Source organism: Lethenteron reissneri, chromosome 41 (assembly GCF_015708825.2).
Source record: "Lethenteron reissneri isolate LAM-NWPU_2019-01 chromosome 41, ASM1570882v1, whole genome shotgun sequence".
Taxonomy (NCBI): Eukaryota; Metazoa; Chordata; class Hyperoartia; order Petromyzontiformes; family Petromyzontidae; genus Lethenteron; species Lethenteron reissneri.
Window position 1 is genome coordinate 4,091,166 of NC_083819.1, and position 558,155 is coordinate 4,649,320.

Consider the following 558,155-nt stretch of genomic DNA (forward strand, 5'->3'; position numbering starts at 1 on the left):
TGTGTTTAGTTTTATTTGTATATATTTTAAGTGATGTGTTTACCTTCCCTATACTTTGCACTCCGATTGTGGTTTTGCATTGATTGTTGTTGTAACGTTTCGACCCGCCCCTACTCGACATCTGTGCAAAGTGGCTTCATAGCTCATCGGATTCCTCCAGTATAAAACCATACTTTGATTCTGATGACTCTCTCTCTCACACGCACACACACACACGTATACACCTAGGCCATGAAGTTTACACGGCCCATCATTAGCAGAGCATACAGATCTCCCCCAGTGGCTTCCGGTCACAATGAGCTCTCGCTCGACTCCGCGCGACGAAAACTATTCTCGTAAGCCCCGTGACAGACGTACAACGGAGGCGGCTGCCTCGCAGACTGACAAATTAAATTTCTCGTAGCGCAGACAAAAGGTGAACGTTGCCCTGCCTGATTCTCTGTCTTGCGCCAGGTGTGCGGGATTAGAGATCCTACGATTGCGGGTGGGTGGGTCGCAGAGGTCACGGGACGGTGATTGCCTTCCAATGTCACCGCGCCTCGCCGTCGCTTCCTTCCTTCTGCCCGTTCCCACCTGTGTGTGTGTGTTGTGGGGAGCGGTAGTGTAGCGGTTAGCGCTACGCTGCGCTATGAACCCGGCGACACGGGTTTGATGCCCTGCTCACGGCCAACACCAGTGACGATTATCTGAACTGGTCCTGGGCCTCCCCTATGTCGACTCAGCCTCAAATGAGTACCTGGTGTGGTGTGTAAACATCGCCACTAGGGAGACAAAGGCGGTCGGGCGTGGTGCTGGCCACCCACTCCCTCGTGTACCGTTCCGGCCTTCATAGGTGCTCGCTAACAGCACTTGCCCCTACAGTCTGTTAAGGCTATATGGGGGATATTTGTTTGTTTTTTGTATGTTGAACTTTCATCGCACGGTTCGTGGCCAACCGCGCTCATCGGAGGTTGAACATTCGGAGCAACACTTGACGTGTCTGCTCTTCTGCGCTCATTATAATCATAACAAACTTCCAAACAGCCATTCGCGAACACAAGTTGCATTATACAGCCAGCCCACTGCTGTCACTCCACTGCTGGATGAAGGCCTCCCCAAAGCCGTGTTCAGCGCGCGTTGGTGAAGGGGGAGCGGCCCACGATCAGTTGAGACATCAATCCGCCACTGATTCCAGCCACGGGTGGGTATCGAACTCAGTTCGCTCACCCTCTCCCACTCATCCCGCTCATTCCACTGACTAACCCCCTCCCCCGCCCCACCGTCACGAACACAAATGAGGTTGGACCAGCATCCCCGCAGCTCCCCTCTCATCCTCTCCCCGTCGATATCTCTCCCCAAGATGCCCGCGGGGCTATGTTGCGCGCAGCAGACGGGCAGTTAAGCAAAAATCAATTGATTGTACTGTACTTCTATGCTCTCCGCACACCACGCTAACCGGCGTGGTGTGCAGTATGGGTAAATAACCCCCCCCCCCTCCTCCCCCATGGCCCACATGGCATGGGGAAGGAGGCCTTCATCCAGCAGTGTAGCGACAAGATCTGCACATTGCGCCATCAGCCAGTGCGTCGCAGTTGAATTGTTTGGGGGTCATGAGCTGTCCGTCGTGTTTTTAAAAAAATCGATGTCGAGGTAGGGACCGGCGTTTCACATCCATGCTCGATCCTCTGCTGGAATGAAGGCCTCCGCTGATCTCTTGCGGTCCCACGATGGACGCAACGACCCATATGGTAACTGCGTGCCAGCCGGATCTCATGACTCCATCTCCAAGGTGAACGTACACTCGGGTGCGTTACTAAAAATAAAAACAAATTAAATGTTTTTCTATTTTACCAGGTAAGTCCCACTGAGCCCCATAGCTCTTTTCAGAAGCCACCTGGGCACATAATGATTGCCCAACGAAGTGGGTTGTTGTGTTTGACATTGACAGCAGCCGCATACTCTAAGCGCTCGTTTCTATATGTGGAGGCATAAACGAAAGGACACGGAGACATCCACTCGGCCACGGGGAGAGAGAGAGACACACACAAACTCCAAAATAGACATCAGCAGGCGTCGTCAGGGTCGGATCGAACCCACGACCTCCTGCATACCAGACGAGTCAGTTAACCTCGCGCCACCGCGGCACCATCGTAATTCCTAAAGCCTACGTTGTTAAAACCGATCGAATTTATTCTGACCGTAATGTGTCGGACCAAGCCCGTTTACATTTTCTTAACCGTGAATGTGATGTCTCTCCACTGCGGCGTTGTGTTTCGATTACAATCCACATGTTCCTCTCAGTGCACAAAGTCCAAGTACGCGCCTCCTCAATGCTTCTTATCGATTATTTTTGTGTCATTTTTGTTTGCTGTTTGCCCGCCTTTCTGATCCATGTTACATCAGAGAGTACTCGTTCATTATTAATATTGTTAGTTTCCGAGGACAAACTGCGTGTTGGAAACCATTACGTATGCACGCTGTTTTTTGTTACTGCTACGGCTATCGGAGATAAAGTAACCCAGGGGACATGGAACTCTTTTCAATGGCCCCGTGAAATCGAGAAGGATCGGGATTAGAATGACCAAAAAAAAATCCCCCAGCCATACTCGGCCGTGCCGGCTTATTATTTACTACACAACCAGCCTCCCCCTCGTCTCGATTGCATCGTCTCGCGTTACCCCGGCAGATTTGTCATGCCCCAACCCTGCCCCGCACTCAAACGTAGATTTGACAAATTCTTCCAAGCGCCCACGTCTTGGATTAAATCCGATCTGTAATCCGACCTCCCCCCCCCCACCACGCCCCCCCCACCATCCCTCCCCCAATTTCTATTGTGCGGGGCCTACGCGGCACGGTTGTACCCGACACAAAACGCACGTTACGCACAGAGCCACCCGGATTCTTCCACGATTCTCTTCGTGAAACCGGAGTCGTTCGCGGCGCGCGTCCGACACACACACATAACAACAACAACAATAACAACAAACAGTTTCTAACCGCAAAACTAATAAAGCCCCCGACCGCCGTGCGAAGGCGGACCTCGCACCGAGTTCGACTCCTGGCTCTGGCTCGCGTGGCGCGTCCGTCAGTAAAGAGTGGACTTGTCCACGGCCTCTCTCTCTCTTTCTCTGTACCTCGTCGTCATCACCATCATCACGATCCATGGGGCAGAAAGCCTCGGAGTTGTCCCGCTGCACATTTCGTCATTTGTTGTTTCCACAATCTTCTCTGTCTTGTGCCCAATACGCTCAAGTAGTGGGCCACATCTTTCTGGCACTAATCTCTCATGTCATGTCGTCGTCGTCTTCGTCGTCGTCTTTCCGGTTCCTTCCATTCTTCCAAACAACACAACTTTAATTGTCCTGTTGTTGCCCATCCTACACGTGTGTCCGAATAGTGCCAGTTGCCTGCTCATCAATCACTGCCTGCATCATCAGCTTGTCTTCTTCTGTGCGCAACATTTGTCTTCTACGTTGGTCGCTCGTTGGATCCAGCTTCGGTGCAGCAGAATCCTTCCGCAGAAACATATTTCGAGTGCCAATATCTTATCTCTGTCAGTCTTTATTAATGTCCAAAGCTCGCTGGCATACTAAAGCTGTGCCGAACACGCATGTTCTTAAGATGTTCAGTTTGTTCTTGGAGCTGACTTGCTTGCTTCTCCAGATGTTTTGCCTTTGCGATCCCCGCTATCATGCCTCTCTCTCTCTCTCTCTAGGTCGACTCAATTGTAAAAAATAAATAGCTGGCGTGTAAACTTCAGCACTGAGGAAGACAAAGGCTGCCGTGCGTCGTCATGGCCACGCCACCGCGTCGTGCCACCTCTCCCCCCCCGATCCCGAGTCCTTCACCAAATCCGCACTGACCAGAGTGGTGAAGTATGGTCAAACAATCACCACAACGGACACAGGGTGAGGATCCCTTCGTCCGAAGGGCTTGTCAAATTGCGTCGTCCTCAACAAGACCGCATTAGTTCGATTCCCGGCAATGGATAATATCGGTGACGAGTTCAAGCAAAACCGGTATTGGTTTCCCCATCCTCCAATCGACCCGCATTGCCCAGGGTGGTGAAGTATGGTCAAACAACCCCAATGACCGGCACCTATCCAGCTGTGGCCTTGAGTCATTCACCTCTCGCTAACCCCGAGACAGCGGCGGGTTCAGGTCGCAGTGCGGCCTGTGCCCCGGATTCGAACCCGGCTCTGTCAGAGGTCTCGACTCGGCGTGGTGCGTTCGGGTGTAGACCCGGAGGCCCGTTGGGGAAACGACGCTCATTTGGCAAAGGTGAGCACGCCCGCACCGTGCGTGCTCGTGCCCGATACGCTTCGTGCGACGCGATGTAAACCCGTGCAAGGTTTTAAGCGCGGCGGATTGGGACTTCTACGTGGAGAGAATTCCTTCAGAAATAGCCGACCCCTGTGCGCGCGCTCTGAAATAGGGAGATATGAGACATGTAGGAGCCCATCCCAGCGCGCTCACACGCGCGGGCCTGGGCAGTAGTTAGTGGCCGATAAGGAGAGTACATTATTGAAATTCTATTCGTTTCGAGGAAGGTCCCTCTGGCCAATTTTGAGGAGGGGGAATATTTGGCAGACTAAGTGTGGGAAGAGGCACGCGTTGCATTTCGAATGCGTGGAGGGTTGTCGCGGTCGTGCTGATCTATGGCTCCCCTCTCTCTCTCTCTCTCTGTTGCGCATTCGGGATGGATACCGCGTCTTGTTCGGCACGATGTTCGACGTTTCGCTCCACGCGCTGGGACGACTTAAGTCGTCGAAATGCGTATCCCTGCGGTTTTCAAAATAGGGTCAACGCCTTTCAAAGCCACGCAGGCGAAGCGCAGACTGCGGCGTGGATACCGTGCAGATTTAAATACATTTTTATGTACGTGGGGCAACATCAGCGCAACTTTGGGACAAAAAGAAAACACGCATACACAACGTGAATCAAATGCCCTACTAACACCGCGTTTATCAAAGACGTGGACGTGTGGCCTCTGTGTATTGTGACCCTTGTGGCCTCAGTTGTGTTTTTGTGGATGTGGGGTTCTTAATTGGATGGGCGACCATGCAAAACCGCCGCACGGTGGCGAGATGTTAACTACCTCGCCTGACATGCAGAAAGTCGTGAGTTCTACCCAGTGCCGGAATAAGATTGTGTAGGCCCCTGGGCTACAGGTACTGTGAGGCCCCCCCAGTAATATTTCCAAAAGGAAAACAAAGTTAAAGAAAATAAAATGTATTTTGACAAGGCTAACAACAAATAAAATGCAGCATTCACAAATGAAATATATTTTCACTTCATCTCTGGAGGCCCCTCCAGCTGGCGGAGGGCCTGGGCTTGCAGCCCCTAAAGCCCCCCGTGCCTTAGTCCGGCCCTGGTTCTTCCCCGACCGTGACGCCTGCTGTATATTTGGAGTTTGCATGCCTCTCTTTCCGTGGTCGCGCGGATTTTTATCCGGGTCCTCCGGTGTTGTTTCCACCCGATATTGTTGAGCTATCATTTGTGGCCAGGTCGCTTCTGAAAAAGAGCTATAAATCCCAGGGAGCCTTACCTGGTGAAATAAAATATATTTAATGGTTTCATTTCCATGCGTGCTATACCGCCCCCTACCGTTGTATTTGCAATTTTATTTCTAAACCTCGGCTGGATTAACATGCCGGTATTACTAAACGCAGACAATGGAAATCACCGCAGCGGGGTTGCAAAAGCACTGGACCGATATTGATTGCACCGGGACATTTAACTGATAAATCTACGACCACCACCACCATAAGCTATAAACATTGCACTATCCACCCGGCTCCTTGCTCCCACACAAACTTGAAATGCGTTTCCCCGTGAACGCCACCACCACCACGAGGGTTGCACAGCGAAAACGAAGTGAACTTGTGAACTTGAAGGCTGTCGGAAAAAAAACTTTAGTGCAAGTGGAAGGTCCCGTACTCGTGGCTGTTCGGCTCGTTAGTTCAGGTTATGGGTTGCCCTACTTACTGTACTAAACTAATTTATTTTTTTATTTTGCCAGGTAGGGCCCACTGAGCTAAACAGCAATTTTTTTTCAGAAGCGAACTGGCTATCACAAATGAAAGCTCAACGAAGTGGCTTATAATGTGGACATTGAAAGTAGTAAAATACTCTGAACCCGTGATGTTGATTTTAAATATGGAGGGGAAAAAACATTTTCGCGACCTTCTGTGTACCAGGCGAGGTAGTTAACATCTCTCCACGGTGGCGCCCTATCAGTGGCTGGTTTGCGAATCGATGTGGGTTAGAGTTGGCGGCTCGTGGACAGCTAGCTAGATAGAGCTCGAGTGTGGGGTAGGGTTTAGTACGAGTCGCTATCTGGACAGCATTAAAGGTAGCGCGGGTAATAGTAGATACTTGTAGATTTGAAGCTTTCGTAACTGCAAGGATTCATATTCTTAGGTTTTTTCGGTAAAGTCACGTAGGTAAAACATTAAAATTAATAAAAGTAAACGTCGTGATTTTTATCTTATTTTACTTTTATTAATTTTAATGTTTTACCTACGTGACTTTACCGAAAAAACCTAAGAATATAGTAGATACTTGGTTAGCCTTAGAGCTAGTACTACTGGCGAGCTTTTATTTCGATTTAAAGCTTTCGTGACTGCAGGGATTCATCTTCTTGGTTCTTTCGGTAAAGTCACGTAGAAGGGAAATAATAAAATAATGAAAATAAAACAATAAAATAATTCTCACGACGTTTCGGCCGCAACGCAAGCAGCCGCCCTCAGGTGAAGAACAGGTCTGTCGGAAAGACAGCGTCTGAATGAAACACCACCAGGCTTGGAGCGTATATTCCACAAGTAATGACTAATCCCATATCTGCATTTCCCATAAATATGCTAAATTCCTCTTGATATGCAAATTATTTTGTCAAGGCGCTCTTCCCCCTCCAACCCAGCTTAAATATACACTTCAGACGCTGTCTTTCCGACAGACCTGTTCTTCACCTGAGGACGGCTGCTTGCGTTGTGACCGAAACGTCGTGAGAATTATTTTATTATGTTTAATTTTTCTTATTTTATTATTTCCCTTCTACGTGACTTTACCGAAAGAACCAAGAAGATACTGACTAGCTGGTTAGGGTGAGAGGCAGCGCTAGTACTAGTAGCTTGTTAGTTAAGCTTAGGAAGAGCTAGTAGAAGGGCTAGCTGGTTAGGGTTAGCAGTCAGGGTCAGTGATAGTAAGTTCTTGGTTATTGAGATAGTAAGAAGTGGAAAGCTGGTTAGGATAAGGAGTGAGGGCTGGCACAGTGCTAGCATTGTGTTGGTGAGGGGTAAAGCTAGTACCAGCGTCAGCAAGCAAGATAACAAGAAGATAATTTGTTTCGAATTCGGTAAAATAAAAACTCACGACTGTATTTCGATAGCCGCAATGCACGCGAATACGAGACGACCTCTGAGCGAGTATGAACGTCTGGTTTGGCCACTCGACTCGAGCAGTGCCGGATTAAGCTAGTGCGGGGCCTGTAGCATATGTTACAAAGGGGCCCTAAATACAAAAAAAACACAAATATGAAAACACACATTTTTTACTTGCAAAGTAAAGTAATTGTATGTTTTCATTTGCTTAACACCCAGTCGTTCGTAAAAGTTGAAGACGGTATAGTACTATAGTAATAGAGCAAGTGCAGAATCACTGAACCGGAATTGATGAGCTTGAAAGCATTTAGCGCGGGGCGCTTGAAAGTGCGGGTCCCGCAGCTACAGTTACTTTTGCTACGAAGGAGAATCCGGCACTGGACTGGAGTCGTCGCCTTCTCGGTGTTTCTGCTCCGCGCATCGACGGAGGAGGCCCTTCCCCGCGAACCGAGCGGAGGCCACGAGGCGGATCTTTTGCGGCCTCTTCACTCGGTTAAATGGCTTCATCATTATCGTCGTCATCCTCGCAGCGGCGTTATCATTCACGAAGCGGCTTTTGGCTGCTCGCCATCGAACAAAGACGGTCAGAGCATCGCGCGCGTTCAGATGCGCTTCAGTGGCCGTCTGGAACGCTCTTCCGATATTAGGAAGCCACTGGAGCTTTGGCACCTTTCAATAGACCGGATTGAAAAAATAATTTCTTTAGAACGGCTTTTTCGTGCGTTTAGTTTGTTGTCCGTCCCCCGCACCTCCGATAAGCGCGGTTGTCTGCGTACGGTGCGAAAGAAGTTCAACATAGATACATACGTACGTCATAGCGGGGGGCGGCAGGGGGGCATCGTGCAGCAAATGTTGTCCTCGATCATTCGCCTTGCCTCGCACCAACAGGGGATTTGCATAAATAAATAAAAACATCTTAATACAGTGGAGGGGTGATGTGGGGGGGGCAGAGAGAAGGAGAGTGGGGGAAGGGGGATGATGGGACGGCAGGGGGGCGGTGGTGGTGCAAATAAAATTATTGTGGGGTTGGAATAGAAGCGAGGCGAGGTTGTGTCGGGATGATACGAGAGGATTGGTGTGTGGGGGGGGGGGTGTGGGGGATAGGGGTGGGGGTTGGGGGGGGGTATTGTCTGCGTTATGATGTGAGTACGAACACAAATTGCATTGGAATATGCGTAGGAATTTTAATAAAAGCTTTGAGGAGCGGTAGCGCTGTGATTAGGGAATTGCGCTGTAGCTAAACTCCCTCGTTGTGCGTGGTGGGTGTTCTCCGGGTACTCCGGTTTATGTCCGCACGGGAAGAACTGTGAGCCTTGAAACTCAGTGATACTTTCTTGGATAAAGGGCATTATAATTGTTATTTCAAAAATTACCCTTGTCATTTTCCCACGTGTGGAGTCGTGGTGCATTGGTTAGCGCACTGCGCTATGGATTCGGCGAAAATGTTAGCATCATGCGCAAACGCCCACGTACACACAAGAACAGCCGCCATTCGCCACCAAGTGGCAGCGATGTCACCATAGCGCATGTGCCAGGCTAGGTGCACTTTCAGGCCATGTAATCGAACTCGGATGGCCGGGTTCGTAGCGCAGCGCGCTAACCGCTGCACTACCGCTCCTCCCCACACGTACACCCACACGCATTCCCTGATACAGACATACGCACACGCGCAATATAAATTTAATGCAGTTTGACCCATCCTTGCACTCATGGCCCGAGAACTCGGTAATCCTTGCGCATTAATTTTCGTGGAAACATTTCCGTGATTGGTTTAATGACCTCCCAAAGTTCACATGGTGTCTGCGCCAGGGTATTGTCACGTACAAAACAAAGAGAAAGATCCCCCGCATCGCCTGTAACAGACTGTTTGGGCAAGTGCTGTTAGCGAGCACCTATGAAGGCCGGCACGGCACACGAGGGGGTGGGTGGCCAACACCACGCCCGGCCGCCTTTGTCTTCCTAGTGGCAATGTTTACACACCGCACCAAGTACTCATTTGAGGCTAAGTCAACCTAGGGGAGGCCTATGACCAGTTCAGATAATCGTCACTGGTAGCTGGAATCGAACCCGGGTTGCCAAGTTCGTAGCGCAGCGCGCTAACCGCTACAATACCACTCCCCCATTGTCACATACAGACACGCACACGCGCGCGCGTACCGTGCATACAAACCAGCGCGCACTCACACATCTGCGGGTCTTGCACACACACACACAGACTTTAGATGAATTCGTTCTGTGCGTCTCTATTATTTGAGCTCATCTGTCTGTGCGTACATATTTCCGTAACACGACGCACACAGTCCATAGACCGGAGCATATATTGGTAGCACCGGAGGGGAGAAAAACTTTGGTCGTGTCGATCTATTTAAATTACATGGCAAAATAAGTGTTTTAATTTATTTGATAGCACGTGCCCCCATTTTAAAAAATGGTGATCACGCAATTCAGTGGCTATTGTCCGCGTCGAGATATCAGGATCCATTCGAATTGTTTCGCTCCCGGCCATCTCGTGAAGTCTGGGTAATTTGGTCCTTAGCCAGTTAAGTGTGGACTCGCGTGCATTCGACTGACGATGATGTAGAAAGGGGGCTAGAGTTGAAAATTTATTTTCCCGTAAACAGTGCCCTCATGTAAATTCTCGTTTTAAAAAAGGCTAATTATTTGGTGATATTACTGCGTTGGCAGTGGTGCACAAGCACTACCAACAACGACAAAGAAAAACATTCATCAATCACACTGTGGCCTTAAACCAGCGGTCGGGAACCTATGGCTCGCGAGCCATATATGGCTCTTCCGGTGACGGCATATGGCTCCCAGACAATTTTGAGTTGAATTTTTTTTTTTATAAAAAAAAATCAGTTTGGAACTGATTTAAAAAAACTTGAAATATTGCTTAATAATACTGTGTCATTTTAAAGTAAACAGAAATTAGTTTTGAAGATAAATTTCACGGGTCACGGGTCCCGTGACAAGAAGTCGCATTAAAAGTAAGACATATTTAATTTATTATACGTTAAAAATACTATATGGCTCTCAATGAAATATATTTAGAAATATTTGGCTTTTATGGCTCTCCCAGTAAAAAAGGTTCCCGACCCCTTCCTTAAACGATACATATGTAATAGACGACGTTTCGGGCAATGGCTCTTCATAGCACCTCCGATTAGCACGATTGGCTATGTACAGTTCAACATACATCCATAGCATATGGGACAATGATGAGCCACGAAGAAGGGCCGTTTCTCGAAACGTTGCCTAGTGTGTAAATATTTTTCAATTTAAAGCAATGTTATTGATGTATAATGCTCACGATGTGTTGTTGATATAGCGTCATCCTACACTCCAGGGCATCTCAGGGCCCTTTACATCCCATCTCAATGCATTTGAAAGGGCACCCCCAGTGGCAGCTGTCCCTATGCGGCACAATGTGACGAAGCACGTGGCCTGCAAACCGGGCATTAGGGTGCCTGTAGTGGGGCGATGCTTGCTATGTGTGATCCAGATTCAGTTGTTTGCGGGTCATTTTCGCGTTGGGATTTTTATTATTTTGTTACCAGATAGAAGACGGTTTTAAAACATTCAACTCGCTGCTCTCTAACGGTCGTATCTAAGCAGGGTGGTCCAGTCTGGTTTGTAGTTGGATGGGAGTCCACCTCGGATGTAGGTTGTAGCTCAGAGGTGGCCTGGAGATTAATTCTTGAATCCATCTGCACGGAGCTGTGAATCTAATAACCCAGCACACGCGTAGCGGGTTTCCCCCGGGTTCTCCGGCCCATATGAAGTGAAGCTCCCATTAATCGATAATGGTCCGACATCCCTCCGTAGCAGGACCTTCACGAAAAAATGCCCTTGAGATTTCAGGGGTGGGCTTTTTTTGTGAATCAATGAGGGAGCAATGCTTGCCGACTAATTTAGGGCAATTACGAATCAACGCGTGCTCCAGTGCCGCGGCGATTAGCACACTGCGTTGTGAACCCAGAGAGCGACCTGGGTTCAATTCCGGGCCACGGCTAACATCAGTGGCGAGTCATATCTGAACCGGTCATAGGCTCTCGACACCTCTTGCCTCCATCATCAAGCCGCATTACCCGACGTGGTGAAATATGGTTAACCAATCCCCACGGCTGACACAGAGTTCGGGATCCTGTTCATCCAGCGGTAGATTGACAAAAGGGGGCTGTGTGAAAATAAATAGGTCTTAATCCACTGGGCTGTTTTCACTGAACCGTGCGTGGTATTTGTCAAAAGTGTGGGGGGGGGGGAATCTCTAATCTGGTGCATGAGAGATGATGATGATAATGTTCATTTCCCGTCCAAGTCCAGACGTTCATAACCATCAACGCATCCCGAAATCTACAGCCATAGCCACGGTAACCAACCCCCTCACTCCTCATCCCCCCGCCCCCATCTCCCACCCAAACACAACACGATTTAATCTCAATGTATGTAAATCCGTGGAGAGAGGAGAAACAAAAAAAATCCTAAAATAAATATATATTTTTAGTTTGAAACAAAATCAACCCCCCCCCCAACCCATGCCCCCCCCCCTCCCTAACCCACCATTACTCTCCAACCAAAATCTCCGGCCGCGTTCACATCGTGGCGCGCGGCAGGGAAATTGTTTCATTATTCTCGCGGAGACATTAAGCGCGTCTTTACGTTTCCAATTTTAATATTGCCAAGGATTACGCAATTCCCCCGCAGAGCGCTCATTTTAATGTTGACCGCTGATTTTTTTTCTCTCTCTCGTCGTCGTCGTCGTCGTCGTCGCCGCTGCTGCTGTTTAATAATTATGATTAAACGTGAATAAATATTCACGAATAAATATTCACGTTTAATAATAACAACAGCAGCAGCAGAAACAGCAGCGCCAGCAGCAGCCACCGCGCCGCTCACTCCTGGCATTACTCGCACGACGCGAATGAGCGCCGCGCGATTATATTCCCGCGGTGAATATTAAACTGATCTCCTCCTGCTGCTGCTGCTGCTCAGTGTAATATCACCTTTTGCCTGCCGCTCCGTCTTTCCGAGTGTCTGCGTATGTCACGGGGGGCGGGCGGGGGGGTCAGCAACCAAAATAACAAGAAGGGTAATTTTTTTTCCCCTTTCGAATTCGGTACAAAATTCAATATTTAAATTTAATTTTGCATGAGAATAAATATTCACTTACATGTATACGTACATTACGTGACGAAGGAGTCCGAAAAGAACCACATCCGGCTCCAAAGTTTCAGGCTGCCGACCCCTGGTCTCTGTGAACCAATTCATGGATTGGCCTTAGTCTGACTGTCCGAATGGCTGTCAATGTTAACCAATTGATGTATTGGCTTCGTGCTGATTGTATGTCTATCCGCGTCTCTGTCTTTCTAAATCAATTGATCGGCCTATGCCTGCCTTTCTGTCTATTCGTGTGTCTGTCTATACGCGTGTCTCCTCGTCTGTCTGTGTCAGTAAATTGATTCATTGACTCTCCGACTGTCGTGACGCATAGCTGGTTCGTCATCATGGGAATGGGAAACATATTTTCCTTACTGAGGGCCGAATAGGTTTTTTTGTTTGTTCAAATGCAATTCCTTAGTTGGCAGGCCACACATTGGCACACAGCCCTGCCACCAAAGGTGAAACGCAGTGTGTTGGGTTTTGTGTGTATGTGTGTGCATTTAAACGTTAAGCGATACGCCAAAGATTTAACAGCCGATCAGAGGTCACCCAGCTGGCCGTTACCACCCAGGCCGTGTCCAGAAGGCCAGTGTTGTTCATTTCCCCCGCACCTTCAATTAGCACGGTTTGCTACGTACGGTGCGAAAGAAGTTCAACATACATACGTACAGACAAGCTACGAGACCCGTTTGTTTAAAAAAAAATTGCCAGCATCAAGATCATGAAAAACTGTAGACTCTGCACTATCCGCCAGGAATGCAGGTGCTGTCAAAGTGTTTACGCATCAAATAGGCACCCATCACAAGGCACCATCAAGTCTGCATTCGCCACACACCGCACTTGTTGTACAACACGCTTTTGCTATAGTGCATTGACTTCGTGCCGTTCGCCTTTTGTCGTTGTCCTCTGGCCTAACGCTGGTGACGAGACGAGGCCGTGAAGGGCACCGTCTCTCTGGTGCAGGCCAATCTCTTTCAGAGGCGATGCGTGCATTGCCAGGCATGTTTGTCAGCATGATGTGTGATTGATGTGGACTCGACGCCTTTTAATAGGTCTCGATGTGGCGCTTCGACATCTTAACACCTCCTGTATTTTTGCAGGGAAGGCGAAAGGCTAAAGCCAATGGCTTTAAAAAAGAAAAATATTTCATCAGACGGCCTCATACCGCCTCCTGTTGGTCACGATGGCTGGGGCCGTCTGATAAGAGATCGTACGTGGCGGGTTTACATCGACATGTGCCGAATCCACTGCCGAATGACGGCCTCCCTGGAGGGAAAAAAACTATTGACCATACTTCACCACGCTGGTCAGTGCGAGTTGATGAAGACGGAGAGGGAGCATGGACGGGTTGCAGCATCGTGTCCCTGCTGTGTCGGGCAACTGTGAATGTTGATGCACTGCCCTCTGGTGCCCACCAGAAGAACAGCGGTTGTGGTAATTCAGTCACCGAAGTAACATATTGATCAGAAACAGACAGGCACCCATATAGGTTTTACAACATACGCGCGACCCCTCCCTCGCGAGTTAAACACCGTGCGTTCTTATCAATTCCAACACTTTCTGTAACTCGTGAGAAGCTCGTGATGGGGAAAAGTGCATGCAGGCTGGAAATAAAGTCAGGGTAATGGTACACTACCACAACAAAGGTGATTTATCTTCTTGGTTCTTTCGGTAAAGTCACGTAGAAGGGAAGTAATAAAATAATAAAAATAAAACATAATAAAATAAAATTATTCTCACGACGTTTCGGCTACAACGCAAGCAGCCGTCTTCAGGTGAAGAATGAGACACTGCCAAGCTAGGAGCTTATATATAAGCTGGGTTGGAGGTGGAAAAAGAGCGCCTTAACAAAAAGAATGTGCATATCAAGAGGAATTTAGCATATTCATGGGAAATGCGTAGGAGGTGGGCGGGGGGGTTTCAAAGTCATATTATGCCCATGCATTATGCAGGATCAGCAGCACCAAGGGAGGGTGCAGGGAGTAGTATTAACGAAGGAAATGAATGTTAATAGTATGTAGCTGCAGTTACTAAACAACCACGTAGAAAACTAAAGTATAAACTACATAAAAAACTAAAGTATAAACTGCATAGCACCATCAGTGTACTTACTATACTCTACAATAAGCTGAGTTACTCACAGCAAGTAATACATTACAATTCTACGTCGTAAAAATTATATAATATGCTTCCATCTAAACTTTATTCTCTTACATCACACGAGCATACACCGTACTATATACTGCCATAGACAAACCCAACATTAAATTACATACTGTATTGCTATAAACCACCTTATACATTTTAATATAACACTATGTATTATTCTACCCACCCTAATGTGTATCACACTGCTATATGTTTACTATACAATTACGATACTATATATTACTTTGTACATTGTATTAAGCATATAAATGTTATACTATTTGTTATTATACACTGTACCATTGACCGTCGTGTCAATGGGTGAGTCGTGGGGGGGAAACTTGCAGCGGAGCAAAGAATCCATTCCCTGCGGAGAATACAATGCCAGTGAGTGGAACGCGGTCTGAAAGTCACCGTAAACGTGAACACAATCAGTTAAGATCCGAAATGGTTTATTACGTCCTTCCAATGATTGCTAAGCCAGAATCCATCTTCTCAGTTGAAATTGTCTCTGTGTTTGTATATGTGGATCGCCTCATGAACGAATGAACGAATCTCTCATGATAGCCAGATCATCTGGCTATCATGAGAGATTCTTATAGCCTGAACAGACTTTTGGGGCAAGTGCTGTCACCAAGCACCTGTGAAGGCCGGCACGGGACACAAGGAGGTGGGTGGCCAGCACCACACCCGGCCGCCTTTGTCTCCCTAGCGCCGATGTTTACACACCGCACCAGGTACACATTTGAGGCCGAGTCGACCTAGGGGAGGCCCAGGACCAGTTCATAGATGATCGTCACTTGGTCTTGGCCGTGAGCGGGTTTAAAACTCGCAGTGCAGCGCGCTTACCGCTACACCACCGCTCCCCATCAACACTGTACACACACATAACAACACACAGCGCCTAATCAGCTGTTTTGAACCACGGCACGTGTGGCGATGTTGGGTCGTTATAGGGAAGTGGCTTCGGCCACGAAGTTCGCAAAACGTGTAACGCGCGTCCACCAAACACTCGACTAATCTCGTGATTGCTCTCCGCACGAATGATTGTGGCATCAGGACACCATTTGATGAACTAACAAAGCACGTCAAGTTATGCAGCAATTAGGGTTATACATACATGTAAATTTTGATTCATGTTGTTTTTTTCTGACTTTATATGAACGAAAAGACACAAATTCGCCCGTTATCTCATTTAAAATATGTACATTTCAAAATATCACTGTCCTGGTCACAAAAGCAAAGTTTGTGGGGAATGATAGCCATTTTCTGTACTTGTGAGGCATAAGCAATTAGGAAATAACACTTCCTACCCAGGAACAAAAAAATAATTGTTACACAGTGTAATAGATGTATGTACGTTGAACTTCTTTCACACAGTACGTAGCCAACCGCGCTAATCTGAGATGCGGGGGGAAGAACAAGAAACTAAACACAAAATGTAGTTCTAAATAAATTCCTTTTTTTTCTATCCCATCCACCTTCAATAATCAGTGCATATTATCTGTAGTGACCTGTGGAGCAGACACATGGACATTGAAAACGGCAATGGGATACAAGTTGAAGGGTGCAAAGAAGCCTGGAGTGGAGTATCATCACATTTCCAGTTAATTTTGTTCAACCAGGTGGCGATAACTCAAGAAACCAGGATGAGTCTCGTTTGCATGTTTTCTCAAGAAAGCCTCACGGAGTCTCAAGACCTTTTTTCAGGAGGGTCCCTACTGAGTGTTTTTCGCAGGATGGGAGGCGATGCTTAGTGGAATCCCAGTTGCATAACTTGCGGGAATTTTTTTTATTGCATTTGTTATGTTTGGCCAATACCAATTACTGCGTGTTTTAATTGCTTCGTATAATTGAGAGGAAAGCGGAGATCCAGAGGAAAGCCCGTGCCTGACAGGGGAAGAGCATACAAACCAAGGGTGGCACAGTCGGGTTTTTTTACAATGGGGTTTAATTGTCTTTTAATATTAAACCCGATCACTGGAGATTGGGAGAAATCCAGTTAAATACTGGTAGGAACGAAGTGGACCAGCCTACAATAGATTATTTCGTCCGTCCGTCCGTCCGATGTCCGATTAAGTGTAGCAACATCGCCCCCTACTGAAAACACTTGGCATGACCCTACAAAAACCTTTAGACTCTGTGAGGCTTTCCTGGCTAAACACGTGTAACATTCCCTTACAATTCCCTGAGATAGCTTTTAATTAAAACTTTTAAATTAAATAAAAAAACTCACAGCGCCCTAAAGCCTACAGCTAGGCCTAAAGCCTAGAACTAGGCCTCAAAGTCTCCCTTCGTATCGTACCCCCGCGTGTGTGAAAGGGAGTTAATGTTTAACAATGTTACATTCCCTGATGTTTTAAAATAGAAACATTTACATTTAAAGCTTTTACATTAATAATTAAAACATTTAAATTATACATTAATAATGAAAATATTTAAATTAGAAATTAAGTCACAGCGCCCTAAAGCCTACAGCTAGGCCTAAAGCCTAGAACTAGGCCTCAAAATCTCCCTTCGGATCGTCCGATTAGGTGTAGCAACATCGCCCCCTACTGCAAACACTTGGCAGGACCCTACAAAAAACCTTTAGACTCAGTGGGGCTTTCCTGGCTAAACAGTGTCATAATACATTATGTCTATATTCTTTGGTTATTCGTTCCTACCAGCCCACCCCGCAGGGTCCTGTTTGGTTCTAATTTCAGAACCGCACTTCTCAACGATGGGCTTCATCCATTCCAAGCTAAGGAACTCACTGGCGGCGCCCACGATTGTGGAGAAGCTCGTGTTCATCAAGACCAACCTGCCCGCCGCATTCTACGACTACCCCGTGCCCGACGGCCCCCCGAGTACGATAGCAGCACCGACGAGGAAGCAGCTTAAGCCTTGGATCAGAGTTTCGTATTCATTGAACCAGGTTTTAATTCCCCGAAATCGGGTTTAATTGCATTAAAGAAAAAACCCGATGCCTGCCGCTGGAAAAATCGGGTTTTTTCCACCCATGATACAAACACGTGCTTGCCACTATGAGTCACGAGAGTGAACCACTGCAAGCGCCACTCTGCTCACTGGTGACGCCTATTGACGAATGGCTGAATTGCAACGCGTATCAGAATCACTACACGATGTAACACGACTTTTGTCCCTAGGTAGGAAGTGTCTTTATTGCTTATGCCTAAAAAGTACATAAAATGGCTATTATTCCGCAGAAGCTATTATTCCACAGAAACGTTGCGTTTGTGACCAGGACTTTATGTGAAGGAATGACGCAAATGCACACGTTTTCTCATTGAAAATAGGTACATTTCAAAATATCACTGTCCTGGTCACAAAAGCAAAGTTTGTGGGGAGTAGCCATTTTCTGTACTTTTGAGGCATAAGCAATTAGGATATAACACTTACTTCACAGGAACAAAAATTATGTCACATAGTGTTTAAAAATGACAGATTTTTTTTACAGTGTTACCATCAGCACGGTTGACCTGCATAGGTCGTACGGTGCGTCGTTAGGGGCCGTCCATGAATGACGTCACGCACCTTGGAGGGGGGGGAGGGGGGGGGCAGACATTTGTGACGATGTGTGACGAGGGGGGGGGGGGTGAGAAATGTGAAGTCACATCAAAATGCGCAACTTTAAATAAATATAGACAACACGTTCTACTTAATTAAATAGACTTTTTAATACGTTTCTCCTACATCAGAGTGCAGCGCCACATTAAATACGCACTACAATGACAATAGTTTAAAGCGATTTGAAGCATGTTTTATTTTTAGGGAGGGGGCAGAACTTTGTGACGTCATATTTGAGGGGGGGGGGTCTGACTTTTTGTGACGCCGTGTGACGATGGGGGGGGGGGGATAAAAAATATTTCAAAATCGCGTGACGTCATTTATGGACGGCCCCTTATCACCTCGAGTCACCGGTGTGTTCCACTCAGAAATGATCCCAGCGCAATGAAAAATGCACAAAATGTACCGTAGACGTTCGAACTTGGACAAAATGTGTCCCTTGACACCGGCACACAGCGGACTCCTCACACGAATGGCATCGGGAGGTCTTAAACGTCCCATGTTTGAACGAGAGGACGCAAAGTGTGCATTACTGTTTGGTTCTTTCGGTAAAGTCACGTAGATGAAAAATTAAAATAATAAAATGAAAATAACTAAATTCATTTTATTTTATTATTTTTATATTTCATCTACGTGACTTTACCGAAAGAACCAGAGTATGGATCCTTGCAGTCACGAAAACTTCAAATCTAGAATGTATTACTGTTGTTACACTTGCAGTGTGTGACTTTACGGAGAGACGAGGAGCATAGGATGAGGGAGCATAGAAGTACAGTACTGGAGAGCACAATGGATGTCGTAATACTTTCAGTGTCACGTCAGTAGGCAGGCTTGCTTGAACCAACACTGAACGGGTCAATGGAATGCATTTAGAATTGTGGTTTTTCGCTGATTTGAGACGAAATATAATTCAGTTCAGTTTATTTATTAATTGACGAACGTCCAAAGATTACGCCTGTAAATATTTTCAAAGAATAATTTACGCCCGCACCAATGCTAATGGGATGACCGCTTGGACATTTTAAACGACTTATTTTGCTTTACATGTATTATTCCACGCCGTCGTGAATTCTACGCGACGGCCATAACAGAGTACACGTACTTACTCTGTTTTTTTTCGGTAAAGTCACGTAGGTAAAAAAATAAAATGAATGAAAACTAAATTAAATCACGACGTTTCGGGCGCAACACAAGCTTCCTTCTTCAGGTGGGAACAACGTAGCGAAAGCACAACCCCACCTGAAGAAGGACGCTTGTGTTGCGCCCGAAACGTCGTGATTTAATTTATTTGTTTTCATTTATTTAATTTTTTACCTACGTGACTTTACCGAAAAAACAAAGAGTATGAATCCTTGCATTCACGAAAACTTCAAATCTAGAAGTACACGTACTTATTCAGTGTTTTATATTATCTGTGTTTACTATTATCTGTGTTTAATATTATCTGCGTTTAATATTATCTCTGTGTTTTATATTATCTCTGTGTTTATATTATCTCTGTGTTACATATTATATCTGTGTTATATATTATCTGTGTTTTACATTATCTCCGTGTTTTATATTATCTCTGTGTTACATTATCTCTGTGTTTAATATTATACTGCATTGCGGAAACGTGAAGAGGTCGTGGCAGCTACAGGAGGTCTTCATCCAGCAGTGGATTTACCACGGCTGACGATGACGACACCGATGCGGTGTATGACGCATGCGGATCAGCTCCATCCATCAATTCTAGATTTGAAGCTTTCGTGACTGCAAGGATTCATATTCTTAGGTTTTTTTCGGTAAAGTCACGTAGGTAAAACATCAAAATTAATAAAAATAAAATGCAATTAAGATCACGACGTTTCGGAGGCAACACAAGTCTCCGTCATCAGGTGGGACCGTCACAGCCGAATTAGCTGTATCAAGTGAGGCAATGATTCAAGATGTAATCCCTTATAAGCAAGTTGAAGGGGGGGAGGAGAGGGGGGGGAGCTTATCAGAATGTGGTAGTCATCAGTTGATCGAGCAGCGGATCGAGCATGACGATGATGACACCGATGACGCACCTCGCCGTGGGGGGGGGTGAGGGGGGGATGGGGAGGGTGAGGGGGGGTGAGGGGGGGTGGGGGTGAGGGGGGGGGGTATTGGTCTGTGACGTCACGTCCGCTTGCGACATTTTTTTTTCTCCTCCCCCGAGCCGATTTCATTTCCTGCGGGGCGCGGCGCAGCCCTCTTCACACTCCCCTCCCTCGCTCGCTCTCTCTCACTCACTCGCCTTTGTATCTCCCTCGTGAGCCACCACCACCACCACCATCGCATCATCGCCAACCACCATCGACGTCGCATTCCCGCCTTTGTCGTGCGTGCGATCCCTTTCGACCATTAACATCGACAACAACAATTCTCCATTTCGGTCCGTTTCCATTTTCTTCGCCGCCGCCGCCTCATTTCCATTTCGTTCCAACCTCCCTCACCATGAGCGACGAGTCAAAGTCTCTGCTCGACCACGACGACGGCGGCGTCGTCGACGTTTCGACCTCTCGTCCAGGAGCAATGGCAGACGGAGCAGCAGCAGCAGCAACGACGACACCAACGCCGCCGTCAGCCAAGCATGGCGGACACGGAGCCCCGCTCCCCGACTCCACCCGAGTCATCCCCGCCTGCTCCTCTTCCTCCTGCTCCGCCGCTCACGCAGGTAACGAGGAGCCTCGAGAGAGAAGGGCAAGTTGCCCCTTCTTCCTTCACCCTCTTGCTGCACCGCTCCCTGTTTTTCAACGCGCGGTGGAACGATGCGATCCCAACGTGGCCCACCAACCCCGCTGTTGCTGTGCGCGTTAGGCCGATGCCTTGTCATCCCTTAAAGCCAAGGTTCATTATTCGTAACCCATTGCCAACCCCTAAATATCCCCCCTCTTTGGAATCCACAATCCCAACGAAACCCCACTTGTATGTTTCTTAGCCGCCCTCCTGACATCTCTTTAAAAATTCCATCGGGGGGGTTCAATGTAACCAATTAACCGTGTCCCCTCATCCCCTTAATTCCTCGTAAGCCACGATCCGTCTGCTGCTGGCTTGCCAACCGCGTAAGTCATCCCGTTGGGATGCAATGCAGCAGTGGAGCCATGCGGTGTCCCCCCACGCGGTCCGCTCTACCCTACCGCCCAGGGGGCCCACCTCTCTCTTTACTCTCTTGGGACCTCGTATCCCCAATGAGATTCCTTATTTTTCGCGTCTTATCCCCTTAAGTCGGGTAGCCCCCCCTTTATGTATCCTCTTGTGTGCCCCCCTTATCCACCCTGGCCTCCATGATGGGTGGTGACCACGTGTGGTGGACCCAGAACTGCTATTGTAGTTGTCTAATCTTTAAGTGATAATTTTATTTATTAATTATCAGTATTAATCTGTCTTTTTCTTCCACGCGGGGATCAACTGAAATCCGGATTTTTACAAACTCGACCCAAAAAACACTGAATTAATTGACGCAAATTATGAATGTTCGACTATTACACTGTAATCTTAAAAAAAAAATCAGTCCTACATTTTAAAAGGGGAGATTCGTGCATGCATTCATGTTAATGGGAGGCGGTTTAAATATTTAGTAAAATAAACTAAATAATCCTATTATTAGTTAAAATAAATATAATTACCATATGTCCTGACTGTATAGGCCCACCCTGTATTTCCCCAAGGTCTCCATTTGATAAAATATGATTTTGGTTTGAATGCACTTAACTAATCGTACATGCAGCGCATCAATGTGTAAATTTTCTTTGTGTTAGTGTGTAGTAGTAGGCCTACGTTTCTCCATGTAAGGTTATGTATCCCATCGTTTGCTTCTCAATCCATGCCTATAGTTCTCTAAGTCTGGGGGGCGGGTTCTGTGTGTGTGGTCATTCTATGGCAGTGGTTCTTTTTCACCTGGGGGTGCACGCATACCCTAGAGGTGCGAGATGCCCTTTCTGGGGGTGCAAGACATGGCCTGATTTTGTTTAAAAGGTAAATCATCGAACACAAATTAAGCACGGGCGCGTAAGTACAACTACCTTGTTTCATCAAACCCTTTGCATTTATTAACAGATTTTTTTTTTTTACAATTGAGAACCAAAGCAGGTGCAAGGCTGCATTAAAGGCTAAGAACCACTGTGCTATACGGTGCAGCGAATAAAACTATGTTAAGGTCTGTGCGTGTCTAGGCTTATGGGTCTCCGTGTAAGTCTATGGGTTCTTTATGCAAGTACATCTGGGTCACATTGTAAGTCTGTGCGTCTAGGCAGTTGTGTGTTACAGTAAGTCTGGATCTCTCTGTGAGGTGAAGATTTAAGCACGTGTAAGCTGGTTTGCTGTACCTCTTTAATACCAGATCTCTCTTACAAAAGACCAGAGGTGGGACAAAGTCATTGTCATGCAAGTCCAAGTCGAGTCTGAAGTCATCAAATTCATGACTCGAGTCTGACTCGAGTCCAAGTCACATGACTCGAGTCCACACCTCAGAGGTGGGACAAAGTCATTGTCATGCAAGTCCAAGTCGAGTCTGAAGTCATCAAATTCATGACTCGAGTCTGACTCGAGTCCAAGTCACATGACTCGAGTCCACACCTCAGAGGTGGGACAAAGTCATTGTCATGCAAGTCCAAGTCGAGTCTGAAGTCATCAAATTCATGACTCGAGTCTGACTCGAGTCCAAGTCACATGACTCGAGTCCACACCTCAGAGGTGGGACAAAGTCATTGTCATGCAAGTCCAAGTCGAGTCTGAAGTCATCAAATTCAGGACTCGAGTCTGACTCGAGTCCAAGTCACATGACTCGAGTCCACACCTCTGCAAAAGACCACTGTGCAGGTTGTAGATGGTGCTTGCGGGGGTGTTCACGTTATAGGCAGTGCGGTGAACTCCATTGTTGTACTCTACTTGTATGTTCCCGGCCCCTCCCCTCCGTACCTTTGACCTTCACACGGACCACACGGACCAGCGTGAAGAAGTATGCTCCAGCATTCCCCGTCACCCTCGGCACAGTGCCTGCACGCCAACATCCGGCAGTGGATTTTGGTGTATGGTGCAACGTATAATAATGTAATTATTATCCGTAATTATTATATATTATACGTTGTATTGCCATGCGTTCGTTTGAACCCTGCAGCCGCAAGAGTTTTCTAGATTCCCCACGTGTAAAAAAATGGAATTTGCGATAATTCGGTGAATCACCAGCGGAGTGAATCATTACCCCTCTTCCACGCGCGAGCGAGTACATTCTTCCAGACTTTGTACAACGAGTGAGCAGTTGCACCATAATTCCGCAGCCAGGCGTATCACCCCAGGCCCGTCGACAAGACCACGCCGCCCCAGTACGCGCGTCCTTCCACGTGTCCCACTCATATCCCGGATCAATCTTCAGGTTGTACCCGCCGTCCTCGAAGAGCCTTAATGGACTCGCTTCTGCCGACATCTCTCTAATCTCACTGTACTCACCACCACGCACTCTCCTATCTCTCCCCTTTCATCTCACTCGACTCTCCTCCACACCCTTGCCCAACCAACCCAAGGCTTTCTGTCAAAGCCCCCCCCCCCCCACCAGTCAACTTTTGCTCATTGGGAGGCTGCTCTGTCACCTCTGCTGCTCCCATGATCTAAAACACCCCGATGCACCCCCCCCCCCCCAGCAGTTGGTGCTGGTGGCTTCTTGTGCCTCTATTCAAGTCCAGTTTCCCCCCTTTGTCTTTCTTTCCTCTGCCCATGCTTTCTGGCTGTTCCCTATTTGCTCTGTAAAAATACAATCCACTTTCTGTCCAGCATCTTGAGACTGTTGCGTTTAGATGTGCGATTCGCTATTCGTCTGCCCCAACAGGATCACCTTGTGTCCAACCACCCCCTCCATCCTGTCCGATCTTGAGCTTTCTTCTTCCCGTCACTGCACCCACCACCGCCACCACGCCCTTCCTTCAAGTCGTCAAGTAGCACCATTCATCTGCCTTTGTGTTCTCTTTCCCAGCAACCTTCCTCCAGAACTTCCTTCGCCAAGCTTTCACCTCTGAGAAATATCCCCCCACCTTTCCCCACCAATCTGCATTTTGCCCCCTTTTCTGGGTTATTATAATGCGACTTCGCCTCCTTAACCTGCACCACAGCCGCCTAATTTGTCTAGTTTCCTCCATTCCATGCTGGAACTCGCATCTCAAGACCCGCCAGTCGTCTTCGCGTATTTTTCTCCTGTCCGAGTCGCAAAACATTTTTTTTGGGCAGCGTGTAGGACACGACACCGCGTACCAGAATTCATAATTCTGCGTTGGCAGGGACAGTGGGGTGCCAAAGCACACACAACCGAGAACTGAACACATTCTTCACTAACAGCGCCCTGAAAAGGAAAGGAATAAATAGACGTGGTTTCTGGCAATAGGCCCGATTCACAGCAGGGAGATACTAAGGGGTTATTTTGACATCACGTGAACACAAATCGCATTGCCCTTCTTTCTATTTGACCGATTTTAGTGGGATGAGTTTGCGTTTTATCCGCACGATTCGATGGCACTTCCTTGAGCCTGTTCAACAAACGATGTTCCCCTTCCCGCCCCCCCCCCCCAGTGCCGCATGGTGCAGTATCGTGGCCTTGCCAACATTGCAGGCTCTCTAGCGCGAAACTGCCGAGCCGGCATTTAAACGCCTTACCGTGGGCCGCAGCGGCTGGCAGCTCTCCGCATCGGGGCGGGTATTAACTCTGCACGCAAGCGCGTGCGAGCGTAGATGCCACAGTGCAACGTCTTTAACGTTACACGTGCGGTCCTGGGCCTCCGGAACTGCACTGTGGAGGAAATCTTAGCAAGTCACAGATTTTAAAAAATAAATTTTAGTAAAAAAAAATGAACATTGCATAAGTACACCGGCACTGGGATGAGAATGGTGGCTGGAGTGGGGGTCCTGGCCACGCCAAGGCTTAACGTTCACTTTGCCAGCCTTCAAAGGCCGCCTCAAAAGTCTTGTGTCTACACAATCCGTGTAGATAGATTGCACGGGAGGGAGAGAAAGAGGGTTTTTTTAAGCATTGTACACCGACTGTTGGGGCAAATGCTGTTAGTGAACGCCTATCAAGGCCCCCGGCACTTTTGGGTGGTCTTCGTAAGGTGCAGTGGTTCTCGCTCTACACTGCGAAAGCGACGATCCCAAGTTCCGTTCCCTACCACGCCCAATGGCAGTGGAGAGTGATCTCCCCGCAGCAGTGTTTTGGGCCCTCCTCGAAGACTGACGCAGCCTGGTGGTGGGCGAGTATAATATCGGCTCTTGGGAGACGATGGCGGCCGGGCGTGGTGCTGGCCTCACGACACTCTTCGTGAACTGCGCCAGCCTTAACACGTGCTCGCTTAACAGCATTTTCCCTTCAACGGTCCATGAATAGTCCTCTGGGGAACTTTTGTCTTTGTTATTTCATGTTTGTGTTATGTTTCATGAACGAGTCCAGGCAGCCAAAACATCAACGCTATTACCGTTAAGTGTCCAATTATGTTTTCTGTCTCCCGTACTTATGCAACACTCGCACACATACACACGTATAATTATACATTTAATTACATTTTTTTCCCCTCGACTATATTGCCATCGTACTATCCTTGTCGCAGGTCACGTGGTGCCACCTCGTGGTCTGCGTCAGGCTGAAGTGCACTGATTGTTCCGCTGGCACTCGTGTTCACACGTCGTCCTGCTCCGCTGCCACACAAAGCGCTGCTTTTAACGGCCGTCGGCGACGAGACGGCTCGCATCGTACAGGGCGATCCATTTATAGATACCCCCCTACAAATAGTATTGAGAAATTCCGATGGAAAAATCGACCTTTTATTTTTACTGCCCTCTACATCTCCCCCCCCCCCCCCCCACAAATCTCAATTCACTTATTAAATACGTTTCCTCTCTGTGCGATACAGATCCATAGCTTGACCAGAATTTCCATCGGCATTTGAGAAAACGGCAAGTAAGTGGGCCGGGTCTTTCAAGATGCCCAGTGGGTTATCTATAAATGTATCACTCTGTGTATTGCCCTCCCCCACCCCCCTCCCATGTCTGAAACGGTGTCAACGGCACCGCGCCGTGCAGAGCGACGCTTGGTGTAGCTGAGCAACGCCACCGTTGTCGTCGGATACATGCCAGTGAGTGGCACGACCTTTGCCCGATGATTTGATGCGTGTACATGCTTGCGATAACTGAACCAAACTGGCAGCCGTTATGCAGCAGTAGTCAAAAAGGACTTCTGCCCCAATCCTGTAAAGTCTTGATTTTTTTTCCTTCGTAAATTGTTTCGTTTTTTATCACCTTCGCCCAAGTTTTATTCTCGCTGTGCTATCGCCGGCACATCACGTGACACAACCAGACGTGCGTTCCGAACTCCGGAACGGTTTTGCCCCGCCATGTTCGAGAAGGCCCGCAGAGGGAGCCCTCGTAGAACTACTTCCAAGATCCTTCAAAAGTGATGTTTTTTTTATCCACTTTAGCGGAGTGCTGCTGCTGCTGCAACGTTCCCACGCACCCTGGCCCAGACGGGGCTGATGGTTGTGCGGCGGTCAAATCAATAATTCATTAGCAGCGCTGGGATTTAGCCAAGTTAAGCTCTCAACCAAACGTAACGACAATGTGTGCGCGTGTTTTGTGCAGTTGGTCCACTGGGCTGAGGCGCCACCGACTCTACGCTTCAGAGTCCGGATTAATCGACGGCGGCCGAAACCCGGCTGCTAACCCACAGACCGCTGGCGGTGCTGATTTGGCGTCAATGACCCCTGAACCCCCACACACATGGCCACTTCTCTACAGTCGCCACATTCGTTTTGTTTTTTTCACAGGCGGACGATCAGATTGTGGAGGAGACCTCGGCAGCGTGTGCACACTTGTTCAAGAGGAACTTTGCTCCCGCGCCGGCTAGGCTAAGCACATTTAACGCTCCCGCGCCTTCGGTTTGTTCAGCAATGAATGCCGCTGGGCGTTTCCTCTTTTTTTTGGTTGTTTCTCCACGATGTGCATTTCAGGCACTCAAAGATCCCCTGGGCAACGACCTCGTAGGAGATGGAGCGATGATATCGACTCGCGTCCATTACCTTGGTGGATAATCGCATGGCCGCACTGTGGGAGGTGCTGGAGAGGCTTGGGAAAACCTACATCCCGGAGTGGATTGACCAAGGCTGGTGACGATTATGATGATGAAAAATGCGAAGGCATTATGGGTATAAATCATAAACTGGTATATCTCACTTGGGCATGGCATGTTGGCAAAATTGTAAAGTTTAATTCAGATATAAATGAGTTGTCCACCTGCTTGATGAGTGAGAATTTTAAGACCTCTTGTCACTGTGCTGCTGGATGAGGGCCTCCCCCATGCCGTTTTGCCCCATGGGGGATGGTTGACCATACCCTTCACCATGCTGGTCACCACGGGTGGCCGTAAGGGGGGGGGGGGTGGCGTCAGAATGTTTATTGTGTTTATGCCCGTAGTTTATTGTGCCAATACCTGTACCATGACTGGCACTGATAAAGGAGGAATGCTTGTAATCTACCACGGGGTCTGAAGTGCTCGGACAAACTGACTTTCCGTCCACGCTAGTCTGGTGATGGTGCATACACTTTGATGTATGCGCTCAAACCATCCCGACTCGTTCCATAAATGAGCCCTCTTTTCAAAATGACACTGCACGTTTATTATTATTTTAATGGTCTTGTCGTTCTTGACTGACGTTGCCAATTTTGTGACGCTGTGCCCCTCGTCACAGGGCTGTTCTAATATATTTTTTTACCTCCTTAGAGCGTCGTTTGGATGAGACGGGAGCTCTCGTGCTCCCTCCATGCCGCCGCGATTTTATAAAGCGATGTAAAAATGACGCAAGATTTTTATCTCGCGTGGCTGCTTGCTTTGCTTTTCCCCCCCCCCACCACCTCCCGGCAGCCGGCATGCACGTGGCAATGTGGGAAGAGAGCTTTGTACAGTGCACTGTAATCAGCCGACCGCACCCCGTGCCCAACCACCTGAGGTGCCGTTCGTTGTGTGACGATTGATGTGACGTTTTTGGCAAGGCCGGGCCGGCTGGCTGGCAAGCGCCGATACCTGGAGGCAAATTTGTTGGACGCAAACGGGCCGACTATTTTGGTCTGCTGACGGGGTTCGTTTCCCCATTGATTGGCGGCCTAATTGTCCTTGCATGGGTGCAAGGTTAGAATAATAGTTGACACGCTTCGCTGGGTTTTATAGTTTTTGCTTTTTTAAACAAGGAAGCCTGTGTGTGTGCGTGCCTGCATAAGGCCTTCATAGGTGCTCGCTCTAACAGCACTTGCCCCAACAATCTGTTAAAGGCTACATGGGGGATCTTTTTGTCTTGTCTTTGTATGATGTTGCTGCAATATGTTGTGTACAGCACATTCTCGTGGCTCTCACTCGCCGGTGCCATTACAATTGCAGTGCAGTTCGGATCGGCGCGGCGTCCAAAGGCAACCGCACCTCGGCATGCTGCGCAAAAAGACATTTGGGATGCACATCGTGGGAAAAAATGAGACGTATTTGTGCAATATGTAAGTATTGTTTTTGAGAAGAGACAGGCATAGGTAGAGCAGAGAGTTTTTGGACCTAGGCTTGGAGAGGACGGGAGGGTCAAAAGCACAGGTGGTTGGTGGGAGAGCTCCAAACTTGCAGAGCAGCAGAGGAGAAGGAGCGACCTCTTGCCGAGCAAAGATTGACCCGTGCCTTAGACACCAGTCAATCTTGTTGGATGAGGGGGTGCGCGGAGGGGGGAGCAGAGTGCGATGAGTGAGGTTAGGCAGGGGCGCGTCTATTGAAGACCTTGAAAGACGGTGGGTGGTGAGTGCCAACATCAACATTTTGTCTGGCGTTCCAATTGGGAGCCAACGACTGGATGGTAGTCTCGGATTTGATGTGGTCTCGTTTACGCCGGGTCATGGGGGGGGGGGTTGGAGTGAGGAGTCTGATTGACAGCGCGCGTTTTTGGATGGTCCTCTGAATGCTCCGGTTTTGACGTCGCCGTTCAAAGCCCGTCCGCGTGCGTGTGTCCGAGCGAGCAGCAGGCCTTTCCCCGCCGTTTCGATCCGCAACGCCCCCCTCTGTGATGGATTGATCCGTTCGATCGTCTGTCGTCGTCGGCGTTGCTGTGGGCGCAGTGCGATGTGTATATTTTTTTTACAGCATTGTATGTTTGTTTTCTCCAATCTGCAGGTTATGCCTGCCTAGCGCAGTGGCTCAAACCGCAAGGTAACGTCGTCGACGATCTTCTTTAGAAAAAAAAACACCCCCAAGAGATCTGAGCACGGGTTAATTACCCCCCCCCCCCCCCCCACATTGAATCTGTTCACTGTCGGTGGGAAGGGTGGCTCGGTGATGATCACACTAATCCAATCCTCACCTCATCCTTGATATTAACGACTCGCTGTAATCCTGATTAGCTCGCGTCTCTCACCAATGTGCACTGTTCGGTCGAGCACAATCTCCGCTTCTCCCGCGGTTTCTTTTTCTTTCGAACGTGTTCGTAGATCCCTGACTGCTCTCTCTTTGTCGCCCTGCCAATTCAAGTTGTTTCTGATGCTTTCCTTTCCCAATTGTTGTTTCGTGTACTCATGCTTATAATCGAACCGCAAAGCGTCGTGTAGATAATCGTAATAATGTATGTACGTTGAGCTTCTCTCGCGCCGCACGTAGCCAACCGTGCTAATCGGAGGTGCTGGGAAGGACAACAAACTAAATACAAATAATTATAATTACAACCATGCCCAGTGCACATTTGTGTTCGCTTTGATTAGTCCATTCCACCGTCGTAGCGTATTAGGCCCTAACGATCAAGGCTTGTAGATGTCAGTCATGATTGTTAGCATGTTCAAGTGATCGAACGTGATTTTGGAATCCCCCAAATCGATTCCCAGAGACTCAAAAATTCCACGTGAATTTCTTGAGTGACAGCTGACGTGCAATCGCTTTTGTGATGATGACGGTGATGACAATCGTGATGATTCAAAGTGATCTGCTGCTCAAGTGATAGCGTTGAGGCGTTTGCTTGTATCCTATGTACAGCCCTGAGCCAGGTTTGGAAATTTGACTTGTACGTGGGGGAGCGGTGGCAAGTCTCTCCAAAGAACAACCACTGCCGTTGACTTACCCACAAAGTGGTACTCATTTTATGAACCCTCGGAGGAATGATGGGCTGAGTCCCCGAAAGCAGGATTAGAAACTCGCAACCTTCCGGTTGCTGATTTTTTTATACGACGATTCAAAGTGATCTGGTTGTGAGTTTCTCGCCCTGCTGCTGCTGAGCCACTATTTTTAGCGGCTGAAATTTTGACCCCGACCGAGAGAGGGAGAAAAAAAACTTTTAAAAAATACGTGGTGTTCGCACAAGGAGAGAGGCTTTAGTGACCTTAAGTGGCGACTCGGCTGTGCGGGAACGCCTCGAGCGCATGACCGATTTACGACTCTAGAGGAATGCGATCAGACCTCCCAACGCCGAAATACCGCTCGCCCGAATCGCGGTGGGGGGGAAAAAATGATCTAATCCGCCCGTTTGCTGTTCGGGCCACTTCACCGTCGGTAACCACACCCGCACGCACTGGCCGTTTGGAAAGACCTTTACTGGGTCTCTGGAGTTCACTCACACGGCCCATCTACCCCCCCCTCCCATCCAACCCGATCGATGGGTCGATTTGCGACTCCGCGTTTGTGTTGCGTGTTTGCCATTGGCGGTAAAATTGGCGTTTCGAAGTTTAAAGTCGAGCCGAGCGTGAACCCGCTTGCGCTTTGAAGTCGGCAGCGGCGGTTGCGCGCGGCGCGCACACACGTCAAGTGGGCTTTCTCACCTCGCTGGCTCACGGCCACGGAACGATATCCCGGTGAACGAAACGACATCTTCGTTTCACCACGCCCGCCGCTGCTCGCAACGATGGAACGCGGCTTGCCCGTTGGGACCAATTCATGCTTTCATGGCACACTCCAGATGCACGGGTTCTCGCGGGAAGGGCTACGTCAGCTATTTATTAATTCAGTGTGGCGAGATGTTATTTCCGTCGCCTGGTACGCAGGAGGGGTCGTGGGTTCGATCCCGACCCTGACGCACGCCTGTAGAGTTTGCGTGTGCTCCCCGTGGTCGTGTGGAATTTTCTCCCAGGTCCTCCGGTTTTTCCCCCTCCACATTTAGAATCGAGTATTTGGCTGCTAAACATTTCCACGCGTTAAGCCAACTTCGTGGAGCTATACTTTGTGGCCTGGACGCTTCTGATAGAGAGCTATATAGCTCGTTGGACCTTACCTGCTAAAATAAAAATAGTTTAATTTGAAACTTCCCCTCCACGTTTAGAATCAACACGCTGTTAAGATTATTTGGCTGGTATAAATTTCTGCATGATAAGCCAATTCTCGTTGAGTTTCGATACGAAGCTCAGTGGGCCTGAGCTGGCACCATCACCACACTAGCGGCCTAGTGGAGACGCAGACGCCCTTTAAGTGGCCGTGCCACCTCGCCAACAGCCAAGCGTGGTGCCTTTCAGAATAATATTGCCATGGACGCTGTCGTGCGTGCTCCCTATCCGTTCAGCTTTAGCTTTTTGTCTTCAGTTGCCCCTCCCCGCACCCACCTCCGATGAGCACGGTTGGCTACGTACGGTGCGAAAGAAGTTCAACACACGACATAGAAACAGCTTTTCCCTCCCCCCCCCCCCCCCCCCGAGGCTGGCCTTCAGCCATCGGACTTGGTCGTGGACATAAGAGCCGTTGTGTAATGCCTTCCGCGAGAAGAAATGTGTTCCTAATGAGTTGCACTCGCTTGACAACAAGGTTTTCTTAGAGCCACGCTGTTGGCAAGCGCCCTCCTATCCGCAGCCCCTTCATCTGCTACACCTATTGACTGGCCCCTAGTCGATCGTTGGGAATGACTATTATCCGAATTCCGCCATTTCACAGCTTTCTGTGGATACGAGGAGTCGCCCGAATAGTGGCGGGAATATTCATCATCCTGCGAGGCCACGCTCATTCACCGATAACGAGTCGTCCGGAAGTGGTCTCCCAGAAGTGCAAAACATTCGTCATGATACGAAGGGTCGCGCAGATGTGTCGACCAAAATCCTATCGTGAGCTTCGACCCGCGTGCAACTGAGAAGTAAGGCTCTGTTTTGCGGATGGTAGGATCTGCCGACAGCAACCCCCTTCACACGTCAATGCAGATATGGGGGTGTCACTTAAATGTTCACGAGATGGCCACAGCCCCCACTCCACAACTCCCCACCCCCGGGCCGTGTGGTAGCTTCGTCCGGCTTGGCATCCAGATCCCCCGTGGGGTGCGGCGACATCCCCCCCTCTCCTCCCCCCCCACTGGCAAATTGGAACAATTAAAGCGAATGTGGCGGCGGTGGTGGCGCGGTGAGAGAGTAAACAAACACGTTTATCTATTTTTGTTATTTTTGAGCCAACGACCGCACCCTTTGGACTAATTTGCGGCGGTGACGCCATCCGTTGCCCGGGTCATGCCGTCGTCCAGAGAAGAGAGGCCCGTGCGATCGTTTGCGACCTGGTCCCCCCAACCGACCTACATCACGCGCACGTGGGCACACGAGGGCACGTCGATGAGCTGTGGGCGGACGTGCCGAGTGCTGTAGCCGGCCGTTGTCGCACCGCCTCCCGGCCGATAGAAGGGCCGGACGTGTCGTCGTCGGCGACGTCCCAGCGCAAATGGATGGCCACGATTGCCAGGAAGGGTGGAGAGTCGTTCCTTAGACGAGCCGAGGATTCGTTGGAGCTGCGGTGGAGCGATGTTAGCTTTTAGCCTGGTATACGGGAAGTCGTGGGTTCGATCCTGTATATTTGGAGTTTGCCTGCCTCTCTCCCCTTGGTCGCGTGGATCTTTCTCTGGGTCCTCCGGTTTTTCCCTCCACATTTATAAACATGCGTTTAGAGTATTTGGCTGTCGTAAAATTTCTAAAAGATAAGCCACTTCGTTGAGATATCATTTGTGGCCAGGTTGCTTCTGAAAAATAAGCTACATAGCTCAGTGGGCCTCAACCTAGTAAAATAAAAATAGATTTTAGTTTATAGTTTTAGCTTTCACGAGGGCAGTGCTGCCCAGAATTTCCCGGAGGGGCCCAGAGGTGAAGGCCTGGGGCATAATGCCACCACGTGTTGTATGTCCCAGCTCGAGGGCATCGTCGGCGCAAAGGTACGGACGGCGCCTCCGATTAAGCACGGTTGGCTGCGCGCAATGCGAGAAGTTCAACGTGCATCCACGCGCGCAGCGCCTGCGGCGTGCATGGGATGCGGCTCCAAAGCCCGCCGGCGTGCCTGGGGAAGGAGGGACGCGTGGCTCGCGACCATCGCTCGCTCGCACCGGAGCAGCGCGGGGGTGTCCGCCAAACGGACGGAGCCAGTCGAGGGAGAACGAGGGCGGAGAGAGATAACGGGTTCGCTCAGAGTGGCGGTGGCCACGGCCACGCGAGGAAACCTCATCAAGCACAAACCCTTCCCGCCGGGGGTCTTCGTGCGAGCGCGCGTCTCTGGCGCGAGGCTGCGCCATCACGGCACGAATCTTCAACGAGATTGGGCCGGCGCGTGGTGACGGATCTTCGCAGCGAGCGAGCCCGTCGATGCGACGGGACGGTGGCGATTTGCGAGCCGCGGCCCATTTAGTTGTTGCGGCTTGGGATTTTTTGTTTGTTTTTCCCTTCCGCCGCGTCGAGAAAGCCGAGACATTAATAATGCACGCTGAACAAGGTGTAGGGCGCACTCTCGCCGGCGATCGTTTGGCCGCCCGCCAGCTCACCCCGCCGGCTCGCGCCGGAAGTCAACGCGTTATTAACGGCCGCACTTTCACATCGGCGGTGCGTTGGGGGTTCGGAAAAGGCGAATTTAGCATGTGTTAGCATGCGTCATTTTGCACACGACCTGCCACAGAGAAATGTAAATTCACATGGTTTTTGAAAATATATATTCTGAGCCGTAATTTTTGCCCACAATTTAGTCCGACACCAAAATGTTATGTTTCCGCGGTCTGTACGTGACCGGACTGAGACAGCAAACTGACGGCACTTGACAACCCGGTATAATCGCAACGCGAGCCTTACGCCTCTGTGAGTCTATGGCTCCGTCGGTCATTGGTGAGCATGCCGAGACCATTGTCTGGCTACACTTGAACCACGGTTAATCGCCTACAACCGTAACCCGGATTCAAACCAAGAGTATCGGCGGTGCGAGCTCGGCGCTCTGACCTCTGACCCCCCGCCCCCCATACCCCCGTTCATGAGCCTTCGATCCACGTGGCGACGTCACGATCCCCCGGAACGCGACGCAGCCCCACGTTACGTTGCGTGCGAGCCCCCCCCCCCCTCTCCCAGTGTAGGATCAGCGCAACAGTTTCCCAACGTTAGCGACGCGTAAACTTGCTCGCTGCGTGCATTTGACTATTGTTACTTGGCCAGTCGCGTAACCGCCAAGTCATAACAACCGCGGTGGCGGCGGCAACGGTGGGAGCGGCCTTCATCTCGGTCGTTCAACCCGTGGCACCTTGGTAGAATAAAAATAAACTCGTTTAAAAAAGTTTATTTAACGATTTTATTAACAACTTCGTTTAACTCACGGTCGAGAAGTACGTCAATGGCGACGCCTGCTTCTTGGGCGAGCCGATTCCACAGTTTAGGGACCGCGGCGTTTTTGACCTACACAAAAATATACATAAATAATAAGGCGTCCATACAAAATGTAAATTGCTTTAAAGTAGCGAATTAATTTATTAATTGATGCCGATTTTGATACAGGCATGCATTGTCACCGGATCTGAGTACGTGTGCAAAATGTGGAATTGATTGGACAACGAGAAGTGGGCGGCATTTTGATGACAAGATTTGACCGACAAACAGAGGAATCAAGTAAAACCGTTGAAAAAATAGCTTGTAGTTTAGTTAAAAAACTCTCTGATTCCAGTTTCTCTTGACCCCCCCCCCAAACTCCCTCTCCACCACGCCGCCCGCAGTCCTGGACCTGCTCTACTGGCGTGACATCAAGAAGTCGGCAGCCGTGTTTGGCGGGAGCCTCCTGCTGCTGCTGTCGCTCACGCAGTTCAGCGTGGTGAGCGTGCTCGCGTACCTCACCCTGGCCGTGCTCTCCGTCACCATCAGCTACCGCGTCTACAAGTCCGTGCTGCAGGCCGTGCAGAAGACCGAGGATGGACATCCCTTCCGGTGAGATTGGGAGGGCGGTGGGTTGATTGGGACGGGGGGGGTGGCCTACGCCCGGTTACTATGACAACGTTGACGGCTGCCATGCGCCGTTGTATGCGTGCATGTTGAACTTCTTTCGCGCCGTACGTTGCAAACCGTGCTAAAATCTGGAGGTGTCGGTAACTGACGGCGATGTCCCGATGGTGCCGGGCTTGGGCGCATTTTGAGGAGGCCGTGGGAAGCGTCGGGAAGGCTCCGCCGGTCGAAGGTCGCGAGACAGACCCAGGTGTTACGGGCTAACTGCCCGAGACGACTGGCACGCACCTGCGCAAAGACAAAGATCCCCTATTTATATCCAGTATGGTGCACCTATAAGGTGGTTTGGCCATCGTCACACCCAGCTACTTTGTGTCCCCCAGTGGTAAAATTTGCAGACCTTAGGTGCTCCTTTTAAGGGGGAGGCCTAGAACTTGCACCGCGAGCTTTCGCGATTGATAAACACACCATGCAGGGAGCGACGATTCGTTTTGAACTCGTGATTTTGGGTGGTGCCTCTGTGTTCCACGTTACGGAGCGAGTGCTGAGTCGCGCTATGATAGGAATCTTGCACGCGCGAGTGTGTGTGCGTTGCGTTGAATGCCACGCACCGTTACAGTTAGCATCGCCGCTCGGGAGACAAAGGCGGCCGGGCGTGGTGCTGGCCAACCACACACCCTCGTGTGCCTTGCCGACCTTCGTAGGTGCTGCTCGCTTAACAGCACTTGCCCCCAAAAGTCTGAAGGCTATAACGGGGGAACTTTGTCTTTGTTCCACACGTCGTCACAGTACACCGATTGCACGTCGACAGTAAGAAGATTCTACGACCCTTTTGTCAATCTGCTGCTGGATGAGGGCCTCCCCCATGCTGTGCAGGTTGTGGAGGTTATTCAGCCATACTTCCCCACCAACCGCGACCGGTCCGTCGATTCTCTCTTGTGACTCTGCGCGCATCGCGGTGCCTTGGCGGCGTGGGGTAGCGGACGTTGACCGCGATTGCTGCTGCGCCTTGCCACCTGCAGGGAGTACCTGGAGGCGGACCTGGCCATGTCTCCCGAGACGGCCCAGAAGTACGTGGACACGGCGCTGGCGCACGTCAACTGCCAGCTGCGCCGCCTGCGCCGCCTCTTCCTGGTGCACGACCTCGTCGACTCCATCAAGGTGCCCGGCGCGAACGTCACATCGAGCCGTCCGGCATCACCCGGCACCACCAAGCGCCACACCGGATGACGGCAATAGCGTGGAAGCATGAGAGCGCACCGCTAAACCGGTTTACCCGTTCGTCTTCGGTTCTGCCTTTCGTCGTCATCGTTAGCAGTACCAAATCGCGCTACTCAAGCTATCTGTATCATCGTTGGTAGCAGTCATATAGCACCGTGAACAATGTCAAGGTTCACGGTGATCATCGTCGTGGTAGCCAGGTCGCTGTGGTACCAACCGCGATCCTGGGTTCAGAGTGCGTTGTCAAGCGTAGAAAGGTGATGGTCTCAGCCCGACTCTCAGTGGCTGTTACCAAAAGACCACCATGTTCATCTTGGTTCTATATACGAGTTGGATTCAACAAGAATGACAACGTCGGCTGGATAAACATTACCTTGGTGGACTAAATGTCATTACAAGGGATCCCCAGAGGTAGCTCTGCTATATCTACTTCAGTGGGCTGTTCTCTCACACGAATGACCACACTGTTGTGCGAGAGTTCCAAATAAAACGTCGGCGTCAGCCATGGTCAGTGCACTGCTGAATGAAGGCTTCCCAAAGCCGATGCGATTTTGAACGATCCCCCCTCTCCCGCCCCAGGCCACCGTGTCGATAGCAACAATTGGGAACAAAATGTAGACATCGATCTTGGCTCTAAGAGCCTCTCCGGACAGAGCTGAGAGCATCGGACGTGCAAACGTGGTGGTCACGTGGCATGCAGGGCATGATGGGAGCCGCGCCTTTCTGATTATTTACGAGCAAGCATTTGCGTAACATTACTTGTCGGAAAATACAGCTGTCTGCGTGACGTTTTTAGCAGCGGGCGCTGCGCATGGCAAAGACAAAGTTCCCCCCCCCCCCCCCCGTGTAGCCTGAACAGACTGTTGGGGAAAGTGCTGTTAGCGAGTCGCACCTGTGAAGGCCGGCACGGCACACGAGGGGGTGGGTGGCCAGCACCCGTGCCAGGCCGCCTTTGTCTCCCGAGTGGCGATGTTTACACACCGCACCGGGTACTCGTTTGAGGCCGAGTCGACCGAGGGGAGGCCCAGGACCGGTCCAGATAATCGGATAACCGTCACCGATGTTGGCCATGAGCGGGGGAATTCGAACTCGGGTCGCCGGTTTCGTAGCGCCAACACTACGCTACTGCTCCCCACACTGCGCCGGGTGAGCACGTGGGAACGCGCACGCACTGTGCGGCTGTATGCCCGTTGCCCGGCCACCGTAAATCACTTGGGGGGCCCCCCGTGATTCCGCGGGGCGGGAGGGGTGCCAGCACGCGCGTCTGGGCGGCTGCCACTTTGGTGTCGTGCCCGCATGTGGCGAGCCTTGCAATTGAGCCGCCCCAATTTTTTTTATCCTGGCGTGGAAGTCGCCGTCCCCCCCCCCCCCCCCTCGTTTAAACTAAAACGAAACTATTTTTAATTTACCAGGTAAGGCCCACTGAGCTGTGTAGCTTCGTTGAGCAAGTGAAAGCTCAACGAAGTGGCCGATCATCATGTGGAAATGCATAGCAGTCAAATCCTTTATAAACGCACGTTAGTTTTAAATGTCGAGGGTAAAAAAAAAGAGGACCCGGAGAAAAATCCACGTGACCACGGGGTGGGAGAGCGACACGCAAACTCCAAATATACAGCAGGCGTCATGAATGGGATCGAACCTACGACCTGCATACCAGGCAATCTGATATGCAGGTCGTGGGTTCATAATAACAATAATTTTGCTGTGAACGTTTGAGCCGAGGTTGAGTTTGCTGCCATTCGCGTTTGGCAGGGTGAGGAGGAGGGAGGGGGGTGGTGGAGGTGGAGGTGGTGCGAGGTGGAGGTGGGGGGGGGTACGTGCTTTGATGGACGGGTGTTCTCCGTTTTCTCCAGTTCGCCGTTGTGCTGTGGCTGCTCACCTACGTGGGTGCCCTCTTCAACGGCCTGACCATCGTCATCCTCGGTAAGGCGGAAGTCCGATCCCGCGTGGAGTGGGGGAAAACTAAAAAAAATTACTTACAGCCTCTTGTTAAATCTGTTGCTCGGATGATAGTACGTGAATGTTACCTTACCGTGCTCTCCTTATAATCTGGAGAATATCGTATTTGCATTTATGTCCTGTACAAGGCAGTGTTGATGTGAGTAGTGTGCCGCGATTTTCGTAACGTCCTTTTTCGCCTTTTCTGCGTTCCCAGCTTTGATCGGCGCGTTCACAGTCCCCATGGTCTATGAGAAGTACCAGGTACGTGTGAATTGATATTCTTGAACCCGAGACGGTTTTATATGACTGTGGCACGGATGTGCTTCTGCCCTCGTCTGCCCACGATTGCATCACCGATAAAAAAAAAAAATTTTATGAAGGCTGGCCAGCCGGCTGGGGTGGCTTTTTGAGGTCAGAGCGCCGAGCTGCGGGACTGCGCACTGAGTTATCCTGAGTTCGACTCCAGACAGCTGCTTGTGATTAAGCCGGCACCTGCCCGAGTCATAGATGATTGCACGGGAAAAAAAGCCGTTATTTAAAATTAGTTTTTCCACTTAATTTGGTAGATTCCCCCCCCCCCCCCTGCTCCAAGCCCTAATCCAGCAGTGGATTGTCAAAGGGGCAAGGACATGGAATTGGAGGTCGGGGTGCCACGGTGGCGAGACGTTAACTACCTCGTCTGGTATACAGGAAGTCGTGGGTTCGATCCCGACCCTGATGCCTGTATATTTGGAGTTTGCGTGTGTCTCTCACCCCGTGGTTGCGTAGATTTTTCTCCTATTCCTCTGGTTGTTTTCCCTCCAGATTATTTTGCTGCTATACATTTTCACGTGATAAGCCGCTTTGTTGACCTATCATTTGTGGCTGAAAATGATTCGTACAGCTCAGTGGGATCTTACCTGGTAAAATAAAAATAGTTTAGTTTAATTTACGTGTTTTTTATTTCTGCCGTTGCCTGCGTCTTTTATTGGGTTTACGTGGCCACTGTGCGCTAATCCGTTTGTGTCGTCAACCCCACACCCGCCCTCTCGTCCCTCCCCCCCAGGTTCAGATCGACCAACATGTGGGGCTGGTGCGGAAGCACGTCGGCGCGGTCGTTGAAAAGTGAGTCGCTCGCTCGCCATATCGCGACGGGCACGGGCCCTGCTCACCCCGCACGTAGATCCCCGCCCGTGGGTGTTGCCGCGGCGGCGAGATGGTAACTACCTCGCCTGGTATACAGGGGGTCGTGGGTTCGATCCCGACCCTTTGATGCCTGTCGTATATTTGGAGTTTGCGGTGTCTTTCTCCCAGTGGTAGCGTGGATTTTTCTGAGTCCTCCCCCTGTTTTTCCCCTCTATTTAGAACCGACATGCGTTTAGAGTATTTGGCTGATATAAATCTTAATTTGTCGCCTGGTTGCTTCTGAAAGAGCTGTAGAGCTCAGTGGGCCTTACCTGGTAAAATAAAAAAAAAATTTAAACAGTGGTCAGCACATACTGGCTCAGGTGCTGGCAGTCATCTCAGTCGGTCAACCCATGGCACCTGGGTCTATCCCGTGACCTCCTGCCAGCGAGCCTTCGACACGTCGCGTGGCCTCAAAGTGCGCAAAGCCTGGCACAAGCGCCGTGATGACGTTTCCGCCACTTCATGGCAAATGTCGATTCGAAAAAAAACAATAAAATAACTATCGGTACCAAGGCTCCCTCAAGGGCATGCCGGAGGGCATGTGGCACAGTTTTGTGCCAGCTATCCTAGAGTGCGGTCGTGTCGCTACAGTTCTCTGCGGTGAGTACAATGTCTTTAAAAACAGCGGCGCTACGCCTCTCTAAATAAGCCGCTCGTGCGTTCCGAGATTCAGCGGTGAACGGGACCCCCACCCTGTAACCTGCAGACGTCTCTCAGCGGGAAAGGGTTAATACCTTAATATTCCTGCATCCTAAGAGGTGCAGGCCGCTGCATGCAAAACGCCCGTACCCGTTGCCGACATGCTGCAGTTTATTTGCAGTCTGCTCTTAGGCGAGCGTAATGTTACACGCCGGCGCAGATGATTGATGGTGGATTCAGGACATCGTGAATAGACCTCCCGTGTCTTTAAATACGGTGCCCGACGTGCACTGTAGCGTTCTCACGATGACAATTCAACACGACGTTAATGCTCGTAGCTGGATGAAGGCCACCCCATGTCTTGTCCACCCCGTGGGGATTTTCACTGGCCATACTTCGCCGCGCGGGTTGTGGCGAAGGGCGAGCGGGGAGTAGCAACCGGTTCTAGGTGCCGCACTCGCCAGCGGTGTCGTTGCCCCCGTGGCCAGGAATCCAAACTCTCGTTTCCGGCTCCGTAGTGCAGCTTCCAAACTGCTGTTGCCCACCGCTTGCTACAAATTTGCACGTGATAAGCCGCTTCGTTGAGCTGTCTTGTGTGGCCAGGTCGCTTCTGAAAAAGAAGTTCATAACTCAGTGGGCCCTAACCTGGTAAAATACAAATATAGTTTTTTTGTTATTTCCTTACCGTTTCCTATACTTTGCACTCCTATCGTGTTTTTGTATTGTTTGCTGCTGTAACGTTCTTACCCGCCTCTAATGGACATCTTTAAAAGAAATAAAAAAAATTATAGCTTGTCGGATTCCTCCAGTATAAAGCAATATCCTGATGCGAATCTGACATGTTTGCGAATGCGTCGGTCATCGGCAGAATGTTGCTCCCCGCTTTTGTGTCCTTGATGCGATGATGAGATGTAAGTGAAATTCACGATTGCGTCTCTCCCCCTCTCTCTTTATCATCTTTTGCAGAGTTCAAGCTATGATCCCAGGAGCCAAGCGAAAGGCCGAGTAAAGCTGAAACTAAGAAAAGCGCACATCCGCAGCAGATCGTAGTTGTCTTCTACCGCGCAGCAGTGAGCTTTTAAAACAACAAAAGTCAATAAAATAAATCGGCAATGAGTACAATTAATGAAATAAGCAGAGTGGCGTGACACGAAAGAAGCGCAGCGTGGCTCTTTGTGTGCGCGCAAATTTAGACCCCCCCACTCTCCCCCCCCCCCCCGTCCTCCCCGTGGATTTTGTGAGCAACTTAAAAAGCCGGCGAAGTCGGTCTGTGTGTAAAGATTCCTTTGGTGGCGTCTGTGTCCTTGCCGTGGCAGGGCACGGGCAAGTCTCCGTGTGTGGCACATTTAAAACGCTCTTCTCACCAGATTACACTTTTTTTTCTCCCCCCCCCCCCCCCCCCCCCCCCCCGTTTGTGTTTTTGTTTTGCCTTATGAGAATTGTAGCTATCGAGCTTGTGTGCGTGCGCGCGCACGTGTGGGTAACGTTGCATGCCTCTCTAGCGTAGGTATAGGGTAGGTAGGTCGGTTGCAGCACGTACACAGAAGACGATCGCGCTTAACTTTAGCAATCGGCCAGAGCAGAGGGTCCATTCCCGGACAGTCATTTCAGGCGCCGTGGCAAAGACCGCCCGCACAACCGCTTTGCCCACAATCTGAGCGAGTCGTTGCGGCGGCGGCGACGACGTTGAACGGCGCGTTGTCCGGGCTATCCGCGACCAACCGAGAAGAGACCCGTAGCATGCAGATTGCGCGTCGTGACGGAATGCGTCAAATTGGCTCCACATTGCCGTAGGAGATCATTTGAATGCTTTGAGTGTCTGCTGCAGGCAACCGGTTGCACGGATGTCCCACGTGTTAGTGGTCCGGTTGCACGCAACCAAGCATGCGCAACCGATTGCTTGGCGGGGGTGGGGGGGGTGTGGGACGCGGCCCAAGAGCTTTGCTATCAAAGCGGCAGTGTGTGATTAGTAAAAATCCGGCGGCTCGTGTTTTTCTGTTATTCGCCCGTCGTGATCGTATCCCCCCTCCCCACCGCTGTGGTTAGTGCCATGAGTCGTGACCACTAGGCTTAGAACGGTAGATTTATTAAGGCTTTAAACACCGTGTGAAACTCCGCTAGCTTCTGATTTGATGTTAGCTCTCTCTCGCGAGTGCTCGTCCAGCACAGAGGTGTTTCGGGGTGTGCGTCGACAAATTAGCTGACGAGATCTGGCTCCTGTACCCGCGTTCCGTGTCGCCAATAAATGTTCGTGTCTACCACCGCATTGGGGGTCCCCCCCGCCGCGTTTGCGTTTTGTCGCGTGCGATTCGATGTGCGGTCGACGCTTTACGGTCTGGGTTTTTATTCGCGTTTTCCCCCCGGATGTATTGCTTAACGGTGCCGACCGATGGTGGGGGGGAGGGTGGGCGAGTAAAAACTGTCCGGGATTCGCGTGCGTGGCACGCGTCCGAAATAATTAAAGGCGTCCTTCATTTCAGGCCTCGGTCCGTCGACGCAGTCGTCGCCCACTTAACCGACCTCAAAAAAAGTGGCCAACGGCGGAAAGAAACCGTTATCCTCTTGGCCCATGTTCAAGCGGTCGCTTAGATTTTTACCCCCCTCCCCACCAGGGTGTCCCCACACCATCAATGAGTTCTATGCATGCGCATGCACGCTCCGCAACTTGCGCAACAGCTGTACTTTGCGCAGCTGTTACCAGAGAAACACGTGGCAAGGCAGCGATGTCCTCGTGAAAAAAAAAATGTAGGGTCGGCGAGTGGTGGTGTTCAAGCCTTCCTCACCAGGTGAGAGAAACCTTCGACTTCACGGCTCTCTTGCAAGAGAGACCTGGCTTCCAACACCCAAAGACATCGATAGAAGAAATAGCCAACAGACGAAACTCATATCCTATTTGCAGTGGCTTTAACCGCTTAGAACTCGCACTGCGCTGTGAACCTGGTGACCCGAGTTTGATCCCTGCCCATAGCGAACAGTGGCAGCAGTGCTGGGCTCCCACCAGACAGACATGTTTTTGTTCATGTCACCAATGTTGGCTTTCATGTTAACTAGCATGAATGCGAGTGGGGGTGCGCTATGCTACGCTACGAAGCCAGAAATCCGAGTTTGATTCCCGCACAAGGCCACCAACGCGCCAGTGACGATTATCTGAACTGGTCCTAGGCCTCCCCTAGGTCGACTCGGCCTCAAATGAGTACGTGGTGCGGTGTGTAAACATTGCCATTAGGGAGACCAAGGCAGCTGGGCGTGGTGTTGATAACCCACCCCCTCGTGTGACATGCCGGCCTTCATAGGCGCTACTCGCTAACAGCACTTTACACAACATTCCGTTCCGTTAAGGCTATACGGGTGATTTTGTCTTAAGTTGGCCAATTAATCTCGATTTGAAGCTTTCGTGACTGCAGGAATCCATACGCTGGTTCTTTCGGTGAAGTCGCGTAGTTATAAAATTTAATAAATCCCGACGTTTCGGGCGCAACACAAGCGTCCGTCATCAGGTGGGACAGCGTGGTTTGCTGCCGAGGCAGACTGTTTAAAAGGCCAATTAACTCTGAAATAATTTAACGAGCTGTTTGTCCTGGATTCTGTAATGGACTGCCTGTTTACAGGAAGAGCACCGATCTGTTAATTTGTTTTCGTGATTGTGAATCCGTTTGGGCCTTACCCTGTGTTTAATTAGTGTCGTCCAAATGCCTCCCGAACGCTGCTGTGCGTTGGACACCCACCCCCTGGTGTGCCGGTGCCGGCCTTCATGGGTGCTACTCACTAATAGCACTTGCCCCTACAAGTCTGTTCAACCATAATAGAGGGTTTTTTTGGGTTGGATCACGTAAATATATAAATGTGTCGTTAAAACCCACCACCACCCGACACAGCCAACGAGTAAGGGTTGTCACGTTAACAGAACATGCCAATTCGTCACTAGTACAGCACACCGGTGTGTTGGAGAGCCAAGCCACAACATTTACAATCCGAGTACGACGTTTCGCCAGTAATTACAACTAGCTTTATCAGGCGGCAGCCAGATTTGTGGAGAAGTCTTACGGTTTCGTTCCTTATATCGAGGCGGAGATGTGGTGAGCCATATATCGGAGGTAAAATAACCGGCGGCATGAAATAAATCAATTAAAACATTGTCCAATCAATATTAAATAAATAAAAATTCCAGTCACAAGTTGGTTCGGACAAATTAAAATTAAGTTACAGAGATGTGGTGGCAGTCGCTCCTTTGATTCATGCACGGCAGCAGCAGGAATGAATCGGTTCACAGAGTAATTCAATGATGCAGGGAGAACATCGGGGCCGTCCATAAATGACGTCACGCACCTGGGGGGGGGGGAGGGGTCAGACATGTTTGACAGGGGGGGGTGATAAATGTGACGTCACATCAAAATGCGCAACTTTAAATAAATATAGACAACACGTTCTACATAATTAAATAGACTTTTTAATCAATGTATTCTCCTACAACATCAGAGTGCAGGGCCACATTAAATACTCACTACAATGAAAATAGTTTAAAGAGATTTGAAGCATGTTTTTTTGGGGGGGGCGGCAGAGCTTTGTGACGTCATATTTGAGGGGGGTCTGACTTTTTGTGACGCTGTGTAACCAGGGAGGGGAGGGGGGGGGTCAAAAATCGTCCAAAATCGCGTGACGTCTTTGTGACGTCATATTTGAGGGGGGGGGCGGGTCTGACTTTTTGTGACGTAGGGGGGGGGGCGTAAAAAATCGTCCAAAATCGCGTGACGTCTTTGTGACGTCACATTTGGGGGGGGGTCTGACTTTTTGTGACGTCGTGTGACAAAGGGGGGGGGGGGGCGTAAAAAATCGTCCAAAATCACGTGACGTCATTTATGGACGAGTTGTATCGAGAGACTAATGAGAAGGGACTGCGTGCCTTCTAGAACACTTTAGCAGTCGTGACGTTGACGGACGAGGCTTCGCTCCACGTTGTTTAGATCATTTGCGCTGAGTCGGGTGTGTCCTCAAAGTGGATTGGATGAGAAATTAATTCTGATAATCCACGCAACTGACAACATTAATCATCGTGGAGATGGCGATTACAGATTTACATAAATTACGCGAATATGAGCGTATTGGGAATTAATTTGAGTAGCGTTGCAAAGGGTAATCTGTTTTCAGATCTTTTTCAAATAATAAAAAAATGGTACTGTAATGATAGCAAATTTATTTTTTGCACAGAAGCCTCGCTGAATCTCAAGCCTTTCCGAAGGATCTGTCTGGTACGTGGGGGGCATTTGGCCAATTCCATTAATTAGTTTTTGGCTGCGATTCTAGTCGCCACCATCGTCAGCCGTTCGATGAAAACGGCAATAAAACAGGAGTTGTGTTAAGATGCGACAACACGAAACAGAAACCCTTTGCAAGGAATCATGTCTGCATTAACCACAGGTACTTGTGGTGAGCATCATTACCCACTACTACCATCACCTCTCGCAGCAACCTCCGCCGTCAACAGTCTGAGTGTGTAAAGCGAGGTGCAAAGATTACTTGGCAGCCCTTTAATACTGGTAGGAACCCACTGGTTCCACCAGCCCGCAGGGGATTATTGTGTCCGTCCGTCCGTCGTGCAGGGAGGGGCTGGGTGGGGAGAGAGGGGTGGGGAGGGTGGAGCCGGGTGGGGAGGTGGGAGGGGTGGGGCTGGGTGGGGAGGGGCTGGTCACCTCGTGGTGCCGTTATAAAACTCAACGTTTAACCTACTCACGCCGGCTTGTACCCGCCCTCACAGTCGGGCATATTTGCGTAAATCTGTCGTGAACCCACCTCTACCCGACACAGCCAATTAGAAAGGGTTGTCACCAGTGCCGGATTAAGCTAGTGCGGGTCCTGTAGCATATGTTATAAAGGGGCCCTAAATAAATAATACAATATTTCTAAATATATATTTGCATAGTGAAGTAATTGTATTTTTCATTTGCTATACAGCCAGATAATGCGACATATCGCTAACCTTAAACACCCAGTCGTTCATAAAAGTTGAAGGCGGTATAGTAGTATGGTAATATAGTAAGTGCAGAATCATTGAACTGGAATTGATAGCTTGAAAGCATTTAGCGCGGGGCCTTGGAAGTGCGGGGCCCGTAGAAAAATGTAGCGATTTTTGATACGAGGATAATCCGACTGGTTGTCACGTGGAACAAAAGTTACCAATTAGTTACGACTTCAGCACCACCGGTGTGTTGGAGAGCAAACTCACACCAATCACAATTTGAGTCCGACGTTTCGCTGGTGTTTCCAACGAGCACCATCAGGCGATTTCCACAATTGTGTGTATTCACTCTGGCCCGAGCGCTGAGTCTACCAAGGCAGTACCTCCGATGAGGGCGGTTAGCTACGTTGCGGTTGCGAAAGAAGTTAAACATACATACAGTGGCGTGTGCATTCACAGATGATTGCTGCACGTGCAGTTCTGTGACTGTAGGTGGCAGACCGGTACCGTGTGCTGCTGGTGAATCGCATGTACGTGGTGTTTCACATGATCATCGGGACTTTGATCACAGCGTCCAATACTCGACGCATAAATCCGTCAATTAGTTTCGATTATTCAAGCTCGCCATACGCGTGTGAGACAATGGGCTATTTAAGATGTACGCAAATCATGTACAAGTGATGAGCATCTTTTTTTTATTATTATGTTTGTTTAGCCAGGAAAGTCTTGCTGAGTCTCATGGACTTTCTTTCAGGAATGTCCTGCGGGTAGATTTAGTTTCACCTCCTCCAAATGTGGGCCCCGATGCCGCTGGCACGCAATGGTCTACGCTTCCGATTGGCGTCACGCGATCTCGACTCTGCTGATGAGACGCCGAGTATCGCAACACGTCCACGATCAGTTTGCTTTGTCTTGAATCGATGCTGCTGAAATTCCGGAATCCCGGAAAGCCGTGCGTCTGTTGAGTTGCGTAATACTGGCAGTCCCCGGACTCACGAACGATTTCCGTTCCCGGAACCAGTTCGTAAGTAAAAACTGCTCGTAAGTCGGAGCACTAATTAACTTTGAATATTTTAACGGTTTTTGTCGCTGTTGTTAAGTGACAGACAGCTATGTCGTCTGCTCGTGTATGTTGTACATTTGCGATTGCACGGTTTGCACTGTAATCCCTCCGAACATGGACGAGTAACGCGCGTTCTCGGTAACAATTAAATCATACGACAGATGCCCTTTATACAACCAGGGCAACCGAATTTAGGGGCCGTCCATAAATGACGTCACGCGATTTTGGACGATTTTTGACCCCCCCCCCCCCCCCGTCGTCACATGACGTCACAAAAAGTCAGACCCCCCTCAAATATGACGTCACAAAAAATACAACATGCTTCAAATCGCTTTAAACTATTGTCATTGTAGCGCGTATTTAATGTGGCGCTGCACTCTGATGTTGTAGGAGAAAACATTTATTAAAAAGTATATTTAATTAAGCAGAACGTGTTGTCTATATTTAAAGTTGCGCATTTTGATGTGACGTCACAATCCTCACCCCCCCCCCCCCCCTCGTCACACATCGTCACAAATGTCTGACCCCCCCCCCCCAGGTGCGTGACGTCATTTATGGACGGCCCCTTACGACATATACGTTCGACATTAATCTTTACCGCTGCTAATCACAGTACGACAGCCGCTCCTATTCGCAGTGGGAGGTGGTGGTGGTGGAGGGGACCAAACTCCATGAGTGGTGTGGCGTAAATCGGGATGTTTGTTGTGGAAGGGGACGGTCGGAGTGGGTGGTAACTGCGATGTCGAATCACATGGGAGCGGTATGGGGGGGGGGGCTTTCATTTCAACCGGAGCTCTGCGGGGCTGTGGCTCCGGAATATACATCTCCCCTAACGCCCACCCCCCTTCCCAACTCGTTGCTGCCTGAGGAGGTGGGAGGGGGGCGGTCTTGCGGCCCCTAAATTATGGCATGATGAATGAATCCGTGCACAGGTATAATGACATTTTTGAATCTCATTTATGTTCTCCCTGCGTCATGGAATTAAGCCTCCACCACCACCACCCCCCCATCCCATCGCGTGCAGCTCTGTGCCTACGAACTGATTGATGATTTGTAATGAATTAGAGTCGCAATGAGACGGTGCAGACCTTTCTGAGTGAACTGGGGGTCGCCTCAACCATAGCTCTACATATTTGTGTTTTTTTTTTGCTGCACGGCGTTTGGAGATTGGTTTGCATATCATCAGCAGCAGCCATGATCGAGCCCACTGCTAGATGATTCTCCTCCGAGCCGTTGCTATCCCTGCCCATGCAACTAAGATAAAGATCCCCCGTATAGCCTTAACAGACCGGAGGGACAAGTGCTGTTAGCGAGCACCTATCAAGGCCGTCACGGCACACCACGCTCAGCCACCTTTGTATCCCCAGTGACGACGTTTCCACACCGCACAAAGGCACCCATTTAACGCTGAGTTGACCTAGGGGGGAGGCCCTGTCTGGCAAGTGTCCCTCTCGTGCGCAGGTCGGTGCTTGCTGGAAGCGACGTTGGGTGAGCTGACAGACGTTACGCATGGGGCAAGGGGAGCCTCTCTCTCACGCACGGCTCCCATTACCATGAGCGAGACGGACGCGGCAGAGCGAGTCGAGATCGGCTGGCCGTGATCGTATTTACCGAGCGCGCGTGTGTTTAGCCCAGCGGCAGGACGGGGGGGGGGGGAGCAAACGAAAGAGCCAAACTTGATTTGAATCTTTCGTGACTGCGGGAAGAGCCACGTCTGGATTTTTTTCGAATTCGGTAAAACATAATGTAAGCCCCACCCCAACCCCCCCCCCTCGATATTTCACGAGCCGCAATGCAACGTGACTACGTTGATAAATAACATCACATCGATAAATAACGTCACGAAGCGCGGTACCTCAAAGACAAAGGACCCCCGTATAGCCTTAACAGAACATCGATCGGGGCAAGCGCTGTTAGCGAGCACCTATGAAGGCCGGAAAAGGCACACAAAGGGTGGCCAGCACCACACCCGACCGCCTTCGTCTCCCCAGTGACAATGTTTACACACCGCACCAAGGTCACTCATTTGAGGCTGAGTCGACCGTGGCACACACACAATGTAGCTCGCAGGGCAAGGTGTGCCACCGGGCTTGCCCGTGGGGGCGGTAGAGGATTCGGCGCCACGTGCCAGACTCCAGAGGTATTTCCTCCAGCATTGCAGAATCCGCACGGAGATAGCCGGTGGTCCAATTGAAGGGCGCTTTGAAGCGCCGCTCATCCAGAGCCCCCCCCCCCCACTCCGCACTGCATTTCTGTGCCTCTGATTGGACAAAATGTTCCCATTGGTTGGGAGGCTAAACTTGCACGTGGCATTACTTCAGGCTGGCTCCAAGCCAGTTGGGGCTGGTGGGGGGACCTCAGCTGCGGTGACCGGCAGAGGACATGAGATGATGTGAGGGCATGCTGCAGGAGGGCTCAACAGCTGAGAATTTTCCTCACTTGATGCAGTAATTTTAGCTGTGACGGTCCCACCTGATGACGGAGACTTGTGTTGCCTCCGAAACGTCGTGATTTATTATTTTATTTTATTTCCATTATTACTTTTATTAACTTTTAATTTTATTTTTTACCTACGTGACTTTACCGAAACAAAGCCTAAGAGTATGAATCCTTGCAGTCACGAAAGCTTCAAATCTCGAAGCTGAGAAGAGGTATTCGTTTCGTGTGCTAGTTGTGGTTGTTGCGCAACCACGGCATAAGCGAGCCAGAATCGTCAAACTCGTGGTTGACTGTTCTTGTAACGAGGAGTGTCTCGGGAGAGCACTGCGATTGAGAGTGTGGGCACTCAGTGCATAGCTGTAAACCCATCACGGTTTTACCCCGTATTCTTGTGCAGGGAAATTAGTTTTCGGGTCCATACGGCGTACAGCTATTTCAATAGGGCAACATTGTGCTATTTATTACCTTTACACTATAATACCCCATTAACACTACATCGGCTACCTTTGTTCTGAAAAACTTATATAAACTCTTGCTGGTAACAGCTTCTCTTCACAAGGCAGCAGACATCGTGCTGCTCGCAGCAGACATCGCGGCTGTCGCGATCGTCACCTGAAGACGATGGCTTGTGTTGCTATCGAAACGTCGTGATTTATTTTGTTTTATTTCTACCTACGTGACTTACCGACAGAACCAAAGAGTATGGATTCCTGCAAGTCACGAAAGCTTCAAATCAAGATTCAACATTGTGTTGTGTCTATTTGTTTGTGTTTCTCCCTCCGTGATGGGACTTTCTAGGATGGACGTTGAGATTGATAAGGGGCACGTGGGTGACCAATGAGGTCTGAATTGGGTCTGTAATAAGGTAGGGGCGCTGACGAGGGGTTGACGGCTGCGTGAGTGTGCGGGGAGGGACTCTGCAAGAGTCGGTACAGGGCAGAGAAGGTCGGCAAAACCATGTGGCTCGGGAGCCGCATTTAGTAAGGACCACCACCGTCTCCTATCATCGCCACCACAGTGCCATAGTGGCACTTGAAATATTGAGGGGTTGGTTGTTTTTGTTGTTGTTGTTGTTGTACCGAATTCCACGAAAAAAGGTTCTGATTTTGGTTGCAGACCCCTGGCATAGGGCGATCAGAAGCGGTCGACTCGGCCGACAGACCAACACCGATTCAGAAGCAATCTCTCCACACCGGGGTTACAGTTTCGTCGAACTCTTGATCGACTGCAAGGGCGTCTCTGGAGAGAAGTGCTGGCCACCCAACTCCCTCGTGTGCCGTGGGGGCCTTCTTCATAGGTGCTCGCTCACGGCACTTGCCCCAACAGTCTGTTAAGGCTATACGGGGGGGATATTTGCCTTTGGTGTCGCCACAAATGTGACGCGTCACGATACTTACTCTCTGTGACGTCACTGCTATAACACGTGGCATGTGGAGTGACGTGACTGCGTAACACGTGTAGTGGGAAATTAAGATTGTATGGAAGTAAAACCGCTGCCACCGCTTCCTTCCTTATGCCAAGATCACATCAGAGACTGGGTCGGCAATCTGCAAGTAGTTTGGGAAATGCTAAATTCGCTAAATAGGGTCGCTTTAAAAAAAAATCACTAACTCACCCACTTGGTAAAGCCGTCGGTCATTCATTCACAATTCTACTCCGGGATCACGCCATTCGCTCATTCACTCATCCGTTCATATATACTCAACCCAAGCCCAGCCGCTTATCCACTCAAACCTTCACCAACTCATTCATACATTCACTCATTCACATGCTCGTATGTCCATTCAATTTCATACACGCCAACGTCTTCACCTACTCACAATTCCACACGTGTTTGCACTATAACCCACCCCTCCGTGTATCCACTTTAATCATCCCCTTAACCCGATTACTCATCCAACCAGCCAAGCACACAATCACACGTTCTTCCAATCTCCCGTTCTTTCACCCGTACTCGAGATTGAAGACTCATTTCTTTACAACTGCGTTTTGTGTCGAGTTTGTTCCTCCACCCGCACCTCCGAAGAGCATGGTTGGCTACGTACGGTGTGAAAGAGGTCCAACATACATACATCTAACTACTGCTCGAGTACCACGTAGAGCAGTGGACGACAATGGACTGACTTATTTACATGTATTCAAATATGGGCACCTTGAGAGAAATCAAACTAGGAGTGTACGGATGACAGAAATCAATTTCACATAAGGAGGATCCATGAGGTGTCCGTGTGTGTGCCCTGCGTGTGGGGAGCGGTGGTGTAGCGGTTAGCGCGCTGTGTTACGAACCTGGCGACCCGGGTTCGATTCCCGCTCACGGCCAACACCCAGTGACGATTATCTGAATTGGTCTCGGGCCTCCCCTAGGTCGACTCAACCTCAAATGACTACCTGATGCGGTGTGTAAACATCGCCACTAGGGAGGCAAAGACAGCCGGGCGTGGTGTTGGCCGTGCCGGCCTTGATAGGTGCTAGGTAACAGCACTTGCCCCAACAGTCAGTTAAAGCTATACGGGGGTTCTTTGCCTTTGTTTGAGCTGAGTGTCTGTTCGCCGCGTTATGTCTCGCGAGATGTGTTAGCAAGGTTGCGTGCCGTGTCAGCACAAGTCGAAAACGACGAGACATGACTACATTTGGCAAATCCTATTTTATATTTGAACGCCCCTCATTCGTGAGAGAACATGCTTGTTTCATATGCCCTTGTTTTACAAATATCAATTATTTCATGCCGGTCAATCTTCAACGAGCTTTAAATATCTTCTTGGTTCTTTCGGTAAAGTCACGTAGAAGGGAAATAATACAATAATAAAAATAAAACATCATAAAATAATTATCACGACGTTTCGGCCACAACGCAAGCAGCCGTCCTCAGGTGAAGAACAGGTCTGTCGGAAAGACAGCGTCTGAATGGGCACCACCATGCTTGGCAGCGTATATTTAAGCTTTAAATACTTTAAATAATCTGATGCCTGTATAGAGTAGGCATCTTCCACGCCGCATCAATCACATGGGTCGGGGGTTGTTTGACCGTCGTTTGTTACGCACACAGTCACTACCCCAGGCTACTGGCAACTATTGGTGGAGGACCCTTCCTTCACGGAACTTACCTCCACATTTCAACTTAAATCTTGATTTAAAGCTTTCGTGACTGCAGGAATTCATACTGCTGGGTCATTCGGTCAAGTCACGTAAATAAAAAATAATAGATCACGACGTTTCGATCGCAACACAAGCAATCGTCTCCACCTGAAGACCTTTGTGCAAGAATCCCAGTGCATCCCAGTGCATCCCACTGGGATTTTTGCACACAGCGTTGAAATGCGGTGTTTTTTTCTGGAAGCCTTTGCTGTTTTTTCCAGGATTTGTGTCTGTTGCGTGTTAGTCACTTTAAGATGTTCCTTGTTCATGTTTTTGTTTTGTTGCGGTTGCACCCGAGTCAAGAGCCGCATGGCTCACAGGGTTATACCTATAACATGAAAGTGAAACTGAAGACGATTCACCTGAAGACGAGTGCGTGTGTTGCGATCAAAACGTCGTGATGTATTATTTTTTATTGACGTGACCTAACCGAAAGACCCCAGAGTATTTCGAATCAACTTTACACGCTTTGAGCATTTGGCTGCTGTAGACATTGGCCACGTGATACGCTACTTTGTTGAGCTATCATTTGTCGCCAGGTCCCTTCTAAATAAAATAGCTCAATGGTCCTTACCTGGTGACATAAAAAAATATATAGTTCAGTTGAGTTTGTATGTTGAACTTCCTTCGCACTGTACGTAGCCAACCGCGTTTCATCGGAGGCGACGAACAAACTTGCGAGACTTGGTAGACCTGAGGAGGCCGAAAGCAAAATTATTTTGGCGACGCTCATGCCGCGTTGGCACAAATAACCCAACGCATCATTGACCACGTGCGGCCTTAAGGAAAATAAACGAGATAACATGTTGGGGCACTGGCCCGTATTCACGCGGATACTCGTGCGTGACTAAGGACCATTGCCCGAAACGTTGCCCTTTATGTAAAAAAATCATTTTAAGGCCACGGTGTTAGGGACACCCACAGGAGTTGGCGAGAGGTGAGAGCCACCCTCACTTCAAGCTGCATGACCCAGCGTGGTGAAGCATGCTCGGTATGACGCACCGAAAAGTGCCGCTGCGATTCTGGTTGCTTTTGGCTCCACCGGCGTTTTTCATTGCAAGGCCCCGCGGTCGCACTGGCGGCCCCTGTAGGCCTTTAGCGCGGCACCTGCCCTGCGGCCCCCCGAGAGGACACAACGAGTTGACAACCCCCACCCCTTTGCAGGAGGTGGCGGCCCTCACTCTGACGATGTCTTATCGGCGAAAGTGCCCCCCGCCCGCCACCACCCCCCCCCTACTCCTCTGAAAATGAATGAAGAACACCGGCCCAAGTCGTTCCTCGCATCCTGCAGGCTGTGACAGAGAACACGCGGCGTGTTTTGAAAGCGAGGGGAACGCTGCCGTATCGAGCTGCGTCGGCAAGACGGATTGGGATGGAGTCTCGCTCGCCACGTCCATCGCTTTTGCTAAAGGTCGCCCTCTCCAGGGTTATTCATCTTGGTGGTGGGGGGGGGGGGTGCCACCGTGCAGAAAGTAAAATCGGTGATAATGAAGGAAACGAATTAAAGCCCCCGCTCAGGCCATCTCTGGACCAAGGCCTCCTCCCCCACGGCGTGTTGGCGAGATGTTAACTACCTCGCCTGGTATGCAGGAGGTCGACGCCTGCTGTATATGTGGAGTTTGCGTGTCTCTCTCCGTGGTCGCGTGGATTTTTGTCCGGTCCTCTTGTTTTTCCCTCCACGTTTAGAAACACGCGCTTAGAGTATACGGCTGCTATACATTTCCACGTGATAAGCCACTTCATTGAGCTATCATTTAATTGATTCACCAGAGCACCATCATTGCAGCAGTGGCTCTGCGACCCTGTTTGGGGTTTTTGCCCCTCCCCCCGTCCTTGCCCCCCCCACCCCAACCACCACCCCCCACCCTAGATCACATGTCCACGCCTCCAGTCGTTGCCCGAAACATCGCCCCTTATATATGTCCTTTTGAAGGCCATCTGGTGTGAATGACGAAAGGGAGTTATCTGTCGTCTGTGCTTATGCGCCACTTCCAACGCAGCAGCAGCATCGACAAATATTTGGTGTACTCATGTTCACGAGGGCGTGTTTGTCGTCGCAAAGTGTGCATATTGGAAATTATCTCGTGCACGTTATCCACGCCGCATCCTAAGCCGCGACCCTGAAAGGCGTTCCTGTGGAGAGAACGGGCTGCATTGCAGTCTTATTCACTCGCTGGCCATTTCGTTGGTTTAAAAAAAAAACCAAGACAGACCTAAACGCACGCTGGGGGTGGGAATGTGAGATTGGCCCGTAATTTTAGTGAACTCTTAGCTGGCTTAGCAATAAACAGATGGAGGAAAGGAGAGAGAGAGAAAGGGCATGCCACCGAACGCATTGCTTCCTACTACATTATGCAACTCTAACCTTTCTCGAATAGATTAACTGTGTTAATATGAATGATTGTGCGGGAACCCATGGATTATGCATGATCAAGGCAGCAAGCAGGCGCGGCACCGGGAAATTTGACTGATTGACTGTAACGATGTCTTTGCTCATTTGCATGTCCCTAATTAAGTTGTGAATTACTCAGGAATCCCGTTACGCGCTCCGGTACAACTCGCCACGACTACAGTACTACACAGGTACGCACTTCACGCGGTTAATGAGCGAATTGGTAATAGGGTATAGTACTATACTTATAACCAGAGGTGGATCTGTAACTTTACAAGGGAGCAGTTTCGTTGAATATAAATCTTTTTAACGGGGCACAATTCCAGAATGTTGTTATGGCAGTACGAACATATATATATTTTTTTTATGGCGGTTCAATTTATAGGCTTATTTCATGGCCAGTTTAAGCACAGTGGTAGGAAGCCTTATATAAGGTAATGTCGGCTGGAACGTTCCAAAGTTTCAAGCCTTGTATATAGGGCCCTACATTCGCGACAATAGACGCATTCAATGCATTGTGTCTGGTATCAATAGAATACAGCACTGCACCAGTCTTCGGTATTTGCTTCTCCATTGGTTTCAGCGTCACACTCTTCCGGAAAGTTCCAGAAAGATTGGGTCGGCGAAAATGTCATCATCAGGGGATGCACATGCATTTAAAGACCTCCAGATATAAGCTTACGTTGATCATGAAAAACATGTTTTTTTGTTTTGCCCATGCCCGCTAATTTGGAGGCATAAAATCAACCGCTGTCCAGAGTTTTTAAGAACGTTACCAGCACTCCTTAAAAATACTCATTTACAAAACTTACACGTACAGCCGTTTTAACAAGCCACTGCTGGATGGCTTCCCACCCCCCACCCCCACACCACGCGGGTCGTGGGGGTGGGGGGTTATTTGACCAAAGTACTTAAAACCACGGGTTGTCAGTGTGGGTTGGTTGGTGATGGCGGGCAGCATAGACGTAGGAGCATCGAAGTAGAGTACAACGTTAGATTTTCGTGCACTGCGCTCTGCTGTCCAAATATGCAGCATAGCATTTTTAGGTTTTTTTTTAAGAAAAAAAATATATTACGGAGGAAATGGATTGAACATTTTGGTTGTAGGATTTGTCTCGTAAACACTCGACTGCACCCCGTCCCCCTACGAATTTCAGCTGTAGCCTTTGAAGGAAATCATCATCATAAATTACATCTCGACGCTTTATTAATTCCTGATTATATTAATCGATTATGTTTGCCTCGTTTTCATTCTTTCCTTCAACAACCATTGACACACACGTAACATAATTGCGCAGTAAAATTCACAGATAATCGAATTTGTGAACATTCGATTAAAATTATTTTCAAACTGAAGCGCGACCACGAACGTTGACACTCGATCGGATCATTGTTGATCCGGCGCAATCGACCGAGCGCGAATCGTCACGCCGTGCACCAAACTCAGAAATATGAGCCGTCGCTTGCTCTCACGGCCGTCGTCCGTCCGGAGTCCCCCTTCTCCCCTCAGGGTGCCCCAACCCCCCGCCCCTCGATTCCTATTCCCAACCCCATCCGCTACACGCGCACACCACGACCACATCATCAAGCGCGCCGGTCACGTGACGCGCTGCGAGCGCCCGCTGTCCGTGGTGCTGAATCTGTAAAGGCGGCCCGAGGCGGCCCCATTCGCACGCCGCTCCGACCGCGGGCCGCACAACTACGGGTCGAGGCGTAACCCTCCCCCCCCCACCAAACGTACACTGCCAACCGTCCCTCTCGTTGTGTCTCAGTGCATCTCTCTCTCGCTTTAGCAGCTGTAGCTGGAGCCATAATGGCGAGGTTTCGCTAAGGACGGGATAGGTGTTGGCAGCGGCGCGCGGGCGAGGGTGGAGAGAAACAGCAGTTGCGGCGGTATCATTATCCCTGAGCAGCGGCAGCAAGCAGCAGCAAGCGAGGAGCGACGGACGGACAGACTTGACGTCCCGGGGGGGGGGGGTGGGGGGGGGGCTGAGGGGTCGCCAAAGCGAGAAGACGACGACGAGGACGAGTAGGAGGAGGCGAGGGAGTCTTCGCTCTGCCGGGCGATGTCTGACAGAACCCCGCCGCTCGGTCAGCTCCGCCTGGAGTGGGTTTACGGGTACCGCGGCCACCAATGCCGCAACAACCTCTACTACACGGCGGCACGGGAGCTCGTGTACTTTGTGGCCGGTGTCGGGGTGGTGTACAACACTCGTGACCACCGGCAGAAATTCTTTCTCGGCCACACGGACGATATCATCAGGTAGGTGGGTGGTGGTGGTGGTATGAAGTGGACGGACGGCGAGTAGCGGCCTGCGTGTGTGTGTGTGAGAGGGATAGAGAGGCGTGTGTTTGTATTATTGTGTGAGGTGCTCGCTAACGACACTTGCCCCAACAGCCTGTGTCAGGCTATACGGAGGATCTTTGTATTATTGCACGGGTAGTGTTTGCAGTTCACGTCAATTGACAGTGGCAGATGTAATTGCCGCCGTACGACACGGCCAATCGTCAGCAAGTGAATTGGAGTGCTGTTGTTCTCGAGAGTATTACATCTGGTTACAATTGTGCACGCATAGCCGAGTCGTTGATTCACTCGGTACATCGCTAAAACTGAATAACGGAAGTAAAGTTATACATGCCTGTAATAAGCGTCGTGATCAATACTAGTATCCCATCGTCATCGAACCCCAATAAGCCGCCTTCAGTGGAGGGTGCCGCTAACAAATTCGGTTACCGTATACTGTCCAGCAAACCACTGGACAATACACACAGCGTGGTGCAATGTGGTTTTATACAGCATTTAAATACGCCTGTGTCTCAAGACGTAAACACACATGATGGTGTATTGTGAATACTGTATACTATGCCATAGCGTGTGATGTAATCGCCTTGTGTAGACTGCTGTACGCTATTAACTTCATCAGCAGCGACAGCAGCAGCTTCTGTTCGCCATAGACGCGAGAATCTGGAGTAACCGGTTGTACGGGGCTGTTCGTGTGTGTCATGAGATTGCTCAGTGCAGAATATAACCCATTTAACGTGCACGTTAGTTTCACATGGGCAGTGGTCGTCGACCTGTAGACTTTTTCAACGACTGTATAAGTTGACAGCTTGCGTCAAATATTGAGTGCAAACTGCACGCACATCGATTCCCTAGCGATCTCTGTGATTACGACGGTAGCGACCATACGTACTGTATACACAACGCAAATGCAAACATCACCCACCCACCCCACCCACTCACCCACCCACTCACCCACTCACCCACCCACTCACTCATTCACCCACTCACCCACCCACCCACTCACTCACTCGCCCACCCACCCACTCACCCATCCACCCATCCACCCATCCACCCAGCCACTCACCCACTCACTCACTCACCCACTCACTCACCCACTCACTCACCAACTCACTCACTCACCCACCCACTCACTCACTCACCATCCACCCAGCCAGTCACTCATCCACCCAGCCACTCACCCACTCATTCACTCACTCATCCACTCACTAACCCACTCACTCACCCATCCACCAAGCCACTCACCCACTCACTCACTCACTCACCCACTCACTCACCATCCACCCAGCCACTCACGCATCCACTCACTCACCCACTCACTCACCCATCCACCCAGCCACTCACCTATCCACCCAGCCACTCACCCAGCCACTCACCCACTCACCCACTCACTCACCCACTCACTCACCCATCCACCCAGCTACTCACCCATCCACCCAGCCACTCACCCATCCACCCAGCCACTCACCCATCCACCCAGCCACTCACCCATCCACCCAGCCACTCACCCATCCACCCAGCCACTCACCAACTCACCCATCCACTCACCCATCCACCCAGCCACTCACCCACTCACTCACCCATCCACCCACTCACTCACTCGCTCACCCACTCACTCACCCACTCACTCACCCATCCACCCAGCCACTCACCCAGCCACTCACCCAGACACTCACCCATCCACCCAGCCACTCACCCAGCCACTCACCCAGCCACTCACCCATCCACCCAGCCACTCACCCAGCCACTCACCCAGCCACTCACCCATCCACCCAGCTACTCACCCAGCCACTCACCCACCCACCTCGTAGATACCTTGAACAGACGGTTGGGGCAAATGCCGTTAGCGAGCGACTAATGAAGGCCGGCAGGGCACACGAGGGGGATGTCTTACACGCGCACAATTAAGCATATGGTTTGCAGCGGCACTCGTGGATAACTTAAGATCGTGGCGCGCACGACACGGAACTCTGTTCGGGGTGAATTCTCTGCCATCGCTGCTTGTGTTTGTACAGCACAGCACACGCGAGTTTGTTAACACGGGAACGCTCGCTTTGATGCGCGCATCGCTGTAATTACCGCATTCACGGTGTTGGTCTTTTTTTTTTGGAGCGACGCAATCATCCGTGCAACCCTCGCATTCTGCACGGAGGTTTGCCGTTGAGCGTTACTATGATGGATTTATAGCGTGGCGCAAGCGCGACCGTTTCTGAATACGCTCCACAGCGAGACGGACGCTCGCCTCCTCGAGATAACATGAAGTGGAATTATTTGGATGTACTGGATATATTTATAATAAAAAAATTCCCGAGCGCTGGCAATGAGTGATACAAACGCTACCGGGCTAGGCGGCGAAGGAGACGCCGGCAAAAGTAAACGTGCAGGTGAAGAGGACACTTCACAGGATGAGAGCGAGGAGGAGGGAGCGGCGGTGGCGACGCACGCGGCCTGTAATCCGGCACTGCGGAGGCAGCGAGGGTTGGCGGATCACCGCTCAGATGTTGCCACGCGCCCTCCCCGCGGGCGGCGTCGAGGTTCGCCACGAGACGTCGGCTCCAGCAAAGTGCCGACTCCTCTCTTCACCCGTCCGTCTGTATATACGAGAGTCTGGCCACCGCCTACCCCCCCCCTCCCCCCCCCCCAACTCCTCGCCATACGTGGCGTTCATCTCCGGGTGCTCGGGTTTCCTTCCCGCGTGTTGTACACTCATGCATTGGCTGAAAGCACCTTAATATATAAGGGACCGGCAGAGCTCGGGCAATCGTTGGTAGTGCCCGGCTCACCAGCTGAATGCTGCCCTCCCGGCGTGTCTGTTGCTCATCTTCCTAGTCGTTGTTTTCCCTCTCTCCCTCTCTCTCATCGAGAGTGAGCGAATACTGCGTAGCGCGTTACAAGTTGAAATCTAATATTATTACTACGTGTTTAAGAGACGAGCAGTGAGAGGCAGATCGTGAGAGTATTGAAGTTGGTGAAGTTGATCCTGCACGGGCGGGGGTGGAGGGGGTGTGGGGGGGAGCGGGGGGGCGTGCATCTGGCAGGGCAGGTGTGGGCGAAGAGAAGATGCGGGTCGGGCAGGCTCCCAACTCGACAGGTGCGGCGATGATGATACGAGATCTCTCCGTGGGAATATAAAGGCTCGGTGATGATGTGGGGGGTTGGGTTGCCGTCGGGGTGAGGGGGTGGGGGGTGGATGATGTGGGGAGGAGTCCGTCTGTGCCGTGATCTGGGCTTAGGGGCTCTCTTCGCTAAAATGGAGCAGCTCCCATAATCTGTTTCGCTCGCAGAAATCTTGATTTTTGGATCAAAGCCAAGAGCACAGTAGGGAGCTACAAACGAGTAGACCGTGTGTCCGTGTGATCTGCGGAGCGGTTGTGTCGTGGTTAGCGTCGATGCGACATTTTTGCCAGTATCAAGATGATGAAAATATAATAATAGTCTTTAACCCCTTCTGGCAATAAAACAGTTGTTAGGATGTTCAAAAAAATATCAAATAGATACCTTTGGCAAGGCATCGAATTTACAGAAGACTGTCTATGGTGCAGGCTAATCAGTTACAAAGACAAATGTTTATATTATCCGATCATTTTTGTTTGCATGTTCACCACAAGTCTGCGTGGTAAATGCAGGTTTGATGCCTTGCAATAGGTGTGTGTCTATTTGGTGTTTCAACATCTTAACACCTCCAGTTTTATATCCAGAAATGATAAAGCTTATTCTTATATATTTTTCAAAGTGCTTAGCTCACTGCGCTGTAAGAACCTGGAGGAAACCGAGGTATATTCCTGCCGTTCACCCCATAACAGTGGCGAACATTTGACCCGGTTCTGGACCTCTCCTAGGCGATCTCCACCTTAGCTGTGCACCTGGTGCAGTTTGTAAACACCGGCACTGGGGAAACACAGGTGGAAGGGGCGTGGTCCTGACCACCGAATGCACTCGGGTGCCGTGGCGGCCTTCACAGGCGCTACTCGCTATCGGCAGTCACTCCAACAGCCGTTGCGGGCTACATGGAGCCTTCTTTGTTATGTGTGTCAGTGGTTCATTCATTACACTACGACCCATACCACCTGCATTTGATTTCAGGCCACGGTCACCAACCGTGGTGAGTGATATTAGCATAGGTTTGACCCTCTCTGGCAACGAAACAGGTGTTAAGATCTTCTTGGTTCTTTCGGTAAAGTCACGTAGAAGGGAAATAATAAAATAATTAAAATAAAACATAATAAAATAATTCTCACTATTTTATAAAATAATTCTCACTATTTTATTATGTTTTATTATTATTATTTTATTATTTCCCTTCTACGTGACTTTACCGAAAGAACCAAGAAGATTAATCCCTGCAGTCACGAAAGCTTTAAATCGAAATTTAAGGTGTTAAGATGTTTAATCACCAAACAGAAACCTTTCGCAAGGAATCGTCAAAGGGTTTCTGTTTGGTGTTTGAACATTTTAACACAACTGTTTTATTTCCAGAAAGGGTAGCACCTAATCTTGTATTTTGATACCGGCAAGGGAGGTCCCACGATGTGGTGCGTGATATCTGATCATAAGCATCGCCACAGTTGAGAAAGGAAAAGGCGTCTGCCTAGGCGTGGAGTTCACCACATCACAAACATCTACCTTAACAGGTGCTCGCTGACAGCATTCGCCCCAGCAGGTAATATCTGTCCTTGCAATGCCAATGACTGCGCCCGAGATGTCTGTGACCAGGGTTGAACACCCGGTCGTGGATAATATCGGTGCCAAGTGGTAACTGAACCTGGCTAGGGGACTCCTCTAGGTCGACTCAGCCTTCAATTAGTATCTAATTTGGGGTGTATAACAGTAACACATTCCTGCGGAGGGAGCTGGTAGGAACGTTGGGTTGCTCGGTCAATGGCCAGGGTCAACGGCGGCGTGGTGCATTCCGCAAATATGCCCGACTGTGAGGACTGGCACAAGCCGGCGTGAGTAGGTTAAACGTTGAGTTTTACAGGTAGGAAAAACAGGTTCCACACTGCCCACCAGGGATTATTTGTATGTCTGTCGTGCACCAATGCGCTGTCCAACCAAGTTCCTACCTGCCCACTCCGATGGAACGTGTTATAAAGGCACCACGGGGTGACCAGCCCCTCCCCACCCAGCCCCACCCCTCCCACCCCCCACTCAGCCCCACCCTCCCAACCCAGCCCCTCCCCAACCTCCCCTCCCCACCCAGCCCCACCATCCCACCCAGCCCCTCCCCACGCTCCCCACCCAGCCCCTCCCTCCCCACCCAGCCCCTCCCCACCCTCCCCTCCCCTCCCCACCTACCCATCCCCTCCCTCCCCACCCAGCCCCTCCCTGCACGATGGACACAATAATCCCCTGTGGGCTGGTGTAACATGGAGGTTCCTACCAGTATAACAATAGCACTGGGAAGAGAAAATCTTGCTCAGCATGGCTTCGGCCACATCACCCCATCGTGCATGTTACCTGTTCTATCAGATGCTTGCAGTTGCTGGTGGCACTTTCCACAAATGTTATGAAGATACACCGGTGATTTATTTTTTATCCTTGCGTGTGTGATGGCAGCGTGGTTCGTACAATATACTACCCAGGGCTCGATTCCCGGATACAGAGACACACCAATGGGCTGCCTTGAGATTTAACATGCCTCGAGTCTCTTCGAGGTTGACTCGGCCTAAAATGAGTACCGAGTGTCTTGTGATCAACATAAGCGCTGAGTTAGACAGACGGAGCCGGGCATGCCTGATTCTGGTACCGCCACTAATTAGATATTTGTCTATCATCATGGTCTATCCACTGCTTGATGAAGCCCCTCCCTGCGCCTTCGCCATCCGTCACAGTCCTGTGATGCCACCACAATCCATCTCACTAATGCGCATGCCTCCAAAATCCAATTCCAATTTGTTAACCTCAGCGTTCACTTGTGTATAAATATTTATTTATTTTGTTAAATTCCAAAAGCGTTCTCGTTTATTTATTTATTTATTGAAAGACTCGTAATATTTCTACTGCGTGACAGACCGGATAATGTAAGCTATTCTTTATGTAAAGGTGTGCGGTTCATCGCAGCGTGGATTTTCATCACGGACCTCATACACAAATGAGGCGGGGGCCAGTGGCGCAGTCAGTTCTCCGCGCGCCGCGCCATCGAACCCGGCGATCCAAGTTCGATTCCCCGGCACGGCTAACGTCAGTGGCGGATGACGCCCGACCGATCGAAAGCACCGCTTCACCCACCCGCTCATCAGCGAAAGTGCGTCTTGTTTAAATACTGGCAAATATCATTATGATAATCATTATAATATAAAAAAATTGTTTTATTGTTTGACAATGAACGCCGCCGTGTGGTAACTTCTAACAAATCTCAAAGGTTCGCACGGACACATCTGCGCGTGTGGCTTTACCACGTGCGCGCGTGCGCGTGTGTTCACCGATTCGCCAGCCACTCCCAACAAAGCCGGTGTTTATGATCTATTACGCGTGTGTTATCATACCGGCGAGCACGCAGAAATTATAGGGCTCTGTCGCCAGATGATAACAACAGCACGCGCGTAATCGGTGGCTCTTACACTCTCAATTAAACCCTGCCCATCAAATAACAATTACACGTTGGTACAACCCTTTCTTCTTCTCCTCCTTCTTCCTTCTTCTTTCTTCTTCATTATTTCACGTACACGTTGGCATTGACGCCGGTGGAAATGCAATGCCAGGAGAGGTGTTCTTCTTTCAGCGTTCGGCGAACCGCGAGCCATATGTTACCCTTTGTGTGCACGCCACAACGGCATTATGAAATCCAAACACACACACACAGAGACGCTCTGTTGGTCACCCCTGTGCACAGACAGAGAGGCTCCAAGGACACGGAATGTGGTGAATGACTTCAAGCGGTGGGACATCGGGGCGATCGACTCCCTCGGCTGTAAACTCATTCCCCAGACATTCGTCTGAAAGTCACTTCGCGCATCGCGCGAAAGGAGCTCCAGACTGGATATCGCAATGTGACATAATCGTCGTCGTCGTCGTCATCATCATCGTCGCCGTCATCATCGTCGTCATCATTATCGTCATCATCGTCGTCATCTTCATCGTCGTCATCATCGTCGTCATCATCATTATCGTCATCATCATCATCGTCGTCATCATCGTCGTCGTCATCATCATTATCGTCATCATCGTCGTCATCATCATCATCGTCATTATCGTCGTCATCATCATTATCGTCATCATCATCGTCGTCATCATCGTCGTCATCATCATTGTAATCATCATCATCATCATCATCGTCATCATCACCAGAGATACACACGCGTCGGGCCAACGTTGACCCGTGGTTTGAAACAATTGGTCTCGACGTTGCACGTTTACCGGCTCGCCGTGGAATTTCCGTGTGTGTTGAACGGAGCACTGTTTAGAAATGGGTTAGGCTATATATAAAGTGTTATGAGTGGTGCGTCTCGTTTATTAGGGTGGCGGTTATCGTGAGCCTTATATAAGGTCCCGTCGACCGGAACCTCCATTCTCTCTCTCTCTCCGTGCTCGGTTCGGCGATATTGGGGCTTTGTAACGTCTCCCGCGACGAAGCTAAATTGATCCTGCTCCTGCGGCCCCACACGCGCACACAGATGAAGAACGATGAGCCAGATGAGTTTCCCTTTTCGTTCTCGCGCCGAAAGGAAGAAGAGTATCAATCGATTTCGTCAGCGCATCGTTACACCCCCAGGCATCATCTCTGCCACGATCACCATCGTCATTGTACAGTCGTCACCTGCATCAACATCATGAATCAGGCTGCACTACTTGGTGGGAAGCTTTTGCAGCGCTCCTCCGACAGTGGCTGGTTTCCACGATCAATCGGTGGCAAATATCACGACCGGTTCTGGGCCTCCTCCTAGGTCGACTCAGCCTGAAATACATACCTGGTGCTCAGTGTAAACAATCAGAACTGGGGGTGGGGGGGGAGACAGAGGCGTCCGGGCGTAGCGTTGGCCACACCACCAGCCTTCACAGGTGCTCGCTTCAACTCCTTTGGCCCCACAGCGGATTGTTATAGGCTATAAATAATTCGACTGTAGGAACGTGGAATTTTCCACCACGAGCTCAGCACCCCATCGCTGGATGTCCAAGTGACACCGCTGCTGCCGTTGTCTCTATATCAGGCAGCGCCCACGTGCAGCGTCGAAACCCCTAAGCGACGCGCACTGACAGAGGCTGCATCTCTGTGCCATCCCTGTGATTCTGTCTGACCGCGACGTTTCGTGTACCGAGGAGGAGTAGCGAGGTATCCCCGGCTCAGACACGCCGGCGATGAGGCAGCAACCCCTGGTGGTGTCCTGAGCGGCAAATGTTCACCTTGGCCGTGCTCAAGACGCGTGTTGAACGCGCTTGGCGTTTGTTTCAGAACAAAACAAAAACAAGACCCCAAATAACACTTTGTGCAACGTACTCTAAAAAATTAAGCGGGATGTTGTAATGAAGATGTATTTTCTTACATGCGCGCGTGTGTGAATGCGCAAATGCTGCGAGTGTCATGCGAGCGAGCAATTAGTGCCGAGTGATGAGCATTTAATTACACGTCCGTGTACGCACGGAGAATTAAAGGGAATTTAATTACTCCTCACTTGGGGCTAAGTACTCATCGGAGCCACTCGCATCAGACGACATTCTCGTACCTTCCTCACGTGTGCCTGCAGTGGGCACAATCAATTATTAATGCCCTTGTCCCAAACAAAAGTTGTACGCAGTGTAAAGACCAGCTGCTGCTGCTGCTGCGACAGATGACACCGTGGCTGCAATAGTCAATCGTCATTCATTTATTGATTTAGCCAGTCGCCACACATTGAAGGAGGCTTCCTGCTCACTCGATTCCCCCCTCCCTGCAACGTTGCTAGGCTTGCTCAGAGTAGGGATTATCGGCGTAAGGCACTACCACTACCACAAGTGGTAGTGGTAGTGCCGGAAGCCTCCTTCGAGTGTCTGGCGACTGCCTAATCAATAAATGAATTACTTTTGACCATTGCAGCTACGGTGGCATCTGTCGCAGCAGCAGCGGTATCACAGGGGGTTGGTCAAGAGATGGCTGCGTGAACCACCACCCCACCCCACGTCTGCGTTAGATGCCGCGAGCGTGGTCGGCTGGAAGGTTCGGATTCCTACCGCGCACGGCGAAATACCACTGCGCGAACTCTTCACTGGAAGAAAGAAGGAAAAAAAACTTCCTTCTTAAAATGCAAACTTGAGACTCGGTGAGGTTTTGGTGGATAAATGTTGTATCCTAACCCTTCTTCCATAATTGAGATTAATAATATTTGATGATTTTTATATATTATCTTTTTACTTGTTTTTTTTAATGAGTGAAACACACCAAAGCGCACCAAACTGCAAAACACCAGGTGTTGTTAAGTAATGAACGAGAGGAGGGCTAGGATGACAGAATTGCAACCTTGCTTCAAGGCAAAGGCAGTGAAAGGAAGCAGAGGCGCCCTTGTCTAAGTCATAACCACAGAAAGCCAGGAATCATCACTGATTGTGTGTTAGGGATTCCGAGCTAATTAGAACACGTGCACACAGAAAGGGAGGTAGAAGCACGCCTTGTTCTCCTGCAGCTGAGGAAACATAGATAAACCCAAGAAGGCCTTGGACCTGAAATTAAGAATAACATTCCCAGAGCAGAAGGTTGGAGGGCCACAGGGAGCTGATTTAAAAGAGTGTTGTATATCTCTCAAGGCGAGCAAGACCCAGCTGTATAACAAGGCTGCGGGGGTCACCAGAAGTTCGCATTCGCCTAGTTAAGACAAAAAGCTCAATTATTCTGTATTGCTATTAAAGTAACGTTAAAGTCGGAATTTAACAACAGGGTAGGCTAAAGTTATTGATATTCACACCCACTCCAATTAAACCAGGCCACAAGTTACGCCTACTGAACCATCACCATCATTAAGTCAAATGAAATGTTATTTCCATACTTTAATGCTTTCTATACAACTCGACCCGAAGCATATGCATGAAAAGACAAAAGTAAAACTTATGAAAAGCCAGGATAACGGGATGAATCACCACCAGGTCGAATATAAATACATAATAAAAAAAACGATGTGAAACCCAGGGTCGGAGAGAAAGGGAGATCCCGGCCGTCTTTGTATCCCCGCAGCGCGGGATAGGAGTGTGTATACACTCGGGGAAACACCTACACTTGAGTCAAGCACCACGATGGGAAACGACAGACCTTAGGTTACATACAGAATCATAACTGTGAAATAGTAAGGGACAAATGTTAACTTAAAACTTTTTAACCATTTCTTTGTGCGCCGGGTCGGAGAGAGTGTTGCCCCTCCCTCCAGGTTGTGCAACACGAACAAAGACGCCTATGAGACATTTGTAACGTCTGTGTTTTGGGTTCATGAAGAAGGCCAGACAAGAGATAATATTGCACCCAGACAGAGAGACGACCTCGAGGCAATTTGTAACATCTGATTGTTTGCTCGTGGGTTTATGGAGGGAGTGTGACAACGAATATACCGTCAGTGATGCACACAAGGACACACGGACATACGGACAGACACATGGACACACCTGCCTACGGACAGATCCTGACACAGCAAAAATCGGAAGAAGCCCCGCCTTGTGGGCGGGATCCAGGGGGATTTTTCGGCATAAAGTAAAGGATCCTGAGCATTGGAAGTCAGTGCGACGGGAGGGTCCACTCAGCAGTGCGACGGGAGGGTCCACTCAGAAGCTCGACCGGGAGGGTCGACTCAGGAACGAGTGTGACGAGAGGGTCCACTCAGGAGCGCGACCGGGAGAGTCGGCTCAGGAGGAGTGCGACCAGTGGGTCCACTCAGGAGTGCGACCAGAGAGTCGACTCAGGAGCGAGGGCGACCAGCGGGTCGACCCAGGAGCGAGCTCGACCGGGAGGGTCGACTCAGGAGCGAGCTGCGACCAGCGGGTCGGCTCGACTCATCTTCAGCTCGTCAACCTCTGCCGAACCGGGGGTCTCTGCTGCCACCGGAGTGGTGAGCATCGCGATTCGGCGACAACCCAGAGCTGCACGCTGCGAGCGAGTTGTGGGCGCCACCTACCGACCGGGTTCCGAACTGCGACAGCGTATCAACAGCCATCCGAACCACCACGGTGACAGGGGATCGACTGATACGTATGACGCGCACCGCCCCCTCACCACACGACCACCAGGCGTCTGTTTGACCTAAAGAATCGACTCCGAACACTGAATATTCAAGACAACTCTTACCACTCAAAAACACTCGAACCCATAAGCCATCCGTGGCTGGAAAGCATCACAACGAGACCGAGGGATGGCCCTCCGTCGTTTATAAGAGTATTCTTAATTTTTATCTTTAATATTTAGTGGGCTGTACTCTTAATCGCATAAATTCCCAACAGATCCATCAATACGAACTGATTCTTGGCACCTCCTTCCGCCGAGCCACGCTCACGTGGGGAGTGGTGGCCCACCGGACCCTTATCAGGTGATCTGGTCCCCAATTAGTAAACTTGGTATAAGATAACGAGCTTCGGAAAAGGAGCACCGTCGCAGGCCCTTACTCCGAGCCGTTCTGAGATAACCTGCCGATGTATCTGTTGAGATTGGTGCCTTTAAGAATAATAACTGTTTTTGATTGTGTTTTTTTTTTATCGCCGTATAATCTTTCAAGTATCTTTCAGTCATAATCGCCGCACGTACTCGCATCCTCTACAGAATATTCAACTGTTCCGTGACCCAAGGTGCTAACAACGTGATAAGGGTTGCGTATGATCAATAAGGAGTGCGGTACTGCGTGAACAATATTGAGTATAATCATTCATTAACGTTAAGGTTTTCTTAGCATAGTATTTGCATGTTTTAACGACTCTCTCTCTCACTAACAACCATCGCGTTATGCGGGATCCATGTGCCGTTGTCAAAGTGAAATCAGACAATCGTTGATGATACTGTATTGATGCCGTATTGACGTTCAGGGATTGAGAGTTCGCATACTATATCATAGTTAAGGTTGAATTAGTAATAAATTGATCAATACAGAAGTGGTTGTGTGATTCTTTCCTGAAATCTATGCATAAGATCTGCTTCTGCGTTGAGATTTGAACTTGGTGACCTTAATAAACACACTAATACATACTCAGTAAATGTTAAAGCGATAACGGGGTGAACCGGGGACCTAAAAATATAACCACGAATAAACTCTGGGAATGTTAAAGCGAGAATGAGACGAACCTAGACAACGATGCCGAGTTAATCTAAGTTAATCTTGCATACTTACACCACACCTGCATAACTGCATACGATTAATTGCCTTCTTCCAATCGATAACCCACCCTCGTCACCGAGGCGGGGTCTGGTTATCATAACGACTTGTATTATCATAATTACACCCACTCGCATAATTAATCCGATTACCTCTCGAATTGGCATAATTAAAATGTGCGTAATTATATAAATTAACATATTTCCGGATAATTACACATTTGGCCAAATTTCATTTAATTATTATTATTTTCACTGAATATTCATAACCCACATATACAACATAATAATTTCACCCACGCACGCATACAACATAACAAATTTTCATTACCCAACATATACAACATAATGGGGGCTCGTCTTCCGGGATCTCTCGCAGACAGTTTATGCATGAATTCAGGAACGAATCACTGATGTGTTAATCAAAGTGTTGTGAACTAACGTTGCCTTGTGATTGTAAACGGGGGTATACAAACAAAACGCGCTCTGAAGGGAAATACCAGAGTAGCAGAGTATAACAAAGACAGCTGGGCTGAGATTATTTGCTCGAGTTGAACTGACGCATCCTGTGATACAATTGTTTATATGCACTCTGAAAAGAAATATTAAGGTAACTCTTGCCATACTTAAGATGCTAGGATTAAGAATAATATTTGAATGGGTTACGGGATACGGGGAGGTCGTATTTAAACGTACCGACCAATCTGTTACAAAGCAGTACAGTCAGAGAGACATATGGGAAGGGAGCTGTATCGATAACACGAACACACCTCGGGGGAAACTAATTGACTGGATAAAAAGTAACGAAGGCAAACACGATGCAAAAACTGCAGAGAAGGCAGGACAGGACTCATACCTTCTCACACAGGCGTACAGACAGGGATTGTGGAATGAGGGAAAATTTGGAAAGGAAACGGGAGAGAAATCGTCTCTAATAAACGACGAGAAATGTCCTCACACCCTCGAGAGGGAGGAGAAATCAAAGCTCGCGACACCAGCGAAACTCACAGACGTTGAGCCACAGAATAAATATGGAAGTAACATCAAATCACTCTCTTGGGTACGTGGACAGAGTCCAGGGATTGATTGCACAAAAGTTAAAGTAAAATCGCCAGGACATGGTACACTAAGGGCAGAGGCAAAAACTGAAGGGAAATGGCAACACGAGCGACACGGCCCTGGGCGCGCACACAAAAAATGCACACCACTTAAACACAGGGGACACAGCACAGACCAAAGTGACAGATTGCCTGATGATAACTTGTTTGATGATGACGCTGTCAGCAATCAACTTTCGGAATACCTGTTCACCAGTAAAACCCTTAAGTTGATGGACAAGGCTCTAGTCAGAATTCCCGATTTTGACCCCCACAATAAGACTATGGATATCCACACACATATCGCGACAGTGGAAGAGGAGGCAATGATTAGAGGGCTGAGGAGACGGGATGAAAAAGCGAGTTTGTTGAAACGGACCTTACATAAAGAATCTATTCCATGGGTAAAGTCACTACCACACAAGGTTAGAAATGATTTTAAACAATTGAGCCTGGCAGTGATTCGGAAGTTTGGAGAATATTCGACACTCACTGAGGGGTTTTATGCTGTAAAATCGATGACCCAGGGCATGGACCAAGATCCACGTGACTACCTCGTCCAATTTAAAAGAGCGTATTACGCAGGCGATGTGAATCAATACCACGAAGGGGATAAAATGTTCAAAATTATGTTTTTTGAATCCTTGAGCCCAGAGATTACAGAAAGGGTGAGAATGGTTTTGAATCCAGAAACCGCATCCTTACGCCGCATAGAGAGCAAGGCGTACATGGCATGGTTATACAGAGCTAAGAATCATAATTCGGATCCAGAACACAGGGAGAGGGATGAGGAACCCAGCCTCTCAGAGAGGAATAAAAATCACCGAGCAGTCCCACCATGCAGAGAGCAGCAGAAACGCACGCACACATGGCAAAATAACCCAGAGAGAGGTTGGCACGAGAATGAGAGCGGCACAAAGCCGAACATTCAGGAGAATCGCAGGAGGGGGAGGTTCAGAATAGAACCATACCAACACCCCATGCCCCGACATGCGCAAGGTCAAGATTACCCACAGGGATGGCGAAGTAACAATCCAGGAAAAATTTGGCACCCAAATGGGAAAAACACTGGGCCAAGGGTGCAGGAGAATCGTAGGAGGGAGAGGTTCAGAGCAGAACCATATCAACACCCCATCCCACGACACACGCAAGGTTCAAATTACGCACAGAGATGGGAAGATAACCACCTAGCGGGAAGGTGTTACACATACCGCGGAGGTATGGATGCGAACATTCACGAGAATCGCAGGATGGGAGGTCAAACACAATCGATCCAATTCCGACCAATTCCTCCACCGGCTATACCAGGAGGGAATAGAGGAATAACACAGAATACGGTCCAAATACGTGATGAACCATCCACAGTGATTGAGAGCGGGCAGCCCATACGCGCCACACCCGCCGAGGTGTTAAACCCGGCGCTCAATGTGAAATACAGGCAGGCTGCAAGTGACAGGGCAGGCAAAAACGTGGACAGTGCTCCCGTAAATGACGCGCGGATCGAATACAAGGACAGGGTTGCATTGAAGCGTGATCGGACAGTACAAAAACAGACAGCAGGGACACGCCCTGAGGAGCGCAGGCATGAGCCTTTGAATGGAAAATATCCAAGGGAAACCAAAAATTATGTGGATCGGAGTGCTAAAATGGAGACGAATGTCCATGACGTACCGGGAATGGTGTTGAAATCCAACACACTAGTAAAAACAAAGAGGGCAACATTACGAGGGACAGAATTAAATCGACACACTGACTCGGCAAATGTGCATGTAATCGCAGAGAGAGCGAATGCCTCGAACCAAGTGTCAAAGTGGGTCGTGTGCGCGAATTCTGGTTATGTGCAGCACAATTTTTCACCACACACTCCCACGACACAGAGAGTCAGAGAGAAAACTACAAAAACGAACCCGAAAACCGTGATCGAATTATCGAAGTGATAAGTGGTGAACGAGGCAACATGAGGAAGGTAACGCATAAATGCGTTCGAAACCGCTACCTAGCGTTTCCCAGGATTTAACAAAAACAAAAATGAATATTCGTCGGAGTCATGATGTATCAGAACCGATGTAACGCAATATCGATGTTTAACGCTTGTTTAATTTTCTTTGCTCAATTCAAATTTAACCATGTTAAGTTGTGACACGTACGCACGCGTTGTAAGGAATAGCAGCAAAACTTGAGGACAATCGATGGTTCATGATGGAAGAAGGGTATACATATTTTTTTTAAAAATAACCCGTGGCCATTTGACCACTGGTCATTTTTAAAAGGGCGGTATGTTGTATCCTAACCCTTCTTCCATAATTGAGATTAATAATATTTGATGATTTTTATATATTATCTTTTTACTTGTTTTTTTTAATGAGTGAAACACACCAAAGCGCACCAAACTGCAAAACACCAGGTGTTGTTAAGTAATGAACGAGAGGAGGGCTAGGATGACAGAATTGCAACCTTGCTTCAAGGCAAAGGCAGTGAAAGGAAGCAGAGGCGCCCTTGTCTAAGTCATAACCACAGAAAGCCAGGAATCATCACTGATTGTGTGTTAGGGATTCCGAGCTAATTAGAACACGTGCACACAGAAAGGGAGGTAGAAGCACGCCTTGTTCTCCTGCAGCTGAGGAAACATAGATAAACCCAAGAAGGCCTTGGACCTGAAATTAAGAATAACATTCCCAGAGCAGAACGTTGGAGGGCCACAGGGAGCTGATTTAAAAGAGTGTTGTATATCTCTCAAGGCGAGCAAGACCCAGCTGTATAACAAGGCTGCGGGGGTCACCAGAAGTTCGCATTCGCCTAGTTAAGACAAAAAGCTCAATTATTCTGTATTGCTATTAAAGTAACGTTAAAGTCGGAATTTAACAACAGGGTAGGCTAAAGTTATTGATATTCACACCCACTCCAATTAAACCAGGCCACAAGTTACGCCTACTGAACCATCACCATCATTAAGTCAAATGAAATGTTATTTCCATACTTTAATGCTTTCTATACAACTCGACCCGAAGCATATGCATGAAAAGACAAAAGTAAAACTTATGAAAAGCCAGGATAACGGGATGAATCACCACCAGGTCGAATATAAATACATAATAAAAAAAACGATGTGAAACCCAGGGTCGGAGAGAAAGGGAGATCCCGGCCGTCTTTGTATCCCCGCAGCGCGGGATAGGAGTGTGTATACACTCGGGGAAACACCTACACTTGAGTCAAGCACCACGATGGGAAACGACAGACCTTAGGTTACATACAGAATCATAACTGTGAAATAGTAAGGGACAAATGTTAACTTAAAACTTTTTAACCATTTCTTTGTGCGCCGGGTCGGAGAGAGTGTTGCCCCTCCCTCCAGGTTGTGCAACACGAACAAAGACGCCTATGAGACATTTGTAACGTCTGTGTTTTGGGTTCATGAAGAAGGCCAGACAAGAGATAATATTGCACCCAGACAGAGAGACGACCTCGAGGCAATTTGTAACATCTGATTGTTTGCTCGTGGGTTTATGGAGGGAGTGTGACAACGAATATACCGTCAGTGATGCACACAAGGACACACGGACATACGGACAGACACATGGACACACCTGCCTACGGACAGATCCTGACACAGCAAAAATCGGAAGAAGCCCCGCCTTGTGGGCGGGATCCAGGGGGATTTTTCGGCATAAAGTAAAGGATCCTGAGCATTGGAAGTCAGTGCGACGGGAGGGTCCACTCAGCAGTGCGACGGGAGGGTCCACTCAGAAGCTCGACCGGGAGGGTCGACTCAGGAACGAGTGTGACGAGAGGGTCCACTCAGGAGCGCGACCGGGAGAGTCGGCTCAGGAGGAGTGCGACCAGTGGGTCCACTCAGGAGTGCGACCAGAGAGTCGACTCAGGAGCGAGGGCGACCAGCGGGTCGACCCAGGAGCGAGCTCGACCGGGAGGGTCGACTCAGGAGCGAGCTGCGACCAGCGGGTCGGCTCGACTCATCTTCAGCTCGTCAACCTCTGCCGAACCGGGGGTCTCTGCTGCCACCGGAGTGGTGAGCATCGCGATTCGGCGACAACCCAGAGCTGCACGCTGCGAGCGAGTTGTGGGCGCCACCTACCGACCGGGTTCCGAACTGCGACAGCGTATCAACAGCCATCCGAACCACCACGGTGACAGGGGATCGACTGATACGTATGACGCGCACCGCCCCCTCACCACACGACCACCAGGCGTCTGTTTGACCTAAAGAATCGACTCCGAACACTGAATATTCAAGACAACTCTTACCACTCAAAAACACTCGAACCCATAAGCCATCCGTGGCTGGAAAGCATCACAACGAGACCGAGGGATGGCCCTCCGTCGTTTATAAGAGTATTCTTAATTTTTATCTTTAATATTTAGTGGGCTGTACTCTTAATCGCATAAATTCCCAACAGATCCATCAATACGAACTGATTCTTGGCACCTCCTTCCGCCGAGCCACGCTCACGTGGGGAGTGGTGGCCCACCGGACCCTTATCAGGTGATCTGGTCCCCAATTAGTAAACTTGGTATAAGATAACGAGCTTCGGAAAAGGAGCACCGTCGCAGGCCCTTACTCCGAGCCGTTCTGAGATAACCTGCCGATGTATCTGTTGAGATTGGTGCCTTTAAGAATAATAACTGTTTTTGATTGTGTTTTTTTTTTATCGCCGTATAATCTTTCAAGTATCTTTCAGTCATAATCGCCGCACGTACTCGCATCCTCTACAGAATATTCAACTGTTCCGTGACCCAAGGTGCTAACAACGTGATAAGGGTTGCGTATGATCAATAAGGAGTGCGGTACTGCGTGAACAATATTGAGTATAATCATTCATTAACGTTAAGGTTTTCTTAGCATAGTATTTGCATGTTTTAACGACTCTCTCTCTCACTAACAACCATCGCGTTATGCGGGATCCATGTGCCGTTGTCAAAGTGAAATCAGACAATCGTTGATGATACTGTATTGATGCCGTATTGACGTTCAGGGATTGAGAGTTCGCATACTATATCATAGTTAAGGTTGAATTAGTAATAAATTGATCAATACAGAAGTGGTTGTGTGATTCTTTCCTGAAATCTATGCATAAGATCTGCTTCTGCGTTGAGATTTGAACTTGGTGACCTTAATAAACACACTAATACATACTCAGTAAATGTTAAAGCGATAACGGGGTGAACCGGGGACCTAAAAATATAACCACGAATAAACTCTGGGAATGTTAAAGCGAGAATGAGACGAACCTAGACAACGATGCCGAGTTAATCTAAGTTAATCTTGCATACTTACACCACACCTGCATAACTGCATACGATTAATTGCCTTCTTCCAATCGATAACCCACCCTCGTCACCGAGGCGGGGTCTGGTTATCATAACGACTTGTATTATCATAATTACACCCACTCGCATAATTAATCCGATTACCTCTCGAATTGGCATAATTAAAATGTGCGTAATTATATAAATTAACATATTTCCGGATAATTACACATTTGGCCAAATTTCATTTAATTATTATTATTTTCACTGAATATTCATAACCCACATATACAACATAATAATTTCACCCACGCACGCATACAACATAACAAATTTTCATTACCCAACATATACAACATAAACAAAGGGCATTGTCGTCGCCATCATTGTCATCTTCATCATCATCAACTGGATTCATTGAGGTGGTGCACAGATGTTGACAATGCACGCAGTGTCATTGGACTATAGCCAGTTGCTATGCATCTGCTCTCATTAACAGGGTGGTATAATCAGTATTTAGACTCGTCTGCACGTGTATTCCGTAGGGGCACTTTGCGGAAGCAACCTCGGTAGGCACAACAAGAACTCGACATCGAGTAAAATGCGTGCGTGTTTTTTTTTAAATCGTTAATTAATTCCGTTCCAACGTTCGCGTAATTGGAGGTGATGTGTTTGTGCAGCCTTTGCTCGCACAGCGTAAAGCGCGACCATGGCTGCCCACGATCAAAACGTCTCGCAACGGACGGGTCCTTAACCTCAATGTAGCAGATTAATTACTTTTATTTATTCAGAATTAGGCTTCTTTTGTTGTTGCTTTGGCATCGATTCGTTCGTTCGTTCCGACGCGTGCAAGGGAACACGCGGTCAGCGCCAGCCGTGAGCATCGTCGTGTAAACCGTTCGCCAAAAGAAAATTGCGATTTCCTACGAAAATGTGGCGAATCGTTTAAAGCGAAAGTGACTCGGCTGGACGGGATGGGGTGCCGCTGAACGACTCAATGTCGCTGCAACAGCCGCACATCTGGCAACTTGCCACGGCTGCTCGCTTCCCTCGCCACGGGCCGTGCGTGCGTGCCACGGGGGCGATGGCACGGATCGCCTGGCTCGTGCGTGCGTGCCACGAGGGCGATGGCACGGATCGATTGGCTCGTGTGTGCGTGCCACGGGGGTGATGGCACGGATCGCCTGGCTCCCGCCGGCGAGCTGGGAGGCCGAGACGCCCAGAGAATGCGGAGGCCGAAACCCGCACTCGTGCGTGGTTGCTGGTGGTGCTGGTAGTGTTGGCGGTTGTGCTGCTGCTGATGCTGGTGGTGATGCTGGTGGTGGTGCTGGTGGTGCTGGTGGTGCTGGTGGTGCTGGTGGTGGTGGTGCTGGTAGTGTTGGTGGTTGTGCTGCTGCTGGTGGAGCTGCTGCTGGTAGCGTTGGTGGTGATGCTGCTGCTGCTGGTAGCGGTGGTGCTGGTGGTGCTGGTGGTGCTGGTGGTGGTGGTGCTGGTAGTGGTGGTGGTGTCCGTGCCGGTTCCCAGACCGGAGGGGGGGCAACTGCGCTGGCTCGGTGCCGCAGCTGGGCTGGGACAGAGAGGGACCCGCGCGCTCCCCTCGGCAGTCTGGAACTCCCCCTACCCCCCACCCCCCCGTGTCGTTGACCCCGACCCCCCCCCCCCGTGCAGCACGAGAGGTCCAATATCAAATATGTGATTGTAGTAATAGTAATAATAGGAATCGGTAATGTGCGAACTATTATCAACCGGGGATTTCTGTCGAAACCCACGGGTCGATCTGCCCTCGGTGGGAGGTCGCTCATTCTCCTGTGCCCCCCCCCCCCCCCATTATCTGGAGCTCTCTTCTCCCAGACATCCGTTCTGTCGACTCCCTTGCTCCCTGTTGCTCAAGTCCAGGCTCAAGACCTCCCGTCTCTGTACAGCGTCTCCGAGATGGTGGGGGGAAGGGGGGGGGGTCGTATTAATACGCAACATGAATCCAGATCGTCTCGTGCAACGCTTATTGTGTTGTGCATTATAAAGCGAAAGTTATTTTATTTTTAAATTAAATTGGCATCGTGTGCCAGAGTAGACCATGACGACGTCCCAGTGGCGTTGTTTAAACTGGCCCGGCCTAGCACGGCGGCAGCCTGAAAGGCATTGCCCCTCGACCGCTATAATCGCTTTTGTTGGATCGTTGTCTCCCCACTTATCTTTGTTGTCTGGAGGAATTATTATCATTTGGTTACGTTGCCACAAGAAAAACAAGTGTCCGGCAGGAAATGCATAAATAGATAAACAAATAACGATCTGAGCAAATACGTGCTGACAAAAGCCAGCCAGTCAATAGGTATGTGCTTCTCCACTACGATGTAATTCTTTGACATTCGCTTCTGTGGGACGTTCTATAGCACGTGGTGGGGGGGGGGGGTTGTACGGCTCTCTCTAAAGCTCCCGGTGGATTCTCCGTCCCAAGACGCGACAACGCCAACAGCAGAGAGCATAAAAACTGTCGGAAAAATTGCGAGAATTTATTTTTTATATAAAAAAAATCGTGAAAATCGTATTCACCATGCACCTCCAGTGAATGTGCCCGCGGAGAACCAATCCGGAATAAAAAAAATATCGCGAAAGAAGTAAAACAAAATCATCATCATCATCAATGCTCTGCTAACGAATCGACGTCGTCGTTTGTGCGAGCGGCGGCGGCGGCGAGACGCCGGGAAGGAGCCCCCAGCCCCCTCGGCGGTCGCATCCGGGGTGGCGGTGGTGGGTGGGTGGTGGTGGGTGGTGGCGGCTGGGGGTCAACGCGCTCACCCCTGCGGCGGTGACCTTTGGTTGAGCTCTGTCCGAAGGGAGCCAAATCGTTTTGGGGCGGGGAGGGAGGCGGGGAGGGTGACGAGAGTCACCCGTTTAGCGCTCGTGATGGGTACAAGCCAGCGGGTTTTATTAACTCGCCGTGAGCGGGAATCGAACTCGGGTACGCTGGGTTCGAAGGGAAGGGCGCTTACCGCTACACAACCGAACCACGCACAGACCGTGCATGTACACACACACCGTGCATGTACACACACACACACTCGTGCATGTACACACACACACACCGTGCATCATGTACACACATACCGTGCATGTACACCACACACACCGTGCGTGCATACACCCGTGCGTGTACACACACACACACCGTGCACGATGTACACACACAAACCTTGCATGTACACACACAAACCTTGCATGTACACACACACACCGTGCATGTACACACACAAACCGTGCATGTACACACACACCGTGCACGATGTACACACACACAAACCGTGCACGATGTACACACACAAACCTTGCATGTACAAACACACACCTTGCATGTACACACACACACTATGCATGTACACACACACCGTGCACGATGTACACACACCGTGCATGTACACACACACACACACTTTGCATGTACACACAAACCGTGCATCATGTACACACATACCGTGCATGTACACACACACCGTGCATATACACACACACCGTGCATCATGTACACACACACCTTGCATGTACACACACACCATGCATCATGTACACACATACCGTGCATGTACACACACACCGTGCATCATGTACACACACACCTTGCATCATGTACACACATACCGTGCATGTACACACACACCGTGCATCATATACACACACACCATGCATCATGTACACACATACCGTGCATGTACACACACACCGTGCATCATGTACACACACACCATGCATCATGTACACACATACCGTGCATGTACACACACACCATGCATCATGTACACACACACCTTGCATGTACACACACACCGTGCATGTACACACACACCGTGCATCATGTACACACACACCATGCATCATGTACACACACACCGTGCAAGTACACACATACCGTGCATGTACACACACACCATGCATCATGTACACACACACCTTGCATGTACACACACACCGTGCATATACACACACACCGTGCATCATGTACACACACACCTTGCATGTACACACACACCGTGCATATACACACACACCGTGCATCATGTACACACACACCTTGCATGTACACACACACCGTGCATATACACACACACCGTGCATCATGTACACACACACCTTGCATATACACACACACCATGCATCATGTACACACATACCGTGCATGTACACACACACCGTGCATCATGTACACACACACCATGCATCATGTACACACATACCGTGCATGTACACACACACCATGCATCATGTACACACACACCTTGCATGTACACACACACCGTGCATGTACACACACACCGTGCATCATGTACACACACACCATGCATCATGTACACACACACCGTGCAAGTACACACATACCGTGCATGTACACACACACCATGCATCATGTACACACACACCTTGCATGTACACACACACCGTGCATATACACACACACCGTGCATCATGTACACACACACCTTGCATGTACACACACACCGTGCATATACACACACACCGTGCATCATGTACACACACACCTTGCATGTACACACACACCGTGCATATACACACACACCGTGCATCATGTACACACACACCTTGCATGTACACACACACCGTGCATATACACACACACCGTGCATCATGTACACACACACCGTGCAAGTACACACAAACCGTGCATGTACACACAAACCGTTCATGTACACACACACACCTTGCATGTACACACACACACTCCGTGCAGGACATGGCATCTGGGATGAAGCCTTTCCGAGTCGCGGTCTCCAATCAACATGCGGGTCCCCCCCCCGCCCCCTTATCGCTAACGCCAGACGCACGGCAATAGACTCGACAGGCGAAATGAAAAATATAAATAGCGTATTTATAACGATATATATACAGTTCTGTATTTTAAATCTGGTGTCAGGGCTGCTTTCTAACTTGAGACGTTTTGATTTATTTTCTATCCGTCCCAGGTGAGATTGGAAAAAGGGAAAAAATAAAATGCTAAGTTTGTTATGTCACCCCCCCCCTCCCTCCCGCCGTCTTCTCATCAGTTCAGCCTGTTTCTTACTCCTCTTAGGTTTTTTCGGTAAAGTCACGCAGGTAAAAAAAGTACATTTAAATTAATTTTTTTTATCTTTACTTGATACAGCAATCGTGCTGTGACGGTTCCACCTGAAGACGGAAGCTTGTGTTGCCTCCGAAATGTCGTGATTTTTTATTTTACTTTTATTAATTTAAATTTTATTTTTTACCTACGCGACTTTACCGACATAAAACCTAAGAGTATGAATCCTTGCAGTCACGAAAGCTTCAAATCTACTCTTTCTTACTCCCACTGCAATCAGACGATTAACTGGACAATAAGACGCTGCGGATAGAACGGCGCACCCCAAATTGGTGTCCCGTGTCGATCAAGCCGCGCGCTCATCTGGACACGCGCGCGCCTCACCAGGTTACTCGCTAACTTCGCTTTAAAACATCGGGGGGGGGGGGGGTGGGGGACACGTGGCGTCTCTATGCACCTCGGGTCGTCCTGTACGCGCGTCTGTGCTGGAGGCATTGATCGGGGAGCCTGCGAGATTCAGCGCTTCAATTCGCAGCGTGCCACGTGCTTTTAAATGTCCGCCATCAAAACAAAATCACGAAGAGCCATGAGCTCACTCCACATCGTCATCATCCATTGTCTCTCCACTGCGGGATGAAGACCCCCTGCCCCCACATCATTATTAACATGAGACATGGTCCATCCACTGCTGGATGAGGGTCTACCGCCATCATCATCATCCATTCTCTATCCGCTGCCGGATGAAGAACTCCCCACATCATCTTTGACCAGGGTTTGTCCACTGCTGGATGAGGGCCGCCGAACTCTGTGCCGGATCGTGGGGGTTATTTGGCCATACTTGGCCACGCTGGTCAATGCGGATTGGCGAATGCGACCAGCATGGACGTGAGAGCATAGAAGACGTACCGTACAGGCTGTCGGACGTGGAGCAACATTGTGTACTGTGTGTGTGTGTACTGTGTGTGTACTGTGTGTGTACTGTGTGTGTGCTGTGCGTACTGTCTGTGTGCGGTGTACTGTGAGTGTGCTGTGCGTACTGTGTGTGTACTGTGTGTATTGTGTGTGTACTGCAGGTGTACTGCGTGTGTGCTGCGTGTGTCTGTACTGTGTGTGTACTGTGTGTGTGTACTGTGTATGTACTGTGTACGCTACGTTTGGTTTCGCTCTGTGCGCCCCGTTTCTTGGAGCGCATCTACGGCTACCACACAGAGCTACGGGAAACCCGTGTGAGTGTGTATATATATTATACGTATGATATATATATTTTGGAATGCATCTACTACTACCACCGCGATGGCAGTTGTTGGCACGTGGTTGGCCTCTGCTGATGCAGTTGCCCGCCACCCAGTCGCCCGCTATCCACGCCCCAGCTTTGTCTCAATAACAGCTGTCAAGAACCACAACCCATCCCCCCCCAGACCATCAACGCCACCACCTTTTGGTCGTGGCGGCCGTCAAAAGTAACGACTTTTTATTTAAACCGCGGTATTTTACGACGTCAGATACATCGCCCGTAAACGCAAAACATCCGGAGACATTTCCCAGCCACGTCGTAAAAGCCCCACCACCCCCATCACACTCCCTGCTGCTGCAACACGCGGTCGTATAGCCATGAGCTACACTCCTCGGGGTTCAGCGGAGGTGCTGCGGATTATATAATATTGCTTGTACAGTCATCATCGTTATCATCGTCGTCGTGATCATTGTCATCGTCATCATTGTGATGAGTCTCTTAGTTGTCTTCGTAATCGAGACGATCATTGTCACGGTCTTCATCATAATCATCGTCACGAAAAGCAACCTTCATTTTCATCGCAGTTGCCATTATCGTCGTTTTCATCATTGTCACTTTCATCATCACCGTCATCATGGTCATCAAACAATGATGATTCCCATTCGAGAGTAAATGATCGCTCCTCTCATGTGTACCGTCCCGATGGTGATTTTGTGTCATTTGTTTTCTCCGTGCAGTTTCATTCGCTCGTATTCGCCGAACCCGCAGCAGTCAGTCGCTTGGAGTACAGCAGTGGCATTTCATTTCCGTAACCTCGGGAACGATCCCAGTCCACCGTACGGAGCCAACCGCGCTAATCGGAGGTGCCGGGGAAGGACAACAGACGAAACACAAAACAGTTCTCACGAAATGAGTTTTCAATTTAGATTTAAAAGTGCATAGCTACCAGTGGCTTCCTAATATCGGAAGGAAATCGTTCCAGACGGCCGCAGAAGCGCATCTGAACGCGTGCGATGCAGTGAACCGCCTTTGTACCATGGCCAGACAAAAGCCGTTGCCGCTGCTGCTGCGAGGATGAGCGCAGTTTGCGTGATCGATGGTTTATGCTCCTTGACGAGATCAGCGAGGTTTTGGGGGGTTCATTCGTGGCAAGCGCTTTGTGCGTGTAATGAGCGAGACCTTATCGCGGATTCGTTCGGCAACCGGGTGCCCGCGTGGACCCCTTTGCGCGCAGCTACGCGCGTGAGTTGTGTGTCGTGGCAGCTGTGGATGAGAGCGGGGGTGGAGGGAGGGAGGCGAGGGGAGGGCGGGGAGGGAGGGAGGGGAGAGAGGAGAGAGAGGGAGGGGAGGGAGGGGAGGGGAGGGAGGGGAGGTAGGGGCGGGGTGGGAGGAGATGGAAGGAGGGGAGGGAGGAGATGGGGGGGGAGGGAGGAGATGGAGGGAGGGGAGGGAGGAGATGGAGGGGAGAGAGGGAGGGGAGAGAGGGAGGGGAGGGAGGAAGGGAAGGAGGGGAAGAAGGGGAGGGAGGGGAGGGAGGGGAGAGGAGGGAGGGGAGGGAGGAGATGGAGGGAGGGAGGGATGGAGGGGAGGGATGGAGGGGAGGGAGGGGGGAGAGGAGGGGAGGTAGGGGAGGGAGCACTCGCCCCGTCCCCCCGCTACTTATCTCCGGTGCGTGCCGCGTGCCGTGCGCGGCTCAAGATGTTGGCTCGCGGTCAAACAGCTGGCGGATGGCAACGTCCAAACAGCCGCGCACTCCGTGCCGCGCATGTTGATAATCACGGAGGGCGTGCCGCTCTCAAAGCTAAATAGATTCCTTGGGGTGCGCTACGAACCCAGAAAACCCCCACCCCCTACCCCGCTCCCGGCTGCAATTGGCAAAATCATCTGAACCGGCCGTCAAATCGGCACCCGGCGCGGTGTGTAAACGTCGGCGGTGGGGAGACAAAGGCGGCCCGGGCGCGGTGCAGGCCTTTCGGAGGGTGCTCGCTCACGGCACTTGCCCCCCAACAGCCAGTGTCGGCTACACGGGGCGCCTTTGTCTGAGCGTGATGCGCGCGGGCAAGCAGGAGTTGGTGCTGGGTGAAGATGAACGGGTGCGCTCTCCCGCGCCCTCTCCGTGATTGCTGCCCGGCTGCCCGGTCACGTGTTCGGATCGCGGAGTATCTGTGCCACCCCCATCCCCCCTCTCCCCGTCGCTCCCGCTTTGTACCACCACTGCTGCTGTTGTGTTTTTATAAAGGAAAACTATTTTGTGTGTGTGTATATAAATAAATAAAAATGCGTCGTCATCCTCCGAGCGTAACGTTGGCGGTTGAATTTTTTCCGAATTATAAAAAAAACGCCTCTTCTTGTGATTATAGTTGCCGACCCCTGGGCTATGCGGTCGGACGTGGAGCAACATTGTGTACTGTGTGTGTGCTGTGTGCTGAGTGTGTACTGTGTGTGTAGTGTGTGCTGAGTGTGTGTGTACTGTGTACTTAATGTGTGCTGCGTGTATACTGTGTCCTGCGTGTGTAATGCGTGTGTACTGAGTGTGTACTGTGTGCGCACTGTGTGTGTAGTGTGTATGTGTACTCTGTGTACTGTGTATACTCTGTGTACTGTGTACTACGGTGTGTGTACTGTGTGTGTAGTGTGTGTGTATACTGTGTGTACTCTGTGTACTGTGTACTACGGTGTGTGTACTGTGTGTGTACTGTGTACTGCGTGTGTACTGTGTGTGTAGTGTGTGTGTACTGTGTGTGTGTGTAGTCTGTGTACTGTGTGTGTGTACTCTGTGTAATTTGTACTCTGTGTAGTGTACTGTGTGTGTAGTGTGTGTGTACTGTGTGTGTGTACTCTGTGTACTGTGTGTGTATTCTGTGTGTACTCTGTGTGTGTACTGTGTGTGCATACTGTGTGTACTCTGTGTAATGTGTACTGTGTGTATACTGTGTGTGTGTGTACTGTGTGTATACTGTGTGTGTGTACTGTGTGTACTGTGTGTGTACTGTGTGTGCATACTGTGTGTACTCTGTGTAATGTGTACTGTGTGTGTACTGTGTGTACTGTGTGTACTGTGGCGTGACGCTCGTGCGCGCCCGTGGGCTCGGCACCGTCTCCTCGTGGCAGCGTGGGACGAGAGCCGCGCGCGCAACCCGGCACAGGTTTTGTTGTTGTTTTGTTGTTGTTGTTTTGGGGTTGTGCGAGGTTATAATTTATTTTTCTTCGCGGCTGAGCATCTCCACGACGTGTGTATATAACACGTTGAACTTCTTTCGCACCGTACGTAGCCAACCGCGCCAAACGGGGGTGCGAGAGAACAAACTAAAGGCAAAAAGCGGAGTGAAGTCTCGCGCGCACCAACACGATTGACTCGTCGTTCTTTACAAAGCCCCTTCAACGGCTCGGCGGAGCGACGCCGGGGGAGCGCAACGCGCCCCACCGAGGAACGTCCTCGCCGGAGATGGAGCCAGCCACTTGAAGTCGGCTCGCGTGCGTGCGTGCGGGCGGTATAGGCGGATTTCCATCGCCGAATCGTGGGGGAGGTGCCGGCAGATTTGGGGAGCCATGCGTCCGGCGGCGGATTAATGAGGAGCTGATGATGAGAATGGTGACGGTGAGATCGTGGCTTGGGATGAGGAGCGGGTGGCGTTAGTGCAGAGTTGCTAAAAACCTGGCAACTTTACTGCTTCGATTCAATAGGTGCGGCTAACATCGGTGGTCGAGAGCGATATCTGAATGTGTCCTTGCCCAGACCCCTGCCCTCCCCCCTTCCCCACCCCGGCAGTCACAGAAGGGACGGACGACCACGCTTTAATTAAAACCCATTTTCGCCGAGTCTCATGCCATCGTCCAGAGGTCTGCTTTCAAACACGGCACTGCCAGGTCAAAGGTGCTCCCCTCTAGAAGCCGATCAGTGAGGCTAAGACGCCTTCAGTGACAGATGGATTGGTTGGCCCTCATGTGACCACGTGGATCGCGGTTGTGTGGTGCCGCGTCTGGTTCACGGGCCGTGGGTTCCCTGTTCCCTGTCCTGGTGCTAAATTAATGAATTCCGTAGATTTCCAGTGGTGCAGATTGTCGGCAAATCTGCTTGCCGACTTTATCTGCGATAAGCTTGGGGAAATCCCTCGATCCTTTGTGGGACTTATGCCTTTTGTCTCTGGTTTATATATAGTCCTGTAACAACTCACCCCGAGCCACCCCCTTCCACCCCGCACCGCGACTCAAGCAAAGTGTGACGGAGGATACAGCGGTCCGTGATTTGATTCAAGAATCGATTCTTTAAAAGGTAGACGTTTGGAGGGGCACTGTATGTAGGGCTGTGTGTTTGTATGTTGATCTTCTTTAGCAAACCATGCTAATCGGAGGTCAAAGACACCAGGACACATGAGAGGCAGAAAGAGAAGATGTCCTCATACTATACCAGAATAGTGGGGGGGGGGGGGGGATTTTTTAGTTGAACGTTTCAGGTACCTTTCATAGAAGATCTTAAGCGCCCATTAAATGAGAATTCTCTTTGCGAAGTTTCATATTAAAAACACATGTTTACAGAATTCCCTCGTTATTCACTATCTAGCTTTGCGCGATTTTGGCTATCCGCGTATTGCATCTGGAACACGACACCACTGCACCGAGAGAGAGAGAGGGGGGGAGAGACAGCAAGCGATTAGATAAAGTGATGCGAGGGAAAGCGATGAGATAAAGATATGAGAGAGACAGAGAGGAATAACTTCTCGAAGCTTTAGAAGCATCTGCTGACGGCGCGCTGTACGATATTCGTAGACGAATATTATATTATCCAATGTTGCTTTTCACGAGCATTTCCGGAACCGATACCCCGCGAATAACGAGGGAGCACTGCATTCATTTCCCGGACAGTGGCACTTTTTTTTACCTCCATGTAATAATACATCTCAGATTCATATGGCATCTCAATGTGACCGAATCTCGACATCGGACGGAGACGGTGGGGCTATTTAATTCTCGTTTTTTTTTACGGAGGCGATTCAACCAGGTGAGGATTGACGAGACCAGGGTAAGTCTTGGTTTCATACTCTTAGGTTTTCGGTAAAGTCACGTAGGTAAAAATACAAATAAATAATATAAATAATGTAAATAATAATAGAAATAAAATAATAAATCACGACGTTTCGGAGGCAACACAAGTCTCCGTCATCGGGTGGGACCGTCACAGCTAAATTTACCGTATCAAAAGCTTCAAATCTAGAATTAAGTCTTGGTTTATTTCGCGACGCCAAACTAAAAGACTCGTTCCTTGATCGGGACCCGAACCCGGTCTGCGATAGTGCTATTATTACTACTACTACTACGCAACTGACAAAAGTTGGAACCTTTATTTACTGCACTGGAGATCTGTGAAAAAAATCTCTATCGCTCATCGGATTCCCCCAGTCTAAATACGAATTCAGATTCTGTCCCGTGCTGCCTTGTACATGTCCCCGGGATAGCTGCCACCTCCGCACCAAGAGGACGATCCTTGGGAAACAACCAGGACAGATGGAAATCCTGAATGTGTATCGCCTTCATTATCATCATCATCGTCGTCCACCGTGTTCAGTCCACTGCTGGATGAAGGCCTCCCCAAGTCACCCCGCACCGCCTCTCGTGATCTTACTATCGTTAGCGATCCACCCCAGAACGCACAAACTGATTACCGACCGGTAACGTTCAGAGTTAAACGGATTACTCGGTGATGCCGCAGCTGCTGCTGCTGCTGCGTCTGCATCTGTGGGTAACCACAAGGAACAACCAAATAAAAACACACACACGCACACACACACACACGCACACACACACGCACACACACACGCACACACACACACACAAACACTCCGTAACGACACCGTGGCCCCCGCGTGATATTCACGAACGCGTCGACGCCTTTGGGATGGGGGAGGTGGTGGGGGGAGTTAGAATGGACGTGGGACGACCTCACCACGCTACGGGTCGTATCGTGAGCGGGATGTTCCCCTGGGTGGGGAGGGGGGGGCGACTCGAATCGGCGTCAAACTGCCCCCCACCACCCAACCCTGCAAATCTCTAGAAACGAAAAGGCGCCGCGTCCCCTCGGCGTTGTGTCAGCAGTCGCTGCTCGCTCGCTCTCTCGCCCCACCGCGCGCTCACCCAGCCTCCACAAAATGTATTTACGTCCCCGTTGATGATAATCGCCTTACGGCCCCCCTTCACCCCCCCCCCATTCCCCGACTTCTTCTCCCCCCCCCCAACTTCTTGTCGTTCATGACCATAATTCCTGCAAATGGCGCTAAATATTCACAGCAAATATTACATATTCAAATATTGAAATATTAGATATTGAATATTTAATATTCAAAGCAAGACGTCCCCTCGTTGTACGTTGCGTTCCACATTTGGAACGTGAGTGATGCTTTGTACATATGTATACATTCATATAGTTCAATGAGTGACTCTTCACGATGCTCGGGTGTCAGTTGTCGATCGATCTTTATGTTTGCTTGCGTGTCAATATCGCCCTCGATTAAGTAGTTGGCGCACCGGCGCACGTTACAACGCAACGGTACCGGGGGTGAGGGGGTGGGGGCACATCAACAGGGATGGAAACAATAGAAACCCCGCCACGAACTCAGCGGCCGATGCCGACTGAGCAAAGTCAACTGCGACCGCGTACGATAAAAATTAACCCGTAAAAACAAAGTTTTTCAATATAAATTCTTTATATGAGTGGCATCGGGGCGGCTAGAGTCATCTCGTCCTCTGGCTTGAGATGGCTGCCACCTATGGGTCAGATGATTGTGTGCCAGCATTAACCAATTGGTAAATACATATTTAATTATTTTTCCATAAACAGTTTAGAATTTTGGAATTTATTTTTTCACGAAAATGCATTGTCACGCACAACGAGTCTGTGTGCAAAATGTCAGCTCGATTGGATCACGGGAAGTGGGTTAAAAAACGACCGAAAGATTTGCACGGTCCTAAGCAAGCAAGCAAGCGAACTTAATATAAAGGATTTAAAAAAGCAAAAACCCGGTTGCGGGCGATGCTGGTCAAGGGCATCGCCACATCGACGCCCCGCACAACACTTCTCGCGACGCGAGCTCTTGCGGTGACGGCCAAACCCGGCAACCTGCACGTCGAGCGATTTATTTTTCACCGCTCCGTCTCCGTGGCGGTGGTGCTCTTTAAGGACGTGCTCCGTTAACCCCGGCCGGCTTGCCACTCCGCGACTGTTGTTAATCTTGGCCGTGATCGTCGCGATAATTGACAGCACCGTTGTCAATGCACGGCTGGATGAAGGCCCTCTCCCACGTTGTGTCAGTCATAGAGGGGGCCAGAGGGGGGGTAGTTTGACCATACTTCACCACGCCGGGCAGTATGGGTTGGAAGGGCGTAGAAGTGAAAGCATGGAAGTACAGTACAGCGGCAGATGTTGTGGTATTGCCCTCTGTTGTTCGGCACAGCCCCTTCCATTGCACCTGCGCCTGCTGCGATTGAGGGCAAGTGGGGATCTTTGACGGTGAGATCGGCACGCGGTGCTGCCTTAATGCGCGGTTCGTCAGTGGGGGGCAGGGGACCAAGGGAGGTTCAGACGTCACTCCCTGCTCACCTTAGCCGTCGCTGGGGGTCAACAGATTTAAACTAAACCGCTAAAGTGTTTTTTTTATTTATTTTAAATGTTTGACCAGGTATGGCCCACTGAGCTATTTTTTAGAGCTCTTTTTCAGAAGCGATCTGGCTGTAACAAATGATAGCTCGACGAATGTGGCTTATCAACGTGTGGAAATGTGTAACGGTGGCCAAATATTCTAAACGCGTGACGTTGACTCTGAATGTGGAGGGGAAAACCGGAGGACCCGAAGAAAAATCCACACAACCACGGGTGGAGAGAGAGACACCGCAAACTCCAAATATACAGCAGGCATCAGGGTCGGGATCGAACCCATGACCTCCTGCATACCGGGCGAGGTAGTTAACATCTTCACCACCGTGATCCATTGTGTGTTAACCGCTGCACCACCGCTCCACTCCATTGAATTACTAATGCAACCCAAATTACAACTGCATTTAAATGAATGAATTCATTAGAAATATTTGATTAGAAAAATACGAATAATCTCTCTTCGAGACAAGCCTCCGCCGCACCCCCCTCCCGCCAGCTCTGTAGATGTCACGAGGGTAGAGCAGCAAAATCCATCGTTGTACTGCACTTCTATGCCCCCATGTCTTTAACTCGCCTGCCAGCGTGGAGACGTGTCGTGCTTGACCCTGTGTGTGGGAGGTCCTTCATCCAGCGGTGGATTGAGAATGGCCTGCGATGTAATCGTGATAAAGTCTGGCTGCCTCGCTCGATACCGTTTCTGAGCGCTGAGACCCTGGGTTGAAATCCAGGTTTCAGCCGCCAATGGTTATCCCGCATTCTCGAGTGAAGTCAGATGACGGTCTAAGCCCTGGTCACCAATGACTGCACAAACCAGTGAAAGGTTAGTGGCCTCCAATTTGGTAAAAGGGGGCGGGGGGTTCTAATGAAACGATTTCACAAGTTGTGCCGCTAATTCACTTTCGCAGTACAGCAAGCGTAGTGACGTATGATCAAACAGCCCACCATCCCTTACGAATCACGCAGTTTACAGGGGTGGCGGGGAGGGGAGGGGTGACACTCATCCAGCAGTGGATCGACAAGACAAGAGCTGCGCTTGTGCAGATTACAGATCGACGCGGGGTGGGGGGGGGGGCTGCGTTGCGGCTTGGTGCTGGCGAGCGCGGCGAGTTTAAGCCCGTGAATGAGAGAGCGAAGAAGACGCCAACGTCGGCCAGGGTGACGCGCGTTGATGGCAACGGCGTCGTCGATCCCGCGCGGTTCGCGGAAACAAAACAAAAATTAACCCGTAAAAACAAAGTTTTTCACTATAAATCCTTTATATGCGTGGCGGCTAGAGTCCTCTCGTCCTCTGGCTTGAGATGGCTGCCACCTATGGGTCAGATGATTGTCTGCCACCATTAAGCAATTGGTAATTAAATATAAAAAGTCCCTAAAAAGTGTAAAATTTTGGAAAAAAAATGTCACGAAAATATATTGTCACGCACAACGAGTCTGTGTGCAAAATGTCAGCTCGATTGGATCACGGGAAGTGGGTTAAAAAACGACCGAAAGATTTGCACGGTCGTAAGCAAGCAAGCAAGGAAGTGAACTTAATATAAAGGAGTTAAAAAACCTCATCGCGGCGGACCTGGCCGTCGTTTTAGAGCTATGCTGTCATTTTAATTTTTCGTCAACGATGTTTCAGTCTTGTGTCGGGCGGCGCCGGGGACGACGCGCACAACGCGAGATCCGTTACCGCAAGGTCGGAGTGGAGCCCACGTTGGGTTCAGGGGTCAGAGACACTGAGCTGCCAATGCTTAGAAACCTGGGTTCAAATCCAAGTATCGGCCATCAATGTTTAAACTGGCTTCTCGAGTGTAGCGAGTTGGCGGTCTCAGTCTGGTCACCGATTACTGCGCAAGAATACGCATCAAATTGTAATTTAATTGGTCACTAAATATTGATAACTTTGAGCTCGGGTTAGTTAAAAGTATCGGTTTTGATAACCGTGCCACGATCGTTCCTCTGCTGCAGGGCGGGTGGGAAAGTACAGCGACTGCGAGTGTGTGTGACAAGAGGTCACCTGGGTGGATCTCCTGAAGTAGTGCTTTGAAATCTACTTCTGTGGGCCATTCTTTACCACACGGAGCGATGCATTGCTCACCGTGTGAGCTCCGAATGGACACTGTCGCATGATGTCAAGAGGTCAATTATGATGAAATTGGTAAAAACATATATAAAAGAAAAGCTAAATATGACTTAAGAGATTTGTTTATTTTTGATGAGTTGAATCTGCAGTGTTTAAAGACTTACACTTAATATAGACAGAGAAATAAATACATATTTACTGCAGATAATGTAAAACAATTACAGTTTAAACGTGCTTTACAATTTGACCCTGAAAAGGTGTCATTGGCCAAAACGTTAACGGATCTTTGCAATTTTACATTACAAGGCAGCATAAATGACGAGCAATTTAAAATATTGTGCTTAATTAACGTTGACATTTTGTATTCACAACTCACACAAAAAACTACTTTTATTTCCGCCCCATGTCCTATTCGGTTTTATTTTGCTACAACATTTAGTACCCATTTGCAGCCCGTATGAATTGTCATATAATTCCTGAGTTGGATGACGAAGAGCAGGAAAGGATTACCGCGGAAATGTAATGGCCATTGGTTCCTGTTTAACAGAAATGATTAATTTTTCCACTTGCGGCTGAACAAGTGGTGTGGCTGACTGAAGGCCGCCGTGGATGTGTGGACATCACCGTGGCTACGCTGACAGTGGTCTAGCTGACATGGCTGGTACGACCATGCGAAAACTGTTTTGATCGATTTACGACGAATGTGGCTGGCTGAAGATTTCTCTGTCTGGATACTTATCTGTGAAAAAGAGCTTCATAACCCATTGGATTCCACCAGTCTATAAATAATCTGAGTCTAAGACTACTGTGAACTGGCTGAACATTGGCCGTGACTGGATTAAGACGACTGTGGCTGGCTAGAGAGTGCTCTTGGCTGTCTGGAGGGCAGCATCGGGCAGCATCGGGCAGCGCAAGCCTCTCGTCCCCCCCCCCACACCTCCACGTGGCCGTTGCGTCGGAATGTGCCGCACGGATAACCATGAGGGCGCTGACGCCGATCGCGACGTGCGATGGTGTAGACGACATCGCGGTGACGGCGTCACCGCCGCCGCGTCCGCGTTCAGTTTTCACGAATTCAATAATTCATGGGTTCCACTCCGCCTGGCTGAAATGCGAGACCCCCCCCCCCCCACCGCGCCGCCGGCAGAGTGGACGAGTTATTCTGGGGGCCCCCGAGTCGGGCGACCGCGGCTGAGCGTTGCTTACACGACGACTCTGGCGGAGCTCAGCAATATCATCATCATCATCGTCGTCGTCGCTGTAATCGTCGTTATTTGTCAACGAGCGGTGGGTGGAGAGGGAGGGAGAGGGAGGGAGAGCCCCCCCCCCCCCTCATTCCTCCCCTCTTCTATAATAGCCGCCAGCCATGTGTTGTTGTGTTTTTACTGGAAGGTAAAGGTGCATCCCCTGCAATTGCTTGCTCACGTCACTGCGCGTCGAAAGGGCTACCTGCCGCTGAGTAGCGAGGAGGCTTCCTCCCGTGCCGCAGGCGTTCCGACACCTCTTCCGTGTTGGCGGATGAAAAAAAATGTGTTTCAGAGGAGGTTTGGGAGTCGCTCGCACTTTGACTGCACCACCACGCGACCTGACTTCCTTCGAGAGGGCCTTGGGAGAGAAAACACATTGTTGTACTCTACTTCTATGCCCCCCCCCACGTCCATGCTACCCACTGCCACAAACTCCCCCCCCCCCGTATAGCCTTAACAGACTGTTGGGGCAAGTGTTGTTAGCGAGCACCTACGAAGGCCGGCACGACACATGAGAGAGTTGGTGGCCAGCACCACACCGGGCCGCCTTTCTCTCCCCAGTGGCGATGTTTACTACACACCGCACCAGGGACTCATTTGAGGCTGAATCAACCTAGGGGACGCCCAGGATCGGTTCAGATAGTCGTCGCTGGTGTTGGCCGTGAGCGGGAATCGAACTTGGGCCGCCGGGTTCGTAGCGCAGCGTAGCGCTAACCGCTACACCACCGCTCCCCACCAACCCACACTGATCGGCATGGTGAAGTATGGTCAAATAACTCCTCCCACCTACGACCCGCACATGTGTGGGGGAGACCCTCACTCATCCAGCAGTGGATTGACAAATTGGCCGTTCACGTGGCCGGCCGCGCGTCATCTTGGCACAGTGACCACAGCGCACATTTTGCTTTGATTATGAAACTGCAGTTCGAGGTTTGATCCCTCACTGGTGACCTGGGGTAGATGTCACCTGACGAGAAGGAAGAGCCGTCTTGAGAGGTATATACTGGATATGGTGTGCCAGATGCAGATATATTTATTACTGGGTCACTTGTAACCGAGATCTACGTGTGCGTATGTTGAACTTCTTTCGCACCGTACGTAGCCAACCGTGCTAGGTGTTTACGGACCGTCGTCACAGCGCGTCGTTTTAACATCTTCGTATAAGGTGCTTCAGATCGATGGCCTGGGGCATGCATTGTCTCGAAACGTTGTACTGCACTTTTTCTTACGAGCGATCGTGCTCCGGGTTGTGACGCTCCGGCTGGTGCCATGCGCTCCACTCCCCTCCACCCGCAAGGCCGGACGTGCGATCGATGTGCATGTGAGCGAGGTTGTGTTGTTGGGCGTGAAACACGCGGCAGTGTCGCCTTGCAAGCAAAACAAAGCTCGCGGCGTTTGCGGTTCGTGGGGCTTCTGAACAGTTTTGGATCGCGTCGTGCACCTGACCGCGTCTCCTCTTGTGGCTCCCAGTGAAATTCCAAGCACGCATATCTCAATTCCTCTTTATGCATTTTTCAGTAATTGTAAATTTATATATTACTGTATTTCTGGACTACATGTCATAGTGGATAGTGCGTAATGATTGAAATGTTTCTTAAGGTTTTTTTTTTCATTTTTACTTTTCGTTATCAAGTTTAGCTTCCCCACCCCCCCAAAAAAAAAGGTACTCCCCGCCCTGCTCTTGTAAACCTCACGATTCCATCAGTCAAATAATCTCTAACCTGGTTATTTGTAAGAAAGCAAATTATGACAATGATGATGATGATGTAATGGTGATGAAAAGCTGTCAACTTTTAGGGTCTCCCATCACGGACACGGGTGCCAGCCGGCGTGACGCTGCCTTGGCTGATGGGTCTGTAAGCTGCGGTCTGTCCGCGTTAAAAACAAATTCGATTGATTCCTAAGCAGCCTCGGAGGAGCGGCACACATCGGAACACATCACGCGCGTCAAAGCCGCGTCTCGCTCGGAGCCGCGGGGCCCCGCTCTCAATGTTCAGTGGGAGTTTGCTTGAGCCTCGGCTAGATATATAAATGTGTATTTTATTTTTATACGACGGGGAATATATAGAAAAAATATGTAACCGGAGGGGCGTAGAACATAGCACGCGCACGCATTTAGACGAGCGGATATTTTTTTGTCCGAGACTCGCTCTCCCTCCCTCTCTCCCTCTCTCTCTCTGTCGTCTCTCATTGGGGTTAAGACTTGCATTTGGACGACACAAAAAAAACACAGAGCCGCGGTTGGGAATGCCACTCGTGTCGCGGGCGGGCGTGCGCGTTGATTGGCGGCGCGCGCGGCGACGCGCAAGCTGCGATGTGACACACACACACAGAGACGCACACACACACAGAAATACACACACACACAGAGATGCACACACACACTCAGAGATGCACACACACAGAGATACACACACACAGAGATACACACACAGAGATATGCACACACAGAGAGAGATGCACACACACAGAGGCGCACACACACATAGAGATGCACACACACAGAGAGATGCACACACACACACAGAGAGATGCACACACAGAGAGAGAGAGAGATGCACACACACACAGATGCACACACAGAGAGATACACACACACAGAGAGATACACACACACAGAGAAGCACACACACAGAGACGCACGCACACACAGATAGATGCACACACACACAGATGCACACACAAACACACAGATGCACACACACACAGAGATGCACACACACAGAGGCGCACACACACACACACACAGATAGATGCATACACAGAGATGCACACACACACACATAGAGATGCACACACACAGAGAGAGATGCACACACACAGAGATGTACAAACACACACACACAGAAATGCACACAGAGAGATACACACACACAGATGCACAAACACATACACAACAGCAACAACAACCGCCATTCACCACTAAGTGGCGGTGACGTCATCACGACGCTTGTGCCAGGCCATGTGCACCTTGAGGCCACGTGAAGTGTCGAACGCCCGCTGGCAGGAGGTCACGGGGCAGACCCAGGTGCCACGGGTCGACTGACTGAGATGACCGAGATGACTAGCTGATGCACCACCTGTGCCCCCTACTGTGCCAATTTGCTGTGCTTTAGCCACCCGGCGCCGCGCTCGTTGTTGTAAGCATCGCTCCTCCGTTGTTGTTGGAGGGCGACTGCCTCCAACTGCCCAGTAGTGTCCTTCACGAGCCTCCTCCACAGAGGCCGATCTTGACACCGCTGGTACTAGTCATCGGCAAGTCCACTCAGCTCCACGTCATCCTGTACCACATGACTCCATCTCTTCTTTAGCCCGTGCCGCGCCCGTTTAGCCCCCTCGATCCGGCCGAACAAAAGCTGTTTAGTCATGCGGTGGCTGGGCATGCGGGCTACATGACCCAGCCAACGCAGCCTTGCCTGCCGGAGGAGCTCACCGATGGGACTTTGCCCAGATCTTTCAAGATATGTGAGCTCCTCACACAATCCAGCCTGGTTAAACCCAGGATGGATCGTAGGCAGGCCAGCCTAAATGTTTCTAACCGGCGAAGATGCTCAATTAGGGGGGTCCACGTTTCGCAAGCGTAGAGAAGGGAGAGAATGACTGTGGCCGAGAGGACTGAAGCTTCGTGCAGAGCGACAGACCAGGTAGCTTCCACACAGCGTTACGCAACCCATGAAAAGATATTGCCGCTCGACTGATTCGGAGTGAGACCTCTGTTGTTAAACTGGAGCCGGTCATAAGCACACTGCCCAGGTATGGGAAACTCTCCACTCTCTCTACAACTGCCCCATCACCGATTGGGAGTTGTGGGGCCGTAGTGTCCGATGGTACAAAATACCCAGGCAGCTACCTGGTATGTTGCTCCACACGAAGCTGCAGGTCTTCTCAGCCACAGTCTTGCCCTCCCTTCTCTACGCTTGTGAAACGTGGACCCCTGCTAATGGAACATCTTCGCCGGTTAGAAACATTTAGGCTGGCCTCCTTACGATCCATCCTGGGTTTAACCAGGCTGGATTATGTGAGCTCGCAAATCCTAGAAAAATCTGGACAAAGTCCCAAAGGTGAACTCCTCCGGCAGGCAAGGCTGCATTGGCTGGGTCATGTAGCCCGCATGCCCAGCCACCGCATGCCTAAACAGCTTTTTTTCGGCCGGATCGAAGGGGCTAAACGGGCGCGGCACGGGCTAGAGAAGAGATGGAGTGATGTGGTACAAGAGGATGTGGAGCTGAATAGACTTGCCGATGACTGGTACCAGCGGTGTCAATATCGGCCTCTGTGGAGGAGGCTCGTGAAGGACGTTACTGGCCAGTTGGAGGCAGTCGCCCTCCAACAACAACGGAGGGAGGATGAGCGACACTCACAACAACGAGCGGAGCGCCGGGCGGCTAAAGCACATCAGGTTGGCACGTGCCATCTGGAGAGTGGAACAAAGCAAGGTAATAGAAATGCACATAGATACTGTGTATATATAGATATATATAGACGGAACACGCGGCCCATCGATCGATCCACTGCTGGACGTGAACGTGTTGACGCGGAGTGCACGGACGCACTAGCGACTCCCGTCGATTACATCAGACTAGAAGAGCAATCGCCGCTCCTCGCTCGGCTCGACTTTTATTGACAGTCCCTTATCAATCCACCGCGTGGACGAGGTGTCTCCCTACACACAAACACACCCAGTGCCGGATTATCCTTGGTAACAAAAGTAGCTACACATGCTACGGGCCCCGCACTTTCAAGGGCCCCGCGCTAAATGCTTTCAAGCTATCAATCCCGTTTCAGTGATTCTGCACTTGCTCTATTACTATAGTACTATACTGCCTTCAACCTTTATGAATGACTTCGTGCTTAAGGTTAACGATTTGTCGTATTATCTTGCTGTATAGCAAATAAAAAAATACAATTACTTTACTATGCAAGTGAAGAAATGTTGTGCTTTAATATTCGTGTTTTTATTTATTTAGGTCCCCTTTATAACATATGCTACAGGCCCTTAATCCTCCGGCACTGCACACACCCCATTGCCGGTCATCGGTGGCTGTTTGACCAAACTTCGCCGTGCAGCTCAGTGCGGTGGCGGTGGGCAGCAGTAACCGCCTCGGGTATCGCCACGCGCGCGACCCCGCGGGCTGCCGCCGGGATTCGTGAACCCCCCCCCCCCCCCGGGGCCACGCCGCTCAGCCTCCCAAGGTTGAGCAGCGCGCCGCGTTAATGCGACGCCACAAAAGAGCCCCGACAGCGTGGCGCTTTGTCGGCGGCGCGAGCGTGTTGCGTGCTTGCGTGTGGGTGGTGAGTGGGCGCAGCGCTAATGGTTGCGGCGCCCTCGGATGTCTTTGACGCGTTTGTTTCGCCGAACATTTTATTCCCCGCACCACCCCCCCCCCGGTGGCGGGTGGAATGGCACGTGGGGGTGAGAGGGGGGAGCGGTGGCGCAGCGGTTAGCGCGCTTCGCTACGAACCCGCCAACCCCCGTTTTGTTTCCTGGAAGAGCGTGGTTGACGTTGGTGGCGACTGCGGAGATATTTGGGGTGAGGCCTTCATTCAGCAGTGGATTTGCGATTCGCACTGACCACGCGCTGGTCAGTCTGTATGTGGGGTGGGGGAGGGGGGGTATTGGTGATCTTCCCCCACAGGGGGCTCGATTCCAGGCCGTGACGAACATAAGTGGCGTGTGATGTCCTCACCGTGGCCGGCTCCCCACGGTGAAGTTTGGACAGACGACACCCACAAACCACGCAACTTGGGGGCAAGCATTCATCCAGCAGTGGATTGCCAAAGCGGCTGTGTTATTATTACTATTAATTATTCTAATTAAGCCCACATGCCAGGCCATAGGGGCGCGCATGCGCGTGGCCGGGTTTCAAGAATCAGAATATTTATGGATACTGGAGGAATCCGATGAGCTATGAAGCGCTTTTTCACCCAAGTCCAGTAAACAACAACAACATGTTCTTGGTTCTTTCGGTAAAGTCACGTAGAAGGGAAATAATAAAATAATTAAAATAAAACATAATAAAATAATTCTCACTATTTTATTATGTTTTATTATATTTTTTTATTTCCCTTCTACGTGACTTTACCGAAAGAACCAAAAAGATGAATCCCTGCAGTCACGAAAGCTTTAAATCGAAACAGCAACATGCATTGGAAATGTTACTTTGGTGCACAGAGCGCGGCGATTCGCGACGATTTGCCGCGGCTTTTATTTGAAGTGCCTTCGACTTGTATTGGTACAAATGTTGTGGTACAAATGTTGTGTGTGGCGTCACCCCCACCCCCCCCCCCCTGGCACGACGTTTCGCAACAGGAAGGGCCGGCAGACTCGTTCCAAGTTGCGGACCCGGAGCACCGGCTGTTGTTGAATCGCTAAACAAAGTTCGAGATAAATCTTGGAGGGCATTTTCATGGCCGGATGTGTCTCATCACACGCGGCGATCGATTCTGAGGTCACGGTGACAATCGTCGATGCGGCGAGGAAGTGAGATGTCTATCGGGCGGATGAATCGAACCGCTCTTGGCAGTCGCCGGTGATTCGGCACACGCAGGCGAGCGTGATGTGACCACGTGCGCCAATGTACTACGATGCAGCAACAACAACAACAATAATCATAATACTTTAGTCACGTGATTCACGACTATATTTACACAAGAATGTCAGTGTGTAACGCGCGTGACGTCACTCCACATCGAACAGCCCCGCTCATTAATAATCATGAACAGGTGACGTCCTCCACATGGACCCCCCTCCTTCAATAATCATGAGCGGGTGACGTCACTCCGCATGGAGAACCCCCCCCCAACCATTAATATTCATGAGGTGACGTCACTCCACATCTAACAGCCCCCCTCATTAATAATCATCCACAGGTGACGTCCTCCACATCGAACAGCCCCTCTCATTAATAATCATGCACAGATGACGTCCTCCACATGGACCCGCCCCTCAATAATCATGATCGGGTGACGTCCTTCGCATGAACCCCCCCCCCTCATTAATAATCATGAGCAGGTGACGTCACTCCACATCGAACAGCCCAACTCATTAATAATCATGCACAGGTGACGTCCTCCAAACGCGATCACCGTCATCGCAAACGTCCTCTAATGATTCGTATATACGCCAACATTACCAGCACCACCACCACCAGCACCAGCTGCTGCTGCTGCTGCCCTTGCCCCAATAGGCCTTCGCAACAGCACGGGTGACGGAAATTAAGCGGTGGTGCACGTGGAGCGGTGACAGGTGGCTGGCTGGCTGAGGCAATGAGCGCGCTCCCACACAGATTCCACCCCTGCCGCTTCATCCTACGCACGACCTGGAACGTGTTTTTTTTTTACGGGGTGGTTTTTTTTCTCTTCCATTTCCTCCCGCTAAATGATGGCTTATCGCCGCCCACCCCACCTCCACATCCCCCACGATATGAGGCTACATTGTTAGGCACCTGTTCAATTACAATTTCATTACGGCCGGGGCTGCACTGCGTGGCGCGGGGCGGGCGGGCGGGTATCACGAGGCCACGATAACCCCGGCAGCGGAGATTTGGGCGAAAGCCCCCTCGTGAATAATTCGCCGACAGTGTCGAATTAGTGAACTCAAATTGGCGAGAGTCGTAGTAGTCATAATAATAATTTAAATCCCCCCCACACGTTTCAGTCGAGTGCCGTGGGAGCACCGGTGGTGCGAGGGTTGGTGGATTGCACACGGATGTGATTGTCACGTGGTCTGAGACTGCTAAGGCTGTCGGCGATTGGCAGTACCGCAACTAGGGGTGCACTGAGCTCTCCAACGTGTGTCCTCGGGTTGTTTGGCGGTGATTGTCCGACGTTTCGCTCCGTGTCCTGGGAAGCTGCTTCGCCTGACGAGCTGGAAGATTATTTCCCTGAAAAGGCTATCGGCACGTGCGGCGTAAACGTCGGACATGGTGCAAAACAACCACAACAACAACCCGACAACGCATTGGAGAGATATATGTATGTTGTGGTGAGCGGTAGTGTAGCGGTTCGCGTACTGCGCTACGAACCCTGCGACCCGAGTTCGATTCCGACTGACGGCCAACACCAGTGGCGATTATCCGAACCGGTCCTGGGCCTCCCCTAAGTCGACTCAGCCTCTATTGAGTACCTAGTGGGATGCGTAAAAATAGTGCCATTAGGGAGACAAAGGCGGCAGGGCGTGGTGCTGGCCACCCACCCCCTTTTGTGCCGTTCCGGCCTTCATAGGCGCTTGCTAACATCACTTGCCCAACAGTCTGTTAAAGCTATACTGGGGCATCTTTGTCTATGCATGCTGAATTTCTTTCACACCATACGTAGCCAACCGTGATAATAATCGGAGGTGCGGGGGGAAGGACAACAACCTAAACACAATGTACGCTCAAGTGCAAAGACAAAGATCCCCCATATAGACTTCCACCGACTATTGGGAGCAAGTGCCAGCGAGCGGCATTGATCTGACGTGCTACACAGGAATCTCCTGTACAGATGTTCATTTGACTCGGAAATAATTTCCTGGAAAGAATACGTTCAGAATCGGAGAACTTGGCAATTTGAAATTTGGCAGTGATTAAAACGAAAGCAGATCATCAAAATTGCATTGACGACACATCCCAATGTAGTAAAACCCTTTGAAAAAAATTATTGAGGCCAAGGAAAAATATTCGGAGTAACGAAAGGTGATCAGTAGCGAGTGTTTGTTGACTCAAATACACAAATGGGTGAAGATTACTCTCGTTGAGGTGGAATTGGCGAGAAGGGCCCTCCTGTTCATGAGACCCGGGAGGCTTTTGTGGGTAAATAGTCATTCACAGACGTGACACGTCTTAGTTTATCACATTAATTTATATCTGAGTAGCAACACACCCCCCCATTACCCAGCTTCGCTCATCTCTCTCTCGTTTAAACCTCCCTCGCTCCACACACTCGCGGCGTTTAATGTTCATCAGCTTGAAGTGGTCGATTGGCTCTGACATTGTGCATGTAGGAGGGGAAATGCTCTTACCACCAATAACATCGGCCAAAGTGGCGGCGTGTGTTCAGCACGCCTGGCTGTACTGACGAGTCCCAAAGGGGCGTAAAGAGGAGCTGAACGGCTCAGTGAGGCCTTAACCTGGTCAAATAAACAGTTGCGTGAGTAAGCGCTCCAAATGTCCGTTCTAGCGAATTCCGCTTGCCGTCGTTACGTTGCGTGTAAACACAAACAGCGAGCGAATGCCCCCCGAAGCTAAGCAGGCCCCCCCCCCGGTCTGGATTGCGCTCGGATGGGTTACAACGATGCATAAAAAAGGTTGTCATAGCCTGCGTGTGCTACTTCTAGATTTGAAGCTTTCGTGACTGCAAAGATTCATATTCTTAGGTTTTTTCGGTAAAGTCCGCTGGGGTAAAACATTTAAATTAATAAAAGTAAAATAATAAAATAATATAAAACATTTATTTAACTTTTATTAATTTAATTTTTTTTACCTACGTGACTTTACCGAAAAAACCTAAGAATATGAAAATGCGTGGCCTGCGTTTATTCCAGCGAAATCCATTGTTGTACTGTACTGCAATGTTATCCTCCCGCGGCTACGGTTCCCCCGACGACGCCCAGCGAACCGCGGCACCTCCGATTAGCGCGGTCGGCTACGTGCGGTGCGAAAGAAATTCGACATCGCGTCCATACAAACCGGCAGCGTCGAGTGCGGTGAAACTCTGTCGGGCAGCCGCCGTCACGACCCACGCGGTATTCAGGGCCGGGTTGATAGCAGGGGGTGGGTGGGAGCTATACAACAACGAAGAGCGTGCGTCTACTGAAAGATATCTCTGTAATATCTCAGTAACTCAATAAATATCTATTGGAAAGCCGTGGCGTGCCGCGCAGCGCTCCTCCGTGTGACGCCTTACGCAACATCGGCGCTGACAGTCCGCTGTCTCAAGCAGTCAGTCGGCAGATATTCCCGGCATCCCCCCCCCCCCCCCGTGCAGCTGCGTTGCACAATGAAGGGTACAATTTGGATTTGTATCGCGTCCTAAAATGCAATGCTCTACGGGACAGCGGGACATGGGCACCGCGAGAGGCTATGTTTAAAAAAAAAGTATTCAGTAATGAAGAGACAGTCAAAAGGCAGTGGAAGAAGGGAAGGTGTTCGTCTTAGGGTTTGAATCAGGGGCAGGGAGTTGACAGCACGGATGGCTGAGTGAAGGGAGTTCCAGACTCTAGGATCCCCTAGGAAGCTAGCTGGTGTTGTGTGTGAAAAACAAAACCCGTTTTATTTCACCAGGTAATGCCCACTGAACTCTGTACAGCTCTTTTTCAAAAGCGACCTGGCTGCACATGACAACTCAACGAAGTGGCTTATCGCGTGGAACTTTACAGCAACCAAAATATTCGAAACGCGTGTTGATGCTAAACGTGGATGGAAAATCCGGAGGACCGGGAGAAAAAAGCCACGCGATCACGGGGAGAAAGACACCGCAAACTCAAAATATCGGAATTGAACCCACGACCTCCTGCATACCATGAGTACTGTGGAGTCGAAAGCAGCCACTGCGGTAACGTTGCCCACACCACCTCCTACTGCCTTGTGAAGGCCTCAATAGCTTCTCACTAACAGCACTTACCCTAGAAACCTCGATGGCTAAACATGCATATGTATGTGCGTGGATTGGAGCTGGCAGACTGTGGTGCATTTGCCAGTCATCTCAGTCAAGCCATGGCACCTGGGTATGTCCCGTGACTTCCTGCCAGCAGGGATCCTTCCACAATTTCAAGCGGCCCGAAAGTGCACCTAGCCTGGCACAAGCGCCGCTTTGGTTTCACAGCCATTTGGCGGCGATTGACAGCTGCTGTTTTTGTATTGGGCGAGGGCTTCATTCCATCGCTGATGGAGCCTTGACAGTGTATTAAACCTAGCGTGACTTTGACTCATTTCACCCAATTAATGTATAGTGCATGTCTGTGCGTAGAAATCTGATAAACACCTATGAATACCCAGGAGGGTTGGTGTTCCGCACAAACTGAAATCGCATTTTCAAAAAAAAAATTCGGAAAACTCTTGACAGGAGCTGCCATAGCATGAACAAAATACGTCACGTTGCTTTTGTATAAAAGGTCAGGACTGTGGTGCAAATTGCTGCGCTTCCTTGAGTGTAAAGAAAAGTAAGTGGGCTAGGGCCAGATCGCCACGTCACGAGAAAGCGATGACAGCTGCTGCCGCTGTCGCTGCTCGAGACCCAAGCGGAACCGGTCCGAGAGGCACGTTCATTGCGGAGATGGAGCGAAGATATCAACTGGCGAGCAGCAACTGGGTGCATGCTCGCGTCGCGAGACCGCGAGGGTGTGCGGCGCCGTCTTACGTAGGCAGGGCTTCATCCAGCAGTGGATAGGTTATAGGGCTTTGATGACGATTGCGCTGTCTTCACATCTCTTCCGTAGGCGGCTTTCATATGAACCTTTTCGCAGGATCCCCCGGGGTCCCATAAGCCCTCGGCTCTCGCATAAACTGCGTTGCGACGTCATTTTACGTCTGTTGAAGGCGAACGACACGACGATCTGTTCCTCTCGACGAGCTCTACACGGTGCGCTAATCGAAGTTTCAAAGTTTTGTTTCTTCTGCGCGTTCGTACTCGCTGCGCTTGGACGGCACGACAACAGAATGATCCGCGTCAGGCGGGTTGCGGCGTTCGTGTGCGCGGTGGGACGGAGTCGCCAAAAATAAATAAATAAATTATGATTTTTACTCCCGTTTATTCGGGACCCCGGGGTCCCGCCATAAGGTTCTTTATGTGTGAATGTTGAACGTTTTTGGCACTGTACGTTTGCCAACCGTGCTTTAATTGGAGGTGCGAGGGAAGGGCAACACACTAAACACAAAAAGCAGTTCTAAAGAAATTAATTTTCAATCTAGATTTTAAAGTCGCAAGCTTCCTAATATTTGAAGGAAGAGCGTTCCAGACGGCCATAGAATCGCATCTGGGGACAGGCCAGAAGACACAAAGGCATGCCTTAAACCTACGCAGACGATGAAGGAGGGACAGACACAACCGTGAAGAAAGACAGAGAGGAAGTGATAAGCTATGGATCGAGACGAGAGTCAACAGAGAGACGCAAAGAGAGGTGAGACGGAGACATGTGAAGACAAACAGAAAGACAGGAATAAAGACAAATGAAAGTGACTCGCAGAAAGACAATTTGACGGACAGATATAGAGGCATGGACAGAGTCGATAATGTCCTGTAATTAATCAATTCCTTTCAGCATTTGCTTCAGCTCTTAATGATGGAGCTGTATTCAGGCTCCGCTGTGTTTGTTTAACATGTAGGCATCCGCGACCAATATTATTCATAAAAAAGGTTAGATTGCTTAAATATCAATGTGTCATATTCTTGGTTCTTTCGGTAAAGTCACGTAGAAGGGAAATAATAAAATAATATAAATATAAAATTTTCTTGCTGTGGATTCACACCTGATGATGATTGCTTGTGTTGCAGTCGAAACGTCGTGAGAATTTGTATTGTTTTTATATTTATATTATTTTATTATTTCCCTTCTACGTGATTTACCGAAAGAACCAAGAATATGAATCCCTGTAGTCACGAAAACTTTTAATCAAAAACTATAAATGTGTCGTTAACCCACCACCATCACCACCCGACACAGCCAATTAGTAAAAAGTTTGTCGCGTTAAAAACTTGCCAATTAATGACTACTTCAGCACCCGGGTGTGTTGGACAGCAAATCCACAACAATTACAATCTCGAGTGCCGTGACGTTTCCCGCTGGTGGTTGCAACCAGCCTCGCCAGGATAATTTGGCAGCGTGCTGGAGTAGTAAACGAATTGGCACGTTTCGTTGACGTGACGAACCTTACTATAACTGCCTGCCACGTGTCGGTCGGTTGTGGGTCAACGACACGTTTCAATTTGCGCGATCTAACACAAACATTATTAAAAGAATCAACCTTTATTATGGATCGGCTGGCTATGTTTATGGGGCGAGCACCTGCGAGGGGTGAAATGTAATTTATGACAGCGCTGATCTCTGCAGAGGGCATAGTCCGCATCTGTCTGCCTGGCTTCTTCCTGTCGCCGATAACCCCTCTTTGGCTTCTGTCCAACAATATATATTCCCAGGAGCGACGTTTTTTCTCTTTGTTTGTTTTTTAAACGGTATACAAAATATCGCGGCCTTTTGTCATAACGTTGAAAGGGAACGCTGACGTATAATAGCGTCGTTATTGTTGCACTATTGTAGTGCTGCACGTGCACTATTTGGGGAATATTAAAACCTTGATCGGCCTCACAGTGCGGTGCAGGACTTGGCGTTCGGTTAATTCGTTGAAAGAAACGTCCAAATTATTCACGTCGACTGCTACTTCAAGTCGCACAAAGACACAGATCACCCCACGCGGTCTTGTCGACTGACGGGGCGAGTGCTGTTAGCGAGCACGTGCCAACGCCGGCACAGTCAGCACGACCACGGCCGGCCGCATTTTGTCTCCCCAGTAGCTGGGCAGGAGGGGGTAGCTCTGGGGGTGATCGCTCCCTTCCCTTCGATACCCCACTTATTGGTATTATGCTGATATTTACCAGAGAAAATGCATTCAATACATATATATTAATGTTGGGCCCTATTTGAAAAGGATGTTAAATGTTGGGACCCCCACCATCCCCACCCTGGATCCGCCCCTATGTTATACATCGCACAACGTACTAATGTAAGGCTGAGTTGATCTAGTGGTGGCTCAGAACTGACTCGGATATCGCTCGCTACTGATGTCGTCCGTGTATGGGAATCGAACTCGTGTTGCTGGGATTTTCGCACAATGCGATAACCACTGCCCTACGAGCCACACATGCACACACGTACGCGCGCGCATGTATGCGTTTCACATGTACCTACACACACGCACTTGTGCATACATGCTAAATGTAAATGTCTAATATTTACATTGAGGCGGATGAGCCAGATGCTTGCGTCAGGAGTCGCGGAGCGGTCCATAGCTGTTGTGGTGGTGATGCCTCATTCGTATTTATGAATATGGCATTGAGTCATTGTTCACGTACAGTGCTTGCATAATACAAGTGTACATACAAAGATCACCCGTATAGCCTTAAACAGACTGTTGGGGCAAGTGCTGTTAGCGAGCACCTATGAAGGCCGGCACGGCACACGAGGGGGTGGGTGGCCAGCACCATGCCCGACCGCCTTTGTCTCCCCAGTGGCGATGTTTTTTTTTTTAACACACCGCACCAGGCACTCATTTGAGGCCGAGTCGACGTAGGCGAAGACCACGACCGGTTCGGATAATCGTCACCGGTGTTGGCCGCGAGCGGGAATCGGAACTCGGGTCGCGGGCTTCGTAGCGCAGCGTAGGGCTAAGCGCTAAGTGCTGCGGCTGTCCGGTGTGGGACAGTGGTCATCCAGATCAGAGACCGGAGTGCAACGTGTGAGGACGCGATGCCCGGTCGACAAATACGACGGAGACATCAGGGCGATGCCCTCCGCTACTCCTGCCGCGGTTATCTGGGCTCAACCACCTGAATGTGAAGTTGCTGTTGTCGCTCTGCATCGACATCAGCCGCGTTACGAAAGATAGAGGAGGATACGATGAAGAGGACCGCTCCACACGTACAACAACAACAACAACCGCCATTCGCCACTAAGTGGCGGTGACGTCACCACGACGCTTGTGCCAGGCCATGTGCACCTTGAGGCCACGTACACACACACACTTGTGAGCGTCACCGAATGGGCACACATTACACTGGTCAACACACTTTTTCTGGCATAAGGTATTCCAACGGTTGTAATGTAATTTTGGGGTGCTGATTCTAAATCTCTGGCATCAGTTTTTGTCTATCACATCAGGTTTTTGAGATATCAAATATTGCATTTTCAATAATAACTGCGGAAGAAAAATATTAAATAAATGTGGATATCTACATAAAATTATTTTATAAACACACTATCCTAAAAATACGGCGCCATATTTTAACACTAAAGCAGTCACTGACTCGCAACAACTTGCAATCGTAAGTGACAGAGTTAATTTCGGGTAAAATCAATGAAAATGGGGTATGCCGATAGCATAAAAATGAGATGTGATAGAGCAAATCTGAGATCAGATTTGGAATCAGCACCCTGAAATTAGTCTCAAACAGCTGCAAAAGTCCAGGCCAGAAAAAAATGATTTTTTTTGTTGACCAGTGTAATAAATGCATAATCAATACATTATGAATGCATGATCAACCTTCATGAAAAGCGCCACAATGGTAAAATGTAGACATCTTACTGATGTTGAAGAGAGCCACAAAGTCGGAAATTAGTCTAAAACAGCTGCAAAAGTCCAGGCCAGAAAAAAACATTTTTTTTTGTTGACCAGTGTTAGTAATGTGCTGCGAGGGGGTCAAGGAACCCTTTGGCTTGATTGCGAGCCTGCCAAAGCCGTCTGTCCCCGTGAAGCCGGCCCATATGCGCCGGCTTCTGGCCCATTAAGACGCCAAGTAATACGCGGGCAGTGCGCCTGGCTGTCAGACCCGTGCTCTCATTGTGTCCACGTGAGTTTGTCCTGAAGCGAGTTGAAGGTGGCTTATTATTATTATGTCGGGTCTGGAGTCCTTGACCAGGGGGGGCTGGGGAGCGGAGAGCGGCTTGCGAAGTGAATTCAGAATTGGCGAGCGCGCATCTGTAATTATTGGGAGGGCAGAAGTGGCCATTTCCACGAGGAATTTGCCATGGCAACTGCTGCGTCACGAATTTGGCTCGCAATCCGCTCCCCGCTAATTAGTTCACGCAAGCCTCGGAGATGTGGAATATTTGACCTTTCCGGTTTCTCACCCCCCCCTCCTCCTCTGCCCCTCCCTCCCCAACTTCTCCCACCGAGCCATCGGCTCACCCCCTCCCGAACCTTCCCAACCACGCTCCCTCCACTCCCTCTGCTACTTCTGTTTCCTCGGCCCCTCCAACCGCCCTCTATCCCCTGCTCTCTGTGCGTCGCAATTCCACTGAACCCTCGGCTATCCGGGGTGACAGCGGGAGCGAGCCATGACCCCGAAACAAACACACGGACACTGTCAAACCCATACGTAACTGAGGCTATCGAAACGCATTTGATCGCCCACCGAGGTGCAAAGACTGCGGCGACGCAAATCGTCGTCCGCATTTCATTGCCTCACAGTGGTCGCTTCGCCTGCCGCTGCGATGGAGGTCGCGTTCGCACCGAGCCACGGACCCTCCACAAGTGGGCAGCAGCAGCTGGTAACAATTAAGCCAACGCGTGCGTAAAGACATATTCGGTTTTTTTTTCTTCTCTCTCTCTCACAATCTCTGGTTAACAGTGCAAGCCCGATCGTCTACTCGCGAATACTTGGGATAATTGAGTGTGCACTGTGCTCTCGAATATAACCTCAATGCGGCGCCGTCACTGGAGTGCGTCTTACATAACGACAAGAGCTCCACTATTTGCGATTTTCTTTCTTCGGGCTGCGTCTCCCAGCACGTCTTCATTTTGTCGCTCGGGCATCGCTGGTGGCTCGTCCCTTGAGCGCGCGTCTGCGGCTGGAACCTCGAATTTACGAGCGCCGCCCATCATCAATACTCAACGTGCACCCCCGTTTCCCTCCCTCCCTCTCCGTCTCCCTCTCTCTGTCCCGAGATGATCATATTTCGTTTGATGGTGATGGAAATGCGGGCGGCAACACGCGCGCTCGCGCATCTCATTGCTTCCGCGATGTACAAAACGCTCCCCGCTGGAGAAAACCAAAAAAGATCACGGTCCACGTCGCTGCCCCGATCTGCCCGTCCCGCACACTTTCACCGTCGCGACGCGGGCCGGCCTCACGCACCGTTGCCTTCTCGCCGCGTCTCGCTCTCTCTCGGAGCCGAGACGCGAGCGAGACGTTTTTTTGGAACCCCGGGCCAAGAAGGCCCACTGCGGCGAGATGTTAATCACCTCGCCTGGTACGGAGGAGGTTGTGGGTTCGATCCCGACCCTGACGCCCGTTGTATGATTTGGAGTTTGCATGTCTCTTTCCCCGTGGTCGCGTAAATGCGTTATAAACATGCGTGGAAGAGTATTTGGCTGCTATACATTTCCACGTGATAAGCCACTTCGTTGAGCTATAATTTGTGGCCAGGTGGCTTTTGAAAAACAACTCTGTAGCTCAGTGGGCCTTACCTGGTAAAAAAAAATCGTGTTTATTTTAGAAGTCATCCTCTTTTCCGCTGCCCACCACACACTTGTAAGCTCCCAGCCACAATCACGCTGCTTTCTTCATTCCCGACAATTCGGGCTACGCGTCCGGACTGTACCCTTCTCGGGAGGAGCACCTGGGGCAGCCTCCCCTGCCCCCCAAATATGCCAATTTAGTAAGACAATGTTCTTCACTCATTTTCACAGGGGGGCCCACATTCGCCTGTAATCTATCAATGTGAGGGCGGGTATTTTCATATTCGTCGGGGGCGGCACTAAAGGCCACCAGGTGTCCGCCAGTAACCCAGCGGGCCTTGCGATGTAGAACACTGCAAGAACTTGTGGAAAAGAGACGGTGCGAGTAAGAGGCGGGCGCTTGGCGTGCCGCGTGTGGACGCGAGCTCGCGTACAGCGGCAGGGGATCGGACAGCAGGATCGTCTCCGCCATCCACCCCCCGTTACCCCTCCGGGGTCGCAACACCCTCGCCCGGAGACAGCCGCTCGCAGATAAGGTCCCCGCAGCTCGTTATCGCGGTGCGGTGGGGCGGGTGGCGAGTGGCGAGTGGAGGTTGGGGGAGGTGGAGGACTCGGGCCCGTCTCGTCTTCTCGTTCCCCAGCAGCCACGTGGCGGGTGAATAACACTGGTCAACACACTTGTTCTGGCATAAGGTGTTCCAACGGTTTTAAGGTAATTTTGGCGGGTGCTGATTCCAAATCTGGCATCAGTTTTTATCTATCACATCAGGTTTTTGAGATATCAAATATTGCATTTTCAATTAAAACTGCGGAAGAAAAATATTAAATAAATGTGGATATCTACATAAAATGATATTATAAACACACTGTCCTAAAAATACGGCGCCATATTTTAACACTAAAGCAGTCACTGACTCGCAACAACTTGCAATCATAAGTGACCGAATTAATTTCTGGTAAAATCAATGAAAATGGGGTATGCCGATAGCATAACATGAGGTGTGATAAAGCAAATCTGAGATCAGATTTGGAATCAGCACCCTAAAATTAGTCTAGAACAGCTGCAAAATTCCAAGCCAGAAATGTTTTTAATTTTTTTGTTGACCCGTGTTATTAGTGAGGATAGCAGCTTGGAGGTTTCCTTGTGTCGGGTGGCCGGCGGGCGAGTGGGGAGCGCGGCTTGTAGAACACGACTAAGGGCCGCACCGGTGGAGAGCAATCATTGCGAGACGCTATTTAGTGGAGCCAGCGTCGGAACGCTCCTCGCGTGCGAGATCGCGTTACCGCTCCCGGCGTTACCTGCAGAGATGTTATCTTCGAGATGTTAACTTCCTTGCCTGGTATGCAGGAGGTCGTGGGTTCGATCCCGACCCTGACGCACGTTGTATATATGGAGTATTGCTGCGTCTCTCTCCCCCGTGGTCGCGTGGATTTTTCTCCGGGTCCTTCGGGTTTTCCATCCACAGTTAGGGTATATGCTGAGAGTACAGTATTTGACTGCTATAAATTTCCATGTGATAAGCCATTTCATTGGGCTATAATTTGTGGCCAGGTCGCTTTTGAAAAATAGCTGTATAGCTTCAGGGCATCTTACCTGGTAAAATACTAAATAGTTTATAGTTTCACAGGTTCTTGTTAAAATATAAATGAAGAAATTTAAAAAAATGTTGCTGTAAATGAACCTCAAACAATATACAAGAATTATGGAGAAGACGACACGGCCGTTGTGCATTATGCAAAATAAAAACCGTCAGCAGTTCTCGCCTTAGGTCACCATCGTCAAAATAGCGTCGAGTGAATGTGGCCAACTGGCAGCAGCAGCAGCAGCAGCAGCGATGGACAACTGCTTTGTTCTATGTTCTAATTGGGAACTCATCAGTTCGAGTACTATCACCAGAGCTCGCTGCTGCGAAGCCTGCCTCTGGGAACCCCACACACACGGCTACATTGAATTGTTCGCACGTCGCTAATAAACGACGGTTGCAAGCGAAAAGGGAAACATTCATTTGCGTGCCGATGTCAGTGAATAACATCTTGGTGTTTGGGTGCCCTTGTCCGTCAGGCAGCAAAAATACCACGAGTTTAGAAAAATGTGTGGAGGATGAATTTCCATCTCCGTTCACAGATTCAGCACAACTGCCATCTGTTTACCCCGTGTCCCATTATTTGTTAATTGTGAAGCCAGTGAAATTACACAGTACCAGCTGCAAGCTTGCAGTCTATAATTCAGTTAAATTTGGGCAGGGGGGGGGGTGGGGGCACAGCGCGGTTCAAGATTCGCTTGCCTCACAGCAAGAAACGCCTGGGTTCGATTTTCTGACTCGGGTGCCCCTCTGCGTGGAGCTGGTGTCTTCTCCCCCTGTTCTCCAGGGTCTCTGGTTTTTTTCCCATTGCTAAAATTGAAAAAAAAACGCGATGTCAAACTGCTTTCGGCCAAACATCCCAATGCTGAAAGAAAGAAAAAAAGGACCTGCGTATTATTATGAATTACACACGGCCGCATCGCTGCCTACCACGTACGTTGTGGCAGGACCCTCCTGGAAAAGTAGTGTCTCGAGACTCGCCGAGTGTTCCGTGGGTAAACAAACGTAATCATCATCATCACAACAATAATACATGCCCTGTGACGTGCCGAACAGTACAGTTGTCATGAGATTTCCCCCTGCTCAGTATCATCGCGATCATCATAATTGGCGATGTTGCTATGCAATATCGGTTGGCCCAATATCCCTCGGGCTCCTGCAAATCACAAAAATCTCTCTCCTCCCCACGGGCTAATCGCGTCGTTCCGTCTCCATGGTGATGATCATCCTTTACCCCTCCTTCTTTGTGTTGCCAACCCATCACCAGTATCACCGTCATCATCATCAACACTCATCGTCGTCTTCGTCTGGCCGCTATGCGCGTGCTCTGTGCAATCCGGTCGCTTTTCTCGAACAGTCGACTCGTGTCCCGTGATCCGCGTGTCCGGCTCTCCGCTTCGCGTCTCTCGGTGCAACGCTGAGAGACGCGCGAGCCGACACGTAACTTACTTCGGAACACACACAAAAAACCTGAAGAGATTTTCAGATTTTTGTCAGCGTCCGTGCGATCGATAAGTCACGCCCAGGTAATGCGTACCAATAATAAAAAAAAAAACGTTTTGCTCCGGGCACGCCGGTGCGCGGGTTTTTATTATAAAAATGTATATTTATTTTCCAACGCGCTCGCGTGTTTTCCCGGTCGTGACCCTATCAACGACACTGAATGCGACGCGTCGTCTCTCGGGACCAAAGTCGACTTTTTTGTAATGTTGCGGCTCGGATCGTGTCGCGTACAATGCCCAATGTGCGTCGCACGCCCTCGTCCACCCAACGCTCGCCGAGCAAATGAAGCTGTGGCGTGAACAAAAAACGCGCCACATTTGCATTGCTTCGGCACGCCCGGTGTGTCGAAGGGCACCGCGCGCACGCGAACACACGCACGCGCGCACGCGTACCAAACGCACCCGGCCCACGGCGCGCATGCGCGCGCACGTAAAGACAAAGATCCCCAGGATAGCCTTGGCAGACTGTTGGGGCAAGTGCCGTTAGCGAGCACCGATGAAGGCCGGCACGGCACACGAGGAGGTGGGTGGCCAACACCACGCCCGGCCGCCTTTGTCTCCCCAGTGGCGATGTTTATACACCGCACCAGGTACTAATTTGAGGCTGAGTCGACTTAGGGGAGGCCCAGGCCCGATAATGGTCACCGGTGTGTTGGCCGTCAGCGAGGAATCGAACTCGGGCCGTCGGGTTCGATTACGCAGCGCGCTAACCGCTGCACTACCGTTCCCCACGTGCACACGCACGCGCGCGCGCGCGCCGGACACAGACATCTCACGAGCATTTCACGTCCACTGGCGCATCCTTCCCGCGCGCTCCCCTGCGCACGGAGGGGTACTCGGCTATTGTCTCCTCAGGTTAGAGTCAGCGCAAGGTCATCTAAGGTCAGGCGCTAATGCGTCCGCGTCGCCCCTGTGTCGGGTGCCTCGCGCGCCGAAACGACACCTCGTGGACGTGACGCCGCCGGGCTGTGATGGTAGCCGCGGTGTCCCGGGGGTTTCAGCCCCGCCGCCGATGAGGACGCATCTCGCCCGCTTCTCTTGCCGCGCGCGACGGTGTGCGGTGTGCGCAGGGCGATGTGCGGTGTGCGGTGTGCGCAGGGCGAGCGGGCGACTCGAGGTCGTCTCTCGCCGTCTCTGGCTCCCTCGGCCGTCGTGGATTACCCCCCCCCGCCTCGAGCCTCTGGCCATTGTTCTGCGCGACCCTAGAAACCCTCCTCCCACCACCCCCCCCACTTTCCATTTATCTTTTATATATTCATTTAAATATTTTTTAGAACACAAAATAATTTAAAAATAAATGGGAAAGCCCTTATCGCGGAGCAAGCAAGGACTTTCCGAGGGTGTTCATATATTTTTTAAATTGTGCCCCGCAGCTGACGTTGGAAGAGACTGAGAGAACGAGAGACGCCGAGAGAGACACACCGAGATAGAGACTGAGAGAGAGACTGAGAGAGAGACACCGACAGAGAGACACCGAGAGAGAGACTGAGAGAGACTGAGAGAGAGACACCGACAGAGACACCGAGAGAGAGAGAGACTGATAGAGAGATCGAGAGAAACACCGACAGAGAGTGATACCGACAGAGAAGCGTTTGACTTTTAAACCACTTTTATTGCTGCCAGCAGCAAAAGCACTGGAGCCGATTTCGATACAAGTCACATCGAGTACAGCATCACGTCGCAAAACACTACCCACGGCACGTGGCGCTGCACGTGCCACGCACAACACAAACAGGGCGTCGATACGCACGCCACGCTTGACGAATAAGCTCATTAACAAAGTGAAATGCAGAATGCCGTTTGCGCTGGTGCAGAGGGATTGACCGCCCCCCCCCCCCCCCACCACCGTTCGATGAACACGTGCGTGTCACCGACATTGGAGTGGTACACCTCAAACACTATAAATTCACGCGCTGTGGCGCTAAATGCACCGCGCACAACACGAAAAGAAAAGTCACGTGGTGATGGTGGTGGTCATCGCGCACGCCACGGTGACGAGCGAGCGCTTCAGAAGGTGATCACGAGGGTGCCGTCCACGCTGGTACAGAGGGTTTTTCCGGCTCCCCAGTGTTCGTAGAAGACGCGCACATCACCTAGAGAGAGACCGAGACAGAGAGACCGAGGGAGAGGGAGACCGAGAGAAAGAGAGACCGAGAGAGAGAGACCGAGAGAGAGAGAGATTGGGCCCTGGCCGACGTGTTCTTGAGTGACTTAATTAGCGCGCGCTCGCGCCTGTAATGTAATTGGCGCGGTGGTGGAATGGCTTGGGCCTCCGTCCTGACATCTTAATGACTGAAAATAATGTCCTCTTTTTACAAATTTTTTTTTTTTACATTTTTAAACGAAACCGAGCTACTATGCGCCCCTGCGGAAATTGTACGAGGCGTTATCGCTCGCTGTGGGATTTAAGTGAGATCCGGAGCGAGGCGTGGGGGGAATGTTGAGCCAGCGGAGAATGGTGGGAGCTCAATTACGTGGTTCTAAAAAGATAAGACGACGATTGTAAGGGCCCCCGCTATTGCATCTTTGGCTTTTTTTTTTACGGATAACGAGCCGTGCGACTCGTACAGCGATGCCAGCGATTGCTAGAGAGAGAGAGAAAAGACTCGACTTCATTGTGATTCGTTTCACATTAATTGGAAATCCAGGGTGGCCCAGGATATAACCGAGAAGTAATATTTATAGCGATCATCATTTTGTACGTTTGATATTCACGTGGTATCCATTCTTCTATCGCAAGGCTCATCACGAAGGTGCCGCGTTTCACACACGGGTATCATCAGCGGGTACGATGTTACCCTTTGCTTTTCCGAATAAGGTCATTGTAACACATTAATTGGCTGAAAACATCTTAATACGTAGTCGATGGCAGAGCTCGGGCTCAGAACCTGGCTGCATCAACGCGCTCGGCCACGACACCACTCGAACACTCGCAAAGTGGCTCAAGTCTTGTGGGGGGGGGGGGGGGCTGGGTGGCGAGACGTGTGTGACCGCTCCATGTGACCCCAGACTTTCAATCTCTCACCGTGACAGTCGCAGCCTGCTAGAAAACGTACGCGCGCTGGCGCGTGTGTGTCCACGCGCGCTTGCACGCACTCTCTTTCGCGCTGTGCCCCCCCCCCCACCCGCTTTTCAAAGTTGTGCCATCTGTTAGAGGACCTTTCCCGTGACAAGGTAAACGTTTGCAGTGGGAACATTCGCCGTCGAGCATTTTGATTGATTGGCCCATCTGTGCCGCAAGAAGACAATGTTTTTTAGCAGGTGCCCGGTGCATCCAAGTCAAGTTTGTGAATGCCCCACACGATTGCTCTATCTCGCTCTCTCTCTCCGACTCTTATCCCCCCCCCCTCCGCTCCAGGCTCCTGGGCACCGCCGCTCACATTGTTGTTTTGGTGACCGGATTACCTCTGCGCTCTACAACCCCCCCCCCCCCCGGAACGCACCCCTACCGACCCCCCCCCCCCTACCCACCGCTCACTTCATCGTCTGTGTCCCATTGCCCGTTGGCTTTGGCTCCTAATGCGGCCGCCAATTATACGGGCTCTGAAAGGCAACCACGTGGTCGCCCAGCGAAGGAGTCCCACTTCAATTCTGCGGCCAGTGGCGTCTCTCTCATCTCGTCTGCAACATATCTCTGCGTTTCATCGGCCGGCCTTGACCACTAGATTGACAGCAGTATATCGAACCAGAGGGAAGTAAGTTTGATCGCGTATTTTTATTTTAACGGATGGCATCCTGAAAACGAGATGCGAGTTTAAAAGAGGTGGCTTGGAAAAGTATTCGATCATTTCTCCAAAGTGTTGTGCGGCCGTGTTATTCAATTCCGCGTTTCAGCTTCTCTGCCCGTGCAAAAGAATAATACTAATCAGTTATTACGAAGTCCTCGCTTAACGCCGTTTCGCTATACACGGTTCTTCTCCAAGGGAACACTTATCGCGCAGCGTGGAACACGCACCGTTACGACGCGGCGTCTGAAAGGTCGACGATGAACGATACAGCATGTGGCGGCGTACCCTCATCTCAGTTCTTTATCCCGCCATGAAATGGCTGCAGGCTGATATTCTAGTGCAAATGTGACATGTATCTATTCACAGCCCTCTTAATGCACAAAGTAATTCCTCGCTTAACGGGGTTTCGCTCAACACGGAACTGTTTCAGACACCCGTCTACCGCGTTACCGAAGCGATAACCTGCGACCCTTTGCGAGTCATCGCTGCCCGGTGCGAGTGTCTCTCCGTGCCCTGGTTGGCCGTGCAGATTCTTTGACCGTACGTCACCACGAGCTGGCGATGTCCTTCGCCACCGATGGTAGCCACGGACAGGAATCTCACCCGGGGCTGCCGCCGACCGAGTTCGCGACACAGTTGCGAAAACCACTCTGCCACCGCCGCTCCCCCGTGGGCGATGATTGTAACCCGTAACAAGTTTCCGTAATTCCCGGCTTTATTTCGCCGCGCCGGTGACATTCCTCGGCGGCGTTTAGTTTTAAGTGTCTACGCCGTCGGAAAAGGCACGCGCATCTCCCGTGCCATCTGCGTGCCCAGCCGTAAGCCATATGCTTGTGTCTCGGCGGGAGGCGGGCTGCGCCTACTAATTCAATCAAGTGGCTCATCTCAGCGCGTAATGAAGAGGCACGGAATCGCCTCCATCGCGCGGGACGATGCCTTCGCCCACGCCGATCTTCTCGCCCGGTTGTCCATCGCCGCTTTCATCGCCGCGCCTCCTGCGAGCGGACGCGGCTCGAAGTGTGGTCAAGGTCAAATAACACCCCCCCCCACCGCCCCCCACCACGTGACCCCCAGGTAGCGCGTGGGGAGGGGGGGGGCATCGTCCAGCAATGGTGACCGTGGGCGCGTGGTCGCGATCGAGTTGCCCGTTTTGGTGTTTTATTTTTTTGCGTCACTCCTCTCACCGAGTCGCGATTCGACTCGGAGAGTCGATTCCTTATTTATTTGTTCGTTCGTTGTTGCTATTGCGGCGGTCATTTGTATCTATGGCGTTTGTTGAACTTCTTTTGCACCGTACTCAGCCGACCGTGCTAATCGGAGGTGCGGGATGGGGGGGGAGAATGACAAACTAAACACACCAGAAGACAAACCACCACGTGCGAGGCACTGTACGCGAGGAGAGGCCACAGCGGTGCCGTGGACTTGCGATGCCGGTTGGATCTACCGGCGTGGCAGTAGAAACAGTGGGGCAAATGTATTCAATCCCCCCCCCCCCCTTTGCACCATATGGTGGGGACAAGTGTGGGTACCCCCTTGTATATAATTCATGTACAGCGTTGTGGGATGCTGTTGACATGAATGATGCTATATAAAATGTAAGTACTACTACCTCAACGTGGAAGAGTAGACCAAATACCCTCCCGAGTTCGCTCTAAACGGAGGGCCTGTGGGTCGCTCTCGTGGAGGCCAGCAGTGGCGCGAGTAGGCAATTGCAGGGCTGCACCTTTGCCTTTGCTCATCGACGAATTGATCCATCGTTATAGCCCTTCGCTATCAAGCCATCCCCTCGCCTCGCATGAACTAAAATATACGAGCGCGCGCGCGGGCAGGCGGGCGTGTAGTTCTTGACGCAGCATGACCCCGGTGACCTGGGCTCGATTCCGAGCCGTAGCTAACATCGGCAGCGGTGGGAGACGCGATCTGAACCCACCCCGAACCCCTACCAGCCCCCTTTAACCAACACGCGAAGTCCGCTCAAGAAACCCGCCCGTGATTGACGCGGCGTTGACAGAGCCTTCATCCGGCAGCGGAGTGACGAAGAGCTGTGAATGTGTTGCCACGGCTCGGATTGAATTCACATCGGCTCGTCTGAACCGAACAGAAGCGCTGACGGGGGAAATGCACGCCCCTTGAACTTGTGTGTTCGCAACATTCAGTGAGGAGAATTGCATTAGCCGCGGTCGCATCCATTGTGTTGTTTCGCGCACAAAAAGGTCGCTATACTGACGGGAGTGTCCGAAGCATTAGTGCCACTCAAGTGACAAATGCATTGGCGCCGCGCGGGATCAAGCAAATGGGCCCGCGCGCGCGCGTGCGTGTGCTCATCAGAGCAACAACGGTGGCAATCGGAAGAGGAATTGAAGCGTTTTCATGATGGCTTCACGCCACGTGTGTGTGTGTATACAACAATCACAATAACCACACCGCTTACCGAATCGCCCGGATATACCTGGCACATGGCAACAGGTGTGCTGGACGTGGTGTGCCGTTTCGGCCCCGCCTTCATTTCAGCCATGTCCCTTCGTGTCGGCAACCTATGTGTCCGTCCATAAATGACGTCACGCGATTTTGGACGATTTTTGACCCCCCCCCCCCCCCTTCGTCACACGCGTTTTCGATGGCGAGGATGGCGATGCACAGAACGACACGTGGGATAAGCCGCAGGGGCTCACAACTCGCAAAATGGCCACTCTGGCAAGTTCCCGTGCAGACGGAAAACGGCGCTTGGGGGGGGGGGGGGCCCGGGGCGGTTTTGGATGTGAGCGGCGGTAGCGGCGGCGGCTGGGGAGGCGAGCGAAACGGAAGATTGATTAACGGGCGCCGTCAACGCCACCGTCGTGGGCATGCGGAGTCCCCAGCCGCTTAGCCGTGGACCGTGAGTGGTGGGAGAGTGGTGAGGATGAGGGGAGGAGGGAGGAGATACGTGTTTTTCGTGTGATGGGTACGGTGTATGTCTGCAAAAGGTTGTACATAGAAAAAGACCTGATGCAGGCAGTGATGAGAAAGAAACTGGCAGTATTCGGACACATATATATAGGATGGGCAACCACAGGAAGATTACAAGTGTTGTTGTTGTTGTTGTTTTGGAAAAATTGTCCGCGGATCATGATGAAGATGCTGAAGTTCTTTCGCACCGTACGTAGAGCCAACCGTGCTCATTGGAGGTGCTGGGGGGCGGGCGGTGGGCAACAAACGAAACGCAAAAAGCAGTTCTCAATAAGAAAAGAGTTTCAAGGCAAAGCAGAATTTTTACGGCTTGGGATCGGAGCGAGAGAGAATTGGATGCGTGAGCGCTGACGGGCTGCAACGACGCAGTTGCCGTCTGTGGTGCGAGAGGGCCTGCGTCGACCCTCGGGGGTCACGTGGGGCCGTTGGCACGTGGCGGGTCGCGTGGCACGTGACGGGTCTCGTGCACGTGGCACGTGGCGGGTCACGTGTCACGTGACGAGGAGGGACCTCGTGGTTCCTCCGGCTCCCCGCGCTCTCGGGATGAGCACCGGCTGACTGGAAGCGGAAACGCAAAGGTGGAGAGCACGAGGGGACGTATCCGTAACGACGTCTGTCCAGCGGCTGGACGAAGCACCGCGCGACACAAGCGGAGTGACAGCGGCGGTAGTAGTTTAGACGGGGCAGTAGCAAATGTTGGAAAGTTATCACTGAAGGCCTACGCAACAGAAGTACAACAGGGCCGACAAGAACCTCGAATCCGGCCCCGACAATAGGCCAGTTTAACACGAGATTTAGAATCCATCGTGGACGGAGGAGGGGGAATCCATGATCGCGGAGCCTGGCTCGCTGGAGGCTCCGTCTCTCTAAACACCGACTGCTGGGGGCACGTGCTGTCACAGAGCAACACGTGGAGGCGCGCGTCGGCGTAAATTGGCTCCCTTCACCTATTCGTGGATAGATCATGGCCCGGTGGTGATGATGATGATGATTGGTGAGTGGACTCATGCGATCCAAGTCACGAGAAACCGAGAACCCAGTTTAACCACGGGCGGCAAACCCTCGGATCTGAACGCACGAGCTCATGAGCGGTCTCGGCTCTGTTATCGCACCAATGATCATCATCACTGGACATCTGTGGAAAAAAAGAGCTTCACAGCTCATCGGATTTCTCCAGGATAAATAAAGATTCTGGATTATGTCTCTGAACCCACGTGAGCTGTCTGGGAAGCGAGAGAAGGCGGCGTCCCCTTAGTGAACGACATTGCCTCTGAGGCGATACCCCGCGTTAGATTTAATTGCCTTGGCCTTTATAAATGTCAGCCTTCATCAATGTAGCCCTCCCGCTGCCCGTGTAAAGTTGGCACACGGGACGGACCACCTGTTGGTGGTACGACCGCGTAGGGTTTTCGCGATCGGGCTCGTACCGCTTCTCTCCTCTGCTGTGTCTTCAGGGGGCTCGTGCTCGCCACGGTGTTGTCCGGCACGACGTCCGACGTTTTCGCTTCCAGCGTGCCGCAGGAAACTGAATTCGGTTCTAGCCCATGTTGTTGAGGCATCGTTAGAATTTACATCACTGGCCCAGGACAAAAAAAACACACAACAACCAAAAAGATAAAGTTCCCCCATAGAGCCAGAATGGACTTGCGGGACAAGTACTGTTAGCGAGTAGCACCTATGAAGGCCGGCACGGCACACGAGGGGGTGGGTGGACAGCGCCACGCCCGGCCGCCTTTGTCTCCCTAGTGGCAATCTTTAAACATCGCACCAGGTACTCATTTGAGGTTGAGTCGACCTAGGGAAGTCCCAAGACCGGTTTATAGAATCGTCACTGGTGATGGCCATGAGCGGGAATCGAACTCGGGTGGCCGGTGTCCATAGCGCAGCGCTCTAACCATTGCGCCACCGCTCCTGACTCAGGGCGCGCACGCATACACATTAGCAGCCCACGGAGCGAAATGTTTGGACATCATTCTGAGCAACATGCAGTACAACCTGAAAACACGTTGAAGAGCTGTGCCTGTCGGCGATTGTGGTTAAGCCGGCGTTACGACCGGCTGTGTGTGGATTCGTGCCCGGTACCCCGCATTAACTGGGTTACCATGTAAAAAAAGCCAAAGGTGCAGCCCTGCAATTGCTTGCGACAAGAGAAGTGCCTGCAGCAAACCGCACTAGCGTGGAGACTGGCCTACCATTCCACGCTTGGTCAGCACGTCTCGGAAGAGTTTGGAATAATCCACACTTTACCACACCGCCCCACACTTTAGCCCGCACCTCCGATTAACACGCTTGGCTACGTACGGTGCGAAAGAAATTTCGATTTAAAGCTTTCGTGACTGCAGGGATTCATCTTCTTGGTTCTTTCGGTAAAGTCACGTAGAAGGGAAGTAATAAAATAATAAAAATAAAACATAATAAAACAATTCTCACGACGTTTCGGCCACAACGCAAGCAGCCGTCCTCAGGTGAAAACCAGGTCCGTCGAGGCGACAGAGTCTGAATGAAACAGCACACGAGCTTGGAGCATATATATAAGCTAGGCGCATTGACAAAGGAATTTGCATATCAAAAGGATATGCAAATTCCTTTGTCAATGCGCCTAGCTTATATATATATGCTCCAAGCTCGTGTGCTGTTTCATTCAGACTCTGTCGCCTCGACGGACCTGGTTTTCACCTGAGGACGGCTGCTTGCGTTGTGGCCGAAACGTCGTGAGAATTGTTTTATTATGTTTTATTTTTATTATTTTATTACTTCCCTTCTACGTGACTTTACCGAAAGAACCAAGAAGAAGGTGCGAAAGAAGTTCTACATATAACATAGATAGGCCGCCATGGTGGCGAGACGTTAACTTCCTCGGCTGAAGGAGATCGTGGGTTCGATCCTGACCGTGACGCCTGTTGTATATTTGGAGTTTGCGGTGTCTCTCTCTCCCCGTGGTCGCGTGGAATTTTCTCCAGCTCCTCCGGTTTTTCCCTCCACAGTTAGAAACACGCGTTTAGAGTATTTGGCTGCTATAAATTCCACGCGATAACCCACTTTGTTGAGCTATCATTTGTGGCAAGGTCGCTTCTCAAAAATAGTTATATATAGTTCAGTGGGCCTTACCTGGTAGCATTAAAGAATTTAGTTTGGTTTATACACCCACGTGCGTTCTGCGGATCAACTAACTGCGGTGACCGCATGCTGCTGGGTGAACAGAGGCAGGGCGCGGTGGGGGGGGGGGGGGTTAATCAACTTGTCCCCAACTTCCAAGGCGGGAGATCGAATCAAACCAGCGACCTCTGAATTGCAAGTCCAGTGATGCGATCCGCCACACCCTGGCTGGCACCATCTTCCATTCGGGGTGTAGGAGAAATCGCTCGGCTTGTTCGAACTGCGAGTAAATCGGCTCGCGACGATGCCTACTGGGGTGGCGGGGGGGGAGGGGTTCTTACATCGCAGGACCGCGGGAGATGGCTTTGGGAAAGATTTCATCCAGCAGTTGATCCATCATCGTTCGTGAGGCTTTGACTTCTCGTTGGAAGAAACCGGAATACCCCAAAGACAACACTCCTCACGTGCGAAGGGGTGGTTGCTCAAGGCTCTGCACAAATAGATTCAAGAATCCACTCACTGCAACTGCCACCTCCTTGGCCATCTTGTCGGCCAAGGTGGCATTGCCAGCTCTTACCAGGCAGACTCCCATCTAAGCACCGAGCCGGCTCAAACCAACTTCGCATTCAAACTATAATGAGGTGGAGCCTATGAATGATTATTTAGGCATAGGCTGGTTTTCATTAAAAGCTATATCTCTATATCTCCACTTTAATGTGGTTGTGTTTGCTTTAGACATGACATACTTTTCCAAATACATTGTTACGCGGCTATTTTATGGTTGTACGTAAAACATTATAACTACAAATCCATTCTAATGATCCATTTTAAACAGCAAACATTCCAACACGTGTATTTATGGGCTTATTATGCATGTTGTCTGCAAGCTATGCAGATGGGAATATAAATTGAAATACACTTCAATAATTCTTCGAACGGAATGCAGTGTCACCGCGAAGCATACGCCTGCAATACTAACATTCTTCATAACCCTTGTCATCAACGGCAGCAGTTTCAACATTATCATAGGCATCATCATCTTGATTATCTTCAGCAGCGTAATCACGAATTCATCATCGCTATCTTCAGCACCATCACGACCATCTTCATCAATAACAGCAGCAGCAGCGCCAGCATTATAGCAATCACATGTTATTGTGCAAAATATATTCACATTTCTCAAATTCTAGACGGAAGATCAAATATTCCGCAGAAATGTAATTTAGTAAATATGAAGATGTTCATTTCTCTTTCTATTCAAAACAATTCATCAGCTGTTTCATTTCTCACCACATTAAATATTTAAACAAGCACGCCTTTAGTACCATCATATTTTTTACCACATGCTTGCTGAGCACAGACTTAGATGATTATTATGACTCTGGTTACCCATGCAAACCTCAAGATTCGTTTCCAAGAGGGTCCTGCCAAGGTAGTTGCTGTGGTAGGTGGTGATGTTCCTGTGTGCATCCACAATTTGGTGACTCGCTGATAATGTTTCAACATGGGGATATTTTTGACCATTGTTTGTTTAGCGAAATGATGAAACCAAAAAGCCCAGAGTTACCCCCACGCAGAACAGTGGGGGAGATCATACAGACTGCACACGGAAAGTTATCCCAGTCAGGAATCGAACCGAGTCCCTTCGTGGGTGTCAGGCGCGAGTGTTAGCGCTGTTGCCACCCTGCCACCCCAAGGGCCAATCAAAAATAATTGCAATCGGTGGGTGGGTAGCCCAGGGGTCAGACAGCACAGAGGCAGCACCGCTCAGAACCTGGGTTCGAATCTGGGTCGCGGCCGCCTGGGAAGGTTCTTGAGTGCAGCGAGTTGATGGCGGCGAGACGCGTGGAGAGAGACGGGAGGGAGGAAGGGAGACGCCTTCAGACGAACCGCACGTCGTCTATTACATGCACAGCACTGTACGCGTGTCGTTAATCTTAATTAATCTTTTAATTAGCCCCGCTCATTTGTGCGCGCGTGAGTGTGTGTGCGTGCGCGTGTGTGCGTGAGTGTGTGTGTGCGCGCGCGTGTGTGAGTGTGTGTGCGTGCGCGTGCGCGCGCGTGTGCGCGCACGTGTGTGTGTGCGCGTGCGCGTGTGTGTGCGTGAGTATGTGTGCGTGCACGTGTGTGTGTGCGCGTGTGCGTGCACGTGTGTGTGTGCGTGTGTGCGCGCGTGCGTGCGCGCGTGTGCACGTGTGCGTGTGTGTGTTGCGAGCGCCTCTGTTTAATTCGCCATCATTTGAGGACGTGGGTCGAATTCGTTCTACCGTTGACCGAAGGCGCCCGGAATGCGCGCCGCGACATCGTCAAGGTTTCTTTTGCACGGAAATGCCAATCGGCAAAAACAAGAAACGTGAATACGTATTGGGGGAAGAAGGTGGGGCTTGGGAAGGGGGGGGGGAGCAAGCCAACATTTTAACGCGATCGTCTTTTTGCGCAATCATCGGTGAACTCACGCCACTTAGACAACCCAGCTGGACACCTGGATACGTACCCTCGCTCATCGTCCCTGACCCCCCCCCACTTCAACACCCCCCGAAGCCACCCGGCCACCTCCCTAATTGTTTCTCTTAAGTGGTATCTTGCTCGGCACTTTTCTGCTGCGCAAGGTTAAGTACAGGACTTGCAAGCGTGGCCGCTGCCATGAGGAGTGCGGGCGTGCAAAGAGCCGCTGCCAAAAATAAAAAAATAAGGGGCCCAATCGTTGACCTGGTTTCTCCTCCAAATCGTCGTCGTCGTCACCATCGGCAGCAGCAGCGGCCGTGGTCAATCCACTGCTGGCTTGAAGGCCTCCCCAAGAACGGAGCCGTCTCCCACAATAACGGCGACGCAACGTTCGATCCACTTCAGTGCTTGCGCCAAGAGCCGCTCCGTTTCATTTTTTTTCTTAAACACGGCAGGCGTGAAGGATTATAATTAAACGTGCCAATGAGAGCCTGCATACTAATGCCCCCCCCCCCCCCCCCCGCGGTTTTTCCTGCCAGTATTGGCCAGCCCATTAAATATGGCCTAATGTTTTTTTCCGATGCGAAGCATTTAAACTCGCGGCTCCGCTCTCCGTCGATAGCCGTTCTGCGCTCCGGTCCGCTCCGTCGATTTGTCTCAACACTTCGCCGCTTACTCAGCCCCGACCACCCCCACCCCCAACCCACGTGCGCACGAAATTGGCGAATGCGCTCGGCCAAACTTTTGGTGACCTTGGGGAGTTCGTCCCCATTGATTCCCGGGGGGGCGGGGGGGGTCGATGTGAACGTGTTCGGCTGCGATGAGTTGTTTGGCGGGAGGACCTTCACTTAAAACGAGTCTTGAGGATTGCCAGTAAACAAAGAGCATCATTAATATGATAAATTGCAGTACAGGTTTCCCTCGCTTTATGCGGGACTAGTAGATGCGTTCCAAAAATCAGGGCGCACAAATCGAAACCGCACGAAGTGACGGCTGCTTGCCGAGTAATGCACACGGTATACAACACAGTACACACACAGTACACACACAGTACACACAGTACACTACACACAGTACACACTACACACAGTACACACACAGTACACAGAGTACACTACACACAGTACACACACTACACACAGTACACACACAGTACACAACACAGTACACACACACACTACACACAGTACACACATAGCACACACAGTACACGCACAGCACACACAGTACACTACACACAGTACACAACACAGTACACACAGTACACAACACAGTACACACAGTACACTACACAGTACACAACACAGTACACACAGTACACAACACAGTACACACAGTACACTACACACAGTACACACACAGCACACACACAGTACACTGCACACAGTACACACGCAGTACACACAGTACACGCACAGTATATAATGTCGTCCCCCGTCCGACATATCAATTAACCACATATCAATTAATTCAAACCGCATAATATAGCTTAGCGAATTTCGGCTACACACATGTTAACCGCATATACATCGCAAAATCGCACAAACCGAACCCGCCTACATCGAGGGAATCCCGCACAATGATCAAATATAATCATTATCGGCCCCATTTATCTTTTTCAAGCACCGCCGGTGGTGGTACAACCATACTTCACCACGCTGGTCACTGCAAGATAACGTCACCCTGCTGCTGCTGCTCTATATAAGAACGGGAGACACAGCAGAGCCTCACCATTCTGGCGAATTGCCCGATGATGCTAGGATGCAATTACCAGCGAAACGTCGTACTCAAATTGTAAATGTTGTGGTTTCACGCTTCAACACACCGGTGGGCTAAAGCAGTGAACTAATTGTCTTTTGTCAACGTGACACTTTTTTACTGATTGGCCGTGTCGGGTGGTGGAGGGTTACGACACATTTATAAATAACGCGATCTAAACCCAAAAACATGGATTATGAATTATATGCCAAAGGCTGTGATTGTCCAGGACCGGCTCTGACATTGGTACGAGCCCTTTCTCTCTCTGTGTGTCTCTGTGTCATCTCTCTTTCTGCTTATGTGTCTGTCTATGTGTCTTCGTGTCTGTGTTTTGTCTGTCTCTCAAATTTAGCTATCTTTGGGAGAACGTAATCAACCAGGTAGGGGTGTTGTATATCGTTTGTTTTTGGATTTGAATCACAGTTCCTATGGCTTTATTTTGGTGATTTTGAGGACGGTTTGGTCTGGCCATGTTTGTTTGTTGAAGTACAGAGTTGTCCTGATAACTTTAATCTACATTTTCTTATGGTTGTTATTGTTTGAATTTCATCCCACTGGAATTTTTTGCACACAGTGTTGAAATGTGGTATTTTTTCTGGAAGACTTTGCTATTTTTTCCAGGATTTGTTATTGTTGCATGTAGTAACTTTAAGATGTTTCTTGTTCATGTTTTTGTTTTGTTGCGGTTGCACCCGAGTCAAGAGCTACATGGCTCACAGGGTTATACACCTAATAAATGAAACTGAAAAACTGAAAATTTAATTTTAGTGTGTCCTTCTGATTTTCAGGCTTGCTTGCCGTGCCATCGCACTTGCAGCATCACGTTTGTTGTCCACTCATTGATATGCTAATTTTTTCTCTAACCCCCTCCCTCTCTCTGCCTCCGCCGCCCTCTGTCTATTTAAGGCCACCCCACAGAGACGATCACCCCTCTCTGTTACCTGTGTTGCTCTCTCTATGTATCTTGGTGATATCTGTCTACTAATATGTCTGTCTATAGTTTTCTGGTTAGATTTTATGTCGCTATTTCATTATACCTGATGATGATTGCTTGTGTTGCAATCGAAACGTCGTAATATGCTATTATTTAATTTATTATTTTATCTTTAGACGTGACTTAACCGAAAGAACCAAATAATAATTCCTGCAGTCACGAAAGTTCTAAAATTAAGATTGAAAAAACATCACTCGCTCAGAGATGTCCACCACGGGCCCCGCGTCGCTGGCCTGGTAAACCACCGTGCCCAACCATCGCCTTCATCACTCTGACGAGTGACTTTCGATCCTTAAGCGTGCGTCGATAGTGCAAGATTGATGTGCAGTTTTATTGCGGGGCTGCTTAGTGTGTGTGTTGTCTTGGTGTGGTTTGGGACTGTTGTTGTTGTTGTTGTTGTTGTTTTGCTGCCTTGTCCAAGTTTCGTTGTAGAGTGGAAATATCTGCAGGAATTGGTATACTTATGCATTTTGAAATTAGAGACGCTATTCATTTTCAGTGACTTGCTTGCCTTTCCGATACGTTTCACTGCTATGGTTTTTCGTATTGTCTGTTGTAACTTTCTGACCCGTCCCCCGACTGGACAACAGTGAAATAAAAAGAGCTTCATAGCTCATCGGATTTCTCCAGCATAACTAAAGAAATATTCTGAAGTCGGGCCGCACCTCGCCACGCCAATGCAGGCACCGACACATCTACCCCGAACCTCTCACAGCCAGCGGCTTCCACATTCACAGCGGGACGCGGCTGGGGAACTCTGGGAAAGCGATAATTAAACACTCGCACAATTGGCTAATCAATAATCGCAAGGGATGGCCCATCGGCAGCCTCTGGGTCTCTTTGAGCAACGTGCACCAGATCACAAGTTGATACCAAAAGGCGTCCTTCTCTTGGATGTGCGCTGTGTGATTTAAAAAACAACAACTGTATTCTTGTTTCAAATCCGCATTGTGCATCTTGTTCCATACTTTCGACGAGCAACTGACGTCTCGAGTTTTGAATCGAGGTGACATCCTGATTGTGCTGTGGGCGTCGCGTCGCGGGAGGAATTTGCGACGCAAACCCTTTGCGTTCGTTTTTCTAGGGATATCTCGATTTAGACGCTGGGTTTTATTCTATCACTTCATGACATTTAGTGCAGAAATGTCAGCTAGGAACGCAACCCCCGATTTTAACATTACGTCCGTGGGACATTAGATTTCGCTTTAAGTAATCTCGAGTGAAGTGGCGTTTCCCAGGAACGCAACCCCCTTTTACGTGTGGGGGGGGATATTTCCACATTATATTCTGACTCCTTTTGTGTGTCCGTTTAACGAACAGTCCGCACCTTCGATGAGCCTCGTTGGCGGCTACGCACATTGCGGGGAAGACGTTCAACGTACGTACATGATACATTACGGCGGCTCGCACAATAGCTTTACTTAGTGGGCCGGCTTCTCTGCAGCTAGTACCACGCTCGGTCTATTGTTCCAATTTTCTATTAAACATTGGCAAAAAAAAAATCTTATTTTTCTTTCAGATTTTTTTTTCCGTTTCCATTTATTTACCTTCCCCGCACCCCTCCCCGTTTTTTTTTCTTCCACGCGGAGAAAGGGCCAGAGGGCAACTTGTCTGAAAATCTAATTCATCGTTTTTTTGTCCGGGATGAACAGAACATTGGGAAATTACCCGTGCTCTCGGAGACGCGCGCGGTGGAGGATTTGGCTCGTGAGGCCGCGAGTGTTCGCGCTCAAGGTTCCGACATCTCTCGAGGAAATTGCACGGCGGCCGTGCGACGCTTAGAAAGAATTTAGATTTAACATTTTTTTTGCGTGCCAATTTTCGCGAGGATTCATTGTATTTTTCCGCAATAGTTTCATGGCTTTCAGCGAGGTGTGTGTGTGTGTGTGCTGTGTATGGGGAGGGGTGGCACAGCTGGGTAACGCGATGCGCTACGCACACCAGCGACACGAGTTGGATTCCCCCTCACGGCCAACACCAGCAACGATTATTTGAACCGGTCCTGGGCCTCCCCTAGGCTGACTCAGCCTCAAACTGAGTACCTGGTGCGGTGTGTAAACATCGCCACTGGGGAGACAAAGGCGGTAGGTCTTGGTGCTGGACCACCCAACGCCTCGTGTGCCGTGCCGGCCTCCATAGGTATTACTCGCAAACATCACTTGCCCCAACAGTCAGTTCAGACTCTATGGGTGATCGTTGTCTTGTTCTGTTTCTACACAAAAATAGAGGAGTACCCACATTATACCCCGCCACACACGATCGGTCGCTCGTCTAACAGTATTACTTTTGAATGGGGCCGTGTACGCACGCACACATGCACACACACACACACACGAGTGCATTCAAGCGAGCACCCATCGGAGAACATGTGTGCGCACACACGCACGCGAACCCTGGCATATATTCACAATTCTCTCTTTTTAATGGGGTCACGCGATCGATGGCGGCATCGTGTGTGTGCGTGTGGTGGGGTGAAATGTGGGTAACCCGCTCCTTGCAAGACGTGTGGTGGGGTAAAACGTGGGTTTCTCCCAGCCCACCCTCATCTCAGGACGCCTTTGCACCACGAGAGTCAACCAACCATAGTCATCTTCTGATGCTTCTCTCGCGAAGGGCTCATCCCACCAGCGGTGGAGCGAGCGAGGCGTTGCCGGGTTGGGCCTTGTTACCACCGCTGCCTATTGCAAGGGGCTTCGTAATTGCCTTTGCACAACGTGTGGATTTCCGCTCCGATACGTGTACGTGCGTGTCCGATGTGCTAAGCTGCGTCGTGTTGAGCGCTCAACATTCGCGGTTGCACCTTGCACGAGGGAGCCGCGGTCCCAGCAGGGCATCGCAACAACAACAGAACACGACTGAGCGCGCGCGACAAATGATCTGTGCCGGCAGTGTTTTGCTTTATTTTTAGTTGAGCATGCTTTTAAAAAATAAAATAAAAAATCTTCTCCAATTGGCTGTGATGCAGGATGTCAATTTGACATGTGAGATCATTTTTCATGTCTTGTGTTTACTTGCGTGTTGGCTGTGTGTGTTTTGTGTGTGTCTGTGTTTTGACTGTGTGTGTGTGCGCGCATATCTGTGGTGTGACAGAGTGGGGAGCGATGGCGCGGCTGTCAGCGTACTGCGCTACGAACCTTCCGATCCGAGTTCGATTCACGTTCACAAACAATAACGAACATTTTTTTAATCGATCCTGGTCCTCCTCGAGGTTGACTGAGCCTTAAATGAGTAACTGGTACGGTGTGTAAACATCCCTGGTCCTGGATTAACACCACATGGCCGGGCGTGGTGCTGGCCACCCATCCCCTAGTGGGCCTGTGCAAGCCTTAATAGGCGCTCGCTAACAGCACCATTAGCACCACAAGTCTGTTCACCCTTTCTCGTTCCGAGACGACTGCAAGTTGCAGGGTGAGGTCATGTTCACCGCTGGAGAGGCCGCTGTTTTTAAAGACACTGTACTCACCGCAGAGAACTGTAGCGACACGACCGCGCTCTATGATAGCTGGTGCCCACCTGTGCCACTCGCCCTCCCGCGTGGCCTTATGGGAGCCTCAGTACGTCTTCAGGTCGGAAGATATTTTATTTGAGGTTTTCTTTCGATTCCGTTCCGATGACGTGTGTGCACGGGTGCGGTGGGAGAGAGGAGGGGGGGGGTCTTTCTTTGTTGCTTGTGTGCGTGTTCCCGTGTACGTGTGCAAGTGTGTGTGTGCACACGTTTGTTTGCAAACACAGCGGTGGTGTAGCGTTCAGCGCAATGCGTTACGAACCTGGCGCCCCGAGTTCGATTCCTACTCACGGCCAACACCAGTGACGATTATCTGAACCGGTCCTAGGCATCCCCTAGGTCGACTCAGTCTTAGTATCTGGTGCAGTGTGTAAACATCGCCACTGGTGAGACAAAGGCGGCCGGGTGTGGTGTTGGCCACCCACCCTCTCGTGTGCTGTGCCGGCCTTCATAGGTGCACGCTAACAGCACTTGCCCCAACAGTCCTTCAAGGCTATACGGGGGATCTTTGTCTTTGTGTGCCACACGTGTGTGCGTCCGTCCACGCGTTCTCCTGTGTGCTCACCACCCCCCTCCCCTCCCCCTCCACTGCTAGCCTGGCCCTGCACCCAGACCGCAGCCTCGTCGCAACGGGCCAGGTGGGACGAGACCCGTACATCTGCGTGTGGGACTCGTACAACGTGCAGTCCGTCTCCATCCTCAAGGACGTGCACACGCACGGAGTGGCGTGCCTCGCCTTCGACGTCACGGGACAGGTATCCATCCGCGCACAAACATAGTTCCCAGAGCGGGATCGTTGGTGACGCAGTCGATAGGTGTGTGACGTCGCGAACGCTGCACAGCGAAGGCGGTCGTGCCGTGTGTGCTGGTATTGGCACCGGCACTGCCAATGCGGTAGCAGTAGCAGCATCGTCGGTTAAATGTAAAATCGTTGGCACGCGTGGTGGTTGTTAGCGATGTTCCTTCCGCACGTGGCCGCGTTGCCACGTGGGGCTTTGCCCAATTTGGTCATTCGCGAGTAATTTTTCCTTTTGCAATTTCAGAGAAAAAAAATGTAATTTGGACCGTGTCACCAGCACGCGTAGGCCTGCGAGGTGGCGAGGAGTTAACTACCTTGCCTGGTATGTAAGAGGCAGCGGATTCGATCCCGACCCTGATGCCTGCAGTATACTTGCAGTTTGTGCCTCCCGTGGTCATGATGATTTTCTCCAGGTCCTCCGGTTTTTCCCTCCATATTCAGAAACATGCGTTTATAGTATTTGGCTGCTATTAATGTCCACGTGATAAGCCACTTCGTTGAGCTATCATTTGTGGTCAGGTCGCTTCTGAAAAAGAGCTATATCGCTCAGTGGGCCTTACCTGGTAAAATAAAAAATAGTTATAGTAATTTTTCGAATAATGTCACGGGTTCTTTAACGGCCGCCGTAAAGCAGACCGCACGTAGTATTTTTGTTTTAAATCGACGCACACCGCAAGTATTAACCAGGGCGGCCTCTGGCTTCGAACCGCGAACTTCTGCAACAGCTGGCAAACGCGCTACGGCCGCGCCACCACCATGCACCTGCAGATGCTGCCGCTGCGGCTGCTGCGTTTAAACAAACCATTATAATTGGAATGTTTCACGGCAATAATGATTTGCGCGAGCCAATTATTGTATTGTTGTGTGAATTAATGAATCTACTCCGGTTGAGTCGTAGGCGTGTTGATAAAAAAAAAAGATTTCGAAGGGTTAGCGCAGTGATTATTTTGTTCTTTGGCAAAAAAAAAAAACATTGCGCGGGTATTTCCGTGAGCCTGTTCTGGTTTTTTTTACGTTAAACTTCATCCGGTGACGGTGGTTGCCACCAGAACAACACGGCTGGCTGAGGAAGGCCACATGGCCTACCGGATTAGCACGGTGGGCTACGTACGCTGGGAAAGAAGTCCAACATATATACAGGCCAGACCATCTCACCCACCCTCCCAAATGGACGGCTCAAGAAACCTATTGCGGATTGTGGGATTCTTGCTTTCTCAGTTTAGAACAATTTTTTTTAGATAAATCGATTGCGCTATTCGTAAACAAACAGCCTCTTGGTGAACGTTTCTAGAGAGAAACGGTTCCGTAGTTCTCGTTGTCGTTGGCTCCACCGCAGGCCGCATCTATGGAAACAAAAGAGCTTCACAGCTCATCGGATTCCTCCAGCATGAACAAGAATTCCGATTCCGACACCTTGTCTTCGTGCGGCGTAATAAAACATAATCTGGCGACGAGCGAGCGACAACGACCGAGAATGCCAGAGGCCTCCCTAACGACCCCCCCACCCCCCGTCTCTCATCAGCTGCTCGTGTCCGTCGGCCTCGATGCCAAGAACTCCATCTGCGTGTGGGACTGGAAGCGCGGCAAGCCGATCGCCGCCGCGCCCGGGCACACGGAGAGGGTGCGTGAGCCGCGTGCCGGCAAAACTCTCCCCACAACTCACGCGCAACACGACCGCAGATCGGCGGACACAGGGACGGGTCAGGGAATCGAACGCGGGCGTTGCTTGGGTTCGTAGCAGAGGTGGCAACCGGGTACGCGATACCCGTACCCTACCCGATACCTGGCTACCGGTACCCGGCCGGGCACGGGTACGGGTAGCCGTTTGCGACCCTGATGCGGCCGGGTACGGGTAGATCGTGAGTCACTGGTGAGTAGCTGTTGTCACTCATTTCCCAACATCTTGTCTATTCTCACAATTCAAGTTCATCCCAGAGGTCGCAATCAGGTACCCGTATCCTACCCGTACCCGGCCGGGTACGGTACGGGTACGGATACGGGTACCCGTTTTCGACCCTGCTGAGGCCGGGTACGGGTAAGGAATCAAAACCCGTTTGCGACCTCTGGTTCGTAGCGCAGCGCGCTAACCGGATACCAGGACAGGTGGCCGTGAGCTGGAATCGAACCCGAGCCTTAGCCTTAGCTCAGAGCGCTGCGGCAACACCCGCTCTCACTCGTCTCAAACGGTGTTAGACCAGAGGACGCCAAAAGGATGTTGGCGTCTTGTGGTCTAACAGCTTTCTTTTGAGACGAGGCTCAAAAAGAAAGCTGTCTCTGGTGTGGACCAATCAGTTTCAAGGACAATGCATATATCAGAGTACGTTTTTTGTTTGCATTCTGACCGCAAGCATTAATTGCAGACATGATTCCTTGTAAAAGGCTTCAGTTTTGGTGTTTTAACATCTTCACATCTGTTTTGTTGTAAAAAAAAAGGGGAAAAACCGTTTATCACAATAATATTATTAATTCTAATTTTCTTTTCTTACAATGCTGTAGAGAAGAGGGGGGGGGGCAAGATTGGGCTGAATTGCTACGTCGTAATTGCTTTGGAATTTGTGTTGCCACGGATATCTTGCTGGGTGAATTCTTGCATGCGTGCGTGCGTACAAATGAAGCTGATGTTGATTTGTGTGCGGTAGGGAAGGATTTGGCTGAATAGCCCTCACCGTTTTGAAAACCTCCATACTCGCACGTGTGTGTGCGCACGTACCTACTCCCCGGCACGTTTACGCGCACACGCACATTCTAATATTGCCAATTATAATTAGTCAATTAGAACTATACATAAGCAAGCATCAAGCATCAACCACTACCGTGAAAACCTGACAGGACCTTCCCCCGTGTGAATCATTACCGCTGTAAAAAAATAATAATAATACACTGAACTGTTATTTTCACTAGGTAGATCCCACTGAGCTATGAGCAATTTTTCAGAGGCGAATTAGCCACACGTGCCAGCTCATCAAAGTGGCTGATTATCGTCACCGCACGGGGAGGATTTAGAGCAGCAGCCAAATAATCGAGACACGTGATGCGTCTAAAGGTAGAGGAGGGCAAAGCCGGAGGAAACCGGAGAAAAATCCACTCGGCCACCGCGGGGAGAGAGAGAACACGCGGACTCCAAATGTGCAACAGGCATCGTCAGGGTTTGGGATCGAGACCTATGACCTCCTGTGTACCAGGCGAGGGATGTAACATTCCAAACTCGCCACCATGGTGTCAACAATGAGAACAATATATTCTGTTGATATGAGGCAGGTGCCCACTGAGTCTGTAAAAGCCCTTTGCATCCGATGAAGACCTGGGTCAAAACAAGCGAACGCATAATAATTGCTCGAGTTACACCAATTATTAAAGCATTAAAAAGTATCGCAAATTAAATATGTAAAAAAATGCGGGGGAAATAAAGTACCAGATCAAACGTAACAGCAAAACGGAAGAATAAAGATTAAATTAAAATTTTAACGGAGATTGAATCAAAGGGAAATTAGATTGAACGTGCAAATTAAAATTCTCAACAACAAAAAAGCGACTGAAACGAAGAGCAGATTAAAAGCAAACGGCTGTGCGGATTTCATAACACTCGAGTTTCTATGAAAAATAGATTCCTCGGCGTGCAAATTCGACAATTGTAATTCGACGGCACTTACCCGTTCACCCAGTTAACCCTTTCCCATTCCGATGACGTCCGTGTGTCCATCGTCGGTTTCTCTTCCCATTCGGAAGCGTCGAGGCCATGCGGAACGGCGTGTGTCGCAGTCCGGCTGCCGGCTATCATAGAGTGCGTGATCGAGCACCCCTCCAAACCTCCAGATACAAGCCCTTATTATTATTATTTTTTAGATTTGAAGCTTTCGTGACTGCAAGGATTCATACTCTTAGTTTTTTCGGTAAAGTCACGTAGGTAAAAAATTTAAATTTAAATTTATAAAAATAAAATAATAAAAATCACGACGTTTCGGAGGCAACACAAGTCTCGACGTCTACGTACACCTCATGCTCTCTTTTAGCCCCCCCCCCCCCCTCCAAATACGTTCCATTCATTGGCTACCACATTCTGATAAGCCCCCCTCCCCCTTAACTTGTATTTAAGAACTTGCATCTGGAATCCCTGACTCACTTGATACAGCAAATCTGGCTGTGACGGTCCCACCTGATGACGGAGACTTGTGTTGCCTCCAAAACGTCGTGATTTTCATTATTTTATTATTTATTAATTTTAATTTAAATTTTTTTACCTACGTGACTTTACCGAAAAAACTAAGAGTATATAAGCCCTTATTTGCCTATGTCGAAATAGTTTAATGTTTACAAAATATCACCCTCCTCCACTGCCTCCCCCCCCTACAACCCTCTCAACATCGGTGAAGCTGTGCCTGTGCAACTCTCAAAAACAAAATTTTCATAGCCCTCGGCCGAACCACTGATTTTGGGGGGTGTAGAATTATTGCCCCCCCCCCCCTCCCCACCAAAAAAAAATTACTGGTGGGCTAAAGAAAATGCTTTTCAGATCTTTGTAGCAAATTATTCGAATTCGATATGTATACATAGAATTTGAGTTCTCTCGCCGTTCTAGAACTATCTAGAACGTGATATGTATACACCACATTTTAGTTTCGATTTAAAGCTTTCGTGACTGCAGGGATTCATCTTCTTGGTTCTTTCGGTAAAGTCAACGTAGAATGGAAATAATAAAATAAATTTTATTTAATTTTATTATTTTATTATATTATATTACTTTATAATGTTTTATTTTTATTATTTTATTATTTACATTCTACGTGACTTTACCGAAAGAACCAAGAAGAAAAACACATTTTAGTTATCTGGACATTCTAGAACATTTCACAACATGGTAAGGGGGGAGCGATGCCGTGAACTCTGCGGCCCGAGTTCGATTCCTGGCCACGGCTAACATCAGTGGCGAAGGATCGTCTACCCATCGTTCCTGGACACCTCCCGTCGGTGACGTCGGGGTAGAACAACGACCACAACTTGACAAGAGTGCTGGGGAGAGGACCCAAGGCGAGCAGCGGATTGACAAAGGGCAGTGAAGCAAACCAATCACCTTACTCATACAGTCACTCGGTACGATTGTGTATAGACAAAGTTCCCCCGTATAGCCTTAACAGTCTGTTGGGGCAAGTGCTGTTAGCGAGCACTTATGAAGGCCGGAACGGCACACCAGGGGGTAGTTAGCCAGGACCACGACCATAGTGGCGATGTTTTTACGCAACCACACTAGGTACTCATTTTAGGCTGAGTCGACCTAGGGGAGGCCCAGGACTGGTTCAGATAATCGTCACTGGTGTTGGCCGTGAGCGGGAATCCAACTCGGGTCGCCAGGTTCGTAGTGGAGCGTGCTCACCTCTACACTACCGCTCCCAACAGCAACAACCTCTAACCTCTACAAAATAACACAACAACAAGATTATAAACACACACACACACACGCGCTTACAAACATATTGCAGCCTGTTGAAGAGCGACGGTCACGTTTTAATTTAGGTACAAGCGCCAAAGGTGCAATTCCGCCGAGGCGTTTGGCCCTCACCGCTTTAAGAAGACCTCCTTAAACGATGGCGTCACCTGTCAAGGTCTCTCTGCGGAAACTCGCTTGGAAGTCGGATTAGATTTGGTATTTTCCGGCGCAAATCTGATCATGATTTAAATTACGTTTTCGCGAAAGAGTGAGAATAAAAAGAGATTCGACGACGGACGCGTCAACGAAAGTGATGGGAAAAAAGTGAAATCCGCGGTGCCATCGGCGTCTGTTCGGATCACGACGTGTCGCGGATTGTGCAGGAAGATAATGAAACTTCCCTTTCTCCGAAATGTAGCAGCGGCTGATTGCGTGAACACGGTTTTTAAGCTAATTATTGGGGGTGCGATGAAAGCGACAGCGATCTGAGCGGTTCGATCTCAGACGCTGGGGGAGGTCGGTGGGGGGGGGCTTGGTGAGGGCGGTGGGGGGAGCTGGGGGGGGGCGGTGGGGGGAGCTGGGAGGGGGGCGTGGGGGTAGCTGGGGGAGGGCGGTAGGGGGAGCTGGGGGGGGAGGGCGGTGGGGGGAGCTGGGGGGGGGGCAGTGGGGGGGGGGAGCTGGTACAAACCATCGCGCTCGTTGCTTCCTTCGCGTATCTTGTCAAAAATAATAGGCTTGCGTTTTGTTAAAAATACATATGTACGGCAAGATGGTTTGAGTGCGTGCGAACATGTGAAACTTGTGGAATTTTTCGTGCAGATTTTTGACATATCCTGGGACGCGTACCAGCCGCATCGCCTGGCAAGCTGTGGGGTCAAGCACATCAAGGTAACGGCATGAGGAATACATCCATCCACGCTCTCTACCCACTTGGGGGCACCGCGCTGGCGAGATGTTAACTACCTCGCCTGGCTATACAGGAGGTCATGAGTTCGATCTCGACCTGACGCGCGCTGTATATTATTTCGAGTTTGTGGTGTCTCTCTCCCCGTGGCCGTGTGGATTTTTCACCGGGTCCTTCAAGTTTTCCTCTCCACATTGAGAATTAACGTGCTATAAATTTCCACGTGATAATCTTACTTAATTGAGCTATCATTCATCACCAGGTCGCCTCTGAAAAAGTGATTTAAAAGTCAGTGCGCTTTACCTGGTAAAATAAAAAAATTAATGAAAAAGCTTAAAATATTTTTCAATGAAGGCTGATTCATGGTACGGTTGGTTTGGTTCCAATGTTCAAAGCCCCATGCAGCTGTGTCTAAAATGTCTACCGTCTATTTTTTTGTCAATTGTAATCGTGCCTGGGTAGCACATGTCACGAAGGGAGATGATGGCAGATGATCAATAATAAAAAGAACGGAGTGGGCATCCAAGAATCGGGACGCACCAGCACCGCCATGGACATGGAGCGATAAAATCAGCTCGTGTGCAGGAGCTTCGCGGTGTTGTTGCTCTACAAGACTGTGAGAGATGATGATGACCTGGGGAGGGGGGGGGGGTGAATGCCTTTATCCAGCAGCAGTGCCGGATTAAGCTAGTGCGGGGCCTGTAGCATATGTTATCAAGGGGCCCTACATTTTTAAAAACACGTAAATATTAAAACACTATTTTTTATTATTTTATTACTTCCCTTCTACGTGACTTTACCGAAAGAACCAAGAAGATGAATCCCTGCAGTCACGAAAGCTTTAAATCGAAAATTAAAACACTAATTTGTAACTTGCATAGTAAAGTCATTGTATTTTTTCATTTGCTATACAGCCAGATAATGCGACATATTGCTAACCTCAAACACCCAGTCGTTCATAAAAGTTGAAGGCAGTATAGAACTATCGTAATAGAGCAAGTGCAGAATCACTGAACCGGAATTGACAGCTTGAAAGCATTTAGCGAGGGGCCCTTGAAAGTGCGGGGCCAGTAGCATGTGCAGCTACTTTGCTCCGAGGACAATCCGGTACTGCCCAGCAGTGGATATATCACGGCACGGCGTCTGCTGCTGACGACATTTTCAATTACAGCAAATGTCGGCGAACGGTCAATTGGCGCGCCCCTTGCACCTGCTGCACGGAATTGGGCGGCCGAGTGGAAAGTCTCCGTGTCCCAACCATTCTCCCGCCTAATTGCGCTGATCATAAGGGGACCTCTCGCCCCTGCTGCTATCCCCGGCCCATTCATGTTCACTTATCAGTGAGCGGCCAGCCATCCTGCTCATCCGCGCGGCTTTTTATAGCACGGCTGCACTTACCTTAATTTTTTTTTTCCTTTGCTACCTTCTCCACCGCCACCACCACCGCCGCCACCGCCGCCACCGCCATAATTCCCGGCACAGAATCGCGGCGGCTTTTGCCGTTAACCCTTAAAACGGGCGAGTCTGGCGCGAGCTGCCGATGAAACGTGGCTGCCCGTTTGGTGTCGCCATGCTGTTGAATGCGGTTGGCTGCTGGCTTCGCTAAAACTAAACTAAACTATTTTTTGTTAAAATATTTTACCAGGTAAGGTCCACTGAGCTACGTGTTGCTCCTTTTCAGAAGCGACCTGGCCACAAATGATGGCTCGACGAAGTTTGCTTATCGCGTGGAAATGTACAGCAGCCGCCAAATACTCGAAACGCGCGTTGAATTCTAAATGTAGAGGGAAAAATCGGAGGATCCGGAGAAAATTCCACGCGGCCATGGGGAGAGACACATATACAGCAGGCGTCAGAGATGTGATCGAACCCACGACCTCCTGTATACCAGGCGAGGTAGTTAAAATCAGGGCCACCGCGGCGCACCCCTTAGCCATGGGCCACTCACTGAGCAACGATTTGCCAGCTCGTGTCATCACTCAAGCGTCATCACTCAAGCACGGCGGGCAGGGCCACACGAGGGCACCGCCGTCAGAGCCGGTCGTGAAACACAACGGGCGTCGCCCACTGCTCGCGTTCGTTCAGCTGTTGCCGTGTATCGGAGCGCGTGGTGCCGACAAGCGCACCACCACCACCCCCCCTCCCCCCACACACAAATTCACATCTCTACGAATAGTATGTAGGAGCGAATTGTGTTAATCGACAGAACACGTAATTACAAGAATGAACGTCATTGGCATTCAACATATATATATATATTTCGCACACGGCTAATGAAGGCGAAACTAAAACTTTAATTGGAGTTTGTTTGTCATCTCGTTAAGAAATGTCTCCGATCCTCGGCAGATGGCTGCGTTCCGATGTGCAAATTGCACGTCGGTGAGTCGGCTCGTCAGCGACCGCTTCGGCAAGTGTGGTGTCGCCACGGTCCTACGCGTACGGTCACGTCAGTGCCGGATTATCCTCGTTGCAAAAGTAGCTGCATGTGTAGCTACGGGCCCCGCACTTTCAAGGGCCACGCGCTAAATGCTTTAAAGTTATCAATTCCGGTTCAGTGATTCTGCACTTGCTCTATTACTATAGTACTATACTGCCTTCAACTTTTACGCACGACTGGGTGTTTAGGGTTAGAGATTTGTCGTATTATCTGGCTGTATAGCAAATGAAAAAATACAATCACGTTACTATGCAATTAAAACATTTGTGTTTCAATATATTTTTAGGGCCCCTTTGTAACATATGCTACAGGCCCCGGCACGAGCTTAATCCGGCACTGGGCCACGTCACATCGCCCTCCAGCGCTCAACACCGTCGTTAGCTTTTTTCTTCTTCTTGGTTCTTTCGGTAAAGTCACGTAGAATGGAAATAATAAAATAGTCGCTCCAAGCCTGGAGTGTGTCATTCAGACTCTGTCTACTCGACAGACCTGCTCTCCACCTGAGGACGGCTGCTTGCGTTGTGGCCGAAACGTCGTGAGAATAATTTTATTATAATTTATTTTTATCATTTTATTATTTCCATTCTACGTGACTTTACCGAAAGAACCAAGAAGATGAATCCCTGCAGTCACGAAAGCTTTAAATCGTCGTTAGCGTCGTCGTGGAGAATGTGAATAATCATTTTTTGCGTCGAACCGCGCCGCCCCTCCGCCGTGTCGCACAAGAGAGAGGGTCACTTGCCCGCCGCTGCAAGATCGACGGCTCATCATCAGCAGCAGCGGCGTCGATTTAGAGCGAGCCTGACTCTGCCGATGGGACACTGTTTGTCGAACACCGGTTCAGAGTTCGGTTGCCTTGAATCGATGCGACTGAAATTTCGCACTCCCAGAAGGCTGGGAATGCATCTGGAGAGACCACTATAGCTCATATGGTATTATTATTACTATTAAAACAAATTTAATTTCACCACATAAGGCCCCACGGAGATATATAGCTCTCTTTCAGACGCGATCTGGCTGTGACATATGATAGCCCAGCGAGAAGTGGCTTATCACGTGGAATCGCAGCCAACTACAATTAAACGCATGTTTCTAAATGCGGAGGGAAAAACCGGAGCACCCGGAGAAAAGTCCACGCGACCACAGGGAGAACACGCAAACTCCAAAAATACAGGCGTCAAGGTTGGGATCAAACCTACGACTTCCTGCATACCAGGCGAAGTAGTTAACATCTCGCCACCGCGGCGCCCATTAAACCCAAGTGTCGGGCATTTGGGCTAATGCGAATGCACGTAAACTGCTCCGAGGCGCCTTGATGGATGCAAAGTGTTCGCTCGTAAATAAATATTGACTGGGTGACCCCTTTGACCTTTTCTCCTCCCGCCCAAGTTCTGGACGATGTGCGGGAACGCCCTGACGCCCAAGCGCGGGGTGTTTGGCAAGGCGGGCGACCTGCAGACCATCCTGTGCCTGGCGTGCGCCCGCGACGACCTCACCTACTCGGGCGCCCTCAACGGCGATGTGTACGTGTGGAAGGGCGTGACGCTCGCCCGCACCGTGCAGGCCGCGCACGCGGTATGCTCGCTCGCTCACAGGCCCACTCACTCACATGCCCACTCACCCGCTCGCTCACTCGCTCACAGGCCCACTCACCCACTCGCTCGCTCGCAGGCCCAATCACCCGCTCGCTAACAGGCCCACTCACCCGCTCGCTCACTCACTCATAGGCCCACTCGCTCACTTGCTCACAGGCCCGCTCGCTCACTCACTCATAGGCCCACTCGCTCACTCGCTCACAGGCCCACTCACCCGCTCGCTCACTCGCTCACAGGCCCACTGACCGGCACACTCGCTCACAGGCCCACTCACCCATTGATTCATTCCCAGGCCCACTCACCTGCTCTCGTACCAGTGCTACACCAGTAAGAAGAGTGAAGTTGGCTGGGGGGTCAACGGGACGTAATTTTGTTTTCACCTGGCAAAGCCCATTGGGCTAAATAGATAGTTTCCAGAAGCGACCTGGTCACTAATGATAGTCCAACGAAGTGGCTTATGTGCAAATCTAAAGCAGCCAAAAGGCACTCGCTCACAGGCACATTGACCCACACACAGGCCCACTCACCCACTCATAGATCCATACACGCACACTCACTCACAGGCCCACTCACCCACTCACTCACCAACTCAGGCAAACACAGGGCCACTGACCCACACACAGGCCCACTGACCCACACACAGGGCCACTCACCCACTCACTCACCAACTCAGGCAAACACAGGGCCACTGACCCACACACAAGTCCCACTCACCCACACTCGCCCACAGGTCCACTCACTTGAGTTCGGGAGTTGTGCTCATGTTCAATGATGACTCTGAACTAGTAGAGGACATTCCACATTGCCATGCACGTGGTTGGTCTTCCATGGAAATCGCTGTTCACACCACAAAGTTATTTTGCTTTTATCGACCCTGGATGGATAATGGGATCGATTCGAACGATCGATCTGTTTGTTATTGCTCTGCCGCTAATCTGGATAATATAATCTTAACAATGGTAACAATTGAATGGCCATTAACTTAAACTTAACTTAGAGACCCTTTGTAATTCCATTGGTGGACAGGAAAAGCTCTGCGCTCCGCGTCGGATTTATTTATTTGACTCTTGAATTGAATCGTAGTCCAGAATTTGCATTAGTTTGCTGGCGTGATAAATAGTTCCTTGTTTGGAAAAATTGTAACAATGAACTGAGACACCGAATACGCCTTTGCACGCGGTACCTGGAGTGAAACGTGGGCGAGTGGAGATATTTAAATAGTGGAAGGGGGTGGGGGCGGAGAGGACATTATAACATAGGAAGCTTAAGCAGCGTCAAAATACAACCGAAAGTGCTCCAGATGATTTACGTGACGTCCTTCAATACCTACATTTGGGTTGTTTTTGTTCGCAGCATCTCCTAAATGCAGCGATTTCTACCGCTGTAATCAGAATAATAATAATTGAAAACAAAAAACGCCACGCGGAATTTTACGCGAAAGTCGTTCACAGCGGGGCTAATGGAGCAGCTGCAGAGCGAGTGTGCGGCACTTATCACGAGCGCGTTGTCAAAGCTGCAGGGATTTCATGAAATATTCTTAATTACAGCAGCAGCAGTGGCAGCAACAACAACAATACAACAGAGGGATGTGCCGTTTCTGTGAAAGCGTAGCCTGCCATGCCAGCATGTCTCCAGTGGAGCCCTCTTCTTCGCGTAAACATCGCCGAATCGTTTTCCGGAGGCGGTGGGGGGTGGGGGTGATGGTTGTGCCTGCGTGCCGTTGGTTACGATGTCCGACGTTCGGCCTGCGCGTGTCCGGGGCTTCTCGAGGAAGCGGAGCAGTTAGCACCGGACATCGTGGTGCACGGAGGGGGTGGCGACTGCCCCGTGGGTTATCCGCAGTGGCGCTCTGCGGCACGCCGCGTGGCTGGTCGCACGTCACGTGCCGGAGCCGTTCAAGTTCAAGTTCATTTATTAGGTATAGAGCCCTGTGAGCCATTCGGCTCTTGAATCGGGTGCAACCGCAACAAACAAAAAACATGAACAAAAAAACATCTTAAAGTGAATATGTGACTGAGTGCAAACAGAAAATCCAGGAAAAGACAGCAAAATATTGCGGGGAAAACACCGTTACACACCAACGCTAGCAGTGCGGAAGAGAGTGAACCTGGGTGGAGGGCCAAAGGGACGTAACAGCTTTAAACGAAACTGTGTTTTTCTTTTTGTATTACACCAGGTAAAGCCCCACTGAGCGATATAGCAGTCTTTCAGAAGCGACCTGGCTTTCACAAATGATGATAGCCCCAATGAGAAGCGGCTTATCACGTGGAAATGCATAGCAGACAAATATTCGAAACGCGTGACGCTGATTCTAAATGTGGAGGGAAAAAACGGAGGACCCAGTGAAAAATCCACACGACCACGGAGAGAGAGGCACGCAAACTCCAAATATACAGCCAGGCGTCAGGGTCGAGATCGAACCCAAATCCTGCTGTATACCAGGCGAGGTAGTTAACATCTCACCACCGCGGTGGTAAGGGGGGGGGGCACTTCAGCAGCCGCCTCGTGCCAGCCCTGGTTGCAGGACCCACCGTTAGACGAGCGACCGGGACACAGCATGGCGCAAATGCAGCGGGCAGTGAAAAAAACATCTCTTGATGCGGTGGCTGGCATTGGCAGCACGGCAGTAGGAGGGGATGGTGGAGGAGGAGGAGGGCGGCGGCGGTGGTGGTGGTGGTGGGGGAGGAGGGGGGTGGAGTGATGGAGGCGACCGATGAAAAAGAATAGCGTGGCGTTGGATGTGGAATTCTGATTGCCTCCTTGCGCCGGGCTTGACTGACCTCTGTTAAGAAACCCCAACCCCCCCTCCCACCCTCGCTCCATCCCGCTCCGCCTGCCCATCCGGTTAGAGCCGCTCGCTGGCACGAGTCTGGCCTGTGTATCATTCTCGTATTCGCCGGTCCGTTAAGGGGCCCATTGCTTGGTTTAAACGCGCACAATCAATGCCACTGATCTCCTCCCTCGCTCAACTTAACCCTGACCCCATTAGAGAGAAGCATGGTCCCAGCAGCCTATGAGCAATTTTTCCTATCGTTGTCATGATTCATAATCAACGTTTTTGGGTTTAGATCGCGTTTATTTATAAATGTGTCGTAACCCTCCACCACCCGACACGGCCAATCAGTAAAAATGTGTCACGTTGACAAAGACAAATAGTTCACTGCTTTAGCCCACCGGTGTGTTGAAGCCACAACATTTACAATTTGAGTACGACGTTTCGCTGGTACTCAAATTGTAAATGTTGTGGCTTCAACACATTTTTACACATTTTTACTGATTTGCCGTGTCGGGTGGTGGAGGGTTACGACACATTTATAAATAAACGCGATCTAAACCCAAAAACGTTGATTATGAATAACATTGGTCGCGAAAGCCTACGTGTTAAACTGGCGTTGTCATGATTTTAAATGTTATTTCTAGCCCTGTCAATTTTCCAAAACCACAAAGCCGCCCCGGTGGCGATGTATTGGCTCGGACACTGGACTTGCAGTCCAAGAGGCGACGGTGCGACTGGGTGGTGAGTTCAGCAGTTCCACTGCTGGATTATATTGTTACTGCCTGAGGACGACCGCTTGTGTTGCGATCGAAACGTCGTGATTTATTTTCTTTTATACCTATACGTGACTTTACTGAAAGAACCAAAGAGTAACCTCTCCTTGTATACAGGAGGTCGTGGGTTCGATCCCGACCTTGACGCCTGCTGTATATTTGGAGTTTTAATGTTCTCCCCGTGGGCTTTTTTTTCCAGGTCCTCCGCTTTTCCCCTCCACATTTAGAAACGACACGCGCTCAGAGTGGGGTGGCTGCTCTAACATTTCCACGCGATGAGCCACTTCGTTAAGCGATCATTTGTGGGCCAGGTCGCTTCTGAAAGAAATAAGTATACGGCTCAGTGGGCCTTACCTGGTAGAATAAAAACACAAAATAGTTTCGTATAGTTTAGACTCCATCTCCCGGCGCTGCGGTCGAAATCGATGGTGCAAGTTTTATTTTCTTTTAAATCCTCCCCACCGCCTCCGTCCACTCGAAGCAGGAGTTTGGCGTTGTGCGGTGGGGTAACGCGTGGGTTAACACCAGAGGTGGGACAAAGTCATTGTTATGCAAGTCCAAGTCGAGTCTGAAGTCATCAAATTCATGACTCGAGTCTGACTCGAGTCCAAGTCACATGACTCGAGTCCACACCTCAGAGGTGGGACAAAGTCATTGTTATGCAAGTCCAAGTCGAGTCTGAAGTCATCAAATTCATGACTCGAGTCTGACTCGAGTCCAAGTCACATGACTCGAGTCCACACCTCAGAGGTGGGACAAAGTCATTGTTATGCAAGTCCAAGTCGAGTCTGAAGTCATCAAATTCATGACTCGAGTCTGACTCGAGTCCAAGTCACATGACTCGAGTCCACACCTCAGAGGTGGGACAAAGTCATTGTTATGCAAGTCCAAGTCGAGTCTGAAGTCGTCAAATTCATGACTCGAGTCTGACTCGAGTCCAAGTCACATGACTCGAGTCCACACCTCTGGTTAACACCCACCGCGACCGAAATGTCTTTGGCGTGCCCCTTGCCGCCAGCATAGGCCCGAGGATGTGTTTGAGTGTCCGCGTCTCTTCTGCCCGCTTTTGTTTGCGGAGCCGCATCTTCGGATGACGCTGACGGCGCTTGTCACGTCTGCGCCTGAGACGCTGCCTCTCGTGCACGCACACACACACGTGTGCGTGTGTGTGTGTGCGTGTCTGTGCCGCGTCGATGTCGCTGAACGATAATTGTTCCGCTTAAAGCGTCGCAATCATCACAAATTACAGGGCGCCGGCCGGTATAAGTTTTCTTCGCGCGTAACCTTCACCTCGCGAGCTCGTATCCGTCTAATGAATTGTGCAAACGATCGGCTGTTGGATTGATGGGGAGTCCGTATATCGTGTTTGCGTAAAATGTACAGCGGTGTTTTTTTTTTCTTCAAGGGATTGATTTCCCCGCCCCCTTTCCTCCTCCCCTTCACTCCCCACCCCCGATTCCCGCAGTTATATGTCAATTGTGTTATCGACATCACATCACGGGACAAAGGAATTCCCATTTGTCACTCGTGCAGACAGCAGTGTATCACCTTGTGCCTGAGAACGGCCTTGGAAGATGACGTTATTACGAATACACTTGTGAATTCACTTACACAGGTCTATCCTACGGCATACGTGGGTGCATGCATTTTCATATTCCCTGAAAATGTATGTTGAACTTCGTTTGCACCGTACACAGCCAACTGTGCTAATCGGAGGTGCGAGGAAGGAAACAATCTAAACACATGAATCAGTTCTCAATAAACGAGTTTTCAAACTAGGTTTGTTTATAAGTGCATAGCTCCAAGTGGCTTCCTAACATGGGAAGGAAGAGCGTTCCAGACGGCCGCACAAGCGCATCTGAAAACGGGCGATGCAGTGACCGTCTTCCCGTGGCTCGCCAAAAGCCGCTGCGAGAATGTGATATCGCATATTCATCTCGTACTTTATCTCGTTTGTACAATTTTGCGAACGCCATTACCCCTATAATGCACGCGCATAATTTGCATTTAATTTTAATTAACGTAAATAATTGAGTCTAATGCGCACGATTCCACACGTGCATCTCGAGCGTAAGAATTGGAATTCAGCCGATTAATCCACGCATTGTTACGTTACATTTTTTCATACGGTGGTATTAAAATGTATTTTTTGTTTTTTACTTTATCTACGGCTGTTGTCATTGGTGTGGCTGAGCTGAGACCACGTTTTCTCACGGTGCAGCGGAATTGTGGATTTTGAAAAATAATTCTTCGTGCACATTTTCTTTGTCATGCGGGTGCGAAAACATGTTTCTTTTTAAATCTCCATAAAAAAATTACGTGCCGTTAATTTTCTCCATCAATGTTTTTGTTTATTTGTTTTGTTTGCCCTGCACGTAATGCGTGTGTCGCTCATCGTACTCTGGGGCTGCATCGCTATCGCCAGCTGTGCGAACAACAACACGAATAACAACCAAATGTCGAATGAAAAGGAGGAATATTCGAAAATCTGGTGAACACCAGCAATCGTCAAGGTGGATGTTGTCGTCACCCCCAGATGACGACAACGATAACACAACACAACTTGACGCGCTCAACCTGATGGCTATTCTTTGTGTTGTGATCGAAACGTCGTAGTTTTTGTTATTTTCTATGAACCAATCTACGTGACTTTACCGAAAGACCCAAAGAATATGAATTCCAGCAGTCACGAAAGCTTTCAGTCAAGATTCAACCCGATGGCGTCGATAGCGACGAAAATATATTACCAGCGTGTAATAAAATGTACCTGCAAATATCTCCATTGGGATTGTACATGGCGAGAACGCCCCACCACCACCCCCCACCTGCCTAACAGGCACTTACTGCCAAAACGTGGCAGAACCCCATCCCGAACAAAGCATTAGAAGCTTGCCGTGGGTGTATCAGCGTGCTTAGTGGTCGTGATAATAGGCTATCGCCGTACCCGTGTGTCCGCGCGTTGCACAGTCGGCGATCTTCAGCTTGTACGCGTGCGAAGAGGGATTCGCCAGCGGAGGACGCGACGGCTGCGTGAGGCTCTGGGACACCGACTTCAAGCCGATCACGACCATCGACCTGGCCGAGAGCGACCAGGGCTACAAAGGTAACGGGCACGCACGGAGCGACAAATACACACAGACTGACGTGGAGACAGGCTGACATGCAGAGAGGCACACGCACACACACGCACATTGACACACCGCAGACAGACAGAGAGACAGACAGACGCAAGCAGACAGAGGCTTTGTACCGTGAGAACTTTTGAAAAGCTAATAAGTCACTTTTCAAGGGACTCCAGTCGAGTCGGGTGGTGGGGGGTGGGGGGCTAAACCGGACTGAGTCCCCCCCGCCCCCCACTCCTGCTGCAGGTTCATCCACCCTGTGTAAACTATTCTCGTCAAACTTGATTTGAAGATTTCGTGCCTGCAGAAATCCATACTCTTTGGTTCTTTCGGTAAAGTCACCTGACGACGGACGCTTGTGTTGCGACCGAAACTTCGTGCTCTCTTATTCTTTTTTCTATCTACTTTACCAAAAGAACCAGAGAATATTCTCGTTAAAACACCGATGATTCTCTTCTAGAATCGATGCTTCTCCGTGCCGTGTTCACCGCTTCCAATCGTCGTCTGGCGCGTTGTCTCTCTCTCTCTCGCGAGTGCCTCTCCCGTCGCCAACAATCTCGCCCACGCTCTGGGCTCCCCCCCCCCCCGCCGTTTATACCCCCCCAGCAGCAAGCGCGCCACGTGGCTTGTCGCCTCGAGCGTTTGTTTCGTCTTAGCGGCGCCACGGTGGCTAGACGGTGACTGCCTCGCCAGGTATGCACAGGAGGTCGTGGCTTCAGATCCTGACCCCGACGCCTGTATAGTTGGAGTTTGCGTGGTCTCTCTCTCCCAGTGGTCGCGTGGATTTTTTTTATCCGGGTCCTCTGGGTTTTTCCATGCACATTGAGAAACGTGTGTGGAAGAGTTTTTGGCTGCTACACATGTCCACGTGATCAGCCACTTTGTTGGGCTGTAATTTGTGGCCATGTCGCTTCTGAAAACGAGCTCAGTGAGCCTTACCTGGTAAAAAATATATATATAAAGAGTTTAGTGTTAGGTTATCTTAACTTGCGTGTAGTGCCTTGCGGTATGAAAGGCGTATCAATAAAGATTATTATGATTTATTCTGCCTCATTTTTACCGTTTTGTTCGCTCCACTAGCCGTAACGTAAGGATTACATATCACTTGCATCAACCGTAAAACAACCAATTCGCGTGTGTTGACCTTGAGCTTCTGTCGCACCGTCCATAGCCAACCGTGCTTCTCAGAGGTGCGAAGGATAGTACACGTTGCAAATGCATGGGTTCGATTCCCGACGAGGGCTCCCTTTCCCTGTAGAGTTTGTATGTGCTCCCACACAGTGCCGGACTAAGCTAGTGCGGGGCTTGTAGCATATGTTATAAAGGGGCCCTAAATTAAAAAAAAAAACATAAATTATTAAAACACAATTTTTTCACTTGCATAGTAAAGTCATTGTATTTTTTTATTTGCTATACAGCCAGATAAATACGACAAATCGCTAACCTTAAACATCCCATCGTTCATAAAAGTTGAAGGCAGTGTAGCACTATAGTAATAGAGCAAGTGCAGAATCACTGACCCGGAATTGATAACTTGAAAGCATTTAGCGCGGGACCCTTGAAAGTTCGGGGCCCGTAGCGTGTGTAGCTACTTTTGCTACGAGGATGACCTGACACTGCTCCCCTCCCTGTCCTGCATGGGTTTGCAAAGCCGGCGACTGCCACCCGATTAAAAGTGAGCGATTCGACGCGCGAGTCACGAATGCAGGGCCAGTTTGAACGTTTGTTGAATCACAGCTTGGGAGCATCGTTCACGGGCCCTAGTGTCGAGCAACTTCAACTTCTTTGACCCCATGACCTTGGGCGAGGCGATGTTCGGCGGTGATGCAGCGGCGCGCGACGATTTGAAATTGTTTGAAGCGATCGATGACGAAAAGTCGTGCGTTGGCACGCAACAAAAATAATTTATAGATTTTTTTGTATTATTACAATTACGTGGCGAGACAAACAAAACAAAAACATCGCTCCGGCTTCAGATGTTTAAAGTGGCATCTCCTCTCGGGGCTCGTTTGTCTTTGTCACGGTGTTCGTCTCGCACGGACCGCACCGTCAAATGTTCATCGACGATTATGCAGTTCGCTCGTTATTATTTTTCTTTCCCCCAACTCCCTCCCTCCCTCCCCTCCCGCGTTTGTTTCCAATTAAGAAAGTTTGGAGCCTCGCTCGGTTTTAAAAATACAGTCTCCGCCTGCCGTGTCACGGTTAAACATCGTATCTGGCGACACGTCTTAGTATTCGGCCTAATTAAAATAAATTACCACTGCTCCGTAAATAGCAACGTATAAAAAAAATTGGCGTATGAAATGTTATGTTTTTCCTGCATTCTATCGCTTTGGGACCCCCGCCGCCGCCTCAACACCCCCCCACCACCCCCACCACCCCCACCACCCCCCCACCACCCCACCACCCCACCACCACTCCCCCCAACCACTCCCTGCACCAACACCACCCCACCACCACCCCCCCACCACCCCCCACCACCACCCCCACCACCCCCCCCACCACCGCCCTCACCACCACCCTCACTACCCCAACACCTCCACCACCCCCTCCAACCACCCCCCCCACCCCCATCCCCCCAACCCCCCATCACCCTCCCACCACCCCCTCACCACCCCCAACACCTCCACCACCCCCCCAACCACCCCCCTCCACCACTCCGCCCACCCCCCACCACCCCCACCACCCCCCCCAACTCCCCCCACCACCCCCCACCACCCTTACCACCCCCACCACCCCCGTCCTCCCACCACTGCCCTCTCCGTGTCCGAACGAGCTAGTAGCTCTCGAACCAACGCCGCCGACAGCCTCCACGAGACGTCTCGTCCGTCGTGGTCCGTCGATGTCTTCCGGCCTCCGGCTGCCCGTCCCCCGTGTGTTTGCGTTGTTTATTCCGTTACCATTCCTCTTCTACCTCTTTGCATCGCTCGCTCGCGCGGTCAACGCAGCGACCTCTGGCTCCTGCAGGGATTAACGTCGCGTGAACCCATCACATACAACACATAGGACTCGAAAACTCCCTCCCTCCTTCCCTCCCTCCCTCGCTCTCATCGATTGTTAGGCACGCGATCACACGCGTGTATTGTTAGCTTCAGGATCGATACTAATGGCAGAATTGACGCCTCTAACTGGAATAGTGGCTGGATGTGTGTGTTCCTGTCTCTCTCGCGCGAGCTAGCAACGTACGCGCGCGTGTCCGTCTTGATCCTGCGTGCGATTCAAGCCGATGGACTTTAAAAGCCGCGCGCCGCTAAACGAAGGCGATTTTTTTGTTGTTGTCGCTGCTGCTGCTGTTGTTGTTGCCGCTGTTGTTGTTGTTGCTGCTCTCGTTCGCTCACGGCTCTCGTCGCCGTGCGAGCACTCCGACACGCGGCGCGGCAACCCTCTCGATGTGGCCGGCATCGATGAACGCCGCGGGTCGTCACCGCGTTGAAGGCTCACGCACATTGTGATTGCCACCCTCTTCCGTTCGCGTTCTTACTTTGAGCAACGGCAGTCGGCCCGATATGCTCTCGGTGTTTCTCTTGAACGCAAACTTGTAGTTGTGTCGACGATCCGTCTAAAAGCAATCTGCCCCAGGGGATTTGTTTATTTAACATCGAGCGATGTTTGCACAATCTTTACAATCGCTCACGTGACACCGTGGTTTTTTTGTACTGATTGCTGTTTGCTTCATCCGCTGTACTTGAATTAATTTGTTTTCCATTTCGTCATTTCTGGTGCACCCCAGGTCACTCGACACTAAACCGGCTTCGCAAATGTAGCGTGTTCATGGTTTCAACCTGGTTACCAATGTCTGCGCAAATAATAAGTCGTAATACGATTTTTCTCTTTTTTTTCCCTTCAAGTAAATCTCAGCTATGAGAATGTAAACAATGTAATGGGCGGCGCCGTAGCGAGATGTTAACTACCTCGCCTGGTATGCAGGAGATCGTGGATTTGATCCCGACCCTGACGCCTGCTGCTGTATGTTTGGAGTTTGCGTGTCTCTCTCTTCCCGTCGTCGTGTGGATTTTTCTCCGGGTCATCCGATGTTTCCCTCCGCATTTAGAAGCATGCGTTTAGAGTATTTGGCTGCTATAAATGTCCACATGATAAGCCACTTCGTTGAGCTATCATTTGTATGAACGTACGTATGTTGAACTTTTTTCGCACTGTACGTAGCCAACCGTTGCTAATCAATGGGCCTTACCTGGTAAAATAAAAAAAAAGTTTAATTTCATATTCTTGGTTCTTTCGGTAAAGTCACGTAGAAGGGAAATAATAAAATAATCTAAATATTAAAAAAAGCTCACGACGTTTTGACTGCCACACAAGCAATCATCATCAGATGTGAAATACACAGCAACCTCCTCGCATCCCAGCCAAAATTTTCTTGATCTGGATTTCACACCTGATGATGATTGCTTATGTTGCAGTCGAAACGTCGTGATAATTTTTTTTATATTATTTTATTATTTCCCTTCTACGTGACTTTACCGAAAGAACCAATAATATGAATCCCTGCAGTCACGAAAACTTTAAATCAAAATTTAGTTTAATGTCAGTTGCTAATTGGCGAACGCGTTAAGTCGTGAGTAGATGGCCTTGTCTCGTTCAGCGATTACAAAGTTAAAATCATCGCATGAGTCATCCCTTTGTCGTTTCGTCCAGCGTAGCACTTCTGCGAGCAATGCAGCGTACAAGCATCATCGATTGACGAATTGCCGTGCATATGATTTGCTCTCATCATGAGAGATACTTTCTGCCGATGTAGAAGCACTGCGCACGAGGGCTGGTTTTTTTTTTTGGGCCGCACCCATTTAATGGGGCACTTTGTTCTGTTTGTTTACGGTGAAACGAGAAGCCCATGCCCTTAAACAAAGATGAAGAATTAGAATATTTGCGCACACAACAGAAAGCCATTACAATGACGAATGCGGTGCACACGAGACGCTAAATCCTCGTCTATTTTTAGCAACACCTACTGTCTGGTGACGTTCATTTATTATAGTAATTTTTTTTTTCACAGATCCGCTCTCCCCACGCGCTAAAGCACAACCGATAGTCCGTGGAGACAGCCTCTTCTCTCCCTCCTCTCCTCCTGCTCCTGCTGCTCCTGCTGCTCCTTCACTCCCTCCCTCCCTCTCTCCTCCACCCTCCTCCCCTCTATCTGCTCCTCCTCCCATCCCTCCCTCTCATCATTCTCCTCCTCTCTCTCCTCATCATCCGGCTCCCACGTCCTCCTCTTCCTCTCCTTCCCTGCTCCACCCCAACCTCCTCGCATCCCAACCCCCCTGCCCCCCCCCCCCCCGTGGGTCCTGCGTTCCGTGCGTCTGCCGTTCGCTCGCCCACGGTGTGACGCAGGGTGACTCTGAACCAGGGACAGCTAGCATGGACCCCACAAGGTTTTTTTAAGATTGAGGAGGGCTCTTCTTGGTTCTTTCGGTAAAGTCACGTAGAAGGGAAGTAATAAAATAATAAAAATAAAACATAATAAAATCAATTAATTCTCACGACGTTTCGGCTACAACGCAAGCAGACGTCTTCAGGTGAAGAATGAGACACTGCCAAGCTAGGAGCTTATATATAAGCTGAGTTGGAGGTGGAAGAAAAAAAATTAGGAGGGCTTTTAACAACATCGAGGAGAAATGTGTTTTAATTCCATATCGATGCTCTGATTTTACGATATTCATTATAAGACAATGATATATACCGATATAAAAAACCGCAAACGCGTCGCTGTGGAGAACATAGCGTGAAGTGTTACGGATATTTTCAACGAACTCGGTCGCAATATCTATCGGAGACCGCGTCATTGCCTATAAACAATTGGAAGTTCGTCAGCATTGGTTGCAGCAAGCCTGACTCCTGATGAGACACTGCGTGTCGAAACTGGTGCAGAGTCTTTTGATGTTGAACAAATGCTTCTGAGATTAAACTAAACTATAAACTTAATTATTTTTTTTTTTGACCAGGTAAGGCCCACTAAGCTATATCTATATCTTTTTCAGAAGCGACTTGGCCACAAATGACAGCTCGACGAAGAGTGGCTTATCACGTGACAATTTATAACAGATAAATAATCTAAGCTCTTTGCATATGGAAAGGTGAATTTTACCGCAACTCAATCCATTGGTGCCAATGTGAGTATACGGGTGTTCATGCAAGTCGATCAATCTCCGTTAGTCTGCATGGAAGGTGGTGTCTCCATGCAACTCCATGGATCTCTATGCATGCCGATACGGGTCTCTAAGTCTACGGCTCTCTATGCATGTCTATGAGTCTCTACGTCCACGGGTCTCTATGCAAGTCATTGGTGCTGTGGCTGAGGCGACCGACTCGCTACACTTGGGAACCCCGTTTAATCAAAGGCGACTGCCGCTCGGATTTGAATGCAGCGTCTCAGCGGGGCGCCTGCCCGGCACGTGGCCGTCTCCTCCTCCGCCGCGTCTCCCGTCACAGCTTCACTTTCTCCGCGCTCGCCGGCTCATTTATGCCGGCCTCGCGTAGCGGCACCGTTGTGCTTTGCCCGCCTCTTGCTGCCACTCGATCGCCTCGATTGGTGGGGGTGGGGGGGTTGCAATAAAAAAAACACGAGGCCGTACGGCTCCCGCAGCAGCAATGCTCGACTCGATTCCGCGCGCGCGTCTGATCGGATTAGAGCGTCTCCTAACGGAGGGCGTGTTGCTCCTTTGAATTGTGCCACCCCCCCGCCCCCCCCGTTTTCACTTAGAAACTTTCGTGGTTCCCGTCCCCGTGTCTCTTCCCCCCGCGTAAGGACTTTCCAGAAGCGTTGCTCAATGAGTGCGTTGGCATCTTCCCCCCTCCCCCCCCTTGTGCCTGAAACTCTTGCCCCTGAACTTTCTTGCCCGTATCGAGGCTTCTTTAACAGTGGCGTCTCAAGGGGGTACGGGGCCTTGCAATCACCAAACCGACGCGCTTTACAACGTCCTATGTGTGTTCGTGGTTGTATGTGTGTGTGTCTGTGAGCGAACCTCGGGTCAAATGCTGCATACAGATCATGTGCTCAACAGCACGCTATATTAGATGCTCCCAAATCGCGCTGTCTCCGTGTCTCCGTGTATTCCTGTCTCCCTGTCCCTCTACCTTTCTGTCTCCTGATCTCCACGGCTGTCTGTCTCCCCATCGCTCTTCTTATCCCGACCTCCCCATCTCATGATCTCCCACGTATATCCATCTCCCTGCCATCTCCCGAATCTTCCCGTCTCTTCGTCTCCCCCCCCCACCTCCACGTCGCCCATCGTCTGCCCGTCCCCTCCCATCTTCCCGTAACAACTCCGGGACTCTCCACCTCATTTCCCCATTGTCTCCCGCGATCATCATCATCATCTCCCTCCCCCACCCATCCAAACCTCCCGCTTCCTCACCCTCTCCTGCCACCCCTCCACCCATATACCCCCCACCCACCCAGGCCTGTCTCTCCACCTCTCCCATTCCCACATCGTCTCCCTCGATCATCATCATCATCATCTTCCCCATCCAAATTTACAATCCTCCCGCATCCTTACCCCCCCCACCAACCTGCAACCCCCGCCCCTCCCGGCCCCCCCCCCTCCCCCCCCCAGGGCTCTCCGTACGCAGCGTGTGCTGGAGGAGCGACCGCATCGCCGTGGGCACGCAGGACAGCGAGATCCTGGAGGTGGCGGTGCGCGAGCGCGACTCGCCGCTGCTCGTCATGCAGGGCCACTGCGAGGGGGAGCTCTGGGCACTCGCCGTGCACCCTGCCAAGCCGCTCGCCGTCACGGGCAGTGACGACCGTTCCGTCAGGCACGGACACCCCCCCCCTTCTCTCCCCACACCCCCCGCGCTCCTCACCCCCCCCCCCTGGACCCCCCCCCCCCCCTCGCTTCCTCACCAGCCTCTAGCCCACTCCGCTCTCCGTAAACGAATCAAGCAAGGAGTTTGACTGGTGATGCAGAGCCGGATTATGACATGCTGGGGCCCTAAGCTATGTCAAGCTTAAGAGGTTCTGTCGTATTTTTTTTTCTAAATGTGTATTATTGGAACAGAAAGGGCAATGGAAATATAAATATGAAAGCTTTGTAATTGCATGTTTTGTTGAAACTGAAACCATTTTTATTTTGCTAGGTAAGGCCTGCTGAACTCTTTTTTTTTTAAATAACCTGGCCACAAATGAAATCTCAACTAAATGGCTTATCACGTGGACACTCATAGCGGCAAAATACTAACGGTTAATTATTTAATTTATTTGTATAAATATGGAGGGAAAAACCGGAGGATCCAGATAAAAATCCACGCAATCATGGGGAGCAGGTGCGACACCGATTACGCAAAACTTTACACTTTGTATTATTTTCGTATTTAGAGGCCCCCTCTTAACGTGAGGCCATAATCTGTAGCTTTGTCTAAATCCAGCACTGTGGTGATGTCATGAATGAGAACGGTAACCTCAACGTCATTGGACGATGCTGACACTGACGAGGCTTCTCTTCTCTATGGGGACCTCATTTGCCAGTAAAAATATGATAATTGGTTCTTTACCCTTCTATCTGGCAACAAAACTGACACCTTTTTGCAAGGAGTCATGTTTGCATAGACCGCAATACCTGCAGTCATAATACAAACAAAAGAACATAACTCTGATAATGTGCACTGTCCTTGAAGTTGATTGGTCCACACCCGAGACAGCTTTCCTTCGAGCCTAGTCTCATATGGGTTGGACCAGATGACGCCAAAAGGCGCTTCTCTTGATGAAGACGGTGCTGCAGCTGCTGCTGCTAACCATGACGAAAGCGACAACTGCAATGATTACGACGAAGACGACGATGACGGCAACCATCACACGGTGGCCTCCCTATAACCCCCCCCACCCACCCAGGCTATGGAGCCTGGCCGATCATGCGCTCATCGCTCGCTGCAACATGGAGGAGGCGGTGAGGTCGGCGGCGTTCAGCCCTGACGGTACGCAGCTGGCGCTCGGCATGAAGGACGGATCCTTCACCGTGCTCAGAGTCAGGTGAGAGCGGCCCCCCCCCCTCGCCCCCCCCCCCTCCGATGGTTCCCTGCCCCCCCCCCCCCTCGTCCCCCTCCGACGGTGCCACCTCAAAGGAGCTGCGGGAGGTGGCTCCGAAAGGAATCGATCTACCGACGGGGATACATTAACACTAGACTATTTCAATTGTAATCTTTTTTTTTTACTTTACCAGGTAAGGCCCACTGAGCTTTGCAGATATTTTTCTGTAGTTAACGTGGCCACATATGATAGCTCAATAAAGCGGATTATTAAGTGGAAATTTAGAGCAGTAAAACAATCTAAATGTGTTGTTTCTAAATGTGGAGGGAAAAACCGGAGGACCCGAGAAAAATCCACGCGACCACGGGGAGAACATGCAAACTGCAAATATCCAGGCGTCAGGGTCGTGATTGAACCTACGACCTCCTGTATACCAGGCGAGGTAGTTAACATTTTGCCACCGCGATGCCATTCACGATCTCGCGGCCCTGCCTCCGCCGAGACCTGCCCACATTTACTTAGCCACGCCTACCCAACCACTATCACTACTCACAGCGAATTGCCTTGCTCCTCCTGATCTGGGCCCTACCGACTGCTCATAGGCCCCACCCACTGCTCATGTAGCTCCACCCACTTCTCGAGTCGCCCCGCCCACTGATCAGGTTGCCCCGCCCCCTACTCAGGGTAGCTCTGCCCTTTGCCCGCATCATGAGTTCAGTAAGAGGCCAGAGATTGGGAACCAAATCCTGATTTTCACAAATCTTTCGCAACGGCCCGGGCAGGCTTCTGAAAACACGGGTGCTGTCCCAGTTAAACCGAAACGTTTGATAGCCTCATTTAAAAGGGCGTGTGTAAGGTTGCCACATATGCATAATGGGTGAGCATGGCAAGGCTTTCATCCAGCAGTGGATCTTTACAGACCAGTGAAATCCTAAGAGTGACATTTTTTTTTTTACCCAGAAAAGCATCACCCGAGTGTTTTTTCACCGATCAGGTCCTGTGCTGTGGAGGTTTGGCTATGTCCATCCAGAGTGTTTTACAGTGTCAATTCCACAAGCCAGGGACAGCCCTCTTCATTGGTAAGCTGCTGAGGGCCCAGGCTGCCTCACAGCCAAATATTTCATTGGTTTCTCATTCATTTAGTTATTCATAAATGTATCATCCATCACATTAACTAGCAACGCATCGATGCATGGGCATTTACTGCCCTTTGTCAATCTCACCGCTGGATCAGGGGCCTCCACATGCCACGTGCATTTTGGGGGTTATCTGACGATACTTTACTACGCTGGTAATTTTGAGTGAAGGCGGCGAGTGTCCATGTTGGAGCACAGTGAAGCACAATTTTGAACATTTCCTGAACTGCACGCTGCAGACAACGTATCCCCGCAACAGCCTGCGACTCCTGATCTGTGCATGGTGGTCGCCCAACAACACGCGATCCAGGCTTCAACTTGACTTCCAAGAGCCGGCTATATTGGGCACAATCCAGGTGATTTGGTAATTAAATAATGCCCTAAGTTTACCCGTCTTTATTTATCCAGGAGAGCCTCACTGAGGCTTGACACATTTTTCAGCAGGTTCCTGCATTGGAATGTTTAGACAAATTTATTAACCCTTTTACGTTCCTAGACATCTGCAAGTTGCAGGGTGGGTCCTATTCGCCGCTGAATCTCGGTAACACGTAAGCGGTTCAGCGTAAATTTTATTTGGAGAGGCGTAGCGCCGCTATTTTTAAGACCTTCTACTCACCGCAGAGAACTGTAGCTATGCGACCACACTCTACGAAGCTGGTGCCCAACTGTGCCACACGCCTTCCCGCACGGCCTTGTGGGAGCCTCGGTACCCATCAAGTTATTTTATTTTAAGTATTTTTCGTTAACTGAAGAAAAACTTACGACGTACACACACGTCATCGGAACGGGGAAGGGTTAATGAGCGTTTGGCTTCATGTGGGAAGAAATTTGGGAATCTGGAGAAAATTCATCATGGATATGAAGGGGTTATTATCAAAGCTCCATGCAGAGACATTCAAGAATCCATTGCTATACTGCCATGTCCTTACCATCTTGCCCGGTAAGTGTCTCTAAGGTGACAGCCGTTCTCTGCATTAAGTATTCCTTCAACACAGTACTGCTGCACGCTGCATTTAAGTGCAGCCCCATTTGCAAGACCCAAGTTATTGTGATGAGGAAAAAGAAACTGCCCTTCTGTAAATTATCGGGCGTGGGGGAATTCACAAACGCTGCAAAACGGATCGCTTAGGTGTTTGTGTGAGGATCTCGCGCGCCACCAAATTGAAACCGAATTCAATTTATAAACCTCGGCACAATCCGTGCACCCAACCCATCTGTCCTAAAATGCTGTCCATCAATCTCTCATTCCCCACCCCCCTATACCATCACCTTCAAGAGCCTCCCTCCCTCCATCTCCCTCCCTCCCTCCCTGCCTCCCCACACCACCACCACAGCTCTTACACGCCGCGTAGATAACGCAGAAGACGAACACGCAGCAAAGCATGCTTTGTCGTAGGACGGTGGAAGAGGAGGCCGAGAGGATTCGCTCGGGAGGAATTCTCTCGAGTTCTCGCTTCAGGGAGGCAGGCGTTGGTGGGTGGGGGCTTTAGGGACGCGGGGGTTAGGGGGGCTTTAGGGAGGCAAGGGTTGGGGAGGGGTTTCTTTTGGCAGCAGTTGAGGGGCGCTGCCCTTACCGCACGCGCCACCGATGGTAGAACACCGCTCAGCCATCACGCTTCACCAATGCGCCACTCGGTGTAGCCTTGCGCCGACCGGTGAGGCTCTCGCAACGTTCCACTTATTTTTGTTGTTTTTTTTGCTCTCCCCCCATCCCAACAACCCCCGCCCCCCCGCCTGCCTCAAAGGCTCTCGAAACAATTTTTCAAAACTCGGGACGCGAGCAGCAGAACTAATTTCGCTCTCAAGATTGAGAGATTTATTTCCACGTCATTAAACACAAACTCGCTACCCCCCCCTCGCTCCCCGACCCCCCCTCCCCGTCCCCGTCCCTGCTTCTCCCCACCTCACAAAACCCGACTCGGCACTCTCGGCCGCGCCATTAACTCTTATTCCATCGGGGAACGAGCAGCTGAGAGCAGTAGGGGTGGGAGAGTGGGTCGGGGGGTGGGGATGGGGGAGTGGGTTAGGGGGGGCTGGGTGGGGATGGGAGAGTGGATTGGGGGGTGGGGATGGGAGAGTAGGTTAGGGGGTGGGGATGGGAGAGTAGGTTAGGGAGGAGCTGGGTGGGGATGAGAGAGTGGATTGGGGGGTGGGGATGGGAGAGTGGGTTAGGGGGGGCTGGGTGGGGATGGGAGAGTGGATTGGGGGTTGGGGATGGGAGAGTGGGTTAGGGGGTGGGGATGGGAGAGTAGGTTAGGGAGGAGCTGGGTGGGGATGGGAGAGTGGATTGGGGGGTGGGGATGGGAGAGTAGGTTAGGGGGTGGGGATGGGAGAGTAGGTTAGGGAGGAGCTGGGTGGGGATGGGAGAGTGGATTGGGGGGTGGGGATGGGAGAGTGGGTTAGGGGGTGGGGATGGGAGAGTGGATTGGGGGGTGGGGATGGGAGAGTAGGTTAGGGGGTGGGGATGGGAGAGTAGGTTAGGGAAGAGCTGGGTGGGGATGGGAGAGTGGATTGGGGGGTGGGGATGGGAGAGTGGGTTAGGGGGGGCTGGGTGGGGATGGGAGAGTGGGTTAGGGGGGGGGGCTGGGTGGGGATGGGAGAGTGGATTGGGGGTTGGGGTTGGGAGAGTGGGTTAGGGGGGCTGGGTGGGGATGGAAGAGTGGGTTAGGAGGGGCTGGGTGGGGATGGGAGAGTGGATTGGGGGTTGGGGATGGGAGAGTGGGTTAGGGGGTGGGGGGCTGGGTGGGGATGGGAGAGTGGATTGGGGGTTGGGGATGGGAGAGTGGGTTAGGGGGGGGGGCTGGGTGGGGATCGGAGAGTGGATTGGGGGTGGGGATGGGAGAGTGGGTTAGGGGGTGGGGATGGGAGAGTAGGTTAGGGAAGAGCTGGGTGGGGATGGGAGAGTGGATTGGGGGGTGGGGATGGGAGAGTGGGTTAGGGGGGGCTGGGTGGGGATGGGAGAGTGGATTGGGGGTTGGGGATGGGAGAGTGGGTTAGGGGGGGGGGGGCTGGGTGGGGATGGGAGAGTGGATTGGGGGTTGGGGATGGGAGAGTGGGTTAGGGGGGCTGGGTGGGGATGGAAGAGTGGGTTAGGAGGGGCTGGGTGGGGATGGGAGAGTGGATTGGGGGTTGGGGATGGGAGAGTGGGTTAGGGGGTGGGGGGCTGGGTGGGGATGGGAGAGTGGATTGGGGGTTGGGGATGGGAGAGTGGGTTAGGGGGGGGGGCTGGGTGGGGATCGGAGAGTGGATTGGGGGTGGGGATGGGAGAGTGGGTTAGGGGCCGGGGCTGGTTGGGGATGGGAGAGTGGGTTAGGGGGGGGGGCTGGTTGGGGATGGGAGAGTGGATTGGGGGTTGGGGATGGGAGAGTGGGTTAGGGGGGGGGGGCTGGTTGGGGATGGGAGAGTGGGTTAGGGGGGGGGGGCTGGTTGGGGATGGGAGAGTGGATTGGGGGTGGGGGGGGGGGCTGGTTGGGGATGGGAGAGCACGAGACGGTGGAAGATGAATGTAAGTTTCTCTCCCCAACCTCTCGTCCTCTCTGTCTTCCCGATGTGCCGAGGAGCATGAGTCATGGAGCTTCTCTCGGACGCCCGCGACGCTTCATCACTGCTCGAGCAACATACGACGCGAGCCTGCCCCGCCGTGCTTCCCACTCAGTGTGTGCCCAACATTTGCTGGCGGCACATACGCGAGCTTATTTCCTGGGATTTGTAACGGAACGACCGCCAAATCTCTCGCCATTTATTGAAATTCGATTCAAGGATCCGTTCTTCTTTAGAAACGTTGCAGTTATTGTAGCGGCCCCTATTGGCTGGTGGGGGTCAACGTTGACCTGATATGAATTAATAAAAAGGGCAATGATTGTTACACACGTGAGTGCAGAGGTGCGTTGATCGATTGAGAGCCCGGAACGGGTTCAGGTGTCATTCGCCACCGATAAACCACAACACCTTGCTGACCTCGTCAAGGAGCATAAAACCATCATCACTTGAACTCCGATTGTCCCTGCAGGAGCAGCAGCAGCTGTTGGCTGGCTATTGGACAAATACGGTCACCGCACTGCGCACTTTCAGATGCGCTACCGCGTCCGTCTGGAACGCTCTTGCTTCCGATATTAGGAAGCGATTAGAGATATGCACTTTTAAATCATCTAGATTGTAACTGCTTTTTGTGTTTAGTTTATTGTCCGGAAATCAAACTCGGTTCACGCGGTTTTACAGCACAGGGCAATGTTAACTACTGCACCACCACCTCCACCCATTATTTAAGTTGGCCGTACGTAGATTTATATCACAGAATAAAAACAAGCAAGTAGGTTTCTGCATCACAGTAACACCAGCTGTGTGAATCACCTCCAGGTGAATACACAAAAACCAACCTACATTTTAATGCATGCTTAGAGATATCGTGAGTCATAAACGGCATTGGTATTTTTTTTATTCGAGGCAGGCGTGAGGTGCATTTCTACGTCTGCGGATCGTGAGAGACGGTTGGACAACTTGGGAAAGCCTTCATCCAGCAGTGGATTGACCAAGGCCCACTTTGTTGATGATGATGATTACTCCGAGAATCTGACATTGGAATCACCTTTTTTCTTACGTCTGTCTGCGGTTTGGGTTCCACGGGCAGTGCAGAGCTCGTGCCAGAGAACGCCGTCGCGACAGTCAGATTGAGCTATCAGTTTAACGCGTGTGCTTTCGCGACCAATTTGATCCATAATAACCTTTTTTTTGTGTGGTTTAATCACGAGCGAAATGTCGTCTTCGAATTTGTCAATGTTCTGGGTTTTGCTCTCCAACACACCGGCGTGCTGAAGTGGTACCCAATTGCCACGTTCTGTTCACGCGACAAACCTCACTAATTGGCTGCGTCGAGTGGTGGCGGGTTTAACGACACATTTGCATTTACGCGATCTAACCCAAGAGCACAACCTTTATTATAGATGGAGCTATGTCAGGCAAAGGTGACGCGGGGGTGGGGGTGGGGGGTGCGGTCCAGAGAGGGGTCGCGGCGGCTATAGAGGGGGCGGCAGTTGTGGGCATGAATGATGGAGTCACGGTGCAATCGCTTTAACAACGAGCATACTGCCCGAAGCTCCGAAGCCATTACTGACGGCTCATCCCGCTATTAATTCACGAGAGGAGACAACGCGATGCTATGCTCCCGCTAGCGCAACCGCGTCCGGCCTCGTGCCTTTCAGACGCGCAAAATTGAATCACGCCCTCTTGAATTCCCAGCCCTGCAATTTTTTGCCCGTTGTTCAGAGCGAATGAGATGAAGATTTCAGACGTGCGACGAGGGGTGGGGTGGGCGCATGCTGCCCGCTCGTCGCTAATGGGCCGCGTTCAGTGCGGCCTTTTTTTTCTGAATGCGTTTTCAATGAATTCGGCTCCTGTGGCGTAATTAGCAAGTGATGGGGGGGGGGGTCCCTCCGTTCTTCGCCGGCCTCTTGCGACGCTGGAGAACTGGCGGCTGAACACGCAAAAAAAAATAATCTAAAAAAAACAAGGAGCCTTGCGGAGATTGCTAAGTATTAAACATTGTGACAGGCCCCACAAGACCACATATGTCTGCTTCGAAGCAGGGCAATAGAATATATTTCTTTAAAAATTACATTCCGATTGTGCGAGACGGAGAGAGTGCGCGAGCGGTGTGGTTGTCCGTTTTTCAGGAGCGGTGGCATAGTGGTTCGCATCGCTGCGTTACGAACCCGGCGATCCCGGGTTCGATACCTGCACACGGTCGACACCAGTGACGGTTATCTGAACCGGTCCCGGGCCTCCCCTAGGTCGACTCAGCTTCAAATGAGTACCTGGTGGGGTGTGTAGTAAACATCGTTACTAGGGAGACAAAGGCGGCCGGGCGTGGTGTTGGCCACCCGCCCCCTCGTGTGCCGAGCTGGCCTTCATAGGTGCTCGCTAGCAGCACTTGCCCCTACAGTCTGCAACAGGCTATAGGGGGAGGGTCTTTGTTCGTAGATCTGTGTGGGGGGGAGAGCTGTGGCATGATGAGAGCACTGTTATATGAACCCGGCGACCTGGCTTATATTCTCTGCCGAGGCTAATATCAGTGGCAGTTTTCCAAATTGGTCCGGGCCTACCAGGAATCACAGCTGATGTCTTGCTCAAGTACGGATAGAGTCGGTGCACGTCTTCCCTTTACAGCCTTGAGCCTATGGTGACAATTTCACATTCCTGGGGCAAGTCTCTCCATAGAGTAGCCGCTTTTGACTTACCTCCAAAGCGTAACCCATTCTATCAACACCCAACCGGGAATTGAATTTGCAACCTTCCGATTGCGAGCCGCTCGCTCAACTGCTGAGCAACCTGTCTGGATGACCCCTAGGTCGACCTGGCCTTAGTTTAGTACCTGGCGCAGTGTGTACCCATCAGTACTGGGGAGACAAAAGCGGTCGGGCGTGGTGCTGGCCACACAACCCCCTCGTGCGCCGCGCCGGCCTTCATAGTTGCCGCTCGCGAACAGCACTTGCCCCAACAGTTTGTACGGCTGTTTGCGGGGGAGAGGGGGGGTTTGTCTTTATATTTCTGTGTTTTTATTTTCGTACCTTTTTCTTAAAAAATCGGTGCGCATTGGATCACCAACTGATGTTTTTGCGAACCCGGTCAAGAGATGTTAAGCATTTAGCCATTCGTTTACACGTATTTCTGCACTTGCGCACGGCAATACGTTCAGGAACTAAATGCCAATGTTTAGGTCTGCTGGCCACAAAGAGAGGGCATCCTCCGGTTTTTGTTACTGCTCTGTTGCTAAACTAAATTTCTTTCATGTTACCAGGTAAGGCCCACTTTTACCAGGTAAGGCTCACTTTTGCAGAAGGGACCTGGACACAAATGATAGTGGCTTATCAAGTGGACACTTATAGCAGCCAAATACTCGAAACGCATGTTTCTAAACGTGGAGGTATAAAACGGAGGCACTGCCACGGGGAGAGAGACACCGCAAACTCCAAATATACAGCCGTCAGAGTCGGTATCGAGCCCATGACCTCCTGTATAGGAGGCGAGGTAGTTAACATTTCGCCCCCATTGAAGTAGCGCAGACTACAGCGGTGTACTCTGGGGGATGCATGTCCACAGTTGCACAACCGTGTCGTGTCTTTACTTTTCCAATAAAAAATAGCCAATTGGGATGGGACGTAATGCTTATGCTGTGGGTGGGGCACGGGTCCCTGACGTGAACATATGGACTCACACACGCAATCAAAGCACGCACATCCAGCTTCGAGCCAAATTCCAAGAAATCGTCTCGGAGATAATGCGAAGCCCGAGAAAGTGATTGTGGAACAGGTGTGGTAATTATATTTGTGCGGGGTTATGTGGAGTTGAATTAACCGACAGTTTTTCTCTTGTTGCCAATTTCAGTCATGTCCTTGAGCAAATTTCATTATCCGTACCATGATCAGCCACGATCAATCCGCCTCTGGATGATTGGAGCGGTGGTGCAGTGGTTATCGCAACGCGCAACAAATATAGGCACCTGAGTTTGGTTCCTGGCCATAGCTAACGTCAGGTGGCAAGTGGTATCTGAACCGGTCCTTGGCTTCCCTATTTTATCAACCTGAACTTAACCAGCGTGGTGAAGTATAGCTAAACTAACTGACATGGCATCGGGAGGCCTTCATCCAGCAGACTGCTCAGAGACTCAACACTGCACAAAGACTCAACTCTGCCCATAGACTCAACACTGCCCATAGACTCAACACTGCCCCATATACTCAACACTGCCCGGTAGACTCAACACTGCCCATAGACTCAACACTGCCCCATAGACTCAACACTTCCCCATATACTCAACACTTCCCCATAGACTAAACACTGCCCCATAGACTCAACACTTCCCATAGACTCAACACTGCCCATAGACTCAACACTGCCCCATATACTCAACACTGCCCGGTAGACTCAACACTGCCCATAGACTCAACACTGCCCATAGACTCAACACTGCCCCATATACTCAACACTGCCCATAGACTCAACACTGCCCCATAGACTCAACACTGCCCATAGACTCAACACTGCCCCATATACTCAACACTGCCCGTAGGCTCAACACTGCCCATATACATTAAGCAGTCCCCCTCAACCTCCTTTCGCTCCGTTTTAAAGCCTCGCCTCTTCTCCATTGTCCATTCTCTTCCCTGCCCTGTTGTGACCCCCCCCCCCCCACGTGGCCTCTGTTACGGTCACTCCTTCCTCGGCCCTTGCACTGCCCCTGCCATCTAATTCATTCAATTTTTTTCGTCATCAATCTTAAACTATGTTACAGAGCGCATTGAGATAAGGCGCTGCTCCGTATGAATACGAATCAAGGTAAATGTATTGAGACGCGGCGATTAGTCGTCCCATTTCTGTTTTATCCACGGGGATGCCCTGCACCGAGACTCAATTCCTTTCCGAGATACCAGTGCCACCAGTTGCAGCCTCGGCCTGCTCGGCTTGTCCCCTGCGCAGTGGCGAATTCTAAATCTCGCCCCGTGTGTTGGTGTGGGCAGGGGTGGCCACGGAACAATAAAAAACAACGAAACGTCAATGTGTACGAAGCGACGCGTCGTGGTTTACGTGCGTGCGTTCATCTGGGCGGGCGGCAACGGTTGGACATTGGGCCCTGCTTGCTTGCTTGCTTATTTTCTCATTTTTTTAGTCTTTGCGCGAGACAAATAAACCCGGCTTACGATCGCATCGACGCTCCTGCGGCAATGCCGTTTTGGACGGCACGTTATGCACGCGCATTTTGTCCGTGTGCAGTTATTCATTTATATTCCCTTTGTTTTTTATCGACGCTATTTACCCCTCCGCCCCCACCGTTCCCCCCTCCCGCCCACCCCATTCCCCCATCCATCCATCCGTCCGTGTTTTTTTTTATAAACCGCTGATGCGGCATGAAGGCCATCAAAAGCCTAAAAGCCACTCCACGGCACGCGGCGACTGGTCTGTAATTGCCGACGGGGGGAGGGGGGGCGCTGGTCGCCCCTGAGTGGTTGTTGTTGACTCTCCTCGTATCGACGACGACGCCGACGCCGCTTCCTTCAGAACGAAAGGGCTCCCGGGGCGGCTCCAGCGAAGCGTCCGCGAAGTGTCCTCATGACCGACAACCTCACCACCCACCCGCCCGCCCTCACCATACCCACCCTCACCACCCTCACCACACCCACCCTCGCCACCCTCACCACACCCTCACCACCCTCACCACAACCACCCACCCTCACCACACCCGCCCTCACCATACCCACCCACCCTAACCCACCCTCCCTCACCACAACCACACTCACCACACCCTCCCTCACCAAACCCGCCCTCACCACACCCACCCTCACCACCTTCACCACACCCTCACCACACCCACCCTCCCTCACCACACCCACCCTCACCACACCCTCCCTCACCACCTTCACCACACCCTCACAACACCCACCCTCCCTCACCACACCCACCCTCACCACACCCTCCCTCACCAAACCCGCCCTCACCACACCCAACCTCACCACCCTCACAAAACCCGCCCTCACCACATACGCCCTCACCACACCACACCCACCCTCACAACACCCTCACCACACCCTCACCACCCTCACCAGACCCACCCTCACCACACCCACCCTCACCACCCTCACCACTACCACCCTCACCACATCCATCCTCACCACTCTCACCACATCCATCCTGAACACCCTCACCACACCCGCCCTCACCACAACCACCCTCACCACACCCTCGCTCACCACAACCACCCTCACCACATTCACCCTCACCACCCTCACCACACCCGCCCTCACCACACCTGCCCTCACCACAACCACACTCACCACACCCTCCCTCACCACAACCACACTCACCACACCCCCCCTCACCACAACCACACTCACCACACCCTCCCTCACCACAACCACACTCACCACACCCGCCCTCACCACAACCACCCTCACCACACCCACCCTCACCACACCCGCCCGGCAATTTTCCACCCCCGAGTTCCGTCCGCCGCGAGCGGCCGTCGCTGTTGGGAAAAACAAAAACCCGGCGGGTGGAGTTGGCGCGGGGTGGGGGAGGTGGGGGGGTGGGGCGGTGCGGGAGGTGGGGGGAGTGGGGGAGGTGGGGGGGGTGCGGGAGGTGGGGGGAGTTGGGGAGGTGCGGGAGGTGGGGGAGGTGGGGGGTGGGTGGGGCGGGAGGTGGGGGGAGTGGGGGAGGTGGGGGGGTGGGTGGGGCAGAGGTGGGGGGGTGGGGGAGGTGGGGGGAGTGGGGGAGGTGGGGGGGGGTGTGGCGGTGCGGGAGGTGGGGGGAGTGGGGGAGGTGGGGGGGGTGGGGCGGTGCGGGAGGTGGGGGGAGTGGGGGAGGTGGGGGGGTGGAGGAGGTGGGGGGGTGCGGGAGGTGGGGGAGTTGGGGGGGGGGTGGGCGAGGTGGGGGGGGTAGGCGAGGTGGGGGGGGTGGGGTGGGGGAGGTGGGCGAGGTGGGGGAGGCGAGGGAGGTGTTGGGGGGGAAGGTGGGGCGGTGCGGAAAGTGGGGGGAGGTGGGGGTGTGGAGGAGGTGAGGGGGTTCGGGAGAGGTGGGGGAGGTGTTGGGGGTGGAGGTGGGGGGGTGGAACCTTCGGAGTGCTCGACCCCAGGGCGCTGCACCTCTTCCACCACCCCGCCCACCGACACGCGTGCGCTCTCTCGCCGCCGATTGATTTCCACTGCGCGCCTTCAGCGGCCGCTCCGCTCTGCTCGGCTTGGCCGTTGCCCCTCAGCTTCACGCGCGCGCGAGATGCGGGGAGCGGTAGCGCAGTCGGTTAGCGCTGCGCTACGAACCCGGGGACCCGAGTTCGATTGCTCGCTCACGGCCAACGCCGGTGACGTTGATCTAAACCGGTCCTGGGCCTCCCCTAGGTCGACTCGGCCTCGAGCTGTGTGTAAACATCGCCGCTCGGGACACAAAGGGGTCCCCGGCGTGGTGCTGGCCACCCGCCCCCTCGTGCTCCTTGGCGGCCTTCATGGCCTGTGAGGGCTATAGGGGGCGACCTGTCTGTCGTTGGTATGGAAAAAGCGTGGGGAGTGCTGACGTATCGGTCAGCGCCGCCGCGCTATGAGCCCGGTGACCTGGGTTTCATTCCCCTCTGCCAAGGGCAACATCAGAGGCGCATATCAAAATCGCTCCTGGGGCCTCCCCTATGTCGGCTCGACCTGAAGTGACTACTTGGTGTGGTTTGTCAAGATGAGCGCTGGTGCACCGTTAAGGGCCTTCAAAGGCTGTTCGACGAAAGCAGCACTTGCTCCGGCTAATCCGTAACCCTGTAGGGGGATCTCTGCATGCGCCGTGAATTACATGGGACCTTGGCGGAGGCCTCGTGTTATGCCATCGGCCGTGCCCGTCCAGTGCTCGCCGAGCTTGCATTGGCTTCCGGTTGCTGCCCGAATAAGTGATGAGTTCGCACTCACTACACACAAAGTGCTCTCCACGAACGAACCACAGTGCCTTGCTCATCTCGTCAAGGAGCACAAACCACCGTCACGCGCATTCCGGTCATCCTCGCAGCAGCTACTTTTGGCTGACCATCGAACAAAGACGGTCACCGCACCATCGCGGGCTTTCAAGATGCGCTTCTGCGGCCGTCTGGAACGCTCTTCCTCCCGATATTAGGAAGCGACTGGAGCTATGCACGTTTAAATCATCTCGATTGAAAACTCTTCTCTTCAGAACTGCTTTTTTGCGTGTAGTTTGTTGTCCCGAATAGCACGCTCGGCTACGTACGGTGCGAAACAAGTTCAGCATACCGACATCGTCGGGACATGATCACTACCCGGCTCCCTGCTGGACGTCTGCTGGAAATAAAAAGAGCTTCATAGCTCATCGGATTCTTCTCCCCCCCCCCCCCCGCCCGCCCTACCAGGGACATGTCGGAGGTGGTGCACGTTCGCGAGCGCAAGGACCCGGTCCACGTGCTGCGCTTCTCACCCGACGGCGCGTACTTAGCGGCGGCGTCGGCGGAGGGCGGCGTGGACGTCTACTCGACGTCGCAGCGCTACAAGAAGGTCGGCGAGTGCTCGCCGGCACCCGCGGGTGAGGAGGCCGTGGCTCGGCACACGGGGAAGGAGCGGGCAGAGCGGACGAACACGTGCGCGGGAGAACGGCGGGCGAGTGAAAGGCATCGTGTTTGGCGGCGGGCGTGGACAGGACGCGTCGTGAGAAAGGCATCGGAGACTGCCAACGGATGCGGATCGCGCGCGCGGGAGCGAGACGGATTATTGCGTCGCGAGACGCGCGAGAGACGACGACGGCTTGGGAAGGCCTTCATCCAGCAGTGGATAGACCGCGGCTGACGACGAGAACGGTTGTCACTCACAGCGCCCTCGTTGTGCAAATGTGCCCTTTTCTGTCCGTTCGAATAACGGAACGCTTGGAATACGGGCGACACAAAAGCCTCCCTTCGATTTTCCCTTCAGCTCCACGAGGCGGACCAACGGCTCCATGGCAACAACTGCATTCTTGTTCTTGGTTCTGTCGGTAAAGTCACGTAGAAGGGAAATAATAAAATAATACAATTTTTATTTTATTTTATTATTTCCCTTCTACGTGACTTTACCGAAAGAACCAAGGAGATGAATCCCTGCAGTCACGAAAGCTTTAAATCGAAATTTAACTGCGTTCTTGTTCTCGCCGCAGGCGCCTGCTCGCTGCAGGGGGCCGTGGGGGCGTCCGGAGTTCCGCTGGACGGCGGGATGGCCCTGGTGCCAGCGGCCGTGACGCCGGGCGCCGTGGTGGCGATAGGTTCCGGCGGGCCGGCTGTTGGTGGTGGTGGGGGCGGTGGTGGCGTTGGCAGCGGTGGCGGTGGTTTGGCTGTGCCGGGCGGCCCGGCTGTGGTGGTGCACATGGACTGGACGTTGGACGGCCGGTTCCTGCACACGAACGACACCAGCGGGCACCGCGCCGTCTTCAGGATGCCCTGTGAGTGGGCCATGCACCGCCGGGCATCAACAATCGATTGACAGTTCATCCTTAAGTGGGACATGCGCGTGGAGTTGTTTTGTGGTTGTGGGTGCTTTTATATTGTTTGTGTATTACTTTTGGTTTTTGGCTGTTTCGTGGGAATGAAAAAATAAGTAAATAGCTGTGGGTAAATAACGATGATGATGGTGACGATGATACAATAACGACTGACAATGGCAATGTTTAATGCTCACCATCGTCAAGGTTCGCATCGACTCATCCCTGACTACCTCTCCCCTCTCATCTCCCTCATCTCACTCTACTCCGCTCTACGCACTCTCCTACCTGTCCCCTCTCATCTCACTCTACTCCCCTCCACGCACTCTCCTGCCTCTCCCCTCTCATCTCACTCTACTCTCCTCCACACACTCTCCTACCTCTCCCCTCCCATCTCACTCTACTCCTCTCCACGCACTCTCCTACCTCTCATCTCCCACCACTCCTCTCCACGCACTCTCCTACCTCTCATCTCACTCCACTCCTCTCCACATACTCTACGACCTCTCCCCTCTCATCTCCCTCCACTCCTCTCCACACACATTCCACTCCAGGAACTAAGACTTTGAATCGAAGGTCCTATTCATTCAACCATTGCTCAGTAGAATTTCGCTAATTATCCTCCACTACCCCCAAGGTCTGGAACTCCATCCCCCCCAATCGTCCCTGCTGTCCACTCCCTGCCCAGGTCCCAAACTCAACAACGTCCTTTGCCTTCTACCCACGGCTGACCACTTTTCAACGTCAAATCAATACCACCCGCACCCCCACTCCCCGCGTTACCGCCGTACGCATGCACGCTGCGTTGGCGTTTCGGTGACGTTCGCCCGTGTCCCGCGTCCGCAAGTCGGCAAGGTGCTGACGGAGAAGGAGGAGCTGGAGGTGAGCCCGTGGGTGTCCTGGACGTGCCCGTATGGCATCGAGGTGGCCGGGGTCCACCCCAAGTACGGCGGCGGTGGCGGCTTCGTTGGCGGTGGCGGTGCGGGCACCAACGTGAGCACGCTGGACGCCAACATCGCCGGAGGGGTCCTCGGGGCGGGCGACGAGCAGGGCCTCGTGCGGCTCTACCGCTTCCCCAGCTTCAAACGCGGTGCGGCGGTCACGCATGTCACACGCATGTCACACGCGTGTCGCGCGCGTGCGGCACGCGAGCGACACGGGCACGATACGTGCATACACACATTTTGCACGCATGATACAAGCATGCCGTCCGTGGAATATATTACAAGGCGCCCGCCGATGCCCATAGCATACGTCACACTCGAGTCACACGCCTGCAACACGCGTGTAGCGCGCACGTGACACACACGTGACACTGCGTGTGACATTGTACACGCGTGCAACACGTGATATACACGTCACGTACGCACGTGGCACATGTACGACACGCATGTTTGACATTGCTCTTTCACTCTACATGTGACCGACTGCCTCCGTGTACGGCATCTCAGAATACGGCCATGTTTGTAGGTGTAAACATTGCGGTTTACATGTTTTGAAGCAAAAACATCCTAGTTGTGTTGTGTTTATCCTATTCGTATATGTGTTGTACGTCATGGGTTCACGTGACCTCTCGCAGCCACTAGTGGCTGCTGCATTCACCGCAACGTCGCCACAACGTAAGCAACAACAAAAGAGAATCGATTGTTGAGGCAACCGCGACCCTGAATGGGGATAATTCATCAAATGAGAGCGTAGGCCAAATGCTCCAAACGCTTCTCAGAGACAGACAATATTTCACACATTTACGCGTGTAATTAAAATAAAAAATCTCAAACGACATTAACGTAAATTTCGATTTAAAGCTTTCGTGACTGCAGGGATTCATCTTCTTGGTTCTTTCGGTAAAGTCATAATAAAATAATTATTTTATTATGTTTTATTTTTATTATTTTATTAATTTCTTTCTACGTGACTTTACCGAAAGAACCAAGAAGATGAATCCCTGCAGTCACGAAAGCTTTAAATCGAAATTTACGTTAATGTCGTTTGAGAAAATAAAACATAATAAAATAATTATTTTATTATGTTTTATTTTTATTAAGTCACGTATAAAGAAATTAATAAAATAAAAATAATAATGAAAAATGTTTATTATGTTTTATTTTTATTCTTTTATTAATTTCTTTATACGTGACTTTACCGAAAGAACCAAGAAGACATTAACGTCGTTTTAGAATTGCTCCGCGTTGCTAATTATAATATCCTCGCAATGGGAGCAAATGACCTGTCGTGCGTAGCGCTTCCACCCGCGGCGTCAAGCGGCGACTCCGATGAAGAGATGACGTGACGGGGGGGGGAATAAAAGCCGGCAGTGCCGCATTCCGCCAAGGACACGGGTTGAGGAAGAGGTGCCTCACGTCGTCGCGACACGGGGGCTGTGAGTCGTCGGCGTCATCATCATCATCGTCATCATCGTCGTTATCATCATCATCGTCGTCATCGTCGTCGTCGTCATCGGCATCATCATCATCGTCGTCATCATCATCATCGTCATCATCATCATCGTCGTCATCATCATCGTCGTCATCATCATCATCATCACCGTCATCGTCGTCATCATCATCGTCATCATTAGCATCGTCGTCATCATCGTCGTCGTCAGCGTCGTCGTTACGCTTGTGTCATTACGCGGTCGAGGCTGCTGAACGGACATTATTTGTCACGTTGGGGGGTTTGCGAGCGAGCTTCGTTGAGGAGGGGTTCATCGGGCGAGGGTGGAACCCCGGGGCGCCTCAGCCGGGCGTTCGGTCTCGGCCGGCAACCGTCCCGAAACGTCGATTCCGCAATATTTTTGGGAGCCAAGGCACATCGCAAACCCCCCTCCCCACTCTCCCACACGCCCTGACTGTATCGGCGGCGTCGCGGTGCTGCGGTGCTGAGCGAGTGCCGTGGTGTGACTTGTGTGTGCGTGGCGTGTGTGTGATGCTGTGTGCGGTGCTGCGTGGTGTGGTGCAGTGTGCGGTGCGCTGGTATGTGTGGTGCTGTGTGATGTGGTGGTGCATGTTATGCTCTGTGTGTGGTGCAGTGGTTCTGCTTGGCGCTGTGCTCTGTGGTGCGGTGGTGGCGTGCGGCAGCGTGCTGAATATTTGTTCGCGTTTCCCGTCCTCCTTGAATGACAGCACTGCACTCGAATTGAAAACTTCCTTGTACTGAAGATGAACGCCGTCTGTGATCACAAGGGACGCACAGACGCCTGCGACGACAAATCACGTGACCGCACGCGTGACATCGGCGTTTCCGGAGCGAGAAATGAAACATCGCGTCGAGCTTTAGCATCGTCGGTGGGAAAACTTGAATCGAATCACGGAAATCCACATTCCGCTGCGCCCCAAAGGAGGCAATGATCATCACCTTGCGTCATCACCTGCCGCGACGCTTCGATATGAAAAGAAAATTAACCCGTAAAAACAAAGTTTTTCACTATAAATCCTTTATATGCGTGGCATCGGTTTTATTTTATTATTCATTTCTGTTTTTCTTGAGTATCACATTGGTATTTTAAATATAATATGAAAATGTTTTTTTCCTAAAAAGTGGAAAATTTTGGAAAAAATGTTTCACGAAAATAAATTGTCACGCACAACGAGTCTGTGTGCAAAATGTCAGCTCGATTGGATCACGGGAAGTGGGTTAAAAAACGACCGAAAGATTTGCACGGTCGTAAGCGCGCAAGCAAGCAAGCAAGTGAACTTAATATAAAGGATTTAAAAAACGAAATCCGCCGTCAAACAAAAAACAGGGGAGCGACAGTGAAGAGCTTGCGACATTCGCAAAGCAGCAGAGGACAGCGAGAGATAGAGGCTCGTTGCCTGGAATCGCATCGAGACAGAGAGAGACAGAGAGAGGTGGGGGTGGGAGCGGACGAACACGTGGATCAGCAAAGGGAGCCACCACAAATCAGCGACGTCGTATTGACCGTTAATAAACGTAAGTGGGGCTTGAGTCGTTAGGAAGGATGATGGCGGGCGGTCGATAATGACGACGACGACGCGGGCGTGGCACGTGGCACGTGCTGCGTTGCTGACGTGCAGAGCTCGACGTCGAATCGTGAGCACGTGACATCGCAGGGTGCCATGACGTCATCAATAGCTGGGCCCATTGCAATACAATGCAGTTGTCGACACGTTGCAATCGACATCTGCAGCGGGTGACCCTGCTGGTGACCCGCTAAGCAGGTCGGGACTAAGTCGTTTCGACGGATTTGCCGATGGGGTCAAGGTGACTGCGATGAACTTGGCTGGACCTGCACCCGAATGGCAATCTCTGCGGGTACCCGCGGGCGATCTGTGGGTAACCCGCTGATACCAACAGGTGGTCCGTGGGTAACCCGCTGGTACCAGCGCTGATGCAGGACTCCTCATCGCGGCGTTAGGCAGCCAGACGGTCAGGTTGGTGCGACACTAAAAGAGGTGGCCGCATTGGAGCTGCGTTATCCCACTGGAGTGGGGGGGGGCAGGAGGTGGTAGGGTGGGGGGCAGTTCAGACTCTCTCAAGGGCCCTCGCTCGTAATTTCGCCCCGCGATAATAAATTACGGCGGGGGGGGGCTCGCCGCTCCGCGCTCTTGAGAGATTGCACGAGCTGACGGTGACGGGCATCCAGCACAGGGAGCAGAATCGATGGGAGAGTGGCTGAGCGAGCGAAGAGGTGTGAGAGAGTGGGGGGGATGAGGGTTGTGGAGGAGGGAGGGGCGGGGGGCAAGACGCTCAGGGTGAGACGAGAAACGGAGGCGGGGATTGAGGAAAGCGGAAGGGAGATGGGGGGCAGAGAGGTAGTTGGAGAGGCGAGGGGGAAGGGGAGGAGGAGACACGGGGAGATAGAGAGAGGGGGGGATTAGGAAGCAGCTACCCGTGCTTCGTCTGCACGGTTCCGTTAGGAGCTGTTCCCCTAGCCGTGCCGTGCTGTGCCTTTGTTGGTTTCAGCTCAATTCCCTGTCCCGTCACCTTAGGCCGTCGTGGTGTATTGTACCGACAAGTGGCAGTGAGTGATGTTTTGTTTCTATTAATAATACTGTCATGTATTTATATGCCAATGTTACATTTAAGCTGATAGAATGAACACAACTATTCGAACGTGACAAGGGGGGGAAACCCTACTAATGATACAAACGAGGCAGTAAAAACAAGACAAATAAAATACATCGTTGGATTGAACCGCGGCTCTCAATCACGGCGATTCATGAAACCTCCTTGGGTTGGGCGTTGGGTTTCGGGTTGTCGGGGCTCGTTCTCCCGCCGGTGATCTTCGTAATTACATTCATTCGGTCGCTCGTCTCAGAAGCGCCTTGCAGAGGCGACATCGGTTTCATTAAACGGACGCGTCGCCTGATGCGCCTCGAGCTCCCGTCATTCCGCCAGTGCGCGCGTCTCTCGCGATGGCAATAACTTCAGGTGTTGTGCACGACGACGTGCAAATGAATCAAATGATTGGCTCGCCGGGTAAGCTACTTTACTCGCGTTTAAACCCTCGTGTTACATCCAGGACTCAAGATGACATTTGATTTTTTAACTACGGTGAGAGAGAGAGCGGAATGAAACGGAAGATCGCGTGGATCGGCGGAGGGACATTGTTTTGACTGTTGGGGGTGAAAAAATAATCAAAGTTGGGCCCTGGGCAGGACGCGTCACTCGATGACCGCTCACTGCGTCGCACGGCGCTTTCAGACGCGCTTCTGCGGCCGTCTGGAACGCTCTTCCTTCCGATATTAGGAAGACACTTGGAGCAATGCACTTTTATTTCATCTAGTTTGAAAACGAATTTCTTTCGAACTGCTGTTTGTGTTTAGTTTTGTTGTCCTTCCCTATTACCAGGTAAGGCCCACTGATCTTAATGCCTCTTTTTTTCAGAAGCGACCTGGCTACAAACGTGGCTTATCACGTGGACATGTATAGCAGCCAAACAGTCTAAACGCACGTTGATTCTGAACGTAGAGGGAAAACCCGGAGGACCTGGAGAAAAACGCACGCGACCACGGGGAGAGAGACAACATGCAAACTCCAAATATACAGCCGGCGTCAGGGTCGAGATCGAACCCGCCGCCTGCATACCGGGCGAGACAATTAACATTTCACCACCGTCGCGCCCTCACGGAGTTCAGATGGAGTGCTCTTACCAATAACACCCGGTTAACCCAGCAGCATTTGCTTCACAAGCGCGATTCTGCTACTGAGACCCAGAAGGTCATAATCGGTCCAGAGTTAGCCTCAAACAAATGCTCCCGGATCATATCTGGTCTGGAAAGCCGATCGGCTGATGGGCCGCGCCATCGTTTGTGTTTCCGCCTGGTGACACTCGCACAACCGGGCTGTACGTGTTGCTCGCTCTCCGCGTGTTCTCACGACGCCCGCCGTGCACTTTCCTAACACGTTTCTTTTTTTTACACAAATTGCATGTTATAAAATATATACCCCGAGGCCTGTTCGGATCCGATCGCCGCGCCCGCCAGGTTACGGCAACGGTTGGCGGTTGGCGGCTCTGGCCTGAGCTCGGCTTTATTGGGTTCGTTCCGATTCAATCGCAGTTTTTTCATCGCCACCCCCCCCCCCCTTGCACTGTCAAAGTTCTTCGCTCGAGAGCCGCAACGTCGCGCAATCACATTCGGGTCTTTTTTTGCTTTCGCGCAGCAGTCACAGGCGTCGGCGCATGGGTGGAAAAACCCCGATTTTTCCAGCGGCAGGCATCGGGTTTTTTCTTTAATATAATTAAACCCGATTTCGGGGAATTAAAACCCGGTTTAATGAATACGAAACTCTGATCCAAGGCTTAGGCTGCTTCCTCGTCGGTGCTGCTATCGTACTCGGGGCCGTCGGGCACGGGGTAGTCGTAGAATGCGGCGGGCAGGTTGGTCTTGATGAACACGAGCTTCTCCTCCACAATCGTGGGCGCCAGTGAGTTCCTTAGCTTGGAATGGATGAAGCCTATCGTTGAGAAGTGCGGTTCTGCTAATTAGAACCAATTAAACCGTATTTCTCCCAATCTCAGATGATCGGGTTTAATATAAAAAGACAATTAAACCCGATTTGTAAAACAACCCGACTGTGTCACCCTTGCGTCGGCGAGCGGCTGGTCACTTCACGGACGACGTCGTTCCCATGTTCGTCCGTTCGACTGTTGAGCCGTTAGCAAACCTCGTGGATGTTCGCCGTCTGATTCTATTGGAATCCAATTCCTACTAGGGACGGGCTTTGTGTGCGCATGATGAAAGCTCATTCGTCAGGGGCTCTTTTCCACCTTGAACACCCCGTGCTGTGATTTACAATCGGAGCACAAATCACCGTCGTGTGCTCGGTGTGCCGAGCCGCGTTCCGGCCAGGCTGAGAAGTAGCGCTATCGGTTAGAAACAATTTTGGTGAAACAATGTTTGTTGCACAAAATACGTTATTATCACCACGTTCACAAGTCGTCAACATAAATCATTGATGGTCATCATCGTGATAAGCAGCCGGCACGATCGAGAACCCGGGTTCGATGCCAGGTTGTTTTCGGTGGCGTTTAACTAAATGAGAATCTCAGGTGCAGTGAGTTGATGATCTCAGCTTGGTCACCAATGTAGTGTGCTTGCCATTTAACGAATACCCGTCAAGTACATTTTTGATTTTTTACTTAAATTTAGCAAAAATTCCACTTCTTAAAATGAATAACGTTGGTTTGACTGCCATGTGGTAAACATCCCTTTGGCAGGAAGCCAAGTGGGGTTCAGCGGTCAATTGGAAAATATTTAAGAAGTGGTTCTGTGACATCCATTACCATGGCCCGTTCTCTGACTAGGGCCACTGCTCTCCGAGATTTTAGAATTTTGGAATAAAATTGAAAGACAGAAAAAAAACTCGAAGCAAGGCCTACATTGAAGTCCATCAGCCGGGGTTTGTCCCTGCCAGCCGCACCACATCGAGTCCACCTCCCGCTTTCACTTGAAGCCCTGCGTGAGTGCATGGGCTTCGTGATATTGACAACTCCCATGGTGAGAATTGATCAAAGGTGGTCGGGGTGGGGTGGGGAGGTGCAAGAAAGCTTAGATTTCCAGGGTGAACATAATCAACATTTATTGGGAGAGCCATTGCCCGAAGCTTTGCCTATTATATATTTTCGCTTTTGAAGGCCACACACATTGTTACTGACGAACGTGTTAAGTTTTATTCTTAATTGTGCATTTGCACCACTGCCAACGCAGCATCATCACCAATTAAATCATCGTTGAAACGGTTTAATTATATGAACAGAACCCATGATTTGCTCTTCATTCGCGATTGCTATTACTTTTTCTTCTTCTTCCTCCTCCTACGCGCTTTGTGAACGACGCGACCACGAGTCAAAGCACGGCTCCGGAGGCTCAGCGCCGTCCCACCGATTCATCGCGGGCAACTCGGCCGCTTCAAACAAACTAACGACGGCGGCCCCCGCGGGACACCCCTCGTTCGCTCCGCAAGACTTTCAAAGTTCAAAGTTCATTTATTAGGTATAGCCCTGTGAGCCATCCGGCTCTTGAATCGGGTGCAACCGCAACAAACAAAAAAACATGAACAAGAAAACATCTTAAAGTGACTATGTGCAAACAGAAAATCCAAGAAAAGTCAGCAAAATATTGCAGAAAAATCACCGTACACCAACCCTGTGCAAATATCCCAGTGGGATGCAAGTCAAACAACAACGACTTTGACCGATGATAGCGACGATGGCTTGGGGAGGCTGTCATCCAGCAGTGGAATCATCGTGGCTGATGATGGCGGTACATACTGGATAGATATAAACTATCGGGGGGGAGGGGGGCATCTTAAGATTTACGCAGGAAAGGTTTATTGAGCTTCACAACTACTTTTCAGGAGGGTCATGTCTATGGGATGTTTGGCTAAAACCATATTGATGAGCCTTGGCATGCGGGATGCAACTGGAGTGCCCGGGTTCTAGCCCACCATGGATACGAGGAGAGGAATACTCAGAGCGCCACACAGATGGATTAAACATTCACGAACGCACTGCCATCTCTTGCAATACTGTGTGGCTCTCCGATGGTGTTGTTTGTCGGCTTGAACTGCCCACTGTTTGGCGTGATGTCTGGGCGTTTCGCCTTGTTCTTGCCGGGAGCTTCTTCGGTGCTGGGAGATTAAGGATGTGGTGCAAAACGTCGGTACATAGTACCGGTGCACGCACCCCCCCCCCCCCCCGCGGCGTTAGCGGCAGCAGCCGACCCGCCCGGTCATGTCGGATCGTTCATTACCCCCTCGCTTGCGTGAGAGCTCACACGCGTCTCGGCAGAGGGGGTGGCCCGCGTCGCGCGGTCGCGAGCCGCCGCGAGCCACGTTGTACCGCGCGGGCAACCACGTGCCCGTTCTCCCCGTTTCAGCCCCGCAACGATAATTTACCATCAAATGAGGTGGGGGCGGCCATGGAGAAGAACGCCTCAAATTAAACCCGAGAAAGAAGAACAGAAAGTATGCGCCCGCCGTAGATTATCACCGCTCTCACACGGCGCAGACCGCCGCGAGTGTGGGATTAATGGCAATCGATTCGCCCGGTAACTTCCCCTGATGAGATTTCATTAATTGTCTGGGAAGGAAACAATCGCTGTGCTAGATTTTAATTTGGATAACTGTGAGCAGCTTTCTACGCCCGCCCACGACCCACACCTCTCATAATCTCCGTGGGGTTCCCTCGAGTGCTTAAGAAACTTCGGCTAAGTAAGTTAATGGTTCACTTTCTCTACTTTAATTGTAAAGGTACCCTTGGTGGCATTGCATCATTGTAACTCACATTTTCCCGTGTCCTAATTTTTACATTATTTTTTTATTTTACTCGCTAAGGGTCAGTGAGCTGTAAAGCTCTTTTTCAGAAGCAACCTGGCCACAAACGATAGCCCAACGAAGTGGCTTATCGCGTGGGAATGTATTAGCCAAATACTCTCAACGCATGTTTAAAAATGCGGAGAGATTAACTGGAGGTCCTGGAGAAAAATCCACGCGACCACCAGGAAAAGAGAGAGAGAGAGAACATGCAAACTCCAAATATGCAGGTGTCAGGGTCAGGATCGAACCCACGACGTCCTACGTACCAGGCGAGGTAGTTAACATCTCGCCACCACGGTGACCCTGGGTAAGGGTTAATCACCCACCCGGAGTGCACCCAACGCCTGTGATGTCGGTGGCGAGTGATGTCCCGAACTGGTCCAGGGCCGCACTGCTTCTGTGATGTGGATTCTCTCCGTTCTCGTGACGCGATGATGCCAACGTCGCAATTGGGATGGGAATTGGGAAGAGGACTTAAATACACATTGAATGCAAATGCCCTTACTGTTGATGTTGTTGCTACTGTTGTTGTTTTTGTTGTGATTTGGTAGTCGATGTAGTCGTATTGTTGTTGATTTCCCCGTCGTCAGCCGATGATGATGATAACGTCTTCGACGTCACTTTAATTGCCACTGCCGACGATGCTGTCACGTGTTGCCACTGTTGTTGACGCTGATGACGACGCCGATGTCACTGTGGGCGATGATGTCATTGACGCTGTCGCCGTCCGTCTTCACGACAGGAGCCAAGTTCCGCAAGTACGTGGGCCACTCGGCGCCGGTGACGTGCGCCCGCTGGTCGCAGGACAACGCGTGGCTCGTGAGCATCGGCGGCACGGACCACTCGCTCTTCCAGTGGCGCTTCATCCCCGAGGGCGTGCCCGTGTCCGACGCCCCGCCGCAGGGTACGCCCTTCACCGTACCCACGCATCATCATCAGCAGCAGCAGCATCACGGTCCATGGGCAGATAGCCCGTCGTCGGTGTCCGCTGCGCATTTTGTCATTCGGACGTCGTCGCTGTAGTCGTCGTCACGTGCGTTGGATTGCCGTCCTTTTTTTCGCGGCCGACGTATCGTCACCCTTTCGCCCGACCCTGCTGCTTTATCTCCAGGCTTGGGACTGTCTCAGATACCCGCTTGGATTGAACCCAAGTCAGCAGTCATGACAGAGGGCACGTGAACGTACGAGCAAGGCCGGCGCGTCTCTCGGGGTTTTACCCGCCGGGTAGTCTTTTCTCCATAAACTCGGGGCTTGTTAAAGGTGTCCCTTTTGGGAGATATCATAACTCACTGGCGGATCCCTACGCCAAGAAAGAAAAAATATTCTGTCCGCGCAACGACCGAGTTCACATTTTTCACGAAAAATGCTAAACCCATAAACCGGTCACCATGTACCGTACCGCGGCGCTTGCTTAGAGCACGCAGTAATTCAGGTCCCATAAACGTCTCAACGGAAATGTCACGAAATCAGCGTCCCGATCGTATTCAAGAAATCGCTTACACTTTTTCCAACATCCATATTATGCTGCCTTGTGCCATCCGCCTCGTTGAGCGATCGGCTTGCATTGGAATATAATTTGCGTGCAATTTACCTAATTCATAAATAATGGATTCAGACGCACGATTTTGTGAGTGCAGCGTGAAGGCCAACGGGCCAACGGAGACTCTAGCGCGTTTGTTTATGCGCCGTGGACACAAAAAGGAGTTTTGGTTGTGATTGTTTTTTCTCTGCTTATGAGGGTGGTGGTGGTGGTAACAAAGACAAAGTGGGGAGCGGTGGTGCAACGGTTTACACTACGCTGCACTACGAACCCGGTGACCCGAGTTCGGTTCCCTCTCGCGGCCAACACCCTGACGACGATTGGCTGAACCGGTCCTGGGCTTCCCCTAGGTCGACTCTGCCACAAATGAGTACCTGGTAGCGGTGTGTAAACATCGCCACTGGGGAGACAAAGGCGGCCGGGTGTGGCGCTGGCCACTCACCCCTTCGTGTGCTGTGCCGGCCTTCATAGGTGCTGCTCACTAACAGCGCTTGGTCCCAACCATCTGTTAAGGCTACACGGGGGATCTTTGTCTGTTTGGTGGTGGTGGCGGCTGAGCAGTGGTATTGGTTGGGACATGTGCTCTCGGCTCGTTTTGAGACGTTCATCACTAATTTGGCCTGGGCTGTCACGGAAGCCGGGCCGTGATCGCCACGGAAGCTTCATCTTGCGCTTAAGAATAAATTGTAGCGGTGAATCATCCGTGCATTGTTTCAGAGCCTTGGCTGACCAGCACCATTGTCCAAATATGTATAGTTTGTGGGCAAGATTGGATGCAAAACGCTCTCACAATGGTGTCTCTGTTTTGTTAAATATTTTTCCTTTCACCTTACGCTCATTCTTCTTATTGTCGCGGCAAACGGTTCGATTCAATGTCGCGCCGTGCAGCAGCAGCATGATGAGCATACGTGCGTTGATGTGTGTGTGTGCGCGTGCGTTGGTATGTGTGTGTGCGCGTGTGTTGGTATGTGTGTGTGCACATGCGTTGGTATGTGTGTGTGCGCATGCGTTGGTATGTGTGTGTGCGCATGTGTTGGTATGTGTGTGTGCGCATGCGTTGGTATGTGTGTGTGCGCATGCGTTGGTATGTGTGTGTGCGCGTGCATTGGTATGTGTGTGTGCGCATGCGTTGGTATGTGTGTGTGCGCATGCGTTGGTATGTGTGTGTGCGTGTGCGTTGGTATGTGTGTGTGTGCGTGCGTTGCCGCGTGGGTGAAAGAGAGTGCACACTCGGGAGTCGCAAGGCAACGGGCGCGAGGGTTTCGCGTGCACGTTGCAGAATCATCATCAGAATATTTATTCAGACTGGAGGAATCCGATGAGCTGTGAACCTCTTTTGCACGGATGTTTTTTTCCGAGCACTTACTGCAATTTGCAATTTTTTTTTCACCTTCCATTGCGCGGTGCGACCCCCGTAACGGAATGGAGGCTCCCTTAATTTAGCAGCTCACCGTCTTGTTTTTTTATATTTTTTTGTAATCGATGCCCCCGTCGATTTTTTTGGCGCTCCACCGTTTGACCGTGCGTGCGGCCGGGCACCGTTGCCAGCACTGCCGTTGGCTCCGGGCTGCAGCTATTCGTTGGTTAAACTGATGACACGTGCTTTGAAATGGTGAAGTATGGTCAAATGAACCCCGTGACCACCACCCCCCCACACTGCTCATCCAGCAGTGGATTGACAATGTATAATATTTTATAACACCACGTGTTTGAGTCTAGACATTAATATCGCTGTATATTCCGTATTATCATGGAATGGTTGGCGCACTGGTTAGGGACCACTGCTATGAACCCGGCGGTCCGAGTTAAATTAACAGCCACGGCTATTATCAGCGGCAAGCGAAATCTGAATCAGTCCTGGACACCTCCCTCCACCAACTCCCATCCCATCATCAACCGCCACTCACAGGCCTGGTGATGTGTAATCACACAATGTCAATGATTGAGGAAGCCCTGATTCATCAGTTGATTTGCACTATGGATCGGCATGTAAAATCATTATTAACAATGCTATGCCGAACAAAGGGCACAGGCATAACAAGCGAGATAGACGATGTGCACTCGAAGGGCACTGCGAACAACATGTCCAGTATAGACGGCACAGAGAGTCTAATCAGTTCTTGAACCAAATCACGACCCAGGATCGTGACAACCGATGAAATTGCCCGAGTGCTTCTGCAGTTGTCTGGCTCGTGTGCAATATTACAGCACTTTGTCAGTCCACTCCCAGATGAAATACCTCCCTCCCAACAGGGCGGTGATTGTTTGAGCGCACTTGATCGGTGCGGAACATTTGAATAAAGTGGCCGGCAGAAGTGGAAAGGGTTGCGCCCTCACCGGTACGGAATCCGCGGCTGAGAGGAGAGGGTTTTTTTTGTCGTCGTTGTCCGTCGCTTCGCAAAGTGGTCTGGCCGCCATTTAGCCCGAACGGGAGACCGCGCCGTGGATCGGGCTACGGTGCAGCTCGGCGAGTGGCCACGGTGGGCCGATTCATGGTGAATGCACGCGGCACCTGGTCAGTGTAGTATGTGCAAAATGTGCCTGTCTTTTTTTTTACTGTCACCCTTGCTCGATCGTGCTCGGGTTGTGTGTGCTGCTTGTCGCCGTGTCGTGAGTCGAAAGAAACACGTTTGCGTGAAATCTCTGGCAGTGAGCAGCGCAGCATTCAGTGGTGGGGAGCGACCCACGGAAAAAGATATGCCAGAACTACATTCGAGTGGAATACTGTTCAGTTTTACACAGAATCTGCATTCATAGAGCCGTGCAAGACGGCGTGCATGATAAGGTGCGCGTGTGTGTAGATGCGGGGAGAAGTAGTCAGCGCGCTGCGCTATGATCTCCGGCTACCCGAGTTCTATTCCCGCTCACGGCCAACGCTAACGACGATTTATCTGTACTGTTCCTGGGAATCCCCTAGGTCAACTCAGCCTCAAATGAGTGCCTGGTGTGGTGTGTAAACAACAGCACTGGGGAGACAAAGGCGGCCGGGCGTGTGCCGTGCCGGCCTTTGGAGGCACTCGCTAACAGCACTTGCCCTAACAGCCTGTTCAAGGCTATACGGGGCGGGGGGGGGGGGTCTTTGCCATTGTATATAAATTCTAAATGCTGCCTATATATTTTATTTTGGTAGAGTCACTGGCGACTGGGCTGAGACCATCGGCGTAATGTATCCTCGCTTTAATCAGAAAAAAAAAACGGTGTGCGTGTGTAAACTCAGGGGTTGGTTGGTGAATGTGCGTCGCTGACACGCGCACCTTGTTCCCTTCCCGTGCCTCCTCTGGTTCCGATGACCCACACAGAGACGTACACGGAGTCTAACAGCGAGGGCTCCGACTCGGATTTGTCCGACGTTCCGGAACTGGACTCTGACATCGAGCAGGAGATGCAGATCAACTACGAGCGGCATGTGGGTGGAGCTCCCCGCGACGAGCAATTTCACTTCTGCGCCCTGTAGTCCCGATGGGGGGCGGGAATGGGAGCGGTGGCGGAGTGGTTAGCGCACCGCACTGCGGGCAATGGCACCTGGGTTAGCCACTGACCTATGACTCACGCCGGCACTAATACCGCCGGCACGAATGGTACAAAAAAAAGTCAAATTGTGTTCCGTGCTGAAATGTACAATATGGCAGCGCTCGTAAAAAAAAAATTTTTAAAGATAATATCAACTTGTAACGCGCCGAATAACATTCTCTCTTTCTCTCTCTCCATCATCGTCAGATCCAGAAATTCAGAGTGACGGTCCCTCTGACAGTTAATTTGTTTGGCTGTGTCAGGTTGTGCAGGGCTATTAATGGCACAAATTTGGGCACGCCACGAAGTGACCGAACAGAAAACAAATCTGTGATGTAGTTAAGAGTTATCGTTCGTTGTGAGTTAGTCGACATTAATGCGTTTTCAACTAAATGCTTAATTTCAAGACCAATTAAAAGCAAATTTTTGGCAAAATAGCTGCTCAGTGTGCTTCCATATCATCTGTTGTCCTAACCAAGGTAGTGCCCATTATCCCTAACCCTCTCCTTCACCCAAAGGGGTTCACTGGTGAAACATATTTGCACTGCAATATTTGCCCATGCTTCTGAGCAACGCAGTCACACGATTTTTGGTTAAATTAGCATTTAGACTTTTAACGTGCGTGCGTTGTGCTGCGTGCGTGTGCGCGTGTGTGTGTGCGCGCGTGTACGTGCATTGTGCTGCGTGCGTGTGTGTGCTCGCCCGTGCATATGTGCGCATGAATTGTGCTGCGTGTGTGCCTGTGCGTATGCGCGTGTGCGCTGCGTGTATGTACGTGCGTGCGCTTGTGCGTGCGGGCCCAGGTCTACAAGGAGGACCTCCCGCAGCTCCGTCAGCAGAACCGCGAGAAGAAGCGAGCGGCGACGTCTCAGAGGCGCGAGCGGGCGCCCGGCAGCAGCCTGCGCCTGCACTTTGTGCACGGGTGCGTTCCCCGCTGCCGCACTCGCGTTCCCGCTCCGTGTGCGCGTTCCCACAATGCCGCTGAATGTGGAGGGAAAAGCCGGAGGGGCCCCGGAGCAAAAATCCACACCGCAAACTCCAGATATACGGCAGGCGTCAGGGTTGGGATCGAACCCACGAACTCGTGCATACCAGACAGGGTGGATGACATCTCGCCACCGCGGAACAGTGAGGGTGGGCTTGGGGCAGGCGGCGTCGTGGCTAGGCGGCCAGATGGCCTTGGTGGAGACTAGCGACGCAGTTGCAGCGCCCACCCTTAGGGGACACGTCTCATCGACGGAGACGGAGCAGTGAAATCGTCTCGAGTGCCGGAGCTCGAATGGGTCGTTACGTCAACGACATCGTGAGCGATTGCGACGTGAGTTAGTGGGGGGGGAGGGGTGGGGTTGGTGCCTTCATCAAGCAGTGGATACACCGTAGCTGACGATGACGACGACGACGACGACGCTGCTGCTGTTGACGATGATGATGGTGGCGGTTAGCGATGCGCTGTCACTTTGGCTCCACATTTACGAGCTCGCACGCTCCGCCGGGGCTCCCGGCCGTCGGGCAGTTCGCTCGTGGGGAAAAAATTATTGCGCAGATTAAATGTAAACATCTGCGCATCGCTGAATTAAAAACTAACTTTGAAATGAAACAACAAAACACACAAACACACACACACACTCATATCTGCATGAATGACGTTTCGCGTGGCGTACGTTTGGCGAGGGAGGGGTACGACAGTGGCGCAAGTGGATGGGACGCCGGGCTATGAACTCCGGCAAAACCTGAGGTTGATTCTTGACGGTGGGTCAAATTGGTTGTGAGGAATATCTGAACCGGTCCTGAGCTCTCCCTAGGTTGACGGCCTTAACTGAATACCTGGTGTGGTGTGTAAACATCAGCACTGGGGAGATAAAGGCGGCTGGGTGGTGCTTTCTCGATACACCACCCCCTCGTGTGCCGTGCCGGCGTTCATTGTTGTTCCCGAACAGCACTTGCCCCGATTATCACGGTTGGCTATGTATGGTGCGAAAGAAGTTCAACATAATACACATACACTCACGCCAACGGTCTGTTAAGGCTTACCGGAGGGGGGATCTTTGTTTGCATGCGTATATGTGTGTGGGGAACGGTAGCATAGTGGTTAGCGCGCTGCGCTACGAACCCACCAACCCGAGTTTGATTCCCGCTCACGGCCAACACCAGTGACGGTCCTGGGCCTCCCCTAGGTCGACTCAGCCTCGGGAGACAAAGTCGGCCAGGCATGGTGCTGGTCACCCACCCGACCTCTCGTGTGCCGTGCCGGCCTTCCCAGGTGCTCGCCCACACATCACTTGCCCCCGACAGTCCGTTCAGGCTCTACGGGGTATCTTTGTCTTTGTGTGCGCGCGTGCGAGCAGGTACCGCGGTTACGACTGCCGCAACAACCTGTACTACACGCAGACGGGCGAGGTGGTACACCACGTGGCGGCCGTGGGCATCGTGTACAACCGGCAGCAGCACACGCAGCGCTTCTACCTGGGCCACGACGACGACATCCTCTGCCTCGCCATCCACCCCGCCAAGGACTACATCGCCACCGGGCAGGTCTGCGGGCGCGTCCGTCCATCCGTTCATTTGTCCAGCTGCCTGTCCCTCCGTCCGTCCATCTGTTCGTCTCTCACCTTGTGTATGAACGTCCATCTGTCCATTCGTCAGTCTGTCCAGGTGATGATGCGACTGGCGGTCCTTCCGGTTGTTCGTCTGTTCGTTTGTTCAGCTGTCTGTCCCTCCCTCCGTCCGCCCGTCTGTCCGTTTGTCCGTCCATCATCTGCTAGCCATGGCCTCGCTATCCGCCCTGCCAGTGACAACATCGCCACGGGCCAGGTTGGAGGGCACCTGCTGATGTCGTGATTGTTGTCCTGTTTGTCCATCCGACCGTCCTTCTGTCTGTCTGACTGTTCTTCTGTCCTTATGTTTTGTTCATCCGTTTATTCATTTGTACGTCTAATCGTTCATCCTTCCCGCAGTCCGTTTTGCTCTTTGGCAATCTTTCTGCCCATCTTCATGTCTGTTTGTCTATCAGCTTATACATCTTGTCCGTCCGTCTGTTTGTCCATTTGTAACATCAATTTGTGCATCCATCCATCCATCTGTCCATCCATCCGTATGTCCATCCATCCGTCTGTCCATCCATCCATTGGTTTGTCCTTCAGTTTGTCCATCTTGTCCATCCACGTGTTTTTTTTTCAGCCCATCTGTCCATTCACCCATCTAGTAATCCATCCACCTCTTCATTCATCCATCTATCTGTCCATCCATCCATCTGTCCGCCTGTCCACACACCCGTCCCGCACCATTCGCACGTCCATTTGCCCAACGCGCCCCGAGTCGGTTTTCGCCACCCTTGCTTGCTCGACCCGGTGCGAGCGACAGCGGAGGCTGAGAGACGCGTGGGGGGCGGTGGGGGCGCCGTGCGCCCGGTATGGTTTGCCGCAGGTGGGGCGCGACGCCGCGGTGCACGTGTGGGACACGGAGACGCTGCGGCCGCTCGCCGTGCTCAAGGGGGAGCACCGGCGGGGCGTCTGCGCCGTCGAGTTCTCCGGTACGAGCCGTAGACGCGTCACCGCACCGCGTCGGAGCCACCCTCGCTCACGCCGAGCCATTTGTACTCGGGGACATATCTCAATGTGCAACCTGCAACAGATTTTGGTCGTGTTGCGGTCAAAGTAATTTCTATGTGTGTGTGGGTATGTATATATAAAATTCTCCATAGATATTCATCCAATAGGATGGGGGCGTGGGCAGGGGGTGGGGGAGTGGTTTATGTGCAGTCATTGGTGACCGGGCTGGCACCATCAACTCGACGCACGCCGGTTCAATCTCGGGCGACTGAAACCTGGACTCAAACCCATGAACCCCGCCCGGTGGCAGGATCCCTGGCCTGCACGTGGCTCCACTCTCAACGCAGCCCCAGCCTCGCGCCCGCGTCCTGAGCCCAGCTGCCCCGTTTTTGAGGGGAGGCCTCGAGAGGGAGGGGATTATCCTAAAGCTCATAATTCCCCGGCAAACGTGAACGCTATTAGCCGCGCACACGCACACACGCGCGCACACGCTTGCCGTTGCGCTCCCATGGCCTAATTCACGCGCTGGTTTGGGACGGGAGCTCCGGCAAAGTTGCCGATGTTTGAAGCTAATTTGGCTGTTCCTTTTTATTTCTTTCTTTTTTCTCTCTCTTGCCAAAGAATCGGCGCAAAAATCTTCGCGGTCAATACAGCTGGCTCAAGTCCCCACCGCCCACACACCGCCCAGTGTCCCAAAACGATCATTCCATACCAGCTTATAGCAGACACTGATGGAAAATGTGACTGAGCTTCCAGAACCAGGAATATTAAAAAATTATACTGGTAGGAACCTCCTGGTTCCACCAGCCCACAGGGGATTATTGTGTCCGTCCGTCCGTCGTGCATCCATAAATGGGAGGGGTGGGGCTGGATGGAGAGGGGAGGGTGGGGAGGGGCTGGGTGGGGAGGGAGGGGCTGGGTGGGGAGGGGAGGGTGGGGCTGGGTGGGGAGGGTGGGGCTGGGTGGGGAGGGGGTGGGTGGGGAGGGGCTGGGTGGGGAGTGTTGGGAGGGGCTGGGTGGGGAGGGTGGGGCTGGGTGGGGAGGGGTGGGGCTGGGTGGGGAGGGGCTGGTCACCCCGTGGTGCCCTTATAAAACTCAACGTTTAACCTACTCACGCCGGATTGTGCCCGCCCTCATAGTCGGGTATATTTGCGGAATACACCACGCCGCCGTTGACCCTGGCCATTGACCGAGCAACCCAACGTTCCTACCAGCTCCCTCCACAGGAATGTGTTTTAAACATTCCGTCGTCAATTCACTGGCAGGTGAAGTCCTTCCCAACGCGTTTGTTCGACCGTATTTCACCGCGCTGGTCATTTTGGGATGGCTGCTACGGACCGGTTCAAGCATCACTCGCCACTGATGTTAGCCGTGGCTGGGAATCGAACTCAGGTCGTTGGGTTCATAGCGCAGTGTGATAACGTTTTGCGCTCACCCCTTGTTATCTTACGCACATAAGCGACACCTCTGAAACCGAAGCGCGCTTCGATTTCTCATCGCGTACGATTTTTATTTGTGATACGTTTCACGACAGCACGACCGGGAGGCTTGCGACTTTGGCGGTGGCCGGTGATACGGAACACCGTTCGATTTGTAGACGCGAGCATTCACTTCCATCCCCGGTGGCGCATGTTCGTGTGAAGTCGTCGCGTGAAATGCGTTGACTGCTAATATAGTGAACGCTGTTTTCAATACGCACATGTCGCGCTTATAAATGTATATATATACGAACAACAAAAATTACCAAATTTTCCATTACAATGTTGCTGCTATCCTCCGAAGAGCACTGTTGGCTACGTACGATGCGAAAGAAGTTCAACGTACAGACGCGAAATGAACAAATATCCGTGCCGATTTTAAAAAAAAATTTGCAGAGCAGTGCCATCACCCCTGTGTTTATGTTAGATGGCAGCCGGTGCAAGGTGCTACCGCTGAGCTGCTTTTGAGAGCCCTCCGAGAGACATGTTGATTGCGTTGCTAATCAAACCGAATTGTTTACTCTTTAATTCACGGTGCTGTGGTTTGCTCGATTAAAGCGGAAAAACTAATTTTGCTCCGATGCTATTTCGTGCGCTCAGCGGTGACCCAGCTGAGAATACCGTTGTAGTCGCAGGCTGCTGGATCGTGGATTTGACCTCTGACCCACCCGACCGCCTCCACATCCACCCACGTTGCAGCCATCATCCCGCTTAGCCACAGCGGGTTGAACGAGCTTACCGCTGCAGTTGGAAATAAAATCCATAATAGAGTTTTTTTTTGGGTTAGATTGCGTAAATATAAATGTGTCATTAAACCGGGCAATTAGTAAGGGTTGTCACGTAAACAGAACGTAGCCATTTCGTTGCTCGTATAGCATACCGGTGTGTTGCAGAGCATAGCCACACACCCCGGTGACAAACCTTACTAGTTACTAGTACAGCACATCAGTGTGTGCGGATTTGCTCTCCAACACACCGGTGTGCTGCACTAGTGACGAATTGGCACGTTCTGTTTACGTGACAACCCTTACTAGTTGGCTGTGTCGGGTGGTGGCGGGTTTAACGACACATTTATATTCACGCGATCCAACCCCAAAAAAAAACTATCATTGATGAAGCAAGAATCTTGCATCCTGCTGAACGCAATCGCGCAAACGCCTGCGACCGTCTCATTCGCACAACTGGTGCCGCCATCGCGTAATCAAAGCGTGTAGTCGACCGCGTGCAACCACAAGCAACTGTTCTCAAATTCACAGCCACAATTCAACGTCACCGTTGCCCTAATCCGTTAGCCGGCCGGCCACCTCGATGCGTGTTTGTTTTTATTTGTGACGCTGTGATTATTGTTGTTGTGGGTGAGGGGCGGGTGGGGTTTGATTTTTTTTATTCCGTTGGAGCGCAGAAAAACTAATTGAATGTCAGGTGGTGAGCCGGCGTGACTCCGAGAGTAATGACTCGCGTTTGTTATTAAAAGCCCACGCGGCATGCCGTGCGTGATGCGGCGGGCATCACGCAATGCCAAGCACTGCGCTACGAACCCGAGCACCCGAGTTCGATTCCCGACCGTGGCTCACATCGGTCGTGGGGGCCTCCCTTAAGTTAAAGGTGCTGCCCTGCGATTGGATATCTGACACACCTGGACATCTGTGACACACCTGGACATCTGTGACACATCTGGATATCTGTGACACACCTGGACATCTGAGACACACCTGGACATCTGTGACACAGCTGGACATCTGTGACACACCTGCACATCTGTGAAACAGCTGGACATCTGTGACACACCTGGACATCTGAGACACGCCTGAAGATCTGTGACACATCTGGAGATCTGAGACACACCTGGACATCTGTGACACACCTGGACATCTGTGACACACCTGGAGATCTGTGACACAGCTGGACATCTGTGACGCACCTGGACATCTGTGACACACCTGGACATCTGTGACACACCTGGAGATCTGTGACACAGCTGGACATCTGTGACACACCTGGAAATCTGAGACACACCTGGAGATCTGTGACACAGCTGGACATCTGTGACACACCTGGAAATCTGAGACACACCTCGAGATCTGTGACACACCTGGAAATCTGAGACACACCTGGACATCTGTGACACAGCTGGACATCTGTGACACACCTGGACATCTGAGACACATCTGGACATGTGACACACCTGGATATCTGAGACACACCTGGACATCTGTGACACACCTGGACATCTGTGACACACCTGGACATCTGTGACACACCTGGACATCTGTGACACAGCTGGACATCTGTGACACACCTGGACATCTGTGACACACCTGGACATCTGTGAATAATAACTTTGTAGCTCAGCACTGGGGAGACGAGAGGCGGCTGGGCGTGGTTTCCTGGCCACACCACGCCCCCGCCCGTTCGCCCCCGACGTACGTACGTGTGTATGTCGAACTTCTTGCGTTCCGTACGTAGCCGACCGTGTTAGTCGGAGGTGCGGTGGGTGGGGGGGATGGACAACGGGGCGCTCGTGCCAGACAGCTTTTGCCCCCTACGATCCTAAAGCTGTCGTGACTGCAGGGATTCATCTTCTTGGTTCTTTCGGTAAAGTCACGTAGAAGGGAAATAATTAAATAATAAAAATAAAACATAATAAAATATTATTATGTTTTATGGTTTATTATTTTATTATTTAAAATCAAACATAATAAAATATTATGATGTTTTATTATGTTTTATTTTTATGATTTTATCATTTCCCTTCTACATGACTTTACCGAAAGAACCAAGAAGATGAAACTCCCACGGTCCTGTTTAAGGCTGCGCCGGTTGACCTTCGTCTCTGTTGCGTGTGTCCGTGACGCAGCCGACGGGAAGCGACTGGTGAGCGTCGGGCTGGACGATGCCCACACCATCGTCGTGTGGGAGTGGAAGCGCGGCGAGAAGATTGCGTCGGCCAGGTGACGGGGGGGGGGGGGGGTTGCCTTTTGAGTTTTTTTTTTTCCCACCGTCATTACAGAGCCAAGAATACAGCGGGAACATCATCAAAGCAAGGGCGAAACTTGAGTTGTACTTTTTTTTGCGACAACTCGCACGTGGCTTGCACGCGCAGTTAATGTAGATTCGATCTCGATCTCTCTCTCGTGTAGAGCTGAATGAGCAGCAACTTCCAAGTCCATGTCCAGATTGGTTATAGCCATGAAACGGCTTCTTAAGTCGATGTGCGGTGGATTAATTCAGCGCCGCGCGGTTCACATTGCTTCGCCGTGCGGAGTATGCTAAGCACAAAGACAACAATCCCCCGTATAGCCCTTTGACAGTCTGTTGGGGCGAGTGCTATTAGCGCTCACACACACACACACGTACAGAATCACACACAAGACAAAGGTGCTGCAGTTGAACTGTAGTGGATGACACTGTTACAAAGCACCTAGTACGGCCCATCGTTTTTCATTATTTCCTGCCGTTTGTCAATCCACTGCTGGATGAAGGCCTCTCCCCCCCACACCACGCCACGCCTTGTTTCATCATCACGCTGGACGGTGAAAGTCAGACGTCCAGGAAACCGGTTGGGATGTCACTCACTCGCAACAGGTGTGAGCCGTGCCGAGGCTCTCGAACTCACCTCACCGGAATTCAGAGTGCAGCGCTCGAACCACTGCGCCCATGTGGTACACGGGCTACATGTCGACGAGTTACTTGCGAGCAATTTTTATTGTTGTACCAGATAAGGCCCGCTGAACTGTGCACCTCTTTTTCAGAAGCGACTTGGCCACAAGGGATAGCTCAACGAAGTGGCTCATCAGGTGCACATTCATAGCAGCCAAATACTCGAAACAGACGTTGATTCTAAATGTGGAGGGAAAGACAAATCCACGTGACCACGGGGAGAATGTACAAAAACTCCAAATGTACATCAGGCGTTAGGGTCGGGATCGAGCTCACGACCTGCACGCCGGGCGAGGTAGTTAACATCTCACCACCGCGGTGTCCCATACTGATGGCATGCGTAGTGCGGTCGTGGGCAACCGATGGCATGCGTGGTCGAGTTGCCACCACCTCACTCGGCCGGCCACCGTTTGCGCTTCCCCTGCTGCAGCCTGAGAAGTGAACGCAGAGAGCCGTGCCCAATCCAGGCTCACCGCAGGAACCGTGACGATAGCCTCCATCCACTTTTGAGACGAGGAGAGAGCGAGTGAGAGGCTGCGGAGCCACGTTTATGAATTCCGCTTGCGTGGGGCAAAAATATCTGTCCCTCCTGAGATGTCCACCCACTGAAATGCTTTCCTCCGACGCCGCATTTTCACTTATTTATTTTGACTCCGCTCGGAGATTTATTTTGGCTGAGTACTTAATTCGTTTAATGACGCCGCTGGGAAATTACGCCTTGAATTCAAGGGGCCCGGGCAGATTTAGGGCTTGCACGCAGAACTCGCAGGAATGGTTGACTAATAATGCAATCCGCTCGTCCATTGCATGAGCAGCAATTTTTTTATAAAAAAATTACAGCCCTAATTGAAATCAAATTGACCCCAAAATTGCACACTTCGGCTACACAATGGCGTAATGTGTATTGCAATTACAGCGCCGTTGAATTACAATTCCGATTGTAAAAATTATCCGTGTAAAGTTTGTGTCAGCGATGGCGTAATGGTCCAAGCGCTGCTCTACGAATCCGGTTGGACCCGAGTTCCATTGGCAGCCGTGGCAACATCGGTTGCGAGCGATATCTGCACCCCCCGCCGCCCCCCACCCCCCTCCCCCTCACCATGCTCCCCTACTTTACCAATCCTCACTGACCATCGCGGTGAAGTATGGTCAAAATAACTCTAATGACTGCCCAGTGTTGGCGACTCCTTTAGGAAGTGAGTTGCCAAACGAACCTCAACAATTTGTGAGATGTTACTGTTTAGTTCAGTGTTCTTCACTAATTTTCAGAGTGGGTGGGGGGGGGGGCAGAGGTCGCAAACGGGTTTTGATTCCTTACCCGTACCTGTACCCGGCCGCACCAGGGTCGCAAATGGGTACCCGTACGGGTAGCTGGGTATCGGGTAGGGTATGGGTATCAGGTACCCGGTTGCGACCTCTGGTGGGGGGCACTTTCTCCGATAAGACATCGTCAGTGTGAGGGCCACCATACCACTTGAAGCCATCGGGGGTTTGACAGCAGCACGATGATGATGATCGGGGTTTTTTCACCATTTGTGTGATTGTCGAGCGCCGCACATCACGGGTTGCCCAGTGGCCCTTGGGGCCCTACAATGAAGAGCACTGGTACAGACATTCTAAAGCCATCAGAAATGTCACTCGACAATTTACCACGCATCACCCTTCCAACACCGGTGCAGGAGCCGCAGTAGAGAGCCGTGCAGTCGCTGCTAAATCCACGCCACGCGCCTCGTCCCAGAAAGTCGACGGATTATCAGAATCTTTATTTAGACTGGAGGGAAGGAATCCGATGAGGTGTGAAGCTCTTTTGCACAGATGTCCAGTATGGGGCACGGGGTCACCGAGTTACAACGACGGCGACAACAAACGACACTCATCGTCGTTTTGTCGCTTGACGGGGGATTCGTCCTCACGATCGGGACCCGCGGCGAAGTCGTTGGATCTGGAGACCAAATCTCGGTGACCGGCACAGTCACGCGGGGAGGCCTTCATCCGGCAGTCGATTGTCAAGGAAACGTGGAAATCATTCTAATTTTTGTTATTATTATTATCATTATGCTTGGCGAGACTCGCACACGGAGCCGTATTGCGGGGGGGGGGGGGGGGGGGATATGCAAACACGCAGCAACCGCGCTTGACTTGACGCCCTAGATCGAAACCTCATTTCTTCAGAACTGCGTTTAGTGTCTAGTCCATTGTCCCCCCCCCCTAACCCTCCCCCCACCCCGGACCTGCCATTAGCACGGTCGGCAATGTACGGCACGAAAGAAGTTCAATGTACGTACAAAAGAGTAGTAGGTTTTTACCCTTTAAACTGGTACAAAACTGACACTTTTATACAAGGCATCATGTTTGCAATAACCGCAACACAAGCAGTTAAAATGCATTTTGACTGCTTGTGTCAAAATGCATTTTGACTGCTTGTGTTGCGGTTATTGCAAACATGATGCCTTGTATAAAGGTGTCAGTTTCGTACCAGTTTAAAGGGTAAAAACCTATTACTATATTTTGCCACTGGTAAAGGAGATGTCTCATAGTGTACATACAAAAGAGTTTGAACGTTGGGCACGGGCCCCGTCGCGCACCAGCACCACCAGGATGAGAGCGGAGCACCAACGGATGCCCCCCACCCGACCCCCCCCCCCCCCCGTGACGGTGCAAGCGGCCTCTCGCTGAAGGCCAGCGGAGAGTTGAGTTGTTTGCTGCTTGTCTTGCGCTGGTTTGTGTCGTCGTGTGTCTTTTTTTTCTTCCATGAACGGGTCAGCGGCATCATTGGAGCGGCGGTTATTGACGATTCAACTAATTTATTCGCATATCGACGATTGCTTTAGTTAATCAATGAATCGACATTAGACTCGTAATTAACACGTATCTTTTTTTTTTACGTACAGCGAGCGCCTTTGAGATATATCGACGTAAAAGATGCCTTATGAAATAAATATATACAGTTCAATCATTATTATTTTTACATGCAGTAATTCCGCCCCTTGTGGTTCGACGCACGTGTTCTGATCTCTTACATTTTCTTTTGACGTTAGCCGTCTTGAATGTAATTACATTGCTGCAGCCTCAGCGATTGTCGATCTTTCCAGGGGCTCTTACTGGTGGCAACCCTGTGCTCTTCGCCAAAGGCCACCAGAGGTTTTGCTGCGTAGGCTGCCCGTACACCAGAGGTCGCATACGGGTTTTGATTCCTTACCCGTACCCGGCCGCACCAGGGTCGCTAATGGGTACCCGTGCCTGTACACGGCCGGGTACGGGTACCCGTCCCCTACCCGTACCCGTACCCTACCCGAAATGAGTGACAAACGGTTACTCACCAGTGACTCACGGCCTACCGGTACCCGGCCGCACCAGGGTCGCAAACGGGTACCCGTACCCGGCCGGGTACGGGTAGCCGGGTATCTGGTAGGGTATGGGTATCGGGTACCTGGTTGCGACCTCTGCCGTACACGCTGGCGCTGGTGAATCAGTGTGACTGTTGCCCTGTTACAGCCACGAGTCATCTACGTCTGCATCGCATTCATATGTATATATACTGTGTGTATATATGCTCTCTCTTTGTCTATGTCCTGGCCACCACGGCAGGGGTCACAAAGAGAAGATCTTCGTGGCCCGTTTCAACCCTCACGATGCCGACAAGCTCGTGACCGTCGGCATTCACCACATCAAATTCTGGCAAGTCACTGGTGAGCTCTCCACCAGGGATGGTGGCCACACGCCACTGGCGGTCAGTCCTGACGTGTGACCGGTTAACGTCACGTGTGCGGGGGATCGGGGGGGGGGGCGGTGGGGTGGGGGGGGGACCTGTGGACCCAATGCCCCTTATGTGCGTGAGTTGTGGTCGAATCTCTGAAATATCCATCAATCTGTCCGGCCGTATCTTGTTGGGTCCTATCTCGTGTCCTCTGACGTTCATCACGCGAGAGTTTTTTGTTCCCTCCTCCAAATGAAATGAGGGTCGCGCGTTGGCAGACACGTCAGGTGTTGCCACCAGGACTCGTTGCTCGAGACTGGAGACGGAGTGGCTGCCAAAGTTACGGGCGCCGCGGTGGCGAGGTGTTAACTACCTCGCCTGACATGCGGGAGGCCGTGGGTTCGATCCCGACTCTGACACCGGCTGTATATTTGGGGTTTGCGTGTCTCTCTCCCCGTGGTCGCGTGGATTTTTCTCCGGGTCCTCCGGTTTTCCCCTCCGCATTCAGATTCAACATCACGCGTTGAGAGTGTTTGGCTGCAATTCATTTCCACGCGATAAGCCGCTTTGTTGAGTTATCGTTTCCGGCCAGGTCGCTTCTGAAAAAAAAGAGCTGTATAGTTCAGTGGGTCTTACCTGAAAAAAAATAATTGTTTCATCGCTTAGGGACCACACAGAGATGGAACGACACGGATCGCTATGACCGCGTGGATGTTCGCCGCTGTGCAGCAGCGCGGCTCTCTGGCGTTTCGTCCGCGGTTGTGCCGCGGGTTGTTCGGCACGGCGCCCGACGTTTTGCTCCACGTGGCAGTGAAATGGGAACCGAAGGAGCTCTCAGCACATGGGGGGGGAGGGGGTAGAAACGTCGGGGGAGGGGGGGTGGTAGACGGCTTGCCGCAACAAAGTGTGGAACGACCCCAACAGGTGGCAACTGCTCGCGGACACCTTTAACTGGCAGTGGATAGACCATGGCTCACGATGCAAGGCAAAGTGCTTTAATCGGAATCTCACGAAGCTCTTCCAGCGCCGAGCGAGGTGGCGCCGACCTGTAGTGGCGCCGACGACCGTGGTGTAGGGCGCTCGCCAATAGCGGCATCCCTCAACGAGCAACGGCCGCCCCCGCTCACGAGGCCATCGTGTTGTCGTTCGCGCCCCCACCCCACCCCCCTCCACCGCAGGCGGTGGGCTGACGTCTCGGCGCGGCGACTTCGGGGCGCTGGCGCGGCGCGACACCATGATGTGCGCCGTGTACGGCAAGGCGGAGGACACGGTGTACGCGGGGGCGGCGCGCGGGGACGTCTACCTGTGGAAGGGCGCGACGCTGCTACGCACCGTCAAGGCCCACGACGGGCCCATCTTCAGCATGCACGCCCTGGAGAAGGTGAACCTGGCGCGCCACTTCGCGAGCTCGGCTGACAGGTCGGCTCCTCCCACTCGCCGCCCTCGCTTAAGTCGACTCGGCATTAAGCGAGTGCCCGGTGCGATGCGTACAAAACGCTGGGGAGACAAAGGCGGCCAGGAGCGGTTGTGGCCACCCACGCCGCTCGCGTGCCGTGTTGTACGCCTTCCTTCGTAGGTGTTCGTTAACGGCACTTGTCCCAACCAGCTGTTAAGGCTATACGGGGGACATTTGTGTTGTGTGCAGGTTTCCCGTCCTCTTGTGCGGCCTGCGTGTTCCGGAACTCCGGTCAGCACAAACTCCACTCCAGCAACCGAGGCTTCCCGTTCTAGCCACGGTGTCGAGATGTTATCTCCCTCGCCTGGTATGCAGGAGGTCGTGGGCTCGATCCCAACCCTGACGCCTGCTGCTGTATATTTGCAGTTTGCATGTTCTTCCCGTGGTCGCGTAGATTTTTCTCCTGGTCCTCTGGTTTTTCCCCTCCCCGTTTAGAATCAACATGCATCTCAGAGTATTTGGTGCTGCTATAAATTCCCACGTGATAAGCCGCTCGGTTGAGACGTCGTTTGTGACCAGGTCGCTTCCCAAAATGAGCCGCATAGCTCAGTGAGAACTTTCCTGGTGAAATAAAAAATATTAGTTTAGTTTTAGCTTTAGCGCCCAGTCAACTCTTGACTTAAAGCTTTCGTGACTGCAGGAATTCACATTCGTTGGGCCCTTCGGTAAAGTCAGGTAGATAGGTTCAAATAAAATAACAAAAAATAACAAAAAACTACGACGTTTCGATCGCAACACAAGCGTCCGTCATCAGCAAGAGGGGAGGGAGGGTCAACCTTAGCTCAGCGGGAGGTCTCGCTGGCTCATCCTTCCTCCACTGTCCTCGCCGTTCTGCAACTCCCTTCACCTGCACCATCTACGCCGTCAACTCCTTGCCCCCACGGGCTCTAAACCTTCTTTGGGGTTATGTGTTTTTTGTTCTTCTTCCTCTATTTCAACAAACACCCCCCCACCCACCCAACGATGCTGTTGCACGACCCCTTGAGACGCGGCTGCGTTGTGCCGTGTCGTCCCGATGTCGTTGACCAGCGTCGGCCCCCCCGCGAAGAGGCCCAGTCCGGCCGTTGAAACTTTTTTTCTCCCATCGAACGGAGCCTCAAAGATTCTTTCTCTGCCGGACAAAAGCGGCACAGCCATCAAACTGTCAGGCGCGGCCTTTTAACGCCGCCACTTTCAACACAAAAGTGGCCATCATTTGTCAGCAGGCATGCACCTGCCGTGGCCCCCTGTCTTATCAGACAATAATGCGTTTGTCAATTTTTCTCTATTTTTGGGGGGGTGGAGGGGCTTTGGGCTTGGGACAGTGGTGGTGGTGGGTTGGGGCGGGGATAAATGGTGCCAATACGAGATGAGATTCTGTGTTGGTATTGTCATATCTAAATCGGTCAACCGTCCGACAGCCCGAATCGATATTGTGCGTGCCGGGGCTGTCTTCTGCGTGCGACGGGCAAAGTAACTTTGATTGTAGGACGGTGCCCCCCCCCTCCTCTCTCTCTCTTACCGAGCGCCTAATAATGGCCTCGGCTGTTATGTCAATAGCCAAACACCTCTGAGGATTGCCCGAGCAAGCGTAACAAAATGATCCACAGCACTTGAAGAAGCACTTTGTTCTGAAAATAACTATTACCGTATTCCTTGGATTATGACGCAACTTTATATTTTTTCTGGGGGGGCCTGCAAATTGGAGCAAAAGTTGTCGGGCGATCGTTGTAATACGGTAGGCGTGCATGCACGTGTGTCTGTGCGTGTGTCTGTGTCTGTGCGCGTGCGTGTGTCTGTGCACGTTGCGTGCGTTCAGCGCTACGCTGCGCTACGAACCCGGCGACCCGAGTTCGATTCCCGCTCACGGCCAACGCCGGTGACGCTTACCTAAACCGGTACTGGGCCTCCCCTAGGTCGACTCAGCCTCAAATGAGTACCTGGTGCGGTGTGTAAACATCGCCGCTGGGGAGACAAAGGCGGCCAGGCGTGGTGCTGGCCACCCACCCCCTCGTGTGCTGTACCACCCTTCATAGGTGCTCGCTAACAGCGCTTGCCCCAACAGTCTGTAAAGGCGACACGGGGGGATCTAAGTGCTCATTGTCGTTGTGTTTGTGCGTCGGCCCCGGCGTGTGCGTGCGAGTGTGTGTTTTCTTGTGTGTACGTAGGTCTGTGTGTGTGTGTGCAGGTCTGTGCGCGTGTCTGTGCGTGTGTGTGTGCAGATTTGAATAACTTTATTGACACTGGCCAGAGGTTTGGGGTGCGTCTTATTTTCCGGAGCGTCTTATAATTCAGGGAACATGCTACACCTTCTGTGTGGTCACAACAATGATCACAATACAAATAGCAATAACAATAGGAATTATTTATTCATTTACAAAGTAAAGCCTTCACTTTCCCAAGAGCACTGTTGCATGCTAGGGGACTCTCTGAGGCTTTTCGTAGAAAAATGAAGAAATATTTTAGTCTGACCATTATCACGCTTGTCAACAACGTATTGCCGTTTGTAAATCCACGGTTGGATGAAGGCCTCTCCCACACCACCGCGTACGTTGTGGCGATGGTTTGAGCGTTCCTCGTCACGCTGCTCAGTGCGGATTGGCCCTTGTCGGTTGTCACGTGGCGATGCATCGTCACGTGACAACCGCATTCACGCACAACGCTCCATGCGTGGGAATCGATCGTTGTCCGTTCACATACAACGCCAAGAGTGCGTACTCTTAGGTTTTTTCGGTAAAGTCACGTAGGTCAAAAATAAAAAATAATAATAGAAATAAAATAATAAATCACCACGTTTCGGAGGCAACACAAGTCTCCGTCATCAGGTGGGACCGTCACAGCTAGATTTACTGCATCAAGTGAGGCAAAATTCCAAGAGACAAGCTCTTAAATACAAGTCAAGGGGGGAGGGGGGGCTTATCTAAATGTGGTAGCCAATGAATGGAACGTGTTGGGGGGGGGGGTGGGCGGGGCTAAAAGAGAACAATCGGTGTACCTCAGAGGTCGCAAACGGGTTTTGATTCCTTACCCGTACCCAGCCGGGTACAGGTACCCATTCCCTACCCGTACTCTACCCGAAATGAGTGACAAACGGTTACTCACCAGTGACTCACGGCCTACCCGTACCCGGCCGCACCAGGGTCGCAAACGGGTACCCGTACCCGTACCCGGCCGGATACGGGTAGCCGGGTATCGGGTAGGGTACGGGTATCGGGTACCCGGTTGCGACCTCTGGTGTACCTCGACTTCGGGTTGTAACCGGTGTTGGCTGACAATCCAAATACAAAAAAGGCAGTGCTGTTAAACGCTGGGGATGTCAACACTCGGTAAAGTAGAATAGTACCTGTCAAATAAGATGGTACAAATATGTCTAGTTAAATCTTTTTTACATGGTTAATAACATCTTTCCAATGAAGTATGCGTTCAGCAAAGCTTCACTGCGCCCCACCAGAACGCGCAGCTTTCACGGCGATGACAAAATAATAATTTGATTCGTAATCGGTGGCACAGCTGTTCAAGTGTGCATGTGGTGTCCACACGCCTGTCAACCCGTACGATTCAGCTGTATTCTTGTGCAGGGAAATTGAGTTTTCAGGTCTGTACGGCGTACAGCCGTTTCAATACGGGGAAAAAAATGTCTATTTGTTTGTGTTTCTTCCTTGTGATGGGACTTTGTAGGATGAACGTTGAGATTTATAAGGGCACGGGGTGACCAAGAAGGTCTGAATTGGTCTGTAATAAGGTATTGGCACTGATAAGGGGTTGACAGGTTTGTGTACAACTGCGCTGAGAGAGAACCGGGCACTGGGTTAATCTCCCCTTGCGCATGATGGCAACGACAATGCGTTCAGGTCTGCTGGCCATGACAAGAGAGAGCCCTCGGGAAGAGAGAGTTCGTGTAAGTTGTGCTGTTCCTCTTCGACTGAAAGGAGCTCAAGACCACAGTGGGTGTAACTGCACCGTCTGTAGCGTGGGCGGCATGGTCAAAGTCGTGGCTGGTGTCTTCAATTTTCCATTCACGGAGGGGATTCTGCGAATCGGCCCGCTGGTGATGTTTCCGATGCTGTCGATGGTTCCACCGCCCTTGTCTTCGAGGTGGTGGAGGAGGTGGAATGTCAAGGCCCGGAGGTGCGATGTTTTTTTCTCGAATTAGGTGTCTATTTACGGGCTACGGAGAAGTGGGGAAGGTGGAAAGGGGAGGGGAGAGGGGGGGGGGAGATAATTTCATTCCTTTGTAGCCAGGCTGATGCCAAACCACGAAGAACTGCTGCTCGTGAACCAATCATAAAAATTCGTAGTGGAGGCAAAACAAAAAATAACAAAGCATCAATTAAAATGTTTCACCTGGATGAATCCCTTGAGGTGGACTCATGTCGTTTGCAAGAGGTGTCCAGGAGTGTCGATTGGCACGTCCATGGCAAAGACAACGACGTGCACCAGCGACGCGCGTGAATTGTCACGCGCCCAATGCCGCCTCTCCAAGCTCGCCGTGTGGCCGTGCGCAGGGCTGTGCGAGGAGTGAGTGGGGCCCAAGGTTGTCGCTCGTTCTAGGGGGCTGCGGTGAGGGTGGGGGGCCCTCTTTCTCTATCCAGTTCCTTGCCCTCGGCTGCTTCACCTCCACCTCTGCCCACAATGCCAAACACTACATTGCTCTTCAATTCCATTACTTTCGGTTGTTTTTTTATATTGTGGATTCGTTATAAAAGTTGAAATACACATTTAAAATGATTGCAACTGTTTGGGTTTCGGCCCATAACTGGCAGTCATCGCCAACCTGCTGGTATGACTTTAACGATCAAATTACACGAAAGAATGTTTCTAATTATCGGTACACTTTGTTACCCAGGAAAGCCTCACAGGAGGTTCCTGCCAAACTTTCGCAGTCCGAGGCAGAGAAATTTGGGGAAAATTTGGACCATGACACCGGCGCACGAATGACCTACTCTTGCGAATCACATGACGGGATCTTTAACGTCCGCTGTGAAGAAGACGGCACGTGGTGTATTTGCATGGTTTTCTACGCGCGCAGTGTTAACCAGGGCGGCACCTGGTTTTGAACCGGCAATCTCTGCGTCAGGCGGTGAAGGCGCTACCAACTGGGCCCCTCGAAATACAAAGGGTACAGACCTGCAATCCCGTGCCCACGTCACTGCTGGCGGAAGGGCCTCCGCTAGCCATAGAGACCCCACGCTCGACCGTACTTGGGCCTACTCCTCCAAGCTGGCCAAACGTCTTAGTGGGGGGGGGGGGGGCAGCCAATGAACCCCCCCCCCCCCGCGGTAATCCGGCTCTGGTTTCGGTGTCCTTCTTCAGGGTGCTGCCGCAATGGGCTAATGGAGACGGACGTTGAATGCTCCAAAACGCTCACCTCGCTCGCCTCGCTCGCCGACGGGAGACTGCGCGGAGCGTTACGAGCGCCGATAAAACTCCAGCCGCCAGCTGGCCGCACGCCCCGCCCTGGCGCGGCGTGAAACGGGAGGAAGGGATTGGGTTTAAAAAAAAAAAAACTTACGAATGTTACGTTTACGGCGTACCTTAATGAGGTTTTAAGAGTGTGTTTTACGGTCAGATTTACTGCCGCCTTCGAGTTTCTGCACGGGTTCATTATGCTCGCGCGCTGGAAATAGCGGTGATGAAACGCCATAAATCGGGATTTGGCGATCGCGAGCGATGGACGGAGCCGTGCGGCGTTTGTGAGACGGTGAATTGCGGTTCGTTTGACGTGAATATCCGGCACGGTTGAGATGCGTGCGCGCTTCCCGATCGGCGTTTGAACATCATCGTCACTCGTCATTTTCCGTGGTCTATCCGCTGCTGGTTGCAGGCCTAACCGCGCCATCTCCATCCCTCACGGCCCTGCGATGTCACAGCCCATCTCGCGCCCGTGGGTTTTGACCGGATGTGCTCCACTTTCCTCCCACGTATACAACAAAAACTTCAACTGGCTGAAAACATGATAATTGTTTTTTTACCCTTTTATCTGGCAACAAAACTCACACCTTTTTTACAAGGAGTCATGTTTGCATAGACCACAATACCTGCAGTCATAATGCAAACAAAAAACACAACTCTGATAATGTGCACTGTCCTTGAAGTTGATTGGTCCACACCCGAGACAGCTTTCCTTAGAGCCTAGTCTCACATGGTGTTGGACCAGATGACGCCAAAAGGCGCACGCCTTGTGAGACTAGGCTCTAAGGAAAGCTGTCTCGGGTGTGGACCAATCAACTTCAAGGACAGTGCATATATTATCAGATTTATGTTTTTTGTTTGCATTACGACTGCAGGTACTGTGGTCTATGCAAACATGACTCCTTGTAAAAAAAAGGTGTCAGTTTTGTTGCCAGATTAAAGGGTAAAAAAACAATTATCATATTTTTTACTGGCAAATGAGGTTCCAATGGTGGCTGAAAACATCTTCATATATGGAGGACTGTAGAGCTTCGGCAATTGATTGTGGCACCGACAGGCTTGCTGCCTCGCAGCTCGTGTCTGATCGTGAGATGGAAGCTTGCCCCGGACGATAACGACCGCTCTGTGTGTAAAACTTAACCGTAAGGACATTGTTGCACGAGGAGAAAGGCTTCAACGCCATTGCTTATTCGTAGCAATGAATGCACCGATTTGAGTAGAGGGGGGCTGAGCCTTTAGCAGCGGGGGGGGCAGCCCCCTCGAGCTCCCCCGCCCCCCCACTACTCCGGGGCTGACCTTGTGTGCGCGTGGTGTTGTTCCGCTCGCTAGGGGTTCGTCACCGGAGGGAAGGATGGAATCGTCGGACTCTGGGACGACAACTTCGAGCGCTGCCTCAAGACGTACGCCATCAAGAGGTCGTCGCTGGCGCCGGGCTCCAAGGGTAGGCCCTGAGAGCCCTTTGCCTCCTGCCCGTCCGTGCGTCCGGAGAGAGAGAGAGAACTCTCGTGTCAAACCTACTCTCGTAGCCCGTCTTCCATCGGAATCCGTGGATGGGCAATCTTCATATCACCGTACAGGCTTAGCCCGCCTTCCATCTTTCGCTGGGACAATCTTCACGTGAGCCTGGCGTGTACATCTGCCGTATGTGTACAGGAGAGAGAGATAGTTTATTTCTTCATGTGATAATAAAAAAAATATTTCCAAAAATGCTACAGATTCAGCAATAACACTGTGGCTTTAAAATAATGTATAGATAATGTATGATAATTGGTTCTTTACCCTTCTATCTGGCAACAAAACTGACACCTTTTTGCAAGGAGTCATGTTTGCATAGACCGCAATACCTGCAGTCATAATACAAACAAAAGAACATAACTCTGATAATGTGCACTGTCCTTGAAGTTGATTGGTCCACACCCGAGACAGCTTTCCTTCGAGCCTAGTCTCATATGGGTTGGACCAGATGACGCCAAAAGGCGCACAACTCAAGGACAATGCACCATCAGAGTATGAGAGCTCGGGGCAAGCATCTACACTATGGGGACCTCATTTGCCAGTAAAATATGATAATTGGTTCTTTACCCTTCTATCTGGCAACAAAACTGACACCTTTTTGCAAGGAGTCATGTTTGCATAGACCGCAATACCTGCAGTCATAATACAAACAAAAGAACATAACTCTGATAATGTGCACTGTCCTTGAAGTTGATTGGTCCACACCCGAGACAGCTTTCCTTCGAGCCTAGTCTCATATGGGTTGGACCAGATGACGCCAAAAGGCGCACAACTCAAGGACAATGCACCATCAGAGTATGAGAGCTCGGGGCAAGCATCTACACTATGGGGACCTCATTTGCCAGTAAAAATATGATAATTGGTTCTTTACCCTTCTATCTGGCAACAGATAGAAGAGTGTGGACCAATCAACTTCAAGGACAGTGCACATTATCAGAGTTATGTTCTTTTGTTTGTATTATGACTGCAGGTATTGCGGTCTATGCAAACATGACTCCTTGCAAAAAGGTGTCAGTTTTGTTGCCAGATAGAAGGGTAAAGAACCAATTATCATATTTTTACTGGCAAATGAGGTCCCCATAGTGTAGATGCTTGCCCCGAGCTCTCATACTCTGATGGTGCATTGTCCTTGAGTTGTGCGCCTTTTGGCATCATCTGGTCCAACCCATATGAGACTAGGCTCGAAGGAAAGCTGTCTCGGGTGTGGACCAATCAACTTCAAGGACAGTGCACATTATCAGAGTTATGTTCTTTTGTTTGTATTATGACTGCAGGTATTGCGGTCTATGCAAACATGACTCCTTGCAAAAAGGTGTCAGTTTTGTTGCCAGATAGAAGGGTAAAGAACCAATTATCATATTTTTACTGGCAAATGAGGTCCCCATAGTGTAGATGCTTGCCCCGAGCTCTCATACTCTGATGGTGCATTGTCCTTGAGTTGTGCGCCTTTTGGCGTCATCTGGTCCAACCCATATGAGACTAGGCTCGAAGGAAAGCTGTCTCAGGTGTGGACCAATCAACTTCAAGGACAGTGCACATTATCAGAGTTATGTTCTTTTGTTTGTATTATGACTGCAGGTATTGCGGTCTATGCAAACATGACTCCTTGCAAAAAGGTGTCAGTTTTGTTGCCAGATAGAAGGGTAAAGAACCAATTATCATATTTTTACTGGCAAATGAGGTCCCCATAGTGTAGATGCTTGCCACGAGCTCTCATACTCTGATGGTGCATTGTCCTTGAGTTGTGCGCCTTTTGGCGTCATCTGGTCCAACCCATATGAGACTAGGCTCGAAGGAAAGCTGTCTCGGGTGTGGACCAATCAACTTCAAGGACAGTGCACATTATCAGAGTTATGTTCTTTTGTTTGTATTATGACTGCAGGTATTGCGGTCTATGCAAACATGACTCCTTGCAAAAAGGTGTCAGTTTTGTTGCCAGATAGAAGGGTAAAGAACCAATTATCATATTTTTACTGGCAAATGAGGTCCCCATAGTATAGATAATGTAGTTAACATTTCAGGCAATGGCCATTCTCCCGTGATAACCTGTCATCTTGGTACAGTACTGTATAGGAGAGAGTCTTCATATGTAGAGCGGATAAGCAGCGCACTCACTGATGCACTCACTCACATACTCACTCGCTCACCCGCTCGCTCACCCACTCACACACCCACTCATCCACTCATTGACGCATCCACTCACACACCCACTCACTAACGCACACACTGACTCGCTTATCCACCCACCCACTCACCCACCCACACACTCACTCGCTCACCCACTCACTCACGCACCCGCTCACACACCCACCCACACACTCACTCGCTCACCCACTCACTGACGCTCCCGCTCACATACCCACCCACTCAGGCACTCACTCACCCACCCACTCAGGCACCCACTCACCCACCCACTCAGGCACTCACTCGCTCACCCACTCACTGACGCTCCCGCTCACACACCCACTCTCTCACCCACTCAGGCACTCACTCACGCACGCACCCACTCAGGCACTCACTCACGCAACCTTGAATAAGCAAGTGCTGCTCGAAGCTCATACTGACACAGACACACTCACCCGTGCCATCAATATAATGCATTTTTAACGCTCTGTGGGATTTGTTTAATTATTATATATACAGCTAAAGGGGAATATAAAAATAGACATGTAGCATCACAACTCACTCGTTTGGCCTCCTGCGGAAATCATCGTAATGCTTAACGAGCCTTGCCCATAGTGCGGCAGCGTAACGTTACGCAACCGCAATAGCGTAAGCCGCCGGACAAATTCGCGGGGGTTGACCCCGTGCGTGGTTGACCCCGTGCGGGGGTTGACCCCGTGCGGCGTTGTTGTCGGCACGTGGCTTGACACGCGCGGTGCCGCTGAGGACCCCCTGCGGCTCGGCCTCGCGCTGCGGGAGTGGTGAATGAGGGCCCAGTTTGGCGAGGGGCGTTCACGTCACTTGTGCGTGTGGGGGGGGGCAGCGGTTGGCGCGCTGTGCTGCCAAAGCCGGCGACCCCGAGGGTTCGATTATCAGAACCGGTCCTGGGCCTCCCCTAGGTCTACTCAGCCTCAAATGAGTACCTGGTGCTGCGTGTAAAGATCGCTACCCGGGAGGTGAAATGCGGCCGGGCGTGGTGTTTGCCACCCATCCCCTCCCCCACTCGAGTGCCCTGATGCCCTTCGTAAGTGCTCGCGAATAGCACTTGCCCCAACAGTCTGTTCAAGGCCATATGGGGGATCTTTATCTGTGTGTATATACTGTATATTTAAAACTCCCTTCTGTGTCTCCACGCATATATCGAAAATATATTTTAGCCCCACTGGTTTTCTGGACCAAATATAACGCAGCAGCATTTTTCGAGATATTATCTCCCCCGCCTGGCACACAGGAGGTTGTGGGTTCGATTCCAGACCCTGATGATACCTGTTGTATATTTGGAGTACCGCCTGGTCTCTCCCAGTGGTCACATGGATTGTTCTCTGGGTCCTGCAGTTTTCCCCTCCACATTTTAGCATCAACACGCGTTTAGATTATTTGGCTGCCACTACAATTCCACACGTGTGGTGAGGACGATACCAGCAACGTGTGGCAAGGCCGCCTCTGAACAACGGCTACGGATTGCCGAGATGTTAACTACAGTACCTCGCCTGGCATGCAAGAGGAGGCCGTGGGTTCGATCCCGACTCTGGCGCATGCGGAGTTCGCGTGCCTGAAACACAGGCCGGCTGGATGGCGCTCATCCGGAAAGCCGGTGGATAAAAACACGTTTACGGTGAAGCGTTCCGCACAAGAGTAGCGCTCATCTATATTTATTCACTTGCTTCGAGCCGTCCGTGCACCGCAGCGACGCGTGCCGGCGAGTCTGCGTACGGCAGAGGTCGCAAACGGGTTTTGATTCCTTACCCGTACCCGTACCCGGCCGCACCAGGGTCGCAAATGGGTACCCGTACCCGACCGGGTATAGGTAGCCGTATCCTACCCGTACCCTACCCGAAATGAGTGACAAACAGTTACTCACCAGTGACTCACGGCCTACCCGTACCCGGCCGCACCAGGGTCGCAAACGGGTACCCGTACCCGGCCGGGTATAGGTAGCCGTATCCTACCCGTACCCTACCCGAAATGACTGACAAACGGTTACTCACCAGTGACTCACGGCCTACCCGTACCCGTACCCGGCCACACCAGGGTCGCAAACGGCTACCCGTACCCGTACCCGGCCGGGTACGGGTAGCCGGGTATCGGGTAGGGTACGGGTATTGGGCACCCGATTGCGACCTCTGGCGTACGGTGCGAGCGCCGTGCACGGCTCGCCGACCCGACACGTGCCTCTGGGATGACGGTCGCGCGATCGCCTGCCACGCTTCTTTTTTTGCGTGGGGGGAAATCTTTTCAAAGCCAATTAACGCATCGGCACCGTCATGCCCCCTCCCCCCACTCCTCGCAAGAGGGGACACCCCCTGGGGGAGTTGAACATTTTAATTAAGCGCCAGCGTCATCCTGCCCTTTCACCTTGCGGCGGTTGCCTTATTGAATTAACCGCAACCTCAAACCAAAGAGCCTCCGGTGCCTTTCGGACAATACCAATTTGTCGGATGTAATACCGAGCCGGCAGTTAATGGGATTGTTTGGGGGGGTGGGTTGGTGGGTGGGGGGGGCTTTAGACCGGGGAAAGAGAGAAAAAAAAAACACATTTACGGGCCACTTTCGCCCGATAAGACCATTTGGGGTTTCCATAATAGAGGATTTTTTTAGTTGAGAGCGCGAAATTATCAATGTGTCGTTCAACCCGCCACCACCCGACACGGCCAATGAGTAAGGTTTGTCACGTGAACAAAACATGTCAATTGGTGCTTTGACAGCAACACGACGATGATAATGATGATGATGGGGGGGGGGGGTCTTTTCACGCGTTGTGTATTATCGGAGGGCCAGCGGCCCGCAGGCCTCGCGATGAAGAACACTCGACTACGACCATCATTGGATATCCCCCCACCATCCCGTGCCACCACTAGCGCCGCACTCCCCAACTCGTGCGCCTACTGGGCAATCTCGTGCAGTCGCATGTCTCCCGGCTTGAGAGCTCTGCAAATGGGCCTTAGGTAGTGAGATCTCTTCACGATTCACCAAGTGCTGGATGGCAAGCTGGGGACAGGAAATAATAGGAACGTGAGTCAGTCCAGCATGAAATTGCTCATCGATGCGTTACGATGTTTTGATCATAATGTTTTAGTTTTGTATCGCGCTGTTCTCGTTCATGCAAACCGCATCTCACAGTCGCTGCGGAACGACAGGGAAGCGGGAAGCCAGACGGTTGAGCCGGCGCCAACATTTTTTGCCAAAGCTTTGCGGTCCTCTACATATATAAGAGGCTTTCAGCCAAATAACCAGTGCTGATGCAATCGATCTTGAATTCGTAAGTAAAACTGCCATCTGCTGGCTGAGATGTGGTAGTGGCGCTTGCCCGTCCACGTCCCATCGGCCGTGCCACTCGAGATGAAATGAATCTGCCATGGATTCAGGGCTGCGTTTCAACTCAAGAATCAATTAATCATGTTTTGCGTCTCGTTTTTATTTTACGATGAACTATCATTTTCTATCAGAAATGATAGCCCAACGAAGTGGCTTAGTGACCACGACAGGGTAGCAGTTGGTCGCGATAGAGGGGACACTTAGTGACCACGAAAGCATAACAGAGGGTAGTTGGTCGCGATAGAGGGGGCACTTGGTGACCACGAAAGCATAACAGAGGGGAGTTGGTCGTGATAGAGGGGGCACTTAGTGACCACGAAAGCATAGCAGAGGGGAGTTGGTCGTGATAGAGGGGGCACTTAGTGACCACGAAAGCATAGCAGAGGGTAGTTGGTCGCGATAGAGGGGGCACTTAGTGACCGCCGTTTGTCTGAGCTGCACCTACGAAGGATGTCCGTGGCTCGAGAGAGAGAGTGAGAGCATCGGCGCGTGGAGATCGCGGTCGTGACCCCCTTTCGCTGCGCTCTGCCCGAGCCAGGCCTGCTGCTCGAGGACAACCCGTCCATCCGAGCCATCACGCTGGGCCACGGACACATCCTGGTGGGCACGAAGAACGGCGAGATCCTGGAGGTGGACAAGAGCGGCCCCATGATGCTGCTGGTGCAGGTGGGAACACGGCTTGAGCCTCTGGCATGTGACACCTTCGGCTTAATCTGCGGATGGGAGCAGTCAGGCCTCATTGGGAAGGCGTGGGGTGGTGGTTGGGGGGGAGGTTTTTGACTGCTGTACAATATTTTTTGGAGTTTGCGTGTTTCTCTCTCTCCCCGTGGATTTTTCTCACGGGTCCTTCGGGGTTTTCCCTCCACATTTGGAATAGACATGCATTTAAAACTATTTGGCTGCTTTCCACGTGATAAGCCACTTCGTTGGGCTATCAATTGTGGCCACGTTGCTTCTGAAAAATAGCTCTATAGCTCAGCGCGCCTTCTATGGTAAAATAAAAAAAGTTCATAGTTTAAAAGATGTGCAAATTTAGGTAAAAGGATGGGAAGTGGGGGGAGGTACATGTGTAGAAATATAGGGCTCTAAATTTTGTCATGATAATTTGGGGGGTTGGGGGGAGTGTCTTCCCATCCTCCCATCATCAAAGGGAGTGACTTTCCCTTAGGCCTAGACCAGTGCTGGGGCAACCCAGACGAGCCGGTGGGCCACTCGATCTCCACCTGAGTAGGCCGCAGGCTTGGCATCGTGATCGTGCAATCATCACGACCCCACGCATCGCCCGAGACACATCGAGACCAGGCCACCACGAGCGACTCCACGGGACGCAGGTTGCCCACCACTCGTATAGTGTATAGTGTAGTGTAAAGCGTGTGTATTGTAAAGTGTGTAGTGTAAAGCGTGTAAAGCGTGTGTAGTGTATCGTGTAGTGTAAAGCGTGTGTAGTGTGTCGTGTAGTATACAGTGTGTAAAGTGTGTGTAGTGTATCGTGTAGTGTAAAGCGTGTAAAGCGTGTGTAGTGTGTCGTGTAGTATAAAGTGTGTAAAGTGTGTGTAGTGTATTGTGTAGTGTAAAGTGTGTGTAGTGTATCGTGTAGTGTAAAGCGTGTAAAGCGTGTGTAGTGTAAAGTGTGTGTAGTGTAGTATGTAGTGTATAAAGTGTAATGTGTAGTGTAGAGCAGTGATGTTCAACCTAGACGAGTCAGTGGGCCACATGAGGTTCCCACCCACTGCGGCCAACATTGTAAAAGGTAAAAATGCAGCCCTACAATTTATGGCTCTTGCCACTGCTGGCAAAAAGAGCCTCCATGACAGAGACAAGTGCAAGGAGCCCCTCTAGAGAGGATTTTGGCCTACTCTTCCACGCGTGCCAATAGTCTTAGCAGAGGCGGGGGTATCCACCTCTCGACCCCATCACACAAGACCTGCCAATCGGCGAACTGTTGCCAACCCACCATTGGAACCTCATTTGCCAGTAAGAAATATGATAATCGTTTTTTTATCATATTTTTTACTGGCAAATGAGGTTCCAATGGTGTAAATGCTTACCCCGAGCTCTCATACTCTGATGGTGCATTGTCTTTGAGTTGTGCGCCTTTTGGCGTCATCTGGTCCAACCCATGTGAGACTAGGCTCTAAGGAAAGCTGTCTCGGGTGTGGACCAATCAACTTCAAGGACAGTGCATACATTATCAGAGTTATGTTTTTTGTTTGCATTATGACTGCAGGTGTTGTGGTCTATGCAAACATGACTCCTCGTAAAAAAAGGTGTCAGTTTTGTTGCCAAATAGAAGGGTAAAAAAACAATTATCATGTTGCCAACCCGTTTTGCTGCTGCTGGGTGGCCACCGGTGGCATCCCACATTAAATTCACAGCCGCCGCGTGATACCTTGATTTGGGCTCGTCATTTGCAGGTTTCATTATCGTTAACATGAGCCAAGCCAGTAGGCGCCCGTAGTGTCGATGTGTGCACTCTGCAAGATATGGTTCCGAGAAGCAGACTTCGCAGCAGTGAGCGTTGTGCCGCACCGATGAATCCCAATTGGTGCGGAAACCAGTCCACAGTTGTCCTTTGTCTCACTGCTGCTTGTCAGCTGGCCACACGTGCTCAAACATCTTATTTCGACGGTGACCTAAGTCAAGAAAAGGACCACAGTGCAGTTCCTCAGGAACTGTTGATGGTTATCGCGTAATCCACGAGACCGAGCTTTGGAGTGTTTTTTTCCGCGTTTCCGCGTGATATTTGAAACTCGATTAGGGCTGCACGTATGCCGGGCCGTCCGCGTGAATCGTTTGTCTCGGCCCCTTGATTGTCAATTATCTTCGTTGTTGTTGTCGTTGACACCGGACCCCAGGGACACATGCAGAGTGAGGTGTGGGGCCTCGCCGCCCACCCCCACCTGCCCATCTGCGCGTCGGTGAGCGATGACAAGACGCTGCGCGTCTGGGACCTCTCGGACAACCACTGCATGCTGGCCGTGCGCAAGCTCAAGAAGGGTACGGCCGCCTCGTTAGGCCTTTCCGCACGTTAACGTCCAAGGAAGGCCTCGCCGAGTCGTCCCCCCCCCCCCCCCCCCACGAAGCTCCTTTTCAGGAGAGTGCTGCCAAGGCTTTCGCAGGAGGCGGCAGGGAAGGCGATGTCTCTGCCATGATGTGTGATCCACGGTTAGTTGATTTGCAGGAGAGGTCGCAAACGGGTTTTGATTCCTTACCCGTACCCGGCCGCACCAGGGTCGCAAACGGGTACCCGATACCCGGCTACCCGTACCCTACCCGTACCCGGGTAGGGCCGTCTCGCGACGCAGCGATCCTCGCAGCACCTGCGCGTGCGCACGCCGGCTGGGCGGTGGGCGAAACTCTCGACAAAGGAGAGAACGTTCCAGAAATCACACCCACAGCGGAGCACGGGCCGACGACGACAGGTCGCGTCGCAGCAGTCGGATCGATTGTTGCATCGCGCGACTGAGATAGATGGTGATGAGTAGGCCTTCATCCAGCAGTGAATACATCATGTTGATTTCCTGGCTGCAGCTGCATCGTTTGTGACAGCACGGCTCTGACTGCATCACTGTCAACTGCATCCACTGTGACTGCCTGTGTGACCGTCATCCAGGAGTGGATAGATCCTGAATGACGATGACGACAATGATGACGGGTGAGCCGCCATTCACCCTGTGCTTCCCAGGTGGCCGCTGCTGCTGCTTCTCGTCGGACGGGAAGGCCCTGGCCGTGGGCCTGAACGACGGCAGCTTCCTGGTGGTCAACGCCAACACGCTGGAGGACATGCTGTCCTTCCAGCACCGCCGGGAGATCATCACCGACATCAAGTTCTCACCAGGCTCGTGATACCGCCGTTCCATGTTTACCGATTCCTCTCCGCCCGTTCCACGTTGCCCAGCCCGTCGTGGTTTCACACCGAAAGATCACCGGGCCGTTTGTCACATGGGAGGGTCCGTGCAGATTTATGGGTGGCGTTGTAGCGGGAGTGCAGCGGCAGTGCAGTGGTTATGCAGCGGCAACGCCCGTACCACACGCCCTGGGTTCAATTTCCATCTTGGGTGCCTTTCTCCGCGAGGTTTGTGTGCCATGAAGTTGGCAGAACCCTCCTGAAAAAGTGTATCGTGACTCGGTGAGGCTTTTATGGAAAAACCTCATCAGAGAAAATAATAATAGAATGCAAATTGAGTCATGACACACTGCACACGCCTGATGATCGGTAAACGTTCCACGTGACGATAGCTACATCACTGACCCACGATCGTCTACGTGTCCTAGTCTGTCGGTCCTATCGACTAGCAGGGGACCTGCAGGAGCTACGTTAGTCTATGAGTCTCTGTATAAGTCTGTGGGTTTAAATGTGAGCATATCGGTCACTGTGTAAGTCTATGGTCCCAGCGGCGCCGTGTACTTGGCATGGGCCATGCTACAAGTAATGAACTCATATTCTTGGTTCTTTCGGTAAAGAACCAAGAAGATGAATCCCTGCAGTCACGAAAGCTTTAAATCGAAAAGTAAAGAACTGGCTTCAACTGCTCTTTTCCCTCCCCATTCGTGGCCCGGCGCCTCTGGCCCCTCCGACCAATGGACCCCGGCGCAGTCACACCGCCTGGATACTTGACAGCCACGCCAACGGAACACCCTCCCCCCCTTGTTCCCGCGGTGCCGTCGTGGGGCTCCCTTAACACGTGGCCTCCGCTCTGCGCGTCGTTCGCAGACCCTGGCAAGTATCTGGCGGTGGCGTCGCACGACGGCTTCGTGGACGTCTACCGCGTGCTGAGCAGCAAGCGCGTCGGCACGTGCAAGGGCGCGTCGGGGTGCGTCACCCACCTCGACTGGGACACGAAAGGTGCGCGGCGATCGCCGAAACGGTGCCGAACTCACCGTCGCGCCGCCGCCGGGGCCGCTCACCGCCGCGCCGTTGTCCGCCGTGCCGTGCGAACGGCTAGTTTCGTCGCTTGCTCTCGCCGTAGCGATGCGGGCTATCCCAACGGTGCGGGCTGGTCCCACGTTCGTTTCATCGCGTACTTAAGCACCTCGCCGCGGGTAACGGGCGCGTTGCCGGTCACGCAATTCCGTCGCCGGAACCATCACGAGCGTTGCTTCGTAGAACGACAAAGGCCACCCGTACAGCCTTAACAGCCTGTTTGGGCAAGTGCCTGTTGGTGAGATAATATAAATGCCGGCATGGCACACGAGGGGTGGGTGGCCAGCACCACGCCTGGCCGTCTTTGTCTCCTGAGTGGCAATGTTTATACACTGCACCGGGTACTCATTTGAGGCTGAGTCGACTTTGGGGAAGCCCAGGACCAGTTCAGATAATTGTCACTGGCATTTACCGTGATCGGGAATCGAACCCCCGGTCGACCCTCACCAATCCATCATAACCCCGACCCCCCCCTCGCCCCACTCACAACACCACCACCATCACACTCCCACCACCCGAAACGTACCGCTATCCATCGCCACTTCCTATGCACCACCATCCCACCACTCAACCGCACTTCCCATCGGTCACCGTGATCCCCAGCTGCCTCTCGCCCCACCCGTGCTGTGAACCTCCCCGCCTGCAGGAAAGCTCATTCAGGTGAACACGTCCACCAGGGAGCAGCTGTTTTACGAAGCGCCGCGGGGAAAGCGACAGAACATCCATCCGCACGAGGTACCGTGGGCTAATGTTCCCAAACGTCCCGGTTTGGCCGGGACAGCCCCGGTGGTTTCAGAATGATTGTTTGTCCGAGTGTCCCGAAGGTTGAGTGAAAATCGGGAATTTGTTCCGAGTGTAGAAATGTCTGACCTCGTGCTTTGCTCATGATGTGGGCAACGAGCGGGGCTACCAGTGCAATAGGCGGAGCTACCTGAGTCGTGGGCGGAGCTACCTAGGCGGTGGGCGGAGCTACATGGGTGGTGGGCGGAGCTACCTGGGCGGTGGGCGGAGCTACCTGGGCGGTGGGCGGAGCTACCTGGGTGGTGGGCGGAGCTACCTGGGTGCTGGGCGGAGCTACCTATGCAGTGGGTGGAGCTACCTATGTTGTGGGCGGAGCTATCTGGGCGGTGGGCGGAGCTACCTGGGTGGTGGGTGGGGTTTATTTTATTATTGGGTAAAATGACACCATTGCAATCCCAGTATGCAAACTTTTGTGTGTGCACGTATGCTGACCGTTTCACCACGGCAGCATCGTGTGTGGATGCGAGGCTCGTGAGGACGCTACTAGGCAGTTGGAGGCATTCGCCCTCCAACAACAACTGAGGGCAGAGGAGCGACTCTCACAACAACGAGCGGAGCGCCGGGCGGCTAAAGCACAGCAAGTTGGCACAGCTGGTGCGTCTGCTAGTCATCTCAGCCAACCCATGGCACCTGGGTCTGTCCCGTGACCACCTTACAGTGAGCCTTAAGACACTTCACGTGACCTCAAGGTGCACGTGGCCTGGCTCAGGCACCCTGGTGACGTCACCGTCACTTAGTGGCGAATGACGGGTATTGGTATTGGCGTACGCACGTGTGTGTATGTGTGCAGGACGAGCGGCTTTAGTTTGCATTATGGACGTGGGCGTGTGTGTGTGTGCGTGCGGAGCGACGCTCACAACAACGAGCGGAGCGCCGGGTGGATAAATCGCAGCAAGTTGGCACAGTAGGGGGCACAGGTGGTGCATCAGCCAGTCATCTCAGTCAGTCGACCCGTGGCACCTGGGTCTGCCCTGTGACCTCCTGCCAGCGGGCGTTCGACACTTCACGTGGCCTCAAATTGCACATGGCCTGGCACAAGCGTCGTGGTGACGTCACCGCCACTTAGTGGCGAATGGCGGTTGTTGTTGTTGTTGGACGTGTGTGTGTGTGTACTCGCGTGGGTGCAGGCCGAGCGGCTTGAGTTTGCGTCGTGGACGTGCGTGCTGGGCCCCACGTGCGAGGGCGTGTGGGCGGCGCACAGCGACGGCGCGGACGTGAACGCGGCTAGCCTGTCGCGCGACCGCTCCATCCTCGCCACGGCCGACGACTTCGGATTCATCAAACTCTTCCAGTACCCGGTCAAGGTGCCTGCTCTCATCACCATCGTCGTCATCGTAGTTAGCCGGGGTCTGTCCACTGCTGACTGAAGGTGTCCCCAGGGTCCGCTGCAACGCTCGAGCACCACGGCTCTCCCGTGTAATATCGCCGGGCAACTGGCGAAACGGAGCCACCATGCGTGTCGAAAATCAAACGAGCTCAGATGTTCTATTCCGAACCTGCCAAGTTGCCTTCCCTAGCGCCCTCGATCCAGTGCATGTGTCCCCCACCCATTACAACCTTCGCCCGATGACGTCAACAGCGGTTCCCTGCCTGCCACGTTCCATGCCTCCCAAGTTGCTTTCCCTCGTCGTCATTGTTATCTCGCCGGCCATAAGATATCCCGCTGCTGGATGAATGCCTTCCCCGAGCTCTCGTTATTTTGGTCCCGGTCCTGCGCTGCGACGAAGCTGTCGAGCTCCCGCACGCGAGCTAAGTTCCTTGCTCCACCTCCACGGTGGACGTCCTCTCCGTGAGCTCCCATTGGCCGCATCTCAATCGTCTTATCTTGGTGAGGTCATTCGGGAGGTCGTGGGATAGCCCCCTTTGGGAATTCCGCATTTCCATGGCAGGGGCAATGACGGAATAAGCTGTTGTAACCGTGAGCCTATATACATATTCTCACTGTTGATGAATAATGCTGTGAGTGTTGCCATTACAGTGATACTTTTGTTATTATGGTGGTTTGCAGCGGTCCGCACACTGCGCGGATACCTAAGTTGGATTCCTAGCCATGGCTAACTCCAGTAACATCTGAGCCGGGCATATAACCCCCGCCTTTAACGACCCGCACTGACCAGTGTAGCAAAGTCTGTGCAAACAACCCCCACAATGTTGGACTTCTTTACACTTTGTCAGTATCAAAGTGTAAAGACGACTTCGACGCACTCGTCCTGGGAAGGATTTCTTTATGAAGGAGCCACGTGCTCTCCCTCGGACAGGCGAAGACCCCCACTGCAACAGCCCCGAGTCTCTCCCGCGCAATTCCCACGCCCCTATCCCGTGGCCACGCCCCTGTCTCGTGGCCACGCCCCTGTCTCGTGGCCACGCCCCTATTCCCGAACTCTCTCGCTGGCCCGAGAACACTCGCTCTACAGGTTGACACTATTGTCATTACAAAAGGATGAAAAAATAAGAATAGGTTTTATCCTTTCTGGAAGGCTAAACCTATTCTTGTTTTGGCAAAAAGGTCCCATTTTGTCGCTGCTCACCCCGAGCTGTAAATGCCCTGATAGTGGCATTGTCTAGCACTGGTGAGACTAGGCCCTAAAGAAGGCTGTCTCTGGAGTAGACCACTCAGTTCCAAAGACAATTCTTATATTACAAACATGCTCTTATAATGAATTATCGGAGCATGTTTGTTTGCATGTTCACCACAAGTACCGTGTGTGGTTAATGCAGACTCGATTACTTGCAAAAGGTTTCTATTTGATGTTTGAACATCCTAACACCTGTTTTATTGCCAGAAAGGGTAGAACCTATTCTTAGTTTTTCTAGATTCTTTCGCACCGTACTTAGCCAACCGTGCTAATCGGAGGTGCGGGGAAGGACAACAAACTAGGCCATCATCCAGCATTTACTTAATCATCAGCAGCAGCCATGGTCAATCCACTGCTGGACAGAGGCCTCCCCAAGTTGGCACCGCCACCTCTTGGCAATCCCGCGATGCAAACACTCCTCGCATATAAATCCAAGGGTGCCACTGTCGCCCGCGCAATTCAAACTACAATCAAACGATTCAAACTTGGTCCGTGCGGCCTGCGCCGACACACTCGCCACGTAAAACTCTCCATCCGATCTCTCCCACGCCACGCGGCGTCGCTAGCTGGCAACTTCTCTCCGAGCGCAATCTGCCGCCGAACCTTTTGCCCGGCGGGCCGCGGTTGATCAAGCACCGACAAAGCGTGGAAATTAGTCGCTCGTCATTAAGGGGGAATAGCATTAAATAAGTGAAAAAAACAACAGTCTAGCAGCTAATGTGGGGGACGGGATCGCAGTCGAACCGCTCCACCCCCCCCTCCTCCTCTTCCCAGTGGGGCCGTTTGGCGGCGGATGATTTGACATTGCCTCTCAGGTCGGGAAATGCTGAGCATCGCGGTAGCTTAATTATTAATTGGCGTAATAACGAGAGCCATCTCTGCACAGCGGGCGAGCGTTTTGCTCCGGGTGGAGTTGTAATGTCTGCTCGGGCTGCCTTTGAACATTTAATATTCGGTGAAGCGCAATGCGCAATGCGCATGCGTGTTTTCGCAGAGATACTGCCAGAGCGAGCTGATTATTGTTGATTTTTAACCGCAGTTGCTATCGCGTGGATTTTTCTCCGGATCCTCCGGTTTGTTTCCCTATGGATTCAGAATAAACATGCGTTCAAGAGCATTTGTCTGCTATAAATTTCCACGTGGTTGGGCTGTCATTTGTGGTCAGGTCGCGTCTGAAAAAGAGCTAATAGCTCAGTGGTCTTAGTAATAGTAGACCAGAGCACAAGTTGTGTTTTTGGGGGGCGGCCCTCCTTTTGATTCGTGCATTTAAAGTGAGATGACAGAACAGATATATATACAAGAGATATCGTGAGATGATAGAATAGGGAGACAGAGGTGATACATTTGAGAGGTGAATTTGCATTTCTTTTTTTATCAGGATTCGATTCCGAGACGACATTCAGGTGTCAACTGCTTTACTCTTGTCCTGAATCTGTGGGCGAGTGTTTGGCCCGCTGCAGTTGTATGGCTCTTTTTCCAGAAGCGACCTGGCTGTCTAAAATGATAGCTCAACCAAGTGGCTTATCATCATGTGGAAATTTATAGCGGCCCAAAAAAAATGTAGCGTTGATTCTGAATGTTGGGGGAAGAAACGGAAAAAAATCCATGCGACCACGGGGAGAGGGACACGCAAACTCCAAATATACATTTCGATTTAAAGCTTTCGTGACTGCAGGGATTCATCTTCTTGGTTCTTTCGGTAAAGTCACGTAGAAAGGGAAATAATAAAAATAAAACATAATAAAATACAATTCTCACGACGTTTCGGCCACAACTCAAGCAGCCGTCCTCAGCTGACGCTGTATTTCCGACAGACCTGTGCTTCACCTGAGGACGGCTGCTTGCGTTGTGGCCGAAACGTCGTGAGAATTGTATTTTATTATGTTTTATTATTTTATTATTTCCAAATATACAGCAGCAGGCGTCAGGGTCGGGATCAAAGCCACGACCTCCTGCATACCAGACGAGGTAGTTAACCTCTCGCGAGCACTTCTGCCCTGCGCTGCCGTAACCTCACTCCCTTCTTCCCTCCCATGCCACGTCCCTCCGTGCCGCACGTTTGCAGGGAGCGTATGCGCGGTGCAAGCAATACGTCGGACACAGCGGTCAGGTGACCAACGTGCGCTGGGCGTACGACGACAGCCTGCTGCTGAGCGTGGGCGGCGCCGACACGGCGCTGGTGCTGTGGAGCCACGAGCACGAGCGCACGCGCGACTTCCGCCCGCTCGACAGCGAGGAGTCCGACACCGACTCCGAGGAGGACGGAGGTGCCCCCCGACGTTTTGAAAGCGCCACCGAGCTCGCTCGCTCTCTCTTCGTCGGTTGCCGTGGGCGTCTAATGATGTCGTAATGTCTTGGGTGTTTTGTTTATTGTACCCACGTGTATATACTGTATCCCCCCGCACCTCCAATTAGCACGGTTGGCTACGTATGGTGCGAAAAAAGTTCAACATACGTACAAGAAGTTCTTTCGCACCGTGGGTAGCCAACCGTGCTAATCAGAGGTGCATATATATGCGATGTAGCCCACAAAACGAATTATGAATATTGCTCGTGAGTCTGCGTATGATTGGTTTAAAGCATTAACGGCTCTGTCATGGCTGCCGGTCTCTGCAACATGGGGTCACGAGAACGCTCATAAAAGTGAATTCGGGACCGTAGAGGCAGATACAGAGCAACCTCACAGCACGGTCGAGGACCAAGCAGCCCTGGCCCACCATTAACAACAACAACCACTAAGCTCCCCAGGGGTAGCCAGGGGCACCAGCAACGAGCCTCGGGGGCAGCACCAAAGAGTCCCAGGGGCACCATCAATGAGCCCCAGGGGCACCATCAATGAGCAGCAGGGGCAGCACCAAAGAGCCCCAAGGGCACCATCAACGAGCCCCAGGGGCACCATCAACGAGCCTCAGTGGCAGCACCAAAGAGCCCCAGGGGCACCATCAATGAGCCCCAGGGGCAGCACCAAAGAGCCCCAGGGGCACCATCAACGAGCCCCAGGAGCAGCACTAACGAGCCCCAAGGGCACCATCAACGAGCCCCAGGGGCACCATCAATGAGCAACAGGGGAAGCACTAACGAGCCCCAAGGGCACCATCAACGAGCCCCAGGGGCAGCACCAGCAAGCTCCAGAGGCACCATCAATGAGCCCCAGGGGCAGCACTAACGAGCCCCAAGGGCACCATCAATGAGCCCCAAGGGCACCATCAATGAGCCCCAAGGGCACCATCAATGAGCCCCAGGGGCACCATCAATGAGCAACAGGGGCAGCACTAACGAGCCCCAGGGGCAGCACTAACGAGCCCCAAGGGCACCATCAACGAGCCCCAGGGGCAGCACCAGCAAGCTCCAGAGGCACCATCAACGAGCCCCAGGGGCAGCACTAACGAGCCCCAAGGGCACCATCAACGAGCCCCAGGGGCACCATCAATGAGCAACAGGGGCAGCACTAACGAGCCCCAGGGGCAGCACTAACGAGCCCCAAGGGCACCATCAACGAGCCCCAGGGGCAGCACCAGCAAGCTCCAGAGGCACCATCAATGAGCCCCAGGGGCAGCACCAATAAGCCCCAGAGGCATCCTCTACGTAGTTCACGTCGTCCGTCACCGACGCCCGACGTGAGCTGGCGCCGGACCGCTCATGTTCCCCGCCGGCGCTTCTTCTTCCTCGTCGATGACGCCCCTGGGGGTGGGTTTCCTCCATCCCGCAGGCTACGACAGCGACGTGGAGCGGGAGCGGGTGAGCGACTACGCGTCGCGCTCGGCGCTCACCAACATCCGCCCCATGGCGGGAGGCGCCAAGCCGCACCTGCAGCCCAAGGAGGCGTCGCCGGACGATCGGTGGGTGTTGCCGGGTTGCACGCGCGAGCGAGCGCTTTCGACGGCGGCGTCGAGACGCGTTTAAAATGGGAAGCCACGCGTGGTGCTTCGTCTTCTTCTTATTCGTGGCGGACCAATGGCGGACTCGGCGAGGAGTGGCCCCGATTTGCCGTCCACCTTAGGGACGGACGGCTCTGCACGTCATTGTTGTTGTTTTTCGATTTAAAGCTTTCGTGACTGCAGGGATTCATCTTCTTGGTTCTTTCGGTAAAGTCACGTAGAAGGGAAGTAATAAAATAATAAAAATAAAACGTAATACAATTATTCTCACGACGTTTCGGCCACAACGCAAGCAGCCGTCCTCAGGTGAAGAATGAGAAACGTCGTGAGAATAATTTTATTATGTTTTATTTTTATTATTTTATTACTTCCCTTCTACGTGACTTTACCGAAAGAACCAAGAAGTTGTTGTTGTTGGTCTCGTTTCTGGTTCTCACACGCACCAATATCGGCTCTAGTGCCACCTGTTGGTAAAAAAAATAGTTGTCGTTATTTAGAAAATGTGTGAAATTGTAAGAGGATGTTGATTACACTTTTGAAATGCACGATTGATCAATGATCCGTCCATTCTGTAAATGTGTAAAATGCCTTAAAACATCGATTGTTGGACTTTGTACGTCTCATAGTGGAGTTAAACTTAACCCTGGACTGCGGCTGACGGCATAACATGTGTCTTTGGTTGGTCTCTTTGTCCTGTCTTTGTGTTTGTCTCTGTCTTACCATCAATGCTGCTGCCTGTGCGTCTCCTTGCATGTTTGTCTGTCTGTATATCTGTGTTTGTGTGTGTCTGGCTGTCTCTCTGATGCGTCCGTCTGGCCATTGTTTGGTCTGTCTGTGTGAATCTGTGTACATTTGCTCATCCTCTCTCGCTTGGCTGCCTCCCCCGCTGCCTCGCTCTGTGAGTCGATCCTTTGTATGCCAACGCTCTTTTACAGAGGAACCAGGTAGGGTGACACGTGTTAATTCTTTTTTCACATACACTCTACTCGCACGAGACAACCGATGATGACGGTGATGGTCATAATGATGATGGTCGTAGCTCTAATAACTATAATAATGACAGTGCGTGTACCTTGCGTTTCACTAGGCCAGTGCTCAGCCGCTCCCTCGCCATGCCCGACAAGGTGCAGAAGAACAACGTCGGGAAGAAACGCAAACCGATCGAGGTTAGAAACATCTTGCGGTCCTGCCCGCTGGTCCGTGAATAGATTTGGGTGGAATCTCACGCTCTGTTTTGCGCTACGTCATGCCTGAAAGCAAACAAAAACATCGATTCATATATGGGACCTTTTTTGCCGGTATCAAAATTATGAAAAAAAACGACGAGGCTTTACCCTTTCTGGCGATAACACAGGAGGTGTTAAGATAAACGTTTGTTACCGTTCGTTCGTTTCTCAGTCGGCTTGTCCTGGTGAGGGTTGTGGCCACAGCACATTGAGTAGGGTGGTCTTGACCTCCCTCTCCCCGGCGACAGACTCTAGTTCTTCCTGGAAAATTTTCAGGCATTCCCAGGCCAACCAAGCGACATAGTCCCACCAGTGTGTCCTGGGCCGGCCCCGGGGGTCTCCGCCCAGTGGGACGTTGTTCCTGCCCGGTAGAGTTCCATGGGGAGTCTACCGGGGGGCATCCTTACCGGGTGCCCGAACCACCTCAACTGGCTCCTCTCGATCTGGAGAAGCAGCGGCTCGACTCGGTTACGGAGCTCCTGACCCGATCACGGAGAGTGATCCTGGCAACCCTGCGGAGAAACCTCATTTCGGCCCCTTGTACCCGCGATCTCATCCTTTCGGTCATTACGCAAAGCTCATGACCATAGGTGAGGATAACAATTTAGACCGACCTGTAAACCGCGAGCTTTGTTCGAGAACTCAGCTCCCGCTGTCAAGGTGTCCAAACACAAATAGATACCTATTGCAAGGCATCAAGTCCGCGTGAACCACACCTACCTTTGGTAGAAGCGCATTCGAAAGTGCGCGATGCAGTGACCATCTTTGTTCGATGACTAGCCAAAAGGTGGTGTAAAGTGCAGCCTCCAACTCGGAATATCCACTCCATGATCTCTCCGGCCAGTGTAATGATGCGCTGTGCAGAATGCCGATTGCCCGAAAACGTCGCCTGCTACATAGGCCGCAGCGTTTTTGACGAAAGTGTTCACTCGGTTGTCGTTAACTTCGCCTGCGCAGTGGTGCGCAGGCGAAGCAGCGGCAGCAGAAGCGGAACATCGCGGCGCTGCCCCATCCGTTCCATCTCCCATCTCCCCCCCGCCCCCAACTAGGACCTCACGCTGGAGCACGTGTTCGGCTACCGCGGCTTTGACTGCCGCAACAACCTCCACTACCTGAACGACGGGGCCGACATCGTCTACCACACAGCATCCGTGGCCATCGTGCACAACCTCGCCACGGGTACGTGCCAGAAGTCGCAAACTGGTTTTGATTCCTTACCCGTACCAGTACCCGGCCGCACCAGGGTCGCAAACGGGTACCCGTACCCGGCCGTACCCGTACCCTACCCGGCCAGGTACGGGTAGGGTACAGGTATTGGGTACCTGATTGCGACCTCTGGGATGAAGCCATGTTGCAGGCGCGGGTGGGTTGATTCTAGGAACTTGAATTGTGAGAAGAGACAAGACGTTGGGAAATGAGTGACAAACGGTTACTCACCAGTGACTCACGGCCTACCCTTACCCGTACCCGGCCGCACCAGGGTCGCAAACGGGTACCCGTACCCGTACCCGGCTGGGTATGGGTAGCCAGGTATCGGGTAGGGTACGGGTATCGGGTATCCGGTTGCGACCTCTGGTAGGCGCGCACGCGCGCTGCGCGTGGACGTTGAACTTCTCTCGCACCGTACGTAGCCAACCGTGCTAATCGGAGGCGCGTGGGAAGGACAACAGGTTTGGCTGACAACGCCTCGCCACCGCTGTGGCGAGATGTTAGCTACCTCGCCTGGGTTCGAGCCCCACCCTGATGTGTGCATATTTGGAGTTTGCCATGTCTCTTTTCTCGTGGTCACGTGGATTTGTCTCTGGGTCCTCCGGTTTTTCCTTCCACAAATAGACCTTTAATGGTTTTAATGTTACTCACTGTATGGTATTGATGTTAGTGGTGGCTGGATTTAAAATATATATTAATATATATATAATTAACACCTTGGCCCAAAATATAGTATTCCAAGATACACACATTATTATTTACATTTTATTGTTATTGCGATCAAAATCAGCCATGTGTATCTTCATTTAAGGTATAAAAATACAATAAATCTGAAACTATTAAGAAATCAATTGTCAATAAAATATATATAAACCAAGATATGCTTTATTTTAAATGTAAACAGAGCTATGTTTAGAGTGTTTGGCTGCTAGAAATTTCCACGCAATAAGCCACTTCGTTGACCTCTCATTTGTGGGCCAGGTCGCTTCTTAAGAAGCGCTACAGAGCTCAGTGAGCCCCTTCCTAGTCAAATGAAAATTGTTTCAATAGTTATTAGGTGACGGAGTGATTGACCCGCGTGCTCTACTGTCGCCCAGGTTCCCAGAGCTTCTACCTTGAGCACACGGATGACATCCTCTGCCTGACCGTCAACCAGCATCCCAAGTTCAAGAACGTCGTAGCCACCGGGCAGATCGGTACGACCCACACCCTCTGTGGCACCACCCACATCTCGGCCCGGATCGCTTTTTAAATCCTTTATATTAAGTTCACTTGCTTGCTTGCTTGCGCGCTTACGACCGTGCAAATCTTTCGGTCGTTTTTTAACCCACTTCCCGTGATCCAATCGAGCTGACATTTGCCACACAGACTCGTTGTGCGTGACAATTTATTTTCGTGAAAAATTTTTTTCCAAAATTTTCCACTTTTTAGGAAAAAAATAATAATATTTAATTTAAAATACCAATGTGATGAAAATGAAACTCTTACTCAAGAAAAACAGAAATGAATAATAAAATAAAACCGATGCCACGCATATAAAGGATTTATAGTGAAAATCTTTGTTTTTACGGGTTAATTTTTCTTCTCTGCCACCCCATCCGCCTGTCCCCCACCCCCCGCCCTTGAAGTCGGCCTCCCTCGTCACGTCGTTGATTGGTTCGTTGGGAAACGTTCGCAGGGCGGCGAGTCAACCACTGCTGAAGCAGACTTCTCAGAACTGCCAATTAAACTCGGCCAGCTGGGGTGGTGGTGGTGGTGGTGGTTAGCACACGGCGCTCTGAACCCCCGCCCCCCACGCGCGACCCCGAGTTTAACGACCGGCCACGGCTAACGTGAGTGGTGAGCAATATCTGTTGCGGTTTCTGGCTCCTGCCCACTTCACCAAACTTGTATCCAATTCTCAAACAAGCCGCATTGTGAAGGGTGTGATGAGGAGGAGGCCTTCATCCAGAAGTGGATTGGCAAAGGGCTGTAAACGATTATATTTTACCAACGACTAAGGTTATTGCATTGATAAGAACACAAATATTGACAGCTGTGCTCTAGTTGCGTAACATAGCAAGCCGTTACCAAATTAACTTTCACAATGAACAACAGGTTAATATATATTATAAAAAAAAACCTGATTACCGTCACCGAATGGGAAAGAATCTTTTTGACATTTCAGCCAAATGACCTTCAAGAAATAATGAGAGATGTACGGCACGAGAGAGAGAGCGGAGACAGCCTTGATTATACGGGGGGGGGGGGATGAAGGGCTGAAGGTTTGTGCTTGGTGGTGGGTACGGTTAATACGGGCGCACGGGCGGCGGAGCGGTTGGGCGACGTCGGTCTCAGCGGAGACGACGTGAGTCTCCCGCTCAAGCCGCTGATTGTCTCGCCGAAGAGCGCCGAGTCTCCAGAGTGTGGGCGCCTCTGATAAAGGGCACGCGGGATGTTACCGCTGTGGGATTAATGCAACGGTTTAATTAAGCAGCCCCTTTGGAGGAGAGGGAAATCGCCATATTGAACTTAATCTTACCAAGTTGGTTTCATCTCGGAAGCTAGGAAGAGCCGAGCCTAGCGAGTGCTCGGATGGGCTTATCACTGGAACAAAACAGGTGCTATAGGCTGCCGTGGGGCTACGTTGCCAGCAGTGGGCAGCGCAGCAGGTTCCACAGTTGCACTGCACCATGCGAGTAGCGCGTACGGTAAACACGGGCAATGTTGTGCCGACCGCATAGCCGCACGTAGCGTGAATTCGAACTGCACGTGGAGAACTTTGGGCTAGAAATAGATTAGCCCAGGGGGTCGGCAACCAAAACAACAAGAAGAGACATTATTTTTCGGATTCGGTAAAAAAAAAAAAACGATATTTCAAGAGCCGCAATGCACGGTGGTGGTGAACGCGAGACGGTGGTGGCCCTTAATAAACAACGGCCACGAAGCGGTCCCTAAAGAGCCGCACGCTGCTCCGGAGCCACAGGCTGCCGACCCCTGGGTCAGCCGTAGAGACGGAGCAAAATCGCACCAAGCGAACCCGCGTGGAGCGATGGAAAGCCGACATCTGTCTCAAGCGTTCCGTACGGTTCAACCCACGTCACGCTCGTGAAGGAGGCCACGGCTCGGGTCATTTCCATCGCCCGGCTTCATATAAGTTCGATGATTGTGCTATTGGGCCTATTCACATGTTAACTGCGCGTGTGCGTGCGGATATATTGCGTGGGGAGCGGTCGTGTAGTGGTTAGCACGCCGCGCTACAAACCCGGCAACCCGAGTTTGATTCCCGCTCACGGCCGACACCGGCGCTGATTATCTGAACCGCTTCTCTTCCTCCCCTGGGTCGACTCGGCCTAAATTGAGTGTGAAAAAACAAGGCCAAATTGGAAAGACAAAGGCGTGGTGGTGGCCACCCACCCCCTCGTGCGCCGTGCCGGCCTTCATAGGTGGTCGCTAAAAGCACTTGCCCCAGCAGCAGTCTGTTCAGGCTACACGAGGGGATCTTTGTTTGTATTGTGCGCTTCATTGGCCAAGTACCGGGCAGAAGCGAGCGAGCGCTACGGGAGGTCGTCGTGTTCCGACGTGCGTCGCCGGTGCTGCCACTCGCCCCTCCCCCTCCCCCCCGCCGGCCCTGCCACCGCCCGGGACCCCAACCAATCGCGACATCGCACACCCCCGCTTCTGCCGTGTCCGTGTTAGCCCCCCCCCCTCCCCCACTACCCCCCCCTACTCCATCGCCGCCCGCCCCCCACGTGGCGGTGACGTGGCCCATGGGTAGAGGTCGACGACTCGAATCCAGTGGCCGCCCCGATTAATACTGCGGGAGCAGGAGCAGCCATAACAGTCCCACGAGCCGTCTGCTTCGCGGGGGACGTGAAAGATCCCCCGACGTCATTCGCCAGAGTGGGCGTCTTTTGCATAAATTGGATAATTACACCGCATGTTACGTAATTGGGGTTACACACACAGCAGCAGCAGCAATCGTCAACCCCCGTGCTGGTAGACCGATGCTCCCGGTCGCTCATGCAAATGAGACTCTCCTGCTATCTTGAGTTCTCACCTGGTTGAGTAAAATAAACTGAACTAACTTAACCCCCCCCCCTCCCCCGTGACAATGTCGTATGCACTGCCCCCCCCCCCCACCCTTCCCACCCCTGCTGGCTCCCCGCTCGCTCTGTGACTCGAGAATCTCATTAATGTGCTCCCCCCCCTCTCCTGCTGATCATTTCCCTTTCCTCGCTTCTATCACGGAACCTCTCGCACCGCCCCGTGCCACTCCATCCCCATCAACCATCATCCCGGCCTTTTGACCTTCAACCCCGTGAACCTCTCCCTTGCACCGCCTGGACCCATTTCCTCGATTGCCCCTGAACTACTCTGGTCACGCCCTTCTCCCCTACCCCACCCCCCTCCTTTACGTGTGACGCCCGCCCCCTCCCCATCGCCATGCTCTCTTGCCCCCTCTCTCTACGCTCACCTCACATCCCCATTTCGATGCTGTGCCGTCGCTTTCCGCTGCGCAGGTGATATCACTGACATGGCAGGTAAGAGCTTTCGTGGCTTGCTCGTGGACCCACGCCCGTTGATTGCTATGCATTTTCACGCTCGATTGCGCCGCGCGGTTGAAGGGGCCAATTTTTGAAATCCTTTATATTAAGTTCACTTGCGTGCTTGCTTGTGCGCTTACGACCGTGCAAATCTTTCGGTAGTTTTTTAACCCAATCGAGCTGACATTTTGCACACAGACTCGTTGTGCGTGACAATTTATTTTCGTGAAAAACATTTTCCAAAATTTTCCACTTTTTAGGGGAAAAAAAATCATATTTAATTTAAAATACCAATGTGATAAAAATGAAACTCTTACTCAAGAAAAACAGAAATGAATAATAAAATAAAACCGATGCCACGCATATAAAGGATTTATAGAGAAAAACTTTGTTTTTACGGGTTAATTTTTTGAGAATTGTTTTCAAGAAATTTACGCAACCCTAAAAATAAGCGCAATGGCCGCGTTCATTTGTGGATGAACGCCTGTGCTTGCGCGTCCTGGGATTGTCTGTCGTGAGTTTGAAACTTTTGTTAACGAGAAAAACCGACTTTAAAGCAATGGCCAAGTGAGCCCAAGAAGCGCAGGGCAGGTGCGTTGTTACAGTTAAATACGCGCTCGTTTTTATGGTTGCAAATTTGCTTTGAACAAATTCTTGGTTCGTAAGCACGTGTATTGACTTTTGATACCTTGACGTATTTGACGTTAAACAAACGATTGAACACATATATAAAACAAAACTACGATTGTACTTGGCTAAATCTACAGAATACAATTAAATCATGGACTCCCATTTGGAAGGCCCTCAAACACTGAGACCATCCAATCAATCCGTTCCGGTAAAGCTGTGACCCTTCGTTGTGGCTTCGCAGGGAGGCCAGAGAGGTCGAATCTGTCTATGCGCTATGAAGAAGGATAATTTGTCCCAAACATCACCGATGTTATATAAATATATGATTGTTATTTTATGAGTACAGTGTTCCTGATGCAGGGAACGCGTGCTCGCGCACCACCGCCCAACGCAGCGGCGTCGCCCAGCGATTTGTTCAGTGCACGTTTTGGGCTCCTCCGTAAGCCGTTCGCATTCCTCGTTGGACCTTCGGTGGCGATCGCCCCGCGCCCAGAGCCAGGCGGGTGCTGAGACCAAGCGAGATGTGATGTGCGAGACCGGACTTCAATCTCCGATCGACTGCACGTTCAAATCCCACGTCCGATTTCAATTCGGTTCCCCAGCTATTTGGAAGCCTTTCCAATCATAAAGGCTGTTTAATAATGTGCTATATAATGTTGATTTAAAGCTTTCGTGACTGCAGGGATTCATGTTCTTGGTTCTTTCGGTAAAGTCACGTAGAAGGGAAACAATAAAATAATAAAAATATTAAACAATAAAATTCTCACGACGTTTTGATTGCAATGCAAGCAAGAAAGAAAATTTAAAGCCAAAAAACGCTACTTCTTTCAAATTTTCTTGCTGTGGTTTTCACACCTGATGACGATTGCTTGTGTTGCAATCGAAACGTCGTGATAATTTTATTGTTTAATATTTTTATTATTTTGTTCTTTCCCTTCTACGTGACTTTACCGAAAGAACCAAGAATATGTGCTATATAACGTTGATAGAAAAATATTAGTAGAAAGAAAAGAAAAGGTAACAATGCACTTACGATCACTTTCCTGGAACGTCTTGGGCACTCCTAATGAGCGCCTGGATGGATGGACGGACGCATCTTCGAATATCCACCTCACACTCCTTGCAGACCAGATTTTCAAAGGGCCGTTGACGTTCAGTTTTTTCGGACGCTCCGGGCGTACGCGCGTCCGTCACTTTGTTGCGGCTATAGAGTTAGCGAGCGACGGATTCCGTCAGCCTGTCACGCCTTCGAAAATTTGGTTTGGCCAGAGGAGCGTTGTTGTTTTATTTTCCAATTATTATTTATATAACATTTCAATGCACGTTGTACCAAGCATGAGTCTCTGTGAACTGCTTGTCCAACGGTAGGATGATTGTTTTGGTCTCAATCATTATTGTGTTCATTATCAAAGTATCTTCAATGCACCAGCCTATAGAATGTTTCCCCTCATGGCTTAGTATAAAGGCTGCCAACGTGGCTCCAGTCCAGCTGGGAGGTACATCTCATCCGAGATTTGTGGCTTGCCAACACAGCTGCCCGTTCATTCATTTTTTTAAATGTAGGTTTCGCTTGCTGCCCCCCCCCCCCCCTCCCTGTCCTCCCACAGTAATATTACACTTTTTCAATCGACATCACTTAATGCGGCAAATGAATCTGCATGCATAACTCAGCAGCGAGCAATGCAGCAACCTTGTGTCGAAGCACGTTTCTTGGAAGATGACACCACGTAACAACTTCTGAGATCGCTTCAGTTGCAGGCCAGTTTATCCGTGCTCGGGGCAAGCCTTTTAATAAGTGCTCGCAAACTGCCTCCCTGAACACATTGTCGGCGACTTCACTGATTCCGGTCTTCAGGCCTTCAAATGCCCAGCACATGGACATGTTCCTAACTTCACCGCTCGCCTTGTCGGGACTGAGTCTTTGAGCTGCAGTGAAGCAATGATTATCCCGATTAGATGCACTCATGTCTGATAAGGCTGTTCACAATTTCACCCAAAAACAAAAAAACTAAAATCGTCTCCGTGGATCTTCGTGTCGTTTCGCGTGCGGCAACAAAATCATCGCTGAACGCTCTCCCTGTGCGCGCCCGGCACACCGCGAGAGTGCTCCCCGGCGCAAAGTAAAACCGGGACCGGCTCGCAGCTCCCGACTCGGACTGGAGCCGCGTGCGCTGCGGGCGATGTTGAGTGGGGGGGCCGGCACTGCTGCACGTGTGACGTCGTCGTCGTCACGGCATGGACTAGGCGCCGAGTCCACGCGAGTGACGGGCGACAGCCCCCCCCCCCCCCCCCCCCACGTGCCGTCTGCACGCCGCTGTCGCAGTCGTCCTTTAGCTAGCGCCAATAAAAAAAATGATAGTGATTTGCGTTGTGGTTAGATGAGAATTACGGACAAATGCTTGTTTGTTGATGAATAGGCATGTAAGGATTAGACGTCTATTCACTGATGACGTAACATTATTTTTGGCTCGCGATACACACACACCGAATCGTGCATGTGCGAATTTTTTTTTTATTAAGTTTCGGCAAATTATATGCTAATGTTAACATTTAGGAGAACGGTTTGGAAAAAACTTTGCAAACAGGAGAAATAACGAGTGCCATTTAAATTGGAAGCAATTATGCCGATTCTTCAATTTAACCGCTGGGTCTGTGAATCAACACTCACCTATTGCCCGTGCGTGCCGTGTGCTCTTAAAGTGCAACCAACATCTGCAAGAGTGAGCCTTCGTGGATTCGTCTGGATTCATGATCATAACCACGGAGAAAGGGGGCCGCCTCTTATCCCTGTCGGTCTTTTCCGCAAATCCCATTTACCAGAAGGAATATTGCAGGTTGAGAGGGCCGCAGGTAACGTGGGTTCCATGGCCGCATCTTGCCTTCTCTACTGCGCGGACATCGGCCCGTTCGCTCTCGCCTGGTCGTCTACAATGCCCTGTGCTTGTTGCCGATTCGGAGAAAACAACAATGCATGCCCCGCGTGCCAATGGGGCTGATCTTGAGTCCACAAGCGGCAGAGGCTTTGCCCCCCGTCTCGATTTGCACTCGTGCCAGTGAAGAGCAAGCCAGCGGTAGGGTTCAGTAATCGCCGTTCAACGACCGCCTCATGGACACCGCTATGCGAGATGGTCGTATTCCGATGTCTACCAGTTCATCCACCTGCCGACTCGCCCACCAGTTCATGCGTACACTTTTCCCCCAATTTTATTTCACCGATTGTGTTATCGGCATCATACCACGAGGTGAGGTATGCCTTCTGATCTTTCGTGGGGCAGTCCAGTACTCCCTTGCGAGAGACCGGTCCAGAGAGGTAGATATCACAGAACTACCTCTGAGATCCCTCTAAAGTGAAAGAGGCGGTAACACTTTCCCTCTCACCCTGCTACAGAAAGCAATGTCCATCACATGGCGGCCAATCTGATCAATCTTCATGCTCGGTGCTGAAATGTGGCCAAATGAAGTTCCCTAGACCAAGTTTGTTGACCTGATAGTTTTTTTCCCCTCTTTCTCTGCGGTCCGGGCTGAGACCATCCACTCACTGCACTTGAGAGCCCAGTTCAACGCGGATGCGAGCAATGTCTGCTCGGCACACACGAGCAAGAAGATCGTAGACAGCAGCGTGGTCTTGTCTAAAGGGGGGGGGGGGGGCGAGCGGGCGGGCGGCGAGGGGTTGGCGAGCTGAAGACGAATATTTCTTTCCACTGGAGGAATCCGAAGAGCTGTGAAGCTCTTTTTTTTCTCAACTGTCCAGTCGATGAATTCACCGTGCCATTCCTTGTCCTGGCTAACATCTCTGAGACGTCGATGAACGGAACGATTCGGTGCGTTGTCTGTGTAGCGTGGGCTTCTGAATCGGGCGCGGTTGTACCGAATCGCACCGCATCGTACCACCTCCCTAATCATCGCAGGGTCCTTCAACATAACTTCGATGAGAATAGGACATCAGTGGAATGTGCATGCGTGTTTGTATATTTGAACACACACATATATATATACCTGTGGGGCAGTCAGCCATTTGTGAAACCAGATATTGAAAAATGCACAGACCGTGTTTCATTTCATTCTTGCCACTTTTTATAGTCCAGTAGAGTACGCCGTAGCTAAAATATACATATATCCCATAATACGATTGATTTTGAATGAAGTGACTATAAGATTTATTTTAATAAGTTCAAAGTTTGTTATATCACGGCAAGGTGAGCATTTTAATTGGTGACACTGTGTTGGTACAGTGGTGCAAGAAGCACAAACAACGACAAACAACTAACTCCACACATTTGTCAATTAGACTGCGTTGGCCTATTTTAGATAAAATGTAAATTCGGTGACGTTTCGGGCAACGGCCCTTTTCCATGGCCCATTGGCGAGGTTGCCCACAATGGGCCAAGTTTTAATATCCAAGTTCTCAAACGGTACTGACCGCCACCTCGTACGTCGTAGACGCTCGATCCGGTGTGTGCGTGCATGGCATGGGGCATTTGCTCATTCAACACGAATGGTCAAATTCGACGCTGACTTTGCATCGTCTGGACTACGCGTCGCACACTCCACGTGTGTGCGACGTAGTGTCTGCGGTGGCAGCACCAGCAGTGGCGTTGGAACGTATCTATGAATGTGCGTGTGTTTGTCTTGCGTGCAATCGCGTGCATGTACCTGTGTGTGTGTGTGGGCCTTAACGTGCACATAGCCTGGCACAAGCGCCGTGGTGACGTCACTGCCACTTAGTGGCGAATGGCGGTTGTTGTTATGGGACCTTCATAGGTGTTCGCCAACAGCACTTGCCCCAACAGTCTGTCAAGGCTATACGGGGGGATTTTTGTCTTTGTGTAAGGGGAGCGGTGGTGTAGCGGTTAGCGCGCTGCGCTACGAACCCGTCAACCCGAGTTAAATTTTAGCTCACGGACAACACTAGTGATGATTATCTGAACTATTCCTGGGACTCCCCTAGTTCGACTCAGCCTGAAGTGAGTTCCTAGTGCGGTGTGTAAGCATCGTCGCTGGGGAGACAAAGGCGGTCGGGCGTGGTGCTGGCCACCGACCCCCTTGTGTAACGTGCTGACCTTCATAGGTGCTCGCTAACAGACTCGACGGGGGATCTTTGCGTGTACACGTGTGCATGTCCATGTACGTGTTCGATTGCAAGCCATCGAACACAGACGACCACCGTGTCGCATGCTTTCATACGCGCTTCTGCGGCCGTCTGGAATGCTCTGCCTTCTGACATTCGGAAGCTACTAGAGCTGTGCACTTTTAAATCTAAATTAAAAACTACAATTTACTTAGAACTGCTTTTTGTAGAGTTCGTTGTCCTTCCCCCGCACCTCCGATTGGCACGGTCGGTGGCGTACGGCGCAAAGGAAGTTCAACGTACGTGAAGACACGCGTGCGCACGTGTGTAAGCTCGTGCGCGCGTGCGTGCGTGCAGGTGCCGTGCCGAGTGTGCACGTGTGGGACGCCACCTCCAAGCAGACGCTGGCCGTGCTGCGCTGCGGCCACGCGCGTGCCGTCTGCGGCGTGGGGTTCAGCGCCACGGGGCGGCTCCTCGTCAGCGTCGGCGCCGACCCCGAGCACACGCTCACCGTGTGGCGCTGGCAGGAGGGTGAGAGACACCCCCCCCCCCCCACACACACACCTCACGCGGGCGATCGATACGCTACAATCACACCTCGATACGCTACAAACACGTGCAATCGATACGCTACAACCGCAACTCTGATTAGCACGGTTGGCACACTCAAGCTACTACTAAACTGTAGCTCTTTTTCAGAAACGACCTGGCCACAAATGATAGCTCAACAAAGTGGCTCATCGCGTGGAAATTTATAGCAGCCAAATACTCCAAGCGCGGGAAGAGAGACACGCAAACTCCAAATATACAGCAGGCGTCAGGGACGGGAACGACCCCACGACCTCCTGTAGCAGAATCAGAATCTTTATTTATACTGGAGGAATCCAACGAACTATGAAGCTCATGTTCACAGATGTCCAGTTGGGGGGCACTGCATCAGAACGTCACAGCAACAAACGAGATAGCAGTGCAAAGTATAGAAAGGGTAAACAAATACATACACACACACACGTCAAACTAAACAATTTTGTATCTCACCTATCCGCTAGGCGCGCGAGTGTCGAGCCGAGGGGGTCACAGCGAGCGGGTGTTCGCCGCCGAGTTCCGCCCGGACTCGGACTCGCAACTCGTCACCGCCGGCGTCAAGAGCGTCAAGTTCTGGACGCTGGCGGGCGGGGTCCTGCTCGCCAAGAAGGGCGTCCTGGGGCCCGTCGAGGGCGCCCGCGTGCAGACGATGCTGTCGCTCGCCTTTGGGGCTGTGAGTGCAACGACAGCCGCCGTGGGGATTACCGGCGGTGGGGGGGCGGTGTAGGCGTGGTGGTGGGGGTGGTTGAGGCGTGGTGGGGGGGGTGGTGGGGGGGTGGTGGGGATGGTGGGGGGGTGGTGGAGGCATGGTGGGGGTGGTGGGGGGGTTGGGGGGGGTGGTGTAGGCGTGGTGGTGGGGGTGGTGGAGGTGTGGTGGGGGGGGTGGTGGAGGGGTGGGGGGGTTGGTGGAGGGGTGGGAGGGTTGGTGGAGGGGTGGTGGGTGGGGAGGGGTGGTGGGGGCGTGTTGGGGGTAGGGGGGTGGTGGGGGGGGGTTGGGGCATGGTGGGGGTCGTGGGGGGGTGGGGGGATGGTGGGGGGGGTCAGTGACTGTGAGGTCGATGATGAAGCACGGGGAGTTCGTAATCGTGGAATGGTTATTTTGGGGCATGCAGGAAAATGTAATCTTGACATGTCAAAGATCACATCAGGGTGACTTACCATGGAGAGTTAGGTAATATAATTCACTTCAGGGTGGCTCGGTGGCTCAGCACGTTCCTAATGGCCGTGTCAGAGACACTGAGCCAGCACCGCTGAGATCCTGAGTTTAAATTCCGGGTGTGAGTGTCCCGTGATTAAACCGCGTTCTCAAGTGCAGAGGTGGTGGTCTTAGCACAGTCGCAAATCAAACGCGTAGAGCCAAAACGCGCGATCAATACAGCTGCGTTGGGCAAGGTTTTTTACATTTGATAAATCTTAACTGGGGCCACACAACTAAACCCAAAGCATGTCTCCCGGACAAATGACCTAACATCGGTGATGTTAAATGGTGCAGATGATGGGGAGGGGAGGGCGGGGGCACAATGCGGTCGATTCGATCTCCGTGCTCGAGTTTCACTTCCAAAGGAACTTTCAGTTGTGCGTCAACGGTGTTTCATCTCCTGTCCAACCGCTGATGATAACAGTAACGCCTCTCTGTGCCTGACCCCCACATCCCACCCTCTTTCTTACCCATCCCTCTCCTCCACACACCTCCCACTCTACCTCATCCCAATCTCTCTCCAATTGCTCCACATTCCCTCCACCCCCCCGTGACCCGCAGAACAGCCTGACGTTCACGGGCTCGCTGAGCGGCGACGTGTACGTGTGGCGCGAGCACGTGCTGGTGCGCCTGGTGGCACGCGCGCACACGGGCCCCGTGTTCTCCATGTACACGACGCTCAAGGACGGCCTCATCGTCACCGGGGGGAAGGAGCGCCCGTGAGTCGATAGTGCGACGGTCCGCTCGGCCTACAGGCCGGTCCACCAGCCGGCACGAACCCCCGTCGGTCCGTGCCTCCGGTCTCCCACCGCTCCCGACGCGTCGGTCCGTTCCGTGGTTCGGCCCCGTCGCCCGTCCTCTCGCGTCCATCCCCGACTCTGGCCCCGTCGCCTGTCGCCCCCCTCCATCAAGGAGCAAAGAGGGCGGCGCCGTCAAGCTGTGGGACCAGGAGATGAAACGCTGCCGAGCCTTCCAGCTGGAGACTGGGCAGCTCCTGGACTGCGTACGCTCCGTCTGCCGGGGAAAGGTAACAACGTTCCCGATTTCATCGCCAATCGGAAATCTCCCAACAATAGCCTCTTTTTGACGATCAGGCCTCTAGATTTACGCGTGCCTCTGTGTGTGTGTGTTTTGTTGGTGTATATGTATGTATGCGTATAGGGAGCCTCACTAGGTGCTCGCTAACAGCACCTGCCCTAATCGTCTACACAGCTATAAGGGGGGAACTTCGACTCTTTTTTTGAGCGGTGGTATAGTGGTTAGCGCACTGTGCTACAAAACCAGAGGCCTGAATTCGACTACTGGCCGTGGCCAAAATCAGCGGCGAGCGATATCCGAAAACCAGTCCTGGGCCCAGGCCTAGGTCGGCTCGCCCTGAAATGAGTTTCCGGTGTGGTGCGTGAACGTCACCGCGCGGGTGTTTAAAGCTCGGCCGAGCACGAAAAAACGAAATAAAACGAAAAAACTATCAATAAAAATAAAAAACTGAAAAAATACCGCAAATCCATAAAAAATTGGGTAAATACCCCAAAACCACTAACAACTGAAAAAATTACCCCAAAACCACTAAAAACCGAAAAATACCAAAAAAACACGAAAAAAATAAATAAAACGAAAAAAAAACTATAAATAAAAATAAAAAACTTAAAAAATACCGCAAAACCATAAAAAATTGGGTAAATACCCCAAAACCACGTACTCTTTCGCGGTGCCACGCCAGCCTACGTGAGCTCGCAACGCTCGCCCCAGCGGTCGACGCGAGGCCACACCCGCGATCCTCGCCTTGCCCCGCGTGCCCGCGTGCGTGCTCAGGGCAAGATCCTGGTGGGCACGCGCGACGGTGACATCATCGAGGTCGGCGAGAAGAACGCGGCCTCCAACATCCTGATGAGCGGGCACACGCGCGGCCCCATCTGGGGGCTGGCGGCCCACCCGTCGCGCGACGCCGCCGTGTCGGCCAGCGACGACGGCACCGTGCGCATGTGGGACATTGCGGACAAGGTGCGGTGGGTGCCCCGGGGGGGTGGGGGGGAGGTTGGGGGCACACGCACAGCACGGGGTGGGTACTAATATACGATCGGAGCGGGCTCGGAGCGAATCGTCCACCGATCATGCAGACGTTTGCCAATCGAACAAAACGGGGGGGGTGGCGTTTCACACGACGCTCCACTCACCAGTTGGATGACTTGGCTGGCTAATGAATCGACACGCCGATTAACCATCGATGAATTGATACTCTGACGTGGCTGTCGGATCGGCTGCGAGCAGAATGGAGACCGTAGACACCGATTCGGGTTTCACGAGACCGGCAGGACGCGTACGACGCACATTGGCATTTCACTTACGCGACGATGCGACTCTAATAACAATTACACGGGTCAAACACAGAACTCGGCTTCCGATCCCTGACACCGTTGGAGCTCTACAGTCGATGAGAGCGACGTCCCCTGTTCAATTTCCCCCTCTCCTTAGCCTGGCGCCTGGCCTCCTCCAACCCGCGGGTCTCGGTGCAGTCATACCGCCTGCACACTCGATAGTCGTGCCACTGACTCCACTAACTCCCAAAAACCTCTCTCCCACCGCCGCCACCCCCACCCCCCCTCGTCGCCCCCAGCGCCCCGTCAACAAGGTGAGCCTCGGGCAGGCGGCGCGCTCGGCGGCGTACAGCCCCGACGGCGACATGGTGGCCATCGGCCTGGAGAATGGCGAGTTCATCCTCCTGGTGGTGGCCTCCATGAAGGTGTGGGGCAAGAAGCGCGACCGCAAGTCGGCCGTGCAGGACATCAGGTGAGCGAGCCGGGGAGCGTGGGTCGAGCCGGGGAGCGTGGGTCGAGCCGGGGAGCGTGGGTCGAGCCGGGGAGCGTGGGTCGAGCCGGGGAGCGGTTCCACGCAACGGTTCGGCGCGCTGCGCACACGCCTGGCTCCCGTTCCCGGCCGCGGCCAACGTCGGTAGCGAATGTCTGAACCGCTTTTTTGGGGGGAGGCGGTCGGCCTTGGCGTGGTGCCGGCCCCACCGCCGGCCCAGCGCTGCACCGGCTCACGTAAACGGCACGAGCCCTAGCCGCCCGTAACGTCGCCTTAGCCTGCGCGTGTGCGTCTGCGTGAGCGCGGAGCCAGGTTCAGCCCCGACTCGCGCTACCTGGCCGTCGGTTCGTGCGACTGCGCCGTCGACTTCTACGACCTCTCCCAGGGCCCCTCGCTGGCGCGCGTCGGCTACTGCCGCGACGTGCCCAGCTTCGTCATCCAGCTCGACTTCTCCGCCGACGGCCGCTACATCCAGGTGAGCTCCGCGCGGCCCCCCCCCCCCCGGCTCCGCGGGGAGGCCGGGGAGGGGGGGGGACTGTGATTGGCGCGGTTGGTTGGCTACGTACGGTGCGAAAGAAGCTCAACGTACGTACATGAGCAGAATGTTGGGGCGAGCGCTGTTAAGCGAGCGCCTTACGAAGGCCGGCCACGGTACACGAAGGGTTGGGTGGCCAGCACCACGCCCCGGCCGCCTTTGTGTTCCTAGCGGCGATGTTTACACACCGCACCAGATACACATTTGAGGCTGAGTCGACCTAGGGGAGGCCCAGGACCGGTTCAAATACTCGCCACCGGTGCTGGCCGTGAGCGGGAATCGAATTCGGGTCGCCGGTTTCAAAGCGCAGTGCGCTAACCGCTACACCACCGCTCCCCACAAGTTCAACGGACATGCGCAAGTCCGCTGGGGGCGGCTCGTAGCTCGCTCAGTCCCCTAGGTCAACTCGGCCCCGACGGTCGATGGCGGCGCCGTTGAGTTGTCCCGACGCCCCGCGTGTTGACGGTGTGCCGCAGCGTTGCGCCCCCCGCCCCCCCCCCGCCCCCCCCCCGCCCCCCGCCGTGGGCACGCTGCACCAGGTCTCGACGGGCGCGTACCGGCGCGTCGTGTACGAGGTGCCGACGGGGAAACCCGTGCCAGAGCAGACCGTAGTCGACCGCATCACCTGGGCGTCCTGGACCTGGTACGTGTGTGTGTCTGTGTGTGTGTCTGTGTGTGTGTGTGTCTATGTGTGTGTGTCTGTGTGCGTGTCTGTGTGTGTGTGTGTGTCTGTGTGTGTGTCTGTGTGTGTGTCTGTGTGTGTGCGTGTGTGTGTGCGTGTGTCTATGTGTGTGTCTGTGTGTGTGTCTGTGTGTCCGTGTGGGTGTCTGTGTGTGTGTGTCTGTGTGTGTGTGTGCGTGTGTCTGTGTGTGTCTGTGTGTGTGTCTGTGTGTGTGTGGGGAGCGGTGGTGTAGCGGTTTGCGCGCTGCACTTTGAAACCGGCACCCCGAATTCGATTTGGGTCTATCTGAACCGGTCATGGGCCTTCCTTAGGTAGACTCAGCCTCAAATAAGTACCCGGTGCGGTGTGTAAACATCGCCGCTGGGGAGACAAATGCCTAATTAGGTACGCATGTTAAACTTCTTTCGCACCGTATGTAGCCAACCGCACTTATCGGTGGTGCGGGGGCGGTGCGGGGAAAGACAACAACACTAAACACAACAAAAGCAGTTCTAAAGAAATTAGTTTTAGGCTACATGGTGGGGGGGGGTGGGGGGGGAAATCCTTCGTCTTTGTCTGCGTGCGATGACCGAGCAGCACACAGGGTGAGGAGGTGCTCGGAATTTGGCCGCGCAACGCCGAGAAGTGCAACGTGAACTGCGCGAGCGTCTCCCACTCGGGCCTCACCGTCGCCACCGGCGACGACTTCGGCCTCGTCAAACTCTTCGACTTCCCGTGCCAAGAGCGATTCGTGAGCTCCCGCGTCGCGTCACGCCCCCACCCCACCCGCCCCCCTGCCGTCCCCCGCGCGCTCGTGTTCGCTCCGCGCGACTTTGTCCCGACGTTTCTTCCTGGCCGCGCGTGCCGGGCTCGCGTTCTCGTCCAGAGCGGGACGACGTCGAACGGGATCATCGGGGAACCTCGCAATGTTCGCGCCGAACCCACGTGGCTCACGTCCGCGTGCCGGGAGCGTGTTCGGGTAAAAGCCGCTGCGTCGTAGAGAGCCGCCGCGCGGCAGCACGAACGCGACAACCCACGCGGTCGTACGTCAGCATCCAATTATCGGCTCGTTGAAACCACCGACGGCGCGGTTACGCGAGGTCGCCATGCCGCTGTCTCCGTGTGCAGACGAAACACAAGCGGTTTACCGGCCACTCGCTGCACGTGACGGCCGTGCGCTTCTCCCAGGGAGATCGATTCCTGCTCACGGCAGGAGGCCAGGACAGCAGGTACCCTCGTCCACAAAAATAAAAAATAACCCCCCTTCCCCGAGCACCGAGCCGACTCGCCACCTATTCACGCCGGTCCGGAGCATTCTGTACTACCTCCGTGTGGATTGACAACAGCAGATTAAAGACGTCGCTGTAGATTTGTTATCCACTCCACTTGACTGCTGCGAAGCAGAGCGGATCTCGTCCATTCCCCCTGGCCGATGGTTTGAGATTTGTGGCCACACTCGCAGGGCCCTGGAGCATGAGTGGGTGGTGTGCCCAGCACCACGCCTGCCGATGTTCACACACCGCACCAGCTACTCACTTAAGGCTGAGTTGACCTAGGGATGGCCTTGATTCGAGTTAATTAAGATATCACCACTTATCCGCTGATGTTAAGCGGGACTGGGAAGTGGGATTGCCGGGTCTCATAGCGCAGTGCGATGATCACCCCACTTGCTGTACTGCCATCTCCAGGCTATCTCACTCGCAGCACAATGCTCTTGGGAGTTTTACAACAGTCCAGTGATCCGCCGACCTCTGCCTGCAAAGTGATGGGTTCGACACGCACCGCCGCGCGTGTCCTGTACGCTATAGCTGCGGGATAGGATTATTGAGGGTTTAATTCACTGGATTCAGGTGCTAGCCTTTGTGTACAGAAGTACCCTTATTTCTTCGTATTCAAAGTAGTCATTGATATTGTTATTATCAGCTTTCTATTTCGCTTAGATTTCATCGTTACTTGTGAGTGTAGTTTTATTTTTATGTGCAGCGCTTTGAGATGCTTCAACATGAAAGGCACTTTATAAAATGCAGGTTGTTTTTATTATTACACGGAGGTGGAGCAATGGCAGTGTTTTCCGCACTGCGTTATGAAACCGCCAACCTGAGTTGGATCCCGGGTCACAGTTCACATCAGTGTGCGAGTGATACCTGAGCAGTTCCTGCCCCCACCCCCCACCCACCCACTACCCATCACCAACCCGCACTGACCAGCGTGGTGAGGTATGGTCAAACAACTCCCATGACCCGCATGGAGCATAGAGGCTGTCATCCAGCAGTGGACTGACAATTTGCTGAAATGTAATCATGTACATATATTTTTTCATTATTATTAAAACTATTCACTGGACCTGATTCGGTTTTCCCGCGGATTCCGCACACATTCACTCAGCCATGGAAAGCAGTTCATCTCCGGCGTGGCGTGGACGAGTTCCGAGACATCCTGCGTGCCTTTTTTTTTACCTACGTGACTTTACCGAAAAAACCTAAGAATATGAATCCTGCGTGCCCATTTCCCCCCCCCCACCCCTCGTCCTCTGTCTCTCTCTCTCCACGCAGCGTGTTCGTGTGGAAGTGCCAATGATCGTTGGGCGATGGGGGAGCTCGGAAGACGGGGTGCGAAGCTGCCCCCGCCGCTCCCTGGGGGCCCACCGCCGCGGGGAAGGAGAGAAAAAAGGAGCGGCGGCGCTTATGCCATCCTTACCGGAGCGCGGCACACGCGTGTTTGTGGGTTCCGTGCGGCGCTCGATGGATAAATTTTTGGCTGACGCCGATCGAAGTGTCTTGGCTCCTGATCGATGGGTTCGGTTCAACCCTCCGTCGAAGGGCTGCCGCGGCAAATGCGTGCTCAGGTCGCGGCTCTGGCGGGTGTCGTTTTGCCAATGAGCCTGCTTTCGAAAGCCCTTGAATTGGCGGCGGGATGAACGGGTCCGCTGTTTACGGTAAGACTCGGCGGTTACGGAGGTTTGCGATCGCAGGTGAAGCGAAACTCTCCGCGATTTCACGAGCCGCGCGGACTGACGTGTAGCGATGCCTACGGACGTTGCACCGATCGCAGAAGCTCGAGCAGGTTCGAGCCTGGTGAGCACGGGGAGCAGTGACCACCAGGGGCTTGCCAGGTGTTGTAGGCTCAGGCTGCAAAGTGGCCAGGAGGTGGCAGTATTGAGTGTCGCCACTGAGCACGCTTGGTGGGTTTTCCTCTGGATACGCTGGTTTTCTGCCACGTGAAGCCAAACACACAATAATGCAGCAGCGTCCCACCTAAACAAGCCCTGAAACTCACGGAGGCTTCAATGGCTAAATCTTTGGCATTGTTACAGAGGTGCCTGCCGTGTTTGGCTGGCGAGTGTCACTGCTGTCCATCCCAACTATGTCAAGGTCACTTCTCGAATGCGAGAAATTCATCCCACACCCACTGGCCTCGCGAGGGGGCGAGCTCTCGCCCGTCGTCGCGATTGCGCGCCGACATCGGCCTCTGCCCCAATTCTTTTCCGCGTAAAATTTCCGCTTGGGGGAAAGTAAGTTAATGAATTGCACGGATGTGGGCCACAGCATAATTATGTACGGCCTGGGTACATATGGCCAACGCACGGCCTGGGTACGTACGGCCTGTGCACGGCCTAGGCTGGCCCATGCTTTTACCCCTTTTCCGTTGGCACCTTCTGAACGCCACCCGAGCCACAAAGCCCTCGGCAGTGTAACGGATGGTTTTGCGCCCACCGGCTATTTTGCTGGAGCCGAGCCAGAACACAAACCCTGAAGCTGTGGCCTCACAAGACATTCTGAATCTTTGGCTCAGTGCCAATAGGGGGGGGTGGGGGCAGGGCTGACGACGCATCTGTATCGTGTGTGACGTCGGTCAGTACGCCGTGAGGACAACGGCGTCACCACGTCGTCGCCCACGCGGCCGCGGGTCGATCGGTGCGCGTCACGACAGGCGGAACGGGCTCGGCTTCTGCAGTGGATAACAACCGGGCGGCTCCTGCGCCGTGCCGGGCTGGCTCGGGTTTGCGCTGTGGGAAAAGGGGTTGTTCGTGGTCTGAAGTTTGGATAAGAATCGTCGGTCCCCCGATGTATGTGCCTGTGGTGATGCTGCTGCTCCTGCTGCTGCTGCAGCCATTTCTTGATGGCAAGACGCAGCTGCGTGGAGACGCAGCTGCGTGGAGATGCAGCACGTTGCTGCCGATGCGACCGCCGCCGTCGCGAAGCGCGGAGGGTTAAGCTCGGCCGTGTAAAATATCGTAGTCCCTTCGTCCAATGGACCCGTGTACATACGACTCAATGAGGCGCAGCGGTAACGCTACCAAACGTCCCAGTTCGGCGGGGATAGTTTCAGTGGTTTCAGAAAGTGTGTGCAGGTGTTCTCTAAGCTTTAATGAAAATCGGGATTTTGTACCCCGGTTTAACATTTGGGGACATTGTGCTCCTTACTCATGATTTAGGGCGAAGGGCAGAGCTACATGTGGAGTGGGTGGGGCTACCTGGGTAGTGGGCGGGGCTATCCCAAGCAGTGGGCAGGGCCAACGTCAGAGTGGGGCTAGGGCCATTTGCTGTGAGCGGGGCTAGTGGTTGGGTGGGCGTGGCTATGTAAAAGGAGGCGGGGCGTGAGAGTGGAGAAGGCTCCCAGAAATGTGGGCAGCTTTACGCGGCGGTTGGCTTGAGGCACGTGTCAATAAGTCAATGGCAATGTTGTGTACTTGTACGTGACCTGTGCATAGTTAATATTCGTGTACGAGAGCGGCTGTGAGTGCGTGCACGCGCGCCCGTGTGCAAGTGTACATTCAATGAATGGTGGATGTCGTTCACCTGAATTTATATCAGTAAATGCCGAAAGTTGCTTTAATTGGGACTGCGTGAAAGGCCGTATGTGAATTAAGGGCAAGCTGCATGAGTGTTGAAGATCTCACCGGATACTGACCCAGCCTACCTAGACTCAATCATCTGTGGGTAAAAACAACAACAAACACAACCCCAAAATTACAATCGCTAGTGTTGTTAATAATCGTATCACAGTACCATGTATTATCATTTATAGCAAGATAAGTGAGAATGTGTGTGTGTGCGTGTGGATCATTTGCCCTGTGTGGCCTTAGCGTAAACGTCAACTCCATCTCGCCACGCCGTTCGTACAGATTCGGTGTTAATTAACGGCGTCTCGGTCGATCACTTTTTTTCTCTTTTCCATCCTCCGATCTCAACATCCTGCACCGGACGCAACGGCCCGTTTTGCTAGCCAGTCATCGTTACTGCAGCCTGGTGAAAATACACGGGGACTTGATTTCAACGGAACTTCGTGGATGTTGTTTATGTTATTGTACATATTACGTATCCATCGGTTTGGTGCTATTGTGCTGCGGGCTCTCATTTACCGATTCGTTCGTGTACTCAATTGAGGCTAATGGATATTATTTTAGTCCTTTAACCTACCGGGGCGAGGTTGATGTTAAATATAAACCGCTGCAGTCATTTTATCTCCGTGGGTTGTCGCAATAGTAAAATGTCTTTTTTTTTTTGTTGCTAAGACAAAGACACCGCTCGTTATCGTGTGGTGGTAGGCAGGCAATGCGAAGCAGTGCCAGGAGACTCGGTTCATCACCTTTAGCCACGATCTAGCCACCGCTGGATGAAGGCTTCCCCACAGCCGTCGACATCTCTCTCGCGCGTGGTCTTGCGGTGCGCCAATCCATCCCGTGCGCCCGAGATGTGATTTCACTCCTCCATCTCCGCGGTAGGCGTCCTCTCGCCTATAATAAGATGACCGCGTTTTTTTTCTTGCTCCTCTTATCCTCACTTGGGCGCACGTAATGGGATAGGATGACGTAGTTCCACTGGGCCACGTCCAGGTCAGTTACGCAATGAAGTGCGGATGATAGGACGATGGCTTTGCAGACACTCCTGGCTTGCGCCTGTTATCCTTGCAAAAGCGCAGTTGACAGGAATAAGGAACTGAAAATACGGATATGAAGAATTTTCTCTTGTCGATTCAGTGGGTCGCGTAAAATTTGAAATAGCGGGCGATAGGATAGTGCAGCGTTCTTCATTGCAAGGCCCGCGGGGGGAGGGGGGGCACTAGCGGCCCGTGGTGACCTTTCATGCGGCCCCCGACAATACACAAAGAGTGAAAACGCTCCCCATCCCCCTCGTCATCGTGCTGCTGTCAAACCCCCCCAATGGTTTCAAAGGTGCGGCGGTCCCTCGCTCACACTGACGACGTCTCATCGGCCAAAGTGCCCTCCGCCCCCCCGCATACCCCCTCTTAAAATGAGTGAAGAACGCCGGTGTAGCGGATAAGGGGGAGTTTCACGGCCCATCAGTCGCGTTTGTATCATTGTTTGTTTGTTTGTTTTAAGTCGGCATGCCAAAGTTTACTATGCACTAAACTTGTACCAGTTCACTGTGCTCCCTGTGCGTGGCGTGGGCCGAGTTGTGGATGCGGTTGCCATGCACTTTCCAACCGTTCCATCCATCGTGGCTTCAACGTGACACAACCTGTTTGCACATGCGCGCGCATACGTAATACGTGTAACACACGTGCACCAAAATGACTACATAATACGTACCGTAGATATGCATTACTCCGCATATGCGCACGCACGCACACGCGCGCGAGTACAAACGTGTACGCGCAGTGTAGCGTGGTCGGAAAGGGTCCTGAGACAAGAAATAAGCCGAACCCCCCCCCCCGCGCCCCCCACTTCCCGATCTCTTCATAGCTCAAACCCTGGGCCCTCCCATCCCGTGGGCCTTGGCGCAGTTGCACCGCCTACACACTCGCAATAGCTACGCCGCTGCTCACGCACTCGGACACATTAAATAAAAAAGATGCATTCAACACCGGTGCAATATAATCTTTCAGTCATTTTTCGGCTTCATTACGTTTCGAACTGTGGGACTCGATACCATCGTCAGCTTTTCATTGTTTTGTTGTTGTTGCTATATTTGAATTATTGCGATCGTACTTTTTAACTCAATAAACCAGAGACGTGTGTTTTTTTAAATTTTGCTTATCGTGTTTCCCCACGGTGTCACCACAAATGAAATAACCGAGGGCGTGTCCCCCTTCAAATTATGACATCTCAGTATTTCTGTTTGGAACAAAAGATGTTGAATTTGATTTAAACGCCGAGCGCTGGTGTTGCTTTCATCTCGCGGTTTACAACTTCAATGTCGGATTTGGGGTCACGGTGGAGATGGATCCGTCACGGCAACTCGACCGCGCAATCCGCCAAATCGGTGATTTTTTTTTTCTTTCCAATTTACTAAACCGGTTTTGGTTTGTCTTCACGTGCTGTTCAAATCAGATTTGCGCTGCCCGATGCAGCAGAATCTTGAGATACTTTTTATAGTCATTAAATTCAGGATTTTTTTTTGCAATTTTTTTAACGTATATTTTTATTTTATTTTTTTGCTATACACAAAAGCAAAGGCCCTCCGCAGAACATTGAGCGACAAAAAGAGATAAATTGTCTCATTTACGTAATTACAATTTATGATTGTATTCACTCAGCAGGTTGCCCCGGATGTGTTTTCGGGTTGTGCCGAATGTATGGCTGTGTTCGTCAGATCCTGAAGAAGCTTCCGGCACGTGGGGCGAAATGTCGGACATCGTGCCGAACAACGCGGCCACGGTTCATGCCCAAATACCACGTTTGGAGAGTTAAAATTAAGTATTTTGATTTAAAACATTGTTAAAATAGTTTTGTTTTTGGTTTACCATTCAATTGAACTAAATTGAGCTGAAATTTCACTCACTGAAATGCACACGCGCACACGTATATAAAGATATACTCCACACGTGAATAATATACGTAACTTATTTTATATATATGGAATCTAAAGATATATAACACCTGGCAATGTATATAGTAATGTGTACACGCCACACAACATGTACATACATAAGTGCGGTATCTCAATTGTGTCTGCAATGTTGTACATACGTCTTGTAAATAATCTACGAATGAACGGTCATGCATGTACGCGTTACTGGTGAGGCGCACACGGCTCTGTGTCCTCCATCCATCGGTACGAACATCACTACATCGCACAAGTTGTTACAAGGCGTGCACGCGTCTCTCTACGTTTGTCATGTGCGGAGCCTCAGATGAGAGAATATCTGGTGCGGTGTGCAGTCAACGTCAGCACTAGGGAAAGACAAAGGGGGCCGGGCGTGGTGCTGGCCACCCACGCCCTCGTGTGCCGTGCCGGCCTTCATGGGTGCTCCTAAACAGCACTTAGCCCTCCCAGGCTATACGGGGGATATTTGTTGTGCGTCGCCAAGTACCGGTATACATGCAGCATGTACCAGACGCGAATGAGTCCCATTGACGTTTAGGCGTGCGCAGTTTACATACATACACGCGGTTATACACATTGGCTTGGCCACACGATTAATAATAATCACACGCTCTGTTAGTGGCGTGCTGCAGTGTTAATGCTGTGCAGTGCATTACACTGAATGCAAATGTCTCACACACAGAGAGAGAGAGAGACGAAAGCTACGGCTGAGTAAAACAGAGGCAGTGGGGAGCCCACAGATTTAATCGTTTGTGAAAATCACATTTCAACCTCGAGGCTGCTGTACGCCAACACATGCGCTAGGGTGCAGTCTTGATCAGAGTTGCGCGGCACGGCGCACTTGGCCACGAATTTGAATCGACAATCTCACGTCCCCCGCGTGTATTGCAGCACTGTTGGAGCGAGGCCCAGCTGAAATATAACATCCGTGAGATTATTTCATTGCACTTGAAAGGAACCACAGAAATGCAATTACACTTTTTTTTGTGACTTCGAAATTGATCATTTTCATCCCATCCCATGGGTGAATTCAAACCGCGTATGAGTGAATTTAAACCACGTGGGTTAATTCAAACCACGTATAAGTGAATTTAAACCACGTGGGTTAATTCAAACCGCATATGAGTTAATTCAAACCGCATATAAGTGAATTTGAACCAAATGGGTGAATTTAAACCGCATATGAGTGAATTCAACCCGCATATTGGTGAATTTAAACCACATGGGTGAATTTTAACCGCATGTGGGTGAATTAAAACCGCATATGGGTGAATTTAACCCGCATATGGGTGAATTCAAACCGCGCAGCGAATTCCCTGAAGAAATATGTTCATCCCATATATGCGAAATCGCACAAACTGAACCCGCATAGAACGAGAGAAGCCCTGTGTATCCCATTCTCGCATTGTATAACCACAGGGTGGCCTCTTTCGTACATGTCTGTATGCTCGTGGGTGCGCGTGTTGACACTTTTGTGAGTAAAGTACGAAAGATAAACCCGTTAATTTCCCCAAAAGCCTCTCTCATAATTTGTCGGTGTACGCCCCACAAACTGAACGTGAGATGTAGCTTTTTTTTTCTTAATGACGTATAATTGTACACCGGTCATGCGCGACATTGGATGGCGTTTAATAATCTAACGACCTCAAGTAAAAATCGAATCGGAACGTTCGTCGGCTGATCGAACGTAAATATGTATATGCGCATACGAGTGTGTAAAATGCCATTTCACAAGTACTATACAGTTCTGTAAGAGTCAGCGGTGTTTTAAATTGCTCTCGCAATGAAGGTCTGGGATTATGCCAGCCAATTATAAGGCATTGCGTTTTTTTTGTTGAATTAACTTACCACTTTGTGGAGAGGTCATTTCCAAGTGTAGGGTCTGAGTTGCAACACTGGTTGGCATCACAGGGTTGTTATTATTTATGATCCGATTTACATCACGGTGGGACCGGTGGCACTCTGGATCGTGAGTGACTTTCCTGCAGGGAAGAAGCGGCAGATCCCAGCGAGAATCGAGCGGCGATATCCACGCGAGCCAGCTCGGGATTGGCGGTCGCTGGGATTCTGAGCCCAGTTTTCACTTCCACAATCAATCAATCAATGCGTTTGAGCATTATAATTAGCCGACAGTTTGAGGTCGTTGAACAAAATGATGCACGTGGTGTTCAGCGCAGGGGTCGGAAACCAGAACATCAAGACGAACCATTTGTTTCGAATTCGGTGAAAAAAATTCTGTATTTCAATAGCCGCAATGCACTGTGGTGGTGAATACGAGACGGTGGTGGTCCTTAATAAACGATGTCACGAAGCGGTCCTTAAAGAGCCACATTTTGCCGACCCCTGGTATAGCGTGTAGATCTTAAGCCTTCTAAACCTTCACATCTCCACCATGTAGGGCTATCCGTGTGCCCCCCCCCCCCCATGTCTTCAAACTAAAACGGAACTATTACATCTAACGCCGTGACGTCAAAGCGCGCCCCCCCCCCCCCAAATCGCGGGGCCCGGGGCGGTCGGACCTATTCGCCGTACCATAGGGATGGCTCTGCCACCTTGTCAATGGCGTCCCACATCATCATTCGTCCACTACACATGGACCTGAGCAAAATTTGGTACCACCTAAGGAAGCAAGCACATATTTAGTCGTACCCGTTTTTTTAATTTTCGGCCACTACGAGTGAATTACACGATGACACCACTCGTTTGAATTGGTCACACAATTCACTGTCATTGGCCGCGTAAAGGAATTGGAATCGCTAAAGTTCTGCCACTTGAGATGGTAGCGACGAGTGAAATATCTGGTCTATATCGAGCGTGTGCCGTCGAAGATCAATCAAGCTTGTTCGGTTTAACACAAAGATACAAACCCATTAGGGGCACGTTGCTAACATTTCACGCATGCAGTTCAAACTGCCGTCTATAATTTTGTTTCATAGTGGTTGATGCCCGTGTGGACGCCCTGTATTTTATATGCACTCACGGCGAATGACATTTGAACATGCTCGCTGTTATCTACTGCCTGACACAAGGTTGGAGCTGAGAATTAAAATGATCCTGAACCACCCGACCTTGGCTCCGACCCCACATTTCAAGGGCAGCACCTATTAATATATGGCGGTCGTGGCGGTGGTGGCGGCGGTGGTGGCGGTGGTGGTGGTGGTGGTGGCGGCGGCGGCGGTGGCGGCGGTAGTGGCGGTGGTGATGGTGGTGATGGTGGTGGTGGCGGCGGTGGTGGTGGTGGTGGCGGTGGTGGCGGTGGCAGTGGCGGCGGCGGTGGTGGTGGCGGTGGTGGTGGCGGTGGTGGCGGTGGTGGTAGCGAGGGGGCGGCATATGCACATCTTCGGTGTGCAACTCCACGAGAGCGATGAGACTGGCAGGGCGACGTCTTGAAGGTCACGGAGGTGTCGACGGCGCAGCTTGCTGCGGGATATGGCAGACGGAAGGAAGCGATGGCGAGGTGTGGCTGCGGCGGTGGCAAGAGGTGACATGGTCGATGGCGGCCTTTTTAAAGCGACGGACTTCAATGCCACGGGCGTCAGTGCCCCTTCAGCCACCCTGGGGAGCTGTCTCTAGAATGGAGCGGTTGGGGGGGTCAAACAATGGGACACTTGCTGTTAATATAAGCAAACTAAAAACGAAACTATTTTTATTTTACCTGGTAAGGCCCACTGAGCTATATATATATATATATCTTTTTTAAATCCTTTATATTAAGTTCACTTGCTTGCTTGCTTGCGCGCTTACGACTGTGCAAATCTTTCGGTCGTTTTTTAACCCACTTCCCGTGATCCAATCGAGCTGACATTTTGCACACAGACTCGTTGTGCGTGACAATTTATTTTCGTGAAAAAAATTCCAAAATTTTACACTTTTTAGGAAAAAATTAATTGTATTTAACTACCAATTGCTTAATGGTGGCAGGCAATCATCTGACCCATAGGTGGCAGCCATCTCAAGCCAGAGGACGAGAGGACTCTAGCCGCCACGCATATAAATGATTTATAGTGAAAAACTTTGTTTTTACGGGTTAATTTTTTTTTCAGAAGCGACCTGGCCACAAATGATTGCTTAACGAAGTGGCTTATCGCGTGGAAATGTATGTTGATTCTAAATTGTGGAGGGGAAAACGGAGGAGAAAATGCCACGCGACCACGGGGCAAGAGACACGCAACCTCCAAATATACAGCAGCAGGCGTCAGGGTCGGGATCGAATCCACGACCTCCTGTGTACCAGGCGAGGTAGTTAACATCTCATAGCCACCGTGGTGGCTGTTCATTCGAAGGTGGGGAGAGGGGAGGGGGGTGCAGATGACCTACGAAGTAGGTGGGGCCATAACGGTCAGAGTACGTGCCGTCGAGTGAGTGGTGGTGGTGGTTGTGGTGGTGGTGGTGGTTGTGGTGGTGGTGGTGGTTGTGGTGGTGGTGGTTGTGGTGGTGGTGGTGGTTGTGGTGGTGGTTGTGGTGGTGTTGGTTGTGGTGGTGGTTGTGGTGGTGGTTGTGGTGGTGTTGGTTGTGGTGGTGGTTGTGGTGGTGGTTGTGGTGTTTGGCCCGTGGCTCGTCGCTGTCCCACTGCGAGGCGGCTGTTGCGTGGCGTGTGACGCGAACCGTCTCTGCCAGCGACACGTCAAATAAAAGTTTAATTTTAAGCTAATTCGCAAACAAACAGACACACAAAAAACGTCATTTGTATCGTTAATATTAACACGCCGCGTTATTCGTGTGGCTTAAAGTGTCGCCTGGCATTAGCGATGGTGAATTTCTACCGCTTGCTCGAGTTGGTGGCAACGGTTTTTTGCGACACGGGGCATTGAATCGTTGGTGTCAACAACCAACGGCAGGTACGAGGGTAACTTGTGATACGAAGTTAGATGATGTGTTAACGTACTTTGCATTATAGCTGGCGGAATGTACGCACATGTAGGATGGACAACAGCAGGGACATCAAAAGTGTTGTTGTTGTTGTTGTTCGGAAATATGTAAGGAACCGGAGAGAGAGGAAGAGCTCGCAGAGAATGACTTGACGAAGACATCGTAAGAGGTCAGTGCCAGAAGAACGTGGTCACTACTTGAGCCACATTGGCACAAGACGAAGGAAAGTGGAAACAAATGAAATGTGCAGTGGTCACCTACGGGGCTACCTGCCCATGGATCGTGATGTTCATGGATGATGATTAATGGTCATGCCGGGTTTCAACTCTGCACGGTTAACCCAGGGGTCTCAAGTGTAGAGAGTGGATGGTTGTCTCAGCCTTGGCCACCAGTAACTGCACAAAACTACCCTATAACGATTAAATGTAGTGTGTGACTTAATTTGGCTAAACTCTACCTGTAACCGAGAGAAACATTGTTTTAAAACGATGTGAAAATCCTGGCGATATTCACCGCTTGAAGCGTTCATTCACATCGGTAACATTTACTTTTGATGACCATTGTGCAGTTTTCACAAAGCACTGCACCCTGGCTCACGCTTACCTCTCTGTATGCCACAATTCCGCTACAGATTTGCCTTCGATGGTTTTCCTTAGGTGAGGGTCGGCCACATGCGGCTTCCGGAAGCCGCATGTGGCTCTTTAAGGACTGTGCTTCGTGACGTTGTTGATCAACATCGCATCGCGGCTCTTGATATGTTGCCAACACCTGCCCGAGGTATACATAACTCCGATGTTGGGTTTCTCCCCCCCCCCTACAGTTTACTCTATTACGTGGATTATTCACACATAATAGCGGCCTCGCAGTTCGCACGCCCGTGACGTGTGTGGGCAGAGCGGTACGTGATCGCAAGGCACCAATTACATCGGCAAATGGCCCGCTGTCATGGGATTCATGAGCCAGAAATTGCATGCAAAACGGATCCCTCAATTATGAGTCAAGAGGTGACTAGGCACGGTCACCATCCGGCAGCCGTGATCGATCCACTGCTGGATGAAGGCCGTCGACATCTCTCAGGGTCTTTGTGATGCAACATTCCATCCAGCGCACGAGTAGGTCTCATTGCTCCACCTCCGTTTCTGTTCCCTGTATAGTAGTCCATGGGCCACAGGAGAAATCGGTTCCACTTCAGGTAGCCAAACTTCAGTCGCACCCACGTATTGATAAGGTGAAATGCAATTGAGTTACTGGATAACGCCCACTCACTTCAGGTGGTTCTCACACAATTCGCCGTTATTCGCCACGTAAGGCGATTCGAACAATTGTTCTTCTGCCTCGTCTGGTGGTACCGACGAGCGAAACACCTGGTCCTGAACCTCTTATTGCCTAGCGCCATCTAACACCGACGCAGTACCGCAAAATAATGCTTTAGATTTTGTTTGTTTAAAAAAAGAAACCCCAATGCGACTCATCTCTGATACTGGGCCTGCATGAGTGCTGTTCGTCGCTGGACCCTGGGCGTTTTTGAGCCTGTGCTCAGCAACGGTGGCTATAAATAACGACGTCAATGTTTATCAAGGGTGCTGTCGTGTAAGGCCATAAGCTTTCAATTACAAGCAATTTTTTTTACGCATGCTGTTAATCACGATGCGAATTGCGCAAACTTACGCGTGTCCTGCGGCGTGATGACTCATCTAATTGCCTCGCTAGCGATTACAAGGGGGCCAGTCACGTGTGCTGACGCTGACGGACCAATTAACCTAATTGCGCAGATCAATTAAAGCCAGAAGATGGGTGGGGAGAGGGGGGGGGTCATCTCTGATCCTATTTTGCACGATCATTCGACCGACACAGCCAACCATCGCAAGCGACATGGCTGCACAGTGACCCACACCGATAGCCAAACTGCAGCGAGTCTGCATATTGTGAGTATTTACATAAATACACCCATACGTAGGTGAGGTTCGCTGAGCCAGGTGAGAACTCTAGACGCCAGGGCCGTCTCGTTTACATAGCCGCCCTCGAGAGGGGCTCGCGAACAGCACTTGCCCCAACAGTCTGTGAAGAGACGACACGGCGAGCTTTGGTTTGTTGTGTCGCTGTGTCGTCGTGAGGAGGCCTTCGTCCAGCAGTGGAGCTACAAAGGGGCTGTAAGTATTCATTTGACTCGTCACGCACGCCGCACGCCACAGGAACCACGCCGCTTCTGCACCACCGGTGTCAAACACGCGCAGACTTGCGGTGTAACCCAATGTGGGGTTTTAATGTCTCGCCGAAGAGGATGTTTTTTTAAATCCTTTATATTAAGTTCGCATGCTTGCTTGCTTGCTTGCGTGCTTGCGTGCTTGCTTGCTTACGACCGTGCAAATCTTTCGGTCGTTTTTTAACCCATTTGCCGTGATCCAATCGAGCTGACATTTTGCACACAGACTCGTTGTGCCAGACAATTAATGTTCGTGAAAAAAAAATTCCCAAAATTTTACACTTTTTAGGCAAAATTTTTTATTTTACATATATTCAAATAGAACTCATTCATGGCTTTGGCTGAACGTCACAGTATAAGAGCCCAGAGCGTAACCCCTCCACAGGCCGTGGCGGAGTAGCGCAGTTGGTAGCGCCCTCGCTTCCCATGCCAAAGGTCGCGGGATCGATCCTCGCGTCCTCCACAGGCGAATATATTTTTAGATCCTTTATATTAAGTTCGCTGCCACGCATATAAAGGATTTATAGTGAAAAACTTTGTTTTTACGGGTTATACTTATTGGTATTTTTGCCGCTTCGCTGCTCGACTGAAGTGCGCGTCCCACCTGACTCTTGATTAGCGAGAGGGACATTGCACGTTGGTTACCAGAGCTCGCAGATTCCGATGAATGTCAGCCCTTGCTGAATAATTCGTGGCTATGGACAGAGAGGGGGGGGGGCAGTGTCCATTTTTTTGCGTCAACGAAAGTTCTCGCAGTGACGAAGATATTCGTCAGAATGGGAATGTTTGTTGATACTGGAGGAATCCGATGAGCTATGAAGCTCTTTTCTCTCACACACATGTCCAGTAGACGTGTGTCTATATATGTTTTAATCACCGAGCGTGACGACAGCCAAATACTCTAAACGCATGCTTCTAAATGCGGAGGGAAAATCGGAGGACCTGGAGAAAAATCCACACGATCTGCTGTATACAAGGCGAGGTAGTTAACATCTCGCCACTGTGGCGCCCCAACACTTACCACCACTTTTCCGAACTCAAAAATTAGACGCAGCACACGAAATGTTTGACTGCTTTAGTTCATTAGATCAAACGAACGGGTAACAAATATAACACTGGTCAACAAAAAAAAACATTCTGGCCTGGACTTTTGCAGCTGTTTTAGACTAATTTCAGGGTGCTGATTCCAAATCTGATCTCAGATTTGCTCTATCACATCTCATTTTATGCTATCGGCATACCCCATTTTCATTGATTTTACCCGAAATTAACTCTGTCACTTATGATTGCAAGTTGTTGCGAGTCAGTGACTGCTTTAGTGTTAAAATATGGTGCTGTATTTTTAGGATAGTGTGTTTATAATATCATTTTATGTAGATATCCACATTTATTTAATATTTTTCTTCTGCAGTTTTTATTGAAAATGCAATATTTGATATCTCAAAAACCTGATGTGATAGACAAAAACTGATGCCAGATTTGGAATCAGCACCCCCCAAAATTACATTAAAACCGTTGGAATACCTTATGCCAGAAAAAGTGTGTTGACCAGTGTAATCCGTAGAACGAAGACTTGACGAAAACTCTGCAGGCTATTGTTGCGCGAGACTACGACTGACTCAAATCAAAGTAACCCTGGCTTGACGCTCGCCGAGGGCCAGTGTGTGACCATGGAAGAGGGATCTGCAGAACGACCCGCGAGTCACCTGGAGCAGGACTTTGAGATCCTGAGACGCGCGTGCCTCGACCGGGGAGAACTCTTCGAAGACGCCGCCTTCCCACCCGGACCAGAAGCACTGGGCTCCTTGGATGCCGACGCGGAGAATATCCACTGGCTCAGACCGCAGGTAATAATCACCGTAGCATAGATGCGTATACTATAAGAGGGAAAAAACGTGTTCCTGCCTGGATTCAATGTCTGCCTGGCTGGCACGCGGTGGTGACGTCAACCGCACTCCACGGCGTTGAGCTCCGGCCGTGGATTCCGCGCAAATGCGATGGAGGAGAGGGGTAGAGGGGTGACATGGGTAAAGGGGTAGAGGGGTGACAGGGGTGGAGGGGTAGAGGGGTGACAGGGGTGGAGGGGTAGAGGGGTAGAGGGGTGACAGGGGTAGAGGGGGTAGAGGAGTGACAGGGGTGAGAGGGGTAGAGGGGTGACAGGGGTAGAGGTGTAGAGGGGTAGAGGAGTGACAGGGGTGAGAGGGGTAGAGGAGTGACAGGGGTGAGAGGGGTAGAGGGGTAGAGGGGCGAGAAGAGTGACAGCGGTAGAGGGGGTAGAGGGGTGACAGGGGTAGACGGGCGAGAGAGGGGTCGAGGGGAGTGTTCCCCTTGACGCTGACACGTGCGTGTCCCTGTGTCTGTGTGCAACACTGGCCAGGAGATTTGCCCGACGCCGCGGTTCATTGCTGAAGGGGCAACTATCAGCGACATCTGCCAGGGCGAGCTCTGTAAGCACCACGGGGGCCACTGCAAGGCACCCACACTGATGTCGTCTTAGGGGCCGTCCATAAATGACGTCACGCACCTGGGGGGGGGGGGGGTCAGATATTTGTGACGATGTGTGACGAGGGGGGGGGGGGGTTTGAGAAATGTGACGTCACATCAAAATGCGCAACTTTAAATAAATATAGACAAGTCACCTACGTGACTTTACCGAAAAAAAACCTAAGAATATGAATCCTTGCAGTCACGAAAGCTTCAAATCTAGAATAGACAACACGTTCTACTTAATTAAATAGACTTTTTAATAAATGTTTTCTCCTACAACGTCAGAGTGCAGTGCCACATTAATTACGCACTACAATGACAATAGCTGAAAGAGATTTGTAACATGTTTTAATTTCTATATGGAAATGTTTTTTTTTGGGGGGGGGGGCAGAGTTTTGTGACGTCATATTTGAGGGGGGGGTCTGACTTTTTGTGACGCCGTGTGACGAGGGGTGGGGGGGGTCAAAAATCGTCCAAAATCGCGTGACGTCATTTATGGACGGTCCCTTATCGGGCGAAAGTGGCCGCCCCCTCTGGAAACGAGTGATGATCAACTGCTGTCGGACGTTTCCGATGGGCAGTGGTTTGGAAGATGTAACGATGCTGGGCACGACACTACCGCTCGCCACACACACAGACAGAGGAAAATATCCGAATCGGAATCTTTGTTTAGACTGCACGAGGAATCCGATGAGCTATGAAGCTCTTGTTTTTTTACAGGCTTCCAGTCGGGGTGGGTCAGAACGTCACAACAACAACAAACGATAAAAAAACGATTGGAGTGCAAAGTATGGGCACGGTACATAAGTCGCGAAAATAAATACAAATAAATAAAGTATATTAGTACAATTTGCGTAAGTGCATCAATTCCTGCCGATTTTTTTACACCAAATGTAAGCTTGGACAGGGCAGCAAAACAACACATCCCTCTGCATTAGCCATAGCAGACTTTTGGGACAAGTGCTGTTTGCGAGCGCCTACTTGCTGTACTGCCACCCCTGGTGTGTGTGGTGTAGCGGTGAGCGCACTGCGCTACAACCCCGGGGGAACCCGAGTTCGAATCCCGCTCACGGCCAACACCAGTGACCATTATCTGTACAGGTCCTGGGCCTCCACTAAGTCAACTCGGCCTCAAATTAGTACCCAATGCGGTGTGTAAACATCGCCACTGGGGAGACAAAGGCGGCCGGGCGTGGTGCTGGCAACCCACCCCCTCGCGTGCCACAGTGCCGGCCTTCATAGGTGCTCGCTAACAGCACTTGCCCTCGACGAGTCTGGTAAGGCTATTTACGGGCAATCTTTTTGTCTTTGTTGCAGGGGACTGCTGGCTCCTAGCTGCCCTCTCCTCTCTCACGATGTACCGCCGCCTCTTCGCCCACGTGGTGCCCGAGGGGCAGCACTTTGGAGCGTCCTACTGCGGCATCTTCCGTTTCCGAGTACGTGCAAATTGATTCCTCACTCGAACGCATCCCAGAGGTGGTTTCAGTCAGTGCCGGATTATCCCGAGTGGCAAAAATAGCTCCATTATGCTACGGGCCCCGCACTTACAAGGGGGCCCGCGCTAAATGCGTTCAAGCTATCAATTCCGGTTCAGTGATTCTGCACTTGCTCTATTATTATAGTACTATACCGCCTTAAACTTTTATGAACGACTGGGTGTTTCAGGTTAGCGATTTGTCGTATTATCTGGCTGTATAGCAAATGAATAAATACAATTACTGTACTTTACTATGCAAGTTCTAAATTTGTGTGTTTAATATTTACGTGTTTTATTTTAATTAGGACCCCTTTGTAACATATGCTACAGGCCCCGCACTAGCTTAGTCCGGCACTGGTTGCAGTCGCAGTGGATGCGTTCGCCAAAAAAGAGTGCCGCGTTCAGCGACAAAAAAAAAAACCGATTTCCCCCATCAAAGATGTGACGATGAAGTTTGGCGAGATAACGATGTGTCACGAGGCACACGCAGTGGGACGGCGGGACAACAAACCGAGGGCACGCCACCGCGTTACTGTATCAGTCTACGTTACTGCGTCATTCCATGTACTCTATCGCCGTACCGCTCACCTGCGCAGCTCAAGAAAAGTGTTTGTCTTTTTCGATTTAAAGCTTTCGTGACTGCAGGGATTCATCTTCTTGGTTCTTTCGGTAAAGTCACGTAGAAGGGAAATAATAAAATAATAAAAATAAAACATAATAAAATACTTCTCACGACGTTTCGGCCACAACGCAAGCAGCCGTCCTCAGGTGAAGAACAGGTCTGTCGGAAAGACAGACGAAACGTCGTGAGAATTATTTTATTATGTTTTATTTTTATTATTTTATTATTTCCATTCTACGTGACTTTACCGAAAGAACCAAGAAGAAAAAAGTGTTTGTCGTTGACCGCTTAGAAACCGCGTTATAACGGGCACGTTCTGCGCTATAACGGCGCGTTGCGCGTTATAACAGTACACATTCCGCGTTATAACGGCGCTCGTTCCGCAAATATAACGATACGCGTTCCGAGTCCTAACGGACAAGCGGATTTCTTGTCGTTGTTGCAAATGTTGTATTAGTTATCCTTTTACAACATTCGGTCATTGCGTTACAATCAGAATTACGGGGGTGGGGTTTGGAAGGGCCGTGTGTGTATCGGTGTGCAGTCGCCTCAATGAATGGGTGTTCCCGTCCCGTGACAATTAGGCGGCTTTATGAGCACATTTCATCGCATCATCTGCAATCATGTATGTGTGTAGGACGTCTTTCTCACCGTACGTAGCTGAGCGTGCTAATCTCTGCACTCGGTGTGTCTTTGTTTGTTGTACGCCGTGTTTGTTGTGTGTTGGGGGTGCTCCTGTGAACATCGGGAGCAGTGCGTGGGGGGGGGGGGACACAGAGCTTTGTGACGTCATATTTGAGCGGGGATCTGACTTTTTGTGACTCCGTGTGACGAGGGAGGGGGGGGGGGTCAAAAATCGTCCAAAATCGCGTGACGTCATTTATGGACGGCCCCTCATGTGTGTGTGTGTTTTTATATTCGTGTCTGTGTATCTTTGTGTCCGTGTGCGACTCGGCACTCTGCTGCCTGCCACACGCGCCACCGCTCGCCCAGTGTGGGGATCGGTGGCGCAGCAGTTAGCGCGCTGCTTCTACGAACCGATTCTTGCTCACGGCCAACACCAGCGACAATTCTCTGAACCGGTCCTGGGCACCCCCGCCCCCCCCCCCTAGGTCAACCTGTGTGTAAACATCAACACACCGCGGGGAGACAAAGGGGGCTGGGACGTTGCTTTGGCCACACACTCGCCTCGTGTTCGCCGGGCAGGCGCGACTCGCTTAACAACAACGCCCCCGCACCTCCGATTAGCGCGGCTGGATACGTACGGTGCGAAAGACGTTCACACAACACAGCATTTTGAAGGCTACGCGGGGTTGGAGGACGGGGGCGGCGTGGGATCGTTGTCTTTTGTTTGTCGCAGTTCTGGCAGTACGGCCGCTGGGTGGAGGTGGTGGTGGACGACCGGCTACCCACGCAGCACGGCAAACTCGTGTACGCCTCCTCCAGCGCCAGGCACGAGTTCTGGAGCGCTCTGCTCGAGAAGGCTTACGCCAAGTGAGACGCACACGAAGGCGAAGATTGCCTCCCACCGCAAAACCACCCACCCACCCAACGCTCCTTCCACGTGTCGCTTGGAACAATCGCCCGATGAAGCTCTGCTTGTGATCACCGGCGGCTACGTCGTACTCGACTCGTGCATGAATGTGGTGTGTTTTTACTCTTCGGCACACACCGGGGTGCACGAGGCGAGGTAGTTACGTGGTTTTTCGAACGCTGAGTTTAATGTTTCATTGCAATTAGTAAGCTCAGTTTGATTGATTTGAACAATCTGTTTTGCGTTTACGTTGTTCTTTCTTGGGGGGGGGGGGTGATTTTTATATAAGCCCTCTTGGGTTTCCAACCTCACCTGCACACTTTGTTGTTACTTATTTAGTAGTTGTTGTTGTTGTTGCACTGTTTGTCGTTCGCTTGTCTCTCTCTCTCTCTGTTGTTTTGTGCGAACAAACATCTGTTTTGTTGGCGAGCGCGAAGAGGGAGGGAGTTGATTTGGCGAGGGTGCCACTCAAGACGCTCGCGGTCGTCACCTCGACCTCGGTCCGCAATGTCCCCCCACTAACCCCCACACCCCCTCACCCCCCACCCGGGTCGCAGGGTGAACGGCTCCTACGCCGGCCTGCGGACGGGCAAGATCGTCGAGGCCATGGAGGACTTGACGGGCGGACTCGGAGAGTCGCACCCCGTGAGCCCCGGCGACTCGAACCGCCTCTGGAGCGCCGTGCGCTCCGCCCTGGCCGCCAAAGCGCTCGTCGCCTGCTTCCTCAAGGTGCGGCGGTGGCGGTCTCGGTGATTCTCACCTCGTTTAGCCCGGCAGGAGGCAGGCAGGAGGCAGGCAGGAGGCGGTGCTTTGGTCTGTCGATTCGTTGATTCCTGGACGCGGCCCACGCAGTTTGCGCGAACGTCGAACTTCTTTTGCACCGTGCGGAGCCAGCCGCGCTGAGCGGAGGTGCCGAACTGATGATCGTGGTTCATAATGGAGGTTTTTTTTGGGGTTATATATTTCTATTTACGCGATTTAAACCCGAGAAAACCCCTCTATTATGGATGATATTGGTCGCGAAAGCCTACAATGTCAAAATGATGATCGTGGTGTCGTTGGTTGATGCATCTTGACAATTCACCGGCGTTCGACGATGCGATTGTGCGGATGATGCGGCCGTTTGATGATGATTCACATGTGATCTATTACGATGAAACTACCAATTATTAGTTACCCGCGCCAGATGATGACGACAATTATATCAATTGCCCGTTATATCAATATGGCAATGATAATACTCAGGTGATGATAATTGATGATGATGATAATTGATGATGATGATGATGACGATGTCGACAGTCCAAAGACCCGGCCCAGGTGGGTCGGGTGAACTCGGAGGGCCTGGTGATGGGTCACGCGTACGCGGTGCTGGGTGTCGACTCGGTGAGCTCATGATCACGCACATAAACACTCACGCGCGCCTAAACACTCACCACCTACACACTCACCACATAAACATTCACCACCTACACACTCACCACCCACACACTCACCACCTAAACACTCACCACCTACACACTCACCACCTACACACTCACCACCTAAACACGCACGCGCCTAAACACTCACCGCCTACACACTCACCACCTAAACACTCACCACCTAAACACTCACACGCGCCTAAACACTCACGCACATAAACACTCACCACCCACACACTCACCACCTACACACTCACCACCTACACACTCACCACCTAAACACTCACGCGCCTAAACACTCACCGCCTACACACTCACCACCTAAACACTCACCACCTAAACTCACACGCGCCTAAACACTCACGTACATAAACACTCACCACCCACACACTCACCACCTACACACTCACCACCTACACACTCACGCGCCTAAACACTCACCACCTACACACTCACCACCTACACACTCACCACCCACACACTCACCACCCACACGCTCACCACATAAACACTCACCACCTAAACACTCACCACCTAAACACTCACGCGCCTAAACACTCACCGCCTAAACACTCACCACCTAAACACTCACCATCCAAACACTCACCACCTACACACTCGCACGTGACCACGCTCGCAGTCATCGCCAATCAACTGCTGGACGAAGGCCTCGCTGCGCATGCATGGGGTGCATTGCAATCATTCCACCACAACTCGCCAAGGCTGGCCGGTGCGTGCTGGCGAAGCCTGTGAGCGTAGACGTGGAAGCATAGACGTACAGCACAACGATCCAAATTTCGATTTAGACTCTGTCTCCTCGACAAACCTGCTCTCCACCTGAGGACGGCTGCTTGCGTTGTGGCCGAAACGTCGTGAGAATTATTTTATTATGTTTTATTTTTATTCTTAATTTTGGAGCTTTCGTGCCTGCAGGAATTATTCTTTGGTTCTTTCGGTAAAGTCACGTATAAAATACAGAGACGACCTCTCTCTTTGTGCCGATACGTGTTCTCTCTCTGTGTATCTTTATGATGTCTGTCCGCTTATATGTCTGTCTATAGTTTTCTGGTTAGATTTTTGTTGCTATTTCTTTTATACCTGATGATGATTGCTTGTGTTGCAATCGAAACGTCGTAGTATGCTATTATTTAATTTATTATTTTATCTTTATTTTTATTATTTTATTACTTCCATTCTACGTGACTTTACCGAAAGAACCAAGAAAGACACAACGATCCACTTTGCTCTCCAGCCCCTCCGCTGACGACGTAAGCCCCTCGGCAGCCCACGGCGCCGCTAAGTCTGTGACGGAGGCAGCCCGTGCACCCGCTAGCAAGGCCCTCTCGGGCTGCGGCACGGAGCGGCGCAGTGCGGCGTGACTAATGAGCGGCGTCCCTGACCCCGCCGACTCGCGTCCAGGTGACGGTGAACGGCAGCAGAGTTCGCCTGCTGAGGCTGCGGAACCCCTGGGGCTATCAGGAGTACAGCGGCTCCTGGAACGACTGGTGGGATGCTATCACGTGTCGCCCCCTACACACCCGTCTCACTGTCTCCATCCCTGTCTCACTCCCCCCTTCTCTCCTTATCTCCCTCCCTTATCTCCCTGTCTCCCTTTCTCACTCCCTCCGTCTCACTCCCCCCCCTGTCTCTGTCTCCCTCACAGACTCCGATTTTAATGTTATTGACTTTTTTTTTTATTCCGAATCGTGATTATTGATATCGGTGCGAAATAAGTTATACAGACAGACATACAGACAGACATACATACAGACATGCATACAGACATGCATACAGACAGACATACAGACAGACATACATACATACAGACATACATACAGACATACATACATACAGACAGACATATAGACAGACATACATACAGACATACATACAGACAGACACACAGACATACACACAAACAGACAGACAAACAGACAGACATACATACAGACATACAGACAGACATGCAGACATACAGACAGACATACAGACAGGCATTGCTGAGGGGTGGGGGCGGGGTGTGGTGGGGGTTGAATAATGTTGTACTTTTCTTCTTGGTTCTTTCGGTAAAGTCACGTAGAAGGGAAGTAATAAAATAATAAAAATAAAACATAATAAAACAATTCTCACGACGTTTCGGCCACAACGCAAGCAGCCGTCCTCAGGTGAAAACCAGGTCCGTCGAGGCGACAGAGTCTGAATGAAACAGCACACGAGCTTGGAGCATATATATAAGCTGGGCGCATTGACAAAGGAATTTGCATATAAAAAGGAATTTAGCATATTTATGGGAAATGCAGGAATGTTATAAGTACTGCACCAAGAAGATGAATCCCTGCAGTCACGAAAGCTTTAAATCGAAATGTTGTACTTTGTTGATTTGAAGCTTTCGTGACTGCAGGAATCCATACTCTTTGGTTCTTTCGGTAAAGTCACGTAGGTAGATATATTATTTTTTAATTTTATTTTTCTACCTACGTGACTTTACCGAAAGAACCAACGAGTATTTTGTCCTTGTTCATATAAAGAATATGATGCTGTTGTTTTTGTAGAATTTTCTAATGATGATGACGACGATTGTTCAAGTGGTTTTGTTTGAGCACATGGAGAGCAATGGCGCCGTGCGACCACGAGGTCGCCTCCTAATTACCCTTCGGGTCATTCCTCACTTTTGTAAAACACTCGCGCGTGAAGAATGCTAAGATATCGATTTGAATATATTACAGACGAAGAGCTTATCGCAGCCAATATCACCATTCAGAGTTGATCGTTTTTGGATTCGCGCGCGTAACGATCTGACTAAATCTGTGTCGTAAGACCCTCCACCACCCCACCCAACCAAACCCAATGCATTGAGCAGTCCCCCTCCGTGACCTCCTTTCGTTCCTTTCGTAAAGCCTCAACCAATCTCCATCGCCCATTCTCTTCCCACCCACCACCCCTCCACTCCTTCCCATCCCTTCTCTAAACCCGCCTCTATTGGGGGTCACCCAATCCTGCACGCCCCTGCCCTCTCGATCATTTCTTTGTTCGTAGCGTTGTGTTTTTTTTAAATGATGTTAAGCGCCTCGATCAAAGTCACCTTCTAAACACAACGTAAGGTACTAATAGGGTTTTTCCCCTTTTTTCTGGCAACAAAACTGACACCTTTCGCAAGGAATCGTGTTTACATTACCCACAATACTTGCAGTCAAAATGCAAACAAAAACAACACTCTGATCATGTATGCACTGTCCTTGAAACTCATTGGTCCACACCAGAGACAGCTTTCCTTAGAGCTTAGTCTCATACGGTGTTCGACCAGATGACGCCAAAAGGCGCACAGTTCAAAGACAACGCACTATCAGAGTAATGAGAGCTCGGCGTAAGCATCTACATTATGAGGCCTCCTTTGCCAGTACCAATATATACTAATAGGGTTTTTCCCCTTTTAATTCTGGCAACAAAACTGCTCTGCTAACCTGTCGTTGCCCTGCTCGCTGTGCTGTCTCGCCGCAGCTCCCCCGAGTGGAACGCGGTGTCCTGCGAAGAGAAGCAGAGGTTGAGGCTTCAACAAGAAGAGGACGGGGAGTTTTGGTGACTACCAGACACCACTTTCTTGCCCTGTCCCCCCGCACAATTATTCCCCCACTCCACCGCTCGCCCTCATTACAAACAAGGCACGCGTGATTATTATTCATGAATTGATCCGTTGTTCCCCCCGTGGGATTTTGTTTTACTTTATTTGGTGGGGCGAGGGAATCATTAGCCTGCAAAGCTTTTAATAGAGTTTATTTTAAATGTCTGTTTGTAGCGCTGTACAGCACGTTGTGACCTCCGGTGTGAAAAGTGCATTGCAAGTGTTCATTATTTTCTTCTTTTTCATCATTATTATTTGCGCACACTCCGTCAAAGAAAACTGCAAGGACATAACGCAATGTCGTCTAGAATACTTGAGGTTCAAATCGCCGTCGTTCAGTGGAGAGATGATGTAGCCCAGGGGATGGGTAAAAAGGAAAAGGCGCTTTGCCCAATGACCCAACCACCTACGTAGGGACACGTATTGTGTAACTAGACATTTGTTGGCGGTATCAAAGTATGATAAATAAGAATATGTTACTAGAAACAAAACAAATAAAATACAATTTATTTACAATTTTATTTGTAAAACAAATTTTATTTGTAAAACAAATATATATTTTTTTGATTAATTTGATTTTATTTCTAACTACACAACTTTACCGAAAGAACCAAAGAGTATGGATTCCTGCAGTCACGAAAGCTTAAAATCAAGATTTAAGAATATGTTATACCCATTCTGGCAGTAAAAAAAGATGCAAAAAGATGTTCAAACACCATCAACCTTTTTGCAAGGAATCAAATACTACATTAACCACAGACAGTACTTGTTGTGAACATGCAAACAAAGCATGCTCTTAAATCATAATATATGCATTGGCTTTGAAAAACTAAAGAGGGCTGTCTTTGGCGTAGGCCAATTAGTTTCAAAGGCAATGCATATATTATAAGAACATGGTTTGTTTGGATGTTCACTTCAAGTACCGTGTGGTTCATGCAGACTTAATTCCTTGCAAAAGGAGGCATCTATTTGGTGTTTGAACATTTGAACACCTCCTGTTTATCTTCTTGGTTCTTTCGGTAAAGTCACGCAGAATAGAAACAACAAAAATAATATATATAATATATAATAATATAATATAATAATATATAATATAATAATATAATATTATTATAATATATTATTTTATTATGTTTTATTTTATTATTTTTGTTGTTTCTATTCTGCGTGACTTTACCGAAAGAACCAAGAAGATGAATCCCTGCAGTCACGAAAGCTTTAAATCGAAACCTCCTGTTTAATTGCCAGAAAGGTTAAAACCTATTCTTACACGTGCTGTACTTTGAAAGTTAAATTGTACGACAATTGAAAAAAAAAAGTTTTACTGGCTGTCTGGCGGGCGGGCAAGTGCACTTGCACACATCTACGCGATGACGTGAGCCACGGGCCACTCCGTGTGCAGGATGTCCTGGTGCGACTTCGCGCAATGCTTCAGTAACGTGGAGATCTGCAGCCTGAGTCCGCACGGAGGAGGTGCCACTGGGTGGGCCCTCGCCACGCACGAGGGCCGATGGGTGCCAGGGTGCACCGCGGGGGGATGTCGCAAGTTTGAGGGCGAGTGCCATCGTCGTCGTCACCATCATTTTCATTGTCATCATCATTGCCTTTGCCACCACCACCATCATCATCATCGTCGTCGTCGTCACCATCATTTTCATTGTCATCATCATTGCCTTTGCCACCACCACCATCATCATCATCGTCGTCGTCATCAGCGCTGCCATTATTTTCGTCGTCACCGTCATTGTCATCGTTCATCATCACGATCGTTATTTTCAGCGGCATCATTGTCTTCGCCGTCAAGATCATCTTCATTGTCACTACTGTTCTCGTCATCAGAATCATCATAGTCTAAAGTACTAGCTGCAGCATGCAGTGCTAGAGCACGTGGTGATCATGACGATGATCGTAACAGAGGGGCAGCAGTTGAACATGGCAACTGGTAGTTGTACGCGCATGTGAGACGGTGACACCTTGGGCAGGCCGTGATCCGGCAGTGGATATATCATGGCCGATGATGATGCATGTAGGTATGCGTTAACAGCTTCAAATGAGTATCTGGTGCGGTGGGTAAAAACATCGCCACTCGTGTGCCGTGCCGGACTTCATAGGTGCTACTCGCTAACAGCACTTGCCCCAACAGTCTCTTACAGGCTATACGGGGGATCTTTGCCTTGTTAACATGTGGGGAGCGGTAGTGTAACGGTTGGCGTGCTGCGCGACGAACGATTATCTGAAGCGGTCCTGGGCCTGCCCTAGGTCGACTCGGCCTCAAATGAGTACCTGGAGCGGTGTGTAAACATCGCCACTGGGGAGACAAAGGTGGCCGAGCAGGTGCTGGCCACCCGCCCCCTCGTGTTAGCGAGCGTGATGCTCGCTAACAGCACTTGCCCCAAAAGTATGCGAAGGCTACACGGGGGGCCTTTGTCTTTATGCGTTAACGTGTAGATTCCACGTGGTGTTTGCCATCCAGGCACGTTCTGGACGAACCCACAGTTCCGTCTCACCCTGTGCGAGGAGGATGACGACGACTCCGATGATGACGAGGATGGGCTGGAGGGCCGTGGCGACGTCACGTGCACGGTGGTGGTCGCGCTGATGCAGAAGAACCGGCGCGTGCTCAAGCGCGGAGCACGCTCCACGTTCCTGCACATCGGCTTCAGCATCTACAGCGTGAGTGGGGCTCTGCGCGTTCGTAACGTGCACCCAGAGACGTGGGTGCACTATTGTTTTAATTTTGCACATTTAAAACGTGCACCCAGAAACACGGTTGCGCTAGTATTTCATACGGCAGATTCACAACGGGCACCCAAAAACATGGGTGGGCTAGTATTGTATAAAGCGCATTTCCAATATGCACCCAGACACATGGGTGCGCTGTCAATGTATATGGCACATTCATAATGTGTACACATAAACATGGGTGCACTATTGTATGAAGCAAATTCACAAAAACTACCGAAACACATTTATACATTTATGCACTTCCGTATATTATCACGCCCGCACGGTGCATACAGAAACATGGGTGCACTTCGAAAACTATACAAATAGCAATCATCGCCCTCTCTACTACAAAACACTCAGCAGGACCCTCCTGAAACAGAATTGAGACGGCGTTTTTCATGGGCAGCAAGCATAATAATCATACGGCATTAATGATTTGGTTTTGTTTCTTTTGCAGATTCCTCCGGAGGCAAGTCAAGTGCTCGCTTCGTATGTGGTTTAGTAATTATCGCGAGTGAGCGGATGAATACGGCCAGCTCGTGTATGACCGCTCGCGTTTGAGTCGTAGTGTGGGACACGACTTTGTATTGCACTGGATTGCAGAGGATTATGGAGTTGTATGTAGATAGTTGAGTAGTGGGTGAGTGGATTTGTGTTGACGAGAAAATTGTTTCTGGAAACAAATTTTGAGGTTTGATTTATGAGAAGTAACTAAATAGTGTACTTGTAATAAACGTATGGTTTCAAATTCTGAATAATTATCAATGCCTACCTTATTGCAGACCAATTCAGACGGTATTGATCACCCCGTGCCCTAATAAATCTCAACGTTCATCCCACAAAGTCCCATCTCAAGGGAGAAACAAACAAATATACGTACAAAAAACATTCACAATTTTTTACAATGTGGCTTTGCTCTGCAACACACCAGTGTGCTGTACTAGTAACGAATTGCCACGTTCTGTTTACGTAACAACCCTTCATAATTGTCTTTGTCGGGTGGTGGTGGGTCTAACGACACATTTATATATTTACGCGATCTAACCCAAAATAAGTAATATTTGAAATACTTTTTTTTAAACACGCTTTTATGAAATGTACCGTACGAATAATGGCAGAACTCCACGACTCCAGGAAGTGGCCCCGAAGCTTGCCATAACGTAAGGGGGCCGTGGTGATTTACAGCCAACGTCAGTTGAGCGTGGACAATTAGACCCAAGCCGAAACATAACATATAGAAAAGATTGTTTTCAAAATACATGTTTTTTATTTTTTCATGATAGAATATGGTATTGTCATCAGTATGACATAAGTATACCAAGTTTGCAGTCGATAGCACATTGGGAAGTGGGTACAAATTGAGTTACAAGATTTTTTGAGTCCACGACAACAGACAAAGTGAGTTAAATAAAAACGTGTAATAAAAAAACACCCTGCATTTTGGATGATATTATCTGCGAAGGCCTCCGACGCAGGTGCTAAACAGCTTCCAATTCGTCGCCATTCGACTGCTTCAGGAGTATCCACGTAGATGTCTTTCCGATCGCCGTTGAACGATCCGATTCACCGGTCGTTCACCACACGTTGCAACCTCCTGCCTTGTACGTCTGTAAAACTCGCCCTCCGCCACCCACGTGCGCAGCTGCAGTCCGTCCCGGGCCGCCTGCCCGCCACGTTCTTCGCGGCGGCACGACGCGTCCACGAGAGCCGCGCGTTTGCGAACGCGCGCGAGGTGACGGCGCGCCTCGTGCTGCCCCGGGGACCCTACGTGCTCGTGCCCTCCACCTACCGGCCCGGCGAGCCCGGCGACTTCTTCCTGCGAACCTTCGCCAAGCGCGACAACCGCTCCTGGCGAGTGCCGGGGTTCCCATGGGGGGGGGGGGTGGTGGGTAGGTGGAAGGGGGGGAGGATCCCATCGCGAGCGACGAGGTCGCACGACGCTTCGGGCCACGACTCAAACGCAGGCGCTGCGCGAGCGGTGGGAGTCGCGTAAAAAAGGTGTCAGTTTTGTTGCCAGATAAAAGGGTAAAAAAACAATTATCGCGGTGGTTTGTTGGCTGTAGTCATCGCGCGGCGCGCTCGGATGTGCTTCCGCGGCCGTCTGGAACGCTCTTCCTTCCGATGTTAGGAAGCTGCCGGAGATATTAGGAGGGCCACTGGGAGTTTTGTTACGTTTAAATCTAGATTTAAAACTCTTTATTGAGAACTGTTTTTTTCTGCTTGTCGTTCTCTCCTCCCTCCCCCCGCACCTCCTATTACCACGATGGGCTGCATGCGAAAGAGGTTCAACATGTATACATACGTAGTAGCGAAACCTAATTCCATGATGTTGTCACTTCGTGTGTGACCCATGGTTATTCGGTGTCTCTCTCAGATCGGACTTCCCAGGTGTATGGAGGCACCAGAATGCACCTTTGACCCAACGGTGAGTCGCGCATCGGGCTGTGCACGTGTCTTCTCTCAACGCCACGTTTTCACCGATCCTTGGTCAGTCATTTAGGTTGCCGTGCCCATCTCGTGAGTAGTTCATCACAGTCATCATCATTATCTTTTATGAGCCGAGGTCTATCCACTGCTGGATGAAGGACCCTCCCACTCTGTCGCGATCACTCGTGCACTACCGCGCATGAACTAATTTCGTCGCTCCATCTCCGCAGCGGTGGGGTAGCAGTTAGCGAGCTGCGCTATGAACCCGGCCACCCGAGTTCGATTCCCGCTCAAGGCCAATACCAGTGACGATTATCTGAAATGGTCCTAAGCCTCTGCTAGGTCGACTCAGCCTCAAATGAGTACCTGGTGCGGTGTGTAAACATCGCCACTGGGGAGACAAAGGCGGCCGGGCGTGGTGTTAGCCACCAACCCCCTCCTGTACCGTGCCGGCCTTCATATGTGCTCGCTAACAGCACTTGCTCCAACAGTCTGTTGAGGCTATACGGGGGATCTTTGTCTTTGATGGTGGTGCCAACCGGTGACACATCTGCTCCTGACCCGTCTCTGGTGCCCAGGTCGTGTTCGCGGCACCGCCGGCACGTCGCGGGGAACCCATCGAGCACCTCTTCTCCACGTTCACGAGAGACGTGCGTTCCACGCTCCAGGCCACAGCGCGGCGGAGCCCCCCTTCGTCCCACTCTACTCTGCGTTCGGGGCGCGCCCAGCATCCAGCGTTTCTGCGCGCACAGACCAGCCGTTTCTGCGTATTCTATTCTATTTTGGATTGATAAAGCACCTTAAGCTAAAGGCGCTTGGCAATGTCTCCATTCAGACGCTGTCGCCTCGACAGACCTGATTTTCACCTGAGGACGGCTGCTTGCGTTGTGGCCGAAACGTCGTGAGAATTGTTTAATTATGTTTTATTTTTATTATTTTATTACTTCCCTTCTACGTGACTTTACCGAAAGAGCCAAGAAGATGAATCCCTGCAGTCACGAAAGCTTTAAGTCGAAAAATGTCTACATACTACGGTGCAAAATGGCAAAAATAAGGGAAGGATGGGTGGGGTAGGTAACGCCGTTAGTGATCGGGTTTGGACAAGGAATGAGATGTGGCAGCAGGGGAAGGAGGCGATGGTGCAGGGGGTTGAAGGAGGAATGGAAGGATGAGACTGATAGAAGCCTCATCCCTAATCACATTCATGATGCCTAGGAGTCATCGTGAGTGTGTCATTGAACCCGATGCCTCCCAACATAGCCAATCAATTACTTACAAAACGTGCCGATTACAGGCAGTCCTCTCCTTACGATGGAGATGCGTTACGACGACCCCATCGTAAGTCAAAAATATCGTAAGTCGAAGATGGCCTAGCCTACCCAGGAGTCTTAAAGAATGGTGATTGTTTAGCAAAACAGAGCAATTTGCAGTTCCGTACTGTATAAACGTTCTACTGTATGTATTTATTAATTGCAATACTGTATTGCACAGTAAAATGTAAAGTAAAAAAATGTAAATTCTTAGCCTACCCATATGAACTGCAATTGAATAGAAAGTTTTTTCAGGAAACAATAAAAACGTTTAACATGCATTGAACGTATGTATCGTATCGTGGTAACCCTAAAATGAAATCTCTAAAGCTACGTATCATACATGCATTGAACGTATCGTAAAACACAGAAAATAATACTACGCGCTAACACCGAGACAACTTAACAATTTTGTCATATCGCTATCGCCATCGTAAGATCGAATTATCGTAAGTCGGACCATCGTAACTCGGGGACTATCTGTAGTTACTACTCCAGCATACCGGCGTGTTGCAGAGTACAACCACAACATTTACAATGTGAGTACGAGGTTTCGCTGGTGATTACAACCAGCTTCATCAGGCGGTGTGCCAGAATTGTGACGTTTGCAATTGTCTGTGTCGGGTTGTGGTGGCTTAATGACACATTTATATCTAGGGGATCTAACCCAAAATAAAATAAAACATTTATCATGAATAATATTGGTCGCGAAAGCCTACTAGTACGTGTTTAAACTCAGGGTCATTGCTGGGTGAATATAAAGGAGCGGCCGTGCAACTCCCCACTCACGCCACTGCTGGCGGAAAGGCCTCCACTAGAGGGAGCTTTAGAGGGCCCCCTTATAACGGGCAATTGGCCTACTCTTCCACGCCGACCAGGCGTCTTTGGATAGATTATTATTATTGATTCAGTCTGAATGTTCAGGACCGTGACAGTTTTTGTTGTACGTCTCAAGAGTGCCGGCGCGTCTCTCCGCAGGGGAAGACCATCGCCGCTCCCGACTTTGTGGCTCTCTTCAACATCAGTAAGATGTCTACATTTGACCATTGTGGCGCTTTCCATGAAGGTTGATCATGCATTCGTAATGTATTGATTATGCATTGATTGTTATACATTGTGTATTGATTGCGCATTGATTGCGCATTGATTGCGCATTGATTGCGCATTCAATGTGCATTGATAGTGCATTGATTGAATTGATTATACATTGCGTATTGATTGCGCATTGATTGCGCATTGATTGCACATTTATTGCGCATTGATTGCCCATCGATTGCGCATCGATTGCATTGATTGTGCTGGATGTTTGCAATGCGCGATTCCGCCTCCACTGACTCATCTGAGCTCCTCGTCGATGGATTTTTTTTTCTCCTGCAGAGCACACAGGCCCCGCGCGCCTCGACGCGCGTTCGTGCGGCGCGCTGATGCCAGACGTGGTATCCTTTGTCTCGGCCCAGCGAGCGACTTCAACAAAGCTCAGTGGATGGGTCCCCTTCCTCCCTCCCTCCCTCTCTCTCCGTTACCTTGCCGAGCCCTATGAGCAATGCTCTAAGTGAGCTGGCGTCAACAATCGCCCAAGCTCTGCAGTCCTCTTGTAGAGTGAGGCGTTGTCGGCCACTTAGCGAGCGTGTACGTGCCAGTGGAGACACGAGCACCCGGAAAAACCTCACGGCGTGCGAGGGAGCAACACTCAATCCCGTACAGATGCAACAGGGGGAGTCCACGTCTTTGCTGGCCAGGGCACGGTGGCAGCGCGATGCTAGCGGGAAGGCAGCTCTGCAACATCTGCGTGATCCGCCAACCCCTCACATCGACAGTGCCGCGTTACAGACGTGCGCTGCCGCCAACGCCACCTGGCTATCTATGCCTGCATTGTTGGGCAGGATCCGACGCACGGGCTCAAAGCTGGGATTTGCCACCGGTGTCTACTCTTGCTCCTTACGCTGGTATTTAAATCTCTTCATGGCGTTGCCCCACCATTACCTCGCTGCCCTCGTCTCGTTTCACATCCCCTCCCGCTCCGTCCGCTCTCAATCTCTGCCCCTCACCGTCCCACCCCCCTCTCCTTGTGCACAATCAACGCTACCGCTCCTTTTCCCTACTTGCCCCCTTGCACTGGAACAAACTTCCCCTCCACGTGAAGCAGCGAGCACCCCTCCCCCTGTCGAGTTTCCGCTCCTGCCTGGCCCCATCCTTCATCCCTCCATCCCTTGGCACTTCCGTAATTCTGATACCCACTAACCACCCTCCCCAAAACCCCATCACTTTTAGTTACCCTGCTTGTACCACTCATAAGCCTTTGTAAAGCGCCTTGGATAAAAGCGCTATGCAAATATAACATTGGATTAAACCTTAATCTTGGATGCATTCAGCTCGGAGGCAAAGAAGAAATGGACATTGCCGAGACCAAGACGTTTGCTGCCCAGATAAAGAAACTGCAGGTAAATGGCCATTATTTAAAAAATAATCTCATCACTTGAATATTTTTTTGCGTAATTCATGTTTGCGATAGATAGACAAACATGCCTTCTAGACGTGAGCAACTCGCTCAATTACTGCCAAAAAAGCTTTGTCACGGCGACATTTGAACGATGCGTAATATCTATCCATTTGTGACGTGCCATGATTTTCTCGTTGCGTAAATCCTTTGCCCGCAAACGAGACGGACGTTCCAATATGTAACCACATTTTCTTTTCCCAAGACAGACGAGACGCGATTGTCGCCGGCGCCACGGCGTCAATTGCAGGGGGCGCCTGCAACCTTTTCACCTTCGGCGGCTCACGCCCGCGGTTCGCTTTCCCCGCAGGACGTGTTCGTGGCGTTCGACAGGGACGGCTCGGGCGCCATGTCCTCCTACGAGCTGGGCCAAGCGCTCGAGAACTCGGGTAAAGCCGGCGAGGGTAGCGCAGGCGGTGCAACTGCACCGGGCCCCACACGGACTGCTGGAGGGACATAGACACCCGAGTCACCAGATAGGAATAAAGTGGACGGTGGCGGTGGTGGGGGTTGTGGTGGGGGCCCACATCGCATTACTCACACCAGGGCCCATGCCAACCACCGTACACCACCTCTGGGTTACACTGTGGCAGATGTGGAGTATCTAAGGGTTACAGTTAACACCTGTCCAGGTGCTGATTCGGACAGTCCAGGACCAGTGTTGCTGTTGCCAAAACCCCGTCACATCCCATCATTGGACTTTTTGGCTACTTTTTGTTTGCGACAGATGGACGGGCTTCTCTGGAGCTGCTCCCAAGTCGGAGGGGCCTTCCGCCTAGCGGTGACGTGTGCAACGCGGTTAAGACCGTGCGGATTACATAACGCCGGTTTTTGTTTTAATCTGCCCGGGGTTTGGTCTGCAGTTGGGAAAGGTTGTGACAAAACCCGGCTTCAATGCAAACTTGCACCTGCGATCAATCGCACCGCACGTTTGAAAGAAAAATGTCATATCGACGGGCAGAGCAAGCCTACTTGCTGTACTGCCACCCCTGGTGTGTGGTGTGGCGGTGAGCGCACTGCGCTACGAACCCCGGGGGAACCCGAGTTCGAGTCCTGCTCACGGCCAACACCAGTGACCATTATCTGGACCGGTCCTGGGCCTCCACTAGGTCAACTCGGCCTCAAATGAGTACCTGGTGCGGTGTGTAAACATCGCCACTGGGGAGACAAAGGCGGCCGGGCGTGGTGCTTGCTATACCCACCGCCTCGTGTGCCGCGCCGGCCTTCGTCGGCGCTGCTCGCGGACAGCCACTTGCCCTAACGGTCCGTTAGGGCTACACGGGGGACCTTTACCCGTTGTTTCCTCGCGCGCAGGCTTCCATCTCCGCTGGCGCGTGTACGAGCGAGTGTGGGAGCGTTTCGCTGGCGCCGACCGAGCCCTGGACTTCACCGAGTTTGCCGTCTGCGTCGCCGCGCTTCGCCGGCTCTTCGGTGAAGTCACCGCGGGAGCGGCGAACGCCGCCGCCGCGAGCATCTTTCTTGTTTCGTCGTTTTCGTCGTCGGTTTTTGTTGTTGTTGTAGGCGCACGTGCGTGTACACCGGCACTATAACGGTGCGCGTTACGCGCTATAACGGTGCGCGTTCCGTGCTGCGCGACCAGCGTTCTCTCGTGCAAGAACCGCATACACGCGAAAACGCGTCGTGTGAGCACCACCCGTTAAGCGCGGACCTGCCGTGTCCAAAAAGTGTCCACGATCTTACCCCGATCGTGCCATCGGCGTTATGCGGCGAGATCAGGAGTCCATTCGGAGCTCTAGCACAGCAGTGCATCATCACGCCCCGTTGTTAAGAGAAAGGCCCGTGGAAGCAGATATCGCAGAACTACCTCTGAGATGCATTCAAGTGGCACACTATGCACTAGGGGGCAGCACTCTCCCATTTACTCTCACACTGAGAGCAATCAAGGGACCTCCCTTGCCACTATCAACATATGAGACCCCATGATGTAGCTGCTCACCCCGAGCTCTCAATGCCCTGAAAGTGGCATTGTCTAGTAGTAGGTTTTTACCCTTTAAACTGGTACAAAACTGACACCTTTATACAAGGCATCATGTTTGCAATAACCACAACACAAGTAGTCAAAATGCAAACAAAAATAAACTCTGATGATGATAATGATATGCACTGTCCTTGAAGTTGATTGGTCCACACACGAGACAGCTTTCCTTAGAGCCTAGTCTCCATTGGTGTTGGACCAGATGACACCAGAAGGCGTACCAGTTTAAAGAGTAAAAACCTACAACTATATTTTGCCACTGGTAAAGGAGGTCTTATAGTGGCGTTGTCTTTGTGCTGTTCGCCTTTTGGCGTCCTCTGGTGTAACACCGTTTTGAGACGAGGCTCTAAAGAAAGCTGTCTCTGGTGTGGACCAATCAGTTTGTTTCAAAGACAATGCATATACTACCAGAGCATGTTTTTTTTTTGCATTTTCATCACAAGTATATGTGCTTCATGCAGACATGATTCCTTGCAAAAGGTTTTTGTTTGGTGTTTAAACATCTTAACACAACTGTATTATTGCCAGAAAGCGTAAAACCTATTCTCATTCTGAGAGTAATGCCCATTGCACGACAGTCTGGCCGATATGTTTAATTCTCAGAGATGGAAGTTTGCCAAATGAAGTGCAGAGCGACCATGTATGATGTGTCGGTGGGCTGAGACCATCAACTTGGAGAACCAGGTTTAATCACGGGCGCCTGGAACCCGGATACACACCGAGGAATCTAGCGATGCGGCAATCAGTGTCTCTGACAGCTGAACCACCAAGCCACCTGGACATTAGTCAATGTCAGTGACGTTTTATTGATTAATCGATTCGCATAGGCTATGCCAGAGGTCGCAAACGGGTTTTGATTCCTTACCCATACCCGGCCGCACCAGGGTCGCAAACGGGTACCCGTACCCGTACCCGGCCGGGTACGGGTAGCCGGGTATCGGGTAGGGTACGGGTATCGGGTACCCGGTTGCGACCTCTGGGCTATGCTTAAGAACATACACGGTGAGATTCGCATGTTTCCATGCTCCCTATAGCTACCGGTGTCGTTAACAAGTTTACTTTGTATACGTTTGAAATGCGACGATGCATTACAGGGACTTACGAAGCGCTACCAAAGGCCGGTGGGGACCACTTCCCGGACATAAACGAGGTACGGCAGCTTGCCGCGCACGCGCGCTCACTCGGAATGCGGCAAGTACTCGCCCTGACGCGCGGCGTTCACACCACAACTCGGTTTTCGCTCCAACGCGGTTCTCCCGCGGGGGAACAGTTGGAACAACGCAGACCGCACCGCGGTTATAACGCGGTTTCTGAGCGGTTTGGTAACAAACTAATTTTTTGAGCTGCGCGGCTGAGCGCTACAGCGGCGTATCCTCGGTTGTTAGTCTCGCCATCTCGCTGCGTGTCCGTAGTAGTGCATCGTAGCTCGCCGAACTTTATCGCTACATTATTTATGGGGAAATTGTTCTCGCTGAAGGCATATTTCCCCGAACGCGGCACTTTACAGGAACGCATCTACCACTGCCGCCGCCGCGCTAAACGAAGGACTTGCCGTATCGCTGTTGTTCGACACGGTGTCCGACGTTTCGCTCCGTGTAGCTGGGAAGCCTCTTCAAGGATCTAACGCCGGAGTGTGCCGGGCAGCTTGTGAATTCGGTTTCTGAAGAAGCCTTGCCGAGCGAAACGTCGGACACCGGCGGAGACGCAACCGCGACGAGCGCTTGGAAGGTGGCGAGTGGCGGCCAAGAATTGACTTCGATAAATTGTTCCCCGGCCCTTGTCGCTGTCGACTCCCTCTACTCCCTCTTCTCTCTCTTCTCTCTCTCTCTGCCGTGTGCCCTCTCCCCCACGTCGCAGTGGCTCCTGCAGCACGGGGACCTCGAGGGGGACACGGGAGGAGAGCGCCATCCGGCGTGACCCGCGGCGGTGGACGAAGAGCCACGGGCAGAAGGCGATTTAAAATATAAGAGTTTTAAAAATATAAATATCTATATAACGGGGATGTGACGACGAATATATTTGGAGATCCGAATCAGTTCTAACGTGGGTGTGCACGCCCCCCGCAATGTGACCTCGGGTCGTTACTGTCAGAGCTCAGTGAGATCTGCGGTTCCCCGAGCCGACTACAAACAACTGAAACCCACTTCACAGCTAAGTCGCACGGGCGGTTATCCGTAGCGCCAAGGTATTTAAAAACAAAATCTTGCAATGTAGATTTTTGTTTTGCCGGAACAGACAATGACGTGGGCGCGGTAAGTGTTGCAGGCTACACCGTAACGATGCTCGTTTGTAAGCGGAATCCCATTCCTATTCCGAGAAGCAGCAATACAACAGCAGCAACGACGCTCTTCCCGTGAGTGGCTGTTCCCACCGCAAGCGAGGAGAGAGGCCGTGGGCAGCTGTGTCCGTATCCTACTGCAGCCCCTTCGGGGGATGGACTTTTTAATCTGTGGCGGCGATATGTTAACTACTTCGCCTGATATGCAGGGCGTCGTGGGTTTGACCCCTGACCCTTATGAAGTGTATATTTGGAGTTTTCATGTCTCTCCCTCGATCTCTCTCCACGTGGTCGCGTGGATTTTTCTCCGGGTCCTCCGGTGTTTCCCCTCCACATTTAGAATAAACACGTGGCTTAGAGTATTTGGCTGCTGCTATACATTTCCACGTGATAAGCCACTTCGTTGAGCTATCCCTTGTGGCCAGGTCGCTTCTGAAACAGCGCTCTAGAGCTCAGTGGGCCTTACCTGGTCAATAAATAAAAATATCTATAGGTCATTAACTTCGTGTTCCAGCCGATTTCGTCTCCGGAATGAAATCGGCCAGATATCCTGACGCCGTCTTTATTAGTCAACGGCGCGCCGTTGCGTGTAGAGAAGAGCGCAACAACGAGGACATTTATTTGGGAAAAGTTTGAACCTGTTTGGAAGCGAATGCAATTCGTGTAATGCGGAGCTACTTGCTCTAGGTGGCGACGCGACACGTGCAGAGGAGCTGCACGAACTCCTGGAACTTCCTCTCGGGAGGGCAATCGGTGGGCACGCTTTTTTTTATTTGTGACGATGCAAAACGCTTTTGTAATTTTTTTTTGTAAGTCACTTTCATTCTTCATGTCACCGCCCGACGGCGAGAGTTGCCCTGCGCCAGTCGGCGCTCGCAACCGGCGTGGTGAAGAAGGCACGGCTAGTTGCGGAGATGGGAGCCGCGTCTGAAACGCTGACCCCCAAAAATTGATGTTGCAGAGCGAAAGGGGCAATTGGTCAAGCGCGGAGGAAGAGAGGAAAGGGTATCTGTGTACGTCTGTGGGGTTCGATTTGAGTCGTTTGGATCCCTAATGTGAGTCCCTTGAATCCGCATGTGGACACTGGCTATTTGTTTTATTTAAGACGAAAACCCCCCAAAAAGTGCACGCAATACAGATTCAGAATCGGAGTGAGAACATGTATTTATACAGGAGGAATCCGATGAGCTATTAAGCTCTTTTTTCCACAGATGTCCACTAAGGATAGCATTGCAGAGTTAACTAGGATAGCAAAACAAATTACCAGGATAGCATTGCAGAGTTAACTAGGATAGCAAAATAATTACCAGGATAGCATTGCAGAGTTAACTAGGATAGCAAAATAATTACCAGGATAGCATTGCAGAGTTTCAATCCTTCAACCAAGAGGAGGGTCCTGCAGTGGGATGCTTAGCTAATTCCTTTTTTAAATGAGCGATTTCCATCCGGAAGAGGGGGGTTGGCACTGTCAAACACACGTGACGATGATTTGTTCCGGTCCTGGGCCTCCCCTAGGTCGACTCGTCCTCAAATTAGTACCGTGGTGCGGTGTGTAAACATCGCCACTGCGGAGACAAAGGCGGCCCGTGCGTGATGCTGGCCACCCACCCCCTCGTGTGCCGTGCCGGCCTTCGTAGGCGCTGCTACTGGCGAACAGCACTTGGGTCCCAACAAAGGGGCCAATTCACAGTCGTCCCCCCTCCGCCCTGCCACCACCCTCCCCCCCCCTTCCCGTTTGAGTAAAGTTGCAGGTAGGTTGGCTCTAGGAGTTGCACGAAGTTCAGTTCATGTATTAGGTATAGAGCCCTGTGAGCCATTCGGCTCTTGAATCGGGTGCAACCGCAACAAACAAAAACATGAACAAGAAAACATCTTAAAGTGACTATGTGGCTAAGTGCAAACAAAAGACCCAAGAAAAGACAGCAAAATATTGCAGAAAAAAACCGTACACCAACGCTGTGTGCAAACATCCCAGTGGGATGCAAGTCAAACAACAACAACAACAACAACAACCACAAGACAACTTAGATTAAGGCCATCAGTCTAACTCCGTACTACAACAAACAAACTTGGCCAAACCAAAAAAACTTTTTCGAAATCACCAAAATAAAGCCATAAAAGCAATGTAACAGTGATCATAGGAACTGTGACCGAATTTGTTCCGGTCCTGGGCGTGATGCACCAAACCGATGCCTCTGCAATACCCGAGATCGCAGATGTGAGTCACCAACTTCGTGCGGATCCATTAACGCCGTTTATTTGCGAGCGCTGCGCCACAAGTGCGATACCATTTTTGTAAGGCATTCCGTGTACTCGTTTGTCCATCTTGTTTGACTTTCCAAACCCTCGATTTGCACCCGATTAAACGGCGCTTGTGGGACCAATACTAAGCCGATTGTAAATGCGGCGATGATGCACCGATTGTATTGTGCGCGCGCACGCGTGCCTGCGTGCCTGCCTGCCTGCCTGTGTGTGTGATTTCATGAATCGATGTTCTGTTGATGGGTCAGGGTTTAGTGCACTAGAAAACGATCTTTTTCGATGTAAAGCTTTCGTGACTGCAGGGATTCATCTTCTTGGTTCTTTCGGTAAAGTCACGTAGAAGGGAAATAATAAAATAATAAAAATAAAACATAATAAAATAATTCTCACGACGTTTCGGCCACAACGCAAGCAGCCGTCCTCAGGTGAAGACTAGGTCTGTCGGGGAGACAGCGTCACTTCTACAAGACTTTACCGAAAGAACCAAGAAGATAGAACACGATCGTTATACACCTGGGTGCAATCCCCGGTCGTCTTGTGTGTACGAGACCACGGCAGCGATTTGCGCGAGTTTTGATATTCGTATCCGGAACCTAAGTCTCAACCAACCCCTAGGTTGACCCAGCCCCAAAATGTGGGGCCGATTTATTTTTAGCAACTCAGAGAGAAACGCGTGCCGCGAGCTTGGTGCCTGATGCATCGAACCTCACTCGTCTGCCGTGCCGACCCTTAATAGGTGCTCGCTAAGAGCACTCGCATCAGCGGTCTGTTGGAACGAGAATGTGGATCTTTGTCGTGGGTTTTTGCTCAAAACTCATTTCATGGGCACATCGATCGAGAAGGGGCACCGAAGAAATGCGTCTTTAAAACGTATAAAATGAAAATAAAGTTATCAACTATCTGGGGACTTGGTTCATTGGCACTGTATATGTTAAAAAAGTAGCTTGTCATTAGCACTGCCCTACAGCAGATAAAACACGTGCATAATGTGACTCGCAATCTGTAGGAAAGTTTTGCTCCGTTCTGCATGTTACGTATACACGCGTATAAAGACACAGTACACATAACAACACAGACACATAAACACACTGACACAACAGCGACAATGATCACCACCTATGGTACAGGAGGGGCTAGTGATGTTAGCACCACGCCCCCAATTGCCTTGCATATTCTCCATTTACTCTTGCTGGTACACCGCACCAGGTACTCATTTAAGGCTGAGCAAACCTAGAGGGAGGCACAGCACATATACCACGTGGGAACGGCGCTGCCAGTGGCCGGGAATTCGAACCCAGGTCGTCGGGTTCCTAGCGAGTTTTGCGAACTAATCCGCCACCATCCGATGCGGGTGACTGTTTTAAGGAATTTGACCTTCTGTCTGAAATGTTACACTCGTGGTGATCCACAGCCTCCTGTCAATCCATTGTTGGATGAAGACCTTCCGATCCCGTGTCCTGCGGATTAACTATCCACAATGGGCAGTGCTCGTTGATGAATCGCGGAGAATTTCCATGACTGGTTCAGGTATCCCTTGCCAACGACGTGAGCCACGGCCTGGATGCAAACCCAGGTCACCGGGTTCCTAGCACTGGGCACTAACGACTGCTCCAACGAAATGTCAGCCCGATGCGCTTACGCAAGGAACTGTTTATTATCGAAAACTATTGGGTTTTCTTTCGGGTTATTTTTTGTGATTATTACCATCGCTTCATTGGGCACGCGTCCGATTCACATGCTCCTGCCGAATAGGAATTTTCCGTTTGTGAAATAGCGTTTGTGTAATCCACTCGAAAAGTGTATATCTCATTGGGGTCAAGTTGCCCTCATTGAAAGTATCATTGTTGCGTGGTGTTGAATCATCAAGGACAAAGATCCCCCGTGTAGCATCTACAGACTCTTGGGGCAAGTGCTGTTAGCGAGCACTTATGTGGGCCGGGGGTGATTGTGATCAACACCACGCCAATCTGCTCCAGTGCTAATATTCATACACGGCACCAGATACTCGTTTAAGGCTAACTCGACCTAGAAGAGACCCGGGACCGATTCAAATATCGGTCACCGCTGATGGTGGCCATCGTGGCCCGGAATAGAACTGAATCTCCAGGTTGATAGTTGGAGTGCGCTAACCACTGCGCCACCGCTCCACCACCCCCACCCCCTCTCCTTGACCGTGTGCACAGTTTACAGACAACACGGTGACTTGACGACGGAAAGACCTAGGAATTGGGTTCGGATATTATCGCGTTGATGTTAGTCGCGGTTTGGAATCGAACCCCGGGTTCCTTGCGCAGTGCGCAAACCATTTGCCACTTAAACCGTCCTAAATAACACGACCCAGCTACGTGCATTCCACCCAGCTCGCCAAGCTCCCCCCCCACCCCCCCTCTCTCTCTGTTCGCCTCGTAATCGGATCACAGAGGCCAGCGCGATGCATCTGCTGATTGTTTGACCCGCGTGGAACATAGGCAGCGTCCTGCTCAGGATGTTCCGTCGCGTTCGGTTTGTTGTAACCCGACGAATGTTTCCAACCTCCACCACCCACACCTCCCCCCCCTCACCCCTTTTGACAATTAAGCTGACTTAACGTGCCTCTCGCTCTGAAAGTATCCTCTTTGCGCTATCACCGTCGGTCAATGCCGGATTATCCTAGAAGCAAAAGTAGCTACACGCGCTTCGGGTCCCGCACTTTTAAGGGCCCCGCGCTAAATGCTTTCAAGCTCTCAATTCCGGTTCAGTGATTCTGCACTCGCTCTATTACTATAGTACTATACCGCCTTCAACTTTTATGAACGACTGCGTGTTTAAGGTTAGCGATTTTTCGTATTATCTGGCTGTATAGCAAATTAAAAATACAATTACTTTACTATGCAAGTAAAATTTTAGTTTTTTATATTTGTGTTTTTATTTTATTTTAGGGCCCCTTTATAGCATAATGCTACAGGCTCCGCACTAGCTTCATGCGGCACTGCCGTCGGTACAGATGACGGCGGAGGCTGCGCCCTGGCTCTCCTGTTTAACTCGCAGCAGTCATCATCAGCAGCAGCAGACAAAGTCAGTCCGCTGCCGGATGAAAGTCGCAGCCATTTGTCGCCATCGCGTGATGCAGCAGTCTACCAAAGACGACGATTCCTGAGTATATCCTTAACGGACTTGTGACGAGCACCGATATTAAACCCGGCACGGCACACGCGAAGGTTCGTAGCCAGCACCATGCCCAGGCGGCCGCCTTTGTCTCCCCAGTGCCGATGCTTACACACCGCTACAAGGTGCTCATTAGAGGCTGAGTCGACCTATGGGAGGCCCAGGACCTAGCACGTGCACACGAGGTGATTCTTTTTTTTTATCGCTCGGGCGCGTTCCACCCCTTTGGCTGCCGCTCCGTCATTAGCCTCGACCGAGGGCCATCGTCCGCTCGCAGCCTCCTGTGACGCGTCCTGCATGTTGCCGTCGGCCTTGCGCGTGTTTCTCTGAACGCACGCGTCCTCTCCGCCGCCTCCTCCTCGTCCCGTCTCTCCGCGGAGCCTTTCTTGAAGTTGACATCGAACGTTGTTGAATGGGTGCGCGCTCATCCCCTGACTCGCGATGCAGAAACGTGGCCGCTGGCGACAACGGCGACGATGAAAGGTGGACGGAGACTGGAAGGAAGGCGGGTGGGGGTGGGGGGGGTGCACAGAAGCGTGGAAAAATGCAAGCCGCGAATCAGAGTCGCGGAAATAGTTATTTTTATTTAGTAACTAGGGCACAGCTCGTTGAGAACAAATGATCACTTTCTAAGGGAGACCTTTCTGCAACATACACCGCAGTACAGCAACGAAATGAAATGAAATCGAAAAAAATATAATCACAAGTGTTTTTTGTATATAAAAAAAACTTGTACGAAATTTTCCATCGGTGAAAATGTCAGGGCAGAGAATGATTTCCATTCAGGACTCTCGCAGCGCAGTCCCGTCGCGCCGCGTTACAGAACGGCCCACAGAAGGAGATACCACAGAGCTTACATCCGAGTCCCGAGTCGCGCGTATGAAACGCCCTCCTTTTGAAACATCACAATCCGTGTGTGAAGTACAAAGCCTTCTCACTTAGGTGGGGCAGAGATTCACATCGTGGTTGGTGACGATCGAGATATGGCTCATTCACACACACACACACCGAACGGATATGAGCGTTCGTCAAGATGAGGCTTTCACCCCGCGGTGGTTTTTGCACAACCAGCTACCCCGGACCATTTCTCGGGCAGGAGAGACACTCTCAGACTCGGCCTATTTACGCTGCTAAGGCCCCGTTGAGCTAAGCAGCTCTTTTACAAGGACACGATCATAGCCCAAGACCCTCCTCTCTCTCTATTCGCACGCCGGCAAACATTTGCCTTTCCTTCCGATACGCTTAGGTTTTTTTGGTAAAGTCATGTAGGTAAAAATTAAAGAAATAATAAAAATTCTTACAAAAATGTTAGAAATAATAATATAATTAAAATAATAAATCACGATGTTTCGGAGGCAACACAAGTCTCCGTCATTAATTTAATACAGTAAATTCAGCTGTGACGGTCCCACCTGATGACGGAGACTTGTGTTGCCGCCGAAACGTCGTGATTTATTATTTTATTTCTATGATTATTTCTATTATTGTAATGATTTATTTTCATTATTTATTTATTTTTACCTACGTGACTTTACCGAAAAAAACTAAGAGTATGAATCCTTGCAGTCACGAAAGCTTCAAAACTAGAATTTCCTTCCGATGTTTGGTGAAAACGCATGCAATAGCGAATCCACCATCGCGATGCATTATTGCATCCGCTTCTTAATATTCTCTCTCTCTCTCTGTCCCCCTGTGGTTGTGTGAATTTTTTTCTCAGGGTCCTCCCGTGATTCCCTCCACTTTAGCCACATGCGTTTAAAGCATTTGGCTGCTATAAATGTCCACGTGATGATAAGCCACTTCGTTGAGCTGTCGTTGGTGACCAGGTCGCCTTTGAAAAATAGCGATGTCGCTCAGTGGGCCTTACCTGGGTAAAATAAAAAAATATCTAAATATAGTCTTAGTAGTTTCAATTCAGTCCCAGTTGTTTGATCACCACTCACACCCATGCCGCACCTATTGCCAGACAGTGGAAAACCCGAGGTGGAATCTGTCGATTCACAGAAGGAGTCGGAGTGTCACAGAGAACGCGGTGGCAGCGGAATGACTTAAATAAAGTATTAAATAAAGATCGTCGGTGGAATTTTCCGAGACGCCCGTTACGTGCAGCAAAGTCACCACCGCTCTCTTTCCTCGAAACCCGACACGCGCTGAGAAATCCATTCAACTATGCGACCGTCATAGAGGTATTTTTGTGGGTTCAATCGCGTAAATTTCAATGTCACTAAACCCGCTACCACCCGACGCTGCCACTTAAGTTATGTTTGTCACGTAAACAAAAAGTGCCAACTAGTGACTACGTAAGCACACCGATGTGTTGGAGAGTGTCGGGTGGTGGCGGGTTTAACGACACATCTATATCTATGCGATCTAACCCACACAAAAACCTTTATTGTGGATAATATTTATCTCGAAAGCCGACGCGTTAAAGTAACCGATTTACATGGACCGTTAGGTTTAAGGGCACGTGCATTGATTCTGAATCGTGTGAACATTGGCGAGTTCTGCTGCAGCTGGTATGCGTACCGTACAGCCTAATGGAGCGAGCGAGATGGAACAAACGGGACGGGACATACGATGTCATACACCACAAATGAGAGAGTGCGAATTTTTACAAGTGAGTCGATCCTTTCATGGAATTGTTACATTTCCATCACATCGCAGGGGCGGGTTCGTGAATTGATGCACGCCTAATATTTACCCACAGTGCCTGATACCGAGTGCAATCGTTCTCTTAATCCATCCACCATATGCCATACAGCACGGTTGGCTACGTAGGGTGTGAAAGAAGTTCCACATACATAGCCTGTGCAGATTTTGATTTTATTTTTGCCTACTACCTATGCCGTTGGAGGACACTAGAATGCCATGACTCGTGGCAAAACATCGCTTTGGGTTTTTTTTTCAGGGGCACCCAGAGGTCAGCAACCAAGAGGAAACCTAAAACCAGATGATGGTGCTGATGTTGAGACGGTGAGAGTGGCCCTTGAAGGATATGTCGTCTGTGTTTCGAGGGGAAGAGCTCCAGCCAGATGGGGGTGGTGGTGATGAGACCCTGAAGGTTGGGTGTCAACTTGGAAACCAACTGCGGGATCTGGCAGAAGGAAGGAAGCGACGGCGAGGTTTGGTGGCATCAGCATTGGCCGCGATGACCTCCTGACCTTGACATCAGCACTCGAGTGCGGGGCCGGGTGTGTGGAAAAAAAAAGCGCTCGAAGCGGCCAGTAACTGTAAGAGAGAACCCAGTGGAAAATGTGATGGCAGATTTTGTGAGTGAGTGTTGTGTGTGTGTGTTATGGGTGGGGGGGGGGGGGGTGACGTGTGTGTAGGGGTTGGAGAGACGAGCAGTGGGGAGCAGGATAAGTGCCTCTGAGGTAGGAAAACGAGTTACAAAAAAAGAACGCCACGCGTTCCAGGCGATGAAGATTGTCGAGCAATACGCGATAGGCGTGCCGATTGCGTAAGTGCGGCGGCGTCGAGGCGCACACAAAGGCGCTAAATATAAAGGCAGGTGTCATCGGGAGGGGATGGGGGAGGGAGTAAGAACCATAAAAAAGCCCAGCCTGGAACCGTCGCCTCGCCAAACTTCTGCCACTGCTCAGCCGTCATCCTTCAAATCTCAACGAGCTCAATGTCAGCTGCGGATCACGGCAAATACCAGCGAGCAGATAGGGAAGACGCTCCCACTACTCCTCATGCACCACCTCATCCCCTCTCCTTCCTTCCCACCTCCTCCCCCACCCCCTCCCCACCTCCTCCCCCAACCCCTCTTCTCCCTCCCCACCTCCTTCCCCACCCCCTCCCCACCTCATCCCCCACCCCCATCCCTCCCTCCCCACCTCCTACCCCACCCCTCCCGATCTCCTACCCAAACCCCTCCCTTCCCAACTCCTCCCCCAATCCCTCCCCACCTCCTCCCCAACCTTTCCCCTCCCTCCCCACCTCCTCCCCCACCCCCTCCCCTCCCCACTTCCTCCCCCAAATCCCTCCCCTCCCTCCCCACCTCCTCCCACACCCCCTCCCCACCTCCTCCCCCAACCCCTCCTCACCTCCTCCTCCCCCACCCCTCCCCACCTCCTCCCCCACCCCCTCCCCTCCCTCCCTCGCCACCTCCTCCCCCACCCCTCCCCTCCCTTCTTCCCACCCTCCCCCACGTACGAAGAGAGGTCCGGTTAATGAAATCACAGCGCGTATTTAAGACGCGAAAGAAAAACAACAACAACAAGGCACAGTCAATTACATAATGTATCGATGGCTGGCTCGGAGAACGAGGCGAGAAAATCGGATTTGGTTGTCGACGCGGAGTCGTCGACCTCCGCACATGGTGCGGTGGTGCTTGAGGGTGGTGTGCCCTAACCGATGAGTTCGATCCCCCGCCTGTGGCTTTTGACAGTCGAGCCGCACACGATGGATTCTGGTTCAGAGCGCCCTTGGCGTAGGTTCGACTTGGCTGCAAGACCTACGCAGAGACCCTAAGTCTCGATCTTTCTATTCGTTTCATGCATCTCGTTTTTAAATCTCCCAGATTATATTCCGATTTGCGCCATGAGACCAAGCGTCGATATTCGATCACTCGCGGTGCAGTGACGCTTCTCCGTGTTCGTGCTACGGTCCCCAGAAGCAGAACTCTTTAAGCAACCTCTGATGCGCACACTCGGAGGAAGAATATTCCCACCCGCACTTTTCTCTCTCTCTATCGCTCTGCATTCCCACCTACTGAGAGCAAATGTCTCGTGATATAACGGCCAAACCGATAGCGATATGTTTTTTTAAATTCTCAAAGTAGAAATTTAGCCAGGTTGAGCGAAGATGCACATTTAATATCACGGAGGAATTTTGTTGTTGTTGTTATTGTTGTTGTTTGAACGCAGTCGTCGGTGACGGGACTGAGGCCGGTAAACTCCCTTCACTTTAGAAGCAGGTCCAATCGCAACGAGGCGGCCGAAACCCGGAGTCAAACCCGGAGTCGAACCCAGGCTAAACCAGACGGCCGTCATCGCTGCTCTCTTGACCTCGGAGGCACCCAGCCAACGGCTCAGTTGTACATCTCTGGTCACGCTGGCCACGTGACGAAACCATTCCTTTGATGTCTCACGTTGAGTGGGGGGGGAGGGTTCAATGGTCAGCACCAGGGAAAGCTATTGTATTGACCCCTGCCCGGATGGTGCGCAGCTCAGCACTGTGTGCTTATATATACCTGGCGGTAATGGGTACAACACCACCCCCCCCCACCCCAGGTCTGGAATTGGAAGGGGGGTGGGATGTTTGCCTGCACTCAGCTGGTACCGCAGCCTATAATAAGTACGCGGCCGAAAAGTCTATATTGGACGTACAGTGTTTACGTAAGAGAGTCGAATATCTGTACACGGACTTGCTTGCACACCGGCAGTGTTCCACCTCATTCAAACAGCTGTTCTCCCAACACCCCCCCCCCCCCCCCACATCAGCACCTGCCTTAATAGCTCTCAGGCCCTCCCTCTCTCTCTCTCTATGTCTCTCAATCGCTCGTGGAATTTCTGATAAGATTTTCCCGGTGCCTTATCAGGAGAGGCGTCTTACGTCGGGGGCGAGCGAGCGAGCGGGCGGGCGGCGCGGGCGCTGCCGACAACCGACCGAGTTAAATTGATCACAGGTTCAATCCCTGCCACTTGGTTAGTTCAGTAGGCTTCGGGCAAATTGCGTCACTCACCGAAGCAGTCCCCTCTCACGTAGAGAGGGGCATTGAAGGCTCGGTCACGGCGTCATTCGGATCGCTGGAGAATTTACTCGTTTTTCATGGTTACAGAATGACGTGTTTTAATGTTAAATGTGTGTATTTATACATGTTGAACTTTTTTCGCATCGTACGTAGCCAACCGCGCTAATCGGAGGTGCGGGGTAAGGACAACAAACCAAACACAAATAGCAGTTCTAAAGAAATGAGTTTTCAATCGAGATTATTTAAGAGTGCCATAGCTCCAGTGGCTTCCTAATATCGGAAGAAGAGCGTTCCAGACGTCCGCAGAAGCGCATCTGAAAGCGCGCGATGGTGCGATGACCGCCGTCTTTGTTATGATCAAATTCTCACGTGGCGGGCCAAATCCGAAGAGAACATCGGACATTATTTAGCGAAGGAGGAACGATGTTGACTCTCTGCCAGCAGTTATGTGGATTGTCACAATGCAGGCGCACGCTTCAACGCAATAACCGATTCCCTTTAAGACATTATGGAGAGACTACTCATGGATCCAGAAGGCTACTCGAACCCATTAGACACAACGTACAGCATACGAACGCACATATATATATATATACACGCCAATAGATTCCAAAGCACACACGTATCGTGATCTTCAGAATCACTCACGAACCGATGCAACGCGACGCGTACCGTGGAGTCATTTACCCAACCACGTCAAGCCCGTCGGGGAAAGCGGCCGTGCGCGGAGCTGTCGGTAGGACACCCGACAGCTGTAATTTGCGTTGCGCGTCGATTTAAATTTGTCCAACGGAGCTCTTGGCGCACGTGTTTATCTTTCCCCCTGGCTGACGTGCCTTCTTGCATTGTGACAGCACCGCACGCTCCCACGTGTCGGATCAGCCTCCCTCTCTCTCTCTCACTCTCTCTGTGTCCCTCTCTCACTCCCTCTCTCTCTCTTTACGATCAGAGGAACAAGAAGATTCTAGATTTCTAGATTTGAAGCTTTCGTGACTGCAAGGATTCATATTCTTAGGTTTTTTCGGTAAAGTCACGTAGGTAAAAATTAAAAATTTAAATTAATAAAAGTAAAATAAAATTAAAATAAAATCACGACAAGAAGATGCTCGGTGTATTCGGCACTTTGCTTCGTTCATCATTTCGTTTTTTTATGCGTTGCTTTACGTAACCCCTCCCCCCCCCTTTTTTAATGAAAGATTTAACAAAAGATTTTCGCTCTGCTCTCTTTACCCCTTCCTTCTCTCTCTACCCCGCTCTCTGCCCCCCCCCCCTCTCTCTGTACCCCCTCTCTTCCTATTCCATGTCGCTCACTCTCTCGCTCTCTCGCTCACTCTCTCCCTCTCTCTTTTTTTAACAACGACAAGTGCTGCATCTGCACGCAGCCCTTCTCGCAGTCCCACGGCCTCCGATAGCTTATATCAGCATGCAGAGCTCTCCGTCATCTGCCACCGAGCACACGGCCTCCTCCAGCGCCCACTGCTCCTTGAAGGCCGGCACGGCGTGGGTCAGCCGCGTATGGGGGAACTCCAGCCACACACCCTGGCTCCGACCAGAGCGCGGAAAATGCCCAGGCTGCTGGCCGAACGTTTCCCCTCCAGGGCCACCTTCCTCGCCCTGTATATGGCGAGCTTGGCGTAGCTGGCGAGCACGTTGACCAGCCCACTCTGTCTCTCTCTGTCCTGCGTAAAGGTGCTACATTCCCGGGACCTGGCCGACCTACCGGGCACAAAACGGAGAAACCATTTATCTCCCATCATTGCGGCTGCCTCTCAGTGGAAAGAAATGTACAAGTCTCCCGTAGCCAAACGCTGCGGTGACCTCCAGTCGAGGTTGGCACACTGCACGTGGCCATCGGCCGTGTGGCTCAGCCGAATCTCTTGCCGGGGGTAACAGACTTGTGCATTTCCTGCGGTGCCAGGGAGGATCTGCCCCACCAGTACTTACACTGCCAGCGGCTCAAACCAATGTTCCGCCTTTTCGAGGGACATTTTCAGGAAACTGGGGGTACCCTTCTACAACAGCAGCTTCGTATATGGGGGGTGCATTACCTGGCTAACAAGCGCCATGACCTCGCCAACTTCGCCTGTGCTCAGGCGAAATGGCGGTGTACAGAACGAGAAAAAAGATGCTGGAAGGTGACACTGACGGCTGCTCTGTGCTGCTTCCAGTGTTCAGGGGCCTGCTTAAGGCGCGGCTCCGGCTGGAGCACGCCATGTACCACACACATGCCGGTGATGTGTAGCACGTCTTCTTCGAACGCTGGGGAGCCGGACAAGCGCCTCTCTGTACCAGCTTGGACGACACCCTCGTGTTCACCTTCTGAAGCGCTCGCTCGTCACCGTGGCGTGCGCGATGACCACCACAACCACGTGACTTTTCTTTCGTGTTGTGCGTGGTGCTTTTAGCGCCAAAGCGCGTGGTTTTGTAGCGGTTATTTTCATTTGTTTGCTGGTGACGTTGTGTATTTCATATCGAAATCGCCTCCGATGCTGGTGCTGCTGGATGCAATAAAAGTTGTTTAAAAGTCAAAGTCTCTTTCTGTCCCTCTCTCTCACTCTCTCTGTTCCTCTCTCTCTTTCCACGTGGACCGATCATCCTGGCACGCATGTCCCAATAAGGAAGCTAAGGTAACAAGGCTGGCAACAGAAGAGACGGAATTATTTGACCGCTGGAAACTTGGAGCGCTCATCAGTCAACCGTTAAAGGGGGGGGGGGGGGTGCTGGGCTCGTTAAATTGTCCGTGGCACGCGTCGGCTGGAAGCCGGTCAGCACTCGTGGTCCGCTAACCACGGACCCTCATGGCACCCTCGGTCTCGTCGCCAGGGATGTCGAAACATCGTGGACAATGGTGTGCAGCATTCATTCGTCCACGCAGTCGGGCGCTCACTCATCACAGGGCCGGCTGGCAAAGCCACAGCAGGGCCTTGGTTTTATATGCGAGGTGTTTCTTTGTCCGCGGACCTTCGGCTTTCCGAAACAATATTATCCGAGCGACATTTGCTTAAGCAGGAAAATCACTGGAGCGGTTTCAAGCTTTTGGGGGTGGAGGAGCGGGGGGGGGGCGGTTCTGTGTGAGACCTGCTGCTGATGAGACCCAAAAAGTCGAAACCATTTCAGAGTTCGTTATAGTTTGTCTGCGAGCAAATCATCGCCCTAAAGGTGCCCGAGTTGCATCACAACTGTGACGCTGATCAGACTTTGAACCTGGCTAGTACTTTATACGTATGTACGGTTGAACTTCTATCACGCCGTACGTAGACAACCGTGCTTATCGGAGGTTCTGGGGGGGGGGAGGTCAACAATCTAACGACAGAAGGAGAAAACAACTTTATGTGTTTTGTTTGCATTATGACTGCAGGTATTGTGGTCTATGCAAACATGACTCCTCGTAAAAAAGGTGTCAGTTTTGTTGCCAGATTAAAGGATAAAAAAACAATTATCAAGAAAAAAACTGTTCTAAAGAAGCGACTTTTAAATCTCGTGTTTCAATCTGTGAGGTCACTCTGGTGACCGCGAGGCCCTTTCCAGGAGTTTTGTAAGCACCGGCGATGCGAGGTGGCCATGCAGAGGGCATTGCTCAAACTTGTCACTCCGCCGCGTCGCACGCGCGGTGGATTCATCTCCGGGCTCTCTGATTTTCTTCCCAAGCGACGCCAAAACACTCGCGAAATGGAAATGGAGCAAAACGATCTCAACGCAGCAGGAGCCTCCTGACTGAAACAGAGGGACTGACCACTGACTTCAGTGAAGCAACCACCGATGGAGAGAGGCATTGCCACACACTCCTCTACTCGTGACGCAATCATACCTGTCAACCCTTATCAGTGCCTAACTTATTACAGACCATCTTCTTGGTTCATTCGGTAAAGTCACGTAGAAGGGAAATAATAAAATAATTAAAATAAAGCTATTATTTTATTATGTTTTATTTTGTATTATTTTATTATTTTCCTCCTTCTACGTCACTTTACCGAAAGAACCAAGAAGATGAATCCCTGCAGTCACGAAAGATTTAAATCGAAATGATTACAGACCAATTCAGACCTTCGTGGTCACCCAGTGGCCTTACAAATCTCAACGTTCATCCTACAAAGTCCCATCACAAGGGAGAAACACAAACAAATAGACGTTTTTTTCCCCCGTATTGAAACGGCTGTACGCCGTATAGACCTGGACACTATTTCCCTGTTAAAGAATAACGATTAACCGTATGGTTTGGCAGGTGTTGCGTAATTATCTGGCTCAACTACTTCAATGCAACATTATTGCTGCTGCTGTTGTTGTTGTTTTTCACCATCAACAGCCATTGTGGAGTGAGTTATCGGTCGTTCAGACGAAGGGCACGGAATATGCCCCCGTCCGTGAACTTCACGCGGAAGGGCCACTTAAGGCAACGCGTACCGCTCAATAGGCCCCACCATAACATCCCAATGATGAACGGCTCGTGGGGAAAGAGACGCTCTGTGGCTCGCCAAGCGATGCTCCCCCCCCCCTCCTCCTTTGGAGTCTCTCTGCTCGATGTTCGGCCGGTGCTGGAGAACGCCAATGAGTGTGCGAGGTCGCCCTCGTTAAATCCAAGGACACTCCGGCCTCACTCAGCGTGCGCGCGTTAGGAACGCTCGCCTCGCCTCTCATCACGCTCGCCTCGCCTCGCCTCTCATCACGCTCGCCTCGTTCAACGCTCCTCGATGATGACGTCTGCCGCGTTAATTGCACGATCGTTGGTGTATTTTCCACGTCAACAACAACAACATCATCATCGCCTATGCGCCATGCTCTGTCCACGGCTGGACAGGGCATGCCTCATTGCTGCGCTTTGTTTTACTGCCCCCCCCCCCGTCCCGCTCCCGTCAAACCTTCGCGTTTTCGCACGGTCTCAAGCGATGCGATGCGACGTTTGATGCACAAGTCGGCGTCTGGTATCCGAGCGCCGCACTGCACACAACGCCGTGGACATGTTGAGCCTTTGTCAGGAGGGGAGGTCAGTCCTAGGCGGTTCACTCTGAACGCCGGTTGATTAGTTGCTTTGGGGGTCATTTTATATTTGCTTCATTGCTGCGCTTGGCTTTTTATTTATTTTCGTTGTTTTGTGAGCCGGGGTCACTCTTCTTGCAAGCGTGGTTTTTTTTTTGCGTGTGTTCCCGGATCTGTCGTGGTTTGTGTACGCAATGTGATTTGCTCACTTTGTGACACCGAAACTATTTTTGTTTGACGAATGTAAAATAGACACTTTGTACATCGCATGTCTTAATTGTCCCGTGAAAGGTTTCAGATTGTGTCTTTCGAATTTGATTTACTTACGCGCTGGATTTAGTTTTCTGTTTTTCCGACTGCGTCTGATCCCCGAGGCTTATTTTAAAACGAGACTTCTGCTCTCAGTGGCATCTGAGTTATCGTTCAATACGTGCAGCCCTTACTCTATTCACTGCTGGATGAAGGCCTCACACATCATGTCGATCGTGGGGGTTTGACTGCTACTCCTAAATGAGTTTGTGTACCGAATTGTTGTTTTTTTTGCGATTAATCAGGGTTTCACAGCTGAGATGGAGTACCCTTGCCAATGATGTCTGGTAACTCAGCAGTATATCATTTCTGTGACCAATTGCCATAACGTGCTTCGAGTGAATGTGTTGGTGGAGACAATTGCTGGCAGATCCGCCTGCCATAAAATTGCCTGTCCATGAGAGACGGCCTATGGGAACCCCAACAGTTTAAAGGGTTTGTATTTTGGGAATTCGACAGCAAAAGCCAAGACTTGCAATTACCCAGTGGTGCAACGGAACCCAATTTAACGTGGTGCCCTTTAAAATAAAATACTATCAAGATTAGCAGAATCTTTTGAAAGGCGAGATGCGGGAGTGTGTCCTATTTCCAAGTTACTCACAGAAAAATATACCCTTTGTACAATTCGGATGCGATGGACGATGTGTACACGTCGGGATTTTGGGGGCTGTGACGCCAGCCGCTGTGTTACGCGAAGTGACGAAATCTTGCGAGATTTGTCGGCCTTCAAATGGCTGGTCGATCAAATGGCGGAAACAATGTGGTAACACTGTAGCTGACCGCAGAAGTTACTGGGCAGCTCCAAGTGAGAAGTGAATCAGTCAATTCCGTGAAAACGATTCCTCGTAAGCATGGGACAGCCACCTTGGAGACGGCTCCGACTTAGCCTCAGTTGACCGGATAACTCTTGAAGTTTTAGTTGTCCATAAAATCGAGTTATTTTTTTTTTAAAAGAGAGTGGCATTTCCACGATTTGATATGTCAAGTTACTCGAGTTGTCACGTGAGTGGGTGGGCCTGGGTGGGTCACGTGTGCAGATTGGGTGAGGGCCGATCGTCGAGACAGGCATTGGGGTGGTCTCCGTGACTCGAGAGACCAAGAAGAAGAGAAGACCTCGGAGCAATGGCGGGGCACTGTCGGGCAAGATCTTGGAGGTCACGCGTTCTATTCTAGAGCAGCTGCGGGCTCGATCTGGCGGCGGAGGGGAAACGGCATTGGTGGCGAGGCGTGGATGCGACATCAAATGGCTTTGGCCACGATGGCTTCTTGGCATTGCCGACGTACTTTGCGCAGGTGTTCCTAGAAATGCGTTAATTGTTAAATTAAAAGTAAAGTTGAATGTTCCCGCTGCTGACAACGTTGCATGTCTGGTGAGGTGTTTTGTGTATTTTACCAGGTAAGGCCCACTGAGCTATACGGCAATTTTTCAGAAGCGACCTGGCCCCAAATGATAGCTCATACGAAGTGGCTTATCGTGTAGAAATGTATAGCAGCCGCATACTCTCTAAACGCGTGTTGTTGATTCTAAATGTGGAGGGAATAACCGGAAGACCTGGTGAAAAATCCACGCGACCACGGGGAGAGAGGCACGCAAACTCCAAACATACAAGAGGCGTCAGAGTCGGGATCGAACCCACGACCTCCTGCATACCATGCGAGGTCGTTAACATCTCACCACCAGCAGCGCCCCGTGGCCGCTCGGCCCGAATTCCCAGCGGCAGAGCCCCGGTGAAGCGAAAAAATCGACCCGGAGAATTTGGCGCTGCGGTCCATAAATTTTGGGTGGAACTCAAAAGTTCAAACTCGAATTCTGGTGCCCCGTAGAAACGCTTGCTACCATCGAGCTGTGATGAGACACTCCGCCGCACCGCCGCGAAATGTCATTCAGCCCCTGTTAAACAAACTGCCGATCGATTTATTCTTGAGTCACCGACGGAGGGACGAGTGTCAAAAAAACAAGACCTATTGATCACTGACGCAGCACGCGCTTGGGAATTGGAACGCGCGTAACGTCAGAAAGGAAGCTGCTGCCTCGCAACTCTCCGAAGGTCTCACGTCACCTATTTAATGACATTTATTTTTTATTTTTTCCCCCCAGTTACGCTTCCAAGTTGTGCTGCTGTCAGCATCATGTCGTCATCCGATGAAGACACTTCCCGTTCGGAACTATATGCGTCATCGCCCAGCGCTAGAGATGGGCCAGTGGAAGATTCTTACATTCTTCCATCCTCGGCTGTGTGGTGACACATTCTCATACCTCGCGTTATATCGACAGATATTTTCGTCACATTTAATGGGGGGGGGGAGTGAGTTTCAGTGGAATAATTTGGTTAACGGGTTGAGACCATCTGCTGGCTACCCCGGACATACCGGTTTAATCATAGGGTGGCCGATATCCGGATTCGAACCCAGGTCTTAATCGTTGCCGTGGGACCCTGATATCTCTGTAAAGATGTAGCGTTGAATCAAATTAAGGCAGGGCCGTGTGTGTGTGTGTGTACGTGTGTCTCAAAGTAACGTGGCACGCGTTTCATTATAATCATCGCGCAGTGTTTAACGTGGCCTTGAGATTGGTCAACTCTGTTGTACGAGGTTCAAAGGCCACAAAAACGCTGCAGGGCGTCACGGTGGCGAGATGTTAACTACCTCGCCTGGTCTACACAGGAGGTTGTGGGTTCCATCCCGACCCTGACGCCTGCATGTAGATTTGGAGTTTTCGGACTCTCTCTCTCTCAGTGGTCGCACCGATTTTTCTCCGCGTCATCCGGTTTTTCCCTTCACGTTTAGAAACACGCGTTCGGAGTATTTGGCTCCTGCAATACGTTTCCACGTGATAAGCCACTTTGTCGAGCTATCATTTGTGGCCGGGTCACTTCCCGAAAAGAGAGCCACATCGCTCAGTGGGCCTTAGCTGGTCAAATGAAAGGTAGGTTTAGTTTACGGTTCAGTTTATATTCGGCAGGAATTGAAACTGAAGTTTCGCTGGCCTCCACTAGAAGTCGCTGTGGCTCTGGGTTTGACAAATGGCCGTCAAAGCGTCGGGTGTGGAAAATGACAACGGGTGGAATGAGAATGGTGACATCGCGGTTTAATGGCTGCATCGCACGAATCTCTGCATCTCAGTTCCGTGTAAATTTGCATGCAATCATCCCTTGGGGTAGAGCGGTTGGGACAGCGGTTTAGTGCCTGGAACGATGATACCCGTCCATCCAAGGAGTTCGAGTCTCGGTCATCATTGGCAAGTGATGTCAGACGAGTCCTGTCTCCACCCCCACCCTTACCACCTGCCCCCCCCCCCCATCCATGACCAGCCGCCGCTTCACCAATCCGTACTAACCAACGTGAAGTATGGTCAAAATAAAGCAATCAAGACCGACATGGCGTAGAAGAGGCCTTCATCCATTGGTGGATTTGGAGTGGCTGGAATATATCGAGTACAGCATTGCACGACGACGTCACAACGTGATGAACGGGACAGACAAACAACTGCAATATTTATATATATATTTTAAAAACTATTGTTATTATTGAAGCGAACCCCGTAGCCAGAATGCCATCAAATAGTCAATTTGTCGCCATCAAATTGTTTAAATGTATTTACTTTATATTCTTGGTTCTTTCGGTACGTGACTTTACCGAAAGAACCAAGAATATGAATCCCTGCAGTCACGAAAGCTTTAAATCAAAATGTATTTACTTTGTTACACGGATGCCGCTGTCGGTTTCCCGGCTGTTTTACAAGCGGGGTCCGTGGTGCGTGAACACGGGGACAACGAAGACTAAGCCATTGCGGAGAACGAGCACAGCGGGTTCCTGAAGGAATTTGCAGCAACAACAACAAAAATAATAATAGTACGAGTCATTTAATAGTACGAGTCGTTAATGCTCCACCAAATGGAGCATTAACGAGAGTCCAACGTGAGACTGTAGCGGTGCGACATGTCGTGAACGATCGCACCGAGCGGATAATACCGGTAGGAACCACCTGGTTCCACCAGCCCACAGGAGATTATTGTGTCCGTCCGTCCTTCGTGCATCCAAAAATGGGAGGGGCTGGGTGGAGAGGGGAGGGTGGGGAGGGGCTGGGTGGGGAGGGTGGGGCTGGGTGGGGGGTGGGGCTGGGTAGGGAAGGGCTGGTCACCCCGTGGTGCCCTTATAAAACTCAACGTTTAACCTACTCACGCCGGCTTGTGCCCGCCCTCACAGTCGGCCATATTTGCGGAATACACCACGCCGCCGTTGACCATTGACTGAGCAACCGAACGTTCCTACCAGCTCCCTCCGCAGGACAATGTGTTATAGTGTAGCGAATTTCGGGTACCCATGTTAACCGTGTTTCAACGGCGACCTGAAACAAATGCACGCGGCTCCCTCCTGAAGCGGTCGAACGGGATTTCAAATCTCGGCATCAATTTGTCATCTGTTGCAATCCCCAGAAATTCCACACGGAGGAGGAGGAGTAAGAAGGAAAAGAAGAGGACTCATGCATCCACTCGAGACGCTCCGGCCAGCGTGCAAGATCTAACCGAACACTCTCGCTTGGAGGGTCTCTCTCTATTCTCTCTAAAGTTCATCAAAGGAGGCCCCCATTACGTTAACAGTGGTGTCACCTTCACCATTGTACGGCCACCACCTTGGTTCCAACAAACTGGCCAGACCGGGTTCGTCATAAGCGAACCAACGAGCGATGGGTCCATTGACACCAGCGATTCGTTCACCACGCAGCTGGTCTACGCCATGCAAATGCAGGGTGAGTCATTACGCGGAAACTGTGAGTAACACTCGGTGCTATTGCACACGTGTCTGTGGATAATTGCGCGATGAGCCAAGGGAAAGAACAACCGAAGAAACGTGAATGTTGTCAGCTGACGTCCGACGGAAAGGGTGAGTGTGTGTGTGTGTACTTTAATTGCGCGTTTATGGCGTAAGGGTTACTCTTACCTAACCCGACTGGCGCGGGAGGACGGACCGCTATGGAGATGGAGCCGTGAAATTATTGTTTTTTTTTTCTTGCCGTTACATCGCAAAGACCGTGAGAGATGGCGACGGCAGTGGATTGATCTTGGCTGCAGATGAATCCTTTCGACGGAGGGGTGTTTTTTTCCGTTATAAATTATGTCAATACATGTTATTGCCATGTTAATATGTGATAATTCAAAGCTGCCGTGATGCTTGTTGTAGGCATACTGATTACAGTCACTGTAACAGTATTGTATTTTTAAAAAAAATGTCTTTTGTCAACGTGACACTTTTTACTGATTGGCCGTGTCGGGTGGTGGAGGGTTACGACACATTTATAAATAACGCGATCTAAACCCAAAAACATTGATTATGAATAATATTGGTCACGAAAGCCTGCTACGTGTTAAAGTGATAACGTAGTTGAACTCCCAAACGCGCTGGACTGGAATATGGCCAGGTGGTGGCAGTGCAGCAAGGATGGGTTAGTGAACTCTTTTTATGTCAGCCCTCTGAGCAGCATTATCCCCTCGTGTGTGTGTGGGGGGGGGGGGGCTTTCTCCGGTTTCTCTGGGAATTCGCCGAAGCATCAAAACGTAGCAGAGCTCTCCTGAAGGGAATGAAACCCGTGATATGTCCTCATTCGACATCGCATTCTGAAATCTCTGAACTCTAGCGCAGGGTCCTTCACTAATTTTCAGAGAGAGGGGGGTACTTTCGCCGATAAGACATCATCCGTGTGAGAGCCGCCGCACTGTTTGACAACATTGCGGCGCTTGACAGCAGCACGATGATGATGATGGGTGGGGGGGGGGGGTCACCAATTTGTGTTGTCAGAGCCACGCAATAAAGGCCACCAGGGGCCGCCAGTTGCCTGCGGGCCTTGTGATGAAGAACGTCGCACTTAACCAAGACGCTCAACTCCCAACGGTACTCATGAATAAGTACACAGCCATATATAAATATATATTATACATATAAATATATTGTCTTTAGCCATCAGCAATTGATCCTTTCGGACTAATGAGAACATGTCATTCAATGTGTTTAATTACGCTCACAAAAAACTGTAACAAATATGCAGCCACGAAAGCTTCGAATCTAGTTTAAATGTTTTTTTATGTTCTTGGTTCTTTCGGTAAAGTCACGTAGAAGGTAAATAATACAATAATAAAAAATAAAACATCATAAAATACAATTCTCACGACGTTTCGGCCACAACGCAGGCAGCCGTGACTTTACTGAAAGAATAAAGAAGATGAATCCCTGCAGTCACGAAAACTTTAAATCGAAATGTTTATTATTATTAAATAAATATTTTTTTTAAACACATCCAACAGCCTGGTCAATTATGGTCAAAGTTCAATGCTGGACGGAGCGTTGGGCGACCTTCATTCGGCAGTGGCTTGACAATGTGACAGTATATATTTTATTTGTTCAAAATCATGCACGTACATACATCCTCTTTAAGCACTCGGATACATGTGTGCATTCTTGTTCAACAAGAGGTGTGAACATCGTTGAGATTTGTCTTGTGTTTTTTTAAAGTACTATCTGCTGTGCCACATGGTTCAGAAACACGGTCATTGGCGACGCGTCGTTAACTTAAAACTTGAACCGGGGACCTGTCTGGATTGGAACTCCGAGCGGTGCTCGGCATTAACACCGCGGCGTAAAGCTCAAGTTGAGTTTGTCAGAACCATCTGACGATTCGAGAAACCAGGAGGGCGTCATCCGCGACAGTGGTGAGCTGGGTCACCAAAAATGACAAAAGCAACAAGAAATAAAAGGCGGCGCAACGAAGTCGTTAGAAGTCAGAAGACAAACACATTTTAACAAAAATCGCATGAGTGGGCTATGAAGTACGGCCATTGTCCGAAACGTCGCCGTTAAAATAAATATTTAAAATGTCACAGTGTTGTTGACGAATTGAGTTAGTTGTTGTTGTTTGTTGATGGTGCTTGTGCATCACTGCCAACGCAGCAGCAACATGAAAACAATATTTATTTACCAGGTGTAAGGGCCACTGAGCTATACAGCTATTTCTTCTCAGAAGTGCCCTGGCCACAAATGATAGCTCAACGAAGTGGCTTATCACGCGGAAATGTACAGCAGCCAACCAAATACTCTCTAAATGCACGTTTCTAAATGTGGAGGGAGAAAACTTGACGCGACCACGGGCAGAGAGAAGAGAGACACGCAAACGCCAAATACACAGCAGGCAGGCGTCCAGGGGTCGGGATCGAACCTACGACCTCTTGTATACCAGGCAAGGTAGTTAACATCTCCTAGCCACCGTAATGACGGTGAGAGATAGAGACGCGCAAACTCCACGTATACAGCAGGCAGGCAGGCGTCAGGTTCGGGATCGAAACCTACGACATCTTGTATACCTGGCCAGGTCGTTAACATCTTACGGCGCAACACGGAAATAAAATCGCGAGACAAGCGCTGCGTTCATTGCACGCGGCGGTTGTGTTGGTTGGGTTGAGGTTCAATTCACGCGAGATTATGTAACTATACTCGACGCGAACAAAATGCCCAAGCCATGAAATAAAATTTTTTGGGTCTAACCGCCCCGCCCCGCCTCCCTCCCCCACTCCCCTCCACTTCGCCCCTCCCCCCACCACCCTGGGAGCCGCATTTAGAATTTGCCGGTGACGTGGGGGGGGATGTAGAGAGGGGCGGGTGCTGACGGCACGGCGGCCGGCCAGTATATAAGGCGGTGTCCGTGGGCGAGAAGCGAGCAGTTTGCCACTACGCTTCGGGTGTTCAGTGGCTCCATAGTTTGGGGCATTATCAAAAGAGATAACTCCAAGCTCCCCTCCCTCCCCCGCCGTGCTCACTCACTCGCTTGCTCGCCCATCCCATCCGCGGATCCTCACTCCCGACAGAGAAAACGTACCCCTTGTGGAGTTTACTTAGCAACAAGCAAAGCTCACCCGGTGAGTATGCGTGTTGTGCTGTGTGCTTGCTGGTCGACGAGGCTTCGAATGGGTGTCCCGCTGCCGTCTGTAGACTTCGCCACTGGGGAGACAAAGGCGGTCGGGCGTGGTGCTGGCCAATCCACAGCCCCCTCGTGTAGCCGTGCCGGCCTGCGTAGGTGCTCGCTAACAGCACTTTGCCACCAACACTCTTGTTAAAGGCGATGTGGGAGATCGCTGTCTCTGTGCGCTGGTGTTCTTTGTTCAGCATCACCACTGGGGAGACAAAGGCGGCCGGGCCGTGGTGCTAACATAAGGGCACGTGGTCTCATCACCCCCCCCCCCCAGTGCAGTGCTCGCCCTCCTGTTAATAGGAGCTCGCTAACAGCAGTTGCCACCCCAAACAGCCTGTTGGTGGCAGGAGTTGTGAGGCTGCAGAGTGCGCGTGGCACACTCTGCGTTTGTCCGGCGCCGTTCTCGTCCGACGATTTATCTAGCTCTCGCTCGGGCACTTATAAAGAACAGGACACGATGTCTTCTGGTTTACGATTATATCCACGGCGCGAGATTTCCACAGGTGATGCAAGATTTAAGTGGCGAGTACAAATGTGGTCTCTTTGATTGAGAGAATTTTCATACCGTAATTTTCTTTTTTTGAAAGTAACATGTTTCAATGATGTTATTCTAGAACGGTTGGCTAGAAAGGGCGATATTCGTTTGGCACGAATACACGCGGGGCAGTGATTGTAAGCAAGTAGCCTTAAGGAAAATCAAAAGTCAAACGGCTGTCAGTCAAACGATGGCCAACGGCACGTGACGGGCGTGGAGTTCGATTTTCGATCCGTCCTATTTCGGCAGTGCCACCTCCAAAATGTTTTTCGCATTGCTCCAAGCCTCGTGCTAAACACTCGCACACATTACCGCCACCATCGGTGAACCGAGACATTCCCTCCCTTCCGTGGAGTCGTGACGCTAAGCGCCGGCAGAGAGCAGGCAGAGAGCCATGCGATCGTTCCCGCTGTGACTTCGCGTTCGTTGTTCAGCGCAATCGATGCCCTCTCCCTCTGGCGTGGCTCCAGTCGGGAGTGGGGTGTGTGGGTGGACGGTCTCGCACAAAACGGAAGCTTGTAAAAATCTTAACCGAAAAAAAAGACGGGTCGTTTCGTCGAAGGACGGTGGACTTCTTTCGCGCCGTACGTAGCCAACCGTGCCAATCGAGGTGGGGTGGTCGTCGTCTGTGGGTTAAACGCGCTCGAGAGCGAGAGACACTGATCGCTGCACGTGTTCCACCTGCAGGGTTATAGTGGCGGGCGGGCGGGGGGTGTGTGGGGCACGTGGTCTTGCGACTGTGCAGCTAAACGAGGCCGCAATTGCAACCTCCGTTGTGGTTGGTAGCTCGTGGGAACTCTTTTTGTCGCGGCTAAAATAAATGTACGGTGTTGTACGATCAGTTTTTTTTTTAATCTTCCGCATTGTTGGTGAACGTGAAAATGGTGATGATGATGATGATGATTGTGGTGGCGATTATGGAGACGGATTTAGAGGCAGAGGGGTCCGTTTCAAACAAAACTATTCGTGCGGAAAAGGTGAATCGCCAACCGCGTGTGAATAATATGACGTGAAGAATTTGACTTGTTCCTGGCTGCCAACTGTTAGCCCGCAGGGAAATCATCTCGTACACTTCCATATTTAGAATCTTGCCTCTTTTTTTTCTTGTTTTGTGTGTTCGAATGTACAGGCTCGTGTTTTGAAATGGACGTGTTTTTAAATTATTATTCTCCGTTCGTCCGTATTTGAATCTGCGAAGAAATGTTTGCCTGCCCTCTTTGTATGGGCTCTGAATATAGGTTGTGGTGATTATTGATGACAATGGGTGGGGTGATATTGATGGCATCGCTCATACAGCATTGATGAAACTACAGCATCAATATCAAACATCCTCTGTGGGCAGTATTACCACCACTACGGCCACGTCGCTTTTCGCTGCTGTAGCCGCATGTGCCATCTGATGTGCGTTCTGGTTTGCTCCGCGTGGCGTTCGGCGATAGATCTGACGTTTCGCTCCACGTGGCTGCTGCTGCTGTTGCTGCTGCTGAGAGATCATTCAGCTCTTGAAAGACAAGCAGGCTGTGTCTGTCATCCCGAGCCGCCGTGCACTGTGTGACCTGGGTCCGTGTTGCATGTTTGCCCGCGTGTTCCAGCTCACACAGTACACCTGTCCCCGGCATCGCCACTGGGAGAATGACCGAGCTGATGATGAGCCAATCCGCCATGGAAGACCTGAGCTTCAAGACCCGCGATGCGCGCCTCCCGTTCCAGGTGAGGCCCCCTCGGTCGGTGAATGTTTGCGAGTGCCTATTAAGGGCGGCAGCGCACCACATGATGGGAGTGGGGTGAGTGTACGCGTGTCTGTTAATTGTTATGTTAGCGCGTGGCTATGCCGAATGAAATATACTCAAAATACATCGAGTGCATATTTCGATTTAAAGCTTTCGTGACTGCAGGGATTCATCTTCTTGGTTCTTTCGGTAAAGTCACATAGAATGGAAACAATAAAAATAATAAAATAAAACAATACAATAATTCTCACGACGTTTCGGCCACAACGCAAGCAGCCGTCATCAGGTGAAGACCAGGTGACGCTGTCTCCCCCGACAGACCTGGTCTTCACCTGATGACGGCTGCTTACGTTGTGGCCGAAACGTCGTGAGAATTATTTTATTATGTTTTATTTTATTAATTTTATTGTTTCCATTCTACGTGACTTTACCGAAAGAACCAAGAAGAATACATCGAGTGCAGTTTAGAAGTCGCAAGTTTGGGGGGGGGGGGGGGGTGAGAGTAGCCGTACCCGAGGCAGGAATCGAACAGGGCTGGTCGGGATGGTAGCAGCGTCATTTAATGAACAGACGAAAAGCACAAACTTGTAACCAACCCGAGCGCATTTGGATCATCAGAGTTCAATAGCCGGCCCACGGCGAGGATGTGTGGCGAGCGATATCCGAGTCGGTCTTGACTCGCCCCTCCTCACTCCGCAGCGTGGTGAAGTATGGTCAAGCATCCACTCCACCCTTTAATCGGCACGGGAAGACGATCCTTTCCAACCAGCAGTGGATAGAGACGGACGAAGGGCTAGTGAGTTATAATATAATTAATAATTAAACGGCCCCTGGCTCTGAGCCACTTTTCTCTTAACCCGGCCCGCCCCCCCTATCGCATGTCACTTCGGAAAAAAAAAGTTTTGCCTAGCAACTCGGATAGAATTACATCACCCGCGCATTGACTCTTTCCCAAAAACAAAAAAAAAACCCTCTCCTACTTTGCCTCCTCTTTCCAATTTCCCCGGAGATTGCTTGGAATTTTTATTTTAGTTTTCCAATTAATCTATGGCCTCGGTAACGCTGACTGTACACAAAGGGCATTATTATAATGCTCCAAGCAAGCAAGCAAGCCCATAGGCCGTGCCGTTAATGACTCAAATGTTCCAACGCTGCCGCAATCCACAGGGATAGACATCCGTGGAAGCCTAACCCTTTCTCAAGCGGATGGATATTTGATTTGTGTATATTATTATTCTTTGCAACAAAAAAAACACAAGCCCCGAGCTGGGAAGAGAGACGTTTCTATGAACGACAAAGTGTGAAATATACAGTGCGTAAAAATAGAATATGCTCCCAAAAGTCCCCCAAGCCTCAAGGCAGCTTCCGCGGATTTTTACGCTGTCAGATTAATGGGATGTGTATATATAGGCTTATACTGTATATGGAAAAAACGGTCTCGTCTCATGAAATGTGAACTCCGGCGTTGACTAATGAACCAACGATCGGAAAAAAAACGTTGATTGACCACACGCACCTCGAATCACCACTGTCATCACCACCACCACCATCATCATCATCCCTATCATCATATCCACGACCTCCATGATCATCAATCACCACCACGACAATAATCTCACCATCAATATTATCATCGTCCGTCATCTTCGTATTCTCCCGTTCAATCAACACCATCGATCAAATACTCTTATCAATTAGCGCCATTACCATCACAATCCCAGAATTGTTGGTGCCTTACGTGAGCGAGGAACGGTGGGAGGAGGAGGAGGGGTTTTTGCGCGCAATAGGGGTGGGTTAAATGTGTGACTGAAACCTGAGATGTTCTCTGTTGGTAAGTGAGTTTTGTCGACGCAGCAAGTTTGGTACAAAGGTAAACCTCGTCCATGATAGCTCGTGACTCGGACTCCAAAAGCCGTCCCCGTACTGAACACGGAGGCAGTTAATGCGTCACCGAGTGGAACAGCTCAATCGCTCCTCTCTCCGAACGCCGGCCCAGATCTTTTCCACGCGTCCAACAGCGCGCCGCGCTATCGGCGTGCCCCCCCCCCCCCCACACACACACGTTACGAACCCGACCGGCCAATGACTGGCTGACGATGCGTAAGATGGATTAGCCAACTGCTAATGGAACTGCTAATGGAATGGCTAACGGTGGTGAGGGGGGGGTGAGAGGGTGGTGAGGTAGGGGGGGGGGGGTGGCTTTGTCCGATGGAAATAAAACGTTTGACCGAGGGCAGAAGTTTGGCCATACTTCACCATGCCGGTCATTGTGGTTTGGTGAAGGAAGGAGGGAGGAGTGGGAATTGTGGGGCGGGAGGGACGCGACCGGTTCTGACTTTTGACTCGCCACTGATGTTAGCCGTGGCCGGAAGTTGAACTCGGGTCGCTGAGTTCAGAGTGCGGCCCAGCTGAACCCCCACGCCCCCCCGTTCCACCTCTCCACCCAGCGGGAATGATACCGATCCAGAATTCTCTCGATGCGGCAATATTTGCGGGACCGGCATTCTTTGCCCATCCAAATCTCTCTCGGCCACCGAGGGACGCCATTACTCGACGACCTCCCCCGAATCTCTGTGCCACAGTCGCCGTGAGTTTCACGTCGAAGCCACGGCTAACGTCGGTGGCGAATTGTATCCGAGCCGGCCTTTCTGCACCGCATCTCCTTCGCCGACCCGCACCGACCGCCGTGAAGTGTACCAAAACACACGCCGTACCCACCATAATCCACATGGCATGGACGACGCGAGGGTTCGCCCGCCCATCCTATCGCTTTCTCGACGACCCCTCGTCCGAATGTCCGAGTGAGGGCGGGCAGCCACAGACGGTCGGGCATTCCGATTACGCAATCTGCGTCCCCTCTGTAATCCCCGCACGGCTTCCCTTGTTCGACCTCTTCGTGGCGTCACGGACGGCGACGGCGATGCCAGCTCGCGCGGGCGATAAATCTCCACCGAGCTATGCCGATTATGTAAGCGGGGGGCGACTGCCATCGCTCGGGGAGAGGGGGAGAGAGTGAGGAAGCGGTGAGAAGGAAGGACATCAGGGGTCGGTTACATGAAACAACCGAATTAAATGCCGACGACAGGAAGTAGCGTGCTCGTGACATTTCGATCGTCCCTCCTTTGGGGACGTCGGTGTTTTACGCAGCATCACATGCCGCGGTTTTCAGCACTCATCGCACGAGAGTCCGGTGCCCCGCTGGGTTTGTAGTTTTGCTCGGCTCCACGCGGGGTCAGTGGGTCGGTGGGTGGGTGGGTGGAGACCATAGACGGAGGTGTTTATTCGTTGTCTAGCTGGAGAAGCACCCCGGGCACGTGGAGTGGAACGTCGGACATGGTGCCAAACCGCGCGCAGTACAGCCCAAAAGCTCTGCGGAGAGATTTGCGCGTCGGTCGGTGGCTCTGCAGAGTATCTGTGTCTCCTGATGCCTCAATTTAGCTGATGGCAAAAGTCAATGGTACGGTGGACGGATGTCACTCGCCATTGGTGTTGTACCATGACCAGGGATTGAACTCTGGTTGCTCAGTTCCATAGTTCACCGCCACCCCCCACCTCCCATCCTCACCACCCCACACAGCAAAAGGAATTTTTCTGCGGAGGGGACAGAATAATAAATTGCTTAATAATCAACTGCCAACATCGCACCTTGCAGGAGTCGGACGTCATATTCATTCCAATTGCTGAATCCACGTCCAGTAGCTCAGAGGAGGTAGGAAAGCGATTTAAATTTGGGTGTGGGGCTGGGTGGGGCTCAGTTGGGACTGGGTTTGTGCGTACCGGGCAACCGTTGCCGCTCTCTTAGTTTTATTCTGCGATGTGCACACCGACGGTGGAGTGGCGGCGCGTCACGTGACACTGGCGGCACCACGGCAGGACCGCCACCTATTGGAGCCTCGTGTTCGGCGAGGGTAGAGCCGGCCACTAACGAATCCGCCCCCCCCCTCTCTCTCCTCCTCCCCGCACCGTGTCCCGGCATCGTCGCGGCAGATCTTCCCGGACCCGTACGACACGTACGACGGTTACTGCCTAAGCACCAAGGGCCGCCTGCCCTCCATCGTGGTGGAGCCCATCGACGGCGGCGAGGTGGAGAGCGGCGAGCTGCGCTGGCCGCCCGAGGGCATGCTGCTGTCCGAGGAGGAGTATGAGGAGGAGGAGGAAGAGGAGGAAGAGGAGGAGGACGCTTTCCCCTCGGCCAGGGACGACCTCGCCAGGGACAGGGAGGAGGACGCGGCCGCCGTGGCGGCCAGGGCGCACTGGGATCGCGTGGAAGGTGAGCGGCGGGCGTCCGTGCCGCGTCAGTGCCGTGTCCGTGCCGTGTCCGTGCCGTGCGTCGCGAGCGAGCGATTCGCGTAGCGGGGATGAGTTCTTGGGATCGCGACCCGGTTCGGCAAAGTCTCGGACGAGTCGGGAGACTTTGTTTGTCTTTGGAATAGGGTTCTGAATTAAAGTTTGGAAAACAAATGTATCGACCCATCCTGCCCCTTTGCCCGCCCTCAGGTAAATGTATAAATACACAAGCTAATGTAATATATACAATTACCAAACAACTGTATCGACCAAACAACTTTATCGACTCAAAACAAAAGCATCATTGATATTTTTTTTTTATCGGCAGCAGTTTCAGTAATTCTCTGTCCCCTATTGGACAATCGACCCCCTATTGTATAGTCGTGCGATGCTGCAATGTATAGAGAGAACACGCGTATTGAATGTCGAAAGCGTCTCAATTCCACTGACTCTCCAGACGCTGTACGGATTTTTTGCTGACTGTCGCGGTGCCTGTCCCCTACTTTTCCCTCCAACCCACTCCAGGGGTCATCGCGTCGGTGGACAAAGAGCGGGAGTCGCCCCCCAACAGCGGCGGGCCGTCCACGCCGGTGGAGAAGTAACGCCGCTCGCGCCGGACGACAGCGGCGGCGCAGCAGGATGTGCCGGCGGCGGTGGCAGTCGGCGGCAGTCGACTTGGATCCAGAGTTTTCGTTTTCGACCGTCCGTCCGTTCGCCTCCCGTCGCCGGCACGGGGTGGAAGAGGGCGGGGGGGAAGGGGGGCAGGGGAGGCGGGGGCGCTGCTGCCCACCTCTGCTCTGTGCCACGTCTCACCAGCGTTTTATTTTTCCCCGAGCGAGTCGCCCGCTCACTCGGGCCCGTGGATTGGCAGCCGTGCGCGAACGGGAGAGAGATGGCCCGGTGGACTTGACTCGAGGGAGCGGCGCGTTGTTGCATCGCCGCGTTGCGCTGTTGTTGCGCGCGCGAGCCACGGCCTCTCGTTGTCGTCGTGAGCGGAACTTTGTTCTGTGAGAGAAACGAAGAAGAGGGCGGCGCTTCCAAGCATCGTCGTAGCGATGGCGGCGGCGCGACGGGCGCTGCTCACGCTCGTCCGCCACGCGACCGCGTGGCCGCGCGTTCTCTCCGGGTGTTGTTTTTTTCTCTTCGTCGCGTTCGCGGATAAACGATCCTTTTATTCTTAGGAGACCAAAATGAGCGAGGCTTTGGTGGCGGTCAGGCTCGGCGGTGTAGAGGCCTGTTTGCGTTTTCGAGGGTGTGGTATTCTAGACCAAGCTAAAAACAAGCAATTTAGAATTAGGCGATTTTTAGATTTAGTTAAAAAACAGCTATAATTTACAGTTGTCCTCTCGAAGTTTTGCAGAAAAATTACATTTCGTCTAAAGAGTAAACTTGTTCAAGGTATGTACAACACCCCCCCCCCCCTCCCGCACTCCACGCCGGTGATAAGTTTACTGACGTAGCGTGCAAGTCTTCTCGTTCGGTCGGACAACAACCCTAACCCGAGCACCCGTAGAGCAGCAACAACTCCTGTAGGTCGTCCACAGAAGACGTACACAGTATTTATTGAATCTTCCCCAGGGGAGGGGAGGGGGGGGGTGTCTAACCCCCTTTCTCATTGTCGTGTGTTGGATCATTGTGCACATCGACCACCGGAGATCGTCTGCGATAGCGTGGACCCGATTTCTAACCGCCGAGGGTTTGAGTTTGTTGTTTTTGGAAGTGGTTGTACAAAAAGTAGAAACAAAATAACCCTAACGTTGTGTATGCACATTACACGCTAATCTTGTCTTTTTTTATTTTATTAAAGAAGCACAACCAGCCTTAAATAAAAAAAAAGCAATATTGTATAGTTCTGTAAAGGCTGATGTTTGAACTGTAATGAACTAAGTTAACACGGAGTGGCAAGGGATGTTACGGTGCAGTGCGATGGTGAATTGGACTGCTCTGTCCGTTCTTTTTTTCCTTCCTGTTGGGGGATGTTTATTTTCTCTTTATACTGTAAACGAAGTTGTGTCTTTTACCGATGCAATATTTTTCGATATGCGTCTCTCCCCGTGTTTGTTGTTGTTTGTTTGTTGTTGTTGTTGTGGTGTTCCCCTGGAGGGGGGTGGGGTGGAGAAGTGTAAGTTTGTTGTTGTTGTTTTGGAATAAATTAATAACCCATCGACGCGCTCGTCTCTGCCATTCGTGTCGTGCGGCGCGATTGGTGGGTGGTTGTCTCCACGCGTTTCCGTCCCTCTTGCAAATTGATTGTACGCACACTGAGATTCCCAGTCGATTGAAGGAAAAAAATGTATACAATAAAAAAACGATATAAAAAAATTTCATCGAATTAAAGAAAAAAACAAATCTACAGGATTGGTGAAAAAATAATTACACATCCTTCCTAAAAAAACCACTAAGTCCTATTTGGAAACGGAGTATGAATGTAACCGCGGTCAATTTAGTATTTTGTTGGAAGCAATGCGTTTTAAGCGAGGGGGTGGGGGGGTGGAGGCAGTTGTTTGAGCTGTTAAGTCCATAAGGCCGCAATCATCTCCTGAGGAAGTTGGTGTGAAATAGGCGTCGCGTGCGGTGACAGACTCCATCATCCAATCGGGAACGGACCGCATGAACGAAACTCGATTTACGTTCACACGACACCCAAGGTGGCGGTTAAGGACGCATTATTCTGTGGCTGGAAAGCCAGAACCGTCTCAACTTGTATTCATATCCATACTAGATGTCCTTTGTGGTGGATTGCGTAAATATAAATGTGCCGTTAAACCCGCCACCACCCGACACAGCGAATTAGTAAGGTTTGTCACGTACATAGAATATGCAAATTCTTTACTAACCCAAAAAAAACTATTATGGATGTGAATGGTCGCGAAAGCCTACGTGTTTAAATTGTATTAATATATTTTTATATAAAAAAGGCGTTCTTCCCGCATCATTGTAAACCGTGGTGATGACAGAGTTACATCGGGGGGAGGAGGGGTGGGGGGCTATCCTTGACCTTGCTAATGTGTCACTCTGGTCGCCTTGCCAAACTCACTTTAATTTTTTCAACTGCCCTCTAGGGCTACGTGCTTTCACCCAATTCTAATCGCGGCACATAGCGTGTCCCTCAAGCCGTGGTGACCTTTGCTTCATCGTTGATATGAAAACGACTTTTAAAGTTTGCATTTTGTTTATTTTTCCCCGCAAATGACCAATAGTTCCTTGCAAGAGGGGTGGTGGGTGGGGGTGGTGGAAAAAGAGCCGGGGGGGAATCACCGAAGTTGCGCCCAGTGATTTGAACTGAACGTTAAAAGTAGAACCCGTAAAAACAAAGTTTTTCACTATAAATCTTTTATATGCTTGGCGGCTAGAGTCCTCTCGTCCTCTGGCTTGAGATGGCTGCCACCTATGGGTCAGATGATTGCCTGCCACCATTAAGCAATTGGTAATTAAATATAATTTATTTTTTCCTAAAAAGTGTAACATTTTGGGGAAAAAATTTCACGAAAATAAATTGTCACGCACAACGAGTCTGTGTGCAAAATGTCAGCTCGATTGTATCACGGGAAGTGGGTTAAAAAACGACCGAAAGATTTGCACGGTCGTAAGCGCGCAAGCAAGCAAGCAAGTGAACTTAATATAAAGGATTTAAAAACAATCCCACGCTGGTGACATCCTCTTTTGTGAAACTGCGACCGGTTGTGAGCCGGTGTCGTAGCCAAGACTCTGCCTCGCGTTTTATGTTTACCCTCACGTGACCAGCTTTCCTCTCCCAATCTCATTTGTATTCACGCCATCCCAGCGACTTCTCAAATTCAGATTCATTGCATGCCTTCTTACCGCAAATCTGATCGCCACCGAGAGACCGACGCACATTCTAATTGTTATACCTCGGGGGGCGGGGGGGTGGGGAGCTCTAAAGATGAACGTAATAGTAGCGAGATATATTTCCACGCGCCATGACCTTCCTCACACGTGTCGGTGATTATGGTCTGATGTCACTCCAGAGCTGTGCATTACAGATACACTCAGTCGCATGCAATTGTTCAAATTTGCCTCCGCGCTTCATTTGCGAGCTCGTACCTAATAATTGTAATTCTAATTTCCCCCCAATCAATCTGTTGTTTCCTCATTATATGTCCATAAAATAGAACTTACCTTTCCCTAATTATTCTTTAGAGTCCTGTCTGCGCTTATCCTAAAGTAATAAATGAGTCTAGTGCTAACTAATTGCGCGTATCAGCGAATAAAGTGGTTTGCCTTTTGAGGAGTATGATGCCAATGCAAACAGAAATCGGGCAAAGCCTGTTCACTTCGAGTTGCTGGAGTACAACTCAGACAGTTATCAGCAAATGTTACTAAAAGACCCTTGCAAGTGTTGTCAATGACTTAACACTGGAGACCAGATTGAGATTAAGTCCACACAGTCTCCAGCTGTTACCCGATAGCATGCACACTACACAAACAAACAAAAGACAAAGATCCCCCCTCCCCCCTATAGCCTTTCACAGACTGTTGGGGCAAGTGCTATTCGCGAGCTGCTCTGAAGGCCGGCACTGTGGCTAGCACTACGCCCGGCCGCCTTTGTTTCCCCAGTGACGATGTTTGCACACCACACCAGGTACTCATTTGAGGCTGAGTCGACCTAGGGGACCGGTTCAAATAATCGTCACTGATGGTCACTCACAAGCACGCACATTGGCACACACATTGACACGTACGCACACACTTTCGCACATTCATACACAACTACTCCTTGACACGTTCACAACTTGACACAATCGCACGTGCATTTCACACATTTACACACAATTCGCGCGTACACATCCAGCCGCACATTTCACAGATTCACGCGCACTCAAATTCACACACACGCAGACAGTTACACATTCACGCAAGACTTGCATTTGCATGCAGATTCACCCGCATTTTCATCACACGCACGCACAGACAAATATCCCCCGTATAGCCTTAACATTCTGTTGGGGCAAGTGCTGTTAGCAAGCACCTATTAAGGCCGGAACGGCACATGAAGGATGGGTGGGGGGAGAGGGGGGTAGCCGCCTTTGTCTCCTCCGTGTTGCTGTTAACACACTTATTTGAGGCCAAGTCGACCTAGGGCGAGCCCCAGGACCGGTTTACATAATCGTCACTGGTGTTGGCCGCGAGCAGAGTGTCGCGCAGCATGCACGCTGACCACTGTGGTCACCGCGCCCCATACATTCACACGAACTGATGGATTCGTCTATTCTAGGGCTTCTCAACCTGGGGGTGCACGCACCCCCTGGGGGTGCGAGATGCCCTTTCTGGGGGGTGCGAGAAATGGCCACATTTTTTTTAGAAGGCAAATCATCGAAAAGGCAAATTAAGCACGGGGTAAGCAAGTAGACAACTACCTTGTTTAATCAAATCCTATGCATTCGTGAGCATTATTACACGTTAATTCTAGATTTGAAGCTTTCGTGACTGCAAGGATTCATACTCTTAGTTCTTTCGGTAAAGTCACGTAGGTAAAACATGAAATTAATAAAAAAATAAAACAATAAAAATCACCCCTTTTTCTCCATCAAGTGTTTTCTTTTTATTACACGTTTTAACGATTCAGAACCATGGGCTGCTGTCAAGGTGAAGAACCACACTGGTCTATGCACTCGCACGCACGCGATGCACTGCGTCTGCAGCACCCCCTCGGCTCGCGTTTAGCAGCAGCGGCAGCAGCGCCAAGCGCCACTTGGAATTTGCTCGCTATCAGCGGCCAACACCTCGGTCGGGGCGCAGTTTTCCAACCGCAAGCTTTGCGGTCGCTCGCTTGAAATGACGGAAATTACGGCAGATTTGTCAGTATTTGTTTGCACACATCATGTTCAGTCGAGCCAGCCACCGCACCCTCTGCCCGCACAGCATACAGTGCACGGCTATGTCACGAGTTGAGTCTTCTGTGTGTGCACTTGCCCCAACAGTCTGTTAAGGCTACACGGGAGATACTTTGGTTTTGTTTTGTGTGTGTGCGTGGATTCAACAACGGAATAAATCGTAGCCTTGAACGTTGCAGGGCACACTTCGGCCACGTGGCTCAGGTTGCGAGGTCAAATCCTGGTGGGGGTGGAGGATGTTTGACTCAGCCCATCATCCCTCTGGGTGGGTGGGGGGTCGATAAAATATTCACTATTTTGTGGGGAAGTCAACGGTGGTTGTCCTACTACAGATCGAATGCCTCAATGCTCAATTGAGGCCGGAACCCCCTTTGACGTTGACAGTTTCGGTTTCGATTCCAGGGGCCGCCCTGATTATCCCAGCGAATGTCGTGTCACGTACGCACGTTCAGCGTAGTTCTTGCCGTGCGTAGCCAACGGTGCTGATCGGAGTTTGGGGGGGGGGGCATAGCAATAGTCATACATAATCCTACGAGTGGTGTACTTCAGTGGACGTTAAAGACTCTCCATCATCGTCGTCAGTCGCAAGGGTTAAAGGCCATTGCGTGCTAGTGTCAGGGTCCAAATGTGTTCAATTCGAAACTTACCCCGCAAATGACTCAATTGGGATTATGCACACAGCAAGCAGCGAGCATCGTCCCCTGCTGGAAGACTGAGACCCAAAGGTCATTCTTAAAATTGAGACTTACCCTGGTCTCTTGGGTGTTCTCAACTGGTTCAACAACATGTTGTTTGTGCGCGTGCGCAGTGTACAGTGGCGAATATCTGAACCGGTCCTGGGCCTCCCCTAGGTCTACTCAGCCTCAAATGTGTTCCTCGTGCGGTGTGTAAACATCGCCACTGAGGAAGCAAACGTGGCCGGGCGTGAGTTGCTAGCCACCCACCCCACTCGTGTGCCGTGCCGACCTTCATAGGTGCACGCTAACAGCACTTGCCCCAAAAGTGCGTTAAGGCTACACGGGGGATCTTTGTCTTTGTGCAGGGGCACCAATAGCGGAGGGCACAGGGGGGGGGGGGACATTTGGTCTCTGGGCCTCAGACGAAAGAGGCCCTCGCAACGAGGCCTGTGAATGGTGGAATCAAGGGGGGGGCCGCGTGGCATTCTGCCCCAGGCCTCCAGGAGCCTCTGGGTGCCCCTTGGAGTTTGTGTTGTCCTTATATCCACCCACCTCTGTCCACCCAGCAGTATATAAATGGGTACACCACAGTTAGTAGAACGGTGGGCGGTAGAGTGTGGGTACTCTCACCTCTTCAAAGACGTCTGGCCAGCATTCGAAGAGTAGGCCAAATGCCCACGAGAATGCCTCTGTTTTTTAAATAGCTCGCTCCGTCTAGCGGAGGCAATTCCGCTCGCAGTGGCGAAGGAAATTGCGAAGCTGCGCCTTTATCTTTTACATGCTGGGCCCTCTGTGGTACTCAACCCACACTAGCCAGCGTGGTGAAGTATGGTCAATCAGCCCCCTTCATCCAGAAGTGAATTGACAAAGGGCTGTGTAAAGTACATTTGTATTATTTTTATTAAATGTAACAATTTCCATAGCTGCTCATTACAATTAGCTTGTCTTTGTGCGTGCGTGCGCACAATGCAGAGGATAATATTGGAACTGAACAATTAAGCAATTAGCGATTAACAAACCGGATTGACAGCTTGCACAATTTTGAGTGCAAACGTTTGAAGACTAATATATTTATCCATATTAGTGCACGGGCCAGAGCAGAAATTGATAACACTTGATGGAGAAAAAGGGTTTTTTTGTGTCCGACCGATGTGTTTGTGTGGCCAATCAGAGCAAATTAACTGACAAACCCCCACGCATTTCAAGTGGTCATCACGTAATTCACTGTTGTTGACCACGTAAGGCAATTGGAGCAACGAAAGCTCCACCACATCACGGGGTACCGACAAGTAGGCCTCGGTAAAGTAAGGTAAAAGTGTAAAAACAACGAGCCTACCTTTACCCTACCTTTTACCTTACCACAATACAATCACTCTACCCTACCTTTTGCCCTTTAGCAGGTAAGGTAAAGGGTAAAAAAGCAACGAGCCTACCTTTTACCCTACCCTTTACCCTTACCCCTTGGCATGTCGACACCTTTACCCTTACCTTTACTCTTTTATCCGGTAGAAAGGGTACAATTACCCTACCTTGCCGAGGCCTACCGACAAGTGAGATACCCGGCATGGGCTCGTGAACTTTAACTCATCTATTGTGCGTGGCGTCCTACTTTGCTCTGTGTTCATTTTCACCTTAGTTGTTTGGAGTTGAGGGTAACGAAGTTTAGGCTAATTGGACCCACACCTTGATACTGTTTCTTCCTCTATTCAATCCACCGCTAGACGAAGACCTCCCCGACACCCAGTCTGTCGCAGGAGTTTATTTGACCATACTTGACCACGCTGGTCATGGCCGGTTTGGTGAACTCTCCTCCTTCTCTCATGCATATGGAAAGTCGGTGTAAACTAGACGTCAGAGGTTGAGTGTCTGTGTGCGAGCCGTGTGGACAATAGATTCGGGGAGTGGGCGCGAATGACGCCTGCCCCAGTCCGCCGGAGAGCCGGCCTCTTAGAATGCGGTTGTTCAAGATGTATGGCCCATTGTGCGGTGATGTTTGGCAGCGGCCACTGCGCTGTGAGAAGGCGGGGGCGGGTGTCATCTTTAGCGTTCCACGTGTGGAAGCGACGTCCGAAAGCAGCAGCAGTGACCAAAAAGGTCGCCGTTCTGAAGCCGTCTATGCCATGGGTGGAAAAAAATCCGATTTTTCCAGCGGCATGTATCGGGGTTTTTCTTTAATACAAGAAACTCCGGTGGGTACGAACCGTAACACCGCAGTGGCGGTTCACTTCACTCGAGAAGAGAAATGTACACGCGTTGCGTTTGTTTCTCTGTGCGCGGCAAACGCCGGTAACCGGTTTTTACCGGTTGTTTCATTCGGTTACCGGTAATATGCCTGCACGTAAGTTATACGAATGGCGTGATGATGGCAAAACACGAGGACGCCGGTGACTATGATGCTGATGATGACTTTGGCGATGATGATCACGCAGATAAAAATAATTATGAAGATGGCAACGTTGATGATGATGACGATGTTACGACGATGGTTATAATGACGACGATGATACCCGGCAATCTAAGTTCGATTCCGGGCCACGACCTCCTTGTTCATGGAGCGTGATGTCAGATCTTGCCCCAGGGCCTCACTTTATCAACTCGCATTAGCCAGCGTTCAAGTAACCCCCCATCCCCACGACAAGATTGCGGGGAGGGAGCCCCTCATGATCCAGCAGTGGATTGACAAATCTGTACACGAACCTGTAAACTCGTATTCATTAAGAAGCGAGCACATTTGTTGCATACGATGCCAATATTCACAACCCTGCGTAGTAATCTGTTCTGAAACATCTCGCACCAATTCTGCCGTGAGCTTTTCTTTGACCATACTTCACCACGCTGGTCAGTGCCGGTTGGTAAGGAGTGACGATGACCGTTTTCGGAAATGGAACTCGGATTGCCAGTCTTAACAGCGCAGTGCGCTAAACCACTGTCCCGCCGCTCTGAATCGTGGCCTGTGGCCCGAGCTGCGTGAGAAAAGCACGCGGCTTCTGGCGCTCGCTCCAGCCTGCATCAGTGTGTGTCTTTGTTACACGTGGGGGGAGGGAGGGGTTAGTAGGGAGTGGTGACGCAGTGGTTAGCGCACTGCGCTACAAACCCAGCGAGCAGATTTCGAGTCCCGATCACGACCTATAACAGCAGTGCATATTTGAGCCGGTCCTGAGCCTCCTGTAAGTCGACTCAGCCTCAAATGAGTACCTGTTGCGATGCGTAAACCTCGCCACTGATGGCCGAGCGTGGTGCTGGCAACCCACCCCCTCGTGTGCCGTGCCGGCCTTCATAGGTGCTGCTACTCGCTAACAGCACTTGCTCAAAAAGTCTGTTGAGACTATACGGGGGATCTTTGTCTGTGTGTGTGTTACGAGTGGGGCTGTTGGGGAGCGCTAGTGTAGTGGTTAGCACACTGTGCTACCGGCCACTCGAGTCCTATTATCCCCGCTCGTGTCCCTCCCAGAGGGCGACTCACAATATTTGAGTTAGTAAACATCAGCACTGGGAAGACAAAGACGGCCGGGAGTTTCGTTGGCCACACCACCCCTTCTTGTGCCATGCCATGCTGGCCCTCTTACTAGCTTCTCACTAATGGCACGTACCCCAACAGCATGTTAAAGATTTTACGGGGAGGTCTTTGTCGTTGTTTAATAAATTCAGTATATGCATGTGTGCATGTGAAAGAGTAGAGGGCACGGGTGATGCATTAGCCAGTCATCTCGGTCAGTCAACCTATGACACCTGGGTCTGTCCCGTGACTTCCTGCCAGCGGGCGTCCGACACTGCACGTGGCCTTAAAGTGCACATAGCCTGGCACAACAAGCACTTAGTGGCGAATGGCGGTCGTTGTTGTTGTTGTTGTGAAAGATATTGGAGCGAATATGATTGCAAGCCATGCACAACGAACAGGTGACAATTGCACAAACTGTTACTCCCGGTCAAGGCCGCGCCACTCTCGATAAAAGGCGATACGAGCTCGTTGGCTTTGTCCCCAGCCCTGTGGTTTTTGTTTCTATGCCAATTTTTGTTATCGGAATTTCCTCCCGTTCGCTCAGTTCGGCGTATCGCGGAATATTCCGCGAAAGGTATTGCTCGCCACGGGTGGAAATTTGTATTTACAAGCCTCTCCGGTTTGATATACTTTTTTTTGGGGGGGGGGGGTGTTTACCGAGGGTTGCGCCCACAATCCATTGGTTCATCGTTTGCACGTGGACTTTAAAGAATTCTATTTATTGACAAAGAAAATTCTACAAAAGCTGAAACGGTGCGCACAGAAGCGCGGAAAGACGCGTGCCTTGAATCCCACTGTGAGATGATAACAAGATAACATCGATTAGCTGGGACCTGTTAAGTGGCTTCTTGGGCAGGACACGTAGCTGGATGGGATTATGGCTGGCGGAGTTTCCAGACTCACGATGGGAGTGGTGGCTAAACGGAGGGAATCAAACTTCAGAGAAACTCCATCACGGAAGACGGAGCGGTGTGAGGCTGCCGATTTGAAACACTTTTGCCGGATAACGAATTCAAACCCGAATGGCACCGGTTTGTTGCGTAGGCTTTCACGACCAGACAGCTGTGCTTTTGTTGACAGCCTGATGATGCTGGATGTAACCTCTGGTGAAACGTCGGACAAAATTGTCTCATGTTTGCTTGCTTTTAAATATTCTGCTTGTTTACTGAAAAAACTAAATTTGGTCACGTGGCAACTTCATTTGATTGGCTGTGTTGCTGGGTGGTCGAGCGTTCTATATTGTTTATGTCATTGTATCCACACGATCTATGACAAAATAAATAAAACTATTAATCAAATAATTATCTTCATAACAAAAGAAAATGAGGTTGAAAAAATGTCGATGCTTTTTTCCCATCGTTACACTGCATTCTATGGGTCTTTAGGTAAAGTCACGTAGATAGGAAAATAATAAACTAATACAAAAAATTCAAAAATCGTTACACGGGTAAAGAGGCTCACAAACCGGCAGCCTATCGACTAACGCGGTAGGGCAGGAGAGTTCCCGAACTAAATATCCTGATCTGACACCCATACCACAGTCAGAGTAGAACCGATAAACAACACTGCAAACATTTTGAAGAAGGCAAGCGATGCGTATGGGACAGCAGCCAGCCCCTTGTTGTTCTACTGGTTAGGCCTCAAGTCCACGCTGGGCTGTAACCACAGGCTTGGATATAACCACAGGCTGGGATGTAACCACAGGCTGATATAGCAACACAACACCATTTGGATCTATGTAGCGGCATTTAAATGGGCCCGCATCTCAAGACGCTAAACAGCAACTTATTTTACAGAGAGAAAGGCAGTCTCTTTCTGAGTCTATGGGTCTCTTTGTGAGTCTATGGCTCTCTGTGGGAGTTTATGGCTCTCTGTGGGAGTCTATGGTTCCATATGCGAGTCTATGGGCCTATGTGGAAGTATATGAGTCTCTGTGGTAGTCTATTGGTGTCTGTGGGAGTGTATGGGTCTCTGTGGGAATACATGGTTCTATGGGCCTCTGTGGGAGTCTATGGGCCTCTCTGTGTGTCCATGTGTGAGTCTCCGGGTCGCTTTGGGAGTCTGTGGGCCTGTACAGCGGGAGTGGGCACATTCGCTTTATAGAGAGCAAGAGGCAGTCACTCATGAGCAAAGGACAACACAAGCGCAAGGGATTCAGCCGCGCGTAAAAACGATCTCGTAAAAACGTTGGCGTCGTTAAAACTTATGGCAGCCAACGAGGCACGCGGTATGGAAGAAGAGACGTCATAAAACGGGTTGGTGGCCCTGAGACTCACGTGTCAGAGGTGCGAATCTGGAAGGCGTCTCTGCGTAAAAGAGGGACTTTGCTTCAAACGTTGATTTGCTCGAAAAATGTAAAACAATATTTTTATTATTTTTATTTTACTGCGCCTTTGATGTTGAAATTTGGTTTCAGGTTTTCCATCCTAAAAGCAATTTTCAGGGGACAAAGTAGTTTGTTTTCCATCGTAAAAGTTGTGTACTGCGTAATCTTGGTGTGTGTTTGGAGCTGTGTTAGCCTTGTTTAATGATCGACAAACACATGATGATGACGATGATGGTGATGATGGTGGTGTTCGTCTTGAAGGTGGTGATAGTGGTGTTTGTGTTGGTGGTATTGGCGGTGATGGTGATGACAGTGGTGTTAGTTTTTGGAAATTCGTGTTGATGTTGCTGCTATATTCTTCTTGGAAAAACACACAGAGTCAGAAGACTCTGTAATTACGTAAAGTACCACTTTGTTCCCCTAACTCCCTCCCATAGCCTCAGAAGTGACTCCTTATTGCAGTTTAAGAAATCTATTTGTTAAAGCTTTGGTAAAAACAAAAACATATCCACGTGACTGCTCCACGTTTATGGAATACCCTCGCTGCTCATCCTCATCTTTGTTTCCTGCCTTCACTCCCCCTCTTTCCTTCCCTCTTAGACCAGAACGCGCGCGGCTTACTTGCACCTGTGCCGAACATCGTTTATTTCTGGCACCGCTTCCTCCCATGTATTTGCACTCATTGTTAGAGATTCACATTTGTCTTGTCAATAGCCGCTAAATACCTCGTGTGCTACTTGTGCGGTATTCCTCAAGGGCCCTGTCGGACTCGTTTCTCTGCTGCAATGTCGCTGGTTTTGTTCGTGTCTTTGTTGCTGCTGCTGCTGCAGCTGCTGCAGCTGCTGCTGCTGTGCTTACGCAGTACCACGGATCTCCCGTGTAAAATAGCCAGGCAACTGGCCAAACGGGATCGTCCGTGCAACAAATCAAAAAGCAACTTAAACATCAACAGAGAGTAGTCCTGCATTGTGATGTAGGCTATGTTTTTAAGCTACGGGAGGAAGCCAGGAAGCCTCTATTGTAACACGCGTGCAGAACAAGGTGAGAAAACATACAAAAGCCATAGCTTACAAAACGATGACATAATGGAAGGATGTAGTTGCCAGCATTGAGAAACGAGTGACAGAGATAGAGGGTGGTAATTGGGGATTACGAAAGGGTAGCGGAGGGGACGGGAAGGAGGGGAGGGAAGAGAAAGAGAATAGCTGACAGAGAAGAGGTGATGCTTTTGAGGAGGGAGACTGCTTCATGTACAGGGCAAGTGTTGAGTCTACGGGGCAGTGTTGAGTCTATGGGGCAGTGTTGAGTCTATGGAAGAGTGTTGAGTCTATGGACAGTGTTGAGTCTATGGGGCAGTGTTGAGTCTATGGGGCAGTGCTGAGTCTATGGGGCAGTGTTGAGTCTATGGGGCAGTGTTGAGTCTTTGGGGCAGTGTTGAGTCTATAGGGCAGTGTTGAGTCTATGGGGCAGTGTTTAGTCTATGGGGCAGTGTTGAGTCTATGTGGCAGTGTTGAGTCTATGGGGCAGTGTTGAGTCTATGGGGCAAGTGTTGAGTCTATGGGGCAGTGTTGAGTCTATGGGGCAGTGTTGAGTCTATGGGGCAGTGCTGAGTCTATGGGGCAGTGCTGAGTCTATGGGGCAGTGCTGAGTCTATGGGGCAGTGCTGAGTCTATGGGGCAGTGTTGAGTCTATGGGGCAATGTTGAGTCTATGGAAGAGTGTTGAGTCTATGGGCAGTGTTGAGTCTATGGGGCAGTGTTTAGTCTATGGGGCAGTGTTGAGTCTATGTGGCAGTGTTGAGTCTATGGGGCAGTGTTGAGTCTATGGGGCAAGTGTTGAGTCTATGGGGCAGTGTTGAGTCTATGGGGCAGTGTTGAGTCTATGGGGCAGTGTTGAGTCTATGGGGCAGTGTTGAGTCTATGGGGCAGTGCTGAGTCTATGGGGCAGTGTTGAGTCCACGAGCAGTGCTGATGAATGTAAAGGGGAGGTTTATTCCAGTGGAGGGGTGCAAGGAGGGAGAATGAACGTAAAACCCGATTGGGCACTGGCCAAAGTAGGGACCGAGAGAGACGGAGAAGATTGTGAACGCAGGGCACGCGTGGAGGGGACACGGAAGTGGGGACGGTTGAGGACTGCGCCAGAGGTCTTCACCGACAGAAGAGCGATCGCGGCCTCCGATACCGACAACGACTTCAAATCGAAAATTTTCTTTTCCAACAGTCGCTCGTTCGTCGTGCTACACAGCCAACTCGCAGTCCCGCCCTACCCCCCCAGTGCACGACGCGTACCTCTCATATCTCTCAAAGGGGCGCGTAGCAAACGGCTTATCTTTTATTTACGAATTTTCATTTATAGACGGAAACGCGCCGTCGCCTGCGCACGTGGCGCACAGGGAGCGCGCGCGCCGGAAGAGCCGCCGGTGATTTGTCCTGGGAACAGAGAGTGACTTGAGCAAATTTCGGCGCTCGATAGTCCCACGTTGTCTCGAGTTGAACTTTGAGGGCAGCGACGTGGAGGGGTGACCGAGTTCGATTCCCGGTCACGGGGGGGCTTTGTGGACTCTGGACAAGTTACGGCACGCAAACATGCTGCCTCCTTTTGAAATGCACGTTGCGTATCCAGTGATCAGACGGTTATGCGCACGATAAGGGCATAGGGGAAAGGCGCAGCCCTGCAACGGCTCGCTCAAGCCACTGCTGGCGGAAGGTCATCCCATTCTTGGAGGCTCTAGAAGAGAGAGCCCCCACCCCCCCCCCCCCTTGAGAGGGTGGTTTTGTCCGCTCTTTGATGCTCACTTTTTTCAGGTGGCACCCGCATTCACCAACGTTTGGACCATTCCGTGAAATTCGGTGGCGCGCCGAAAATGTTTCGTCGAGCAGCGGTGGCTTCTGCGCGTGGCTGCCCGTGCAAGCCGGCTCTGCGGAGGCAGCGAGGGTGGGCGGATCGCACGCAGATCTTGTACAACCGTTTGAAGCAAGCCTCACTGCCGATGCGCTGCACTTGCACGGTTGCCGAAAACGATCCGGAGTTTTCTTTTTTTTTCTTTCTGGAATGAGAACAATGCCCGCTGAAATTAAATTTAATTGTTGGTTAAAAAAAAACTTATTTCGGCCAGTCGCGGCTGTGGAGGGCTGAACCTTTTACCTGCAACGTGCACGAATCTAAAAGCACTGATCCATAACACAACCAACGATTCGATGTATGTATTGTGAGCTTAAGACGCTACGTCGATCGATTCATCTATGCCATCACCAACCGCCTGCTATTGTTGTGCTTGGGTCGGGTGGTGTAATATGTCATATGTCGTTGGACTCTTAGGGACCGTCCATAAATGACGTCACAATGCGTCACAAAGTCAGACCCCCCCTCAAATATGACGTCACAAACTCTTCCCCCCCCGCCCAAAATAAATTAAACATGCTTCAAATCGCTTTAAACTATTGTCATTGTAGTGCGTATTTAATGTGGCGCTGCACTCTGATGTTGCAGGAGAAAACATGTATTAAAAAGTCTATTTAATTAAGTAGAACGTGTTGTCTATATTTATTTAAAGTTGCGCATTTTGATGTGACGTCACATTTCTCAACCCCCCCCCCCATCGTCACAAATGTCTGACCCCCCCCCCCCCAGGTGCGTGACGTCATTTATGGACGGCCCCTTAATCAACATGGGCGGTGTTATTTAGCTGTCTTTGAGAAGGAACATGGTCACAAATGATTGCTCAACGCGTGGGAATCCATCGCAACAAAATACTCTTAACGCGTGTTTCTAAATTCGTTGCACCAGGGCCCAAGCAGTCCCGGCTATATGACCACTGCCTGGAGTCACGTATTAAACGTTATACGCTACATGTAAGAAAATGTCATCGTCCGCGTAGAGTTTCCTATCTCGGGATTTTATAAGATAGACCCATGAAGTTGCCTATTTCTGGATGGGGCATCGGGTGCACGCTCACTGTGGAAAATCCGTGAGCATCGATGTTCTTCGCCTGGACAGACTTTACGAGGGCATGTCAGGGCAGCACATGTGCCATCGCTGGCTGCGCGTGCACGTGTGCGTGCGTGCACGTGTGCGCACGTGTGCGTGCGTGCGCGTCTCTGTTAAGCGGTAGTGCCGTGGTGAGCGCGCTGCGCGACGAACCCGGCGACCCGAGTTCGATTCCCGCTCACGACCAAAAACGGCGGTAGACATTTCGACCGGCCCTGGGCCTCCCCTAGGTCGACTCGGCTCGTAAATGATTACCGGCTGTGTCAAATATCGCCACGGGGGAGTCAAAGGTGGCCGTGCGGTGGTGCTGGCCACCCAACCGCCACGTTTGCCGTGCCGCTATCGATCGGCGTTCACTAAACAGCACTTTAGCCTCAACAGCCTACCTCGCATCTACTGGACATCTGTGAAAAAGAGCTACTTAGCTCATTGGATTTCACAAGGATAAATAAAGATTATGATTCTAAGTCTGTTAAAGGCTATACGTGGGGGGGGGGGGGGGGGGAATATTTGTCTTTAATGTGTGTGTGTGTTTCTGTGAGCTGCCACACCGGGCACACACTTCCAGAGAAATTCTTTCCTAGCCCGGCTGCGGACAGCTGTGGAAGGCATCCAAAGCGGTGCCCCCCACCGCTCCCCCCCCAACCCCCCCGGGGGTATGCGAAGCGCGTGCCAATCATTACCCCGGGAAGGTTGAAGCTGATGAACTCATTTTACACTTCGCACGCACGCAATATCGCCGGGGCTTGGCGTTCACACGCCGCCCGCACGGAGCGTGCCACCTGTTTCCCCCCCCCCCCCCCCCCCCCGCTGAATGTACCAACAAAGCTTTTTTTTTTGGGTGGGCAATTGTTGTTCGCGAGTGGGCCACAAGAGCCTCTCCTGGGCCTCTCTCTGGCCCCTCTTCTGCCAGCGGTGGCATGAGCAGGCATTTGCAGGACTGCACCTCGACCTAATTGGCCTGTTTGTTGACTCGCTTATGATCGGTACGACAAGATGCGTAAACTCACAAACGGCATGTATATACGGGCCTGTACGCAAAAAGACAAAGATCCCACATATATAGATTTAAAAGGCTGTTGGGGCAAGGTTAGCGAGCAACCTCTGAAGGCCTGAACGGCACCCGAGGAGGAGGTTAGGTGGCCAAAAAACCACGCCCGGACCGCCTTTGTCTTCTTCTCAGCGCTGAAATGTACACGCCGCACCAGGTACTCATTTGAGGCTGAGTCAACCTAGGAGAGGTCGAGGACCTGTTCAGATATTCGCAACCGATGTTAGCCAAGTCCAGCAATCAAACTCCAGCCGCTGGATTTGTAGCGCAGCCTGCTAACCACTACACTACCGCTCCCCAAACTATTAACAGCAACAAAAGTTGCCGTTCGCCACGAAGTGGTGATATGTATGTTGTACTATGTTGAACTTCTTTCGCACCGTACGTAGCCAACCGTGCTAATCGGAGGTGCCGTCACCTCGATGCCCGCGCTCGGCTATGTGCACTTTAAGAGCACGTACAGTGCCGAAGGCTCGCGGACAGGAGGTCAAGGGACAAGCCCTCGAGCCATGGGTTGACTGAGATGACTAAAAATACCTCACCTGTGCTCCCCACTGTGCCAACTTGCTGCGTTTTATCCGCCCGGCACTCAACTCGTTGTTGTGAGCGTTGCCCCTCTGTCCTCCGTTGTTACTGGAGGACGACTGCCTCTCCAACTATCCACTAGCGTCCTTCACGAGCCTCCTCCGCAGAGGTCGATCTGGACACCGCTGGTACTGGTCATCCAAAACCGCATCAGTCCATCTCTTCTCTCGCCCGTGCCGCACCCGTTTAGCCTCCTCCATCCGGCCAAACAGAAGCTGCTTGGACATGCGGTGACTGGGCATGCGGGCTCCATCATCCAGGCAACGCAGCTTCGCCTGCCGGAGGAGCTCACCGATGGGAGGGTGTCCAGATCTTTCAAGGATCTGACCAGCAAGCACCACCCGTCGGTGGTGACCAGTGGGTGAGACTGCGGTGTGCTGCGAGCTATGCCACTTGGGGGGGGGGGGTGGATGTTGATAATAATCAGCTGCTCCCCTCGTTGCGCTAGCAGCCACAGCAGTGGCCAACGGGGGGCTCTGAACGGGTTTGAGAGGTTCTTGAGCTCACAGACCCCCAGCCAACCACCACGACCATCACCACCAAATACAGAAGCGCTTTCTTGCGAGGGCACACAGTGTACACGCTATACAGTTACATGGAGCAAATAACGTTCAGTCGCATTGCTGAACACTGAGTCTCACCCACCCATATCGCATTGCAATCAAGTGCAGTTCAACCTCTGGCTCACGGCCACTCCAAAAGAGAATAATAGCGTTGAGGTGGCCGGGTGGCTCAGAGGTCATCACGCCGAGCTGCCACTGCTGAGGTTCTGGGTTTGACTCCAGGCCTGTGTTGAAACCGGATTGTCAAGTGTGGTTAGTTGATGGTCTCAGCCTTCTCACAAAAAAACCCATCCCATCGTTGGCAAAATTGCAGCTTCTTAGATATAACAAAATATCGATGGGACTGCCACGTGCCAAACCTTACAGTGAGCAGCAAGGGTGGGTGGGTGGGAAAGAACTGCACCCCCCCCCTCTTACTCCGTGTGACCAGAAGTCACCTGGAGGAATGCCAGCAGTAGCTCTGCGTTGTCCACTTCCGCGGGACCGTCGTTCTCTGGCACGACACGATGCACTTGCTCCGCGAGGGTTTCTCAGCGGGTTTCTTCGCCTCATTGCGTGGCTCCGCTTGCTCAGATCAGGATGAACATTTCCTGGAATTCGACTTCAAATCTATTTAAGGATAAAAAAGGGGAAATCGCATTGCCTCGAGGCTCCGCAACCTTGCGTGACTTTCCCCTGCCAGCCAGTGGCCTTTAAGCGCTGCCAATGTTATAATTCGTGGTTTGATGGAATTGGCACAACGATAAATTAGGGTAGTCAACGTATGCCGGCAGGATTGTTTTATTTGTAGCAACGTGAAACAAACCTCTGGCCCCTCGTTAGTGAAGTATGGTCGAATAACCCCCAAGGCTGACTCAGCATGGAAGAGGGCTTCATCCAGCATTGTTGATGAATATAAATACTCTGGAATGAATGCCCGTTGTGTTTTAAGTGAGCTGAGGATTGCCACCACCGGAGACATAAAACTGCATGCACTACATTTCGATTTGAAGCTTTCGTGACTGCAGGGATTCATCTTCTTGGTTCTTTCGGTAAAGTCACGTAGAAGGGAAATAATAAAATAATAAAAATAAAACATAATAAAAAAAATTCGATTTAAAGCTTTCGTGACTGCAGGGATTCATCTTCTTGGTTCTTTCGGTAAAGTCACGTAGAAGGGAAATAATAAAATAATAAAAATAAAACATAATAAAAAAATTCGATTTAAAGCTTTCGTGACTGCAGGGATTCATCTTCTTGGTTCTTTAGGTAAAGTCATAATAAAAAAAATCGATTTAAAGCTTTCGTGACTGCAGGGATTCATCTTCTTGGTTCTTTCAGTAAAGTCATGTAGAAGGGAAATAATAAAATAATAAAAATAAAACAATAAAATAATTAAATTTCGATTTAAAGCTTCTTTCGTGACTGCAGGGATTCATCTTCTTGGTTCTTTCGGTAAAGTCACGTAGAAGGGAAATAATAAAATAATAAAAATAAAACATAATAAAATAATTCTCACGACGTTTCGGCCGCAACGCAAGCAGCCGTCCTCAGGTAAAGAACAGGTCTGTCGGAAAGATAGCGACTGAATAAAACACCACCAGATATGGGATATCTGCATTTCCCATGAATATGCTAAATTCCTCTTGATATGCACATTCTTTTGTCAAGGCGCTCTTCTCCCTCCAAGCCAGCTTAAATATACGCTCCAAGCTTGGTGGTGTTTCATTCAGACGCTGTCTTTCCGACAGACCTGTTCTTCACCTGAGGACGGCTGCTTGCGTTGTGGCCGAAACGTCGTGAGAATTATTTTATTATGTTTTATTTTTATTTTTATTATTTCCCTTCTACGTGACTTTACCGAAAGAACCAAGAAGAACTGTATGCACTGTGCCTTCACTATTTGATTCGGTTCAAAAGCCATTCTCTTGCCCTTGCTGGCCCCCCTGTGGACATGTAAGGTGCCTTGCAGAACGTGCCTTTATTTTAGAACAGAGATCGGAAGGCAGAGCTGCTGGCGTCTGTAGCTGAAGCTTAACAAACGCTCCCCACCTCAGCCACCCAACCAACCATAACTGCCCTCCCCCAAAAATGAGATAAATGTAGCTGTAAAGTGTCCACAGGTTGATAATTGTTTTTTTACCCTTTTATCTGGCAACAAAACTGACACCTTTTTTACGAGGAGTCATGTTTGTATAGACCACAATACCTGCAGTTATAATGCAAACAAAAAACATAACTCTGATAATGTATGCACTGTCCTTGAAGTCGATTGGTCCACACCCGAGACAGCTTTCCTTAGAGCCTAGTCTCACATGGGTTGGGCGTCATCTGGTCCAACACCATGTGAGACTAGGCTCTAAGGAAAGCTGTCTCGAGTGTGGACCAATCAACTTCAAGGACAGTGCATACATTATAAGAGTTAGGTTTTTGTTTGCATTATGACTGCAGGTATTGTGGTCTATGCAAACATGACTCCTCGTAAAAAAGGTGTCAGTTTTGTTGCCAGATAAAAGGGTAAAAAAACAATTATCATATTTTTTACTGCCAAATGAGGTTCCAATGGTGTCCACAGGTTGGTGAGCTGGCGTCACCGAGACCCTGGGTTCGAAGACGGGTTGGCCTCGGCCACCTGTGCTGAGTCGAGCTGATCGAGCGCAGCGAGTTGGTGATGGTGTCAGTCCACTCGTCGGTGATTGATTTCAGGAGGTCGTCGCTAATTTCGGCGTTTCATTTCGCGCGCGTCCCGTTCCGTGTTTTTGACCGGGGTCTTCTCTGCGGGATTCACACTCGCACACAAAGACAAATATCTTCCCGCCCCCCCCCCGCCCCGCGTAGCCTCTAACAGACTGTTGGTGGCCAGTGTTGTTAGCGAGCTCCTACGAAGGCCGGCACGGCTAGGCGAGGGGATGTGGTGTCATCAGAACCACGTGCGGCCGCTTTCGTCTCCCCGACAACGCTCATGATGTGCCCACACCGCATCAGGAATAACACTCGTTTAAGGCCGAATCGAACCTTGTGAGCGGGGATGAAACTGGGGTCACCGGGTTCGTAGCGCAGCGCGTTAACCACCACGCCACGGTTCAGCGCACACACCAAGACAAAAATCCCCCTGTACTGCCTTAACCGACTTTTGGGGCAAGTGCTGTTAGCGAGTAGCACCTATCAAGGACGGAACGGCACGCGAGGGGGTGGGTGGCCAGCATCACGCCCGGCCAACTTTGTCTCCCTCGAGGCGATGTTTACACACCGCACCAGCTACTCATTCGATGCCGAGTTGACCTAGGGGAGGCCCAGGGACGGGTTCATACAATAGTCACTGGCTGTTGGCCGTGCGCGCGGAAACGAACTCGGGTCGCCGGGTTCGTCGCGCAGCGCGCTAACCACTGCGCCACCGCCCCCCCCACACACACACTCATTCCTGGCACGTGCCAGACACGGCTTGCGCGTGCACGCGCGCGCTCTGTGTCAGCGGCGCTGCGAAGCGGAGCGGCATGAGGGGAGGGCGAGGACGGGGAGGAGGGAGGGGGCTGGTGATGTAATCCGGTTTGGGCAGAGAGTGAGGAGCGTTGTGTGCGCGCGCGCGCGCTAACTTGGCGATTTGAGATCACATGGCAGGAAAGGAATAACGAGAGCGATGCAAGCGGCTCGCGAGAGCGTGATCGCTGTTTGTCTCTGACCGCAAGTTCTGTGTGCGTGCGTCTGCCTCGTGTGGTAAGGGGCCGTCCATAAATGACGTCACGCGATTTTTGACGATTTTTGACCCCCCCCTCTCCCTCGTTACACGGCGTCATAAAAAGTTAGACCCCCCTTCAAATATGACGTCACAAAGCTCTGCCCCCCCCCCCCCAAAACCATATTTCCATTTTTTTAAATAAAACATGCTTTAAATCGCTAAACTATTGTCATTGTAGTGCGTATTTAATGTGGCGCTGCACTCTGATGTTGTAGGAGTGTGTTATAACAATTATATAATTATTTAAAGTTGCACATTTTTACGTGACGTCACATTTCTCAAACCCCCCCCCCCTCGTCACACATCGTCACAAATGTCTGACCCCCACCCCCCCCCCTAGGTGCGTGACGTCATTTATGGACGGCCCCTAGTGTGTGCGTGTAGGGGAGCGGCAGTGTAGCGGTTAGCGCGCTTGCGCTATGAACTCGGCGCCCCGAGTTCGACTCCCGTTCACGGTCAACGCCGATGAAGATTATCTGAACCGCTCCTGAGTCTCCCCTATGTCTACTCGGCCTCAAATGAGTACCTGGCGCGGTGCGTAAAAATCACCGCTGGAGAGACATTCCCTCGTGTGCCGTGGCGGCCTTCATAGGTGCTGCAACTCGCGAATAGCACTTGGCCCCAACAGTCTGTCAAAAGCTGTACGGGGCGGAGGATTGGGCATCTTTCTCGGTGTGTGCATCTGCATGTGCGCACTTGCATCTAACACCCACCAGCCAGGGTCTATCTACTGCCGCCGCATGGAGGGGCCGTCCACATCCCCCCTCGCCGTGTCCCACTCCCGGACAACGACCAGCCGCTTTTCACTGCGCGCCAGCTGATTGTCTCTCCACCCCCACATCCGTGCGCGTGCACTCTCCCGTGCGCTCTCCCGTGCGCGTGCACTCTCCCGTGCGCTCTCCCGTGCGCGTGCACTCTCCCGTGCGCTCTCTCGTGCGCGTGCACTCTCCCGTGCGCTCTCTCGTGCGCGTGCACTCTCCCGTGCGCTCTCTCGTGCGCGTGCACTCTCTCTCGTGCGCGTGCACTCTCTCTCGTGCGCGTGCGCTCTCTCTCTCGTGCGCGTGCGCTCTCTCTCTCGTGCGCGTGCACCCTCCTGTGCGCTCTCCCGTGCGCGTGCACTCTCGTGCGCGTGCACTCTCGTGCGCGTGCACTCTCGTGCGCGTGCACTCTCTACCGCGCGCGTGCACTCTCGTGCGCGTGCACTCTCTACCGCGCGCGTGCACTCTCTCCCGTGCGCGTGCACTCTCGTGCGCGTGCACTCTCTCCCGTGCGCGTGCACTCTCTCCCGTGCGCGTGCACTCTCTCCCGTGCGCGTGCACTCTCTCCCGTGCGCGTGCACTCTCTCCCGTGCGCGTGCACTATCTCGCAAGCCGCACAGTGACACTTCTGAGACGTTGGCTTCGGAGATTGCATTTCTCTATCCGCAGGAACACCAATCGCGCGCTCTCTTTTGTTTGCATAAATCCACAGAGGGAATTGATTTCATGGGGGGGGGGGGGGGGGGGGGGTTATACTTTCCCCCGCCAGGTCGCCAAGTTACGCGCGTACTGCAATCTTCCGTGATCAGTGCATGGATAACTCTTGCTCCGGGAGTTGAAGCTTCGCCCCCTGCATGGGATAACAGCTGTGGGCTTACAGATACAACTTCGCCTCGTTTCATGCATACGTAATGCCATGCACAAAAGGTTAAAGATCCCCCCCAGTGTAGCATGAAACAAACTGTTGGGGGTGAAAGTGCCGTCAGCGAGCAACCTGCGAAGGCCGGTACGGTACACGGGTCGTCACCACGCCTGGCCGCCTTTGTCTCCACTAATGCGATGTTTATACAGACCACACCAGGTATACTCGTTTAACGCTGAGTCAACCTAGGAGGGGGTGGGGGGGCCCAGGACCGGTTCAGATAGCCGTCACTGATGTTGGCTGTGAGCATGGATCTGACTCGAGGTCGCTGGGTTTGAAGTGCGGTACGCTAACCACGGCCCACCGCTCCACACCATTGCGTATCAACACTCGTACTAAGCTCCATGCAATGACATGCATGCTTACAGGCACGCGGGCATGTACATGCTGACATGTATATAGATACATCATGATGTGTACTCGGCTGACATGTGAAGCGTGGAATGCTTGCTGACAGCAGGTCACAGGATAGACCCAGACGTGTTGCAGCAGTATGTCAATGTGTTTGGTAAACCCATGACACCTGTTGAGATAACCCATGGTAACTGTTAGCATGTCACTATGTCAGTGACATGCATGCCACCTGGGTTAACTGCCATTATGTTGAGTTAACCGATGGTAACTATAAGCATGTCACTGTCAGTTAATCCATGACATCTGGGTTAGCTGTCAGTATTGTCAAGTTAATGCACGGTAAGTGTTAGCATGTCACTTTGTCAATTTATCCACGACACGTGGGTTAACTGTGAGCGTGTCGAGTTAACCCAGGGTAAGTGTTAGCATGTCACTATGTTAGTTAATCCACGACACGTGGATTAACTGTGAGCGTGCACAGTTAACCCAGGGTAAGTGTTAGCATGTCACTATGTTAGTTAATCCACGACACGTGGGTTAACTGTGAGCGTGTCGAGTTAACCCAGGGTAAGTGTTAGCATGTCACTATGTTAGTTAATCCACGACACGTGGGTTAATTGTGAGCGTGTCGAGTTAACCCACATAATCCACGTAGCACTTGTGCACAATCCAATTTCATCGCTACGTCTCCCTGGTGGTTGACGTCCTCTGGGGCGCATTCCCTCCTTTAACCGCAGTTCCATCGTTAGTCTCGACCTCGGGCCATTATTTAGCAGCTTTTGGCTCAGCCATCGAACAAAGGCGGTTCACTGCGTCGTCCGCTTTCAGATGCGCTTCTGCGGCCGTCCGGAACGCTCTCTCTTCTGGTATTAGGAAGCCACTTGGAGCTGTGCACTTTTAAATCTAAATCGCGTAAACAATATTATTGTGTCTTTTAGTTTGTTGTCCTTCCCCCGGCACCTCCGGTTACCACGATTGGCTAAGTACGGTGCAAAAAAAGTTCAACATACCGTGCATCCGTTCCAGACAAATGCCCTGCATGCCCAAGAAACCACCTGCAGTACTCTCCTGCGCAAGGGCGCCTTCGGTCGATGACATGTCTCTCATTTGCACGTGTTCTCTGATCCGTGTGTGTCCCTCTTCCCACATCTCGGTATATTTTCTTGCGTGAATCTCTCCCCATTTCCTCTTTGTGCCATCGTCACTTTTCTCTGCCGGCTTTTCCCTCTTTGCCCGAGTCCGCGTGCTCGGCGAAACCGTTGAGACATTTTAGTTTTTATTTTGGGAGTTTTGGGAAAATATAAAAATAAAAAATAAAAATTCAAAGGACGAATGCAACGCGCGGCCGTCAAGTCTCGCGCGCTGGAACGCCACGAGTTTGAGAGTTCTGGCACGGCGAGAGGTAATAAGTTCAAGGTGATGTGAATCAATAATGTCCTGCTTATGTAATGTTACATTAGCTTTGCTCGCATCCAATGTGTGCTTCTGTCTGCATGCGTGTTGAACATTTTGTTCGCACCGAGCAACCGTGCTAATCGGAGGTGCGGGTGGAAGGACAAGAAAATTCATCGCAAAAAGCAGTCTTGAAGAAATGAGTTTTCTGTCTCGCTGCCACTCACCGTGCGCCACGCACACACCCAGCCGGACACCGTTGAGATGATCGCTCTCGTCAGACACTCATCCTTACCAGCAGACACTGGCACACCACCCAGACACTCGCGACGCACCATGAGACGAGGCCCAGCCCCCGTTGATTTGCCCCATTGTCACGACAGGAGGCATCTGGGCCCGGCCATTGTTTGCCAAAACATCGGACGAAGGGCACGGCACATTTGCACACGTAGGACTTGAGGCTCTTGGATGTGGCAACAACAACAACAACGACAACGCGATACGCTGTGATCCAGCTCGGACAAAAGACACTGATCCCCCCCCCAACCTTGGCTTACAATAAGCGGACAAGAAAGCTTCCTCCCTGCGTCTGTTCCCTCCGCGTATCAACAAATCGACGCTTTGTTCACAGTTCACACTTCCCCGCGAGGCACGCGCGGCCTCCTGGGGGTGACAACCACAACCCCAGCGGCACGGGGTCCAGGGAGAGCAAACTGTGGGCCGGTTTCGACACACGGGGTTCTCACCAGCAGTCAGACCCCCCCCACCCCACCCACAATCATCTTGGTTAGACTTACGGCGACATGGCTGTGGGCCAGACCCTATTAAGGCCGGCAAGGAAGGCATCCAATGAGATGGTGTGGTCATTGTTGGTGCAATTATTCGCTTACTCCCACTCCCTCGCCTCCCCGCCGATCTCACCGCTCCATCTCCGTTGCGGGCGTCCTATCGAGCGTGTTCTCTCCTTTGGCTGCCACTCTGCTGTTACTCTCGTATATGTGTGTGTACGTATGTACGTTGGACTTCTTTCGCACCGTACGTAGCCAAGCGCACTAATTGAAGGTGCGGGGGAAGGACAACAAACTCAACACAAAAAAACTGTTCTAGAGATACGAGTTATCAATCTAAAGAAACGAGTTTTCAATGTCAAGAAACGAGTTATCGATCTCAAGAAACGAGTTATCAATCTAAAGAAGCGAGTTTTCAATCTAAAGAAGCGAGTTTTCAACCTCAAAAAACGACCACCGCTGGCACGATCCCTTCGCGCTATGTCAGGTCATTCTCGCCGACGTGATGTCTCGAACTTGTCTCTGTGTCTGTGTGTGTGTGTGTTCTCTCATCCACGTGTTCCTGCCTTTTCGTCTCTCTCACAGTGGCCGTTCCACGCATGCGCACCTCCTACTTGGTTTTGTTCATCCTTTGCCACCGTTGTCTTCGTCAATATCCACGTTCGATTTGAGTAGATTTTTATTTCATAATTCGTTTGTTTTACGGTTCTGACTGAGCTCACTTGTGTGGGTTTTTTTCCCGTCAGTCAATGAGATTTCCCGAGCTTTGTGCGTTTCCCGATTACCTCGTTGGAGACCAATGCGGCAGGGTTCTAATTCCAGTTACCACCACCGTTGCACGCACACACACACACAAACAAAGACAAAGATCCCTCGTGTAGCCTTAACAGACTGTTGGGGCAAGTGCGGTTAGCGAGCACCTACGAAGGCCGGGCACGACACACGAGTGGGTGGGTGGCCAGCACCACGCCCGTCCGCCTTTGTCTCCCTAGTGGCGATATTTACGCATCGCAGCAGGTACTTACTTGAGGCTCAGTCGACTTAGGGGAGGCCCGGGACCGGTTCAGATAATCGTCACTGGCGCAGCGCGCTAAACGCTCCGCCAGCGCTCCCCGCACGCACACACACAAAAATCCCCAGTATAGCCTTAACAGACTGTAGGGGCAAGTGCTGTTAGCGAGCACCTATGAAGGCCGGAACGGTACACGAGGGGGTGGGTGGCCAGCACCACGCCCGACCGCCTTTGTCTCCCTAGTGGCGATGTTTACACACCGCACCAGGTACTCATTTAAGGCTGAGTCGACCTAGGGGAGGCCCAGGACCGGTTCAGATAATCATCACTGGTGTTAGCCGTGAGCGGGAATCGAACCAGGGTCGCCAGGTTCATAGCGCAGCGCGCTAACCGCTCCACTACCGCACACACACACCTACACACACACACGCACACACACGCACACACGCACACACACGCGCACACACACACACGCACGCACACACGCACACACACACACACGCACACACACACCTACACACACACACGCACACACACGCACGCACACACACGCACACACACGCGCACACACACACAAACGCACGCGTCTCTCGTTCCATTCATAAACTCACAATCTCCCGTCGGGCAACAGCGACTCATTAACGAGTCCACGGTGCAGGCCGAGAGGGCTCGGGGATATTGGAGCGCAAAGTGAACGCGACGATAATTAATTAATTAATTAATTAATTAATTAATTAATTAAATAATAAACTCGCCGCTTTGTTGTGGTCACGCGGCAACTCCTGAAACGGGGGCCGCGCGTGATTTCACATTTGTCATGAGTTGTTATTCGGTGTATGTATGCTGAACTTCTTTCGCACCGTACTTAGCCAACCGTTTTAATCGAAGGTGCGGCGGGGGGGGGACGAAACTTACCGCAAAAAGAAACGTTCTAAAGACATTCGCTTTCAATCGAGACTTGAAGAGTACACAGCTTCCCTTTAGAGTCCTCGTAGACAGCACGGAGTTTGTGGCCATGCGCGTGGCTTTGAAATCCAGCGCCTTGTGGAGGCAGCGAGGGTCGGTGGACCGCAAGAACCCTGTGAAAGATCCCTTCCCGCTTCCCGTGGGCGTCGAGGTGCCCATACCCTGCCTACGTGACTTGACCGAAAAAACCTAAGAATATGAATCCTTTCAGTCACGAAAGCTTCAAATCTAGAATCAGGAGAAGGAGGTTTAGCAGAGTGCGAGGCATGTGTAGTCGTCAGCTGTTCCCTCTGTAGGGGATACAGCGTTGTCCCCTCGCCACGTGTGGATTTTCTCTCTCTCTCTGTCCAGGTGTTCCGGGGGTGTCCTCTCACCATGTATAGCCTGCGAACGCTCACCATACCGTTGGCTGAAAACATCTCAAAGTGAAATCAAAACCGAATTCAGCAGGAACCTCCTGAACAAAAAAAGTTATTGGACTCGGTGCGGCTCTCTTGGATAAGTAAATAAATATTTCTGATGAGGTCGGGATTAATAAATTAAATAAATAGATTCCTTCTTTTTTATTCTCAGCATGAAACAGTATTGTCGTCCTTCAGTCTAATTCGCTTTCCAGACCAATATTCACCATCACCATCAGCAGCAGCATCAGCAGCACCAGCACCATCAGCATCACCATCACCAGCAGCAGCAGCGCCAGCCATGGCTCTATCCACTGCTGGATAAAAACCTCTCCCGGTGCCATCGCCTGAAGACGGAAGCTTGTGTTGCCTCCGAAACGTCGTGATCTAATTTATTTTAATTTCTTAACCTACGTGACTTTTACCGAAAAAAACAAAGAATGGTGAATCCTTGCAGTCACGAAAACTTCAAATCAAGAATTATATGATATTATTTTATTATGTTTTATTTTTATTATTTTATTATTTCCCTTCTACGTGACTTTACCGAAAGAACCAAGAAGATGAATCCCTGCAGTCACGAAAGCTTTAAATCGAAATAGAATTAGTGCCTCAACGGTTTTCGCCATTCCGCGATCCACCTCGCTCCGACGCAGCAGCCCCGTCTCGCCGCTCCATCTCCCCGGCCGGGCGACCTCAATCTGTCTGCCATTGTACGGTGCGCAAGAAGTTTCGACATGCAATACCGTCGTAAATACACACCCCGGCAACAGTCTCAACAGTGGGCCACCGTTTTCCAACAGCATTTGTCTTAAGCAAGCGAACACCGGTGTTGCACTCACGAAGCTTAACTCATGGCACGTGCAGGCCAGTGGCCGCAGCGGTTCTTATGTCACGCGACAAATCCCACAATCCTCGAGTTTGATACCTGGCTAGTAGGGCTCGCATTTAACATCGGTGGCGAGTGATGTCTTCATCGGCCCTACTCTGGTTTGTCCACCTTTTCTTCTTCCACAGAACCAACCGGTGACATGAACTGTGCATTCTAGATTTGAAGCTTTCGTGACTGCAAGGATTCATATTCTTAGGTTTTTTCGGTAAAGTCACGTAGGTAAAACATCAAAATTAATGAAAATAAAATAAAATAAAACAAAAATCACGACGTTTCGGATACGTTTCCATTCATTGGCTACCACATTCTGATGAGCCCCCCCCCCCCCTCTCCTCCCCCCTTCAACTTGCTTGTAAGGGATTACATCTTGAATCATTGCCTCACTTGATGCAGCTAATTCGGCTGTGACGGTCCCACCTGATGACGGAGACTTGTGTTGCCTCCGAAACGTCGTGATTTTTGTTTTATTTTATTTTATTTTCATTAATTTTGATGTTTTACCTACGTGACTTTACCGAAAAAACCTAAGAATATTAACTGTGCAGTTTTCTGCAGTGAAGTTTGATACAGGGCCCGTACCGTATCGCTGTACAAATCAATTCCTGCCACCTGAACATGGAAGTCGATAACTTGTACTGGTTATAATCGGGAACAGGTGGCAACCCTAGGTCCTGCCCCCCCCCCTCCCTCTCCCACCCCCCCCCTCCCACTTCCCAGCCCACCGCTCCCCACAATCTATTAAACAGACTTGACTCTGGTGATGGGAGCCAGAAGGTCCGGGACCAGTCCATGGTTTGCTTACTTAAACAAATGCTGCCGCTTAACATACGTGTGGAAAGCGTGGAGGCCAATAGACTAAACAGACACGCTACGTTTCATCTGTACGCAGAGTTTAAAGAATGACCATCAATTGTTTAATGTCGTGCATTTCACAGGATCATCTACTGCGCTGCTCATATAATAACATACTCAAATCACGATGATGATAATAATATCAACCAACACCTGATTTTCCATCGGCCTGGTTTCTCCCAGACCTCGAGTTGACGGGCAACGCAAACCGGTTAAATCTGTGGCGTTTCCGTGACCTTCCCAAGTGGCTTGAGTCATCGGGTGCGAGTGTGGAAGGCCTATCCCACATTCCGGCTTCGGGCGGTGTTCTTAATGGCAAGGGCCCCGCCAGCCACTGACGGCTCCTGGTGGCCTTTAGTGCGGCCCCTGGACGTGCGGGCCCCCGACAAGACACACAGAGTGATAACACCACCCCATCATAATCATCGTCGTGCAGCTGTCAACCCGCCAATGGTTTCAAATGTGTGGTGGGCCCTCACTCACACACTGATGATGTCTTATGGGCGAAAGTGCCCGCACCCACCGCCCACACCTCTGAAAATGAGTGAAGAACACTGGCCTAGGCCGTGCCAAGCAATGGTCCAGGGGAATGTGGACTCGTGCCCGAATTGGCTGTCAACTCGCAAGGTGTCTCTAAAGCGATGGAGAAATAAAAAACATGTGGCGTGGTGGGCAGGGAGACAATTCGAGTGTGCGTGCGATCGCGAGTCGGGTGGCCACCGCTTCCGCTGTTGATCCCACCTCGCGGCATGTCTCTCAGTCGGCCTCGGTCTACGATCGAAACCGTTGCAGTATCCTGGAGTAAAGTTCAGCAACAGCAACAACAAAAAACTAAACGGTCCCAGAACTCGGCACAAATCAATTCCTGCCACCCGAACACAGACGCTGATTTTCGAACTGGTCCGGGTCAAATGCGGACAGGTGGCAACGCTAGTTGCGTGCTTCACAGAAGCAGGTAATGATAGGTGAAGGAAGTATAGAAGGTGAAAAGGTCCCAAACATTGAATCGGAGATTGTGTGAGCAGTGATTAAAGTTGACGGTGGAGTCGAGTGTTTGATATGATCACGGAGTTCGGGCGAACGGAGATGTGAGACAGCTGATAAATCAATCATCAACATCCTCATCATCATCAGCCACTGCTGGATGAATGCCTTCACATGTTGCCGCCAGATTTCACTATCATGTGCCGTAATAATCCACGGAGCACGGGAACAGCTGATTTCATCACTCCACCTCCGGTTGACTACGAAAGAAGTCCACCATACGTACGAGCTGTGCGGTACGTTCCATTCCTTGGCTGCTGCTCCCTTATTAGTCTTGACCATCGACCATCGTCGCTTCTAGACGTGCCGCGTCCTGCCCAAGCCCACGCTAATCTGTTCCTAACAGTTTGGATGATGTCATGAACCTGCGTATTACTATTATTATGACGGCCACAACGCCAACACCAGAGGCGATAACAGTAACATCGAAATTATTTTCTCTTTTTTTGGAGAGGGCCCCAAAAAGAATGCCAGAGCATTTGCGTGTTCTCATCCCGCCGGCAGCCTCGTTGGCAAAATAACTCGGCAAGGGCTCTGACGGATCACCTTGCGAGAGGCCTCCGCTATCAATTAACATTCCTCTCGCTCCGAGTCGGCTAGCCCACCCATCCAGGGCTTTCAAACGCCGCGCCTCTGAAGCGGCCGCTTGTTCTGCTCGCTGACATGGAAACATTCCTGTGCCGCCCGTAGGAATGTCACAGTCAGATCAGTGCACCAGAGAACACTGTTTACTCGATCATTATTTTAACTTTACTTTCTGTGTGGGGGGGGGGGGGTGGATAGTGGTGCGCCAGAATATTTAAAAAAAAATTATTCTCGTTCCGAGCATCTGCATTCAATCACTCCTCGATAGAAAGCGTTTTGGTTCGGAGCTATAAAAAGAGCTGGAATGAGCTCGTAAAAGACACTTTCCACACCAAATTGGGTAAAGTCTTTTGATGTTTTCTGAATTCCTCTTCTGGCCGTGCCGTGCCATGCCTGGCTCCCGCCTCGCGCTTCGAGTGGCGGTGCCCAGCCACTACCAAACCGGGCTCTGGCAAGGCCCTCTAAGGCCGCGCGCCTTTTGGGTTCAATAAACGATTTATTTAGCAAAATGTTGTTCTTGTACCTCCTTTGCCAACATTTTTGCCATTTCAAAAAAAAAAAACAGGCAAGTGTGTTAAAATATTTTTGCTATACCCGAAGTCTGCGGGGGAAATAAAAAAGGTACAGAAATGCTTTCATGATGTTGGCTTGCCTCCCCCACGGTAGAATCAATAGCGGGGCACTGCCAGTGGCTGCTGTGTACGTTATATAGGCCAGTGGGGCATTAAGCAGAAATAAATGCTCTTGGAATATTTATTTAACAACCAATTTGTTTGATATATTTTTGATTGTTCCCCCCACCAAATTTCGTTTCAAGTGTGCCATCTGCGTCACGTCTCGAGACAAAGTGTCAATTTTGTGACGCGTGCGGTTAGTCGACGGCGCGGAGCTCAATGAGCAGTGTCGGAGAACGGCCCGTGGAATGAGATGTCGCAGAACTACTTCTCAGATCCCCCTGCAAGTGACTTTTCAAATCGGAAAAACGAGGCGTTTCTACACGGAAATGCGTGTTGCATAGCAGTCAAAAAACCTGCTTAACACGTAGACTTTCGCGACCAAAAATCTCGATTATGAATCAAAAACCTGTAAATATACAAAGCTCTGAGAAGCTGGAATATATACACAGTGAGTGAACAAACACAATATTATGTTCTGGGTTTTATTTTGCGTAGTCATTGGTGACCAGGCTGCGACCACAAACTAGCCACACTCGAGAACCGAGTTTAATTATGGAAATGTCCGTATATTTTTGTTTCACATGATCTCGTTAAAACACATTTTTTCATTGCTGATTGTTTACCCAGGGTCCCGGAAAAGCATCACAGAGTCTCAACACTCAATTATAGGAGGCTACTGCATTTGGTTGCAACTTAGCCATTCCACAGCATTGTGATTTGGGCCGAAGTGATGACAGCCAGGCCTCTGGCACTTTGACAAATTGCCCTTTTGCATTTCATGCACATTCATCAAAGGCCGTTAATGCCCTGTGCGGAGTCAACTGTCAGCAGGCGATTTTTCTGAGCTTCCTCGGCCGCTGCTAATTTGATTCACGGCAGATTGCTTTATAACCTAGTTTCCCAGAGCCGATGTTAGTTGACACGTGAATTTCGGCCGCTCGGATTCTTTCACTTTTCCGTAGCTGCCAAACCCCATTTTCACCCCCCCCCCACCTCACTAACTGCCCGCCCAGAGGCCAGTGTGCCGTAGCATTGGTTGGCATGGGCTCTGATACAAGGAATGGAAAAGGAATGCGATTTAATGTTGGCCGATGAGCTTAAGTGATGATATCTCCAAGGAGAGAGTTGTACAACAAGGGTGGCGTTGTGTTGAAGTCGCTAGATCATTGCTTCATATGGCGCAGTAAAGATCCCGTACCCTGACTCCTGTTGTATATTTGAAGTTTTCGTGTCTCTCTCCCCGCGGTCGCGTGGATTTTTATTCGGGTCCTCCGGTTTTTCTCTCCACATTTAGAATCAACATAGCGTGGTTGGCATGTGCCCTGGTGCAAGGAATTAACCAGAGCTCCCCCACCCATGTCCAATTTCCCCCCCCCACCCCTTCCAATCTTCATAGCCGGGTGTCTGGGTCCCATCCGACCCGTGGGTCCTGGTGCAGTTGCACCGCCTGCGCACTCGATAGCTGCGCCACTGCCAGAGAGATCAAAGGAGGTCAAAGTGGAAGTGGCCGCATGGCTCGGTGGAATCGGAGCGTTGACCCGGCACCGGCGAGAACCGGGATTTGAATCCGTTCTGCTTGTTCCGATCGCCTGTTGGCAGCACGTGCCGTTCGTTGATATCGAACAGCTGCCGTGATTCTGCTGACCCGTCAGAAACTATGGGAAGGCACAGGACGCTGACACGCCAACGCACGCACAAGCAGCGCGAACCGAGGCTTTGCCATTAGTCTACGACGACGACGACAACAACATCTTTAACCCGGCCTCATCTTGCCCGGAGCGGGGTGCCATGGGCGAGCAGACGCAGGCGGTATACGGGAGCCATCGCGTGAATTCTTCCCGCACCCTGCACGCTCACGGGAATCGCCTGTGAACCCGTAAGCCTGGAATGCGCCCCGTCTCGTCAGACGTCGGGAAGCTCACGCAGCCGTTGAGCCTGGAGGGTTATCGGACGGGTGGCCCACGCGTGCGTACAATCGGGTTTTGTGGGGCTGCATTGTGTGCAGCTTGGAGCAATGCGGACGACTACAGAGTACGTCCTCGTAGCTACGAACAACTCCCACCTCGTAGCTACGAACAGCTCCCACCTCGTAGCTACGAACAGCTCCCACCTCCTAGCTACGAACAGCTCCCACCTCGTAGCTACAAACATCGTAGCTACGAACAGCTTCCACCTCGTACCTACAAACAGCTCCCACCTCGTAGCTACGAACAGCTCCCACCTCGTAGCTACGAACAGCTCCCACCTCGTAGCTACGAACAGCTCCCACCTCGTAGCTACGAACAGCTCCCACCTCGTAGCTACGAACAGCTCCACCTCGTAGCTACGAACAGCTCCCACCTCGTAGCTACGAACAGCTCCCACCTCGTAGCTACGAACAGCTCCCACCTCGTAGCTACGAAACAGCTTCCTACCTCCGTAACAGCTCCCACCTCGTACCTGCGAACAGCTGCCACCTCGTAGCTACGAACAGCTCCCACCTCGTAGCTACGAACAGCTCCCACCTCGTAGCTACAAACAGCTCCCACCTCGTAGCTACGAACAGCTCCCACCTCGTAGCTACGAACAGCTCCCACCTCGTACCTACAAACAGCTCCCACCTCGTACCTGCGAACAGCTGCCACCTCGTAGCTACGAACAGCTCCCACCTCGTAGCTACGAACAGCTCCCACCTCGTAGCTACGAACAGCTCCCACCTCGTACCTACAAACAGCTCCCACCTCGTAGCTACGAACAGCTCCCACCTCGTAGCTACGAACAGCTCCCACCTCGTAGCTACGAACAGCTCCCACCTCGTACCTTCGAGCTGGGAAATGCTTGCTCCGAGACTGCCCGGCGTAAAGGACACCGTTTAAAAAAAAAGAAACAAAATCTATTAATAGTTTTGTTGCAACAAGGGGCGGTGACGGGGCCCGGCGGCCGCCCTGATTAATACGGCCGGTGTTTTAACCGCCACATTACGCGCCGTCTGATTAGCAGTGGATGTAACAGATCCAGTGACGCAATTCGCAATGAATCATGTGCCGCGGTTGTGCCGGCGTCATGTGGTCCAAATAAACCAAATTTGACAACGTTTTCCCTACAAAATTACTCAATTGGGAATCTACAAAACCACAACAATTGCACCTCCCCCCCCACCCCCACCACCACCAAATGTGAAAGCACGGCGGGACACCTCGTGAAAAAGGCATGAGATCCGGGTGAGGTTTGTGCTGAGTCAGCGAGCTGAGCGACCGTAACGTTAAATCGGCAAGGGTGTGGATGGAACGGTACAGACGAGACAAGAGGCTGCATGTCCAGGCCAATGGCACAGGCGGAGGAGGAGGAGGAGAGGAGTTTCGATTTAAAGCTTTCGTGACTGCAGGGATTCATCTTCTTGGTTCTTTCGGTAAAGTCACGTAGAAGGGAAATAATAAAATAATAAAAATAAAACTTAATAAAATAATTCTCACGACGTTTCGGCAACAACGCAAGCAGCCGTCCTCAGGTGAAGAACAGCGTCATTCAGACGCTGTCTTCCCGACAGACCTGTTCTTCACCTGAGGACGGCTGCTTGCGTTGTGGCCGAAACGTCGTGAGAATAATTTTATTATGTTTTATTTTATGATGTTTTATTTTTATTATTGTATTATTTGCCTTCTACGTGACTTTACCGAAAGAACCAAGAAGAGGAGTTGTTCTGGCATCAGCGTGGGGAGGTTGAGACGCACGGTCATGGCTCGGGTCCGGGTTGGAGTTCGTGTACTCACGAGTGAGCCGTCGCCCCTCCCTGTGTGTCCACGTCGCCACTCTGCGGTTTAATTGTGTTTGTTTTTCCAAAGGAGACCCCCCCCCCCCCTCACGCTCCCCCTACCAGCTCTTACTTCCCATTGACTGTTCGTCAACGCCTCCCATCAGCCCCGTGGATGTGCGGTGTGGAGTGGTTACGAACCCGGCGATCCGAGATCGATTCCCGTTCGAGGTTACCGACGCCAGTGGCGATTGTCGGAATCGCTCCTGGGCCACCCCTAGGTCCACTAAGCCGCAAATGAGTACCTGGCGCGGAGTGTAAACATCGCCACTGGGGAGACAAAGGCGGTGGGGCGTGGTGCTGGCCACCTATCCTCTCGTGTGCTGTGCCGGTCTTCATAGGTGCTCGCTGACAGAACTTGCCCCAACAGTCTGTTCAAGGCTATGCGGGGGATTTTTGTCTTTGTATCAGTAAAATTGTGACCCAAATCGGATCACAAAATCGTGACAATGCATTGTGAACTTCTTTCGCACCGTACGTAGCCAGCCGTGCTAATTGGAGGTGCGGGAGAAGGAGAACAAACTAAACAAAAAAGCAGCTCTAAAGAAATTAGTTTTCAATTTATGTCATTTCAAAGTGCATAGCTCCAGTGGCTTCCGAATATCGGAAGCGAGAGCGTTCCAGACTGCCGCAGAAGCGCATCCGAAAGCGCGCGATGCGGTGACCGTGTTTGTTCGATGGCCAGCCAAACACAACATCGTAGTGTGCGTGCGGAGACACAGGAACGCAGACGACAGAACACGTAGACAACTCTCGACCGGAGCGACGCTGCATCGGAACCCGCGAGTGGACAGACCGACACCACCACCACCACTCGAAGGCACGATGTGTGGGCTCACGAGCCGTACATTGCGGGAGTAACTGATACACTGGCCAGATGTTTGGGATAAACAAAACATCCGAGTCAGATTTGGCACGGTACGTAAAATACAGGAATTAATATCTAGTACAAAAGATGTACGACCGAAGCTATCAACAGAAGGTGTTTACAGGATTAACTGAACGTGTGGAAAATGTTATGTTGGGCAAACAGGACGAATGATCAGCACGAGACTAAAAGAACATCAGATAAATATTAAATTATCCCAAATAAAACTGTCAGCAGTAGCAGAACACGCGTGACAACAAGGACACTCAATTGATATTTTTATAATGTTGAAGTTCTGTGCAAAGCTAGCTACTACTGGCCAAGACTAATTCGAGAATCTATCGAAATTGAAAGAAATAAAACACATTCCTGCGGAGGGAGCTGGTTGGGTTGCTCGGTCAATGGCCAGGGTCAACGGCGGCGTGGTGTATTCCGCAAATATGCCCGACTGTGAGGGCGGGCACAAGCCGGCGTGAGTAGGTTAAACGTTGAGTTTTATAAGGGCACCACGGGGTGACCAGCCCCACCCCACCCAGCCCAGGCCCACCACTCCCACTCCCCACCCAGCCCCACCCTCCCAACCCAGCCCCTCCCCACCCTCCCCACCCAGCCCCTCCCTACCCTTCCCACCCAGCCCCTCCCTCCCCACCCAACCCCTCCCCACCCTCCCCTCTCCACCCAGCCCCACCCCTCCCATTTTTGGATGCACGACGGACGGACACAATAATCCCCTGTGGGCTGGTGGAATCAGGAGGCTCCTATCAGTAAAAATAATTTAACCGTTTGGATAGCTACCGCCTTCGTGCTGCATGGAAGCGAATCATCAAATAATACATTATTTAAATGCATGCCTATAAAGGGCACCATACATCAATAGGGATTACCGCTGGTACGGCTATTTTAATACACACAATAGACAAGATCAAAGGGCTCGCAGAATGCGCATGCATAATGTACATTGACTCATTAATCCCCCCCCCCCCCCACTTTGCGCAAGAGCGCAGAAGTGTTGTCACCACATCTACGCCTCGATATAAGGAACGAAACAGGTGGACTTCTCCACAAATCTAGCTGTCGCCTGGTGAAGCTAGTTGTAATTACTGGCCAAACACCGCACTCAGATTATAAATGTTGTGGCTTGGCTCTCCAACACACCGGTGGTGCGGTACTAGTGACGAATTGGCCACGTTCTGTTTACGTGACAACCCTTACTAGTTGGCTGTGTCGGTTGGTGGCGGGTTTGAACGACACATTTATATTTTTACGCGTTCTAACCCACAAAAAAACCTCTTATGGCTCAATATTCACGTTTAGAGTTTCACAAAGAATATAGCCACGCTCCCGAGAGAGAGAGAGAGAGGTGGTGGGGAATAATGAGATTGAATCGTGAACGGAGCGCATTGCAACGGTCCTTACTTTGTGATCGCAACAAAATCTACACATGAACAACAACGCAGCGTAACCCAATTCCGTCCACGCGATGTTCTGCGCCACTCGACCTCTCTGACCCTGACAGTCTCGAGGGTGAATGCTTCCCTCTCGCTCGCGGGATAATAATTGGGCCCCGGTGAAGGGCGCGGCTCGCTGTGGTGTCAATCCACGGCGAGATTCATAACGAGGGACAGTGTGGGGGAGGGGGAGAAGGCTTTGGACTTAATAGCTAGGCTCAAAAAGATTGCTTAGCTTCCGAGATCCGATAAGATTAGTTGCGCTCCGGGGTGATTTGACCGAATGTAAATCACCTACAGTAAAGCGACAACACTACTTAAACGAAAACTAAACTAAAAACGACATTTTTTTTTATTTTACCAGGTAAGGGCCCAGTGAGTTATGGAGCTCTTTTTCAGAAGCGACCTGGCCACAAATCTCGACGAAGTGGCTTATCACGTGAAAATATATAGCAGCCACATACTCTAAACGCATGCTTCTAAATGTGTCGGGGAAAACGATCGGAGGAACTGCAAACTCCAACTATACAGCAGCAGGCGTCAGGGTCGCGATGGAACCCACGACCTCCTGCACACCAAGCGAGATAGTTAACATCTCGCCACGGACAGTTTTAATCTCGTAGCTACACACGGAGGTCGTGTGTCCTGAGCTGCCCCGCGTGACCGCGCCGCTTTCCGCGATGAGATTTGTGGGTGCGCGTTTACCGCAGTGGCTTCGTGACTTTTCAGAATCGTGACAATTTCGCCGAAATTGTGCAAGTGATGATGGATTGTAGCATCATCACATTTGTGATGTACAACCGACACAAAACGTACTCCAATTCCACCCCTCCTCTCCGTTTGCTCCACTCGACGTGTGACACCCGCAGTCTCACAGACAAGCGGTCTCTTCATTTCGTCTTCTTCTGGATTCTGGTTAATAATTGGGTCTTGGTGAAGCATTGGAGGGGGAACGTACAGGGTCTCGGTCCAGGGCTGGGCTCGTAATGGCAAATAGTAAGGAGGCATATAAGGCCGCGTTGCTTTTTGTGGCCTCGTAAATGGGTTTGGGTTTTTTTTGGGGGGGGAAGTCGGAACACTCGTGGCTTGCCGATGTGGACACACTCTTCCGGCTGCAATGCAGCGCCTTGTCACCGTGCCGACTGGGGGTGCAACAACGTCTTGTGGGGTCTCCTCGTGCGCTCGCGATTCACGTGATTCATCAACACGGCAGATGTCAGAATCTTTATTTCGACTGGAGGGAGAAATCCGATGAGCTATGAAGCGCTTTGTTCACAGACGTCCAGTATGGGGCGGGTCAGCAACTTACAACAGCAAACAATACAACAACAACGAAACGATCGGCGTGCAAAATAGAGAAAATGGTAAGCGAGTCGCTGAATATAAATAAAACATTAATAAATAAAATAAACATAATAATTTGAGATCACACCAATCACGTTTACAAAACGATCTTCTGCTTCAGGATATTATTTTGTTAATATGCTGTCTAACATGCCACGGGACATCGTCGGTGAGTCTGCGCATGGACTAATATGTTACATTCTGCATGGACTTCACGTCGGATATCATGTCGAGCAACGCGTGAAGAGATAAGCGCAGAGTTATTGCTGGGCAGTGGTGGCTTACGCATGTAATCTGTAATCCGGTATTGTGGAGGCAGCGAGGAGTTGGTGGGTCACGGCCGTGTTGCGAAGCCTTGCTCCATCAGGCGAAGGTGGCACAGGAAATCGTGGGCTGATATCGCCTTGTCCTTGTGTATGGGATCGAGTGTTCCCCCCTCGCACACGTGGGTTTTCTCCGGGCGCTCCGGGTTTCCTCCCGCGTGCAAAAAACTCGTTAGCCAAGAGGACTCCAGAGCTTGGAGTGGGGTGTGGGGGTGGGGTGGAGTTTGGTTCCGGCTCACCATCTGGCCCTCGCCTTCCCCACTTGTCTGTAGTTCTAGATTTGAAGCTTTCGTGACTGCAAGGATTCATATTCTTAGGTTTTTTCGGTAAAGTCACGTAGGTAAAACATTAAAAGTAATAAAAGGAAAATAAAATAAAAAATCACGACGTTTCGGAGGCAACACAAGCTTCCACCTGAAGACGGAAGCTTGTGTTGCCTCCGAAACGTCGTGATTTTTATTTTATTTTACTTCTATTAATTTTAATGTTTTACCTACGTGACTTTACCGAAAAAACCTAAGAATTTGTCTGTGGTTCTTCGCGGCCTCGGGAGTGGTTTTCTGTCCTCGAGAGCGAGCGAAATACCTGCGTGCATCGGCGCCTTTACAAGCTGGAATTGTCGTTGTAATTAGACAGATGGAGACCTTTGGACGGGAGAACAGTGCGAGGGGGTCAAAGAGAGTTCACTTCGAGACCAACAAGAACATTGCCAGATAAAAGGGTGAAAAAACAATTATCATATTTTGCTACTGGCAAATGAGGTTCCAATGGTGTAAATGCTTACCCTGAGGTCTAATACTCTGATGGTGCATTGTCTTTGAGTTGTGCGCCTTTTGGCGTCATCTGGTCCAACACCATGTGAGACTAGGCTCTAAGGAAAGCTGTCTCGGGTGTGGACCAATCAATTTCAAGGACAGTGCATATTATTATCAGCGTTGTGTGTTTTTTGTTTGCATTATGACTGCAGGTATTGTGGTCAATGCAAACATGACTCCTTGTAAAAAAGGTGTCAGTTGTGTTGCCAGATAAAAGGGTGAAAAACCAATTATCAATTGCTCTGCAGTTCTCTATACATTAAGATGTTTTCATGCCACGTAGTGAGCGTTTATACTACATACGGGAGGAAACCGGAGCATCTTGAGAACCCCCACGCATCCCATACAGAAGAAACAGACGATGATTATCACTGGTCAACAAAAAAAAACTTTTTTTTTCCGGCCTGGACTTTTACAGCTGTTTTAGACTAATTTCAGGTTGCTGATTCCAAATCTGATCTCAGATTTGCTCGATCACATCTCATTTTCATGCTATCGGCATACCCCATTTTCATTGATTTTACCCGAAATTAACTCTGTCACTTATGATTGCAAGTTGTTGCGAGTCAGTGACTGCTTTAGTGTTAAAATATGGTGCTGTATTTTTAGAATAGTGTGTTTATAATATCATTTTATGTAGATATCCACATTTATTTAATATATTTTTTCTGCAGTTTTTATTGAAAATGCAATATTCAATATCTCAAAAACCTGATGTGATAGACAAAAACTGATGCCAGATTTGGAATCAGCACCCCAAAATTACCTTAAAACCGTTGGAATACCTTATGCCAGAAAAAGTGTGTTGACCAGTGTTATCAGTCCACGCTTTGCTGCACTGCATTCTGCTGGCGTGTGATGGGTAATTACACTTCGATGCTCACTGGAAGGGAGTCCTCGCGATATTTTGCAATTTGTCCAATCTACCAACCCCCTCGTTGCCTCCGCAGTGCTGGATCATTGGCCACGTGCATGAATACAATCAAACCTCGGCGAACCACCGCTCCAGCCCCCGTGTATGTTTGTTGAACTTCTTTCGCACCGTACGTGGTCAACCGTGATAATCGAAGGTGCAGGGAAGGACAATAAACTGGACACAGAAAGCCATTCTAAAGTGCTCGGATTGTAAATGTTGTGGCTTGGCTCTCCAACACACCGGTGGTGCTGTGCTAGTAACCAATTGGCGCGTTCTGTTTACGTGACAAACATTTACTAATTGGCTGTGTCGGGTGGTGGCGGGTTTAACGACACATTTATATATTTACTGATCTAACCAAAACAACCCTGTGTTATGGAGTTCTAAATAAATTAGTTTCAATCTAGACGATTTAAAAGTGCATAGCTCCAGTCGCTTCCTAACATCGGAAGGAAGAGCGTTCCAGACGGCCACAGAAGCGCATCTGAAAGCGCGCGATGGTGCGGTGACCGCCGTCTTTGTTCGATGGCCAGCAGCCTAAAGCCGCTGCTGCAAAGATGACCGGAGTTTGCCTGATGGTTTATGCTCCTTGCAGTGACATGGAAGCAGCTGATCTGTATTAAGATGGAACAATAAATAAGCAGACAGTAATGTCCCCTCTCCCATGGTTCTCTCCACGTAAACCAAAATATATATCGGTTTTCTGTTTTTTACACATCCCATTCATCAAAGATATAAATGTTGAGAATAGTCCACCGTTGACAGAATAATAACGCAGGTCGCAAAACCACATTTCAACCAACAGGCGAAAACGTGTGAAGAGCTACGCAGCATCTGTGCATTATGCACAAACCTTCAGCAGTTCCACAGCTTAACACAATATCACAGCTTAACACAATGCCTTTCTTATTATGTTTTTCATTTTATTATTTCCATTCTACGTGACTTTACCGAAAGAACCAAGAAGATGAATCCCTGCAGTCACGAAAGCTTTAAATCGAAAAATGCCTTTCTTGTTTAGGAAGTGCTCATGGGTTTTTGCATAATGCGCAGAAGCCGTGTGCTTTTTTATTTTACACGATATGTGTGTGTGTGTTGCGTGATCCACATTCAATTGGTCACACTCCCTTCTGGAAGGAGATTTTTGCTCTCGCAAAGGAAACTCTCTGGAGCAAGGCGTCAACATTCAGTGCCTCGCCAGCAGAGTCGCGTTTTGCTTTGAATCGACGCTCGTGAAAGCGTTAGGAAAGACACCGCGTTTGACAGCATGGGGTTGAACGGGTGGCTATTTCCACACGCAATACATTGGGACCCGTATCTAACAAAGAGGGGACCCTTTGCCGATTAGCATCTGGCAGTTCACCAGCATTAATTTAAGCAAACATGACTCCTTCTTTCTAGATTTGAAGCTTTCGTGACTGCAAGGATTCATATTCTTGGGTTTTTTCGGTAAAGTCACGTAGGTAAAAAATTAAAATTAATAAAAATAAAATAAAAATAAAATAAAAATAAAAATCACGACGTTTCGGAGGCAACACAAGCTTCCGTCTTCAGGTGGAACCGTCACAGCACGCTTGCTGTATCAAGTAAATGAGAGATTACAAGAGATCCGACCCCGTATATATACTGGTTGAGGAGGGAGGAGCCAGGACAGGCCCCCTTTTATTATTATGGTAAGGTTGGTGCGGCTGAATTTAAAATTTTTACCTACGTGACTTTACCGAAAAAACCCTAGAATATGACTGCTTCTGCCGATAAAAAAATACAGTTGTGTATCTCGAAACCGCTCCAGAGTTTTTTCTCGCGTCAAACCAACTTGCTGCTGAAATGACACATTTCCAGAAAGCCACGTGGCTGATATGATGCGTAAAAAGAAGACTGGTTTATTTGTTTTTATTTTTGACGTGGAAGGACAAATATATATACGTGTGTGTGTGAACGGAGACGTTATTTATTGTTGTCTGATTCACGCTGTTACTTGGCGTTCTCCCCAAGCGACGGGTGGTGGTTGTGTTGTCAGAAGAAGAATAGTCCGAGCTGCTCACAGCGAGGCCGTGGTAAACATATTGGCGGTGGAGTGGGGGGGGGATGATGGAGGGCACCGGAGGGACGGGGCGGGTGGGACACGGCCGCATTTAGAGATGAGAGCGGTAATTGCGAGGCTATCAAACGGGCGCCCTCAATTACCGAGGAAGCAGCTTCTGGCACAGAGGAGCGCGCGTGCTACAGCAGGTGTACACTCATTAATAACAATAATCATAATATTCTCTCCGCGTTATCATACACACTGCCCCCCGTGTCTTTTAAAGGTCAGGTCAGGGGTGTGTTTGCGGTGACCAAAGCAGCGGTGGTGCAGTGGTCAGAGCGATGCACTACGAACCCAGTGAGCAGAGTTCGATTCCCGTTCGCGGCCAACACATCGGTGATGAAATATATGAAGCGGTCCTGAGCCTCCCCTAGGTTGACTCGGCCTCAAATGAGTACCTGGTGCGGGGCGTAAACAGGAGCACTTGGGGAGACAAAGGCGGCCAGGCGTGGTACTGGCCACCAACCCCTTCTGTGGTCTTAACCGAACCATGGCTCTACTCGATTAGTCCGGCTAGCCGATGTTTTACTGTGTTAATTCTAAATGGGGATTTGTTTAATTTCATGTTTAATATTATTTGTATTCGAGTGCTCACCAATTGGTCTGTCTACAGTGCTTACCAATCCAAGAGCTAACAGCAACAATTGACAGCCATGGATGTACGTGCTATATATTGCTTACGATCGCTTACTATAATGCCTATTTTTGATGCATGCTATAGCGCTTACGGTAATGCTTACGAACGCTTACGTTTTCTCGTCCTTCCTAATGTTTGCTACACTGCTTGCTGTAAACCCAACACATTCGCCCCCCCCCCCCCCCCAAAAAACGATTAGTGTGAAGAAGGCCCATTGCCCGAAACGTCGGCTATGTATTTTTTCCCCCCGATATGAGGCCACGCACAGTGCCGTCATTGACGAATGTGCTGGAGTGGTTTGTTATTTGTGCTTATGCGCCACTGCCAACGCAGCAGCGGCAACGGCATCGCCCTGACATCGGTGATTTGTGACACCACAGGACCACGAGGGACTATGACGAATTCGGGAGGCTGTCATCCAGCAGCGGATCGATCGTGGGCAATGACGATGAGCTCGAGAGCGTTGTTCTCGGCATATTGTCCGACGTTTCAACTCCCCGTGTCTGGGAGCTCCTCCGGACGGTCGAGCGCTCAGTTGAATTCATCTCTCGCCGGGTTCGAGCGTCAACCACCGGCGACAACGACAACGCGGGGTAGGAGCGGAAAACGCAGCGGGGGGGGCTGCAGCGGTGTAACCCGCGAACACCTACGCAGCAATATTCTTAGATTTTTTTTTTCGGTAAAGTCACGTAGGTAAAAAATTACAATTAAAATTACTAAAAGTAAAATAAAAATAAAATAAAAATCACGACGTTTCGGAGGCAACACAAGCTTCCGTCTTCAGGTGGAACCGCCACAGCACGATAGCTGTATCAAGTAAGAGAAATTCCAAGAAAACAGTGCTTGTATATATACTGGTTGAGGGTGGGAGGAGCCAAGGTAGGCCCTGAATATTATTATTGTGACGTTCGGTGCGGCTGAAGCACGCTGTTAGGAATGAGCCTTTGTTGTGTAAACTAGGTGCGGCTGATGTACGCAGCAACCCCACAGAGGCCCGAGATGAATGAGCCGTCCCTCTGGTCAGATGTTTGCTTTAGGTTTGTTGGCGCAATCGAGCAAACAAAAGCCCCTGCAAGCAATCGAGTCAGTGGTTCATCCTTGGACCTCGTTACGGGATGCCATCATCGGTCAATGTCTACGACCTGGCTGCCCGGTTGTGCGGTATGGGTATGAACAATAGGAAATTAGAGATATCAGTTTGGCTGTTCAGTAAGGTTGAGTGTGGCTTGGGCAGGACACGTCGCTGGAGGGGATGACGTGCGACCACGCTGTCCTGAATAGTAATAATAATAATGGCCATCGGCAATGAGAATCATCAGAATGTTTATTTATACTGGAGAAATCCGAAGAGCTATAAAGCTCTTTATCACAGATGTCCAGGAAGGGGCGGGTCAGAACGTTACAACAACAAACAATCTAAAAAAACATATGAGTGCCAATTAAAGGAAAGGTAAACAACTAACTTAGAAATAGCCAAATAAATCTAAACGATTTTTTTATCTCACCAGGCAAAGCCCACCGAGCTATTAGCTTCTTTTTCAGAAGCGACCTGGCCACAAATGAAGAGCTTATCACGTGGACATTTGCAACATCCAACTGCTCTACATAATCCAAGCGTCTGAAATGTAGCCGCGGAGCCGTGATGTGCCCTGCCCGAACCCACGCTTCGTAACCATCCGCGTGCTGATCTCTTTCTCTTTTTTACGATCAGAGGAAAGAGGAAGATGCTCGGTGTAGTCGGCACTTTGCTTCGTTCATCATTTCGTTTTCATTCTCTCGGTGAAAATTCCAAGCATGATACACTCTCTACCATGCTTCTCCGCGCACTCTCGGCACATTTAGTTCCACGACGTCCTTCGATTGTCACCCTTTGTCCTGATCAAAACGTCACGACGGGTAGTGCACACGACGATTAATGATAGCCTGGCACAAATTTGTGGTTACCTTTTTAATTGACGTCTATTTTGTAAAAAACAAAACAAAAACATTGGGCCCTGCCGCGTTTTGACTGCATGGATGTTCTGGGTCAGGACTTCTGCTTTTAGACTCACGATTTGGTCTCAGCTGCCCATGCATTAGTAAGGGAGGAGGGGAGGGATATGTGATTGGAGATGACCAGGTGATGGAGATGTCTGCGTGCATGTCTGTGATGGGGAGCGGTGGCGCAGCGGTTAGCGCTACGCTACGTTACGAACCCCGGCTAACCGAGTTCGAATTCCGCTCACGGCCACCAACCACCAGTCACGATTACCTGAACCGGTCCTGGGCCTCCTCTAGGTCGACTTTGCCTCAAACGAGTACCTGGTGCGGTGTGTAAATATCACCAGTCGGGAGACAAAGGCGGTCGACCGTGGCGCTGGCCACCCACCGTCTCGTGTGCCTTGCCGGCATTCATAGGTGCCCGCTAACAGCACTTGCCCCAACAGTCTGTTAAAGCTATGCGGGGGATCTTTGCCTCTGTTTTTTTCCGTGCGTTTTGCTATAAATGTACATGGGGAGCGGGAGGGGGGCGGAGGAGAGAGAAAGAGAGAGGGGGGGGGGCTGCCTCTGTGAATTGGCCAGCTCGGATCTCCCCCCCCCATCCCCCGCCACACCGAGGGATTGCGAGGCAGTGTAGCAGCAGCGGCAGTGGCGGCATTGGCGGTGAACGCGCGCAATGAGCCAAAAATACCCCCCCGCTCCTCCCCCGCAAGCAAGCTCGCGTCCGCCAAGCACAGCGCTAAGCGGATTTAGAGCGCGCGCCGTTCGCGAGCCATCGCTCGCGCCTCTTGCCTCGAGCACACAGACAAAGGTTCTGCCAGGTAGTGTTGAACAGCACTTCGCGACGTGAAACAAATGCCTCGCTAATGTAAGGCCACTAAATACAGCAATGCGTGAAACGAATGCCCCGCTTGACGCCGCATTGACTCAAGGCCCTGGACGCGTGACCGCTTTCTTTCTCTCTCTCTCTCCCTCTCTGTGTCTTGTGTGGCCTTAGTTACCTGGTGGGTGGTGTCCACGGGGGAGCAGTAGGTTTGATTGGTTGAGAACCACCACTGCGGTCGCGAGCAGGTGCTTGGTGCTGCAACCGCAAAGGCTTATTTTGAACTACTCCCAATTCTTGTTTTGGGGATAGTTAAGAGGCAATCAAATTCACCTTCCTAGGGTTTTTTGGGATTGACAACGCAGGGTTTGAGAGAGGGCAATTACCAGCCTGATTCTGCCGATGAGCCCACACAAGGAGTGAAACCGGCACAGAATGTGCACGTTCGTGAACACATACTGTTGATGAACAGAAGCCTGGACGGCCAATAGGCTGTTGGACTAAAGATTTGTTTGGGTCTTTTTTTTCAAGTGGCATTGCCACTAAAAAAGGAGCTCAATTATTGAATTGAGCACCTGTTAAGGATGACACGGCGGCACGTGGCGTGGAGCGGTGTGGTGAGCGACACAGTGGAAATGTGACACACACACGCGCAGTGGAAATGTCGCTCAGACACACACACACGCAGACGCGCCTGTGTCGGGTTGCATAAAAATAAACCCTTAAGCGGAATTTCCTTTTCATTTGTATGCGTGTTGAACTTCTTCCGCACCGCGCATAGCCAAGCGCGATAATCGGAGGTACAATTCATCCTTAGCTTGGGCAGAAGCGGGCCGACGTTCACTGCCATCGTCATCGTTATCTAGAAAGCTACGCAAGGAGGATTGGAGCCTGGTTGATATTGTTGATGAGAGACAGGCCGGTAATGCCAGCCGTGTGTTGTCAGCTGGCCAAGCCCCGCCGTCACGTTCTGGCCATCCTACCAGTGACCCGAGAGACATATATATTCAGTGAGAGATTCAAGCCCTCCCTGCCACTTTATGATATTTTGGCCAGATTTTGTTCGCAGCGGAAGCCGGGGGCTCGGGTGCATTCCGGTGCCTTTGCGCGGCCAGAAATCGAACTCAAGTCAACCGCGTTGCTGCCGCCCCCCCCCCCTCCTCCATTCCCGTGTCGCTCTCGCTCTTCGAATTGTTAGGGTTCGAAGGTCAACTTTGCAGGCTACACAGGGAGCCTAGTGTTCGCACGGAACGGAGCGATGGACGCGGCCGCTTTAGAGATGAGTGCGGCGAGCGGGTCGGGTTCACAGTGGCCACGTCGGGTCAACTCCCCGGCTTGGCTGAGAGCCTCGGGTCAGATCCCGGGCTCCGGCGACGAAGCCGGATTCTCAAGGTCACGCGCTGGGTTTTGATGGTTTATGTTTTTTGGGGGGCTTTCTGTCGCCAAACACTGCGCAACCAACAACAACAACAAAAAAACGGGAGACAGAGCAGAGCCTCACCATTCTGGCGAATTGCCCGATGATGCTGGATGCAATTACCAGCGAAACGTCGTACTACTCAAATTGTAAATGTTGTGGTTTCACGCTTCAACTCAAATTGTAAATGTTGTGGTTTCACGCTTCAACACACCGGTGGGCTAAAGCAGTGAACTAATTGTCTTTTGTCAACGTGACACTTTTTTACTGATTGGCCGTGTCGGGTGGTGGAGGGTTACGACACATTTATAAATAACGCGATCTAAACCCAAAAACGTTGATTATGAGCGCGTGTTTTGTTTGTTTGTTTTTGTCGCCAATGTAAGCAGCGGTGACGCGATGATCAACGCGCTGCGCTATGAACCCTGCGAGCTAAGATTGATCCCTGGCTGCAGTTGACACTGCGGTTGACACCAGTGGCCAGGGATGTCTGACCCCCGTTATCGGCCACCCTCCTTCACAAAACCTGTCCTCGGCCACCATCCTTCACAAAACCTGTGCTGACCAGAGTGGTGAAGTATGAAGAAGAAAAAAAACCCTCATCATTTATATAGTGTGATGAGGCCTCCTTCATCCAGCAGTGGATATAAAAAAGGTCTGTATACATCGTTATTAGAGAGTTGTTTAGTTATATACGGTGATACCACCCTACATTAATCGCGGGTCACAATGAGAGAAAACAATTAGTGAATATAATCGTGATCTCAGAATGGTGGCAATTCATTGAATCGTGACATTTGAGTCGTAGTAATAATAACTTTCCAATTCGAACTTTTTTTTGCTTAACCAGGTGCTTATAGATCAAGAGACCAGGATTCAATCAAATTTTCAAGAGGGACATGGGTCGGCAAAGTGGCAAATGCCAACAAAAAATGTATTTGGGTCATCATTACGCCATTCCGAAAGCGCTGGAGGTATTATCGCGAAGCGGCTACGATTTATGCGCCTTTGTGGAAAATATTTCCATGGTGACCGCTGCAGATACCCTCCGACTTGTTCGCCTTTAGTTTATTGTCCCCCCCCCCCCACCTCCGCGTGCCTCCGATTCGCGCTGTTGGCTACGTACGGTGCGAAAGAAGTTTAACATACATACATATATACAAAGATAAATATGGCCCGTATAGACACGTGGGGCTCGCTGGGGCAAGTGATTGCACCCCACTGGTGTTCTCTGCGAATTGATCACGGGTCGCCGAGGTCAGAGTGAAGTTCCACAGCCCGCTGGGCTGTTGCTGCTGCCAGTAGCCACACGTGCCGACAACGAACAACACGATTACCACCACTTACACACATACACATGTATAAATATACAGATACAAAGACCCCCCGTGTAGCCTTTAACAGGCTGTTGGGGTAAGTGCTGTTCGTGAGCATCTATGAAGGCCGGCACGGCACACGGGGGACGGGTGGGTGGCCAGCACCACGCCCGGCCGTCTTTGTCTCCCGAGTGGCGATGTTTGTTCACACCGCACCAAGTGCCCATTTAAGGTTGAGTCAACCTAGGGGAGACCCAGAACCGGCTCAGATAATCGTCACTTGGTGTTGGCCGTGAGCGGAAATCGAGCTCGGGTCGCCGGGTTCGTAATGCACTGCGCTACCCACTAAACTACCGGCTCCCCCACACACAAACGCAGATACTGTCCCCATGCACACGCGCGTACAGCTACAGAAAAGAATGCGCAAACATTTACCGTAGATTAGACATAGACGGCGAGCCATCTTACACATGCACACAATTATGTACACATGCACGCCAAAACAAAGATCCATCACACACACACACTGGTTCCGAATGTAAACGCACGCATACTACACACGATGAAGATACCCGCACATACATACACACACAAATACAATAAAATCGTCACTCACAAATATTTACGGGTACACACACACACACAAAGCCAGTGTTCGTCTACAACCACACTCACAAAGACAGATCTTCGCACACGCAAATATTTAGATGCATACACAAATACCCGAAGACAAAGACAAGACAAAGATGCCCCGTATAGCCTTAACGTGCTGTTCGGGCAAGAGCGGTTTGCGACCACCTATGAAGGCCGGCACGGCACCACGCCTGACCGCATTTGTCTTCTCAGTAGCGATTATTGCACACCGCACCAAGTACACATTTGAGGCTTAGTCGACCTAGAAGAGGCCCAGGACCCATTTCAGATAATCGTCCCTGGTGTTGGCCTTGAGAGGGAATCGAACTCGGGTCGCCAGGTTCGTAGCGCAGCGCGCTAACCGCTACACCACCACTCCCCACACACGCGTGGACACACACACACAAGACAAAGATCCCCCGTATAAACTTAACAGACTGTTGGGGCAAGTGCTGTTAGCGAGCACCTATGAAGGCTGGAACAGCACACGAGGGGGTGGGTGGCCAGCAACATGCCCGACCGCCTTTGTCTCCCAAGTGGCGATGTTTACACAACGCACCAGGTACTCATTTGAGGCTGAGTCGACCTAGGGGAGGCCCGGGACCGGTTCAGATAATCTTCACTGGTGTTGGCCGTGAGCGGGAATCGAACTCGTGTCGCCGGGCTCATAGCGCAGCGCGCTGACCGCTACACTCACACGCGTGTGGACACACACAACAACCGCCATTCGCCACTAAGTGACGGTGACGTCACCACGGCGCTTGGGCCAGGCTAGGTGTACGTTGAGGCCACGTGAAGTGTCGAACGCCCGCCGGCAGGAGGTCACGGGGCAGACCCAGATGCCATGGGTCAACTGAGATGACTGGCCGATACACCACACACGCCCACACGTGGACACACACACACACACGTGGACACGCGCGTCTTGCAATCAGCGAAATTGCTCGCCACTTGGTGTCCCATGTCCCTCTGCAGTGGAGCGCGCCGTGGGGAGAGAGCTGCGACGGATTCAACGATGCAGGGAACACATCCCGCCCGCGTTCGCTCGGACAGTCCTCGGCCAGTACTCTCATGCCGCGCTCCCTCCGCTCCAAACACCATCCATCGGATTTTTCATCATCATCATGATCATCATCAGTCATGGTCACTCCACTGCTGGATGAAGGACTCTATTCAAACCGCTGCCGGCCAGGCAACCTCGCGTCACGGTGCTGTGATCCAATTAATCCACCCACCACCCACCGCACGACTTGGTTGGACGTCTGTGAAACAGCGCTTTGTAGCTCATCGGATTCCTCCAGTGTAAGCAGAGATTCTGATTCTGATTTAATCTGCCGTACACATCATCAGGGACGCGTTCCATTCCATGGCTGTGCTTCGATTTCATTGGCAGGGCTTCAACACTCACCCAGTTCTTCTTGGTTCTTTCGGTAAAGTCACGTAGAATGGAAATAATAAAATAATAAAAATAAAACATAATAAAATAATTCTCACGACGTTTCGGCCACAACGCAAGCAGCCGTCCTCAGGTGAAGAACAGGTCTGTCGAGACGACAGAGTCACCCAGTGTTTTCCGAGCTGTTGGTGTCGACTGAAGTAGATGCCACGTGATAGGCGGCTCGAGTCATAGCGAGCGGTGTACTGGATGTGGTGCGCACGGAAATGTTTTCCCGGTCAGTGTGGTCAGATCTGTACACTGGAGTAGCAGGAAGCTAGCACGTGGTTCGTAGCCACAACCATAGCGAGATGTGCGGTGTGCCGAGTGCTGAAACATGTTCCGGGTGAGCGACCCAGACACACCCAGCTGAAACTACGCCCTGATAATTAATAGCGGTGTCACGATGATTCGATTAATTGACATCGATGCTTAAGGGTCGTGGTACCCGCGTCATCGTGTGCATTAAGAATCGATGTTCACGGGCTGTGCACAGAATGGCACAGGGAATGTTAAATGAAGGCTACTGGATCGAGAGGGAGGAAAATAAACCTCTATCAACGCAACATAATTGAATGAAAATCAATTCAGATAAGATGGTACAAAATGTGACAATTTTTTGTTTGCTTTGTTTTGATTGAATCTCAAGCCTGAATCCCAACTATCGAATCACTGCGAGCACAAATTGTGTGCACCACAATTAAGTGGTTATGCATTTGTTTCACAAGTTAAACAATTAACTTTAAACACCCCATGGCTGATTAGTGGAATGCATTTTTTTACAGAAGCATTTCCACATTCAGATATAGCATAGATAACTAACGTTACCCCTCCCGAGCGTATCTTTTAGGACACACACACATCACGTGCTATGTGCCCTGGGCTCTTTGAGATAACATTTGAAAGCTCTGGTAAATGAGAAAATAAAGACTTCAAAGTTCCAGCTACGCGGCGCTTCGCGCTCTGTTGACGAATTCAAACGGACTGGAAGTGATATCGCAAATGATGTCACTCGATTGCTAGAATGGTGATCCCATGAATACCTTTAAAATCCTACGTATTTTTTATCTCATTAATGAAGCTTCAAAGTTGCGTCTGACAGCCAAAGTCATGCAGCCTCGGTGCGTGTCCGAAATGTGTCGATTTCGTGCACATTCCGGGGCGATCTGGATATTGGAACATACACGGTGGGTTAAAAGTCAGGACGCAAGGTAATTTCATTTATATAACACTGGTATTTAAACAATTTAATTGTGTTTTTTAAGTGAATATCTACCGATTCCAAAGAACACAGGATGAGATGTTACTATCCTTTGTGCAAGCACTTCCAAGAGTTCATGAACAGTGAGCCTGGTGAAATTTGGGGAGCGCATCGTCAGTAGTGAACCTTTGGGTCCTAGGGTGTTTCGGCCTTTCATACTATACACCCTCCCCAAAGGCGGCCAGCGACAGGGTGATCAATCATACGCTTGCGTCCCATTCCCAATTAGTCATAGGAGTTGCCTTGTTGTTGATAGCCAACATCATGAATATCTGTGTTTCTTTTTCGCTTTCAAATTACATTAAAAATTGAATTAAATTTTACTGAAGACGAATGAGTTCAATTCGTTTCATGTCAACTAAAGAAGGCAGTTGTATAATCTTCAAACAAAAAATCCTACGTTTTTTTCAAAAGATTATTCATGCATTCACGAATGTAAATGGAAGTCAGTTTGAACATTTGTTAAAATAAATTAAATAACCCTTATGTGATTTGTAAAAGACTAAACATAATCACCCAATGGTGTCCTGACTTTGGGGCCAAACTGTGTTCTTTCATTCCGTCTGTTTACAATGAGTCCCGGCGTGGGGTTTCGTGTAAATAATTTGTTGCTGTTGTTGTTTGCTCCTTATGAACTTGCATATTCCTACCCTGGAATGCCTCGGGCTGTGGTCGCCCTTGTACAGAGCAGCTCAGCTCAATGAGCCCTCGGCAGCTGAGCTCAAGCCAAGAGTCTCGTCTCTACCTCTGTATGTTGAACTTCTTTCGCATCGTACGTAGCCAACCGCGCTAATTGGAGGTGCAGGGGAAGGACAACAAACTAAACACACAACGCAGTTCTAAAGAAGTGAGTTTACAATCGAGATGATTTAAAATTGCGTAGCTCCAGTAGCTTCCTAATATCGGAAGCGAGAGCGTTCCAGACGGCCACAGAAGCGCACGTGGATACGCGCGGTGCGATGAACGCCGTTTTTGTTCGATGGCGAGCAGCCAAGATCGGCTGCGAGGACGAGCGGAGTTCGCGTGATGATTTATGCTCCTGCAGTGGCGTTGCTTTACGATCCGTTGTGCGGTGACCCTAACGAACGGAGTGCCGTGAAGGTTGTCCAAATAGACTGCACTGAAAGTGAATGGAAGTTGTATAAACGTATCGGCAGTCGTGCGTACGCTGCGGGTTGTAAAGCCAAACATTTTTTATCAATCCACTGCTGGATGAGGGCCTCCCCCATGCGCGCCTGGCTGGTCGTGGAGGTCGTTGTAACCATACTTCACCCCGCTGGTCAGTGCGGGTTGCTGAAGGCGATGAGCAAATACGCGTGAGCACAGGAAGCATTGAGCGCCGCTGCTCAATGCTGCCCACAGCCCCCATGAGTTCCTGGTCATGAAAACCAAAGATGGCTCAACCGTCGAACAACGACGGTCACCGCATCGCGCGATTTCAGACGCGCTTCTGCGGCCGTCTGGAACGCTCTTGCTTACGATATTGGGAAACCATTGGAGCGATGACACTTTAAAATCATCATGTAGATTGAAAACGCAATTCTTTAGAGCTGCTTTTTAGTGTTTAGTCTGTTGTGTCTTCCCCCGCACCTCCGATTAGCGCGGTTGGCTACGTACGGTGCGAATGAGGTTCAACGTACATACTACGCAGGCCTGAACGCAGCTTGGCTTCGGAGATCCGTTGAGATCTGGTGCATTACGGGCTATAAAAAAACAACGCTAATGTTTCATTGTTTACGTGAATTGTGAATGTTGGTGGATCAACCGACGCGCATTATCCGCGTGTATTTGCATGTTCTCCCTCGCCGCTGCATAACTCACGCACTATGCAAGACGACAGAGTGGAGTGGTTCGATTGAATGCGAAAAAAGAGAGGTGTGTTTGTTTTGAGCCAGGTGTCATGCTAAATATAAAAGCAGGCGTCAGAGGAGCTTGACTTTAGACAAAGCCACTATCACATGATAATAATAATCCTCGGGCCTTTGACTTTGCATGCACGGTGACGACCTGCGTCTCTGTGTGCGGAGCAGTCCGCGTGGTGGTTAGCGTGCCGCGCTATCAAACCTCGCCACGCGAGTTCGATTCCGGGTACACATCTACCGCCAGTGGCGAGTGATATGTGAACGCGCTCATGCCCTCCACCACCCAACCACACACACACACGCCCCTCCCCCTCCCCGCACGCACTTCATGGTCAAACTCTCCCCGTGACCAACATGGCACGGAGAGGCCTTCACCCAGCCACGCGACTAATTGTAATCTGTTCAGATTATGACGTCACGCACCTGGGGGGGGGGGTCGGACATTTGTGACGATGTGTGACGAGGGGGGGGGTTGAGAAATGTGACGTCACATCAAAATGCGCAACTTTAAATAAATATAGACAACACGTTCTACTTAATTAAATAGACTTTTTAATAAATGTTTTCTCCTACAACATCAGAGTGCAGTGCCACATTAAATACGCACTACAATGACAATAGTTTAAAGCGATTTGAAGCATGTTCAATTTTTTTTGGGGGGGGGGGGCAGAGCTTTGTGACGTCATATTTGAGGAGGGTTTGACTTTTTTTGACGCCGTGTGACGAAGGGGGGGGGGGGTCAAACATCGTCCAAAATCGCGTGACGTCATTCATGGACGGCCCCTTGGTTTAAGGCGCAAGATAAAATAAAAAGTAAGATGAGATATTCTTTTTTTTTTCTTCTTGGTTCTTACGGTAAAGTCACGTAGAAGGGAAGTAATAAAATAATAAAAATAAAACATAATAAAACAATTGTTTTATTAATAAAACATAATAAAACAATTGTTTTATTATGTTGTATTTTTATTATTTTATTACTTCCCTTCTACGTGACTTTACCGAAAGAACCAAGAAGATGAATCCCTGCAGTCACGAAAGCTTTAAATCGAGAGATATTCTTTGTGACGTCATCCTCGTAGCTGCGGCTCGGGACCCACGAAAGGGCCCATTCCCTATTGGTCTCGATCTTCTCCGCTTCTCATTGGAGAGTTCAACCAACTTCCTCTTTCCCTCGTGACATTTTCGCGTTGTGTTTTGTTACAGATGTGTTGTTAATGAAATAATACATGAATAGCCCAAGGGCGTGTTTCACTTTGGTGAAAATAAAATGACCGTCTTGTTTTTTTGTAGTTTTTTTGTAGTCCGTCGGCCTGTGGGCATTTAGGGTCAAAGCCCTCCACGAGCATCTGGCGGAGCAGACGCCGATAAAGGAGAGAGCAAATACGAACGGCATGTGGCTGGTAGGGTGGAGAAGGGCACCTTTAAAAACAATGGAATGTGTTTTTTATACCACGCGTATAGCTTTGTTACTAGAGTAGTAGATTGCGCGCACGAATGTTATCATAATTGTAATAATAACAACAATGATGTTGGCAATCATTTGCCTGCAGAATAGCCTCATTTGGCCTCAAGACGATTGCTGGGAAGGGTCCCGCTACATTGGGATGTTTGGCCGATCCCGTCGATGAGCGTTTGGCTTCGTGTGGGAGATTCTCAGAATAACCCCGGAGAAAGCCACCCACACGTACATCCCCGCTCGTTGATTTATTTTTGACAATAATTGTTTTCTTTGCATACATCTATATCCCTGAAAACCTTGACTGTCAAGATCCAATTTCCCCACTTTTTTTACAATTTCCAGGTTTTCTTTCAGTATCAGCAGCAGCATCGTCATCATCAGCAGCAGCTACCATGTGCAATCCACTGCTGGATGAAGCCCGCCTCCCCAAATCGCCACCACCTCTCACGATCCTGAAATGCAGTAATCCACCCAGGCACCTCCTCCGATAGTTTTTTCAATTTATATACTTGTTTGGGTCTCACGTTGTCCTAACCAAAGTAGCACCTAACCCTAACGTTCTCTGGCAGCAAAAAACTAAACAACTTTTACTTTAACAGGTAAGGCCCATTGAACTATATAGATATTTTTCAAGAAGCGACCTGGTCACAAATGATAGCTCAACGTAGTCGCTTATCGCGTGAAAATGTGTAGCAGCAAAATACTCCAAATGCGTGATGTCTATTCTAAATACTATTTGGGTCTTTCGGTATTCTAAATGTTGAGGGAAAACCCAGAGGATCCGGAGAAATATCCACACGACCACGGGGAGAGAAAGAAACACGCAAACTCCACATATACAGCAGGCGTCAGGGTCGGGATAGAACCCACGACCTCCTGTACACCAGGCGAGGTAGTTAACATCTCATAGCCACCGTGATGACGATGAGAGAGAGACACGCAAACTCCAAACATACAGCAGGCGTCAAAGGTCGGGATCGAACCCACGACCTCCTGTATACCAGGCGAGGTAGTTAACATCTCCTAGCCACCATGATGATGATGAGAGAGATAGAGAGAGACACGCAAACTCCACATATACAGCAGGCATCAGGGTCGGGATCAAACCCATGACCTCCTGTATACCAGGCGAGGTAGTTAACATCTCCTAGCCACCATGATGATGATGAGAGAGAGAGAGACACGCAAACTGCACATATACAGCAGGTGTCAGGGTCGGGATCGAACCCACGACCTCCTGTATACCAGGCGAGGTAGTTAACATCTCGTAATCACCGTGGCGCCCTTCCCCGAGGTAGAGGAATACATAAGTGGGGGGGGGGGGGGTGCGATATTCATTCATATTTATGCACCGGCTCCATTAATTATTGATGCAAAGGAATTGCAAATTGTGATTATTATTTCTTGTTCGACTTAACCCGTTAAATATCGGTCGTCGTGGGACTGGCAGCCAGGAGATTTGGTCGCTTCTGAAGCAGAAGCTAATAGCTCAGTGGGCAGTATGTGTGTGTGTGTATGTTTAACTTCTTTCGCACCGTACCTAGCCAACCGTGCTCATCAGCGGTGGGGGAGGGGGGTAAGAATATCTTTATTTGGTAAGATACAATTATTTGGTAAGATACAAAAAGAACTTATTTTCATTTGTATATATATATTTTTAAGTGGTTTGTATACCTTGACCATCCTCTGCACTCCCATCGTTTTTGTGTATTAATTGTTATTGTAACCATCTGACCTGCGCCCGACTGGACACCTGCGATAAAACAACAGAAAGAGCTTCACATCTCTTCGGATTCCTCCAGTCCAGATACACATTCCCATCCCGAATTGCTGCAGCGTCGCCTGCAGCGCAAGCGAGCGGCTTTGCGTGGTGCTTCGTGTGACGCTTCGCGTGACGCTTCGCGTGGCGCTTCGTGTGACGCTTTGTGTGACGCTTCGTGTGACGCTTTGTCGTCACAGACCCCCCCCCCATGACCCCCCCCCCTCCCCGTGCTAAACCAGCCGAGTAATTTTTCCGCGAGCCATGCCAAGGCGCGCCGTCGCCGCTCTTTCCGCCTGACGGACGCCGCGAAATCAAAGGGAAGGTACCGCGGCGATGCCAGGATAGACGTCGCGCATCGCCAGCGATGTTTCCCTCCCCTCCAGCACCGCCTCCTCCAAACATTCACTCGCGTCCAGAATGAATGGAATGGCATGTAGAGCCTGCTGCTGCTACTGCTGCAAGTGCTGCCACTGCTGCCACTGCTGCTGCTGCCACTGCTGCTGCTGTCACTGCTGCAAGTGCTGCTGCTGCTACTGCTGCAAGTGCTGCTGCTGCCACTGCTGCCACTACTGCTGCTGCCACTGCTGCTGCCACTGCTGCAAGTGCTGCTGTTGCTGCTGCTGCTAATGCTGTTGATACTGCTGCTGCTAATGCTGCTGTCACATCTGTTGCTAATGCTGCTGCTACTGCTGTTGTTGCTTATGCTAATGCTGTTGTCACATCTGTTGATAATGCTGTTGCTATTGCTGCTACCACTGCTGTTGTTGCTTATGCTAATGCTGCTGTTACATCTGTTGATAATGCTGCTGCTGTTGCTGCTGCTGCTACTGCTGTTGTTGCTTATGCTAATGCTGCTGTCACATCTGTTGATAATGCTGTTGCTATTGCTGCTACCACTGCTGTTGTTGCTTATGCTAATGCTGCTGTCACATCTGTTGATAATGCTGCTGCTGTTGCTGCTGCTGCTACTGCTGTTGTTGCTTATGCTAATGCTGCTGTCACATCTGTTGATAATGCTGCTGCTATTGCTGCTGCTACTGCTGTTGCTGCTGCTGATAATGCTGCTGCTGTTCCATCTGTTGATAATGCTGGTACTGAAGCCAAACACTTAACAACAACGTCCAGTCATTTTGTTGTTGTTGTTGTCAGTCCGTAACTCGTGAATTGTTCCGCGATGTAACATGAGAAACAGGAAGAAGAAGACGAAGAAGCAGAAGCACATGTGCGGGTTGGTGACATCACGCGTTGACTGTTAAGACGAGTAAAGTGGCCTTGTTGTGGACAAGTGGCGAAAGGAGGGAAGTCGCGGAGGCTCCGCGCGGAGTGACGGTCAAGCGGGAAGGGCCACGCGAAGAGATGGAGCGATGAAATCATCCCCGGAGCGAAGCTGCTGCGTGGATATTTGCAGCGCGGCACCGCGTGGAACGGTTGGCGGCAGTTTTTGGCGGAAAGTCTTCATCCAGCAGCGGATAGATGATGGTATACATTAAAAATTCGCGCGTGCGTGTGTGTGTGTCACGTATGCGCACGTGTTTCACTGGCCCATGTTGTTCCGTGGTCTGTACCCCCCCCCCCCTGCTAACCCCCCTTATCTTGCCCTTCAGCCCACAAAACAACTAAAGACTTCCATGACGCGTTCGTAAACGACTTCTATTCAAATGAAAAAAAAACACGTGCGTTCTCAATATGCCGACAAAGAAGCTCACGATCGAGGGTACGACTAAGCCTGCGTCGGTTGTCGTGACTCTACGCCCTGGTAGCCCCCCAACAACAACAGCAACAACAACAAAAGTGAAGCGGACAAGCCCTCTGCCTGGCCACGCGTGTCCCGCGAGCGAAGTGAATGCGTTGGCTCATACGCGGCGGCGAGCAACGCATTCTGGCCGCACACTTCTGTCGACGGTGATGCGTGTTCCCGTTTTGGCCGATGAGTTTTACGCGATGGGGTATCTCGGACGACAGAGAGAGATAGCGAGGGAGAATGTGCATGTCATCCTTGCGCCGAGACCATGCTAATCTTCGCTGTATCGTTCCCATTTTAGTATATGTACTGGCGGAGCGAGATATCGAGAGAAAGAGAGAGTGAGAGAGATAGCGAGAGACAGAGAGAGATAGCGAGAGAACACGAGGGAGGGGTGAGCGCAGCAGACGTGTTGGACGTGAGCTATCGAGTGCGTAGGCGGTGCAACTGCGGCAGGGGCCCCACATGGGTCAGAGCGGACCGAGCGCTCGTCTAAGATCAAGAAGGACGAAATCCGCTACCCCCCCCCCCCTTTCAAAAAATATCACAATCATGAGACCTTCTTTACCAGTGGCAAAATATAGTGATTGGGTTTTTACCCGTTCAACTGGTACGAAAACTGACACCTTTATACAAGGCATCATGTTTGCAATAACCACAACACAAGCAGTCAAAATGCAAACAAAAAGAAACAACTCTGATGATGATAATGATATGCACTGTCCTTGAAGTTGATTGGTCCACACCCGAGACAGCTTTTCTTAGAGCCTAGTCTCTATTGGTGTTGGACCAGATGACGCCAAAAGGCGTACAACTCAAAAACAGCGCACTATCAGAGTATTGAGAGCTCGGGGTAAGCATTTACACTGAGACCTCCTTTACCAGTGGCAAAATATAGTGATAGGTTTTTACCCTTTCAACTGGTACAAAAAATAAAGGTGTCAGTTTTTGTACCAGTTGAAAGGGTAAAAACCTATCACTAAATATCACAATCCACAACAAGATACAGATTTATCGGTCCCTAATTACCGGCGAAACGTCACAGAACTCGCATAGTAAATGTTGTGGGTTTACTTTCCAACACACAAGCGGGGTGCTGTGAACTCGTAACGATTGGCGGGTTTTGTTTACGTGACGATCCTTACTAATTGGCGGGTTTAACGACACATTTTACATTTACATCTGAGAAATAATATTGGTCGCGAAAGCCTACTACGTGTTGAACAGATGTACACGTCCTTGGAATGCCGTCGAATAATGTGTGGACGATACTGGATACTAAGCGACACCTGAAGCCTGAGTCCAATTACAATCGCGGCCGTGTTTTATCCAGGAGCAAGAGTTTAGAAAAAGCACAATGCGTCAATTCGGAGCAGACGATGCCAGTGATTGTCATTAAGTAGTCATTTTTTTGTATTATGGTTATAAAAAGTTAAAAGCATTTGCCATTACATTATAATTCAAATAAACAAATTATTTGACCTACTTCTCAATAACATTTTTTTTTACGTGTATTGGCCTCCAACATGGAATTTGTGTGTGGTGAGGTGAGGTGTGGGTACGCCAACCTCTTGCAAGACTCCGGCCTTGCAAGGAAGAGTTAGCCAAACGCCCTCTCGTCTTAGAGGGCCCCTCTAGCGCTCACTCGAGACGAGACCCTTCTGCCAGCAGTGGCCCGAGTAAGACATTGCAGGGCTGAACCTTTACCTCGACGATGAGGGTCTGACCGGTCAAGTATGAGCACAGCCGTGATGCGATACAACAAAATAACGACCTTGTCCTGCCACTCCCCACAGTGGCCCGTACAGATGCCAAACACGCCAGACAAAGACATTGCGTGGCTGGCGAATCACCATTCATAAATTAAAGGTGAGATAGAGACGCCTACACACACGCGCACACGCGTACACACGCGCGCACGCGCGCACGTTCGGGCAAACACAACTGCAACACCCTCCTCATTCAAACTTGATTTGGAGCTTTCGTGACTGCAGGAATTACTCTTTGGTTCTTTCGGTAAAAGTCATGTAGAAAGAAATAATAAATTAAATAATAGCATACGGCGTTTCGATTGCAACACAAGCAATCGTCATCAGGTACAAGTGAAAGAGAAAACAAATCTAGTAAACTTAGAAATACAATGCAATACAACACAGAGTCGGCTAACACAACAGTCAACACCCCACCTGGTTGATTACGTTCTTCCAAAGATTGCTACATTTGAGAGAGAGACAAAACACAGACACGGAGACACACAGACAGACACACAAGCAGAGAGAGACAACACAGAGACACACAGAGAGAGACACACACATAGGCACACAGAGACTATCATCATTGCGCGTCATGATCCATCCACTGCTGGATGAACGCCTGCCCCCCCAAAAAAAACCGTCGCCATCTCTCGCGGTGTCACGATACAACGCGCCGTCGAGCGCGCCTGCAGTGGAGGTACTCTGGAGCGTGCGTGTTCCTCCTTTGTTTGGGCTGTCACTCTCGTCTTCGTCATCCTCGTCATCCTCGACCGTCATCCTCGACCGTCATCCTCGACTTCATCTTCCTCATCCTCGACCTGTCTACGTCATCCTCGACCCGTCTACGTCATCCTCGACTTCGTCTTCGTCATCCTCGACCTGTCTACGTCATCCTCGACCCGTCTACGTCATCCTCGACTCGTCTTCCTCATCCTCGACCTGTCTACGTCATCCTCGACTCGTCTTCCTCATCCTCGACCTGTCTACGTCATCCTCGACTTCGTCCTCCTCATCCTCGACCCGTCTACGTCATCCTCGACTTCGTCATCCTCGACTTCGTCTTCCTCATCCTCGACCTGTCTACGTCATCCTCGACTTCGTCTTCGTCATCCTCGACTCGTCTTCGTCATCTTCGACCCAAAGCGGCCGTCGTCAGCCTCTGTGGCCGTGACGCGTCGTGCCCAAGCCCCCCACCCCCGCGACTTACGATGTCGCCCGACATCTCTAAAGCTGCAGGTGCTCCCAAGGTCGCGCTCTTGCGTAATGAGACGATCGCCGTCGATCACGTCTCCCCGCCTCTTTCAGCAAGACGCGCCACAGTCACATCTCCCACCGCTCCTCGCGTCGCGTCGCGAGGAGCGGTGGGACGGCTCAGCGCCCTTGGTCGATACGCGTTGTCGTGGCGGGCGATGTGCGTGTGCGTGTACGGACTTCTTTCGCGCCGTACGTAGCCAGCCGCGCTAGTCGGAGGTGCGGGAGAAGTACGACACACTAAACACAGGAAGCAGCTCTGAAAGAAATTAGTGTTCCGTCTAAATTTAAAAGTTGCACAGATCCAGCGGCTTCCTAACATCGGAAGGAAGAGCGTTCCAGGTGGCCTCAGAAGCGCATCTGCAAGTGCGTGATGTGTTGATCGAATCGCGAGCTGTGAAGATGACCGGAATTCGCGTAATGGTTTACGTTCTTTGACAAGATCAGCAAGAATATACACACTGAATACATGTTCTTCTTTGGGCACATTATATATCGTACGTTGCTTGGAACGAGTAAAATTAAATTGTTTTTTGCATGCTAAAGAAAGAAGCTTTTTTTTAAGTCCTAAATTAATCACGAAAGATCATTCTTGTTGGAGGAAACCGGAGCACCCAATTTAACAGCGATTTCGACGAGAGAGTTCGTGAAGAGTAATTGTTTGCGCACGCAGCGCTGCCTTCATGATCAGCTGCCCCTCTCTCGTCGCACGGTCAGTGACTGCGCGAACCACGTGACAAGCAAACATGCCGGGCAAGGATTACTTTAAGAAGCAATGGAACCCAGACGCGGACGCATTCTGCCGCTTCACCCCCCATTGCACCTACGTCCAAAAAATAACTTTAAAGTTTGCATCTCCTAATTTGCATGCGTGTTCTATTAGCCCTAGTTTTATTTTGGGTTTGGTCACCCCCCTCCCCCCCTCTCCACCCCCACCCTCCATTACCCAGGTGAATCAAGAATTGACCGAATCGCATCCACGGGGCGATGAGAATTCCACTCGACACTCGAACGAGCCCCAGGCTTTTTTCCACCTCTGCCCACCGCAACGCCGCGCGCTGTCGCCGTCGTCGTGAAACTCCTCGAATTCGACGCGGAGTTTTTGTTTGTTTGTTTGTTTTGTCTCCAAGCAAAGAGTTTCCAGAACCTAACCGAGATAAAAATAGAGGATGGCCGCAAATGGAAGTCCAAAGGAGGTTTGGAACATTACACAAACCTGGGGGGGGGGGGTGGGGTGTCGGCCTAAGGTGAACCTTGATCGTGGTTTGGGGGTAGATGGGGTAAAGTGGGGGGGGAGGGGTTGATTCGGGGGTCAAGGCTCCCCCGTGGAAATCGAACCCGATACTCGCACCCTGCCCGTGAACATATTCAGAGGGGTTCGTGCCAACCGACAGTCCTGACGTGTCGCTATAGAATCACTCCGCGCTGCGTTTGCACCGAAGTCCGCGCGCGTGTCTGTGTGTGTGTCTGTCTGTGTGTGTCTGTGTGTGTGTGTCTGTGTGTGTGTCTGTGTGTGTCTGTGTGTCTGTGTGTGTGTCTGTGTGTCCGCGTGCGTGTCTGTGTGTGTGTCTTTGTGTGTGTCTGTGTGCGTGTCTGTGTGTGTCTGTGTGTGTGTGTGTGTCTGTATGTGTGTGTGGGGAGCGGTAGTGTGGCGGTTAGCGCGCTATGAACCCGGCGCACCCCGAGTTTGATTTCCGCTCACGGCTAACACCAGTGGCGATTATCTGAACCGGTCCTGGAACTCCCCTAGGTCGACTTAGCCTCAAATTCGTACCTTGTCCAATGTGTAAACATGGCCACTAGGGAGACAAAGGTGGCCGGGGCTAGTGCTGGTCACCCACCCCTTCGTGTGCCTTTATAGGTGCTCGCTAACAGCACTTGCCCCAACAGTCTGTTAAGGCTATCAGGGGGACATTTGTCTTTGTTGTGTGCGTGCAAGTGAGTAAGTAGGTGAGACAGAGAAGTTAATGTTCATGAGAGAGTGACAGAGAGAGAAGTGAGAGTGTGTGTGTGTGAGATAGTGAAAGAGAAATAGAGAAGTGTGGTGTGTGTGTTTGTGCGTGTGGTGCTCGCCACCAACCCCCTCGGTTGCCTTGCCGGTCTTTATAGGTGCTCGCTTAGAGTACTTGCGCCGAGGTCTGTTAAGGCTATACGGGGGATCTTTGTCTTTGTATGGGAGAGAAGAGTCTATGCGTGTGTGGGGGAGGGGGCGGTAGTGTAGTCAGCGCGCTGCGCTACGAACCTGGCGACCCAGGTTCGATTCCCGCTCACGGCCAACACACAGTGACGATTATCTGAACGGATCCTGGGCCTCCCCTAGGTTAACTCAGCCTCAAATGAGTACCTGGTGCGGTGTGTAAACATCGTCACTGGGTAGACAAAGGCGTTCGGGCGTGGTGCTGGCCACCCACCCCCTCGTGTGCCGTGATGGCCTTCATAGGTGCTCGCTAACAGCACTTTCCCCAACGGTCTGTTAAGGCTATACGGTGGATCTTCGTCTTTGTGTTCAGTTGGCATTGTGGGGAGCACAGGTGGGGCTTCTGCCAGTCATCTAAGGCAGTCCGTCAATGGCACGTGAGTCGTTCTCGTGACCTCCTGTCACGACACTTCACGGGGCATCAAGGCGCAGCTGGACTGGGACAAATGACAAATCACGCGTTGACGCCATCGCTATTTAGTAGCGAATGTTAGTAGTTGTTGTTGTTGAACAAAGGTGGTGTCATATTAATTGTTGTTGTTGAGTCAAAGTGGTGTCATAGTAGTGCTTTTTATTGTTGTTGAGTTAAAGTGGTGTCGTAGTATCTTCTTGGTTCTTTCGGTAAAGTCACGTGACTTTACCGAAAGAACCAAGAAGATGAATCCCTGCAGTCACGAAAGCTTTAAATCGAAATTGGTGTCGTAGTAGTTGTTGTTGTTGAGTAAAAGTGGTAGTAGTTGCCGCACTGCGCTAAGAACAACCCACACCCTGAGTTAGATTCCAGACCATGGCCACCGTCAGTGAAAAATAACCGAACTGATTCTGGGCCTCCCCTAGGTCAACTCGGCCTTAAATGAGTACCAGGTGCGGTGTGAAAATATCAGCTCGGGGAGGGGGGGGTACAAAGGTGGCCGGACGTGGCTTAGACCACACCACCCCCTTCGGATGGCGTACCGGCTTTCATAGTGGAGCCAAGAACAGCAATTTGCCCGAACATTAATAATGAGGCTCTATGGAAGATCTTCGTATTTGTATTTGTTTCAGGCTGGTTTGCGTGCGCTGTGCTGTATAAACTCGGCGACCTAGGTTTGATTTCAAACCGTGGACATAACCTGGCTTGAGTCTCCCCCTGGCTCGCTCGGTGCGTCGATCATAGGGGAGGACAAACCCCATCTGTGCCAAGCCGTGAGTGTTATTACCCACCCCCCACCCCCTCGTATGCACGGGGGGGGGGGTGGTGGTGTTTTCTGGATACGCCGGTTTCCTGTCACGTGGCCAAAATATTCATTGAGAGAATTGGCAAAACCTGATCACAATGCACGACCCTCCTAAAAAATAGCCTTTGGTAAATAATCGTTAAATAATTGGTGACACTTATTCGCTGCTAATAAAGTATTCACACAGCAAAGTGGGGTTTCGTGAATGGCTGGAGGAGGGGGGTTGGGGCAGAAGCGGTCCAGACATCACTCGCCACTGATATTGGCCTTGGCCAGGAGTCGAACTCATACGACCACGTTCGCAGCACGGCGCGTTAACCACTCGGGCAAAACTCTCGCGCTACGGTACTGGATATTCGACTAAATGTTGTGGGGGGAGGGGGTCTGTGTATGTGTGTGTGTATTTGTGATTTGTGGGTGTGTGTATTTGTGATTTGTGGGTGTGTGTATTTGTGATTTGTGGGTGTGTGTATTTGTGATTTGTGGGTGTCTGTGGGGGTGTGTATTTGTGATTTGTCGGTTTCTGTGGGTGTCTGTGGGTGTGTCGTCTTTGTGTGTGGGTGTCTGTGGGTGTCTGTGGGTGTCTGTGGGTGTGTCGTCTTTGTGTGTGGGTGTCTGTGGGTGTGTCGTCTTTGTGTGTGGGTGTCTGTGGGTGTCTGTGGGTATCTGTGGATGTGTTGTCTTTGTGTGTGGGTGTCTGTGGGTATCTGTGGGTGTGTCGTCTTTGTGTGTGGGTGTCTGTGGGTGTCTGTGGGTGTGTCGTCTTTGTGTGTGGGTGTCTGTGGGTGTCTGTGGGTGTGTCGTCTTTGTGTGTGGGTGTCTGTGGGTGTGTCGTCTTTGTGTGTGGGTGTCTGTGGGTGTCTGTGGATATCTGTGGGTGTGTCTTGTCTGTGGGTGTCTGTGGGTGTCTGTGGGTGTCTGTGGGTGTCTGTGGGTGTATCGTCTTTGTGTGCGGCTGTGGGCGAGCCGTAGTGTAATGGCTTGCGGACTGCGCTACGAACCCGGCGACCTGAGATTGACTCCCGCTCACGGCCAACATCAGCGACGAATGTTGGAGCCGTTGATGGTGTTTCCCCTGAGTACCTCGTGCGGTGCGTAAAAAAAAGCATCAGCATTGGGGAGACAAAGGCGTTCGGACGTGGTCTCAAGCCATACCAACCCCCCTTATGCACCGTATTGGCCTTCATGTGTGCAGGGTAATGCGAAATGCACTTTCCCAACAGCATTCTGTTTAGGGTGTACGGTGGGGCGGGGGATCTTTGTCTTTGTGTGCGCGCGTGTGTGGTCTGTTGGGGTCTGGGTATGTGTGTGTGTGTACGTATGGGATGGGGGTGGAGCGGTAGTGTAGCGGTTAGCGCGCTGCGCGAGGAACCCGGCCACCCGAGTTTGATTCCCGCTCACGGCCAACGCCAAGTGACGATTATCTGAACCGGCCCTGGGCCTCCCCTAGGTCGACTCAGCCTCAAATTAGTGACCTGGTGCGGTGTGTAAACATCGCCACTGGGGAGACAAAGGCGGCCGGACGTGCTGCTGGTCACCCACCCCCCTCGTGTGCTGTTCCAGCAGCACTTGCCCCAACATTCTGTTAAGGCTATACGGGGGATCTTTGTCTCTTTTTTTGTATGGGGTGGGAAGGGGGGAGTGTGGTCTGGCTGTCTGGCTGTGTTTGTTCCCCATGGCACACTTGACGTCGTTTCATTTTTAGTTTCCCTCCGAAGGGAGATATCACAACCCCTCCGTGGAGCTCGAAGCGTGCCATGTGTCAGTGCCTGCGCGCTGCTGAGCACGTGAAGCAGACGCGCTGTCAGCGAGTGCCTATTAAGGCGTGAGCCGGCAAGCTTGCGGCGACGCTGCCGCCTTTGCATGCGGCTAAACGGTGGCTTAGGAGATGTTAACTCCCTCGCCTGGTATGCAAGGAGGACGTGGGTTCGATCCCGACACCTGACGCCTGTTGTAGATTTGGAGTGTGCGTGTCTTTCTCTCTCTCCTCCGTGTGATCGCGTGGTGTTTTCCTCCGGGTCTTCCGGTTTTTCTCTCCACACTTAGAAACACTTGCTTGGAGTATTTAGGCCCCTGTACATTTCCACGTGATAAGCCACTCCGTTGGAACTATCATTTGAGGCCTGGTCGCTTCTGATAAAAAAAAAAGCACTGCAGCTCAATGGGCCTTGCCTGGTAACATAAAAGAGCTTCCCCTGTGCTGACATTCACACACCACGCCACTCATACCAAGTGCTCGCTAATTACGTTGGCTGAATTGACCTAAAGATCAGCTTCAGGTCAGTGTCTTGATCCCAGTCTCTAACGATAACGACGATGATATACGCGTGACCTGAAGTCGAACTTGTGTCAAATTGTCTACGCGGCTGAATATTTCACTTTTGAGATTCAGCGCTATCCGTGGGACATACGCAAGCGCACGCGTCACCAGGCAGGCAAAGATGCGGGCAGCATAGCGCACATCCGCCTTTGTCTCCCCTGCGTACCAGCATCCACATACCACCGTACCAGGCACGACTATTCCTGTTTCAGGTTAAGCTGACCGAGCTGCGAATTGCAATCTGCAGTGATGTCAAGCATTGATACGCATGGCCTGCAGTCAAACTCGTGTGAAGAGTCTATTCAGCTGAATATATGACTTTATATGATTCAGCATTTTCCATCAGACATGCACACACACGAACCGACACATACACGAGCAGTTGTGCATCTGTGTGTGTTTGTGTGCGCCTCATTGCAACTGCGGCTGTATCTGTCACTGTAGCCGCCTTCGGCTGCCACGGTTCTGACAAGCGTAAAATGTAGTGGCTTCTCTTCCGCAAGCCACATCGACTGTCCGATGGTGATGATGATGATGACAACGATGACGACGATGATGACGATGACGACGACGATGATGACGACGATGATGATGACGATGATGATGATAATGACGATGATGATGATGACGATGATAATGATGACGACGATGATGATGATGATAATGATGACGACGATGATGATGATGACGATGACGATGATGATGCCGATGATGATGATGACGATGATGATGACGATGATGATGACGATGATGATGATGACGACGATGATGATGATGACGATGATGATGACGACGACGACAACGATGATGATGATGACGATGACGACGATGATGATGATGACAATGCCGCCATTTGCGGTGTTCTCTGCCGCACGCCATACCCCGCCCTTGGCCCGTGCTTGATTGTTAATTGACTTCATTACTGCCGCCTCCTACCGACGAACGACGGCGACGTGGCATTGCGCCGCCGCGGTTCAAGGTTAATTGCGGCTGAGCCAAAATTGTTTTTTTTTGTTATCTCTCTCTCCCTCTCTCATCCCCCACCCCACCCCTCTCTCTCTCCCTCTCTCTGTTGATGCTGTAATGGAAATGCTGGGTTCACACACACACACGTGCGTGTGCGTGAGCTCGTGTGTGTGTGATCGTTGTATTTGATGGGGTGGGGGAAGGTGGCGAGGGGAGGGGTTTCTATTCAATCCGACGTGAATAAACATCGGGTCACCATATGCTTCACTTTATCCGACTCGACATTCAACGGCACGCGCTCGGACGCTTCGTCGGCGGAGATGATGATTGTCGAATTTCCATACCGGGAGCAAGCCCCCCCCCAAACCCATTAAAAAAGAGCCGGGGATGAGTGGGGAGTACGACCCCCCCCCTACACTTCTCCCCCCTGCCCCCCCGCCCTCCAATTGATAAAAGAGCCAAGGATGGGGCTGGTTGCGGATTTTTCGTTGACCCGGTTGAGTTGCCCGCAACTGACGGCTCTCCTTTTGTGCGCGGTTGATGCGACGTAGGAGGCCCCCGAGTCTTATCGGATCAACGTTCAATAGCGCACAACAGCCAAAAAGTGAGCCGTGAAGGGCAAACGACGAGCGGGGGGGAGGGTTGTTCGTGTTGAAGCTGGAGGGAGCATTTCACGCTCGCTGTAGGTGACGCGGCGATAATGCACCGCGCGGGGAGGGTTGAGACCCTCGGTTCGTGGCGGTTCGGAGAGAGGGAGAGAGGGAGGGAGCTGAAGCGAGCATTTGTCCACGGTGGTGGTGGTGATGATGAGATGTTAATGATTGATCATGATGATGATCATTGTGTCGATTATCATTCCTCATGATGATGATTATTATTATGATGGATGATGAAAGCAATGATGAATGATAATCATTATGATGATGATGATCCTTATGATAGATGATGATTATAATCATCATTATGACAATGATTTTTATGATAATTTAATGATGATGATAATCGATATGATGAATTATGATGACTTTACGATGATCGCCATGATTATTATGATGCTAATTATTATGACGAGGCTTATGATTATAAGGATGATGATTACGATCATCATGATTGATAACAATTATGAGGATTTTTATGAATCTGATTATGCTGATGGCTATGATGACGACGAAGACAATGAATGACCTCGGGGAGACTCCGGCCAGATCCAGATCCCAATCGCCAACGGTGATGCGCATGACCTTGAGTTGAATACGCGTGCAAAGTCTCTATGGTTGAATATTTTTCACTTTTGCAATGCAGCAGTTTCCATGAGTCACACGCGCACACACACGCACACACGCGCGCATGTATTTGTGCATCTGTTTGAATGTCTCGTTAACATGCTCGTAACGATGTTGAATCATCATTGTCGTCAACATTACGATGATTATTTTCGTTAAAAGTAAAAAAATGAAGTGGTCACATAAGCGTTGGTGAGTCGTCGATGACGCTGATGATGATGTATCTACATCGTCATTGTCATGAGCGGTCGGTAGAAAATGGTGTTTACAACGACGTTGTTGACTCATTATAATTTCTACATCATCAGCATTATCATCATCAGAATCTACACAGCTACAGAATACGATGTCATTTAAATTCATGGGTCACTTTACTAATTGTACGGAAATAGACGTGAATGATAAGGGTGGATATTTCGACATTTGATTACATTTTTTTTTACAAATACTCTTAATTAACAGTGCAATGATGATGATGTATTTTGTCACAATGTTGACTCATCATGACCATTGTCGTCATCAGTATCATCGCCGTCATCAGGATCATTTCATTGGCGGTGCAACATTTGTACCACACTGCATGGGGGAAACGATCCACCGGATCCCTCCACACCGAATGAACAAGCACACGCGTGTATTTTTCTAATATGCTAATAATAGTTTTATTCATAGTTATCAGTGGTGCAAAGGTGATGTTTAACCTACGTGTTGACTTATCCATGTCAACAACATCATCATCATCCGCACCTTCGATTAGCACGGTTGTTTACGGTGCGAAAGAAGTTCCACATACATTCAGCAGCAACAGCAACTTTCAACTAGTTACGTATTATTATGTACAGTACAGTACTTGCAATTTATTGTAATATGTCTCGCATCGCTCAACGATGTACAAAAATAGATGTCGTTGTAGATGTTCGCGGTTCTATTCCAGCGGCCGCTCTGGTCATTACTGCGGGTGCGTGATAGCAATGATCGTACTCCGCGCCCGTCTCCTTCACTCACAGCGCACGTTACAAATCCGCTGAGGTCATTCACAGGAGTGGGTCATTGTGTGCCAGCGGCGCCTGGGTCCGCATTTGACAAATAGCGAAAGTTCTACACACGCACACACACAGCAGCAGCAGAAATGATCGCCCCCTCCTGGCAAGACTGATGCCCCAGGTCGCCCTTACACAATGACACTCATCCTGGTCTCTTGAGTTGTGACCGCCTGATTACACACACAACAACAACAACAAAACACCCCGCGTCACTCTCTCAGCGTGCACAATTACAAAAATGCGTTGATCGCAACGTTAACTCGTTTCCGAAAGCAACAGCAACCGAATTGGCCACGGGATGTTTACTTGGGATGGATGGAAAACTTTTTTTTTGTTACGGCTGCAACGTAATCCGACAGCGGTGTGGATAAAAATGGAATCGGAAAAATGCAAAGTAATTATTTAAATAATTGCTCCTAGATTGCAACAAACTGGGAGAAATGCAAATCTCGCGACGGTCTATTTGCCCCATTAACATCGTTCTCGAGTCCAGAGAGACACCCGAACCCCGGGCATTAAGAGGAGTAAATATTTATTCTCGCATTTAAATCACCGCTAAGCTGTCACACAGGCGACGCACACACACACACAGACGCGCGCGCGCACGTGATGGAAAGGCGCAAACACACTCAATAAAATGAATCCCCCCCACACACCTCAGCGCCGTATAGCCTTGAACAGGCTGTGGAGCGAGTAGCACCTATGAAGTCCAGCGTGGCAGAAGTGGGGGGGATGGGTGGGGGGGTTGGGGAGCTGTAACATCACGCCCGATGGTGCTTTACACACAGCGCCAGGTGCTCATTTACGGCTGAGTCGATCTAGGCGATGGACGAAGACCGTTTCAAGATATTCTTCACCGATGTTAGCCGTGGTTTTGGAGTCTAACTCGGGTGGACAGCGTCTCGTAGTGCAGTGCGTTAACCATGACGGCACCGCTCCCCACACACAAGTTCTCTCGCTCACACACACGGACACAAAGACAAAGATCCTCCGTATAGCCTTACCAGACTTTTTGGGGCAAGTGCTGTTAGCGAGCACCTATGAAGGCCGGCACACAGCACACAAGAGGGTGGGTGGCCAGCACCACGCTAGACAGCCTTTGTCTCCCCAGTGGCGATGTTCATACATCGCACCAGAAACACATTCGAGGCTGAGTCGACCTAGGGGAGGCCCAGGACCGGTTGAGGTAATCCTCACTGGTGTTGGCCCTGAGCGGGAATCGAACTTGGGTCGCCGGGTTTGTAGCGCAGCGCGCTGACCGCTACACCACCGCTCTCCACATACACGTGGACACACACACACGAGTCGAACCCAGCGCCACACACACACATATACACGCGCTCAAACACTCGTACACACACACGCACACGTGCGCGCACAAGCGGAAGCAGCTCTCAAAACAGGCTTCTCCTGTTCGCATGAGAGGGAACAGCAGCAGCAGCAGGAGATGGTGGTACATCGTGCCACGCAGTGCTCCACCTGGTTACTCTAGCGCGCCCTCTCTCACACACACACACTCAGTGTCCATCATCACACACACACAGTGTCGAAAAACAACAACCGTCATTCGCCATTAAGTGGCGGTGACGTCACCACGACGCTTGTGCCAGGCCATGTGCACCTTGAGGCCACGTGAAGTGTCGAACGCCCGCTGGCAGGAGGTCACGGGGCAGACCCAGGTGCCACGGGTCGACTGACTGAGATGACCGAGATGACTGGCTGATGCACCACCTGTGCCCTCTACTGTGCCAACTTGCTGTGCTTTAGCCACCCGGCGCTCCGCTCGTTGTTGTGAGCGTCGCTCCTCCGCGCTCCGTTGTTGTTGGAGGGCGACTGCCTCCAACTGCCCAGTAGCGTCCTTCACGAGCCTCCTCCACAGAGGCCGATCTTTACACCGCTGGTACCAGTCATCGGCAAGTCCACTCAGCTCCACGTCCTCCTGTACCACATCACTCCATCTCTTCTCTAGCCCGTGCCGCGCCCGTTTAGCCCCCTCGATTCGCCCGATCAAAAGCTGTTTAGGCATTCGGTGGCTGGGCATGCGGGCTACATGACCAAGCCAACGCAGCCTTGCCTGCCGGCGGAGCTCACCGATGGGACTTTGCCCAGATCTTTCAAGGATTTGTGAGCTCCTCACACAATCCAGCCTGGTTAAACCCAGGATGGATCGTAGGCAGGCCAGCTTAAATGTTTCCAACCGACGAAGATGCTCCATTAGGGGGGGGTCCAGGTTTCGCAAGCGTAGGAGGGAATGACTGTGGCCTAGAAGATTTGAAGCTTCGTGCGGAGCGACAGACCAGGTAGCTTCCACACAGCGTTACGCAACCGATGAAAATGTATTGCCTCTCGACTGATTCGGAGTGAGACCTCTGCTGTTAAACTGGAGCCGGTCATCAGACACACACACGGACACACATACACAGACACACACACAGACACACACACAGACACACACACACACACATAGACACACACAGACACACACCGACACAAAGATAAAACAGACTGTAGGGGCAAGTGCTGTTCGCGAGCACCTATAAAGGCCGGCACGGTACACGAGGGGTGGGTGGCCAACACCACGCCCTGCCGCCTTTGTCTCCCCAGTGGCGGTTATTGACACATCGCACCAGGTACTCATTTGAGGCTGAGTCGACCTAGGGGAGGCCCAGGCCCGGTTCAGATAATCGTCACTGGTGTTGGCCGTGAACGGGAGTCGAACCCGGGTCGCCAGGTTTTTAGCGCAGCGCGTTAACCGGTACACTACCGTTCCCCACACACACACCGACACACACACACAGACACACACACACCGACACACACACACGTGTTCGCACGGCAGAGTGTGCTCGGGCAGTGGGTGGGATTATCGCTCCCTCGTTGCCGACTGTCGTCAGGAATCCGCGAGACCTTCGCGGGAACGAGCGGCGCGCTACCGTGGTCCTTAAAGTTGCTCGGCCGTGACCAAAGCATTTTCTGAGAAGGCGGTGCTTCTGAAATGAGTATCCCAACAACAACAACAATAGTCGTAAATAATGGAATGCATTTATCCGGTAAAGCCTCTGTAAGCCTCGCGACTCTCTGGTTTATGAGGGGCTTATGCAGAGTGCTTCAAAAAAATGTTCACACTTCTGAGCATTTGAAACAGTAACCACAATAAATGTTCCTCCGGGCTCTGGAGACCACCTGGAGAAGATTCCAGGCACGTGCTGACAACGATGGCGAACACGTGGAGACTCTTTGACGTGTTGAAGCTATTAGCATACATTCGTTATCATGTTACAGTGGATTATCCGTTCTTTTTCCATTAAAAACGATAGTCCCATGTAAGTGTTAACATTTTTAAGCACCCTGTATTTGGGATGGGTCCAGATTAATTAGAATCACCGTTGCCGGTATCCAAGCAACTCTGTGTGGGATGAGAGGCAACAAGGGTGCCCACTGTAAACTCACTCACGCACACGCTCAACTCCGCACAGATGGATTCAACAATCAGTTGTTGTACTACCATCTCATGGCCACCTCGCAGCTTAAAGCTACAACACTCTGGTATTCCAGGGGCAGTCTCCCACCAACATTGGGTAGAAGAAGACGATCCCGAGGTATCGGAAGAGGAGAGAACCAGGGGGTCATTGCATCGTCTTGACTAGTGAATGATTGCACTGGTCAACACACTTTTTCTGGTATAAGGTATTCCAACGGTTTTAAGGTAATTTTGGGGTGCTGATTCCAAATCTGGCATCAGTTTTTGTCTATCACGTCAGGTTTTTGAGATATCAAATATTGCATTTTCAATAAAAACTGCAGAAGAACATATTAAATAAATGTGGATATCTACATAAAATGACTATCCTAAAAATGCAGTACCATATTTTAATACTAAAGCAGTCACTGACTCGCAACAACTTACAATCATAAGTGACAGAGTTAATTTCGGGTAAAATCAATGAAAATGGGGTATGCCGATAGCATAAAAATTAGATGTGATAGAGCAAATCTGATATCAGATATAGAATCAGCACCCTGAAATTAGTCTAAAACAGCTGCAAAAGTCCAGGCCAGAAAATTTGTTTTTGTTGTTGATCAGTGTTATCTATTGTTACTGACACAAACAAAGGGGCCGTTAAATGTTGCTAGAAGACGAGAAATAGTTCCCAGGAAGGTCAGTAGAGGTCAACTAGAGGATGATCCTGTGACTGGCCAGTAACCACGCCAAGTCGCCTCTGTCTCCCAAGTGGCGATGTTCGCAACACAGCACCACCTACTCATTTGAGGCTGAGTCGACTTTGGGGAGGCCCAGAACCAATTCGGATAATCGTCACTCGTGGTTCGCCGTGAGCAGTGCGCTAACCACTGCGCCACCGCTCCCTTAGACACACGCGTGCGCACACGGACAAAGACCCCCCCGCAACTCCCGTGTAGCCTACACACACTGCTGGTGTAAGTGCCGCTAGCGACCACCTTTGGGGTGTCGTGAGGCCAGCACCACGCCCGGTCGCCTTTGTCTCTCCCCAATGACAGGTGGCAACACGAAGCGCTAACCAACTCCCCGGCCCCGCTTTATCCGCTGAGATCCGACGCGATGGGGCGCAGGGCGGTTGCTGTTTGTGCGATGATTTAGCTGTGATGTTGGGACGGAAGTGTCCGTGTCAACAAAACATCGCTCAGGCGAGCTCAGCCAGAGCCTGGGAGGTGATCATTGACCCACGCACGCGCGTGGAACGCGGGGGGCTTAGCTGCCCCTTGCAGCCCCCCCCCCCTTCCTCTGCCCCCCTCCCTCCGCCCCCCCCCCCCCATTGCCTCGCCCCACCCCCCTCACTGCCGTTGGTGTATTTTTAACGAAGGATGTGAGCATTAAATTTTAGGATCGGCGAAATTCCTTCGCCGTAAACTTTTCCACGCACTTTAAGCGGCGTGCCCTTTACTCCGGGAGGGGGGGGGGGGCGGTCTGTGACTGACCCACACCCCCCGCCCCCACAGCCCCCCGTCCTCGCCAGATCTGGCACTGTGGAGGAAGCAGCCAGGGTTGATGGATCAGACACACACACAGACAACAACAACAACCGCCATTCGCCACTAAGTGGCGGTGACGTCACCACGACGCTTGTGCCAGGCCATGTGCACCTTGAGGCCACGTGAAGTGTCGAACGCCCGCCGGCAGGTCACGGGGCAGCCCCAGCAGGTGCCACGGGTCGACTGACCGAGATGACCGAGATGGCTGGTTGATGCACCACCTGTGCCCCTTACTGTGCCAACTTGCACAGACAAGATAAAGATCCCCCGTATAGCCTGAACAGACTGTAGGGGCAAGTGCTGTTAGCGAGCACCTATGAAGGCCGGAACGGTACACGAGGGGGTGGGTGGCCAGCACCACGCCCGACCGCCTTTGTCTCCCTAGCAGCGATGTTTACACACCGCACCAGGTACTCATTTGAGGCTGAGTCGACACACACACACATGTCGCGAAGCTCCACTCCTGTGCGTTTCGAGGAGCGTGACGAGCGAGGAACAGGCTGAGGGTGCCTTGACCCACACCCCACGCCCCCCCCCCTGGTGGCCAAAGCCACGAGTTGGGCCCCCCCCCCCTCCCCATCCCTCGACAACCACCATAAGATATGTTGTCAACAACAGTGTCAACGAACTAAGCAACTTATGCAATGATGTGATTTAGGCAAGAGCAGTCAGCCGCGAACGATCACAGCCTAGGTGCCACCGTGCGAGACAGAAATCAAATATTGAGGCCCCACCCCACCTGACCAATTTGTTACTACGCCACTGATAATGTAGTTACTACGCCACTGATAATGTAGCTACTACACCACTGATAATGGGTGGGGAGGGTAGGGAGGGGCTGGGTGGGGAGGGGAGGGTGGGGAGGGGCTGGGTGGGGAGGGTGGGGTTGGGTGGGGGGTGGGAGAGGTGGGGCTGGGTGGGAAGTAGCAGGTCACCCCGTGGTGCCCTTATAAAACTCAACGTTTAACCTACTCACGCCGGCTTGTGCCCGCCTTCACAGTCGGCCACATTTGCGGAATACACCACGCCGCCGTTGACTCTGGCAATTGACCGAGCAGCCCAACGTTCCTACCAGCTCACTCCGCAGGACAATGTGTTACCGTAGACTGCGTAAGCGCTTGGGGGAAGGACAGCCGTGGTACTAGCCCAGGGGTCGAAAACCTGCGGCTCCGGAAGCCGCCTGCGACTCTTTAAGGACCGCTTCGTGACCGCTGTTTATTAAGGACCGCCACCGTCTCGTGTTCACCACCACAGTGCATTGCGGCTCTTGAAATATCGATTATTTTTTTACCGAATTCTAAATGTATGCCTCTTCTTGTTACTTTTATTGCCGGCCACCTGTGCTATCCCAATGAGGGCCCGAAGTCAGAGTGACGTCCTGTTCTAACGACCACCAAGGCATTGGTCCTCATCTCAGCCCTGCGCCAGTGGTGGCAATTCCACGTATCTATGACGGGGGGGAGTCTACCACTCGTGGCTTCCTTGTAAATCGGTGCTTGTTTTATCAACCCGGGAGTGACGAAGAGCCGAGTCAACCCCAAAGCACGAATTGAACTCGTAACATTTCCATTGAAAATCACTCGCTCGGACGTTGAGCCACAATTACGTGAAATAATTAAGCTAATACCGCAGACTAATTACAATAAAACATGACATTTTAATGGTGTTTATGAGCTGTTTATTTACTTTTTTTTTACAAGAAGCTTTGTTCCCTCTGATATTTGGTGCACGCCCTATATTTACTGTGAGTCCGGGGGAGGGGGGAGAGGAGGGTTGGGAAGGAGGGGGAAGTGGTGGCGTGAGCTACTTGGGTCCCTGAGCTTTTGGAGTGCCACGGTGGCCTCGCCTGGTATACACGGGAGCTTGGGTTCGATCCCGACCCTGACGCCTGTATATTTGGAGTTTGCGTATATCTCTCCCCGTGGTCGCGTGGATTTTTCTCCGCGTCCTCAGTTTTTTTTTCCCTCCACACATTTAGAATCGACGTGCGTTTAAAGTAGCCGGCTGCTATGAATTTCCAAACGATGATAAGCCACTTCGTTGAGTTGTCATTTGTGGCCAGGTCGCTTCTGAAAAAAAAAATCTGTATAGCTCAGTGGGCATTACCTGGCAACGTAAAAACTTGTTTCAATAGTTTTGCTTCGGTCGAATTATGCTGAGAGCCCAACTGATGGGTGGTGAACACAGCAGTCGCTAAAAATGTGCGGGCACATTCCCCAGAAATGTGTTATTCTTGCGCTTGGCACGGCAGACGAGAATTATTCTTATTAGGGTTTTATTTTTAATATGCCAGTGTTTTTGTTTAAACCGAAGAGGGGGTGGGGTGGGGGGAACTTACATTCCAGCGTCGTCTCACACGAGAAAAAGAAACGAAATGTTTATTCTGGGAAATTAATTACATAAATGTGTTTTTTTTGCTTATATTTTTTGATTGCCATTTTCTTTGGTCACTCTAATAAAATACTCACACGGAACTGTTTTTTTTTTCTTTTTTAAGATTCAAGCTGCCCTCTTGTTTTCATTCTGCGTCGCAGTTCGCAGCTCTAATCAAGGCTGGAATTTATGAACATGAATGAATGGAACCTGACTTCTCCCTCATTCCTCCCTCCTTCCCTCCTTCACTCCACTTAGACATCTCCTTGCAATAATGATAACAATGTTTAATTTGACATCACATCGTTCATACAAATCGCATCTCAAACACACTGAGAAACCACAGACAAGCTGTGACCCAACGCCAACAATTGCCCGAGCTCTGCAGCCCTACACATATGAAGATGGCATCGGCCAATAAATACGTGTTCATGTGTAGTGTAATAGCGCCGGCTGGTGGACAGCAACGGCAACTGTGGTGGACAGACAGTGCACACGCCGGTGAGGGTGAGCACGCGTGTGTTGGCAGGGCGGAGGAACTAGGGCACGGGTTACGGAGGACCCCGTCTGGAGGCTCCTGGAACTTGCTAGTGGCTTCGAGAAGGGAGGCGCGGTCAGGGCGGAGCCAGGCCGCGCTGTGAGTATAAAAGGAGCCGAGGACGGGGGGCTCAGGGCTGCCGGATCTGGGAGTGGACTCGTCTCGTCGTCGCTGTCGTCTCGTCGCCGTCGTCGCTAAACGTCTCCGCTAGACACTGCGCGACGAAGGAGAGCAGTTGAGTATCTCAGTCAGCGCCGTCAGTGTTAGGCAGCTCGTGTTGTGTACAGGCTAGGCGAAGCTACTGTGAAGAGTGTGTGGACGAGACCATGAACGTTGCTTAATAAAGCTGCCTCCTACAAACCTGGTCTCCGAATCGTTGACACTGCACGTGCATGTGGCAGGAAACCGGAGCACCCAGAGAAAACCCATGCATGCGAGGGGGCAACACTTCTATCCCAGACAGAAGTGAGAGATGACGCCAGTCCACACTTTGCTGCACGGCCTTCTCCCGGCCAGCCAGGGCGTGGTGCCTCCTCGACACCCACGGGAAGGGAGTTTCGCGAAACTTGTGCGTGATACAAGAGACGCGCGTAGCCACCGCCATTAGTCTCGGTTCAGCTCTCCGCGTGTTGTTCGAAAAGACGTCAGACGTTTCGTTCCAGGAGCTTCTTCAGAAGCTGCCCGGCACGTGGAGAGTAATAAACATTGGACATTTTTGCCGAGGAACGCGCGGCGCAGGCGCAGAGCTTACACAGCTCCACCGAGACAAAAGCCACGCGGTGTGTACATCTGGCAGGAATCCAAGAACCAATATCTTCAATATCTACCGAGCGACGTAGCTAATTTATGTGGGTGTGGGGGGTGCGGAGGGGGAGTATGTGTTTTGCGTGTGAAGATATCTGAAAATGCATTCGCGATCATGTACACACAGACACACAGAGGCCCGCCGCTAGCCGCTTACCCTTGCGCCATCGTCGTCGTCGTCATTGTCGTCGTCATCGTCGTCGTTATCGCCCGTGGCACGTGGCGCAATTCTGAGAGTCGCCATTACTCCTCTGCTCGGCGGTGCTGCGGGGGTTGTGGCGGTCTTAGCGCACTGCGCGATGAACCCGGCCACCTGAGTTCGATGCCCAGTCGCGACCAACGTGGCTGACGAGTGATACCCGAACGGCTCCTGGAACCCTCCACCCTTCACCAATCCCGCACTGACCAACAGAGTGAAGTATGGGTCATCAAACCCCCAAGGCCTTCGTCCAGAAGTGGGTTGACATCGTCATCGTCGTCTGGCTCATTAGCTACGATGGGGCTAAATACATTTCCACGAAGTTCTTTCTTTAGCCGGTGTAGCGTTGCTTTGCCCAATCTCGATCCTTTTCTCGCCTAGATTTTTGGATTGAGAGAAACATATGGCAGTGTATTAGTATTATTGTTGTTACAATATCATAGTGAGGTATGACATGGTTAGGAAAACACATTTGCCGCAACTGGGTGGGACACGTGTGCAGGACGTGGGGGGAGGCTGTTGACGAGACAGGCATTGGAGTGGTCTCCACGAATACAGCGACCAAGAAGAAGACAAAAGGTCATAAAGTGGTGGGAGACAGGGCATATCTATTGGCCCCTGTGAGTCTGTGAGCCTCTGTATGAGACTGTGGGTCTTTGTATGACTCTGTGGGTCTCTGAGAGCCTATGTGTCCTCTGTGTGAGTCTATGGTCTCTGTGTGAGTCTGTGGGTCTCTGTGTGAGACTGTGGGTCCCTGTATGAGTCTGTGGCTCTGTGTGAGTCTGTGGGTATCTGTGTACGTCTGTGGGTATCTGTGTGAGACTGTAAGTCTCTATATGAGTCTGTGGGAGATTATGAGTCTATATGTGACTCTGTGAGTCTCTGTGTGAGACCGTGAGTCTCTGTGTGAGCCTATGGGTCTCTGGGTGAGTCTATGGGTCTTTGTGTCAGTATGTGGGTCTCTGGGTGAGTCCTATGTGTCTCTCTAAAAACAGGAAGCTGTGCGTCTCCTGTGCAGCTCATGCGTGATCTGATCGATGTTAGAAAGCACTGGCAGCAGGGTGTGGTGGTGGCACCAACGAATTTGGTCACGATGGTATCTTGATCTTGAGTGAGGGTTGAAAGCAGTTGATAAGGGGCTGTCGATTATTATTCTTAAAGACGAATTTATCAACGTTCTGCTGTCGGATCGCGAGGGTCCCTGATCACTGCACGTATGACACGTATGACACGTCTCCTGCTCGCTCCACCTCTCAATTACCTCCATCGCGGTGACATCGCCGCTCGCACTCAGGGGCAGTGATGGGGAGTGGGAGGAGGAGGTCAGAGCTGCGTACATTGGCGGCGTTAAACAGAAGAACCCCCCCCCCCCCAATGTCAGCCTTTTAGGCCGCGAATGCAGATTATCACCTGCCACATTAAACCAAGTCCCCACGCATTTAGAGATTAATTTATAGATTTCAATTCCGCTCCGTCCCCTGAATCTGTCCTCCAACCCCCACTTTTTCACCTCCCACCCACCCCCACGATTTCTACGAAAAATTTCACATCCCAAAGAGATGATGTCTCCATCTCAGTTTGCGTTCGTTCTCTCAAGCCGCCTACGTGGTGCGGGGCTTTTAATTTACCACCGAATATTTCCCGACGTTGCTGCTCGGATTGAAGTCGGTGGCACGTGGCTTAGTAGCCTCAGATATAGCGATATGTATACTAGACGTGGTGTGCCGGGGTTCTGGAATATGTGGGGGGGTTTTCCCCCTGGTCACCGACCCGGATGAGCCTGGCTGAATTAAAGCCCTGGTCAAGGTCCTTTGGTGGAGTAGTGGCGCAACGGTTAGCGCACTGTGTTATGACCTCGACGACCTGAGTTCAATTCCAGGCCACGGCAAACATCAGTGTCGAGTGACGTCTGTTACAGGTCCTGGACAACCTACTGCTGATCCGTGCACCAACCCGCGCTGCCAGCGCGGTGAAGTATGGTCAAACAACTACCCCACGATCGAATAAGACATAGGGAGGCCCCTTCACCCAACAGTTGATCGACAAAGAACTGTAAAACAAAACCCAACAAAAACGATATGGTCCTTTGCAACAAAAACACGCGCTGAGCTCCAAAATAGAATCATGAGTAGTGTTCGTTAGTTTGACAAAACATTTGTTTTATAGTAATTTCCCTGTAATGCGACTGGCCGCGTAAATGTCTGGCAGGTCAATCGCTCCCATCTGGTTTGTTGGAATTCGCCAAATCTTGAGCTTTGGGGGATTAGGAGGAGGGGGGGTGGGGTTGTTGTTTCCAGCTCATTCATTGGCGCAGGCGCAGAGGTCGCGCAAGTGCAGTCGTGCACGAGAGGAAGACGACGCGCGGGGCTCAGGTGGGGGTGGTGATGGAGCAGGAGGAGGAGTAAGAACTGGAGGAAGGGGTGGACCTGCCAAATTGCACCTCGCTTAGAGAGTTAAAAAAAACCGCCCATGGTTCGGGGGTTATCTCAGCCAATCATCCCCTCCGTGGTCGACAAAACGCGGTGCCGCTCTCGTGCGGAAGTCAGCGGTGGTCGTCCTGTTTATGAATGTGGAATTTCCTACCACTGCCTCTGGGGCTATAAGCGGCGGGTGAGTGATCCGCCAATGCTCGTTTGAGCAACAGGAGATTACTTTGGCTTTTCTTTATTATTTGGCGCGGTGGGAGAGGGTGGTTGTGGGGGAGGGGTGTGCTCGCTATGCTATGCACGTGGCCTCTAATCCAGCACTTTGAAGGTGTCGGGGGTTGGTGGATTACGCAAAAGTTGCGAAATTCCCTTCTATGGGCGTCAAGGAGAGGGCCGTACCCTGGCTCGCCAGGAGAATGCGGCACGAAAAAATGTGGCCTCCATCTGTTCCATCTGACCGGCATAGAGTGTTGCTTCGTCACATGCTTCGGGGTTTTTCTCCTGTTAAATCTCTCGGCTGGTTTACAGGAGGTGGTGGGTTCGATCCCGACCCTGACGCCTGCTGTATATTTGTAGTTTGCATGTTCTCTCTCCCCGTGGTGGCGTGGATCTTTCTCCAGATCCTCCGGTTTTTCCCTCCACATTACGAATCGACGTCATGCACTCAGCGTATTCGGCTGCGATAAATTTCCACGCGATAAGAAACTTCGTTGAGCTATCATTTGTGGCCAAGCCGCTTCTGCAAGGAAGCTGCATATATCTCGGTGAGCCTTACCTGGTCAAATAAAAGTAGTTCGTTTTTAATGTTTCCTCTCACAAGTTCAAGTTCAAGTTTATTTATTAGGTATAGCCCTGCGAACCATTCGGCTCTTGAATCGGGTGCAACCGCAACAAAAAAAAAACATGAACAAAAGCATCTTAAAGTGAATATGTGACTGAGTGCAAACAGAAAATCCAAGAAAAGACAGCAATATATTGCAGAAAGGAAACGGGCCAAGAACACCTTAATACACAGAGGACTGCAGAGCTTTGTGGCGAATTTAGCGACGGTTCACCGCCTGGCTGCTGCTGATGCTGCTGCCTTCCTGCTCGTCTGTGGTTCCTCCTCCTCCTCGTGCCTCTGCGTCGTCCTCTCTCTCTCGCTCTCTGACAGCGAGCGAACCTCGTGCGGCAGGGGGGGGGTGGCGTTTCGAGTTGAAATTATTTGTATGCCATAGAACCCATCGATCTTTGCGATATTGCTGCAGCGCTCCAGTCACTCGTGATTAGAATGTAGCTCGCTCTCACAAAAGTCAGTTCGCCAGACATCAATGGGTGTTTCATAAACGCACGGCGCCTGCCATAGCAGAGACTGTACGTTGCTCCTAGTTAAAATAATAACTTTTCACCCTTTAATCTTAATTTGGAGCTTTCGTGGCTGCAGGGATTACTCTTTGGTTCTTTCGGTAAAGTCACGTATAAAGATAAAATAATAAATTAAATAATAGCACACTACGACGTTTCGATTGCAACACAAGCAATCGTCATCGTGTATAAAAGAAATAGCAACAAAAATCTAACCAGAAAACTATAGACAGACATATAAGCAGACAGATATCACAAAGATACACAGAGAGAGAACACGTATCGGCACAAAGAGAGAGATCGTCTCTGTCACGAGGCCTTAAATAGAGAGAGGGGGGTGGGGGCGGAGAGAGGGAGGGGGCAGAGAAAAAATTAGCATGTTAATGAGTAGGACGACGTGTGGAACGGTACGCAAGCTTAAAAATTACGAAGACTCTTAGGTTTTTTCGATAACGTCACGTAGGTAAAAATAAATAATAATAAAAATAATAGAAATAATAATAGAAATAAAATAATAAATCGCTGTAACGTGTCACGACCCAGGCAACAATAACGTCTCTGAATTACGCAACCAGGGGAAGCGGGGGGGGGAGTGACTGTCTAGGATGGAGGTTAAAGGTCAAACTGCACGGTGGCAGCTGGACACGTGGCGTTGGCGCTTCGTCGCCCTTTGCCCGCTCCTCCGATGAGCACGGTTGGCTAAGTACGGTGCGAAAAAAGTCCAACATACAGCACTTGCTCCCAACAGTCTGTTAAGGCTACACTGGGGACCTTTGTCTCTGAAGTTATTCTGGTAGGAACCTCCTGGTTACACCAGCCCACAGGGAATTATTGTGTCCGTCCGACCGTCGTGCATCCAAAAATGGGAGGGGTGGGGCTGGGTGGAGAGGGGAGGGTGGGGAGGGGCTGGGTGGGGAGGGTGGGGAGGGGCTGGGTGGGGAGGGGAGGGAGGGGCTGGGTGGGGAGGGTGGGGCTGGGTGGGGGGAGGGGTGGGGCTGGGTGGGGAGGGGCTGGTCACTCCGTGGTGCCCTTATAAAACTCAACGTTTAACCTACTCACGCCGGCTTGTGCCCGCCCTCACAGTCGGCCATGTTTGCGGAATACACCACACCGCCGTTGACACTGGCCATTGACCGAGCAACCCAACGTTCCTACCAGCTCCCTCCGCAGGAATGTGTTTTCGCACCGTACGTAGCCAACCGTGCGAACCAGAGGGAAGGACAACAAATTACTAAATACAAAAAAATAATTGACATCACTCGATTCAGAAGAAGGTTATGCATTCGATGCGCTGCGGTAAAATTGGTCCGTGGGGAGTTCTTTTTTTAGTAACGGTCTCCTCGTTTCTTTTTTTAAGTTTCCGCTTCATAAACATCGACGGTTGTTTTTGGTTGTTGTTTCAAATGAGACGCAAGGTTGATTGAGTGTCCCGTTTGCGCGTTCCAATTGTGGAGAACCCATTTCCTGGCCACGAGAGTTAAACTCGGCACGCGCGTTACGAAATGAGCTGAGGCTTGGCTCGCTCGAGAGAAGGATAGAAACAACAACAAAAACAGTTAGGAATTAGTTATCGAAAAACCTGAACGCACTCGTAGATAGCGATGCGGTCTTGAAACATATACAGTACGAGGCGACGTTTCGGCAAGGTCCCTCTTCTTCATAGGATATCGTTGCCTATTAAACTTTCTTTTTTGCAGACCGCAGCGTTATTAACGAAAACGTTGAGCTGCGTTTATTGTATTTGTTGTGTGTGCTTGCGCACCAATGCCAAATAAATAAATAGATTTATTTTAGATTGTATATAAACCTTATATGGTTTAATGCTAATATATAACAATCTCACTGTAAACGCTTGCGCAATTTCCATCACATTCAAATGAACATGGCTGAATAACGTGTAAGTTGCATTTTAAACCAACAACTATATTCTTTGAGCCTATCTACGTGACTTTACCGAAAGACCCAAGAATATGAATTCCTGCAGTCACGAAAGCTTCAAGTCAAGATTTAACCATAACCCTAATGGCCTATTAACTTTGTATAAAAGACGCAGTGGCCGTACTTGCGAGGTTCACTGACTCGGCGAAATGTAACGCACGCAAGTTCGAGATAGCGCACGAAGTCTCTTCCACGCTTGCCAGAAAGCTCCTGATGATAAACGTGGCAGTCCGCACACTCCAACTCCATCCACGCCGCACACGCCCTGCCAACCACAACCTCCTAACACATCTTCTTTGTTCTTTCGGTAAAGTCACGTAGAAGGGAAATAATAAAATAATAAAAATAAAACATAATAAAATAATTCTCACGAAGTTTCGGCCACGACGCAAGCAGCCGTCCTCAGGTGAAGAACAGGTCTGTCGGAAAGACAGCGTCTGAATGAAACACCACCACGCTTGGCAGCGTATATTTAAGCTGGGTTGGAGGGGGAAGAGCGCCTTGACAAATGAATTTGCATATCAAGAAGAATTTCGCATATTTATGGGAAATGCAGATATGGATTAGTCACTACTTGTGGAATGCGTAGGAGGTGGGCGGGGGTTTCAAAGTCATATTATTTCGCACTGCTGAGTGGACAGAGGCGGCAGGGGTGCGGACGGTCGGTGTTTAACGACGTTACCCCCCCCCCACCCCCCCCCCCCCCTTTGTATCTACTTCTTCGCCTGGGATAGCGCATGGAAGCGGTGATCTCTGTGATGGCATCGCACGAGGCCCCAGTGATCTGAGCATCGCGCCGTCGTAGCAGCGACGACGGCAGCTTTACGAATGCATCGCTTGCTTTATTTTCACCCCTCTTACGGGGGTCGTGGAGTGCATGCAACTTGTTCGTGATAGCGAAGCCGTGGCGATTACCCCCCGCCCCTACTCCAGCCGTAACCCCCATCCACCCACCCCCATCCACCGTCACTCGTTCGTCGCGGTGTCGGTGAAAGGCGACACTTGGCGTGCCTCGTCCGTCTGGAATGTCAGTCTCTCTTTGTGTCGTCCCTCTCGTGTTCCGCCTGCTGGAACAACGCTGCGACCGAACAAACCCCACCCCCTCTACCCACCCTCCCCCCCCCATCCTGCACGACACATGATGGGATGTGGTTAGCGGGAGCAGTGACACAGCAAGTGACGCAGCGAGTGTCACAGCACTGTCACAACAGTGGCACGGCAGTGACACAGCAAGTGTTACAGTAGAGACACAGCAAGTGACGCAGCGAGTGTCACAACAGTGGCACGGCAGTGACACAGCGAGTGTCACCAAAGCAGTGGCACAGCGAGTGTAACTGCAGCGTCACAGTAGAGACACAGCACGTGACACAGCACGTGACGCAGCGAGTGTCACAGCACTGTCACAACAGTGGCACGGCAGTGATACAGCAAGTGTTACAGTAGAGACACAGCAAGTGACGCAGCATGGGGAGATGTGGCACCAACAACGGCAACATCGTCGTCACCACCACCACCACCATCGTCGTCGTAGGCCAACGTTTTGATTCGTATTTTTTTCATATGAGGCCACGTCCAATAAACGCGGAATGTGGGGCCAAACGTTTCCAAGCACAGGCCCAACGTTGATCCAACGTTGCGTTTTTACTGGGGTAATGGCGTGACCATTTCGGGTGATTGAGAGTCCCCAATGATGCAGATTTGGTCAGATCATTATGGAGCCTAACCCCAAAAAATCGGTGATGAATTATCATCATCATCATTATCATGACAGCGGTGTCATCATCATCGTTGTTGTAATCGTTGTGAGACGCTGTCCTACTCACGATCGTCGTGACAATTCATGATGATTGCAATTATCGCCATCACGTAGAGTAGCAGCAGATGCAGCTACATCGGAAGTATAATTATCATCATTATGTCATCATAATAAATCATCATCAGCAGCAGCGGCATCATCCTCCTCTTGGTCATCAACATCACGAAGCTGTAATTCTCACGAACAATCCCACGTCAGCGCAGTATGGTAGTCACCGTGTAGCGTGAGCACTGGTGACTAGACTGGTGCTGATGAGTCCTCATAACGGTGAAGCCGGTTCCACAACTGCCTATCACCGGGTCGGTCACATTCGCTCAAATGACATTGCTCGTGACCTACGGCAAGAAGGCCACGTGCCATTGCTTCAGGACATTACTGTGGTGGGAAGGGGTTGCATAAGTCAAATGAGTGGCAGTGTGCTTTTTAAGCATTTTTCTGCCTTGTTTGACACGTATCGTTGTCATCATCATCATCGTCATCGTCACGACCATCGCTATCATGAACAGCAAGCATCATCATCGTCAGCAGAAGCAGCAGCAGCAGCGCACTGCTACATTTCGTGGCAGCGAGTGGCGTCGTGCGTTTGTGTTTGTCACGCTGTGAGCGCGTCGAGCGGGGAACGCGTGCCAGGCACGCGGTGTCATTCACTCGCTGATGGCTCGTTTAGGCCAAGCGGCATCACGCGTGACTCGTGTTGTATACTCGAGAACCATGCTCCTCAAAGTCTCGAGCGAAAACAAACGTAAGAATGCGTGGCATTAAATATTAAGGAACCCAATTATCGCAGCAGTATCGACAGCGTTAAATTTACAATCCATTCATTATCATCACATCACCACTACCATAATTAGTATTATCATCATCACCACCACCATCTTCATCAATAAATCAATCCATCATAATCCATATTCATCCTAATACCGTCAACACCATTATCAACAACAGCCGCCATTCGCCACTAAGTGATGGTATCGTCACCACAGAGTTTGTACCAGGCTAGGTTAACTTTCTTCTTGGTTCTTTCGGTAAAGTCACGTAGAAGGGAAATAATAAAATAATAATAAAAACCATAATACTTTATTATTTATTGTTTTACTTTAAAATAATACAAAGAAAACATAATATTTATTATGTTTTATTTTTATTATTTTATTATTTCCCTTCTACGTGACTTTACCGAAAGAACCAAGAAGATGAATCCCTGCAGTCACAAAAGCTTTGAATCGAAATAGGTTAACTTTGTCACTGCGTCAAGTGTGGAAGGTTTGCTGATGGCAACGGGGTCACGGGACAGACCCAGGTGCAATGAGTTGACTGCTATTACAGGCTAGGTCACGGGACCTACCCAGGTGCAATGAGTTGACTGCTATGCCAGGCTAGGTCACGGGACCCTACCCAGGTGCAATGAGTTGACTGCTATGCCAGGCGAGGTGCAGGAGGTCACGGAACAATCCAAGGTGCCACGAGTTGAACGACCGAGATGGCTGGCAGATGCACCACCTATGCTTGTCACTGCGCCAACTTGCTGCGTTTTATCCGCCCGACGCTTCGCTAGTTGTTGTGAGCGTCGCTCCTCCATTCTCAACATCACCACCACCGTCATCGTACATTTAGCGCTATCACCATCATCATCATCCATCCACCATCACTATCGCAAGTCATCACACTCTGCTCAATATCCCCTCGATGTTGTCCGCATGGGGAGAGACAAAGGTGGTTGTGTGTGCGGTGCTGACCGTGGCGGTAGTGCAGCGGTTAGCGCGCTGCGCTACCAACCCGATAACCCGAGGTGAGAATTCCGCTCACGGCTAAAACCCAGTGACGATTATTTAAACCGGTCATGGGCCTCCCCTAGGTCGACTCAACCTCAAATGAGTACCTGGTGCGGTGTGTAAACATCATCACTGGGGAGACAAAGGCGGTCGGGCGTGGTGCTGGTCACCCACCCCCTCGCGTGCTGTGCCGGTCTTCATAGGTGCTGTCTAACAGCACTTGTCCCAACAGTCTGTTACAAGCTATATGGGGGATCTTTGTCTTTGGTTCATCACCTCCTCATCATCCTCCTCCATCTCCTCCCGAGTAATATCAATATTACTTCATTTTTATTGTCGTTAAAAGCTCGTAGTTTTTTTACACATTGGACAATTTGAGGCATTTACATGAGCAAAACTCGAAAGTGCCACGTTATATAATTTTTTAGCAGCTAAAACAAATAGCTGTTAAACATTAATATTGTTTGATCGGTGCCATCGTGATCACATTGGGTATCGCAGTGGTGCGCATCGTTTGTATAATCCCTGCTGCCGCCTCTTCGTGAGTTAATTTTATTTCTATCTTTCTGATTGAATCTTACAAGCGAAGCGCTCTTGCCTGCCTCACGCGGCAAAGACAAAGATCCCCCGTGTAGCCTCAACAGACTCTGTGGGTTCTAGATTTGAAGCTTTCGTGACTGCAAGGATTCATACTCTTACGTTTTTTCGGTAAAGTCAAGTAGGTAAAAAATTAAAAAAATAAAATAATAGAAATAATAATTAGTTTATTTTAAAAAATAATAATTAACATAATAGAAATAATACTTATTTTATTTCTATTATTTTTTACCTACGTGACCTTACCGAAAAAACCTAAGAGTATAGACTCTGTGGGGCAAGTGCTTTGAGCTAGCGCAGGACACGTGGGGGCGAGTGGCCATCACCACGTATCGGCCGCCTTTATCTCCCCAATGCCGATGTTTACACATCGCACCAGGTATTCATTTGAGGCTGAGTCGACCTAGGGGAGACCCAGGACCGTTGCAGGTAATACTCGCTGCTGTGAGCGGGAATCTAACTCGGGTGGCCGGATTGTTAACGCAGCTTCAATGTGCCACCTCTCCCCACATGTTCAAATATCAACATCCCCCGTATCGCCTTAGCAAAGTGTAGGAGCAAGTGTCATTAGCGAGCACGGATGAAGGCAGACATGGCACACGAGGAGGTGTGTGGCCAGCACAACACGCCTAGCCGCCTTTGTCTCCCTAGTGAAGATGTTTACACAGCGCACCAGGTACTCATTTGAGGCCGAGTCGACCTAAGGGAGGCGCGCAGGACCGTCATCGAGACACACGCGCACACAGATGATCGTAACTGCCACCGTAATTTATCTGCACAATAAAACAATATTAACGACGTAAATTGCCATTTGTCAACTCGTATATCAGCAGGTGCGGCTAACGAAAATAAAAATAAAATGAGAAGAAGAATTACAACAAGAACAGGAAGACGAAAATAAAATATATCACGGGCTGTAAAAATAACCCCTATTTGCTGCAGGTCGCGGAGCGAAGATCATCGTCTCTGTGGCAACCGTGCTGTTACCATAGCAACGCATGCGGGCAACGGTTGCCAGGGCAACGCTGATGTCACACCATCACCCAGCCACCTCCCTCCCCACTCCCCCCATCCTGCCTCCCTCACCACTCCACGCTCCCTAGGCAACGTCCCCAGCTCCCTTCCCTCCAAAGACAAAGGTCCCCTCCCAGCCCCCCGTGTAGCCTTAACAGACTGCAGGGGCAAGTGCTGTTAGCGAGCACCTATGAAGGCCGGAACAGCAGACGAGAGGATAGGGGTGGTCAGCACCACGCCGGGCCGCCTTTGTCTCCCCAGTGGCGATGTTTGCTACACACCGCACCGGTTGTACTCACTTGAGGCTGAGTCGACCAAAGTGTAGGCCCAGGACCGGTTCAGATAATCGTCACTGGCGTGTGCGGCCGTGAGCGGGAATCGAACTCGGGTCGCCGGGTTCGTAGCGCAGCGTAGCGCTAACCGCTGCACCACCGCTCCTTCACTCCACCCTCTCCTTCACCCTCACCTTCACCCCCTCTCTCCCCGCCTTATCCCCCCCCCCCTCTCTCCTCCGTCCTACCCTAGGGGTATCCGCCTTATCGACCCCGTATTGTGATGTTTCACCCGTGACATTTAAAAATGATGGAATATTAAGAGAGAGTGGTGGGGGGGGGGGTGAAGAGGGGGGTTATAGTACCACCGTGGAGATGGAGCGATGGAATCGGATTGCAGTGCAGGTCGCTAGGGTGGACTGTGACATCGCAGGAGCTGTTAGAGATCGCGATGATCTTTGGCGAGGCGTTCATTCAGCAGTGAATCGATCTTGGTTGACGATGATAATGATGAACGGATTCTGAGCGCTGTTGCCCTACCGCATGGTAAATCATGAAGTGCACCTGGAATTCTAGTGCGTGTCACAGCAGCTTGGGCTGTAGCCATTCGTATTCATATTAATATGAGAATAATATGGACCACTATTAATACCGCAAAGCTGCAATGGGGGCTCGTGACTTCTGTTCAAGAGGGTCCTGCGTTGGCGCGTTTTGACAATAATTTGTCAAGAGTTTGGCATTAGTGACACAGCAAGTGACACAGTAAGCGTCAAAATAAGTGTCACAGCAGTGACCCAGGACTGTCACAGCAAGTGGCACAGATGGATGTTAAGAATCCAGTGCTTTACTGGGACCTCTCCAAACCACTTTACAGGCCGTCTCCTACCCGAGCATTATACGAACCAGGTTCGACCCGAACTTACCTTCTGACATCTGACGGTATCACTGAAGCACTTCCCGATGAGCATGTGCAGAGTAAGGGCCAGCACAATGCTGGCCAACCCCCTAATGTCACCCAGGTGCGTACGTAGCAGACCCGCACTGGTTGCTAACTTAAAGGCTGAGCTAACCTAAACGGAAGACTGTAACACCGCGCCCCTTTACAATGCGCTAACCAATGCGCCACCGCTCGCCCCCACCCCTCGCGTCCACCTCCACAGCCCCCACCGCTTGTCCAAACAATGAATTGACCACAAGGACAAAGGCCTCCCTTGTCACTCTTTGGTCCTTTCGGTAAAATTACGTAGAAAGAATAAATAAAATAATAGCATACGACGTTTCGATTGCAACACAAGCAATCATCATCAGGTACAAATGAAAGAGAAAACAAACTTATAAATACAACTTCTTGGTTACTTTCGGTAAAGTCACGTAGAAGGGAAGTAATAAAATAATAAAAATAAAACATAATAAAACAATTCTCAATGCAATACAACACAGAGAGTCGGCTAACATAACAGTCAACACCCAAACTGGTTGATTAACGTTCTTCCAAAGATTGCTAAATTTGAGAGAGACAAAACACAGACACGGAGACACACAGACAGACACACAAGCAGAGAGAGACAACACAGAGACACACAGAGAGAGACACACACATAGGCACGCAGAGAACTAACGCCTCTGTGCCGAGGCCTTAAATAGAGAGAGAGAGAAGGTGGGCAGAGAGAGAGGGGGAGGTAGAGAGATTAGCATGTCAATGAGAGATTTTGTAGCTTCAAGAAAACCTTTCAGCCCGGCACAGCCCACGACGGGGCCCGTGGCCACCACCACGACCGACTTCAGTGGCGATGTTTACACACCGCACCAGGTACTCATTTGAGGCTGAGTCGACCTAGCGGTGGCCCATGATCGGTTGAGATAATCGTCACTGGCTTTTGACCGTGAGCTGGAATCGAATTTCTGATGGCCGGGTTCGTAGCACAGCGCGCAAACTGTTACACCACCCACACACACACGCACACACTCACACACGCACGCACTCGCACACGCACACACACATGCACACACTCACACATGCACACACTCACACACGCACACACACGCACACACACACACCCACACACCCACACACACACCCACACACACCCACACACAGCCACACACTCACCCACACACCAACACACCCACCCACACACAGCCACACCCACACACACCCACACACACACAGCCACACACACACCCACACACCAACACACCCACCCACACGCACACACGCTGACAACGGGCGAAGGAAGGACGACACTGGCCATATTGAAGGAAAGACGACACTCTCGTCATATTAAAGGAAAGACAGCACAACCGTCATATTGAAGGAAAGACAGCACACCTGTCATATTGAAGGAAGCACAGCACACTCGTCATATTGAAGGAAGCACAGCACACCCGTCATATTGAAGGAAAGACAGCACACCCGTCATATTGAAGGAAAGACAGCAGACCCGTCATATTGAAGGAAAGACAGCACACTCGTCATATTGAAGGAAGCACAGCACACCCGTCATATTGAAGGAAAGACAGCACACCCGTCATATTGAAGGAAAGACAGCACACCCGTCATATTGAAGGAAGCACAGCACACCCGTCATATTGAAGGAAAGACAGCACACCCGTCATATTGAAGGAAGCACAGCACACCCGTCATATTGAAGGAAAGACAGCACACCCGTCATATTGAAGGAAGCACAGCACACCCGTCATATTGAAGGAAGCACAGCACACCCGTCATATTGAAGGAAGCACAGCACACCCGTCATATTGAAGGAAAAACAGCACACCCGTCATATTGAAGGAAGCACAGCACACCCGTCATATTGAAGGAAAGACAGCAGACCCGTCATATTGAAGGAAAAACAGCACACCCGTCATATTGAAGGAAAGACAGCACACCTGTCATATTGAAGGAAGCACAGCACACCCGTCATATTGAAGGAAGCACAGCACACCCGTCATATTGAAGGAAGCACAGCACACCCGTCATATTGAAGGAAAGACAGCACACCCGTCATATTGAAGGAAAGACAGCAGACCTGTCATATTGAAGGAAAGACAGCACACCCGTCATATTGAAGGAAAGACAGCACACCCGTCATATTGAAGGAAAGACAGCACACCCGTCATATTGAAGGAAAGACAGCACACTCGTCATATTGAAGGAAAGACAGCACACCCGTCATATTGAAGGAAAGACAGCACACTCGTCATATTGAAGGAAAGACAGCACACCCGTCATATTGAAGGAAAGACAGCACACTCGTCATATTGAAGGAAAGACAGCACACTCGTCATATTGAAGGAAAGACAACACACCCGCCATATTGAAGGAAAGACAGCACACTCGTCATATTGAAGGAAAGACAGCACACCCGTCATATTGAAGGAAAGACAGCACACCCGTCATATTGAAGGAAAGACAGCACACTCGTCATATTGAAGGAAGGCCAGCACACCCGTCATATTGAAGGGGGCGCGCGGACGGCTCGACGGGGCTGATTGCACGTGACCAGACCCGCCTCGAGCACGCGCAGTAAATAAATAAAAATATAATTAAATACCTCCGCCCAATGGGAAGCGTGAGAGCGACCACACACGCACAAGCGTTCACAACCGGTGCAGTCAATTGTGATGTTAAGTTTACGAAGATGGTGTTTTTTTAAAAATAATTATATATTTTTCTTACTGGGAATAGAATATTCCACTCAGCTGCTTCCTCTCTCTGCTCGCCAGCGCTCGGCTGGGTGGCATCCGTGACGCTTTCAGAGAAGTCGCTTTGCAACAAAACAAAGAATTCCTGGCACCTGTTTGTAAAAAAAAAACAAAGGACTTTGATTCTCGGCTTAGTTTGTCTTACTGTTTCCCTTTAGATTTGAAGTTTTCGTGACCGCAAGGTTCCATACTCTTTGTTTTTTTCGGTAAAGTCACTTAGGCAAAAAAATAAAATAAAATAAATTAAAAAGAAAACAACTAAATTAAAACAAATCACGACGTTTCGAAGGCAACACAAGCCTCCGTCATCAGGTGACTGCTCCAGCTATGAAGAAGGGCCAATGCCTCCCAAGACGTCTCCCATCGCTCTCATGCTTTCCTCTGTTAGGCCCACGGTGTTTATTGATCATCCCGTTGGTTCGGTGACCCGCGTTGATAATTACACACCGCACTAGGTACTAATTTAAGGCTGAGTCGACCTATGGGAGGCCCAGGACCGGTTCAGATAATCACCGATTGTGTTCATAGCCGAGTTTGTTGCGCAGTACGCTACCCGCTACACTACCACTCCCCACATACACGGCAATTTTTCAATTCAAAAAATGTATATCACTCAAAGTAATGGTTTGTGTTTGCTCGGTGTTCTTGCTTTCTTTGTTTCAACGGCCATGGCATCGACAATGGGAACAGTCGCAACAGCGTCACGCGGTTCGCATCTCGCAATCTCGACACCACTGGGACACGTTTTTATTTTAAATGTGATATCAGCTCCACTCAAGCGGGTGTCAAAGCATTTGTAGACAACATTTTTTTTAATGCAAAGACAATGAAGGAGTGTTTCAGTAAAAGCCGTGACAAAATAGTGGGTCTCGCACACCTAGGGGGCCGTCCATAAATGACGTCACGCACCTAGGGGGGGAGGGTTAGACATTTGTGACGATGTGTGACGAGGGGGGGGGGGGGGGTTGAGAAATGTGACGTCACATCAAAATGCGCAACTTTAAATAAATATAGACAACACGTTCTTCTTAATTAAACAAAATTTTTATAACTGTTTTCTCCTGCAACATCAGATTGCAGCGCCACATTAAATACGCACTACAATGACAATAATTTAAAGCGATTTGAAGCAAGTTTTATTTTGGGTGGGGGGGGGCAGAGCTTTGTGACATCATATTTGAGGGGGGGGTTGGACCTTTCGTGACGCCGTGTGACGAGGGGAGGGGGGGGTCAAAAATCGTCCAAAATCGCGTGACGTCATTTATGGACGGCCCCTAGGTCCGTAGCCTCAGTGCGTGCTGTGTGTACCGTACGTTGAACTTCTTTCGCACCGTACGTAGCCAAGCGTGCTCATTGGAGCTGGCCACGAGCGTGCGCTCAGAATGTATTCGTGAACAGACGAATCGAACACGCGGCATCCCGTGGCCTCGATTCAAGTGTCGGCAACAACAAAACCCCTTTGCCGTTTGTACCCAAACTTGTTCTTCTTTGTTTCCATGTTCATTGGCAGTTTAGGTAAATCGCCCGTGTCATGAGTTTCATTACCGGCTTTTAAAACCCCTACACGGCGCGATATGATGGGGAGGAGTGGGGGGGTGTTGGAACGCCAAATGTGCGGCCAGCAGATTCCATCACCGCATCCGACCCTCGCAGTCGGTCCCATTCGTCAGTTTAACATGTCGTCGCAGGCTTTCGCGACCAATGTTATTCATAACAAAGATTTTTGGGTTCAGATCGCGCAAGTATAAATGTGTCGTAACCCTCCACCAGCCGACTCAGCCAATTTGGTAAGGGATTTGTCACGTGAACAAAACGCCAACGTTTTACTACTTCAGCCCCATCTGTGTGTTGGAGAGTAAATCCACGGCATTTACAATTTGAGTAGTACCGTGACGTTTCGCTGGTGATTACATGCAGCATCATCGGGCGATTTGTCATAATAGTGAAGCCCTCCACCTGCTCCCGGTCTTAAATAGAGCGGCAGGACGACGTCCATGCGTCTCGTCCACCCGTCACGACCCCTTGATGACGCCGCTCTTCGATTTCCCATTCGCAATGTTGGGAATGAGAGCGGTGGCGGTGACCAAGGGAACTATGAATTCAGCAGGCCCTGGGTGACATCGGTTATTTCTGTACCGGACCTGGTTGGCTTGCCTTCAGCGATCTATGTCGACCAGCGTGGTGAAGTTTGGTCAAACAGCCGACACGGCATCGGAGTGGCCTTCATCCAACAGTGGAATAAAATGGCCTGATTAAAAAAATAAACTATTTTTCTATGACTCAATTTGAAATGTGTAATTGTCAATATGCGATCAGATCTCTAGACGCTGCTGTACAAAAATGCAAAGCACGCACGTTGCAAGAAGTTGGTGAGGGGGGGGGGATTGATCATTAATGTATTGTTGTTGTTGTTGCGGTCAAGCGAGAGAATTATGTAGAGTGGGGAAATTGGGAATTAAATTTCGGTTATGATTAAGACATGGGGACGGATGGACACAGTCAGAGGCAGAGTAGACAAGGAAGGCCTTAGGCCTGTGCTTTATACAGCGATGGAAGCGGGGGTGGGGGAGTTCCAGACAGTGAGGGCAGCAGCAGAGAAGAAGAGACCTTCCATTAAGTGAAATATGACTGTAGCCTTGCCTGCAGGTTGTTAGACTGAAAACCTAACCGATTTAGACAGAAGACTGGCAAGTTTCTAAGTAATTAAATGAATTAACAAAAAATGTATATATAATAATAATAGTAGTAATTCAAACCTTATGTCAACCTACCACTGGATTAAGGCCTCCCCATGCTGTGTTGGCAATGGGCATTGTCTGACCGTACTTCGCCACGCTGGTCAGTGCGGCATTGTGAATCGGGATAGCCCAGGATCGGTTGAGGTATCACTCGACACTAACATTAAGCCGAGGCTGCGCATCGAACTTGGGTCGTTTGGATCGTCGTTTAAAACCCCAATTGTATTTGTGAACACACGTCCGGTTTGGCAGATTTCGTGAAGCGCTCTTGTCTGGCGCGTGGGTCTTACCGAACTATTTCAGGCAGTGTTGTTTCGGTGGTGACAACGTTGGTGGAGCATTGCCAGTTATCAAACTTAAATTCCTATCCGGGCCCCATTGCGTCGTACAATCCGTAAATAGCGCAAGGTCTAAAACTTTAATAAAATTCACGCCATCTCTGCCGCGCGCACACGCGCTCGCTATCTCTCCGCTATGAAGAAGGGCCAATGCCTCCCAAGACGTCTCCCATCGCTCTCATGCTTTCCCCTGTTATGCCCACGGTGATTATTGATCATCCCGTTGGTTCGGTGACGCGCGTTGAGCACGTGTACCGGCCACGTGAACGTCACGTCACAACGGCCGTGCAACAGCCGAGGAAGATAGCTAGCAGCGTGCGCGACACGAATAATAATAATAATATCTTCCATAACATAGTTTTTTTTGTTAAATAGCGTAAGTATATAAATGTGTCGTTAAACCCGCCACCACCCGACACAGCCAACTCGTATAGCTGTAAATGTTGTGGTTTGGCTCTCCAACACACCGGTGTGCTGTACTAGTAACGAATTGGTCACGTTCTGTTTACTTGACAACCCTTACAAGTTGGCTGTGTCGGGTGGTGGCGGGTATTAACGACACATTTATATATTTACGCTATCTAACCCAAAACAAAACCTCTATTATGGATGATATTGGTCGCGAAAGCTTCCCACGTGGTATACTAATACCTTCTCGTTATTTGAACTGTGGAACTGACGAAGAGTTTCATTTGTGAATGCTCTCAGGTCGAGGTTACTCACTGTGTGTCTCGTACATTGCGCTCAGCTCATAAATATTCATCAAAGCTGTGTTGTAACAACAACAACAACAGAAACAACAACAACATCTAAAAACCGACACTGCTCGTCTTGTTTAGCTAAGTCCAGCTTGATGCTGCTTCCTCCTCAAGGATTTGTTAGATGCAAACCGCGGCAAGGGGGGATGTGGCGTGGAGGAGGGAGGGGGTGATTAAAGGCTGTGTGATGTGCGGCGCTTGCATGTTGTTAAGTGACACAGAACAGAATCTTGGAATTAATTGTATTAGGCTGGCTGATGCTGTGTGTTGTGTGTGTGCGACTGTGTGTGTGGGGAGCGGGAGTGTAGCGGTTAGCGCGCTGCGCTACGAACCCGGGCGAACCTGATTCGATTCCCGCTCACGACCAACGCCAGTGACGATTATCTGAACCGTTCCTGGGCCTCCCCTAGGTCGACTCAGCCTGAAATGAGTACCTGGTGCCGGTGTGTTGGCCACCTCCTCGTGTTCTGCGCCGGCCTTCATGAGTGCTCGCTCACAGCACTTGCCCCAACAGTCTGTCTTCAGGCTATACGGGGGATCTTTGTCTTTTGTGTGTGACTGTGTTGGGCATTGAGAGCGGTGGTGTTAGTGGTTATAGCACAGCGATATGAATCCAGCGACCTGGGTTGGATCCCCACTCAACGTCTAACATCGGTGTCTGAAAACCGGCTCTGGCCTTCCTCTTGGTCCACTTAGACATAAACCAGTAATCTGGAGCAGGTGTGTAAACCCGTAAACACTGGGTGAGACAAAGGCATCCGGGCGTGATAATAGAATCCATCCACAACCGCCGTTCCATCTCCAACGTGTGCGCCTTGGCGACCCTTCACAAAGATGCTCGTTGACAGCACTTGCCCGCAACAGCCTGTGCGAGGCTACGCGGGGGATCTTTGTCTGTGCGCGTGCGTGCGCGCGCGTGCGTGACTGTGCGCGTGTCCGTGGGCGTGCGTGTAAACCTCCCCCCCCCCCCCCCCCAGGGTCACATGATGGAAAAAATTACGAACATTTTTCCAAGCGGGCCTTACGGGCGCACTGAACTTTGTGTCGCGGCGCAGCGGGAGGCACGCAACACGCAGGCGCACACGTGCGCGCGCACGTTCACTCACTCACTCACACGTACACACACACACGTACACACACACGGACCATACGCACGCACACACACACGTACACACACACTTACCATACGCACGTACACACACACGTACACACACACGTACACACGCACATGCACACACACGTACATACACACGCACGTACACACACGCACGTACACACACACACGAACCATAACTACAATTGCCTGTCTTAAACAGGATGTTTCTCACAGGTTCACTTAGACAATTAAGTTAAAACAAGACAAAGATCCTCCCCTCCCCGGTATAGGCTTCAAACGGACTCTAGGGGCAATCGCTGTCAGCGAGCACCTATTAAGGTCGGCACGGCACACGAGGTGGTGGTTGGCCAGAACCACGCCCGGCGGCCTTTGTCTCCCTCGTGGCGATGTTTACACACCGCGCCAAGTACGTACTCACTTGAGGCTGAGTCGACCTGAGGGAAGCCCGGAACGGCTCAGATAATTTTGAGCGGGAATCGAACCTCGAGACCGCCGGGTTCGGAGCGCAGCGCGCTAACCACTGCGCCACCACTCCCCATACACACAGGCACATACGTACGTGCGCACGCACACACACACACACGAGACCACAGCTACAATTACCTGTCTTAAACAGGATGTGTTCGCACAGGTCGACTCAATACAATTAAGTTAATACACACACGTGTGCACACTTTGTACAAAAAAATTGAGACAAAGACAAATACACTCCGCACCGTGTTGGAGTCAAGGCGCTGTGCTTGCGAGCAATTACGAAAGCCGGGTGGCACTGCACACGTGGCAGTGGTGTGGTCAAAACCACGCTCGGCCGCCTTTGTCTCCCCAGTGCGATGAGATCACCCAGCGGTGCTTATGTTTTCCACATCGTACCAGGTACTCATTTAAGGCTAAGTTTACCCGGGGGAGGCTCCGAACTGCTTTAGATAATTGCGCACTTAATGTTAGCTAGCCGTGGTTTGGAATTGAACCCAGGTGGCCCGCTACGACCTGACCGCTCCCCACACACACACGCTACACATAACCTACACACACTCTACACACACACACGCTACACATAACCTACACACACTCTACACACACACACGCTACACATAACCTACACACACTCTACACACACACACGCTACACATAACCTACACACACTCTACACACACACACGCTACACATAACCTACACACACTCTACACACACACCCTACACATAACCTACACACACTCCCCACACACACCCTACACATAACCTACACACACTCTACACACACACCCTACACATAACCTACACACACTCTATACACACACCCTACACATAACCTACACACACTCTACACACACACCCTACACATAACCTACACACACTCTACACACACACCCTACACATAACCTACACACACTCTACACACACACCCTACACATAACCTACACACACTCTATACACACACCCTACACATAACCTACACACACTCTACACACACACCCTACACATAACCTACACACACTCTACACACACACACACACGCGCGTGTGTGCGCATACGTACAACACACATGGTCAAAGGTCTCTTTGTCTACTTATGAAACATTGGAAGTTTGGGACAACTGCTTTTACTGGTTTCAAAGACACAAATATCCATCCAGCGACCTGTTTAGACGAACGCTGTTTGCGAGCGCCTATTGAAGACAGCGCGACACATGGGGGGGTGGCGCTGTGGCCAGCACCAATGCAAGCCTGGCCACCTTTTTATCTCCAATCTTCGTACGTTCTCTTCAGAAGGAGTCCGTGGTTTAAGCTCCTTCCTTCCGATCCACTTCGATCCCCCTCTCCCTCCCGCCTCCCCCGCCGTCGCCCCACCGCTCCTCACCTGATAACGCCACGCTCCATAATAGGGTTCTGGGCCCAGTCACTCGGGAAGAATGCGGCTTGGCATGGCCTTGCTCAGCAGTGTTTACAGTTGACACCATCACCGGATGCAATGCGGGACGTGTCTCAGATTCTCCATCATCGTCAATCATCATCGTCATCATCATCATCATAGGTCACTCTTGCAAATGAGACCATCTTGCTCTCTGGAATTCTCAAAATAATTCCATGCGAAACGTGTACAAAGGGGCACGTGCCACTCGGCGGATTTTAGAAGCGAAAGACGCGCGCCGCGTTTCGAACGCCGTCGGTTGGGAAACCAGTATACCTACAAACGGAGTACAATCGATCGATCGATCTTCATTTTACATGCCAATATCGCCCTCAATAAAGTGGGCATCGGTGCATAGTACAACGGGCACGTGTGCCGGGCACAGAGGGAATGGAGCAACAGGGGATGAAACCAGAAACCCGTGACGCCCTCGGCGGCGGACAGAGTAAATTGCAACCGCGCGCAACGAATCGAAAGAGAAAATTAAGTTGCACATTTAAAAATATATACATAGAAAAAGTAAAGAGACCGGTTTTTTTCCCCCTTATTTTATGCGAAGGCCAAGTCTGAATGGGGTTGTGTCTTGCACAGGCCACGGGATTTGACGGTCAATCGAGAGAGAGTTGACGCGGGACGGTTCCAAAAAAAACTCAGGACATGCGGCAAACCCAGTAGGGCGGATTGTGCACTTTTTAAAGTTGCGCACTTGCAAATGAACGCCTTTGAAACGGAGTCTGGCTGGCAAAACCTGTAACCTGATACAAAAAACGGATAGACAGTCCTTTAGAAAACCGGAACCGGGTAACAACCCCTCGGGTGAATTGTTCCGTTTTAAAGTTGTGTAATTGTGGAAATTGCGCCGTCAGTAGACGTCGCGCGGACGTCAGCAATCAAACGTGGCGGGGAGGGGAGGGGGCGGAGAGAGGGTTGGAGGGGGGTGACTCCACCTCGATTTCCATCATGAAAAATTCACGGCTTCACGGCAGCCGCCGCCGTTGGAAGTGATTGTAATTGCGGTGTCGCGCCAAGTCGAACTTGCACCCATCTAGAATACCCCCTCCCTCGATTATATGGAGTAAGTAACACGGCCATTCCAGACCCCCACGTGTCAATTCTAGCCCATCATTCTCATGCGGCAACAAGACAAAGATCCCCCAGTATAGCCTGAAACAGACTGTTGGGTCAAGTGCTGTTAGCGAGCACCTATGAAGGCCGGCACAGCACACGACGGGGTGGGTGGCCAACACCACACCCAGCCGCCTTTGTCTCCCCAGTGGCGATGTTCACACACCGCACCAGGTACTCATTTGAGGCTGAGTCGACCTAGGGGGAGGCCCAGCACCGGTTCAGATAATAGTCGCTGGTGTTGGCCGTGAGCGGGAATCGAACTCGGGCCGCCGGGTTCGTAGCGCAGCGTAGCGCTAACCGCTACACTACCGCTCCCCACACACACACAGCAGTTGTAGATGCAGTCGTCAACATCGCGTGTTTACAAAAGGAACAAGTTAGCCATTAATTATAATAACAACAAATTGTCCTTTTTTCAAATGAACATTCGAGGCAGGACTCATCTACTGCTGACAGCTCTGAGCCATTGGAGGAAATTCCACATTGCTATGGCGGTGGGCGCGGGGCGTTTATAATCATAGGACAACCGACGTTTACTTCGCCAACAAAGCGGTGCTCGTTTTAATCACCGCCGCAGCGATGATGGGCTGAGCCAATTTTTCCCCAAACTGGCTTCGAACTCGCCACCGGCGGATTGCGAGCCCGTCGCTGTCGCGCCGAGAGAGCCACGGGGCCAGCAAATCGACTTCATTACCTCCACACTGCACACCCTGAAGTCGTACTAATCACGTCGGCCTTGTTCAACATAAACAGCGTCTCGTTAGTTATTTAGTTATGTGTTTACTTATTCATAGCCGAAGCTGTAATTGGGGAAATTGCGCCCATCAGTAGACGTCGCGAGGACGTCAGCAATCGAAAAAAGCTGGTGCATCGGCCAGTCATCTTTCAGGCAGTCGACCCCATGGCGCCTGGCTCTGTACGCCGTGAGCTCCTGCCAGCAGCGAGTCTTTCCAACGACGCTTCACGTGGCCCTCGGAGTGTACCTGAGCCTCGCCTGGCCTGGACGCCGTGGTGACGTCGCCACCACTGAGCGGCGAGTGATTTGGAATTGTCGCGTGCGTTTACGGCGAACCTGAAGACGCTCGAGTTCGATTCGCCCGGCCACGGGCAAAAAAAAGACGGTGACCAATTGTCATTGGCACCTGTCCCGAGCCTCCCCGAGGTCAGCACGCGTGCGGCATGTTCAACTTCGGCAAGAGGGAGATAAAGGTGGCCGAACCAGCTAGCAACACTTGCCCAAACAGTTTAAGGGCTTGATAGGCCACGCTTTGTGTGCGTGTCGGTTTCTTTGCGTCCCGTGACCTCCTTCGCGTGACGGCCTCAAAGTGCACCTAGCCTGGCAGAAGCGCGGTGGTGACGTCCCCGCCACTTAGTGACGAATGGCGACTGTTGTTGTTGTTGTTTCTTTGCGTGCGAGCTTAACACCTTCCGTAGGACGATTTGGCATGATATCACTCAGTTTCGTCACGTGGTGGTCTGAAACTTGATCGGGGATACAAAGGTGTCCACGCGTGCATGATGATGGCAGCTGACAACCCCTTGCTTGCTATGCGGATCTTTTCAGCAACAACAAAAAGGTACTCACTAAAAGCAACGAGCCCCAGGAGTCTAAGCAAAGCTAACAATTGGGGTGTGTGTGTGGCTTTGTGAACCTTTGACCTTTGCTATGAATTCGACGCGTGTTGATAGTGTGAGAGTGGAAAAAAAAGATCTGGTAAACTAAATATTTTAAAGTTTGCTCACTGTTAAGAGAATGACTCACAGATGAGCTGGTGTACGTGTTAACAAAAAAAAAACCTTTGCTTATTCTCACTGCCGAGCAATGTCATCCAACCGGCACGTGATACGCACGGAACACGGCAGGTGGTTCGTTATAACGAGGCGAAGCATTTGCCCAGATTGGGAAATTTTTCTGTACTATTTGGAAATGCCTGCTGCGATGCGCAGTTAAAGGTCTACCTCGCCTGGTATGCAGGAGGTCGTGGGCTAGATCCCGATCCTGACGCCTGCTGCATAAATTGAGTTTGCGTGTCTCTCTCCCCGTGGTCGCGTGGGTTTTTCCCGGGGTCATCCGGGTTTTTCCCTCCACATTTAGAGTCAACATGCCTTTAGAGTATTTGGCTGCTATAAATTTCCGCATGATAAGCCACTTCCATAATAGAGGTTGTTTGGGTTAGATCGCGTAAATATCTCAACGTGTTCATCTTCTTGGTTCTTTCGGTAAAGTCACGTAGAAGGGAAGTAATAAAATAATAAAAATAAAACATAATAAAATAAAATAGGTGAGGACGGCTGCTTGCGTTGTGGCCGAAACGTCGTGAGAATTATTTTATTATGTTTTATTTTAATTATTTTATTACTTCCCTTCTACGAGACTTTACCGACAGAACCAAGAAGATGAATCCCTGCAGTCACGAAAGCTTTAAATCGAAAAATCTCAACGTGTTGTTAAAACCCGCCACCACCCGACACAGCCAACTAGTAAGGGTTGTCACATAAACAGAACGTGCCAATTCGTCACTAGTACAGCACTAGTGTGTAGTGTATAGTGTAGTGTATTGTGTAGTGTATAGTGTAGTGTACTAGTACAGCACACCGGTGTGTTGGAAAGCCAAGCCACAACATTTACAATCTGGGTACGACGTTTCGCCAGTAATTACAACTAGCTCCATTAGGCGACAGCCAGATTTGTGGAGAAGTCCACCTGTTTCGTTCCTTATATCGAGGCGTAGATGTGGTGACCACGCTTCTACGCTCTTGCGCAAAGTTGGGGGGGGGGATTACTGAGTCAACGCACATTCTGCATGTGCATTATGCGAACCCTTTGATCTTGTCCTTCCTGTCCATTGTGCGTATTAAAATAGCCGTACCAACGGTAATCCTTATTGAAGTATGCTCCCCTTTGTAGGCATGCATTTAAACAATGTATTATTTGATGATTCGCTTCCACGCAGCACTTAGGCATTAGCTATCCGAACGGTTACAATTATTTTTACTTCTTACAATTTCGATAGATTCTTTAATTAGTCTTGGCCAGTAGTAGCTAGTTTTGCACATAACTTCAACATTATCAAAATCAATTGAGTGTCCTTGTTGGCACGCGTGTTCTGCTACTGCTGACAGTTGTATTTGGGAGTATTTAATATTTCTCTGATGTTATTTTAGTCTCGTGCTGATCATTCTTCCTGCTTGCCCAATATAACATTTATATATTTACGCGATCTAACCCAAAAACCTCTATTATGGATGATATTGGTCGCGAAAGCCTCTTAAGTGTTCAAATAAGCCACTTCGTTGAGATATTTTTCTGAAAAAAAGCTATCTAGCTTAGTGAGAATTACCTGGTAAAAAAATAACCCGTAAAAACAAAGTTTTTCACTATAAATCCTTTATATGCGTGGCATCGGTTTATTTTTATTATTCATTTCTGTTTTCATTGAGTAGGAGTTTCATTTTTATCACATTGGTATTTTAAATTAAATATGAAATTTTTTTTTCCTAAAAAGTGGAAAATTTTGGAACAAAAATTTTCACGAAAATAAATTGTCACGCACAACAAGTCTGTGTGCAAAATGTCAGCTCGATTGGACCACGGGAAGTGGGTTAAAAAACGACAGAAAGATTTGCACGGTCGTAAGCGCGCAAGCAAGCAAGCAAGTGAACTTAATATAAAGGATTAAAAAAAAACTGAGTAATAGAACAGGAGCTATTTATTATTTCTATAATGGAAAACCAACAGTCAGTTTCTCTTGGGTTATGGCCCATTGAACTAAGCAGCTCCCTTGAAATGGTGAATCGGCCGACAAGGTCGGCCCTGTTAGTCACTCTTTCATCATTCGCTTTTTAATAATTACATCAATTTTGTCTCGTAGTGGGTACCCACTCACCGACCATTTCCACTTCGGCAAAACAATATATTCTTTGGGCTCGCTGAAGTATTTCCATGGCTGTTAACGATAAACTTTGAATCTACACGACATAGAAACGCAACCGCGCTTCAACATGCTTTGCAGAAATAGCGGGGGACACAATTATTGGGGGGGGGGGGGAGGAGGCATCTTTTATTTATGTTTTTACTTTACAAGGACAAAGATACAAAGGCACCGCAGCATGGGAAAAGAGGACGGTCTTGATCCAAGCCTCGGACAACGGGCAAGGAGTCGACAGCACGGACGACAAAGGGACGGGGGGGGGGGGGGGCAGGGAGTTTCAGAATATAGGCACAGCAGCGGAGAAGAAGCGACCTCCCACTACGTGAAGGTTGACCGCAACCACTACGGTCGGCTACGTTGGCGGTGACACGCATGTGGTCCAATCTGTGCTCTTGTTCACGCACGCGATTACCCTTCGGCGGACGTGAACCGCGATTCGCGAGGAATTAGCGGCGTGGGCACGAAAGCAAGGAAGGTGTGCCCCCACGTGCATTCATGTATGCGTTTGCTTGCTTGCTTATTTGTTAACTTTTGATTCGCTTTCACACCCATCGGAATCGAAGGCATTAAAGACGACGACGACAACAACAGAATACTTAAGTTCATGACATTACGGCAGTGATACTCTTAGGTTTTTTCGGTAAAGTCACGTAGGTAAAAAATAAAATTACTGAAAGTAATAATAGAAATAAAATAATAAATCACGGCGTTTCGGAGGCAACACAAGTCTCCGTCATCAGGTAGGACCGTGACAGCTCCGAAACGTCGTGATTTATTATTTTATTTTATTTCTATTATTACTTTCAGTAATGTTATTTTTTACCTACGTGACTTTACCGAAAAAACCTAAGAGTATGAATCCTTGCAGACACGAAAGCTTCAAATCTAGAATTACGGGAGTGGCATGATCCGTCGGAGGGAAGAGTGGCTGTGCCTATCGATCGACAAACACGGGCAGATGGAATCCCCCCCCCCCCGCCTGTTGCTCTTCTAAACACCGGCGCCGTAAAATCCGTTAACGCGGCCGCCTTTGTTAAATCACCCGCGTTGATCTACTCGGCGGCCCGCTGCTCGCGTCGATTGTAAAGGCCCTTCCCTCTTTCGCTGTCTCCTTGTGGCCACATAAGACGTCGCGTCTGAAGGAGCTCCGATTCGCGGATCCGGCGGCGTCAACTTCACCCCCCCCCCCGCCTCCCCACCTAGGCCTCATCACCCTCTCTGCATCTATCAATAATAATGATTTCAACGTTTGTAGCGCGACGCACAGAGGCAATTTTGCTCGCTCTCAAAGAGAGACACGCACACGGAGAGAGTGACTCTAGCTGAGCGCAATGAAAGGCGCCAGGAGGCGGTCCCGCAGACGAGCGGGGAAGGCAGCAGCGGCCACGCGGTCAAAGGAGCCGGCGCCAGCAACTGCCCAGGCTCTGCGGTCCTCTACACATTAAGGTGTTTTCAGCCAATTAACGTGTGTTCATACATGTAGTGGGGAAATAGAGCACCCGTAGAAACGCCAGGGGGGGCCTAACCTGTAACATTATCATCATGGTGGCTAGGAGATGTTAACTACCTCGCCTGATGTACAGGAGGTCGTGGGTTCAATTCCAACCCTGACGCCTGCTGTATATTTGGAGTTTGGGTGTCTCTCTCTCTCATTATCATCATGGTGGCTAGGATATGTTAACTACCTCGCCTGATGTACAGGAGGTCGTGGGTTCAATTCCAACCCTGACGCCTGCTGTATATGTGGAGTTTGCGTGTCTCTCTCTCTCATTATCATCATGGTGGCTAGGAGATGTTAACTACCTCGCCTGATGTACAGGAGGTCGTGGGTTCAATTCCAACCCTGACGCCTGCTGTATATTTGGAGTTTGGGTGTCTCTCTCTCTCATTATCATCATGGTGGCTAGGATATGTTAACTACCTCGCCTGATGTACAGGAGGTCGTGGGTTCAATTCCAACCCTGACGCCTGCTGTATATTTGGAGTTTGCGTGTCTCTCTCTCTCATTATCATCATGGTGGCTAGGATATGTTAACTACCTCGCCTGATGTACAGGAGGTCGTGGGTTCAATTCCAACCCTGACGCCTGCTGTATATTTGGAGTTTGCGTGTCTCTCTCCTCGTGGTCGCGTGGATTTGTCTCCGGGTCCTCCATTTTTTCACTCGTTTAAAAATACGCGTTTATGGTATTTGGATGCTATAAATTTTCACGTGATAAGCCACTTCGTTGAGCTATCAATTCTGGGCAGGTCGCTTCTTAAAAAGAGCGATATAGCTCAGTGCGCCTTATATGGCGAAATAAAAAAGAAAATGTGTTTACTTTTAGTTTATATAAAATCTACGCAACTACTGACTGCTGACTCGGTACTGGGCCCACCGCTGTGCATTCAAATGTTCCGGCATCAGCGCACTCAGCATTCGTGTCCTGCTGTTGAACGGAGATACTTTCGGTATATCTTTATTCATGGAGGGCAGGGGGGGCAGGGGTTACCACGGTTGCTGAACAGAAGGACAAAGGCACCACAACATGTCAAGCGGCCAGCAAAAGACGTCACCCGTGAACGTTGTAAAAGATACAAGTCTCGTGTGCGTTTGTTGAGGTTCAAGAGGGTTATGCGCGCTCGGGTGAATAGACCACGGCGAATGATTCCAATGTTGGACAGTGCGTGTGTTTTTGCCCAGCAAGTGGTGGTGGTTGCAACAGAGCGTGGACGCTGCGAAGCAGTCGGTCTGGTAGGGAGGGAGGAATCGATGAGTGGAGTTCACAGTGGCAGTCTCCATGGCAGCAGTGATAGCAGAGTCATAAGGATGGGGGCTCATGTATGTAACAGTATGATGATGGTGTACATATGTACATTATTATTATCATCACCACCACCAACAACTTCATCGAAATCACCGCCATCATCATCATCATCAACACCGTCACCAACCTCGTCATCGCCATCGTTATCATAAATGTGATGACAATTATCATACGCAGGCCACTCGTGTCAAAGAGACTATCCTCGTCTCTTGAGTTCTCTACCACGTGGTTAAACAATGAAAACACAAAATAAATACGTAATTGTTGTGGAGCAGTCCGGCCGGTCACGACGCTCACTGTGGCCCACGTGCCTTGCATCGTACGCATGACAAGACCAGCGCGATTGGTGCCTATATTAGAATCTGAAAGAGAGAAAAAAACACGATTCACTTTGCATCAACATGTGATTAGCGCGCAATGTTTCCAGCCTTTTTAGCGGCGTGAAGTGTGTGAAACCCTAATTTTAAATGTTCTTTTGCTCCCTAACCGAAAATAGGTGCGCGGATTATTAATGATCAGACGGCTCGCACAGAATCGGAGAGCGGCCCCAGGGGCAGATGGCAGAGGAAGCTTCTCAGCACTATTTGTGTCACATCAGCTAAGGCTGTGTCCGTTGACTGTAAGACAACAATACAAACTAAGATTTTAAATATTAGACTACACTAAGTCGACTCGGCCTTCAATGAGCAACTGGGTAGTGTGTAAACATCAGCAATGGAGAGACAAAGGCGGCCGGGCGTGGTGCTGTCCACCCACCACTTCTCGTGTCGTGTCGGCTTTCATAGGTGCTCGCTAACAGAGACCCAAAAAGCGACTCGATTTTTGAAACGAATCGTGACCACCGATTCATTGCGACAAACCTCGTGCTATGAATAAGAGTCATTGCTCGAAACGTCGTCCATTGTATAATATCTTATTTAAGGCCACGGTGTTATTGGACGAATGCGTTGAGTAGTACGGCAATTCTTAGACATTTATATTAAAACTAAACAATTTTTAATTTACCAGGTAAGGTCTACTGAGCTATATTGCTCTTTTTAAATCCTTTATATTAAGTTCGCTTGCTTGCTTGCTTGCGTGCTTGCTTGCGTGCTTGCTTGCTTGCTTACGACCGTGCAAATCTTTCGGTCGTTTTTTAACCCACTTCCCGTGATCCAATCGAGCTGACATTTTCCACACAGACTCGTTGTGACAGACAATTAATGTTCGTGAAAAAAATGTCAAAAATTTAACACTTTTTAGGCAAAAAAATTATTTTACATTTATTCAAATAGAACTCATTCATGGCTTTGGCTGAACGTCACAGTATAGGAGCCCAGAGCGTGACACCTCCACAGGCCGTGGCGGAGTAGCGCAGTTGGTAGCGCCCTCGCTTTCCATGCCAAAGGTCGCGGGATCGATCCCCGCGTCCTCCACAGGCGAATATATTTTAAATCCTTTAAATTAAGTTCGCTTGCTTGCTTAGGACCGTACAAATCTTTCGCTCGTTTTTTACCCCACTTCCCGTGATCCAATCGAGCTGACATTGTCCACACAGACTCGTTGTGACAATTAATTTTCGTGAAAATTTTTTTCCAAAATTTTACACTGTTTAGGGAAAACTAATTAAATATTTAATTACCAATTGCTTAATATTGGCAGACAATCATCTGACCCATAGATTGCAGCCATCTCAAGCCAGAGGACGAGAGGACTCTAGCCGCCACGCATATAAAGGATTTAGAGTGAAAAACTTTGTTTTTACGGGTTTACTTGTTCAGAAGTGACCTGTGCGTGTACACGCTGTGTCCTAGCCGTGCATAGGAGCAGCGGCAGCCGCAGCAAAGTGGTGTCTGGGACTCCTCTATGTCATTTCAGCCTGAAATAAGTAGCGGTGGTGGTGGTAGTAAATTCGTCCGCGAAACTTAAGTGAGAACTTCATCCGGCATTGAATAGACCGTGGCTGGAAATCATGACGACGACGACGATGATGACGATAGCCCAAGTTTATAGTCAATATACTTTCTGTCGGTCGGGTATATCCGGCGAGGAAACAGCAGAGGACCTGTGGCTGATGGAGCCACTTTGCTAATTGCCTGGTGAGGCTGTGCCCATCCCCGCCCCCCACCACCACATCAAACGACAAAGTCGTAAAAAGAAAGTAACCGAGCCAGACGGCGGTGAGGAATTTAAACAGGACGTGCCTCGCGTCTGCACAATCGCGCCAGAGTGCGACTCGAGTGGGGGTGCTGGTCCATTGGGGGGGGGGCAACAAAGAAGTTTGGGGGGGTGGAGGGTGCGGGTTGGGAGGGGGGGTGGAAGGGGGGGTTGGAGGGGGGGTTGGAGGGAGCGGGTTGGAAGAGGGGGTGGAAGAGGGGGTTGGGGGGGTTGGAAGGGGTGGGTGCGAGGGGGGTTTTTAGGGGGGAGTTGGAAGGGGGGGAGTTGGAGGGGGGGTTGGAGGGGGGGGGGCACTCGCCTTTGTATTTAGGAACTCACAGCGAGATGCGAGAAGAGATAGTCTCCCCAGTGCTGATGTGTGTTTTTTAACACACCGTATCTTTTTTTAAGTGTAGACTCCGCCGCTAAGGAGACAAAGGCGGCCGGGCGTGCTTTGCTGACCCATGTCCTTCTGTATGCCAGGCGAGGTAGTTGGCATCTCGCCACCACTGCACCCCGAGGGTCTCCTGCACCGTGTCAGGTCTTCGAGTCACGAGGCCGAGTCGACCTAGGGGAGGCCCAGAACCGGTTCTAGATATTCGTCACCGACGTTGGCCGCGGTGAACGGGACTCGAACTCCGGTGGCCGTCAATCCTCGTCGCGCGCAGTGCGATCTCGAACCGCCGGCACGCATCCACGGCGCCTACGAAATGCTGCGTCGTGTGGGATTGTATTTTGGCTGAGTTTGGGGGGGTCCATCCTTGTTTGTTGTTTCCCGCTGTAGCAGAGCGTTATCTCGCGCCCGGTTACGCCGTTGTTGTTGTTGTTGTTGGTTTCTTTTGCCGGCCTCTGCTGGGACTTTATTTTGTGCGTCGCAAACTCGAAGCAGCCAAACGGAAAGCGGAAAAACTAATTCTGTTGGCCGATTATTTTCTCTCCCCCCCCCCCCCTGCTCTCAGTTGGAAACAAACATGTGCAGATTGATGCGTGTGCAGATTTCTGTTTTTGCTGAAGTGACGACTATTCCATCTCCCTGCCCGCTCATTCCCCCCCTCCCCCCGCTCATCTCCCCCCCCCGCTCATCTCCCCCCCCCCCCGCTCATCTCCCCCCCCCCCGCTCATCTCCCCCCCCCCGCTCATCTCCCCCCCCCGCTCATCCCCCCCCCCGCTCATTCCCCCCGCTCATCCCCCCCCGCTCACTCCCCCCCCCCCCCCCCCCCCGCTCACTCCCCCCCCCCCCCGCTCACTCCCCCCCCCCGCTCACCCCCCCCCCCGCTCACCCCCCCCCCCCGCTCACCCCCCCCCCCGCTCACCCCCCCCCCGCTCACCCCCCCCCGCTCACCCCCTCCGCTCAACCCCCCCCGCTCATCCCCCCATCCCCCTCCCACGTCTGGACGCGGTTTCGTTTTCCTGCGTTCTCCGATCGTTGATAAAACCATGGGGGTGAGTGCGGGATGAGCCCGCTGCATCCCTTGCCGACGGCGCAGCAATTATGGACGCACACGTCGACCGCCCTCGTCTCCGCCTGGCCACGAACCCAGTCCCGAACGTCGCCGCGCGACGTTCCCACAACTTTCTCGAAAGCAGGTCGGACCGGTTCGCCACGGCGCGCGGTGAAAACGCGAGGGTTTTGGGCCCTGTCGAGTTGAATAAAACACACAAAATGAACGTCCACCACGCACAGTGCTGGAAATGTGAGAAAATAATGCAATGGAGCGTTGACAATCGTACGCTTTGTGCAACACACCGATGTACATGACATTTTACCAGTAATTTTTTTTTAAACCGAACGTAATTTGAACGAGAAGTCGGAACACGCTCGCGCCTCGAGGCATCGTTTGATTCAGCTCGAGTTTGGGGCCAGATTCCCACGGCAGTCTGATTAGTCGGGTTGCCACTTGTCTTGGGTTTTTTTTTCGAGACAGTTGTCATGGTAAAATCCGTAAGTCTTCCCGAGACGTTCAAAGTTCCATTTGTAGTCAGTGGTGTAGCATTTCGTTATCATAATAATTCACCATGCAGCTATATTAGAGTTACTTGAGATTCTCTCCTTTCCCCTCTCTTCTGAAATTGTGAGGCACAGTATTCTTCTTCCCAGGATACGTCCGGGTTTTTGTTGTGTGCCTGTGTGTACCCCCCCCCCCTTCCCACGCCCCAAAGGTGGCAACCCTTCAAACTGGCCAAGCCAGCCCATCCCGGGCCCACACAGAAGAGGGCTCAGTTTGCAGCGCGCCATCTCGGCTCTCTGCAGTTAAGTATCTGCGCCCGAGCCTCTATCCGTTGCCATCCTTGGAAACGAGTCGAGGAGAGACGCGTGGACAATTCTCTCTCTCTCTCCCCCACCCGCATGCCCCCCATTAAGGTCAACTTTAGGGCCATGGTTTTTTTTTTGCTCCACAAACAAACAAAAAATATCGTGGCGGAAAATTACAAAAATAACACATGCATATTTGCTTGGAATAAGCGTAACCAAACCCGAGCGTTCATTTAAAACGTTGTTTTCAAGAAAGTTTTCCTCCATCCGCGGAGGGGAGGGGAGCGGTGGGGTGGGGTGGGTAGGCAGTGGACCGAGCGGGAGGGGATGAGATAAGTGGCAAAGTCCCCCCCCCCTCGCCAATTCTCCCCCCCACCCTACTCCTTTCCCCAGACCCCGCTTGATGAGAACCCGAAATTTTGAGTTTTATTCATATTTACCATCGAAAATACATTGAATGTTATTTTTATCATAATTATTATCGGTTCAATAAAAAGCTACGGAATTTCAGGACCGCCCCCACTGCCACCCCCCCCCTCCACCCAACCCCTTGGAAAGTTTGTAAATGCATCCCCTAGCTGAGCCAATGAAGCTGCAAAAACAGCCTCCCAAACAGCACTGGGACGAAGCAACTCGACTGTGCCACGTCGCATCTAGAACAGCCCCAGCGCGCCATTGGTGCCAATAATGGCATTGCCCATGGAGCCGTAGCATAACGACAGCGCACGCACCCTTCGTGATGCGTCGCCCCCCCCCCCCCCGCCAAGAAACACGAATTATTAATGTTGCTGAGTCTTACGACTAAAACAAGGGCTGGAGTCGAATACGTCTTGAAACTCTCGCGAAACCGAAAAGGAGTTTGCCCAACCCTCATCCTGAACGCTTGCATCAACGTCTTTGTTCAAATCCCCCCTTCTCAGCGCATCTGCCCACCCTCCTTGCACCAACACCCCTCGTCACGGCAGACACCGCCGCTTAAAACACCCCCGCCCGCCCCCTCCCACACTTCTGTAACCTCGACGCTTCGCTATCTCGAGTGCCGCGCCGCCAATTTCCAAACAAAGGGCCCCTTTGGCTCGCGCGCGGGACGTTGGAATGCCCGGGAACGGCTCCAGACTCGGGATTGAATGGGGTTTTTTTTTACTTCCCATCTTGAACTTGTATGCCCCCATCAACTGGCACCAAAAAAAATGGGGTTGGGTATGGAGGGAAGTGTTCCCAAAGCACCTCCGCAGGGGTCATTAATTATTTCTAAAATTATCCTGGAATTCTTTTTTTTTTGCGAAAAGCGTTCTCGTTTGGGGTTTTTTTTTGGAAGCGGGTGTAGGTTTTTTTCCACGAGTGAGTGTGTGTGTGTGTGCGAGCGAGTGAGTGTGTGTGTGTGCGAGTATGTAGATGTTTGCGTGCGAACACGTGTGTGTATGCGAACGCGTGTGTGTGTGTGCGAGCACGTGTGTGCATGTGTGTGCGAGCACGTGTGTGTGCGTACGAGCATGTAGATGTTTGCGTGCGAAAACGTGTATGTGTGTGTGTGCGAACACGTGTGTGCGTGCGAACACGTGTGTGCGTGCGAACACGTGTGTGCGTGTGCGAGCACGTGTGTGCGTTTGCGAGCACGTGTGTGCATGTGTGCGAGCACATGTGTGTGTGTGTACGAGCACATGTGTGTGTGTGTACGAGCATGTAGGTGTGTGTGCGTGCGAGCACATACGTATGTACGAACACGCGTGTATGTACGAACACGTGTGTGCGCGCGCGCGTGCGTGTTGGGGTTTTTTTTGTTCATCAATCCTGGTTCCAATTTAGAAGATTGCTGTTTAAAGTCGAGGCCGAGCGGACTTCTTTATTTGGAAGTGCGCGCACCCTTCTCTGCCCCTCGCCTCGTCTCGGCTACAGAGAGGCCTCCGACGGGCGCGACGCGATGGCCAGGGGCCACACAGAGAGGTAGCGCCGCATCACTGGGGCTGCAGTAGCCCCCACCACCCCCCCCCCCCCCCCCCAGTTTCACAGACGTGTGTGTGTGTACGAACGCGTGTCTGTGTGTGGGGAGCGGTAGTGTAGTGGTTAGCGCGCTGCGCTGTGAACTCGGCCGCCCGAGTTCGATTACCACTCACGGCTCACAACAGTGAGGGTTATTTGAACCGGTCCTGAGCTTCCCCTAAGTCCACTCAACCTCAAATGGGTACCCGGTGCGGTGGGTAAACATCGCCACTGGGGAGACAAAGGCGGCCGGGCGTGGTGCTGGCCACCCACCCCCTCGTGTACCGTTCCGACCTTCGAAGGTTTTCGCTCACAGCACTTGCCCCAACAGTCTGCTCAGTCTATACGGGGTATCTTTGTCTTTCTTGCATGTGTGCGAGCGCGCCCGTTGGGGGGCGGCCAAGCTTAAAGATTTTAACCACCCCATGATTCCAGTGATTTATCCACTGCTGGATGAAAGACGCACAACGCCAGACTCCGTCTCCTCTCCCCCCTCCTCATCCTCATTTGTTCGTCGCTCCGTCGTTCGTCTCAGCGTGGGGTAGATGCGCGCTTGGAGCGAACGCCCCGAGAGACGGAGACTGAACACGCGGATTTCAGAACGGAAAACGCCAGAAGCTGTTATCGACGCTCTCCGTTGCAAGGCCCGCGGGCTAATTGACGTTGCGGCCGCCGACGCTAAACCCAATGTGCCATGGAACCCTTTTCGCCGGTTATCAGAGTATAAAAATAAGAGTAGATTTTACCCTTTCTGCCGATAAAACGGGATGCCCAAACACCAAATAGAAACCTTTTTTTGCATGGAATCGAGTCTGCATTAACCACACGTGCTTGCGGCGAACGTGCAAGCAGGACATGCTCCGATCGCATATTCATTGTCTATGAAATTGATTGGCCTACTCCTGGTTTAGGGAGAAGAAAATTTCAAAAGATCCCTCGCAGGCTGTGTGGCCGCCCTCACACTGTCGTCTTATCAGGCGAAAATGCCCCCCCACCCCCCGCCTCTGAAACTGAGTGAAGAACACTGAGCTAGAGACACCCAGACGACTTGCTGCTGCTGTTGTTGTTCAAGAGAGTATGTGGGGACTTGGACCGGCTGCGTCGCTAGAAGTGGACGATGTACTGTGATCGAGTGCATTCAAACTGATCACCATCATCACCATCATCACCATCATCATTACCATCATCATCAAGATCATCACCATCATCATCACCATCATCACCATCATCATCAAGATCATCACCATCATCATCATCACCATCATCATGATCACCATCACCACCATCATCACGATCATCATCACCATCATCATCACTATCATCACCATTATCATAATCACCACCATCATCACCATCATCACCATCACCATAACCATCATCACCATCATCATCACCATCATCACGATCATCATCGCCATCATCATCACTATCATCACCATTATCATCATTATCACCATCATCATCAAGATCATCACCATCACCATAATCACCATCATCACCATCATCATCAAGATCACCATCATCACCATCATCAGCATCATCACCATCATCACCATTATCATCATCATCACTATCATCACCATCATCATCGTCGTCGCTCCCTTCACCGTTAGGATCGTGCCTGCACCGGTGATGTTTTTGCCAAATCAACTATTTCCCAGCTGTTGCGGCTTATTAGGATGCATTACCCTCAGTCACCGCATATCGAATCCCTTCGGCTACGCGTGACTATCTTTCAGTTCGTTGCTTCTCTCCGACTCAGCCAGCCCGAACCCCAAACTCCCCCTCCCTGCACCCCTCCCCCACCCTCCCCTGCACCCCCCCCCCCCCCCCCACGATTCCTACCCCCCACACTGCCCAGGAGCCAATCGAGCACGACCAATTAAACCCCCACATTTGGTTGCCGGCTCCTACACAGCCCATAATGGGGAACACGTGAAACGCATGGCACGGCGACGGCTTTCCTCGTCCAGCCCCTGGTCGCGAAACGTCGCCGCCGCACGATCTCCCCCGCGACTCGCGGCCACGGCCCACGCGTTGACAGATTTTTATGCAAACGTCAAAGGAAGGAGAGAAAGAACAACAACAATAACAACAATCTTGATCATTTTTTTGCACAAAAAAATTCCACTTTCCATCGTGGTTTATTTTCCCTTCTTCTATTTTACCCAAAATTAACGCCGATTGCGCTTTTATTAAGTACGTAGGCACATTTATAAACGCGCAAACCGTGGTCACCTAGGTTGTCACGAGTTGTGCAGTATTCGGACATAGTGAGCTATATTCAACAGGTCTGTCTTGCATGGTCTACTGAAGTGGGTAAATGTCTGTGAAGAGTCTCGAACATCACACAGCGGCAGTGAGTTCCAGTGGGTGGGTGGTGTAGGTGATTGAGTGGGTAGGTGTGTTCCAGACCAATAGACCGCTGAGTAGGTGAGTGGTTGTGTAGGTGAGTAGGTGAGTGGGAGAGTAGGTGTGTTCCAGACCAATAGACCGCTGAGTAGGTGAGTGAGTGGGTAGGTGTGTTCCAGACCAATAGACCGCTGAGTAGGTGAGTGGTTGTGTAGGTGAGTAGGTGAGTGGGAGAGTAGGTGTGTTCCAGACCAATAGACCGCTGAGTAGGTGAGTGAGTGGGTAGGTGTGTTCCAGACCAATAGACCGCTGAGTAGGTGAGTGGTTGTGTAGGTGAGTAGGTGAGTGGGTGAGTAGGTGTGTTCCAGACCAATAGACCGCTGAGTAGGTGAGTGAGTGGGTAGGTGTGTTCCAGACCAATAGACCGCTGAGTAGGTGAGTGGTTGTGTAGGTGAGTAGGTGAGTGAGTGGGTAGGTGTGTTCCAGACCAATAGACCGCTGAGTAGGTGAGTGAGTGGGTAGGTGTGTTCCAGACCAATAGACCGCTGAGTAGGTGAGTGGTTGTGTAGGTGAGTAGGTGAGTGAGTGGGTAGGTGTGTTCCAGACCAATAGACCGCTGAGTAGGTGAGTGGTTGTGTAGGTGAGTAGGTGAGTGGGTGAGTAGGTGTGTTCCAGACCAATAGACCGCTGAGTAGGTGAGTGGGTGAGTATGTGTGTTCCAGACCAATAGACCTCTGAGTAGGTGAGTGGGTGGGTGAGTAAGTAGGTGAGTGGGTGGGTGAGTAGTGAGTGGGTAGGTGAGTAGTGAGTGGGTAGGTGAGTAGGTGAGTGGGTGGGTGAGTGGGTGGGTGAGTAGGTGAGTGGGTAGGTGAGTAGTGAGTGAGTGGGTGATTGAGTAGTGAGTGGGTAGGTGAGTAGTGAGTGGGTGAGTGAGTAGGTGAATGGGTGGGTGAGTAGGTGAGTGGGTGAGTGAGTAGTGAGTGGGTATTGGGTGAGTAGTGAGTGAGTGGGTAGGTGAGTAGTGAGTGGGTAGGTGATTTCCAGGACAATGGACCACTCACAGCAAAGCCGCGAGGTCCAAATATCGCTGTGTGAGTGCACGGAATGATGAGATAGCTGAGCCATCTGACAGAGAATCCATTCTCTCAGGGCAGCAGTCGTGTGCCCTGATGTCAGGCAAACAAGAGATTTTATTTTATTTTACCGGATTTATCCTGAAGAAAAAAAAATCCTTCAAGTTGCATTCCTACCCTTGACGCAATAGGCCACCTCACTGTAACGACGGCCAAACTAAACATTTCAATTTCCAGAGCCGGGAATTTAACCTAATTCGGTGAAAGCCACATTATATTGGATGGGTTTTTCTTTGTTGCAGTCATTGGAGACCGAACCTGGAACATCAAACTCACTATGCTTGGGAAGCCACGTGAATGACGCTCAGTCGAAGCCACGGTGTCAATCCCACAGTGTGTCAGCTGCACTGGCTCAGCCACCTGACCTCTCTCATACACACGATTAAGAAGAGGACATTATCAAATCGCTGCCCCGAATTGGACTTCAAGAAAGAGGGCGAGCAAATGAGCTGCGTGCAACCCACGGAATGCATCTTGGCCGTTTTGTTTTTTTTAGCTTTAGCCACCACGGACATCGTATTAGGAGCTGGCTGCTCTCCCCTCGCACGGCCCTCCCTGTGTCTCCCTTTCGTCTTGCCCGGTAGGGACAGGTGGCCAGCATAGAGCCCATCACTTTGAGCGACATCTCCGTGCCAGATCTGCAGCCCCGGGTTAGCGTCTCTCTGTAGCCTCACCTGGAGAGGGGGATGGTGGGGGGCGGGGCGGTGAGGTGGTGGGCGGTGGAGTGCTCTCAGTGTCCTTGTTTTTCCCTAGGTCTAGAAAATAAAGGAGTTGGGCTTTACGTGGTCCCCTGTGGGTCCTCATCTACTTTCATCACCGAGAGCTCACCACCATCGTCATCGTCGTCATCTCACGAGACCCAGAAATCTGGCAGGAGATTTACATTTCCCAGGCAAGCGTGGGCAGATGTTGAAATAGTCGTAGTTATTTTATTTATTAAGATTTTTTTTTGTAGTGGGGCCCACGGTTTTTTTTTAAGCACGCCCGCATCGCTTTGCATACGCGTCTTGAAAATGCGCAGTTTGATCGAGGAAATCAATATTTGAAAGCATTAATAATAAACTATAAACTAAACTATTTTATATTCTTTGGGTCTTTCGGTAAAGTCACGTAGATAGGTTCAAAGAAATAAAAAAAATCTACGAAGTTTCGATCGCAACACAAGCGGTCGTCATCACTATTCTAGTGTTACCAGGCAAGGCGCACTGAACTGTGTAGCTCTTTTTCAGAAGCGAACTGGCCACAAATGACAGACCAACGAAGTGGCTTATCACGTGGAAATGTATTGCAACCAAATACTCTCAACGCACGTAGATTCTAAATGTGGAGGGAAAACCCAGAAGAACCAGAGACAATTGTACGCGACCACAGGGAGAGAGACACGCAAACTCCAAATATATAGCAGGCGTCATGGTCGAACCCACGGCCTCCTGCATACCAGACGAGGTAGTTAACATCTCGCCACCGTGGCACCCCTAATGTCCACTGCTGGATGGAAAACCTTCCCCATGTTGTGTCTCCTAACCAGCTCCCTCCCAACCCTAAAACCTTACCCTCAACCCTAACCTCCTAACTCTATAAAGGATTCCCCGGAAAATCCTAAGCCCTCATCTTAAACTATAACCGTGGGGTTGTTTGCAGTACTGAATCGTGTTTACTCAAACTGGACATTAAAGAGCGGCCATGTTGTCAATGTGATAAAATGCGATCTGTTCATCACGTGACCCACCTTTACCCAGCGGGCACGGACTGCTTTACGCCAGCAACTTCTGATGCCGTCGAATGGATTACCAAACCCAACACGCAGTCACGATCTTCCCTCAATCGCTTTTCAAATGCCATCGCTAAGAATATTTACTGGAAAAAAATATAAAATCATAATTTTAATCCACGCCTGGGCGAATGCCTCCCCATGCTGTGTAGATCATGGGCATTGTTTGACCATGCTTCACCGTACTGGTCTATGATGATAGGTGAAGGGGGTGGGGAGAGAGGGGGGGGTTCAGGACCGTTTTAAGTATCACTCGGCATTGCTGGTTGGCCGCGGCCAGGAATCGAACCCAGCGAATGCAGGGTTGGTCGTGCAGCACGATTTTCCGCACCGCACCTAAAATTCAACTAGAGAGATGTGGTGAATTTAAAGTCCGGTGAGAGCCCTGTAATAATGAATGGCTCTCCTTCAAGGGACACCTTTTTCACAGTGTAAATATTACACACGGTGACACAAGTAAAGGATTTGTATGTTTCATCTTCTTGGTTCTTTCGGTAAAGTCACGACAGACCTGTTCTTCACCTGAGGACGGCTGCTTGCGTTGTGGCCAAAACGTCGTGAGAATTATTTTATTATGTTTAATGTTTATTATTTTATCATTTCCCTTCTACGTGACTTTACCGAAAGAACCAAGAAGATGAATCCCTGCAGTCACGAAAGCTTTAAATCGTGATTTGAATGTTTGTTCGTTTCTCAGTCCCCTTGTCCTAGTGAGGGTCGCGGCTACGATGTTCTCTGATTTTGGTAAATGTTTCGTGATTCACGAGGGGCTTTTGTGGAGCGTAATTTGTCTGGAACCTCCCCCCAGATCTGTTCGCCAAGTGAGACTCAACTAGCAGTACGAGACTCCAGGTGACATAGCTCTGAGGATTATTGGAACACACAAAACCCACCAACCAAAATTATGTTTGTATGTATGTAGCCAGCCGTGCTAATTAGATGTTTAAAAAAATTGCCCAGCACAGTCGCACCATCAAAAATCTTCAACGTCACAGCAAAAGCCCCCAATACAAGTGTAGGGGTATCAGGGGAAGGATTCCCACCAATAGGTGGGTTAGTGGGAGGGGTGATCGAGGAGATATAAGGAGAGAACGGGCGGGAAGAAGGGGCCTTTGGCGGGAACGAGATTGGGACGGCTGGGGACAGGTGTGGATGGGAGAAAAGGATTAAAGGACGAAACCCCTGCAATCTTGTGTCGGCTCTCCTTTACACCAGTAAAACCCGTTGCATGAAACTTTACGGAAGACGCATTGCATCATGGGAGTGGAGCGGTTCTCATTTAGAGGTCACACGCCACGCGAGTTACTTATTCAAGGCCGAGCGAACCTCAAGGGCAGTGCAGACTGTTTTGTGTACTGCTTTACGATGAACCCGATAACCTGAGTTCGACACCGGGCCACATCTAAGAACAGTGGGCGAATGATATCTATCTGAGCCGATCTTCTGCTCCTCTCGTCACGACCCCGTAGTAGCCAGTGTGGGGTGAAGTATGCTCTAACACCCCCCCTCCCTCCTGGCTGACACCGCATGGAAAGGCAATTATCCAGCAGTGGATTTATCTAGAGGGCTGTAGGCTACTACATTTGTTTCAGCAGCGTTGGTTTAACGTACCGATCTCGTCATCAGCAACAGTCGAGTGGAATATTACTGATAGGAACCTGCTGCTATGCTAATAGCATCCCATAACACTGTATGTCGATTCTATATGAGGACCACCATCCCATATGCAGCCCCTCCCCCAAGCAAAATTTAAAAAAAATGAATAAACGAATTAAGAAATGGCACTAAAACCAAAAAGCACAACCAACAACAACATTTATATTCTTGGTTCTTTCGGTAAAGACACGTAGAAGGGAAATAATAAAATAATAAAAATATTAAACAATACAATTCTCACGACGTTTATATATTTTTATTATTTTATAATTTCCCTTCTACGTGACTTTACCGAAAGAACCAATAATATGAATCCCTGCAGTCACGAAAGCTTTAAATAAATAAAAAACATTTGTTGTATCACACAGCAATAGAATTTGTATTCATACAGGAGGAATCTGATGAGCTATAAAGCTCTTTTTCACATATGCCCAGTATCAGTGATCCCCCCCCCCCCCCATACTGCGAAAACTAGACAGGACCCTCCTGAATTAGTCCTGAGACTCGCTGAGACTCTCCTGGGGGTAAACAAGCGCAGCGATGACAACAAGAACAACACAAATACATCTTTCCACGCCATCTGCCAGTTCTGCTGTTGTGAGAGTGAGTGAGGCGTGGGCAGGAGGAGGGCAGGTTGGGAGTTTGGGGACTGTAGCAGAGGAGACGTGGGGACCAGCATCTCAACAACCTGTAAGGAAGTTGGGGGGGGGCATTCTCGGGGGGGGGGCGGTAGGGACACGACCCAGGCAATCTCAGACAAACTTTAAGCAAATGCTAAAGGCCAAGCAGAGCGAGTAACGGACGGTAGCGGTCTTCCCAGTGGGGTACTAACGATGTCATCGGCTCAGGGGGTGCGTCGATGGGTCAGGTGGAGGCCCCAATATATGATTTGTCTCGCTATCATAGAGGGTGCTTGAAAAAAATGTGAACACTTTTGAGAATTTGCAACAATACCACGAGAAATGTGCCTCCGGGCTCTGGAGACCACCTGGAGAAGATTCCAGGCACGTGTTGACAACGATGGCGAATTTGTGATGCTATTAACATACATTTTTAATTTTGGAGCTTTCGTGACTGCAGGAATTATTCTTTGGTTCTTTCGGTAAAGTCACGTATAAAGATAAAATTATAAATTAAATAATAGCATACGACGTTTCGATTGCAACACAAGCAATCATCATCAGGTATAATGAAATAGCAACATAAAATCTAACCAGAGAACTATAGACAGACATATAAGCATACGTGACTTTACCGAAAGAACCAAAGAATAACATACATTTGTTATCATGTTACAGTCTATTATCCGTTCGTTTGCCATTCAAAACGATAGTCCCGTGTAAGCGTTAACATTTTTTGAAGCACGCTGTATATCGCCACTTCTCTTACCTAAACACATCATTACGTAAGTTTTTGTTCTTTTACACTGCTGGTGAAAATATATCTCATGCTGGTTGCCGAGGAGGCCCCAACTCGTAGCTCTGGCGACCGGGGGGGGGGGTCGAGGTAAGGCACCCCCTGCCCCCCACGCTAGCCACGCTACTGGATCTGCCATTACCTCTCGCGCATTCAGCTCGTCCCGTGGTTGTGGTTGTGTGTGTGGTTGGGTGTACTGGAGAGCGATGGTGTAGAGGTGTACTGGAGAGCGATGGTGTAGTGGTGTAGTGGTGTACTGGAGAGCGATGGTGTAATGGTGTAGTGGTGTACTGGAGAGCGATGGTGTAGTGGTGTAGTGGTGTGCTGGAGAGCGATGGTGTAATGGTGTAGTGGTGTACTGGAGAGAGATGGTGTAGTGGGGTAGTGGTGTAGCGGTTAGCGCGCTGCGCTATGAACCCGGCGTCCCGAGTTCAATTCCTCCACTCACGGTCAACACCCAGTTAATATTATTTGAACCGGTCCTGGGCCTCCCCTAGGTCGACTCAGCTTCAAATGAGTACCGGGCGCGGTCTGTAAACATCACCACTGGGAGACAAAGGCGGTCGGGCGTGGTGCTGGCCACTCACCCCCTAGTGTTCCCGTTCCGGCTTTTATAGGTGCTCACTAACAGCACTTGAACCCTACAGTCTGTTAAGGCTATAGGGGAATTTTTGTCTTTGTCTTTGTGTACGAGATCGACTCGGCCTCAAATAAGAACGTACCTGGTGCGGTCTGTAAACATCGGCCACTTGGGAGACAAAGGTGGCTGTGCGTGGCGCTGGCCACCCACCCCCCCTCGTGTGCAGTCAGCACTGCACACGCCTTTGAACATGCTCGCTGACAGCGCTTGCCCCAACAACAACAACCTGTCGAAGGCTATACGGGTGATCTTTGTCTTTGTAAGTGATGAAAGGATGCAACGACCCATTACTTAATTGCCACTGGTGCTGTTATGCGTTGCAGCAAGCATTTTGGACTCGACATTGAATGAATATGTGTTTAATCTTGATAGAAAAACAAGAATACATCACGACGTTTCGATTGCCACACAAGCGTACAGCGACGTGACACGTGGCGGGCGACATGTGGAGACCCTCATCCAGCAGTGGATTGACCATGACTGATGATACAGTACCAAACAAGTACACGTGGGAGAGGGGGGGGGTGGAAATGGGGGGTAATTAACCTCCCCCCTCTCCCCTCTACGGACCCATCTCACCATAGACCCCATTAATAACGAGCGTGATCTCCCACTTTCCGACTTCACGTTCCATTTTCTTTAATTTAATCCGCACTCCCTGTCTATGTACTCCCCCCGTCGACCCCCTGTCACCGTCCCCACCCCCACTACTCCCAGACCCGAACACCCACAGGCCCACCCTGCTCACTGAATTACAAACCCCACCCCCCTCCTCCACTGAATTAAACAGCACTCGGTCGAGTCCCATTACACCCGTCGTCGTTCCACAGCGACATCATTAATTGTGGATGCGTTCCGCGCGGTGCGGATGCGGAGTTCTCAGTCGCCTGCTCCAAGCTCCTCTGTTGAAGGAGAGGGAGAGAAGGATAAGAAAAAAAACCACACCGCGGAACTTAAGCCGAAACAACGAATTCGGCTCACTTCGTCGCAATTAATTGGGGTCATCAATCATCGTGACGATCCTAGCCGATATTTTTAGAAGTCCTTGTTCCATTAACACCATCGCCTTCGTCGTCGTCGTCGTCGGCGTGATAATTGCTGGATCTCATTATCGTTATCATCATTAGCATCTCCGTGGCATGCGCACGATCGTCCGCATGTTTATCTCCTAATTGGTAACATCATTATCATCACATTATTTACCTTGAATCATTTCTATCCCCATTACGGTTATCACAATGATTGTGATTTTTTTTAAAATTAACTACAACGTATCATCACATTTGCCATCACGATCGCCGTCATCATTGTCTTCATCAAAATCAACTCTTATACCTGATGGCAATTCTAGTTATATCGTTAACATCATCATTGTTGTCATCAACATCACAATCTCCCATATAGTTGTCATAATCGTCACCTCGATTGTCATCATCATCATCTCCTCAATCATCATCCATCTCAGTGATCACCATCATCAGCTGCCTTATCCTCACTATCATCATCACGCTCATCATTAAATCAGAGCGAGCGGAGAGGATTGACTCAACCCATCATCCCTCAGGGATTTATAAAATAGGTACCACTTTCTCGGGAAGCCAAGAGTAGTTGTCATATGGATATACTCGTCCATATCGTGGGAATGTGGAATTTCCTGCACTGCCGTAGACCTGTAAACAGGAAATAAGCACCGTCTCGATGGTCGAGCAGAACATCACTTTGATATGTCGTGAAATCTCCATCTCCGTTTGTGATCATCACCACCACCACCACAACCATCATCGCGGCTCATGGTCACGGCACACATGGGCACACGGCTCATTTCAAAGTTCATGTATTAGGTATAGAGCCCTGTGAGCCATTCGGCTCTTGAATCGGGTGCAACCGCAACAAACAAAAACATGAACAAGAATACATCTTAAAGTGACTATGTGCAAACAGAAAATCCAAGAAAAGACAGCAAAATATTGCAGAAAAATCACCGTACACCAACACTCGTTCGGGCCGAGCGTGCAGGGGAAGTGCAGGGGAGGGGGAGGAGGAGGGAGCGGCGTGTTTATCTCTCTCTTGCTGCTTCTCACACCAAATGTCAGCCTCGCGCAGCGCAAAAACGTCGGTGGTTGCATCAAAGCGTCGCCTCCCACCTCCCCCCGCTCGTTGTTCGGGCCCTCAGCCCGGATCGGACGCAATCACGAGATTACTTTTGCCATCACAAAGGTGGCATCACTTGACATTTCCAATGATTGTTATTTTTCTTTGCGGTGTTTAATGACCGGCGTGTTCTTTGTCTCCGCGTGTGCGTCTGTACCGTCGTGCATGCGTGCATGGGGTGTGTCCTCTATGGATGTACGTGTACTTGGAGCGGTGGCGCAGTGGTTAGCGCACTGAGCTGTGAGTCTCGGTGACACGCGTTCGATTCCCGCTCAAGACGAACATCGGCGACGAATGTCTGAACAGGTCCTGGGCCTCCCCTAGGTCGACTCGGCCTTCAATGAGCAACGGGGTGGTATGTAAACATCAGCAATGGAAAGACACATTTCGGCTGGGCGTGGTGCTGTCCACCCATCCCTTCGTGTATCGTGTCGGCTGCCATAGGTGCTCGCTAGCAGAGACAAAAAAACGACTCGATTTTCGAATCGAATCGTGACCACCGAATCATTGCGACAATCCACGTGCTATGAATAAGAGTCATTGCTCGAAACGTCGTCCATTATATAATTTATCTTTTAAAGCCACGGTGTTATTGGACGAATGCGTTGAGTAGTATGGGAATTCTTTGACATTTATATTTAAACTAATCTATTTTTTATTTACCAGGTAAGACCCACTGAGCTATATAGTTCATTTTCATAAGCGACCTGGCCACAGACCTGTTCTTCACCTGAGGACGGCTGCTTGCGTTGTGGCCGAAACGTCGTGAGAATGATTTTATTATGTTATATTTTTATTTTTTTATTATTTCCCTTCTACGTGACTTTACCGAAAGAACCAAGAAGATCAACGAAGTGGCTTATCGTGTAGAAATTTCCAGCAGCAGCAGCAGCGTTGCTTCTGAATGTGGAGTGGAAAACCGAAGGACCCGGAGAAAAATCCACGCGAGAACATGAAAACTCCAAATATAGAGCATGCGTCTCAGGACCGGGGTTGACCCCACGCCCTCCTGTATACCAGGCGAGGTAGTTAACATCTCGCTGCCGTGGCGCCCTTATATGGGGTGGAATCGTCACATTGCCAAGCAGTGCCCAAATTGGTGCCAGCCACACTGGGGGCATCAGCCGCTGTACCAGTGCTCATAATTAATCAGTTCGTGCTGACAAATCATTCGTGGCCCGACCATTCAACCCGGACGGCGATTCGAAGCCCTGCTCTCAAAACACAACTCCACACGGAACCTCACAACACGCGTTGTTCTTTAGAAAACTGATTTCACAGAGAGGGGGGGGGGAAGGCGGTGGTTTGGGAAAGTAATGTCAACAACCCAGCCACCACTGGCGTCCTCTCCCTCTCTCTCGCTCGCTGATGTTCTCTTTAAAAAAATAATCATCCCGTGGGACAAAAAAAGGAGGGGTTCGGATGAGACTTGGGCGCGTGCGGGGAGCGTGGCGGAACAGCGATTAGCACTACGCTGCGCTACAATCCCCGACGACCCAAGCTCGATTCCCGCTCACGGCCAACAGCAACGAGCATTATATCTGAACCCGGTTCTGGGCCTCCCTTAGGTCTACTCGGCCTCAAGTGGGTACGTGGTGCGATGTGTAACCATCGCAGCCGGGCGTGGTGATGCCCCCCCCCCCCTCGTGTGTGCCATGCTGGCCTTCAGAGGTTTCTATCGCCAACAGCACTTGTGCTCCACGATTGTGTTTCTTTTGTGTTAGAGTTGATCATTCAACGTTCCGTCAACAACACAATGTTTGGAGCCCTTTATAACCACGGGTTTGCACTAACATACGAATTATTAAAACATTTTTGGGAAGTGCAGAGCGAAGCCAACGGTTTTTTTTTCAAACGATTGATCCGATATCAATTCTTTATAATAATTATAATAATTCTCCTAATTTAGAATGCGCATTCCTTCCTCGTGTACTAACCTAGGCAACGGTACACTTAACGAAAACAAGCGTTCGTGCAAACGGACAGTCAAGAAGTCAACCAAGGCCTCCGATTGGTGCCGAGAGGCCTCCAGAGTGATTGGTCGCTAGGCAAAGGTTCAAAGGAATTGGAGGAGGGTGGACTATCAGGGTGACGGTTGACAGCCGTTAGAGGAGGTGGACGAGGATTGGATGGAGGCAGAACCGGCCCTAGACCTTTGGGGGCCCTAAGCAAAATTTGTTTGGAGGCCCCTTTGATGTATGATTTTTTTCACCCACTAGCTAGCAGTGACTCTAGGGGCCCCTCTGCTGGCCACGGGGCCCTTTGCAATTGCAAGGGTCGCTTAGTGGCTGGGCCGGCTCTGGATGGAGGAAGTGGGGTGAGCGAAGCTTCCAGAAAGGGGGGCTCGAGGGGTATAAAAGGGGAGAGCACGATGTGGGGGGGGGGGGGCGTTCGTGGAGAGTACGGGGAGCTTCAAGCGCCGAGAACGAAACCCGGGCCGAGAGTTGGTGCTGTGTCCAAATACAAGCCTCCGAGTGGCAACGTGTCTCGGCGTCTTTACACGAGGATGCCAATGCGCAATGCATGAAATGCAGACAACAGAACCAGGGGCAACTGACCAAACTGAAGAGGGAAGGCCAGTTTCAAGATATGGGTTTTTAAAGCAGACTTGAATATATCTACCGATTGCCTGATTTCAAGTGGCAAGGCGTTCCATAGCTTGGGTGCCACGCTAACAAAAGCCCAATCACCGAAAGAACGCAACCTAGATCTGGGAGTGCTGAGCAGTTGGAGATCGGAATATCTTAAGGACCTTGATGGTATATACAGTATATCAATGTGTTAGTTCCTGCAAGTAATGTGGGGTGAGCCTTTAAAAGCCTTATTGGTTAATAGCATTATCTTAAAATCCACTCGTAATTTGACTGGTAGCCAAAGAAGAGATAAGAGAAGTGGTGTAATGTGCTCATGGAATAGTTTACGTGTAAGCACTCTAGCAGACTCATTCTGAACAAGCTGGAATCCCAGCCGATCGGGCGTTGCAGTAGTCGGTTCGGATTATCACAAAAGCATGTACCAGTCTCTCCAAGTCAGCAGGTGACAGGAAAAGATGCATTCTGGCAATATTTCTTCGGTGGGAAATGAAATGTTAACCACCTTAGAAATATGTGCCTCAAATGGTAATGATTGGTCAAACTGAACACCATGGTTTCTGACCTTCCATGTGAGGGAGACATCGTGACCATCAATCAACAAACGAGGCGAACCAATTTTATAAAGATGCAGAGGGGAGCCAATGAATATGGCTTCGGTCTTGCCGGCAATGAGTAGCAACACGTTTTGGCGCCATCATTAATTTACTGCTGTTCATGATGCACACAACGCAGAAGAAGCTGTTACATAGTCTGATCCTAACCGGATATAAATTTGACTGTCATCTGCATAGCAATGGTAGAATAAGCCAAGATGGCGGAGTATAATGCCCAATTGTGCCATGTAGATGCTACAAAGTGATGGGCCAAGCACAAATCTCTGCAGAACACCACAGAGAACCGGTATAATCGGTGACTCGAAGCCATCCTTTGTGACGAAGTACCTACGTTTCTTTGAGTAAGTGTGGAACCACAACAAAGCTATGCCAGAGATCCCCATTGAAACTTCCAGTCGCTTAAGGAGACCCCCGTGATCAATGGAGTAACGGGGGAAAGACTGGAACGGCGGCACAGCGAGGCCACGCGTTGCACTGTGAACTTGTGGCCTTTGTGGGTAGCACCTTGGCCGCTTGCTGCAAGAGGTTCATGGTTCGATTCTCAGAAGCTACGCAGTGGACGTTACAAATCACCGTGACGTATTCGCAAGAGTGGGCCCCATTGTGTACCAACGTCACGGTCGAAATTATACTTTTTTTTTTTAAATCGCCTACCAATTACTCAATAAAAATATAAATAGCAATATACATATGCACCGTAGCAGGACGCCCATAAAATCGAGCCTTACAATTCATCAGGTTCCTTGACGCTGAAAATAAATAAAATAAAACTAAATAATCACCCTCTATTGGGAAAACGCGACAGGACCCTTATGAGCCAGTGAAGCTTTCCTGGCTAAGCAAGCGTGCGCATCGCACCTCATATTAGCACAGTTGGCTACGTGCGGTGCAAGAGAAGCTCAACGTACATATTAATAACAAACCCGGCCACCTGAGTTCAATTCCCAGCCACAGCTAACATCAGTGGTGGGTGACATTCGAACCGGTCTGCATAGGCACCTGACATCCATCAATCCAGACAGAGGGCCATGGTGAAGTACGGGGAGGCCTTCACCCACACAGTAAATTAACAAATGACTGAAATTATGATGATACCATATAATGTGGAATAATGCCGACAAGGATATAATGCCGATGTGAATGATGACTATTACAGCGCCACTGACGACTTTGCGCGGTGGTAACGATTACAGTAGGTTTACACATTTTTTTCTAAATGAGGTTTTATGGCATTCGGGTCCAAAAATAACCTCAACGTGTTAATGCTGATTGAGCCATTGTCGCGCGAAATAGACCCCCTACCCCCACCCCCCACACACCTCCCACACCTCCACTGCGCGTGGCAGATCATGAGCTTAAAATAAACATCGCCTCCAGCAGAGAAGAGTAAGATGCCACTGCCCCCCACTGTAGCGCGCCGGGCGAAATCACCATTTGTCATATTTCATTGCCAGGGCCTATTGGTCGCGTTCGTTGCTTTGTAAAGCATCGAATTTCTCCCCGCCACCAAAACAATGACAAAGATCCCCGTATAGCCTTCGCATACTTGTGGGAAGCAGTGATGTTAGCGAGCACCTATGAAGTCCGGAATGTTACACGAGGGGGTCGGTGGCCAGCACCACGCCCGACCGCCTTTGTTTCCCTGGTGGCGATATTTACACACCATACCAGGTCCCCATTTGAGGCTGAGTCGACCTAGGGGAGGCCCAGGACCGGTTCAAATAATCATCACTGGGTGTTGGCCGTGAGCGGGAATTAAACTCGGGACGCCGGGTTCATAGCGCAGCGCGCTAACCGCTACAACTACCGCTCCCAACACATACACTCACACGCGCGCGCATTCTGCGATGTGATTTATGCAAACCGCTAGAGACAATATTGATGCCCCTGGCCCGGCGTGAAATGTTCCGTCCTGATGGCGAGTTACGCGGCGTGGCGTGCGAGATTTGAAATATAACAAAGCCAGTTTTCTTTTCGAACGCGCGCGAATTCCGTTCCTTCTCGTCGGCAGACGTCATCCGGTTCGCTCTGTCACACGCGCACACCGGCTGTGATTGCCCATTGGACAGGGGCCGAGTGAACATTATTTCGTATAAAATCATCCTTAGTGCGAGGCCAAAGAAGAGACGTCGACAAAAGTGTTCTCTCCGTAGATGGTGGTGAGATAAGAGAAATGTAGACAATCATAGGTGGCGAGATGACGATTCCCTCGCCTGCTATGTAGGAAACTACGGCTATTTTTAAATCCTTTATATTAAGTTCACTTGCTTGCTTGCTTGCGCGCTTACGACTGTGCAAATCTTTCGGTCGTTTTTTAACCCACTTCCCGTGATCCAACCGAGCTGACATTTTGCACACAGACTCGTTGTGCGTGACAATTTATTTTCGTGAAATTTTTTTTCCAAAATTTTACACTTTTTAGGAATTTTTTTTATATTTAATTACCAATTGCTTAATGGTGGCAGGCAATCATCTGGCCCATAGGTGGCAGCCATCTCAAGCCAGAGGACGAGAGGACTCTAGCCGCCACGCATATAAAGGATTTATAGTGAAAAACTTTGTTTTTACGGGTTAATTTTGTATTCTACCAGGTAAGGCCCAATGAGTTATATCGCTCTCTTTCAGACGCGACCTGGCCACAACTAATAGCTTAACAGAAGTGGCTTATCATGTAGAAATGTATCCCGACCCTGACGTCTGTATATTTGGAGTTTGTGTGTTCTCCCCGTGGACGCGTGGATTTTTCTCTGGTTCCTCCGGTTTATCCCGCCACATTTTGACTCAACAAGCGTTTCGAGTATTTGGCTGCAATAATTATCCACGTGATAAGCCACTTCGTTGAGCTATCATTGTGGCCAGGTCGCTTCTGTAAAAAAAAAATATCTACATAGCTCAGTGGACCTTGCCTGGTAACGCTAAAACAAATTCAAATATATTTAATTACCTTGTGTTTATTAGCATTTGAATTAGATGTGAAAGTTGCTTAATCCCTATTGTCATCGTGGATCCAGGGCCCCTTGAGCTAATTCGGGCCCTAAGCATCGCTTGCCTTCCTGACACCCAGCAATGCATTTACACGTCCTCTACCCCACTTCTGGTATTCATCATTCCCTTCTTCCCAGGATATGCGTCTCGGCTTTTTTGTATCTCAGAGATGGGTAACATTGCAGGTGGGGCCCATTAATTCCTTGCAGCAGGGCCCGTGCCACCTACCGTCCTCTGTTTGAACATCTTACAACACTTGTGTAGGGTAAAACCTTGTTTTATCATTCAATATCCTGATAACGGCGAAAGCATCACATAGCTTCGGGGATCGGCGACCAAAATAACAAGAACAGCAATTTATTTTCGAATTCGGTAAAAACTAAAAAAACACAACATTTCAAGAGCCGCAATGCACGTGGTGAATACGAAACTTAATACACAACGTTACGAAACAGTCCTATTATTTAATTTATTATTTTATCTTTATACGTGACTTTACCGAAAAAACCAAAGAATAATTCCTGCAGTCACGAAAGCTCCAAAATTAAGATTAGTCCTCAAAGAGCCGCAGTTTGCTGACCCTTGCCAAAGGGACTCCCTGCCAATCATGACGGTTCGAGGGGCGGGGGAGGGTGGAGAGAGGGAGGAATGGGGGCGTTGCAGAAGCAGTGAGGGCAGCAGCAGCAGTGAGGGCAACTGCGGCTATTTTCTGAAGCGGCCTTTTGAGTGAGTTCACATTTAAGTGGGGAGAGGTGGTGGGAGGTGGGGAGCGGGCGACATTGTGGGGGCGGTGGACTGATGGCGTCGATCAGAGTGTAAGCTGGCGGTCGTGCGTTGCCGAGGGAATTGCGAAAGGTCTCCGTTAGCAGAGTGCCCACTCGTAGCAACGAGCAACCAGTGCGCTCCCGACCTTGTCAACCACCACTTTAACTTACTCGAATTCACAGCCGCAGATTTATTCCCGTAAGACGCTCCGGCGAGTACTAAGCGCCCCCAAGGTTGTAGACAAAACAAACGAAAATCTCCAAGTGATTGTGACTTTGTTTTTTCCTGCACAAATTGGAGCATCGACGCGGTGACAGCTTGACAGCCCATGTGCTAGCGGTGGAAATTCCACGTTTCTATAGCGGGGACGAGTTAATCCATGAGACCCCCACCCTACCCCCGGAAGGATGATGGGCTGAGTCCACCCCCACTATACTCTTAGTTCTTTCGGTAAAGTCACGTAGGTAAAAAATGAAATTAAAATTAATAAAAATAAAACAATAAAAATCACGACGTTTCGGAGGCAACACAAGCTTCCGTCTTCAAGTGAAACCGTCACAGCAAAATATCTGTACCTTATACCAGCATGGGAATTGGCAATCTTGTGAGCGCGAGCCGCCCGCGTTGACACGGAGCAGCCGGTCCCGTTGTCAATAAAGTTACACGAATATTGTGACACCCAGATACAAATATTACCGCATTATAAGACGCACTCCCGACTCTTGTATTCACATTCAAGCACGTCAGCCCTTCCTATGCCGACAACACCGTGCCAAAGTAATTCATTACATTTTTAAGGCGTTTCTAATTTTACTGGTGTAAGCACAGCATGCGGAAGCCATTAGCTGCATCAGTGCTAATCCTTGATTATCGTATCTACAGTTTAGTACTACAGCGGTATTCACACTATTATTATCATGGCGCAGGACTGCGTTTTATAGAAGACACAATCTGCAATGGGGGGGGGGTGCGATGTGTGTGATCCCAATTGAGTAATTTTCTGTGCAACAATTGAGTAATTTGCTGTGCAATTTGCTAAATGGATACAATTTGGACCATGATGTCCGCACACAATGGCCTACGCCACGGGATCGTTAACGTCCGCCGTGAAGCAGACGGCGCGTAGGCAACGGTAAATATACACCTTCAGTATTAACCAGGGTGGCCTGCCGGGTTCAAACCTCGGCGAGCGACAAGCGCGCCATCGCACGTGCGTGCGATAATCGTCACTGGTGTTGGCCGTGAGCAGAAGTCGATTGGTTCGTAGCGCAGCGCGCTGACCGCTACACTACTGCTCCCCGCAGTGAATTACAAAGGCAAACAAACACACACACACCCTGCTCAGCAGCTTTCCGCCAATGTGTAACATCCAAGCAGTCTCGGCCTAAAGTTTTCAAGAGAAAATTGAGTACTCTATTGGGTGTGATGCACGTGAAAGTTGTCATTTAACAACTTCTGTTTGTAGCGTCAATTGCATGACGTAGGCTTCTTCCACGGCTAATGTTATTTGGGCTCGATCGTCTTAAGTCGCCACGTCAATTGTGTTGAACAATTATTTTTGTTTACAACTGTGTAGGGTGGTTTAGGGGTTTTTGTTTCAAAACGTTGACATTTTACACTGCGGCAATGGGTCTTCATTCATTGTCAGAGGAGGGCCACTTTTTGCCAGATAAGACATCATCACGCATTTGACACCATTGGGGGTTCGACAGCAGCACGATGATGATGATGATGGGGGGTGTTTTTCACCAATTTGTGTAGTGTCGTGGGCCGCACTCAGAAGCCGCACTAAAGCCCACCAGGGGCCGCCATAGTGGCCCGCGGGCCTTGCAATGAAGAGCACTGCACTGCACGATCCAACCGGAGAGACGTGTCATTATGAATCGGTGTTAATTGCCATTTCCAACCGAACACAATGGATTTATTGTACGGTACTCGATTAGCATTCATCAATCAAACATTGATAACACGAACCAGAGAGCAACCATTTGCAAAATATTTTGTTTTATTTCATAGTTTAAATCCAACCATCTGCTTCTCTTCGTGAGAAAAAACAATTGCCACATGTTCCGGATTATCGCAACATCCACTCTTTCGCCCACATCGTGTGTATTTTCTACCCAATGTAATGGATGCGTTTTATAATTCGGTGCGAATGTGGGCCAGCTTCGTGTGACCTTCGTGGCACGGGACACAAGGTCGGGGCTGCGTATCGCTCTCCGAAGCGTCTTGTCATCCGGAGAGTGCGACGATAATGCGCTCAACCGACTCGCTCCCTCTGCATTGCCTCCGAGCTCAAGCCGCGTTAAAAAAAAAAATTCCTGCTGCCACTCACTGCGCCTTCGGCCGGCACAGGAGCTGCCATTTGCGTAATTAAATCCGCAGCCCTGAGCTCGCATTAACTTGGCGCCGTCCTTCCGGACGAGATGACCACTTCGCGGCCATAACGAGGAGGATCACGCGAGCTCCGGCCAAGCTATGAGTGTCCGACACTGCGCGGCATCGCCATCCTGCCGTCGATGACCTCTGGTGGCCGGTTAGACGGCTCAGCTCGAGATCTAAGCCGTTGTCGATTCCATGGCCACAGGGGAGTGTGTTTCGCTGGTCGAGGATTGACACTGGGCCGTTCCAGCTCGGCTCGTTTCTTGCACCAACCATTCGCTGGACGACGCGTTGCTCGAGATAATTCAGAACCCCCCCCCGCCCCCCCCCCGCCCCCCCCCCCCCCACACCGTGCTCCCTCTGCCACCTCCGACTCGTTACCTATCCGCGGCCAGAGAACGATGGCTGGAGATGAATCTGTTGATTTTACTGAATCTCTCCCCCTCTCTCTCTCTCTCGCTATCTCTTCACTCCCGTCAACCTGCGCTACAGCTCGGGGTAGAATTCGCAGCAGCGCGACTCGCAATCTCCTCTCGACCAAGGAGGGCCTGAATCGTACGGCGATTGCGCCCGACGCAGCTGACACACACGCCAACGTCGCAACGTCGTCTCTACTTGTCTCGACTCGTACTTTTTGTTTTTTTTCGGTAAAGTCACGTAGGTAAAAAAACAAAATACATTTTAATGAAAACAACTGAATTACCTACGTGACTTAACCGAAAAAAACAAAAAGTATGGATCCTTGCAGTCACGAAAATTTCAAATCTAGAATTGTCCCGACTCGTTCAGTTTTGCGTCACGTCAATGGAACGACGGTTCAGCTTTTGCAGTGGGGGAAAAACTACCTGGCGACCCCTGACCCCCAACAGGTTGGCTCGGCACGGCCCTCCCCCGGCACGGCTCGGTTGTGCAGTGGAAAAGGGGTACCGGTGCTGGCATGGCCAGGTAAAAAATCTGCAAGTTGGAACCTCTCACAGAAGTTCCCCACCCCCCCCACCCACCCTCTGTGTCCCTGCTTCGCCAACTTCATCCGCCTCGCCTCCCAGTGGCCATGGGAACGTGGCAAAACAGCGAAAATCACAGCGCAGTTTGATAATTTCAGCTCGCACCTGGCCACGATTACGAGCGAATCCCGACCCCCCCCCCCCCCCCGCGCACTCCACATCAAATGTTCACAGCATCTTCCCATTCGCGTGCACCTGAGAACAGTCGTGTTCTTCTCTGTAACATGTGTTGTGTCCTTGTGAGGTAGCATTGGGTTGTTTTATTTTATCAGGAACGCAGGTGCCACGGCCAAGGTTTTTTGCCAGGGCAGACGCAACTCCCAGAGCTCTCCGTACGCAACAATGCAGCATTCTGTTACCCGGTGTGTTAGGTTATGAACTGTAAAATGAATACGCTTGGGTATTTTGACCAGCGGATGTCTCCATCGGACGCTGTGCCGTGGTGTCATGGGGAACGAATCCATCATTGTCCCCTCTTCTACGCTGTCCACCCAGAAGTGTACATGAGTAGTACACTTTAGTGAGTTGCGGTGGGGTAAAGTGTGGCTACTCCGGGCCGCTTCTCAAAAAATAAGCTCATGGCTCAATGGGTTTTACCTGGTAAGATACAAAAAAAAATGTTTATTTTTAAGTGAGTTGTTTACTTTCTCCTATACTGTCCACTTCTATCGTGTTTATTTATTGTTTGTTGTAACGTTCTGACCCGCCTCTACCTGGCGTCTGTTAAAAAGAGCTTCATAGCTTATCGGATTCCTCCTGTATATATGAATATTTTGATGTCGATGTCTGGAAAATCGTGGAAGAGTAGGCCAAAAAAAAACCCCATAGAGCGGATCTCGAGAGCTCGCTATATCTGAACGCAGGTCCGCCCTTCCACCTGAACCCGTCTGAAAAGAAGCTTCCAGACGAGCTTCGTTGCGCACACGTACTTCCATTGTCACCTGTGCGCATCGATTGTGTTTCAAAGTGTCACTTACCTCCCTCGAATGAGGATTAGGCGGTGCTACTCGCCGTTGTCAGTCCTTAGCCAGAAATAGAAATTCCACATTCATAGGGCGGTGAACGGTACATCCGTAGGACGGCAGGCTCTCGACTTGCCGCCGAGTGTTACAGCCACACGCGGTGGTACTCAGTTTGTCAACCCCGTGGAGACTGATGATGATGATTATGATGATAATTATACTGTAATTAAGACGGGGCTGAATTGTTCTTAGCTGTTGCTGGTATAATGGTGGTGGTGGTGGTGGTGATAATGATGAAGGCGGTGGCGTTAGTGGTGGAAGTGGTGATTGTCCCAGGATGACGATAGTGGTGGTGGTGACAATGGTCGTGATGATGATGTTGTTGACGGTGGACGTGGTGATGGTGATGATGATAGTGGAGGTAATAATTTCTGATGATGGTTGGTGACCGTGGTGGTAACGATGACGGGGGGCGATTCTTGTCCTGCGTTTGACCTTCCCATCTTCACGATCTTTCTCAGTTGACTTGCAATGACTTTTACTTTACCGAACTTATTTGTGTGCACATTTATTTTGCAACTTTTTCCCCCACTGTCAATGTGTCGCTAATGCCAAACAAATGAACACCTGAGTGGGCTTTGTCTGGTAGGATGGGGATGGTTTAATTTTATTTGTACGTGTTTAGGGTGATTTGTTTACCTTAGTTGTACTTTTCACTCCTATCGTGTTTATGTAACTGTTTGTTTATTCTTGGTTCTTTCGGTAAAGTCACGTGACTTTACCGAAAGAACCAAGAAGATTAATCCGTGCAGTCATGAAAGCTTTAAATCGAAATGTAACTGTTTGTTGTTCTAACGTCCTCGACTGCACATCTGTGACAACAACATATTCCGATAGTGACTTTGACGACGTTGGGCGGAGCCTGCATAGCACAGAAATGGACACGAGAGGTCAAGACACCACAAGATCCGACGAACCCAGCAGACTTGGATGTTGTGCATGGAGACGCGCTACGAACCTGGCGAACCACAGATCGATTCCCGCATCACGACCACGAACAGTAACGATTATTCAAAACGGTCCGAGGCCATCCCCTTGGTCAACTCGGCCTCAAACGAGTAGCCGGCACTATGAAGACTATGATCACTGTCACATTGCTTTCATGGCTTTATTTTTGGTGATTTCGAAAACGTTTCTTGGTTTGGCCATGTTTGTTTGTTGTAGGACGGAGTTAGACTGATGGCCTTAATCTAAGTTGTCTTGTGGTTGTTGTTGTTGTTGTTTGACTTGCATCCCACTGGAATTTTTGCACACAGCGTTGGTGTACGGTGCTTTTTCTGCAATATTTTGCTGTCTTTTCCTGGATTTTCTGTTTGCACATAGTCACTTTATGATGTTTTTTTATTTGTTGCGGTTGCACCCAATTCAAGAGCCGAACGGCTCACAGGGTTATACCAAATAAATGAAACTGAAAATATGTAAACATCGCTACTGCAGAGACAAAGCACGTTGGTGCTGGTCACATCACCGCCCCCGTCGTGACGCCGGCCTTCAGAGGTTGCTACTCGCTAAGGGCACGTGCCGCAACAGCTTGTTGTAGCCGACACGGGGGAGGGGAAGGGTCAGTGTGTGTGTGTGTGCGTGATGACGGCAGTGGGGAGCGGTAGTGTAGCGGTTAGCGCGCTGCGCTATGAACCTGGCAACCCGGGTTCGATTCCCGCTCACAGCTAACACCAGTGACGATTATCTGAACCGGTCCTGGGCCTCCCCTAGGTCGACTCAGCCTTAACTGAGTACCTGGTGCGGTGTGTAAACATCGCCACTGGGGAGACAAAGGCGGTCGGGCGTGGTGCTGGTCACCCACCCCCTCGTGTACCGTTCCGGCCTTCATAGGTGCTCGCTAACAGCACTTGCCCCTACAGTCTGTTAAGGCTATACGGGGGATCTTTGTTCTTTGTTGATGACGGCAGCACGCACCAATCCTGCTCGACGCTTTGTGGGATGCAGGTGATGTCATCACGCAGATGTGCGCGCTGATGTCACCGCCGCGCACCTGTCCGACCACGCGCCAGGAAGCCAGCCAGCCAGCAAAACGTTGTTGTTGTTTTTGTTCATAAAATATAATATCGTATGATGTAAGTCGCTATTGTGTATATTGTGCATTTAAGTTTCTAGATCCACCTCTGCGCTGGCTCGTGGTTTTATCTCTTTGCCAGGGTTCACGTGGTGTTTCATTTAGGTGGTGGTGGTAGTGGTGATGGTGGTGGTGGTAGTGGTGATGGTGGTGGTGATGGTGGTGATGGTGGTGATGGTGGTGGTGGTGGTAATGGTGGGTGGTGATGGTGGTGGTGATGGTGGTGGTGATGCCAGTACCTCTTTATTATATTTTCATTTCCTCCTCCTCCTCCACCCTCCTGTGAGTGGAAGCGCACAGCAAGCAGCTCAAGCTCACAGCACAGCCGAGGAGCGGACACACGCACGCACGAGCCACCCGTGTGTACGTGTGTGTAGTTCTCGCGACTCGTTCGTGATAGTTTTACGGCAATTACCGTACTCGTCAATTTTTGTCAAAGTTTTTTTTGTTTGCTCCGGCCACTGACGCACAAAGGAGCCCCAGGATATTTTACTTTCACAACTAATCAGACAGGTGCTCTCTCTCTCCCTGCTTCTCTCTCCCTGCCTCTCTCTATCCCTGCTTTTCTCTGACGTCAAACGTAGACCCGCTAATGTCACGGTACCAACCCTAATTCAAAGCCCACGGCTCTTTCAAAACGTGCACGGCTCTTTTTGGTGTTGTTGAGCGGAGTATATTTTTGTCGTAGTAGTCGGAGTGTTATTTCGTGATACGTACACGGAACTGCGCATTGAGCAAACCGTTCCCGGCGCAATTGAATTAAGGCCTTACCCAAAGGTACATTGCTTAAGGAGTCATTCTCAATCCATTGCCGGATTAATGCAGAATTTAGAACCTCGCGTTGTTTACTGCACGCGCAAAAAAACAAGATGTTTCCCTTTTTAAAGGTAGCTCCCGTTGTCAAACCGGTGTGGGTACCCACTTGAGTGAACCCCACATACCTGCACCGACAGTTTATCAAGTGACTCGCTGCAGTATTCATTTGTTTGGCATTAGCGACACATTGCCAGTGGGGGGGGAAAGTTGCAAAATAAATGTGCACACAAATAAGTACCGTAAAGTACCCAATGGCCATTACAGGAATGTTCCTATGCCAATTAAAACTGACGGCCATCGGAAACACTTTTTGGAAAATCGAATTCTTAATCGTCAATTGCAGTCGCTGACTCGATTTCACTCGAGCTCTCTGACATCCCTCCGAGCTATGAAGAAGGGCATTGCCCGAAACGTCACCGATTATTGACGAATGTGTTTGTACAAACCACGTGGCCGATAAGCGGCTGTGGGCCGTGGCTCTCGCAGCTGTGCAAAGACAAAGATCCCCCGTGTAGCCTCAACAGACTGGAAGGGCAAGTGCTGTTAGCGAGCACCTATGAAGCCCGGCACGGCGCACGAGAGGATGGGTGGCCGACACCACGTCCGACCGCGAAGCTGAGTCGACCTCGGGAAGGCCCAGGACCGGTTCAAATAATTGCCACTGATGTTGGCCGTGAGTGGGAATGGAACCCGGGTGTTCAACTTCGTAGCACAGCGCGCTAACCGCTACACTACCGCTCCCCAGGCACACAGACACGCACAGACGTGCAAGCGCGTCTTGCTAATACGTGATGTTAACGCGTCGCCTGTGCGAAGCGATGCGTATCACAGTATGGCTTCGAACAAGAAAATCGTGGAAACATTTGCATTTTGAAACCCCACAAAATCTCCAGTGCACTTGCGCAATGTTCACTGCAGCAATGCGGCAGCCAGCGTCAGAGGGTCGTACGGTTTGCCGGAGTAAATTCGGCGTGACGTTCTTTGGCAGCTGGACGTTGTGTGTGTGTGTGTTTAGTCGGGGAGTGGTGGCAGTTACGGTGTGGGTGAGGCTAAAGCAAGCAGGGGTAAAACGCAAGAAGGGCTGGAGATTGCCGTTGGGCCAACAAACCCTCTGATTGTTTTTAATTGACGCATTCGCGTCGCCTTTGTTTGTCCCCTTACTTCGTGTTCTTTTTTTTTACGGCGCTTAACCCCTGGCGCCACCGCACGGGGCAGTTCAGCTGAAAGGTGGAGGTGGGTTGGGGGTGGTGATGGTGGTGATGGTGGTGGGGCCACTCACTGTGGGTGCAACGAGGTGCTGCTGTCACGCAGATGTTGACATCATCGGTGTGACCTTTGCATTTTGAGAATGATTTTACCTCTCTTCGCTTACGAGGCTCAACCATACCTCTGAGCCACGAAGGCCACCACCCCTTTGGTGTTCAGACGCGCGGGGTGTGGTGGTGGTGGGGGGAGGCGGGTGAAGTTGCCTTCTCCTACGTCAGCAGTCAGTGGCGTCACAGCATAATAAGTCCCGAGGGTACAGGCACCGTCAACATTTTGACTTGCCTTGTGTTCTTTTTTGGTGGGATGGGTTTATTTTTATTTCACACAGTGCACTGCGCTTTCTTTATTGTCCACTGATATGTATTCAAACATCGCACGCGACTGTGACACTAGATATCGCTGAAGTAGTCATCATCTGCAGCATCGTCGTCATCATCATCATCACCACCACTTAATTATATTCGCGCGCGTGATGGCAGCAGCGATATCTCCGGGAGCGAAGTGTGAATTGTCGAGGTCTCATAGCCACGAGAGGGCTTCCGTCCGAGAGAGTCGGTGTCGTAGTGCTGCTGCTCCTCCTCCGCTGAAGGAGCGCAGACTCACAGTGATTCGCCATACGGACCACAGTCGATGTCATGCAAAAAAAGTCATATATTCTTAGGTTTTTTCGGTAAAGTCACGTAGGTAAAACATCAAAATTAATAAAAATAAAAAAAAAATAAAAAAAAATCACGACGTCGTGATTTTTGTTTTATTTTATTTTTATTAATTTTGATGTTTTACCTACGTGACTTTACCGAAAAAACCTAAGAATATGAATCCTTGCAGTCACGAAAGCTTCAAATCTAAAAAGTCATATCTCAAAAGCGCACATGAAGCGGTATGTAGATCGTGATGCGTTTGGGCCGTGCGGTTAGCGCGCTGCGCTATTGCCACCAGCCACATGAGTTCGATTCCGGACAACGGTTAACCACAGCCCCGCGCAGGAGGGGGGGGGGGGCCCACTCTGCCTCTTCACTAAACCTGTTCTGGCCAACCCGATCAAATTTTGGTCTAAACGACCCCCACTATCAACATGGCAAGCAGATGTCTTTATCCAGCAAGGGATTTGCTAGGGGCTGTGCATTAGCACATTGATTTACCAGCAGCAATGCATTTCCTACTGTCTATCACACACCATGGAAGGCAAATATTTTTTTTGTTTTTACCGACGAAGATGATCTTAATTATTTATTTAAAATACAAGTATTTAAAAGGCAAACCTCTGTCGATCCACTTCTGGATGAAGACTTCCCCGTGCCGTGTTGGCCAAGGGGATTGTTCGACCATACTTCACCACGCTGGTCAGTGCGGGTTTGTGAAGACTAGGCCAAGGACCCATTCAGAAATCACTCGCCACCGATGTTAGCCGTGGCCGGGAATCAATGTCAGGTTGCCTGGTTCACAGTGAAGTGCGCTAACCACTGCACCACCGCTCCACCCCTGAGTATTTGCATTGCGTTGGTATCACAACCTGGTCTGGGTCTCCCCTAAGTAGACTTGGCCACGAATGAGTACCTGGTGCGGCGTAGTCCCACGTCAACACAGTAGAGACAAAGATGGCCAGGCGTGCGTGGTTACCTGTCACGCCGGCCCTCACCTCCCCCACCCCCGCGTGTCGTGCCGCGATTGGCCAAGCGAAACGAGTGCTCACCGCCGCAGCATTGGCTTGCGAGAGCTCTGTCTGAAGTTGTGAGATAACAGTGACAGTAACGACGTTGACGATTGTGCCAATTTAACAAAGACGGTCACCGCACCGCGCGCTTTTCCGGTGCGCTTCTGCGGCCGTCTGGAACGCTCTTCCTTCCGATAGTGTCAGGCCACTGGAGCTATGCACTTCTAAATAACCCACGTGGAAAGTTAATTTCTTTAAAACTGCTTTTTGTGTTAAGTTTGTATTTAGCACGGTTGGCTAAGTACGGTGCAATAGAAGTTCAAAATACATGCAATTGCGGAGCAGTATATTTATTAAAAATGTGTTACCCATTTGGGTTCAAACGTACAGGATTGTCAGTCTTCTCTGATTGTTTATGTATTCAAATTTAAGCGACGTCATGGGTTAACTGTGAGTCCTCTTTCTATATTTATGCAAATCCGATGAGCAGACGAATCGTGTATTTCATGCTCCCTTGAGCATGACCGCGTTTGCCTGGGAGCCATGAGCCTCCGCTCAAGTTGGTACAGTTGAGTGTCTCTGTCGTCGTGATGCTGTTGAGGCTTCTGTGGTTTTCATCTTTCTCATCATCATCATCATGGGTGCCACGGTGGCGAGATGTTTACAAACTTGCCTGGTATACAGTAGGTAGTGGGTTCGATCCCAACCCCGACTCTCTTTCTCCCCGTGGTCGCGTGGATTTATGTCTGGGACCTCGCATTTTTTCCCTCCACATTTAGAATCAACATCACGCGTTAAGAGCATTTGGCCGCTATAAATGTCCACGTGATGATAAGCCACTTCGTTGAGCTGTCACGTGTGGCAAGGTCGCTTCTAAAAACGAGCATGTAGCTCAGTGCGCCTTACCTGGTAAAATAAAAAATAATAATTTAGTTTAATAGTTGTAATCGTCGCCGTTATCATCATCATCATCGCATGTTTACTTAAACCAGAGGAGAGCTCATTGAGACCAAAAGTATTATTTGCAATGGGGATCTGGGTCATAAAATAATAATTTTGATAATAACAAAAAAGTCAAAGTCATTTCCCGATCAAATTCAGGCAACGGTGCTCATCTCCGATGTGCAAATGTTTGACAGTGGTGTAAATTCCACAGCCTCTATGGCCGGAACGGGTTTAACCACCGCACTGCCACTGTTGACCTCCACACGAACCGGTATTCATTTTATTGACCCTAAAGGAACGATGGGCTGCGTCAGGCCAGAACTTTGAACTCATAACCTCACTGCGAGCCCCTCCTTGACGCCCAGCCACTTAGTTTGTCCAGTAATTACTACTACTAATAACAACAATGCCAATGATTCACCCGTGAAAACCTCACTGAGTCTCAATTCACTTGCCTAGCGGGTCCGACGACATCGGCGTACTTGGCGCGAGGTGTAAAAATCACAAAGGCGGCCGGGCGTGGTGCTGGCCACCCACCCCCTCGTGTGCCGTGCCGGCCTTCATAGGTGCTGCTCGCTAACAGCACTTGGCAGCCAACAGTCTGTGAAGTCTATGCGAGGCATCTTTGTATTTGTGTGTGCGGTGTGTGTACTGTGTGTGTAGTATGTGTGTACTGTGTGTGTACTGTGTGTACCGTGTGTGTACTGTGTGTGTGTGTGTACTGTGGGTGTACTTTGTGCGTACTGTGTGTGTAGTATGTGTGTACCGTGTGTGTGGTGTACTGTGGGTGTACTTTGTGCGTACTGTGTGTGTAGTATGTGTGTACTGTGTGTGTGGTGTACTGTGGGTGTACGTTGTGCGTACTGTGTGTGTAGTATGTGTACTGTGAGTATTTGTTTTGGTTTGTTCCCGAATTCCACAAACAAAACAAAAAAAACGACTACTTCTCGCACCTCCGATGAACACGGTCGGCTGAGTCGCGTGCGAAAAAAGTTCAACGTACATTGCAGTGCGTGCCTTTCTATCCGCCGACCCCGGGATTAGACACAAAGCCGGGCACGTGAGTTCGCCCCATTCCCAGGATTTAGAGGCGAAACACGCGCGGCGGCGTCCAACGGATACGGCTTACGAACGCAAAGCCTGCTGAGGACGAATTAGCGCGGTGGTGGTGGTGGTGGTTGTTTGGTGATGGTGGCGATGGTGGTGATAGTAGTTGTGGCGGTGGTGGTGGCATCACTGTCAACCCCTTATCAGTGCCCTACCTTATTACAGACCAATTAAGACATTAATGGTCACCCCGCGCCCGTTATACATCTCAACGTTCATCCTACAAAGTCCCATCACGAGGGAGAGCCGCAAGTCCGTACGCCGCATGGACCCGAAAACTCAATTTCCCTGTACAAGAATCCAGGTAAACCGTATGGGTTGACAGCAGTGTCGGATTATCCTAGTAGCAAAAGTAGCTACATATGTAGCTACGGGTCCCGCACTTTCAAGGGCCCCGCGCTAAATGCTTTTCAAGTTATCAATTCGGGTTCAGTGATTCTGCACTTGCTCTATTACTATAGTACTATACTGCCTTCAACTTTTACGAACGACTGGGTGTTTAAGGTTAGCGATTTGTCGTATTTTCTGGCTGTATAGCAAATGAAAAAAAAACAATTACTTTACTATGCAAGTACAAAATGTGTGTTTTAATACAGTATTAACATGTGCTTTATATATTTATTTAGGGCTCATTTTATAGCATATGCTACAGGCCCCGCACTAGCTTAATCCGGCACTGGTTGACAGCTCCGTGGCGGTGCTACCGTGGGGATACGTAGGTGGTGTGGGAGGAGGAGAGGGGAGATGGGGGGCGGAGAGAGAGGGGGGGAGAGAGGGGGGGGAGAGAGAGGGGGGGACAGGGATGGGGGAGAGGGAGGGGAGAGAGATAGGGGGGGGAGGAGGGGAGAAGAAGAAGGAGGGGGGAAAGGGAGGGGTAAGAGGGAGGGGGAGAGGGAGGGGGGAAGGGGGGGGAGAGGGAGGGGGGGAGAGTGGGGGAGAGGGAGGGGAGGAGAGGGAGGGGGGGGAGAAGGAGGGAGAAGAGGGAGGGGGTAGAGGGAGGGGGGAGAGGGAGGGGGAGAGGGAGGGGGAAAGGGGGGGAGAGGGAGGGGGGGAGAGTGGGGGAGAGGGAGGGGAGGAGAGGGAGGGGGGGAGAAGGAGGGAGAAGAGGGAGGGGGTAGAGGGAGGGGGGAGAGGGAGGGGGAGAGGGAGGGGGAAAGGGGGGGGAGAGGGAGGGGGGAGAGTGGGGGAGAGGGAGGGGAGGAGAGGGAGGGGGGGAGAAGGAGGGGGGATGGGAGGGAGGAGAGGGAGCGGGAGCGGAGGGAGGGGAGAGATGGGGAGGGATGGGGCGAGGGAGGGGGGGAGGGAGAGGGGGGTGCGCAGAGCCAGGATCCGCGCTGTGACAGCGACTTGGCGGTGAGCGTCACGTTGACGTCACTGACCCCCCCACCCCGCCCCGCCCCCCACGTGAGGTGCGTCTTGACGCCTCCTTCAGCTGCTGCCGAGACGCGGCGAACCCCACTGACCCAGACGCGCCGTGGGGCATGCGGGCTGGGTGGGAGTGGGGTTGGGACTGGAGCCGCATAGGCATTGTGACGGTGGCGTCGTCGCACGCTGTCTGTTATTTGCTGCTGTTGTTGTTGTTGTTCTTGCCGACATTTAGTAAAAAAAAATTGTTGTTTGTTTGTTGATAAAGGGGCAGCAGCAGCAGCCCTGCAATTGCGCGCTCACGTCGCTGCTCATGGAAGGCGCCATCCATCTGGGTCGATGACCTGCATGAACAAACCCGGCTGAATGTAAGCGCATGGGTATTAGCTGCGGTGCTGGTTACAGGCTGGGATGTAAAGCTGACATCCTAATTAAGCTCGGTAATTATAATCATAATGAGACTTAAATTATATTGTGCTGGAATGTATGGTGTAAAAAAAACTTGGTGTGGGGAGGCTTTCATCCAGCAGTGGATTGGTAAAGGTTATTAATACTGCTTCTTGGTTGCTTCGGTAAAGTCACGTAGAAGGGAAATAATAAAATAATAAACATAATAAAATACAATTATTTCCCTTCTACGTGACTTTACCGAAAGAACCAAGAAGATGAATCCCTGCAGTCACGAAAGCTTTAAATCGAAAGTTATTAATACTATTACTACTGTACTGTATAATCATCAAGTGAAGTGTCATCAACTTTAAGACTTTTTTCAGGAGGGGCCTGCAGTTAGTGAGATATCTGACCAATTAAAAAAATATATACACAATTCCATTCGTCATCATCATGAATAAATATCATCTTTCTCTTCCAGCATCACATCATAATTATCCATCATTATCAGCACCATTCATCAGTCAGCTTTAATCCATTATCATCGATAGGCCATCATCATCGTGGTCTGTTTTAAATGCATCGGTCATCATCATCCATCCAGCAGTTTCAGCAAAATGTTGCATCGCGCGAGGAAGTTGAACCACGCGGTGAGAAGTTAGCAGCGGTTGTCCTACGGATCAACTCACTTCCTGGAAAAGAGGATGTGGAATTTCCATCGTTGCCTCGAGCCGTGAGCATTACTCTACCCCAGAAGGCTTTTTTTAATGGAGCACGGAGGTCCACAGATAACATCTCTAACGGCCCACACGAGTATGTATGTAATAATAGCCGTGCACTGAGTGCATTTGCACGAACACGTTGGCCTTGTAAAATGCTGCATTATGTAATTAAAGTCCAACGGGTGCAAAGTGCCTTTTGACTGAGGTCCTGTCTGGTACACGTGTTTCTTTTTCACAATCAGAATCTGTATTTTATACCGGAGGAATCCGATGAGCTATTAAAAAAAAATCTCTTTTTCGCACATGTCCAGTCAGGGCGGGTTAGAAAGTGACACGTTGTTGAAATACGATTACGTTCCAACGGCGCTTATTATATATAAAGCCACACGTTGCATTGCGTTGCATTAAATTGAGGCCCAACGTGCAAGGATCAACGTTTGGTGGACAGACCGCAGGATCGCGTGGTTGTCGTTGTTTAACAAGGGGGTGGCCAAACCTATTGATTGACCTTACGAGCCACAAATCCGCATCCTTTTTTTGTGACCCAGCGCCACAGGAACAACAGACGGCGGTCACGCAGCCCGATCACTCACCGGCGGATTGGCCGTGGAGATTCCAAATTAGAAATCTGCAAGAACGCCGCGAGGAGCACTCATGTCTGGGCTCTGCTGCCAGGGGCGACTGCCCCCGGGTCTATTCTGGCTTCTGCACATTTTGTTTCCTTCTTTCAAATAAAGTTGTATTGAATAGTTGCAAATTATCCGGGCGGTGGTGGCGATGCCCTTGGCCTATAAACCAGCGCTGTGGAGGGACAGCGAGGGTTTGGTGGAACGCACACGTGTCTTGAATATCGTCTCGCGGCTTGCCATCTCCTATCACAGCAAAGTGTCGACTAAATATTCTTAGGTTTTTTCCGGTAAAGTCACGTAGGTAAGAAATTAAAATTAATAAAAGTAAAATAACATAAAAATCACGACGTTTCGGAGGCAACACAAGCTTCCGTCTTCAGGTGGTACCGTCACAGCCACGACAGCTGTATCAAGTAAATACCATCTGTTCCTACTCTTGGGTTTTTTTCGGTAAAGTCACGTAGGTAAAAATACAAATAAATAATAAAAATTATAGAAAGAATAATAATAAAATATTATTATTTTATTTGTATTATTTATTTTTATTTTACTTTACCGAAAAAACCTAAGAGTATGAATCCTTGCAGTCACGAAAGCTTCAAATCTAAAATCCATCTGTTCCATCTGTTTGGGATAGAGTGTTGCTCCCTCGCACACGTGGAGGGGGGGGGAGCTTCTCCAGGTGCTCCAGTTTTTTCACATTCTTTAATCGGCTGAAACACATTAACATATACAGACGAGCGCAGACCTTGGGCAATTGTTGGCAGAGGTTCGTCATCGCGTGTGGCTGCCTTCCCGGCGTGTCTGCGGCCTCCTCCGAGTCGTTCTCTGTTTTTGCGAGCGAGCGACCGACTATGCGGCGCCTTACAAATCCAAGTTATGATTTCACTGTAACAATGTTTTTTTTGTCCCTGGGTAGTAAGTTTTATTTCCTAATTGCTTATGCCTCAAAGGTACTAGAAAATGGCTATTATTCCCCGCAAACTTTGCTTCTGTGACCAAGACAGTGATATATTGAAATTTACCTATTTTCCAGAACATTCCAGATAGATTCAGTGCTGAATGAATTTGTAGTAACTTCTAGAACATTCTAGAACTTTCCAGTAATATAAATAGTAGTATAAATACAGGGGCCTTAAGCCCACCAGTTCAGTTTAGTTCCAGCTGCCTAAGTAGGAAAAGTACTCATGTGGAAGCATCAGCATGCCTGTTGGGGATCAAGACAAACCCTGGGCACCTCATTTCACCTGCGAGCGATGCAAAACAACTCTAGAAGGTAAGATGGACAATTGTTGCTCGGAATTTTCTGTTCTAAAATTTGTTCCAATGTTTTTAATTATGAGTTTTAAACTTCTAAATGTTTTACATTATCAATGTTATTGAAAAATATATATCATACATTGCAATTTTTTTGCGAGAATCTCTTACACACTAGTCATGGGTGAAATACATTTATTTTTGTAGGATGGTACAGAGGGGAAAAGAGAGCCATGAAGTTCGCTATCTCAATAATTTGGTGGGAACCCACTGACCACTCAGGCAACTGCTACTTCTGCATGGTGGACCCTTCCAAATGTCGGATTGGCAAGAATGCACCTGCTATCACGTATCCGGACCTTCCTTCATCCGGTGCAACAATGCCATGAGCTCCCCGTACCCACTCCTCCGGGGAGAGAGCAGCCTTCTTTAGAAGAGAGCAGCAAGTCAGAGAGCAAGGAAGACGTTGTAGATCTAGATGACAATTTCAGAGGTGGAGCTGAGGAGAGAAACCCGTACTACCCCAACCAAAAAGACCTCAACGACATGATCAGAGATCTTGGTCTCACCAAGTCCAATGCCGAGCTTTTGACGTCTAGGCTCAAGCAGTGGAACTTGTTGGATGAAAGTCTGCAAGTCGCAGATCAGAGGAAGCATCACCAACCTTTTTGCAGCTTCTTCACTCGTCAAGATGGGCTCTGCTTCTGCCACAATGTGACCAGTCTGTTCGAGGCAATCGGAATCGCCTGTAACCAGAATGAGTGGCGCCTCTTCATTGACAGCTCATCCAGGAGCCTCAAAGCCGTGCTGCTCCATAATGGTAACAAATACCCGTCTCTTCCCCTGGCTCACTCGGTGCGCCTCAAAGAGGATTACAACATACAACAGCATCAAGACCTTGCTGGACGCTTGAAGTATGATGAGTCCGGATACTTCTAAAAGGTGGCATTCCTGATGGGTCTCCAAGGCGGTTTTACCAAGTGTCCCTGCTGTCTTTGCCTTTGGGACAGCAGGGACACCAAGGCGCACTACCACAGGCGGGACTGGCCACAGCGGACCGAGTTCTCTATGGGGAGGAACAACGTCAAGTGGGAGCCACTGGTGGACCCCCGGAAGGTGCTGATGCCACCACTGCACATCAAATTGGGCCTTATGAAACAATTAGTCAGAGTTGTAGATAAGGAGTCGTCAGCCTTCAAGTACCTTCAAGACTTTGTCCCTAAGCTGTCTGAGGCAAAGGTCAAAGCGGGTGTCTTCGTCGGACCACAGATAAAGAAGATCCTGGAGTGCAATGAATTCCCTAAGAAGCTCACTAGTAAGGAGAAAGCGGCTTGGGACAGCTTTGTCGCAGTGGTTCGTGGCTTCCTGGGCAATCACAAGGTCGAAAACTATGTGGAGCTGGTTGAGACTAGTGAAGAACTACGGCACAATGGGCTGTAGGATGTCCATCAAAGTCCATATCCTTGAAGCTCATCTTGATCAATTCAAGGAGAACATGGGAGCGTACTCGGAAGAGCAAGGCGAGCGCTTCCAACAGGATATACTGGACTTTGAACGCCGCTATCAAGGACAGAATAACGAGAACATGATGGGAGACTACATTTTGGGGCTGATTCGTGAAAGTGATTAACAGTATAATCATAAATCTCGAAAAACTACTCACTTCTAAATCTTTTGAAGTAATTTTTTGTAATACTTTGGTATAAATACATGTTAATTTTGATTCATATGTATTTTTTTCTGATTATATGTCAACGAAAAGACACAAATTTGCCCGTTTTCTCATTGAAAATAGATACATTTCTAAATATTACTGTCCTGGTCAGAAAAGCAAAGTTTGTGGGGAATAATAGCTATTTCTATATTTGTTAGGCATTAGCAATAAAAAAAAATAACACTTACTACCGAGGGACAAAAATTGTGTTACACAATGTAATCAGCATTGTGAGTGAGCCTCTCTTGAACTGCCCAGGAGCCGCATCTGGGTCACGATTCGTGGTTACGCCACCACTGATACACGAATTGGCAATGCGGAAAAGAAATTTCACACTAAAACTTTTTTTTTTAAGACGAGAATTCTGAATAATGAAATAGATAGATCGGCCTATGGGGATGTTGTAATGCTCAGCAGCACCATTGACTTGCAAGTTTGATCTCCCAGCGTGACAGTTTCAACAACGAATACAACCTCTGTCCACTCACCAATGTAAGTAGATCCACTATAGTTGGCCAATCATCATGTCGTGTGTGGTGGAGTAAAGTGTGGGTACTTCTACTCATTCAGATGTGTCTGGTCAGCGTGGAAGAGTAGGTAAAATTAGCCTCTACGTGGGCTGTATTGAGCTTCGACTGGTGGAGGTCCTTCTGCCTGCAGGAGGCTTGAGCAAAGCAAGTGCAGTGCTGCACCTTTGCCTTTTCTGTTACCTTTTATTGATCTTCCAAACTTGCAGTTAGCCAGCAGCGTTTGTTTAAGTGCGATGACTCGGAGCTGGGGTTGACCTTTTGGGTCTTTTGCAGAAGAAACAATTTATACAAAGGCAGACTTTTTGACTCGGGCGTTTTAATTAGGAATAAATATTAATGCCCGTTCACAAGATACATAATTAGAATTCCACACCACAGGGCGAGGAGCGGACACCGTATCCATAATAACACATTGCTGATGCTTCGTTCATGAATAATTGCTTTTAAATTGAAATGTTTTTTTAAATTAAAATTTCATGTCGCTTTTTTGTCTTCTTTGTGTTTCCCGATCGTGTTATGATTGCATTCGGGGCTTCACGTGACATGAGGTGGAGAGTTCTCGAGAGTAGTAAGGAGTGGATCACCTTGTGTGAAACAACGGCCCAGAGAGTTGTCCTCAAATAACTAATTCTGAAGTCACTTTGGGGGACGAAAGTCATGTCCTTACTCAAACGAGTATCGAGATATTGATGCTTCTCTCCAGAGTCGGGTGAGATGAAAATGTCCACATTCCTCTGGCAGGGTCGGGTGTATCCATAGGACCACCGCCTACGGATAGGACTCATTTATTTCGACCCCATGGACGATGATGGGCTGACTCAACTCCCAATCAGGATTTGAACTCGCAATGACAATTCACTGCAATAGGCCTCCTCGTCCGCGCCCAGGATTAGAGTTCATTGCGCGTCAAAGCAATAACATTTTCACGGCTGGATTTTCCAGGATTCATCGAGAATATAAAATCTTTAATATCGCGCGGGGTATTTTCGCGCGCGCACCACCAACTCACCGCGCTTGAGAAACCCGGCTTAACAGCGCGGCGCGGTTGTGAACCCAGAAGTTGAACCCAAGGGAGCCCCATCAGTGCCTCTGACTCACAAACCTCCTGAGCCAGCCGGCTTCAAGAAAGCCTATATGTATAAATATATAAATAACGTTCGATTGATTTTTAAACAACAAAAGTAATCAACGGATATTGAACGCGACGAAACGGAACTCGTCCCGCGCTTTGCCTTGCGAGATAAGTCTTCGGCCTTTTAAACCCACACAAGAAAAATATGCGCGCACATTTCAAACGCAAGTCCGAGTGGCGGATTGCTTTGATATGAAACTAGAGCCACGGCTGTGTGGAATGTGTGTGTGTAGATTATCAATGTGCAGGGTTTAGCAACAACAACAAAACCCCTTTGCTGCGCTATCAGTCACGAGCCAGCTGGGCCCCACAGAGAAACTGCTTTGTTGCGTGAGAGGTTTCCTCTCTCTCTCTTTCTCTCAAGGCAGAGCTTAGGCCAGGCAGAGGAAAGAATGGTGGGGGTGGCTGGGAGAGGGGGGGAAGGGCTTTAAACACCGCACGAGTAGCTGCTAAGTCTTGCATTTATATTTAGAGTTTGAAGGGCAAGAGGTCACGCGCTCAATTTTTTTATGCCATTTGTCTCGCCGCAGCGTTTCCTTCAAACTCATTCCCACCACATTCTCATTCATTCCAATTCGAGCCGTCTGCCGCCGCAATATGGGTTCGCATCTGCATAATACATCGATGTGAAATCAAGTGAGCACCTGGTTAGGTGTGTAAACATCGCCACTGGGGAGACAAAGGCGGCCGGGCGTGGTGCTGGCCACCCACCCCCCTCGTGCGCCGTGCCGACCTTCGTAGGTGCTCGCTAACAGCACTTGCCCCAACAGTCTGTCGAGGCTATACGGGAGACCTTTGTCTTTGTATATCTTTGTATATTGCCTTCTAGGTAAGTGCACGGTGTGAGTAGGCGAAATGGCTGTGTGAGTGGGTAGACGGATGGGTGGGTAACGCAGTGAGTGGATATGTAGGCGAGTCAAAGTACCGGGGTATAGGTAGGTATGTAACTAACTATTAAGTTGGTTGAATATGTAGCGAGGTAAGCAGGTGAATGGGAATGTTAATACGGGCGTGATGTTGGCCAACCAACGCCTCGTGTGCCGTGTCGGTCTTCATCGCTGCTACTCGCTTTGCGACAGCGTTACTGTTAAAGGCCATACGGGGGGAGGGGATCATTGTCTTTGCGTGTGTGTGTGTGTGACACGTGTGTGTGTGTGACACGTGTGTGTGTGACACGTGTGTGTGTGTGTGACACGTGTGTGTGTGACACGTGTGTGTGTGTGTGACACGTGTGTGTGTGTGACACGTGTGTGTGTGTGACACGTGTGTGTGTGTGACACGTGTGTGTGTGTGACACGTGTGTACCGAGCAGCTGTGCAGCCGCCGTGCGTGGTCAGACTGGTGGGTGCGCGCTGGGTAGGAATGAAGGTCGAGAAGGGAAGTGATTGGGCGCACAATGCAGCCAGGGTGCTTGAGAAGCGTGGCCCATCGGAACATTCTTAAGGCCGACAAAGTTTGCACCGATGTCGAGATTCGACAGCGCACAAAAAAGCTCAACACGTGACAGCTGTTGAGGTCTGCGGTGCAAAGAGACAAAGAAACATTCCAGCGCAACAGCAATTTGTGGTGGACGCGGGCGGGGTTCGAGATGTGTGTGGTGGAGTGCAGGGAGGGGGGGCATAGATAAGGATCGACATCTCCAGCACGACCAGCAAGCAAACACCAACGAGAACATCACTGTGTGTCACAGGACTTTTGTTTGTTTCAAGAGGGGCTCCTTCCAAAACAGTATGCATCAGCGGCAGGCCACGCTTTCCCACCTGATGACGGACGCTTGTGTTGCGCCCGAAACGTCGTGATTTATTTTATTAAATCCTTTATATTAAGTTCACTTGCGTGCTTGCTTGCTTGCTTACGACCGTGCAAACCTTTCGGTCGTTTTTTAACCCACTTCCCGTGATCCAATCGAGCTGACATTTTCCACACAGACTCGTTGTGCGTGACAATTAATGTTTGTGAAAATTTTTTTCCAAAATTTTACACTGTTTAGGGAAAACAAATTAAATATTTAATTAACAATTGTTTAATACTGCAGACAATTATCTGACCCATAGGTGGCAGCCATCTCAAGCCATATAAAGGATTTAGAGTGAAAAACTTTGTTTTTACGGGTTATACTTATTATACCTACGTGACGTTACCGAAAGAACCAGAGAGTAAGTGTTATGGGGTGGTGGGTTTTTTTGGTAATGCAATACGGGGCGATGTTGACCTGTGCGTAATTCCAATTTGAGTAATTGCAGAGAGGGGGGGGGTGTTTTGTTTTGCAGAACATCGGAATGTTTGGCCGATACCAGTCAACGTGCTTTGGGATGCAACCGGAAAGACCGGAGGTAACCCACGCAGGCCAGGTGAGTGTGGGGGTGGGGAGAGAAACGTCTAATCTCCACACTGAGAGGCACCCGAGTCGCGCATCAAACCCAGACGCGAGCAATAATAGCGCAGACGCCACCCTGCCACGCTACTGCACGAAGAATCAAGGAAAATGGCACAAAAAAACGATACAAAGATAATAAAAAAAAAATAGATCGGTCCTTCGTTGAAGCGGAGCGACATTAAACGCGTCGGAGAAGGAACGCTCAAGTAACAGTAGCAACGAATCATCTAAACAATACCCGCTTGTGAGTAACGTGAGAGCGAGAGAGTGAGCGAGAGGTGGGGGTTTTACATAAAGCTAAGTTTAAAAATGTATTTTTTTTTATTACGAAATGATGAACGAAGCAAAGTGCCGAATACACCGAGCATCTTCTTGTTTCCACTGATCGTAAAAAAAGAGAGTGAGAGAGTTGGGGCAGGGTGGGGGTGGGGGAGTCGAATGCGTTGTTGTCTCGGGGAGGGGTTGAGTGGAGGCTGCAAGTGTGTCACGCGTGCTAAGCTGCCGCGGGTGACGTCATGGTGTTTTTAATCGCGCCGAGCCGTGCGGAGGGAGGCTGCGACCGTGCAGCAGACAGAGGCGAAAGATTATCCCCCTCCCCCCCGGGTGTTCACGATAAAAAGTGTGCTGGGTTCGATCGCGGCAGTATAGATGTGCGCGTTAACCCTCCACCACCCGACACAGACAATCAGTAAGAGATGTGTCACACCTGCTTCAACAATTGCAAATTAATGACACGAGCCACAGGAGCGCGACTGTGACCATGCAACCCAAACTATGGACCGTACAAATAAACGGCGTCTATGTAGTCTGCGTTCCTTTTGGGGAGGAGTCAGAGCAAAACGACACGAACTCTCTCTCACTCCTGAAGCTTTCTCGTCATGGCCAGCAGCAGCATACTTCGACAATGGCGTTCAGCTCCTGAACCGCGATGCTGCCATCATCATGCGGCGAGAAGAGCATTCTTCGTAACTTTAGCCGTTGACGTTGCCACCGTGTGCATGCACGAACTTCTTTCGCACCGCACGCAGACAACCGCGCTAATCGGAAGGACAACTGCAGTGGAACCCCACTGCGTCGGTTATCGCAGCTGCGCTGTCGAGCTCTCCGTTATCTGAACAACGCGGCGCCATGGGAGGGAAAGCCATGCTGCGGAGTCTGGCAAAAGGAAGGGAGCGATGTCCAGGTGCGATCTACGATGAGCGCGGTGGGCTCCGAACGGCGCGAAAGAAGTCCAACATACGTGCACACATACATTGTCCACGATGACCCCGCTAGCTTGAATTCATGAACATGACTACCCCCCCCGCCCCCCGAGAATGGGGGGCTCACAATGCGGGGGGGTGGGAGGCAATGCTGTACATTAAGGGAGGTCGCAGCCCTCCCTTGAGCTTGCCACTGTTTGGCGGAGCGTGCTTGACGTGAATTCGTTGTCTGCGTGTAAATTTAGATTTCCTCGTTAGCTTTGCCAGCAGGGATGCGCGTGTGTGTGTGTGCGAGCGCGCGCGTGTGTGTGTGTGTGGGATTAACTCTGTGGGTAGCGGTAGCGGAAAGCGGTTAACGCGTCGGCGCTACGAACCCGGCGACCCGGGTTCAATCCCCGCTCACTGCCACCGACACGAGGGACGATTATCGGAACCAATCCTGGGCCTCCCCGAGGTCGACTGGTGCGCAGGAAATTGTGGGTTCGATCCCGACCCTGACGCCTGTCTATATTTGGAGTTTCCATCTTTTCCCCGTGGTGGCGTGGATTGTTTTTTTTCTTCCGGGTCCTCCGGTTTTTCCCTCCGCATTTAGAATAGACGTGCTTTTTATAGTATTTTGGCCACAATGCGTTTCCACGTGATAAGCCACTTCGTTAGGCTATCATTTGTAGGCCAGGTCGATTCAGATGAGCGTGGCCTCGAGCTCACAACCGCTGCGTGATGCGATCGACTCTTCGCAGGCGTTTTAACCAGTTCAGTAGAACGTGCGATACAGAACTGTTGAATCGATCTTACAAAGTGTGAACACTGCGAACTCGAATACAACCTGGATTACACTGGTCAATACACGTTTTCTGGTATAAGGTATTCCAACGGTTTTGAAGGTAATTTTGGGGTGCTGATTCCAAATCTGGCATCAGTTGTTGTCTATCACATCAGGTTTTTGAAATATCAAATATTGCATTTTCAATAAAAACTGCAGAAGAAAAATATTAAATAAATGTGGATATCTACATAAAATGATATTATAAACACACTTATTTTACCATATTTTAACACTAAAGCAGTCACTGACTCGCAACAACTTGCAATCATAAGTTAAAGAGTTAATTTCGGGTAAAATCAATGAAAATGGGGTATGCCGATAGCATAAAAATGAGATGTGATAGAGCAAATCTGAGATCAGATTTGGAATCAGCACCCTGAAATTAGTCTAAAACAGCTGCAAAAGTCTAGGCCAGAAAAAAATGTGTTTTATTTGTTGATCAGTGTTATCAGAGTTGGGCCTTCACGAATGTACCCACTTACTCACGTACGTGCCAAACGTTAACACATCTAGCCCTTCTGCGACAGCCTTCGAATATTAACGTCGCTCGCTCATGCATGAGCGTCTGCACGGTCCAATGATGATTTATATTTGACGAGTGAGTGTGTGTTTTTGGAATCGAAAATGGCAGACAAGGAATTTCAGGTGACCAGTGTTGCATGAAAAATATCATCATCGTCGTCACCGTAATCATCATCAAATACGATGTCGCTATTTGCAGGTGTATCGACGCAATCGATACTTATCGATATGCATCGATTGAAATAGATTATTACGATTATCACGATAGGACAAAATTGGCCGTTAGAATAATCTAGAGATATAAAAAAATGATTTATTTTAATCAGCGATGTATTATTTCAAATTGAGATAACGACCATTATTCGCAATTTGCAACAATTTCCTGATCCACTTGTGGATGACGGCCCATCCTCGTGCTGTGTCGGTCACGTGACCCCCACAACCACGAGAGGCGCTACATCCACCACAACGTTAAATGATCGATTCTTCAACGTTGTTCTTGTGGACGTTTTCGCATTGGCTGCATAAGGAGCGAACTCATCACGAGATATATAATAATAATCATCATCAGCAGCAATGACATCGGTCTCTCTAGATGAGGGGTCAGCAACCTGCAGCTCCGGAGCAGTGCCGGATGAAGCTCGTGCGGCGCCTGTAGCGTTACTGTTCTAATGAGCCAAGCATGTCTGTCTGTGTGTCACGCGCGTGACGTCACTCCACATGCCACACCCCCGTCAGTAATATTCATGAGCGCGTGGATTTTTGCACTCACGCAGAAGGTCGAGCGGAAATAATTTTATTTTCGCAAATTCGCTTTAGGTTTGAACGTTTCTTTATTGAAAGTGAAATTCTACGCAGCATCAAAGTGGATTTGGTGTCTTTATTTCTTCAGCACTTGAGGCAAAAGGTAAGTCTAATGTATGCTTCTACATTATGGTAAAATAGACATCTATCGGTGATTTTCCAGATATTGTATGGAATTCAAGTTTATTTCAACCCCAGCGACCGAAAACAGAAGAGAATAAAGTATCAGAGCAGTGAATTTGGACAAATTGAAGGTCAGTTATGCCGGATAGGCTGAAGGGAAAAATATACAAGACCATCGTCCGACCGGTGGCACTCTATGGATCCGAGTGCTGGCCAGCCACAACTGTACACGAACAAGCTCTCCACACCATGGAGATGAGGATGCTCAGATGGAGCCTCGGGCTCACTCGATGGGATCGTGTCATGAACGAAGACGTTCGGAAGCGACTTGGTGTGGCCCCCATTGCGGACAAGATGCTTGAGGCAAGGCTTCGGTGGTACGGCCATGTGATGCGAAGTGAAGAGTCATCAGTGGCCAAGACTGCCGTGCGTATTGAGCCAGAGGGCCGCCGTCCACGCGGACGTCCGAAGAAGCGATGGATGGACCGAATAAAGGAAGACATGAAGACGGTCAACGCATCCCCTGAAGATGCCCTGGACCGAGCCAAATGGAGAAGACAATGCCGAAAAGCGGACCCTGCGCCACAGCGGGAACAACGCTAGGAAGAAGAAGTTATATACAGCGCTACAGTGACATGAAGTGAAGTGTTGTATAACTTCGTTTTGTGCCAGATTCACTGCCATTAATAGTGCTACAGTGAAATGTAGTTAAGTGTTTGATGACATACTCTTGTGCAAGATGTACTTCCATTAAATTTACACAAGATACAATTATACTCTGCTCAATTTTTTCGTAAATATTACAGCTTCCGTCCTAAGACAGGCAAACAAGCAAGGTTTTTTTTCGTAAAGGGGCCCTAAATGAAACGTAATTATTAAAACACACATTTTTTACTTACATCGTCAAGTAAGGCAAGGACCATTCCCCTCACTAGGCTATCGTTCCTAGTTCGACGAATTATATTCTGCACAACGGCGCCGATGATTATTTAGACCAATGTATTACACGGTTTGTGTCCTTATTGATTATTGAAGGGTCATGCCCGTGACTCGTGAGCTCCTAATAGAGAACTATCCATGCGCCATTTGAAGCAGCGTTCGTCGAGAAAAGAAACGCAATTCTCATCGGGCCCCACGCTGGTATCGTACAGTCTCCAACTTTCATTTATCATCCACTCTATCTCGCGTCTGGCCTCTCTCTCTCTCTTCACATGCTAATAATAATCGTACTCTTTTACGACTATTGTTACCGCCGTGGCTATTAAATCCTGGCCACATTACACGCCGGCCGGCCGGCGGAATGGCTGCGTTGTTACATCGACTGAGACGGTTCGCAGCCTTCTTCCATTTATAGCAAAGCCGCCCCCGTTGATTGATGGCCCACGCGTCTTTAACTTGCTGCACGCCTTCCCTCCCCTTGGCCGCATCCGCGACTGAGCTCGTAAAACGCACGGGAAGTGGGGGGGGGTGTAACGAACACAGCCGGCGCATTTCCATTCATTACCGAGATGTTAACGGCCTCGCTTGGCAGACAGGAGGTCGTGGGTTCGATCCTGACGCCTGTTGTATATTTGGAGTTTGCGTGTCCCTTTTCTCTCCCGTGGTCACGTGGATTTTTCTCCGCGGTTTCCTCCGGTTTATTATTTTTTTACCTCCACATTTAGAATCAACATCACGCGTTTAGAGTATTTGGCTGCCATGAATGTCCACGTGACAAGCTCACTTCGTTGAGCTATCACTTGTGATAGCCAGGTCGCATCAGGCCAAGAAACTAAGCAGCTCATTGTGTTTTACCCCGGTAAAAAAATGTTTTTAAATTTCGTGTGCTACGAGCTGGCATTGGCCAGATTTCAAAGGTTCCAAGTGAAAGACACGCTGCGCGCGTATTGTTTGCTGTCGCATTGAAACGATTATGACTGTCCGCTCATTAGGGTTGGACCCCCGTGTCCCAGTCTGACTCCCTGTCCGCGTTTGACCCGCACGGTCCGGGGATTGGCGTCTGCGTGCTGGTGGCTGCCCGATTTGAGTCGCACCGAGATGTGGTGGTGGTGGTGGGATTGTCTTTAACATTTTATTTCTTTTCTTTTTTGGCAGTGAACTGCACAGTGTTCATAATTATAGGCCTCTCTGCTGAAAATAATCGAGGTGTTGATGTTAAGATGTTCATCTTGATACTGGTTAAATAAAGGGTCCGATAGATATAAACTGCATAAGCAGAGCTATTAATGCTTGGGCGTTTGCATTGTCCTTGTACTGTTCGCCTTTTGGCGTAATGTTGGTCTAGAGCACTGCTGAAACAAGGCCATGAAGGAGGTTGTCTCTGGTGCAGGCCAATCAGTTTCAAGGATAATGCATCCATTGACCGGACATATTTGTTTGCATGTTACGACGAGTACGTACACTTCACGCAGACTTGCAATGGGTATCTAGTTGGTGTTTGAACATCTTAACACCTCCTGCATCGTTGCCTTTTCACTTTTCAATATATTGATCCTGGCAAAAAGAGCCCCATAGATATAACTGCTTGACCAAGTTCCGATTGAGACGTATATTTGGGTTTAGTGTACAGGTTGATCCAGATGTATTGTAACCCCGAATGAATTAACCACTGAAACATTTTTTTACCCTTTGCAAATTAATTGACCCTTTAAATAAACCTAACTTTAAAAATAAATGAAGTTTTAGACAATTAAATGGGAGTCACAGGACATCTGGACCACCATGTACAGCGCTGGAAAAAAGGGTACAATTGAGTTCACGTGACCTCTGCAGTCCCGAGCGGCCGCTCCATTTCACCAGAAGCGTTAACCCCTCGTCAAAAAAAAAACCTTTCGGTTGAAACCAACCATGGCCTGGAGCGATTACAACTCGTCGTCGAATCGCCGGGATTGCGGGTAGATTCGGGGTGAATATTTCCACCTCCATCACGGCACCTCCGATTAGCACGGTTGGCTACGTACGGTGCAAAAGAAGTCCAACGTACATCCACATCCATACGTCAGTAGCCCGTGACGCTGCCTCATACCCCCCCCCCCAGCACCGCCCCCCCAGCTGTAATTGATGCTGGAACAGAGAAAGGAAATATGTCACCTGAAAATTGCCTCTCATCCGCTCTTTGAAGTAACACACTCGCACACAAAACGCGACGTTGATTGGCCGGGCCGGCTCTCACACGCGCGTGAACCGGCGCCACGTGACCGTGCGCTAAGCGCGCAACGGCGGTCTGCCGACGCTCATTAGAGAGATGCACCCGTTGGTTGCGTGGTGACAAATTGATTCAATTTTGCCTGGAATGCGGTCAGTGTAATATCTATATCTCTGACATCCCCCCCCCCCTCACCCGCAACTCTCCATCCCCTACCACCACCTCTACTATAAAGACAAAGACAAAGATCACCCGTATAGCCTTACCAGACTGTTGGGGCAAGTGCTGTTAGCGAGCACCTATGAAGGCCGGCACTGCTCACGAGGGTGAGTGGCCAGCAGAACGTCCGGCGAAGTTTACACACCGCACCAGGTACCCATTTGAGGCTGAGTCGACCGAGGGCCAGGTGCGATTCAGATAATCGCCACTGGCGTTGACCGTGAGCGAGAGTCCAACTCAGATAGCGCAGCGCGCTCGCCGCTGCTCGACCACTCCCCACACCACAGACACCAGCACTTGACGCACATTTGATAATTTCACAAACTCAGGAAATCGTCCTTGCTCTCACCCCTTTGTCAATCCACTGCTGGATGAAGGCCTCTCCGTGCCATGTCAGTCGCGCGAATTGTTTGATCATACTTCTGGTCAGTTAAGATTGGTTCGTGATGGTGGTGGTGGTAGGGGGGGGGGGCGAGTGAGAGGGGAGTGGGTGGGGGCAGGTAGGCTCTACGGCCACTCTGGGTAGATGCACGTTGGGCCGGTGGGCCGGTCGGTGTAGTGAAATAGCAAATGTGATCAGAGTAATAAATAAGTAATAAAAACACACAAAAAATATGTTATGATCTCTAATGTGTACGTTTCATTGCTAATTTACGCTCTCAGTTAGACATTACGTTTCCATATTCGGCAGCCCCAAAGATTATCCCTCACCAGCCCCATTTGTTTTTTTTTGTACCCAGCCCCAAATAGGGCCAAATGAGATCGCACGGTAAATTTGAGCCCTGCTGTGCCTACAAATCCCTGGGCCCATTTTTAGTCCGAGTCCATCACTTGGTGGGACCGGTCCGACGTGGACTCGCCACTGACGTTAGCCGTGACCGGCGGTTAAACCCACTGCTGCCACCTCTCGCGACCACGTGATCGCGAGAGGTGGCAGCAGCTTGGAGATACCTTCATCCAGCAGTGGATTGAGCATTGACTGCTGATGATGATGATGTTGACGATGTTGACGATGGCTATGCACGATGTCACTGCGATCAGCCCACGTCCGTTCGTCACCCCTTTGGCAGATACCGCGCGTGCTCACCCTTTTGGTCCGGTTTGAACCACTTGCTTGCCCAGTAGGGTACACGGTGTAAAACATACAAAAAAGTCCTGACGGTTAAATCTAAATAAAAACTGAACGAGCCATTGTTCGTCGCCCGGCGCTGCTCATCGCTGTGCTCGCGGCGAAACGGAGCGGGGACCGTGAATCGGTGCGCGAGAAAATGCTGCTGATTGCTTTCGCTGCCTCCCACCGTCCCATCCTGCAGTCTATTTATATCCAGCACGAGGCGTTCAGTCTCTCCGCATCCTCTCCCTCCCTCTCTCTCTTCCGTCTTGCAGTGAGTGCATTAAATGCTGACCGCCGGATTCGAAGGAAGCCAAACAAATCCAGTAGCACGTGGGGCTTCTGTTGGGGTTTGTTGTTGTTGTTGCTGAAACTGCCCCTGGCCTGCAGTTCTGGCCTGCGAAATTGCCCCTGGCCTGCGGTTCTGAATCTGTGCACCCTAACCCCTATCGATCCACGTTCCTGTTATCAATGCATCGGTTATTTCTGTTTGTGATGATATTTTTCTTTGTATGAACAATAATTTTAATTATTGTCAATTATGCAATCAACGCATGAAACCTTTGTTAAATATATCAAAGCATTGCACAACACAGACGGATATATCCCTGTGTAATGGGACCTGTAACATTCCGGCTGTCTGTTACGGTTAAGGGGCATTTTTTGGTATTGTCTTTCCCCTTTGGCTTTGCAAGCTTGCGGCTCTGCAGGCCACCTTTAGCGCCCAGACACATCATAAGCTGCCTTGATAATTGTCCCCCCCCCGTGTCCTCCCCCCCCCTTCGCATCCCCTACCGACACCCCCCCCCCCCCCGCGACCCCCCTCCACCGAGACTATGTCCGTGTATTCAAATAATAACAAGCGGCGGGGGGGGGCTTCCTTCCTGCCTCCCTTGGCATTTGCTTGGTGTGAACTTTTATCTCAATAATTATTAATCCCTCTCCCCGGTCTCTGTTCAGAAGCAGCCGAAATGTCAGGCGGGCGGGCGGGCGCTTGGACCGCGACAATGAGGAGAGAGACAGGGACACGATGAACGAGAGAGAGGATCGTCACGTGAGATCCGTCTCCTTTCAAATGGTACGTTGGGGGGGGGGGAGTTGTTGTTGCTGCTGCCTTCCGTTCGTTAATGATGAATAACGTTAACACACACACAAAGAGACAGCGAGACGACAGACAGAGACAGAGTGAGACAGAGAGAGAGACACACAGGCACAGAGATAGAAAGACAGAAATAGACAGAGAACGACAGAGTGAGAGACAGAGTGAGAGATAGAGTGAGAGACAGCGAGAGAGAGAGGGGGGCAGAGCAAGAGACAGTGCGAGAGACAAAGAGACATAGTGAGACAGAGAGACAGACAGAGAGAGAGACTGAGAGACACAGTGAGACACAGAGACACACAGACAGAGAGACATAGAGAGAGACTGAGAGACACAGTGAGACACAGAGACAGACACAGAGAGAGACTGAGAGACACAGTGAGACAGAGAGACAGACAGAGAGAGAGATTGAGAAACACAGTGAGACACAGAGACAGACAGAGAGAGAGACATAGTGAGACATAGTGAGACACAGAGACAGAGAGAGACATAGGGAGAGAGACACAGAGGAAGACAGCGAGACAGACAGAAGCTCAGACCCCGATAACTGCCGATCCCGCATCGAGATTTTGCAGCCCCCCCTCCCCTCCCTGTCAAAAATCAGCACCGCGCGGTCTTCAAAACTGCCCCTACAAAATCATGAAGATCACAACGTTGTGAAAAACCGTAACAGTAAATTCTCTCTGCTGTTGACGTCGTCTTGGAGTTTTTTTTGCACTCAAATCGTTTCCGCGCCGTTCTTTTTTTCTTTCCCAAGGCCCTGTTCGTCATCATCATCACCATCATCTCATTCGTAGCCGTGTGCTGTATCATGAACCCCCTCCACGGAGCTCCCGTTCCACGTTCACAGCGCAAGCTCCACGTGCACCCTTCAGCCACGGCACGTCTCGCTCACGAGGGCCCATATCCCTCTCTCACTCTCTTTCTCTTTTTTTTTACCATCAGAGGAAACAAGAAGATGCTCGGTGTAGTCGGCACTTTGCTTCGTTCATCATTTAGTTTTTTTGTTTTTTTCAATGTTTTTTTTAATGAAAGATTTCACAAAAGATTTCACGCTCTGCTCAAACTCCTTCTTACCCATAATCAACGTTTTTGGGTTAGATCGCGTTACTTATAAATGTGTCGTAACCCTCCATCACCCGACACGGCCAATCAGCAAAAAAAGTGTCACGTTGACAAATAGTTCACTGTTTTAGCCCACCGGTGTGTTGAAGCGTGAAACCACAACATTTACAAAAATTGTAACATTTACAAAAAAAAATAATGTTGTGGTTTCACGCTTCAACACACTGGTGGGCTAAATCAGTGAACTATTTGTTATTTGTCAACGTGACACTTTTTTGCTGATTGGCCGTGTCGGGTGGTGGAGGGTTACGACACATTTATAAGTAACGCGATCTAAACCCAAAAACGTTGATTATGAATAATATTGGTCGCGAAAGCCTACACGTGTTAAACTCCTTATTACCCCTTCCCTCTCTCTGTACCCCTCTCTCTGTACCCCCTCTCTCTGTACCCCCTCTCTCTGTACCCCCTCTCTCTCTGTACCCCCTCTCTCTCTCTATTCCCTCTCTCTCTGTACCCCCTCTCTCTCTGTACCCCCCCTCTCTCTCTCTCTGTACCCCCTCTCTCTCTACCCCCTCTCTCTGTACCCCCTCTCTCTCTACCCCCTCTTTCCCTGCTCTATGTCTATGTCCCCCTTGTTTTCTATGTAATATTTTGAGCGTGTGTGCTGTGGAGGCGGTGGTGGTGCGGCGGTTAACGCTCCGCGCTGCGCCACGAACACCTGTCGAGCCGTGATCGATTCCACCGGTGACGATCATCTGAACCGGTCCTGGGCCTCGCCCTAGGTCGACTCGGCCTCAAAATGCGCGCGTGGTTGCGGCGTGTAAACATCGCCACCGGGGAGACAAAGGTGGTCGCGTGTGGTGCTGGTCACCCCCCCCCCCCCTTCGTGTGCCGTGCTGGCCTTCATAGGTGCTACTCGCTCACAACATTTGGGGGGGGGGGGAAAGTCTGCTCAAGGCTATACGGGGGGGATCTTTGTCTTTTGTTTCGTGTGTAAAGAAGGGCAATTCCCCTAAATGTCACCTATTATAGATAATTATATTTTTTTCTGGTTAAGGCCACACGCACACACAGTGCTGTTGACGAATGTTTTGTAGTTGTGGGTTGTGTGTGTGTTTTTTTTAATCGGACCCTCTGGAACAAAGCACGAGAGCCGTTATAAAAACGATTGCCGCTGCGAGGAAAACATTGATCGATCCGTACTCTCCCCCCCCCCGCCGCCGCAACTATTTCCATTCAGGGATGAAGTCACCGTCGTCAAGAGATTTATTTGCAGTGTATCGATGCGAGCGCACAGGAGATGGCGGTGGCCTTTTATCACGTGAACCGCTGCCACAAAAAAGCCAACCCGACCGTCTCCGTGCAGCTGACGTGTTTCCTGCTTCCGTGTGGTGGTGGTGGTGGTGGTGTTGGTGGTGTTGGTGGTGTTGTTGGTGGTGTGGTTGGTGGTGGTGTTGGTGTTGTTGGTGGTGTGATTGGTGGTGGTGTTGTTGGTGGTGGTGTTGGTGGTGGTGTTGTTGTTGGTGGTGTTGGTGGTGTTGGTGTTGTTGGTGGTGTTGGTGTTGTTGTTGGTGGTGGTGTTGGTGGTATTGGTGGTGTTGGTGGTGTTGGTGGTGGTATTGGTAGTGTTGTTGGTGGTGTTCGTGGTGGTGTTGTTGTTGGTGTTGTTGTTAGTGTTGTTGGTGGTGGTGTTGTTGGTGTTGTTGGTGGTGTTGGTGGTGGTGGTGTTGGTGGTGTTGTTGGTGTTGTTGGTGGTGTTGGTGGTTGTGTTGTTGGTGGTGGTGGTGTTGTTGGTGGTGTTGGTGGTGTTGTTGGTGGTGTTGTTGGTGGTGTTGTTGGTGGTGGTGTTGTTGGTGTTGTTGGTGGTGTTGGTGGTGGTGGTGTTGGTGGTGTTGTTGGTGTTGTTGGTGGTGTTGGTGGTGTTGTTGTTGGTGTTGTTGGTGTTGTTGGTCGTGTTGGTGGTGTTGTTGGTGTTGTTGGTCGTGTTGTTGGTCGTGTTGTTGGTGTTGTTGGTGTTGTTGGTGGTGGTGGTTTTGGTGGTGTTGTTGGTGTTGTTGGTTGTGTTGTTGGTGGTGTTGTTGGTTGTGTTGTTGGTGGTGTTGTTGATGGTGGTGTTGGTGGTGTTGTTGGTGGTGTTGTTGGTGGTGTTGTTGGTGTTGTCGGTTGTGTAGTTGGTGGTGTTGTTGGTGGTGATGTTGGTGGTGTTGTTGGTGGTGTTGGTGGTGGTGTTGTTGGTGGTGGTGTTGTTGGTGGTGTTGTTGGTGTTGTTGGTTGTGTTGTTGGTGTTGTTGATGTTGTTGGTGTTGTTGGTGTTGTTGGTTGTGTTGTTGGTGTTGTTGGTTGTGTTGGTGGTGTTGTTAGTGGTGTTGTTGGTGTTGTTAGTTGTGTTGTTGGTGGTGTTGTTAGTGGTGTTGTTGGTGTTGTTGGTTGTGTTGTTGGTGTTGTTGATGTTGTTGGTGTTGTTGGTGGTGTTGTGTTCCACACGAATGAGCTAAAGACAAAGATTCCCCCCCCCCATAGTAGCCGACACAAGCTTGCCGGGCAATGTATGTATCTATGTTGAACTTCTTTCGCACCCTACGTATCCAACCGTGCTTGTCGGAGGCACGGGGGAAGGACAACAAACTAAACACAAAAAAACTGTTCTAAAGAAATTCGTTTTCGATCTAGATTATTTAAGAGTGCATAGCAGAGCGTTCCAGACGGCCGCAGAAGCGCATCTGAGCCGTCTTAGCACCTATATGACGGCTGACACGGCGCACGAGATGAGTGACGTGTCATCCAGCACTACACCCCGTCGCCTTTGTCTTCCCAGTGCCGATGTTGACACACACAAACACACCGCACCAGGTGTACGCCTTTGAGGCTGAGCGGTCCAAGAGGATGTGGAACAAAAATGGGTTCAGATCCTCACCGCTGATGTTATCCGTTAGCGGGAGTTGAACTCGGGGCGCCGGGTTCGTAGCGCATCGTGCTAACCGCTACCGCTCACCACACACTCACACAGAATAACACACTCGTAAGAAAGCAAACGACAGCCGCCACGCGCCCCTAAGTACCTTAGCATCATCGCCTGGCTTGTACCAGGCTAGACGCACTTGGATGCCACATTAATCGTCGGAGGCTCGCTGGTGGCTAGGTGATGGGTTATAGGGGCCGTCCATAAATGACGTCACTTACCTGGGGGGGGGGGGTCAGACACTTGTGACGATGTGTGACGAGGGGGGGGGGGGAGATTGAGAAATGTGACGTCACATCAAAATGCGCAACTTTAAATAAATATAGACAACACGTTCTACTTAATTAAATAGACTTTTAAATAAAAAAAAATTCTCCTACAACATCAGAGTGCAGCGCCACATTAAATACGCACTACAATGACAATAGTTTAAAGCGATTTGAAGCTTGTCTTATTTTTTTGGGGGGGGCAGAGCTTTGTGACGTCATATTTGAGGGGGGGGTCTGACATTTTGTTACGTCGTGTGACGAGGGGGGGGGGGTTAAAAATCGTCCAAAATCGCGTGACGTCATTTATGGACGGCCCCATATGTCCAGGTGTTGTTCCAGGTTCACTGGCCCGGATGACTGGCAAATGCACCACCTGTGCGCAGCTATGTGCCAACTCGTTTTATCCACCGGCATCTTTGCTCGTTGTTGTGAGCGTTGCCCCCCCCCCCCCCCGCCCGCCCGCCCTCCGTTATCGCTGAAGATTGGTTGTTACCATTTGCCCAGTAGCGTCCTTCACGGCCCACCTCCACAGAGGCCAATCTTGACACCGCTGGTACCAATCATACAATCAGCTCTAAATCCTCCCATACCACATAAGCACATAAATTCCCTCCCCTGTGCTGTGACCATTTCGTTTTTCCACTATCCGGCCAAACAGAAGCTGCATGGGCATGTGGTGGCTGGGCATGTGGGCTACGTGACCCAGCCAACGCAGCCTCGCCTGCCGGAGGAGCTCACCGATGGGACTGCGTCCAGATCTCTCAAGTATGTGTGTGTGTGCAGGTGTTCTAAAACATAGCGCCCTTACAAAAACACCTGCACTCAACACATAAAAGGAAATATTTTCCCCTGCGCAAATTATATGGATTGTCTGTTAGCGAGCGCCTATTAATGTTGGAATGGCAGACAAGGGGGGTGATGTAACTGGCACCAGAGCAGTCTGCCTTCTTTACCCACTGCTGATGTTCATGGGCACACCACACCCGGTACTCATTTTAGGCTGAGTTGACCTAGGGTTATGCATAGAACTTGGGTCACTGGGTTCTCATTTGAATCTCATTGCTATGGAAGAGTGGGAATCGAACCCGGGTTGTGGGGTTCATAGCGCAGCGTGCTGACAACTGCGCCACAAACACCAACCACACTGACACACAACGTGAAACAAATGCCAGGAATGCGCCACTAAGTTGATCTCATTGTACTGTGAGCGTAAGAGCCGATGTGTGTGTGTGAGCACATCCCTGTAACGTGCTTACAAGTTGTAATAAAACACACGGAGCGTGCAATACGCCTCCTCCACCAGATCCCCTGAACCGGTTTCGACATCCAGTCTCTCTCAACAGAGTCCGGCGAGCTTGAAACCAATTCTGGTGAAGCTGCAAGATGTTAAAGGCAAGGGCCTTCTCTGCTCGATGTGGGTTCGACACACAAACGTCTATGACACATAACGCTAACTAATCCTCGACGTCGTCGTGGATAATACAAATGACTAAATAACATAACAGACAATGCATCCGCCTTGTTCGCGTCGCTCCGTCGACGGCGGACGATGTCCAGTCGGCCAGGTGCTCTGCTGCCCCCCAATGGAAGAGATCTATTGCAGCATGCTAATTGCAAATGCCAGGTCACGAAAGTCATTTTAGGACCAATGCGCTTAACCTCAATCAATGAGAATGTGAATCCCCGGTGAAGCTTCGAGAGCCGAATGGAGTTCAAAAGAACTCACAAACGAACACGTTGTTGTTGAAAGACCCAACGCAAAAGATCCTTCCACGAAGCTCATGGTCCACCCTAAACCGCATCCAGTTTACAAACCATGGCAGCAGATGGAGATAGCTGATTCACAAATTGAAAAATAAAATTAAAAACTCTCTAACAGTGTGCGGCTGTGGTCATCCAGAAAAGACCGTACACAACTTATAACGACGCAATGCCCGATGCACAAATACGAAGGGGACGTCGCAGCGACGCTACACTCCGCTGCAGCTGATGCGGTTACCTGGGCTTGACCACCTGAAGTGTGACCATCGTAGCTGTTGATCTGCATTGACACCAGCCGTACGAAAGAAGAAGATTGCAGATGCCCTTGCTGCCTCTATGCAATGGGAGGGTAATTATTGTTTTGCTTGATCGCTCATGAAAGCCTCACTGGAGTCGCAAGACTCATTTTCAGGAGGGTCCTGCCAGGTTTGTCGCAGTCGAGGACGAAGCTGCCACTGCGTGTGATCCCAATCGAGAAAATGTTGCGGGTAAAATGTCAACGTTGGGATAAAATAATTGGCCAATTGCAGTTACACGGTGTGTTATTTTAGATATGGATGACCTCTTGTGCTGAAACAATTACCATATTCTCAGGAATATAATTACCTTTCAACGTTCCTTTGATCCTAACATGTATTTGGAGCCTCTTTAATCCTATTGTAATGATTATTGGGCACACTAATGCATCACTAATTGGATTATACTAATGCCGGTTTTGTTGACCTCATTGCAACAGGTCTACCCATAATGCAATGTGCCAGCAACATTTTATTATTTAACTTTGAACACAAATGAGTTTATTTACGAGGACACTTTTTTATGATCGGAAGAAATGTCTGTTATTCAATAGCTACGAATGGCTAACGATTCATATTCAAATTTAAAACTGTTCACCGGTAAACATTTGTTACAATTTAATTATAATTATCAGACTCCATGGTGCAAGGTGCAACCTCCAAACCGTTTCACTCCATCTCTCAGCCCTCTCTATGTATGGCTACGAAGAAGGGCCATTGCCCGAAACGTCGCCTCTTCTACATTTACTTACTAAGGCTGCAATGTGTTGTTGACGAATGCGTTGAGTTTTTTGTTGTTGTTGCATGAAATTCTCAGACATCTGGGAGGGGGTGGCAGAAAATGACCCAATTGTTTAATGACGCGGCAAGTGCTGCCCTTTTTAGGTCAAGGTCAATTGTGTTCAGGACGCGCAAAAACAGCGACAATAACGTAGGACTTTATTTTAAAAGCTTGACATTTCGCGTCCCTCCCTCCCCCGCCGCCCTATCACCCCCCCCCAACCCCCCCCCCCCCCCCCCCCATGGGAAGTTTCTAGATTCGCTTCTGGGATCACATGATGGACTGTGACCTACTAAATGTCAATCGCCTGCGCGACTTTTATTAATTTGTCCGCGTGTCTTGCCGAGCAGTGTCTCGTGTGTCCTGCTTGGTCAGCCAGCTGGGTTCAAAGTCAGAGTTCGTTTTAGAGCTGGGCAGGTAATTGGTTACCTTACTGACAATAATCGGCATAATCGGTTCGATAACTCAACTGATGGGATAACACGGAACATGGCTGGACGGGAGGTGATGTATGGATCTTGGTGGCATCATCGGCATCACCAGCCGCGTCGCACGTGGGGGGGGGGGGGGGGCTTGTCGGCGGTTTCCCGCCTTCGGGAGGGATAGGGTGTCGGGATTGACCGCCAATTTTTAAAGAATCGACCACAAGAGGTGGAATCGATCAATAATCTCAGCTCGAGTTAATTTCTCTTGGAAATTCACAATAATTGGCGTAAGGCGTTGAGTTTTCATGTTAAGGCATATCCCGAAAATCTACGAGCGTTTATTATGCTTGTGGTAGGAAACCGGAGCACCCTGAGAAAACCCACGCGTGCGAAGGGGCAACACTCAATCCCGAAACAGATGGCGTCAGTCCACTGGCTGTACCGCCTTCTCCTGGCGAGCCAGAACCAGGGCACCTACTGTGAAAATTCCGTCACAGTTCCTATGATCACTGTTTCATTGCTTTCATGGCTTTATTTTGGTAATTTCGAAAAGTGTATTGGTTTAGCCATGTTTGTTTGTTGTAGTACAGAGTTAGACTGATGGCCTTAATCTAAGTTGTCTTGTGGTTGTTGTTGGTTGTTTGACTTGCATCCCACTGGGATTTTTGCACACAGCGTTGGTTTACAGTGATTTTTTTTCCTTCAATATTTTGCTGTCTTTTCTTGGATTTTCTGTTTGCACTTAGTCACATAGTCACTTTAAGATGTTTTTTTGTTCATGTTTTTTGTTTGTTGCGGTTGCACCCGATTCAAGAGCCGAATGGCTCACAGGGCTTAACCTAATAAATGAACTTGAACTTGAACCTACTCGACGCCCACGGCAAGTGAGTTTCATGTTCGTGGGATAATTATAATTTCCTAGATAAATTAAATGGTTAAGATTGTTAGCAAACAACTGATCATCCAAAGCAAGACCTTCCTTCAAAATAACATTTTTAAAACTCATTCAAAGGCTTAACGCGTTCGTTGAAGTAGGACCACTGTTGCAGTTCACGACACGTGGTGTGGTGACCTTCCCCCGCACCCTCCGATGAGCACGGCTGTCTACGTAAGGGTTGCGAAAGAAGTTCAGCATGCACACGAACGTAGACGTACAATATCGGTCAGCCCAGAGCGATGTTTTTTGTTGGAATCGCTCTGCCTCTCTGGCCTCTCGCCAGAACCGGCCCTAGACCTTTGGGGGCCCTAAGCAAAATTTGGTTGGAGGCCCCTTTGATGTATGATTTTTTTCACCCACTAGCTAGCAGTGACTCTAGGGGGCCCTCTGCTGGCCACGGGGCCCTTTGCAATTGCAAGGGTCGCTTAGTGGCGGGGCCGGCTCTGCCTCCCGCGGTTCGTCGCCGTACCCAGGAGGCTCCGTCGTCCGCCGTCCTCTCGGCTCGGCGGGCGGCGCCAAATTCAATCCGCGGCGCGGATAGCGCAATTGGGTTCGGGGGTCGGTGACATTTTTAAATATTTCAGGTGGCCCTCGGCGTGCTTGATATTTACTCATAAGACTCATGAATATTTGTAATTACCCGGTGCACAACATGAGGATAGAAGAAGGTTTGGGGGGGGGAGGCATGTGGGATGGGGGGGCGGGGTCTGACAGCCGTGCCATCGTCTCACCAGAGTCCGCGTCTCAACCCCTGTGGGCAGGGATTAATGTCTCACTGAATGTTCGCTGGTAAGTGTGCAGCGGTGGTGATATGTTAACTACCTCGCCTGGTAAACAGGAGGTCCGATGACGTACTTGTGCATACTTGTACATCGCTAGTTTTTCTTCCGATTCCGTTCCGATGACGTAGAAGGCCGTGCGAGAGGGCGTGTCGCACAGTTTGGCGCCAGCTATCATAGAGTGCAGTCGTGTCGCTACAGTCCTCTGCGGTGAGTCAGTAATCAGTCATGGCTTGGCTTCGCGAACGAAGATCTAGGAAGGACATCCACGTCTTCTGCAGGCACGCTGGTGGCTGAAGAGGCCTATGCGGGACAGGCAGGTCCTGCCACAACAGCTGCAAGTGAAGGTCTCATCTGGGATGGGTGCTGAGGGATCACGGTTCTTCCTCCTTCTCCTTTTGTCCTCCATACGGGCCCTGCGGGTATCTTCGAAGAAGGAGGTGGCCTGGTGGACTGTGTGCCGCCAGGAGTTGCGATCAGCTGCTTGTGTTGCCCACTGACGGTGATCGATGCAGCAAGCAGTGAGGGACTTCTTCAGGGAGTCTTTGTATCGCTTTCGTGGTGCCCCTATGTCGCGATGGCCAGAGGACAGTTCCCCATACAGCACAATCTTAGGCAAGCGGTGGTTCTCCATCCTGGCGATGTGCCCTGCCCAACGAAGCTGTGTCTTGAGGACCATGGCCTCGATGCTGATGACCTTCGCTGACTTGAGGACTTCAGTGTTGGCGACGAAGTCACTCCAGTGAATATTGAAGATTGTGCGGAGGCAGCGCTGATGGAAACGCTCGAGGAGACTCAGGTGACGACGGTACGTGACCCATGACTCAGCGCCATACAGGAGAGTGGTTAGCACAACAGCTTTGTAGACGTTCACCTTTGTGGCTCTTTTAAGGTTTCTGTTGTTCCAGACACGTTTGTATAGTCTGCCAAATGCACTGTTTGCCTTGGCCAGCCTGTTGTCGACTTCGTTGTCGATCTTGGCATCAGACGAGATGACGCACCCTAAGTAGCTGAACTGGTGGACAGCTTTCAGTTCTGTTTGTTCAATGAAGATGCTTGGTGGATGGTGCTCCTCCTGGGGTGCGGACTGATGAAGAACTTCAGTCTTCCTCAGGCTGACTTCAAGGCCGAAGATCTGAGCTGTTTTCGCGAAACAGGACGTAATTCGCTGCATAGCTGCCTCTGTATGAGCAAGGAGGGCGGCATCGTCAGCAAAAAGCAGCTCCCTGATCAGTTGCTCCATGGTCTTTGTGTGGGCCTGCAAACGCCTCAGGTTGAACACGCTCCCGTCGAGACGAAAACGGATGTATACGCCATCAGCGTCGTCGAGGTCCTCTGTGACCTGCTGGAGCATCATGCTGAACAAAATGGTGAACAGCGTGGGAGCAAGAACACAGCCCTGTTTCACGCCGTTTGCAATAGGGAAGGGCTGCGAGAGATTGTTGCTATGTCTGACTTGTCCAAGCTGGTCTTCATGAAGCTGGACGATCATGGTGAGGAACTTCGGTGGGCAGCCTAGCTTGTCCAGGATTTTCCAAAGTCCCTGCCTGCTCACGGTGTCAAACGCTTTTGTCAGGTCCACAAAGGTGACGTACAGTGCTTTGTTTTGCTCCCGGCACTTTTCCTGAATCTGCCTCAGGACAAACACCATGTCTGTGGTTCCCCGGTTGGCTCTAAAGCCACACTGGGTCTCTGGGAGGTGATCTTCAGCTATTGCGGGTACCAGTCTATTCAGCAGTACTCTTGCGAGGATTTTGCCGGCGACGGACAGAAGTGTTATGCCACGATAATTGGAACAGTCTGATTTCTCCCCTTTGTTCTTGTACAGGGTGATGATGACTGCATCTTTGAGATCTTGAGGGAGTTTACCCTGCTCCCAGCAGCAGACGAAGAATTCATGGAGTTTGGTGTGCAATGCTGGGCCTCCGTTCTTCCATACTTCAGGAGGGATGCCATCGACTCCTGCAGCTTTACCACTCTTCAGCTGTTTAATGGCTTCCTCAGTCTCTTGTAATGTTGGTGCCACATCCAGTTCGGTTTTCACTGGTTGTTGTGGGATGCGGTCAATCGCTGGTTCTTGGACTGAGCGGCTAGCATTGAAGAGCGTGTAGAAGTGCTCAGACCAGCGGTTCAGGATTGAGTCCTTTTCAGTGAGCAGTTTGTTCCCGTCTGCACTCCGCAGGGGGCTCAGGATTTGGTACGAGGGGCCATATACCGCTTTTAGGGCTTCGTAGAATCCCCTGTAGTCGCCAGTATCAGCGCAAACCTGAGTTTTTACTGCGAGGTTGGTCCACCACTCGTTCTGAATCTCTCGAAGCTTGCGCTGGATGGTGCTGCATTCCAGGCGGAAGGCTGCTTTTTTGTGCGGGCAGGATGGTCGGGCCAGGTGGGCCTGGTGTGCTGATCTCTTCTTTGATAGCAGCTCCTGGACTTCTAAGTTGTTCTCATCGAACCAATCTCTGTTTTTCTTCGTGGAGAATCCGAGGGTATCTTCAGATGTTTGCAGAACAACAGTTTTGATGCGGTCCCACAGCACTTCAGGAATCGGAGGCGAGTCTCCTAGGCAGCTCGGTTCCTCTAGCCTAGATCGTAGGCTTTTCTGGAAAGCTGCTTTGACCACGGCAGACTGAAGGCTGCAGACTTTGAGCTTCTTCCTCGGGGCGCCACCGTTTCTTGGTCTGGGTTTAAAGTGAAAGCTGAGTTTGCAGCGGACAAGACGGTGGTCTGTGTGACACTCGGCGCTGGGCATTACCCTGGTGTGAAAGACATCTTTTAGGTCACGCTGGCGCACAAGGATGTAGTCTATGAGATGCCAATGTTTTGACCGAGGGTGCATCCAGGTTGTTTTCAGACTGTCTTTCTGCTGGAAGATGGTGTTGGTAATGGAAAGCTGCTGTTCCGCACAGAGTTCAAGTAACAAGCGTCCATTGTCGTTGCAGCTGCCCACACCGTGCCTTCCAAGTACGCCTTTCCAGGTTTCCGAGTCTCTGCCCACTCTGGCGTTGAAGTCGCCAAGGATGACAATCTTGTCGTCAGCTGGGATATCCTGCAGAAGGCTGCGTAGGTCGGAGTAAAACTTGTCTTTATCAGCGGGATCTGCCTGGAGAGTTGGAGCGTACACACTGAGCAGCGTTGCGTGTTGTTGGTCACGAAGTGGTAGACGCATTGAGATGATGCGGTCAGAGTGGCCAGTTGGCAGGCTTGCAAGCTTGGTAGCGATAGAGTCCCTGATCATGAAGCCGACACCTGAACGGCGTCTCTCTGTCGCTGGTTTGCCTGACCAGTAGAGAGTGTAACCTGCGCCATGCTCCCTCAGACTCCCTTCCTCTGAAAAGCGGATTTCGCTGAGGGCGGCGATGTCAACATCCAGCAGAGCGAGTTCGTGTGCAATTAGAGCAGATCGTCGCTCAGGTCGAGTGCTGTCAGCTGAGTCTAGCATGGTTCTGATGTTCCAGCATGCGAGTTTGAGTCCTTTCCCACCTTTTAAGGCGAGTGGGATGCGCCGTCGATTCTTTGATGTAATTCGACCGCATATGAAGATGCCCGTTGACCGCGGTAAGCCAACTGAGGGAGGAGGAGACGAGCTTTGTTTAGGCCACCTTTTCTAGGCCCCTCTCCGTGTGGAGCAAGCAGTGCTGTCCCTAGAAAAGGCTGCTTGGTCGCTCAGGGTGCTGCCGGGTGATGATGTCGTTTCCAGGTCATCATCAGACGACCACTTGCGCCTGAGCCGCCTGCATGCAGGATTGAGACTGCGGCTGCCAGTGTCATCTTACACCTGCCGAGTTCGCCCCTTTCCCATCGCTACAGGACTTAGTGAGACCGGGGGGGGGGGGGGGGGGGGGTAGACGTGAAGATTTCCTTCTTGCCTGCGCAATGGAGCTTTCAAGTGGAGTGCAGTGTGCGCAGAACTGACCCCACCCTTTAAACCCGGGGTTCGTCTGCCATGGCCTAGCAAGCTGGGACAGTGACAGCGAGGTCCTCGGGCCGTAGGTTTTACATCAGAGTTTCCTTCTCCTAGGTAGACGGCCTTCCAAGGCTGAAGAGATCCACCTTCCCTGCACTGCGGTGAGTACAATGTCTTTAAAAACAACGGCGCTACGTCCCTCTAAATAAAATGAACTCTGAACCGCGTGCGCGTTCCGAGATTCGGCGGCGAACAGGACACCCACCCTGCAACTGGCAGACGTCTCGGAACGGGAAAGGGTTAACTTCTGCCGCGCCACCACCGCCGAGCGATGTACGATGACGAACGCCTCTCTCGCCCGCGTGCTGAGAGTCAGGGAAGTCAACAGAGCAATCTGCCCACCCCCCACGTGCCCCTCCCTCCGATCACCCCCTCCTCCTACCCCCGCTCCTCCCCTCCCGCCGGGCCTGCAAGGCAGTGACATTCTGAGTGTGAGCAGAGATACTCGTTAATTACTATACTTAGGAGAAAGTTGGGGGGGAAAACCCCAACAAAATAAACAACCCGTATTCTCTAGATTATAACACGCTCGACCTCCATCCGTTCACCACCAACAACACCCAGAGTATGTAAAGTGATCGTTGGGGATAAGTGTTAGAATCTGGTAGGCACATGATAGAGGTTTTCTTTTGGGCTAGATCGCGTATATATAAATGTGTCGTTAAACCGGCCACCACCCGACACAGCCAATTAGTAAGGTTTGTCACGTAAACAGAACGTGCCAATTCGTAGTGTGTTTTGTTTATGTGAAAAACTTTACTAATTGGCTGTGTCGGGTGTTGGTGGGTTTAAAGACGCATTCATATTTACGCGATCTAACCAAAAAAAAAACTCTATTATGGATAAAACTGGTCGTGAAAGCCCTACTGCGTGTTAATCTGGTAGGCGTGTAACCAACATTCCTATCACATTATTGACACCGGACACAAGATAATACGGCAACTGCACGGTTGTTAGATAGACAGATTTGATGAAACGGATACAGCTCGGTCGGAGGCAAAACCGCGAGCTGTCTGAGCTGTTGCCGTGATGAAAAATAAAAAGTCAGCTGGGCCCATTTTTTTTATTAAAAAAAAAACATAGCACCGTCGTATTAGCAGCGAACGTGTGTCGTGTCGATTAACACGAACAATTGAGAGCCGACCTTGTTTACACAGCGGCTGGCGATGGAATATATATCTCACACACGTGTGTGTATATAGAAAAAGGGGAACGTTGCAGGCTCAAGTGCTTGCCTACGTGCTCAAACACAGAGGCCCATTCAGTGCCATTAAAACATCCACGCGAGCTGGGGGGGCGGGGGGCATTTGTTGACGGGGGGGTGGGGGGACCAAATCCCCCTCTCCCCCCCACCGCCGCCGGCCAAAAAAGACAAAACGCTGCGGTCGCAAATCCCCGTTCCGCAGAGCTGTGTCACGAACACAGCCGAAATGGTGCTCAGTTGAGGATGGACAAAAAAAAATCGGAAACGCGACAAAAGCCAACGGTGGAAGAGGAGGGGGGAGGGAGTTGCGTACAAGTGTTCGGAAATTATTTTTAAAAATATATATTTTTAAACATTTACAATAAATAAAAAAAAAACATAACATGCCCTTGAACTCTTAGTAATTACCGGAGACAAATTGTTCAACAAAAGTTACCCTGTTTGGTTTTGTTGAAGCCAAGGCTTAAAGGTGGGCCTTGAGGTACGTAAATGTAATGAAGAATGGCAGGGTATACAACTAAATCAATAAGAATAACTAGAGATAAACAACTTGTAGATTTATTGGACACGTAAGGAGAAAACAAGGGAGTGAATATAAACTTGCTTTTGACTGGGAAAATCGTCGGCAAAAGAAGCCGAGGAAAATAAAGTTGCACGATCAATTTAAAACAAGCGGATGCAACTGAGAGAATCTGATACCAACTTTCTCGAGTGAATAAAATGGGACAGAGCTACACGGATTGAAGGCCATGACCGCTGACGTTATGTGAGAGAGAACGCGGCACAAAGAGAGAGATAAATAATCGATCTGTTAATATGTATGAATGCGTTAAAGCCACACGCATCGTTAGTTACTAATTAAAAGAAAATAAGCAATAGGTAAAGTCACGTAGAAGGGAAGTAATAAAATAATAAAAATAAAACATAATAAAATAATTCTCACGACGTTTCGGCCACAACGCAAGCAGCCGTCCTCAGGTGAAGACCAGGTCTGTCGGGGAGACAGCGTCAAGTGCTTGCCAACCTGCCTGGTGAAGTATGGTTAAAGACCAGGTCTTCACCTGAGGACGGCTGCTTGCGTTGTGGCCGAAACGTCGTGAGAATTATTTTATTATGTTTTATTTTTATGATTTTATTACTTCCCTTCTACGTGACTTTACCGAAAGAACCAAGAAGATGAATCCCTGCAGTCACGAAAGTTTTAAATCGAAAAATCAATGGGTAGTTGGTTGACAACATCGGTTCTGAACCCTCAATCCTTGAACCCTCATTTCACAAATCCACATCAACCTGCCTGGTGAAGTATGGTTAAAAAAACCCCCAATGGTCAAGCAAACTCCCCATGACTGACACGGCATGGAGAGGCCACCTTCATTCAGCATTGGATTTACAAAGGCCTACACATTTAATTTAGTTTTAATTATCAAAGTAACGGACCGTTGTATCCCCAGTTTTCGTCCACTGGCCAAACTAAAACGACTGATGAGCCAATGTTTGTAGAAATTGTAGCTGGGACGATGAGTAGACCGACACTATTAATCTATTTACCATTGTAGTCCACTGCTTGTCAATTACACGGTTCCCTTGATAAATGTTCGCCGTCCCCACTCCTGGCCCTCATAAGAAGCTGGGAAACCCCCCGAACAAGCCACGTCCATCGTGACAAGGCTACTTGTGCTGATGCCATCACTCATGAAATAGGATCGCCACTTCAGCGGTACAAAAAAAACATGGAACTGACAACCACGACGGTGACGATCCTGGGACAACCTGGAGAAGTGGCAACCGTGACGTGGATAAAGCGTGGAGTGAAACCTTTGATCGGGTGTTTTTGTGTTGTTCAATGAGTCGAGTAATCGAACCGATAACCGTTGTAGCAATCAATTCAAATCAAGAGCAATCAATGACTTTAACAGAGAAATAATGCGATAGAGCCCAGCTCGAGCTGACACGTTCCAAAGACTTGAGACCAGTGTTCTTCACTAATTGTCAGAGGGGGGCGGGGGGGGCGCTTTCCCCGATAAGACATCATCAGTGTGAGCGGCCGCCACACATTTGACACCATTGGGGGTTTTACAGCAAAACCACGATGATGATGGGGGGTGTTTTCATCATTTGTGTTTTGTCGGGGCCCGCACGTCAGAGGCCGCGCTAAAGGCCACCAGGGGCCGCCAGGGGCATGCGGGGGCCTCGCAATGAAGAACGCCGCTTTCGATCGAGTCGTCCTCAAGCCTACGGAGGTCTGATAATTGTTTTTTCACCCTTTTATCTGGCAACAAAACTGACACCCTTTTTTACGAGGAGTCATGTTTGCATAGACCACAATACCTGCAGTCATAATGCAAACAAAAAACATAACTCTGATAATGTATGCACTATCCTTGAAGTTGATTGGTCCACACCCGAGACAGCTTTCCTTAGAGCCTAGTCTCACATGGATTGGACCAGATGACGCCAAAAGGCCAAAAGGCGTCATCTGGTCCAACCCATGTGAGACTAGGCTCGAAGTAAAGCTGTCGCGGGTGTGGACCAATCAACTTCAAGGACAGTGCATACATTATCAGAGTTATGTTTTTTGTTTGCATTATGACTGCAGGTATTGTGGTCTATGCAAACATGACTCCTCGTAAAAAAAAAAAGGTGTCAGTTTTGTTGCCAGATAAAAAAACAATTATCATCTTTTTTACTGGCAAATGAGGTACCAATGGCCTACGGAGGTCGTCGTGAGGATTAGTCGGGGGTGGGGAGAAGGGTGGAGATGTATCGATTGCGAGGCACGTTAAACTTTTAACCGTTGGCCCATGCATTTTTCATGAGGGCCTTTAAAGCCAAGCGTGGTCCATGGCCACGCTTGGCTTTTATTTTTCCACGATTGCGTCACCGCTTGGAAAAAAAGAAATTCTGCATGCTGCCTTGGGAGGTCGTGAGCCGTCAACCAGCGGTTGTGCCGAAAGCGTGGCAGATTTTTGTCACTCCGTCTCTAGAACGTGGACAAGCGCGTGTCATACTACCCCCCCCCCCCCCCCCACCTTCCTCCAGGCAAGAAATTGGCCAAGAATTTTTTTTTAAGAGTTGTGTGCTCTGGATATTTTTTTTCTTGAAGTTCACGCTGCAGGCGAACCAAATGCGGTGACCTCTACGTAAATGTAGAAATTCTTAGAGATGACGTGGCCTATTTGTGCGCAACACAAGTGCTGGACAAAAAACAAATGGCAGAGCATGGCATTTATTTGAATTAAGTTATATTTTATTAAAATAAAAACCTATTCTAATGAAAAAAAACGCAAAAAGTATGTTTGTCAATAAAATGTTTCCTACAATATAAACCCAATGACGCATTCTTCAAAAATGGATGGGATATCATTTTCATTTTTTTTGTATGTGAGCATGCGTGCATAAACTCCCACACATCATTATGAAACCTAAGTTTAAAATGCCTTTTCCTGCGCCACAGCCCACAATCGAGTGTGCAGTCGACATCCGTCTGCCAAACTGCCACTAGCGTCTTTGATTACATCGCTCCCATCTCCTCTTCATTAGCATTTCCCTCTTCCGAGTGCTCCTTGTCCAGGATCTCACCGTGTCGGGTCGCTGTCCGTCTCGTATTCACACTGAGTATGTTCAACTTATAGTAATAGGTTTTTACCCTTTCAACTGGTACAAAAACTGACACCTTTATACAATGCATCATGTTTGCAATAACCACAACACAAGCAGTCAAAATGCAAACAAAAAGAAACAACTTTGAAGATGATATGCACTGTCCTTGAAGTTGATTGGTCCACACCCGAGACAGCTTTTCTTAGAGCCTAGTCTCCATTGGTGTTGGACCAGGCTCTAAGAAAAGCTGTCTCGGGTGTGGACCAATCAACTTCAAGGACAGTGCATATCAATCATCTTCAGAGTTGTTTCTTTTTGTTTGCATTTTGACTGTTTGTGTTGTGGTTATTGCAAACATGATGCCTTGTATAAAGGTGTCAGTTTTTGTACCAGTTGAAAGGGTAAAAACCTATTACTATATTTTGCCACTGGTAAAGGAGGTCTCATTATGTTCAACTTATTTCATACCGTACGCAGACAACAGCGCTAATCGGAGGTACGGGGGGGAAAAGACAAAAAAAACTAAACACAAAATCCAGCTCTAACGAGATGAGTTTTCAATCGAGATTTTAAAGTGCAGAGTTCCGGTGGCTTCCTAATATCGAGCGTTCCAGACGTCCGCAGAAGCGCACCTGAAAGTGCGCCATGCGGTGACCGTCTTCGTTTACCGTGCAGTAAACGAACATCACAAACTCTGGAGTACGCGGCAGGGAACTCACCGTGTGAATAGTCGTGAGCGTAATAGTACTTGGGTCTCAATTGGACTTACTATACACGGTTCAGGCAGCAAGCATGGGTGTGAGGATTAAGGTTCGTGACGGAACTTTAATTTGCGTGTTTCCACTTCCCATTCATGGTGAAATAACACACCAGGCGTGCCCATTTCTGTCGAATGCCGGCCGGAGCTTGCGTTCAGCTGGAGAAAACACAACAAAACTACAGCGATTGCATCTTGTTGCAAAATATTTTAATTACATTTAATTACACACACACACACCGCCAATTACGCTTTCTGAAGCAGCGAAGCGTATTAAGATAGAGGGCCGCGCGTCACCTTAGGAGTAAAACATTAAACCAGAGGCGGAAATCATTTAACCTGCCCACGTGGAGGAAAAATAATACCAGCGCACTCAAATGTGAAGTGAAAGACGTTTTTGTTCATCTAAGATCTGAATCGTTTACGTTTATCCTGGTTCAGATCTATGTCGAAACCACTCCAGTGACCGCGACATCACACGTCGAATCACACACGCTCATCATCGCGAACCAAAGCACGGTAAGTTCGCCGAGTGCAAGTGTTTGACGTTATCCGATCTCCCCAAAAGATGTGATCGTGAACCTACAATGCACTGACAGTCGTCACACTGACAGTAGCAGCAAGCGGCAACGCACCTACACACGTACATCAACCAAACTCACAAAGCCCTCCGTCCTCAAGAGTCCGCGTGTGCATTTATTGCACGGCAGTTGTGACATAAAAACGGCCCGTCCTTCAAAATACCTGCTTGCGTCCGGCGGGGTAAATTAATAATTCCCTCCTCCACCTCACATCTAAGCCACCCCCTCTCGCGGTGCACCTGTACACCGCCCGAGACCGCTCACAAGAGCCGCGGGGAACCATTCGCCCATCCGTGCGGTGGGTTAATTCTACCGCACGCGATTATTTCACCCGGATTGACCCGTGCCACGCGTGCCGTTGTTCCGAAGCATGCGCTCACATGCGATTAAAGCTGATGGGATCAACGTTGCTAACGATGCGGGGGGTGGCGGTTGGAGTGGAGTGGTGTGGGGGCTATACAAAGCGTCTTCTTGTGTACGTGCACAAGTGCGTTAGTGTAGACGCTGCGCCTCCAATTCACCCGACGCGTGCGCGCGCGCGTGCGTCGAGCATGACGTCACGAGGGCCCGTTACATTATTTACACATCCTGCCACTCAGGCGCGCGCGGCTCACGTTCTCGAGACAAGGTCGGCCAGCCATCGTCCCCAGCGACGCCGTTCAGAATCAACGCAAGAGCTTCAAGGGTGGCTTTCAGTGCGGCAAACAACCATGCCCCCCCCCCGCGCCACACTCCAACCACCCCCCCCCCTCCAAGCCCCCGTCCGGCCTTCCAACTTGCTTTTCAATTAACAGTGACAAACGTGTGGGTTTTCACAGTTAACCGATGTCATGAAAATTACGCTACTTAACACGTTCGTCGATAACCACTGCCCGAGAGAGGTAACATTATACGAGAGGGGACACAGTGGGAAACGGTATTTCTGTATAGCAGATGGAGAAAGATCATTGCCCAAAACGTCGCCGATTGTAGTCTTTCCCGTTGAGAGCATTATTGATGATCGTGTTTTTGTTATTTCCACCTTTGCGCCACTACCAACTTAGTATCACGTCGTCTACCTAATACAGCAGTGAGAATACTCCACGGCTTTGGGTTTTGGCCGCGATTAAGTGACGTTCTTTGAGATCGTGGAGAAAACCTTAATGCCACGTGTTTGTATTAGTAGTATTATCTCCCACTGGATTACGTTCTCAACAGCACAAGTGACAGCCTCGCTGCTAAAATCAAAAGTCCAAATTGTCGCTTAAACATAGCCATTGCTTCGCCATAAGCCAAATAGAATCGCACTCCCATCGTTTTTCCCACCGATATGCCGACACTTAACGCTACAATGCGTTCCATCAGTCCCCATCTCAGGCACTTGCACCACTTTTATGTAACGAGCTATTACGCGCGCTAGTTAATTGGTTGCGACCACCTTCTTTCGTATGAGGGGGGGGGGGGGGACGCTTATAATGGGACGTCCAATTTAGCTATCCACTCCACAGTGGTTAGCTAAATTGGCAACAGATCGTCGTGGGCAGGTTGACGAGATGATGGCTGTCTAACATGCGGTCGTTCTCTGAGAACCTGGCAGCTGATGTCATCAAGAAGGCCTCTCCGGTATGGAAAGAATGGTAACCCAAACAAGCGACGATCACCTGCGTTTTGTTGATGAAGCCTAAAGCTGCCCTCGCCGGCTCGAGTTTCTAAGCACACACAGCGCCGTAGATATAGCAAAAATAAAGGGGAAATGCTCGCATCTTTAAATAAAGTTTGGATCGAAACAGTAAATCTTCTTGGTTCTTTCGGTAAAGTCACGAAGAAGGGAAATAATAAAATAATAAAAATAAAACAATAAAATTCTCACGACGTTTCGGCCACAACACAAGCAGCCGTCCTCAGGTGAAGAAACAGAGCTGTCGGAAAGACAGCGCTGCCGTGAGAATTTTTTTTACTCTGTTTTATTTTTATATTTTATTATTTCCCTTCTACGTGACTTTACCGAAAGAACCAAGAAGATGAATCCCTGCAGTCACTTTAAATCGAAACGAAACAATAGTTTTTTTGCCTAGCTTTCTTCAAAGCATTTTACATCGCTCAGCAGTAAACTGACATATGTATAACAGTGTTTGGTTTTGTTGAGATCAAGCAAAAGACACCATGGAAGGTTCAAGCATGGAAACACCAAGCATGGCAACTCAGACTTGCCAAATCGACCAAGGTATTTTCTTTCGTGAATGTTGCAGACAGCTTAAAAATAATATTAAAATGAGATAGAATGAGGCTATCAACGCTGCGCAAAGGATGACCAAAGAATGCTCTTTAATACCTTCATGATTCGGTAAATGATTCTCCAAGCATGAGGTGTGTAGTTTAAAAGGACAAATCTGGCCAGGTAAAAGTCATTGTGGTCACCCTGGAAAATTAAGAATGCTATAAATTGTTTAATTTCATAGAAATAAAACTAAAATCAAACATATGACTCAAGTACAATTATCCACTGACAAATTGATAGCAGACGTATTTAAAATATTTCAAACGTTAACTTATTTGCAGGGTGCCAATAGAGCTGATAAAAATGCATTTTGCCCACGGCGCTAAACGATCAATTAAATTACTCAAAATTGATGTGTTTACAATGATGATCTTCCCACAATGCATCATTGCTTCGTGACACTCTCAGCCCATCATCTCAACAGGGTCCATAAAACTAGTACCACTGTGCGGTGGAAGTCAAAGGTGGTTGTCCAATAGGAGAGACTCGCTCACCCTCGCTGTAGGAATGTGGATTTTACACCACCGGCTCTGCAAGGTTGTAAACCAGGAGACATGCACACAATGCTGAAAGCCTCAATGCTGATAAAAGCAACCACTCAAAGCACCTTGCCTTTGTGATAGAAAATGTTTGGTAGATCTGATAAGCGTATATTCCGCTTTGCGAGCAGTCTCAACTTCCTCGGTCGTACCGCTTCAACACCGCCACCACAACAGAAACCAAAGCGTGAGAAACCAGATGTCACGTCGCAAGTCACGTGTTGGCACCCACGACAATGTTGTACAAATATTTCATCATGGGGGGGGGGGGGGGGGGTTTCAGAAATTTTATTTGTTTGACATTTATTTTGTCACAAAAATAAATGTCTGGTTTTTTGTTCCCCCATCAAGGGAGTCCTGCAATGGAACATTTCTCGATGTGCATGCGAGAGGAAACCAGAGTATCTCGGAGCAAATCCGCACGCAGGCAACAGAAATAGAACATCTTCTTGGTTCTTTCGGTAAAGTCACGTAAAAGGGAAGTAATAAAATAATAAAAATAAAACATAATAAAATCATTCTCACGATGTTTCGGCCACAACGCAAGCAGCCGTCCTCAGGTGAAGAACAGGTCTGTCGGAAAAACATTCAGACGCTGTCTTTCCGACAGACCTGTTCTTCACCTGAGGACGGCTGCTTGCGTTGTGGCCGAAACGTCGTGAGAATGATTTTATTATGTTTTATTTTTATTATTTTATTACTTCCCTTCTACGTGACTTTACCGAAAGAACCAATAAGATGAATCCCTGCAGTCACGAAAGCTTTAAATCGAGAAATAGAACACGCAAATGCCACAGATCGTGCAGGCAGGCAGGCAACCGTCCGCGTGTACTACCGCCACCTACAGGCAGCTTTCCAGCCTGCGCATTGCCACCGTGATCCACACGCACGTGGATAATTCGACCGCCGACTCTTTATTGGTCAAGGTGACTGTCCGAAGTGACACCACCCCTCCACTAAAGTGCATACACCACACAGCCATTTACGTTAGAGAAAAAACAATGATACCTTTACATCTTCCAGGTGAGAACACGAAAATCCCAAGGCCTATCAAATTAAACAAATTTGAAATGCAACCCCGTACAGGCCTGCCGCCGTCTGTGTCCAGCTCTTGGACAACATATTTACCGACGCTAAACTTGGACAGAAGTACGTAACTCGTTATGCAAAACTATACATAGGTGTGTCGCCATGGAAAGTATGATTAAAAAAAAGTTTGTCAAAGTCATGCCTTGTAATGCCTACATCGTTTATACCACAGCCTCTTGCGTAATTTACATGTAATTTGTAAGTAAATTTGCATTGTCACTGCAGTTAATTTACCATTATAATTTACAACCTGCAGAGGAGCAGGAACCAAGACACGCGTTAATGCAGGTAGTACTAGACAGTGCCTCGACTCGGTTTATTTATTCACGTATTTACCTCAGATATATTGTATACCTACATATTTATGTACACATAATAGACCCTGGTCTAATCGCAGTCATCCCCTCGGCACACATTCTTAAAGACAAACGGTAGCCTGAGAAACCAGCAGGAGGGTGGGGGGGGTGTGACGTGCGGGATGTCGCGTTTCCCACGACTGCAAAACCCCGCAGTATTACACACGGCCATGCCAGGGCCAAGTTAAAACTAAACTAAACTATTAAACAACTTGTGTTATTCTACCAAGAAAGGCCCTCAGAGTGAAACGGCTCTTTTTTTCAGGAAGCGGCCCGGCCACAAATACGAGCAGTGGATTAACACGTCGGAAATCATAACAGCCAAATACCCTTTCAGTGAAACACCGGGAAAATAGCCCCCCCCCCACCTCCCCCAATGCCACGACCACACTGCGCCGCGTGCACCACCATGCTATGTAAACAACGGCAGCCGAGAGTTGCGAGCTGTCATGCCCCCCCCCCCTCCGTACAAAACGCTCGCCCCCCCTTCCCGCGTTACTCTCAAAGCTAGCGATAATTCCTGGGCCCCCCCCCCCCCCTGAAATGGAGATCCAAGTGAGCATTTTGTTGAAGACGCACCTCATCCACGCCGAGCCAACGTGGTAGGCGTGAAACTAGTTATCAGTACGTCGATTTGAAAGGCTATTCTTACGCTCCCTCGCGACGAACCCATCGGATTCTGCGCCTTCGGAATCGATCGTTTAAAGCCGGTGCAAATGACGTGCTACTTTGTAAATTTTCGCGAGCAGAATGTGACCGAACGAATAAGAACAAGACGGGCCAATGACCAAATCACCCGGAACGCGCTCGATCTTGCCACAACTAAAGATGTTAAGCAGACTTGAGCCTGGATACCGCTTGTATGGGTGACCACCGTGCGTGCCAGGTTAACGTAGGCAGCTCGAGGGCTATGCGATGGTGAGCAGAGGGCAGTGCAGCGACGTTCATTGTACTTCATAGCACTTCTACGCCCGCGTGTCTGCTCCCCCGCCTAAGGCCAAACTCGTACTGACCGGCACGGTGAAGCACGGTCAAGAAACCCACAACGAACCGTAGGGGCTGGTATATGTTACGTGTACAAAATGAGATCGTGCAAACTGTAATTCATCGAAATGCCGTGGTGGCGAGTTGGTACGTGGCTACCGTATTGGGGGGACCCAAATCATCGGGGCAGGTTTGCAAATCTGGCGATTGCAAGCCACGAGTATCTAAAACAAGACTCGCCGCTTGGAAGCAACAGCGCGATCGCGTCGTGCCCTGCAGAGAGATGGCACCCTCACCCTGTGGAGCGCGGCACAGGTCGGCCGACCGTTAATCGCACCAAACTTTGTACCCCCGTTCCGTTTACTCCCTAATTTTTTTATTCCCAGTCTCTCATGGGGAGGGGGGGGGGGGTTCAAATTGCACATTTTTACATACATATTTATCAAAACAACAAATCAAGAGAAATAAGACAACAGTATCCCCCCTACAGCATTGAGCGCAGCTCTTACACAGTTTGTGTCAACGAGGCAAAGTACGCCCCCCCCCCCCAGGCCACGGCTTTCCTCAACGCCTTCGCAATTCACCTTCAGCCACAACAGGAGTCACAATCGTCGTCGAGTTGAAGTCTTCCTGCGGTCACCATTGTTCGCTCCGCGGCACCCCACTTCCACATCAGCCATTGGGGGTGGGGTGGGGGGGAGTTCTCGGTTGCCCATTGCCGAGTTGTCGCCGATGGTTGAGCGGTCACGGTAACGCGCGGCCACCGACGGTGGATATTTTGGCAAAACGCCGGCTCCGCACGTGGTTGGGGCGGGAGGAGCAGGGTGGCGGGAGCGGGAGGCTGCGGTGGGGGACAGGAAGCATTCTCCTCTTGGGGGAGGGGGGGGGGAGCGGTGGTAGATATCACCTCTTCTGCTCCCAGATCTCAGTCAGATTGAGGTCCAGCTGCTCCAAGCCATTCAGCCCACGCAGATTCCCCACGTAGAACGCCAGGTCGGATGTCACCAGCCTGGCACGACGCACAATGCATTATAGCTCGTACGCATCGTCGTCATCATCATAATCATCATCGCACCTCCGCTTAGCACGGTTGGCTTACGTACGGCACAAAAGAAATTCAACATTCGTATCCACTGCATGACGAAGGCCTCCCCCCACCCCGAACCGTCAGCGTCTCTCACGGTTCTGTGATGTGACAATATCTGGTGCCCACTTTCATCGCTCAATCCCGACGGTGGTCTTACTCTGGGCCGCGTTTCCCTCCTTTGTCTGCCATTCCGTTGTTAGTCTCGGCCATCATCCCTCTCCAGCGACTCGTCCAGCCCAAGCCCACTTACTTTTCTAAACAGTCAATGTCGTGTCTCGAACGTACGCATATATCTACTCCACGTGTTTCTCTTTCTCTACTCTTGCTGTAATTCTATCGGAAAGAATGCTGTTCACAGAGATGCATATAAAACTTTTAAACTTTTAATTTTACCGGGCAAGGCCCACTGAGCCATATAGCACTTGTTCAGAGGCGACCTGGCCACAAATGACAGCTCAACAAAGTGGCTTAACACGTGGACATTTATAGCAGCCAAATACTCTAAACGCATGTGTCTAAATTTGGGAGCGACAAACTGGAGGACCAGGAGAAAAATCCACACGACCATGGTGAGAAAACGCAAACTCCAAATATACGGGCATAAGGGTCTGTATCGAAGCCCACGACCTCCTGTATACCAGGCGAGGTAGTTTACACCTCACGACAAAGGCGAGATGTTAACCATCAAGTAAGTTACCCTCTCATAACAAGACATTCTGAAATGCTACATATACCTGCACAGGCATCACAGGGTGGATTGAGCACAAGGGGAAACAGACCCGCTTAATACTTGGACCCTTCCCCATCCTACCCCTCCCCCTCGTGTCTCACTCAACCCTCTCCAACCACTCTCGGATTGAGCAATCAAAGCTTTCTGTCAAAGCCTCCATCCAGTCGTCCTTTGCTCAGTCGGTGGTCGCTCATTCTCCTCTGCTGCCCCCACAGTCTGGAACTCGCTTCCCCCGGCCATCCGTGCTGTCGACTCCCTAACCCTGTTCAAATCCAAGGTCAAGACTTTCCTTTTTGTCCCTCTGCCCATGAATTCCTGCCTCTCTACAAAATAAACATGCCCATAACAGTGAGTGTTGCAGTGTTGCCAATGTTGACAAGAGCTCAATCGATGCCAGCATTCCTGAACGGAGGATTGAAGTCAAGCTGAGCAGCCAGTGTATGCCAATGTTTCTCAGCAGGGCACCCAATGTGATACTGACCAGGTACTCTCTGTACATTTATCAACAACAACGCCTTCAAAGGCAAAAATATGTGATCGGTGACGGTGCAGGCAATGTCCCTTCTCGACAGCAAATTAGATTATCTAGCACACATGGTTATATAAGTGCTATGAAGATGGGGACATTGCCTGCAATGTTGCCTTTCCGTTTAAGGGCGGCGTTGTTGACGAGCGTTTGTCATTTGTGCTTTGTGCAGTGGCTGCCAACGGAGCTTCGCCATACAATCGTCGACTCATCGACTGTCGATTTCGATTCTGTGGTGGGGGGTGCGCACGCGCGAGAACCCACCCGTGCTGCGGTCCCCCGTCGCTCACGACGCCGAGACGGGACAGCTGCCCCTTGAGGTGCTGTTTGAAGCAGGCGTTGATCCGCAGGAAGAGCAACTGGTTGCGGCCGGGAACAGGACAGGGGCCGAGAGAAAACAGAAGGGGCGTTCAAACTGTACGGGAGCCGGACAGCCATGCGTGCGATAAATAATCAGCTCAGAGACAATACACAACACGCGCGGTGCTGATGTTTCTAAATCGAGATTGGAAACTCATTTCTTTTGAGCTGCTTTTTGTGTTTAGTTTGTTGCCCTCACCCCGCACCACCGAAGTTGCCTACGTACGGTGCAAAAGAGGTTCAATATACATACATGTTTCAAATGAACGATGGGACCTTTTTCCTCCCAAATTATATTCAAATTAGTGCCACCGGTGCCACGTCGAAGGATGCAAGGAAAGTTCCACTGGGAAAATCTTAACACGCACCACCTGCGGACACTTTTTTGGCGACCCGCGCGGAGACACCGACAGCAACGGCGGTGCCGACGACTCACCTGCACCTGCTCGTTTGGCAGCAGCTCACACACGGCCTCGTGCATCTTGGCCATCTGCTTGCTCACGTTGCGGAAGCACGCCGACGGCACGGGCGCCTTTACCTCGTACTGCGCGCGCACGCAAGCACGCACGCAAGCACGCACGCACGCACGCACGCAAGCAGGGAAAAAAACGACGGGGCGAAATCGGCGAAGAGTGAAGCGGCGTGCGATTCCCAAAGCTCGTCAAAAAAGCCACGCGGGCGCCGAGATAGCAAATAAATAATTCACTTATGCGGTACTCCTTCGCCAGGTGAATTATTGTGTTTCGAGCCGAGGGTGCTTAACGTTTAATCCGCTACTCTGGGCAGAGCGGAAACCATTCATTGTACGAGCGCGAGTTGCGTGGCTAAACTGGTGGCTACGTCAGCACTCTGCAATGGATCCTTTCACATGTTTGGTCGAACAATAACAGTGCCCAGGTTCATCATAAAGAAAAGAAAAACACATTTTTTAAAAGTGGAACGGCCAACAAACTGAAGAGACGATCATTAACTATTGAAAGGTAATTTTTAATAACATTGGACAAGGTGGCTCAGCTGATTGAAGACTGGAAAATGTGGCAACACTGTCATTCGATGTACTCCGCAGCATGGGAAGGACTGAAGGTCAGTCTGTGAAGGCAACCGAGTTGATAATATCTACTTGGACATGGATTTTCATTTTTTTTTTAAACGGACCACGCTGGAATTCAGCGCACTTTCATCTGCTGCTCAATAGAACCTGCAATGTATTGGCATCCACGTGGCGCTGTTAACACATTGGCTTATTCGAGGTGCAGTTGAAAAACGACTCTTTGGACAAAGAAGAAAAGAAAATTGATAACCTGAGATCGACGGATGCGTGGCTGTGAATTAAAACAAAACTCACTCTGAATAGCAGCTTCTCGCACATGCTGTCCATTATCGCGACCAATTTGGCGGAAATCTCCCCTATGTGGTCGCTGTAATCCTGAGGCAAAAACAATGGGACATGGGAATAAAGAGTGCGTAGTCAGTGGTGTGTGTGGCATTGTGCTTGCATCAAGCACACAAGTCGTCCTCAAGGACTGCAAGAACCCAAATAACAAATCGATAGTACCTTGGTCTCCTGGGCTGTCGCAACAAGAGTTTGAAGGTTTGTAAATGAGACCAAAAAAAAGTTCAAATTAATCTGAGCAAGGAGGCAACGAAGTAGTATCATTCAGGTTCTGAAGAACAAAGTAACCCTATATGAAGCACCTCCCGATTGGCACGGTTGGTTACGTACGGAGCGAAAGAAGTTCAACATACATCAACTGCCAAGTTGTCAAACGGTAATTTATGGACAGCGGACATCTCGCTGGACGTAGTGTCGTCACGCGAAAGGCGACAACGCAATGACCGCAATGTTTGCGCGTGCTGTCAAATTTCCGGCGACGCACGCAACCTATTGAAGGAAGATGTGCATACTCTTAGGTTTTTTTGGTAAAGTCACGTAGGTAAAAATAAATAATAAAAATATAATAGGAATAATAATAGAAATAAAATTATAAATCACGACGTTTCGGAGGCAACACAAGTCTCCGTCATCAGGTGGGACCGTCACAGCTAGATTTACTGTATGTGACTTTACCGAAAAAAACCTAAGAGTATGAATCCTTGCAGTCACGAAAGCTTCAAATCTAGAAGATGTGCATGTCGTGACTCAGGTCTCATTGCTCAAAACATTGCCCCTCCACCCCCCACCGCCCCCCCGCCCCCTCACTTACCTTGGTCATGTGGTCAAAGTGTCGCAGCATGTTGTACTGCTTGGGCTGGAGGCGGGCCTCGAAGTGTGCGCGGATGAGCGGGATGTACTGCAGGATGAGCTGCAGGCAGCGCGATGCCAGCGCTGGACACACGGCAAGAGAAGACGCAGCAGGCGTTGAGCAGCACAGCAGCTAGTGATGGGCGATCCCGAGACGAATCGTAATTTTTTTTTACTGCAACAAAACTCTCGCGCGGCACAACGCGCCGGTGACCATAAGGAGGGGAGAACGGAAAATCCGCGAAAATTCTAATTTGGCACGACGGGGACTATAGGTGGGGGAGAGGGCACTGGGTCTACTGCATCAACCAAGTCGGGACCCCATGTAGAGGAGGGGGGGGGTGGAAATCTATATGGGGGGGAAGAGGGGGAGGGAGAAATAACCAACATGCCAAGGGAATGTTTAACACGTAGGCTTTCGCAAGCAAATGTTTTGTGTTCTGGGCTTATTCTCCAACACATAAGTGGTGTGCCGAATCAGTGATGAATTGGCACATTTTGTTTATGTGACAACCCTTACTAAGATAATTGTTTTTTACCCTTTTATCTGGCAACAAAACTGACACCTTTTTTTTACAAGGAGTCATGTTTGCAGAGACCTGAAAGCTGTCTCGGGTGTGGACCAATCAACTTCAAGGACCGTGCATACATTATCAGAGTTATGTTTTTTGTTTGCATTATGACTGCAGGTATTGTGGTCTATGCAAAAAAAGGTATCAGTTTTGTTGCCAGAAAAAAAGGGTAAAAAAACAATTATCATATTTTTTCTTCTGGCAAATGAGGTTCCAATGGTGTAAACCCTTACTAATTTGGCTGTGTCGGGTGGCGGGGGGTTTAACGACACATTTATATTACGTAGAAGGGAAACTTATAATTTTATTATTTTATTGAATACGAATCCCTGCAGTCACGAACGCTTTAAATCAACATTTATATTTACGCGATATAACCCGAAAAACCTCAATTATCGATACTAAGGGAAGACCAAGGATAGGGGGAGAGGGGAAGGAAGAAAAGGGAGAAGAGGGGGGGGATAGGAATCGTACTTGAACTTTCATCCATGGGCAATCTTACAGGAATCGCTATTACTGCGGTGCCCATGTTAGCCTACATTTGCTCGAATGTGATTCCAGCAAGGTTAGCCTGCCATCTAAGGGCCATCTTTGGAATCGCTGCTACATTCCCATTCATATATGCATGGTGGTCCAGAAAATGCAATGAAAATGTGAGATTCTATGAAATTCTGGATCTCCGTTCAAATGAATGTCATTCCATTCACGACTCCATGGATCCGTGAACAGGTGGGCACACACTTTAGCAGTCCCACATACAATATACTACAAAATTGCACAATAATAAGTATCCAACAACCCTTTTACGAACATGAATCCATCCTGAGGATTTCATAGCAATTGCGTGATATGAATCACGGTAATCGTCCAGTATTACTTTCAGCATTTACTCACATTCAGTGCCGTACAGAGTACAACTCAGAGCCGCGAACTGGGAAATCTCACCGAGGTTTTTGGTGGTGATGGTCTTCAAGCCGACCACCTGCAAGGCCCCAGCGCCCAGCACGAGCTGACAAGCTGCGAGAGTTGAAGTGCTTCATATGCCGACAATGGGAATAAGCAAATAGACATTGGTCATCAGGGCTTTCAGAACACACAGAGACGTCATGCCTACACCACGATGTTCCTTTTTGAGTTATCTGTCCCGAGTTGCCCTAAGGCAGATCCCCCGACTCAAGCACCCCTCCATCCCATTCCCACAGCATCCATCCCTTTTACATCTCACAACTCCCACTGCGTATCAGAGTATTTAGGCCGTAACAAGGCGAGGATACCAGAGATGGCTTCCGGTTGTCTTTTGCAACAGAGTTTATTTGACGACACCCATCAGTAGTTCTAGATTTGAAGCTTTCGTGACTGCAAGTATTCATACTCATTGATTTTTTTTGGTAAAGTCGCATAGGCAAAACAATTAAATAACTGTGTTATTATAATAACAGTTATTTTGCTGTGCCTTTTTACACCTGATGAGGGAGGCTTGTGTTGCCTCCGAAACGTCGTGATTTAATTTAGTTGTTTTCATTATTTTATTTTATTAATTATTTATCTACGTGACTTTACCGAAAAAAACAAACAATATGAACCCATCAGGAGTGTTTGCCAATGGCGATGATGATGATTACTATGGCTAGAAACTAACGTCAAATATTAGATGAATTTGCATTGTCCTGGGCTCTCACACCCGATTCAATGAAATAAACGAGTGACTAAACTAATGCGATGAAATTCCCAGATGCTGCGCGGCAGCGGGTGACGAAAAAAAGAGCAAAAATTACAACAGAGCATCGTCAACAGTGCCCGACGCGACTGCCTCACACACCTTCAGGAGGTCTGTGAGCCTGGGCAGCATGTCCGTGGTGACGGACGGGATATCCTCCACACACTGGCAGTACTCCAGCACCATGCGGATCAACAGCAGCACGGTGCTGCATCCACACAATCGCAACACACGCGCGAACGCGTTATGCGTGCATGCGCACACAAAGACAATACCCTGCGCAAACACCACAATCCAGGGGCATTGGGCCTTAGTGACGGATTGCATAAAGACTTATGGTGTAGTGACATGGGCCAGCGTTAGCACGTTCGCAGCTCGTTTGGGATGTTCGCAGTTTGAGTCCGGCAGGCGACCCTGGTTATTACTGGAGTGCATTAACTGTGAAATATACGCACTGTCTGTTTCGCATAGAACGTCAAAGTTCTCCTGAATTCATCTGACATGAGCCGGCCTTTTATTGCTGGCATCAGGATCCAAATGTTCCACATTTGAAAAATAACCTGCACAGTAGTCAATTGTGATTACACACTGCAGCATCACCCCTACTGTTAAACAACCGCAGACTACGTCTGTGCCAAACGTATTGCCTTAGTGATGGCCTTGCGCTATAAGAACGGCATGAATAGCAAATGTACAAAATAATTCGTTAATTATTAATACGATAGTGGTTACTGACGACATGGCAATAATAAAAACGCTCGATAGTATAACACCCGCAGCAGCAGAAGGGCATGCAAGCGTCGAGAGTGGACTACTATTATTATTTGTTAAACTACAGAATCCGGCCACGCAGATCAGAGTGTGTGGGGAACACTCACCTAACCACCGTGTACTTCTGCCCGTCCACAAAGAGGTAGTCAGCCAGCTTCTTGTTTTGTGATGCTGTCACGCGCGAAAAAAAATTGTTCCATGTAAATTATACGCTGATGCTGCGTTGGCAGTGGTACACAAACACAACAACAACAAAATCACCAGCCGTCAATAACACGTCTGCCTTAAAATGAATATGTATTTTCTTAGTCTGGAATACCCAGGTGACCAGTGAAGGCCGTATAGGTTTTGGGCCGTGTCAAAGACCGGCCTTGGGTACCTGCGGGCTTTCTCTCCGACAACGCGATCACTCCTCCGGCCATCGAGTCGACGAGCTGCTGAAACTCCGCGGGGACTTCCGCCTGCTTCCATCGCTCGTTATCGAGCAGCAAGCTGCTCCGCGCGACAATGGCAGGCGGATTAAAATCACTCACAGATGGACATCGACGCACCACCTAGAAATATTTATTTTACAAACAAAACTTTTTTGTTGTTGATGGGCATGATAGTTCATGCCCGAGGCGTGGTTGGTGGGTGAGACATTTGACATCTTTGAGGCTCCAAAAAAATTGTTTGGAGAGTAGATAGATGCTGTAGGATATGACGGTGCTGGTAGCGGCACGTGATGATCAAGGCGATGATGGCAATGTCGCTGGTACTCGAGTTGCTGGTACCGGTGATATCGTTCCTGGTGGTGCTGGTCAAGGCAATGGTCGTCGTCGTGGTGGTGGTAGTGGTGGCGACGGTGAACCAGCCACGCTCATCGGTGTGCGCGCACCTCAATTTTGTTCTCCGCTCCTCGTGGAAGCGCTGCACGAAGCGGCTCGCCTGGCTCTGCAAGCGCCCCCCGCAGTGAGGTGCTCTTGCGGCCCGAGATCTCCTCCGATACGGCCACGAACCCCTCCACGGCCTGCGAGAGGGCCACGAACTCCGCGGGGCTCAGCCTCTCGAGCGATCCGTCCTGCTGACAACCACCACAAACCACCGCATTAAAATTGAGGAAGAACAATGGAAGCGCAAGGCGTGGATTTTCCAACGCGCTATTTTCCGTCAAAAGGATTTTATTAGCGACGGTGCACGGTTTAAACGCAGGACAATAAAATGACGTCGCGTGAAATGGTGTCGTGGAGGGGTGAGGTGCACGCGATCTGCCGATTGACTAACCATGGTGTAGCTATCTCTACTGCTGGGCGGACAGGGGGGGGGGTGGAATTTAACGAGACCCCATTCCTTCAACTGCTGCTCCAGGAGATTGAATTGAACCAGCGGCCCCTGATTCTGCAAGTCCGCTGTGCTAACCGTTACACTGCGGCAGCTCCCTTCGATGCTCGGTTCGGGCTGGATGCGGCAGTCGCGTTTCCAAATGTGATTTGTGACTTTGATCACTACCCGTGTATCGATAGTTCAATGTTAATGTGACATTTTATTGAGGGACTACTGCTGTGTGGTGTTATCTTGGTGTGGTCTGTTCTGTTGTTTTTGCTTGCCTGGCCCAAGCTTGATAATTGGGACTTAAATAAAACACGGATTTATTTTTTGTTATTTGCTTATCATTGTCTCTATTTTGAACTATCGTTTTTTTTATTGTTTGTTGTAGTAACTTGCCGACCCACCCATTCTGGACATCTGTGAAAAAGAGCTTCATAGCTCATCGGATTCCTCCCTCCAGTCTAAATAAAGAATCTGAAAATCGTAAATATACATTGTTACGAGACGTTTCTATATGTGCAGGAAAAAAACCGGCTGAACGCGTTTTTTTCGCCATTTATTCTTGCAAAAATGAAGCTCCACTTACGCGTGCCCTGGCCATGATGAACTTGACGCAGCGGTCGTGGCAGCAGTCCGAGGTGCTGTGCAGCAGCTCCTGGACGCTGCTGGACACTCGCTCCAACTCCAGCACGCTGAGTCGCAGCTCCTCCCCCAAACTGGGCGCAAATGCACGAGAGGCGAGCGCCACGCACGCACACACGCACACCGTAAAAACACATTGCCACGCGCGTCTTCAATTGACACGTCGTACAGCCCGTGTGTCAACACTGCCAGTTGAGGCCAACTCCAGGGAGAACAGACTTGGCGGTATAAAGGGAAGCCAAGACCTCGCTTAAAGCGTGATGTTCACACTGCAATGCGTTTATTCGCTATAACGCGGTTCTTCCACTCGGGAACACTTTTCGTACGAGGTGGAGCGTGCACCGTGATAACACGGAACGCGTTCCTCTCTCTTTTTCTTGGTCTTTACATCCAAGCGCGCGTCTCTCCGTGATTGTCTGGACAATCTTTTAGCTCGAGTTGCGTTTTCTTTGTCAGTTTCCACTGTTTTCCGATTCATGCAATAGCCGGCAATATGCAGCGAAGGGAAACAGTGGTCGTATAATTTTTTTAACAGAGGCATTCGAACACAGGCAGAGGTTAAAAGGAAATGGAGCTACAAATTTTGGGGCAGCAGAGAATATTGAGCGACCACCCACACTGAGCTCTCATACTATTTAGATGCACGCGTTAGGTGATGGGTTGAATAAAATGCACACGTTAAGTCTTAAAAAAAAAAAAAGCGTAAAACTCATACAGATGGTAGAAAACATACGGCACGGAGCCAGAGACACTCGCAAGCAGAGAGCCGGACAATCACAACATTGGCACAAGCGCATTACGGGCGGTCGCGAAGCATGCAGCTGCGTCCGAAACTCACAGCTGCAGCTGAAGGCCCTCGTGAGCCTTCGAGGAAGCCAAGGCCTTGTCACAGCTGGCCGAGGAGTCCGTCGTCTGCTCGGTGTCGGACGCAGAGCCACTCGACGGCGTGTCACCTCCGCCAGCAGCGTCCTGACGCACGATCGAGACAAAGCCCGTTTGGCATTGAGAGCACTCACTCTTATTATTATTGTGGTCCTCCCTTGCATGCGAGAGGGGCAAGCAGTGAAGCTGGCAGCAGACCTCGCGGCCTTTACCACCCCCACTGCTGCAGATGACATGCAACGTTAGACACTCGTTTTAGGCCGAGCGGAGTCGGCAGTGGGGTGGGGGGAGCCAAGGCCAGGAGGGAGTAGGGAGACAATATTTAGGGATTTTTATTTTATTTTAACATGTCCGAACCTCCTGCTGGCCAACATTGGGGAGCTCGCCGCCCGGCCTGCATTCCAGCACGGGGAGGTCCGAGCGTTCGGCGGCGTTGTGGCTGCGCTGCGATGGACCGCGGGGAGGAGGCCGCGTCCTCTCCTCCAGCTCGCGGGCCCTCTCGTAAGCGCGCTCCAGCGCCATGTGCACCACGTCCCGCATCACGCCCAGCGTTGCCTGCGGGCACGACAGCACGCGCCCCGCGCGCCAAAACGAACATTGCATTTCCATCGAGACGGCACCGTTCGCGTAATCAATCAGAATCGGAATGTTTATTTATACTGGAGGAATCTGGATGAGCTATAAAGGTCTTTTTCGTAGATGTCCAGTACGGGTCGGGTCAGAACGTTACAACACACAATACGAAAACACGATAGGAGTGTAAAGTATAGGAAAAATAAGCAAATCACTTTAAAAAATATACAAATAAAACTAAACAATGTTTATCTTACCAGGTAAAGCCCAATGAGCTATTATCTTATTTTTCAGAAGCAACCTCGCCACAAAGCATAGCTCAATAAAGTGGATGATCACGTGAGATTGATCGTAGCAAAATAATCTAAATGCCTGTTTCTAAATGTGGAGGGAAAACCCATGGGACCCACAGAAAAAAATCCACATGAATACGGGTGAAAGGGACACGCAAAATACAAATATAGAGGCTTCAGGGTCGGGATATAACCAGGCAAGGAAGATAACATCACACCACCATGGTTGCCTTGAAATAAATAAATAATATTGGTTCTAATCGCTTGAGTACATTCTTCCAGTCAGTTCTCATATAAGTAACACATTCTTACATTACACCGATTGGGGGCGACACAGAGTAACTTCTGATACAAACACACTTCTTACATAAGGACAGCTGGTCTTACTCCCAAGAGGTTGGGATTACATAAAGCGCCTAACACATTCCTTCGGAGGGAGCTGGTAGGAACGTTGGGTTGCTCGGTCAATGGCCAGGGTCAATGGCAGCATGGTGTATTCCGCAAATATGCCCGACTGTGAGGGCGGGCACAAGCCGGCGTGAGTAGTTTAAACGCTGAGTTTATAAGGGCACCACAGGGTGACCAGTCCCTCCCCACCCAGCCCCACACCTCCCATGCCCCACCCAGCCCCACCCTCCTCACCCAACCCCTCCCCACCCAGCCAGCCCCTCCCTGCACGACGGACGGACACAATAATCCCCTGTGGGCTGGTGTAACCAGGAGGTTCCTACCAGTATAATCATGTCGCAAGACATACCTTCACCCGACGTAGAAATACGAGAAGGTTCGAGAAGACCTTCTGGAGGAGTTCGAGCCAGAGAGGAAAGATCATCAACCGTATTTGATCTGCCAGCCTAAAGACAAACAACAATGGGATGAACAGGCGACAGGATTAACATTAAAACATCAATTTGAAGCTTTCGTGACTGCAGGGATTCATATTCTTGGTTCTTTCGGTAAAGTCACGTAGAAGGGAAATAATAAAATAATAAAAATAAAACAATTAAATTCTCACGACGTTTCGATTGCAACTTTTTCAAATTTTCTTGCTGTGGTTTTCACACCTGATGATTGCTTGTGTTGCAATCGAAACGTCGTGAGAATGTAATTGTTATATTTTTATTATTTTATTATTTCCCTTCTACGTGACTTTACCGAAAGAACCAAGAATATTAAAACATCAATCACGACTGCGTTTAATAAATGCATTGAGTTCCTAATGTAAGTACCAAGAAGGCGCAGATGAAATGTCCTTACTTTGTCACGATTTCAGTGTCAATTTCATCAACTTGAGAAATTGCTTCCATCACAGTCTGTGCAGAACAAGAAAGATCGTTATTTTCAATTTGACCTTGTACATACCTTTTTTCTCAAACTAATCATGCCTTCACGCTGCTCATGTGAAGCAGCTGGTTCGGCAGCCAGACAGAGAGCTGTCGCCACCATGTGGAAAAGTAGTGGAATGTAACCGCATGTTCGAGCAAAATTAACTTCCATATATCCTTATTACAAGCGCTGCTTATTTCAACAAGATATTGCCTCTCCTTTGAAATGTAGACGACAACAATACTTATGTTACTCCACCTAATATGCGCATTAAATATATCCATTTTCCAAACTAAGCAGAGGCGTTTGGTAAATGTTATAAACACAGCGCCGATCAGGATGTAATACCGCATCGTTTCATTGACTAAAATGGCTTATGACGCTTACAATATACGCATCGAATGTTGTGCAAGAATCGATTATTTATAATTATGCCCACGATATTCAGTTGATTATCTGTTACGCGATGTTACTGTAATGGACAAAACTGTGAACATCCTCAACAAAAACACGCAAATTAGTTTTTAAACAATTACGGTCAAAAACTAGACAAAATACAAGCACCACATGGATTGTAAACAGTAGGGAAAAAACACAAATCATATGAAAGCATTACCACACTGCTGACAGTAGCCTCAACAATGCCTTGGGAAAGCCCCTGAATCGTGACAGTTCATTGAATAGCTGGGGTGCATCACAGCGTGCCGACGATAGCGTGACGCCACGCCACGTGGCAACGATAGCATGTGACGCCACGCCACGTGGCAACGATAGCATGTGACGCCACGCCACGAACCTGCTTGACGATGTTCCTCACGGCCATGACGATGCGGTCATTGTACATGTCCAGGAAGTCCAACCTCCGCTGACGCAGCAACCCAAACACGAGGGACACCAGCCGCTCCTGTACACAAGACCACACGCCGTGCATTCTGGGACACGCACGAGAGAAAGAGAGCGAGCGAGCGCACGTGCCTCGAGCAGGCAGCGCGTTCGCCGCTCGTGTCAGAGGTTTTGCGGTTAAGACCTGGGGCAGTCAGCCCTTGTTCAATACTGGAGGCGTATTAAATCGCAAAATTGCAGTGCCGACTTCTTTTACGGTGGACTTCAAAGGTCCCGTAGCACGATTCGAAAAAGGGGTAGGCCGGTGTATGTGCTGGCGTTATGGTACAAAAGTTGGCAATTTGGAATAATTCCGTGCACATTTTATAGTTTTTTACCGTAATTATTTAAAAAATGTTTTGCGTGTTTTTGTTTAGGATATTCACAGTTTTGTCCATTACAGTAACCTGTTAAAATAGCATTCCATGCAAGTTTAAAACATAACTACAGTGCTTGTATACGAATGTTTAGTTTCTATATTCCATTTGAAAATATGAACTGCAATGCCAGTGAACAAGCACAGATATAAATATCCAATGTTCTCTATCCCTCTGCTTTTAACGGCCACTGCCAAAAACTTGAGTTTTCCACTCGATTCATGCATATTGCCTCTGAAAATCAAAAATGTATGTTAAATTAGTCATGCAACGAATGCTCCTTGCAGGACATAGTACATGTCTCGCACCTGCGATGAGCACGGTTGGCTACATACATGCAAAAGATGTTCAACATACAAACATCATCATCATATTTCTCCATTCTGCTCACCACAATAAAATCATCGTCGTATTATCGTTCAATCATCATCGCCGTCGTCATTAATCCATGTATAATACTGCTGACATCATAAATGTAAATAATAAAATTCGACATCTATTCACCAGCCATCATCGTCATTTGCTGCACTGCTCACCACGGTATAAGTAACTAATATTTACTGCAATAATCAATCTAATCAATCATCATTTCCAAAAACATTGTCATGCCTTGGAACAGCTGGCAGTTTACTCCACAGAGGAACGCACACATTTTACAATAATACTTCACACCTATAATCCATCAAAATCAGCCAACGTTCAATTAGACACGCGTGCACTAGAATTAATTAATTACTGAAGTCGAGATAATTTCAATATAGAGTAATAATTTACAGCCCTCCACTGCTCAATCCCTACATCGTGTTAGTTCGTGGACGTGTATTGACCATACTTCACCAAGCTGGTCAGTGCGGGTTGTTGAAGTAGCTAGGACTATATCAGTAGCAAGGACCCTTGCCTACGTACGGTGCGAAAGAATTTCGATTTAAAGCTTTCGTGACTGCAGGGATTCATCTTCTTGGTTCTTTCGGTAAAGTCACGTAGAAGGGAAGTAATAGAATAATAAAAATAAAACATAATAAAACAATTCTCACGACGTTTCGGCCACAACGCAAGCAGCCGTCCTCAGGACGACGTTTCGGCCACAACGCAAGCAGCCGTCCTCAGGACGGCTGCTTGCGTTGTGGCCGAAACGTCGTGAGAATTGTTTTATTATGTTTTATTTTTATTATTTTATTACTTCCCTTCTACGTGACTTTACCGAAAGAACCAAGAAGATGGTGCGAAAGAAGTTAAACATACATACGTACATAAGTCTGCTCTCTAGGATTTTCACCGACACACACGGCTGTGTACTAACAGCAGCGAGAGTTCTAAAAGGTAAATTATCCGTGCGTCACGTCAAGATACTTCCCCTCCTCCGCGCCACGCACACCCCCCCCCCCCCCCCCATGGGAACATTAAGAGATCCATACTCTTAGTTCTTCCGGTAAAGTCACGTAGGTAAAAAATGAAATTAAAATTAATAAAAATATAACAATAAAATCACGACGTTACCGGAGGCAACACAAGTCTCCGTCATCAGGTGGGACCGTCACAGCCAGATTTGCTGAGGACGGAGACTTGTGTTGCCTCCGAAACGTCGTGATTTTATTGTTTTATTTTTATTAATTTTAATTTCATTTTTTACCTACGTGACTTTACCGAAAGAACTAAGAGTTTGAATCCTTGCAGTCACGAAAGCTTCTAATGTAGAAACATTAAGAGAGCGATGATCAATCACCGGGGCGAAAAGGGAAACCACACACACCTCCTCCAGCACGGCCTCCCCTTCCTGTAGGGTCCTGTTGAGGTCCACCTCGGCATACCTGCAGATCTCCTCCACCATCATCTTGTCGATGAGCTTTTCCAGCTCGCACAGCTGGGAGCCGAGGTGCCTGCGTACGCACGTCATTGGTCGCATTTGGCACTCGGGTCTGCATGGCCGATCGCGCGCAAAACATGTACACAAAGAGAGCGTAGCACACTGCAGAGAGAATAGCATTGGTGCAGGAAGGCCTTCATTCCGGAATGGCTCTGTGATAGCTGTGCGTGTGTGGACAATTCTTGAACAGAAAGGGTTGCAATGCTCACCTCTACTTGACACACTCATGACATGGCAATATTTGGATAAAATTTGGAGAACATTCATCATTGATTAAACAAATACCTTACCCGACCGTTGATTCCTTTTGCAAAATAATGAACTTTCTCAATTCAGATTCATGAAAAATAAATATTTTAGCATCGCAATGTGGTGCACGCAAAGTCCAAAGTGGCAGGTCAAGGGGCACGGCGGTGACGAAATGTTAACTCCCTCGCCGGGTATACACGAGGTTGTGGGTTCGATCCTGACACATGCTGTATATTTTCAATGTGCATGTCTCTCTCTCTCCCCGTGGGCGTGTGGATTTTTCTCTGGGTCCTCCGATTTTTCCCTCTACATTTAAAAACATGCGTTTAAGATTATATGGCTGCTATAACATTTTCGCATGATAAGCCACTGTATTGGGCTATCGTTTGTGGCCAGGTCTCTTCTGATAAAGGAGCGATATAGCTCAGTGTGCCTTACCTGGTGAAATAATAAATAGTTCATAGTTTATAATATAAAGTAGTATTTACAGAAGTTGAGACGTTTAAAAAGTTTACCACTCGAGTAGAAGCCCATTTCACCACAGGGACTCTTCTACTTACGAACATTCTACTTACGAACTTTCAGATATATGAACAAACTTGTCCGTATGTCCAGTTGCCTGTTCAGACCAAGAGTCATAAGTTCAACTGCCACGCAATAGATGGCAGTAGTGGCATCTACACCTGCAGAACATGAAGAACCAGTGGCATCTACATCCATAGGAAATTACTGTATACAACCTTTAAAGCCATTCCCCGTGTTTAGTGTACATGCCGTACAACATGTTTGGAATCGACAGGAGTAAAGTTAGACTTACGAGCAAAATGACTTAACGAACAGACCTCTGGGACCCAACTCGTCCGTAATGCAGTGTCCTCATACAGCAGTTACTGTATAAGGGACGCTGTATAAGGGACGCTGTCTGCGTGCGCACAGCGCGGGTCCGTCTCACCGGAAGCTGTGCACCCCCTGCAGCTCCTGCTGCAGCACCTCCTGCGTGGTGGCGATGAGGTCGAGGGCGCCGCTGTACTCGGCCGTTGACAGCAGCAGCTGCACGGTGGGCTGCGTCTGCTGCACGGCCGCCATCAGCTTCAGCTTGCCGTGCAGCAACGCGGCGTTGCGTCGCGCCGTCGCGAGGCGCAGCACCCGCAGCGAGCCGCTCGCCAGCACCGTGTCCACGCGGCCCACAAGGGAGCGCAGCGAGCGCACCTGTGAGCGCCGCTCGCCGCAGGTGCTCCTGCACGTCGCGCTGGGACTCCATTGCCTGGAAGAAGGCGTCGGAGCGAAGCGAGATCTGCCGCGCCAGGTTCACCTCCACCACGTCCAGGTAGTGGCTCAGCTGCGTTGGAGCAGGGCAGGGGGAGGAGGTGTGAGAGGAGAGCGGAAGTTACGGACAAATTAATTCCACGTTTCACAATTGGGTTTCTTTTGGCGAGGCCATAACCCGCTGCCGGGTGAGGACCTCTCCATGCCGAGCGAGTCGTGCGAGTTATTGTGCCGGACTTCACCATGCTCGTTAGTGCGGATTTGGTGAAGGCAGAGAACACAGACATTGCAGCAGAGTAAAATACAGTAGAACCCCTCTTAACGACGGTAAACTGGTTCCACAAAATCGGTTGCTAAATTATTTGGCCATTAAGCGAAGTATATGAAATGCATGTTAAAGGCTTATTTCGTTCCGATAGCATCGAAAGTTACCCTTTTACACCCAAAAAACGTACTTTATAATATTTTAACAATTAACAATGGATATAAATACATTAAGTTACTAACAACAATATAAACACATCGATTAACATGGTTAATGAATGCCCCGCGGCAGCCTATAATGGCTTGTCTATCCACGGCGGCTATCCATCCAGACACTATCAAAGTTAAAACTTGCTTATCTTCTAAGGTCTGACAAGACCGGGCAGATTCTGGGTGATTTGATCAAAGGCGAAAACTGTTTTAAATTCCAATCCTTAATGACGGACGATACTTTCACAGACACCTCGCATACTGCGATCGACCCGCAACTCTCTGTTGTAGCGCGAGAGATTAATTCGTGGCGGCGCGCACCTTCTCCTGCAGGAGGCGCGAAGAGAATCCGTCGGGCACCGCTGGGGCGTTCCTGGCGCCCACGCGCTTCTGCGCGCCGCCAAACTGTGACCAGGGCAGCACCGTGTTGAACGTGGCCGGATCCTCCAGGGCAAAGTCTGGCTTCAGAAACATCTGAAGGACGGGAACACCAATGTCCGCGTCGTTTAAGGATGCACCTTTGAACGCTGACCCCCCCCCCCCCCATATAAAACCAGTACAAGTGTTGTGTAGTAAGAAGGACGCTGAAGCCAGTCGTGTTGGGGCTGACGCCAAATTGTTTATTTAAGGGCTTGCGCCTAACTCGGGGGAAGAGGTTAACACAGAGTTATTAACTAATCTCCCCAGGGGAAGGGTACTGGGAGTTCCCTACACCCCACCAGGCTATCAGGCTCTTCCCACAGCACTGACCGAGGGTTCAGCCAACTCGGCCAGCCGGGTAAAGCAGCCCTTTCGCCTGGCTCTCAACCCTCTATCCCGGAGCCCCCTACTCCCTTAACACTCACTCTCCTCTGGCTCACGGCGAAGACCCCGTCTACATCACGGGTCTCCCCTCAAATACCCCGGGTGGCATGACGTCACTTTTCCTTGATGGCATTCCCCCCCGAGGCGAGTGTGATCTGACGTCAGCACTCCACTCCTCTACGCAAGTATAAATTGCCTTGGATCGCGGAGCCATGTCAAGATGCCTGAGTCGGCCGCGAGAGCCACTCATCGTCTGGTGGTGAGCTATGTGGTCTGCCTGCGATGTCTCGAACAGGGACACAAATTAAAGATAAAGGGGAAGAACTACCTGGCTTCTCTGTCTCGCAGGCACCTGGACCTCACATAACCGGGTTAGAGCGACACATGGGTGGTACGACCACCTCCTTCATAAGCGGAGAATTAAGGAGTCACATAAATGTGTCCGTGGTTAAGTGCAATCCATCACTCGCAGTAACATTGTGTCGCGCAGCATGGCTATTTATGAGCATATGGGTCTCTGTGCGAGTGAAGTGTAATCCATCACTGATAATTGCCCACCACACACTTTTGCAGAAGGTACAAATTAAATCTACCTCGCGACCCTAAATGCCATGGAATGGCTTTCCAAACTCAACAGTTAGTTATAAACTCAGTTCACTCATTTTCAAATGTCATAAGGTTTAAAGAATCATCTTGTATTGTGTGTTGTTGAGGTCTGTGTAACTTTAACAGACTCAAGGATAACAACTTGTATACATGAAGCATGCATATGTTTCACGTGTGTGTTATCTTCTAAAGCATCTTCGGTCTATTCATGCACATGTACAGCCCTTTGTCAACTTCATGCTAGATGAGAGCTTTCTATAGGCGCCTTCGTCTCAACTGTTGTACTTATACTCGCGTGTTCTCGATCATTTCTGTCTACTCCTTTACATAATAATATACATGTAATTTAAGAATATAATCTAAACCATGAAATCTGATGGATGTTGTGGCGTCGCATGACCTATAATACCAGCGGTGGCCAACTGGCGTCTTCCGAGCCGGATGCGGCTCTTTAATACACCGCATGTGGCTCGATCGAAGGGGCGTAACGTCGAATGCACCATCTCAGTCGTAGCAAAGAATAAGGAATGTCTCCCATGCCGTGCTGAAAACTGTCTACATATCTAGACACTTGGCTCTATGCAGAACTTCTCGGTACTTTTTGCCTCTTGGTCTGTTTCAGGTTGGCCACCCTTGACCTATACTATCAATGTGTAATGCGCTGTTGAGTTTATGGCAATTATTGTTTAACTTACTTTAGGCACTTGTTCCAGATCACTTTGCTGTTTGCCTGTTGAAGATACAATAAGAAAGGCTTAATGCTTCACTTGGGATTCTATGAAAAATGTCAACAACACTCGTTTCTATAAACTGTCAAGTTTACGTATGTAATTTTAAAAACCAATACAGCCACAACCAAAGAAAATGTTCCGAAAAATCTTGTTTCAGTTTCAGCAATAAAGTGGGGGGTTCAAAACTTGAGTAAATTATCAACTCAAGACAATACAAACTGGATGCGAGGGCTATTCTCCAACACAAAGGGTTGCACTGAACTGCTCGAAAACTCGAATGGAAGGACATTCAACCGAAAGCACAAAATAAATGTGTAATCGGCCTTCATGTGCCCACTCACCGTGCGTGCAACTGACAGCATCAAGGACCCGATCCACTTCGTCCTTCTGCGGACATGTAGCCTGGCACTTCTGGTGGACTGCGTAACACTGCGAGTGAACACACACACACGGTTAACCGCGCTGGCCCGTGACATTCAGGGCACAAGAAGCCACTTGTTAAATACAACTTCATTTAATCCGTTGTCATGCACAAGGCTGTGAATAGAAATAATACTTTTTGGAGACAAAATGCCAGCATAGAAAAGGTTACATCCTGAATTCCTGCACATGTCAAGCACTACCCAGGCTCCCTCCCGATTAAGATTCCGAGACATGATGAGATAGGGCGCATTTCTGGTGGTTCGGTCATAGACAAGAATTCAGATTCTCGCTGTTCGGTCTTCCCTGCAAATGTTCACACTGTACAAGTTATCTCCTGCAAAACATCAAACAATTTTTCAACCCTTCCATCTCCATCACAATGTGCCGTAAATTCAAGTCCCTTGTGGTTCTGTGCAGATGAACTAAAGAGGTTTGTTTGTTCGTATCCTATACACAAGCGGGAGATTAAAAATAAACCCCCTGGAGACATGAGAAGGCAATGCCTCTTGATTATTAAAGACCTGGGTGACATCGAGAACAAATGAAGAACACAATATTTGAAAAAAACATTTAAATATTCACAAAGGCAGGGTATATTTTCCAATTACATAATGCATAAGTGGTGACCCGTGGGCATCGCTTTGCCCACCTTGCTGGTGCTGCTCAGGTACTTCTCAAAGTCCTCGCGCGTCACCTCCGGCAGGTGGGGCGACGGCTGGACAGGCACCTCGGTGAACTCGAGGCCCCACGTCTTGGTGAAGAAGTCGGACTCGCGCTTGGCCCTCCGCGGGTCGTTGAGCGCCGCCGGTAGGTTCACCTTCGAGTGGTACACCGTCCACTTGTGCTGGTCCGTCACCACGCTCGGCCCGTCCCGGGCCTCCCGCAACCCATCTGGCGGCGTTGGCGGAACGAATTAAGCAATGAGCGGTGGAGGGGGGGAAGGAGGTGGTCGCCCCCGGTGGCTCAGAGGTCAGAGAGAGCAGAGTTGGCACAGCTGAGAATCTGCGTTCAAATCTAGGTTTCAGTCGCCCTCAATTGAATGTAAAACAGCCGATCACCGTCGAAGACTGCACACAGAGAAACATCGGGTTGAATTTGGTTCTCCACTACATTTGGCTCTGTGATAACTGCGTGTGGACAATTCTCTAACAGGAAGGGTTGCGATGCTCACTCTACGTGACAGTCTCATGAGATGGTAACATTTGGATAAAATATGGTGAACATAAATCATTGCTCAAACATATGCTTAACCGACTTCATAATTTTCGCTAAACTATGAAATTTCACAATTTAGGTTCACGATTGAGTTTGCAAATATATATTTTAGTTTTCCAATGTCGTGCATGCAAAGTCCATAGTGACAGGTATAATATGAAGTGGCATGTACAGAAGGTCATAAGTTTTACAAGTTTATGACTCGAGCATAGCCCATTGATCTATAAAACCTATTTTTTAAGGGCAACTCAGCCAGCAGACAGCAGCAGCAGAATAGACATACCAGGAACCAGTAGTGGGCTCCGCCAGCCTTCCCATAACTACAGCATCCTCAATTGCTTCAGCATTCACACGTGCGCCTAATATCACAGAACCTAGCGACTCGTGTATTCACGCGATGCTGTTACTTGTGCTGCCTCTATTGCTGGCGTGGGGATTACAAACGGATCGCTTCCGTGACGCGAGACACCGCCGTGAGCCACCTTGCACACGTGGCACCGAAGAGTCGTTGGGGCACACATCCGGAAGCGAGCGGCTCGGGTGGAGTGCCTTGGCGCGGGCCGCTGCTGCTGCGGTGACGACGCCGCCCTTGCCAAGCTCCTCGGCGGCCCTGCCGCGCGCCAACGCCGCCGACGCCGGTGTAGCTGTCGACGAGGGGGCCTTGCCTGCCGCTGGCCATGACTCGATCTCGCCCCCCGCCCGCCACCGCCGCTGCTCGGCCTGCGCCTGCAGAGCGGTTTGGAAACAAGAAACGAAACGTTGGCCGACACGGCAGGGCGGCGCGTGGAGTCGAATAGAATTCTGCCGCGTAGGTTATCGCGCGGTTGTGCTGTAGAGCTCTTAGACGCCGGTTTTCCTGAAGAAGCCTCCAGCCATGTGCAACGAAACGTCAGACATCACACCAAACAACACGAGGTGCAAACCCGAAAACATCGCAGAGCATGCCGGTCACGTGTTGCAATATTAACCAGTAGCAGCTGCTGCTGTGCCTTATTATTTAAACATGTACTGTGTATTGATATTGTGGAGTAATGTTTCAAGTCCGTACACAAAAGCCAAATGTCAAAGTGCTGTCCCTGTTCAATGTGAGGGTGAAGCAGTATTAATTCCTATTTACAACCCTCAGCCAGTGGTGGACGCTCTACATACAGTTGGTAGGTTTAATACGCTACGTCATGTATACATCAAAAGTATAATTTTTTTCTGTCTCATAAATATACTGAATACCCATGTCCATTGTATTGTAATAAATGTAAAAAGTATATTCTGTAATGTATACATTGCAATAACGTACATTCATAGTGTTTATTAAATAATGATATAATATCAATGCACTCAGCATTTTTTTTTTCCAAACATTGATAGTAATTGATTTGACATGCACCGGTATAATACGTTTTAATTATGCATGTCGGCATGCATAGAACACGCAGTTAACTTAACGACATTTAATCCCCCCCAATTCACCGCTAAAAGACAGTCTCCCCGCACCGTGCGGGCAATAGGGGTTATTTGACCATACTTCACCACACTGCGAGTTTGTGAAGGCGGGGAGCACGGACGTTGGAGCATAGTACCATACAATCAAGGTTTTTACCATTCTGTCCTCTGCTGACATCGTAGTCCCGCAGCTGGAGACAACATGCGTTTTTATTTGCGGTGGTCGCCAACGGAATGTGGTCAAGAGGCGTTAAAAGAGTGCAACCCTTTAAATTTGCTGTGAAACAGAGGCCAAAATATCGTGGCAAGTACTCGTCCTTAACAAGTAGCATGGTATAAACTGCACATCACAATTGGACTCGGCTTCTAACACATCTGCAAGGGTTAAAAATCTAAGTGCTGTGCCAAAGTTCAGTGAGCAGCATTAGCAGCTATACAAACGTGCCGTTTATAATGTAACACACACACAGTTTCACAAGCCCCAATGCTCACGGTCCATGAAAGAGCTGACTGCACCAGTGGTGTTGTGCTGGAAAACAGGTTTCATTGTGGGAGTGTTCGTGACAAATACTGAAGTGTGCAACACTGCCATCAAATTCGCAGTGAAATTTGTACAACAGATTTGCACTGCATTAGCACTCATTATCGAAACATAACCAATCAAGGCAGATAGCAAATCAACTAAGTTAAAACAAAGTAATTTAAAGAAAAACATTTTTTTTCAATTCATTTCTACTGCACCAAAATATCTACCATGAGTGATGCGATCCAGTCTTATGACCATTAATTTTAAAAATGTATAGCCCTCCAATCAACTGTTGGACTATGGCCTGTCCATGCCTTTCAGTCACACGTGTATGGTGAACTTCCTTTGCACCATACGTAGCCAACCACGCTCAATGGATGACAACTAAACACAAAAAGCATTTCTAAAGAAATGAGTTTTCAAACTAAATTGAAAAGTGCATAGCTCCAGTGGCTTCTTAATAGCGCGAGGAAGAGTGTTCCAGACAGCCGCAGAAGCGGCTCCGAAACCTTGAGACGCAGTGGCCGTCTTTGTTCAATGACGAGCCCGTGACCATACTGGTCTGTGCGTGTTGGTGAAGGAGGCAGCAGGCCCAGGACCGGTTCATATAAAACCTACTAATGACATTAGCCTCGGCTGGCAACGAAACTCAGGTTGCCAAGTTCAAAGTGCAGTGTGCTATCCACCGCTCCACCACTCTACCCCGCATCAAAATGAGGGCATCTAATTACGAAATACATTCATGCATGCAATTTACACATCATATCAATGTGAATTACGCGTGCCATTTAAGTTTAATGTGCAATAATACTCATTGAAATGTTTGCGTGGCTTACGTCTGCATGAAAGAAAACTGATGCAAGCGAGATGAAAGCGTAGTCATCAACGTGGTCTGTGGGTCCTACGATGGAGAGTTTTGTCATTTGTACCGAAAAACTACTAACATTTTGAAGTAGAACACAATTTTGAAGGAATAAAAGGTATTTGAAAGATTGTCATTGAGAGCGGGTTTTTACCATCAATTGTAAAAACTCGGTCGCACTTGACGGATTATAAGATGCCCAACATTTGCTTTGACATACATCTCAATGTGAAGAATACCTCTGTATGGGAATGAAGCAGAAGTTGCGATACTTATAAAGAAACACACTGAACTGGTGACCAATAGCGACCTTACGGAAAAGCCACGTGGAATCTGATTTGATGCAATGCCAGGCCACATCCCCTAAACTTGTACAGTGCCTTGAATGATCAGATGACATTTAGACTCGATGTGAATCCAAATGCCATTATTATATTGATGAATCCAGTCACTTATAAACAAGCCAGGCCATATAATAATACGATGGACACTATAAAACACAAATGTCATTTAACAAGCACTATGAAATAGTTATGTAATACCATTGCTAGGCCAAGTCTTTATCTAATCGTAAAACTGAATATTATTGCCCAATCAAAATCAACGAATTTTTCCTCAACTGTTATGGTCAGCAGGCATCTCTGGGGGAACTTTAGGGGGGCTCATGCAGTTAGAAGTAGTCAAGTCAAGCAAGGGATGTTGCCAGACCGCCACCCACCACCCACCACGTAGCCCTGGTGTGGGGAGGCCCTCATCCAGCAGTAGATTTACAAAGGGATATGCGTGAACATGTACAAAAAGAGGGTGTTCATATGGGTGGCCTCCTCTCCATACAAGGAAGATGCCCCGATATGCCCCCACGTTTATTTTGTCCTCGCATCGCTACTTGTCGTGCAAGTTTCCTTGTACTGTCGAGTGACAACTGCACCGAATTGTTTTACAACACACGTTGCCACTCAGTGTACCGCGGCAAATAATCGGCACAAAAAGAATGAATTACTGAGATGCGAGTGCGATATACACACACACACACACAAGGACTGGCCCCTTGGATATCCAGCCAAAAACAAACACTAAAAGCGCTCAGGTTTTGTAAGCACGAATGCAGACAACACTTCCTAGACTGGACTAACACACTCCACCCCCATCAGTGGCTCGGTTGAAGCCGTGTACAGTGCCAGTACTCGAGAGACACGGTGACTTACCCAGATTATTAGTTTCACATGAGGAATTCGCCTGCAACTAGATCGTTTCCCTGCATTCAATCCGGCCTCATTAGGCAGTATAGCCCTTCAATTGAGAATAAACCAAGCGTAGTGTCGGAAAACGTCCCAATTGTTTTCTGCTCCTTGTGCTCATTAAGGCGATGTTCACATCCCCTTGTTTAAAGTCCCTGTGCCAGCGGTGAGAATTCCACAATCCTCTGCTGGGGAGAATCTATTCACAGGACAGCCACTGATGACTACCCCCACACACACACAAAGTGGGGCATAAACAATCGACCCCAACAAAATGATGGGCTGAATCAACCCCCAGCATGTAATTGAAATGGGAACCGTCCGATTGCGGGCCGTTCGTTCCACCAATGAGCTATCTAATAAGAATAGAATCCGGATCTAGGCATGCACAGCCCTCGTCAATTCACTGCTATGTATACATTGATATTTATTTTTTATCACGGTTGAGAAGCACAGGCTCAAAATGCCAAGCGGTCACCAAAAGAGCAAAGCAACGAATACGTGTGTGTGCGTACGGAGATATGGAAAGGTGTGTATAAATACACGAGCATATGTGTGTATACAGTATAAGTGTGTGCTCGAGAGCATTGTATATAGGAAAGGTTAATAGACTGTACATGTCGCACGCGTATGTGAGAGTATCTGATAGTCATATCGACACTGCACGTGGTGTCCAAGAGCATCTAGCCTGGCACAGGTGCCGTGGGGACGTCACCGCCACTTTGTGGCGAACAAAAGTTTGTTTTGTTGAGCATCTGTTGAGCATTTCCCATTTTTGGTCAAAAGCGAATCGCTATGTATAGGTCCACTGAAGCTCTTCACACAACTGAACTAAACAGGCTCCATAAAAAAAGCGGAATTCAAGTAACGAGTAGCGATAACAACTAAAAAGCAAACTGTAATTTTAAAGAGAACTTGGATTTAAACATTCAAATCGTATCACACCCAACTGGATTCACTTCTTCATTGAATTCAATGAGATGATCCAACGTGGGTTCCTAATCAAACGAGCGGAGAGCAGCCCTCGTTCTCCTGTATCGTGGTGGCAATTCCATATCACGATGGCGGGGGACAGTACATCCAAACGAACCCTACAATATACAGAGGAAAGCTACAAAGAGGCCCAATAATCTTTAAAAAAAAATGGTCCTGCTACACTGGAACGTTTGGCCAATTCCGTGAATGAGTTTGGCTTAGTGTGGGAGGAAAATATGAAAACACAAAAGCTTAGAGGGGGGGGAGGGGAGATAACACTCAAAACTCCGCACAGATGGATTCAAACCATGGAACTCAATCCAAGTAAGAGGACCGTGTGAACGCGCACGTATGCTGCCACCTGTTCCACAGCGACACAAAGCGAGCACGACACGAAACCCAATCAAAAACAGCTAAACAATTGGCAATAATTAGCAATTAAAACAACTGGGCTCAATTAACACGAGCGGCCTGGGCCGGTCTCGCAGACACAACACACTCCCCGGACCTTCAGGTGCGTCCACCGCCTTCGCGACGACACCGGTGCGCTGCGTTTAGTCCCCGCCGTCACCGCCGTAGTTTGATTAAGCGGAACGCGCTTAATGAGCAGCTTAATTGGCTGTGTAATTGTCGCTCTTTACCTGCTTTCGCCGCTTCGCTCACAGCCGCAAGTCGGCGGCGGCCATGTTGGTGTTGACGGTTTCCTTCCCGGCGTCCCTAGCGCGAGCGCGTGACGTCTACTGCCCCCTCCTCTCTCGCCTTCTCACCTCCCCCCGCTATCCCCCCCCGCTATCCCCCCCCCCCTCTATCCCCCCCTCTACCCCCCTCTACCCCCCCCCTCTATCCCCCTCTACCCCCCCCCCTCTATCCCCCCCTCTATCCCCCCCTCTATCCCCCCCTCTATCCCCCCCCCTCTATCCCCCCCTCTACCCCCCTCTACCCCCCCCCCTCTATCCCCCCCTTTATCCCCCCCTCTATCCCCCCCTCTATCCCCCCCTCTACCCCCCCCCTCTATCCCCTCTATCCCCCCCTCTATCCCCCCCCCCTCTATCCCCCCCCTCTACCCCCTCTCCCCCTCTATCCCCCCTCTATCCCCCCCCTCTATCCCCCCCCCCCTCTATCCCCCCCCTCTACCCCCCTCTACCCCCCCCCCCCTCTATCCCCCCCTCTATCCCCCCCTCTATCCCCCCTTCCTCTCTTACCCCCCCTCTTCCCTCCCCCTCTCTCCCTCTCTGCCCCCTCCCTCTCTACCCTCCCACTCCCCTCCCCCCTCTCTAGCCCCCCCAGCCCCACCCCTCCACTACCCCTCTCCCCCTCCCCTCGGTTCCACGTGGAGCTACAGACACGTGGAATGGACTTGCATGGCCAACGCGCACCAACTACGCCATTGGTTCTGAACCTTCACTGCAGCCTTGCACCACTTTGTTTCGCAATCGTTAAAATTGTTTCATGTTAATAAACGCATAGTTGTAACTTACGTGCCCATGCTTAATTTGTATTTTCGATGATTTACCTTCTAAAAAACATCTGGCCATGTATCGCACCCCCAGAAAGGGCATCTTGCACCCCAGGTTAAGAAGAACTACTGAATTACAATCGTACAAAGTGCTGGTCGAGATGTCATGTGACCGCCACAATTAAATGACCCCCTGACATGTTTTTGTTTTTCTCTTTCCATATTCATTTCTTTTAAAAAATAAATAAACGTAACTTTTAGATACCTGGTCCACCCTGTACGCAAACCCACACCGTGTTCGCCAATAACTCTATGGCCTTGCAAAGGGAAAAATATATAAAATAGGCGAAGCTTCAGGCAATGACACCTTCATAGCACAATCATACAGTACTGTACAGTGCATAAGGCGTTATGTTAGTCCACTGCTGGATTATCCCCACACACACACACACACCGGTGGATGTCGTGGAAGTTATTTCCAAATTTTAAAAACTTTGCTCAATTTAATAAACGTATGAACTCTTTTACAAATGTAATCGTGTTTTCTCTGTGTTTCTGCCCAAGTGTTTTTTTTATCTATTCTATTAACGACGCTGGCCTGTGCGGATTGGTGGCGACAGGGAGTCAAAATCAGTAACGAGAAATCATATAGTACAGGAAGCATAGACGTGGGAGCTTTGAAGTGCAGTACAACAGCATGGTGCTGCCCACAATGTAACCACGGAGCAGACTACAGCACTTGATCTGTGCACTGATGGAAAATCAATCAAGCAGCCTTCAAAGCTTACCCCTGCTTCGCTTCCGAGATCTAGCGAGCTCCACCGCGTTCCGGTGATTTTGTCTTGAGCGCTCGGCCGTGTGGCATAAGCATGGAGGGGGGGACACAATACCTATGGTGCAGAGCCTGGAATTGAACAGGGAGGGTATGGAGTCGACAGTACGGATGGCTGGGCGAAGGGATATCCAGACAATGGGAAGGAGCGCTGGAAGGGCTGAGTACACCCTGAAGGGGCATGGGACCAACAGAGGTGTGGTCGTTTGGAATGGGGCATTGAGACCCTGGGCACTATGGGCATGACCGCGTGTATGGGGGGCATGGTGTTACCAGGGCATTGTGACGTGGTCGCTCGGGCCTTAGGAGCAACAGGAACATGGCCACGAGGTGAGGAAAGTGCATTGGGGTTCGGGAGAAAACGGCGTTCTGGACGGGGCATTGAGACGCGACCCAGCGGAGAGGGCATGGCAGGCATGGTCACGCAGATGGGGGCAGCGATGAACCAAGGGCATGGATGGTCAACGAGGAAAAACGCCAAGGGTGCACGTGAGCACAGACTGACATTGATGACATTAAGGCTATAAAGCGGCGCTGTTGTAATAGCACGAGCCAGGGCGGTCGATGCCTATTAGCAGCAGTGTGTTTTATTTATCCGGTGTTGTGAGCGCGTATGGATTTACTGCGTCTGGAAATGGGTTCACGTCGTTCATCATCGGTCGGGCGAGCTATCAACATTGTCCTCCACGTCTGTGATCCGAAGCTTTGGAACGGAGGGTTGGTGGGTCACGCAGAGATTTGTGAAACTGCCAAACCCGCTGGTCTGTGAAGTGAACAGATGAGACGATAGCAAATGTGTTGAATCCTTCTGTACGCAGCTTTCAGTTTTATCCCTTCGAATGCATGGTGGGCTTTCTCCGGGTATACCCCAGTTTCCTTGCACATGAAGCAAAATATAATTATTTATTTTTAAAAAACAGTTTTTACTTTTACCAGTTAAGGTCCAGAGCTATACAGCTCTTTTTCAGAAGTAGCATAGCCACACATGATAACGCAACGAAGTGGCTTATCACGTGGAAGTTTGTAGTAGCAGCCACATACTCTAAACGCGTGTTTGGAAATGTGGAGGGAAAAAAACCAGAGGCCACATAGTAAAATTCCACACCTTCCAACAACTCACCTTTAAATGGCCTCGCCTTACAATGGCCTCACCTTTAAATGGCCTCACCTTACAATACATTGCCTTTAAATGGCCTCACCTTCCAAAACCTCAACTTTAAATGGCCTCACCTTTTAATGCCTTACCTTTAAATGGCCTCACCTTACAATACATTGCCTTTAAATGGCCTCACCTTCCAAAACCTCAACTTTAAATGGCCTCACCTCCCAATGCCTCACCTTTAAATTGCCTCACCTTTTAATGCCTCACCTTTAAATGGCCTCACCTTCCAAAACCTCAACTTTAAATGGCCTCACCTTCCAAAACCTCAACTTTAAATGGCCTCACCTCCCAATGCCTCACCTTACAATGTCTCAACTTTAAATTGCCTTACCTTCCAATACCTCACCTTTAAATGGCCTCACCTTACAATGCCTCAACTTTAAATGGCCTTACCTTCCAATGCCTCACCTTTAAATGGCCTCACCTCCCAATGCCTCACCTTACAATGTCTCAACTTTAAATGGCCTTACCTTCCAATACCTCACCTTTAAATGGCCTCACCTTCCAATACCTCACCTTTAAATGGCCTCACCTTACAATGCCTCAACTTTAAATGGCCTTACCTTCCAATACCTCACCTTTAAATGGCCTCACCTCACAATTCCTCACCTTTAAATGGCCTTACCTTCCAATGCCTCACCTTTAAATGGCCTCACCTCCCAATACCTCACCTTTAAATGGCCTTACCTCCCAATACCACACCTTTAAATGGCCTCACGATAAGTGTTCCCATTCGCGATGACTGTTTCCATTCGGGAGCACTTATCGCACAACACGGGACGCGTACCCCATTATAACGCGGAACCCGCACCGCTTTATAACGCGGAACACGCACCCCGCTATGACGTGGTGTCTGAGCGGTCGACGGCGAACTACTTTCTTGAGCTGCGCGGCGGCATACCCAGACTTATTTGTCCGGCCATCTGTGTAGTGGACATCGTATCTTGCTAAGCGAGTTTATCGCTTAACACGACACTTTTCAGGAACGCATCTACCGCATTAAGCGGGGAATTATTGTACTGGAGATGGCTTCTTTCAGGCAACTGTAAGAGATGGATGGCAATGGCTTGAGTCCCTCATCCAGCAGTGGATTAGTACTGGCTGATTATTGATAAATGTGAATGTTTATTTAACACGTAGGCTTTCGCGACTAATAGCATCCTTAATAGACAAGATCAAAGGGCTCGCATAATGCTCATGCATAATGTGCGTTGGCTTATTAATCACCCCCCCACCACTTTGCGCAAGAGCGCAGAAGTGTGATCACCACATCTACGCCTCTATATAAGGAACGAAACAGGTGGACTTCTCCACAAATCTGGCTGTCGCCTGATGAAGCTAGTTGTAATTACTGGCGAAACGTCGTACTCAGATTGTAAATGTTGTGGCTTGGCTCTCCAACACACAACCGGTTAGTGCTGTACTAGTATACTACACTATACACTACACTATACACTACACTATACATTAGTGCTGTACTAGTGATGAACTGGCCACGTTCTATTTACGTGACAACCCTTACTAGTTGGCTGTGTCGGGTGGTGGCGGGCTTTAACGACACATTTATATATTTACGCGATCTAACTCAAAAAAAACTCTAGAATGGGTAAATGTTTATATTTAAATGTCGCATGAGACTAAGCACCTTTCAGCGTGGTTTTCTTTGCCCTTCTAGAAGATAAAGATGCAGCTCTGCAATTGCTTGCTCACAACCACTGCTGGTGGAAGGGCCTCTGAAAGTGAGCTCGAGATGGCGCTCCCTCGAGTGTGAGAGCTCCCTTAAGCATGAGAGCTTCCTCTCGCGTGAGAGCTCCTTCTCGTGAGGGCTCCCTCTAGCGTGAGAGCTCCCTCTTGTTAGAGCTCCGACTCGTTAGAGAGCTCCTCCTAGAGCTCCCCCTTAGAGAGCGGCTCCCTCTCGAGTCTTAGATGGCTCCCTCGACAGGGAGAGAGCTCCCTCTCTTCAGAGCAGGGGTCGGCAAACCTCTGGCTCCGGAGCCGCATGCGGCTCTTTGATGGACCTCTTCGTAACGTTAAGGACCACCGCAGTCTCGTATTAACAACGTGCATTGCGGCTCTTGATATATTGAGTTTTTTTTACCAAATTCGAAAAAAAATGTCTCGTTATTTTGGTTGCCGACCCCTGCTCTAGAGTCGAGATATTATGTGGCCGACTCTTCCACATTGGCCAAACGTTTTGGGGGGAAAGCGGTTGGGAATACCTTCACTTTACCCCACCACGCGCATGATCTGCGTGTCTACTGTGCGGTTGTAACCCCATTTCAACTTTGTGGGTGTCGCTGTAAAATCCACGCTGTTGCTCTCAAATGCCACTGTGGGATATAGAACCGGTGACCCGTGGGTTGCAAGCTCGGCGCTCTAACCGTGCAGCCCTTAAAGAACACCAGTCGGATTGCATCAGTCCACTGACACCAGAGGTCGTAACCGGGTACCCGATACCCGTACCCTACCCAATACCCGGCTACCCGTACCCGGCCAGGTACGGGTAGCCATTTGCGACCCTGGTGCGGCCGGGTACGGGTAAGCCGTGAGTCACTGGTGAGTCACCGTTTGTCACTCATTTCGGATAGGGTACGGGTAGGGAACGGGTGCGGCCGGGTACGGGTAAGGAATCAAAACCCGTTTGCGACCTCTGACTGACACACGACTGTCCACAGTGCGGCAGGAATCGAGTCTCCGACACTCTTTTTGTGCAGTAGGGGGCGACGTTGCTACAACACGGAATCGCAGTGGAGTTCCGCTCCGTAATTTGCAGGTAATTTTTACAGCGTTGGGGACACGCGCACCGTGAACTTTTTTCCCACCGTACATAGCCAGCCGTGCTAACACCCGATTGTAATACTGCATTGGCAGTAGTGCAGTGGTCGATTTGTCCATAACATTTCCCCTAACAGAGAAAACTAAATGTAATAGGCGACGTTTCGGGCAATGGCCCTTTTCGAACGCACACAGATCACCCAATGGTTGATCGCCACCGAGAAGAATGACAAATGTGCAATCATTGTGTTAGGAGTGGAAACATGTATTAGATTATTTATTATCAACTCTTAAGCTCACGATACTTGCATAGGGGTCGCGTGCGTAAATATCAATGTTCGTGTACTATGGCTCACGTTACCTGGTGGAGCTATCGCATGAGCAGCCGGTCCTTCGCTATGTTTAAATAATCCCATTGTTGAATCGAATCTCGACAATCCAATCGAATCGATCTACCTCGAACTAATCTCGAGCGCACGAGACACGTTCCGTCCTGGTCTGCGGAACGCGTCAAAATCGCCACCGTGCCAATTCGGTGCTGGCATCGAAATACTTTTTTAGTTTCGTCATTAAATCCAGGTTCCAGTTAAACAAAACAAATAGAGACAAGCGTGGTGGATATATGTGTGCGTGCATTGTAGAGCGTTAGAGAACAAAACCCGGACTTTCTGGAAATGAAAAAAACGACGACGTGAATTCAGATACAGGGGTAGGCAAGTGGACATCTTTCCGGGTGGAGGGCAACGTAACGACAATTCCGGAGCCCAGCTCCGAACAGCTCAGGCTCGCTGAGGTGAAGCCGTGCTGCTGCTGCTGCTCCTTCACGCTTGCTTCCCTTTCGGCTTGTGGAAGAAACCCGCCACTTTCCCGAAGAATCCAGCCACTGCGTTTCTTCCTCCTCCTCCTCCTGCTGCTGCTGCTCCTCCTGCCCCGCCTCGTGCTGTGTCCGCAGCCTTCACCTCGTCTCGTGCGCACTTCCAGGGCGCACCCAGCTTACACTCTTGCATCGCCGCGCAGTCGCCCTCGCCGTTGCTGCATCTGCACTCGTGGGCATTGCAGGGCACTCGCTGGTAGCCTGCCAGGCCCAGGACATCCTCCGAGGGCCTCTCGCTCCCCGGGGCCACGGTGATGAGCCGAGCTCGGCTCATGGACCCTGCGGCGCAGTTGCAGGCCCACGAGCCCCAGGGCCCCGACTTGAGGGAGCTGGAGGCGATGGAGGTGCTATCGTTGGTGGTGGCGGCGGTGGTGATGGTTTTGGTGATCAGCAAAATCAGTGGCAGCAGCGAGCAGCACCAGCGAAGCATGGCGCTGCTCGCGAGGGTCTTCTTCGGTCGGTGCATGGCTCCTTCGCCAACTTTGTCTTGAAAAGAAATCGAATTATCATCGTCAATTATCATCATCAATCAGCCATCGTCGCCCGCACCTCCGATTAGTACGGTTGGCTGCGTGCGGTGCGAAAGAAGTTCAACATACATTCATAATCATCATACTTTTCTGTCCTGCTCACCATGATAACATCATCGTCGTAATTTTTCGTTCAATCACCATCGCCGTCGTCATTAATCCGTGTACAATACTGCTAGCATCGTAATTGTAAATAATACAATTCGACATCTATTCACCAGCCATCATCATCATCGTCATTTGCTACGCTGCTCACGACGGTATAAGTAATTAATATTTACTGCAATAATCATCAATCTAATCAATCATCATTTCCAAAAACATTGTACTGTAATGCCTTGGAACAGCTGGCAGTTTACTCCACAGAGGAACGCACACATTTTACCATAATACTTCACACCATAATCCATCATAATCAGCCAACGTTTCATTAGGCACACGTACACTACAATTAACTAAATTACTGCAGCCGAGATCATTTAAATATACAACAATAATCTACAGCCCTTTGCCAATCCACTGATCAGAAGGCCTCCCTGCACCGTGTTGGTCAGGGATCGGTAACCAAAATAACAAGGAGAGACACTTTTTTTCGAGTTCTGCAACAACAAAAAACCTCTCAATATTTCAAGAGCCACAATGCATGTGAATAAGCGACGGCGCTTAAAGAACGGTCCACCAAGCGGTCCTTAAAAAGCCGCCGGTGGCCGACCCCCTGGTGTTGTTCGTGGGGGTTGTTTGACCATACTTCACCGCGCCGGTCAGTGCGGGTCGTTGAAAGAGCTGGGACCGCATTAGATGTCACTCGCGAACTCGGATCGCTGGTTTCATCGCTCAAAAGCGGCAATGGCTCCGCACGAATCGTACGACATTTAATATTGACCTCGATGGTCACAACTTCACAGTTCAAAATCAAACATCACCAATGTTCAACATCGCTAGTTCATCGACCTCGAAAGCGAAATTTAACATGGAAGTTAAACTCAATAATCTCAAAGTTGACATACCGGATTCAATAGCGACGTTCACGTTTCCGTCTGGTCCAGGGGGGCGAGTCCTCCCGTCTCCTAGCAACCGTTTCCCCTGGTGACCGTTGCCAAGGCGCGCGCTTCTGCCGGATGGACGGTGATAATTCATTCACATTGTGACTGTAAACCTTAATTATACATCACTGCGATCATCCCCATCGTAATTATCGTCGTCGTCGTCGTCGTCATCAATAGCCCGTCGTCTTTAATTAGCATCGTCAATCGGAAATCATCATCGTCAATGTCGTTATTTACCAATTAGAATCCGTTGTACCGCTCGTAATAACTTTTAATTCTATGCCTGTTTTTCCCATGAAGTAGGGTAATTGATCGAAACGTCTCCTATTATATATTTTCCCACGTAAGGCCAGTGATATTGAGGAATGTGGGTTTTTTTTTATCAGTGCTTGTACATCACTAAATATATATTTTTTATAATTGAAGTCTTTCCTTGCGGCAGTTGACAGTTGCATCCATAGAGGACCGGGCAAGTCCTTCAACACTTCTAAGTATATATTTACTATACTCTTTAGTTTTTTTTACGGTAAAGTCACGTAGGTGAAAACAAAATAAAATACAGATAAAACAACTCAATTAAATTACTGTAGCGGCAATCACACGCTACAGTAATTTTGCTGGAGCGGTCACACCTGATGACGGATGCTTGTGTTGCTTCCAAAACGTCGTGATTTAATTTAGTTGTTTTTTTTTCACCTACGTGCCTTTACCAAAAAAAACAAAGAGTATGGATCCTTGCAGTCACGAAAACTTCAAATCTAGAACTTCTAAGTATATATTTACTAATTCATCATCAGCCTTAGTCTCATCATACACGCGAATTCACTCATGACTGAAATCACGATCAACAACATAATTAAATTACATACTTTAGAGCCAAATGTCAACCCACTGCTGATTGAAGGCATTCCCCCGCACCAATTTGGGGGTTGTTTGACCATACTTCACCACGATGGTCAATGCGGGTTGTTGATGGGGACATTGACATTAGCCATGGACAAGAAGCGAACTCAGATGACGGAGTTTGTAGCGCAAGTGCAATGCCTCTAGCCCATGGATCGTACGATACTCAACATTTACTTTGGCCGTCACCACTTCACGGCCCGATATAAACTATCGCCAATCTCAACATCACTTCTTTATCTACCTCCAAAGCGAAATTCAACGTTACATTAAACAAAATAATCGTAAAGTTTACGTACGAGAGCTTGCAGCGACGTTGCGGTGTGCATCCACGCACCGAATGCGGCCGTTCAAGTCGTTAACTCGTTGAGGCGACCACGTGCGTCTCGTCCAATGGGAGCCCGTCCTCCCGTCTCCTAGCAACCGTCTCCCGTGGCGACCGTTGCCTAGGCGCGCGCTTCCATCGTTGGGCGGTGCTCCCATATGCAATGACGTCATCGCGTTTAAACAGCACGAGGGAGGGCAGCAGTGACATCATCTTACCACGGACTCACCATATTGCGAGACGCAAAAAGCCACGTGGTTTGTATTTATAATAGTATCCACACAACGCAGGCACTGGTGGTGGTGGTAGCAGCCATGGGTGGAGAAAACCCGATTTTTCCAGCGGCAGGCATCGGGTTTTTTTTTAACCAATTAAACCGGATTCTCCCAATCTCAGATGATCGGGTTTAATATAAAAAGACAATTAAACCCGATTGTAAAAAAACCCGACTGTGTCAGCCTTGGTGGCAGCTGATGATGGATGCGTGATGGTGGTGGTGACAGTGTCTCATCAGCAGTCAGCCTTACTTTAATCAATGCTGATGAACTGCCCATCGTACAGGCAAAGGCCCCCCCCCCCCCTCTCTCTTCACGATACGAGTGGCGAGACACTAAATGTCGAGACGGGTCCAGAGCCTGTTGTTCGTGTTGAACCGATGCTGGTGAAATGTTGCACCCCCCCCCCCACCCCCAGATTGCCATGCGGCAAACGGGTTTGCAAGTTTAACACGTAGACTTTCACGACCAATACCCACAGCAGGTTTTTTTTGGGTTAGATCGCGTAAAATATGTGTCGTTAAACCCACCACTAACCGACACATGCAAACTAATAAGGGTTATTGTGATTTTCTTTTTGTTTTCATTTTGACTGCTTGTGTTGTGGTTATTGCAAACATGATGCCTTGTATAAAGGTGTCAGTTTTTGTACCAGTTGAAAGGGTAAAAACCTATCACTATATTTTGCCACTGGTAAAGGAGGTCTCAGTCTAATAAGGGTTGTCGCATAAACCGAACGTGCCAATTCGTCACTAGTACAGCACGCCGGTGTGTTGGAGAGTGCAAGATACTTTAATGTGTGGAGGTACAGATACGACAAGGAGACAGTGGCTGCTGATCGATGTCAGAATCTATAAGCAACGACGCTAGTGGTTTTATTGATACATCCCTTTGAGCGTCACTTTATTTTCGGATTCATATTCGCGTGCCTCGTTTCGTTTCTCAGATTTCTCCGCCTCGTGAATTGCATCGCAGTTATTATTTCATTGAAATTATTGGGGCCCAGGAATATATTGCCAAGTGCATTGTGCCTCGTCCTCAATGAAATGTGACAGTGTGGGGGCCGTTGGCCCCCGGGGTCCCTCCCGCCTGCATCCCCCTATACGTTTACGTTACCCCACCTCCCTATTACCCGCTACGGTTTCGCCGGCATTCGAACGCGACGCCCCTACTGTTACAGCCTCGCGCCGCGCTCCCACGCTGCGAGCACACGTGCGCACATCATCGTCAATCAAACGCCGTGCTCGCAGTATAGCCCTGTGCGGCACGTTACCAATGCGCATCCATATCCGACACGTAACGAACGTATGCACGCACACACACACCGCGCCGTGCACTCCAACTCCACACTGACTACTCGCGTTATGATCGTGCACCTGTGTCACACACGGAGTGAACACACGCGACACCCACTCTCGCACCGCTCTGCGCAGCGCTCCCCCGAGGCGAGCCGCAGCACTACAGAACCACTGCGTACACACGCTCACCCACGCTCAGCTCTGCGCAGCGCTCACTCACGTGGCGAACCACTGTGTGCACCCGCGCACCCACACGCTCACGCTGCACGACAAGATCACGCGAGACCACGCTTCGCTATTAATGATTTATTATCCGCTACCTGGAACTAGATGTTAAATCAGTGAGTCGACGAGGCTGGCCTACGCTGATACCTCTATACCTATTCCCGATTTATCTGCTATGATTCTAATTCACCTTCTTACTCACTGTTAAGTGTCCACGGCGGTCCGCTGATCCTTGTGCTCACCGCGCGCCTCGGTGCGTCGCACGGACGTCCGGGTCGCTGGCTGGAGCTGCGTCTGGTCGCCTGGCGCTGGAGTAAGAGAGCGATTTCCCCTCTACGCTCTCCATTTATCCTGATTCCCGGACCTCTACCCCCTTCCCACGCATCGTGCGCCTTCGCTATGCTAATTAATCCGTTGTCCGCGCGGCGTGAACTCCAAACAATGGCACGCGCCCCCCTCGCCCGGGCCAGGCAGCTCCGCGGTGCCTTTGTTCCGCTAATCAATGAGCGACCTGCACGGCGCAAATTCCAATCAATCCTTTTCTCACGCAGGCCCCCGTCATCGAGGTTCATGCGGCGGTGTCCATCACAAAGGCGCGCCGTGGGAATTTGTGCACGGCTGCCCGCGTGACCCCGCTCTCCAGGTTATTCATACTAATAGCCTTCTCCTTTAACTCCCCTAATAATGGTGCCTGCGTGTTTTCTAATGAAGCTCCTCCATCACAATGCTTATTCCCTCTGCCTGCCCCGTCGATACTCGCGTGTGTGGGGGGAAATGCGCCTCAACCGCGGTGGCCAAATGCCCCACGCCGCGACCACACCATATTAAGGCCGGCCGCAGCGCCGCGGTGCCACGTAGCACGGGGGAGGTCATCCAATTCCCTGATCGCCGGAAACCGTGAGAATTAATCCCGATAAGGGTCTCTCGGATAAAAACCGGTCGATCAGGTAACCTTCCCTTCCAGATCTATGGGGGGGGGGGGGGGAATGCGTGCGGGTGTGTGCTTATGTGGGGGGGGGGGGGGGTGATGGGGGGGCAGTGCGGTGGGGGAAGCCGGGCGGCTCCCTGGCTCGGCAGAGCGGCCCCGTCGCTGTGGCACCACAACAGCAACGTTTAATCATGTTACTTTTAATCTAGAGGAGTTTATATCGTAACACTTTTTTTAAGGGTTTGTGCATTATTCAATCGTTAATATCGGGTAAATAATCCTGCCGATTTTAAAACTGGTGTCATTAAAAATCTTATTCTCATCGGGTCCCACGGTGAAGCGTGCAGTCTCCGACCCATATCCACCTCATCTCCTAAGAATCGGATTAAGTGCTATTAAGAAGGGCAATTGGCCAACTCATCGCCTCTATCATTTTTCCTTTAAAGGCCTTAGTGTTTCCGAATGTGTTGTCCTTTTGGCAATTGCTATTATATTAGTAACACATCCAAGGGGACATCTACAAAATCACGTGGGGAGCTCTGCTCTTGGTTGCATTATTCCATCGCAGACCCATGAGCAATGCCTTGGGGAGGCCTTTAGTCAGCAGTGGATTGATCATGGCTGACGATTGTACAATGCAAGGAACTGGAGATTAGGATTGAAATAAATAAATGTCCGCATTATTGGTCACGAAAAGGACATTTGCTCGAAATGTCAGCCTACGCTGCGCATGTTCCGTTATAAAGCCATTGTCGATGTGGGTTTTTTTATGCATGCTCCCGTACCACGTTTAATGCAGTCACTTTTAAACGAAGTACATTTTAAAAAATATCTTAAACTGGCCCTTGTTTCCGCAACATAGATGGAAACTGGTTCAGTCAGTAAATTATCGGTACAGTGTACCTGCAAGGCTATGGCGAGCCTCCGTTGCCTCACAGCAGGCGTGAAACAATAGTCGAAGATTCAAATAATCAGAATCTGACTTTATAATATTTAGAGCACCATACCTCAAGGCACTTGAAACAGTTTCAAAATTCGGCAACACAATATTGACTTAGATGGCAGGGGCAGTGCAAGAGCCGAAGAATGAGTGACCGGAACAGAGGGCACGTAGGGGTCAACAGGGCAGGGAAGAGGAGGAAAGGTGAGGGGAGGGAAAAAAATTAGCAATGGCGAAGAGGCGAGGCTTTAAGAGAGGCGTGAAAGGGGGTTTAGAGAGTCTGCTGAATGTGTATGGGCGGTGCGGAGTCTACGGGGGGCGGTGCCGAGGTGGAGCGTCACGAGAAGAACGATAGGTTCAGGAGGTTCTCGAATGCTCAAGCGTGGATGCAAAACTCCACTCTTGTTTTGTGTGTGATAAATGTTGCCAATATTTCCCTTGGGCTAAACGCTCGAAGCAAACCGGGGGAGAGGACGCGATGGACGAGACGGACAACACCGGACGCGACGGAGCAATCTCGGGCAGACGAAGCACCGGCGAGAGACTTGAAAATAAATCTCGCGCGCCACAATGACCACGCCGCACATTTGGAGCAGTTTGCGAATTTATTTCCCTTGCCAAGCAACGGCAAAAAAATGCATTCACTCGTCAGCGACAACAATCTCGAGCCGTTCAACCTTCCTCCGCAATTATCAATGTGTCGGTACTGCAGTGCCACTAGCGGGGTGGAACGTTCAGCCACTCGCGTTAAGCCAGAAGGGCATTGCGAACGACCCCACGGGCTCACCTCCTGCGATGCTGACATTGCCAGCGGTGATCACAGGAAAGTGAAGCAAGCAGAGAGATTACATCACAAAATTTGCATTGTTTCGGCTCAAAGAAGTTACCCGATACAAGCAGAAAGCAAAACAATCGGGTGCTGCTTCATATTGCAGTGGAAAATAATCCTGCCAAATTTTTTGGTGGAGATCACCAAAACAGGCTTTACAAAAAAAGCCCCCCCCCCCCCCCCAACTCAACCGCATTTCTACAAACCCACTAAGATCGGGCCCAAAGGTATCAGAAAATGACAGCGACGAGACCACCGCACCACGCGGACGCAGAGCGTCAAGCGAGCGCTGCCGTCTCCCCACTGGGGTGCCCTAGGAAGTCTCGACGGCGGAGAGGGAGACGTCGCCAGAGATGTGGACGCCGGTGATGCTGGAGGCCTCGGCGCGGTGGCGGAAGTCGCACAGCGGGATCACGTCGTTCACCTCCACGCGCCACACGTCCTCGCAGCACCGCAGCCTCACCTACGAAGACAGCGTTGTGGGCGAGTGTGCTGCCGTTAGCGAGTAGTGGCATCTACAAAAGTTGACGTGGCACACGAGGGGGTGGGTGGCCAGTAACCACGCCCAGCCCCCTTCGTCTCCGAGGGCTGATGTTTACACATTGCACCAGGTACTCATTTGAGGCCGCGTCGACCTAGGGGAGGTCCAGGACCGGTTCAGATAGTATCTTATGTTGGCCGTGAGTGGGAATCAAACGCGAGTCGCGCGGCACACTCACCGCTCCCCCGTGGTTGATGAAGACATACAAGTTAATTTATTAGGTATGGCCCTGTGAGCCATTCGGCTCTTGAATCGGGTGCAACCGCAACAAACAAAAAACATCTTAAAGTGAATATGTGACTAAGTGCAAACAGAAAATCCAAGAAAAGACAGCAAAATATTGCAGAAAAAACACCGTACACCAACGCTGTGTGCAAAAATCCCAGTGGGATGCAAGTCAAACAACAACAACAACAACAACCACAAGACAACTTAGATTAAGGCCATCAGTCTAACTCTGTACAACAAACAAACATGGCTAAACCAATACACTTTTCGAAATCACCAAAATAAAGCTATGAAAGCAATGAAAAAGCAATCATAGGAACTGACGGAATTTTCACAATAAATGGCATAAACAACATGTACTACCAAAACCCTGCAGCCATAGCTGGCTGCATGAGTCACTCCACAACAGCGCGCGCACACACACACACACACCGTAACAAACGTGTGAAAGCGTTAACGTTGAGCTCACCTCGAACGGCTCACCCGGAGAGAACGGGAACACTCCGGGCCGCTCCTCGGAGCCCCAGCTGTCGCCGAGCTGCGAGTTGAGGACGACGACGCGGCCAGCGTCATCGTCCTGGAAGCGCGGGTTCAAGTGCAGCGCGATATTCCCGTCGGCGGTGCGCAGGTTCAGCGTGAATCTGACGACATCGACAGACGGTCGTTGTCGACAAAAAAATACTTTTTTAGAATACATTCAAACATAGTCGAAACAATTAGCCTGGGTCGTTTCAGCTGGATACGTGACCTGGAAAATATTTTCGCATCCGGCACCCCACATCCTCCATACACAAAGTAGATGTTTGGGCCTATGCTGGGATGTGGTTGGAAACCCTTAGCCCAACGGTCCACCTTTACTGGGCCTTTTGCTAACCATCTGCCAACTACCTCGCTCCACTAACGGCGTTCCAGAATAGATCTGGTGAGAAATGAAGTGCCGTATTATGCAATCAAAACAGATTCCTTACTTCTGATTAAAATCCTGTTAAAATTGGTCGAATCGTGTGCATGAAAAATTGGTTATTTTCAATGCATGTGGATTTTTTTTTATTCCTTCGGATGACATTGGGGAGATTTTCACACACCATAGATTATTTCCAATGGATATGTATCGAAATTTAAGGAGAACAAATCCCAACCGATTCCAAATCTTGTAGAATGCTCCATGCCACCTTACGCTTGCAATAGCACTACAGTGCGCCACTGGAGCTATGCACTTTTCAATCCAAATTGAAAACTCATTTCTGTAGAACCGCTTTAGGTTCAGCTCGTGGCCCTTACTCAGAACCTCCGATCGGCATGGTTGACTACGTACGGTGCAAAAGAAGTTCATCATATATACCAGGCATACGATGTGCGTTAAGTTGATCACATGCTCAGTGTAATGCCTCGGCTTTCGCGACCAATATTCACAATAAAGCTTTTTGGGTTAGATCGCGGTTGTGCAAATACGTTTGGGGAGTCTTTAATTTCTCGTGCGCCAATGCCCAATTAAAAAAGTGGCGGTTCTCAATTCCGTCGGCGTTTCGGGACTCGGCTCCTTGCACACGGCACAGTACACCTGCGTTACGGCAAACAACAAACTCTTGACGACGAAAGTAACGCCATTTCCAGAATTGGTATTCATTACTTGAGCATCATGATGTCAGGTGTGGATCCAAAGGAGGGGGTGGGTGGTAGTGGCAGCCCCCCCATCCCTCCCACCTTAATCACCTCGGGACGTTGCTATTATGTCTGCATCTGCGTTACGCCCCTCGCAATAGGACATTGTGTACGGTAAATACAGTGTGTGTGTGTGCATGCGTGTATAGGGCGTGTGGGGAGCGGTAGTGTAGCGGTTGGCACGCCGCGCTATGAAGCCGAGTTCGATTCCCGCTCGCGGCCAACACCAGTGACGATTATCAGAACCGGTCCTGGGCCGCCCCTAGGTCGACTCAGCCTAAAATGAGCACCCGGTGCGGTGTGAACAAACACCAGCAATGGAGAGACAAAGGCGGCCGGGTGTGTTGCTGGCCAACCACCCATTTCGTGCACCGTTTCTGCTTTCGTCAGGTGCTCGCCAACAGCACTTGCCCCAGCATTTACGTTGAGGCTACACGGGGGCACCTTTGTCTTTGTAGCGCAATACGATCTGTAACACAAACTGTGCAATTGTGTTACGTAAGCTTGGGGGAAGGTGGGTGGGGGGCAGGTCGTGGTACCCGGTTGGGTTGTCCAAGATGGCTCCACGCACCGTCAGGCACCACCCGAAGTTCACGGCATCAGCCACCGGCAGCTCATAGGGCACCTCCTGCGAGAGAGGAGGGGGGTGGACAAAGCAGCCACGGGGTGGGATTTCAGGAATCTCTGTTGTCACCCCTCGGCCAGACTGACCAGAAGCGTTTAGGAATTCTGTCGACCAGATGGGAATTTAATGGCGTTTCCACCATTCTCGTGGTGAGGGAACAAAAAAAATGGATAATAAAAGTAGCAACTTAACAAGTAGAACCCGTAAAAACAAAGTTTTTCACTATAAATCCTTTATATGCGTGGCGGCTAGAGTCCTCTCATCCTCTGGCTTGAGATGGTTGCCACCTATGGGTCAGATGATTGCATTGCACCATTAAGCAATTGGTAATTAAATATAATATTTTTGTCCTAAAAAGTGTAACATTTTAGAAAAAAAATTTCACGAACATCAATTGTCACGCACAACGAGTCTGTGTGGAAAATATCAGCTCGATTGGGTCACGGGAAGTGGGTTAAAAAACGACCGAAAGATTTGCACGGTCCTAAGCAAGCAAGTGAACATATTATAAAGGATTTAAAAAAAAACATGCGTTTGGCGATGATTTTGCGTAAATTGCGCACAAGCACAGTATAACGACAAACTCACATTCGTCAATAACAACTGTGTGTGGCCTTAATAGGTAATTTATAAACAGGCGACGTTTCGGGGAATGGCCTTTCTTCATTGCACACCAAGGATTGTAAGGGGTCAGACTTGCTCAAACCGACTTTTTCCTCCCTGCTGGCATGGCGATAATCTCCTTGGTGGCCGTGTCGAGCCATTGACGTATTACATACAGCCATAGTGGTGGGGTTTGTGTTACTATAGAGATAAAGCAACTTGAAAATTACACCCGTATTTGAATTTCACGTTTTTCTACCCAACTCCACATTTGTAAGTTTGGCTAGTGACCAACTTTAAAAAGGGCCCTTTTAATTCCCGTCCCCTTCAGCTTTTTTCCGCATGAACAGGTAGCCTATACAACAGCACTGTACGGGCAAGCCTCATGATCACGATAACGCGTTTAGAGATTCTCCAGTTTCACGGCTCCGACCGCTCTTGGCCGGTAAAGGTTAAAGTGGAGCCTCAGCATCTTTCGCTCACGCTGCCGGCGGAAGGTTCTCCTAAAGGAGGGACTTTGGCCTACTCGTCCACACTAGCCAGACGTCTTGGAAGGAGGTGGGGGAGCGCCCACACTTTACACTTTACCCCACCACTCGCCATCGGTGATTATTGCCCGTGGTGTACCCATTTATTATACTGCTGGGTCGACAAAGGAGGTGGGGGGGGAATTTCATGATTTTGCCCATTGCTTTCTATTATATTTCGGATATAGCGTCCTTTCCAGGGCGCTTTAAAATGCAAGCCGATGGCGGTCAGCGAGGGAGGTGACGGAATGGAGTGAGGGACGGGGCTGGGAATGGAGCCGATGTTGCTGGGATAGGAAAGGTGGAAGGTGTAGGTGAGTGAGCGTTGTCCGATGGGTACAACGTGGACGAGAGGCAGCTGGGTATGGGGCACATGCGTGAAGTGGCAAAATGGGCACGGACGAGGAGGGTGGGTGAAGGGTAGTTAGGAGGCAGAGGTTTCGACGGTCGTAACCGTGAGATCGAACCGGCCGCATCTGGATTTAAAGTCGACTGTGCTAATCGTTACCGTGTAAGTATCCCCCGGGCTGGTCCTGCGATCGGATTAGAATGATCGAAAAAGAGGTCGCACGACAGACAGCTTGTCCGTCCGGCAGGAACTGCATCGCGTTCCGCGGAACCATCACGAGTAATTTCTCATTGGTTGGCTGCACGTTTTGTGTCATTAATCCGCGGTGTTTCGATGACGAATTCCGCGACAAAAGTGGAGCGCGAAGGGGATTTGCTTTTAACTTTTCAGGCAAATGCGTTGCAGGCGATGGGCAGCGGTGAGCGCGCTGTGCTGTGAACTCTGTGACCCGAGTTCGATTCCCGGCCACGGCTAATTGAGCCAAGACAAAAAGTCCATCTTACAGTAATTTAAAAGTCTAGGCAACGAAATGCGTATTGATGGAAGGAGCGGTAGCGCAGTGGTTAACAACACTGCATAGTGAACCCGTGACGACCCAGACATGCAGATTCCTAGCTCCGGCTAATATCAGTGGTGAATGCACAACTGAACCGGTCCGAAACCCACCCTTTACAAACCCGCACTGACTAGTATGGTGAAATGACAAAAAAATAACAACCAAAAGGCTTTCAGAGGCCTTCTTCCAGCAGGGGATCAATACATGACGTACATTCATTGTTTTACTATTCGTTGTTTTAATTATCAATCCATAGTATCGTCTCAATTTCAATCAACATTTCAAGTTTCCACCACATTGCGATGTTGGGCCATTATCATTCATGGGCGTTTGGATTCGCGTGAGAATTGCAGTACCCGGAGAAACTCTATCACGAGAGTGGAGAGTGGCTTAGCCCAAGAGCTCCTCTACACACCTAATGATCATCTGTGCACGCATTGCTGGAATGGCCACTCCACAGCCCGAAGCTAACCACACCCTGCAATTCACATTTCAGCATAGCGTTAACCAGGCTCGGCCTTTGCTTAACTTTCGAGAATTGCACCCAAATGTTATTTTGAAACAACAGAAGGCCAACAACGCACACTACACTTATGACCCAGTAATGGCCATTCAAACCCACAGCCCCCCAATGCTCACCTAACCACACATTGTTACTCCCAGGCAGCTTAACCATTCAAACAAAAAATATTGTACTCACCAGGATCAATCGCCGCTTAGCTTACGAGATCTGCACTCAATTTTAGAACCGTTCACAAGAGACGCTGAAACTTACCAATGATCCCATGATAATGGTGGTGGTGGTAGTAGTAGTAGTTGATAATGATGATTATTCGGCGCTCGCTGCTGACGAATATAAGAAAGGTGGTGGTGGTGGACCTGACGGTCGCTCTTCTTTTATACCGGCCCCCCAAGAGGGCGTGTTAGGCCGGCGCACAGTGGGATTTTAAATGGGTGGCCGTGGGCGTGATGAGCGATAGGTAGATGCAGGGGCCGTACTTCGAGAACGCCCCGTTCCCATGTGGCTGGAGGCTTGAAATACTGGTCGGGGCAGCATTTCTGTTTTGTTGCTGTTCAAAATTCCAGGCATCTTTGACCCACCAAACGTGATGGGCATCGGCTTCAATGGTGCCCAACTTCCCCCGTTCACAAGCATACAAGTTCGGTCGTGTACACGCTGCACGCGCCTGATAGTTGGTAAACACGCTGCACGCGGTGGCGCGTAGAAGAGGAATGGTTAAAATAAAATCACGAATTAAGTCATTAATACATGAATACGTATATTTCGGTATATACTGATATTTTTTTGCAACGACGCTAGTGATTTATACTAGTTTATAATGTTAAGATACCGTATAAATGCAAGGTGCTTCAAAATATTGTAACACTCATATGGGATTATCGCTTTTGATGGAAAATTACGGATAATAGACTGTAACATGATAACAAATGTAAATGTTAATAGCTTCAAAAAGTCAAAGAGTCTCCACCTGCTCGCCATCGTTGTCAACGCGTGCGTGGAATCTTCTTCAGGTGGTCTCCAGAGCCTGGAGGCACATTTCTCGTGGTGTTGTTGCAAATTATCAGAAATGTTAAAACATTTTTGCATCACGCTGGATTGTGTGTGTAGTGGGGCGTGGTGCAGTGGTTAGCACACCGTGCTACTGAACCCGGCGACCCGAGTTCGATAACTGCTCACGGCCAATAACAATGAAGAATATTTGAACCGGTCCTGGACCTCCCCTCGGTCCACTCAGCCTGAAATGAGTAGCTGTGGAATGTGTGTAAACATCAGCGCTGGGGAGACAAAGGCGGTCGTGTGTGGTTGCTGGTCACCAACTCCCCTCGTATGCCGTGCTGACAGCACTTGCCCCAAGTCAGTTAAGGTGTATACCGGAGTTCCATACTCTTAGGTTTTTTCGGTAAAGTCACGTAGTTAAAAATATTATAATAATAAATGAAAATAAATAAATTAAATCACGACGTTTCGGAAGCAACACAGGCCTCCGTCACCAGGTGTAACTGAATTTTTCGATTTAAAGCTTTCGTGACTGCAGGGATTCATCTTCTTGGTTCTTACCGTAAAGTTACGTAGAAGGGAAATAATAAAATAATAAAACATAATAAAACATTTATTTTATTATGTTTTTTTCATTATTTCCCTTCTATTATGTTTTATTATTTTATTATTTCCCTTCTACGTAACTTTACCGTAAGAACCAAGAAGACAGGTGTAACTGCTCCAGTAAAATTACTGCAGCGTGTGAAGCAATAATTTTAGTAGTATTTTTTTTTTAGTAATTTTACTGGAGCAGTTACACCTGATGACGGAGGCTTGTGTTGCTTCCGAAACGTCGTGATTTAATTTAGTTACTTTCATTTATTATGATTTTATTATTATTATTTTACCTACGTGACTTTACCGAAAAAAAACCTGAGAGTATGAATCTTTGCAGTCACGAAAGCTTCAAATCTAGAATGTATACAGGAGGATCTTTCTCGTTTTGCCATACGTGATGTGAGAAACGTTGATTCAACTTAGACCGATATTGTGTGTGTATGTAAATACAATCCCTCGTAATGCAGATCATGTTTAGCGCTCCCTCCGTCGAGTTCTGATAAGTGTAGCAAACATCGTGCGAGTACATCGTATGCCCGACGCACTTTGTACTAAGACTTAGGCGACTGGTGAATATGAATGAGAGGCGATGCCGTGGGTTGTGAGTACAGTGGTAGAGTTTGGGAACCCGTGGTTATGGGCAAGACGTAAATTAATTTCACAAGTGTCGTAATGCCATTCATGGCGATGCTGCTGTTGTTGCTGCGTTGGCAGTGGTGCACAATGGCAATGAACGATAACAACAACACTCAACGCGCTCGTCAATAACACTGTGGCCTTAAAATGAAGACAAAACACATAAAAGGCTACGTTTTCGGCCGGTGGTAATCACGTGGTGCTTATGCGCTATCAAAATGGGCTGTTGCCCGAAACGTCACCTCGATATATCTATTGCCATTTTTTTTAAAGCGACGCTGCTGTTTGACGAACGCCTTGAATATCCACTCTTTCTTCACACCTTCAGTGAAATAAACCCCATGTGGTCTTGTCTTGGGACATCCTCGCTCCGAGGGTTGGTCGGACCACGGGAAATCCTTCCCCACTGAATCCTGTCTTCTGATATCCTCATTTGTCTGTTCCAGCGTGAGCCTCCTCCATGATTTTAATATCACCATTGGGTCTTCTTCGCGCACGCGAACAGCGCAATTGTGCCTTGCATAAACTGCTTTTCCAAAAAAAGTAGACTAAGCGTTCTTCATTGCATCACCTCTTAACATTTTTCATTCAACACCAGATTTTTTCAGAACCCATCCACGTGTTTCTTTTCGGTCCACGCTACGTACGCAGTCATATCCATCCGCCCGAGTCTTTTGGTTAAAATCCCCAAAACTTTCTACGTGGAATGCAACTTTCGGTTCCAAGGCTGCACACGTGTTGCTGGGAAACGTCACGTGTGCGGTCTGCGTACCGTTCCAGGACGCGTTGTGTATTTTAACCTGCACGCAGGCCATCTAGGGTCAGGAATATTAGTCATCTATTTTCATATACAGTATTAGACGGAAGGTAGATGCTAACGGGCAACGCAATTGACACATTGACGTCGAGGTTAAAGCACGCTTTCATTTGATATACAGGCAGACCTCGCTTAGCGCTCAAGATGCGTTCCTGGAGATGCGAGTGCCCATCGAATCAGCGCTCAATGGGACCATCACACCATTGTCACTCTTAGGTTTTCTTCGGTAAAGTCACGTAGGTAAAAATAAAAATTAATAATAAAAATAATAAAAACATAATAATAGAAATAAAATAATAAATCACGACGTTTCGGAGGCAACACAAGTCTCCGTCATCAGGTTGGACCGTCACAGCTAAATTTACTGTATCCTTATTTTATTTCTAAGATTATTTCTATAATTTTTTGTATTTATTTATTTTTACCTACGTGACTTTACCGAAAAAACCTAAGAGTATGAATCCTTGCAGTCACGAAAGCTTCAAATCTAGAATCATCACACCATTGCTATACTGTGATATTACAGCGTTACCGCCTTTGTCTCCCTCGCGGCGATGCTGACTTACACATCGCAACAGGTCACACGACTCATTTCGAGGCCGACTCGACGGAGGGAGAACCGCAGGACGATGTTCAGATCATCGTCGCTTGATGTTAGCCGCGAACGGGAGGAATCCAACTCGGGTCGCCAGCTTTTAGCGGCACTCAAAGCCGCACACGCCCGGCACCGCAGTCTCTGTTGACTCCTCGCCAGTTCCAAACCTGCTTAGCTTCCGAGATCCGGCGAGTTCGGCGGGCGACGTTGCAGATGATTTTGGAGATGGTCACAGGTTTTGCTTGGAGCCGAATGTTAAGAGATGGCACGGCGGTGTTGATTTTAGATTTGAAGTTTTCGTGACTGCAAGGGTCCATTGATACAGCAATTTTGCTGTGACGGTGCCACCTGAAGACGGAAGCTTGTGTTGCCTCCGAAACGTCGTGATTTAATTTATTTTAATTTTATTTTTTTACCTACGTGACTTTACCGGAAAAAAAGAGTATGGTGTTTTTTTCTTCTGGGTTCTTTCGGTAAAGTCACGTAGAATGGAAATAATAAAATAATAAAAATTCAACTTTATAAAATATTATGTTTTATTTGTATTATTTTATTAAAATAAAACGTAATAAAATATTATGTTTTATTTTTATTATTTTATTATTTCCATTCTACGTGACTTTACCGAAAGAACCAAGAAGATGAATCCCTGCAGTCACGAAAGCTTTAAATCG

The 558,155-nt window shown here is 50.3% G+C and overlaps 7 protein-coding genes, 1 long non-coding RNA gene and 1 other non-coding gene across 14 annotated transcripts; 6 read left to right on the plus strand and 3 right to left on the minus strand.

The window, feature by feature from the left end:
- The first annotated feature begins 20,406 nt into the window (after positions 1–20,406).
- LOC133352814 (reticulon-1-A-like) lies at positions 20,407–42,649 on the plus strand. Of its 2 annotated transcripts, XM_061568732.1 has the most exons (8): positions 20,407–20,919; positions 29,413–29,448; positions 35,195–35,402; positions 36,440–36,578; positions 38,492–38,561; positions 38,794–38,840; positions 39,625–39,683; positions 41,352–42,649. In XM_061568732.1, exons 1-8 carry the CDS (start codon positions 20,700–20,702, stop codon positions 41,392–41,394), a joined length of 822 nt encoding a protein of 273 aa, XP_061424716.1. In that variant the 5' UTR covers positions 20,407–20,699; the 3' UTR covers positions 41,395–42,649. The 2 variants fall into 2 exon arrangements, with proteins under 2 accessions (XP_061424716.1, XP_061424717.1); XM_061568733.1 differs by lacking the exon at positions 29,413–29,448 and having other exon boundaries at positions 20,408–20,919.
- A 14,357-nt stretch (positions 42,650–57,006) lies between these two features.
- EML6 (EMAP like 6) lies at positions 57,007–255,695 on the plus strand. Its single transcript, XM_061568264.1, has 43 exons — positions 57,007–57,630; positions 132,840–132,999; positions 134,566–134,664; positions 139,285–139,353; positions 143,196–143,381; positions 149,918–150,053; positions 157,641–157,842; positions 158,915–159,052; positions 172,070–172,239; positions 172,843–173,124; positions 174,011–174,253; positions 183,686–183,847; positions 187,783–187,889; positions 188,797–188,915; positions 190,339–190,525; positions 191,417–191,522; positions 195,877–195,970; positions 200,268–200,368; positions 201,555–201,757; positions 208,553–208,664; positions 214,755–214,882; positions 217,072–217,213; positions 217,902–218,054; positions 218,931–219,062; positions 219,787–219,875; positions 221,069–221,245; positions 224,583–224,784; positions 226,227–226,356; positions 227,483–227,561; positions 228,671–228,800; positions 229,928–230,026; positions 233,333–233,353; positions 239,412–239,585; positions 240,104–240,312; positions 241,399–241,556; positions 241,750–241,864; positions 242,650–242,838; positions 243,452–243,624; positions 243,955–244,117; positions 244,717–244,820; positions 245,436–245,589; positions 245,967–246,067; positions 247,391–255,695. The coding sequence occupies exons 1-43, from the start codon at positions 57,434–57,436 to the stop codon at positions 247,413–247,415; spliced, it is 6,120 nt and encodes a 2,039-aa protein (XP_061424248.1). The 5' UTR covers positions 57,007–57,433; the 3' UTR covers positions 247,416–255,695.
- Positions 255,696–257,365: 1,670 nt separating this feature from the next.
- Positions 257,366–275,503, plus strand: LOC133352630 (calpain-8-like). Of its 3 annotated transcripts, none has more exons than XM_061568389.1 (13): positions 257,366–257,466; positions 257,610–257,666; positions 261,390–261,547; positions 262,078–262,147; positions 265,647–265,780; positions 266,378–266,549; positions 267,123–267,206; positions 268,664–268,749; positions 270,743–270,820; positions 272,266–272,417; positions 273,337–273,536; positions 274,048–274,079; positions 275,233–275,503. In XM_061568389.1, the coding sequence occupies exons 3-13, from the start codon at positions 261,510–261,512 to the stop codon at positions 275,324–275,326; spliced, it is 1,140 nt and encodes a 379-aa protein (XP_061424373.1). In that variant the 5' UTR covers positions 257,366–257,466; positions 257,610–257,666; positions 261,390–261,509; the 3' UTR covers positions 275,327–275,503. The 3 variants fall into 3 exon arrangements, with proteins under 3 accessions (XP_061424373.1, XP_061424371.1, XP_061424372.1); XM_061568387.1 differs by lacking the exons at positions 257,366–257,466; positions 257,610–257,666 and adding exons at positions 259,320–259,647; positions 263,505–263,623 and having other exon boundaries at positions 261,362–261,547; XM_061568388.1 differs by lacking the exons at positions 257,366–257,466; positions 257,610–257,666 and having other exon boundaries at positions 261,373–261,547.
- Positions 275,504–275,636: 133 nt separating this feature from the next.
- LOC133352632 (calpain small subunit 1-like) lies at positions 275,637–287,202 on the plus strand. 3 transcript variants are annotated; one of them, XM_061568391.1, is made up of 9 exons: positions 275,637–276,015; positions 276,596–276,667; positions 278,306–278,351; positions 278,705–278,763; positions 279,700–279,768; positions 280,135–280,213; positions 281,139–281,255; positions 282,915–282,970; positions 283,678–287,202. In XM_061568391.1, the coding sequence occupies exons 1-9, from the start codon at positions 275,941–275,943 to the stop codon at positions 283,735–283,737; spliced, it is 633 nt and encodes a 210-aa protein (XP_061424375.1). In that variant the 5' UTR covers positions 275,637–275,940; the 3' UTR covers positions 283,738–287,202. The 3 variants fall into 3 exon arrangements, with proteins under 3 accessions (XP_061424375.1, XP_061424376.1, XP_061424374.1); XM_061568392.1 differs by lacking the exon at positions 281,139–281,255; XM_061568390.1 differs by lacking the exons at positions 282,915–282,970; positions 283,678–287,202 and having other exon boundaries at positions 281,139–281,852.
- A 20,981-nt stretch (positions 287,203–308,183) lies between these two features.
- Positions 308,184–317,161, plus strand: LOC133352611 (protein LBH-like). The gene is made up of 4 exons (XM_061568360.1): positions 308,184–308,389; positions 310,570–310,687; positions 314,695–314,977; positions 315,520–317,161. Exons 2-4 carry the CDS (start codon positions 310,610–310,612, stop codon positions 315,594–315,596), a joined length of 438 nt encoding a protein of 145 aa, XP_061424344.1. The 5' UTR covers positions 308,184–308,389; positions 310,570–310,609; the 3' UTR covers positions 315,597–317,161.
- Positions 317,162–376,027: 58,866 nt separating this feature from the next.
- Positions 376,028–376,136, minus strand: LOC133352825 (U6 spliceosomal RNA). The gene has a single exon (XR_009756304.1). It is a non-coding gene; the product is annotated as a U6 spliceosomal RNA (small nuclear RNA).
- A 91,236-nt stretch (positions 376,137–467,372) lies between these two features.
- LOC133352599 (uncharacterized) lies at positions 467,373–470,183 on the plus strand. Its single transcript, XR_009756279.1, has 2 exons — positions 467,373–467,473; positions 467,662–470,183. It is a non-coding gene; the product is annotated as an uncharacterized LOC133352599 (long non-coding RNA).
- A 35,172-nt stretch (positions 470,184–505,355) lies between these two features.
- On the minus strand, positions 505,356–529,463 carry VPS54 (VPS54 subunit of GARP complex). The gene is given in 27 exon segments (XM_061568330.1): positions 505,356–507,873; positions 509,472–509,566; positions 510,004–510,111; positions 510,913–510,993; positions 511,772–511,893; positions 513,327–513,396; positions 513,398–513,415; positions 514,201–514,306; positions 514,977–515,040; positions 515,249–515,361; positions 515,747–515,808; positions 515,810–515,932; positions 516,764–516,893; positions 517,658–517,788; positions 518,059–518,256; positions 519,325–519,421; positions 519,825–519,880; positions 520,690–520,797; positions 522,903–523,029; positions 524,218–524,474; positions 524,476–524,604; positions 525,327–525,479; positions 527,111–527,145; positions 527,488–527,575; positions 528,219–528,460; positions 529,267–529,442; positions 529,444–529,463. Coding segments are annotated over 27 exon segments (3,015 nt in total). The 3' UTR covers positions 505,356–507,767.
- Positions 529,464–547,986: 18,523 nt separating this feature from the next.
- Positions 547,987–554,264, minus strand: LOC133352601 (galectin-3-like). The gene is made up of 4 exons (XM_061568345.1): positions 554,090–554,264; positions 551,194–551,282; positions 549,462–549,633; positions 547,987–548,686 (listed from the first exon to the last, which is right to left on the minus strand). Exons 1-4 carry the CDS (start codon positions 554,099–554,101, stop codon positions 548,537–548,539), a joined length of 423 nt encoding a protein of 140 aa, XP_061424329.1. The 5' UTR covers positions 554,102–554,264; the 3' UTR covers positions 547,987–548,536.
- Between the last annotated feature and the right edge of the window lie 3,891 nt (positions 554,265–558,155).

Coding starts and splice junctions, on each gene's coding strand:
- LOC133352814 (XM_061568732.1), top strand. CDS start 20,700: ATGAGCGACGAGTCAAAGTCTCTGCTCGACCACGACGACGGCGGCGTC. Junction 35,403..36,439: donor GAGGATGGACATCCCTTCCG/GTGAGATTGGGA, acceptor TGCCACCTGCAG/GGAGTACCTGGAGGCGGACC. Junction 36,579..38,491: donor ACCTCGTCGACTCCATCAAG/GTGCCCGGCGCG, acceptor CGTTTTCTCCAG/TTCGCCGTTGTGCTGTGGCT.
- EML6 (XM_061568264.1), top strand. CDS start 57,434: ATGTCTGACAGAACCCCGCCGCTCGGTCAGCTCCGCCTGGAGTGGGTT. Junction 57,631..132,839: donor CACACGGACGATATCATCAG/GTAGGTGGGTGG, acceptor CTCCACTGCTAG/CCTGGCCCTGCACCCAGACC. Junction 188,916..190,338: donor CGCCTGCACTTTGTGCACGG/GTGCGTTCCCCG, acceptor GCGTGCGAGCAG/GTACCGCGGTTACGACTGCC.
- LOC133352630 (XM_061568387.1), top strand. CDS start 261,371: ATGGAAGAGGGATCTGCAGAACGACCCGCGAGTCACCTGGAGCAGGAC. Junction 261,548..262,077: donor TCCACTGGCTCAGACCGCAG/GTAATAATCACC, acceptor AACACTGGCCAG/GAGATTTGCCCGACGCCGCG. Junction 262,148..263,504: donor CATCTGCCAGGGCGAGCTCT/GTAAGCACCACG, acceptor TCTTTGTTGCAG/GGGACTGCTGGCTCCTAGCT.
- LOC133352632 (XM_061568390.1), top strand. CDS start 275,941: ATGGTTATTCGGTGTCTCTCTCAGATCGGACTTCCCAGGTGTATGGAG. Junction 276,668..278,305: donor TCTCCACGTTCACGAGAGAC/GTGCGTTCCACG, acceptor GTCTCTCCGCAG/GGGAAGACCATCGCCGCTCC. Junction 278,764..279,699: donor GCGCGCTGATGCCAGACGTG/GTATCCTTTGTC, acceptor GGATGCATTCAG/CTCGGAGGCAAAGAAGAAAT.
- LOC133352611 (XM_061568360.1), top strand. CDS start 310,610: ATGACCGAGCTGATGATGAGCCAATCCGCCATGGAAGACCTGAGCTTC. Junction 310,688..314,694: donor ATGCGCGCCTCCCGTTCCAG/GTGAGGCCCCCT, acceptor TCGTCGCGGCAG/ATCTTCCCGGACCCGTACGA. Junction 314,978..315,519: donor GCACTGGGATCGCGTGGAAG/GTGAGCGGCGGG, acceptor AACCCACTCCAG/GGGTCATCGCGTCGGTGGAC.
- LOC133352601 (XM_061568345.1), bottom strand. Junction 549,634..551,193: donor ATCTTGGACAACCCAACCGG/GTACCACGACCT, acceptor CGATGTCGTCAG/ATTCACGCTGAACCTGCGCA. Junction 548,687..549,461: donor CTCCGGGTGAGCCGTTCGAG/GTGAGCTCAACG, acceptor CTGTCTTCGTAG/GTGAGGCTGCGGTGCTGCGA.